Source organism: Cygnus olor, chromosome 27, assembly GCF_009769625.2.
Source record: "Cygnus olor isolate bCygOlo1 chromosome 27, bCygOlo1.pri.v2, whole genome shotgun sequence".
Lineage (NCBI taxonomy): Eukaryota > Metazoa > Chordata > Aves > Anseriformes > Anatidae > Cygnus > Cygnus olor.
In genome coordinates, this window is record NC_049195.1 from 2,455,518 (window position 1) to 2,920,558 (window position 465,041).

Sequence of the window (465,041 nt, forward strand, 5' to 3'; positions counted from 1 at the left end):
CAGTAAGATGTTCAAAAATGACTTGTATGGCTTCTAGAGAAATACAAGTGGAACCATCTTCCACTGCACTATGTACTTTCTTCCTAATAACACAGCAGAGCATTGAACTTCTTTTGGTGAAATGCTGCCTGGTGGTTGGGAGAGCTCTGATGAAGCAGCAGCATCCCACTTTTGTATCTTTGATCGGAAATATTTTGGAACTTTTGATTGTTTTGGTTATTAATAGCAGTTAATATACGGCGATCTTGTACAAAAGAGAAATTGCAATGAAATATTTTGAGTATTCCCAGAGATCTTTCAAAGACAAGAGCAAGTCAGAACTTTCCTGGTGTGGATGGTCCTGTCTCACCTGTTAGTGAATTAAACACGAACTGGGTGTATATTTTTATGCTCCATGGTCTCTGGCTGGTTTGTTTTGCTGGTCTGAGTCTTGTAATAAAGGCTGCCATACTGGGTTTGGATTCTCTCCTTGATTCTGCGGTTGGGCAGGTTTAGGAAAGAGAACTGACCTCTCTGTGCCATCTCTGTGATGCAGGGAGAACAAAGAAAAGTAGGCAGCAATGCTGGTCCAAGTGGGAGGGCTATGGAAGAAGGAAGTGTTTGTATACAGTTTTTATACAGGTATAAGGAGATTTTTTTTAAAAGAATACATTATCTTCCATCTGCCTTAAATCCATTGTGTGCTCTTAGTCTGTATTTTTAAGCCCATTTACTTGTGGTTATGCTTGTCTTTACGCACAGTAAGCTGGTAAGTGCCTTTTCAGCATCCATTTCTCATGATTATCAAACTTCTTTTCTGCTTTGTGCAGTTAAATCCTCTTTAGCGTATACGCAGAAATGTGCTTGAAAGAGGGAGCGGACTGCTGGTGAGGAAAAGAGCATGTTTTACAACTTGACCTCCTGTGACTTCGCAGTAAAAATGCTTGGGCTCAAGGGACGTATGTTCTTGATTCTGCTGAAAGCTGCCTGGATGGCCGCAGCCAAGAAATGTGACATTTCTGCTCTTCACACTTCAGCCAGTGCAATGGGACTGACAGTACTCTTCTTCCTTCCTGCACTTGAACTGCTGAGGTTGTCCGGGCGGAAGAGCCTCTTACCATGTGTTTGCACAAAATCGGAGCCCCAGTCGTGACTGGAAGTGCCACAGCACACGTGTTTAATGAAGGAGAGTTACAAAGACACATTGGTGCTGCAGTCTAGTTCTGCTCTTTCTCTCCCACTTACCTAACATTGCATCTAACCACACCCGGAAAATCTGGTTTATTTTCAGACACCTGGATCTCTTTTCCTGCTTATAGCAAGGAGATGAAAATTGAGGTCTTCTTTGACAAATGCCTTTATGTTGAGTACCTGAAAAAAATGTCAAGATTCAGAAACAGACGGTTTGCACTTTCCCCAACCTAACCCCGGGCTGCAACGAACTCTGCGAGCAGCATGAAAGTTTCAGGTCGGTAAAAGCCTCTCAAATTCTTACACAATATCCTCTGAGGAGTCTTCCCAAATAAACGTTAGCACTCCAAAAAATTCTTGCTATATGACACAACTGCATCCAAGGATAGAAAAGATTTTGGTGGGGGCGTGACCACAGCACGATGCTTGATGCTTCGGCTTTAAAATATCCCTTCCTAAACTAAAGGGGGTAGTGCTTTGTTTTAGTGAGTTTTGCTCAGCACTTTGTACAATGGCAGGCTGGTGGGCTATTTTGGTTGTCCAGACACTACTCTAGCAAAAATATAGTAACAGTGACATTAAGTGAAAATTATTGGAGATTAATTTGTAAAATCTGATCACAACCTTGCCAAAAAAACGTCATCCACCTCTCAAATCCAATTTGCTGCTCATAGGTCCATGAAGCAGTCGTTTGCTTTGTAAAACAGCGCTTGATGAACAGCATTACTGCTGACTTGTAATTATGTGGAGTAAGTGATGTCTTTAGAGACCACTTGTCACCTTCAGTCAGCAGGATCTGCAAAATACTATGTGTATTGCTAGAACCGCCTTTGCTCCCACCCCTAGCAGCTGACTCCGGGCTAGGTGTGACAACTGAACTGGTGATAAGAGCAACTCCAGGAGGTCCTTTGCTTACAGTCACAGCTGATAAATAATTGATTCCCTGCTTGGACTAGTTGGGAGAGGCTGGAGCCTGCCTCTCAATAGCATTGCAGTTCAATTACTGCTTCCTTTTCTATTTTCCAATCAGTGTCTGAGAGCAGAGAACCAAATCAACTGCAGTGACTGGAGGAAAAGCTTAGAAAACAAACCAAGCCCACTTCACAGTGTAATATTCCTACAGTTACTTGGTGAACCTCTTTATGAGAAAGAAATAGAAATCCATTTTATTATTTGTCTGCAAAACCCTTATAATCTCATTCTGAACTATTTTTCTGGATGATGTATCCCAAGGGCCAAGACAGGTAAAATGAGGCCAAAAAACTCCATCAGGCCCATTTGTCCCACATGTGTTTTCATTCCCACACTAAAGAAAGCTTGGGCTATTTCCTGGTGCACTTTCTGCTTCTTCTCAGTGTGGCTGAAAATTAAATTAGTCACTTTGCTCCACCACAAGTATGTGATCTGGTTACAGTATTGGCTCGTGTTTACTTTAGCAAGCAAATCTCAGAGACAGTCTAATCCTTCAGTGCTTCCATCAACATTTTTCATGTCAGAGAAAAAAAATGAATCTACAGACTTTTTTAATGGGTAAATATACATAGTGCACAACATGTGCTGTTCCAGAAGGTTGAGGGCCATATGACTGATAGGTAATACTGTTCTTTTCCTGTTCCAATTCTGTACTAAGAAAAACTAAGTAAATGTTTGAAAGCAGAGGATTCCTATTTTTAATGCAGTAGCATGGCGTCACTCCAGTCTTTGTTAAACTTTGCTTTCTGCATATACCTAAACTGCCTCTGTCCAGCAAAGCACTTACGCTTGTGCTCGACTTCGACTTCCAAATACTTCAAGTCTACTTCATATCTGTATCTTTGCCAAAAATGTGGCCCAAATGAATAGGTCTGAGATGATCATCCGAGTTCACTGGAAGGGAAATGTGTTCTCCTTTTTGATTTGCAGAGACCAGCTTGCTAGATGTGAATGAGAGCATCCTCTCCCTCTACGAATATTGCACATTAAGAGAAGAATCCTCACCAAAATCAGAAGAAGAAACTAAAATGTGAATGACTCTAGGGAAAAATAATACAGGTCAATCAAAGCATGTTTGCCTTTTAAAAGTATTTAACTATACTTTACCTTACACCTCTAAGAAGGAATACAGCTTTGATATTAGCTTTTCATTTTCTGATGCAATAGTGAGGCAGTGTAAGTATTTTCAGACAAAATTTAGAAATGAGAAATTTAACAACAGCTCTTACCATTTATACAGACTTTATATATGTAATTTTGCTTTTTCAGAAGTTTGTGCTGAGAATTTTTGTGCAAATACACAGGTAAGCATCTGCTATGCACTGATGGGAATTTCTGGCTCTTCTCCTATTTTATTCCTGTAATCTGTGCGTCTGCTGATGAAGAGAAAACTGAAATCTGCTTTTGCCACAGCGCACACTCACAATTAGAAAGTAAAGCATGTTCCGGGAAACTAAAGAATCGATGTAATTTATAGAGCAGGCTGCCTTCAATAAAGTCAGACGTTGTGCCACAAATATCAAATTGAAATTCATCCCACTTAATTCAATTCAGATGAAATATTGCCTTCCTAAAGCCCTGCAACATTTTTATCACTATGCATTCCTCCCTCTCCTCTGTTATTTCAGCCATTTGAAATTGTTCAGAATGAGCCAAAGATGTCTACAGGCCCCGATTCCTTTATCTTTTCACAAAGTCATCAAATTAGCTACAAAATGCAGGAAGCAAGAGCTGCCTAAGTGTGACTTGTGTACAGGGCTGCATTCAGCAGTAATGTTGCTCTTCTCTGCATCCAAGTCCTGCCAACCTTACTAATTCATTACTAATTGATTTCATTCTGTAAGAAACCAGGTCGTCTTCAGGAGCATTTCGAAGGAGCCTGCTGCTCTTCGATCAGAGCTGAGCGTCAAAGCTCAGACCACACGCTCCCAAGGGCAAAAAAGCCAGCAGGAGCTGTCAGTAAAATAATAATGATAATAATGATAATGATGATGATAATAATAATAATAATAAACACCTTTTCCATTTCATGCTTCTGGATTGGTTTCTTTATGGCTATACACATACGGAGAGAGGAGATTTATACTAAAACAGGCAGTCTTCCCTGGCCATGCAGGGTAAGGATTGTAGCACCCCCAAGTAAGGTAGAAATTGATATAATAAATATTCCCAATAGGAGCACGCTTAGGTGGGACAGCTTAATGAAGGCCACACCACAACCTAAGCTGGATTTTGGGTAACTACAGGAGGTATTTGCTTAATCAGAACTTAATTCAATGATGTGAGTGGTATACACTGCTGATAACCAGTTGTAAACAGCTAGGAGCAAAGTAATTGCAAAACCCAATAACATCTTTAGTGGGCCAGATTCTGCTGCCAGGATCTCCCTTGTGAGGTCCATGGCATGAGTTTTGTTGATACTTGTGTGATTGCTGCTGGATCGGAGCCCACAGAAGGCATCCTGGATGTAGTCAGAGAAAGGGCTGGTTGGAGATTTTCTCATGGAATGGGTTTCTCTTGGAAAATGTCAGCCTCTCAAAACCCAAACTTTTCGTGGGAACCCATGTACCACAAGCAACAAAAATGGTATTCCTAGTCACAACGGGCTAAAGGGGAAACAAAGAAAAATAAAGGAAGGAGGGGGAAAAGTCTTCGCTATCCCAGAATTAAAAGTATGAGTGCTAATCATATTTACATGAGATGCCAGTGTCCTGTCCCATTGATTATTTAAATGCAAAGAGAAATAACTGGTAGGATTGAAAGTTTTGCAGTGTATTTTGAATATTTAACAGGTGAGAGATGAGACTTCAGACTTTGATCAGACTAGGAAAACAAGTTTTCTGTTGATTATATTGATGTTCCTGAATCATCTTCTCCTCAGTGCACATTTTGTTCACCAGCATCTCAAACTGCTCTCCTCACCTCTTTCTTCATAAGTTTAGCCACACACAAAGTGGTAATAGTAGTGCTGGTATGTTGTCTTTCAACCTTAATTAATGCTCCTAAGAAATTTCAAAATTATTGAAAAGAGTTTTTTTAGTACAATTAAATGTTATTGTCTTGCTCAGACTAGCTCCCAAAATCCGGGAGAAATTTGCTAGAAGCATATCTTGTCATTGCCCATTAATAGAAAAGTCACTGCAGATGTGAGTTTTAGTAGACATCACCATCATGAAGGTGGTACATAATGTAACTGAGCTCTTGGTCAGTGATTTCTGAGACTAAGGAACTTAATTTAAAGTAGAAAACCTTTTAAGCATCTACTGCAACTTTCAAAAAAGATCAGTCTAGGCGTTTTTTTTCCCCAAGAGTTTGATTTAGTTGATTTAATGGCAATTAGGTGCCCACACCTTGCTACTTCTGAAAATATGTCTCAATGCCTTCTGCTTGGTAGGTATTTAACTAGCAAAACTATCAGAACCTATTTGGGTATTCTTATTAATGCTTACAATTCTTTAAAAGATGGCAATCATCTATCATCAATTATGCCTTTAAAATTAGAGAGCATAGACTTATGCTGTAAGTGGATCAAGCCTACTGAAAACAAAAAAGGTCCCCGCTGTCTTCTTCTGGATCAGGTGAAAATGAATATAGGCCTTCACATGAAATGTATTTTCAGATTAATTTAGCAGAGCACCAGGTCTAGATCAAGTTTGTACTCCATATGACAAGCGCCTACTTAGGATTTTCCAAATAGCCTAAGGATGTGAAGTGGTTAATTTATGCTGGCTTTCACGAACTGGCTGACTAATGCCCAGGGCCACAAAGGTATGCAAGACCTTCATTCCTGTCTAGGCAACTAACTCCTAAAAACAGTAGAGTGTGCATCTTTAAATAGTCACAGGCTTGGGTTTAACTTCCTCGGTCTTGATTAATCCCCACCTAAATATTAGGTGACTTGGTTACAACACATGCGAAGTGGCATAGGAAGGAAAAGAGCACAGGCTTTTGAGAGATATGCAAAACCACCGTCTGGAACCACCTGAGGCCACTAATGTCATCGGACAGCCAGGCTTAAATCGCATGAAACGAGGGCTCCCTTTGGGGTGAGGACACCGGTGTCAGCTGCGTATCTGGGAGACGGAGAGAGCAATTTCAGAAAGGTAGTTAAAAGTTACCAGATATTGTATAATGCCAAAAAACAAACTGTTTTGAGGAATACTTAGAGCTCAAAAAAAGGCCATCTGGTGGCAGAGCTCCCTAGGGTTTTAAAAATAGCATGACTCGTTCGCAGACATAGCCCTCACGCATTCACATGCTGATTAACCATCTGATTTGTTAGGCATTTAATTCTGACAGCTGCTTTGCGAAATTTAAGTGTGTGCATTAAGCACTCATAAAAACACTTATGGACATTATTGTACATCACACACTGTATGCGCCAGGCGAAAAATTAACATAACTGGATTGTTATCGTCTCCAAGCAAAAAGTATTATTAGCACAACTGGAACATCTCCAGTTCTGTAGCCAATCACATCCAGTTCCCACTGCTAATAGGATCCTGCTCATTTTAGAATCCAGAGCAAGACATATCAGCCTGACGAGAGCTTATACATAGGTCTAAACGCTGAGAGAATAGCTTAGCTATATAAATGCCAGATATCAAATCGTCACGGTCCCAGCAGAATTTGCTAGGAAGTCTTCACCCTTCTTGGGTAGATACAACAATAATCAAAATACCCAAGACTATCTTGATGATGTTATCCTCTTCAAAATGCATTTTTGTGAAATCTCACAGCACTGTTAGGCAAGACTTAATCAATTCTTTCTTCTAAAATATGGGCTTCCTTTCACAAATCCCATTGGAGTACTACGTGAGGGATTTATAAACCACAGACTGACTTTCCTTCTGGCTCTGTAACCTCACTGAGGTCTGCTCTGGCTTTCATGACCCCTTGCAGGATCTGGCAGTGAGGGAGAACATCCATTAATGGCAGTGAAGCCTCACAGTTGTCTTCCACTTCTGAGCAGCTTGGCTCCAGGCATCTCAAATGTGCTTCTGTTGGAGACTCCTGCTACAAGGCTTCAGAGTGCAGCACTAGCTGGCTTTGGACCTGAACTTCCTTGTGCAATCCTGGAAACTCCCCCAAACGCACGTCTGAGAGCACTGAAAAGCATGGTCTGCCCCACATCTCACTCCTAACAGCCAAAGGCCGGTTGGGTGTAGGGTGAAATGACCGGCAAGGATATTCCTACCCAAACAGTGTGGTTTTCTCTGCAGCCTAAGCAACAGGCTCAAAAAGCCTTTCCTCTTCAATCAAGGACAGCAAGATCAACACAGGGCTTGTTGCAACTGCTCGGACAACACACGTCAAAAAATATTGCTGGGGCTAGTTAACACCACTGCTTGCAGTGTGGTCACAAGTGATTAGTTTGCTGTAATGTCTGGGTCCATGCGTCATTGATCATAGCTTTTCATTGTTCTCAGCTGCCATACATTAGTAGTATGTATTACAGAAAAACATATTAATGGGATAAACATCTTCGGTGGGAGTTTGAGCAAGTTACGAGTAGAAATTCAGGTGGAAAGGATCAATACGACTTATAACAAACAGCTTTTTCATTGTGTCAGTCTGCTTTTCCTTCTTTTCCTCCTCTTCTGCTCTGTCTCAGCATGTTTAGTTATAATTTGTAACAGACAGTAAACCTATGCTGAAGATAACGTGAAGAGCTCTTTCTTTCATTAATCAGCACAGCAATAACTGTGGTCAAGACCCTGCTGACTCTACATTCAGACTGAAAACAATATCAATGGCCAGCACACCAATATCCTTCCTTCCCTGTCACCCTTACAGCCTCCAAAAGGCCGTGTGATTTTCTTTGATAGCACCCTCTGAATTTCCTAAATGTCTCAACCCCTTGGATTTTGCTTTCTCTCGAGTGGTATGATGTGGAATTTTGTCCTATGACATGGTTCTCTTCCTTATCTTTTGCCACAGTCTAACAGTAGACAAGTCCCACTATCAAATGTGCAAATGCTTTCGACAAAATATTAATTAATACTGCATTTCCCCAAAAGTCATTTAACATATCAGAGAGCAACACCATGGTCAGCAGGTTATGGTAAGCTACAAGGAATTCCAGGAGTATTTCAAAGCTGCTAGTGTTGGGAATTTTGGACGCTTTCTCATTTTCCCCGGTTTAAGCACATGGCAGAAAATCACATGTCAATCAGCAAACAATGTAGCTGGCAGTTCCCTGCTACTGCACTTACAATGCAAAGGGAGAATAATAAAATGTGGTTAATAAAATATAGTTCAGAGATGAGCATAATTATAATTCAAAAGACAAAATCCTCCACTCTGACTTTTATTTATAAAGAGCCAAACTGTAAGACTGTGTCTCAATTATCCTTCAGTGCCAATGAGAGAGGAAATAAATGAGACTTTATCTTAGCGATGCAGAGTAACAGCATCATCCATCCCATTGAAATTACTGCTGCAGAAGCTGAGCCAGGCACTGAACAGAGCACAGCCTGCTGGAGGAGACGCTGGCAGGGGAACTAATCTGGATTTGGGGAAACAGCAGGGCGAGGTGCTCCTGGCCACTCCTCTGTAAATATCACATATGTCTGAGGTGCTCTGGCTCTCATTCTCCCAAATAAGCTGGGTCAAGGGCAGTAAGGTGAGAAGTTCTGGTTTCTCTTGGTCCAAAGTATCAGTCTCAGCCTATTCAATGGAAACATAACATGGATGTTCGTTCTAAGGAACACAGCAAATCGCAAGATGCACATAACTCGCCAGATCTAATCCTAGATATTGGTTAGATCCTAAGCCCAGAAATGCTCTATGTTATTGAGAAACCTAGTAATAGTTTTCTTTCCATCTGTGGTTAAGAGTCATAGTGCCTAACATTTAGCAAGCTGTTTCACAAGGGAAACCAAACCCATCCAGAGAGCAGCCAGAAGTTCTGCCCTCTTCCATCACTTCCAAACCAGTACTCCTTTTCCCTTTCATTTTGCTGTTTCCCCAAACTATCTGCAGGCTGCAAGTTAAAGCCCAGTCACGCACTTGCAGCATTTCGATCAGACCCAGGGCCGGAGGGATTTAGGAATTCAGTTCGTAAGGTAGCAGATGCTTTCAGCTAAAGGTTTGGGCTAGCTGGAACAGATGCCAGCTTGTTCACAGAGCTGGTAGCATGTTGGCACAATGCTAGCATTAGGCAAATGTTCCCATCTTCGCAGACAGTCATCCGAAGTGAAATCTCACCCTACTGAGGTCCGTGGGAACTTTGCCATGGACTTCTGTGAAGTCATGGTTTTCTCCATGGCACTCCGGTGCTTAATCACGAGCCCTCCTCTGCATAAAGACTTCACCCAATCCATTAGCTTCCTATAGACTTTTTATTTAATAGAGCAAATGCAGCCAAATATTTATGATGATTTTGCAGTGGTAATTGCATAGACTGCTCCTCTGTGGCCTGGGAGGAGTGTGCCAAAATATCATTATTGTTAATTAATCAAGTCTATTTTGAGCCAACTTCTGCTCCCACTGAAATGAATTGCATACATTACAGTGGATTCAGGTTCTTTATAATTTGGCCTTCTTTATTCCTAGACTCTCTATTTCTTTTGGTTTCATTAAGCAAGGCTGCCTGTCCAGCAATTCCTAAGATTTCTGCTTTATTTTGGCAAGTTTCTGCAAATCAACTGCGAAAGTCTGAGGCTGAGTTCAGTGCAGGAGCATGGGGTTACTTCTGTGTATCACAGCTCAAGCATTTCCGTAACGTACCAGCCAGTTTGTTTCACCCATTTCCAGCTTGCTAAGGAAAGAAGCAGACATAAAAGAGTGGAATATGCTCAGTGCCCACTCAGGCACTGCTCAGTACAATATTAGTCCTGTTCTTGAGTTTGGATAGCCCTTGAGGTGGAAAGATCAATGCCTGCTCCATGGAGGCCTTTAAGCTTTTGCTATTTTGGTCAAAAGACCTCGTGTTGCTACCAAAAAATTTTATTCAAGTCTTGTGAGTGCCACGCTGTACTTTGTCTGCAGACAACTAGAGCATTTGCAATCTCAAAACTCTGCCTGCACAGCTCCTCTTCATCCATCTCAGCACCGTACAAACAGAAAGAGAGAAAGATGAAGAAATTATGGATTTGTTTGAAATTACTTTTTTTCATTACAAACATTAAGCCCCCTAGTTTAGGATACGGTTTTTAAGAGGACCTCCAAAAATTGAGCACAACGCCGTGCTTTGTGCTGCTGGCCTCAGGCCACGTCTGCTCAGGCCAAGCACAGACTGGCACAGCAGCTGCTCAGACACAGACCTAAAACAGCCACACAGGTCCTGTTTTGGGGTTCCAACATATTGTCTGGGGTTAAAAGTGACACCCAGAGGAACGTGTTTCCCACCCTTTGTGTGCTGCCCTCTCAGAGTAGATTTTAACCTCTATGCAGACGGGTGAGCCCACGGACTTCTTACTTGGAAGAGGAAGGAGCAGAGCACTTCTGCTGCTCTTTAGTACCAGCGAGGGTTTTACCTACAGCAAGTGAGCAGGATGGCAAATATTGCCAGGAGAGCAAGTCAGCACCCTGCCCAAACCTGCAGCTGCTGGAGCATGTGCCACAGGGGAAGGTGAAAGGAGCAGCAGCGCTCAGTTGTGGAAATCCAGAGCCTGGGGAAAAGAAGTCCTTTCCTAAATGCTTGGATTTTGAACTTCAGTTGTTTATTTGTTTTGTTTATTTTAAAAGAACCAAACTCATGATTATAATACAGAACGTTTATTTCTCTAAATGCCTGCCTTTTTTTCCCCTCCATCCTCCTAAATGGCCTCGGTGATCTTTTGTGATGAGGCACAAAATTCCCTTCTGAAGTCCCCCAATGGGTCACGAGTATTTTTTCCCCTTCCTAGACTAGAAATAGCCGTTGCATTCTTATAATTCTCTTACATATCGGTTCTTAGCTGGGTTACTTGATTATTCATCTCTTATAGCTATAGCATTGGGAGAAGCGGGCCTCTACCCTTGGTGTGCTTTCCTCCTCTGTGAGCGTGCAGGAAAGGGAAAGGTTGGAAATTCTCAGCTGTGCTTGGCTGGCACGCCTCGGAGGTTTGTACAGGCTGAAGTTCGCTGTCCTCTTCTACACCTACTGCTAATTCACCCATATAAATGCCATGCGACCTGTTTTTTTGCCTATAAGAAATGCTCGCACAAGGTTCTCTGCCTGTTTACAGGAGGTCGTAAGCTGCCACCAGACAGGTGCGGAACCTCCTGGCTGCCAGCAAAAACTCCCCGAGCTGAGCAGCCAACATCTCTCTTAGCCAGCAGGGGGAGATTCTGCATCCTGACCGAAGAAAGCATGGGAAGCAGCCTGCAGTTTTACTGTGGGTCAGAAGGGGAGGAGAGCACCTCGTTTTAACACCCCAGCTCTTGGTTCACAGAAAGCAAGCGCTGTCATTCACAAGATACCCATCTACCTTACCTAGAGAAACCTTTAAAAATAAAACATTCTGCTGTGCAAAATCATTCTGAAAGAAATACCTGATTTTTGGTGAGGTGTGAGAGGATCCCACTGTTTTTTATTGCAGGCAAGTTAGGCGTGAAACCCTGCACTCCACGGGAATTAAGCACAAGGTGTAAATTGCAGCATTTGTTCAATATATTTTTTAAAGTGGTGCTCAAATGGTATCGGAAAAAGACTTGATCAGACCTCATGAAAATAGCCGGGAAGCCTTCCATTGACTATCATATCATAGAATCAAACGCTATTTCTTAAAAACAATTACGGTCTGTACCAGAGCTGCTTCTAAAACCCTGCGGTGATGATTGTTTAGAGCTGTACAGTAATTGGAGCATTACTATTGCAATTGTTATGGCAGTTTTACAATTATTCTCCGTACAGGATAAACCAGAGACACCAAATTAAATCAGGGTCCATTGCTAGATCTTTTAAGAAAGACATACCAGTCCTGGCTAAGAGTTTGTAATTAAAAGGGCTTTTCAGTCCTGGCAATACTCACTATCGGTATGACACAGACACCTAAAGGAAGGTGAGGAGGAGAACATGGCTATTTACAGAGGTGTCCCCAAGATGCAGTCTCCATAAGCCTGCATCTTCCAGGATTGGCTTGTTCCAAGAACATTAAACCTTGCACACTACTTAAATATAAGAATAATAACTGTCTGGAGCCCACTAGCTCTTTGTCTGCAGAAATAAGGCTTACGGGATATATGAGCATACAAGCGTCTGACAGCTACCCCTGCTGCTTTTAACCTGCCTTGGTCAAAGGGGATTAAGGGTGCAACAGTTCTCAGCTCTCCATCCTGCTGCTGTCCTATAGCCTGGCAATGTTGCATCGGACAATAATATTCTGACTGGAGCAGGGGGAGGTGATTATTTTTCTGTAACTGAGGGAAAATTGCTTTTTGGAGGGGAAAAAAAAAACAAGAATGTTAACCCTCTATGGACAAGGCAGGAGATTTGAGGGCTAAAAGATACCAAGCTGAATAAATGTAAAGGATGTAGATACAAGATGAGACTTCAGTTAGGTTCATGGAAGAAATGGGCTGTGGTTTAGTGCCCTGACACTGATTTATTCCTTACCTCATTTCATTGACACATGTATAATTACACAAATTGCTCTTGCAGGCAGAGAAGAGATTTCTCACTGTCAGGGCTGAACAGATTGGCTCAATCACTGTCAACGAAACTGTTTTGTTAATGTAATAATGTGAACATTTTTCACAATCTACTGCTAATAACAGCTAGGGGTGAGCGCTGGCAGCGCTGGAAGCAGCAGTCTGTACTTCCAGAGCATGATTCTGTCTCCCTCTAGTGCCTGACATCTCTGAGGGGGTATAAACCAACAGCTCAATCTTTTACTGTGGACATAAAGCCTGGGTCTTTAAATAAAAAATCCAGGGTTAAATCTCTGCTACAAAAAACCTGCCGCATGCAGACACAGGAAACATTACATGTATTAAAAGACTAGCAGACCTCTTCCAGCATAAGTATTAATGCAGTTGTCAGGTGCCTTCTGTTCACAACTCCCGAAGGATTCAAGGGCCCCAGTGCTCAAACCAGCTGGAATTGAACACAGAAATCTATCACAGGGAAGAAGTTCTGCATAGGCAAACAGACGTGTAGCTTTAGCATGTCTTTGGGGCACCCTTCTCAGTCCTCTGCATCCATAACAGGGACAAATCATTTCATTGCCCTGCTCTGCCTTCTGTGCAGCTGCATAACAAGGAAAAGCTACACACCCTGAGCAGTGAGCAAGGTGCTGGGGGAACAAGGGAGTCTATGCAGCCGACATCCCCTTTCAAATGAGCACATGCAGGCTTTGATTTTTAGGAACGTAGCTGTTGTGAAATCATATATTCATAAGGCATTCCTTGAACATGTCAACCCTGTCGACCTGCTGGTCACAAACCTTTTGCTGTAGCCACTGCTTTAAGACTGTGCTGTCCATATCACATGCTTCAGCTCAGAGATCGTCACGGACTGGTGCTGTTGCCTGGATGGCCCACGTCCTCATGATGTTATTAGCACAATGCAGAAATACATTCTATATTTAACACTCTCTCTCCCTCTTTTGCCTTTTTACTGTCTTTCTTGGCAAAGCGCTTTTGTGCAAATATGTTTGGAAAGCAAATAAAAGCTACCACCAGTGCCATCCAGCAGACTGGCATTTTTCTCTGTCAGTTGCTGGTAATTAATTCATTTTCTTTAGCATTCATGTTGCTCACACCACGGGCCTTGCAACGGCAAGGCACACCCAGCTGCGTCAGACCGAGATAAATGTGGTAGGTACATGCAGGAAAAAAACATGTAAACCTGAAGGAAATAAAATAGGGGATACGTTTGGAGCCTTTGGAGGGCGTATTTACAAAAGAGAGGGGCTGGCAGCTGCTTAATGCCTCGAGATGAGGTTCAATGCGAATTTAGGCACCTCATATGCCAAGGTGCTCTTCAAATTCCTGAGATGCTAAGCTGTATCTTTAAAAGCCTCCACCTCGCTTTATCAGTTAAGCATCTAAATGTCAAATAGATTTCTGGCATATCATGCAACCTCTTACCCCCTTGGCTGCTTTTATATGCTGCTCTTCCTTTGGAGGGAGATCTGGCTTCCACTCTCTGTCTCTAGCCCAGCATAGCCTCCACCTTTGAAACAACAACAAAAAAAAAAAACAGCTGTTTGCAAACTCAGTTTTACAGTGTGGCTGTACAATCAGGTGAATCAACCTAACAGAAGGAGCATTATCAAAATGGGAATAATGTGGAACTGGCAACAGGGAAATCTCTGAAACTGTACTTGCCCCAGAAGGAACAGAAACATTCACCCAGAGTCCTCCGGTCTTAGACATGCTTTGCACCCATCAAGCTGAGCTCCTCTGAAATAAATGTCCCCTTATATTTATAAAGCATCTCTCATCCGGAGAACAGAAAGTGCAAGGAATTACTATTAAATCTTATATTGCAATGCCAAGGCATTCCTAGATCGTACTGAATTATTTTCCCATTTATTGAAGAAGTTAATTCTTGAGGATTTTACTGTCAAGCAGCCAACAGGACTCAAAATTAATCTACAGCTCCCTTGATGCCAAAACAGCCAGGGGAGTGGGGGTATTAGGTATACTTTTGCTCATTTTATGGTAAATAACGGCAGCCCATAGCCTTATAAGAACTTAGGTCTGAGCAATGAACTCTTCCGGAAAGCCAACAAGGAAAGATCCAAATACAAAGGTGCCGCAGCTTTGCGCTATCAGAAAAGGGAGCAAGAAATTGTTAAAAAACCCTACATCCACAAAAATAGAAACAAGTGAAGTTTGCCCATGGTCTCTTGGCTTCATCGACCATCCTACGATGCCAAAGACTTGTCATCAGAACCACCAACAGGACATGGGAAGAGCACGCTGCTCCCCTGCCCCTGCTGCTGCTCAGCCTCCCGCTGTTTGTGTCCCTAACTTCTCCTGGGAATTTCTGCAGATAAGAAATGCCTTCACACTGCTGCACCGAGGTCAGCAAAGTAAAATAAAATACCTGTTGGTGATAGAGTAGATTTTCTCCACATGAGATATCACACGCCAGTGGGAATCACAGCTGAACGTGGTTAAATCGTTCAAAAAGATGCTAGCGAATATCCTCAGTTCGCTGTTGTTCATGGGATCACAGGAACCAGGGCCTGAAAGTGCTGGGACAACTGCTGGATAGTTTATTTTCCTTGTTCCCTTTATGCTTTGATTTTTGTGAGAATATTTGCGCAACCCCCAGCTGAGGCGATCTTTGACACCAAAGTTTATTTTTTCAGTTTCATCATTTGTCACCAATGCCTTGATTTAGTTCTTGTTCTCCAACAGCATAATTACCAGAACCCCTCTGCAGTGAATGAACTTGTATTGATGCGAACGCAGCAGGACGGAGATCAGAACTGTATTTTAAGGACGTCACATAGCAGTTGCTGAAGTCAATGGGAAAGGATGTTTGTTAGCTTTGGCATGTTTCAGGTCAGATGCAAAAAAAGCAAATCAGGCCTGCCTAGCGAGGGGGTGGAGGTGGCTAGAGAAGTCTAAAGCAGAGCAAAATGGAAAATTGGAGAGGACTGGATGACTGACCTTTGTTTGAAGTAGGAGGGGAGAAAAATAACTTCCTTTTCTATCTGTTCGAGTGTACTCTGTCTCTCTGTGCAGCTTCTCCACTTCTTATATTAAAACCTTTTAAGCCATCATACAATAAGAGGGCCTGGTTCTCATGCTGGCAGCATTAAAGAACCCTAAAGTGCATTTATGTTTATTTAAACCTCTTCATACTAAAAAGGCTTTGGTGTAACACAAACGTCTCTTCAATACCTGTCTTCTGCTCTTCCAAGTAAAGACAATCAGTTCTTTTGTCTCGTACAATCCCCAACAGTAAACTCTTAACTCGAGTCCATTCAAAGTCATTCTGCTCATGGATTTGAGAGAAACAGTGAGAGGAACTTGGAGAACAGTTTACAACTTAGATATATTAATGGTTCCTGGGGTGATGGAGATTGTGAAGTACTAGAGACTAAAATAGCTCCTATTATCTTCTGCGATGCCTTGAAATTACTTTGCCATAAACATATGCCTCCTCAAACACTGTTGGAATAGATTACTGCCAGCTGTCTCTTACTGTCTGTAAAGTTTGCATTTCTTGTAGAGAAAAGAGCTTCCATCTTTTTTCCCCTCTGCAACTTGAAGAATTTCTCAACATTGTTTAGCTTAATTCTGGAGATAAATGATTCAATTTCCAAATTCAGTCCTCCTCCATTTAACTATGACTCTTAAAACGGTGACAAATCTAATAGAGTCATGCCAAAATACAGAGGTAGATGAATGAACTGAGAAAACCAACTATTTTTGAGGCTTCTGATGAGTTTCTCAAGCCTTCATATTCATTTAGTTGACAATTTCTTCTAAATAACAAGAAAAATTTCCCTATTAGCTTAATGTATGAGGCAGTGCATTTTTCTAGACACTCTAGCTCACAAAGATCAACAGGAATAAACTGAATTATTCGGTTCCGTTATTGTTCTTGAAATGGGTTTCCTATATCTCTCTAGAATAGGATGAGTTTTACAATGTCTCAGAGAAGATGCTAAAGCATCTTGTCATATATTTCCTTTTACATTTGCCAAATAATTTGTAGAAGGGAAGAAATATTGCATACGCCATAGGATGGAGTAGTTAACCTGCATGTCTTCTTAAAGAGATGTATAGAGATACAGATGGAGATGAAGTGAGTTACATCGATGATTTTCCTCACGTTTACAGATACTGCTAACAACGTATGGAAAAAAAAAAAAAAGAGGATGTAGTTTCTACAACTGTGGATTGCCCAAAGGACTGGGCAATGTAATGGGAATCTGGGTTAACAACTCTCTTCTTCCGTCTCGTCTCTTCTAGGTTGCAGTCTCTTCTGAGCAAGGAGTCCTTATCATTTGTGTGTAAAACATCAACTGCAGAGGGAGTGCACCTCAAATAATGGTGTATTGCCATATTGAGAATCTCCACTGGTCACAGTTCTTCTATAAAGACTGACTGGCTCTCTGTCCACAAGATGTCTTTCTGTACTTAAACTTGCACCACAAGATGAGCAAAGCTCCTCCGGCCACACATCACAAGGGTGAGCACTGCTTATTTTAGGACTGCGTGCTTGAGGGACCATGCATCTCCTATGAAGACAGCAAAATAAGGCAGCAGGCTTTGTATGAGACTTCAGCCCTTGCTCCTGTTAGACTTTGAATATTTAGCGCCGCAAGACAGCTTACCTAGATTTAAAGTGAGCGACATATTGCAATAAGGGACAGTTAACCTGGATACAATATGTCCCATCTGTGTCCCACCCTAATTACAGCAGATGTCTCTTTGCCTCCAAAGAAAACCTCTTTGTTGGTTCTGCGTGCTCTTAGGGTGACAGTATTTGTTCAGTGAATGCTCAGAGGACACGAATCATTTGGTCTCTGCAGCTTGTGGCTCCGCTAGTTTATTAGACTCCAGCCCTCCCAGGTCACACTTCTAATCTAGCCCAACCAGCTGTTCACAGCACGGCGTTAGCTGATCAATATTGAGTGACCCTGGAGAGCCGTGGGCATTCAGTGCTTCACACAGTGGTTGGAGGCATCTGCTGGTCCCAGGCGAATCATCGCAAAAGCTCATTCTATAAATAAAATCGGCAAGCATTGTACCTCTCATTGTTAGCAGCAGCAAAATAAATGAACAGCTCCATCTGGGCTTTAGCATCTTCTCATATAATCACAGGAGCCGGGAGGTTCCAAAGTACTCCAGAGGATCTTGAGGAACAATGTGCTGCAGAAATTAAAACGTGGCACCGGGGGTGAAGTTGAATGCGTTGCTTCCTTGCTGCAGAAGGCCTGGGATTGTACACGAGCTCCTGAGTGATTTCCCCATCTTCAGGCAGATTTACAGCTCTTCCATCAGCCTCTATCATTTTGGTTATTAATGGCTGAATATCCCCTCTTCTGCTTGCAGCTTCTGGCAGTGTTTACTGGTCTGTAAAAATCAACACTGATGTGTGTACTCGTTCTCGTGGCTGTAAGTGGAATTCATTGCATAATCGAGGCATGCATTATTGCTATTCTTAAATGAGACTAAAATGTACATTTTAGATCAACGTTCTTCAGTAAATCAGATCAAATTTTGTTATTTTTATTTACATTGTGTATGAGGGAGAGCATGTATAGCTTGCCATTAAGTAAATCACTGGTACAAGAAGGTTTTTCTGTTTACAATTTAACATGACCACTAGTGTAGAATTAGCTACAGTTGCCTCCCTGATTTGCTTTGACTTCAAAGAAATCCACAAATACACCCCAATGGAGGACGGTTATTCAAATGGAATCCTAAGCACCGTGAATAGAACAAAAGCTTATCTCTGTGCAAGCAGCAATTAAGTGGGAAAGAATATCATTACAGTTTTTCATAAATATTGAAAAACTTTTGTTAAAGGTCAAATCGTTTGCTAAAGACTTCTTATATGATTAAATTTGAAAGGATTTAAATGTTCACTTTATGATCTTTACTTTCAACCTTTCACTGAATGCAAATAATTGCATTAGGCTGAACAATTTACATCTGCTTTCAGCTATCCTTACTCAGTTACAAAGAAATAATGCAGCGCTGCATAATAGAGAATGGTATTGTTGGCATTTCAAAACATTTTTATTTAACTAACAATATTATTTGGCAAAGCATTTTTCTCCCAAAAACTAAGCTTGTAACATATTCAAGTATTAAAATGCCAGATTTATAATAAGGACTGGAAATTCACACACAGGTATTGCAAAGAGGCTATGGCAGGAGCTAAAAGCTTTCTAAATACTTTCCATGAGCAGTAGTCTGTAACAGAGCTGTCTCCATCACAGGTATAGATTGGAACTACCTGGATAAGCTAAGCAAAAGCTCATTTTTGCTAGGGGAACGGCTTTGGCATGGCACCGAAGTTCAGGCTCCATCCCACAGCAGACACACCTCTGCACGGTACAACATCAAGCATCTGCCAGTTTTGACTTCAGTGTGGATGTGCCTGAAGGGAACTGTGTCACCTGCTGTCTCATGAAATAGTGAAGCAAAGTTTGGAATGTGCAAAAGAAAATAGTAGTTGGTATAGTATAGTATTTCAGGTTTTCTTGCCAGAGAGAGAATCAAATTGAATGACAGCCATTAACAAAATCTATACCCTTTTATCTGATGCTTCAGGCAAGGACGTTACATCCAACTAATTAGTTTAAAGAAGATGAGGCCAACAAACTTTCCAAAGAAGTTGGCTCTGGTGATGCAAACTAGTTCAACAGAGTTAACAAAACAAGAAGACAGTCAGCTATCCTGAAAAGTTATCCCGAAAATAATCTCTGTGTTACTGGAAGCTCTTTTGCTAGCACAATAAACAAGAGAAGCAGTGCCTCTTCCTATTCAGATAATGGATACAAATTTAAAAAATCATTTCACGGTGGATGAACAGCCAACTTATTTGTAGCTGTGCTATCATGAAGACATCGTAAGCTTTGAATCGAAATGGGGAGAGAAACAAATGAAAGTTTGGGCAGTTTGGGCTTCTGGATTTGTTGCTTCTCCCACAACCTTTTGCACGAATCTGGGAGCTCCTTGCAACCAACACGAAGGCTTCTGCTCTGGTTTAGTTCATGTAGCCAATAAATACTTACTTCAGTAAAGGGCAAGGTTAATGCAGTGCATTTCAGGCTGGTTTCTGACAGGCTTAACCTTTTGGGGATATAATTCTGTCAGCCTCTCTTCATCCACCTGTCTTTGAAACTCAATGAGAGTGATTTTGCCACGAGCGGGTACTTTGGGCTTCAGAAATATCCACCCCTTAACTACAGCCATTTGGTAGACACAACTACACTTAAAACTCACCTAAAGGTAGAATTAAATCGTGCACTTTGGCTTGTGCATCCTTTGACCTCTTCCTTTATAACAATGTTGTGTTTTTTTTTTTTTTCCAGCAGATATGAGAATTAGACACAGCAATCCTACCTACCAAGAAACTCTAAGCCAGCTGTTGGCTGCTTATCACAGCCTAGGGAAATATTTTAATCAACATAAAAGCTGGTGGTTTTGAAACCACATTGTCTTAGCACTGCAATGAATTCATTTCATTGAACAGGTTTAATTATTAAAGCTCAGAGAGAGAACAGATCAGGTTTTGAGTAACCATCCAATAGTAATATCTTTGTATCCAAACTGATAAGGCAACAAAGGGAAAAGTATCACCGACTAAATGTATTTCAATCTGCTACATCTTAAGGCTGAATACAAATGATCATCTTTGGGATCTAGCTATAAGAAGCTGAATTTTTATTACTTGTCTGCCTATTGTTCTTGCTATCTATCATCTTCCTTCTTGCTTGGCAGCTTGAGGTTCTTCACTGAGGTCTACTGGAATTTGGGAGTAGCAACAAAGATGTGGTGACTTAGTGTGCAAAAGCACGAAGTTATGCCTAAACATAAAGTCTACTCAGCCAAAATAATAAAGGAGGGTTTCTGTTACCACAAACAACATCAAGGCTATGTGACCATTCTTGCTTTAGAACACAACAGTAAATATCTTGGGGTTGGCTAAGTGTGTATGATACAGTCTTCCAAGATAAGACTGGTGAGTCATGACTCGATAGGCTGGTATACATTGATAACACCTAACGGTGACACATCAACCAGAAATACTTACAAAGACGCAGATGCCTGAAATACAACATCACGCTTTTGTTGTTAGTGGAATGTAACTTATTAATATGTATGCCATGTACCCATGAGTCAATGCAGAGTAGAGCTATTAAGCTCTAAATATAGTTTACTATGAATAATAGAAGACTGACCTACACTGCTGTCTCCATTATAGTAATAGTTTCATATCCCATTCTGGTGGTGTAGTACCATTTTGTGTTGACAGCAGCAGGTGTACGACTGATGGATGAAGTTGAGTGGCCATACCTTCTAGTCTTCTCTAGAACTATTAATGAACTCATTAATGCACTGAAATGACAGACAAAAGACTCAAGGTGAAAAACTAAAATCAATGAGCATTGATTTGTTTGTATCAAATAGCTTTCCTTAAATTTATTAGCTGTTAGTACTGCCAAGCAAGCAGAATTGTCATTTACCGTAACTGATTGCAAATGGTGACCAGATGAGAAAAGTCATAGAGAATATATTCCAGCCAGCCACAACCAAACAAGCAGAAAATCTGAGTTCAGCCCTTCGATACTGTGCCACAAAAGCCTTTCATTCCAATAGAAAACCTACACTGCAGCACATTATGTAATGGTGGTCTTTGAAGCTGTATTTTTCCAGCCATAGTGAAATCTGGACCTTGTAACATTTCAAGACACAGAGGAAGAAGATATGCCACTAGGCACTTTCTTGCCTATATAATGCGAACACTACTATTTATACATTTAGAGGGATCAGTAAATGTGTTGCCATTTACCTATTTCTGTCGTGTAGCAGGTGCAGTGTAAGGGCATACATATAGGCTTTGAAGAACAAATTCAGTTTCAACAGCCACGAAACCTCAAATCCTCTCATTACAGGGTTTGTGAGAACAGGGACTTGTGAACTTCTCCTCCCCTTAGTATCACTGCTCTCCTTTCCTGGGGGATCTCTCCCAGGACCCCACTTCCACAAGGTTGTTTGTGTGTCCTGCGCCATCCTTCCTCAGACTGCACAATTCCTTTACCGCTGGCAGCTCTAGGTCACAGAGATATACCTTTGCCTTTTAAAAGAAGGATTTGTCAATCAGCATTAACCTTTCCAGATGTTGTGCTATTTTTCTTACTCTCAGATAAAGATCTAATAACCATTCAAAAAGTTTTTGATCCGTGGCCTTTGAAGAAAAGGCCTGGTGAGAGAATTAGGTTAAAACAGAAGAAAAACATTTCAATCTTTCCCATGCTCTAATTGAGGTCATAAGAGATCCCCCCTCAGTCAGGAAACTGTTGTCCTTGCTTAATTATCTTCTCACGGAGTGGGAGAAATAATATAAGCTGTAGAATCTTCAATTTCTTGACAAAAAATTCACTTTTTGTCTGTGTTTACATCTCTGTCTATATATTATAAAGGCAACCAAAGTAGCTAGGTCAGATACAAGCACATTCATTGCAGAGGTGGGTGTAACGAATTAGATGAATACACTAATTAGCATTTACCTGCCTGGAAAAGAACGAGACTGGCACTTCCCACATTTTGTTCAACCAAACCTCCGTTTCCTTTGAATTTGCTGACTTGACATGTTAGCTCTTGGAAGCAGCAGCACAGGAAACCAAATAATTAACAGATCATTAATAACTTTATGTGCGTTCTGCCATGTGTCTGCTTGCTTTCATGTCCTCCTCCACAGCAGCTTGGTTTTGCTGTGAGAGATGACATTCCTCCTGAGTAATTTTCAAGCCTCTAGGGCTTTGATATTGGAGGTCCCCACATCAGTCCCATTACCAAGGGAAATGACAAAACGTCTGTATGCCTTCTTCATCCTCCCGGAATGACCGTGGTTGCAACTATTTACCATGAATTTAAAAACAGATGTCTTTTCGGAGGAACATGCTTAACCAGATTTGTTCTTCAGCTCAACATGGCATTAGCTGTTCAGTAGCAGTGCACAAGCCCTAAAGAGCTTCGGGTAGCACCTAAGAAAGAGTTAACCTGCCCACCCAGATGCTATTGTTAGCCCACAATGGATCATTTGCAACAGAATCAATGTCTTCCTGGCTCTTCCTTTGTCGTCCCTGACCACCACCGCTGCTTTACAGGTAAATAAAGCTGTGCTTGCTTCCTTTTCGTTGAATCTCAAATGATATTTTCTCTTTCTCCAGCAAGTTACTTGAGCAGTCCTCTCCTCCCTCTGCAGCTGACTCATCTCCAGTCGCATTTATCCCTAATATCAGCCATCTCCCCATGTGGTACAGAGTTTTCTGGCAAAAAACAGAGAAAGATTGAAAACTCAGCTATATCAGAACGGATTTTTTAGGGGACAGTTTGTTTGCTGTCGAAAATGCACGTCGGCTTTCTAAGGTGGAAAGAATTTGATGCGCCACAAAAACACAGCAGAAAAATTTACAGCCTCTTAACCAAAACAGTAAGATTCACAGATGCTATTCAAAATGCTTAGATTAAATAGATTTTTTTTTCTATTTTTTTTTAGCCCCTGAGATTTTTCTGCAGTAATTACATCCATCCCTATAAAATCTAATTGACTGTACAATATGTAAAGTGGCACAGTATTATCTAAGAGTATGTGTCTGGCATTTAATACATAATTTTTCAGTTCTTACTTCAGGTTACTGCCTCCTCATTTCATTTCCTTTTTCACATTATGGGGCTCTAGTGTTCATGATGATGATAAAATATCTCATCCAAGAGGCTGCCAAGTAAAATTTTAATCAAAGGCCTTCCATAGCTGAAAGACTAGCTTTGTTAAGTGATCGATATCTATTGATGGAAAAGAGCCTAGAAGAAAAATAGTTCCCTTTGCCTTTGCAAAGGAAGAAGTTATCAGAAGTTATTAGAAATGTGGAACAATTTGCCCCTCCCACACCTCCTAGGAGCCTGGATCTAACCGGAGATAGACGGGCTGAAATCATCACGTGCACGTTTCAAGACCTCTCCAAAGCTGGGTTATTAATCAGGACCTGAATCGGAGCAGCCTGCTGACGGCTGACACCCCAGGAAGGAAAATCTACCATAATTATCATTATGTACCACAGGACTTTTCTCCATCTCCAAGCCACACGTGTCACTTGGCTGTGCAATGGGCAAGAGACAAAGGGAGAGCAGCCTAAAAGGGCTGGGGAAATGTGTCAGACACCCAGGGACAGACCAGTGAAGAGCGCTAATTACTACGCCTGTTTGGCAGCAGAACTACTTGGATGCAAAAAGAGGCACCGCCAGCAAGCTGGGATCACATCGCCATGAAATGGAGTGGGAGGGCTGCTGAGACATCTCATTGAGGTCTGCCATGAGGGGATTTGAAAGGGATTTCCCTTCCATGCAGGGAAAAGGGATGTCCTACAACATAGGTGGAGCAGGTTCCGAGCCCCCATCCCTCGAAGGATTCCTATTCCACAAGTCTTGTTATTGAGGAGGATACAAAAATGAATGCTTTTGTTTTCCACCAATATCGGTTCTTTCTGAAACAAGGGCTAGTTGGTCAGTCAGAAGACTTCAGAGGATGTAGGAAATCGGTAACAGGGTGCTGTAGGGTGATGTAGTGGCTTTTGTTCACTTCTGTGCATCAAGTACTCTGTTCAGTCTATTCTCAAGTGGACTGGGGAAGGTACAATAGCAAGACTCCCACTAATTTCATATACACATATTTCTCCTCCATCACATTTCTGATCTCATTTACCCCATGTATACAATGAAGCACTTTCCCCCTTCTCAATTATTTTTATCTGTTCTCCACCATCACACAATTCTGTACATCTTTGCTGCCTTCTCTTTAAAAAGCATCGACAATCCATGCAAACTCAACACCCATTTCTCTATTACGAGAGCCCAGGCCTTGTCTGTGGTATGGGACGGCCCCTCCTCAAGACTGGAAGGTTTTGTTTCTCCTGGGAAAACTGCATAAAAGTTTTTTGTTGGCCTTGCCATAGACTTCCCTAGATAGGTCTAGAACCCCTACTACAGCACCGTGCACGAAATCATGGCTCGCTGCTCAGCACTGTGCACATTGGAAGGAAAAAATCAAGTCCATCCCAGGAAGATTTAATGATCAGAAGTGAGCTGCAACCCAGTCAGACCTTCCCTTGAGAGCTCAGACAGATATTACCCTGGTCTGCAGTTTTTGTTGGAGCCCACTCCAGCAGCACAATCCAATATCTTTCTATTTCTAATATTTTGGGGGATGGAAGGAACGCTATCTGGTGAGTGGCAGATTGCTACGCTAGCCAAGTTATTTTGCAGAAAAAAAACAGTCCTGAAGTGCTGAAGCTGCGTTTGTGTACTCCCCACACACACTGGCATTTTCAGGACTGTCTGGATTTTACATTTGCACACAAAGCAAAGGCTCTCCTGGCCTCCAGGGAGGCTGGAAGGGTCTCACAGCCCCCAGCTGGAGGCAGAGGCTGGTCAGCAGTCACGGATACGAGTCTGCTTGTGCAGGCGTGGGACTTGTGAGCATCCCTGGTGCATGGCAATGAGGTTTGCTTTTGAAGAACACTCCGAAAAAAAAAAAAAATCAAATTCATCCAGGGTTAAACCACAGGCTTTTCAAAACCCTTCCAGTTGCCAACCAGACAGCCCTTGTTGACCCCGTGCCCTACCATCTTTTCTTACTGTCTCACATTAATAAAATCAAACCACTCCCTGCTCCATCCCAAGAGCAAGTCCTCAGAGTAAATGCATGTCAGGCCTGTAACGTATGTCTCCGCTTAACTCTGGAACCAGTTATTTTCCCTTAGCTCTAAAAATAGATAACTACAGTTGACTACATTTTGCTTTGGCTATCCGCTCTCCCCGTGTCTGTCAGTAGAAAGCATTCTGAATTCAAGGTACCAACCAAAAAATATCCGAGCCAGCCCTGAGCTAGCAGGAGTTGGTGCAGTTTCACATGTGGTCTCGCTGTTTTCTCTACGGCTTTTCTGGCCAAATTCTGCCCAGGCAGGTCTTGATAAGCATCTCGATCATGTGCTTTCCTGACCTTGATGTTTTGAGTCTTCAGTCATGGGCAGAGACGCAGATGAGTCAACGGCAGGAAATATCTCTGAAGGCAGAAGAAAAATCTGGGCCGACCACAAAACGCTGCCTTTCTGGCAAGCCAGGCTGATCGGGGTTTGCTGCTGTGCCTGGCTGCTAACCAGCAAAGCCGTAATTCCCAAATATACTGGTGCCCTGGGAACATCTCTAAAGGAGCAATAAATTCACAAAAATGGAAAATGGACGCATTACTTTCCTCTCTGATATGCCTCATGGACATCATTTAATCCATTTTCTACAGCTAAACCTGCATTACCCAACCAGAGGCAGTTGGAGTAAATGACTGGATCCAGTCCCCGCTTGACTGCGGAGCATTCATAATTTTGCTCAGCTCCCTGAGTAAATTGGTTTTCACCTAAAGAGATATTTACCGTAATATCCAAACATTGTTTCTAAGCAGGCAAGGGATGTTCCTATGGATGAAACGCAATCGTCTAGGTGCTCAGCAAAGAAAGCAGAGACGTGGCAGATGGAGATTTGTAGTCAGACGTGCTGCCTTGGGGCAGGGCTGAGTGCCCAGGCTGGTCAATGTCCTAGTCAAGAATAAAGAGAAATGTCCCAAAGAGCGGCTGTTTTAGATGCTGAGCTCAGCTCCCGCTGCAAGTGATCGAATGCCTGCCTCTTGTGGTGCTTCACAAACAGATCAGTCTGAAAAACAGAGAAATTGGGGCTGAGCCGGAGGGAACAGCACCACGGGCAGAGCTGAGAGATCTTGCTGCTGCTCTCCACCTGTGATTTGGGTGAAAAAACCTGTAGCTGTGATCCTTTGACGATGCAGCCAGCAGGACTGCTCCATGGGCAGCAGGGCTGCTTGTCCCCAGGCAGCAATTTCTGCAGGCACGGTAATCATCTGGCCACAACAACACTGCACAGGAGAATTTGGGAACCACCAGGAGCCCTAACAAGTTGTTTTTTTTTCAGGAAAGACTTTCAAATATGAGTACTAAAGTGAATCTGTAAGCCTGGAAGAGCTCGCACTGCTTCCCACCACCACCTATCGCACATGTTAGAACATTTTTTGTTTCTCCATCTCGTTGTTTTCTTGACTGAGTTGCAACGAAATTTTAGCCAACCACAAATGAACAGTTTCTGAGATGTTAAAGCCTTGCAGCGGCCTGCCAGCTGAACGCGAGAGAGCCTCAGTTTGTTTCAAGCAAAGAGATTCCCAAGGCGCCGTTTAGCACATAACAAATCAGCTTCCTAAAAATACAGACATTTCGGAATTATGGTTACTTCATTCCTCGTCCTGGCTCTCTGCATCACGAGAGATTTCAAATTCCCAGTCCGAGCTAGGCAATGCCTGGAGAGCCGTCCTGCCTTCCCCTGCACGGGCTTTGGGAACGCCCAGGAACCGCTCTGCACTCACCTACAGAAGCAGCTGCTGGGATATGGGATGCAGAAGCCAGTGACAAGACGAATGATATAAAAATAATAACAAAGTGTTCCTGAGTATTATATTGTCGGCTGTCTCATCATGCTCACAGTTCATACACACTCAGTTTAGCTTAGCAGTAGCCCTGCAGAAAGACCTTTTTATCTCCATTTTACAAACCACTCAGACTAGAGGGCTTTGCTCTCCCTGTCCCCAGTCCTGTACCTAAACCATAAATCTTGTTCCTCCTATACTGCTCTGCCATTTTTTATACTGATCTCTCATAAATGCCACGTCTGTGAAAGATGCTTTAGTACACAGGGAAAAATAAATACAAGTGCATATCCAGAGAATAAGCCCAGTAACAACTGTCCCCTATCCCTTGTTAGTATTCCTCAGCTTTAAATGTGATTTAAAGACATCGCATTTGACTGTGACAAGGGCATCGGTCTGCACAGACCAGCTGCTGTACGTCTTGCTGAGCACCCACAGCAGCAGCTTTATAGCCGGCTGCAGATGCAGGGCACCAGCAAGAAAGAAAAAGCCACAAGGACTGAGCAGAAGGTTACCTGGGATGCCTGGGATCAATCCCCTGCTCCCAGAAGCCATTATTTAATCTGTCTCAGGTTTTTATAGGCCCACAATAATTTAAGAACACTTAAATAACTTTAATAACACTTGCTTAATATTCATTGGGTTCTCAAGTATTGCAATGTTGGAGCTGCCTCCCATGTTTTCATGACATGCCTCCCTTTCCCGTAAGGCACGGGATAGCTGAATGATGGGTGCAACTTTTAGTCTTTAAAACGTGAGCTAGAAACAAGGCAGCTATGGGTGGCTTTGCATCACACCATCCTAGATCACTTAAACACCCAAACTGAAGCCTGCGCATAAACCAGTGGCCTCCAAGACCTGATTTATTCCAGATGCTCTGACATTCCTGCAAAGGAGAACAGGGTATAAATGCAAGCAGTGAATGGCCAGTGAGTGTGAGATGGAGCGAGCTCCTGTCCTGGTGCTTTGCTATTCAGAGCACAAACGAAAGGTCCCTGCTCATGGAACAGGACATTTTGCTGGGCTGAAGCAGCAGACTTCTACGTTCATTACACAAATAGAAAACTAAAATAATTAAAACTATGATACAGCAGACGTTCCCCACACAATATTGTGTTACAGGAAGCTCAGGGAGCAAAGAGGAAAGGGGATACTGTCATGGATGCATTGCTTCTGCAGCAAGTTACCTGTGGCTGGGTATGCCAGAAAACCAGGATGTGATTTAAAAGGGAAGATCCATCCAGAAAGGGATGTAATTACAAGGTGGGACTACTACATTAGCGTGTTGTGAGTGGATGGCAGGGGTTCTGAGGGAAACATAGGTTAGATAGTTTTCTTGCTTATTCTGCAGGCAGAAATTCAGCAAAAGGCCTGTCCAGTCTGAATTTAAAGAATGACTGATTTTGCTAACATTACTGTTACTTTAACATGGAAAAGAAAAGAAAAGAAAAGAAAAGAAAAGAAAAGAAAAGAAAAGAAAAGAAAAGAAAAGAAAAGAAAAGAAAAGAAAAGAAAAGAAAAGAAAAGAAAAGAAAAGAAAAGAAAAGAAAAGAACTTCCTTTCCAGCACAAACATTTGGGTCTACGCTGATGGAAGGCTGCCCAGGGAAGCTGTGGCTGCCCCATCCCTGGCAGTGCCCAAGTCCAGGCTGGATGGGCTTTGGGCAGCCTGGTCCCACAGCAGCAACACCCCCATGGCAGGGGGATGGAACTGGGATATGCTTAAGGGTCCCTTCCAACCCAAACCATCCCCTGATTCTGTGTCATCTGTACTTCAACCTCCCAGCTCGGTGCGTTCCCAATGCCCAGCACAGACTGGTCTCTCCCCTTAAGAGCTCCATAGTACACGCACACCGAGTGCCAATAAACAGGAAAAGTTTTACAGCACAAAAATGTGAAGACACTGTTTGCTCAATGAGAGCAGGCATAAAAGCTTGGGAACTGCTTGAACACTGACCTAAAGCGAAAGCCGTGGCTGTTGGTTGAAACTCACAGGGGCCAAGAAGTAAATGCGACAGCAGAAGCGCTTTGGTTTGCCTTGTATAGAAGTAAAAGGAGGACGCTTCCCAATGTGGCTGGATTTCTTGCTGACACAGAAATGGAGGAGCTGGCAAAAAAAAGAACGACTAAAATCAGGTCCATCTGCTTAGAATTAGCTTCTGAGTTCGCGCGATCCACCATGCACCAGCAGTGCACAAAAGGAGAACGAAAGCAGGGAAGTGTGATTTTGAAAGTGAATTCCCGTGCAGGGATGTGCCAGTTTTAGCAGTTTTTGTCAAGCAAGAGCTTTCATCTAGAGCTTTAGTCATCTGATATTTCAGAGCAAGGTGGTGGACTGACGTTAAAGGAGAAGAACCAGGACAGACCTGCATGGAAACACTCGTGTGTTGTGGTCCCAAAGTAGACGGACTGATGCCACTCTTTTCTGGAGAAAGACTTTGTTGCTTTTCTAACCCAGGACGAAACTGAAACATGAAACTTCAGCAGTTACAACAAAATGGGTTTATCCTCCTCTACTGGGCTCTAATAAGAATATTTTTGGACAGAGGCCATGAAGGGGATTACATACGCACACAGGTCCACGCGACTTCTTTAAAGAGAATTCCTGCTTTGTCTGCTACCCACTGCCAGGTCAACACCAAGCCTTCAATAATCCGCACTTTTTGGACAAAAACAGCTGGAAGCCAGCACAGATAGTTGATAGCTTTCCTCCTGCTAGATAGTTCACTGCACAAATAGCTGTGAACTTAGTGAGGTTTTGCTGATATTGACTGACTGAAGCGTTAACTCGCCCTAGCGAGAGCTTTTCCATCTGAATTTCCCTCGATGGATATGGATGCTGCATACCTTTCCAGTCCATCGACTGATTCTTTTCTTATGGGCTTCCTGCTTGTCTGCGAAACGTCTCAGAATACCCTTCATACAGGCTTGGCACTGGCATCATGCAAAAAAACCCCTTCGTTTTCTGCCTAGCGTTCGATTTTTTACTTTTATTTTTTTTGAAAAGACTGTGCATCACTCCAGACACTCAATTTCTGAAATAAAAAAAAAAAAAAAGCCCTGCAGTTTCTATCCAATTCTGATGATTTGAGAGTTTTGTGTTCTGCTATGCTGTAAAGAGTGGGAGGAAAAAATTGCAAGGAACAACAATTCATTTCTAGTTTTCTATCAGCGAAACATTTATAGTTCAGCTCACTAATAGTCTCCCACATCAGGCAGAATGAACGCAGGAAAATGCAGTTACAATAGTTCTTTTCATTTAAAAGAAAACGTAGCTTTCACAACTAATTTTTGAGGTGTATTTTTACTGTGGTAGGTAACCCCCCCTACAAGAAGGAATTAACTTCAGGTGATGTGAGCAAAGGAACACTTTGCCAGCCACTGAGAGCTACAGTGCTTAACACAGTTATTTATTTATTTATTCCTTAGTAATACTGCTTGGTTAGTGTTACCATTGGGAACTCAGCACGGTCATTTTTTATTATCCTGAGTATTGTTTTTGTAAGAAAATTCATTTGCAAAAAAACATATTGTGAGATCCTACTGATTCTTTACCTGATTAAGCAAATAAATGCACAACTTTTTTCATTTAGTTGCTCCTCCTTGATCACCTTCACCTCTTTGCTAAGATGATTTTCTGTTTGAGCCCAAGCATGTTGGAGCACTGTGAGTATAAGATCCAGTAGCAGCGTGCTCCAAGATACCAGGAACTCTATCATTATTATTATTATTATTGTTATTGTTATTATTATTATTATTATTATTTTCCTGAGCAAATCGTGAAGTCCTAGGCAAGAGGGACTCCTTCCACCCCCCTTCAGCATCTGCTAAACCAGCGATCAAATAAGCAGCAGCAGCAACATTCACTACACACTCTCAAAGACACTTTCTAAATTCAATTTGCTCCTGGATCAGCGATCTTTGCATGGGATTTTCCAGTCTGTGGGACAAGAACTTGTACCAGCCAGCAGTCAGTCTCCTGCTCTAGCTACTGCAGCCAGCGATGTACTTGTTCCCATTGCCTAGGAACAGAGTTAGGCACCTAAAAATAAGTGATGTGACTGCTTCCTCCACCTCCCCATACCACGTTAATTTAGGACAAAGTTGCACAGTGAAATCCAGCACTCGAGCCTGGTTTCTGTGACGTTCGGTCAGAGGAATTCTGTGTATTGTTTGTGCACGGAAAATGTTGGAGGGGAAAATCGCTTTGGTTTGGGTCCATTCTTCAGGCTATAGAGAACATCGTGCCCCAGGTTTCTGCCAAAAAGCAGCGTGCACTGGCACTCTGACACCAGCCAGCCTGGGAAAATCCATGCACATTCACGTGGGCCCACTAAAAGATAAGCGAGCAGCCCGATACACGTACACCATCACCGGCTCTGGTTCTGCAGGCTCTACGGGATGGGGATTTATTAACACAAGTGTGATTAGAAACACGTCTGCCTTTGTACCGGTCCTCGCTAGTGAGCAGTGTAAACGAGGGAGGCTGCTCCAAGCTGAACAGCTGTAAGGATGCCTCATTGCTTGATCCTCTTTCCAAGATCAAGACTTGTTCCCTAAATCCAAGGGCCACGGATCTCTCACTGCTTACCACAGGCCCAAACCAGTCCCACACCCTGCAGGAAACTCAGAAAAGACTTTAAAAATGGTTAAAAACCACGACAAACAGAATGTGCCGTGGGGAGACAGTAAGGGTTATCACGGGAATCACCAGCACCATGTCCCTGAAATAAGATGGCATTTATGAGATGGTAACAGCCACGTAGCACTAAGAAAGTGTTTTCAGTAACAATAAATTCTGACCATCTCAACACACAGGCAATGTAAGTGTCAGAGAACTAAGAACAGAAACCAGAAGACAACTCCGAATGCTGACTCGCCAGTGCCAGGACCTGAACGCGAATACTGAGCATCACTGCAGGAGCAACATTGCCTTTTTTTTTTGACTTCCTTCACATGATATCAGTAGGCACAAGGGCACAGAACAACCCAGAATCCTGTTCTACTGCCCCAGCAACAAGCCACTCCGTACCTCTAGATGACAACCTGTCCATATGAGTGGAATAATCCAGTTCCTTTCACTTTTATAGATGTTATGCAGTATGGAGCCCAATTAGTCGCTAGAAAGAATCAGTGAGAAGGACACATTTTCTTGTAATTGCACTCAGTTTCTTGGAAAGCTGCTTGCAGTTATGCTTGGGTCTGAAGAACAACAGACAGCACAGTACATCATTTCTTCCCTGTAAATTGGATTTACAATAAAACAATTTTTTTTTTGTGCTTTCACCCCAAATACTTTGTCATTTTACATTTAAGTTATTTAGTAATTCCTGTGACAGTGAAAGATGTCAGAAAAATCGCTGCTCTTTTGACCTTTGATTCATCAGCATGAAAAAAAAATAAATTGGGGAACTTTTGTTATGGGCAGCTTTACAAACAGGTACTCCAGAGGCTCAAAAATACCAGAATAGGATCAGGAATGAAGGAACTTGCTCCAGCACCTTCTTCATGTAAGACTATTCCTTGCATGAACACTGAAGAGCTTCTGAGACTAATTCAATAATTTGACCTATTTTTAACTCACTTTCTATTCCATGTGATATTAAAAACGGACAAATCATGTATTTGGGCTTGTATTTTGTTTCACGATTGCCCATCATGTACCATCTAGAAATTCTCACTAAAAGCTCGTATTTGCTAACTGAGCCTAGGGCAATTTTACTATTATCCTCCTACATTAGTAAGAGTGAGTACTGAGTAGTAGAAAAAAAATGAAGAATATAAATATTTTCATTTATGTTTTTTTTTTTCCATTTTTTCCCCCATTGTTGAATCATGAGTATTTTTTCCTCACCTGCCTTGTCCCCAGGGCTCTGGAGGACAATAAATCACACAGGACATCACTCCTTCACCTACAACCTTATAGAAAAGACATTTCCACTGCAAATCTTCCAGAGACACAGATCGAGTGTAAATAAAATGTGCGGAGCTATTGAATTAAAGTCCTTCACATGTAAAAACATTTTGCTCTGCAAATCTAATTACCACTCTCGCCTGTTAGTGTTTTAAGGAGAGTTTATAAATGTCAGGCAGTTGGGAGAGTTTGTTTGGGTTTTTGGGCTTTGTGCTGTTTCTTTGTTTTTCATAAGATGCTAATTTGCAGTAATTGTATTATGCAGTCTTAAGAGGCTGGCTCAGAGGAAGGGAATTATTGGTGTGTGTATTTTAGTAATAATGATTAGAGAGACAAAAACTGAGGCAGGAGAAAGAACTTATTACTAAAATGTTCACGTACTGCGGAAGAAAGCTACAGCTTGTTGCTTTAAGGGGAAAAAAATCTGCCTAGCATCTCTCAAACACCTATGTCTACTGGTTTGCCACTAAGATACTAATTGTATATAATTTTATAGGCCGAAATAATTTAAGGCAATTAATGGGAATAGAAGAAGAAATGAGCAATGATTTTTGTTGTAGCACGAGGGGCATAGAGGCTGCGAGCTCCTTTTGCAATTTGAAGTCCTTAAGAGGAAGGACCCACCAGGAGAGGAAAAAAACTAAAATGCGATTGCTTGGTGGTGGTGGCGCAGCAATACCTCAATATCTTAATTAGGAACACAGCATGCTCTGCTCTGCTCAGACCCGAAGTAAAACGGCAGCTCCGACCCCGTGGTGCTCAAGACATGATCGAGCAGATGGGTGAGGAAGCGAGCAGGTGTGTCAGAAGAAGCAAGAGACTTCAGCCTAGGCAAAAAAAAAAGCCACAAGATGGCTCCCCATCCATCTGCCCCAAACCATCAGCTGCATGGCAAGGCTGGCAGGGCAGCAGGCTGGCTTGGAGAAGGTGAAAACTGTGGCTTTTTATGGATTCATTTTTTTTTTCAGCAGCTTTTGGAAATTCAGGTAAAATCCTTTCCAAAATTGTTGATGAGTCATTTTTGCTGAACCGAAGGGCAAGAACCCAGGGCGGAGTGTGCAGGAGTTCCAGACAGGACCTGGGAGCCGCATTGTGCTGGTTCAGCTCATGAAATTACTCCTGAATCGCAAGAAGAAAGGAAAAAAACAAAACAAAACACAAAAGGACAAGAAAGGCCTTGAAAAGGCTGAGCATCTGGGTGGCTTCATCTCGAAAATGGAAATGGAAGAAACTGGGACCGGGGTTTCTGTTCCCCACAAGTTTTGTTTGGTGATGCACAGAGTCCCCTTGCTCCTGGTCCAGTTTCAAACAATCAAGGATTAAAGATTCAGCCAAATTCTGTCATCAAGTCTACAGCAAAGAGCCTGAAGAGATTTGGCAAGGGGATCTGTTAGATACGATCTGGTTTTTGACGCCAGAAGGGAGATGCCTGTTACATCGTCCTCCTGGATAGACTCTGAGTGCTGAGTGCTACAGCTTCTTTACACGTTTCTTGGATTTTGAAGGTATAGTCATCTCCCTTTCATGTGGTTACCCTACAGTGATCTTGCATATGGATGCTGCTGCCTGTCACACCCGCTGTGGAGTTATGGCACACTCACTACTTTCATCTCTTTCTCCGGAACATCTTGTGCTGGCCCCTATTTGACAGGCTCCCAGATTAGATGGAGCACTGATTTATTTTGCCATGGCAGTTTCTGTCCTAATTGTAAGCCCAGTGAGCTCAGAAGACAAGTTTCGGGAGCTCCAGCTGTTGACTTCATGGGTTTGGGTCTCATCCCTTCCCGTGCCGACGGCCATGCTGCCCCCAGAGAGCTGCTCCATGTAACCCCACCAGAGGCACTCACTGGTGCCCCAATTCTTTTAAAACTCCTGACTTCCCTTACCAGCCTCAGCCCTTGCACCTTGCATTTCAAGGGGATCTCAGACAAGACATGCTGTCAGTAAATAACGGGTAAACATCCACCCGTGGAACAGCTGCTGGATCATAAGCATCACACCTCCTTTCCCTACACAATTTTCTCTAACGTTGCCAGCAAACCACTGCTGCCTGGAGGTGGCAGTGGGTGAAGCGAGCTTTGCATTTCCATTCCCAAAGTACCACGGGCTCCTCGTAGACGAGAGGCTCTATATATCAACTGTAACTTCTTGTTAGGCTTTGTTGGAAGATCACTCAGGCAAAAGCTGCTGTTCAAGGCCAGTCGGGAGATGGAGGCTGAGCAGAGATCTCACTTGTATACGGCCGTATGGTAAGAGGATGCCCTGCTCTTGGACAACCAGCCAACGCTCACAGCAACACGAGGGGACAAACAAAGCCCGTGGTGACTTCCAGCCCTGCTGGACTAAGGGAACGTTTCTGAATAAAGACACGACTTCTACCGAAGGCTTTTTCAGAGCTGCACATCTCTAAAGCAGTCAAGGAATTCACTGCGCTGTGTGCTTTGGATGGGAAAGAAAACTTGCAGGCCTGCAGCGAGTGCTGAGGCACAAGACCAGACCTAAATCTAGCTCAGATCTGGGCGAGATAAAGCAGCACCCTGGTATTGTTCCCGTCACAGTGATGTTGTAAGGGCTGCTGTACAGAGAGCTGCGTGTGCCACACTGGAAGCACGGGCAGAGCCCTGGCCCTACAAAGATCCTGCCTTGCCAGACAGAAGTTGGAAGGAGAAAAGGAGATTCAGGGAGAAAAATCAAGGCAGCAGCATGAAGGCAGGTGTTTCAGAGGACTGGATCCCCCACTTCTCAGAGGTGGGCAGGCAGCATATAAAAACCTGAAAGAAGCATTTAAATCATGCCCATCTTGGTCTGTCTTGTTTAAGCTCACCTTCTGCTCCCCTAAACCACTTTACATACTGCAGATTCAGGTGAAGCTAAAGCAGAGAGAAGTGGCATCAACTCTCACTGCAGGAAAGCAGCGGTAATGTTATGGGAAAGGGCCCAGCAAGACACAGAAGGTAAACAAGAAAGAAGCAGGAGGAATGAAAACTGAAGTAGGCACTCATCTCTGGGTAGATTTGTTTCAGCAGTAGGTAAAAATCAATCTTCCTGAGGCTACGAAATAGCACTGCTCTCCATACGTGGTTAGACTTCATCAGATCACCCAAGTAATAAGTCAGACCGGGAAATTCTCCATGAGTTGCATGGAAATAAACTTTTAACAACAGCTCTAATTAGGAGGTCTTCAGACCTGCAACTGGACACAAAATCCAGTGGCCCAAATCTTCATCTGCTGTGACCTGAGAAATTATCGTTAGCTTTAACGAAGCTGTATGCAAAGCATGGCTCTTCCTTTCCTGGTAATCAGCCTCTACTTAGTGATTCAGCAACACGGTGGGAAAAGTCCTCATGAATCCCAAGATGGAAAATTTTAGACACCTGTAACACCTCACTATTCAAACGTGTTTAATATAAACAAGCAAATCTATCTGCTTTGAAAATGTTCAGCCCCATTTATCTTCCACTCAGCTGTGCTATGAGCTTCGGGCTCTCCTAATCTTAAAAGACAGAGGAATGGGACTACTCCTCCTTTGAGCTGAAGTTTAATAGGCAACATTTAACATCGCTTGCCTTCGAGTGGATTTTCTTTCTCATCCAAGCATAAGCTAAACCCCTACTATACCCCAAGGGCTGATTTCTCGATGCAGTACTTTCCACTGCTTTCTGAAAGGGTGAACAATCTCATCAAAGCCTGCAGCAGCTCAGAGAAGTTACTCCACTGCTGGTCTCAGACAATCCCAGCGTGCCGGAGGTTGGCAGGGACCTCTGGGTCCATCTGGTCCAACCCTGCTCTGATTTTAACCAAGCTACTGAATAAGAGAGGACCAGAGGCTGAGAAGTGACCGAGCAGCTGCGCACTATTTGCCTGTAGCCCTCCCTTGGGAGCCCTTTCTTGCTAACGAATATAATTGGCAATACAGTAAGTAAAGGAGCTTGCTTGTGATAAATGCTATCTAGACAGAGCTGGGGACAACCCTGACATCAGAAGGATTTCAGTCTACATGAATAAGAGAAGCGAGAGGAAAGCATCATACTTCACAGATAGGGAAGAGAAGACTGGAAGCAGACTTGCCAAAGACCTTCTCTGACGGACTTCTGAAGACCTTGCAGCAGAAACAAGGACTGTTCGGCACTCTTGTTCTTTCCACTGCCTGAACACGAAGGCCTGCCTTTCTCTGCAGATCTTACCTGTAGAAAAAAGATGCTGGGTGGGACCCTACAGGATACTCCCTCTCTAGAGAGGATCGAAGCTCCTCAATCAACAGATCTTTGCCTAATTGCCCTTAAAAACTCCCAGTGTCGGGTATTCCACAGCCTCTGCAAGCAGCCTTTGCCCTGTCTTCAGAGCTGCAAAGCTTTAGATTAAACAGTTCCACCTCTTCCAGCCCCACAGGTCACGCTTTCTAGATTTTTATCATTCCCGCTGCTTTACCCTGAATTCTTTCTGATTAGTACAGAGCTTTTAAATGCAACACATGCAACTCTGGCACAGATCTTGGCAGAGCTGAGCACAAAGATTGCTTCACAAAACCCGGCTGTGTCAGTAATCCTACCCTGTCCTCTTCACCTGATGACACACGTCGACTGTCCTTCGTTTGGTGCCCCTTCTGACCCTGGGCTGTAGGAATTCTTCGCCGTGATGCATTCATTTTTCTCTGAGGATTTTAGGACTGTCTGGCGCTTCCTTCTGCTTCCCTCCATTCCAGGAAGATGTCCTCCAACAAGGGTATTACTCATCGGGACCTGATGGTTTCTGAGCACAGCACTAATAACTGAAGCTACGAACATAAATTTATTTCCATCGGGCACTTAAGAGCTTGGAACCAGCCACCAGGATGAAGAGGTCACACGTACCAGGAGGAGCAAAACCCTGGGCTTTTAGGAGTATTCTCTGAGGATTTTAGGACCCTGGGTCTTTAGTAACTCAAGCTTTCCTTTATTTATTTAGGCTTCAGCCTCTCCTAACATCCTTTGTTACTCAGGGAAATCATGGCACAGGGTGACACCCCGGTCTGTGCAGGGGCTTGCTGTCAGCTCAAGGCTTCCGAACAGCCTGCAAAACCAAGCCTTGCATCTACGGGGCAAGCAGCACAGGTGCCAGGAGAGCAGAGGAGGGATGGAGGCTGAGCATTTACAAATCTCTCCTTCTCACAGTTTGCAAGCTTCTAAAAGTCAGTGTGAATTCTCTCCTCCCCTCATCCCCCTTCTAATTTCCTCTCGTGGGATCTTTTGTTCTAAAATCAAAACTGCAAATGACACAGGAGCTGGAACTGTCATAGGATAAGGATGACTGCACTTTCCCAAACTCTGCCTCATCTACACAAATCACACATTCATGTTACCTGTTTTTACATCCCCTCACCAGCAGCAATGGCTATCCAAGAAGAAAGCTGAGCCCAGGTTGCTAGAGCAGCGATCAGGGTTACTCGTGATGCCAGCCCTCACCTGGTTCTCTCCTGAGGGATTTGAGCATCACATTTAAAGTTGTCTCAGTTCAGGAAACACATGAAACCCAGCTTTCCCTCTCAGGGTTATCTCAGGGATAAGGAGGTAGATGGGGCGGTGTGGGGAAACTGTCATGTGGCTCACCCCCGAGGCTACAGGATGGCTTTCTCCTGGCTGTAAAATCCTCGTCTGTCTTCTGCTCCCCTCCTTTCACTTCAGGCCACCTGTTTAATATTCATCTGTTCATCAGCAGTGACTCAGGGCACTTTTTAAAAAATGCATCTGAAAGAACCACGCAGAAACGAACCTCACCTCCAAAGCACATTGTGTCCAAGATACTTCATACTCAGCTTCTCTAAACGTACGCTTTAATAGTTATAATCTTCCTATTTCAAATCATGCCAGTGGCTCTCACTCTCCTTAAAGCAAAGCAGGAGAAAAGAGGAGGAATCTTCAGTGCCCACCTCTCCAGGCTTTCCCTGTCCCCCCACTTCCAGGTTAGCTGCCCCAGAACTTTGTCCCAGCGTGCAGACTGTGTGCTCAGCCTGGCTGCCACCCCTTGTTTTTTATTTCATCCTCCATGTATCTGGCAGGCAACTCTCTGTACCACAATGAGATTTACTTGTTCACCCATAAACAGGAGCTTACTAGCTGGCTTCCACGTTGGGATCTCTGCAGGAACTGGTAGCTTGCATGGAAAAAAACACTTTGCACGCACCACTTGGCATCAGATCAGTGCTCTTTCTTTCGGAGCAATACGGGAATGGCAGGGGATTACGGTAATGGCAAGGATACTGCCTGCTACATCAGCAGAGCAGTAAAGTTACTGCTGCTCCTTGACAGCGTGGAGCTGAGCACTGCAACTGGGGAGGGTGCTTTGAGGGATGCTGGAGCCAGACCCCGCACAGGCACTGGGCTACAGGGGAGCAGAGCAAGGGTGAATCATCAAAACACCAGGGGGAGAGAGAGGGAGAGAGGCAGTGGATTTGCAGGCAGAGAGTCCCATCTCTGCGTGAAGAGAGGAGCCTGCTGTGTTGTGCTGTGAATCTCCTTTCCAGATGCTCAGAGGAGTTGTGCTGCCTTCTAGAGACTAAGAGGTGAGTGTGGACTGGGGCAGGCACCAGGGTGTAGGATGTGCTCTTGCTCTGAGCCTTCTCTCTCCACAGGTGGAATATTATCTGGTGGGTTTGGGGCATGAATCTGTCATTCTTTTGCTGCATCTCCTTGACTTGCTGGGAAGTTTTGTTTCATGTGCCTAAAAATCAAGTCTGATCATTTCTTAATTTTCTTGTCCATCTATACTGACCACGGCTATAGTGGTTACAGCTGCTCAGTGCTAGCCACTTTTCATTGATGTGCGTATTGAAATCTGTCGTTGCCTTTCTGGGAATTATTCTTCAACTCGTTCCCTCTTGTGGAAAAGAAAATACAAAGATCCAATTTTGTTTCACTGCAAGGAAGGCAAATTCCCACAGTGGAATACCTTTTATCTCCCCTCCCCCCATGCCCCCTGCTTGCGAACTGGGCATTTCAGGGCTTGCAGTAAGAGTTGCTTCAGCCCTCTTTGCCTGAAGGAAAATGCAGTTTTGAGACTCAGCTACACGGCAGTTGTTGCTGCTTGGTGTTTGCATAAGGCGCAACAAGAGGGCTTCATCTGAAAGACCTCCTCCTACTACTCTCAGAGCCTTACCTTAGCATAGACTTAACCAGAACAGTTAGTGGTGGTTTTTTCAGATGTCTGATCAATATTTTGGATGGGAACACTACACCTACATCTCAGTGTTGTGAAGGGCTTTCAGCTGACACTTGTAGCTTTCCGTCGTACCCCCTGTGCCTCAGTTCCCAGGCTTACCCTCACTTTGCCATCTGATGTACCCTTTCTCCATATTTAGTCAGCTGAGGCTGAGCTTGGCTTCCAGATCCTCTAAAATGTTGTGCCACTCAGTAGGAAACTTGTTCCTTGCAACGTCTTCTGCTTCGCAGAAATTGCTTTTCCCTATAGATTCCTAAAATGGGCTGTTCAGCTGGACTAACGAGTAGCTCAATGTGTAATGGGGTCACTTAAATACATCTCAGGTTAAACTCTGGATTTACAAACCTGCTTCACAGTTTGTAGTCCTGAATTGTGTCCTGCGGGTTTCTCCCTTCCAGAGCCAGTCTCTGCAGGTGAACTGATAATTACCATTGATTGCTGTCCCTACAGGGCAACAGGCTTCTGCTGAGAGCCTGGTGAGAAAATTCAGGCACCAAAATGCACGTTGGTCCCTTAGTTGTTAAACAATGCTGGGCTGAAAAAGGTTGGTTCCACTGGCTGGAGCCAGCCTGAGGAAGGCTCCCTAAAATAGCTTCCCGCTCTATTCTTATATGGGAACCATAGCAGTAAGCGAGCACTGCTTCTGGGAAACACATTGTTTGTGTCTTTGTCTCTTGCAGGGGGTGATAATCTGAAAGGAGCACAACAGCCTGCGTCACTCACATGGCAAACTCCACTCTCCCCTTCAGAGCAAGCCAGAAGCTGATGTAAACCAACTTCTATTCGTAGCCCAGGTGCCAACTGCTCCACGGCACGCAGAGGCTTTGAGTGACCCTTCAGCCCCTGAGGACCAGTGGTGGCAGGTATCTCAAATGACATTGCCGAGCAGACAGCAGCAGCCTTCACCCTGCCAGGTTTCTGCTAAGGCACTTGTAAAACAGGATCAGGACTAATGCAACGCAATTAAAGCATCAGTGACTTCCTCTTAGGAGACACCTAAATTTGAGGCCCTTTGGAATATTTATGTTACTTAAATATTGAATCTTGCCAAGAAGGCAGAAATGACCTTAACCTGTAATTCCGCCTGTAATCCTTCTCATCACACTACCCTGGGATGTAGGAGTAAGAGCCTCAGCCTCACTTCTGCACCCCAAGAACAATGCAAAAGGGGTTAAATTTGACTGAAATGGTGGCTATTAACTGTGCTAGAATGGTAAGAACTTAGGGATAAAAGCAGGTTTTCTATTCTGTTTCTGGATCCTTCTTGTTGATCCTGGTGCTGCACTTCCAAGACTTTCTTAAGAACTCTTTTCCCCAGCAAAGCCAGGCAAATGTCGCCTGTAGGACTTTCTGAGAACTGATCTCATCACTCTTTTCACCTGAAAAGGGAGTGAAGTACATGCATGAACACTGTCAGCCACTCACCATGGTCTTCCTCCCTGGAAACTCATCTGACTGCTCCAACTGCACCCACTCTGTGGGGCCCGTGAACATTTCCAAGGCCATTTTGCTTGGTGTTATTCTAGGCGGATTAATCATTTTTGGGGTTTTGGGTAATATCCTGGTTATCCTCTCTGTAGCCTGCCACAGACATCTTCAGAGCGTTACCCACTATTACATAATTAACCTGGCAGTAGCTGACCTCCTCTTGACTTCCACTGTCCTGCCCTTTTCAGCCACTATGGAGATTTTGGGCTACTGGGCCTTTGGGAGAATCTTCTGCAACATCTGGGCAGCCGTTGATGTCCTTTGCTGCACTGCTTCCATTATGAGCCTCTGTATCATCTCGATAGACAGGTACATCGGGGTGAGCTACCCACTGAGATACCCGAGCATAGTGACAGAGAAGAGAGGCCTCCTGGCTTTACTGTGCGTTTGGGCACTGTCCCTGGTGATATCGATCGGACCTCTTTTTGGCTGGAAGGAGCCAGCTCCGGAAGACGAGACCATCTGTCAAATCACCGAAGAGCCAGGCTACGTGCTGTTCTCTGCCCTAGGCTCCTTCTACCTCCCCCTGACTATTATCTTGGTGATGTACTGCCGCGTGTACGTGGTGGCCAAAAGGGAAAACAAAGGGCTCACCTCTGGTCTGAAGACTGAGAGATCCCGTTCGGAAGAAGTGACCCTACGGATCCACCGTAAAAACACTCGCGAAACAAGCGGGTCTGCATCCAACCCCAAGAGCAAGCACCACTTCTCGGTGCGTCTCCTCAAGTTCTCCCGGGAAAAGAAAGCTGCCAAGACCCTGGGAATAGTTGTGGGATGCTTCGTTCTGTGCTGGCTCCCATTTTTTTGTAGTCATGCCTCTTGGTAAGTAACGCGAAAACCGCTTGTACAGCACCTTCCCTGAAGGGAGGGCTGTGTTTTGGCCTGCCTACAATAGAGCTGATCAGAAAAGCTCTGAGGGAATAATTTTCCATTGGAAAGCTGTCAAAAATCAAAACACTCCCCAGCACGTAAACGGTGAACATGAAAAATGAAAGTCTGAGCCAGAGATGCTTTGTTAGGTTTGAAAGGGAAGCATAAAGTTCTGAAATAATGGAACAGTTTTAATGGCCTTTTTACATATAGAAAATATTCTCTCAGAACTAAGACTAATTTCTGACTGATTCTGCTATAGGAATGGTACCTTTATGTGCGTGTTTAAGTTTGTGGCCGGTTTTCCGGGTGATATAAATTTGTAAAAGGTCAAGACATAAAAGTATTCAGGGTCAAAGCAGCAGTTTACAGCCTTGGGACCAAATCTCCCAAAGTGCTCAGCATCTGATTCCCCACTACAAAGAATAATCAGCTTCCTGCCAGAAAGTTTCACACCATGAAACACCATATTCCAAACGAATATGTTCTTTAATTTATCATCTGGCCAGTCACAACACAGCAGCGAGGATCCTTCAAACTAATTTTACACTTCTCTGGCTCACATCCTATGCAGAAACCCACGGAGCCCACTGGCCAAACGCTGGCTGCCATTTCAATCATCACACTGACTATGAATATGTATTCACCAGTTACGATTCTAACGGGGAGAAATTTGTTCTGCTTTGCTATCACTGAAATATAAAGTAATTAGAATTTTAATTAAACCTTGCTCAGTCACCTTTGAAGAGACTTTGGGATTTAAAAGCAGAATACTAATTTTATACCTATATCTGAGGGTATGTGGCATATTACCCTAAAGTTTGCTGTGCAGAACTCTACTAAATACAAGCTTTTGAAACACAGAACCTTAAATCTGACTTGCTCAATTTCAGTAGCTTTTCTTGTGGAAAGGCGTACACTATAGAGGAAAAATAAAGTAATAGAAGTTTTAGCTAGTAATGGAACAATGTGTACGACTAAAAAAAAAGTCAGCATTACCTACGCACTAAAAGAAAGATTTGAGGGATTATTATTTTTTTAACCCTATAGAAATCTGTTCTTTTTCAATTAACCTTTAGTGGATTTACCAAGAACACCGGGTTGTTTCACAAAAACCTGCCCCTAATGTTGCCACATGAAAAACCAAACACTAGAGAGTCTTTTCTGTTGGTCAATGCTGGGAAGTGCTGGAGTTTGAGATGTCGATGTTACATAAGGGGAAGCCCTGAAAAGCCTGGCTCATGTTGCCCAGGATGTCAGCACGTTGGAATGCTGGTTGCCAAGATGTCTGAAACATACCCAAAAAGGGTTTGCAAGAACGCATCAAACACACTTTTCGTTTGCTAATGTGGTTGCCCACACAGAGCTGTTGCTAATTTGCTTTGGATTTAAGAAATTTTCTTGCATCTTTCTTTGACCCCTTATAAGGCAACTTACTTGAGGTTAGTTTCCCTCTATTATTAGTTTTTCTTGTCTTGTTGGTTTTAAAGCCTATAACAAGTCTTTCAAAACCTACTTGTTACTTTTGTTAGAGACAAAAAATATATATGTATTAAACAGACAAGTGGCGCAAGAGAAGTCTTCAAAACAAACAAGAAAACATCCTGAAGCAGACAGTTTCACCCCAAACCAGAAACTCATCCAGAGCTGATTTTATATGGCACTCCACATGTATACAAGGCAGAACACTTCCCCAAGAGATAAGCATTTTCAGATCTATACTGCAGACATGCGAAGGCAGGCACAGGTAATGGAAGTGGTCCGGCCAGGATCACGCATCCAGAGGGCTGACTTTCCAGCTGTACAGAGCACTCCCCTCTCTGCTGCTGAAGCCAGTAGCAATCGAGGAGCTCGTGATACAGCCAGTTAGAGAACAAGGACTTTGTTGTGCAAAAGACCAGCCCTGCAGCTTTTTTTTGTAATGGGACAGACACATAAATAGTTCCATCAGCTGCTGAAGGTCATTTCAGCTGTTTGTAGTCTCCCTGAAGCAGGTCCTCCGTGAAGGATGCCCCATGAAACAGAAATTCTTACCCTTCGCTACACAATCCCCTTCACGTGACTGGCAGGTGCTTGCCACTCTATGCAGCTGCTGTTCCCAGATCAGGAACTACTACTGTTTTATTTACAGCATGCTCATGATCCCCACATCTATTAACATCAGCTCCACCAGCTAAGAATTGAGGTAAAACAAGAAACACCTGGCTTGCTCAGGTGCATTATAAACAGGGGTGGAAAGTTTGGGGTGTATGTATGGGGAGTACAAGAGAAACAGAAGGATATAAGGAGTGGGATAAAGGCATAACATCCAGATCAGCAGGTATTACTGAAATTACTGCAGAAACAACTTGAGAATCTCTGCCACAAAAGAATACCTTAATTGAAATCAGTGTGTAAGACTGCCAGTGGCAATCTGTGTAAGTAATGTCTTTCTTACCTTCTTGAATAGAGTATCATTCCAGGCAAAGGGACTGTGCAAAGGCTTTAAATCCAATACGCCTTCTCAATTGGCTTCAGTGTTTGTGGAGTAAGCCAGGGAATGATAATCCTGTCGCATGAAAATAAATGAGGTTAAGATTTGTTTTCACTGCATGCCGGAGTGCAAACTCAGCCTTCACAAAACTTCTGTGAAATGAGTGTCAAAACAGATGACTTCCCCGGGAAGAAGTCAGGTTTTCACTTCTGCATGTACTCTGTCTGCCCCTTTAGATCTGGCCAGTGGACTTGCTCCAAATGAAGTTTTCCTGTAAGAGCTTCTTTGAATTCAACATGCCCTCACAAATTATTTAACAAAACTTACCTAGATCTAGGAAAGTTCTAACTAAATCTGTAATCTTTGTATTCCCCTAGTTAAATCGCGGTTCCTCTCTAGACACACTACTTTCATAGTGCAATGAGAGGTGTTTTTCCTTGATATTTAGGGCAGGCTTAGACTGACTGAAATGCGGGTTAAGCTGTAGCAACACCTGAACAGGGGTTTCATCTGAGATCCAGCATGAACTGTGAGGTCCTTTGTCCACGTCCAGTGGCATCTATAAAAGATACCTGTTCTCAGTAAGTCCAGGTTCTGTCTGCCCTGCAGCAGTGGAAGTCAGATAGGGTAAAGTGCTCTTTATTCTACTAATCTCCCTTTGAATTGCTATTACCTCCTCCTCCTCCCAAAAAATAGAAAAAGCTGTGAAATTCTGCACAGATTCTTCCTATAAATGCCATTGCCTAAGAGGAGCCATGCCTAACACTTCAGTGCTTGTATTAGGTTGCGAGGAAAGGCTGAAGTTTGCAGACATCTACAGCTCTCTGCAATTGCTTTCTACGCAGATTTTCAGATGTATCCACCCAACTTTCCTTATTCTACACTAGGCATCAACCTTTTCTATAAAGATAAGTGTAGAAGGGACATACTCAGCAGAAGAGTAAGTTAATCAGCTGAATAGATTACTGTCCTATTTAGGAACTCAAAATACTTTCTCTGTATACCTCGTACTCAGCAAGACTGCTGCTTGCTTCAGACAGACTGTGAGAGCACCCTACCCCGTGCAGGTAGCCTATTCTGCCCTTCAAATAAGGTGGCTGGAAATGATACTTCCCTGTCCACTCTATGGCTTTTACTCCCACATATCTACCACATTCATTGCCTCCTTTCCTTTAACCATTATTTCTCTTCAGCAAGACTTCATGACCACATCCTAACTGCTAGCCACTTAATGCCAGCCCATAGGACCTGAGCTTCCCTGGCTAACAACCCCTCGTGTGATCCATGTAGCCAGAGCAGCTCTAAAAGCTTTAGTGCTGGCCACGCTTTGGTTAGCCTGGGTTTGGCTCAAGGCATAGCCGTGCTACAGCACCCCATACAACCAGCAAGAGCAGGGGATTTTACTGCATGCACTCCTGTACAGGAGCCACAGGGCGCTGCTTCACTGGAGGAAACGAAGATCCGTGACCTAGCAAGGAAGGCTGTTGAGTAACAGAACTGCATTTTAGTTTTCCTAAATTAGTCAAAACCTTCTAATCACAAAAATTCTGTTTTCGACGCAGCCAAAAAACGAAATCCTGCTGCTCTACACAAATGTTTGACATTTTACCAAAGCTCTTTAAGAGCAAGAAAGAAAAGATGCCTTAAATGAAGCAATATTGCTTTTTAAATTAGTGATAATTATCGTAGAGCAACCACGATCTCCAAGGCTCCAACTAATCTGGATTACTTGAAGCTGAAATAGAAAGCTGAGAACAGGTTTCTGGAGGAATCTGAATGTCAAGGAGCAGCAAAGGCAGGGCTGCTCCCTGAGGGAGGGTGATCCAGGGTGACAACAGTGCAGGCAGCAGCCACATCCCCACCAAAACCACGTCCTCACTGTACCTGAGCAAAGCAGGCAGAGGTGGCATCACCGGCAGCTACAGCTGATGTCCTGTAACCACCCCAAAAATGTAAAGCAACAAAGCAGTGTCAGCAAAGGACAAGCCTGAGCCTCCCAACATCACTCAGATTGGAGCAAGGAGAGGAGCGTGACCTTCTGTGCAGCTCCTGGGCCACTGGGCAGGTTCTGGTAGAGGTCCCAGACGAGGCTCCTCAGGGCAGTTAAGGCTGGTTGGTGCACCTAGGGCTGGGGCGCACCGAAGTGCTACAGTAACAGCCTGCTTCGTCCATTTCTGTTTGTGGGTTGTTTTTTTTTTTCAGTTGGTTGGTTTGTTTTCTTCTTGCAGTCCCTGGAAAGGGAAATAGACAGACAGATGTGAAAAGAAATGCTCAGAACTAGGAGAGTCTGGAAGTTCAGTGCATTCCCCGAGCGATGGGACTAGTTTTCGAGGTGATGCTGAGGACGAGGTTACACCTGACAGCGGATCTCCCAGAGCTGCTCTGGGAATTTTTCAGGTTACTTTTCAACAGCATAGATGACAGTACTTACAGGTCATTTTGAGATGAAACAAACACAGAACTGATGGAATAATGAAAAAGGGTTCGGGGATGACACAAACAGTCCTGTGTTAGGATTGATGGTTCATCCTACTGACCTGGGAGCCTGGTTTGCTGTCCATTTCTTGTGGCAAGCTCGCTTAAATCTCTCTGGTTGTGGCTGCTGCTTTCAGACACAGAAAGAAGACAAAAGAGAAAGTGTGATCCAGGGTGCCATGGGGGAAATTACAATGCAGGCTACTGAAATGGGCAAGCAAGGCTTTTAGTGTTTGTCAATCATTCTCAAGATGAAGAAGAGCAGAAAAGAGGATACGCTGGAGGATATTTAGAGTAGTAAATTAGTCTTGTGAACTGACACAAGCCCTGTCAAGGGAATCCTCTAATCCTGTCTATGTGCCCGTCTGCAGCTGGTTTCTAATTACTGTTTTGTGGTTGTTTTTTGAACTGGAGTCTAGGAGGATAACTGTCTACTTTTACTAGAGGTAAACCAGAAGCATAAAATGCAATTTTCTCTCTGCCACTGATGCAATGTCTCAGGTAGGGAGTGGGAACATGCACCAAAACCTGGAGGTTGGTGGATTCATCCATTTGTTTTCCTGGGAGGTTTGCACTTGTTATATGTACCATAACTTTAATATGCTTTAATAAGGTGGCTGATTCCGTTTTAACACCTTTCTTGGGCTCCACAGGCATGAGTCCATATCCAGTCAACTCAGCTAGAAATAGGAAACTTCCTTTTGGAAGCCAAAGGTGACCAGACAAGACAAAAAAAAAAGCTGCAGCTGTTTACAAGCTATCAGATAATGGAAATTCATCTACCTTAATCATGCTGGCTAAGGCACGATTGACCTGTCCTCCTCTGTGTTGCAAGGCTGGGACAACACAAAGCTTCCCACTTGTCTATGAGGGTGCTATATTTCCCAAATTTCACCTGATTTTTGTTACCAGTAAAAAACACATCAGATACAGCTTGCTGTCCTCTTCCTCTCTTCAGGATCATCCGAGTCTCGATTCAGTAGAAGTTCTCCTGTCAGAACACGTTCTGATCAGCTCCCACTGTTTCGGGATGAGCCATCCTCCACCCTGCCCACTTGCTGGCAAAGTAATTGGGCTCTGGGCCATGTTCCTTTGTCACCAGCAGCCAGAATATGACAGAGCTGGGCCAGAGAAGTAAAGCGGGGATCTCTGCTTTGCCTGTATCTCATCATAGCAGGGATTCAACTACCTGCTACTGTCTTGACATTCATACTGTGCAGCTTCCTGCTCCCCACCTGCTGACTCCTGCAGACAGCGGTGTTTTAATGAGCAAAAACTGGGAACATCATTTCAGAATAACAGACAGGATCCAACTTGAGTGAGATACTGAGAGCAGCTTAAACGTGGTTTTTAAGGTCTTTTAGAGGCACAAAAAGGAAGTGCTCTTGATTCATCCATTCCCCATCGTTTAACCAACAGTGTAATGGGAATTAGCACGCTGGGAGATTCAGAAATGAGCTGAGATCTCTCAGTAACAGGTTAACTGCAGGTGCTGAACAGCAGGTCAGCCATTTCCCATAGAATCGAGATCACTTTGACTGATGATACTGACTCAGTGGCTAGTGCTGTCTTATCCTGTGAAGGCAGTGTCAAAGAGAAGGTGGTTACATGGCAGGAGAGGAAATAAATTCGCTGATGGGGAAAATAAGGAAGAGCAAGCAAGAGTTTTCCTGGGGAGGAGAACTGTGTCGAATTGTACCAGCATTCCAGGGAAGCACAATGGGACTGCAATACGTTACCCTGGCATTTCTCCGCACAGGAGGCGAATAAAACTTTTCATGAATCACCCCTTTTCTTCTGTAGAATCGGCCAGATGGTCTCATAGTAGTAAAGAGAGGCACAGGATCCTCCTGTCCCTCCCACCCTTTTACTTGGAAGGCAGAGAGTAAGGCAAGCAGCCCGAGCACTCCCTTGATATCATCATGGCTCGGTCATCCAGTACTCTGAGAAGCAAGGATCTGAAGGCTTTTTCTTTTCATTGTTCAGCTGATAATAACATAATAAAGTAAAATGAATAAAAGCTGGGACAACAATAGTTTTTATATTAGAAAATGCTGAATTCCAGCCATGGTGGGAATATTCAGAGCTAGATTCCCTTCATTAGCATTTCAGTGTGTTCCCTCGGCGACAAAAAGGAAAACAGAAATAAAGGGAGGAAAAAAAAAACGGAATAAAGCCCCAGCTTATTCTGTGGAGTGATAGTCACAGGTTAGAGAGAAAAAGGGTGTTTTGCACTCTTTGAGTCATGGAACATGGCTGTGTGTAAGCGTGTGTGTTAAGTCATTGAACAGGGAGAAAATAAGCCATGAAGAGTCAAGAGGCAAGTTTTTTGTCTACTCACAAGGGGTGTTTTTTGTAAACATGGACTGCAAAGGCCTTGTTGGTCTAGGTTGGTAACAGCCACCCTGAAGCCAATGGCAAAAATACCATTGACATCCCCATGGCCAACAGTTCTCTGCTGTTACCACATCCTGAAATGTTATGTCCCACTGACTCATAATCCAGCAAAGGAGCAGAAAGAATTGCTAATATTAATAGCCATTGAAACTGAAAACAAGAGAAAGAATGTGGAGTGAGTTGTGCTACGTTTCGTGATTCATACCTATGGCTTTCCAGCATGAGCTACCTGTCAGGGGGAAGGCTTGTCCTTGTCTTCAAAATGTTCTTGCTTGCTGTAGTCACCACCTTCAGGCTCCTGGAGTAAATGAACCAAGAATGTAATTTTCACTCGCTCTCCTCTGAAACATCATGGTGCCATTTAGAATCTGTTAGTGATTGAAAGGTGATGAATAATTCTCCCACCCCACCCAGCAGATTTCAGGCTTTGTCTTCAATTTGGATGCACAAGGGCTAGATACTCAGCTCTTGCTAAGAAGTGTAATTCCAGTGTTGCTAACCCCAAAGATTCCAAAATCACAACCAACAGTCACACAGTGACAAAATCATGAGACAGGCTGAGATAGACTAATCTTTTCAAACTATCCCCTGAACCATCAGATTTTTTTTTTAACTTTTAAATGAAAGCTAAGGTTTTATTGTAAATGCATGACGCCGGGAGCTAGGACTTTGGGAGGAATATCAAATGTCGTAAAAATGTCAGCAATGAGAGCCAGAACCGTTCCACTGCAGTAACAGCATGGGAGCCAGAATTTCACTGGCAATTGGACTGATTCGTAAAACAATGTTATTATTTAAGGTTACACAGGTAAGAAAATCTCAGTTTACCTTCCCATGTTTTTTCTTTTTTTTATCTGCTTTCTAAATCTGCATCTGCGCACAGTGAATGTGGAAATAGTTGCTTGATGAGATGTTTGCTCTTTGCCAGAAATATCATCCATCCTAAGTGGGTACGACATGAAACAGAGCATAAATTAGGGCTGAAAAAATCCAAATAATCAGAGCACCATTCCCAGACTGACCCATTCCTGTTCTCTGTCTGTTCCATCTGTCTCCTTTGGAGAAACATCCACACCCCACTGAATGCCCCAGAGATCTGAATTCAGGTCTGTGAAGAGGAACAACCTCTTGCTCCTCTTTCTATGGCTGTTTATTGCAGCTCAGGGATGTCTAAGCACAATGTCATTCTCATTTTCCCCCTGAATCAGCCCCAAATTGCAGGTCCTGGGATATGCTGGCTGTAAACGTGTAAGTCTTAACAGATGCAGGCTCTTACCCTTCCCCATGTCTCTTCTTACTCGATACTTAACCACTGTTCTGCATTTCTTCCACTAATTTGATTATACAAAACCCAGAAGCGTTTCCTACTATTGAAGGGCTCTTTGATCCCATTTCTGTTCCCACAGAAGATACTTTCCATAAGGGAGCTGCAGGGCGAGACGTGCTGGGACAGCATATATGTACAGAGTGCAGCTGCTACGTGTCTGCAGCAATACATATATATATTTATACGTATGTATATATAAATATACTTCCTATGGGGTGGTCTGTGTTTGACCTGAGACGCAGTATAGAGTGCCAGTCTCATGGAATAAAGTTCAACGCTAGCACTGAGCTTGGGAACCCACGATGAAACACATTTATCTACATTAGTAGTGCAGACTCACGAGAGATCCAGAGAGTCCCTGGTAGAGTCAGTCCGTGGGAGAATATCAGGGCTCTTCTGTGCTTCATTCTCGGGGTCTTTAGGGCAATTGCTCTGGAATAGGACAGATTTTAGGAACTGAGTTTCAGCTTCGCCTCTCTGCAAACCACACCGCTATCCTTACTTTCAATTTGCTGTGATTATAGAGGAATATTCCCCAGGTGCCAGAGGCAAGACGTGCTTAGATTTTCGGTTTAAAATGTGCACTTTTCCTGATCCCTTTGGGCTCTTAAAGCCCTGAGAACACAACGCTAACAGCACTGGGTGGTTCCCTGCTCACAATGAGCACTGGTACCGCACACAGCTGCTCCCTGCAGGCTCTGAATATGAGGCCATGACCATTTTGCAGGTTGGTGCTGGTTCCTCAGCACACCTGGGTACAGCCCTGATCTCCTTCAAGCACTATTGGAGCCATCCCACCCCGTCTGCCTTTTCCTGTGCTTTGACTCAACCACAAAATTTGTGACGTGCAACAAAAACGGGAGAAAAAGTAGTGAACTGAAACAGAGCTGCAAGATTTAGCCATGGAGCTGGATTTTAACAACACAACGAGGTCCACAGGTCATAAAAATCTGTAGGATCTTCTTCCTGTGGTGCAAAGGAAACAATACATAGTAAACACTGCAAATTTCTGAAGTCTGGGAGCTTCTAAATCCCTCGGTGCTGTCCGTCAGTGAAATGACGCCCGACATCAGCACTGGCTTTTAAACAACCTGTAATCAAGCAGCTCTGTAACTTGTGACTAACAACAAAGTCAAATTACATCGTTGTGACTGAATTGGCACTTACTCACCGGGAGGTGCAGGGAAAACTTCTCTGTCAGATCTGGAGAAACCTTAAGTTCACAAACAGGAAAATAAATGATGAGGGAAGGGAATGCAATCCTGACATTTTCAGGGAGAGTGATGAAATACTTAATGGCAAATGATCTCAGGGGGCTAATAATACATTCTGCTTTATTTAATTTTCATCTAACAAACAATTGCATTGTGCTAGTGACACTTGAAAATCCTCAACCTTTTGAAAACAAAGCAGGAATTCAAGCATCATTTAGTCAATCTAAAGTCAAAGGCATTAAAGGATCAGTTTAAGTTTTCTTTACTTTTCTTCCAGCACAAACTGTAGAGGGACAATGGAAGAGGAAAGCTCTGAACTGTATTTGGTTTTGCCACTATTCACTAGTTCATCCCTGACAGTGTAACCAGGCAAGACATTAAGGCCTGTGAACAGGGTGAAGAATTAGTTTTAAGAAAAAAATCTTTTCAATTCTCAACCACTGCTCGCCATCCAACCTCTGCTGGAGGATACCTGGGTGGCAGCACTTGTTTAGTCTAAGGTTACAACCAGCCTAGAGTGAGACAATTAGGAAAGCTTGCTCTGGAGAATCGGATGCTATTATAATTCTTTTTTCTCAGCCCTGGCTATTGGTAGGCAGGTGTCCAAATCCAAGCTGACACTAATTGGCAGCCACTCAGTGGCCAAGGTTTGGATGGCCGAGGTCTCTGAACTACTTACCCCAAGGGTGGATGAGTCATGCCAACAAAGCTTTGCTCAGACACTGTTCAGGGCACGTTTTCCTCTGTCCGTGAAGATCCAGAGAGCTGAGCATCACTGCGTAGCACTTGGCCTTTCCTCACCCTGCAGGGACCCTGATCACCTTGCCCAGCCCTTGCACGTGCACAGTGTCCCTGGGAGCACAACATGAACACCCTCCCGTGCCAGGAGGAGTGCAAGGAAATGAGGTCGTGAGGAGCTAGCTGCCCCCCAGAAGGGAACGGCCTCTGTGATTGCTTCTATAAGCAGACTTCGATTGGTTTTTTTCATTTTACAGTACAATATCTCCATATTTAGGAGTTGTAAAGGCCAAAAGGCAAATGAGGTCTTCTGCTTCATCACACTATATGTCACAGACCAAAGGTTTTCACCTAGTTTCTCTGTAGTGCCTCACTGCTACATAGGAAACAGACAACCTTATACTGAATACCTTAAAAAAAAAGAGAATTCACCACTCCGCTTTGTTACTTTTTCTCATGGTTAATCACAGCCATTGTTAAAACAAACAAACAAAAACCCACCCATGCTTTATTTCTACTTTGACCTTGTCTGACTCGAACTGCCGGCCACTGCCTGGTTAGATGTCTCTGCACACTGAACAAAATACTTTATCACCAGGCTCAGCAGCACTGTTTGGAAATTACTCCTACTTGCTAGATACATCCACCACTGGTATCAATCATGACAGCAACATTACTGAATTTTAAACTCCTGGAAGAAAAGAACACATTCCTAATATTCTGTGGGAGGCGTGATGGTCCCCAAAGACCCAGGGAATACAGTATTTTCCCCCTTTTGCCAGACACTCTGGCAGGGAACAAAATAAGCTAGGGAATGTTTCTGAACTACAGAGCTAACCAGGTGCCTGCGCTGCTTTCTGGGGCCATTGAAGAGGACACCGGACTTCTGTCAAGGCACTACACAAATACTAATGTGCCCATAGCTCCTCGCTACGGTTCTGCAAAGCACAGAAGGATTTGGCCCACTGTACAGAAGATGCAGGACATGAAATAATTTCTCTGCCCTACACAATAGCTCAGCAGCTCAAGGTTTAGACAAACTGACCTTGATTTATATGGCTCTGGAAGTTGACGAAGCTGTTGGCATAAGTAAAAAGAAGATCCATAGTATCTCTACTTTATTTTACATCTAGCTCTGTTATGTATTGGGTTACATATTGGGACTATCAGCTCCAGCCCCAGTTCCGCCAGGATTCAGGATTGTACTGACCATGTTTCTTCCTCTTGGCATCAGGACCATTTCATTTACAGGACATTACGCAGTTATAACAAAGCCTGTAGGCAGAGCTTTAGCTGGCCTAAACTTACAGAACATCACAGACTAGCACAACCAAATGCAGGGAAGATAAAAGCTACTGTCCTCGAGCCTGAGTCATATCCATTCTGGAAGGAACGAGTTAACGACAACGTGTGATGGGACCTACCCTAGCAAAGTTCGTATGCTCTTAAAGCTACTTCAGTTTCTTTTCCTTTCTCTGACAGCGAATTGTTCCAAGGCAACAAATCTCTACGCTGATGAACCAAAAATGGTTACATTAATAAATTAGCATGCAGATCTCCCTCTACCCCCCCCCCCCCAAAAAAAAAAAAAAAAAAAAGGAGCAACAGACAGAGTCTGACACTGGCTCTTTACTATTTTTAGCAGGCTTTGGCAAGGCACTTGCATTCCAGTTAAAGGGAGCCAGAAGTTGCAGCAAACAGGAATTGTTATTGTTACCCATTTTTACACTCAGCCTCATGTTGCTGATTCCCTAAACCTAGATTTGTTTCACCTTTTGCCTTGACACAACATGGGGAAGCAGTGGATATGCTGCACCTAAATGAAGAAATAAAGCGAGGATTGAGCGGGATTTGGGCATTTCAAATCCTTTTGTATTTTTCATCTGCCAGCGGCTTCAGCTAGAAAGTTCTCCAAGAAGCTTATTTTGTTGTTTTTCATTACAGGAAAGCAGCAGTAATTTGCTGAGACGTGCCTGCTCGCTCATGCTAAACTGCAAAATAGCAATTGCTGTCTTTAGCACAACATTTTTTGGTCTTAAAACACTTGCCAGCATTGAAACTGATAGTGAAAGTGGTGTAACTAGCCAGCTGTGAGCTCGTGTTGGCTGCCCAGGTTGCACCTGGAGCTGAAATCTGAGGTTGAGCTGCTGGAATACAAAGAGCAAGCTCCTTCGGTATGTTGTGCATTGCCTTTGGGTATTGGGACTCACTTCCCTGCAAAGCAGCGGCTGCTCCGACATGCACCTGACAGCCCGGGTCTTGGGGGACTGCTCCAAAGCCAGCGATAAGCGGCACGATAACCTTCGTGACAGCAGCGCGTCCTCGGGGCCGTCGGTGCCGCTCCAAGCTGGTGCCACGGGCAGACAGCATTGCTCCACGCAGCACAGACCATGCTCAGCAGAAGCAGAAGGAGCGCGCCATTAATCACCCTGCACTATTTGCGTCTCTGGTGCAGGCAATATTTTGATACGTTCTCACACAGGCAAAAAACACCCTGAGAATTCCTCTCCGGCTTTCTCCGCTTGAAAGCTTTTGCTGCACTTGCTGTAGCTTTGCTTGGCAAAGATGGGAAGCAAAAGACTCAAAGCGAAGTTCGGCAGCTCTCGGAATTTAATTAGGAGGCTCCCTGATTACATTATTAGCTTTTCCAGAGTCAGTGGAGGTCTAAGAAACAGATCAATCCATGTAGAGCTTAGGAGCTGCCTGTAGAAAATAGGTAAACTGCAGAGGATGACAAATGTGTAGATAAAATCCCCCAGCATTTCTTCCAGCATGCACATGCTTACAATTTTTTGGGGGGGAAGCAGGAAGAGAAGGTCAGTGTTAGAAGATCCATTTATTCCATACCTGATTATAAAGGCCAAAACAAGCCAATTATGTTTTCTGGGAAATGACTTTGCTTCCCGTGTCCATGGTCTGCTATCCAGATTACTGACAGTGGAGTGATAGAACTATTTTTTTTAACGTAGGAAAGCAAGTAACGGTCTTTCCCTCGACAACATATGGGAAATATTTCTCTCTTTTTCTCATTCTAGATCCACTTGACAAGACTGGTGTCTTAGAAGTGCTGTTATCACTTATTTCCCACCCCAGCATCACACAGAGTTTGGTTTTCTGTCTCATTCACATTCAGACAATACTGTTTTTATTTCCAAGCAAAGAGAAGTACCAACGAGAGAATTAAAGGATCTTGTTACAATGGCTGGTTTCCAGTGTCATTCAGGAAAAGCAACAAATTTCTAAACAATTCTCCGTAAGCAGCAGTGTCGACTCTTTGATATCCTAAATATGGCTCCATAGCTTTACAGTAACATCTCTCCAGGAGGAAATCTCTTAAGTGTTTACTGACATCCTATTAAAATAATTCAAAGTGAAGAACTTGCTTATAGAAGCAGTAAGATGCTCAAATTGTATTTAAACAAAAAATCAAATGTTTGGCGTTGGGGGAAATGTTCCCAAGATTTTAAATCAGCAGATATCTTGTATTATGAAATCCTACATTATCACTTATGTATTGTAATCTACTTTAAAAAAAAGCTGTTAGTAATGCTATTTCAATCAGCATGGTGACTTGAAGTTGACTGTTGTGCCAGTGAGGACTAATAAGTGCATCATCAATGACTGTCACTGATTTGCTGAATAACCTTTGTCAAACAATTTCTAATATTTTTGGATGTTGTCCTGCCTCCCATAGAATGAAAAGGCCCACAGGACTTTCCTTACTAAGGAGCCACCAAAGTTCTTGCTCTTTGAACGGTCTCTGGGAGATGAGCTTGCAAGTATATACCAGTTTCCAGTATATTCCAGTTTCAGACCCTCTTCAGTGTTCACTGACATAAGAAGAACCTTTCCTTTAACTTCTCTGAATTTTAGATGCATGCCATGAGAAAGACAAATGTAGATTACTTTTTCCCAAAAGGCTTCAAGGGAAATTGAGCACCCAGTACTTTATCTTCTCTAAGGCTTTCAGTTGTAATGTAGTCAACCCAGTAATCCACTTTCTCAGATTCTAAAATGGTGTGGTTTTCTTGCCCTTTGAAACCCCTTTTGATGAATTCCATGTCATGGTTGTTGTTTGGCTAACTAACCTTGAATTAAAAGTCCTAGAGGAAGCAACTTCCCTTTATCACTTGGTATCAGTCCTCTTGCCTCTCTGGCTGTAACTGGGTAAATACAATGCTTGTTTAATGAAGTAGATGGCTTGAATATTGACTTGATCTCTGATATAATGTCCATGTAATTGCACAACATCATACATTCTGAAAGACTCGTTCCTGCAGGAATTAGGCTTTGAGTCATAAATTTTGCAAGACAGAACAGAATCTTATTTATTTTTTTTCCAGTGTTTAAGTTTCTTTGGTTACCTGCAATTTCTCACTGCCTCTGCCTTAACACTCTGTATATTTTCCATTTTAGGTTCTTTCTTTCCTGCAATCAAACCCCCGGACACGCTTTTTAAAATAACATTTTGGCTTGGATATTTAAACAGCTGCATCAACCCCATAATCTATCCGTGCTCAAGTCAAGAGTTTAAGAAAGCGTTCCAAAACGTCCTGAGAGCGCAGTGCCTCCCAAGGAAGCATGCAGCAAAGAAGCAATCCCCAAGTTTCAACCTCAACCATCCTGCTAGCCAAAGCATGGAAAGCAGCAAAGGTGTGGTCCGTATCCCCGTCGGCTCGGGCGAAACCTTCTATAAGATCTCCAAGTCTGATGGGGTCTGCGAATGGAAGATATTCTCTGCCGTGCAAAGCATGCCTACAAAAAACGCAGTTGCTAAGGACAAGTCTAGCTGCACTGCTGCCAAAGTGAAAAGCAAAGGTTTCCTCCAGGAATGCTGCTGTGCAGGCACTTCAGGGAATGTGGTCCACGAAAACTGTAAAGTGCCAACCATTAAAATCCATACCATCTCCCTCAGTGAAAACGGGGAGGATGTCTAAAGGACTGAACGTGCCTACTAGCGTAGGCTGGCAAACTTGTGGTTCTGCTGATGGGAGGTTGCTCTTTCTATGGGAAGTTGCTCTCTTCACTGGGAAGTAGAAGTAGAGGCTATAACAGCTGAAGGGGGTTGGGTGAAATGAATAGAGTACCGTAAAACAGTGCCAAGTCTTTTGAGGAGTGGTGTCTTAGTGCTGGGAGCCTGACCAAAGGCCCTAAAAGACAGTGAACGGCTTCAGTGGATGGTGAGCACCTTATGCTCTTCCATAAGACTGGCCCCTGCAAGTGATTTGCCTGATATTTAAAGGCCTTATTTTTCACTCTATTCCCTTGTTTTAAAGGCCAACTGCTCTGATTTAGGCGCAAGGATGGAGAAAGAGCAAACTACAAAGCTCCCATACTCATTTCAGCATGAATGCTTTCAGACAGCTCCGAGTCTAGAGCCACCTCTGTGACTTTTTAATAATAAAAAGATAAACATTGATTTAACAGCCAGGAGAACTGAGGTCGGGAGGCTCAGGTCTTGGGACAGTGTTTACAGATCTCTGCTTACTTTTTGTTAAGGGACTGTGGACAAGAATGCGTTCCTACCGTGTCTTGCCTCTTTTGTTCATCTCCAGGTCCCGGTTTGGCGAGGTCCTACACCCCTTGCTGAAGAGGCCAGGCAGCTCTTTGGATTACACCTTCAGCTGGCCAGCCGCTGTGGTCCTCATCCCTGAGCTGTGCCAGGTGGGGATCTGGTGTTCTGCAGTGGCCACAAGGCTGCTGGGCCTCCACCTGTCTGGAAAGGCAGCAACTTCAAATCACAGGGCACAGCAAAACTCTCTCGGCTCTTGCCCTGCTTGGGGTTGCTCGAAGTTTCCCGTGGTGCTGTGGATTTCGATAAATTCCACTGCCAAGAGAAACTGAGTCCAAGTGGCTGCACCCCACCTAGCTTCAGAGACAAGCCAGAACTTTTCTTTTTTGTACAACCCCCTGAAATCCCCAACCAAATCCAAATGAAAATTTGCATGCGTCCTAAGTTTCTTTGGAGGGTGTCTGTGCTTTGATGTGGGTCTGATAAAATTCAAAACTAGGCAAGGCATCATCAAATAACGTTTGAGGAGGTCACTTCCACTAATCCATTTGTTCTCCTTGATCCAAGTCCAGAAGGGGACTGCTTAAAAACTCAAAAACTCCTTGCCCAGGTGCTTGCGCTAGTCAGATCCCAGGGTACCGCAGTGCCACCATCGCTGGATAAGAGCTGATGCTTTGCTGTCTCCTTGCCCAGTGTCACGCCACATTCCTCTTCTGACTCCTCCAGTGCAAACTGCCCTAAGCCTTCCAAGAGACCCTGGTACCCTGAAGTCAGGAACTTGATCCCTGTTCAGAGCAGTGGGAGTTAAGCTCATTAAATGACTTAAGCATGTACATCCTCATGAGAAAGGGCCTTCCTTTGGGAATCTGGGAGAAAAGCATTTGGAAGGATGTTATATTTTAATACAACTAATCCAAATAAATAAATAAATAAGCCGCTCAGCATCTGGAAGAAATAGGGGGAGGAATTCTCTGTACAATATTAGAAATAAGCAGCTCTTGACATAACTCCTCCTGAGCCTGCCAAGTAAGAATGCAGTTTCCTTGAAACAAGACACAAGCTTTTACTCATGTCTCGGATCCTGCACCGTGCTGCATATCTACTAGCTTGGAAAGGAAAGGGGCTTCAGATAACTTTTACAGGATAGGACCTTGGAAGGACACCTCAGTCATATTGATGAGGAATCATTGTTTATTCATCTCTCACTCAATAGTAAGTCTCCAGCATCAACAGAATTTCAGACTTCTGCGTGTTTTATTTATGCACAAATGAGGTTTCTTTCCTCCTGCAATCACGTTTGCAGCTAGAACACTACCAGAAAATTTGCAAAAAGTAAAATCCAACTCTTAGAGTCTTGTAATACTGTTGCTTTGCACAATCCTGGAAGCAGGAAGCCACCTCAGAGCCTAAATGCACTTCTTATCAATACAGAGCCTGTTTTACATGGCCAGGATGCTAACAATGCACCCCCGTCATAAATAAACGTTGAGCTCAAGGTGAAAGAATAGCGTAGATGGACCTTAGCCTGTGTTTTAAGTAACCAGCTCACAGACGCAGGGCAAGCTAGTGAGTTTTCCCCTTCATTTGGCCCTGTTCTCAATGCATTAAAATTGTGTGATACTATTACACAATAGAAAACCTACGAAGGTCCCATATCTGCCTGTCCATTTTCCTTGTACCACTCGCTGCCTCAGATACACATCTCATAGGTGTTTTCAGGTGCTAATAAGTCACATCAGGCAGAGGACTTTCTTCCCCAAGCCTTCAAATTAATGAGCACACAGGGAACATGAAGCTAATATCCCCCAGCCCAGCCTGCAGTGGTCCTGCAGACATGGAGAAGAGACTTGAGTTTGGAAGCACAGTGTTTTTCAGCCCATTAAGGTTTTGCTGTGTTTGGTGTGCCAGTAAATGGCACCTTCCAGCACTTCTGCTTGGACGAATGAACTATCTAGCTCAGCTGATTGACTTAAGCAAATATGTTTGTTCTCTCGTATGAATGCTGGGTAAGAAAGCTACAGAATGTCCCAAACAGGTTAAAATTAGAGAAGACTTCAAATCCAATCCCTAGACTCAAAGCTTTATTTATTTCCAAAAACAGGTATTCACAGACAGCAAGCCTGTGACATTATCCTATTTTTATTTTAAACAAGAAACCCACCCCACCCTTCAAACTTTTCTTCAGGTTTTTCAATAAAGACTAGGATTTGAAACCAGGAGTGTTGAAATACCACAAAAAAATATTCTCATGGTATTTCAAGCCAAGACCAGAAGCAGAAAAGCTGGAAATCTCATAAGAAAGTCACATGAGACTCGTAGCCAAGGTTTTCAGTCTCACGGGGTTCAAATACATGGGACACTTATTTGAAGAAAACCTGAACTCTGAAGCATTTGAAAACACCCATTAAATTGAGCAAAGAGAGGAAGATTTAGTATCCCCACTGCAGCCACTTGCTGTCTAACCCCATTTGTATACCTATTTTATAGCTTGGACCAACAAGGTCACTTGTGCCATCTCTCCTCTGGAGCACTTTACATAGCAGCTCTCCAGTAATTTTAGATTTGCTGAGGTTTTGTGGTGTCAGGCAAAGGGTTGTTGTGGAGCTACCCATGGGTTAGAACAAACGGCTTCCTCCTTTAATTGTGGAGCACTTCTTTACACTCACTTCAGATTCAAATTATATTGCTACTACAGAAGTCAGCGTGCTGGTGGCACTGCCTGGTTTCAGGGACAGGAGCAGAGCTCCTGCCTCAGAGAGGCAGAGGTTAGAATAACGAAGTCTTGGTCTCAATCTTTACCCTTTTTGTCTGTCATCAAACGCAGTAAAGAACCTCTTTTTGTCCAGTGACACTGGAAAGCACTCGGACCTCCGCATCAGGCAAGCCTGGTCTAGCCACACCTCTGCTGCTGTCACATCTGCCAGCAAAAACAAACACATGATTTGTCTGGGTCACTCTGAGAATTCCCGCATGAAAACCGCCCGGTTCCCTCCCCGCAAGTAGGGTCATAGGCACTTGTCATCTTGATGGACATTTGGACTGACAAGTTTCAATAGCTGTAGAAGGAGTTCTAGAGGGGGAAAATAAGTGCATATTTAAACAGCACAGATTTTTCTGTTATTTAAAGTGAACTTGGCACTGGTAGAAGAGCTACAGCCCCAGAGTCTGAAGGTTGGTCTGTATAAAAAGCACTAGCAGCACAAGAGATTCCCCACTGGCTTGCCACCTATCATCATAGGTAAAATTTCTCTACAATCAGGACTCCGTTGGGTGGGTTACTCTAGGAATACATAACAGAAGAGAGTCAGGGAGTTTAGAAAACAAGGGCAAGTTGGTCAGATCACTGGAGTGTCATGATTCTCCTTCCGTCACATCCACTGAACCACACTGACCGGTTAATTGACATGTCCTGATGGAAATCTTTGAGGGTTATATACATCCATCTTTGAGGGTTATATACAATATACGCTGTTTGTGTATATTGTATATACAGCTTCCACAGTCAGTGTTCATTTAGACTTACTGTATTATGGTTTTGAGGCTTCGCATACTCCTTCAGCTTATTCAGGTCCCAAATACAGTAAAGTTTGCCCATTATCCAAATGTCTCCTCATTTTTATGATTTCTACACTGCCAAGACCAAGGATAAATTATACATCATATAACGAAATATTTCCCTTTGCCAGGCTTTAATGCCTTGAAAAGCCACAGCATTAAAAAGAGATTGGAATATCTCTTGCTCTTCTACTCAGATTCAGCAAACAGATTCACAAAGCTTCTTCAGTCCTGCAAAATTCCCCTTCTTGACTTCTTCAATTTTCTGAAAGGTAACAGGGGCTGTAGTACCTTAAAGCAATTGAAGTCAGTTAAAAAAGCTCTTATTGCTATACTGAAGTGGAAGTCAGCTTTTCCTAGGCATGCCTGTTAGTCTCACGTTAAATAATGTTGATGTTTGAATGGATTTTTAAGAACTCCCGTGTAAGATAAAGCTACTGAGGTAGAGTGACTCAGTGATTCCTTAAGGAAGATTTCAGGCATCCCATACTGAATCCACGCTTGGTAATTAACTCAGTATCCTATTCAGAGGTGCCTTTACCCTCCTTCCTGTCTTAGTATTGGTTGGATAAGTAAAACAACGCTGAAAACCAACTCAATAGGACAGGCTGTTGGCACCAGTTATTTCGGGATGATTGCTGCCATCAACAGCGCCAAAAAGCAAAGCCAAGCCAGTCTGCGAGACACTGCACGAAGCTCCAGGCCTATCTGGGACCTCCCCAGGCAGTGTCGTTGTTTGCTAGAAGCAAAAGGCCCCCCAGAGCTCCTGAGAGAGCTGCTGGAAGGAGATGGCTTTGCGCTCCCTGCTCTCTATCTGCACTCCTCATGCCTACTTCCAGTCATCCTTCTGCTCGGAGCTCGTTATTCTCACCACCATATCAGCCCTCAAGTTGTTTCCCAAGAAGCCCAGGAGCCAGCTAACGCTTTTATGAATGAACCTATCCAGTATTTACTCTGCTTCTTGCCTAATTACAACGAGATGACAGGGAGAAGGGCAGACCCTTTGACCAGACTAATCCTGTCTTTTCCTATCGCTGCACCAAACTAAACCTTCCCTATCCAGAAACACAACCACCTACATCTTGAAGGCACTCACGAGCAGACTGTTTAATGTACGACAGTATTATGAAAATCGAGGCGCTGCAAGAGAGTTTCTGATGCATTAAAGTAAGATCTTCCACACAGCTTGATAAACGTAATTGAATCACTTATTTCCCAGGAGGAGATTAAGCATTTGTACTCGGGATTCAAGTAAAATGTCAGGCCTTCTATGCAGAACATGCTGCATATTTCTCATACTGGCAGAGAAGGAGAAAAGTAGCAAGCATGAGCTAAGGGGAAATGAATTGCTAAAGAGGAGAGCCATGTATTGTGAGCAAATATAAGAAATAACATGTTTTTTTAGTTCCACAACATGCTCAAAGGGCCGGTTAATGTAGATTGCTATCTGTTAAGCTGAGCTTAAATCCAGCCTGAAAAATTCCTCTCCTTTAGCATCACGATACCTTTGGATCTTTTTCAGAGTCAAAATGCCCAAGTGTTTACACCAAAAAGCAAAACTGATTTTCCACGTGTCAGACTAAATGACAAGACCTTCCTGTATCGATCTGCATTTCTACTGTCAAAACTTGGTCATTTTTCTGAAGAAAAAAAAATACAGCCGGCATTTCAGCAGATTTCCACTTAGACAGCAATTCCACTCAGCTAATTATCGCAGCATCATTGTTTTGTGGCACAATACCTTTGCTGAATAATGTTAAATACCTGATTGTACTTATGTTACAACCGTGGGAGTTGTATGCAAGCTGGTGTGGTTTTATTTTGTTTGTTTGTTTTTGCTTAGCCAGCCTTTGGTTGCAGAAAAAATGTTTTATTTCTCCTCTGTCTGCAGCAGCATTTCGCCTGCATGTTGAACAAATTTGGCTGCCAATGGTTTCCAAAGACATTTCCTGAAATGAGCACTGCATTTTCTGGTATTCTGATGTCATTGAATTTTCTATATGCTGTTTTTATAGGCCTGTTTATTATGCAACATGTTTGAACAGTCATACTGGTCATTTCCTTGAACAAAATTGAATGTATATGAAATATTGCTCAGTGAACAAATAAATTATTGGGGGGGAATGTGCACTTTGTGACATGTGAGCTACAGGTTTGTTTGCCTGGTTTTCTTTCTTACATTTAAATATTTATATGTGACCTTTCCCTTACCACAAATCCCTCAAGTAGAGGATCAGGTGGACCAGGTAGAGTCTTTCTGTTGATCTCAGTGGTTATAGTGGGAGTGAGGGACACGGAAAATAAAGGAATCACACTTGTGTTTCTTCTGTAAAAAGTCAGAGTTCCCAAACAATTTGAAAGGAGACTGGTCCTTACCATGCTTGTTCAGTTTGCTTACAGTAAAACATCAGGTCCCAGATGAAATCCAGTCCATTTTGCTGTATCCCTTATAAACAAACACTAACAGAACAATCTCTGTCAACCCAAGAATGTAAATCCTCTTTGGGAAAGACAGTGCTGAATGACTATTTTCCATGATTTATAAAGGGAAAACAGAGAAGGAAAGAGATTTCCAAAACAGCTGATACACTAAGAACTTTGAAAGCCCTGCCTGCAGTTGTCACTGGTGAAACCCTTGAAAATTTCACCCTAGGTCTCAGGAAAACTAAGGAGAAAAACTGCAAGAGGAAAAAACAACAACCATTGCTCTTCTGCTTCTTTTACAGATCTGTTCTTCCTCTGGCATAGGATAAATGTTTGCCCTGTATTACTTTGTATTGTAGGAGAGCCTCAGCTTCACTGAGGACCAAATTTTGGCCCTTGAATGATGCAGACATTGCTCTACAGAATTCCCATTTAAATTTATGGATGGATGTGAAAATATCGCAGCTATAAATAACAGCTTACAGCGTCAGAATGCTTTTGTGATCAGTACCTTTACTGCCAGATAAAGGAAGTTATTTTTAGTCACCGGTAGGAAAATTTTGTAGGAAATGTGTATATTTTTGTACATATAAAATAAATTCAGATAAGACTACATAGGACTATGTCAATCTTTCTTAGTGGAGTGGTTGCAGCTCCTCCTCTGTTACAGGACGCGTGTCCTTGCTGTGAACCTGGCAGCAAACCTGCCAGGTGAGGACAGGAAGGAATTACGTTTTCTGACATACTGGATGAGGATTTTATTTTCCTAACTTGGTCATGATTTTCTGACCTTCAGCACGTCTGAGCACTTGCAGTGCGTTTAAATTCCCCTCTGTGCAATGGATGTGACATATCCCAACTGTCCCAGGAATGCTGAGCCTCATAAAATACCATCAATGATTTTGAAAAGCTGACGTATGTCAGGAAAAAAAATAAAACCTGTTGGTGCATTTGTTTCCTTTCTTTACAGCTACATGAATTCGGCAAATGCTGCCAGTGCTTTTTCTGGGATAAACTTCCTACCCCTTTCCGGTTCCTCGGACATCCGTGCTAGATTCTCAGCAGCTTCTGTCCGCTCAGTTCCATCAATAAACTGCCCCCATTGCATCCTTTTTCATAAGGACCAAAATCCTGCAGTAGGACAGGACTAATGGCACAGTGAGAAAGAGCCACGAGGCTGCTACTTCCACCTGTCCTCAATGTGAAGGGAAAAGGAACAGCTTTCACTCAAATCCTGACCATGGGCCAGCACGGCTACTTCACTGCCAGGAAATTCGGCTCAAGGCCCTTTCTGAGACTACTATGGACTGAGTTTGAAATTATGTTAAGCTAAAGTTTATGAAATAGATTAAGTTAAACTATACTTAATGCATATTCAGTCTGAATGCAGGATTTAATAACCCATGGACCCGTGAGGCCAGGGGGCTGCTTCATCTTCCAGAGAAATTCTGCTAATACTCTCCAGAATGACTGGGTCTTTTTCATAAAGATGCAGACCCAGTGGGAAATTTTACTATAGTTATAATCATCGTCTGCTGCAGGAGAAAAATCTTAGTGCTGCAGCTTTTGTCCTGTTATCTAGCTGCAGGCAAAGGTCAAAGCAGTCAACAGCTTTATTGGGGTTCAAACACTTTTACAATGGTAAGTGACACGTTGTGCTGGCAATCTCAGGAGAAGCAAGAGCAAGAAAACATCCAGGTTTTTTCTTACACATTGTTTTGGCCTAATGCTATCAGGTTTTAAAGGAACCTTTTGCTGTTCATTAAAGTGTAAGTGAGCCAAACAGGTATTCGTTAATCCACCAGCTCACATAATGCAATTTCCAGCCGCTGATCGTTATCAGAAAGCTGCAGAATTGACTGAGTAGCTTTGGAGAATGGCTGCTCTCTCCCTGAGATAATGCTGTTCTCCAGACTTGGCCAGGAGACATTTGTGTGAAGCAAATACATTTGGAGCACCTATATGGACAAGGCTAACAGTGATCTGTCACTGCTGGCTTAGCTTATCACTGCAATGATTAGCTCTGTAAGGGACAGATCCCCAGATACAATTAGAAGTGGCCCTGTTAATCTCACAGTCTATCTCCCAAAGCAAGGAGAACATGCAGAAAATGCATCAGAGAGAAGGGTAATAAATTCTGCATAAACATTTCTAAGAGTTTAACTGAAATCAGGACCTTAGCTTGTACACAACAGAAGAGACATAACAAATAAGGAGCGGGATTAAATTTCAGCTGAGGATTGTACCCAAACACACTTCCACACCAGAACACATCTTTTAGATTTTATGGTTTGTTATAACTGAAGTGCTGTTCTGTTTTCAAGAAAACACAGCTCATGATGGATAGAAGCTTTCTGGGTATGTTTTCTTTCTGTTTTGCATTTTCTTCCTGACATTTTGGCACAAAAGTGGAGGGGAAGTAAAAAATGAATGCCTCCCATATTTGAAAAAAGTGAAGGGCTGATCTTGTTTCCCTTCAACCCAATTAAAAATATATATTGAAGCAGATCCAGCATTCCTTACCACATTGAGCAGTCAGTCACCACACGGAGTCCCAGTATTCCCAGCAGGACAGCTCACCAGACCACCACCTTTGTCTCCTTGTCTTGAACACTGTAAGATCCAGTTGATGCAAACCAAACCTCACAGAAGTCATCAGCACCACAGCCTGAAAGTCGTTCCTTTGCTCTCAGGAGCAATCCCTGGATGCAGAGAAGTAATACTGGTTTTTAGAAGAATTAGCAGGAAATGCAGGTGAACTTTTACAGATCCAAGAACAGTGAGAGAGTCAAACAAAGCCCTTTTGTTATAATGCTGAACTGAGGGTGTTCTGTTACCGATCAGTATACACACATCCTTTTCTTCATACAGGGTATAACATCACTTTCTGGACAAAGCCTTGAGGTTTTGGTCACAACTAACTTCATTTGGTATAAAACTGATCACAGTTTAACCCAGCAAATAATAAGTTAGCACAAGTGAATGACTCTCCAGACCTATGTGTTTTATTCCCCACTTGGCTGATAATGCAACACAACAATAAAGCCCTGTGACATTATTAGTAGTGACAAAATAGCATTTAAGTTTCCTTATGCTATGTTGAGATACCAGTTAATTTCCCCTCCATAGATCTGCTGGCTAAAGGCTAAAAAGGACAAAATAGCCCGCAAGAAGTCGAGAGTTATCAGCTAATCTAAAGGTTTATTTTAGAAACTTAAACTCTGCATAAGATGCCTTCCTTCTCAAACAGGAAAACCTGCCCTTAACTTGTTTACCAAAAGAAAATGCACATACCTGATTTTGTAGATCCTCAACTTGTTCCTTCAGACCTTGGTGTACCTATTGAAGAGCAAAGGGAAGAAAGAGTTAGAGGGCTTCATTAAACAGCCCATTTGTTGCTCATTTCCTTGCTATGGACGTTCACACACTCACATGTGTGCCTGGCTCTGCTTTTTTCACCCCTTCCCCCTAACACACACCTGATTCTCTTTTTAGCAGCTGATCCTGGTGATCACTACTGGTTGAGCTGCCCAAGGGTGTGGAGACCAGGGCTCTGCAGCTGCACGCTGCTTCTTACCAAATGACAAGTCCACCTCTGACCAAGGAGACAGGATTTTTATGGGGCACTTTTTCCAGCGGTGGAGTGCAGACACATGGCACCTCCACCAAACTAATGTGCTCTCCTTTTTGGTAGAATTAATTAATCTGAGCTGAAATCCCCATTAATACTATCCTGCTTCAAGGAACTGTGGAAGCCTGAGGCTTGCTTAGCACAGACAACATTTTAATAACAATAACACAGAGCAACCACTACCTGACTCCATATCGTTACTGAATATCAGTATGTAATGCCAATAGTAGGATCTAAAACCTCCGAATCCCAACTTTTCATCAGTTATACAGCCTTAAGCTCACAATAAAAACAGGGTTGGCCAGGGAAACATCTAGTTATAGATGACAGGACATCACCATGTTATAGATGACAACCCTTATGGTGGAAAGGGTAGCTGACAGCTAGGAAATAACAACCCAACCCATGCTGCTGAATGCTGAACCCACCTTCTGTCCAGTTTTCATGTTAACCTACGCAGTAATGATAAATAAGAGGAGTGAATGAACCCAGCAACACATTCCCTAGCTAGAGCAGCATCTCCCTTCCGATAACTACATTTCAAATACTCGTGAGTTTTTAACCATAACAGACCGACTCCACAGAGTCGAAAGCTGGAGAAATTCCACTTGGACGAAATGAAATCCACTGCAGTATTTCAGGCCAGCTAAGGCTTTGCTATACCAGGCTCTTTTGTTTCACTGGTTGGTTGGCTTTTTTTACAATTAAATAGCCATTTTAATAAAATTCACGATCGCACTGTGTTGTTTGGTGTTGACACAAAGATGAAGAGCTGCTGTCTGCTCCCTCACTGGTAGTTTTTTCCTCATTACAGGTGCTGAGACGGAAGCAGCTGGCAGCAAAAGCTAGCTCATGATGTTAGGTTTTTATTAACACTACCTATCCTTAGTTGTGACACCTTTTTATCATCACGTTGCTACTGGAAATCACACTGAGCTAGCTTGAGATGAAACATTTGCTATTTATTAGAGAATCAAGTAACAGTATCGAAGTTTATTGGCCCCATGCCTCTTAAACCAAATATCCCATATGTTGGCAGCTCCCATGATTTATCCTTGAGAGAGACCACGCTATCTGAACTCCAGCTCAGGGATTCCAAAATGCTACTTCAGTTTCAGGAATGTTCCGCATTTCCCTTGAGAGTCATAAAAATCTCAAACTAATGGTGCTATATCCGGAGATGTAGTGGAGGAGGAGGCTGGTAGGGAGAATATTACCAGTTAGTCTTAGTTTTTAAAATAATTTCTTTCCTTGGGCGTATGTAAAAGGGAGGACAAACCAAATCTGCTGGTTACAAGCAGTATTGTTAATCATATTTATCTTGACTTTTGAAAAAACAACTCTTTTCCAGTTTCAGTAGTCCTCATTCAGAAGACCATCACAGCAAAATCACTTTCTACATAGGAAAAAATCTCTCTTAAATCAGTTTTTATCAGTACTTAGCTCAGGCACTGCTGTATGGTGTCCTGTACTGAGACAGCTGCATTTAATCACCAGACTGTTTCTGGTGTTCTGCCTGTCTTTCCCCTGCTCCAGAATCAAGCTCCTATTTACCTACCTCAAGAAAGGCATGTGACGTTTTGATGCTAACAAACATCACAAAATGTGGAGGCAACAAACTGCAATTGCTGTTTGCTTAAATTCACTTGCTGCCACTCCTCTTAAGGAAAATAATATTTAGAACGTGCTCAGTAAACCAAGTAGCTTGTTTGGTCTCAGGGTTTTCAAGCAGAATAGGCACGGCAGGAAAACTTAGAATAACCAGCCCAGGAGGAATTTCATTGCAATGTTAATAGAGAACTTGTTTCAGACAGTTCAAATGGGATAAATTCATGGCCTCCCCCTCATCAAATGCCTGTGCATTCCCATCTACTGTCTGAATAGTTATATGAGAATTTATAAAGTGCACAGAAAATCTGAAAAGCCAAAAACATGCCAATGCAAAGAAAAAAGAACATGTACTTATTTATGAGCAGTAAGTCCAGACCTATAAATTGCCTCCTCCTTTTGCCAAAAGAATAGGTTCCATGTGGTTGTTAGTAAGCTATTTTAAGGCACTTCCATGCTTTTCACTGTGTTGTTATATCCAAAGAACATTTGATTGGGAATTCAGTTCTCTAATTCTGAATGCATGACACATACCCCAAAAGAGGCAGTTAAATTAAATTACAAGGCTTGGTTGGGTTGTCGTATCATTTGTAACATGCCTGGAGTGTTTGCTGGCTTCACCGGGAAATATCTGAATATAAATCTCATCTCAAGCTATATTTACATATGGATCTGGGCATACTGAAAGGCTCCAGAGGACTCATAAGAATCATATACCCCTTCCTGGTGCTGCAAAGGGATCATGTCTAAACGCTCCAGAACCCAGTGTTCACATCAGGCAGGATACTGGGGACATTTGTTTTGCTGGAAGCTATGTATAAAAATAAAATTCAGCATCTATTGAAGCAGGTGGCAAACATCAAATTGGCCAATAAACACCTGTTGCATCCGCAGCACTTGTCCCGGGCATGTTCGGTACAGCCTTGCCATCTTGTGGTCTGCCCAGCTCTGCAAGTTTGAAAGGCAAGTTGGGGTAAGAAGAGGATCTGACAGCACAGGTGGGAAGAGAAAGCGATGCTACAGTAACTCAAGAAGTCAGGGAAAAAGATCAGGGGAGAGAGGGAGTTGCCCCCAGTCTGTTTGCTGTCCTATTTTACACTGCTGTATGCTCACTGTCTGCAGTGGGGCTACTGGTTTAACATTGGCAGTTCAGAGCCATGAACTTTACTACCAGGATTGATTTCTGATCCCACTAGCAAAAATGACAAGATATAGGGAGGACAATCTGCCTTCCAGAGGCGTGTACAGGCCAATATAGGCGTGTATAGGCTCATCCTGAACGCACCCATGGGATCCCATTGCCCCCCAGTATTTGCACCCTGTGAACTATGCTGATTTCTTATGCTAGTTGTACAGGAATAAAATATTTGGTGTAACTGAGTAACATTGCTACCACGTTAAACACTTACAGAGAAAAGTTTCCTCATGGTTCAACTGCCAGGTGCCTGTCTTGGTAAAGAAGGGATTTCACCCCCCTTCACTCTGTTGCTGCAGAGGTGTCGTGGTGGGTTGGGGAGGTGCTGGAACCGGCCAGGCAGCTCTCAGGGATGGGAGGCAGGAGGGGAGGTCTGCCTCAGAAACATCAAGAGCAAATGCCTGCAAATAACTGAGAAGACCAAGGAAATGTTAAGATTGACACGGCAAAATCAGCTCTTCACCTTGATCACAGCAGTGAGCTAACAGGGCTAAATTCTTACCTTCCCTTTATATGGCCAGGGTTCCTCCATCCCTGCAGGTATTTTGCTCACGCCAACAGAGGAAACCCTGCTCCTAAAGTATTTTGGGGAAGAGCAGTTTGTGAGCCCCATGGCAGGGGGCACAGCTTCAGCTGCTGTAGGCAGGTTAATGCTGGAGGCGTGAGAGCCAGCAAAGCAAAATGTAGCTGGAGAAGGTACGCTGCTTTGCAGTGGCTGATCTGCCTTCTTGAATTCCACAAACTCTGGGAGCTTTAGAAATGCATTAGCCTAATTGGTGTTGTTAACCTAACTAGAATCATATCATCTTAATTTGTATTGAGGTTAATTTTTGTTTAGGAGAAAAATGGCTAGACCTTTGTTTAATGTAGCTATGTATGACTTTTAAAGCAGCTATTTTACTTTAAATGATGAATTAGGGGTATAATTTCCTTTCAGGTTCTGAAAATTAACATCTAATTATTCTTAACCCAAGGGATATTAACATGTCTTAGAAAAGCAAGTAACATTCTCATCTAAATTTAGAAGAGAGACCTTCTCAGTAAATGGCAAGGCTGGAATTACTCAAATACAAAAGAAGCAAGCCACAGAAAAAAAAAATAATATTAAAAAAAAATCAGAAGTCATTTTCTAAGACAGCTAAAGAAAAAGGAGTCTGCCTGTTCCAGCTCTGTATTGGTAATATCGCCCAGCAGCTTCCAAACCTGCAGCTCCTGAATAGTGCAGCACAAACAGCATGACACAGCAATGGGGCTTCCGTCCTCCTTGGGACCACGAAGATCTCTCTGAAGAAACTGAGGCTATTTCTGTCTTTCTGCTTCATTTAAAAAAGTTGATGTCTGGCAGAAGAATTAGAAATTAGATGCTTTTTTTTATTATTGGGGAGAGCAAATCTCTATCAAGACAGATTACCAAGCAACATGACAAATTCTCCATTTCTCCATCTCTGAAAGCCTTCTAATAAGACTAAAAGAGTGTCTAAAGAAAGTGATTGTGCAGCCTCAACCTCTTGGGCTTGGTCTTAGAACCAATGAGGGAATTAACCAACAATCATTGCTTTAAAAAAGACTTAATATTTAGGAATCTAAGCCTCTTTGGCAGCTACAAAGCTGCAAATGCTTGTCATCCTCCTAAGTGCACAAAGGCACCAATCGGTTTTCCAGCAGATATTTCATTATTTCAGACTTTCTGCTCTAACAAGAAGGAGGCACATTTTATTTTTCTCTATATACTTAAACCGCAGATTGTTACAGAGAATTGCAGCAGCCAGAAATAGGAATGAAGATAACCTGACAATCCATTACTTCTACCTAATGAATTAAATCTCTTCGGAGAAGGAAAGCAGCACAAGAAGGGCGCTTCCCTGGTAGGATCTCATGCTCTCAGCTGACATTTCCATCCTCATTGTCTCTGTTGAAAGTTCCCCAGTGAAATGTCCTTGGTCTGTGTCACACTGGCACACTAACTCTCGTGTTCAAGCCACAAAGGATGCTCTTGGCTGCCTCTTTTTTGGCTTCAGATTATTTTCTCTTCCCTTTGGATGTCAGGCTGAAGTCACTCTTGTAACCTTCCTTGAGTGCTTGTCACTGGGGATACTGTCATGCAACACAAAGCCCGGCGGTGAACAATTCCTGGCCCAGAGCAAGCACGGATATATGACTACGGCATCTGCAGTTTGCCTTATTTCTAAATCAAACTCTTAGGGCAGGCCTGATGTCAAGAGGTTTTTCTCAAAATAGGAGTTTCCACTCCCCTGATATTGGGTAGCAAACTGCGCTTCCAAACTGGGAGACGTGCTAAGATTATCTTCTCAGATGTTCCTGAGCTTTCCCCTGAGCTGTTTTGGTACTGAAATGAAGTGCTTTTAGACCTAGTGTAAGTTTTGGCAGCCCCGAAGACTGAAATAACCTCAGCACAGAACAGGGGGGCACGGCAAGCGATGCAGCGGTGCCAGGCAGCAAGGGGCTCAGGAGAACCTCGTTCAAGCAGTGGCTCCAGCTCAGATCTTTGTATTACAGCGTCCCTGCTTTTGTGATGAACTGGTGATTCCTCCTCCACGCCACAGACCTCTCCTCACCTCTGTTACAGGTTGCAGATGATAACTTCCCCTGTGGAAATGAGGGCTTTGTGTCCCCTAGGGCTTTTATGAACTGGTTTTGCATCTTGCCGTAGCATCCTCAAGAACCAGGGTGCAAGCAAAAAATGTTTTAGTCACTCTAATCTTCCCACGTATGCGTCAGGTCCAATTTTTCTGTGAGCAGTAATGCTGAAGGAGGCAGTTTGTCTTTTCAGCACAGCCACGCTGAGGAAAGGGATAATTACATGAGTTTATCTTTCCACTCCATGCTGTATTATTCAAAAGGGCAAGATATTTGCCTAGAAACAGTGCAGTAGGTGGGAGGGAAAACTTCCAGCAAAAACTGTGTACTTCAATAGCATCTTTCCTCAGCAAACGTGAAAGAGCTTTAGAAACATTATTGGAGAGTTTTCTTCTCAGCATTTTGCATTGCCCAAAGCTCTGCTCCCACTGAAGGCAATACAGGGTTGCTGCTGTCCTTTCCTGGAGCTTCCTAGGAGCTAGGCTGGCACAGTGCTTCTGAGATGCTGTCTAAGCCCTATTGAAGGCTTCTAATGTCCATTTCTTCTGCTGTAAAATTAGAAAATGTGGCTTTGCCCTGACTCACGCAGTAGGTCAGCAAGGGATTTAGTTCATTCAACCCGGGAGCTCTTTATATTCACACTTGTGGAAAATACAGGCTCAGGAGAGAGTAACCTTAACCCCCTTCTCGTCAGGACTCACCTGCTGATCAATAGGGTTTTATTTTAGATGGTTTTGTGTTTCCACAGCCTCTGTGCCCTCACTTTCTGGCAGGGCACACTGGCTTGGACGCCGTGCCCCAGCGGCAGGCACGAGGCTGCACGTTGCACGCAGAGGGAAGGCAGGTCCCTCCCCAGCTGAGCATGGTGCAGATGGGGTTATGTCTGTCACCCCTTTGTCAGTGCCTCCCGACTCCTTAAGAGAGCCCTGCACAAAGCTTCTGGGCTGGGGTCAAGGAATAGGACTGGGGATTTTCCTCTAGGAGGCAAAGAAGGATTTCAAACCTCAGGTTTCATCAGTTCCCATTGCAGTCGGTGAGCTGGTACAATGCCTATAGGCAAGCACATGCCAACAGAGTCTGCTAAATTATGGCTGAGAACTGCCTCACAGGCACTTACCTTTCAATGCCAGTATTAATGAGCAGTGCTCACCCCATCACAGTGCAGACACAGCTTTGCAAAGAGATTTAAAACAAAAGTTGTAGGGTTTTGGATTACATTCCCTCTGTTGCTGTGGCTTGTTCATAACATGAGTATTTAAAAAATAAACGTATTATAAATAAAAGGACCATTTAACATCCATCTGACAAGTTACAGCTAAACCCAGAGTGTATAAATGCCTTTTTTTTAAATTTATTTCCAGTTTATAAAACCTTGTTTCTAAGTTTATATAAAACATCTTGCCGGGATTTTTTTTATATTAAAAGAACACTAGGACCCAATCCAAAGACCACTGAAGTGGATGGAAATACTCCCATTGATTTAAGTGAGCTGGGACCAGCCTGTTTTTAATGTGGGATGGGGAGAGATCTCTTTGAGTCCGGGATGAGGGAATCTTGCCCTCTGGTGGATGTTGCTCACATTAGAAATAAAGTACAGGGAAAAACTGGTTTAGAGTTGGACTAGTTGGAAATAAAAAAAAAACAACCCCCAGTCAGCCTCTCTGTGCTAGGAGGGGTGAAGTATCCAGTAAGAGGTAACAAAGGCCTGACTGTTAACACCAGAGTAGCCCCCACAAAAGAAAAAAGGGCAAAATTTGTTTGTAATTTATTTATTTTTCTCCAGATTTTGGTCTGTTCAGCTTCATAACATGAGGCTGGGGTAGGATTTTTAAGAGCTGTGCTAACGAGTTCTCCATTGTTCATCACATCTGAAGGGGCTGCCCAGTAAAATTCAGCACCATCCATACACACACATTTAATAAGGACCGGCTGCCAATAGACCACAAAGCTGGTTCCCCAGAAGAGCACAGTGGCTTTGTTGCAGCTGGGTTCCTCCCTCTGCAGCACTGGGATTTGGTCAGGGATGCTCTGAGGGTTTGCTAGCCCTTGCCAGGGTTAAGGGAACTGCTCTACTCAGGGATTTCTTGATGCTGGGGAAAGGCAGAGCAGCTCGGTCACAAAGGACATGCTCTTTGTTGTTGAAATTAACGTTGGACAGTGAGGAGAGGAGAATGGATATGGAAAATTCCGAGCCCAAGGGTTTTGACTTAGGGCTCTGCCATAAGAACAAACCTAAGCATCTTTACCATAATAGTTCTGGAGAGATGCTTTCACCAGGGGAATTCCAAGCTGCTTACAAAGGTGGTCAGAATCATATTTCTCTTTTACAAAGGGTAAACTGAGGCACAAAATAAAGGAATTCACTGTCCCCCAACCAGAAATAGGCATGAGTGTGGCACTCATTTCAAGTACTTTTGAAGCAGGCACTCCCAGCAGGGAAAGTAGCACTCTTACACTGATTTCTGCAGCTTGTCATGGGACAGAAATCTTTCTCCCTTGCCCAGTCTTGTAGGAGAAAATGTTTTAAATGATGATTGAGCAAGCACAATCATAAATCAGCACTAGGGTTGTATTTAAGCTCTAAGTAGCACCATTGGGGCTGTTTTCCTTACCCTTTCCATTGAGGTAAAAAGATGCTAGCTAAGTTGTTCGTACAATAAAGCGAATGCCAAAATATATTCTTTCCACTCCTGCAAATGGAAATTGAAGTGGTCCTATGGGCACTTTAAAATCAGTGCCTGCAAAAAAATGCACAACAAAGAAAGGGTCCAAAGCCAGATGTGTGGGATGCCCCGAAAGGCACCTCCTGCAAGAGCTACCAGCGGCACCTCTGCTATGGCACGTGGTTCCCCTCCTGATTTTGTAGCCCCAGCCTGTCCTGTTGCTAAAAGCTCTTACACTGGCGCTGATAACAGCTCACCTCCCGTTTGGATCCAGTCCTCAGGAAGGGATAATGTTGCCTGGCTGAGTCGTTACTGTCCACTGCAGTAGGTAATGTTCTGGGCACTCATGTGGGACACCAGTGAAATCTGGAGGAGGGAAAGTGGTAATTTTAGTAGGGAAAAGATCCATAATTATTCACTGGGATCTCTCTCTCTCTCTCTGCACTATTTGAAAAAACAAACTGTTCAGAATTATTTTGAGCTGATTTGTTCTAGCTGAAGTTCCCAGCACAATTGGTTAGCCAGAGCCAGAGGGGGGAAATGCTAAAAGCCAGAATCTGATCTCAATTACCAGCCTATGAAGCTCATTCTGACTCTTGCCAGGGATGACTTGTACCTCATAACCTCAGATCCAAACCCAGTGTGGATACACAGGAACATTGTGAAAACAGTAAGAGCCACAGCAAAACTGGCATCAGAAGTTGATATGACTCCAGAGCAGCTCTGCTAAAATAAAATAGGAAGATTTATACAGATTAAATAGATCAGAACATGTCTTTTGGGCCAAGGATTGTTACAATACAAAACCTTTCACATCTAAGCAGTTGGTCAAATCCATAGGCCACACAATCTGTGTCGGCGTAACCTAGTGATGGTAAGCAAATGCCTTAAAGACACTCCAAGGACTGGAGAATCACTCAACTCGTGATACGGGGAGCACATCAGTTGTGAGGCTATGGGGTCAGAAGACTTCCTGAGATATCCCCAGCTCCTAGTGTTGTTACCAGTACTGCGTTCGCATTAAAAAGGAAAACAAGCCAGCTTTGACCATGAAAGGTGCTTCCTGAAATACTGATTCTAGCACCTGGGGGGACAGCAAAGTGGTATGTCCTGTCTTGCAAACATAAGGACAAGGTAGAGCCAAACCTGGGCTTTCTCTGAAGACACCTGATGGGTATGGGTTGGCCATTAAAAGTCAGTCAGCGCTGCACTGCAAAATGGCAGGTCAGAATCGAGTTTATGCTTATAACCAGTTTTAAAGGACAATATCCTGCACAGATGCTTTTATAGTCCCAGGACGCTGTCTCAGCAGGGTGTCTCCTAGAAAACACCGATGCTCTGTCATCTCTACCTTCTACCTTCACTGAGTGGTAAAGAGCCTCAGTACTTCTGCAGCATCATCCATCCTAACCTGAATTAGCCCACGGAGAGTCATGGTTACCCTGTAGCAGCTAGGGCACAGCAGATCCTATTATCTGCAAATTAATAAGGTTAGACCTTCAATTCATGTGTTGAACCAGGTGTCTGTGAGCTGCAACTCTGCCCGAGCAATAAAATGACACGGAAGGAAGGCAGGCAGTCCCCCAGGAGGCTGTGCACTGCTGGAGGACAGCAATGATAGCCCAGCTCTGGCAGCACGTGCTGCTTTCAGACACAAGGAACCGATCGGTGCTGGTACCAGGCAGATCATTCAATATTTACACGGGATTTCAACAGTAAAAGAAAGCCGTTATACCTTAATAAAAGCTTTTGGAGGATGAGCTCCGAGATGGCACAGCAGGACCATGGCACAGCTCCAAATTCTCTTTCTTTGCAGGGAATTTGTCAAAATGAGGTGTTGACTCGGCAAATGGCTTGGTGGGCAGATGCTGCCCCGTTCACGGTGCCAAAGCTCCCCGCAGCCCTCCAGCCTCAGCCTGCTGAGCTCACCCTGGCCCATGTCATTGAGTGAGGCTGCAGGAGAGGAGGCAAAGGAGCCAGGGCTAGGGTAAGGGGTTGGCCCTAGGTGCTGTAGCAACCCCTTTACCTGCACTCTGCAGTCCAGCACTGGACCAGGCACAGCAGATTGACTCCTCCACTCGTTCTGCCACAGGATTCCTGGATAACCTGAGATGACTTCGTCTCTCCGGGCCTCTCTTCTCCAGCTTTAAAATGGAGAGCGTTGCGTGCAGTAACATACCTCCTCTGGCTATCTTTTTTATTAATGCTCCACATGGTAGCGTTTGCCTCAGACAATACAGAGCCCCAGTTTTGGCTGGATGCTCCCATGCTACCACTGTGTCATAGCTGTAGTAACATAAATTTATGGTAACCAAGTTGTGCTTCTTTTCCTACACTTACTGCACGAGCCCCTTTCCTTATTCCAGTTGTTGAAGGCAGAGACAGTTTCACACAATCTGCATTAGAAGATGATGTATGACAGACCTTTGAAATCTGCCATTAAGCTGCTATTGTTCTTGCAAATGTGTTTACAGACTAAAAGAGACAAAAACTACTGAAGTGTCTTAATCAGCAGCCAAACCCACGGGAAGCGGCGCAGCAGCCAGGCAGGCAGAAAACCCAGCCTCTACCTGGCTCTGCGAGGGAGAGGGCTGCTGACGTCTAGGGCAGAGAAGTCTGCCTTGGTCTTTTCCACTCCTAGGGATACTCACAGTGTAAGTCACTCCTTTCAGGGACTCTTTCTTAAAACATTTTGTGCCGGGCAAATACAGTGGCTCTCATTCTCAATTGCAGCCATCAGAGCAACGAAGCCCCGCACCCTCTCTCCCTCCGAGAAGCTGAACAGGTAACACAGCACCCTTCCTCTCCTCCATGCCGCCTGGCTCATCAGCTGTGTTTGTCCCCTGGCTTTTCTTCTCTCCCCATCCCTCTCCACTTGAATTTTAATCAGAAGCAGCAGCTGAGCAGAAGGTGCCATTTCCATAGCTACGGAAGAGGCATCGACAGCAAGAGGTGATGGAGAGGCTTTTACCCAGATGCAGTTGTCATTAACATTCACCATAATAACCTCGCCTGCAAGCACAGCCCTACTATGGCAATGAGACGCTGGGGCTGTAAATCCTTGCTCGGGCTCATCTTTCATCACAGAGAACAATACCTTTTGGGGTCAGATTTTTAATCTGCCAATTAATCACTGTTATCCGTGGCAATGTTTACGTGCACGCAGAAACCTCTTCAAACCACGTACGGCTACGGCAGTGGTCACCTTGGCTTAGGCACGCATGGACAGTAATTGCCTTTTCTGAGGTTTTGTGCACACACACAGACATACACAGCACCTACCATCCTTACCACGCTCCTCCCATTTGCCTGCTTTCTGCCTCTTGAAGCAACACTTTTTAGCACAGACAGGCTCGCTGTATTTTTGGCTGAACCACCGAGTTATTTTGGGATGCTGCTTCCAACCTTTCCCCTCCATTGTCTCTGTTTGTGTGTGGCTTACATTTTCTGTCTTTCCTGCTCAAAAGCGCAGCCTAAGCCAGAAATAATCCCTCCCTCCAGGATCTTTGCAAAACCAAAACATTGTTCAAGGGAAATAAACCCCTGTCATGCCATGGGTTGTGTCCACAGAGTGTGCCTCAAGTTCATTATGGTTTGGGTTTCATTTCAGGAACAAACCCTCATCAGCGGCCAAAATGAGAGGCTGTAGGTTGAGTGGCATCCTTTGGGACAGGCATCCCATGGGGACTGGGTCTGGCGTTAGGTGGGAAGCCTCTGCAGCGCTGGTTGTACCCATGGCAGTGGAAATCTCCTCTGCAGAGATCCAGCAGTGGGCCTGCCCTGGCCACTTGGAGATTTCAGTCGAAGCTTCCCACGCAGCAGCGCAGGGTGAGGAAGCGGACGAATAAAATTGAATTTGAACGTGAGGGAGGGAATGCGGGTGGGAGAAAATAACCCTTTGAGTAATTTATGAGGCACGTTTATAGCTGTTATTTATAGATCTCTATGGGAATTCACATTGTTCTCTGCCATCTGACATTATTTGGCAGTTTAGTGGTGCCTGCAACTCACCCCCCTCACCCCCTGCCCCAAAAAACCCTCCTCCAATCCCACATTTTTGATTAATAAGCTCGAAAGCTCAGCATGTCAGCAAGTCCTCCGAAAGACTGTCCCCGCTCCCCTCTAATAACTTATGGTTTAAAGGTACAAGGGCTTGATTAAAATTCTCATCACAGTAAATCAATGGTAGCTCAGGGAAAACGAGGTCCCTTCCCTCCCCCTTTTCAGACAAAGTTTACTCACTTGTGCTTTTTTGGCATTTGATTTTGCATGCATGCAAAAAACCCTCAGTCGATGCCAGCAGTAAAGCGCTCGCTGGGGGTGCCTGGTGCTGTCCATGGCAAGCTGCAAGCGTGCTTTCTTATGCATGCACCTTCAACATTATTTTTGGAGAGATTAATGAATCAGGTGCAGTAAAAATAGTCTACTGCAAACAAACAAATTCCTCCTTAGCATACTGGAAGGAGAAAGAATGTAATCTGCATGAGCACAACCGTGAGGGTCCCCCACAAAGCAGGCGAAGCAGTTGCACCACTGCTGTGGCTGCTCGGGGCAGTGTCTGTCTCGAGTAACCTTGCCTGTTAGGAGCTGTTAATCCTAGCATTTGCCTTGGCTGAGGCTGGGGACACATCTGGAGCTGAGCAGAAGAAACCTTCCATTCCCAGTCAGGACGCTACATGGGCCCAGTATGTGGATCTAATTATAGGAGCGAGGTTCACAGGAGGATGGAAGATTCATGCTGATTCCTCCCAGTCTCCATGCTAGCAGTCAGGAAGGGCTCATTTCCTTGCCTACCCTGGTGTCCCACAACGGGGACAGTTATTTCGCTGGGTTTCTTAAAATATAAACTCTCATGAGACTTCGACCCAACTGCTAAGTCCTCGTTCACAGTGGAGCCCCTTAAGCTTCAGTAGGGTCTTTTCCTGCATTCAGCAGTGTGGTTGCTGCAAGTTTAGTAGAGGAAAGGACAGAATGCACCCAGCTTAAAGCAAAGATGTGGGATGGCAGGTCATTACAGAGCTGGCCCAGAGCCTGGGAAAGCTTGGTCTCTGTCAACAGACAAGCTATAGAGAGGGTAGGAGAGCAAAGGGGAGCAAACCACAGGGGCTCCTGTAGAGCTTTGGTCAACCCACAGATGATTTGGGTCCCAGCCCTGACATGCTCAGCTAGGCAGAGTCCTCTGGGACTTCGCACTTCTCTTTGACCAAGAGGCAACATGAAATGGCGCAGAAAGGAAGGCCACATCTAACCTCACTGTGATCCCGCTCCTAACAATACTGCACAAAATTCCTGGGAAGTGGCAAGCTTCTGGAGCCAACAACCTGCGTGTAGCTGATGAGCTGTGACACTTGAATGCCATCTAGTCCCAGCCCAGTCCCCAACTCCTGTTTGTGTTGGCAGCAGACTTCTTCTCCCAGTCCCAGCCACACAACACTGCACCAAGGTGACATCCACCTCCAAGCATCTCCATGCTCTCTGCCTTTGTCCTACAGGAAGAGAAAGCCACAGATAGATCCATAAATAAAACAGTGCATTTTTCTGCTCAGTTGATGTCATTAAGGGAGAGAAATTTCATCACATTTTGACTATCATGTAACAAAAATTTTGCAAGAATCTGTAGAAAAAGCCTACGGGGTGAATCTGACTGAGGTGTCAGGAGATCACTAGTAAAACTATAGCTTTGCTGCAGAAGTTTGCATGTGAATTTAAAAATGCAGAGAAAAATAGATGATTCCCTTTCATGGACATTTTTAGTAAAGAAGAGATTATTTCAGTTCTGTATGAACCACAAATTGAAATGCACCACCCTAATCAAGGACAAAGAAAAACATGGAAGTTTTTGGTGTTGAAAAGATTAACAGACAATACAAATTTCAATCCTGTGTACTTTCTATTTAAGTAGGTCTATATCTGTTTGTAGAGGAAGTAATGTGAAAAGGAGGAGGAAATAGGCTCAAGGAATCAGGAGAAATGCAGTCTAAAAGCGTGTATCTGATGCCCTCTTGTGGAACTGCTCCTCTTCAAAAGAAAGGCTCAGTAGTTTTACAAGCCTCTGGAATAAGGGATTTTCTTTTTGGACTTACATTAGGACTCAAAATTATAGGAAATAAGAAATTGGTTAGCAATCTAACTAATAATTTTCAAAAAAACTACCATGTAATTTCATAAGGTAGCAAGTGGGCTAGTTCTCTCTATTATTTGAGTAGCTGTGGTAGTCACTCCTCATTGCCACGTCACCTAACCTTCAATAAATGAGACTGCACTGCAGCTGTGTGCTCTGGTCACTGCTGGGTATTTTAGGGACTGATGGAGGAAGCCGTGGCTGTCGCACAAGCAGGAGTGAAAGTGGAATCTAAGTGTGTGAGCTCAGGAAGGTTTCTGAAATAAATGAAATAAAAGCAGCAAATAGGACGGTTATGTTTTGGAACTGAAATTCAGAAGGCAGAACAAGCTACTACCTGACAAAGCTGTCTAGTTAACACAGCTCTCTGACCTACTGTGTTTATTCTTGCATTTGCACTATTTTGCATCTTAGGAATGTTTTGCGTAACAGCCATTAAATATAAATGTCGTCAACTGACCACAGAAGCATGAATTTCTTCTCATCCTCTATATTACAGTCCTAACAAGTCAGTGCAATTGGTTTGATGTCATGACTTTTGGACTCCCAGGTTACATGGAAAAAGCGAGCAGTTTAGAACTTTTTATACCCAACAAGCACTACAACTTTTTCAAGTGTACTTAGGGGTGCAAGTATTGGCCTTAACTGTAACAAAGTCACCGTGGGCAAAACATATGTGCTGGTCTGTAACACCACAATATTGCAACTTATAAAAGGTCCACGGCAAAATGAGGTTGTTCATTTTCTCTGTGCACTTACAAATAGCCACAACACAAATCCATAGCCAAAAAGTGAAGAAGGCAGGCTCACAGCTCAGATCTTTCCAGTTTTAGATGGTATTATGAATCCTGTATTAGTGATACAGTCTTGCAGCAATTTGGTCTGGCATGACTGTAACTCAGGAAGATGAATAGCAAAGGGTCACCAAGGGGAAGGCATCGCAGCCTTCATCAGCACACATCAGGCTGGTTAGGCCCATAAATAAAATAAATCCGTGTGATTTTGGTTACAGATCTATTGCTCTCATCACTCAGCAGGATGTACTGCATCTCTGCTGCAGGTTGTGGCGGGATGCGGAGTGGAAAGCAGCCAGAGCCTCAGCTCTGCTGCTGAGCCACCCGGTTTCAAACAGTGCTACGACCCCAGAAAACAGGCCCATGTAGGTCTTAGGGGGATCTTTGTTCTACTGTGGGAAGATGTTATAGGAACTGCTAGAGAGAAATGCAAGGCAGGCCAATTCACATCAGAAACAGGAAAAAAATTAACCATGAAGATGGTTAGCCCATGGAATAAAAGAGCAGAGGATTTTCTGCCATTTGAGGCTTCACAAGTCAGCACTGACGGACTCACTCTAAGGCATTTGCCAAGTCTGACTGGTTATTAGCTGAAAAAAAAAGGCTCGTGGAAAGAACACCACACTCAAGAACCCAGTGGTAAATCCACAGTTAGAGTGCCAAGGCTGCAGGTCAGTCACAACCTAGCAGGGAGCAAAGGGCAACTTCTCTGGCCTGTTTTATGGGAGAAGAGCAGATACTTTCCTCAGACTGCAGAGCGGTCAATTGGCAAAGCTTGCACTTTCACAAGAAGAAAGAGGAACTGGAGGAGCAATAGGAGAGAGGGAAATGATTCCCTTGCAGATATTAGCCAGCAGCTAGCTCTTGGAAAGAGACAGTGGCACAGCTTAGCCCTGAACAGAATTAGTTTTGCTTATTTTCAAGAAAGAGTTTGTTTTTCTCTGGCTGGTGCTTTGGTTGTTTTGTTTTGTTTTCTTGGGGAAAGGGAGCGCTTTTGCTGCTACTAGTAAAAACAACACAGAATAAAATTCTGTATATTTTTCAGGTCAGAAAGGAGGAATCAGTAGGGCTTTTCTTCTCAATGAGAAATGAGTGGGACAACTAACATGATAAACCAAACAATTGTTCATACTTTCCCTCTTATTCCTAATACATCAGGAGCTTCTTTTGCAGGGAACAACTGCGTGAAGCCAAAACCAAAAAAAAATAATCTGTTAGCCATAGAAGAAGGGCAGGAAATGGCAAGGAAGAAACAGAACCATTCCACAGGAAGGAAAATCCTGCCATCTCTTCAAATCTGCCTTATCTCTGGTTTTGGACACCACAGTTTTGTAAAGAAAAGACAGCGTCTGTTTAAAAAAATAGGCTGTTGTTTTTGTTTGTTTGTTTTGTAACTAAATTAATAGATAATGTTTACGGCTCACTCTGTATTTTATTACAGGAGGATGTCCTGAGAATACTTTCATATCCCTTTAACGTTGAAATGCTATCTGACAATATAATAGGGGATACATGAATATGTCATCTCTGTGTCACAGTAATCACAAGCCCTGTGCATGCTCTACATTTATTACATCCTCCATCATTCTTAAAATGATCCATGTGCCTCTAGGGAGTTTGACATTTTCATTTTTACGTGTCCTGCTGCCACCTAATGGTAGTGAGCTAAGCTGTCACCTTTCGTGTTAAAAATAGGAGAAAACCTGCTCTGACCCTACAGCCTGCACCAGTGGAGAACAAACAGGTAAAAGTATTGAATGCTTTAATTTTTAAAATGTTTAAAAAGTCATAAAAATCTTGGGAAATGTAAGTGAATTAAACTTAGTGTTAATTATTTTTGTCCTGGAAAAGCTACCTAGAGTCATAAATAGTACTTAGTTAGGGGCATGAGAGTGAGACTGCTGTCAGGAGCTGCAGTGCCAAAGAGCCCCGGGGCTTATGCACTCAGACACCTCCAATTACTGTGGCGGAAGGTATTAAGCTGCACAAACACTGCTTTTAGCCTGCAGGAAATACAAAATAGCGCAAATTAACCTTGTCTGCTGCAAAACTGGTTTGGTCAGAGAGCAGCACACGGATGTGCTTCTATATATATGTGTGTAGATACAAAAGAGCCCTAGGTCACAGAAGCTTTGATTTGGAAAATCCTGTGGCAGGTCCTGCTACACACTGAAGCAGGACAGCTTAGGTGCAAAGACTGGTGACAACTCCTGCTCTCAGGCACCCTTCCACTAAGCAATAAATCAAGCCCCAGTGTCCTCAGCGCTGCTAACCAATCCCTCCTCACTAGCTGACAGCTACTTTTCCAGGTCACTAAGTTAAATTCATCTTCTACTTCCTTTCTTCTGCTTTTAGCCACTAATTCTGTACCAACTTTAAGCTCAGATTAGCCCTGTATTTGGTCCTATACGCATGGCTGCAGACCAGTCAATGGGAGGCCTGCAAGGAACCAAATTAGTGCATACCTAATGAGCCGGATCTCAGTGCTGCCAGCGTAAGGAATTACCTGGATTAACGGGTTGACAAAATACAGCTATTCCTGTGCTCTTCTGCAGCAGCAAAGCAGCACGGCCCCACTGACCTGAATCTCTCTCTGTGATGTCTGACTGGCTCTGCTCCTCAGAACTTGTTAAGATCTGGCTGTTGATTGCTTCTTCCTGACCTCAAAAACTCTACGTTTCAGTTGATTTTTTTCTCATTCTGTTGCTGCTGCTCTTGCACTGAGTCCTGCTCAATCACACACTGGGTTCACTGGGTCCCTGGAACTGATTTCCTGGGGAAGAAGTTTCTTTCTTCCACTTGAGTCTGGAGGAAGAAATAATGATGGAATAAAAACAAATGGAATCTCCACAGATATGTGTTAACTAAACATCAGCGCTTTAGCCTTGAATGTACCTACCACTGTGATATTATCACTGGGACAAGCTAATACCTCTTACACACAGCTACTCACCAGCCCTGCTCCATACCATTTAATTGTGTATGTGCTAACATCTAAGTAGACAAATAATTGCTTGTCATTGGTAACAGAGTCAGGATCCCCACACTAATCCAAGTATTTTATTAGTGGATGACCGCTGCCGAGTGTTTCTTATTAAATACCAACCAAAAGTTTGTTCCACTTGTTGGCTGGCTGATGGGTGTCCTTCAAATTTGGCAAAACTTGGTAAAATCCTACATTCATCAATGTCCGTAACTCAAAATCATAACCCTTGAGCTCAGCCTGCCTCAGCTATCCCACAGTGCTACAGAGGCCATCGCTGCACTCAATGATGCAATTTTCTAGTGAGGACTTAACCCACAGTTCCTCTTCCCAGAGGAAAATTGAAAAGCTGCTGTCCCCTTCTGAGCGGATAAAATGGAAACCCTCTTAAAACTTTGCACTGGACTAAACTACCAAGTTTAAAGCTGTGTGGAGAAAGCTAATTACATTTACAGAGCATTTAAACATTTGGTCATAGGCTCCAGCCATGCTCAGATTCGGGGGAAGACCACCGAGGGGGTTGTCCTTGTGGATGTATGGATGCAGCAACCAGCGGCGTGAGCGGCTGGCAGTGACGCTGGCTGGTTCTGAGACCTTCCCACGAGGGAGATCTCCACCCCGGAAGCTCTGTGACACTGTAAAACCCAAGCACTACCACTGAAAGTGTCACTGGTGTTTTTCCAGCCAGCTCTCATACTCCCCACTCAGTTAGCTGTGTGTGGCTTCTATCTGAGGCTCTACTTTCTCTCCCTGCCTCCATCGCCGTTATGAGGGTTCAAGTAGAAACACATTGGAGGACTGACGACTATGCCAATAGTTTTAGCTTCTTTTGCGTGCCTTTCATCAGTGATCTCTGCTTAACCACGCAAGGTAGAGCCGGGAGCTTTCAGGCAAATGTGTCTGCTTTGCCAAACGCTGCCTTAAGGAAAAAGCTTCCCTGAGAAGAGGCGTGGTCTCTCTCTCCTCAAAAGGAAACTACACCATGGACCATCAATTCCTCTCTACTATCATCACCTTCCAAGGAACTGTGGAGCCTTACCTTCAGCTCTGCTACTGTATATCTCACTCCTACACAGGACTATCATCAGCCTACGTTAGCAGTGATCTGAGAGCCCAGGCTGCTTTTATCTGTTGAAGGCACCAGCCAAGGTATGCAGTTACACACAACACGTATCGCCTCGAGACACAGATGCACCTAGTGAAACAACAACATTTTGTCTTTATTAGGAGTTCCCATGGTAATATAACACAGAGTTCTTAAGGAATAAAACACAAGACTTGGGGTTGGGGTGTGTTTTTTTTTGCCATTGAGACAATGGTCAAATATCAGTACTTCTTTTTGTCTACACACATGATCAGCTTTAGCACTTACAGCTCCTCCACTCATGGTTCACAATCACAAATCCAAGGGTTAAATCCAGCTAGTATTAAATCCTACTTCTTTTTTTTTTTTTATTTTTAGAGCTTCAAGTCACTGCGGTTAATTAATTAAGTCATCGTCTTTTTTCTTTAAGCATTTACATATGACATTCATTAAACAGACACAAAGCGGACGAGCTCTCACAGGAAAAAACATGCTTACATAGCCTGCAAAAATCTTTTTTTGTGATTTTTTTTTCCTTTTGAAGAACAAATTAAAACTAAAAAGTCATCATGAGTCAGTGAAGGAAAAAAAAGGAAGACTTAAGTGAATACTGAAGAGCCGCAAGTGTTTCGTAGAATTGAAACGGATCTGCATTTCTTTTTTTTTCTCCCCAACTCGTTCAAATTGATTTTAACATACAGGTGAAAATAAAATGAAAATAGCTGCAATATATATTACGTTCACGGATTACTTCACAAACAAAGTGCAAAGTCTTTTATGCAAAACTAAACACCCAGGAGTTAAACCTAAACACAAGATGCATGGATGAGGATGGCAATGTTTTCCTTAACTTTTATGTTCAAAGGGTCCTAAAGGAATCAGGTGCTGAAGCTGGGAGCATTTGGGTACCTACAGAGTTTCCAGATCCTTTGAAAATCCCAGCGTTGATACTTCATAACAACAAATTTGGTATTTGCTTCTTAAAAGCCTTCATATATATAGTTTTTCCTTAAAAGAACCTGTAAACGCCATTTAAGAAAATACTCACAAATACAGCAAAACAAGGTCAATGTACGTGGCAAAGTACAAACAGAAGAGAAAGCAGAAGATGCAGCCAAGTGCCAGGGCGTACAGACAGTGGAGGTAATGCTGTGTTAACTGTGGGTGGAAAAGCTCTCTGTGCTAAGAGACAGCCTGAGTCCTCGGGACTCTCAAGCCCTGCAGCTAAGTGTTAAGTGGGACTCTAATGGTGCAGATTTATTCTCCGTGTCCTGAAAACATGAGCCTCCAATACTAGGGCTAAAAGACCTTCAGACCTGGAAGATATTTAAGTGCCCAGATCCCGCTGACTGCTGCAGAAGCTGTGGCACCTAAATTCATTCCATGACCACTCTTGCCCTGTGATTTCGCAAACCTGAGGCAGCAGGCGTCCGAGGAACGGCGGGGAACGACCAGACCTTCATATGAATATTTACACAAATGCAGATTCCTGAAGGAATGAGGGACTGTGAAATTTGCACCGTGGATGAGAGATTCTCAGCTGCTGTTGACCCACCGAGCTGCTCTGAGGCTCCCGGTTACAACAGCTGGGCATCTGGACTCTAATTGGAATTGCCACGGATGCTCAGGCATGCGCTCACCCGGCCGGCCTTTCGCTGAGAGCTAAAGATAAGCTCTTGTAAAGTTTTAAATAACCACTCATAGATGGCCAGGAAAGGGGACGTGGCTGCTACAGAAATCTTCCAGGCAAAGGATTGCTCTTTGCCTGTGGCCCCCTGCTCATTGATGGCCACCTCCAGGAACAAAAGACTAACTGCTCAAAGCTTCTCAAGAGACTGTCCCAGCTCCTCAGCCGGCATCTAGCCCTGTTCTTTGCACCAGCTCAAGACCCAGTATACTGAAGTGAAGATCATAGCTTATGAACCTGCTTCGCGACCTCCTATTGCAGCTAAGTGGCAAGCATTAGCTGGAACGGAACCTGGGGACACCTGAAGTACCAGGGTGGCAGTGACATTGGCGGGGTCTGTAACTTGAATGAGACTTGGGAAAGACCGGGAAGAACTGGGAGATGCCCAGTAAACTTTGTAAGGCTTCGTAAACACAATGATACAAACATATTAAAAACATACACAAATGTTAAAAAAAAAATATCCTCAAGGACCTAACTTGCAGCAAAATCCAGAAGGAAAATAAAAAAAGGAAAAAAAAAAAGAAGAACTAAACAGAACAAAAGTCCCCAACAATTCTAGCTCACCCGATGGCAGGGTGCGATGCGTATTCCTAGCGCTGGGTCCTGTTTCTCTCTCTTGGCAGCAGACAGCTACTCATGGACCTGAAGGCAGTGGTGGGGAATGGTTACTTGCTGAGACTCGTGCCTCTCTGTGCTCGCCTAGCTATTCTGCTGGAACACAGAACCCTAAAGAATATCCAGTTTAAAACCCTTGAACTACTCTTCTGCTTGGCATTGGAAAAAAAAAAAAAAAAGCTATTTTTTACATTTATTTATTCCTTTTTTGTCTGTGTCTTAAAGGCAGCTCCCGGGAAATTCACTTTATCCTTCCTTCATTAAAAGAAAGATGCTGAATGGGACTGAGGCCACATATCTCAAACACCCTCTTTACATTTACTTTTGCATGTCAGAGGTGTCAAAACAGGGTTTGTTTCTTTAAATGTGTAGGGGCTGATGGGGAAGTGAGAGGGGTTGGTGAAGATGAGGAGGGAATCTGAGGGGACTGAAAGAGGCGCCTTACTTCAGCCCCCCCTCACTGGTTGCCCGCAGTAACTGTCACAGGCTCTAAAAGAATCATAAAGGGTCTCCAGGTGCCCCCGTCCCCTCCCCTGGTCCGCTAGGCGGGCACAGAAGGGGTCCTTAGCCCAAGCTGGTGATGTTGGCACGTCCGCCGGGCGGTGCCACGATGCGCTGAGTCGTGCGGCGTGGGATGTTGTCGTCGATCTGTGCGCCTGCAGGAGAGAGAAGCCATGTCAGGCCCACTGTGCAGTGAATGTAGGCACCCCGTCCTGTATAAATCAATGGTTTTCCCTTAGTGAGCCTTTTGCTGTTTTCTTCACACACTTCCAGCTAAGCTTTTTGCTGAGACCCTCGCCCTGCCACACTCAGTTTTCTGATTCCAGTTGTCCTGGCTCTGTTCAGATTTTTGTGCCAGCAGTAGCTGCTGAGCCCATCCATACCACTCCACCCTCATTGCGCTGAAACGGCACGCTGTGAAATAAATCTGCTGCATACCAGGTCTGCAGCTGGTCTCAGCTGGCAAAGTTCCACTGATGTTGGTGCAATGTGCCCTGTTCAGACGCCCGGTTGAGGACGGAGCAATGGGGTACTCAGTGTTCATGACATGGCCCGAAAACAAGCAGGACTCCGTGATAGCTCCTATGCTGTTCTTCCTTTCTAAAGAAAAAACCTGCAAGCTAAAAACACCCCACAATCTCTCACCACCTTCCAACTCCAGCGGAATTCAGAGCATGGGAGCATAAACAAGACACGGTTTCAAGGTACTACACTTTATCCCCACAAAAACTTAGGAAAAACTTCTTTACCGAAAGGGTTGTTAGGCATTGGAATGGGCTGCCCAGGGAAGTGGCTGAGTCACCATCCCTGGAGGTCTTTAAAAGACGTTTAGATGTTGAGCTTAGTGATATGGTTTAGCGGAGGACTTGTTAGTGCTAGGTCAGAGGTTGGACTCGGTGATCTTGATAGTCTCTTCCAACCTAGACGATTCTGTGATTCTGTGAAAAGTACGTACCAGACAAGCTAAACCCAGACTGGTGCAGGTTCCTCACGGGTGGGGCCTGCTGTTTGGCAGGAGATGTCTTAGCTGAAGACGCCGGTGTGACGGTCTTCGGCGTCACCGATACTTCGCAGACGGGCCCGTCGTAGAGGCCTCGAGGCACACCCCGCAGCTCAGCCAGCTGCAACACACAGAAGCAGGGAAGCCTTCAGGGTGAAAACAGCCTTCAAAACAGACCTAGACAGCTGGCCTGATGCTGCTAAGCCAAAGACATACGGTTCAAGATTCATCTTTAGTGAGAGGATTTGAAAGCATACAAAAACTCCTCCGGGCTGGTCCCCGGGTGGTAGCCGGCCTCTTAAGCAGCGTGGCTAAAATGAAAGATGATGGGGAATGTTGTGGCCCCAGCTCAGTGGTGTCTGCAGCCTACAGACAGCCCCAGCTCTTCCCCTGCACCGCCTCTTCTTGCCTTTAATGATCTCAGCCTACCTGTTGCTGTATTAAAGGCTCCTGACAACTCTCAAATGAAACTTATTACTCACACCCCAAAAGGGAAATAATGCTGACCCAGAGCCAAGGCTGCACAAACAAAAATCAGGCTAGCCTCACATCTCCGGCTTCAGAGCTTTAGATTGGGTTAAATGCAATTATTCCAGTTGAGATGCTGCCCAATTGGATTTATAGGTCAGAGACACAGTTCTGCGGGAGGCCAGAACACACCAGAAACCACGGAGCTGTTCTCTGCAGTGCTAAATTATTTGTGTTTGTAACACTGATAACTTGTAATTTCCTCAGGAGAACAATTAAGGAAAGATCATTTGCAAGGGACATGTAGGCTGCCTATGGTCAGCAGAACTGGAACAGCTCTGGTTTTGTCCAGGAGAGGGCATCAGCTCAGACATCGAACCATCTTTCTCCTCAGAAATCTGACTTCATCTGGAAATAAACTTCTTAAATCCTCTGCAGCTAAGTTGCAACCGAGTTCGGCATCGTCTTCTCTCTCATCTTTTTACCAACTAAAGGCATTTCAAAAAGCGGTTTCTGTTTTGATTGGGTGTATTTTACCAAAACACTCTTCCAACAATTTTAGCCTCTTAAAAATAGAAACATTCCCACTTCTATCCAGGCAGTGGGCTGTGCCTCTGACTCACCAGTCACCAGACAAGAGCATCTGACAGAAGGGAAAGCAACATAATATATCTTAAACAATAAATGAGAATTCTAAACTGTTGCTGAAAGGTTTGATATATAACTGCTATCGGTGAGTTCTCTTGGTGCTCCTGCAGGAGGAGAAGCCTGCTGCGTTATCTGCAGATTGACTCATGTCTAAACCAGACAGTTCTCACTCTGTCCAGGTGCCACCAAGACGGAGCACAATTACAGAGCAGAAGAAGAAAATCTGCAGCAAATCCACGCTCAAGACAAAGCATATTCCTGTAATGACTCAAGCGAATAGCAAAAATGAAAGAGGAATGAGATAAATGTGGCTCCTATCCAGGGAACATTTTCTGGTGCAGAAGTGTGTGTATTTTGCGAGCCAGGGGATAGCATCTGTTTTCCACCCACTTTAACTTAGGAGTCTCAGGGAGACAACAAATGTGCATCCAACCTCTTATACTCACCCTGCTCCTTGCTTTGATGCGCTTGTAAACGAAGTCAGGGAAGGGTTTCCTGGGGATATACCGCCCAGAGCCCTCGGTTACGTGGAGATTCCCGTCCTCCAGCACGATCTTCCCCTGGCTGATAACCACCAGGGGCGACCCACGGCACTCCATGCCTTCAAAGATATTGTACTCCAGAGACTGGAACAGACAAAAAGACAACGTGATGCAAACATTCATGCCAGCAAAGCCTGCCATGCTTTAACTAGCCATCACCAGCCATGCTAATTCCCCAAGTTTCGAGGACAGATGGAAGCAAACCCAATAGCGTTTAAAGTTATTGAGGATTTACTCATGAAAAATGTTCTTTGTGAAGATTCTTACAGAGAAAATCCAGTTTCAAATGCAAATACTTTGAAGTGTACCCATCAAAATGGATTTAGGCACCTAACCTTCCTGAGCTGCATGTGATTCAAGAGCCGAATAAAGTTTTATCTGAGTTTCATACTAAAAATTATGGTAATTTAAAAAAAAATGTATTTCAAAAAAGCATTTTGCTGATGGGTCAGGGACCAGACCAATCTTGTTTTACTCTAATGGGATTGCTCATCCTCAATTAACAGAATTTGAAACATCACACCATGGAAAAAAAGAGAAGTTTTAAAGGAATGGTGGGTAAATGTCCCACCCAGGAACATCCTGGAACGAGATGCACTCCAACCGTGTTATTTGGGGACTCGTACTCTGGTGATCAGCTCTGAGACAAACCCAGGTCTTTTTTGCTGAGTTAATGACAGAGTTTGATCTTGAAGTGTGTTATAAGTATGGGTAGGCTTGACTGCAGATTTACAATTAGCTAGAATGGTGGTTAAACCGACTGCGAACCGGGTCCAGCAAGAAAAAAGTTGTGGTGGCAAAGGAGGAGGCTTGGTTAGAAACTTATGAATTAGGCTGTTCCAAGAACAACACCATCTCCCTCTCTAGCTCCTCGTGTTTCCTTGCCAGACAGTGGCAACAGCGGTGCGAATTCTTGGAAAATGTTCGCATGTTGCTCTAGCATTTAAAAATGTTACAATCATCTGATGCCACATAATCAGTACGTAGCCCTGTGTCGCAGCAACCACTCGGCCTGCCTTTCAAAGGGCCTTTTGTTTTATTCTTGATCAAAGGAGGATGCCTAGACTCTCTGGGCATCCCTTGTAACAATTTATTTTCTAATACAAGGCTCACGTGCAGTGTGAGACACAGAAGTACCCCAACAGATGCAATGCCAGGTATAACAGGCAATGCAATGAGAGAGGTGAAGAGGTGAAAAGCTGGATCTGTAAGAAAAAGGTTGCTGCTTGTTCAACAGCCCTTCAGGTTCTAACAAACCACTTGAAAGAGAGCCCTTCATCCTCCCCAGTCTTGGCACCACGTCTGAACTTGCAGGAGTCTCAGAGAAACTGCAGTCTTTAGGCTAAACCCATTTCTGAGCAGTGACTCCAGGGTGGATCCAGCCGTCCTTCAGCCTAGCTCTGAGACCTACAGCAAAACCTGGAGATGGCACACAGTCAATCCTGACTGTACCGGAGCATGTCCCCATAGATAAGGTCTCTGAAATTTGCGTAAGGAAATTTTAAAGAGTCCAATTCATTTGCTAAAAGCAACCGCCATTAAATGGCAGTGGCTGTCATACATTCAATCCAGCAAGTTACTTCCAGCTCTTCAAGCTGGTCAGCTCCAGTACGCACAAACCCAGGTTTAGGCCACTAAATTCAGCACCTAACAGCAAACAATTCAGCTCCCTCTGCTAATGAGCAAGCCATTCCTTTCCAGATTGGAGGTGATGAGTCTGGAAGCACCTCTAAGGTGATTAAAGCAACCAGACTTCTGAGTCTGGATGCCTCTGCTCAAAGTCTAAGCACGGACAGGATGAATCCAGGCCATCTGTGACCAACTCTGACACAAAGTCACAGGGAAGAGAACCAAACCTTTAAAAAAAAAAGTTCCTTTGTGAATGTGCCCAGGGATCCAAAGTGTGGAAGAAAATTTTGCTCCTTCAGCTCCAGAGTGAATGAAAGCATTCATGGAAAACAGAACAAGGAGTTTTTTCCAGGGAAACATTCCATAGGTTCATCGCCAGCAGTGAAACAAGTTGTCAACAAATGCAAACAGAGGTTGCTTTCTCTGAGACAGTGCTAGAATGGCACAGGGAGGCTCCAACCACCCCTTTGTGCCGGGACCTTTCTGCCATTTCGCACAGGGTGGGAAGGCCTTTTTCTGGAGGAGCCAGGTGTAAGGGCTGGGACGCTGCTGGGGGCCACAGGCAAACAGTGCCTCTAATGATGCCGCCACAAAGCCACAAAATAAAGAGGGGCTGATTAGTGTGGGAGCTGCCCTGTGCCAGCTAACATTGGGATGATAATCAGTCAAATCCTGTCTGACTCCACACATGTACCCCTGTGGATTCACTCAGCTAACAGCGCCTGCAGTAGGTATTTCTCCACTTCCCTCCTCCTCGTGGGTACTTGCCAACTTCTGGGCCTCCATCACCCAACTAATCCTGCTCCTCACCACTGCCAGGGGGCAGGACATCTGCAGCAAAGCCTGAACATTGCCAGAGGCCTGGAGCAATCAGGGCCGGATCAGTACATGGTGTAAATCTACTCAGACTCACTGACCTGGATCAAATCTCCAGCTAAGGTGTCCAGGAGCTGGCACGCTTCACTAACTGCAATGAGAAAAGGCGCAGTCCCATTCCCGCTGCTAGTGAGCCAAAAGGTCATAAATGACACGTCGTGATAGGAGGCCTCTTGGCATTTTAAGAGATTTGAAGAGCTCTCTGTGCTCAGATCCGCACGTCTAACACTCAGAAAGAGCCAACAATGTCTTTGCTCCAAGGGAAATGTCTGGGTGTTCATGTGATTGCAACTGTGGACTCAATCACCTCTCCGTCTGCTCACATAACTGAGCTGTGCTGGGTGTAAGACTAAACAGAGCTTGGGGCATGGGGAAAAAAAAACCCCTCAGTTGTCACGAGCTCTGGTTCTTGTCAGCATAGTCTAAAGGAAGACAGGAGGAAATGAGCAGCAGAGCTCATATCATAAAAAACATCCTTACTATGTTATGAGTCTTGGCAGAGATTGTCTTGACACTGTCAGGATCCCAGATAACCAAATCAGCGTCAGAGCCCACTGCGATACGGCCCTTCCGCGGGTACAGGTTGAAGATCTTAGCTGCATTTGTGCTGGTCACAGCAACAAACTGGTTCTCATCCATCTTGCCAGTCACCTGGGGAAAGACAAAAGGAGGCACTGCATTAGCCAGATGGGGACCGCTCCGAAAAGCCAATAGCAGGACCATCAAAAGCAGATTCCCAATGAGCTCTGTGGGGGCAAAAAGCTCAAGTAAAGGGACCGAGCTTTTGCAAGGAGGTAACGACACACTGCGGCAGCTCCTTCAGCTCTGAATGTCTGCTTGCAGAGAAGGAGGAAGGAACTTCTCTCACTCACCCACCCAGCTGCGGTGCAGCAGGGACCAGAACCAAAACCCCCTTTCATTACTCTGTCCACTTGGCCACACCACTTTAACTCGAGAGAGTGACAACTCCTGCTTGATCTGTTTATCAGCAATACTTTACAGGTGCAAAAAGAGATAACAAAACATACACAAACAGATTTTCAACTCCTCCTCGCCAGACTGGTAATTTAGGTCAGAAATCAGACATACACACACACACACAGACACACACACAAAAAAAAGGGGAGATCCAGACCTGGCACACAGCACTCTCAACTCAATTACCATTCTGCTACTGGCAGAGAGGTACAACTGTTCACTATTTAAGTGAACGTTTGCTATATGCCTAGATGCTTTATAGGCTGGATTTTCAAGTCTGCAGAATCGTAGGTGGAACAGTGGCTTAAGCTAAAGAAGTTTCAGGGCTTGCAAGAGCTCCTTCTCCGGCCATAACGCAATCAGCCCAGGACATACCACCGCCTTATCCCAGATGATGGACATCCTCTCTTCAGTCCCGTTGGTCCCTTCAGGGATCAGGGTAAAGTTGTCCTTCCCAACAGCTTTCTGAGCAGTGTTGAAGGTGCAGTGGGCACTGCCAGTAACTTGGAGGTCTCCGCTGGAAACAGTCAATGACAGCTTTTTAAGGTATTTTATTGTCACAGGTTTACCAGTAAAGATAAAACACCCTTCTGCTGGCTGCCAACAACAGTTATTATTTTTATAACCCCCTTGTCTCGGGATGAAACATATCTTGAAAGAACACAAAGAGCTCTACTCACCAGGACAGTAGTGAGTTGAGAAAATCAGGAGTGGTTGGGTCAGGACTCAGTGGTGGGGAAGTGACAAAAGCTGCCGCCTTGGCCCAATTCTTGCTCCAGTAATGAGATCCGTCAGTACCCAAGCTGGCTGTGATGGGCTCCCCGTACACCACAGTGCCTACAGGAGGGCAACACAGGCAGATCCATTGTGAGCGCCAAGCGATGTCCAGCCTGGCTTCCAGGCACGAAGCACCCTTCTGAAAAGGACATCTTCACGGGGAAGTTATGCCAGCACTGCACGCTGCATGGTTTCTTGGTGCTTCCTCTCAACTATATGATGACAGTGACACAGGGTTGGATTGAATTCACTGGCCTGCATCACCAAATGATTGAACATCGCTAAACTCCTGGCCCATTCAAAGCTCCTCTGGAACTATGTTATGCTACTAAGCGCGTGTTTTCACCAGGAAGCTCTTAATTTTATATGCCTGTCTTGAGATCTCTAAAGAAACGCTGTGCATTTGCCAACAATGGGTACCTCAGCGTAAGCATCCAAACCCCTAAATACCGGAGTTAGTAATAAAGATACTGTCAGGGACAAGAGCAAGGAGTAGCAAAATGTGCACCCTGCCTTTACACAACCGCTGAGGTCAGAGCTGATTAATTGTGCTTGAAAGGGTTACTGTAAAGATTCACTGTATTGGATTCCAGGCTAGGAACCTCATGAAAGAGCCTGAGGGGAACTGTAAGAGTATGAGGGGACACAGCCTGGTCCAGAAGGGATGTGGAAGAAAAAGAACGAACAAAAAAGGCACCTGCAGTATTTTTATAAACGTACAGCCATGAAGGATCTAACAAGGCTGGGTGGTTTTGGAGCAGGCTCTGTGCACAGACCAGATACAAGTCCTACATGGAAAGTTTACTGCCTGCAGAGAGCACACCACTGAGAGGAAACAGCAGCGTTTCTGGTTCGCAAATGCAGCTCAGGGAAGCTGAGTGATTTCCCCAAGGGTTCATGGTAAATCTGTGGCAGGACTAGGAAATGAACTCAGATCTTCTGACTCGCTGTCCAGTCCACTAACCACCAGTGCATCCTTCCTCTTTATTAGCATTTTTGGAACCACATGAAGGAAGAGCCGATCCTTAAGGCCACGATGCTTTGCATGCTGGAATGCACCAGCGACATCTGCACACCAAGCAGCTGCAAGATGCTGCAACTTCAAAAGCGGTGCAGGCTGGCAGCCCCGATCTGCTCACCAAATGAAACGCTCCCCAAATCTCCGCTAAGTGCCTGTCCAGCTGGCTTCTGAGCCCAGCCACTCCGTGTATGCGTAACTGCCTGCAAAAAGTGTGGGTAGTTAAAATATTAATGCTAAATGCTTCAAAAGCAAAATACTGGCAAAGGCAACGCAAGAGCCACTCAGCAGGGCCTTACCTCGCCATGCAGAGTACAGAAACACGACCTTTCACCACGATGTTCAAACTACTGCTATGTCTACAGGCTCTCAAGCAAGCTGGGCAAGAGTGTGTTTGGTGAGGCAGAACTGGCTCCAGTAACGGGCTGCACACTGCTTCCAGGACCACACCGAAGCAGGAGATGTTGGAGCAGCTTTATCGGAGGGGATCCACCAGCAGAGGAAGAGGCCGTGTGACATCACTTGCCACAAATAGGGTTATGAAATCAGAACAAGGCAAAACACACGCTGGCTATTAATGGGAGGCCTGTTGTGGGCCAATACATTGGGAGGATTGTTCTGCAGGGAGCAATGTTTTGAGCTCCCAGATCTGCCAATGACAGGGCCTGCAGGGAATCTCCTCCATACAAATGCCACTGGGAACATCTGGCTTTAAATAACAGTCGCTCTTTTCCATTTAGCAAATCAATTCGGTTTTGTTTTTGCTTTGGATAGTCTTCAGCTCTGTTTCCTCTGTTGCTTGGGAGGGCAAGGATAGTGTGTGTGGCCCTCCTGGGCTACCCAGTTGGGTAATGCACAGCATTTAAATTGAATTACTTAAATAAAGGAGCAGAGAATGGTGTGCCATTTATACCCCAAATTCTCCTTATAAGGAGAAAATGCAATCTGGAAGAAAACTGCACATACTACTTCACTCAGGAAGCTAAGCAAAGTGAGCTCTGTGGGTCAGTCATCTGGGACCATCCCAGCACCTCTCAGACAGGCCAAGCCCCAGCCACGTCAGGTTGTGTTTTATGGGTTTTGTGATGAAAGTGTGTGGTCCCTTACCCCAACCCCTATGACTACTCTCCAGCTAGTGGTCTCAGGACAGCGAGCACAGAAAGGTGTTGTTGTCGATGCTGCATCTCTGTGGTGCATGTGTCTCCAGTCCTTTATCTAGAAAAACGACAGGATGCTTCCCTGGCTTATGGGATTAAGTTGCACCGACACATCAAGTTGTTTTCTGGGGCAGTGCACCATGCAGTCACTTTGCCGTGTCAACACATCTTCTCGTTTCAGCATGATCTCCACTAATGGAGCTAGCAGAGGACAGTTTATCCCAAACAGCTTGAGCTGCTTCCACACCATGAACAGAAAGAGATGCCTTGGAGATTGGTTTCCCTTACCAGCTCTGAACTCACTTAACAGGAATTATGGGATCAAAACACTTCTGAGCTAATACACAAACACAAATCTGTTTGCTGCAGTAGGAAATCAGCTCTTCTAGCACCAAACGCTCAGATGGAAAGTGATGTCATTTGTGTATCTATTCAGGCTTATTTAGACTGCACCAAATTAAATACAACCCTTCTGTGGAAAGGAGGGGGGAAATGATCCCTCCTGCTTACTCACCCACCCAGAGCACTTTAAATAGAAATGAAGGGTTTAGTCACAGAAGTAGGGAGACAGGCGCGCTCTGTGCTTTGTAACCCTCGTTTCTTGGGGGCAAGACAGCACAGTCAGGACCTGGGAGAAGTTACTGCATCATTTAGTCATGCAGCTCCTTCAGACCTCACTAAGAGAGAGGAGACACGAGGCAGCAGCATCCAAGGCAGGTCTGAGCCTTGCTTCTTGCAACATCCTCAGGCAGCGTTATCAGAGGCAATTAAAATTCCCAGCCAAACCCAGACTACCGATCCCAATTCCTGCCTGGATGCCAGGCTGAGTTACAGCACAGTATCCATTTCACAAGCAAGGAGCACGGTGGACAGCTGGAACCAGTAACCACTTCAGCTCCTCCAACTAACTCCAGCAGGGCTCGCGAGTCCAAGACCTCAGTCAGGACTCTAAGAATCACTTCTGACCCCAGGAGCAGTTCAGCAGAAAGCACCAAAGGAAGACCACAGCAGCTGGACAGAGGACACTGCTTGCAGTCTCCATGGAGATTTGTTAAGTGGAGACAGCAGGGAATTGCTCTGTGATAACACGAAGGCACACAGCTCGATGTAGTAGCATGGGTGTGAAGAGAGTCTCCAGGCTGAACAAAAGGAACAGCTCCTGGCACTGATACAGCCACTGTCTGGGGGACATGAGACAGAAGCACTTGTTTGGGACCTTTTGAAAAAGAGCCTGGACATAACACTGGAAAAAGAAACCTCTCCTGGAGGGATGAAGCTTATGTTGGCAAGGAGTTGAACAGCATGAGCTAGTAGGGTGCTTCCATCCCAGGGAATTAGCTTACCCTTTTTCCTGGCCTGAGCAATGACATCAGCGGCACTTTTGCTCATCACCTTGGTGATGTAAAGGGGGCAGTTGGTTTGGTTGGCGATGGTTATTGCCCGGTTCACAGCTTCTGCCTCCACCTGCGAAACAAAGTCAGCAGCAAGTTAGTGTTAGCGTACTCCTAACTCCCCTAATTCCCCCATCCTCCTCCACAGGGTCACACCTTCCGCTTCCATGGGAAAAAAAGGGCGTGCTAGGTGAGAGGAGAGTTTCCACCTCTCCAAATCTGAGCTGGAAAAACGTACAGTGTAATTAGGATAATTAAAATGGCACCGAGCTACAGTCTCGTCTCTCTACTAACTTTTCTCCCAGGCTGCTTCAGAGATTCTCTGCAAGCAGCCTAAGTCCTAAAATAACGCTCCAGGTGCTCGGGGTCAGTATGATTAAGCCCCTTCTTTAACCTAGGCAAAAATAAACAACTAAATGTTAACTCAGCAGAACTATTCATGTTCCAGCCCGCACAGAAGAGAGATGCTGTAGCCACATATTCTGGTAAGCCACGTTTGCAAACAAGCCTTCTAAATTGTACCCTCCACCACAGTATCTGGCTTGGGATCTGACAGAGTGTGAGCCACCCCATAAATCAACTATTTTTTCTTGCACGTGTAGAGAGAGAGCCCCAGCAAGACTGAGACACCGCTTTCTATCTAGTCTTCGAATGAGTATGATCAGGACTTTCACAGATCACATCTTCTAATCAAAGCAGTCCAGCTGATGAATTTAACAAGGGAGTAATGCTCATCGTGCCTACCGCTATGAAGAACTGCAGTACCATAGACATCTTCCGAGAGAACAAAGGCAACTGAAACTCCAAGCCACCAGCCACCTGATTTCCAAAAGCAAGAGGTTACCAGCACCTCCCACAGGCCTGGCACAGTCTCAGCACTTCTGAAATCTGCTCTGCAGTGACTTATCTCAGGCCAAGAGCAGCAAACCAGCACCAGTCCCAGGATCAGGACGCGCTGACTGCTGGCTCCTAGCTCAGTCTGCTGCAGGAATACCTGAAATTAAGGACCTGTCACCTTAGGACACCGTACTTGACACACGGATGCCCAAGTGCCCAGAACAGCTCTGCTCCCACCTGGTACTGCTCTGCTGGCAGCAGAGGAAAGGAAAACAACACAATGACTGGGAGTTTTTAGAAGAAAAAAAGCCCCCAAGCCCAGCAGGTTGGTTTCAAGCACCCTAAAAAAAACCCTAGCCTGTTAAAACCCTAGCCTGTCACCACCCCGGGGCTTGTGACTAACCCTCCCCAGGCAGAGGGGATGTGCCACTGACTAGATGGGGACATTTTCTGGCCTGAGATGGGGACATTTTCTGGCCCAGCGGCCCCACCCAAGTGGAAAAGGCTGCAAGGAAGGGAGTTACTCCATGAGGTTTGACTGCAGCAAGCCACAGTCAGCAGCACTTGCAGGAAAGAGGGAGGCTGAAGGGAAGAGCCAAGAAAAGCCGAATTGTCCCTCCTGAGAGGCGAGGAGAGAAGTCAGATGGGGAAATGTTTCCAGGCAATGGCATCAGTTTGCCAGCTGCCCGTGTAAAGCAGGCACACACGCAGCTCTGTCCATTTCCACATCGTGCCTTAGCTTCCTCACCTCCAAAGCAGGGATAGAACAGTCTGCATCTCCAAGCTTTTGACCAAAATGCCTTTAAGCAACTGCTAAAGCAGGAAAAGAATATTTTCAGTGCAGAAGAAGGCTGCTGAATTCATGCCTTGTGCCCAGATGCTATGGTGACAGGCACATAACAATAACCCAACGACGAGTCCAAAGGGGAATGTTTGCAATTACCAGCATGCATCAGAAGCCCTAGCACAGCAGTTCTCTTGGAAAAAAAACAAGTTTCCTGGAGCACTTGGACTGCTCGGGCTTTCAGCGTTTTTGTGGCTAAAATAAAAACAAAAAAATGACGGATCACGCTGAAAAGTCATCACAGAACGATCCGTGCTATGAGGGGGAGGGTTTTACGGCAAGCCATGGGTGATGCTGCCTTGGGCTGGTGGTGTAAGACGGGTTTCCTTTGCTGGCTGGAACCAAGCGCTGAATGCTGTCACCTTGGCTAAACCCAGGTTACTGAGGTGAGGTGAGTTGGCAGTGAAACGTAAGCCTTAATTCAGGCTTTTTGCTCAACCCAGAAGTTCAGAAGGCGTGCACGCTCCGAGTGAGACACAAACACACGTGGCCAGACACTGCACGCTTCACTTGGACACGCATCTTGCTGAATTCAGTCGGAGTTTTGATTTAATCAACATTTTGGTTCTGTTCAACACGGCCCTGACCCAGAGCTCTGCAGAGGCAGCGGGAACAACTCCTGCTGCTGTGCTGTAGGGGAAGGTCTGAATTAAGTGGATCTTTAGTAAGATGACAACCACCATGAAGTCTTTAGGATGGGCTTTACACGCCATAAGGGGCAGTGTGAAAAGCCAATTTAGTATTTAACAACACTCCAGAGGAACAGCAAGAAACATCGACTCCTCCTGAATTTAAGAGGAATTGTGGAGCTGCTGCCGCCCTCAGAATCTGGCCTTTGTCATCAGCCAGCTTAAACAGAACTGCGTGTTTTTAAAAACACAACGTTACTCCTGCGTCGGGGAAAAGGAGGGGAGGGAACCAGATGACATCGTTTCCTGCTCTGCTTCCTATGACTTTAAAGGAGGAGAATTTGGACCAAGTGCTTCCACTCCGGGCAGACAGCACAGCTGAGTTCAGCTGCACCGAGGCTGCCCGGCGACACTGGAGAAGGCTCCCCTGATCCTCACCACGTGTCCTCAGGCAGCCCTGCTACGTCCATGGTGAAAGAACACATTTCTGCCCAGCGCAGGAGACAGATGGAACAAACAAACAAAGCCAGGGAACCGCACAGTTCGCTCTTTAAAGCTCCTGCTCCGCTAATGACGATCTTTGAAGTAGCCAGACAAGGCTCGGCTAATTTGACAGCCAGACCCTTTAAGACAAGGAGCAGCTTTTCTTTGAAGTCCACAAAAGTTTAGGGGTGCTCCACAGATGAGCCCCGAGTGTCTAAGTGGCATCTGTTCCTGCTCTCCTGCTGCATGCCGAAATGTCTGACAATAAAAACGCGGGGGTAGGTGGGGGCAAGGCTCAGTGCGAGTGTTCGCTTGCAACTTCCAGGAAGCAAAAACTCCCAGCTCCTGCAGCCAAACACAACTTCTGTGAGGATGCGCATACTGCCCAAGCCGAGCAGTTTTTTTTCTTTCTTGCCTGCAGCAACGGAATGATTTATACTCCTACTGAAATGTCTCTGGATGCTGCTTGTCTGAATCAAGGGGAGGAAACGGAGAGGGAGCATGAAGGGCATGTGCGAATGATCTCACACGCTCAGCTTCCAGCAGGACCACATCTGGCAGTCAGCACAGCCCCAGTATCTCAGAGGAACAAAAATAATTTCTTGTACATAATGGATGGACTTCACAAACTCGTGGTGCCATGGTGAGATGTCTAGCTCAAAGATACTAAAAGACAAGATACAAAGAACACAGTGGGAACCAATCTGAAAGTTTTGAGCTTGTTCTTACTCACAGGGTTCTTTTTAAGGGCTCAGGAGTAAGATAAATGGGATAGGGGCACTTGACCCTAGAGAAATCAATGGAAAGGATGGAGATTAGGTATACTGAAGTAACAGCCTAGGAGCTGAGAATTAGCTCCCCTCTCTGGTACATATTTTCTGTGCCTTCAGCAAATCATGTAGTCCTTTGGTGTTCAAAATTCACCAACTGTAAATGTTCATCAAATGACCAAATACAATAGAAGGTACACAAGCACCTAAAACAGAATGTCAGGATTTGGACATATACAAAAAATCTTCCACTGATTCAGAGGAAACCTTGATAAGATAAGGACTAAGAGAGAAACCCAAGAAATGAAATCTAGGAAATAAAGTAGCAGAATCCCGCCTACATAAATTCAAATTCTGAAGTCTTTACTCATGCAAAACACTTACTACAAGTGACGGAAACTACAAGAACTTTACGGTCTAGCTCTGTAAAGACCAACAGCATCAGAAATGAAATACTTCAGAGACCCCATCTGAGAGCGTTCAGTTTAGCAGCTGAATCAAGGAATTGGGGATTCGGGCAGACTGGGGTCTTCCTGCTGCCATGTCTGCACACAGGGGACCTAGCACAACATTTTCTACACCCCCTACCGTACAAGTCCAGTTTGAGCTATCAAAGGGCTGAACTGAAGATGTGCTAAGTACAACAGCTCTCTCTGTTTCGAGGACTCATGGGCTCTGTGAGTCAAATTCATCTCTTTTTATTTTAGGTATCTGATGTGCAAGCAAAGATACACCCTCTCCAACAACCAGCAGAAAGAGATGTCCATCTCCAGAGGGAAAATGAAATCTTGGAGCGGAAAAATTACTTCCTGAATGTGTCCCTCTCTCCAGCAGAGAAGCTGAGGGGGCTCCTCAATTACTCAGAAGTACCCGTAGAGGTTATGTCTCTAGAATGGAGTAAGTTACTACTCAGTCCCTAGAAGTGTCCCCATGCAGCAATGCTGTTTATAGCCAGGATGAAATCCTGTTTCTGAACAAATTCATCCCAGTAGGAACAACCTGGTGGCAATGCAGGAATGATATAAACTGGGGAGTAAATGTGAAGGCATTCTCACCTCTTCAGGTCTGCTCAACACATGCCCTTCAGGGCCTGTGATTCCCAGTTCCAGGATCCTTTGCTGCTCCTAAGGCAGAGAGAAAAAAGAGCAGAAGAAAAGATTTAAAGCAGCGTGTATTTTTCTTGCAGCAAACACAGCTGTTTGTAAGAGGTACAAGTGAGATCCTAGGCATCTGCGCTCGCTGATGGTCACATGGGGTTTTACATAAGGGCCTTAAAGCCAGAGTTCTGTCCAACTTCCACTGTTGAGAATAACCAGAGCTCTACAAAACCCTTGCTGATTTGTTCACAGGAGGTCAGGGAAGCCTTTTATTTTGATTTGTTTCACATTGGGTTCATAGCCCCTCAACTTTCACTCCTCATTTGTGTCTATAAAATAATCTCTAAGATGTGGAAAAACAGTATCTCCTGAAAAGATCATCATGCGACTACAGGCAACTGGGCTCAAAGACTCAGGTGGTCTTTTCACCAGCCAGGCAATGAAGAAATCCTTTGCAACACCAAGCTGTGCACACTTGAGGCATAATGTACAAAATGATCTGGAGATCGGATTAAATCCAAATACATTATTAACGTTTCTCCTTCATTGCTGTTTAACGGATCCCAAACTCAGCATCCCAGGTATTGTAAGAAGTTATTTTCCTTCCCACTCCCCTTGCTTTAAGTTATTGCAGAACATTTTTCTGCACGCAGTGGCAGTCACACCCTGGCAGAGACTTTCAGTTACAGACAGAAAGACAGAGAGGGCTGATACCCACCACAGGCCGAGAGCTGCCACACAAACCTGAATTATTACTGACAGTGAAGAGGATGACATTTGATGCACTGCTCTGCTTGCATCCTTGACACTGCTATGCTGTGCTTTTAAATGTCTCGGAGATTTTCCGTTTGCAAAAAGTGTTTAAACGCCTCCCAGCATTTTGAAGTTAACAATCCACAGAATAAACACGACATACCTCAGCAATGATGTCACCATTCTCAGCATGCACTTGAGCTGTCGCACCAATATCCCGAATTACGCTCAGGACCTCGTATATCTGGAAGACAGAAAATACACATCGCAATATACGCCTAGGGCACATTCAGGTCTCTATACCCATATATCTGATCTCCTTTAGCATATAGAATTGTGCAGAATAGAAAAGAAAAAGGGAAGCATTAAGAAAGACAAGATGTTGTTTTCTGGATACATTTTGATCCATTTCCCCCCCTACAACTAGATTTCCCCGTCTTTATGGTCAGACACCATTGATATAGCAAGAAGCACTATTCAAAATAGGATTTGTTTTTTTCTAGCACACACACTGGAGAAAGAAACAGCAATTGCACAGGAGTGATTTTAAAGAGCTCACAGTGTTTTACTTGTTTCAAGCCTTTATTTACTGGTGCCCAGCATGGAAAAATCCCTTGTGCCTGATTTTTATGAAGAACCTGTGCCCACCCCGCTCACTGCTGGGACAGGCACTGTGATTTCCCACTCCAACAACCAGCTTGAGAGGGCTCAGGTTGACAAACCCACAACTGATGCCTGCGCAGTCAATGGTCGCTCATTAAAATGCCTACCAGAGTCATTAGAGATAACTGCCATACACCACTGCCTCCCACACCGCTCCAAATGGCTCCCAGGCATTCCTCTCCTCCCACCACATTTAGAAACATAAACTACCCATCTAAACAATTAAATGTGCTCAGATGTAGCCACTAGAGGAGCAAACAGGAGGGCAATTCCTTTTTAAGGTCCCAGTGATTCTAAGGCTAAAGCCAGAACCCCCTCTTTCTGGACCAGGCTCAGTTTCAGCTTACAAACACAAGGACAATTTATGCCAGAGATCTCTGGCTTGCCCTATGTCAAGGCATAAAGCAGCAATTTATCAAACTGCCATTGCTTCCACACTAAAGGAGCTGGAATAAAACCTTAGTTCCCTCCAAGTGAGAGTTTTACCATTACTCTCCCTCGCCAAGACTTTCAGGGATTTTTTGTTTCTTGTTTAAAAGAGTTCTTGGAGGCAGAGCTCTGGATACTGTTACAAACCTTCGGTCCTGTTACACATGCAAAGATTGAAACCAGAAGAGAATGTCAGATCCAAATAGGCTGAATGTAAACCCTTCTATGTGACTAATGCACAGCTTTCGGTGACAGAAGGATGTGAACGTTAAGCCTTCCTACCTGAGAATCAGTTAGCTGAAAGCGATCTTTGAAAGCCATGTAAACCAAAAAGGAATTCACACCTGGTAGAAAGAGAGCAAAGGAATTATCTTTGACATACAAATTGCAGGCACACACAAGGCTACGGAACACACCATTTCCCACAGAAAGGAGACATTCCCTCAATCAGCCTCCCGGCAAGCAGTAATGATAGGTAGACAAATAAATTACTTTAATCTGCTGTGAAATGTATATGCATATGTGCACATGGCTAGATGCACACACTGCTAACGAATTGCAGCGTAAAGGCAGGACCTCCCCAGCCAGCTGGCATTTATTAACGCAACCGATGGGAACGGTGCAGCTCGCACTGCAGCCGTGGGGACAGCTAAACCCCTAGGCTGCCACTTAACACTGAAATCAGAATAATTCCGTGGATTCAGCACTGTGGGAGGCTGACTAAAAAAAAAATAAGCAAAAATGCGTTGCACACAAAAGCAGACGGGGCATGTCTGTCTATCTCCCACTCCCTCCTGCACCACGTTTGTACTGACCACGACACGGGGAGTTCTCACAAGTCAGCTTTCCCTCTCCTGCCTTCTGTAGCACATGAACCCGTAAAAGCTCTTACCCGGCACTTATGGGAAAACGCTCATTAGGATGTAAAAGGTTGGTTGGGTTTTTTTTAAGCTACAAACAGGATGGAAAATTACTCTAGCCTAAGGATGAAACGTCAAGGAAATTAAAGAGGGGAAAAACCTATGAGGTCATTTTATTAAGCTCTTCTCCACCGTTAGTGACCGGCGCTGGCTTGTTCTTTCTGGGCCTGATTCTTCTCCTATTTACAGCAGTTTAATGTCTGAAGCTATCACCTCCCTGCACTGATGAAAATCGAGCCCTCCATGTCAAGTCCTAGCTGGCAGGTCTCCACGGGACAAAGGGGCTTCCCTGCATGGCAGCAGCATGAGATTCACCTCTGTAAATCAATGCTCCTCCATCTAACGCACTGCATCCCCCACAGCCTTCTAAAGTCGACTGTCCAAACTTTAACAGAAGCCAGAGTGGGACAAAATAATGACGGGGCCCAAAACAGCTTTATTGGGAGGTAAGAATAAAATACCTCTGAAAGATCTAGCACTGAAAAATAAGGGAGCCAACCCTAAAAAATGAGGAGGGGAAAGGCCTTCTCTAACCAAACTTACCATGATCTTTAACCAGAGCTTCCATCTCCTCCTGGACGCCTTTATGCCACTCGGTGATATCCACATGCAGAGAGTAGTCGCAGCAGGACTTGCTGTCTGCCCATTCTCGCCACTGGTCAAACGCAGTCAGCAAACTGGTCCCTGGCTCCGGAACCACGTGGTCGACTGGGAAAGACAACAGAAGCATTGGTCAGGCTGGCTCGGGATCTTTCCAGGGTGTTTAAGGCTGAAAACATGCTTTGCAGGAGCTGCTACAAAAAAAAAAAAGATATCCCTTTCACCTTAAAATAGTTTGAAAGACCTGGTTCTGGATGCCAAAGCCCCACATCTGAGATCGCAGCGAGGAAGCCGACCACAAAGCAGGAGCTGAAGGGCACAGTTCCATCCACAGCTTGTTAAACTACAATTGTTTCTAAATGAAGCAAATGAAATTCCTAAGGCAGCAAACACAAACCACTGCCGAGAGCTCCATAAACACCCTCCCCTCCTACCTAGCAGGGTGACAAATAAACAATGACACGGGCAAGATCCCCCGTGAGGCTCCACCAGCAACTTTCAGTGCTCAGCGCCTCGTATCCAAGCAGTGCCTTTGCCTGTGCCTCTGCAGATGCTACAAAAGGTACCCAGAGTGCCAAGACACGTTGCTGCTGGCCATATAGAGTGGCCACCAATCCTCTGTCGTTTTGTGCTACACATCCCAAACAAAAGACAGCGAGGACTACAAGGAGCAGGACCAACAGACGCCGCCCGACAAGAAGATGGTCCTGCTTACCCCTGGCATCTTTCCAGTCCCATCCTCATTTTAGCCCAACTCGTCAGTCTAGCAGCAACGGGGTTCATGAGCAGCTAAAGAATATCGCCACCAGCACTAGAGACGCAGAACATCAAGTGGTAACGAGATTTGTACCTGTAGCTTTGTTGTTCATCTCAATAATTTGAGCAATATTCAAATTGTTTCAATGCATGGGATCTCCAAGATCTTCACTAGCCATGGTGAAATAAAAGAATCGAGCCAGCATCTGAGGCACAGAACGTCTGCTGGGAGAGCAGGGAACGTCTGCAAGACTTCACGGGTCACTGGGCAGACACTGTCAGGGAGGAGAGCCCTGGAGCCTTGGCTTAAATTTTACATCAAATCACCCCCAAAAAAAAAAAAAAAAAGGCTTCAATTTTTGACAGAGAAATTCAAGCCATTTGTTTTTAACTTCACTGGTAAGTACCGGGCTGCCACCAGCTCAGCAGTTAGCTTTACATCTCCACGAGGATAAGGGACAGAGTCCTCGAGCCCTACTCACTTTCCAAGCTTTGTGTCTCCCCTACGCAGACGTGTCGGCCGAGATTTACTGGTTTTGCACCACCACAAGAAATGGATTTGCACCGGGAGCTCTCAGCCTGCTGCAAAAGCAGTCCTGCTCTCTTGAAATACACACGGGCTTCAGCCACCCGGGTCAGTAACAGCATCTCGGGTGTCTGAGATGTGCAGAAACCGTACCAAGGGAAGAGGATTACCCAAACCAACCGTCCATCCTGCAAAGCTCTACCCTCTGCCTTTTGCAGAGGCAGCTACATGACACAGCAAACGGCAGCTAAAATGTTTGCTTTTTTCCAAAAGGCTTGTGTTTGCCCCTCAAAGCATCACGTTAGCCTGTAAAGGGAAAGATGGGATGTGCAGTTCTTTGCAATGTATCATCCACGCAGCTTTAATCAGCGGTGGCTGAAGGGTTAAGGAGTAGGAGGCCTTTGTCTGCCCGCTCAGAGCAGCATCCTGCTCCTTAAAGAAATCTATGCCACGAGCGAAAGCTCTGAAATCTGCCTGGTGGCTGCCACCAGAGCAAGGATGCGGTTTTCACCACCCTCGGGAAAAGCAAGCAGAATTCCACCAGCCGATAAACGGTCCTGTTTGCAAAAAAAATCATCCCCTTCCTCCTCCGTGAGCTGTAACGGTCAGGAACCTTCCGCTGACTTCCAGGCTGAATTGTTTCTTGGCCAGGACGCAGCCCATTGTCACCCTGCCAAAGTTAATCTTTAGCTTACACAGTACGAACAACAAGAAGAATAACATTCTCGCCGTGTTACCAAAGGGACACGGAGAAAACCCAGGTTTTCAGGAATGGCCTTAACACAAGAGCTGTCTTCCTCGCTATTTAAGAAGCCCCCAAATCCCCTTTAATCTCTATCACACCACGGTAATAAATCCATCTCCGTTTAGGGAGAATTAGGGAATTCTGCCTGGAGACACCGAGGGGTTAAGGAGCCCCAGGAATGACTGCGGTGTCTGGGATCAGAGCTCTCTCACCCCCCCCATTTCATGCGCTGCCCAAGGATGACTAACGGGAGTTTGTGGGAGTGGGAGAGGGGTAAGGGAGCTCTATCAGATCTCTGACAAAGTCAACCCACAGCTGGTTATAATAAGGATAAGGACGGAGGTAGTGGTGCATATGTGCGTGAAAGCCGGCTCTGGGGATTAGGAATATCTCATATGGAAGCTGTGCTGCCGACACAGCTCATCGCAGCTCCCTCGAGCTCCCCGAGAGCCAAATCGCCCATCAGCCCCGTCCAAACAGGACACGGCAGCTCTCTGCCAGGCAAACATTACTAACCGACCCCTTCATCACATCCATGCGGGAGGACTCAGCAAGAAGGCGGCCCGAACGTGCACCCCCAGCCTTCAAAAACGTGGGATTTCACTGGTCCAGAGAGAGCCGGGGCAGCAGCGCCGGGGCAGAGCAAACGAGGGGTGCCCGGAGCCGGAGGGAAGCTGGGCTGCTGCAGGCAAGGCAGCAGAAGCAGCTGATGCTGAGCACCTCCACATTTCTCATGTCCTGTAAGCCCAAAATATCAGCCCAGAGGTAACCCAGACGTGTGTAATGCCTCCTCTGTGTTACCACCGCTTGTCAGAATGGAAGGGGTCAGAAACACCGCAAGAGCATGGCCTACATCCCTACCTGCTAGGGCTCATGAAAGGGGTGGGCTTTTCATCTATTATATTTTAGTGAACACGTAATAGCCACAGCCCAAATAAGCAAGAATGAGGCTGGATCCTGTAAAGGACAAGAGTCAAGCCTGATTCCTGGCCTGCTGTTAAAACAACCGAGCGTTGTAACTCCTTCTGCTCGGTGCTAGGAGTAGGAATCGCCCACACGCCGCTCAGAGGAAGTTCTCCTTCCAGCCCTCAGGCAGAGCTCAAGAGCTCGGAGTAAAACAAAAAGCTTTTTCTTTATGTCCCCGTGCTTCGGAGCGCTACAAAGCAGCTGATGAGAGCTCCATCCGCTAGGTTCCCACAGCCCGAGGCTCCCAAGATGACCCCTGGGCATCATCTGCCACAGGACCGTGGACAAGAGGTCTTCTGCGAGCCTCCGGAGCACGCAGCGGTCCCAGCCGTGCACATTACCCTAGAGGTTTCCCACGTGAAAAGCAGCCGTGCTATCCTGACCTCACTGATCCGCCTCCTCCCTAGGGAAGCCCACGGCTTACTGCCCCGCATTGCGTTCCTTCCTCTCCCAAACCAAAACGCTCGGCTCCTGCAGCAGATGGAGCGGCCTCAGCCCTGCGAGACGCGCTCGAGACAAACCGGGGCAAGGCAGACTGTTGTCACCCCTCCGCTCTCCAGCCCACCACAGCCTTGATCTCGTCTTGCTTCCAAGCCCAGATGTTTTCTTCCTGTTGTTGATTATCGTTGTGCAAATGATGTCAGCTGCTGAGGTCTGAAAAGGAAGTTGCCAACTCATTTTAAGCTCAAAGCTTGCTCCAAAAAAAGAAACAAAAGGAAGAAAAAAGCAGAAAAGGAAAAGATCATTTAAGTATCACTTCATCAATGTTGAAACCTTCAAAGGAGGAATTAAATAGCTGTGGTCCTTGTAGCAGCTCCCTGAATCTCACTGAATTTCAGGCTTAATCCTAATGTTTCTCTTTATTTAAAATACGCTCTCAGCAAGCTAAAAGGCAAAGCTGAGGTTAGGATTACAGTGGTTTCTCAGCTATGAACAGCAAACATTCACAGATTTATCTTTAACCTTCTGAGATACAGGATCCAAAATGCAACAGCCTACAGCTTAGAAGGTAGTGAGCTAGTTTCCATCAGGAAAATAACTGCTTTATGGAAAAAAAAAAAGAGGATGCACTTTACAAATCTAACTTTTCCCTTGGTGAGAAGCTGATGAGATTCCCGAATTACTGGATAGCCTGTTTGTCTTTTTGCCAGCCAAACCAAGAGCTCACCGCCCTGTGGAGAGCAGTGGGATTTGAGCACCTGGGTGCCCATGTGCCAGGATTGTTCCAGCCACCAGCAGCAAGACTTCAGCACCTCGCTGCTGTGCCTGCTTTTGCTCTTCCATCGTCACGTGCAGCTTCACGCTGCTCACAAGGTGCATCTGTACTCACTTCCAAATATTTCAGCTCCCACCAACCCGTCATCCGTGGCTGTTTTCCTGTCTCTCACGACCCTTCACTGCTCCTCGGGCAGATTAAAGAGCTCCAGATTAGAAGCAGACAAAGCCGAGGTGAGACACCGCCACTGACCACGGCTGGCTTATCTGCGTGGCTTTAACAGACCAGGACTGGCGTTCAGCTACGCCGAAATGCTGCACGTCCTACGAGCCCAAAAGGCTGGATACTGCAGGGAAGGGAGAACCACCGGTCAGGCACTCGGTGCTAAGCGCAAGGGGAAGGCAGAAACTTGGAGGAATTGATTTAAAGGGAACTTCCCCAGCGGAGGGGAAAACAGAGCAGTGCTGGTTTAACATACGCTTGAAAACCTAAGTCGGGTAGAAGTGACAGCATCACTTTCATAAGGCATGAGCATTTGCTACTGATACCACTGGTCAGTGCAGGTATTAAGGGCTGCCTTTAAAAATACCTTTGCTCTTAATTCAGCTGCTGCATCCTCTTGCTGACCCTGAAGCCGTATCAGGCCACCAGCTAGCAGCACAGCACGCTTACAATGGTGCCGATCTCAGCTTTGCGCAGTGGCTTTGTAAAACGTTGCATCATTTCTTGGCTTCCTCCTCCAAACTCCGACACGCTGTGGCTTTTTGGTCCTTAAGAGCTTCTCCAAAGCAGGGGGATGCCTGCAGCTCCTGCCCGGTTTGAGAAAGGAGGCAGCCATGCTGCACGGGCACCAGGGATCACACGCAGACCTGCAGGATTTAACCAACAGCCTACAGGATGCTTTGAGACTGAAGCCATAAAACATCCCCTACGAGATCTCTCTGGCACTTAGAAGCTCTCCAAAATGCAGTTTAAGAGCCCTGCCCTGATATTTTTGACCCCTCGCTGCGCTCAGGAGAAATTACTGCTTTTCCAGAGCTCGGTGGGACAGCTGAATTCAGCTCGTAGCCTCGCGCTGCAAACAAACCTTTATTTTTTGGACGGCTGTCCTCATGGGTGGGGATTAATGGGTTTTATAGCTTCCTGGTATTGTGGCATGTTCAGTTTTTTTTCCTTTTTCCATCCTGCCTCATTTGAGCAGGCCTTGGCTTGCTAACAGCCTCTTCCTGGAGTTTCTATTAATAGTCCTTGCTTCCAGCTCTCCCCTGTAAAGAGGTTTTTTTTTCAACTGGTTTAATTACGTGTCATCTAAAGCATGCATTAAGTTTTTCCTCCATCTTCAGCTAATGAACGCTACTACCAGGAAAGAGAAAAACTATGTGATACGGACAATATGAAAAGGAATTAGGGCCAACTGGCCCAAAAACCTGTGTACGTAATAAAGCCATATATGCAGGGCTCCAGTCACTATTATAAACTGCAGTTTTACACATTATTTCAGGCTCCTACTAGCATTAAATGTGCCTATTGTTTAAGAGGAGTTTATAAGGTGCAAATCCTTGACATTTAAGTTTCTCTGTTAGCAGGCAGATTTCCCCGACCCCAAACTTTAAATAGCAGCTTGATCACTATAAACACATCTGCCTTTTTAATACTACTTAATCTTCACAGCCACTGCATGCGATGAAATCTGGTGCATTTATTGAGTTGTACATTCTGTCACGAGCCATTTTATTGAGAGGTTGTAATTAAATTCAGCCCTGGTGATTGCACGGCTCCGTGCTCAGAAGTCGGGAGCTGCTGCTAGTCTGTGGCTGCAGCGGCGTTCTGCTGGCACTGGTCTGGACCGGGAGAAATGCTACGAAAGTGAGTGGAACAAAACCCACACACGTGAACTGCAAGTCAGGCCCTTGCCTGACCCAAGGAAGCTTCGCAGAAGATTATCCCATAATCAGAGACCTCGCTTCAGCCAAAGACTTCGAACTCGCAGCTCGTAAGATGCCGCAATCCCTTCTGCTGTAGTGAAATAGCATTGGGACCCTTTTAGAGGTCAAGAAACTGAGCTACAGAGAGCTGCCTTGGCCAGTAACAAGGCTATTCCAAAGTCAAACCTCTCCGCAACAGGACTGGGGCTTGAAGCATCAAAACACGGCTCCCAGCTCACCGGCTCCGCATCGATTTAGGCTAGAAAGAGACCTCGCCATTTCTTCTGAGCTCCGAAATTCCAAATCAAGTGACCTAGAAGAGGCACACATCTCCTGTGTTCTCATTTCATAGCCAATTCTCCCTCTAAACCACAGTCTGGGGTGTGTTTTTTGATCTGGGACGAGGAAGGATAGCTGCAAGACAGCTTTTAAGGTTACTGCTTCATGTATTGGACACAGACAAGCTGGTGTACGAGACCACAGGAAAGTAATGAGAATATAAACAAACAATTTTCTTAACATCCTGTGGATACAGCAATCAGATTTCAGCTTTCCATAGCTGGGAGTTTTATCCCCACATTTTTTCCCCCAAGAACAAAACAGATCATCCTGAAGGGCGAGAACTCTGCACCGAATGACATTCACCATGCTAACACAACTGCATGGAGACCGTTTGCTTGCACATGTCTGCCAAAGTACTAGAGGAAAAGGCAGGCTGAATGACATCACATGTTGTTTTCTGTCAGTTTAGATCCAGTTTATTAGACTCCATGCAGAGAAAATCAGAACCTGGAGCAGCCTCAGAAGAATGGGATGTATCTGCACTACACTGATTACATTTGCAGACTGCAATGCTCTGTTATTCCCTCACTGATGTCATGCAGATATTTCCCTCGTCTTTTCAGCTGTCTGATGAGATCCAAAATATGATTAATAATTTCATGGCTTTTGGACACAAATTTAAAGAATAGGAAGCTGCATGTCCAAACAATAATTAATAACCCACTTCAGCAGTTGGAATGACCACATATTTAGATCAGATCAAAAAAAGGCTCCGTTTCTTTCCAGCGCAGGTTTCTTGTACATCCAGGCTAGGTTTGTATCTCGGGGGGTCACCATGGTAAAGGAGGAGAGGAGCCAAGTTCCAAAGGGATACTAAAGTGATTACAAGCCTTGCTCTTTCTTTTAGGCATACTGTACACTTAAGCCCATGAAAAAGATGTGCAGGACTTCAAAGACTTCCACAGAAATTGGCCCATGAAGCTTTACGGGATGGGACTGAGCGAACTGCTGCCTGTAGCCATGGGTTTCAAGGCAAAACACAACTGCAGCAGCATCCAAGGGGCAAAAGTCTAATCAGAAACAAGAGGACAAAAGATCAGGCGCCGTACGCCAGTTCTGTCCCTCTCAGGTCAGTGGAGCTACCCTGCCCGCCAGGCTTTTTCCACCAGCTGGGGAGCTGGAACAATTCTGGCTTTGCATCACTGTCACTAAGACCAGACTTTGGCCTCTCAGCTGCATTTTGCTGCCCGTGGTTGTCTCAGGGGGGCACTGGAGACGAAGAGGAACACAACTGCAGAACCAGAACTTTTGCAATGGAAATTTGTGATGGTTTTGAAAGAGTTTCATGTGTTCAGGACCACAGAGATTTTTATTTTTCTCAAAAATAAATAAATAAAACAACATGCAAAGAGTTCTGATTCTCTACTTTTTCTTTTTTTAAACAGCTTATGCGAGAAATCTTGGGGAAAAAAAAAGGTGTTTTGCTTGGTGAACCTGTCCTCTCCCCCTGTGCATTTGCCATATAAACATCTCCCCTTGCTGGACAAGGACCAGAGCCTTCCCCTGCCCCTGGCTCCAACAAAGTGACATCACGCTTTGAGAAAGAGGTTTTCATCAATCTCCATCCCACCACTTCCACTTCTGGTAAGAATCTAGAAATCTGCTCTCAGTTAAACCGCTCACTTTGATGGCTGTCAAACTATTACAGACAAGAAAGGAAGGTCTGATCGAGGCCCAGATGTCCCTGTGCAGAGGTACAACTGAGCACCTTCTCTAACAAACCTCTCGTAGGCCAGAGATCGAGCAGCACGGTCACACTGCACTCGCCCGTTTTCCAAACACCCCTGGTCTGGCCATCTGCTTGTTTTCCGCCGACTCCGTAAGGTTACCAGTGCCTGTGAAACTGCTGCGGAGACTGCTGCAGTAATAACCTGTAGGAGGCACTGGTGAGATCAGCCCTAAACAGAGGAATTTGGGACACAGCCCCAATAAATACATTTCCTTCCCTCGGGTCTGAAACAGCCCCACCAAGCCTTTGCAGGCAACTCTTACACCCAACACCTCAACTTCATTTCCTGCCACGAACAGGAAAGCCGCACTGATCTAGAGCCTGAGCTGCCCCTGGATCCATGCTGCGGGGCGGCTCGGTGTGACTCGTTTCCATACAGCTGCCATGTTCCCCTTTCACGGGGCGTTTGCATTGCAAAGGGTCCAACTGTTTCACCAAGCAGCAGGAGCAAGTGCTGGTCCTGGTACCACGACCAAACTCTGCTTCGCGTAAGAACATCGCACACATCTGGGGTTTTCTCCAGCTACAGCTGTGCTACAGTGGCTTCATAAAACTATTCTAGTTCGTGGAGGATAAAGAGTCTCTGTACATCAGTCTGAAAAGCAGTACGTACCCCATCATAAGCTGACCTCGTCTCTTTGGACACTGGTACCAACCCTGAAAAATCAGATCTGAAAGAAATAAAACTCTGTTGGGAAGAGACAAATCGGTTCCTGTGTGCTGAGCTGGGAAGAATCCCCAGCTGCCACGCACTTCTATGATTTTGAAGCTCTGTAGGGTTACACCACCTCTTGCTGTGCAGTGCTTTGGGAACTTTCCCCCTTCGCACAAAAGCGGCGCTGTGTAATAATACGGGATCATTCTCAAGGAACTCCTTTACCAGCTCACGGTGCCTGTAGGCCGTGCCAGGGATTTCATTCATATGTAAAACACCACCGAGTCCCCCAGCTTCCAAAAATACACACGCTGCACATATGTAAGTGCTTCCAGGAACAAAGCAATCTGGTGAAAATCTGCCCCAGAAGTGGCCAGGAAGGGGAACTTCCAAAAGCACGGCCCTGTTTGATGGGCTTTGCAAATTCACCGTGAGATTTCCCCGTTCACATTTGCATGGTAAAGTCTGGTGGTTCTTCCTATTGCTTTGGGGATCCGGGAAGCCAAAAGGGCTCACCTCATCCCCTCCTCCTGCAAGTTTTTTTCCTTTTATTCACATCCTGCCAGCACCAAGAGCTGTGCATCGCGGGCTGCAGGGTCTGCACCTGCACTGATGCCAGCCAGGACAGGGACTCACTGCTAGGTGGCACCCAGCATTTCCACACTAGGTTCACGGTAAAAATAACCTCTTTGTACTTCTAACGTGTCTAGGCGAACTTGAATTAAAGCTTCTAACCCCTTGGTGACAAAACCACCTCCTGTTATGGACAGCTAGCACGGAGAAATTAAATGTTGTAGCCATTGTCACAGAGCGAGTGCCAACACTCACTGGGGTGTGCCAAGGGAAGAAAAAAAAAGTCTCACCAGAAGCCGTAACTCTGAAGTGCCCGTCCCACATTCCTCACAGATGCACAGGGCTGCCATGGGAGTTAGGGTCGTGCAAAGAAGGCGGCACGGCCCCAAGCTGGTAATAACCGGCAATCTGAAAGCATGATTAAAGTATGCCAGACAGGAGGAGCTCATTTGTATTCCTTCCACATTTCTCCTTCTCACCAGAAAGATTAAAAAGATCCAGTTTCTAAGAAACGGGTGGCATCGATGAACTGAAGGCAAGAGGCAGAGGGAAAGATGGAAGAAGACTCTGCTGGCCCAAGACATCCAGTTCCACTGCACTGAGAGCGCTCGGCTGAATCCGCCCGAAGTGAGACACAGCACCTTTAGCCGGAGCCCTCATTTCTTTCAGGCCACACTCGCTTCCTTCTCTTGACAAGCAAAGCTAATTCCCACCGTGGAAAGTTAAAAGTTCCTGTCTGACAAGGATTTCTGCTGAGTCAAGCTCACAGAAAGGTAAAAGCCAAGGGACTGAACACTGGGAGGAAGGGAGAAATCCAGGCTGCGAAAACCCTGCCAAGAAAAGAGCTGGAGGCACCATTTCCTGCTGCTTCTTTCAAGACCTTGTCTCAACTTGAAGGTGATTAAGCCAGGTTATCTAGCAAGATTTAACACATGCCCTGGAAACCTATCTCAGACAGCAAATGAAGTTACCTAAAAAGAAAAATTAGCTACCAGCATTAACAGACTGCCTTTCAGTCTGCAGCAGCCGGAGGACCCAACTCATACACCTGCACCTCCCAAAATATCGCCTGCCTTTTCCACTGAGGCACCGGGTAAGGGACAGCAGTGGTGAAAGTTAAAGGACCCGCATCCCACAGAGGCGCCAGTCCTGGAAAGATGCCCATGAAGTCGCTGCAGCTCCTCGTGAAGCCAACCGGCTGCGGTCCCAGCTGCTCCGAGCAAGCACTGGCCTCCTGCTCCTCACGTTCCTCCTGCCTTCACCTAGCCTGCAGGATCTGGGGGGCAAAACCCCTCTGCGTCCTGTGTGCATGCAGCACACGGTTTGACAGCATCCTGCTTACGGCTCCCAGACATTTTGGCCAGACAGCAGCGGTCTGTTTAGGCCAGCTGAGGAGCCGGCTCAAACTTGGCAGCACGGATAACGCACCGTCAAGCGATTCCCGTCAGGTCTTCGCTCCTGCGTGTCATCCGTAAGGCGCGGGACTCGGGGATGAGAGCACTGGACACGTGAAAGGAAGGGAAGCGTTTAAAAGCAGCTCTTCAAATGAAAGAACATAAACCCTGCTCCATGCAGTGGGAAGGCAGCACGAGTGATTCTGACCAGGATATGGAATAAGAGGGATTAAGTGCTACTGCATAAACAGACACCATCGGTTACTTCTCCTGAGCGAGTGCCAAATCCCTCTTTTTGGATGCATGGAAAAATCGAGGTCAGTTCCGTCTGCAGGAAGACGCCTGCGCTGGCAGTGGCGTTGCCATTTCAACGCTCGCTTGTTCGGGGCTAAACCCGAGCATCCAGGCGCCAGCACGTGCGGGGTGGCCTGCAGCCACTCCTTCCTCTTGCTGCGACAGGGGTGGAACGGGTCCAGGGCACAATGGGGCAAAACAGAAGTGGTGCTAGGGCCCTGGTCTCCCATCCCGTTAAAAATCAGAGGCAGAAGACTGGGAGACGTGAGGGCCAGGGTAGCTCTGGGGAAGGCAGAGGATGGGAAAATAGTGGAAATCTACTTACAGGCAAGCTGTGCTGAATGGCAGTGGTTCCCCAGGACCATTTCCCAGGCCCAAGACTGCTGATTTCACCGTTCAGCTCTAGGAAGGGAATACAGCCCAGGCAGCCCTTTGGCTGAAGATGTGACAGCCAGGGTCAACGCCACTGCCACACCGCAGGCCTCCTGCGCAACCTCGGGCACAGCTACACAGCTCCTAAGGTCCTCAGCTGCTCCTCACAGGAGCCTACTCCCTCAGTGGCAAAGACACAACAAACAACCATTGCAGCCCAAAGGAGAAAAAAAAAAGAAGAAAGAAATCCCCACAAGTACGTTGAGGGCTTCACAGCTGTTTCCTACCATGCTAGCTGGCAAGAGACATCAAGGGCTTGGCAGATTCCCTTCGTTCGCTTCCAACGAGACCCCTTTGGAAGCCCCATCACAACAAGAGATGCGATCCCACCCAGCAGCAAGGAAACAGCGCGGGGATGGTTTAAAGCTTGAGAAGCGCAGCTCGCGATGGGGGAGCCCCACCCCCGTTTCTGGTGGACTTTCTCATCCGTGATTTTATACGCCTGCTCTGCATGAAAGCAACAAACGCGACAGCAGGAAGCTGGGAGTCGGCGAAGCAAACGAGATTTAGCGTGAATCGGTGCAGAGGCTGAACAGTGCATGGGTATAAAAGGCACCAAGGGGAGCTGGGGAGAGGAGAGAAAGGGCCAGAGGGACTTTGTGCTCCTGTGTGGTAATGTCATTATCTTAACAACAGTGTTCAAGGAGGCCTCTGCCCATATAAATCACCAACGTACAAGCTAGAGGACGTTTTCATTAGATTTCTAGAGAATTGGATGTTTCTTTGCTGCAGAACCACTGCCAGCTGCTGGAAAGCAAGGCAAGCTGTACGCCACTGCTCCGCGTGCCCAAAGCGCTGGTCCCCTGCCGCACGGTTCCTCTTTTATCTGTTACCGGGGTGCAAAAAGCAACAAAACTGAGGCTGCTCTCTGCAGAACAACGTGGTGCTGCGCTCACACAGCCGCAGAGACTTGGTGAGACACTGCAGCCCTGTGGTCGCTGCCCTTTGACTCAGAACACTTGGTTTATGCTTCCAGCTCGGCCACGAATTACTGCACGGCCGCTGCTGCGTCACCTCCCTCCGGGTCTCTGCTTCTGTCCTCCCTCTGCCCACCAGTCAGATTCCTGCTCCCTACCGGGATGGGACCGACCCTGGTAACAAAGGAGCAGCAGCCGGGGGGGTAGGAGACGATCTGCTCTTCACTGGTGGTGGAAGTATCACCCCGTGCCAAGCTGCCCCTGCCCCAGCACGCTGCCTGGCCCTTTCCTGAGCCCTCCTCCAAGCTCACCCTACTGCAGTTTTAGGCTCTGATCTCGTTTGGGGTGGCTCCGTTCTCTCAAGTCACATTCAGTTCAAAAACTGAGAAGTGAGGAACCGTGCTAGACTGGAAAGACGAGCTGCTAAAAGCCGAATGCTGAGGTGGTGATAACCTAGGAGCCCTCAAGTCAGCTGGCTTAGGCATGGGAGCGGAGCTGAGCAGCCAACACCCGAAACCCCTGCCCGCTGCACGTGAGCCCTCTCTTTAAGAGCAGGGTAAAGCCCTAGGAAGCAGAGTGCCGTCCCGTCCATGGGAAGCTCCCCTTCGTGTTCTGAGCCTCCCAAGACACAAAGCTCCCATCCCCAGTGTACATCCTCCATGTTATTAGGGTAACTGCTAGGCGAGTTCAAAAGGCAGCTGGCTTCCAAGTCACCGAGCCAAAAAGAGCTATAATTTCTTCGCACTGTAATTTCTCTCTGTGATTATAACAGTGGTCGACTGAGTCAACACAGGCGATGTCAGCAAGCAGTTTCACTCAGGGACGGCGGATACCCGGGAAGAAGCACAGTCGGTGAGAGGGGGGGCTGAAATGTGGGTGGGAGCTGGCCTGGACAGACGCCGTTCTCGCTGGGACGTTAACCAGGCTGGAGGATCAGCGCGCCAATAAATACACACAGCTTAGCTTCGTCCTCTGTGAAGGGCTAGAAGCAGAGACGGGAAATCCTGCCTCTGCTGAAGTCAGGGGGAGTTTTACCACTGATGCTGAAGGGGATTTCACCCATCACAACTAATAAGCAACTAAACGATCACAGGACTTACTGAGACCACCCTGCTCTTATCTGCGGTATCTTTCTTCTCTAATAGCTCCAGGAAATGTTTGAAGTCCTAGGGCATCACCTAGCTCAAGCTGGGACAAAGGGGGCTCAAAAATGCCTCCTTTTGCCCAATAAAACTGTGGCTCCAGAGGCTCCATGGATGAGAAAGCCTCTTTGAAAGGACAACTTCAGGCTCAAAACTCCGGAAGGACTGTTCTCTTTCCACAGAACAGAGGGGATCTTGGGGAAGCTACCCTGAATGAGCCACAGCCCATCTAACGCATCCCCCTCTTCCAAAGCCTTCTGCAGACCATCCTGGAATCCTCCCCTCAACGCAACGCCCAAACGCTGCATTCTGACAGTTCAGAAGGGCAAGAATCCAAACAAGTATTCTCCTAGGACACACACGGTGCTATTCACCCTCTGCTGACATGCCCACAATAACGGCGTTTGAAGGCAGGGACAGGGAAAGGATCGTGCAAATCACCATTTCAGAAGAGCAATCGCATGGCAGCACCGCATTTCACCTTGCAGCTCTGCACAGCACACCCAGCTTTATTTTTCATACATTAGCCAACTCGGCTGGAGCCTTGCTACATGCCTCTGGCACCGAAGAGGGCAGAGACAGAAGGATCATAGCTGGAATTCCTGCTCAGATGGCCTCCACGGAACAAGAAGCTAGAAAAAGAAATCGGCCCTAACTTCTGAGAGAAGCAACCCAAAGGAGGGCTCAAAGAAAAGGGGCTGAGAGCCCTATGGAACTGCTGTAATGCAGGGCAGAAAAGGGCTCACTCAGGGCACACCGCTGCTAACCACGACCCTCATTCCAGATCTGCTTCCCACCAGGATAAATCTCCTTTGGTCCCGCACAGAAAATAAGGCTGCTCCGTTGGATGCTCAGTGAGAATCCAATTCTCCTACCTCGGACGTTGGAGCAATGAATTTGCATTAAAGGGGAACGGAAGTAAAAGGGAACATGGCTTGGAAACAATAGGTTACATCCTTGAGCTCCTGTGCGCTTCCCTTGGATGTGTTCGACCTGTGAATTAAAGGGACAACACTGAATTTGGTCTGAGCTGCAAAGAGTTCAGTGAAACCAAAGCAGACACAGAGCAAATTCCTGGCACTGCTGAGGTCGGTGACAAAACTCTCCCTTACTTTGCTGAAGCCAGGATTTCACCCCCAGCTTTTATGAAACCAACAACCAGCAGAAACCTATCCAAGATTCTTGTTTTAATTTCACTGGAAAAATGTACATAAAACAAGTATTTCACTACGATGGAGGCAGTAAACAGCCTTAAAGTGCCCTCCTGTGTGAAAATGTGAAACAAATTAAACCACGAGGTCAATTAACCTGTTCTCCTGCCCAAAACACAGGCCATGCACAAAAGAGAAAAATGTATGGAGCAAAGGCGTTTGTAAATTGATAATACGAAGTTTGCTTGAAACACAGATGAAGACTTGCGGGAGTTTTTCCTACAAAGCCCACATCCATGGGCTAGCTTTTCCAAAATAGCCCGAAGAACGGAGGCACGCAGCTACACACACTTCCACGAGGAGCGGTCTCTGTGGAGAAGTCCCAGGCACAGCATTTAAAATGCACACCAAACTCAAGTGCACCGTTTTCAGGCTGCAATTTGCTTGCGATGTGATGAATTTAGTTCACTAAATGCTGTCCCATTTATCAGAACTGATGAAATGCTGGAATCGACCACGACTCCCACCTGCTTCGGGAGCAACCAAAGGCCACCCACCGAGAACACATTCACGCAGGCACTTCTGCACGCTTCCTTGTGGAAAGCCATTTTTTGCAAACGGTGTAATTTCACTAAGGAGAGGACAGCTGAGCTGACACAGAGCGGTCTCCAAAGCTTTGAAGTCTAGCTGGATTATTTAACCCACTTTCCTACGTTCGGTTCCAGTCGCTGGTACCCGCCCACCAGGAACGGCTCCAGCATCCTTAACAGTCTGATCCCCGGCCTCACTGCTAGGCATCAGGAATCCATTTGATGTTCAGAGGTGACTGTGCAGTTTGGGGTCCTAATCCGAGACCACATAACCTACATTGTGCCATTTCTCACCGCTATAAAACAAGGAGGAGTTATAAGATGGAGGATTCCTCCGATTTCCTAACTCAGAGATGTCTTCTGAACACCATTAGTGAGATAATTCAGACGCTGCAGTCATAATGACAATACACACAGAGGTTTAAACACTTCTGAGTATGAGGCTTTGCATCAGTTTGCCCCAGATCTCGGCAACCAAAGTGAAGGGCTGCTTTAGAAAACTTGGCCTAAGCCATTTCTGCTTAAAATGTTTTTAAAAGTCCCCTTCAGGGAAATAATGCTGTTAAAAGCCTACATGCAGGTGACAGAGAACATGATTTTGATGTAATTCAACTTAACAGAGAAGCACAAAATGGTGATGCAAGTGGACAACGTGGACCAGGTGTACTGGTAATCCACCAACAACCAATGAAACAAAGTCAATGAACTGAAGCTGAAAAGAAAACATTTCAGTGTTATTAACTTATACTGACAGCAAAGATTTAGAGGAAAACTGGATATTAGTGTGCACACTGAGAATATCCACAGCTACATTTCCAGTTTACATTCTCTGTGTGGGTGAGGTTATCTTCACACTCAAACTTCATACTCCAAACTGATAGCACTACAAAAAATAATTTCCCAAGTTATTTCAGGACTGAGTTCATAGGCCAGACACCTCTTTGAAAGGTCCAGGCCCAGAAGAAGAACTGTTCCTGAACTAGGGTGGCTGTGCTTGGACCCCTGGCTCCCCCTCTCAAGCCCCATGTTAATCTGAGTCCACCCACAAGGCCAGAGATCAAAGAGAGCTCACGACATTCTCTAAGAGATGAGGATGTTCTAGCCCGTAAGCCGCCAGGTTTGAACCAAGGAGAGTTTGGCTGATCCCCGGCTGTGCCTGAGATCTCTTTACAAACCTGGCCTGGACAATAGACACCAGTACCTATCCTGAACCATGTTCTTTCATTCCTCTGTACCTCAGCCCCACTCCTGTGACACGGCAGCACCTCACAGTACATGAAGGAATGCCGGATGTTCAGATACTGCGCCACATTACACCTTTATCCTTGACTGCCACATGCAGCAACAGACTGCAGGGCGCCGTGGTGCAGTTTAGATGTGATCAGCAGCACTGGAACAGAGATTTTTTTGTTCCTAATTATTATTTTATTTTTTAACCTCCAACTCAAAGTAGGATAATAGCAATTCACGTACGGAGTTTTGAGGTCTTGGCTCTGACAAGTCAAGCACCTGTAGCCAATGTGAGTGGTGCCAGCTAGCTGGGAAGTCATTTATGAGACATTTTAGAGCCAGAGGGGAACACCAGGGGTGTCTGATCCTGCTATCAGCAGGAAAGTCAGTTTGTCTGTGTTTTTATTTTGAGACACTTTCACTTCCCAATTCTTTCTTCCTCCAAAAGAGGATATAAGCAAGAAAAGGAACAACGCTCAATTTATTATTAAAAACTCCTGGTGCCAAAGCTGCATACATACAGTTGGGCATGTGTGAATCCTTAAATAAGTGGCCCAGTTATCAAAGATGTATAGTACAGGGCACTGGCATCCGCCTGCTGTGCAAGAACTCAGACAGCCCTGAGTGAAGCAGTTGTCCTTCCTCTCTCTCTACGTGCAGCAACTTACAGATGAAAGAGCACAAGCCTCCTGGAGTCTCAGGCATCACGGAGAAAGGGAACTGAGGCACAGGGGCGTGGAGAATCTGCTGCTCATACTGGAGCCAGAGGTCAAAGTCACACTGGGTTCAGTAGGAGCAGACCTACAGAGAAAGTGGCAAAGTCACACAAGGACCAAAGTAAACCCTGCCGACAGGGAGGACAGGAGTGAACTGACAGCTGCAAGGCACGGAAACCCCGGGGTTTCCATTCCTTTTCCCACCCCTACACAAGCTTTTCTCAGCAACCTGACCAGACATCAGAAATCCCCACTGCTGGAACCTGATGCCACTTGTACAGTCCACGGTTTCTCTCTTGCTACTAGAGAAAAAGAAAGCTTTCTTGGAAGAGAGCAGCAGCCAGCTTACTGATCATGGTGGTGCCCCCAGCCAGCGCAGCCTTGGTCCCTTGGAAGAAGTCATCAGCAGATGTCATCCCCTGTTCCGGCATCTGGAAGCGGGTGTGAACGTCAATCCCTCCGGGAATCACCATCCTGCCATGGGCTTCGATAGTTTTCACCCCTCCTGGCACAATCAGATTCTCTCCTATTTGCCTGGGTAAACAGGTTCCAAACAGCAAGTCAGACACAAACAAGAGATGAGGCACGCCATCTGTAAACACACACCCTTGTGCTGCTTAACCTTGGGTGTTTTCTTTTTCCATATAAAGCGATGTACAGGATCAGCATACATAGCTGATAACATGTCATTCTTCCCCGGGAAGCAGCTGCATAATTGAGAGCAAAGTGTGCAAATACTTCAGGACCTAAGGGGAATGTTGGCCTTAAGAGGAAGGCAAGGAAGGAGCCACGCTGGCAGACGGAGAGGAGAAGGGACCGGGCAGAACACATCGCTGCACCAAACACAACAAAAGCAGCTTTGCTGGGACTGGACTGGGATTGCCAAGTGGCAGTTGCGCACTTGATGCTAGCTATCTAGCAGCAAAGCAGACATTAACGTTGTTTTGAGAACACACAAAGAATTTCTGCCTCTATATTGTCTACTTTCCTTCCATGTATAAATACCGTGGTCTCTGCACAAATACGAACCCATGCGGACACCAGTTACCAGATTCCTGGTGAGACCCCCAAAGCCCTCTCCAGTCCAGGTCTTCGCACAGATTTGTTTTTAAAACTGCAATAGTGGATCACGCATTGTAATTAATTAGCTGTCTTTGGCTGGCTCCTCTAACTTTTAACCTTGATTAACAAAGCACATGTGCTCACTGTCTTAGCCAGAGCAGGAAAATTTCTTGTTTGTAACCTCTGGCTCGTCCATTTTTTCCTAAGAGTAATTTTCCAAAGAAATCTGTAATATATTTAATGTGCCAGAAATGCATGTTTCAGGACTGAAAACACAGAAGTGTACTGGAAAGAGGTCTGAAGCTTCTCCTTTAAAACAACAGGATCCTTATTAACTTTAAGGGATTGGGGATTGATCCTTGTATCATGGAATTGCAGAAAACAGCGCCGCAAGAGACCTCCAGAGGTCACCTGAGTCCAGTCTCCCGCCCCAAAACAGCGCTAAATGTGTTAGGGTACTGAACTCTGGATTCAAAATATCTTAAGTCATAACTTGGTAAAATGTTACAACACCCAGATAACTTCAAACATGTGTGTCATCCCAGCATGGGGCTATTCGCACGGCTAAAATTAAGCACATTTAAGCACCTCCTTCCACTTGGGCTTTAACAGCAATGGGGTTTGGGGCCATTTGTTTTTTCAATTCAACACCTTGTTTTTCAAGTTCCTCCATCAAACGCCAGCATGTGTGTGAAATACACACTCTCCTTTGCAGCCCAATATAGCACACAGAGTAAATTATTCCTTGCTAATATGCAGTACATTTCTCTATGTTTCCGATAAAAACGTGGTATCACACTTCACTTACTTGATCAACCCATCTTCCATGTAAATGTCGGCATAGAAAGACTGGTCGTCGTTAACTATTTTACCACCTTTGATCAGAAGACGATCGCTCTGCAACAAAGAAGCATACAACAACACGTAATTATTCTGTGAGAAAGCTGACAGTCTGCAGTGTCACTTCAGAGATAAAAGTAGAGATGGAAACAAGCTCTGCATTATTCAGAAGCGCACGTCAAAACACCAGTCAATTGCTGCACTTTCAACTGGAAAGATAAAGTATTTTATTTCATCTGCAAGTCCTTTCATCACGCCGATGATCCAAAAAAAATGAGAATGGAAAAGGCGGCGGGTTCCAGCAGCCTCGCCTGCTTGGCAGCTTCACTCACACCTGCAGCCCGCTAAGACAGCACACGCCATCACCTGCAGCAAAAGCATTAAAGGATATTCGAGGGATGCATAATAGCCACGCGCCTGTTTTCTCTGCCTTGGTCGTATGCAGAATTTCTTGTATGCACCCACACACTGGAGTCATGACTTGGACAGCTATGAGTCAACTGCTGTCAGGGAAATGGACCAAAAGTCTGTTGCCAGGGGTTACACAACACAAACAAACTCATTTTGTCCAACTTTGCAATGTTTCAATTCAGCGGACGCTTTTACTGCCCCTCTGGATCACTACTGCGTAACCAGATGAAAAATAAGCGCGTATTAGCAAATTAACTTCAAGGGAAGGATTTTAAAACCCGTGTTATGAAAACGCCCTCCAATTAGGAGGCAGTTTGGCAGGAACAGAAAGGTAATTATAACAAGGCAGCTATCAGACAATGTGCTTTGTATCGCAGCCCAGGTCGCATCGCGCCTTTGCAGCTATTTTAGGTCAAAACCAAATTTCTCTTTCTTGCAGTAGCCATAAACAAGCGTGAAACACCCTCTGCAGAGCTCTGGTCAGGGATGAAAGATAAAAGCGACTGCTGTGTTCTTCTGGTTCCTTCACTCCCTACATCACATACACAGATATTTAAACCAATCCATGCAGAGGCAGCGTTCTATTTAATCCACACCTCGGCCCTTCTTTCTGCACTGGTACTCCAATTGTCTCTCCCCCTCCCAAAGCGTCTTTGCAATGAGACAAAGCTACACCAGCACAGCCCAGCTGAAGGCTGATGAAACCAAAAGCTGACTTCAAAAAGGGGGAGAAAGCAGGACTTGAACTTTCGGGTGCCTTGAATCTACAGCAAATGACAGTGACAGTGGTGTTCAGAGCCCTTATTTTCAACAGGGACTCCACTGGTCAAACAGAATAAAAGAATCAAGCGTTTTCCCAAAGAGCTTATAAGAAAACCAAAGAGCTGGAGCAGCAGATGTTCAGCTGACACGGCTCTGAACACCAAGAGGGCTACACGAATTGCATCAGTTATCGATTTATACCTTCATATCCATCTTTTATATAACCGCTAAAGATCTACAAGGTATTAAATGCCTCTCCTTCCACCCCTCCCTGTTTTTTTTTCCTTTCTCCTTCCTCCTACTGCTGCAATGGAGAGCTTCCACAAATAACGCCACCAATTTCAAAAACAAAGAAAAAACGCAAGATTTAAATTTAGGATCTGCCGTGAATGCCAATAAGCCTGAATGAATTAACTCAGGGCGTGAAAAACCCGCTCGTCTTTCAGTGCCAGACTCTACAGCAAAACTGCCCTACATGTTTACCATTTCCAGAAACACTGCAGTATTTATGCCCACCTCTAGTGCAGGCTCCTTGTGCTATTAAAAAGGGTGGCTGCTATTGAAATTGGTTACTGCTTGGCCATCGATGCCACCAACTGCAAGTCCTAACGCACTGAGCATCCATTAGGAAAGAGAAAAAATATATATATACACACATATATACGTCGTGACAAGCAAAATGCCCCCTGGACCGCTTTAAGGATGCTCTGAATGCTTCGGCTAGTAAACAGGTCTCCTGCTGCAGCTGCATGAAGGCTCTGAAAGGAGTGAGAATCCTGCTGCTCGTTTCAACCACCTCTGAGACAAAAGCAGAGGCAGTTCGGCACGGTGCAGGGGCCTGCTGCTAAATTTGTATCCGTCGATGCAGTCAATTTGTACGCATCGATGTAGGCACAACAAGATGGCTAAACGAAGATTAGCCGCCGCCTTCAAGCATCAGCCTTGGCGGATGAATTTCAGGTTTATACAGCAGCAGATAAAGCCAGAATCTGATTCTTTTTCCTGTCCCTTATCCTTACGACTGCAGCGGGTGCACGTAACATAAATCAGAGCATTCGGTCACGAGCAAAATGCGTCAGACTGCTGGCCCCCAGCAGCGGTTCAGCAGCAACCTCCAGCGCCGTTTAAGCACGGGCATCTTTTTAGCCTCTACCATTAGACTCTTAGAGGAAAACTGGCTTTTCCCCTAAAAAAGGAGGATGCTGCTGTCATCACCGTACTTCCCACAGGCTGCTTAAGGCAGACCCGAGCCCCCCTACACGGGTGTCACACTGGCGAGCTCCGTCTGGGAGCTGGCTGCTGTGCCGGAGGCAGGAGGACTCGCCTGGGTGTGTCCGTGGGGTGCCAGCGATGAAAACTCTGTCAAAAAAAAAAAAAAAAAAAAAACACGAACGGCTGGAGCAGCCCGTTAGAAAGGAATATTATCGAGCCTTACGTAAGGCGAAGTTAGCGCCCTGGGATCCGCGCTCCCTGCCCTAAATCTGCGGCCAGGCAAAGGAAATCGGGGGGGGGCTTTTAAATAAGGCTCCTTCCCTCATCCCCATGGATGGGGGCTGTGGGGTGAGCCTCCAAAAAGCTTCTGGGGGTGGAAAAAGAGACCCCGGCCCTTTGGGGGGACCCCCCTGTGCTCGCCCTGAGGGGCTCCAGCCCCGGCTGAGGGGGGGGTCCCGGGTCGTGCCCCCCGCTCCCCCCCGGGGCCCCCGCTCACCGTGATCCGCGGGATGTTCTTCTTCCCCTGGTACGACATCTCGGCCTCTCGATTTTTATTTTATTTATATATCTATATATTTTTTGGCGCTGTTGGTGGAGCGGGGGGGGAGGCTGCTGCGGCGCTATTGTCTGCCGCGCTGCGAACGCTGCCCCGACCTCCCCTCCTCAGGAAGAAAGAAAAATGCAATAAAAAAAATCAAAATTAAAAAAAATAAGAATAAACGGTGCCCAAAATCAAGAGAATCGTAAGAAAAAGGGAGCAGGCGGCAGCACGGGGAGCAGCGGCCGCCCCTGGGCTCGCCTCAGCCCTTTCTTCCCTCAGCCCCAGCCCCGGCCGCGCAGGGAGGGGGCGAGCGCCGGCGGCGGCCGCTACTGCGCATGCGCCGCCTCCTCCTCTCTCTCCCCCCCCCTCCCCTCTCCGTCGGGGCCGCGCAGCTCGGGGCGCGATTGGCTGCGAGCCCGGCGGGGATGCAAATGAGGGGGGAGTTAAGGGAGGGGAGGGGCCGAGCGCTGAGGGGATGGGAGGGGGGAGCCGCCCCCCCCCCCCCCCCCCCGAGGGGCTCCGCAGCCCCTCGGGGGGGGGGGGGGGGGACCGCGATCGTGTGAGGGGCTTGAGGGGCTCGGGGGTGCCCCGGTGGTGCCGAGCACCTGCGGCTCGGTGCCGGGCGAGGGGCTGAGAGGAGCCCCGGCGGCAACGAGCGCGCTGCCCTCCATCTTCTTTGTGCTGCCCCGCCCTGCTGGGCGCTGGCTGGAAGGGAAAAAAAATAAAAATAAAACCCAAATTTTTCGCTTCGCGGCGGCCCCGCCTAGTCTAGAAGGCGCAGCGCCCAGCCCAGGTCCCCCCCTGCGGGCGCAGAGCCGAATTTTTAGGGCTTAGGGGATGAAGGGGCCTGGGCTGTGCCCGAGGGTGTGCAGGTGCCCTCATGGCACCGCTGGGTGCAGCACCTCAGGCACACGGGGGCTGTGAAAGGGCTGGGTCCCTGGCCTCCGCTAAAAGGAGAAAAAAAATGGCTTAAGGGGGATAAAGGCTCCCTCGCTATTTAGTGTGCTTGACCCGCTGGACCATGAAGAAAGGGGGTACCAGAAGGGGTGCCCACCAGCATACATCTGTGCACACCGTCTCCTCATACATCAGTTGCCCCAGGGAACAGTACAAAGCACCCTTTGGAGAGCCCAGAATTTAGCCCAAATCCACTTCTCTTTGAATGTTACGCCTGACCACGTAATAACCACACTTACCTTCTTCCCTCAGTCACTGGGGGTTTCACATCACACAAAGCAAACCGCGAGCTGCTGTCACACAACTCTGTGATCTTTACGTACCCAAGCAGCTCAGTGAAACACACTGTGCACACACCATAGAAATTGAAACCTTCAGAAATACCACTGCAGTAAATCATTATAAAGGCAACATCTGCTCAGACAGATGACTAGCAGGACCTTTCATGTACAGTAGTTCACAAATGGCTATAAGGGAAAGAGTAAAAAGAGCTTTTCCTGGGTATAGGTGGGGCATCAGGCAACATTTAAATAGCTAATATGCCAATCAGTTAATACCCAATTAGTAGCAAGTGATAAAGTGTCTCATTATGACAGTAGCAAAATGATTAATTTGTTAGCCTGCTGGGCTTTATTTTGATTAGAACTAGCAATACCAAATGGGTTATATCCTGCGTCTTCCTGATCTGCACCAGAAGTTTTGAAACCTCAGCATATTTCTGCTCAGAACATGGACAAAAGCACCTACATCAGATTTCTGAATTTAGGCAATGAAGCTGTACCTTTTCTCTCTTCAATGCTGGTTTTCCTCCTCAACTTTGTATCTGAATGGCTTCTTGCCTTTGCTTGCCAGGTAAGAGAGCACCTTCAGCTATCAAAGAGGAAGCAAACGCTACCTAAGGGTTTGAGAGAGGGCATCAAGGCCCTTGGGCAGCTGATCTGAGATGTGCTAAGTCCAGCTACCATCTCAAGACCTTGTCCTGAGAGTAGAAATGGGATTACAGACAAACACACACAAACATGGGCACAGGAAATCTCTGATCTGCAGCGCTCACCTCCCTGACCCTGGCCAGATCGTTTCTATACACATTATGCTCTAAGCTGGGAAATCACAGTGCTGGTAGAAGAAATAAAGCACCTCTAAAGGAATGGTGGCATCAGCACACTAATATTTCTGAAACTATTCTCACCCGCTCAAAGATACATGTTTAAAATACTTTTTTTGAAAAGGTAATCCTTACTGCACGTGGGCAGGACATGGAGTTCTAATTCAGGACAGGAGTTCTTGAACTTTGAATATATTCGTTCCATAACTTGAGTCCAATACTGACTAGGTTCAGAAAGAAATAATGAATCTTCAGATGACACTTAGCTTTTCCTTCTCATCACCATGTTGCAACTACCTAAGTAGTGCGGAACAAATTTGAAAAAAGAGAGAGATTAAAGGGCTGAAAAACATGGTTGTTCAATATTAATATCAATATTAAGTACACAGCACCAAGTTTAAAAACTTTCCTGTGATTTAGTGTGTATCTAAAGGACCAGAACTGCATTTCCAGGCACATTTTTTTGGCTCTTTTATACCAACTGGCAACATAGCCCAATTTTCTCTCTTGTCATAGCTAGAAGGTTGTCAAAAATAAACAAGTAAACAAAATTACTACTAATGCAGTTACAAACTGCCTTATTTAGCCTTGCTAAACAGAATCAGGGAATGGATATCATCTGCTGCATAAACATATGTGCGGTAGATATCCACTAGTGATGAAGATGGGCTAGTGAAGCTAAAGGACAACATTCAGATGAGAACACGTGGGAACGGGATCTGGTAATACAGAGATCCCCTTACAAAAGCTGATTCATTCTCCCAGTGAAACTATAGTTTATGTCGACCCCTCCCCATAAGTTAAAATAAGAAGGATAACTACTTATGAAGTGTCAATGGTAGGAGTCAGCTTCTAGTGTAAAGGAAGTGAGTTGAACACGCTCAGTAAATCCCTGCAGGCTTGTACCCCGTCCAGCTGTCACACAGCAGTGCTGATACCTGCCAAGGTATTGCGGGAAGTGATGGGACTTCTAGATAACACTGATGCACTTTGTCTTCTGTAGGTCAATCAATGCAGGCTGAGCAGGCTAAAATTAGAAGGTGCTACAGAGAACAAACACTCCCAAATCTTCTTTGCCAAAAGCTACCAAAGGAAAGCAACGAAGGACGGCTGGCCAGCCCATCCCAGCTCCCTGACTGCACCACTACGACAAGACCAGCAAGGTCACTGCAGCCAAGTCACTTCGGAGGCGGAGGAAGAGCAAAAGAACATAAACATCTTTAATGATGCTCTATCAGCACAGCTGCAGGCCCTGGCAACATTCACCAAATGGCAGAGCAGGGGAGGAAATGCAGAAACCAAAGCATCACGCCCATGCTTAAACTGCCAGCCTGAGGGTAACTGGGGGCTATGTTGGCCACTGAATACACAAGATTGCTCCCAGACGTTTCTGCACAAATATCTGATATAAGATATTTTGTGCATGATTTTTTTTGCAGCAGAAACATGCTTCATGTTAAAGGAGTGCCTATGTCTAAATTTGTCTTCTAGAAAGGTCGAGAGAGAGAATTGCACAAGAATATAAAAATCTCTGTACAGCGATAAAATAAATCATCGCAGGCATCAGTGGAAATCGGTATGCATCAGCTCTGAACCTTAACTTTACAGATCCTGTGGAATACCATTACACACTTGGCACGGAATTTTATTCCCACAGTGGAGTTACTGGATGGTTGGAAAGAAAACATCAGAAGGGTCTCTTTCCCTGTGGAACTGTAGCGTAATTGCAACCAACCCCACAGAACTCCTACAACAACCAATTGCTTTTACTCCTACTAAATTCTTAAAGGTTTATCTACAAGGACATTTTGCTATGAAATTTTAAAACCTGCAAATGGAAATATATGATTAAAATAGGGATCAGAGATGGATTTAAAGCATTGCTGGGAGTGTCTGAAATTCTAGCACTAGTGCATCAACAAGCTCTAGATTTCCCCTTAGGCTTGTTAGATGCCAGTAATCCCCACTCCCTAGTGGGGAGTCACCCACTGCCAAAGTCAGCAAGGTTCTTGTTACTGCAATCAGAGGCAGCAGGACTGGGCCAAAAGAGCTTTCAAGAGCTCACTGATCAGGACCTAGTTTTCCGTCCGGGTTCTGCCCATGCCAATTGCTCCATCAGTTCCTAGTCTCTGAGACCTGAAAGGAGTTTCCTATGGATACAGCAACCCCCTGCAGCACATTAGGTGTTGGGAAGGTTAAATACAGGCTTGTACAGGGCAGGAGTATATCTGTTCTTTCCAAAATGTGATGAAAGAACTCTCCCTTATTACTCACTATAAATCAAATTACAGAGGGGAACTATCTTTGCCAATGAGCATCTTAGTTTTAATTTTCTCTTATAAGATAAACCAAAGTGTCATTCTATGGAAACGGCCATAGAGGTCAAACATGGTATTATGAGGAGGTAAAATCATACAAATTCTCAGAGAAGTAACCTGGTTTGATTTTGATTACAAACCATCTGAGTTTGCGAGGGGAGCAATTCATTTTCTGGCCACACAAACAGGTCAATAAAAAAAGGCACAATTGATCTACAAATTAGAATTAACTGTCCAATTGATTTTGTTTCCTTTAAAATCCCAAGAAGCCTTGATAAGGTTGAGAAATAGCTTTCTACTAAGACTGTTACTATTACAGTATGTTTCTTAGAGGCAATGTCCTGAGGATTTCAGATGCATTACAGTCTTAATTGTCCTCAAAGAAGCCCATGGTGCTGCCCTAGAGTTAGTGTACTACCAATTCTTATCACTGGGAAAAGTCAGCCCTCTTCTGGGCTCTGAGCAGGGGCTGCTCTGTCATGGGTAGTACAAGACGTAGCAGAAATGTGCTCTCTTCTCTGAACAGTTTACACTCGTGCTTAGACCTTTACTGTAGTAAGTACAGCATTTGGGCATCCGTGTCATTGCTCCTCCCCTGCCTCCTGAGCAAAAAGATCAGTATCTCCAGGCCCACAGGAACCATGGGTAGGATCCAAGAAACAGCTATCTTCACAGAGATTTACACTGGTTCTTCTTATTATAATCCCCTTTCCATCCCCTAAACCTACAGACCAAAGCCTTAGGCTCTCAGAAATGGTTCTCATTGCTTGTGTCAGCCAGCTTTGCCTACCTGAATGTACCAGGCAATCATTACTCCAGACAATGAGAAAAAGATTCCGACCCATCCCAAGTTTCATTCCAGCTCTCTGCAAGGTGAAGAACACAATTTTGTACTTGTGTGCGAGTCTTACAGTAATGAGGTTTGATTTTTGGTAGTTTGCTACAGCTCTGCTCCCAAACGCTGCCCATTTCACAGAGCAGACAAACTCCACTTGAGCTTTGCTACTGAAGTCTTTTCCCAACTTTGTAACAACGCCACAAGGGACAGACTCAGATTTTATGTGCCACAAGATAGACAAGGGATTTGGGGAGTCAGACATGGTGCTGCAGGTGAAGAGCTTTGTGGCAGACCTAAACAAAAGCTCAGCACTGGGTAAAAACAAAAGGCTCCTGTCAAATGACGCCAGAGCGTTGGCATGAGGGTGGCATGCACAGCTGCCAGTCCCCATCTCTACCCCCGAGATAAAGCCTGCTCTGCAAGGTGCTGCTAAAGCCCAGGCCTCCAATTTGGTTCAGCTCCAAAGTGGGTGGAGAAGGGCCTGACCCTAAGTGGTGTTTTCCCTCCAGTCTTGAACCCAAAAGAATTGGCCCTGGATCAAAGCCCTTTGCTTGTTTCTGCAGGAGAGGGGGCGGTATCCGTGAATTCCTGACGTGACTCTACCAGACCATGATATGCTCCTTGGAGCTCCAGCACGTTCCAGCTATGCAGATTGATAGCTTTCAGAGAAATCTGAGAGGTCAGAGGAGTTTGACATTTGTGTTCATTATTGTTAGTTTCTCTATTTTTTTTTCAGCAGCCAGACAAATTGTTATGATCCATTGGAAAAATCATGCAAGTCATCCTCCTGTATAATTATTTTGCAAGCAGTGATTGTCAAAACAAGGCTGGCTAAAGAAATTACAGGCATTGTAACAAATTAAAATCAGAACCACATTTCCAGCTGTCTAGAACAACTTTGTTTTAAACAACAGTTCCATTAATGTTCCAGAGTCTATGATTTTTTGAGTGCTGAACAACATCTTGTTACTCATCGTTCCTCTCCAGGAATGAACAAGCACAATCCTGAGAGCTTTGAGGTTTTAGCAGGAAGTCCAGTTATGTCAATAGCTTCATGAAACTGTGTTTTTGAACTCTCCTCTCCTGTCAATGCTAAAATAAAAACATTTTTCTAGTGTCTCTTTATTCACTTATCATACATAGCTTTGTTGTATTAGACTAGTTGTTTATACCAATGCTATGAACTTCCTAAAGGTCCATGAACTGTTTTTAAGGGACCCAAAAAAGGTAAAAGCAACTGCTGTTACACAGGGAAACCACCTGAATCAGCAGAGTAACAAGAGCGTGGCCATGGGAACTTTAGCTAGCAACTTAAGAAGAGACCTGTGGTCCCAAGGGCTTGTACTTGGGTTCAAGTGTCTTAGCATCTATCAAGGCTCTCTGTGCAAACTAAATTAAAGCAAGCCATAAGCTTGCTGTTCCCTCTTGCGATCAAACACTTCTTCCTACAGATGTTTCGTAAAGGCCAGTCTCCATCCTGAAGAACCTCAACAGATGAGAACGACCGAAGGAGCACCGATGATACACACAGGAAACCAAGACACGCACAGGAGTGACCCAGGTGAAGCAAGCAATGAACAAAGGTCTTTCAAATCCCAGGTGAAGGCATGCCTCTCCAGACCGTTCGCATACAGACTATTGGATCGATGCCCTGGGAATTCATTTTATCAGCCTCCATCCTCTGAGAGGAGGCAGTTTATAGTCTACGCACTGACTCGTACAAAGCAGCTCTATGAGTAAGTTCCACAGGCCCCTGAACACGTACCTCCAGGACCAGGCATTAGCAGCCTAACCAGGGAAGGCGACAAAGTTTAGGAGAAGAAATGGAGGCACAGCCAATTCTCCAAGGCCTGACAGCTGCCCAGTAGCACAGCTTGCCTCCGACCTGTTGAATGGGTCACGCTCCCTCCAGAGGCCTCGCTGTTAAGAGCTGCTTAAACTAAGATCGAAAGCATTCCTGGTGCCTCTGGAGATGATCTTAACCCTGAATTATGAGGCACCGTGGCCCAGAGGCAATAAAGCGAGGCTATGATAGATGCCTATAGAATACCCTAGACAGGATAGACACAACAGATTTGATTACCCTTATCTTTGCCTGCAGAACAATATATTGCATTTTAATGTGGAATAATTACATTCCTTTCTTTATCCTCTGGACAGTTAAGACCTCAGAAAAATAAAAAATAGCTTGTCAGTCTTGCTTTGTTAAATTATTTCCATGGAGATTAATACGAGATCTTTCTATACAGTGACAGAAAGGATGACTGTCTTTCAAACCCACTTTGGATCCAATCACTGGCTAAAATACTTCTGTGCATCTCCGCTGGCTCCAGTTGGTCGGCACCCATTCCCGTCAGCTCGGGATGTGGTCGTTTTGCTCAAACAGGGGATGGACTGTCCTGTGTGCTCACTGTTACATGCTCTTAATAACAGCTGTAGCTGTTTTCAGCCTCAAGCTAAAGAAAAAGAAGCAGTAAGATTTCTAGCCTATTGTGAAATAATTTATATAATTTCAGGATCCTATCAATTAGCATGCTGTTTCTTTCCACTGTAATTTAGATTCGTATCACATGGAAATAGTGTACAGACTACACAGGTTTGAAAATAATAGGCCAAATTCAGTTGCAAAACTTCAGAAGGCCTTTAGCATCTCAACTCCTACCTGCATTTATTTTAATGCAGTGTTTCCTTTAATGCCACTTCCTGCAATATTTTCTTTTTTCAGTGTGTTGATCACCATAAACACATTCTTATTAACTGCACTGAAGTAAAGGCAGCATTACCTGCTGAGGATCTAACCATTGATTCAAGCTATAGATGCAGTCAGCTGGAAAACCATCAAAGCTAAAACACTCCTGCTATAAAGTGCCAATCCATAGCAAGACATTTATAATAAAAGACTGCACTTACCCGAACGCACACAACCCCTCACAGCACAATCCACTGGCATCAGCGTAATGCCAAGCTAATGAGAAAACTCAAATGTTTAGCACTATCCCATTATTTCATACCTTCATGGTTGATATTACATGACAATCTTTAAAAATAGAACAAAAAAAAAAAACACTTTTGCAAAAAATGTGATTAATATTCTGCATGGACATCTGATTTTTCACTGTATTATACTTACTTTTTAACATACTTGTACCCTTCAATAATTCGTCTCTTCAGAATGAATAAATCACCTGTTTACATTCGTGTCTTGCAGGACACCAGCACATCAAGTTACTCCAAATTAGTCCTGAAAATGTCCCAAACTGCAAAACCTTTGACTCCCCAACCTGAAAAGGTGCACGCCCTTTACTCCTGAGGTGCTCCTTTGTTAGACTAATTAATTGTGGAAAGTTAGTAGGCACGTAACATACTCAAATCGAGCCATGGGCATTTGTAATGGGAAACTTTTGTTTGACCTGATTTGAAGAGGCGTGGAGCATAGCCCCCTTCTAATTTGAGGCTGATGTGCAGCACTGCTGAAGACCAGGGCCTGCTTTGTGGTCTCACAGTAACTGCAGGTGTTGACACGTGTGAATGTGGCTGGCTGGAGCCCTGAGGTTACGGCCCTAGAAGGCAGCAGAGAAGGGTCCAACCTGGGGAGGATGAGCCCCCAGCATTACTTCTGGTAACGTTTCACATTTCTGACAGCAGGAGAAAATGGGGAACAAGGCCATACTACATGCTCCAGGCAGGCTTCTGCCCTGTACCCGCCATCCAGTCCACTAGTAAAAAAACCAGGAGGCCCGTCCTAGAAGCAGCTGCCAGAAGAAAGGATGCTCTTTAAACCCGCTGGGGGACTACTCACAGAAACTCTTTCCCAGTATGCTGCTAGAAATTTATCACTCTGCTGGTTGGTGCTTCATTCATTTCAGCTCTTCCAGGCTGTGCATAGGAGCCAGCATTGTCAGAGGGATACACCGAGTATTTCAGGGCTCGGAGCTGAATAAAGCTTGCTTAAATCTATTCATGGAGGAAAGAAAATGTGCATGGTCAGCTAGACCTTTGGCTTGAATGGGTTTTGCCTCAGGAAAAGGACAGGCTCTACTACACCATGACACATACACAGAGCCAGAAAATAGCTTCGGGAGTCTTAAAAGGCTGGGAGGAGCTCAGGTTTTTTTTTTTGAGAGAACACCACATTCCTGTGAAAGTCCCAGCACATCTTCCTGAGGCAAAAATTCCCCCTGCAGCCACAGGCCTTCATCAGAGCAGGTACCGAAATCCAGCTCCCCTGGGTCACTCTGGAGCCTCTCCTCCCCTGGGAGCAGGGGTGGGAGTGCTTCCCGAGTTCCCCCTGGGAGAAACCTGCAGGGAATGGGTCCCTGGAGGTGGAGGCTCATTGATGCTCTTTTGCTAACAATCGCATTTCTGCTCCCGTGAGCTGCATTCACGAGCTGGGTGGGGCATTTCGCTACCGTTGTGCTGGGGAAATCGCCTAAGAAACAAAAAAGTCGGTCTCTAGCACCAAATCGGAGGGCAGGGCGGGGAAAGGGAGGGTGTCTGTGTGTGCAGGGGATCCTTTCTTCTTCTGCCCTCCTCCCTGAGCACATACACACACCTGCAGAGAGCACACAGATAACATTAGAGGGCTGGCGAGGAGCCTCTAGCAGGGATGCTACTTCTCCGAGGAAGACACTGCCAGCACGTACATGCAAGTGACAAAAGCAAGGAACTGCAGGGTGGGAAGGATCTATCCCCTCTGCAGCCTATCCATGTGCAAGTTGCACCTCACACACACACACATATGTGCACCCACCTTGTCATTCAGGTTCTGCAGCGCCTCCTTCCCCGTGGCACTCCTGATCTCCACCTTTCTCCCAAAATCAACAGATGGTTCCCCTCCCTTCCCGCTCTGCCTCGAGTAGACGGACTGAGCATCCGGCCCCAGGTGGGCAACATCCTTCTGCTTCGCCACGACTTTGTTAGATCCGCGGCCCACCGACAGGGAGTCGAAGTCGATGGTCTTGTTCTCCAGGGAGCCTTCCACCGGGCAGAACATGCCACAGAATTTCTGCCGGGGCTTGGGACTGCCCGAGCCCAGGTTTTTGAAGAAGGCTGGCACTTCTTCCTCCTCGCCCTGCCGGCCAGACTGCTTCCTCTCAGCCATGGCTCAGTGTGGTCTCCCTGCTAAGGGAAAATAACAACAGCGGTAACCAGGAGGATCCTTCACACACACACGCACACACACACAAGCGAAAAGAGGAGGAAAAAAAAAAAAAAAAGAGATCGCTCAGGGTCCTAGAGATACAGCAACATCAATTGCAAAGGGCTGTGCCTGGCAGCTCCCCTGCCCCCATTGGTATAATACAGTCTGTAGCTCGCTCTGTTTTCTTTGATGCGGTGCAAAGTTGAGGGAAGGTTGGGGCAGATCCTGCTGCAATCAAGGGAGGAGGGTTCAAGTTCCCAGCATCCAGACGGGGAGGGAGGGAGAAGGAGAGAGAGAGAGAGAGAGAGAGAGAGAGAGAGAGAGAGAGAGAGAGAGAGAGAGAGAAAAAAAAATCCTCACTCTGCAGCAGAAACTGGGGACTGATCCGGAAGTGATGCGACTGGTGAATTGGCAAATGGACTCGAGCAGGTTGGAGCAGCAGCCCCCATCCATGCACACACCCTTCTCCTTCCCCTTCCCCGCCACCGCGAGTCACGGAGAGGCTGCCGGAGGCTCAGCACCCCTCACCTCCTGCTGCTCCCCAGGCAGGGGAGAAAGGAGGGCTTCCTTCCTCCCGCTAGCCCCTCTCTCCTCTTCCTCCCCCAGCCCGCAATGGTGGCGGCGGGGCGTGCTGCGGGAATCCATCCTATTGTTCCCCACTTGCCTCGAAGCAGCGGAGCCAGAGAAGCCGAGGCCGCGGGGTTCAGCGGAGCTGGCGGGAGGCGAGGCTCAGCCTCATCCGGCTGGGATTTGGGGGCATCGCTGGTGCCGTGACTCCAGCAGTGCCTCTTCGGGAGGGGACGGAGGTTTCGATGGATGGCACTGGGGAGAGAAAGAGCGAGACGGGCAGCCGGGAGAGCGAGGGCGGCAGGCGAGCCGTTCACCGGGACTTACCTCCGGGAGCCCGCAGCGGTGGCCTCACGAGTCACTGGAGCCTCTACAAGGCCAGGAGCCCCCGAGGCCCTGCTGGGGGGGCTCAGGGCAGGCAGCAGGCAGCCCTGGAGGAGGGGCTGAGCCGTGCTGAGCCGTGCCGAGCGCTGTCCCTTCAGCACCCCCAGCAGCCTCCCGGCCTCCCTCCGGGCCTCGTGGCAGGGATTTTGCTCCCTTTCTCCCTTTTTGCACTCGTCCCACCGGGGCTAAATAAAATAAATTGAGCCCACAGGTGGCCAGGCAGAGGGGGTCGTTCCCCAAGGGTTTGGGCCCGCAGGGTACAAGGGGAGGACTCGGCGAGGCCGAGGGAGGTTTTTATCACCAAGGTAAGCGGGGCAGCACACAATGGGCTCAGGCGGGCTGTCTCCACCTGATACACACGTTATTAATACTGCTGGTCCTGGTCCTCGAGGCTAATCCATACGCGGTAGCGCCCTGCCCCGAGCCCAATGAGCAGGCTGTTTATTACCATGCATTATTCATGGGGCTGCGTCTTCGCACATGCATACGCTAAATGCTAATTCACAGGCAGCTGTGGCCAAACGGTTACCAAGCACCTTGGCAAGATTCAGGACAAAAAAAAAAATTACCAAAAGCGATAAATTACTAAATTAATAAAAATCTCAGGGCTGTCTCTCCTCGTGCATCAACGCGTTTTTACCGAAAGGTGGGGAGGAGAAAGGACAACCAAGCAGCCAAGGTCACAACCAAACGAAGCCCGGTAATAAATGCATTAAGACTCCAGCCTAAAAGGAAAGACAGAAGCCTGCAGCTTGGCCCTGAAGGATGGAGGCGATGTGCTCTGGTAACTAATGAAGGAGGGAGCAATCCGAAGACGGAGGCCCTCCGGGGCAATGCTCCCCCCTTCCCCTTCTGGGGCCAGAGCAGCCTGGGTTGTAGCCACACTGATCTCAGGTGCTTTGTAGGGAATGGGAGGCCAACATATGGTCTCTCAGGTACCCTGAAGTCCTTTATTATTTAAGGTTTATAAATATTAATGGTCAGAGCGCTGCTGATCAGGCAGTCCACAGAAGCTGCAGAGTGCTGACAGGGGCTTCAGCAAGCTGAAAGCCTTGAAGCGATTGTGTTGACACGTTCTGCAGTCTGCTGAAACGCACGCAGCTTTCAGGGGTAGCCTTAAATCACGCTCGTTCATCACTTGGCACGTCCTTGGAAGACGCTCAGATGGCCACAGACAAAGGCACCTGCGAAGGGATGGAAAGAGACCGATCCACCAGTAAAGTGAGTCTACAGGCTCTGAAGTGGCAGAGACAAGAATCAGATCCTGCAGCTTCCAAACGTTTCCAGCCTGTTAAAGGTCACTCCCAAAAGATGAAGTTTCTTACCATACAGATCTCTCTCTCCCAGTAAACCCTCAAAACACGGGCAATTGCATATCCAACAGCCAGCTCCAAGTACTTCCCCTTTCCACGGCGCCTTGAGGACACGCTCAGCAATGTCTCCAGCTGTTTGGTGTTCGGCTCCAGGTGTCCCCGAGGGAAGCTGGGCAGGCTCCTTACCCCAGGCTGACCCGCTGAGTCCCTGACCAGGCTCACATATCAAACCAACAATGATTTCTATCACTGAAGCGGAAAGTCAGGCACTCCAAAAGGATCACAGTTCTATAAAACGCATCTCCTGTGATTATATTCTTTTACTGGACGTTTCACAGAAGGATAATATACACACTGCATCTTTCTGGTCCTTTTATGGACACTGAAAAATTATGGGGTAATTTTTAAAAAGTTTCTTCTCCTACCTGTGAAATTCAGGTATCAGATCTTGAGATATGCTCAGCTGTAGCAAACAACTCATTTTTATTGTTAGACTTGAACTGAAACATTCGCATACCTCTACAGGACTCCCTAGCTTTACTCCTCCTATATTCCTTTTCCAACAGAAGGGTCGCTATCATGAGTAAAGCCATAATCAAGCAGCCAGTGCACTGGGAAATTAGTCCCCCCAAATCACTCTGACTTTGGGACCAGCTGTAGAAACTTCTTATCTACGTGAGTCCAGCCAAGCTTCTGTAGGGTTTGACACTTGGAAAGTGGCACAGGCCCTCACCTGAATTTCATAAACCCAGCATCAACAGGAACAAGCCCAGAGTTAACAGCTCGTCCTCAGCCCTATCAACGACAAAGGTGGGGACAGGTTGGAAACATCTCATCTTCCAAGCATGCAATGAGCATTAACTGGTCCTTGGAATATCGCAGTGATGCGGGTATGTAGAGCAGAACAAAGAACTTGAACAGCTATTTGCAGATAAACTATTTATCAATACATGGAAAAAAATAATGATCTTCATCACCATTTAAGAAAGGAAAGAGGGAAATTGAATGGAATCACTGCATTGGCGTTTCTTAGTATCAAACACTCTGGACACTTCTGGGCGAGTGACTCCTAGCCCTATTATCTCTACACTGTAAATAACGGAAGCGATGAATAGAGGGCTTGCACAGCCTGCCCAAAGCTGCAGCGGGAAGCAGTGGCAGAACTGGCTTAAATTCAGATCCTTTCATGCCAGTGCACAAAGGTCTGAAGCGACGTAAGTACTCGCTACCTTAAGTGCTGCAGCAGCACGTGACAAAAGGCAACCCCTGCCTGGAGAGTTTACGGCTGAGTTTACAAAGACAAGAAGAAGGACCCCATGAAGAGCACGAGGATTTCACAAAGATCTTTTTGGAAAAATAAAAAGAAATAGAAGATTATATTGATATAGAGGGGGAAATGTGAGCACAAAGACATGAAGTAGGCAAGCTCTTTGTCAAAGAAGGGGAAAACCACGTCTCTTCACTTACATTCAGCTCCCTCTGTGCTACCATACTCGGGTATCTGTGGGCTGCCCCGAGGAATGCGGGGGCACCGGGCTCCTTCCCCAGCCCCGCAGTGGCTCCGGAGGTTTCTGATCTCCTGCTCCGTCTGGCCGAGATGCACCCGCTTACTTCTCGTGCATAAAATGATGAACGATGCTTTATCACATTTCATTGCCATAGTTACTTACGTGTGCAGGGTAAGGCTGAACAATCAAACTTGATTTGAATCAGAAACAATGCAGTGTAAGCTTTATGTTGCTTTAGTTGCCTACCACCCTTAGGTGAGACAACTGCTGCAAATGCAGCATTTTCTTCGCTATTTAAAGGTTAAGAAGCCAGCCAGAAATTACAGTAGTATATTCTGCCATTAAATTGCCATTATTAAATTAAATGACAGCAACTACTTCCAAATCTCGAGCTCTTCCTATTGCAAGTAGTTAATTATTAATACTTCCAGGGGGTGCAAAATTTATCACGCAAGGCAGGATCCTATGGAAATACGGATACTTGCAGAGGCAAAATTCCACAAAATCTCCATTCCTCAGTGAAAACAAGCAAAGAAGGAGGCTGGTGTGAGCCACCAGGCAATATTAAGTCTTGGCTTACGGACCTCTAGCCTGAAAGCTCCCATAGAACAGGGTGCCTAGGATCTAGCCAGGGCTGGGGTTTTCATGGCAACCATGTCCAGATATCTGGTATATAATCATAACGACAGAGCCCCTCTGCACAAGGGCAATTTACCTGCCCCAGGCTGCAGAGGTGCTGTGCTCAATGCCTCCAACATCCCAAAACCAACCCTCAGGTGGAAGCTTAACTAGAGAAAGCTGCAGCCACCCATACAAATGCAGGAGGTCTATGTGCCAAGCCACGCGCTTACGCTAAGTGAAGTGCAGGTGACACACTCAGGAGCAAATTCAAGTGAAAAACCAGACATTTTTAACTCAATGCCAATCCTTCAATTAAGTTTAATTGGGTCATAACTTAAGAATACAGCTCTGACCTCAGAATTACATCAAGCTGTTATGTGTTTTCAGCTGGACCCACTGAGAGGGGGCTCCATAGTGAAGTTTGCTAATTGCTTTTACTGAAAGTAGAGGAAAATCTTCACGATGCCTGGGAGTATGGGGCTAAAAGCAGAGCCTCAATGACCACTCTTATATTCACCAGCAAGTGATTTTCAAAGAAAAGCTGAATAAAGCTTGAGTATAAATCCACAACCAGATTTCAAGGATGCTCACTGAGGACCGGGTGCTGATGTCTGCAACTAGCATGGCTCACAAAACCACGCAGCCCTAAAAAACACCAACTTGTTGCATGTGCCACAGCAACAGCCTGTGAATTTCACTGCCTGACCACAAGCTGGGCAGGCTACCTCTTCTCTCGCTGGTTGCTGCCTTATCTATTGGCATCCCCTGCATCTGATGCTCTAATTCCCATTTTCTAGGGTGCAGGCTCAGTATCAAGAGGTGGCAGTGATTAACTGTCTTTCCAGAATATTCCTGGAACATTAAGAATTAAACCAAACCTTCGAATAATTGATTGGGCTGAAAATGTTCTGGCAGAGCACAAAAACTGAAAGAGCAAGTTGTCTGCAGAAAAATCATTAACCATCTTCCTTTTAGGATCTGATAATTGCTGGAGTGGTTGACAGCTTTTCTTGGCGTTGAGCACTCGAAGACGAGACACATTATTTCAAAAACATTAAAGACCAGAAGAAAGCCTTTTGATAAATGGGTAAAGTCCATTCAGATACTGAAACAAAGCTCACTTATTTCCATGGCCTTTTTATTTTCTGCTTATCCTATGCCTCTGCTTTCCTTCATGGTTTTGTCCTCGGCAACCTCAACTAATGTAAACCAGCCTCCGTGAACTTCTGCCAATCAAGGTTTGTTGCCAGTGGGTTTTAGTCCCTGAAAACAGATGGTTTGAAAGCCACATTGTGCCACCGTGCCCACAGCCAATAGTACAAATATTTAGCCAATTAGACGGGGATTTTCCAAAGGCACAAATGGAAATTAGGCACACAATTCCCATTGACTTCCAGCCGGAACGGAGAGCCTTACTACCTTCAAAATCCCTCCTTACTAATTCAGTCTTTGTAAAATAAAAGCATGTGAAGGGTACCAGGCTGCTCCGAAATCAGATGTTCTCAAGTTGATAATCACGGACAGCAGCAATAGGAATCACTCTGAAGGGCTCAGTGCTGAAGACAGAAGTTCCACCAAAACTGCTGATTTCATTAAGGTCCATAAACGTCCCGAGACATTTTGAAGCCCTAGCAATAGCTTGTGTGGATTGATTACAGCTGAGTATTGAGGCATGTTTCTTCCAGACAAAGTCATTAAGAGAACTCACCCATCTGACCACAAAAAGGCATCATTAAATATTAACATTTCCTCTGAACACCTCTCTAAGAATGACAGCTACAGCCTTACCATCATTAAAATCCGTATGGAACTGGGACTCAACAGGAAATAGCTATTGATTTGTGCACTGGAATTTATTTAAAATTTTGCCAGCATTTTCCCAGAAGGTCCCAAAATGGACCATGACAATCTTTACCATTCCAACGTCATTTAAAATAGAGACCTTCCAAATCAGGGAGCTCCCATCAAAATGGGAAGAATGGGTGAATATTACTGTTTGTCTTGTCACTGGGACACCTTGACTGCTCTCTCTCTCCCTCTCTCTCCCTCTCCCTCCCTCCCTCCCTCTCTCTCTCTCTCTCTCTCTCTCTCTCCAGAGAAGATCTTTCCTCTGTAAGCATGCCAGAGCCATGATCCACATGGCTACACACACCTTCTACTAAGCGCCGTGTTAATAAATTATGATGACAACAATAATAGTAAGAGTCCTAAAGCATTTCATGCTCTATGAATGATTCATTCGTTTGACTTTGAGCATTACAGCTCACTGGTTTGCTCTAAGACAGGGCACAATATCGCTACAAATAAAAGCCATCAGTAAGCTCGACACTAGAAGTACCCCAGACACATGATAAACAAATACCACTGGGCTTTAACGTGCTGCTCCTGTATCAAAGTTGCAGCCCAGCCTCACCTTCACTTTCTGTTCCACCCTTGCCCTTTTAAATGCTCTAGAATTGCTCCCTCCTGTCCCTACTATTTCATGGCAATTCATATAGCGCTTCCCAGTAAACTGAAATGCCTCCCTATTTATTGGGATGGAAATACTTAACCCCACAAAATATCTTGGGACGTTGTCTGTAATGTTGCACTCATAATACAGGATGATGGGCTCATAAAAGACTTCCTCTGGCACTGAAACCTGTTTTCTGCACTCACAGGCAGTGATGTAATTGACATCTGGACCAGAACTGTGCTTACGATACTCACCACACATGCATGCACACATGTACAACCCACAAGCACAGAAGTGCTTCCCCTATCCCTTATCAGACCTTTCACTGCAGAGACCAAGCAGCACGTGCTAAAAGAAGAGAGACTGAAGGCACAATCCTAATGCAGGTAAAGAAGGGATGCTGGATGAAATCATCCAAGTGAATTCAAAAAAGGATGTTATTTATGCTTATGGTTCTGTTCATCAACTTTGTTCACTGGATGAAAGCTCTACCAGCTTATAACACAAAAGCACCTTATTCTAAAGCTTCATTAAGCAGCTTCACTTGATGGAGTCTGTGTTTGGTGATGGCTTTGGAGAATATTTCAAACACCCTGCACAAGTAGGCATTTAGAAAACAGCTACATGCAGTGACTTACTTGCTAAGCACAAGGAGAGAGAAAGGGAAAGTACCTTGAGCCCCCTGATGATGATAAATAGACTGTCATGCTTTATTCTGCAATAAAAATGCCAGAGACAGTAATACCAGAGAAAGACCCACTACACTGGAAAGCTAATGACCATCACAGATAAGCTGGACCATTGTCTCAGGTTGATCCCACTTTAAACTGCAAAAGTGGGGAATAACCCTACCAAAGCAAACCAATTTCCAAGTAGTGTTACACTTGAAAGTGAAACAGCTAGAGTAAAAGCTTCCCAGTATGTTCCATGTGCATGTCATGTGCTATATGATATTATAAACATACAGAAAAGAAGCAATCTGTTCCAAAAGTCTCAAGCCAATGTTTTTGTGTGTGTTTCAAGGGACATGAACTCGAATTTGGTTCAATGGCAGGAAGAAGAATGTGAAGCCCAAGTAGTTTTAAAAAAAAATGATGTTGGCAATCAAAAAGCCAAAATCAAATTGTGTCATCAAAACCCACACTTTGAAAAGCAAGACAAAGCAAAGCTTCACTGTTGCTGAACTTGAATTTTAAGCTGAGAGGAAAAAGCTTGAAGCAGAACCTGCACTGGTCTGTGTCTGCACTGCTCAGTTTCTTCATTTTGCTGACACAGCTTGAAAACCTCGCCAGGCCATGCTGCTCAGCAGGAAAGAGTTCGGTCACTTCTGACGACGCCTTCAGCTAAGCACTCGTACGAGGCACTGCAAACCATTTGTCATTTTTGAAAATCTCATCTCATTACATTTTAAATAGATGGGACAGACAAAGGCAGCATTATTAGCCTCACTGTACACATGGGAAATGAGGCATAGAAATTCAAATGGCCCACCTAAAACCGCAGAAGAAATCTGTCACACGAAGCAACAGCAAGACGCTGGTCCAGGCTCTCCCTTGCCTGTAGTCAGCCCTGCTTGGGGATCCTCCTTGCCACAACCACTGCTCTGTTCACTCTGCCTCTGTAGCTTTCAGCCCTTCTTTCTAGGCAGGGGCAGAAAAAAAAAAAAAAAAAAAAAGCAAAACCCAGGAATAACGGTATTAGTATAAAGGAAAACTACAAACAGTAACAGCAATGGAAAAAAACAGCTCTTTGTGCTGCTCTGTAGAACCCATTAGGTCTGGGGGTTTTGCAGTCGCTGCTAGCATGAACCAACATCCTCATGTTGCACTTATTAAATAAATTTAATCTTATTAAACTGCATTACAAGCTTTTATTTCATAAATCTGTGTCTCTCTCTGACCGCCCAGGGAATTAACTCCTGCATGGACTATGCCTTAGCCTTGCAGCAAGCACAAAACCATCACCCCTGCTGATTACATCGCTCCCAAGCAGCGGAACAGGCTCAGGGCACTTTGCAGGCATTACAGGCCAGAGCCCTGGCTGCAGCTCATTGCTTTGCAGCTGCGTCTGCCAGAGCCGGGAACCCCAGCAAGCAGCAATGGGCTCCCCTGAATTAAGGGAGGGAGGTGACAACACGAGGGGTGCTCCGGCAAGGGGACGGTGGAGGGCCCTTGCATCCTGCTGCCATCTGTAGCGTGCTAATCAGGGGGCTGCCAGCTGCTGCTTTTGAAAGGAACAGCAATGTGTCACCAGCACATGGACACCCCTCATCCTCCTCCGCCAGGATATCCCTGCACAGCCACAGACATATGCCAGTGTCACACTCCGCTCTCCCTGGGCAGGACGAGGCATGACACGCGGGGTGATTGCTTTACCAGCGAAATGCACGCTCTTTTAAACAGTAAGGGAGGGTGGGAGCATTTAGGATGCTGCTTTAACATCCACATAAATCTGGTATTGGTGCTTCAAGAAGAGTACAAGATGTATACACTCAGATATGGGCTGTATACTTGGAAAATATTTGTTTAAAATCACCCAAAGAGCTTCTCGTAGCTCAGTGAGAATGCAGCGTGTTACTAACTCACAGAGAAGCAGTACGAAGAGGTCAAGCTCTGTCTTACCTTCTGTGCAAAACAGCCTTTCAACCCCCTTTTATTCTGGGATTTTGTTGTAATGATCTGAGGTCAACATGAAATAATTTGTTAAACAAACTTCAGTGAATCAAAATACAACATTTCAGACTGCCCTACCTTCCATCTGATATGAAACATCCCATCTGGGGGGGCTGAGCAGTTTTTTTAAGGTTAAATTGTACTGTTCATAGGATCAAAGGAAATGTTTGCATAGAAAAACATGGATTTCCAAATGAAGAGCTGCATTTTTTTTTCAAGTACTGGCATGAGTATTTTAACCCTTTAAAAAAGGAAAAGGGAAGAAATTCTCAAATAATTTGGTGAAGTGTTCAAATGCATTTTAAGCATGGCTAAATAGGTTTGATATTGACTGCAAACATTTGGATAAAGAATACTCACAAGGGCGTTAGACTGCAACAGCTATACATCTGCAGCATGGGCAGCACAGCCCCAAGCCTGTTTGCAGAGCTGGTATTTGGAAGGAACACAGACAGGGAATGCCCCAGGGATTGCTAACACTGCCCCACTGCAAGCATAAGAATATTTCCAAAAAACAAGCATGGCTTCAGCATCTAACTTTGATAAACATGTTCAAAGCAAGAAATAGTACTCTTCATCAGCTTCAATACTGGAACTGGGATGTGAAACAAAACGAACCACACCTACATCTGACTGATCTGTGCATCTCCTTGCAAAGAAGCAGCCTAGATGTAGAAATGTGTTAGAGCCTCAGCAGAATCAGTAAATTCTCCAAGATTTAAGCTAGTGGTCAGGTGTTTTGCCACATTCAGTGCTCCACATTTTGAAGTCTAACCCCCAGAAAATGCCAGAGCTCCCCAGGTCCAACAAAACCAAACTAGTTTTTAACCAGAATCAGTTTTTCCAGTCGTACAAAGGGAAAAAATAAACAAACTCACTCCCTCAAATTACTCTCCATTTTCTTTCCCAAACAGAAGCCAACAAATTAGCATTATAGTTGGAAACATGCACCGGCTGCTCTACAGTTTCCTGTTTGCTTTGCTAATGCATGCAAATGGAAGAGTCAGGCAGAGGGCTCAAATCTGCAAGGCTTTGTAGGCTAGGTACTGGACTGAAATAAACACACATACTTGAGTGAGTCTTTACAAACAAAGATTATTTTAAAATTATTTACTGGATTATTTTAGCACCCGTAATTCAATGTCACCTGTCAAGCAAAGCAGTATTGTCAGTCGTCTGCTCTACAGGAGGGGGAATGAAAACTCCATCTCTCCGCTTCGTTCCACAACTGACTCACTTTGTGACCTTCAGCAGGTCACTGCATTCACCTGTGCCTACTAAGTGGCAATATAATCATCTCCAAAGACGATGGATTTGTTCATTCTTTAGTGATTAGAAAATGCTTTTAGTTGTGGGGAGTAAGAAACACGAAAAATACAATAATGAAATAAAATTACTTAAGAGGTTTATTGAATTACATACCAATTAAATAATCAGCATCTCAAAAGGCAGGTTTGAGAAACAATGCTAAGGTAAGCAGTTATTTTCTAATAAAAACATGTGCATGACTTAAACTGTATACCTATTATCTGAAAAATGCATCACAGTCCACTCGGATTATAGGACCAAGAATTTAAAGCACATCATTTTTACTTTATTTTTTTTTCAAGGGATCTCTTTTTAATTTAAGGCAGAACAGATTCTGTGGGCCTAGAATATATTCACACCTTCGAACTTTAATGAGAAGCAGCAAAATTCAAGTTGAGGCAAATCTTGAAAAATGTTTCAACGGCACTTTGGGCTGCACGGGGGAGCTAAACATTTTAGTCATGCAGAAAAGATGCTCTGAGGATAAATTGCAGCGTGCTGGGAAGAAATGGTTACCACTAGCTCTGGGAAGAATAATTAGGTTAGAAAAGGGAGGAACCTGGGTACAATTCCTGTATAGAACACCAGGAGCTCTGTCTCCGGACCTGTCTCCTAGCTGGAGACAATAATTCAGTCTCTCTCTCATGTGTCAACATCTCCTCCATCACACTTTTCTTGCTTGCTACCTGTATACGTACAGCCTCTAGCACAAGGTCATTTTCAAGGTTGATTCATTTGGGTACTGTTCTAAACCAAGTTTGTCAGTGTGCCAGCAACCCCAGTTCCTGAGTTCTGCCCAGTTCTAACGTTCATTCTTTTGACCTAAACAAGCTGCATGTGTTCGGTGGGATCCATCCATCCATTTGGTACATCGCAGTGACAATATTGACCTGCTGCTCACAACTGGTTAAAGAACAGATTCACCCGTGCTTTATGCTGTTTTCCATGGTAGCAGCAAGTCCCAGAGGGAGGGTGTGCTGGCAGAAGGAAAAGGGCTGCATTGTGTCTGGAGAGGGGATGCCTGGATCGTGATAAAGACAGACAAAGTCAGCCTTCAGAGCCCAGTGCTGGTAGCTACTGAACCCCACTCGTACATCTCACAAAAACACCACTGTAAACTACTGCTTCCCACAAATGCCCAGCACTCTCTTCCCAAAAAGATCCAGATCTTTGCCTGTATAAAGCTGCTTGCTCCAAATGTTCTCTCTGTGTACAGTGGACATATGGCGTGTTGTTGAATGCAGAGAGACAAAAGGAAGAAAACAGACTCACAAAGGAACCCCCAGCTAAAAAGCACCATCCATTCATGGGTTAAAAAAGAAAGCAAGCCTTGAGGATGTTTCAAACAGCAGGGTATCAGCTGGAGCCTGCATGGAGGCTTTTCCCATTGCCATTCATAACAAAATCAGGAGGCAGAAAGTTACTATAGCAATAGCAGCAGAATGCAGAATGGGTGCTCTTCCAAGGGCAGAAAGAGCTCTTGGAGAAGCGCAGGGGTCTGCTTCTCTTCATCCTGCAGGCTGCCAAACACAGATCAGCTCCAGCTCACCCGTACACTCCCCTCTACACAATGCTCATCGCAGATCACGGAGTTTTAGCTTCAGCAACTTAAGATGGAAACGAGGCCCTGCTGAAGACAAAAGCTGACTACCCACCCCCTTACTCTCCAGGTACTGAAGCAGCCAGAAAGTAACCCATGGCTGCACAGTAAAAAGGCTGGGCTCACTGTGATCAAAAGCACTGGGCAGTAAGAACAGCTGGGGCTACAAATCCCTCCACTGCTGCCTTTGTTCAGGAAGGTTTGCCCCTTCCAGCAGCTGAAGGTTTGCTCGCAGATGGCTGTGATCACACCGGCCAGCAGTGGGACAAGTGCATTGCAAGGATTCTGCAGCACAGATGCTAAGGGTCAGAGTCAAACCTTGCCACGAGGTTACCTGCAGAGCCCATGCAGCGACTGACTTCACCCTTCACACAACTAAGGCATAAGCAGCACGGGAGTCCTGAGTGTGGCTCACCTGAAACAATACAATATTGGTGGTTCAGGGCTTTGTTCAGGACAAAACTAAGCTTGCCTCCTAGCAGATCCAATTGTCCAAAAGCCCTGGGCCAGAAGGACTGAGTGGGATGGAGAGCAGCCCCCTGCAACTGGGGAAGTTCACAAGTCCCCATACAACATCCTCCCCCTACACCACAGATCATTCTCTAAAAAACTAAAATCACAGCTTAAGAATAGACCAGGAGAGATGTCGGGTGTGTTGCAGGGATATTAAGGGAAAAGTATCAGCCAAAGAGCATTACATTATGAATGTAAATTAAAGCAGCCATAATGCCTGCTTACACCCCCAAGGCCTTTTACAGATGACAGGAGCACAAAAGTAGCTTAAAATGGTCACTTATGTCTCTCCCCCATTTATCTCTATGTCAAATCAAGCAATTAAAATCAGACCTGTAGGAATTTTTCCCCTCAGTGAAGGCTTTGGGCTAAGTTTGCACTCTGCTACAACATTGTGGCCTGAGATCTGCCAGAGTTACAGTGTAAACTAGAGCAGACCATGGCCACTTTTGGTTTTACACAAAACCTTTTCTTGAAATCTGTATTTTCATTTCTTGATTAGCTCTAACAGCTCCTTCAATCACTCGCAGGGCAACAGCCAAACCATCAGCGAACGTTCGTCCCCATTTGGGGCCTGCTTTAATTTAGTCGGTTCGGTGGCAGGCACTTCTGATTGCACATCTGACAGCTTTGTTTGCCTAACAGATCTTACCTTGTCTTCTCTAATCTTTAACGCTGCCCAGTTCTCTGCACAAAATGGGGGGCTGCAGTGAGCACTTATTTCCAAAGAGGCCTCGTTGCCTTGGTTACCACTCACCAAGCCTAGGCCTTGGCGAGCTCCGTCAGAATCTGCCTTCTCCTCGCTTTGCTCCTGTTCTGTGTAACGCTGGGCTTTCTGCTCTCAGATGGCACAGCAAAAAGCTGGAGCTAAATACATGAATAGATAGAGGACAGCCCTAGGATGAGGCCTTGCATAAATCACAAGACGGGTGAGAAGTAACAAAGAGCAGCAGAAGACAGCCATGTTATTTGTTTAGCCACAAAACGACGCAAGTGGGCTTCACAGGAAAATACACCCAGCCTACATCCTGAGGAGCTGGCACTCACTCTGCTGTCAATTAGCAGCAGCGAGACACAGCTGAATGTGGGGCACTGCTGCTGCTGGGATGCCTGAAGTCCCAGGCAGTCCCTGCCGCTCAGAGACCAAGCCTTTGCAGTCCAGTGAGGGAGGAAAGAAGTCCCTTTATACCCATTTTAGAGACGCAGAGTCGAAGTGCAGAGGCATGGTTTCTAAAGAGTGCAGGTGGGGATCTGCAAAGTTTGGGGATGAGGAGGACAAGGAAACGACAAGGCTGCAGCAGCCACTTAGAGATCCGCCGTAGGGGCACATGCTCGGTCACTTCGTCAAGCCTGTCCCCCTCACCTGAGACCCACTCTGAAATGAGATCTGGCTCGTGATCACCTCTGTGAGAAGCATCTTCCTCCTCAACAGGTAACTGCTGACATCAATTTCTGTTCTGGCAAGAGGAGCAGACTTCTGGCCTGTGCATTAATTCAGCCTACTCAAAACTGTAAGTAAGTCAGGATATGTGCTGGCCCTAGGCAAGGTGTGTTTATTTGGCGTACGTACTCAAAGCAGCTTGGATTTGAGTGCTGAACACTCACCAACAAATCACAGACCAAAATTTACTCACAGAAAGTAGTCAGTGGCTACTTCTGATAAGCAGATACATTGCAAAATAAACCCCACACCTTGATGTGTCAGTGGACAAATCTCAAGAAGAAAACAGAGCCAAACCCGATGAAAATAGCACTCACTATTTCTGTTAACTGCTCTCCTGTTCCTAGAAATTAGTTGTCTTCTGTATCCATTATTACACAGTTAAAAATAACACCAGATTTTATTTCTGAGCACTGGCTAGCAGGATTGATTCAGACTGATTCCACTAAAATGTTAGGGCATAGTGAGAAAGGCCTCTACATTCCTTTTTACAGAGAAGTTTGAGTTAGTTAATCCCATTTTTGGAAAGGATAAGCCGCGTTTTCAGTACTGTAAATCAATGCGACTCCGTTAAACAATCCTTCTCATCTGTTTATGGCGTTTTGAGTTGTCACATCAAGTGCAAATGACATGAGAACATGACATAAGTAAGGTATCATGCAGCTCTCGTGCCCTACCTATGCTGAATGGCAAAGGCTACCTCGAACTCTTTACCATCTTTCAGTGTTGCAAGCTTAATTAGATCTTCCAGACAGAAACAATCCACTCTACAAACAGGGGTGCCAGAAAGGAAAAAGAAAAAGGACAAGGAATTTTAATTGCTCTGTAATCCTTTCATCTAGGTTTCTTGCAAACATGCATTTCAGGAGCCTAACAGACTAGAACCAAGCAAAATTCAATATGAACCTTTAAAAAGAAAACACATTCAAATAAATACAACCTGCCAGATCCATAGACTGAATTAATCTCCAGGCAGTTGAACACACTGTAGTTTAATGTAAGGAAGTAATGTAAATTAAACCATTTGTCACTCCTAACTGAATGGAAAAAAGGAAATGGCCAATTTGTTGGCTGACTTTGCCTCCATCATAATTGCTGCATCCATCTTTCCTGCTTCTCTCTACCTCACCACCAAAGGCACAGTCCGAGCTGTCAGCAGTTCTTACACAATTCTTCAGACTGTTACCAAGAAAACATTTCATTCTATAGATCATATATCTTGATGAGAGGCCCATAAATAGACACTATTTTCTACCCATGTTACTGTGCTGCATCCATCACGGTAACAGCAAAATTACCTCTCAGCACCGCATTAAGTCATCGGTTCTCCAACCACAAAGAGCTAATGTCCATGAAGCCGTGGTGAACGGTCCACCGAACCATACTGAGCAGTAAAACAACACCATTCTCATGATAGGTTCCATTACGGTGGGCCTTACCTCCACGAAATATTCAAGACTGACAACAGACCGTCAACCCAATTACTGACAATACAGGCAAATATTTGCCAGGAGCACTCAAGATCCAGCTCCCATTTGGGCTTGCGGGTGCATCAGGCAGTGTTATGCTGTGCATTAAGAAGATGGGAGGATGCAGAGCTGTATGGCTTTCTTAGGGAATTGATTTGACTCAGGTGTTACTCAAACCGTGTGAAAACTTCCAGCCTGAGTTGAGTTCAGCAGCACTTTATTCCAAGCCAGCCAGGGACTGCAGCTCATGCCCGTTTGCTATATTCACCCAACTACCCTCATACAAAGGAAGATTTTTCTTTCTTTCCCTTTCACATGTCTCACTGCTCTAAAACACAAGTTTCCTCCTTGTCCTACCTGTTCAGACCAACAGGGTCCTGATAGCAATGTCTTACTGCAAGACCTACAAAAGCAGGCAGAGCAGTTTGGCTCTTCTGCTTTTCCAGGTTGCAGGATGTGATGACTTGGGACTTCAAAAGGGTTTTGTGTATACGTGCGGGTGTTTTGCAACCCTTGGGAAAATCAAATTGCATGTGCTTGTTGTGCTTGTCCCTGATTGCCCTGGTTAATGAGTTTTTAGTGCACTGAACCCTACTTAATGCATTGCTTAATAAAATGAGAGTAATTAATCAATTATCCAAGAGTACCCAGCTTCTGATCATTCTTACGTACTTATCACATTAGCTGGGGAAGGACTCTGGCTCCCCAGGACCACAGGTCACCCCGTTTCGATGACAGGCCCCTAGACTCAAAGAAGGACCTTTAGTTTTGGCCCAAAGGAGGTCCAAAGAAGGACCTTTCTTCGCCAGGGCAGCAGCAGGCTGGGTGGTGTAACAGGGCTGCCAGCACCCTCCTGCTGTCAGAGCGAGCCTGCTCCAATCTCCTCGCCACCTAAATAGGAGGGGACGGAGAAGAGAGACGGTGCAAGAAGTAAATGACTCACCTCACCTCAAGTCACACACCAAATTAGTGGTAGAATCACAATCTTGATCCATGGTTTTAACTATCAGATCATACTTTTTGTCCCGTAATGATCCCTTTGTGCATCTCGCAATCGAGTGTCTCAGATCAACGACAAACCTCCATTTGTTTAACTCACAGAACTGCCATTACTGGCAGATCTCCAGGTGTCTTTTTGCTATTTCTGCCTGGGTCTTTTGTCAGACCAACTCCTTCTGCAGCGCTGACCCTGCCGGATGCCAAGCCTCTTCTACTTCAGGTCCCTGAAGCTTCCAACCTTCTTGAACGTTCCCTCTTTAACTCAGCTTCCCTTCTCTCCCTGGTGGCATCACATCAGTAAATCACTTGGAAATCATCCTGAAAGAGGAACTGCTATAAATGGCCACACTTCGCTATTCACTTCCCAGAGCTGAGAAAAACAACTCCCTTTATCTTAGAGCTAACAGAAAGGAGCAGTGCTCCTGCAGGAGTTGACATCTGCAAGGGAAAAGGATTTCTTCCACGTTACTAACAATGTTGTTTTACAGCTAGATTAAAAAAACAAAGCTTTAAGCAACCCTCTGAAAGCACCTAAGGCTTTCATTCCTCACAACATATTTCCAAAAGAGTCCAGGAAGCTGGGCTGTCATCCTTTACTGACTGCCAACATGAACAGCTCCGGGGTATGCCTGATTTGCCTGGTATCTCTCTGGGTGTAAGCAGGCAGATCTAGAAGTGGTAAGACCAGCACACTTGCAGGTTTTGTCTTTTGTGGGAGGACAAGACAGTGCCTGCACAGCCAGCTAACCTTAAAACTCCTGTGGGGGAAGCAGAATAAGCCTTGGGTAGAGAACTGTAAAGAAACAGAAGGGATTTAAGTGTCTGACTTCCACTGGGGGGGAAGAAAAGGCCTAATCTAGGCAAAGATCACCACGGAAGTTCGACCCATTACACTTCATTCAGCCATGCCTGGGTACATCTGAATACATTGCAGGCAGGCCCTGCCAGAAGGGCTCCTGCAGCCCGTGACTCACTGCGCCGCCCTCCTTCCCTCAGACACAGGCAAAGGAGCAGCTCTTGGCCAGAGAAGCCCTCCTTCCAGCTCATCCCCATCACGAGACAGGCAGGCACTGAAACTCGCAGTTCCCAGGAATTCAGTGGGGTTCTGTGTAGAGCCAAACAACAAAATCCTTCTCCTCTGAATAAATACACAAAAATGCCACAAGAGCGTGGTACCAGACCCAGGTCTGATCGAGGAGCATGCAGCAGAAAGAACAGCCCGGTGCCAACAGACCCACGTCCCGGCACTGCTGTGGCACGGAGAAAATATTGGGTCTGACAGCCAGGCTGCAGCGCTGGAGGGCAGCAACCTCCTGCCACGGTGCTCGTTCTTCTTACGATCCCAATCCCAGATCCAGGGAAGTCAGGCAGCTGATCCCACAAATAGCCAGGAGCAGAACACCATCGTGGCTCTTCCAAAGATCCTGATGTGAAAGGCAGGGTGCAGGACAGAAACCCACTGGGCAGGTGCCCATCCCAACAGGAAAAGCCCTCAAGTGTTTACAGTGCTGATTTCAAAAGCGCTCAGCAATTAACACTGCCGGCTGGAGTCTCACAGAGGCCTAGACCATTAGTGTGCCTGCCTCCAGCAAAGCGTGCAGCAAGGAAACCTGGCACACAGGCAAGGAAACAGAGATGAGAATCAGGGAAGGAAGAAGGTATGGCTTTTTTTTTTTTTAATTATTGTTATTATTACCCCCCCATTTGTCAGAGCCTGAAAGAGGCAGAAGGAAGCCACTGAACAGGGGCCTCAGCTGCAAGGAGCTTTAAAGCCCTGGAGAAAACCTTAAATGGTGGAGTCTGTGTTGCTTTGCTAATACTAAGAGAAGCATACGTGCTAGCAGTGCACAGCCTGGTTTGCAACAGCCCTCTGAAGAAGAGGTAAACCCAAAGTGCCCTGGAATCACCACCTACGGCTTACGAGGCCCTAATTCATAGGAATCTCTCTGAATTTTCCTGTAAAGTTTTTAGAAAATTACCTCTCCTGGATCAGAGATGTTTTTATTACTCACCCAGACAGGGAAAGAACAGCCTAGAGCAAGATCTGGGCATTAACTGACAGAAGAGTTAGGTGATGCTGTTCAGCCTGGAGTTGTTTGGAAGCGTCTGTGCAAGCACAACCAAAAAGCTGCTGCTTGTTGAGCCGAGGGAGCTGCGTCCCTCCGGGAAGGGACAGAACCATGCAGGGGCACGGAGGATAAGTACAGCTGCAACTCACGGCAGACAACAGTGGTTTCTTCTGTAATACAAACCCCTCGTTTGACTGCTACCTGGCCAAGCAAGAGAAAAGGGAGAGCAGAGGCAATACATCGCCGTACTGAAACAGACACAAAGAAACTGGCTGAAGGGAGGACAACAAAAGCTCCCAGCAGACTAACGAGGACAGAAACCCAACTGCATCAGGACAGGGGTTGTGCCTGCCTTTCCCAGCACCAAGCCACCCGTCAGCCCAGCTGCTAGCCCTCCTCGGCAGCCTGCGTTGGGAACCTGCTTGGGTCTGGTTCACCTTCACTCATGGCTGCATTCAGGCCGGCCATTGTTTCCACATGAGAGCAGTCTGATGCTTTGCCTCTATCAGTAGTCTGCCAGGCAGACAGCTGCTACAAGCCTTCTACCCAACCTGTGCATTAAAAGGTCTCACAAAACTTTTATATCCCATCCCAGGTTCCTGATATGTTTAGAGAGGAAGAATAAGCAGAGATAGCAGCAGTGGCAGCCTAACAAGTACAGCAGGAGGTTGTCCTGTCTGCGGTGCTTTAATGCTTCACAGAATCAGCTCTGGGCTAAACCCTACTCCTTATTTCGCTGGCTAGTCCTAATGCTACAAACATGTATTACACCATTTTTTTTATTTTTTATTTTTTAACTCACATGACCAGATCCATCTAATGGGTACAGATTTTCCTCATTTTATTCCCCTTCATCTTGGGCTAGACCTCCACGTACTTATTCTTAAAGTGAAGCACAATGTAATCTGCACACAGAAACTTTTTATCTTTAAGTGCTATCCCCCACGTTCCAAAGCAACAAAAGACTGCACATTTCCCTCTTCATCTTCAAAATAATAACAGCGAAGTATCTCTATTATGGTGAGAAAATACGGTGGCAGTTTTGCCTAGGTTACGGGCGATTTAAAAAATAATAATTATAACCGGCTCTAGCCACAAGACAGATGCTGGGTTTTCTTCGTGTGCTGCACAGGACCGACACACACCAAGGTCAACGAGGAGTAGCAGTGTCCCTTGATTTGATTTAAGAAAAACAAAATCAAGCTGGGAAGAGAGAAAGTGTGGTTTTCTATGGAAGTTATTGCTTTCCCAGGAAGGATGCAGGAGTTCTTGGTTAATCAAGCTGCTGAAAGGTTAATTCTCTCTCTGAATACACGTGGGGTGGGGAAGAAATCATTGTGAGGCACCGAGCTGCTCTGGGGGGAGAGGTTTTAGGAACAAAAGGCAAACGGGTGCTCGGGGCAAGGAATCTCCATCCCTCTCTTTGCAAGGCATCACGTGCGCCTGCAGCACGGTATTAGGGCTGGTTAATAATGAGCTGTAGTGCCGGGCACCTGCCAGACTAATTGCAGCACAGCGTGTCGGAGCGCTGCATGGAGGGCATCTGGAGGCAGAAGCGAGCTCGGCACAGCATCTTGAGAGCTCGCAGAGCAGCATCCTCCCGAGTGCCAGGCCACCAAATCTTCACTCGGGGTTGGGAAACGCCGATCGCTGTACCAAGACAGAAGGAAGAGCCGTCAGCTGCGCCTCCGACGCTCCATCCCTCACTCTGAAGCCTGCTGAGGCCAGCGGAAAGACTGAGCCCAGCTTTGACTCGGGCTCTGCCGCTAATATGCCGCGTGGCCATGGCAACTCAGAGCCGCCCGGGAGGTCACAGCACCGGCAGGAGCTCTGCGTTTGCCTCGCAAGAGCTCTGAGTGAGGCTCGCTTTGGAACAGAGCCCTGGTGCAAGGGCTGGGCAGCTCTCGTGTCCCACAAAAGATGGTCTGTATGTGGGGAACTTGACCCACAGCTCTTATCGGTACAGCTGATGCATTAAACCTGCTTGTATTTCATGCAGTCATTATGCAGAAAATAAGCCTTGGCTTGACCCTGCTGAAATCTACAACTCCCAGTGAAGGATGAGGCAGGGCAGAATATGGGTTATTGCAACCCCAACCCAGTGCCCAGAGGCCCCAAACTCTCTTCTTGACACTTCAGACCAGAAGGAGAGCAAATGTTCTCTTCTGACACACGCGAAACACCAGACAGTGTCCATCGCTTCTCCAGGATCCTTGCAGGAACTTTCCCCACCCTGGATTTCTTTGCCACAGCCCTCGCTTGGCTCCAGCACACGGATCTGGCACCCTGGCTGCTCTGACAGCTCTGCGAGGTCGGGCTCTGGAGAACAGAAGCAGGTCTTAGAGCGAACCGCCCTGCACGGGACAGCTCACCCACCTGCAAGCTGCTGCTCCAGGCTGCTGGCAAACTCAGGCAGATGTGATAAAATCCAGTAGATTCAGACAACTTTAAGAAACTTGACCAAAAGACATAAAAACTTACTTGAGCAAAAGGTAGAAGCAGCTGATGATGGAACATAAATCAGTTCCGTGGAAGAAACCACTGGTGCGTAATGCATTTGAACCTTAATCAAGCCCTGTGCCTCAAAGTCAAAGGAAGAAGATATTCAGTGGTGCGTTGGAGAAGAGCCTTTAGGTGGTTTAAATTATTCTATCCAACCAATATTCTAATTGCTCTGCCTAACCTCTAGAGATCATCATTAAGTTTCTGGCTCACTGCCCCAGCACATGTGATAAAAGCATCTCGGGCTTACCAATGAGGTTTTCATCGCTCTCCATAGGAGGTCTGGGAAGACCGCTGGATTCTGCCTCCAGAACAATGTGGATTTCTTTGCTGATAAGAACGGCAGGGAACAGAGAACACAACACACTGTGTGTGCACTGACAGAGAAAGAATCGTAACGTGACAGCACCAGGCACCCCGCTTTGTGTCACCTACATCCTGATGTAGGAGCACGTCTGTAGGTGCAGCACAGCTCAAAGGACAGTCTGCCATAATCCCCCAGCTCAGTTCGCCCAGATACTTGGATATCCATACGCTCTCAGAGCCCGCTGCTCTACAACGAGGCTCCACATGTATTTATCAATTGCTATTTATCAATTGCAGAAACAAGCAATACATTTTCAGCTTCTGAGATCCTAAAACCTACGGTAGAGTTCGTATGACTCCAATCACACAGCCTGATCGCACTGAGCACAGTACTGTACCTGTATGTGAAGTACCCATATCACGCTATCAAAAATTGAGATCCGAAGTGCCCTTATGGACTGAGCGTGTCAACATGCTAGACCAGTTCAAACCAGTAAGGTTAAACAGCATCATCTCACTGCTCCATTACTACATGGACCATAAAAACAGCTCACCAAAATCACCCAATTCCACACAAATTTCAGTATCTTAGGAATACTCTTCTACTAGAACATAAATTCAGTATTCACTTAATGGGTCATCAAATCTGCCCTTAAAAGCAAAGGCAGAAACACCGTATAATGTATTTCCAAAACTAATCAAACAAGAACAGGTTAGAGAGCACAGATCAGAATACAATTTATTGACACTAAACTCATTTACACTGGTTAAGAATGTGGAAAAATCATCATTGGTATATGATCTTTACACAAAAGGATTACAGAAATCCTTTGCTTTTAAATGAAGCCATTAATACTTTTCTACAGCAGGTTAGTATTTCCACTTCACAGACGAGGAGCGAGTCACAAAGACTTTCCTAGAGTCATTATTTAGTCAGTGGCATAAAGGCAGCTGTTCCTTTAAGTTCCCACCCTGAGAAACAAACCTACAAGATATGTTCCTAGCCCAATCCCAAACAAAACAAAATCCTTATCACTGGGAGAGCAAATCCTAAATATACGACACTAAAAAAAATCTGGTCAAATTCACTACAAGGGGTAAATTAGCTGGTAAGGAAGAGGTGTAAACGGGGAAACTGGCTTGTGCTGCTCTGGCTTTCAGGGGGTGTGTCAATCCTGCATGCACATCTGCATGCTCAGTGAGGTGTGTGCTGCAGGAACAACAAACAAGTGCTCTGGGGCAGAAAAAGACTTCTTATGTTTGTGGAGCTCAGCATCACAAGACCCGAGTCAGAAGGTTTGAGAGAGAGAGGCTGGGAGGAAAGTCTCTTCCATTGTGCTTTTTCTCCCGTCTGTTATGCTCATCTGATTATCCCTGGTAAACGCTCACGATTAACACAATACTGTCAGCAGCAGTGCATTTGTCTGAGCCCTCCTCCAGCATCCATCATGGTAAGTATTTCCTGCAGCTCTTTGCTTACTCCTCAGAAAACCATAACTCTTGTGCAGAACCACTAAAACCTAATTCCCCCCGTACTAATTTCACATTAGCTTTGCCCTGCCCAGCCCTAAGTGGAACGGAAATGATTTATGAACGACTCTTGCTTTACAGATGGAAGTAAAGCAGAAGGGAACGCGACGCAGCACCTTGCAGCACGGCGCTGCCACGCACGCTTCTGCCCAGAAGCGAACCCAAGCCCGCAGAGCGCCAGGAGACGATGCGGGGCAGCAGCCTGCCGGGTGACATCAGGGTGACATCACGTATCGTGCCACCATGTTCGCAGCCAATTGGGGAGCCTTCTCCCTTAGCCCCGAGCTCTCACCTAGCCAGGAAGCCTATAGGAAAAAGCTGCAGCGCTGGCGGAGGGCTCGCTCGTTGCTGATGCTCAGCCGGCCACACCTCCTCCTCCCCGTTCCCCACTCCAGTGCGCACACACGCGTGTTCACTTGCACACTAAAAATCCATTTCTGAGCATTAGGCTTTTGGCAACGGCTCAGATAAGAACTTACTTCTGGAAATTTATGGATGTGTTTAGCAACTTCAGTGGAAGACACTTCCTTCTCTAAGTAACTGAATATTTAACTCCTTGCTATGACACTGCACAGCTAGCAGTCCGAGTATTTTTGTCCCAAATACGCTAAAAGCACCTCACCTCCAGCCATGGCTGTAAGCTTATGAAGAGACAGCAGGGGTTTTAAAGTTAGGGCTAGGTTATGATTGTCCCTGGCTATAATCAACTAGCCAAGAGCAAATTGTTAGCGCACAGAAGCCAAGCCCAACACCAGCTCAGGGCGAGCTGCAGTGCTGCAAAGCGAGGCTTGCAGCGTGCCCAGCACAGAGATGCTTCACTGCAGCTGCCTTCTGCTACAAGAAACAGGCACAAAAAGTGTCACAGGACGAAGCAAGGTATTAAAATAATCAGTGGGAACCAGAATCCCAGGATGCTGCTTGCCTGTCAGAGGACTCTCGAAGAAGCTGTAATTGTGAGTTCTCACTCTAAAGCAAAAAGACAATATGTACATCCAAGTACATGGCTCTGTGGTCTGCTGGAACTAGTTCAGCCTGCTCATGTGAGAAACAAATGAGGTCTATGTGAAATTCAAAGGGAGACGGTAGGCTGTACCCTAGACACACAGACTTTTGCCCAAGTCACTCAGCAGCACTGACAGATTTTTGTCATGCTTACCACAAAAATATTTGAGCACTACAACCCCAGTCAGACAGAGATTTTGGATCACAGACCTCTCCACATCCAAACCAGGCCACGGAGCAGACAACTGGTACTTCTGTAAGTGCCTGCTCAATTCACCAACAGCTACACCAGTCTTTAAAACTGAAATACTGCCAGCTATTCCTTCTCCCCCATCTCATCTCCCACGACAAGCAGTCAGAAATAGTGACTTATTCCTAACAGTCCCAGTCTGTGTGAAATCCAGAGGTGCAAGCAATTTCTTTTTATCCAGCACTACTGGAAGTGAACGACCGTCACGGAGCATTTTTCAGGCCTTCAGGAGGACTTCTTGGGCAGAAAAGTCCACAAGATCATCTTAAGTTCAGAGTTGAAACCCAATTTAGCTTACTTATTAAGCTCTTATCACCCTCTTTCCTACAGCCATGACAGAGACAGATTTTACGACCTGCTCCTTTGAGGTAGCAGCAGCACAGTGTCTCCTGAACACCCTTCTGGGCTCTACCAGATCAACCAAAAATTAACAGTGCGAGAGGTGAAGCCGTGCAGTACCTTACAGATACCCACCTGAAAAAAACGGGTGTCTCGTGGAACCAGAAAACACAAACGAGACACTGCTTTGTCGCAGTAACTGAAGCTCTTCATGGAATAGGTGTGTGCTCAGTGTTTGCTCACAGTGCGTGAGGGGAAAGGAAGAGCAGCACAAGGACATAAAACAAAGGAAGGAAGCAGAAGGAGCAGCCAACAAGACTGGGCACATCATAGAAAAGAGGAGCACAGTGAGGCAAGGTGACACCAGAAGCACCCAAGGAATGAACAAGTGGTTTTACAAGCGAATAATGGAAGAGCCCAAACAAGGTTTTCAGTAAATGGCAAGCTGCAGGAGGAAGAACATTGTGCTAGCTGGTGTCAGAACAGACCAGTCCCCAAAAACCCCACTTCAGATGACCTGAAAGACAATCACATTGCTTGCTCCTGTTCACAAAGTATCAGAAGAACAACACACCTTTTAGATTTTGCTTGGTCAGAAGCACATGTAGCATTTTTGAAGTAAAAACGGTACTTTTTGGTAAGGGGTGGGGGGGGAGAAATAAGCACTTCAGCAAAGAAGGAAGGTATCTTTTCAGTAAGGAGGGGTAAGAAGTAAGATTTCTACAAGATTGCATGTTAGTATTTAACCATTAAAATTCTGCACATTTTCACAGAAAGATGGAAGACATTACACAAAGGATGGAAGTTCCAAAAAGGGAACAGGATAAACAGCTGCCAACTCCCAAATGAAGTTACCTAGGGATGTTTCTGTATTCCTCACAGGCTCTGTGAAAATCCATCTTCAGCAGGAGCAGTCTGACACAATTGCTGCGCTGATGCCGTCACATCTTCATAAACGAAGCCTTGCTGCTCTGTTCAGGCACGTCGTCATGCTCGCACGTTGGTAGGTCTCAGCTCAAGTTTTACTGAAGATATTACACACCATTTTTCTCTTGGTCACAGATAAATGACCGGCTCTCACTATGTATTTAGATGCTTGTTACTACTTAGTAGTAGATGGTTGTGAAATTTCCCAGAGAAAAGTTGTCTTGAAATGCAGATTTGCATTAAAACACTTACTCAGGACATCAGACACAGTCTATACAGAGTATGAACCTGGGAGCCTACCAGGGAAAGGCAAACTTAAACCATCTTTTCCCTTCGTTATATATACCAGAATAAGCACTCATGGGATTTTCTGCCCTTAAGTTTCATTAATTTCTCTCTGGACACCAAACTGCAAGTTAAATGAATGGTACCAATGCAAAAAAAATTTAAAAAAGTCTCTGTAAAACTCTACAATCTTATCTAAAAGTGTTAGGGACAATAGAAACGTGTTTCCATATTCCTCAATCTTCTGGCAGCAGCTCAAAAAGTTAAGTCATGTTTATTTTCCTTAATGGAAAAGCACCACTCACTCTCCCCCTAATGTCAAGACCAATCGCGCCGTAAGCACTGCACACAGAAGTCTGGCTGAATCAGCTGCGCTTCGCCAAGCCGCCATACAGCGCAGGACACGGAGTCATTTAATAAACGGAAATGAATTTAGCTTTTTCTTTTTCGGGTGGACACTTGGTGTATGCAGAGTTTTTTCCAGGAGTACCTAAAGCATTAGTTTTTGTTTTCGTTTTTAAAGTGATGATGGAACTATAGAGTTAAGAGCCCTAGCATTTAATTTACTTTTCAAGACCCAAACCAAAAAGGAGTCCTTATATACAACTAAAATACAAAGCAAAGCTCCTACAGACAACTTGCACAGAGCCAGGATTTCATTACTAGACAGAAGTTTTATATGTATATTCACACATGTAAATGTATAAAGAACACTTTATAACTTTTTCATAAAGCACGGAATTCAAAGTTAATCCTAGTCTTTTCTATGCATACAGCTAACTATGAAAACAGAGTGCAAGTAGGACTCAACATCCCATGTTGCTCTCATGTAAGTAGCTAACTTGACTAAATCCCTAGGCTCTTTGTAGTAAGTCAACACGGAAGATAACTTTCCCAGAACGTAACATAAAACACACTGCTTGGGGCTGATTACAGAGAACCAAGACGCTACACAGCTAACTTGTCCAGCTATAGTTTAGTTCAACAGGCAAGTAATATCAATATGCCACTCGTACCTAAATATACAAGTCCCTTCTCTTCAGTCCTTACTTGCACATTCATGCACCAAAATGAAAAGAAACTCGAAGGAAATAGTAAAACTAAGACAGTCCTCTGAAACTTCATCAAAATGTGATTTGTAACAGAAAAAAATCTTCGTGCAAAGGTACTACTGCTTTATGCAGGATTATCCTGGATTTAGTCTTCTGCAAAACAATGTGTTGTAACAAATCAAGTTTTGAAGTGTGTGATGATTTTTTTCCCCCTCCAATACCTCCTAAATGAGTCTTTATCTCACTTGGCTGCAGAGGAAAAACCTGCTCAAAAAAACACACCACAAACCTGCTCTACAGAGCAGTTACAAAGTACTGACAATTCAAAACCTCAAGCCCAAATTTCAGTGGAAGTTCAAAACATTTAAGCTTTCTTAAGGTAGGATTTATAACTTTATAAATCGTGTTCCTCTCTCAAAAAAAACCCAAAAATTCATTTTTAAAGAATTCTGGATTTTTACATTAAAAACATAGGTAAATAAAACTGGCAGTAAGAGCATCAGAATGATGACATTTCACATTTTTTCACTCCTCCAACATGATACTTCTCAAAGCAACCACTGCTTGAACCAACAACATGGAGGCAGATTACCAACTGGGGCTTACATCCCTTATTCTTTAATCTGCAAATTTAACAGAATTAGGAAACAAGAGAAATACAAGGAGTACAGTAGAGTTGACTAATTATACAAAATCTTATCTCAACTCGACTTCACATTTCATATGCCACCACGTCACTTTGCTTTAGAAGCTTTCCTTGACAAGGTGCTGGAGGGAGGGGCGCAGGTATACGTTGTGACAATGGAAGAATTTTTATTAAGTGCTTTAGAAAAAGAAGCTGATAACCTCGAGTCACTCAAAAAAAAAAAAAGCAATCTTTAAAAAAATTATTCCAGTCTATAAACAGCAGCTTCAATATTCATGTAACCCAGAATGCAAGTTTCACTGAACATTTTACAAAGCAGTCCTGTTAAAAGAAGAAAAAGAAAGGCGCAGCATGAAGTAATTTCAGACAACCAGTTTTGTGAGAGCTTTAATGGCACAAAATGTTTATAAGCTACAACTTATACATGTACTGTAAACTGTATATAATGTTACAAAGTGCTAACTAATTTATGAAGAATGCATAATCACTTTGGCTCAGTTAACTCCAATATTTCAATAAATGTCAATTAAAAAATTTGAGTTTCTAATAATCTTCAGCTTTCACTTTTTAAAACAGTAAGTAAATATGTATTTACTGCAGTTAAGTTAGCCTGCTGCATTTTTAATGTGCGAGTTTATGCATTTTTTTCTTGATCCTATTTACAAATATCGTAGGCCAGTTTTCACTGTATGTAAGAAAAATGAAGCCTGCATTTTTTTTCCAAAACTGTAAACAGGTATAAAGCTTTTTAAACAACATTTATCTTAACAAAACCTCAACTATCAATAGTTGAAACCCCTTTTCAAATTATACAATCTGTTTCTGTTCATTGTAAAACTCAAAGTTGTAGACTTTCCTCCAAAGCTTATAGCAGGTATCAATAAATACTGCATCGTATCACAGCAAGAGTTACCGTGATCACGTATCCATTCCTCGGCTGCAGTCTTTACAATTTTTCTTCATGGCTCCTTCAAATATTACAAACTATGTTGATACTCTAGCCACAAGCTTGCAAGATTAGTTACTAGATATTCTGAAGAATTATCCTCTTTTAATTTACAAAGGGGTATTTTTCGATGTTGAATAAGTTCTCCCTACTCGGTAAAAATCTATTTTCCCACTATTCCAATTTCCATACAAAACAAGGTGCTGTAATTAGAACTGAAAGTGTTTCAGCCTTTCCCCTGTCCGCTCAGTTTTTCAGGACTGTAAAGTGATGTACTTGATCTAAAACACCCTCACCACGTCCCCCCTCTCTCCCCCACCTTTGGGCAAAACCCAGCATCCACCCTTGAAACAAATACCCAGTTGTAGGCCACTCGAGTGCCACGAGCATTGACAACTACAAGAAAAAAGCAGATGTCTTCACCAGAATTGTTAGACTGCTCTTTTACCCTGAAAGCATTCTCTAACAGCATTCAGAAGTAGAGAATAAAAATAAATATGGTTTAGCAGTGGATTTATGCTTAGCTTTTTTACTTCCTGGGAGCTAACTAAGCTCTTTTAAACCAAATCTCGGCTGGGATTTAGCTTCTACGTATCAAGTGTTTCAAGCGATCACTGCTATATCAAATATTCAACTTTATAAAATCTGCTGCAAGCAAACAATCGTAGGTAGCTGTTCTCTTCCAACTAGCTGACCGTATTTTCTTTAACGTTTTCTACAAGTCAGCCTGCTAAAGTTTTTATTTAAATGAGATTTTGCTAGTCTTAAAATTAGCATTGGTTCCCTAAATACTTAGTATTAAAGTCTATACCATAGGTGTTTTTTTTTATATATTCATATATATATATAAAAAAAGAGTATTCTATCCTTCAGAGTCATGCTACATGTTCTGAAATCCAATAAAATCTATTTAAGGACATGAATGTCCCAATGCTTTGTAACAATTTGGTACTAAAGCTTCACATTTTGAAAAGAAGTGTCACTGAAGGAGGACAAGGCTTAATGTTCCCTAAGATAAAAGTTCAACGACGTTAGTGAGAAGTCTAGCTAACATGAGACATCACGAGTGACTTTCAGATTCCATGTATCCCCAGAGGAGATTGTACAGTAAACAATGAGAGGAATATTGAAAACTCATTTGCAGAAGACATTTCAGAGCTTTACAACTTCTGAATCTTTACGCACCTGCAAGATTGTCCCCCTTAGAGATAGGTCAAACGCTTTACCTTCCGAAACTGCCCTATGATCATAATTGTAAATGGTTCCACAACAAACAGAATCATATCCTTTTATACAAGAGTCTAAATACACCTACAACTGTTGGGTTTTTCCTTAATTTTAAACTACGTTTAAAAGGAAAAATTCACATTTAAAATTTTCCCTTAAGAAAACAGGTAAGGAAAAGAAAAGCTTCTTCACATGCAAACAATGCAATTTTTTCCTAATATCTTCTAGGCATCAGACAGGTTTCCTACAAGGAATAAGGAGCTGACTTCATAGAAAAGACAAGATTACAACAATTATCTAATATTAAAATACGCTGATGGAATAAGTTACCCTAGTTCAAAATTTACGCAGTCTTTGCCTCCTGCAAATTGAATCGTGTTAGCCAATGTAAGGGGGTCAAATACATTCCCCCAGAAGCTGATTTAACTATTTTTTATTGCCAGTAATTTCTTAGTTTGCTTCACAACCACTTTGTTTTTCCAAAGCAAAAGTCAATTTCACTCCAATCAGTAATTTTCCTCAAAGATACTTAGTTTTATCACTATAATACAGTCAACATACCATGCACAACTGCAATTTAAGTCAGGTTGCACTAAGGAGGCAACAGCATCACCGAGAAAATTAAAACTTGCTGGTGGCATTTTGCATTGAGAGAAGCCCTTGCAACATATAGACAGTTGTAAACTCCGTTCAGCAACTCTGACGTGTCTTGCAGGCCAAGAGGCAAGGGAATGGGAAGAGAGAGGAAAAGAATGTGGATAGCGAAACACCTCAACAGAGTTCCAACACAATACTCAATTCCAGAGTTAGCAAAAACCTGGATATGTAAAGAAAGGGTGAAGTCAGGGTCATGCTTAAAATGGTCTCAAGTCAAATGTACTAAATGAGACAGAAACACCTTCACAGGTCACGTGGATTTCCAGGTTTTGCACTCCATCTTTCAATAAGTGCTGGCTGAAGGTGTGGTCAGTCGTTTCCCAATGTAGATGCTGAAATAAAAAGTATAAGGCATAGCGTATTTCACAGAAATACTCCCTGGTTTTGACACAGTCCTCATGCACCTGGCTACTGGGATCTGTCTTTCAAGCTTGATCAGATTCTTCCACAGACTTCACTTCTTGTTTTGTAAAATTACTCATTCTGAGATTTTCAGACAAGCCTAGAAGGACTGACGTTATCTACATTCAGTGAAAGCAGGTTCCTTCCAGTCCCAAGCTCATCTGAAAACCCCAGCCTGAAAGCTGTGTTGTCCGTAGAGTACCTGACACAGGAGGCTCTTGAATAGCTGAGCAACACTCAGATTATTATTGCAAAACAAAGTACTGCCAATAGAAGGAAGGGGTGAGCTTTGAAACACTGCTGAGGATCTACACAAACACTGACCTCTAACATACATCCAGGCAACATCTAATTCACTGCAGAAAGGTACAATTTTGCAGTAGTACAAGTATTGTACAATATACTTTCATGTATTCTATCCTCCTAATTTACTCAATAGTTTACAGAAGCTTAGAGATGCACAAATCCCACCCCAGAAACAAACATGAAGCTAAGTAAAAACATATTTTGAGTACACGCCTCTGCTCCCTTTGTAGAATATGACAGATAAATATAAAGTTAGAACTTAAGCAAGCTCAGAGATTACATCAGATTACACGTGCACTGAAAATATCGCTGAGCAGAGTAGCAGCTGATCACCCAAGATACATCCAGTATTTCAGATATCTAAGTATTCAAACATTTACTTTCAGTAATATCACAAAACTGCGGCGTTAGACATTGAAAATTACAGAGGATGTGCCATGCACACAGAACTCCAGCACCAGGATTTGTGCATTGTCTTCTTGTAATGGTCAGTACATGTTAACAACAGTTTCCCACCTATTCTCTTCTTACTTACCCTATATTATAACGTGAAGCATTTAAGTAGAATGTGTGCATAATCAAATGGCACACACAACTGCGGAAGTTATCTGCAAATTCATGATAGTTCATGCATTTTTAATACAAGAAATGTGATCTATTCTATGAACATACTAATGACGGTATAACTGCTGCAAAGTTTTCCTGCATTTCAAGGAAAAAAAAAGCACCAAATTTTCTTGAGCAAGATGCAACAATACTCTAGTTATTCTAGACAAAGCCCTTTTCAGCAAGCACCTGACATTCAAGTAAAGCAGAAAAGCAAAGCCAGATGCAGAAGTTGAAGTGAGAATTATGTTAATACTTACCCTAGTCCCAAAGCCAAAACATGAGATATGAACAGAGATGGAATGAAAACCTTAAGAAATTCTGCAGAGAAAATGCCACCTTTTTTCATTGCTCCACTTTTTCTCATACTTAAAGACACTGAACGTTTAGGATGTCTGAAATGAAATTCCCTGAAAGAAGAGGGGGAGGAGAGAAAAAAATTAACACAATTTTTTTGGTGTTTTTTCTTTTTTTTTGCACACAAATGATCTCTGTAGGAACTTTGTTTTTTTTTTGTTGTTTTCTTTTTTTTTAAGTACAAAGAGCTAGAGATCAAAGCAAGAGATCCTTTACATAGAGTAAGGGATCAAAGAGAATAATAGGAGGTATTGTGGAGAGACCACTTACACAGACAGTATAGAGACAAAGGGAGCAGTAGCTGAAGAGAGAGGTAGGTCCGAGAGAGGGAATTTCAGGATGTGATTTGTTAGCAAGAGCCTCATTTTTTGTTCCAAACAGAGATACAGAAGTCTGCCAGATATAGACAGCATCCTCTATTTTAACAAAAATGCTTTGCATTCAAGGAGCTCAACGTTTCCCCTTCCGTGGATGAACATTACATATTTTACATAGAAAGAAAAAAAGGTACAGAGAATTTATGACACTTGCTCAACACTATTCCATTCATTAAGCCTAAACTAAATCCCATGAATCCCAGCTCCAAGTACCCAACTCTCCCAGTAATTATAATTTTGTAAAGAAATCTTGTAGTCAACTTGCTGTGGATTTATATTACTTTCAGTAAAAGGTAATTTTGATGCTATTATGGTTCTCAAACTTCACTGGACTTTTTGTAGACTCCCCAAAGAAATTATTTCTTTTTTCATAAGATGATATTATTTGGACAACCAGAGTAATCGCATGCAAGCGAAACTCATGATTCTTCTTTCACATGAAGGAATATCCATTAAAAAAAAAATAACTCACTTGGGAGGAATGTTTTCAGGCCTACTCGACCAGTCTGACACCCAGTCAGCACTTTTCTTCAAGACTTCCAACTCTTTCTCTCCTTCTACTGCTTCTTCTTCAGACTGAAAATACACATTGGAAAGCCTTGTAACAGTCAACTGGCTCCTCCTCATGGTGTTAAATTGAGAACAACAACTGCAGCAGTAAAATGATAAGCACCAAATGGTGGCACCTGATAAACGAGCAAGTGTTCTTGGACTACCAATGATTTAGAAGAGATTTTGTTATGCTAAAAGGAGGATCTGCAGAGGTCAGGATATCACTAATTTGGTTATTATATTCAGGACCTCAACATCATAGGAAGTTGGTTTGTGGTTGTGTTGTTGGCTTTTTTTTGTGGGGAGGGGTGGTGGTGATGTTAATCCTCATTGTAGCAAACCAGCTTGATGCATTAAATAAAGTTTTTAGAAATGTGAAAAACTTTAATTTGATGGCATTTAACTGAAAGCATACAGCATGTTGGTAAAGCACAGAAAGCCAAATAAAAATGTTTCCAAAACAATATTAGGAAGTTCTTTGAAGGCGTTATTTGAAATTTATATTACATGCAACTGGTGGCTTCTACTGGGTGCGCCCCAGAAGCAGCAGGGAAAGCCAAGCACTCAGTGCAACTCTCTTGACCCAAGGAGTCAACATTACATCATTAGATACCAGAATTAGAAAAAAATATCTGCTAAAAAGGCCAGAGAATGCCATTTCTTCGGCTAGCACACGATGACTTTGGTACAAACTCTTCCTCAGAATTAAAACAATTTCCTGAGTGACCTTTAGTAAAATAAGTTATGCCACTTGCACTGAAGTGGGAACCAGACCAAAAACAGAAGCAATCAGATCCAACAAAACAGCGATGGCAAACCTAACCTATCATGCAGATTGCTCTGGCTCTCTGTAGGGCAGAAGTGCAACAGGCCTACTGCTCTTAGACAAAATTAAATGCAAGGTTTCACTCGTCCAGGATTGCTTTTTATTTATACTGCTGAAGGCAGCAAATTCCAGTAAATTGCCAAGCTAAGAGTTCAGCATTAGTCTTCTCTCAGTTTGCACGATGAGGATTACTCACTGTCATGTGAGCTGATTGATCCATACATCAATACACCAAACACCCTGAAATCTTGTGCAGAAATACAAACATTTCCAAAGCCAAAACAGGTTTGACACACAGAGCACCAGCAGAGTGGTAAACAATAACATTGCTGCTACTAACCAGGGCATTTCCCAGCTTTAGAGATGGAGCCTCGTTCTTCCCTCCCTCCAAAGCTATTCATCTCTACAAGTCAAACTGCAATTAATACAGAGTAAGCCTACCCACAGTTTACCATCTCTGCCTGGTTGTTAAAAATAATTGTTCTGGAAGGTGTTTTTATTTAATAAAGTTTTATTCTGAAAACAATCTCTTAGAAGAAAATGTAATTTAGTTAAACTGACCTAAGCTTGAATGTACAAAAGCTGTTTACTACACCTATTTACAGGAAGTATTATATAAAGTCCTGATAAAAAAGATGGAGTAAAAATATATAAGAACAAAGCACAAGACTAGTAAACAGCCTTACCCAAGTGACTAAAGAACACCTCCAAATTCTGAATACATAAAATTTAAATAATTTTTTTTTTGCTGTACAGCACATAACAGCCAAGTTTAGAGTCAGAATGAAAAAAAATTACTAGAGAGCAGCAGTTTAACATATTTTTTATTCTGCCACGTAAAACACACAAGATTTGAGACCTTCTAAAGTGAGAGGTTGCTCTGCCCCTCAAGAACTCCTAATATTGACTTATATAAAAGTCTGATCTATATACAATACCTACAACTTTAATATATATATATTTTAAATTATTTTAAGAGTTAATGAAGAAAATACCTGAGAACTACTGTCTTTACTTGTGTGCATTTCCACATCAAATGTTATCTGTCCATCTTCTTGAGGTGAAGGGCTAAAGAGAAATTGATTTCATTATGTCACTTTTGTCACACCACAGTCAGCTAAAGAACAATTAGCATAAATAGCATCTCAGTTGAATCATTTCCACATGTACTTCTGCACACTACTCAGATGACTAACAGACTACACAACTCTGCATGTCACAATCACCAGAATAACAAAGTTTTCCAAAAGCCCTTATCTTTTCCATTTTTTTTTTAAATTATCCTGTCTGTCTCAACAGGGTTGACTGTCATTCCACAGAAGCATAATGAAGCATTGCCCAAAACTTCAACAGCTACACAAAAGATGCAGATCCCTTCTTTGCTTTAGGTAACACTACTAGTATTGCAAATTAGCTTTATATTTATACAAGCTGCAACATAACGTATCAAAATACCTTTTAATGCTTGGCAAGAAGGCATTCTGCTTGTTAGCCTCACTGTGAATATTAAAAACTTGGTCATCTATTCAAAAGAAATTAATTACCTAATTATATCAACCAAGGAAACAGTAGAGAATTTAAGTCAGGAACGATGTGAAATACCATATGATACAGCAACACAGGTCTCCCGTTACAACTCCTAAGGGCATCTTTGTAATTTAAGTTTTCATTAGAAGCGTCTACGTTAGAAGTAACCAAAAATAACCCAGAACCCCACACACACTTAAGAGGAACTTCTAGTTTAGAGAAAAAAAAAAAAAAAAAAAGCAAAATATCTCCCCTTCCTTGCACGCTACTTCAACTATGAAAAGGGGAAAAGAATTACCCAAAAGTTAACAACTGGAAAATTAAGTAAAGGAATGCAGTCTATCTTTATTCACTTGAAATAGGGAAAAAGCCCCAGTGCTAGTAAGAGAAAAAAAAAAAGGAGAAAAAAATCATCTAGCAAACATTCCTGGTTGGACTGAATACTACTGAACTACTGGCAGCTAGTTTCTTATCAACATAGATGTAAGAAAAGGTTATTTTAATAGAAAATAAACAGTTCTGTTTGAAATTGTTGTATGCGTCCTTTTCAAGCACTGTCTACTACAGTCAGTAATTAAATCAGGCCTAACTAATTTTAAATAGCTTTTATTTCTGATCACCCACTTATATAAGCTGTACAGTAGACATGACAGTTAGCAGTCATTTAGCAAATCCAAATGAGGCATAAGCAGATGGACACCTAAAATTATATATAGAAACCGCCCACGGATCTCCAAAACTGGCCCAAAACCTTTGAGGGAAAGGTATAATGAACAAATAAGAACATCATAATGCTCACATGAGTCTCACGGGGTTATATTGTTAGGCAAAATTATGTTGCCTACACAAGAAAAAACTGCAGGATATTGAAAGCAAGGCGTACAAATTCCAGAAATCCTTCTGCCAAGTCCAGTGATACATTTTATTACGCTTGGCTAAATATAAAGCATGCATACATTACATTATTACTAATGTGCCAGAAAAATTAATATATTTCATACCCTGTATGGTTTACGACAACAAGAAATTTAACTGTGGTGCAGATGTGACTTCCCTGCTCCTGGAACCCTTAACTTTCTGAAAAACGACTTATTTTTCAAGGGAAATGACTTCTTTGATAGGCAAGAGAAAGAAAGCATGCTGAAGCATGAAAAACCTGACCTGAGAAAAAACTTTACTCCTCATTTAACAGCTACAGGATAAAACCTGCAATGAACTGCATGCAGGATGGCAAACGTTTCTTTACCTGTCACAGTGGGAACTACCTCTGGAGCTGCTCTGTCCTGATTCGTGCTGGGCGTCCAGAAGGATTTTTTCCATGTCTCCATTGTGGATGGAGGACGACGAAGGGACGTGTTCCAGGCCTCCGTTCTTCCCGTTGCCATTATCGTTGCTATTGCCATTGCCGTTCATCTGCAACTCCACCCAGGAACCTGTCGGGCCAGCCAGACATCGTTTCATTAAAAGCAGGGAAACTAAAACCCATCTTAAGTTTATCAATGACACGCAGAAAAAAGCCCCACGATCATGGCGAATTCAGATAACATACAGTGCTGGGAAGGAGCTCACAAACACACGCCGAGGGCGAGGCGACGTGCTTCTTCCTGTGTCTGAAGAAACGCCCCCAAACGTTACGCTGCTACTTACCACTGCAGCTACTCCGTTGTCACCCTCTCCTCCACAATCAATACTTTGACAGGACAAATTTCTCTCCCTAGTTTGAGGCTTCCATCCTCCCTGTATCACTCAATTGCATTAGTCACTCGACCTCCCCTGTTCCTTTTCCGACAAAGTTTTCACCCCCCAGCCCTCCTTCTATACAATTCCCGCACCTGCAATTTCGTATTCTCCTTCTCTACACTTCCAACGGCCCCCATCTCCAAACCAGCCCCTGATTTATTTGTATAAAACTCATATCATATAAAAATATTTTTAGAATAAGAAAATCAGTCCCCATTCTGCTTTCTTGCCCTGGCCTGACAGGAAAGCAGCCCCCTCTCCAGCGCCATCTGCCACCCACCCTACCCTGCCTTCAGAGCTGGGTCACACCACTCCAACCACCAAAAGGTTAAGGTCAGCACAGCTGAAGGACCACGCTAACATCCATCTCGCAGCTGTTAGATTAAAAGATTTTACCGCAAATAAGACAAAGTGAAGAACTGTGAGAAAACCAGAATCTTCACACATACTGAGTTAATTCCCATGCCATCGTGTTTTTTTTTCTCCTTAGCCTTTTCCTTAGCCAGCAAAGACCACGTAGCCTACCTACCACAATTCACATTCTCTGTACTTAAGGTTGAATATTTTTCTTTTTTTTTCCTTGACCTCACGTTAATTTCATGGGCTGGCTGAGGCTGGAGACACCCCTGGCTCTAGTAGGGCCACCCAGAGCGGGATGCCTTGCCCAGACGGCCTCTGCAGACCTCCATGGAGACCCTGCGGCCTCCCCAGGTACCCCCGAATTGCTCCCTGGTGTTTAGACGAAGCCTCTCGTGCTCCAGTTTGCCATTTAATGTGCTGATAAACTACACGAGAAACGGTATTTGCCAGTACGTTGGGAAGGGACATGTTTCAATTCATATGTTTTGGAAATATTCTTATTATTCAATGCCCTGAGGGCTAAAGATAAAACAGATCCCCACCCTTCTCTCTGCTCCAAATATTTAGACGCATTCCCTACCCAACTGCAATTCCAGCCTTCTCACTAAGGCGCACAACAAGAACCATTTGACTGTCCAACCTTTATTTACTGGAGCACACCGACTGCCCAAAGCAGCCGACTTCCTCCTGCAGTTACTGCTTCAGTTACTGAGTTGCACACTGTCTTTATCCATGTTACAAAATTCTGACATTTAGCAATGTTTTAAGGCTCGGTGTAGGAAAATATTTGCAGTTAGGACCTTAGGACATTTCATTTTGCCATACAATTTTGTTAAGGAAACTGGAAGGGCTTTAAACGTTGTTTCTGCTCATCAGTCCTCAACCACAGTGTTAATAACCCTTCTAAGTAACTCTGCATTTGATGCCCCCACCACCTCAAATATATCATCAAAAAAGGGGCCACGAACACAATGAACTACTTGAAACACCATCAGCACATTACGAAACACGTCCTCGTAATTCCACCATCTCAAAAGTTCCTGCACCCTCTCAGGAAGGTCACAGCAGTTTCCCCAGCACAAACGCTTGTTCTGTTCCACGCGACACAGCATGTGGAGCAGAAATAATGCCTTCACGTTGGACAACCATCATTAGGGAGGAGAAAGATCTCCGATTTCTCAAAAGCACACTGTTTTCAATGCAACATTTCCCATCATCGCTCAGATAATGGCCTCACACGTGTACTGTATCATGCCATGACTCCTGGGGACTTTAACTTACACTGTCTGACAGTGAGCACTTTCATCTCCTTTTAGTTTTGATGCCTTTCCTAAAGAAGTAACAATATTCAAGAAAAAGAAAGGCTAAAGATATGAAAACTAGAGTTGAAACTATTTTTCTGAATTACTTGCAAAGGTTCTGAATTTCAATACCAAGTTCCTGACTGTGGAATTTGGTATTGTGCCTCCACTCATTTGTACAGCAAAATTTTGGCTCTGGGAGCTGTCCCAGTGACGGGGGAAGGAGCACACCTCCTGATGCGTTCACCTATTTCCAGCTTGATTTTGTGAAGCCCAAACAGAGCTCCTCCTTAGTATCGATTGCTAACAAAGCCCTTATGCTGATGGCCATGGAAGCATCATCCCCTTCGGAGTCCCGGTGGTTTAGAGCCTGGTTTCCCCAAGCTGCATTCACAAACAAGGAATTTAGGGCGTGCACAGAGCCTGCCTACAATCACGCCAAGTACACCAACTCTGTACCACATACTGGGCTTTCCAGATACTCGTCAGCTGGGGAAAGGCAGCCTCTGCTTGGGCTAGTTGGCACAAAACTGTATTATTCCAGGTTTATGACGACTGCTGATGTCTAAATTTCAAATTCAAACCATTTCAAGAACCTGACGAGGAAGGTAGGTTTGTCTTGTAGCTGTGCAGCAAGGGGCAGCACCTGCAGAAAGGCAGGTGGCAGCTGCTGGTCAAAGGCAGGCCAGAAAGGTGAAGGCTCCCCTAGAGCCACGTCGAAGCAGGTAGCATCTGTTGGGAATCCTAATGCTCAGGAACTGCAAAGACACGTAATATGGAAAAAGAGCAGAGTGATAAAATGTGAAAAGATCATAGGACAAACGTGCGAGGAGAGCACTTCTTGTAACAGCAGCCATGGGCAAACGAAAGCCCAGGGGAAGGCGATCAGAACTGGCTGCAGCTACCAGCCCTCCACGGTCCTTAACATCAATGGGGATTTTATTTGTGCATGAAATTTACCCTGGACTGACAGAATTTGCCCTTTATCTAACACACGTTATGGCCGTGCTAGGAAGAACAGTCGAATTATCCATGAGCAAGGAGCCCCGACGAGTCAGGCAGTAGTTTACATGACGAGCAGCACGTTCCCCATCTGACCTCACTTTTAATGAGTCAAAACACACGCGGGGAAGCCTCATCTGGCACCGAGCGAAAACACACTACATCCTCCCAGGGGAATCACAACCGGTTTGCGAGCGGCAGCCAGTGAGCCCCGGGGGTTCGCAGCCCCCAGTCGGAGGGATCGGCACCTCTGCTGCCCGCAGCACAACACCTGGGAGCAAAGCAGGCAGCAGGGAGCCAAGAGAGAAGTTGCCCCAGCCCTTCTCCGGCTCTGGGTTCGTTATGGTAATCACCCACAGGAGAATGCTCAGCTCCACCACGTCTCCCATTTTACTGTCGAGCTGGAAATACGGCAGCGCAGGGCGTTCTCAGGTGGGTGTTTAACTCAACTTCCTGAGTTCACTTTTTCCTCCCTTCCCAAATCACGTAACACACACTCTGGGAAAGAAAAAATCCAAAAGCTGTCTATATGAACAGTATTTTTCTCCAAAATTATTTGGCCAAGGTCTAATGCTAACTATTTCATTAGGAATGGATATATTCTGAACGATTTTTTTGTAATTCGTTATAAATTAAATAAATTAACCTTTTTACATGCTTACTGTTTTTCTTATTCTAAGGATTTTGAAGACGTTTAAAAGGTATTTGTGAAAAGGTGAAATTTTTCAATTGCTTTTCTGAGATTCTCAGATTTTCTTACTAAAACATAAACTCAGGTATCGGCTACCCATTTAAATTCTCTTTTTTTTTTTTTTTTTTTTTTTAAGTCCATTTGTGTAGGCAATTGGGCAAGACCCTAATGAAGTCAGCGGGTCTCCACGCGGGTGCAGGACTCCTCACGTACAAACAAGTCCCGGAGCAGGATTTAAGTAGGTCTTATGCAGCAGCATTAAGTCAGTTAATAGGCAAGTCCTCCTAAATCCTGTTGCAAAACTGCAGCATCAATAGGCTGTCATCTGGCACACAGCCATCCTGCACACACAGGTTTCTACTAAACAGAGAAATTCAACTGCTTTTGGAAGTAAATAACTCATAAGTGTGAGCTTACAACTTTCAGTTCTTCCTAAGTGGTGGAAATTTTAAGCAAAAGTAGCTGAAAGTGCAGGAGAGGGGCTGTCAGCTTGTTTACACAGTCTGAGATTTCACTTGGGGGTGGAGAGGAAAGACTATATTAAAAAAGATATGATACAAAATAGATATGATTAGAAGTATGTAAATGTTGCATATATTTATATACTTTTATGTGTTTATTTATAAAGATATGGTTTAAAAATACTTTCTACATATAAAATTGTAGAAATATATTCCAAACTAGTAGCTCACAAGAAGCCTGAGCCATGATCAGTCTGAATAAACTCAAAACTACCACTTCTACAATGAAGTATGCCTTTAACAAAAAGAAAGAAAGCTGCTCAGATTCCCAAAATGGTAATTATTAAGCAAGTTCTCCACGACAGAGGTGGATGAGTTCCTGCCTAAGGAGTAATTGCTTTTTTGTCAATATGTAACAGAGCTTTATAATAATTAAAATGTAGGAAGCACCTAGGGTTTCCAAAGCACACAAGGTTGGGTTTGGGGTTTTTATTTATTTTTATTTTTTTTGTGAACCCAGAGGTCTCCTGCCCTTCAGTTCAAGTGCTAGGAGATCTCTGAATGGAAGGCCTCCAACATGCACGGACGGCATGCAGAACAAAATGAATAAGTGTCTGAACTCATTAGCCTGAAAAGGGTCACTGCAAAGCTTATATAATGGCAGAAAAAGTCCCTATAACGCCAAGCATTGTGGAGCGGCTGACCGCCTGAAAGCAGCGCTAAGCCCACACGGAGCCCATCGGTTGCGTTTGTTTTGTTCGCCGAGCGCAGACGACCAAATATTTCCTCTCATACCTTGTGCTCACCACCTTCAGTAATCATATTGATTTAGCTAAGCCCGTACGCGCTGACCCAGCAGCAAGATCCCCGTGGGCAGATCCAGCCCAGGCGTACAGCGCGCTCCCCTCTCATTGCTCCTACCTTCCAGCAGATTACGTGTCCCACAGAGCGAGCTAACGCACTGACAGAAAACAAGATGGAAAGATCAAAATATAAAAGCAAAGGTGGCAATTTATAAACTAAGTATAAAGCATGGAGCTAGGCACTAGGCACACCGCAAATTTAAGACAGAAAACTGATGTTTAAGTGTGCCAACCGCCCTGAATAACTCGCTGAAAATTCCTGTTTTACTCAGGTGAGCCTTTTGTTGTGAACTGTGCTCGTTATCAGAAGGTGCAACGTTACTGTGGCGCAATAACAGCCTTACAACACAGGCACGGTTTATTCTTCTTTAGCACAATTCCCATCGAGTCACAGGAGATTAATCAAGGCATTTTGTTGTCGGTTTGACTTCAGTGTAAACCACGAAGGCAACAGCTAACCGTTCATGCCATCTATTCACCTCTCCAACCGAAGCATCCTTAATAACTGTGAGCAAATGAACAGCCCCACTGAAACGGCTGTTTCAGACCTGTGAAAGGCAGCTGCCCGAAGTACCAGAGCCCACAGAAACCCCATGGATGTGCCCTGCCGGTGTCACCCTGGGAACAAAAGGATGCAGCAGAGCAGCTGACAGAGATGCCGGATATAGAGGAAAGGAGCTCACGTCAGTGCTATTGACTAAGCCCCTGAATAAACTCATTCCCACAGGCACGCTCCTCCCCCTGCCCTGCTGCAGCCCCAGCTCCGCTGCCACTGCCAGCCGCTGGGTAAACTCGGCGTGACCCCAGAGCTGCCCCTGCTGCCCCAAAACCTGCCCCTGCCGCCCCAAAGCTGCCCCTGCGATCACTTTACTGTGAGGGTGGCAGAGCGCTGGGACAGGTTACGGGGTCTCCTTCTCTGGAGATATCCAAAACCCACCTGGATGCCATCCTGCTCTAGGTGATCCAGCTTGGCAGGGTGTTGGACGAGGTGATCCCCAGGTGTCCCTTCCCACCTCAGCCACTCTGTGATTCTGTGACCCCAAACCCACCCCTACACCCCCAAAACACCTCCTGTGACCCCAAACCTGTCTCTGCACCCCAAATCCCCTCCTGAGTCTCCAAAACCTTCCACACGACCCCAAAACCCCCCATGCGACCCCAAACCTACTCCTACGACCCCAAACCGCCTCCTGTCTCCCCAAACCTGCCCCTGCGACCCCAAACTCCCTCCTGACACCCCAAAACCTCCCATGCGACCCCAACCCCCCTCCTGCCACCCCAAACCTCCTCCTGCGACGCCAAAACCTGCCCCTATTTCCCCAAACCCTCCCCTGCCACCCCAAACCCCCTCCTACTGCCCTCAGCTCTCCGGGGCCGGTTCCCCTCAGCTCTCCCCACGTCCCAGAGCCGAGCCCCGCGGCACTCCGAGCTCTGCCCTCAGCCACCCCCGTCACCCAGCCCCACAGCCAGGGCTCCCCGTGCCCCTCAGCCCCATCCCCTCAGTCCCATCCCCTCAGCCCCCTGCCCCCTCATACTCACTGTTGAGGCCCGGCTCGCCCCCCGGGCTGTTGTTGTTGTTGTTGCTGCCGGGCCGCGGCTCCTGCGGGCAGGACATGGCGGCGGCGGAGGGACGCGGGGCCGCTGGGGCTGGCACGACGACACCACAGCGAGCACGGCCCGGCCCGGCCCGGCCCCGCCGCCCGCCCCCAGCGCGCCGCTGCGCATGCGCCCGACGCGCCCCGCGCCCCGCTCCCCCCCCCGCACATGCGCAGCTCGCGACGGGGAGCGTGCGGGGCGGCATGGGGCTGGGGGCGGGGCTGCGGGGCGGCATGGGGGGCGGGGAGGGTGTGAGGGGAGAGGAGGGTAGGGAGGACTGGGGAGGGACGAGGAGCTACGAAGCGAGGTTGTGAGGAGAAGGGAAGCTGTGGGGAGGGAAAGAGAGCTGTGAGGGGAAGGAAGGACTGCGAGGGAAGAGGAGGGGATGGAGGACTGTGAGGGGAGAGGGGCTGTGAGGAGAGGCTGAGGGGAAGGGTGGCTGTGAGGGCAAGGGAGGACTGTGGGGAGGGGAGCCTGTTGAGGGCTGTGAGGAGAGAGGAGGCTGCGAAGGGAAAAGACGCTGTGAGGAAGGAAGGAAGGGGAGGGAGGGCTGTGAGGGGAAGGCTGTCTATGCGTGGAGGGAGAGCTGTGAGAGGAGGCTGCGAGGAGAGGAAGGGCTGTGAGGGGAGAGGTGGGGAGAGAGTGCTGTGAGGAGAGGGGAAGCTGAGGGGAAGGAGGGCTGTGAGGGGAGAGAAGGAAGGGGAGACTGCGAGGGAGCCCCATTTGCCTGAGGGGGTCACAGAGAGCCCCCCTGCGAGCTGCCCTGGCTCGAGTTCTGCTTCCAGAGGGCAGCAGCAGCCTCCACAGCTCGGTGCCCACCCAGGCTCAAACAAGTCTCCTCAGGAGACGCTGCGGCAGTTGTGAGGTAACCCAGATGTGAGGTAACCCGTCAAACCTGCACAGTGCAGGTGTGTGAGTTCCCCAAAACTTCCTTCCCCTCCTGTCCAGCTTCCTTTGGCCTCGAATCATTTAAAGCCAGCTAAACCAGCAGGTCAAGGAAATACAGGCAAGGCTCCCTGAATGAAATAGCCATCTTTTACTAAAAGTAAAACCTCTTTGAAGTGACAGCATTCAACAGTCAAATGAAATTTCCTGAGATCTAGCAAAAGTCAGCAAAGTGCACGGCATTTTTTTTAAATGTTGGCAGGCATTAAGGCAGAGATGGCACCTGTAGAACAAACCTGGAGTTGTTCTCAGCCAGGACTCACAGAAATACAGCTATAAAAAGTGAAATTACTGCTGTGCGTGCCACAGCCTCCTTTCAGTATGAAAATGAGAGACAACCTCAGGCTACTGATGCACCTGCTGCTGTACTAAGAATGGGAATAAGTGAGTTTCCAAGGAGAAGACTTAAAAATGTGATGAAATACAGATGCAAACCTCCACCTCACCCTGCTGAGGTTTCTTCAGTCACACAAGAGTAGCTTCTGTACCAATTATGTATTCTAAGCTTCCGTGAAATGATCGTACATAGAAAGGTTGTACATCACTTAGTTTTCAAGATAAATCAATATTATCTTGAAAATCAGGCACATCAATTCTTCAAGGCAGAGTGAGTTTTCATAGATATTCTGCATTGAAGGTAGCAGAACCTTCCCTAGGATTCTTCAGTTTCTAATCTCCTTTTTCATTGTCATCCTCTTGCATAAAGATCCAGTGAGACTAACCTCAGCACGGAAGATGATTTAATTTGCCTTTTCTTCTCAAGAAATTAGTTTTACTAACTTCATTCCATTGGACATCGTTTACACTTCAGGGTATGTTTTGAGGCCTAGAATCTTGGTGGAGCTCAATAACAGCCCCATCCCACACTAATACACGCCAGCATTTCTCTTCCCGACATCACAAACCCATCCCACCAGCAGCCATGAGAATATAAACTGGGGGGGGAGGTGTCATTGTTTTTTTTTGTTGTTTGTTTTTTAACTTCAGTCACAATAGTTCAGTATCAGTAACGCCATCAGACTGAAATTAAGTCACACGAACCCATTTCTGTTCATTTATTTTTATCTCCCTATTACACATGCAAAAACAAATCACTCATCAGAACTTTTTCAAGCTAGAAACCACACATTTGCAATTGTCACAGTTATCCCAGACTAGATTATTAGATTTTTTTTTCTTCTGTTCATCAGAAGACGAACTATGCTAACAAGCATCCAAACATTGACATGTGGAGATTTGAAATCCACCTCAGGTAACGCTGACCCTTCTCACAAAACTGACTGTGTACACTTCTTGACTGTAGCAAACATCTAATCTCGTGGAAAATCTGGACGCCCCTTGGATATCACTGGAACAGAATTAGCTCTATGTAGTGAGAAGGTGATGACAATTCAGATAATTTAAGAAAACCTCTTTACAGGTAGAAGGCCACAGATGCGTTCTAGATTGAGACGGAACCCTGAGCTACTGACAGTTCTGAATAGGAAACCTGCCGAGGGAGCCCCATCCTGCTTTGCAATCCTACCAATCACGGGCTAGCATCACGCGTACTTGTCGTCTCCATCACTCGGGAAGCATTTGCCGTAATACCTGTGGCATGAATATTTATCAGCAAAGTGGGACTATTAAAGTTTCTGAGTCAGAAATAAATTAATCAAGATTATAGCGTGAGTCAATGCGGAGCCAGAAATAGCATTCAGAAGTCCTGACTTTCAGCCCTGTTCTCTAACCACTACACAGGTTCCTTAAGGCAGTTGAATGATGTAATTAATGTTTGTAAAGTAATTTGAATCCTTGGATGGAAAATGCTATGACAATAGCTAGGTTGGAGGGACAGAAAGCCACATGATAATGGAAGAGAAACAATGGCTGTAAATTCCTGTGAAAGGCCTCTTGTACCAAAGAGCAATAAAAAGTTTTTTCTTACAGAAAGTCTTTAAGTCAATTCAAGTCAAACGTGTAACAAGCCACCTGATTTATCTCCATGAGCTGAGCTAAGCTAATTGCACAATTTTATGCTTGTGGGTCCACAATGTTCTTCTACCTGTTGGAAGCAATTTAAGGAAAGAATGATCTAAAATCATAAACAGCAACTGTTTTTATTTTCTTCGTTTAGTATTTCTGTGCCCAAAACCTGAAAAAATGTTAACCTGTTGGTAAAGTGAATGCTACCCCTCAGTATGAATATCCTGGGTATAGGAAACCTAAATTCTTCTTTACTTTTAATTTTTGATCCTAGGGCTCAGAGTTAAGCAGCAAGTTTGTAACAGCAAGGATAGTACCCAGCTGCCAGACATCACACCAGCGGACAGCAGGCAAACACAACGGGAGGCTTTGTCCTGTGGGACAACCTAGGCAGCTTTCTTTACGCTGGAGGTAGCAGTAAGTACTGGAAATACTTTCTCGATATTTTGTATTTAGCAATGACTGATCAAACATACAGACCTTGGAGACGACCTCCAAAAAAGATTGCTACAGATAGTCACATCATCTAACCTTGCTCCCTTGCACTTTTGAAGCATCCACCTCTCTCTGGTAACGTTTTGCCTCCTAGCGGAGGGCACCAATACAGAAAAACCTGCATTTAAAAAAAAATAAATGTTTTTTCTTGTGATGGAGAAATAGCTGAATTGTTTGCAAAAGGTCAAGATTGTTAGAATTCAGAGGCAGGTTGCGTAGAAAATTCATGCTGTTTCCTGGTTCCGAGCCTTACCCCACGAGAAATGCTTGCTGTTTCTGTTCCAACCGCTGCTATGACTTTCTTCTACCACTCCTTTCTCTACAAGCCCAAACCTTTCTGTACCAGGTTAAACAAGCACTTGCAATGAGCAAACAATACAAATTATTCAACACACCGATAGTCATTACACACCAACCTCATTTCCAGCACACCTCTCCCTACCCCAATCCAACCCACTGGTGCTCCAGCTTACAGCAGCTCATTATGTGGGCAAGGGCAAAAAGGAAACATCCAGTACACAAAGTCAGAGGTGCATGGCAGCAATGCCAGAGATGAAATGAAGAGACGAAATCCAGTGCACAGGAAATAATTCTTCCTAGCTATGTCACACCTCAGACCACTCACTTCCAGAGCAGCCAACAAGAATATTATTGGTGTTCCAACAGCCCCTCTCTGAGAGGGAAGTACCAGTGTCTGCTCATCAGCACTAACCCTTTGCTTTTCCAAGTCAGGCTGAGAATAACAGAATAAATACATGTATCAAAATTAAAAGCACGTTCGACACGTTTTAAAGGCATTAGCCACTTCTCAGCACGGAAACGAAGGGACTTCGGCCACAGCTAACCCACACTGCAGCCCCACACCAGATAGCCAGCTTAGGCTGCACGTTAATCCTTGACAGTATCGCTGTGAAGTAGGGCTGTCATTCTGCAGATGCTCACCGCCTCAGTGGCAGTTGTCTGCATTTAGGTAGCACCACTAGCTTCAGGAGGGATGCTGGGGATGGGAACACGACTCCTCTTCTGCATTTGGCCCAGTATTCAAGGGCTGAGTACTGAAAAACTGCTTACACTGGGAACTGGGAGAAAGCACTAGAAGGGAGCAGCTGCCTTTCTGTCACTGCGCACACTGGAGGAGGGCAGTTACCTTAGCACCCACCCACCCCGTCTGGCGAGCGCTCTGGGCTCAGGCCCAGAAATAACATCGGGGAAGCCAGCAAAATGGGGCACTAGTCAGGGTGCAGTAGGGAGGGGATGAGTAATTTTAAAAATGCCTGTAAATAGAGGAAAGGAAAGGGATGGGATGAAAGGGAGGGGATGGAAGATAAAAAGCAACCTGACAAAATGTGTTCTATGCATACTTTTATTAATAAAATATAAGATTTACAGCATATGTCAATGGACAGTGTTTAAAGAATTACCTAGTTGGATAGTATGACACCAAAGTCAGTAGCTGGTTTTGTTGAGGGTAGTACTAAGCCTCAGGTGACATGCCAGGGATCACCACTACTGATAAGAACAAAAATCTTTCCCAAGATAGCTTTAGAAATCCTGAAACCCAACATGCACAGCTGAGGTCCAAGAGGCAGTTGTACTTGAGTGTAGTATTGCTAGAAGGCTGCACTTTGATCTAAGCCACCTCTGCCTGCTCACTTCTGCATCTTCTTTGTATCCTCCCTTCTGTCTGTGCTAAGCAGCTTGTCGTGCGTTCAGTGCATCGTTCAGGATAGAGAGACATGTCAGAGCAGCAGGCTCGCTACCACAAAGCTCAATCTTCCCAAAATAGCAATTAAACCTACGCCCTTTTTGGCAGAAATGGAGATGAATTTTTACCAGCTCTGATGCTGGAGCAGTCTGGTTACCCCTTTGCCCTTGTGATAAGGTAACGGATAAACCTTGGCCCTGACCCTGTAAAACACCTCTAAAACAAGTTGTTTCCTTCACTGTTAGCAAGTATAAGGATTTGAGTAAAATTAGTCACATGCTGTGTAAGTGGGGGTAGGGCCTGTGGGTTTATTCACCCATTGGATAAACAGCTGCTGTCCCTGGGGGAGGGTTTTCTTTTTTTCTTTTTACACAAGGCTAACAGGTGAAAATGGTAAAATCCTTACAAAGGCTCATGGGCAGGCATGCATGTTACAAAACACATACTGTATTGAAGAGAACCAGATCTAATATTATCATCTTTACAGTTTCAAACCACTGCACAAGGACTAAAAGAAATTAAAGTATGGTTGCAAGAGTAGTCTTGTTAACAATGTCTAACCCAGCCATAATTTTACAGCAGTAACAGTATCTTAGTTGATCAAATCAGAGAGGCATTATAATAGCTATCTATAACTAAGCCACAGAAATAATTTAAATCTAGGGAACTGAAAAGTGAAAGTCCTCCCACTCAAGGTAAGTTCACCACGACTTTAAGCTTCATTCTGAACATTTCCTTGAAGGAAGAGTAAACCTAAAAACACAATTAGCAAAAATATCTGGAGGTAAAAACTCATGAGCCTTATAAAGCATCAGTTCATCTTTGGATAAGCCTTATTTGCTGAAGAGTTTAAATCTCTCAAAAAGCTATGAACATATATTTCATGCAGCTTCTGTACTCCACGTATTTTCTGATCGTTGCACCACTTAACGCTTCTGTAAGTGCAGTAACTTTGCAAAGCCAAAAGCCAGAAACACTTGCATGGTAAAACTACATTTCCACTCAGTTACTGATACAATAAAATACAGGAAAATAGAGCATCTCAGAATGCAGCGTAGTAGTTATCTACGTAATCACTTGGTATCTTGAACTACGTAACATCATACTGCTAGACAAGAATTCAAACAACTCGTTAAAAAGCCACAGGGGACTTTGTACTCTAAACAAGGCATTAAAGGTATTGCATCCCAAAACAAGGCATTAAGAAACCAGATGAAACTGAGCATTAAAAAGTGAGTCCCATAACACAGGTTTTAAACCTGCAACTTTTATTCCCGTTCCAACTTAAGCAACAGCTTTAAGAGCGAGCCTTTAAGGATACTGGAGCAGTACCTGACCTGTTCAGATTACAGAAAATCTGACAGCAGTTCGTGATTGCAAAATGCAAGTGGTCACACACGCTAAGGCTGGTATCGTTGTCATTCACAAATGAATGCGGATACTCGTGAAATCCCTCCCTCTCTTCGTTCCCATGAAAAATAATTAATACTGGTTAAAATCATTACAAAAAACATCATTTTATTTTCATGCATCTAAGGTAAAACACAGAGTATTTGTATAAAGAGGTAGATTAAAAAAAGAAAACAGATTCTCCATTCTTTGTCACTTTTATTCAGTAGTTTTTTTTCCTTATTTTCTCTTTTTTGGTGCCAGACATGGCAAGGAGTGATTACAGTCAACTGTTTATTAAAACATTTGTTGCAACACAGACCCCCTTTACCACTGACCCCAAACGGACCCATTTCATGTGCTTTATTTTGTTTTTTTTTTGTTTTTCTCTATACACCACCACCAGGGCTAGGTGGAGGGGGATGAAAGGGAAAGGGGGAGTCCAGGAGGCCAGAAGGAGGAATGCTACAAGCCACAGCAAGAATGAGCTGTATTTAATAAAAAAAGGGGGCCACAAATGATACAGTAATGAGGTTACACAATTAAATCCCATAGCATGATTGAAGGCTTTCCCTGTGTTTGACGTCATCACAATGGAAGGCATAAAAAGTGGAGTAAACCGATGTTGATACAGTCCAATCTAGTCCATTAGGCAAGATGGTGCAAGTAGTCATTTAAATTAAAAAGTGCCCTATCCTCACCTAAATGGCTAGCAGACATGGAGAACTCGGTGACAGATTGACAGAGTTTTCCCCATGTAGCTATAAAAGTGTGTTGTCATATGGCACATTTTTAAACACTGGAAAGGGGTGCCATAATGGACCTCATTCGCTTTTGTTTACAGGTACAAATGCTAGATTCAACTATTTCAACTATGCAGGAAGTGGACTCTTCAGTTAGGAATGCCAACCCTAATTCATTTTGTCTTGAAATATATACAAGTTGTTTGTAGTAGCTACAGCAATGATGTTTTCCTTGGGATGCCAGGCTGTGTGTAGAATCTTCTTGTTGAAGTCTAGGCTGTCAACGCTAATTTCATCCTTCTTTCGCTTACCACTCGCGCATACTTTACGTGGCTTCAAAACCGTACGGGGCTTATTGTTTTCCCGTGATGCCTCTAAGGTGATGTCTCGCTTTGTGTTTCTGTCAAACATTCTGAAGAAGTTGTTGTAAGATCCTGTCATGACAATGCTGCAGAGAAGGGGAAGGAAGAAAGCAAAAGTTCAGTTGAAAAGAACTCCTGTTAAACTGCAGGGTCCCACCTAAGGTCCTGCCTTATTATACATAAGGGCAGCAAACATCCTTTCCCATACCTTCTACAATATCAACTGAACGTAAGGCAGCATCTGAATGTTTAAAACATTTTAAAGATGGGTATCTTTTTCTTTAATTTGCCCTTTTGCTACAACATGGGGAGGTTAAGGCTAACATGTTAGTGTCTATCAAAGTACAAAAGTACTATCCAAGCCAGTTCAGGAATAAAAATGCATTTGAGGCCATGCTTCAGCTGCCTGCTTTGAAAAAAATGTGGAAATGTCTTCAGTGCATATAGAGAAGATTAAACTTACCTGTCTGATCCATTCCAGCAGCATTCAAATTTGTCAAAAATGCAATCGTTTTCATACAGTGAACAAAGTTTACTTCTGAGGTATTCATGCACCTGGAAAAAAGTTAGATAAACTGAATAATTTTGGAACATGACACACCTGTAAAATAGCCTTCCTAAGTTATGTTCCAAAACCAACTCTGTATCTGACATTGACATAGTGCTTACACCCTACTCACAGGGGCATACACAGCTCCCTCCTTTGACTGTCCAAAGAGCAAAACAAAGCGACCCATGAATTAACGTAGTCTGCTCTACGGAGGTTTCAAAAATGCACATAAATAGTAGCAGATGACTCTGGGCAGGGAAAAGATGTCTACAACTCTTTAAAATGCTTGAACGCTGCAGCAATCCTCAGTGTCAAGTAGAAGCCTTTTCTGCAAAGAAAAGGTTTTACCTACATTTTTTTCCAGGAAAGAACAGGTCAATATAAAGTCAACTGAAGGCTGTAAAAGAGATGTGCTGTCTCACAGCTGAACATTACCTTTCCCCCATTTCCGCTATCTAAGAGAGACTTTAATACCCAAACAAAGTTTTGGGTTCTGCAATCAGCCTGCAAATAGCAAGATCCTTTAGCACACGTGTGGAACCTGCTCATCTCACAGATGCTTTGTCTGGATGTAGAGATTTACAAAGTTTTAACTGCTACATCAAGACTATTAATAAGACTCAGTGTCCTTCAAGCTTTTAACTTCTAGCATATAATTTTTTCATCAAATACCTGGTATGTTTCCACAGGTCTGTTTTCCATATTTAAATCCCAGATCTTCACTGACAGATAATCTCTAGTCATCATGTAACGACCACTATGGCTAAATTTGACATCAGATATGGAAGAGATGATTTCAGAGAAAAATGATCTGTTGCTAGGATCTTCTGGTTCTTCAAACACTGTACAAAAATAAGGCAGGCATTTCAAGAGGTAAGTTTACATCTCTCCCAGTAAAAGACACACCAAAATTAGGTTAATTAGGTTAATTTTTTTACAACACACTTGCCATGTTGGGCTAGTCTGCCTAAGTTATGTATTATAAAACTCTCTCATTGAAAGGTGTTTTATGGTTGCCGTACTCTGAAATCCTCTACTGTCATTGCAAATCAAGGTCAGCTTCTAAATAAGCAAACTGCTTGGTAGTATTTGGACACTTCATTCACACATGTAAGATTTCCAGTTTCAAGCACAGACCAAACATTCTCAGTCAGTATTTGACTTAAGAAAGTCTGCAGAAAGCTATTCTTAGTCCTGCTGTCTAGGCAGACACCCCAGCTTAAGCTGCTAGTAATTTTACTCACTACTTTTATTCTGAAAAAAATATGAATCTGATTTTAGGACTCATTTAGATTTCAGGTTTTGGATCTACTTTATTTATTTATATATGCATGCACACAAACACACTTTGCAGCTCAATATTTTAACACAACTTCCTGTTTAACATTTTAATGTATACATGAGAGCACAGTTTCACCTAGCAGCAAGACATCGTACTCCACAGAAGACAAACAACAGAACTTACATTTCGAATGTCTGTCACAGAGTGCTGATGCTCTCATATCACAGAGACGAATCGTTCCTTTACTGCTGCTGTATACAAATGTATTACAGCTGTTTGGGTGGAACTCTGCAGCTGTTATCACCTCTGTCAGCTCTTCCATGTTGGCAGGCTTAATATCTACAATATCTATACCATTTTGTTAAGGAATTTTCTCCAGTTTTCACAACATATTTTTCAGTTTAAAGGTATTCAACAATTCATCAAAATACATCTGAAATAGCCAAATAGAATTAAAACAAGCCAACAAAAACAAAGGAACACAATGCTTGAGATCTGGAAGCGGGACAAGAATTTGATGCCAAAGGCTACGGGAGCCAGTCACAAACTGGATAAAAAAAATAAGATCAAGTCCCACAACTTGTCTAGAAAGCAAGGCTGTAACATAGCTTGAAGTTTTTCTTAAAAAAAAGCCTGTTTAATATTTTGCTCCACTCCAGCAGTAATTCTCTAGTACAGATGTCACTTAAGTTTTGTCAGCTAGAGTTTTGCTTAAATTCCACTTACACTGCTACCTTATAAAGCAGACGTGTGACTTCTGCTTAGGATCTTACTGATCAAGCCTCTGCTCCCAGTAACGGGGCTGAATACATACTCCTATGATCCTACTGCCTGCAATGTTCACAGGTACACATATGGAAATGGCTGATATTGTACGATAAAAAGAACAGAGAATGATCCTTGTCTGACTCCTCGTTTTAAACTGCAAGTCAAGAAAATTTTCACAGGACAGCTTATTATACCGCTGCCTTCCAAAATTGCTTGTTTAACTTGAAGCCTTAAGCTTTTTTTCCTCCTTTAGGAGTGCCTGTTTTTCACCACGCACGTAACAAGCTCTGCTCATATTGCTCCAAAACCAGGAAGTGGAGAAACATGCTGTACAGAAACTTTTCATAAAAGGAAAAACAAACACAATAGTTTTGCTGTAACCGAATCATTCCCACCATACAAATCAATGCCAAAAAGATACTAAAACTTCTGTCTGTAATTTCTAGGTGCCACAGATTAATACGCAAGTCATCTGCAGATAAGTATGTTTCATAGTCACTATTAATGGAGATGGAATTGATGTGATACGTGTGAGCATTGGCAAATATTCTTCGTGGACTAGCTTCAACCATGAGGTCCATGGGCCTGAATACTGGCACCTGCAAGACATAAAGCAACAGAAGTTTGAGATGTAAGTGTACTGAGTATATGCAAGTGCCATGCAGAAACATCAGCACTCATGGTCCTTTAATACAATACGCTCATTAAAACCTCTCAAAATCATCTCAGAAGTAAACGTGCCTGCAAAATGGCAGGCACAAAATTAGGGTTTCACTGGACAACACCTGGGGCATCACAGAAGATGGAGTTTACCACACAATGGGGCAACTACTGAGCCACGTGCCAGCCTGCATACCTTCAGAAGAGAACACTCAAATGCATACATGCACCTTCCTAAAATGCACGTGCAGCTGGCCTCATGTGAGACCAGTGATGGCTCATTCACTCACCCGTAGTGTTGTAACTGTAGTAGGATCCCTATACCGTCCATCTTCTTCCTTTAAGTTATAGCCTTCTGGTCTTTTGTCCCTTTCACTGATTTTCCATAACTTTATTGTTTTATCTGCAAAGAAAGAGCCACAGCTGCAAATCAAAGCTCTAGCAAAGGCACCAGTCTTCACCTGATGCACTTTAACATGAACACTCTAATAATACAAGACCACCTACGCATACCAAAAAAGACAAAAATACTGCTTGGAGATCGGGACCTCATTTGGATAGAAATTTTGCTTCATCTCAAAATTACACAAAGAAAACAAGACATTATGAAAAGCATTAAAAAGACCTCCTCCACAGTTTGTTCTTTTCTTAAAAAGTTAGAGCAAGTTTCAGTTTGGCTTGTTATGAATGACTAATGCAAGCTCTCTCACAGTTATACACATAAAGGTACTGAATGACAGATTAGCTAAGCTCCTCTGCTGTAAAGCAAGTAGGAAATCTCTAATACACCACTCCATGTCATGGGGCTGCTGTTCCCAGGTAAGATGGAACGGCAAGACAGGTAAGCAGCATAATTCTTCTGCAACCATATCCGTAGATATCTGCATTTAAAACAAACTTGCTTCCAGCCTTTTGAAAGCGAGGAGGATTAGATAAAATCCCAACAGCCAGGCTATGTAACAACACGTTACTGTGTAAAATTCACAGTGAAGTCAAAACTTACCATTTGTAGACAATAAAAACTGAGCAGCATTTTTCTGGGGTAACCACCTAATTTTGTTGATCTTCTCTTCAATTTCTAAACTTTTCAAGTAGTCAAACTCTGGTTCATGGCTTTGAAAGGTACTGTAAACATTGTATTCTCCCCTACTGTGAGACTGGGTTTTGTTCTAAAAAGAAAATTAAATGATCAAGATATGGATGCAATGTACAGAACACTTTACGAGGCTGCAGGCAGAAGCCAGAACTAGATATTTACACAGTGAGATACGCAGGCACACTGCTAGCTAGCATAAGAGTAGGTTAAGACTTCTACACTCTACATCAGTGAAAAGCTACTTACTGCAGCAGCTCCTGATTATTACAGTTTTCAGAAACTCCCTTCACCACGTGAATTACAAGTTCACTTTCCCCTTTCACATTAGTTCATAAATTCAGCTGCTCAGAATTAAAGTTTCACCTCAACACGAATGTTAAGTTTATTTGCTTAAAAGAAGTCAAGCTTTATTTTTCCCACCTGTAAGGACGATATTCCCCAAGAAAGAAGCAGTCACATGTAAACACTCTGTGGTAAGCTCAGCTCGCTGTGCTCATCGCAAGATTCCTACCTGTCACCTCTACACACAGCTCTGCCAGTCTAGTCTGCTTTATAATCTCGCCACTCCCTGCAAACTTCTGAGCTGTTTAATAAGCTTCTGCTTCTTCCTCACTCTGATGGAAAAAAAACCTTAACATCTGATGAATACATCTTTGACACAAGAAGTCACAACAGCAGCTACCCTGTTTGACACACTAAAAACCTCCAAACTTGCACAATTCTTCTTCTTTCTAAAGGCTTTGTTTCAGGCAGCAGCTTCTGAGCTCTAACACCACTGCAGGGATGGAACCTTGCATTCCCTCCGACGGGTACGGTGGCAATACTGTAGCCCCTTTGAAGCAATGCTCACTCGGTGTACCTGAGATGAGTTCAGGCTTTATTTTGTGCTAGATTCCCGTTCCACCCGTTTCAGGAGGTTGCACCATGAGATTCCTTTCCCGTGATATGTTCTCGACTAGGGACTTCGCTCCTTCCCCGGTGCACCTCACGTCCATCCATTCGTTTCATCCCTTAATGCCTCACTAGGACGTGCTTCTCGATACGATCCTTGCTAGCCCACATTTGTCACATTCCCTGCATCACTGTCTCTTGCTTCATACCCTGCCATTAATGGCTGGCAGGAATCCTCACATTTTACAATAAGCTTCAGGGGAAGGGAAAAGTGGAAAAAACGCCTTAGAAATAATTTGGCACTAGAATATTGTACCACACCTATCCAATTATGCTGGCTTTCCCACCTCAGAGAACGGAAGGAACTTTGTTCCAAGTTTCTGTTAGACCTAACAAGTTCAGCAGGGTTGCTGCATTCAATAGGCAGCTTCTAAAGAAAATCTCTTGAGCTTTAGGAAGTGCTGGTCATGATTCAGTGACCTTTCCTTCGGCTCCATACTTACCATAATGATTCAGTCTTAAACACATTTCTGGTGTATTCTGTTAAAGCTCTACAGGACTAGAATATTTATAATCAGTCGTACACGAAGTCCATCCTTGGGATGGAAAGCAAACTTTCGACCATCAGATCATCACACAGCACGCTTAAAACTCCAAACAAGACTACGTACTGGCCCAAGTGCCTTATGTTAAATTCCAATTTAGGTAATTGCAGGCTGCCTACGCAAATCCCGCCTTCAGTTTCAATTAGAGCCAGTATTCATTTCCTGCCTGACACCTACGTAATGCCACTTGCTTTGCTCCGCAGAAGGGCTGCCACATTCCAGCCCAGAGGCAGCAGCATTTTGGTGGGGGGTGCTGCACAGCCCTGTGTAACTTTAGAGTGCTTCTGTTTTTATGGTCTGTAAATGACTCAGGAATGCAGCGTGACAGAAGGTAGGATGTAAATCCAACCAGAAGACTTAAAAACAATGATCTCGTGGACCATCTTTTATATAAAACTTACCCTAGCCAGTCAGACCCATGGCACAACCACCTGCTGTGGCAGGGAAACCAGTCCCTGCTGCTCGCTGCCCCAACACCAAGGAATGAAACTGTCCAAATCCCGTGCAGCTCAGTGTGGTAGCCTTCTTACTACACCCAGACTCACAGATCAGAAGGGCATGAACCACGGGTTATGCATAAAAAAGTCAAATATTTGAAGCCAACTTACTTGAGAACATGCAGTAAGCCATTTAAGCCTTTAGCTACATTAAAGGGTCCATAAGGGATGCGAGCAAACTAATGCCCCAAGAGTTTGTGGCTGATTATGAGCTACAGGAAGATTACAGTAAGGATACCCCCCTACATGCTGTGCTCATCACAGGCCGTGGCCAAAGAAACCCAGTGAGAGGCTAAGAGCCAGGAACACCCCGCTAGGTGGCACCAGCTGACCAAAGCAATCTGCGTGCAAAGCCAAGTGGCTGCACACCAGCAGCAGATAGCAACTTGTGCTGGGGAACCGTGGAATTCTAATTCTTGGGGTTTGCACATCTGAAATTGCATCAAACGCCAAGGAAAGAAGTAACAGCACGAATTCTCCAGGCAGTGAGATGGCAGAAGTGCCTTTTTGCCCCTCCCCCCCTCTTCAGTAAATAAATTCTAATCAAGTCAACTTCTAACTATAGGTTTAAAACCAAACACTCCATCTCAGCTTTCCCACTTTTATGGTGGGAGAAGAAACCCTTTCAGCATCAGAAGAGTTGTCTTAGAACTCTACAAAGACCAAAAGAACAAGCATAAAATGAAAAAATACCCTTACCCCTATAACCTAAAAGAGCCAGGTTTCAGCCCCCAGTACTGCGAGAGGCTTGGTTTATTTTTAATAAAACCTTCAGGTGACTTCATTTATATTACTTTCAGAACTGGAAGCTGTGCTCCTAAATCACTTGGACATTGCAGTATCTTGTAATGTTCTAAGACTAATAGAGACTTCAACAAGATCAAACACTCAATTCTTAATATTTCATCTTCACATCCAAGAGATGAAGTGGATTAAGTTTTCAGCAGTCCTTTTATCTCTAGTTTTAGTATTAGTTAGGCTACTCACTGCATAAAAAGCTTAGAACTAGAAAATCTAGCTTCAAGCTTGCACTTTTCACATGAAAATAAAAGTAGCGGAAAAATATTCAGTAATCTCTATTGATAAAAACAGATTGCTTTGGTTGCCAGGTGGGTTAATAATAAGCCTCAGCCATTACTCATATGCAAACACTAACACTGATTGCTTATTTTAATAATAGGATACACTAACTTCCAGTATTCAAACCATCCAGAGACACGCCTTGACGGTGACCTGTTATCCTCTGAAGACCAAAAGAAAACAAAGCAATGGATTTTGTATCCCTTTGCTGAGAAACAGACCTAAGACTATTGTACTGGATGTTCTTTTCTAACTCAGGTCTTCGGTAACCTCACTGCTTGGGTGCAAGGGTAAACAGCTGAAAGCCAGCTAAGTACATGCCTACATTCTAGAAGAGATGGAGGAATTCTGTACCTGATGCAGGGATGGGATGCATCAGAGAGAGCAGATCTCATGGGGGAATAAAAAGCTGCAATCAGTATATTTACAGCATAAATTAAAAAGTACATTGAGTGCAGCCATTCAAACTTGGTTTATATTCAGAAACAGCAACTCAGACCCACCCACAAACATACCTTCTGTGGGGAAAACAATCTGTCAAGGTACCAACGTCTACAAGCTTTGACTCCACCAAAAGGAGTCAGTCAAACTGGAACTTACTTTCCCTCCATGTTTTCCAGTGCTGTACTTTAAATTAGACATTAAGCGCTACCAACAAATACTGTTCCATATAAAAGATAAAGCAGCTAGTCAGTTTAAAAGCTAATTTCAAATGTGAGCAAAATTACTGTGGACATGAAGAAAAACTCTAGCTCCAGTTCAAAAGCAACATGGGAGACCTAGCCCTACAGTTTTAAAAGAATTCCATCTAGCACTAAGACTTTCATGTGATACATTTTAACTAGCAGAAAATCCTAGACCCTTGTAAGGAATCCATGTTGACAGAACCTTGAACTATTTTACCTGATTGATATCAGAATGGAAAAGGTCACAGCTACACTCGCATTTAAGAGCGGTTCTTATTTCCCCAACTTACAGTGAGATCTGAAATAACAATCCCAGCCAAGTCGAGCACTGTAAGATGATGAATTTTAGCTTCCCCAAGGTCTTCAGGTGTCCTACCCTCCCCCTTGCTCCCCCACCTCACTTTAAGCAGTGCCTGGACGACAGCTGAGGGCCACAGTGTTAAAACTGAAGTCATTTCTAACAGCATCACCAAGTTTTCAGTAATTCCTTTACTTTTACATTTCATTATTTTAATCACTTATTATGCAAGCATATGCTCTGTGTGGAGTTTGTTATAAAAGCATGTACCTTTCCTTTAAAAACAAAATAAATGGGAACAGAGGAAAATACTAAACGTACTTTAAGTAGTTATCACTCACCTCCTGCTCCTGTTGAAAGATGACGACTCTACCTCCTTTGTCTCCTGTTGCTAACAACTCTCCAGAATGGTTAAATTCTACTGTAGAAATTATATCCGCTGCAAAGGAACAAAAATAAAGCCCAGAAATTAATTATTCTTGTAAATACTCAATGATCAAGAAAGCTGCCATTATAGATAAAACCATACACTTCAATTCCCCTATACTCAGGTTATAGAATGCAAGCCGGAGCTCCTTTAAAGATATAGAAGTAGCTTGTAAAAGTTACATACTTGAAAACCCATTACTACTTCAGCAGCAGAGGTTCAGTTGTCTGCAAGTTATTTTAAAGGCTTTACCTGGTCACTTCTTACAACTGTTTTTGTTAGGACATCTGCTCTAGGGTAGGGATAGAAAGGGATGTTCAGTACAAACTGTAACATTGGTGAGCCTCTGTGTACAGGTATTGCTACATTTTCTGCATTCCCATAGAAGAACTGGACACAACCACTACCCATCAGATTTTTTATTTTTAAGGACTACACACATTTGAGAACTTAAAGGAAAAACTCCGAGGGTGGAGCTGTTCAGACATCAGCATCTAAGGAATGCAAGGATGTGGAACAAACAGCTGCAGTTGGCTCCAAGTTCAACAGGCTGACTCAAAAACCCGAGTACCTTTTTGGGATGAGCAAGCTTTACATTACCAGGTATTTCTACATGAGGTGCTAAAACTAAATGGTGAATATACATAGACAGAAGTCGGGTAATACTGAATCGATCTGTTTACAAAGCAAAAAGATAGATAAAAGGATAAAGGACATCGCAGCTCAAGCACAACTCGTGTTTTCACACACATCCCACAATACTTTCAAATATTAGAAGGCAGACCATTCTGTGAACACCAATGTCAAGTTGCAGTTGCACTGTATTAGAGCTACATAAATCGGGGTTTCTGCAGAAGCAGGTACCTACGCTTTGTACATACACAACTCAGGCTATCGCGCTTCCATGTTAGTCTACGGTAGACAAGCAGCGTCCAGCTTTTCTCTTGGATGGCTTTTCATTTTGTGTTTCGGAGCTTAGAAAAGCCCAGTACATGCTGTACAAACTGAAAGCCACTGCTAACCATCCTATCAACAACCGCATCTTACAGATAGCAACGGCGTTATTGCATTTTGAAGTAAAATGAATAAAAATCTTGCATGTTTCAGTAGCAAAATGAAACATACATCATTCTTGGTTGTCCTAAACACAGGGGTGGTGGCCTCTGAGGACATGAGCAAGCTGTTCCTTACTGGCTGCATTACGCAGCAGCTCCAAGCACACAGCACATACACAGCACAGACGTCTGAGAACTGCCCAATGCAAAGGCAGCCTCAACAAGCAGGCCAGCCCCAGCTGCAACATCCCCAGAGGTAAAAGATGCAGAGTCAGAATCTTGGCACGGAGCTCAGTTGCATTTTTCAATATACAGCACAGACTGCCACAGACCCAGGGATAAGCACAAGTTTATCTTAGCTCCATCGACCTTCCTCACCACGATTATATGGCAGCGCTGAAACACACAGGCTGAAATTCCTCAAGAACACTGCGTTAGGAACATAAATATGATACAAGCCTATATGTAGAGAAACCAGGATCCAGATCACTGATGGTAAAACCTGGATTTGAGTGCACAGAGGGATGCTTTTCTTCTGGAAGCCAGCTGCTACTTCGTCCATCCGTTCACAGAACCCTGAACAAGATCAAGTGATTCCTCTCCCATCTGTAAGGCTTGAAACTACACCCCACGTAGATGAGGATGTGACATTCGATGTGTACCTTTCACAGGTGGACAAGGTATATATAACCTTAACATAAAATTCATCAATCTAGTGTGCAGAAAGTGAAGTGCAAACCCAACTGATTCTGATTGCTCCATACAATGCTGTATGTATCCACTCCCCACTGCTATAATCCTCTAGCAGGAAAAGACCTTAAGGAAGTTAAGAATTAATTACTAGAGGAAAAACAAGATACCTCACCTCTTAACAGTGACAAGTACACACACAATTACCATTTTGAAAAGCATTCAGAAACAACACTGCAAGCTGAGCCAGTGTTAAAACAGAAGATAACACAGCACTGTATCAGCAGACCTACATGTGGGTATGCACAAGAGGAAAAATTTGCCTTAGAAATCAAATATACACATCTAAGTACATATTCATCATAGCACTTTTTGACGAAAGTTTTGATGAAAGCCGCCAAGAAGTTTTGCAAGGTCAAAGGCCTTCAGATTGGAGCCTTACAATCTGTAGCAACAGCAGCCAGAAGTCCTAATTTAAAGGATGAAAATCCCATTTTCTGCAGTTTGCTGATGTACTTTTTTTACTGTATTGTATACAACTCTCACACATCACAGAAAGCTAACCACTTTTCTTTAACAGTTCTAGACATCCTCACGTTTTGCATTTATTTTAATTTTCAAGTTCGTCTGAACTTGGAGACCACTGATGTGCAGAAGTTGATGCAACTCCTGCTTTGTCGATAGGCTCAACTCCATCCATGACCGAACTTTCGGCACCAACACCCCCACGCCTCCAAAAAACCCGGCAGGCTCAGACAGTGCTGACAAAACTCGCTGGTGACCAGCTCTATGCAGAAGATATTTTCAAGTACTTGGACCAATTTCATTTTCAATTAGAAAAAATACATTCCTTATCAGCAACCACAACAGAAAAATAAGTAATTATTTTTTAATTCAAGATATACCTATGGAATTTTATGTGCCTTCTACACTGTGAGCTTGGACTATTCTCCTTCCAAGGACAAAACCAAACGTGCTGGAAAAGTAGCCAGAAAAATGCTTTCTTCTCAACTAGTCCTACAACAGCACCGAGATGCATATTTTACACAAAATCAGTACAGGAGAACAAAGCAACCAATCATGCATTTTAAATCCAATAACTCACCGTTAAGGATATTGTATTCCCATACCTTGGTCAAAGAAAGAGACAGACATCAAGGCACTGGTGGTGAACTGGGCGGATTTAATAGTGTTTGCGAATTGACAGGGGAAGCATTTCATCTTCCGCAGTGCACTGATTCGCCTGTGTGTTTTCATCTGTATTAACACCCTTGTTGCCAGATAAAAATCAATGTTATCCTTTGCTTTTCAAATGGTAACTATAATTCCCAGGATAGTTACGTGTAGGGTTATTTTAGTCCTTCAGTGCTGCAACGAGCCAGAGAGCATGTATAGATCGTGCTGCCTTCTCTGCCTCCTCCCTTTTAGGCGTGCTATTTTTTGCTCCGGTCTCTAGGTGGGAGTCTTGCAAACACAGAGGGCTGCTCTCCCTGCCCAGGAGCCCGCACATGATCCTTTCTGTGTGCAAACAGCGCTGGGGAGGAACACAGCAGGAAGCAGACGTGTACGGTGCTCTGCTGTCACTACCACCGGTGGCTGTGAGAAAGGGACGCATCCCATTGCTTACCGCCGAATGCACTTCAGTGCCTTCCTCTTCAAGCACCGCTGCCAGAGATAAGTAACCACCCGAACCTCATCTGATAACCATGCCCCCCCAGGATACAGTTAGAGCAGCAGCATCTGTTAGGAGACTCGCACGGAGTTACCAACACGCAGCAGCCACGCCTCGACAGGTCAGATGCGCAGATCTTCTCCCCCCAGCACCTCAGGACATCTTTGACACCAAGATGAAGTGTGACACTTCAGCTGCTGAGGTTTCAGATGTTCACTACAGTGCAACATCAGGCACACACGACAGACATCATCCTGACAAAACCAAACCCAATGCAAATGGCCATCTATGGTCCCACCATGTTCTTGCAGTACCTGCGTTAAGTCTATCACTTATGTATCAACTTGGGGCAGACACTTTTAGGTTACCCTAATCTGTCCTTGAACATTTAAATATAGTTGTCCTTTAGTTCCAATAAATATCCCTTCACAGACACTTTTGTTACCACTGTCCACACACTTCTGAGACCTAAATAATGGCTCTCATTGATCTGAAGGCAAAGAGAAATATGCACAACCTGAAGTCCATTTGCTATTGTGCCTGCACGTCACAAAGGGAAAACGTGCAGCAGGTTGGCTGAAGTGCTACGAACCAGGCACAGAACTACTGAACAGTTCCAGCCCCCCAAAGCAGGAAAAGTCTCCACAGCGCAACTGAGCCAGTGATCTTGAACATCCTAGAAAAACAAGAGGATGCTCCTGGCCCCTGACCTCCTACCACACACCCAGAGGGCAGAGGCTACTTCCAGGGAGCCCTCAAAGCCTCCTGGAACTCCCCCTAGATGCAGCAGCTACCACCTGGTCTCTTGCAACTGCTTCTGACATTACTTTTTCTTCTGCTCATGTTCTTTATTTTTACAGCCTGCTCTAGCTTTGTATGCATTAATGTGAAGATGTATCACTAATGCAAGTGCTTCAACAGAAATCACAACTACCACAAAGTCCAGACACTTGTCTTCACGAGACTGCAGTAGTTTTTTGCATGGTAGACACGGACACAGGGCACATCCGACTTGCCTAGAACACAATGAAAAGTGCTCAGAGCCAGGTGTTTAGCTCTGACAGAACAGGGGAGACTTCGTGGCAGTGGCTGGGGAGCAGGGAAGACATCTGTCTCCAGCCTTGCTGATGGCTAAAGCCACGTGCCCACAGTCCATGTGAAAGGGAGCCGTGCCAGAAGCTCCCAAGCAGCTCCTACTGGTGGCAGACATTTCTTCCAGTAATACCCTAGCAAGAGAATCATCCCAACACAAGCCTGGTTTGCTTCCTAGGAGTTTCTAAAAATGGCAGAATTTTTAGTCAATTCTTGTAACAGATTTTTTTTTATTTTGGGTGACTCACCTTACAAGATAATGACAGGGCTGAAAAGCCTGGTGTTGTACCACACTAATTCACAGGTAGTTCCAGTAGAGTATGAGTAGGTAAATACCAAACAGATAAAATGGCTGGAAAATGGGACTAAAACAAAACCGACAAACAGTAATATAACTAAAATCCTGCACAATGTCCATGAGGCAGGATCCCAAGCTCGCCTTCATACCAAACCAGAAAGTCCAACTGTTTTAAGACGTTTTTAAGGGGGACCAAGACCAAGATTATCATCACTAATGCAGAAAAAGCTCCATTTCTTGCTTAGAAAGTGCTTTCTTTTACAGTTGTTTTATTAACATACTTCATTTTGCTGCTAAGTGTATACAAAGTGGCACTTGAATCCTGAATCTAGCATGTGAATCTTGCATTTTGTTCTGCTTCCAGCCCCCTAATGCACACCTTGCAAAGCTGAAACACCTCCAAAGCACCCAGGTCTTCCTCCTGGAAGAAAAACTGCCCACAGTCTGGGTTTGATAACACAACATCTGCTTCTTGAGAAGTAAAAGGTACTTGAATGCTGAAATAACGTGACTCTAGGACCCTGTGTAGAAACGTAGCCATGTCCAGCAGGATAAAACACTGAGGCCCCAGACCAAAGGGCTTACGAAAGATGACCAGTTTAAATGAAAATAGGTAAATTACAGTGCTTGAAGACTGCTGAATAATAAACTCATCTGACATCTGAAATACTTTTTCCACCCCCCACTTTAAAGAACAGCAGTGTTTGAAAGCAGAAACTCAGTGACAGATACTGAAAACCAGTCGTGCACTTCAGGGGCTTTACACACTTTTCAGCAAGGGTATGGGAATTCTAAACAAAAATCAGACAAAATTACAAGCAGGCTTTCTGAACCATCAGAAGCTTGTTGGTTTTTATCCTGAAGTTTTCCCACTGTTGACAAGTCTACGGAATAAGGCAACAAAACAACTTAATCAATCCAAACAAGCAAAAAATACTTTAATCCAATGACTTAGGTTCCAGAAGGCCCATTGTGAGCCTGAAAAGCAATTCTCTATTAAATTTGTTTCCAATAATAGAATAAAAGGTATTTTATTAGCACAGAAGAGGCTATCTATTTTAATGTACCATGAACTTTTTCTAAACTCTGCTTATAAAACATGCTTGGTAGGCAAAACATGTCACCTACTCTACAGCAGCAAGTCAATCATGGCAGCGAACAAAGAGTGTCTTTATTTCACCAGACCTAAAAGGTTTCTGTGCAAGTTTTTGGAATCACGTTGATCTGCTGCCTAAGCAGAGAGCAAGTAAATCAGTATGTTTACACAAGTGGAGCAATCTCCTGATGTTTCTAAGGACTGAACAAAGAATTGTAGTATTAAAAAGCATTTTGGTGCTCCTTCATTGTTTATACACCTTCCCAGTGGCTCAAAAATACCATTTCTGGAATTTTCCAAAGGAGTAACTGAAACAAAGCTCAGCTGCAATGCAGAGCAGATTACTTACAGGTTGTAATTCTGTCCTGAGCAGTAAAAAGACAATTCACTGACCAAATGTGGAGGCCACGACCCCAGTTTGCCAGCCTTGTGTACAGGAGAAGCTGCTTTGATCGAATCAAACATCAACTGATCATCCAAGGATACTTCAGAACCCATCTGGAATGGGTAAACTTCAAGAAACTAACTTTTAGGATCATTAAAACCCAAGGAAGCTCAAAACATCTCAAACTGAGGAAGCAGCACAGAAATTGAAAACCATTATGAGCTTTTCTTCCTGGATTATTTCTAAAGACAAAAGACAGCACACTCAAAACTGAGCAAGGGTATTTCTCCAGAACTTGCAGACCTCGGGCGTCTGAAATAACTTACGAATTGCTTGGTCCTTTCTAACCCAGAGTTAAGGAAAACTCTCCTGCTTCATTTCAGACCACTAGGTAGAAGTGACTTCTAAACACCCTCACTTAAATGACAGATAATGACAGAAGTTTGAGACTTGTTATTGGACTTTCTCTGGTGTTTTTTTCACTGATTAAGTACATAATGCCTAAATAGTCATAACTGGAAATGAAAAAAGCAGAATAGCTCTGGAGTAAGCTCCTCCAAGGCTTCAAATATTTGAAGAAGCTGCACAGTGCACTCTGCCCATCCGAGTCATCCCAACACCACCCCATTGTTTGCATGATTTCAATGTATCACACGTATCGAGAATCCTAATATAACGTACATTAAATCTCTGAAGCTAGATAGCGAAGTGTTAAAGAGAACAGGAAAGCTGTTTAAATAAGATTAGGGAACAGCAACAATACATGTGTGTTTGCAGAGAAGAGGGCTCCCGATTCAGACTATTACAACTATAGGCACCAGGGAAAGAGCAGAGCGAAATGACAGCATGAAAGGAAATGCCCTCTGCATTCCAGCCCCATCCCTAATTTATGTGTGCAGAGAGGGGGAAGGGAACCCCATTCTATAAAGTCGCCGTGACCCGTTTTGCTATTGACTTCATTTCCCTTCTCTTCATTCACTTTCAGGAGTGATTCTCCGCATTCATTCCGTCTCGCAGAAGTGACCAGGCAACAAAGGCAGAGCAGCACGGATAAGGCATTCCGGCGGTTCAATTTACTTCTCAAGAGTCATTCCAAAGCCCTTTAAAAAGATCTCTTTGCTAGCAGAGGGCATTAAAAATATATTATTTCCTCAGAAATAATGAGGACAGGGTAAAATATATGCAAGGCAGAAGGGAAGAAAGGGGATGTCTGTGGCAAAACTTTTCACTCCTGTGCCACGAAGGCCGGCAAGAGCCAGCTGGTTGCTTGTTGCCTCCGAAGTACCAGTCTGCCCCGCTGCTGCATGCAAGGAATGCACAAAGCCCCTTAATGCAGAGGGGAGGGAAATTTGTAGGACACCAGCTTTGCCCTGGAGCTGGCCCTGCCAGAGTGAAAGCCCAAGCAGGCAGGAGCCAGAACTGCAGCTCGAGCAACAGACAATCAAGCTGCTCTCCTTGGCTTGTGCGAGGCTGGGAAAGCTACACACAGGGAAGAGGAGTCCCACAGAATCCCATCATGTATCCTCTAGCACCCAACATTCATTTCCAGCCCTCCAGGCCCTGTGATGCTGAAAAAAAAAGACATGCCATCATCAGGAGAAAGCTTATCTCCCTGTTGATTTGGAGAGCGTTCTAGTTCTGTTTGACAGAGGTATCTGAGCACTGAGAGTGTCCCAGTCCTATGTACGTGTGCATACAAGTGCAATGCACGCATACACCCAGCACTAGTCCCAGAGAATACACGTAGCACTTCCCATCTCAAGTTTACTGCATGTGCTGCTTGCCCTAAGTAAAATAACCAAACACAATCCTTGTCAAACAGTCCTAAATGAGCCATACTTCCCCTCCATTTCTTGGACTTCCCTACATTCCCATTTCATTTCTTATTCACTGCATTTCTTCTCCCCTTCTCTCTCCAACCATGCAATTTTTTGAAGAAAAAATCACTTTATAGAACAGACAGGCCCTAGTTCAACTTGAAGTTGAACTTCGATTTACTCATTACACTTTATTTATAACTTTCTATTCAACTCCCTAAAACAAAGGTTGGACCCCTCCTGACTCCCTCCTACTGACGCGACAGTGATGCCAATCTTAACCTCGTTAGCATTGATTTTCATGTAAGGCTAGTAATTTTCCCAACAACATCCACAGAAGAAACCAACCCAAGTCCATTTGTCCCGCATGAAAGAAGCTGCTCCTGTCTGCAAAGCAATAGTGAGAAGATGACGTTCAAATTGCAGAAAACAGAACTGAAACACAAGTAAATCTCTAATCCCTTTACAAAAAGGCACTTATCGTGAAGTTGGAATAACCGTGAACACACAGGTGAATTGAAGTGTTTTACCAGGGTAACAGTACGAACAGGGAGCAGAACCACTTTACCAAAATACAGTGCCTCCCACCTGGAAAGCCAGCTCCTTGAACTTTCAGAAATCTTCGCACGATCTTAAGTTAACTAAGATATCAAAGCAACTTCCCCATTTAAAAGCAGTTCACAGAAGGCACGCTCAGTGCTCAGTACGACAATTTAAGTTGTGCAGGGAGTGGCATATTGAACATTTTACTGCTTGTGTTTAGTAAACAATCGCTGTGCCAGTGTTGTTTGTGGGTCAACACTGGAAGGCTTCAACATCTCCACTCTCCAAAGTTATCACCAGTTTCCTCACGTCCCATTTTCAGACCAAGGCAGGGGGCCAACAAACAAGCATGCAAAACCAGCAGCAACTTTCAGAAGTTGCAGGAATCATGAGAAACATTACACACACCACCTCTGACAGACGTTACCATCGTCTCAAACCTTCTGGATTTGCAGAAGGCTATCAAGCTCATGACCAGAATGCCAATTAAATGCATTTCTGTCTACTCATACAGTCTTCACAAGCTCACACTTGCAACAGATCCCTAAAGGTAAGAATTTGACAGTCCAAAGAGAAAGGAAACGGATTTAAACCTCCAACCACTGGCTTCCTGTTTCCATCTATAGTAGGAAATTCAAAGTCTCCCGTATCCATGACTCCAAGACACCTGTGGTGGCACAGAGAAAACAGAGATGGCAAACAGCAGCAGTCAAAGCACTCCTGAAAACAGATGTGATACACAGCAACATACACTGATCGCTCGGTGCTTCCTACTGCCTAAAATGACAAAATATCATTTTAAAGTTTCATCTTTGTGAAAGGAGTTTAAGCATTCACGTTAAAATCAGTGTAAGCTTTAGGAAAGAACTTTTAAACGTTACATTGATTTAAACTTGATTGATCCACTATGGAACTGGTGAAGCATTAGCTGTACCACAATTACTGTAACCACCGGGCTCTGACTGCAGAAGTTTTTATTCCTGCTCACCAAGTCTGGAACTGCTTCTGGAATTCCTTTTATGCATACAAAGTTCACTGAAAATTTACAGAAGAAAAAATAAAGGGCTGGTAGGCTGTTAGCTGAAAAGAATCTTGAACTGGTGCCTTGAAACCACTTCATCCGATGAAAGCATTAAATAGAGTTTTGGGGTTGTTTTTAACCCCAAATTAGTTTATTAATAAAGTGCTTCAAAAATTACAGTGAAAAATTCTTCTTTTCTTCAACTCCTAACAACAGCAGATAGAAGAATGTTCTCTCTACATAAACAAACGCAAAGCTGTTTGGTTTCTGGATAGAAACCATTAACCCTCATCACCCTGATTAATTACTTTCTATTTTTAAACCTTGAGAAAGGACATTACTGCAGTTCCTTTCAGAACACATGCATAGGAAGCCAATAGGCAAACCCCCTTCTTCCCCTAGGTGAAAGAGAATAAATTGACCACAGCAGTGTCTGTAGCTCACAAGATGCTGGAAACCAAGGCAGCTCCCAGCACCCTTGGCCTTCCCTCAGCTAGAAGGCATCTGGTTGGGAGAGCACAGGAACGTGCCAGCAGTCGAGCTGCAACCAGAGGGACAGGAATATAAACTTACAACAAGCCAGGCCAGATGCAAAACAACAAAAATTGCCACCAAACTGGCTGCCTAGACTTAGGCACCGTGTATTTAACCAGCAGGGTTAGCTTAGCTCCAGCATCAGTGGATGTAGAAACTGAAATTTAATTAATTGCGGCACAATTAGTGCCCTTTCCATATCCCCTGGGAGCTGTCTTCACCTACCTGCTACTAGGACCTCTGAGGGTATGTTTTCTGCACACAACTAAGCTGACCTACCCTATGATCTTCCCACCCTGAAACCGGGGGGAAAAAAAACTTCCTTGCATCTACTGCATGAAGAGGAAAGCAGCTCTGAAAGATCACCACTATCCAAATAATTCAATCTGCAAGTTACTGCAAAACAGAGAAGTTACCAGGTCAAACCAGAGCTGTTTTTCAGCTCAACACATGCTAGATCAGCCTGAGAATACCACAGACTCAATAAAAAGGGATTGTTTATTACCTGACAAGAATTCCCTTGAGTCTCCAAAGGCATCCGCTGTCCTGAAACCACAAATACCATTGTTCTGGACTTTTACAATACTCTGTGAAAGCCAAGTGAGCCTCAAGGTGGTGTGAAGCACCACCCAAGTGTTTTCAGTTCACATACTTTCTAGCCTTGCAGGAGGCCTCCAGGTCCAAACTCAAGGAAGGTCAGGAAAATAACTAAGACGTGTCCCCTCTTCATATCTTCATGCAGTTCAGCTTACAGTTTTTCCCCTGAAGAATACCCTAAAAAAGATCTGTTCAAACAAATGGGATTCTACCTCATTAGCACAGCAAACATATTTAGAAAGATTAACAGACACACACACACACACACACACGGGGAAAACTTTACTAGGAGAAAGCACTGGCAAGTGATGAGCATTCAGGTTAAGTCTCTTAATGCACACGCTTCCCCAAACCCCGGTATTCCTTAAAATATGACAGGAAGCGCCTATTTGCTTTTCCTATTCACACTAATTCAGGTCTATTGTTGGCTGAAACAAAGGTCTTTCAGCCCACATCACCCGTTCCCAGGACATTTGACACCAGTTTATTAATATCATAAACATAAGAGGCACAAGTGGCAGAAATCCAGCCCCGCTCCTGGTGCCCGTCTTAAATAACCTTAGAAAGGCGGGCAAGCAGCCTCACAGGTTGTGGAGCTGCAACGTTCGGTCACAATTAGGGACAAGCTGTTAAAGGTCACAGCTTCTCCTTGAGCCTGCTCTTTACAGCCTCTGCAAGAGTGCACGATCCCAAGAAACAGCTCAGGTCTGCCCACAACCCTTCCTGTCTGCAACCAGCAAATTGTTCTGACTTTAAATACAGAAGTAGCCAACAGCAAACCCAACACTTCAGCATTGTTAAATACTAGCCTGTTGCTCAATATGAAAGCTATTGCAGGGTTCAGTTTTCTAATCATCACAAAATTCAGCTGCTGAGAGCTTCCAACCTGAGAAGTTTGAATCTACTTTAATGCAGGGAAATGGGAAAAGCCACCTGCCTCCCCCCTAATGAGGATGTGCATTGCAGCTTTGCATCAATCCCTCTTCCATCACGCTGAAAAACTCCTCTCCCATCAAGGTCAGGACCATCAGAAAGACTGTGAGCAGCAGTGGCTAACCTCTGAATAACATCACCTCGAGAGGCTATGCACCCCTAAATTAAGCTGCTATCTAATACTCCATCAGAAAGGATGGCTTTGATGTGAGATATAAAGAATAAAAGACTTCAAGTACAGAAGACAGACTGTTTAAAAAAAATCTAAACATGTTACAGTTTGCAATGTCTTCCTTTTGAAAGTATCTACTACATAGAAAACATCTAACATTTTAAATATCTGGCTTGGGTACGTATGTGCTCCACTGCTGTCACAGCATACAACAGTCACAACCTGGAAAAATTACGTGTCCCTGCTTAGATGTAGATAAAGAAATCCAAAACCTTAGGTTTCAAATGCCACACAACTCTGGCAACCATTACTGATAGAATAAGTGATAGTGGCTGTCATTATGGCAACGGCATATCCCACATACAAAACAGTTTACAACAGCCCAGAACACTCATATAACCAAGCCTTGACTGGTTTACATACCCCAAAAATAATTGAAATAAACATGTGCTCCTTGGTGCTGCAGCAGCAACACTTCAAAAACAACTTCTTGTTTAAAACCCTAGATGAAATCTCAAAAATACGAGCCCAGAAGAACGTGAAGCTCGTGGTTTGCTTAAATAGGCAATCTGACAGCGTTTTCTGCCTCTACAGTGCATCCATACTACTGAGCACATGTTTTAAATATTCCTGCAGATGTAGCGATAACCTGACTAAATGATGCAGGAAAGGGTTTCCTCCACCTTGAGTTTTCTAGTTCCACGCATTACGCCTTTCAACATACTTTAAAAAGTGACTGTACTAAGCAATTCAACGTGCAGTCCACACTAGTTACATTTCAATGCAGAAACCCTGCTCAGCTAACAAAACCCATGCTGACTTATGAGATACTTCCCTGGAGAAAGATGACAGAAGGGTTAAATTATATTCATATCGTGGAGAATTCAGGGAGTTTCTTATCATTTTTGTCCTTTATACAACTGCATACAGATCAGGCATTATCTGGTTATAGGGGAACAAAATTAACTCAAGCAGCGACTACCTTCATGCCCACACTTTCTTTCAAGTAAGATCCCCTTAGGTGCCTGAATGTTCTGTCACTATCGCTCACAACACTGAGGGATTTACTGAGCAATACCAGGAGAACTGAGACAAAAAGGCTTATAAATAACAGATTTGATTATTTCTGCTCTACTACTGCATTTGTCTAGCCTCAGTGCTCTGGTACATAACTTGTTCCAACACATTTTCTGCCTGCAGAGCTTTGCTTTACAAAGCATCGTAAATAAAGCTACAGCAAAACTGTTGCTGCATACCTAACTTCCAAGAAAGAACTATCTCAGTTCTGACATTAAGGACAAAAAAAAATCAGGATTACTCATTTTCCAGAATAAACTTTATGATGGACCAGAAAAATCAAACAACCTCTATTCAAAGAAGAGCAGCACTGCTGATTCTGGCTCTCCTGAAAACATCCCTGCTGACCTGCAGATAAAGGACATCCGGCTGCCATATGCAGGGTAAGATTTGGGAGACCAGGACTCCACCTCAACCCACTGCTCTCTGGAAAACCTGTAGTCTGAGAGATCAATTACAGTACTACACACTCACTGGGCTCCTTCTGGATGTGTGATACTTCAAGAAGTGCTCCATAATTCTCCTATGACCAGTACTATTGGATTCAAGTTATATTTATTATCAGGATTTTCCAAAATACAAAGAAAGAATTAGACAAAGATTTATTTACGCTTTATTTCTTCTCACTGTGATAAAGATAACATGCTAGCAATGCATCTATTTTCAAAGAACAGGCTAATTACCCCTTGCAGCAGAAGTGCTTTCCTGTATAACCAAGCTGTTTTATTTATACTTTCATTTTCTTAGGGAACTGTTCTTCATAGGCATGGGAAGGATGAAGAATGTTCTTGAAAAATGCCAACAAGCTCAGAAATACCACTGAGATCTTAAAAAAGAAATAAGTATCAGTGCCTAAGCTGTTGATCCCACTAAGTTATATGCAGTTAATAGCACAGAGTCCCTGCCTTCTATGGGTATTAGGACTAATTTCCATTCAAGACCAGTGTGCAATTCCCACGTATAAATTTCTCATGCTCTGTCACCAAATGTGATTTTAAACATAATAAAAAAAGTCATTCAAAAATATAGGTAGTTAAGCTTTAAATATACGCTTCCGAGGCTGCAAGATGTCCATAGATTAAGGCTTTTTAATAAACATCCATCAGGAGTAATATGTAAAGTTGAAAGCTTTGCATGTAGAGAACGTAATAAACTCCCAAGGTCTTCTCAGCCCTTTTCTGTGATACCATCCTCATTTTGTTGTGACAGATGATAAACACATTTGTTTGATAACCAGAGGCTGAGCAGAGAACTGAAGTCTACCACTCAGAGCATGGATTTCACAAGTGCCAAAGTTATGTTCATGCTCTTTGACTCTTGAATTCTGCTTGTTAAAATACTTAGTAGCAACAGGTCTAGGGAAAAATCAGCGCTGTGAACTAGGTGAATCACTGAGGAATTTACTCACCTCTCCTAATGCACAGAAGGTTTATAAGCTTCTCCTCAAGACAGTAAAGTATCTTACTCAAGACAGCTTGCACCAATTATAGCTGAATACATCTACACAAAAGCTGCCCCTGCATTACTTATTCAAGGGTACATTTGCCCAGACAGCACTGAAAAATAAGCACTACAGAATTAGCTATATATTAATTCACATTACCAAACATCTGCTCAGTATAAATTTTAAAAGGATGCTTTCATTTGGATGACTGCACGTTAGAAGAATAAATCATTTCTATTTCAAGTTATATTTACTTACCATATGGCATTTGTTTGTTGTTTTTTTTATTTTTTTTTTTAAAGCTCTTCAATGCTAACACGGAAAACATACCTGTTTCTGCTTGCACTTGTGCATTTTTATCATCCTTTTTCTTCCTTCACTTGACTCAGGTGATTCCGGAGTCCTTGAAACTAATTTGAATCAGTAACTACTTACTTCTCAACTCCTGCTGACAGCTCCCCACCTCAATGTACAGAAACATTCCTCACCTCCAACAAAGTATCTCCACTAACTAGTCCCCTCAGAAGACCTTACTTCAGATCTTTTCAGGAGGCTTGTTTGTGTTCCGAAGTAGTGCAGAGCTATTTATGGCAAAGTCTCCGCTGGAATCACAGCCAGAATTTCAATAGGCTGCACAGCACAGAAAAGCCAGTGGTTCGTTTTCTGTTTGCAAATAACAATATATTTGGAAATAACATACTGTGCTATTGTTTTGCATGTTCAGAACAGAAGCCTTGAGGCGATGCCTTTCTTCATTTGTCACTGGGAATGCCACAGCTTAAGAGCACTTGGAGTATCTTGATTTGCTCTTTTTGCTGAAGCCACTACAAAACATACACCACAAGTTAAAAATTAGGAGCAGTACTTCAGAAAAACATCATGATTTGGCAATGCCTTTCAAAATCAGCTACTAGAATTCTGTAGTCTGGGTTGCCCTTCTGTTGTCAATACAAAAAACAATTCCTGGAAACTATCACGCTGTTTCAGACTCTTCTCATACATTCTTTGGCCAAAGCCAAAAATTTCTAACACTTTTTAATCTCCAAGTGTCAAACTCTAGCATGCAAGAGACCATTGCACCTCAGACACATGTCAAGTGCCTCCCTCTAAGGAAGGAAAATTAAAGTTAAAAAAAGTCATCTTACCTACCATAATGGAGAAAGAAAGGAGGGAAGGAGGCACGCTCACTAGATGAGTTTCAGGCAGCCTGCCGGAGAGCACAGCGCCTGTGAAGGTCACAAGTGCAACTGAAGCTTCCAGCAGAGACGAATACAGAGCTCTGACTATCACGGGACTGAGGAATAAAACTTTCAAATTATTTCACTCACTATGGACATCCACTCCTTTATTAGTTTATTTTAATACTTGGTGCATTTTTTGCTGTGGAACATGGAAAATAATCTTCCATTTACCAATTGCCTTTCCCCCACACACACTTAGCAAGTATTTTCCTGCACTTTTTACTCCAGCCCAAGCATACATGCCTCAACATCTTAAGTTTTTGTTGTAGTTAAACAGAAGCCAATACTAGTTTGAAGCCTGGACTTCCAGAGAGATTCTTAACACTTCTTTAAATGATGCAGAACAGAATCTACACGTTGACACCTCGGTAAGGCTGACCCTCACACTTATACCACATCTGAAAAAATTACAGTCTACAAGTCTGAGCTAAATACTGACCTTTATTCTTAAGGGAGTTACTTTACATCTCATCTTCGCTATCTATAAATTAGGAGGCTTTCTTTGATCTTGGAAAAATTATATAACAGCTATAAAAACAAGACAGAATATTTAGTTACATTACTGTCCTGCAAAGACCTCAAAGCTCCCTGCAATAGCTTTTAGTAGAAGTCTTGGAACCCAATTTTGGGCAACACGCATGCTAGTCTTACAGACAAGGAAAAAACAAAGTACATAGGGGCTAAAATGATGCATCTCAACTCAGCATGATTACTTTCAATTAACTTAATTTCTATTCTTATCCCCTCAGGATAATTAATTTTAAGCCTAAATTTTAAACTTGGTAAAAAGTTAAAAAAACACACAGCTATTTAATAGAGGTAAGCCTCACTGAAAATACACTAGTTAAAAGAACATGAATCGGAAGGTGCCAAACTTCAACTTGAGCATTATGTAAGAGCAGAACTTCTGGAAAACGAGTTTCAACACACACACAAACAAGCTTACAAGACCAAAGAGGGCTGTGTACATCATCTTCTCTTGCTGACTTCTTCAAAATGACAGCAGCCAGCAAGGAGGAAAGATTAAGCCAGAAGTGCTCCTACACAGGATGCAATCACTCCGTCGTGTCATCTCTTTCCCTACCAACGTATACACGTAATAGCCCTTGCACAGGAACATGAGGATCAGAACAGAGATGACCTCACAGCACAGCTGTAGATGACAATTTAGATCACACTTGAGATCTGCAGAAACAGCAGAAGGGTGATGCCACATAAGAAGGGAATGCCACATAAGCCAGTAGATGTGTTATAACAAAGTTTGGTCTGAGCTTCCTCAGGTCAAATCAAGGAAGAGAATCCACAAGCTCCAGGGAGCCAGCAACCTGGTGTGCGCAGTCCTAGAGGTTTGGTTTGTTCTTAAATGCTATCTCCTTACTGCACTTTCCTCTGAGGCATCCAAATCTTGTCAGAGAGAGAACTGCTGGGTTAAGCACAGCAGGCGTCCTGCTCCAGTGACAGGATTGTCATGTTACCGGCCTCCACTGCTCCTCGTGAGTGGGCTACTGGTCCAAAAGGGAACACAAAATGAAGACCCTGCATGTTTCTTGAACAGAAATATAAAATCAATAAGGTTAAACTACAAAATTCCGAACGCAAAGCTGTGAGAACAGAGAAAAGCAGGCGGCTTCTACAGAAAGTTGGGTCAAAAAGCCCCTCCTGCCAGTTCCAGTGTCCCTAAACGCAGCTTATGAATGCCTCGGTACTGCCTCTACATCACAGAGCCGTCTGCTCACTGCTGGACTAGACCATGACAAGGTCTGCGTGCTGCAGTTTCAATTGGGGTTTGTTCGTACTGATCTTTTAGAAGAGGTTCTCCAACAGATCCCAAATTCACTGATATTAGAGCTCCCCATATGGAAGGAGACTACAAACAAGCATCGGAAGGCTGAGGAATTGTCTCAGTTGTTCCCGTGGCTCCTTCACACCGTTATCCTGCACCCAGGGGAAGCATCCAGCCAGCCACCCCTCACTGCTCCTGCTCCACCAGATACTTGTTACACTGACAACTGTCTGGGGAAACTAATTCAAGATAAAAAATTCCTCTGATAACCAATAACCCAAGATATGTAATTTCCACTCAGGCCAGTTCCCCAAAGCAAGAATTAACAGCAATTAAGAGCTAACGCAGGACTTTCTTTCAGTTCTGTCAGTATCTCTACAAATGACCCCATTTACAGAAACGATGCACTACAAATACTGGGAAATTAAGTACTGTTATGCAACTACATCAGAAAAAAGTCCAGGAACTCTCAAAAGTGTCTTTCAGAATTATCATTTATGAAAGTTGAAGATAAAAAAATATTTTAATGCATAAATTGTATCTGCTGGGTCAAATTACTTTAAAAAAGAGCTCTTCACACTCTTTATGAGCACTATACCCAAGCACATGTAGGTCACAGTCTCTGCGCATCAACTTCTAACCTCCTGACGGAAGAAAGGCCAGCTGCAACCACCACTTTGAAGAGTCAAAGAATGGCCCCTGAATACTTTTTATACTCCTTGGGGAAAAAGCAAAATATAGTCAGGAGCATTTAACAGACAGGAATATAGTACAAATGCTTCCTAAGTTTAAATGAGCAACTACAGTCTGAACTCTCAAACGCCTTATATGTTCCTGAATATACGCAGTTATATTTTGTTAAGTTCTCAAAACCATCAAGCATTAACTGTGCGCATTTGGAAATCTTGTTACTCCCTGAGCATTAATACAAGAACTACAATTGAAAATGCAAAGAAAAACATTTCCACCCAAAACACATTCTGCACACCTGGGAAATCAATCTTTCCAACAATACAACTCCTAAATCCTCTCTTCCTGACCCTAATTATATTTTTTTAAACCGAAGTTAGATGCAAGTCTATCTGCCCGAGGGTTTGCCACGTGGCCCAGATAGGCTGGGTTTCTTAATGGTGCTATAACTTGGGGATGGCTGGGAGGAAAACACATTCTTATAAAGAATGGCTGACCAAGTAAATAATTTCTCCTCCAGTGCTTAACAAAAGCACGACAAGTTAGAAGAGAGAAGCTTGCAGCCCCTTCTATTTCTGTAACAGGATTACAGTCATGCACAGAAACCTCAAAGAATAATTTGCAGTAACATCAACTCGATGGAACACCCTACCTGGTGCTGGTAGCCAGCACCCGCATTTTGAAGGCAAGGGTAACAACCCCAGAGCGCCAGCAACAGAAAACCAGAAGGCAAACCCACTGCTAGGTAACACCACCAACAGCCCCAAACAACGCCCTAAAGCAGGCCTTTTGGGTAGCCAGAAAGCAAGGGTCGGTGCATTATTTAAAGGAAGCCCTGCTGGGTAAATGTGCAACAAGCACACACCATCAGAGCATCAATTCCTCACCTTGCAGAGTACCCGCAGGGTGAAGACAATAGTGCCTATTTTTCCTCTAAGACCCCCACACCGTACGACAATATCCTATTTCCAGCTTACCTGTGTGCAAACCCTACACAAGTAGCATCTCATTAGTGCATGCTTTAACTGAGCCATAAAATATTAACACAGTTACATTACACGTATTCCACTCAAATTTAAAATCCAGAAAACTGTCCAGATTCTGACCTAAAGCCTACCAGAGCTTTGTGAAGGACAATTCCCAGCCGAGGCTGGTTCAAGGAACACACTTCCTGCACTTCTCTCGATTGTCATAGAAACACAGCAGCTGCTGTCACGACTCACAACGTGTCTGCCTGTGTCAGAGCTTTTCACTCCTCTTTTTTTAGAGCAGTAACGCTCACAGTTTCACATAATTACCGAAGGCTGAATTATTCCACAAAACTTCGCACTCCATACTAAAAATATTGTAGACGTTTATGGTACTGCATGTTATGAATAATAGGAAAAAAAGGTCTGGAAAATACCCTTAAGGCAGTAAGAAAAGCATCTTTCACGAATAGAAGAGCTTCAAGAGCACAGCATTTCCTCAAAGGAAAGCACGGGTAGCCTCACTTTGGTGCCATCAGCAACAGGCATTTTTACTACAGGAGGCACAGGACACAGCAGGTGCACTGCACACACTTCAGGAGCACCTAAGACACGGCAGGCCTCGTTCTCTAGCACCTAAATGCAAGACAAGACATTAGTTGAAGTGAAATCCCCAAACAAGGGATCAAATTTTCAAATCATATTAAGAGCGGTAAGACATGGTAAGAATAGATTATCGTTTGTTACATGACCTAAAGCTCTTTACCGTAAAGCAGTCAGTCAGTAATCCATCTCCCAATTAACTGAGATGCTTTTCTACAGCAACTTCCAAGAAACTAAACCGTACAAACAGCAGCACAGCTTTTAAGAGAAACAATACCAATTAATAAACGCTGAACAAGGGTTTGTTTCTCCTTTCGGACTGCTTGTGTGAACACCAGAGGATGAAAGCCTATTCCACGTGTACTCGTTCTGCTGCAGAAAAACATCAGAATTATTTTCAGCGTGGTAATAAATGACATGGTGCATGTGTGTCAGATGTGTGCGTGATCTAATTTGGAAGAATCCCGACCCGACACACCGCAAAGCGGTTTGCCAGTCGGCTCCTACCTGCCTGAATCCCCGCTGCCACCATGCGAGGGGGTTCTGCGCTCTCCTCCTGCCCTCGGGCACATTCCCACCACCCCTCTTTACACCGTGAGGGTTTGCACATCCTCAGCCCTGAGTTCAGGGATATGATTCGACTGCAAAGTAACGCAGTAAAAATAAGTTTTTTCCCCTATAGCAGCGCAGACTGGACCAGCTTCAGTCTACAAAACATCTCCAAAGGCCATCACCAACTACGCAGGATCTCGGTCAAGCAGCAGTGCACCGCATAAAGTTTGACCCATTTTATTAGGGCAGCACTTTAGCGCAGCCTCCTAAGGTTACCATACAGAACTGGTGTTAGATATATTTATTGGTGGCCTTCAGACTCCACGTGCTCCAAGTGTATCTTGGACAGCAAAGCTCTAAAGTCCTTTTTGTTAAGCTATTCTACCGTTTGGAGTAGCACAGCACTTAAAGATCAGGGTCTCGCATTGGCTGCACATAAAATCCTATAAAGAGACTGCCTCCCTTCCACAGTTCCTCCTCTTCCTTTCAGCAGCTCGCTCACTCATCACACTGTGCTGGCACAAGCGCACACAGCACTGAGAACCAGATCAGGGTTCAATTCAGCTGAGAAATAATCCGGTCAAAACCACAATTTTAAGTATTTTTCAGCTGGATCGGCTTCCCAGACAAGTTCATTGTGCAGTTACACGCACGCTGGTGCCAGCAGAGTGGGAAGGAGTGCCTCTTTAAGCAGAAATGCTGCCAAACATGTAGCCATGGCCTAAATAGGCAAGTCAGAAGACAGCAGGGGGAAAAAAAGGCAAACAGTACAGCTAGGAACACCCAGCCCTTAACTCTTACTTCAGCACTGCACCCACCAGACATTTCCTTCTTCATTTTAGCTCTCTCCCATGCACGTTCTGTGAAGCTACAGAAGCCTGTTCTTAGGGTGGAAGTACCCAAAAAAAGGCAGCACCTTTAAAATTAAGAATTTTTACAGAGCTGCTCAAGGGCTGTAATCCACCAGGATTTCCACACTCCTTTGTAGGGCTGGTGTCTGATGGCTTCACAGTAGCTGCTGTATTTACAATACAAAAAAAAACACAAACAACTCCTGCTCCCATCTGATTTTTGATCTAAGTGCGAAAGCTTCCCAGAACAGCGGAGCCCAACACCGGTCAGCATGACTGACAGGCTGAAGTGCCCAAGCTACCGAACTCTCGTCAAGAGAGGACAACAGCTTCGGGGAGCTGAACAGCCTCTTACTGTTGAGCTGTCTCCTAAACGCTCTTTGTTTGGGGGGACCTCACAAGCACGCACTTCAGCCAAGTCAGACCAGCGCTTCCTAGAGCACAGCAGCCTACTTCTCTCCAGATGCAGCCAGCCGTTCTGCAAACAGCGGAAGGTAAGAGCTGTAACACAGAAGTGGACTGAAGAATACAGGCAGGACAGGACCATAACCTCAGTGGGTTTTTTTGTTTTTAAATTTTCAACAGCATATTTCACGTTACCCCTTTAAACAAGCCTATTGCTAGGCCTTGCTCCTCTTAACTGGCATTGCTCCATGAGCAGAGAACTTAACCATAGCTCTCAAACAGGAGTTCAGCTCCCTCCCATAACTGCACCCCGATCTTTCCTCGACATTAGTATCCCAAACCCTCCTCACGCTTTTGCTACTTCTGAAGATTTTTCTTCCCCTCCTACTGCATCAGTTTGCATTTAAAGAAGCCCATCCACCACTTGTACAATGGCACCATTGTTCCCCTTCTGCGACTCCTGCCCACAGACGCAGCTGGGTGGGAGCCCCGCTCCCCAAGTGGTTCTCCCACTGCCGCCCTACGTGGAAGCCAACAGCGCAGGAGGTGCCACCAGGAGCAGTGTGCGGGGCACAGCCACCCAGCTTTCTGGAGGGAGGCTCAGCAGCTCTCACTCTTATTCCACATAGATGTTACTTGACCAAGAGAAAGTCTTCTGATAAGGCAAGAGAAGACAGTGAGCTGCAGATGCTGGTAAGCTGCTCCTCACTGCAGTTCTCATTCCTGGCCTCAGTTTCCTCACTGTTAACAACAGATTCTTTGGGGTACTGAAGACAAAGTACCACTGCTGAAGCAGTAACAGCTCCCACAGCTGCTTTGCAATTTTGAAGTGTGCCAAAAGCAAGCACTAATCTACGCTTTTAAGATAAAACATACCTAGAATCAAATGGAGAAAGACATTCCTGAACAGGAGAAAAGTCAAACCTTGTTTACATCTCTGACCACACTCAGTTTGGCTAGGGACAGAAATGTGACTTCATCCCTTCATCATCTGCACAAACTGCAGCAGACTACAGCAGCGTTTCAGCTACAAAGAGGAAACGCGAATCAAGTGATAGGTTACTAACAAAGAAGCAGAGAATGGTCCTGTAGCAGACTTAGCAGCCACAGCAGATACCCCAGAGCCTCCTCCAGAGGCGTTCAGGCCCCAACCAGTTAAACAACTTGTCCACGATCAGGGCTGATCACTCAGCTTAGGACTTAGGTTCCTGGCTCCCAGCCTTGGACGCAGACCATCATACTTTTGCGTATCTTTGGATTACGCTTGAAAGAACATTTAGATACAGCAGCTTGACTCTTTTCCTTCTGCCAAGTAATTAAACAAATTTGACTTAATTCGTTCTGAAGCACAAACTCATTCCATTAAGCTAACGTCTAGTTTTCAAGGATGGTTTAAACTCACGGTTCTCAAGTTGTTTCCAAGTGGAGTTGCCACTATGCTACCTCTTGGAGAGCAGAACTGCAGGAGAACAAACCCAAAGAAACTGCAGAAAATCTCTGTACTCCTTTTCTGCAGTCATTCCCGTAAAGGAAGCTTCTACTAAGAAAGTGTGGTCATGTCTGCTCTTGAGCAGTTCTGGACAGTTAAGTCTTTCCTGCACTGGAACAGCAGTGCCACAAAAAAAGAAATCCATGCATTACAGATTCTTTTGATACCCTGGACCACTGAACTTAAAGGACAATAAATCTACTTCACCCCTGGAAAAGTCTTGTCTCATCTAGTGTCCTGGGTCCAGATTCTCCAGAGTAGTCAGAATAACAAGTTGAGCACTGATACTTTGTGGGACTGGGCTCCAGAAGGACAAATAGGAAGTTGAGAAGGGAGGAAGACTTCTGTCGAGCAAAGAATCGGCTGTTTCAGAAGCAGAGACAGCAGAAGCCACATGACAAAAAGGCAACCTTCTGTCATCGGTTAATTTTAAGGACACCAACTATAATGATTCAGACACTCAGATTTCAACTTCAAATCCAAGTTCCGTACTTCACCTTGATGCAAACAAGAGCCAGCCAAAGCTGACAACCAAAGAGAAGCTCCATACGTGCTGAGACTGGAGGGGAGCTGGCTGCTCCTCACACAGCCACACTCCTGAAGTTACAAAAGCTCTGCCAAAGCGAAATGGCGCAGCCTTGGCCATTGCCTTCTTCACTTCCTAGGTTTCATAACAGTTTCCCCCCTTTTCCTTCCATCCTCAGCATCTCCAAAGGAAATGTCACATCCACCTACCACACAGTGCTTAGAAAGCCAGAGAATTAAGAACTGTCACCTGACAGCTGGTGTTTCAGCCAACAAACCCTCAAATATTGACTTTGTAACAGCCAGCCATTCTAACCTCAGCACCCACAGAACTGGAGGCTGTTCCTATTAGGAGACGGTGAGGTGGTCACACCTGAGCCCAAACCGACTGGAAGCTCTGCACCAGCACTCTTTGCAAACTTTTTGAAGTTGCTGCCATCGTCACTGCATTGATAGAAGCGTTACTCTCCACTGGCCTGTTTTACGGGCAGTATTTTAGGGAGACTGCTGGTTCACATTCGGCTGCTTCATGTAATGAATGGATGCAGGTTCCTTGGCTGACACATAGTTAGCGTTAACTTCACCAGATATCACAATTCTGTTAAGAACGGAAAGAAAAAGTGAAACATACTTCTTCCATTTCTTCTGGGTTTGTTTTCTTCACTTTGCTGTTTCTAGGGAAGTTTCAGTACTCCACAAAAGTCAGTTCTTAAAATCCCAGTTCTAAAGCCACTTCAAAACCCCACGCCCTAGGTACTACCCTAGCCAAACTGGCACTGTCCTCAGTCCCAGCCGTGGCTGGAGCCCACGCTTGTTAGCCTGCAGACCACGGTGGTTAAAGAATCACTGAAGTTTCAGACAGCAAAATTTTCTTTAGCTTTCACCATGGAGCTGCCACTTAAAGGCAGACAAAGACAGGGAGGGAAGAAAGGTCAGACCAGACTTGGAGCCACTGTTGACTTGTCCCTCAGTACTCTGAAGGGGGACCAGGAGCATGCAAAATTGCTGTTCCCATTTTGCAAGAACTACACAAGGCTTCATTTTATTAAGGTGAACCTTAAAGTCAGAAGCACAGAAAAAGCTAAGTTTCAGCTACATCATCAACCCAACAGGATTACAGATGGACGTTATAAAGCATAACAGGAGCTCCCAGGACTGCAGGGAAGGTAAAGCTGCGTTACAGTTACACAACTGGCTTTTAATTTCCAGTATGCATCGTGGGAGCCAAATACCCAGGAAGAGCTTAGAATTTCAGCTCAACAAATTCACGACAATCAAGTATAACACTAATGCGGGGACCTCGTTCCAGGATCTCGGCATTTAATTTCAGGCCGTCTTGCATCACGCTGAGGGGTCTGCACTTACTCATCGGAAGTCAATTACAGCTGGCAACGACACAAGATTGTTCTTTGGGTCACAAAATCAGAAATCTACATGTTCCATACGGTCCAAAACACTCATACAGTTTTCTGGAGAGCGTTCTGAGCGGCTGGCTGACCTGAAGCTGGTTAATTCTCCTACGGTGACAGCTTCCCTGCACTCCACCCCCTGCGCCTCGCTCCTGCAGCTGCTCACCTGCCCGGAAGGAAGCGGGAGGCCAGCAAGTCATCTGGCGGAGAGCAAAGTACGGCACCTCAGAGCAGCTAAGGAAGCGAAGGACAGACTATTTCCGGACTTCTGCATTTCCAGTTCCCTGCAAGAGCCACTTCAGCGTATACAGAAAGCTCGTTACTATTACGTGCGTGTCAACAGGGCTGTTGTCACAAAGAATTATTTGCAAGCACCTGCCACACAACTGGCATTCTTGCAATATTTGAGTATTTAGTTTGATAGGAAATTAAAACAAAGGTTACAGAATTTAAGTCTGTCAGAGGAAAAAAGATTGTATTACATTTAACAGTACTTTGGAGTTCAAGCTTTAAAACATACTCCCTGAAAAATTCAAAACTCAGCTTTAAAAAATATTACAGCTTTCTTGCTTCCAAAAGCCATCTTTCAGCTTGTAAAATCACACAAGTCTTTGAAAGTGCCTTGTTTGCCACAAGCTGTAGCTAATAAAAGTAAGTCTCATGTTTATACTCATTTTTCAGCCTTTGGAAGTTAATCTGAACCACGCATCAAATGGGAAAATAACGGGAACCGCTTTTCTAAATACAACATTAATCTCACTTGTCTGTAAGTCAGAGCATTTGGGATATGTTTAAAAAAAAGAAATGTTAAAAATTCCATAATTGACAAGGCCAACTGCTAGCAAAAGAAAAATTAACTCCTGATCTTACAGGTTGTATTACGCAAACAGGAACTTATGGCCAAAGAAATGTAGAGGCCAGTGAGGATCAGAGAAGAAATTTTGCTCGCTAGCACCGCTGAGCAGCATGTGGTAAGCACGACCCCTCTAACAATCCCCAACCAAAACGAAGAAAAACAAGCACTTTTTGCAGTCACAATCGCAGGCAGCCATCTTAGTAAAAGATGACATTTGTCACTGCCAGCACTAGTAGCCCTAGCTCAGAAAAGTTTGAGCCAGTTCCCATTTTCATGTCAAACACAAAACCCCTCTCTACTTAGTAGGCAAGCACACACAAATATTCTGACTTCTTCCTCTTCCAGCTAACAGAAACTGGAAAAATTGGGAAAAAAATCACTTGATCTTTACCCAATACTTAGGTCTTCAAAGACTACAAGCATTAATTAATTGTCACGACACCTCCCTGTGGAACACAAGTATCACACTCCCCATTTTGCAGATTAGGAAAAAACACAAAACAAAAGCTGAATGACAGGAAAAACCTATCTAACGATTTTGGGAAACAATTCCAGCAAAATACTTCAGAAGCCTAAATTCAGCCCTTCTTACAAATGTGAACAAGACTCATAGCACAGTTTGATCTGACTCTAGGTATCTGAATGAACATTAAATATCCATCTGCTTTGCTCAAGTTGCATACAATACAGATCGCATTCACGTCTTCCTAAAATGTACCTAGAAAGTCAAGAAAAAAAAAATCACAGTAAAAAAAATTGCTCTTACCTTCTGCTACATCATCATCTACAGCGCCTTTCACCTGAGAAAAACACCACTGAATGTCATTTCCTCCTCCAGCTCCTGAAAAACACAATACAAAAAATGAGACCCCCCCCAGAGCAACACAAAGAGGCCGTAATAGTTACTAACCGAAAATTTCAGACAACAGCGCACCCGCCTACTTCCTCAGCAATGATGTCGGCACAATTGCAAGTTGCCCCTCCCCACCTTTTTCCTTTACAGATATTGTTCTTGTCATTAGGGGCTTGCCAGCGTCCCAAGCAATGTTTGTCAAAAACAGCGTAAGCAGTAACAGCGATAAAAGCCTCTCACCAAAAGCTCGCATGGCTAAGTAACACGGTTGGCACTAACTTAAAACACACTTAAAACGAGAGCGCATGAGCATCCTACTTGACATAAAGCTTCTTCCTACTTTATATAGCAGAACCCCACTAACACATGCACACAACTTAATCAGCAACTGTCAGAAAAGCTCTGCATTTTTGGAACATTTCAATCTCTCAATCAACATAAGCCACGCACGTCACTCATTTCCTCCTCCCACAAAAACAAAGAACTGAACCTACACACTGAAGGCTAAAGAAAATAATTTTACCACAAATTTAGAGTCTCTTCGCAGAAGTAACGAAAGCAGTTATCAGCTTAAGAAAAAACCACCAACAAATCCGAGCAGAAAAGCAAACAAGCAATCTGATGTTAACAAGTTCTACTACCATAGAAAACGGATCGAAGAGAAAACTTCAGGAACATTACTGCCTCGGCGGAAGGCAGTGATTCATTTGAACCCTGCCACCAAAACACACAAAAAAATCACCACCCATTTCTTTTGCATTGCATTCTGAGCAAATCACTGCTGAGCTGAGTACATACAGGAAGGGACTGAAATGGGCCTGCCTTTTTTTTTTTTTTAAAGCCACTGTCAAAATGGAACTTTTCCTCAACACAATTCAAATAGGCTGAGCAACAGATGGCATTTACACATTAATCCAGAGGTCTGCTATCACTTCTAGCATAACAAAGAATGCAGAAGGGACTTCTTCCCTCTCCTACATTAATTTGAGGGGTAAAAACAAGTCCAAGACATGGAAATTGGAAACCCCAAAATATTCTTTCCAAAGATGACCAAATGGCTCAATGTTAACCGAAGTGCTACACCACGACCAGACTCCAGCATGCATTTTTCGCTTGCCTTCATTTCTTTTCTGAAGGACTCCAGGCAAGCAAACTACATAACTCAGCACGGCGAAGGCAAGCACGAGCTCCCAGCTCCACAAGAGATGTCAGAAGGCTTTTCTGCAGATACCTTGGAAGGATCTGCCGCGCTCGCCTCTCCCATTCCCCCCAAACCCGTACAACCCATTTGCTTTCCTCTCGCCACCCTCTTCATTTGTCATTTAGCAGCTGGCACCATGGCAGCATTTAAAGGGGACAGCGTATAAGAAAAATCACTGCTCCTTCTGCATAATACCAAATTCTAGTTTTCATACAGTTCGCTTGAACCAAGTCGGCACTTTTTTTTTTTCCTCTCCTGCCTAAAAGAGGAGGGTGGAGCATGGAGGGGGGGAAAAGGCAAAGCACAAACCAAAAGCTGCCTCCCTCGCTTGCTCCTCCGAAGGCAGAGCACCGAGAAGGCGATCCAATTTGCGGCGGGGGGGGGGGGGACGGACGAATTGATGAAACCGCAGGGAGAAGTGCGGAGGAAGAGATACCTCCTGCACACACACACACCCCTCCAGCAGCACGAGCACCTCGGGATGCAAAATGGGGCTCAGGCACAGGAAGGAAGGAGAAATAAAGCAGGGAAAGCCCCCCGCTATCCAACCGCATCCCGCACCCGCCCGGCTTTGCTCCTGGCACGGAGCACGCCAGCCCCCGAGCCCCCTGGGGGCCCGATCCTGTCCCCAGGCCCGGTCCGTGACCCCAGGGGGATAACCATGCAGCCTCGCCCCCCGAAGCTCCCCCTCGTTCCCCTTCCATCGCGCTGCGGGGGCCGCGAGCCGCCCGCGGGCCGAGCAGGGGGGCGGCCGCCCCTTACCTGCCATGTTGGGGCGGCGAGGCGGGCGGGCCGGGCGCTTGGCGGCGGGGCGGCCGGGGCCGGGCCGGGGGAAGGATGGCGGCGGATGGCGGAGGGGCTGCGGCCGGCTCCGGTTCCTCCGGCTCCGGTTCGGCTCCGGTTCGGCTCCCGGGGCTGCCCCCGCTCCGCGCCTCGCTCCGGCCCCCCCCGCCGAGCGGCTCCACTTTCAAAATGGCGCCGGGCGAGCTCCGGGTGACGTCACCCGGAGGAGGGAAGGGGACGGGGGGGAAGGCGGAGCGGCCTCGCCGCCGGGCTGGGCCTCGCCGGGCCCTCAGCGGGCGTCCCCGCCCGGCCTCGGCTCCCTCACGGGGGGCTCAGACCCGGGACCCTTCTGGGGGCTCGTCCCCGGCGGGCTGGGGGCTCTCGTTTCACCTCAGGGCCCCAGCGCGGCCCCGCGGCCCTTACGGCTCTTCCCCGTGCACCCCCAGCTCGTTTCAGCCTCCACCACCCTTCAGCCTCCCATCACCTTTTAGCTTCCCACCACCCTTCAGCCCCCCATCACTTTATGATTCTCTGCTCAGCCCTGCTGGCTCAGAAGCCTGCCCCTTCCATCCCCATTAAGGTCCCCACTGTAGTTACCTCACAGGACATAGTCAACACATTCACTACAATCCATTTTAAGATCTTGTCAAAGTCATCGGTTTCCCTTTGCAGGTGTTTGTGCAGGCTTTTTTTTTTTTTTTTTTTGCCCCTTCTCAGGCAGGGTAGGGCTTGCTAATCCAGATTTCACTTTGAGATTCATGAGCTCATCCTGCACACCCAGCACCGCCACAAGCACAGTGTGCCTTCAGACAAGTTTCCCAAGTCATCACGTACACTAATTTTGCATTTCCAGCTCAAAAAAACTAAGAAGCTGCTTTTCTTAAATGAAAGACCATTCAATTCCTAGTCAAGCACAGTGCAAAAGAGAACTGTGGGAACTGAACACGTCTAAACAAACACACCAACGCAGTTGGGCTCCCAGTGCTTGAGAGTAAATCCCACAAACCCAGAACTAGCTCACATTGTAGGCTACTTTGGACAAATGCAGCTTTATCTCAATGTTCCTCGAAAACCACACATGCAAATAATTATTGCAAGCAATGATAAAGCAATATTTGAAAAATACTCAACACATACAGGGCATTCTGAAGAACTGCAACTCACCTAAGTTTGGGAGAATCTGGAACCATGTATTTTGCTTGGTCCATCTTGACAGCCATCCAAAAATCTAAAGACAAACACACCACAAGTTTGAAAGCATTCACAATCAAGATAGGCTTTTTTTTAAGATTGCTACGGTGTAAAGGGCCTTCTCTTAACCTCCAGGTCCACACTTCCCAGAGCTCAGGAACAAGTTGACTCAGTTCTACAAATTTGTGGCCATATTCAGTCAATTCCAGATCTGGAACAGAAGCTGATGTCCCTCTTGTTTTGGGATTCCTTAAAGCCATCTTTCTCAACCCTAAACAGAAGTGTCCTGCATCCACTTAGCAGGAAAGCTTGCAAATAAAGTCCAATTTATCCATTGCTTTCTGTACTATTAATGCAGAATTTGGCCCTCACGGTAGCATAAGCATTGTTTCAAGAACTTATGCTGCTGAAAAAAAAAAAAAAAAGTAAAGACTTGCAATTAGCCCTGTAATATAAATTAATGAAGCTTTAGTACATACCTTATAATTAGAACAAAGTCCTTCTTAGAAAAGATTTAATATCATGGTGCCAGAATGAAAGATCATAATTCCAACATTTCAGGTTTTTGTTTTGTACTAACTGAGCTATAGAACATAATGAAGTATAATAAATAATTAACATTAAATCACAGCCATGGTAATTAGTAAGACAACTTGGGAATCACAGTCTTTGCTTGGGTGTTCACTTGCTAATTCAGACAACGCAAGTATTCATTCTAGTATTAATGGTTAGTGCAAATTAGCAAGAGTATTTTGCAGCTCTGACTGAAAGTTTGTAAGCACAGGCTTATGACCCTTTGATTTCACTGGAGTTTAAGCGTTTGTTCAGGTGCTCTGGGGAAATAGTAACTGTAATATGCTTAATTTCTACACAACCACCAACAGTACAAAGCTTTGCTGAATGTTTATTCCAATTATGCTTTACTCACTAGTTCTTGCTATGCAAACCAACCCCTTCAACTCAGACTAAAAGACCATCTCCAGGAAACGAAAATACTGTGGGGACAAAGACCCACGGAAAACTATCCCTGGTTGTATTTGGTAAGGACAGTGAGCTACATACAGAATGGTCAGTTCACAGCAGCATAAATCATGAGCTGCAGAAGTTACAACTTAAAATCAAGATGTGAAATCTGACTGGTAACCAGTTTAAATAATAAATTAATGTCAAATCACTGATCAAACAACTAAGGCCCAAAGAATTATCACCAACTCATTTTGTATCTGCTTTAGTTTCCTAGTAATTTGACCCATTAGACAAGACTATAATGAATTACAATAATTCAGTTTAGAAATAAAGGGAGTAATTATCACCAAAATTATCACTGTAGTTTAGTAATAGCTGAGCCATCCAAGGTCACACGACAGTTAACATCAGGGCAATTTAATTCCCTACAGCATACTCTTCTGTACTTCGTACTGTCTAGCTTGAAGTATCTCAGCAAAAGAGGTTTCCATTGCTTTTCAGGAGAGCATTTCACAGCCTAACAGGCTTTACTCCTAGAAAATGTTTGCTAATATTCACCGTGTGTTTCCCCACTCTTAATTTCACATAATTGTCTCTGTGCATGTAGCCACTTAATTAACAACCATTATCAAAACAGTGCTAAGTCATGTCTTAATACTGCCAGGTGGAAGTTCATGCTTAACAAAAGGTCAGGCAGACCCTGGTTTTGTAATGAGTTGCAGGCAGACTTGCAGGGTAAACTGCACTTGGTGCAAGTCCCAACCCATCTAACTTCTTTGAGGTTACATCAACACCAACCTCAAGCAGGCAGGCCCTTAGTGTTATTTGCACTGTGCCAAGTGCCATGCCAGGAAGTCTTCTCTGGGCACACATTTGCTTTTTTGACAGTCAAGCTTTACCTGACCTGAGTTTGCTTTCAGCAGGTCCTGCTTGTAACGCCCTGAAAACCTCCATTGCCAGTGGCCAGAGATTTTCAACCATAACCAAGGTTTAAACAAAGGTTTAAGCATTTCCAGTCCTAAACTTTCCTCACAGTCCTAAGCTTGAGCATGACAAAGGCATGTATCAGATTCTATTCTCTAGAACAGTTCCAGTGAAATCACTGGTTTTTATTTTTGAAAAGGGAAAAATAAAATTAAAGTTTCTAGCAGTTCTGAGCATCTACACTGTGGAAAAAATATTCAAAAGGGGCATAAAACATTCTCTCCTGAACACTCACTCGACAGTTTAAGTATTAGCAATGATTAAAAGCAGAAGAGGATGGTAGATTAGTGGCACTTGCAATTGGTCTGAAAGTTATTTTCTAGAGTGCCATCTCGCAAAGGAAACCATGCAACCATAATATCTAATGGTTCTGTAACTGAGCGCTCCAAACTATTCATCATTGAACAAACCTATGTAATGAGAGCTTCCTAACTTCAGTAAACAAGCAGCTTGTGTCATCTCAGAATTGTAAAGTTCATTGGATTAAGCTCCGCTATTTCGAGGGGTAGCCTCAGCATTTCCTTTCCGAAATTACAAAGACTTTTTTCTTAACTTCAGCCTGGTGCAAACAAACAGAAAAACTAATTAGGCTTGGAAATAATTTTTTGTATTCATTAAAGCAGGAGTTTGCAAAACTGGTTTAAAACCAGCTGTGAAGATGATCTGTTTAGAGCAGGTCTAAATTATAATGATTGAAACCACAATTTGCAAAATATTAGTTTAATGGATTATTTAAGCACAATTTGTACAGGTTTCATCCACCTGAGTTTTGGCAGGAGATTCATTTTAAAGTGAGTGCAAAATTACAGGCAAGAACACAGGGAAAACAAGGCTTCTGGTAAAGAAGAAAAAGGTCTTAGATGTAGACAGGAAGCACCTGTCTGGGGATAGGAAAACAAGTGTATATATATATAAATTTATATTTTTTTTTTTAACTAGGAGGGCTCGTTTGGGAGGGTAGTAGATATCCCACTATTTTACAATTAAAAAAGAAAAGGATAACTTGAGACACACACAAAAGTTACATTATTACTGCCTTTAAGTGTCTCACTACATTTTGATGAGTTATAGTTAGCTCTAAGGGAGGATGGATCAAACCACAAAATAAGAGACCTGTCATAGCAAACTAACTTTATCCTATTGAAACTAAAACTGCAGCTACAGGACAAAATAGGAGATTCACAAGACCTAGGTTTATTCCTTCCCATAATCTACTAGCTGAGATTAAGAGAGCACATAGTTCACGATAACCTGGTATCTCTTCGTATTTGAATCTTCCACCTCCGGATAAATTGGACATAACTCAGAGCTCTGAAACCTGTTGGCAGTAGAAAAACAAACAAATGAGAAAAAAAATAAAACAACCTTAAAAAAAAAAAAAAAAAGAACAGGGATCCTAAACTAAGCACCAGAAACACAAGGCAAGGTGCTCAGAAAGTGCCTTTATTCTAATAAGAGTGATTAAAGACTAGACCACATTGCCAACAAATCTGCAGCACATCCACTACTAGGCACTTTTAAGAGCAGATTAGATAACCACCTACTAGGAATAGTCTAAGTAGAGCTGCTCCCTGCCTAAGGGCAGGAGATGCCTTAGCCCTTCCCAGTCCCAGTTTTCACTATTGATGCAGAGCATCCACATTCTGCATCTTGAAAACGTTCTTTGTACCAATTACAAAAATCAAAATAATCCCAAACTGATAAATGCATTCACAGAGAATACTTTTAAAAAGTATTATATCTCTTTGTGCTATTAGTCTCTAGGACAGGAATAATTAACATTCTTCAATCTCTTGGAATACACTGAGATTGATGGAATAAACACAACAGTAACATCAGCAATTTTTACAAAAAGTTATCTTGGGAAAAAAAAAACAAAACACTTCATGCATAGACTTAACTGATAACATGCTGCATATCTAAGAAGCACAGAGTAACTCACAGGTGAAAAGAGCCTTGCTCACCACCACCTTTATGAGGCACTTTGCAGGAAGGGGAGGAGCTAAGATAAAGAACTGCAAAGGGTCTTGAACAGTTCTTTTTATTTAGCTGTTTGTTTTTAACTTCTAAACCTCATGGCCTATACACTGAAATGTTTATTTTTTGAAGAAGGGCTGCACTGGTATTGAGGGAGCAGAATTGCTCGTTCCTTACTAATAAACCTAAATAGGTAGAAGAATGGCTTCAGCGACCTCTATGAAATGAGTTGGTTTAACAAAAGCAGGAAACTGAAAGCAAGTGTGCTAAAAACATTGCTGTCTATAGGATTTCCCTGTTATTTTTAATAGTGGGGTTTAGTATCTTCTATTTTCTATTCTTACTAAAGCAATGTACTTTTATGCATTAATTAACAAGCTATTATCCTTCACCATGAGTTGGAAGAATTACGCCTGCACAGGTTTATTTCAAAAGGCATAAGTAAATATAAGCCTTAGCTCAAGTGCTATAGTTATCTTGTACGTATCACTGAAGCCATTGTTAATAAAATATATGTAAAAGCCAGCTGATCTAAAAAGAGCTCAATTGGCTCTTTGGAATCATGTTTTTGTGCTTTGAAGAAGCTTGTAACTTTAGTAGGATATTGCAGTAAGGAAGTTAATTGCTAGCTCTATGTGGTGCTAGCAGGGTGTATGAACTTCCCACATCAGTGATCTGACTTTGCCAGGAGAAATGTTCCTTAAAAAGCGTGGATTATGGGAAGAGATGATTAAATGTATAATTTGGAATAAAATGCCCTTGCAGTCTTTGAAGTCAAGCATTCTTGCTCCTGATCCTAGCCTCTAGTCAAGTCTTGTACTTTCAATCAGCTTGATGTTGTTAACACTTCATGGTATTTGGGGGGTGTGAACAGACTGATGTCCTAAGCCCCGGTATCGTAGAAAGAAGAAGATTTTCACATAAGAAATTCAGCTGATATTTTGGTATCTTTCAAGGAGATTTTAGCTTCTGTGATTCCAGAGGGAAATGTGGAAATGTGACATAAAAAAAGAAAGGAGGGGTGGAACCAAATGCAAAGGGCCTCAATATATATCTTTAAAACTCTCTTGATTCTTAAGCCGTACACTAACTATGACTCTGAGTAGTGACACTATTGCTTTAGTATTTATGGGTCATGTGTACAAAAAATAATGTGTGCAGGTAACTAGCGTGATTGGTTTTAGTCATTCATTAACTTATCCCTTGATGTATGAGTTAATTTACCTTTTAGTTTTGTTTTCCTTTTTATTAATAACAGCACAATAGCAAAATATTTCCAGGACAGTTTTTTAAGTTTTAAAATTTTCTTCAATTTATCAAATGTTATTTGAGCTGAAACTGTTCTGAAACATTCTCTGCTTGCTTCACTTTTTACCACAGTTCTTCTGGTAACAGGTTTGTAAGAGTCTGAAGGTAATGCCAGGAATGAACTGAGAAGGGAAGGAAGGGAGGCCAAAATAGCAGACTGAATTGTTCCATTCACATGGCTTTTCTGCTAGGGAATAAGTTAACACTGTAAACAGGAGAGAGGTGTGGTTTGCAGATTGGACAGGAAATCCTTAGTTCTAATCCTTGCTGTGTTGTTGATTCCCTTGGAGACCTTCAGCAAATGCTTTCTGTTCCTATTTTTTCATTGGCAATGAACTAGGGATGATGGCACTTAACTCGCTCATAGGAGCAGTCTTTCAGTTAAAACATTTATAACATACTTTAAAAACAGCTCATGGTACGTGGGCTTGAAATCAACTTGGCTACTTGCTTGAGGTTATTTCCTTATATTGCTCTGAGGACCAGGGACCTTTGGGGGCCCAAGTCATCATAGGCTTTGTTTTTCTCACTTGTAACAATGCAAAGCAAATGCTTTACCAGGGATATAAGAAAATGTAGCCCCACCAACAGCCATTGTCTATTTATAACATGCAGCCAGGCACTGCTCTGCCATCCTTAGTACCCACTGTAGCTGCATTTGGCCCTGTTGTAAAAAGATTTCTTAACCTTTTGCCTTCGGGTTGTAGGGAGCACGCCGGCGAGTGAAGATGTGTGAGAAGGAATGATGGCTGGGGAGAGTATATTTTTAGGAGGACTCTTCTGTGTCAGGCCCTCATTAGAAGCCACACGCTCTGGTTGTTGAGCTGTGTGGCAGCCTCTTGTGCCCTGAGACCCCGTGTAGCAGATGCAGCTGTCTGGCAAGCTATCCAACTGTGTCTGACATGAAGGGTCCAGGAGCGGGAGGTGGTGATGCTGGGCTGGGAATACTGAAGAAGCATAGAGACTGGAGGGGTGACAGCCCTGTGTGAAGGCAGAGTAATGGTTCTGATTTTTTATTGTTGTTTTTATTGATGTAAATGTCTGTTTAAGTGATGAATCAGACTCACATCCTTATCAACCTAGTTTAATTGAGGAGAACCTGTGGTTACACAGCCTGTTAACGGGGGCATGGAAAGACAAAAGCCCAGACTCCTAAAAAGTATGCCTTCATCTCAGGTTTCTTGGGTTTTCTGTAACTTGTGCTTACAGCTACAATTTCAGAGGTACCAAGCCCAGACAATTCATGCTAGTCCATAGAAATATTTCTAGAACAGAGACTATTTTCTTCTATCACATAATTAGAGAAGGAAAGCTCATTAAACAGTTGACTGTTACTTACCAAACTTCTTCAGCTTTTCACTTAGCTGCAAGCATTTTCAGTTGTCAAAACTGCTGAGAAACGCTGCTGAAATTTAGAGAAGAAATTTCTCAGCGTTCTTATTTGTAAATATTTTTTATTTAAAAATTAATTTAATTCTTGCTCTGAAAACCTTTGTGAACTAGGCTTAGTTTGAAAGACATCTGATTTTGAGAATCTATAGTAACTGGGTCATGTTTTGCATAAGATTTGCCCCAAGCCTGATATGCTATCCTGAATTTAGCCATGAAGTTTTACACGTGTAGAATTCAATTCTCTTATAAGTCTTCATTGTAAGAATTCACCTGCCTGGTGGGAATCTCCTTCCTTGGTCCAAGACATCTTCCAGTGTTCACAGGGTCTGTTTTTTCCATGCTTCTCCATTCTATCTTCCCCCACATATTCCCCTACATTACTTCCTTCATCTCTCCCCTTGCCCTTCAAAATCCAACCCCCTTCTTTGATCCTCAGCGAAGCAAAAACAGATCGAAAGTTGCAGCAGGCCCAGTTGTTTTCATTTTGTCACTGCTGTGCAAGTTACTATACGTGCATGTGCCAGGGCATGCAGATGGCCAAATAGTTTTTGTGGCTTTCAATATCAGGACTCAAATCACTAAATTACCGGCTCATGCTTTAGACATTTAGTCATTCACAGCTTGGCGATTGGGAAGCTGTTTACAAGATACCAGTGAAAGAGACAGAAATTTGAAATTAAGCCTGCCAATAAATCTCAGTTTCTGCCACAGGCAACTGCTGCCATCCAAAAGGAAAACGTATCACTTTCTTCAAAGACCCCAGGGCTGCAATGCATTCAAGGTCTGCAGTAGAAGATACAGCCTGAAGTAGCTGTGTAGAGAGAACCCCTGAGATATAGGAAAACGGCACGTTGTTTAACAGTGATACTTAATTGGCCTACTCTAGAGACTATTTAAAAATCCTAGACAACAGTAAGCCCTGAATTTATCTGCTTATTGACCTTCCTCCCTTTCCCTTTCAGTGCCTTTATCTTCTTTGCACTTCTCTCAGTATCTGGAATTGAAGAATTTTTCCTTTGAAGTTCCTTGTATGTGGTTTTAACATGAACCTGTTTCTTGCTTTCTCTGCCTGTAAACAGAGAGATTTCTGTATTTATATCCCAGAAGAAAATGTATATATATTTATTTGTTTTCAACCAGAATTTACTTTGTAAAAGACTGCATGAGGGATGAAGGAGAAGAAAAGTAAACAACTCCTTTACTGATACTTGAGTATCAGTTAATTTAAACTACATGAATCTTGGTTTGGACAAACACAAGTATGCAGAAGAATACTAAAATATCCTGCTTCTGAGTCATCAGATTAAATTATCAATTTTTATTTTTTGAAATCCTATTTCTACTCTCTGTTTTACAATGCAGAAATGCTGCACTGTAGCTTCGGCTGATAGCCAGCCCTTCCAAAAAAACACATTAGTTCTCCATTCTAACTCTTGGGTTTAGACCTAAAGCTGATCTCTCCTGCTGTGCAAGCAAATCAAACAGTAAGCAGGAGAAAAAAAAAAAAGTGGAAATGTGGATTTTTTTTTGCCATAAGACACTGATATTTTCTCTAGCTCCACCAAAATCTCTTCATTTATGTTTCACTACACCCTGTTTAGCTGTTGGTTACGCCAGCTGCACAAATACAGCTGGTATGTGCTGCATTCTTCCTGCCAGTCAAGTCGCAGAGATTGAACATGCACAACCCCAGGAACTTTTGGCATGGGGGGCACCTCAGCCATTTATGAGCTACAATTAGACTCCTACCTTCTCATCATTCTATCATCCAAAGCTGATTTCACAGTCCTTGGAGGGGGGGGAGATGGTGCCTGCCCTGACACAAAGACCAGGTGCAAACCTGAACTCATGAACCTGAAAGAGAAATTTGGTTGATAAGATCATTGCTGCAGCGCTCACTTAAATGTTAATGATGTGCAATAAGTTAATTCCGTGGCTTGAGTTGTTATCACTAAAGTAGCACAAAAAATAGTAATGATTTGTGAGTATATTACGCCTTTTGCCCCCTCTCTCCAAAGTCACTATAGACAGATCTTTAGTTTCAGTGGCTTTTAGGTCAGCCTTTAGGTACAGAACCTGCTGACAACTTTAAAATCAGATGCTGACAGGTGAGCCAGATGTTTTGCTGAAGTACAGAGAGGGAAATCTTGGCCACGACTCATATATATACATATATCATTCTATGATTCTGTGATATTTATATATCTCCATTTGCCTTCAGATAAGAACTATAGAGGTTTTAATACTTGTGTGGTTTATCTATAGAAGGGTGAGAAGCACAGTGAATAGGCACAGATAGATCCAGAAGGCATCCAGATATCTTTGAAAAGAGCCATCTGCATAAACTTTGTGGAATTTAGAGGATGCTCACGTGAGGAGACAAGATCCAGATGATATATCTAACCAGGCACTGCACAGAGATGCAATAACTAGTCATGTAACATTTCCATAGTGTGTTGCATGCAAAGTGAGTTCATCTGAACCACTACTGAAAGGTTTAATTGTTAAAAGTGGTTCAAGTTAATCCCTTTTACTTTGCCTAACAATAGGCTGAGGGCTTGTGTAAGTATTACTGCTAGCATTATGCCAGACCACTGGGTGAAGCTGGGTTTCTGCAGTTTTATTTCCTTTATCTTTACTGAAGTAAAAATAGTCTTCTCCCAGCCCCATTGCTTAAACCAAAATGAGGCTAGCATATTCGTGCTTGATGTCTGTCCACTTCCCTGCAGTAGCTGTTGACTCAATTACCTATTCCAATTAGGTTTCATACGAATGGATGCTTCAAGGATATTCAATTGCTTACTGATTCCAAGAAAATGTGATAGTGAGACGGCCTGAATTTTTGCCTCCACTGACAGCAGCTGCACCATGAGTTTGGACCTTATTAGACTCCAGAGAATCCATCCAGGGAAAAATCAAAGTTTGCATCCTACCAGATACCGGAGAATTCAGCTATAAGGCTCAGGGACCAGACTTTCCAAGTTCCCCTCTTACGAAGCTGCTTGTTTCAGCCTTTCCTGGGTGCAGAGCCAGCCTACTTGCCTCCTGTTGGTGACATTGAATCCAAGGCTGAAAAGCTCTGAGGCAGAGAACCACAAGGTTAGAACAAGTCCGTTTATCATTCTATGTTTTCTTTATCATAATTGTAGAAAGTTAGAAGAAACTGAGAGTAAAGCAAACCTCTACACCCCTGTCCCCCCAATAAAAATAAAAATCAGGGTCTTCTGGTTTAAGAGAAATTTCATCTCTCCAAAACTTGGTTACAGTCCAAATTGGACAGTCACTAGAAATATTTTCAAATTCCCACAAACTGGAAGTTCTCTGGACTCCGCAGGGGCTCTGAGAAATCAACAACCTTATCAGTTTTGTTTCCAATAGCAGGCAGGAAATTACCAAGAACATCAATTCATTGAGCAACTCCAGGGGTTCCCATGCTATCTGACTTCCCGCAAAACTGCCAGGAGGACTGTCTTGCTGTTAAATACATTAACCTTCATGATCCATGTCTCCAAACGATACTAAACAAGGTACTGGTTCTGTGCCAAAGGACACGGACACATTTTTTTCCTCCATGGACCCTGCAGAAACCAAACTCTGGTTCTTCTGATCAGTCCTAGGCAGCCCAAGATCTTCTGTCCAAGATCCTGAACTTGGTCTGTTGCATTAGAAACCAGTGCCCTCATTAAATTTGTTGCCAGCCATCCTCAGCAAAGGGTAGGTCTTTTCTGAGAGGTGTTTTCTGCAGCAGCTTGAAACAGATTCTCTTTCTGTTTACTGTTTCTTCAGCTTTTCTTCTCTGTGTACCACCAGCATCAGGATAACTTGCAGCAGCCAGTCTGTAGTACCAGCTTCATCCTATGTTGCCAAATTTGCAGTTCCATAGAGCATGGCTCCTCTTTCCCTCCCAACTTGCAGAAAGCCACTGATTTTGGTGTCATGTTTGCCACTTACACAGCATGGATTATGTGATCCAGAGTGGTCTAAATAAAATGTGACCCTTGTAGACTAAGTACCTTGCTTTCACTGTGACTGTGATGGGCGTGTGTGTACTTACCAGGAAAACATACTAGTTCTAGATGCAACACTGAATTCTTCTGCAGCCAGTGAGATGTTGGTCTTGAGGGGGAGGCTGGGGAAAGAATACAGAATGGATTGGAAAATACCATACACGGGGCCCAGTCTGACAGCCATAAATTTGTACGAATCAGAATGATGTTTATCCAGGGCTACTCCCTACACTTAGATACGTGGCTTTGGCCATGAGACAACTCAAATCAAGATCTCCATGAGGAGCATTCCAACCCAGCTAGGACTTCTGTTGACAGCAGGAGTAAACCATCAGACCTTTGCTTTCCGAGCGTCCGATGTTTATAGGACTCCTAAAGAGGGCACAGATACGCACACTATTAAATATTATTGCTTCTCATTTTGTTCTGATAGACATCAACAAAACAAAGTAATCTGGGCTCATGTTTCCACTTGCATCTTGTCAGAAATCCTTCCAGTTGTATGGGAAGGTAGGAAAGTTAACTGATCTTGGAAACAGGCTTTATTCCCTAGCAATCTGCACTCCCAGGGATTATATAATGCTTTATAAACTGGAGCTGCCTTCATTTGATTTACAAGTTGTATCAGTGGAGGATCTGCTTTGCTTAGTACTGACCTGCAGCCATTTCTGGGGTAGGTTTTGAAATCGGTTAAGTAGTAAATAAGATGACAGCACAGATCAAAAAGGGACTGATACTAGAGTTTTTCTTTATAAAATCAAGAGTTCATAATTAGAAGGCTGACAAGGAATTTACAGAATCTGAGTTTTGTTCTCTGTTGTTTCACATTTCACATCATGAGCAAGACAAATCATTTAATTTCTTACTTCCTGTTTTCTACAAGCAGAAGCAATAATGGTGTCTTTAGCTAGGTTTTGTGTGTTTGGGTTCTCCTACTGCACCTAACATTAAGGACTCTGACTTCTTTTTGTACCTCTTGATGCTACATGAATGATACTGGGATTGTTATTTAATATGTGAGAGCTGAAGTTTATTTGGGTTTAGGTGTAAAATGTATGCTGGGCATACAAGATGTGATGTCAGAAAAATTGCAAAAGACAACAAAATGAAAACATCAGATAAAACTGCTTGGGAAATTCACGGTAGAAAGTAAATACCCTTGGTGGAATTTAGCCAAGAACACAGAAAATAACAACTGGTGCTAAGATATGCAGGTATCGTAAATGCTTAAGAAATACATAACACGTGGAGGAAAATAAAGTCATTGCCCCTTTAAACGTATACAAGTAGTTAGGATCTTGGTTTTTTTAATCTCCATCAGAGAAGGTGTAGTATTTCATGGGATGTGCCAAGCATGAGGACATGATGCTAGATGGCTCCAAGCAGAATGGACACTTGCTTGGTTATTTTTGGACACGAGTACTCCCGTCAATGCTGCCAGTGTTGCAGCTGTAACAAAGAGAGGCTTCTGTTTTGTTGTGGAGATAAAACTTGAGTGGATGCCTGGAGGAGGGGCAGAAAAGAGGAGGAAGAGTGGTTGGCATGACCCATATCACGTTTTGCTAACAATAGCGTTAACTCATTGCTTAATTAAATAGTTAATTAAGTTCAGTGTGTGGGCTAGATAGAGCAACTAATTGTGGGCTCATTGCATTTTTCAATTTGTTGTAAGAAAACAAAAATCAATTCATCATCATTCCCTGACTTTTGCCTACCTCACAGAGCCCTGACCTAATCGATGTGACACACACTAGCTGCTCTTTATGGTATTAATGGGTCATGCTGCAAGAGATTCCTGTGCTCTAGGGAGAATATTTAGCTCAAGGGGAAAATTCAGAATATTTAGGGAAAATGTTTGAAAACAGGAATGGAAAATTTGCTGGTCAGTTTTAAAGAGCGAATCTTGGTATAATGGTTGAAGTAGAGATAAGACTAGGGGGAAGAGCTTAAGTGGACGGAAGACGTTGGAAAATCACAAAAACTAAAAAATAATAAAAAAAACCAGATACTTCTAAATATTTAGAAATATCTAAAAGGAATTTAGAATTTATCTAAAAGGAATTTAGGAATTTATCTAAAAGGAATGTTCCTTTATTTTTAGTGGGAACGAAGACTGTTGGTTCAAGTGCTGTGAAACAGCAGGGAAGCCTGGAGAAGTTACAATTAACTTTCAGATCTGTGTAACAAGAATATAAAAGTCACCATCAAAATGTAAAAATTTTATGTGAGGCTTCCAGTTTATGTTACAGTTATCTATGAAATGTTATGATTTTTGGTGGGGACTTGACAAAGTTCTCAAAATGCTTCAAGTGGAAACCTCAGTGGAAATCCCTCCACTCTTTCCTCTTTGTTGAGATTTATTTTGGCTCCCCACAAAAATAAATCCTAGACGGGCTTGGTCAGTCTCTCCCGTTTATGTTTACAAAGGTATGTGGCATTTCAGTTAATACTTAGGTCCAGGAATACTTCCAAGTTCTTCAGGGCAACTCTGGGTATTTGTCCTTGATGTACCTAAGGTTGACATTTGATGTGCGGACAGGGTGTTAGCTGTACCAGGATGGCAAGGAAGTTTGATATGGGAGTTCAGAAATGCTGGATAATTTCTCTTCTACACTGCAGTTGTTAAATGAGCCAGCATAACTCATAGAACACGGAATGTCTTCTCTTCAGCCTTCTCTAAAGGCTTTGGTTTATACGTCTGCAATTTTCTTTGTATTTTTTAAGATGAAAACAGCCAGGAGAGGGAAGCAAAAGCATAACCAGATGAGACAGATGTGAAACGGCAGCAGTGAGAAAATAGGCAGCTTCCTTTGGGATATTTCTTTACCAGCACCCTAAATACTGAATGTAAATGGGTAAGCAGGAATTCTGAATCACATGAACATATGAAGCTGATTAAGCAGAGACCCAGCTAGCTGAGGGAAGTCAGTTGTAGAGTCTTCTGCTACTACTGTGTGTATGACAGTGTGATGCTGGCTTTGTCTACAGTTAAAAGTTGTGCTCTAAATGTGCTGTGTTAAGGAGTAACCCCCCAGATTTTCTTCATTTATCTCCATGTGTAGTCAGCCATAACACAGATGTATGCATTGCCAGTACAGCCAATTCAAGACTCACAATGAAAACTAAATTATAACAGCTGCATACAGCTGGTCACAATAAGTGTGTTTTATGATACTATAATTGTATTTAGTCACCTAATTAGTGGTGAAAGACAAAAATACCATACCAAAAAGCAGAAAAGTTTGATTAAGGGTGCCTGGTGAGGGCAGCCATAAAGGTAACAATAAAAAACAGCCCTAGCCTTGGAGAGGTCAGAGTCTGTTACTGGTGGGACATTTTCTGAGCAGGCTCACCCTGAATCTCTAATTTACTCACTAATCTGAAGAAGACATATGTTTGCACAAATTTTAAGGAAGACAGTATGCTTTTCCAAAGTCACAAATCAGTTTTTAAAACATAGGTAAAGCCTGTTTAATGTTCACCAGTGCAACTGTGCATTGACTCTAAAATTCAGAGCAATATAATGCCTACTAGAGGGACCGACCCTAAGGACATGTGACAGCTGCTTGCAATGCTGAAACTCCAAATGAGTGCTTACCTAGTTTAAAGTACTCTAAATGCTGCTCTTGATTCCCATGATGTTTGCACCTTTCAGGACTCTTCTCCAATGCTGTGAAAAGACTGATTTAGGAAATTCTGTGAAGATTTCTGTGTTAACCTATACTATGGGAAATGAAATGGCTGGAAAAGGTGAGCTGAAGAGTAGAAAAAGCACTTAATATTTTTTTCCTTTTCTTTATAGACATATTCAATAAAATTGCTGGTTTAGCTCCTAAATCAGAGCTAGATTCATGAGTCAGCTGCTATTTTATTGCTACCCCTACAATTTTGGGTGGGAAATGTTTTATATAACTGCACTGTGTCACATTTTCAGCTGAGAAAAGACATATATTACTCTGCTCCCCCATGTCCCGAGAGGCCTTCTAACCCATAAAAATGATAACGTTACATTATACTCTCCTATTAGGCACACAGTGAAATATATCCACTGATTGTTTATCTTCCAAACAGATGAAAGATGATGATTGAGATGATATACTCCTTCCCTTCCTCCCCACCTCTATCTGCCCCATATCTATCAGGGACAACAAGGAATGCTCAGGAGTTTAGTAATGGAATCCAATCTTTCCCTTCCAGGTCAGCAGTTCAAATCTAGCCCAAACTGGAGACAAGAGTGGATACCATTTACTCTTTATTGGCCTGCAACATGATGACTTTTTTCTGGGTTTCAGTCTAATTCCTGCAGTATGGGTGTCCATGCAAGTAAAAGCCATCATCCTAGCTGATACACTTTATTCATTGAGACATCAGAAAAGTTAAAGTCATGGAAGTCCTTTCTGGGTGATAACCCCCAAGAGGGGCAGCTCTCATGTCAAATCCAACTGACTATATATGACTATTTGGCTCTACGGATACTTACTGGTGGTTGGACTGATGTTTTTGAAAGCATTGGTGTACTGTTGCAGAGTGTCGAGACCTTTTTGGTTCAGGCAAGGCTCATTTATGTGTGAAACAACTCTTTACGAACATGGAAATATCGATCTCTCCATTTCCCCCAACATCTGAAAATAAAAGTGATTCCCAAGCACATGGAAGATACTATCTTTTTGTTCCAGCATCATGTTGGATGTGCCAGCAATCTGAAGAAGCTAGCTATGTTGTTACGTGCACTATGGATATAAGCAGAGAGCTTCAGGCTGCGATTAAGCCAATGCTTTGCACAAACCCTAATTTGGTGGTAGTTGCTAATAGCTTCTCAGAGGGATTACATCAATCATTTTAAAACAGCTTATAGAATACAATACAAACATATAGGAATGTGAGAATTACCAAATTCCTTCCTACCCGTGAGCCATTTCAAACAGTATATTTCACATAGTATATAATTATTAGAACAAATTAAATTTTTCCAAAGGCAAAGAAACCCCAAAGAAGACACTTAGGGTAAAAATATGCCCTTTCACAGGAGCCTCATAATAACTCCTAACAGAATCTTAATAAAGCTCTGAAAGTAAAGCTTTTTATTAGTAGTAACAGGCCTATTAAAAACTATAAATTAGCAGTACCAATACCAAGTTCATTATTAAGCCTTATTCAGACACAATTACAACCCTTCTGTTGGATGCTTTTTTTTTTTTTTCATTCATCCTCCAGGTTTGCATGGCTGCCTGTGTTGGGTGATGGCACTATAGAAAAGTAATTAATTCCTAGAAGGTTTTTCCCATAAGAGAATTTTCTATCAGTGCTGAAGCGACCATAATGCTCATCTCCATTTCCTACTGAAACGCTGCAGTAATGCTGCCACCTATGGAAACTTTCTCAGACCCGACCTTTGCAATCTGCCTAATGCATTTGCAGCTGTGAAAACAGGATTTGGACGTGCACAATTGATCTGCAGATAAAACTCCATATTTGTTACTGGATCTTTGTTAATCTAGACATGAGGCAGCTCAAATTCTCTTCCTTCCAAATAAATTAGTTTTGAAATTGAAATTGTTTCCGGAAATTGGTCCTTAAGACAATATTTTTGCTTGACAGTGGCACCTCCAGGCCCTGATGTGAAATACTGCTGCCCCATTATGCTAAGTGCTGTAAAAACATCAGAAAGAGTTGGGCAGCACTTCCAGCCCACTTCTTTTCTCACAGAAGTGAGGATGATGTGAGGAAAAATTCCATGTTTCAAGTATATACCTGATTTACTGCATATATGTTTGTTTTGCATGTGCATGCTAGGGCAGCACACAGGGCCCTGAGACTGCACCATGGCCTTGCCCCCTGACCCGGCGCCATTTTGTGGGCTGAAGGAGGCGCTTGGCAGGGATGCTGCTTATCAGGTACCTTGGTGGGATGAGGCCACATTTTAGGAATAAGGGTGATGTGCTAGGCTGTCACTAGAGGCTCTGCACCCAAAAGGCACTTTGGGGGCATTACTAGCCGTTTCCTGCCCTGAGCTCCCCCCAGCACACAAGAGGAGATCTGAAAATGCACAGGATATGTGCTGAGAAGGGGCCTTTCCCTGCTGAAAGATGTGGGAAGGAGATAATCCCAAATGCTTGAGATAGATCTACAGCTTTAATGTGTTTTTCCTCAGAGGAAAGCACAGCCTTAGCCTCCCCACTACCTACTGACCTTGCATATGGCCTTAGAACAGAGAATTTTGAGGAAGACACAAACAACACATTCATTTTACTCTATTTGCACCATGTAGCAGAACAGTGAGTAGATTTAAGGTGTGTGAGAAGAAGAAGGGACAAGTTACCTGAGGTACAAGTCACTACAGATGCCTTCACAGAGCTGCTGAGGGGTTCCAGAACCTTCCAGAGCTGGGTAGAACCACCCCGGCCCCTGAGGTAAAACCCCTTTGCTGAAGATATTCTCCTAGTAGGAGCTGATTTAATTCATTAATTCTTTCTTCCCTTGGTTATGGCTGTTCATTACTGGGTTGTAATCCTGCCTAAATGGGGGTGTTTTCAGTGAGCAGTTTGGGGAAGGGGGGATGGTTGTTCTTGGACAGCCCCCCCCTTTTCTTTTTTTTTTCTTCCTTTTTTCTTTTTTCTCTCTCTTTTTTTTTTTTTTTTCAAAGTAGTGGTTCATTTGCCTTCTTTGTGGTCTTTTATGGAATGGGATTACCAGTTCAGTGGGATTTACTGTAATCAACATAATAGTTAAGTAGTCAGCAGAGAAAGCTGCTGTAGGCTGTTGGCACAGATATCTTGTGCAGGTCCAAGGCCTGCAGATAAATAGAGGAGTTGGCTTATAAATATTAATAAATGTTCTTATTTTCTATTTTAACTTCTTGTGTGTTGAAGAAAACAAATGGAAGGTGCTCTTTTTACAGGAAAAAATGTGTAGGGTGTATATAGCCACTGTGTTTTGTGTTCTTAGCTGTTTAAACTCAAGACAGTATTCTGTGCATAAGCCATCATTTCTACAAATTTTTGCCTTTTTTTTTTTTTTTTTTTCTATCTAGTGGGATGAGGCTAGGAGAAGGGATGTAGTGCTAGAGTAGTTTTAAGAAAGGGTCATGTCTCCTGTTATGTTTGTGTCAAACAGAAAGGGTGTTGTTACCTGCAGCATTAAAATATAATGGTAGGTAAGCTGTAATATGGCTTTCTCTGAAAGCAGGTACAGGATTTCAGCTGCTCTGTGGAAACGAGGACTCCAGCTCCTTGTTTTGTTCAAACCTAGCTCTTGCTTTTGAAAAGGGAAATTGAGTCTACTTGAACTTATTCATGCACACAAAGGTCTGGAAACACCTCCTTGAACAACCTCAAGTCTCCAATTTGTTTTCCCTTCTGAGCTTGTGTGAGGTGATGGTGAAAAGAAGAAAACAGGCATAAAATAATGACTATGCATGTATACTGATATCTCTTTTGGAAACCTGGTTGGAGGATGAATACTCACTGTGGTCTTAACCTTGTTAGCTGTTTACTCAGATACTCAGTGGCTTGTGATTTGGCATCTGTCTTGCTTGTCCTGTGTAGGGCTGTCACCTTACACAGAGGTGGCAATGTGAGGAGGGACACATGAAATCAATCCAGTGTTAATGACGGCATTGCTGTTGTACTGTCTAGCAGTAAGAGTTGAGCAAGGAGCAAAGGCCCAGATGCTCAGGTGGTGCTCAAAAGACAGGGTTCAGCAATCACCAGTGTGCGTTGCCTTAAAATTAGCACTTAGTTACTGTGGGTAAGACTGGGTTTGAAACCCTTGGTTTATATTCTTGCTCTTTTTAGGTGACCTGCAGAAATACTTTTAAACTTCTTTTCTTTCCTACTGCCACTCCTTAAAAAATGCTCAATAGGATTTAGGTACTTACAGTGCTTATAGACCCTTAAAAATAAAAAATAAATAATAATAAAAAATATAAAAACTATAGAGATGGAACTGTTCTTAATTGAATGTGCTGCAATATGGCTGTGACCTAATTATGTCTGACTCTTAACTGTATTTCAAAGAGGTTGGTTGTCCCATATGTTTCACTTTTGCACATTGAAATATTTTAGGAAACTTGTTTATTGAGATAAGTATCTGTAAATCTAATGTTATACAGAAGCATTATGGTAATGAATGTCTCCCTCTTATAGTAAGGTATAACAATTTTGTTTGCTACTGACTATTATCTGTTCGAAAACATAATGATCTAAGCTGCCCTATGCTATGCATCATCTAAGACTCAAAAAAGAACCAGGGCAATGATGAGCTGAGGGATATGGAGGTAAATATCAATCTGAGTGCAAGAAATGTCCTAATGGAGTAATGAAGTGGTAGGAGTTGTTCGCTTGCTGGAAATGTTTCTCTGTGCTTGTACCAAGCACAAGAGAGTTCTGAGTCTTGGCACTGTAATGATTCTAGAATTGCAAAACTCAGAATGAGCTGTTACACTGATGTAATTTGGAGCTGCTATGATTTGCACTTTTCCTCTGCATCAAGCTTTTAATCTCTGGCTAGTATACTTGAAGATAAGCACAGGTACCAGTGCTTCTCTGGAGGGTGTTAGGACAGATAGTCCCTTACGAGCAAGGATGCAATGAGCATAGGTGTCTTTGTACCTTGATGAGTCTTGGTCTGCTTTTTGAGTTATTTTTTTGACTTAATGCATCTTCTCTTGAAGTATTCCCTTTGAATTCTGGTGCAGGGACAGGTCTGGGGGGAGCAACTTATATGCCCCAGATCTTTAGGGTGCCTGCGCTTCTTTTCCCCCAAGCAGCAATGTGGAAACCTCAGTGGGGTAGTTCTTTGATGCCATGATCGTCCTCGGGGTGACAAGTGACTTAACTGGGAATGAAGCCCGGCTTCGTGGGCTGTTACAACGTTAGATTGCACCAAGAATTATCTTCCAAAAAATGGCTTGACCCAACTCATGGATTATCATGCAGTGAGTCAAACAGTTCATGGATGTGAAGCCGTATGGTAGCCAGTCACCGTCTCTTTAGCCCAAGGACTGTATGCTTCATTTAGCGGCGGTGTGGGGTGAGGTAGTAAAGCTGGAGTTTTCAGAGACTCTCATTGGAATTCAGGCACTATTTGCATTTAATGGGGTTTGAGGCTAATGCTTCTGTGCTCTTATTTTGTGTGTTGGACAGTTCTGGTGCATTCCAGCCTGTTAGGGCTTTGGGCTGCTTTATTTTTACTACCACCAAGTCCTCAAACACATAACACAAGGTGTGGTCTTTTGAGTATTTCAAATAGTTTTAACAAAAAAATATTTAATATGTAAGCATACAGTGAAAGTTGGACTTACATGTGTTGTTACCTGTGTTACATTTTATTAAAGCAATTCCTTTTAACTCCTAGTTCTGTCAGATACTTACTGTTTGCAAATGAAATGCAATCCCTGCACGATAAGGCTATTTTTTTCCCCAATGAGTATTTATGCTAACTGCAGAAATACATATTGATGATAAGGACCCTATTGTGTTAAGTGTGCTGTGAATGCTGTAAAGAGACCACAGCGTTTGTAATTTAGATTAAGAGATTAAAATGTAGTGTGTGAATGTTGCAAATACTAGTGGGCTTTTGGGAAAGGAATATGAGCTAACTTTCAAAGGAACTCAAGGGACTAGATGCTCAAATGCCTATCGAAATTGGACCTTGGAGCTTATCTGAGTGAGAAAAGTGACAGGAATGACTGCAGGACTGTTCATAGCCTCTTATTTCACTAGCAGATTTCTGAGGCTGCACTGCATGGGCCTGGAAGGCTGCAAGGTAGAAGGAAAGCAGCAAGAAGAGTAAAGGTAGTAACCTTTGATATTTTTTGAATGAGTTTGTGATGTAAAGCTCTCTGAAGTCTCTGACGATTTGGCAAATGTAAGCTGAACTGCAAAATTAACTGGTAAAGCAAGTATCAAACCAGCAAGGTAGCATGTGTTGCATCAAAGAGCTGTAGTGCAAATGGAGGATATAATTCTGCCTCTGAGGAGGACGCTGCAGACTGTCAATGTCTGTTTTTTGGAAGGTGTTTTCTTGGCTCTGATGTGACCCTGAACCAGGTCTGTGTTGGTCACTGCATGAAAAATTCCTGTAAATGCTTATACGTGCTAGTATCCTGGAAAGCAGCCCAGCTTTACATCATACAGGATGTCTTGATTATATCAGTAGCAGATATCTGAAGTATTTTTATTTCTTCATGGCAGTTTTAGATAAGCTTTTTCTAGAATAGAATAGAACTGAATTTTGCAATAAATAGTCATTCTTTTCCACTGTGGCCAAACATGATAACTTTTATATTATCTGTTTTCTTTTGCTTGTCATCTGTGGATCTGCAGTCGTGCTGCAAAGGCATGATATGCTGATCTAACAGGTAGGGAAAGGAGACAGACATGTTTCGGGCTGTGGAATAACTTGTTAGCAGAGCCTGAGATTGTTGATCTTCCTTTTCCTGCTCAAACTTGTTACTGGTGTGGTCTATGTAGGCACCAAAAGTTGGTCTAACCCAAAGGATAATTCCTCCTTTGGAGGAACTCCTTTGGGTTGTAGGGGGTTGTGCTTCTTGCTGTTTACACAGTGTGCCTACAAATCTACGCTGCCATTCCTGCTTGGAGGGGCAAAGAGTGTTGGTGTGGAGGAAGGGATCTCATGAGGCAACCTCCAAGGGACTTGGCTTTGATTGAGGTCATGGCTAGTCAACACATTTTTGGGGCAGTGCTGTAAACTTGGGCTCCTGCTCTAGTGCCTGGCAGAGTTGCCCCCACAAGCTGCGCACCCAGCCTGCTGAATTTGCATGTTACTGTGGGTCTTGGGACTCCGACCTTCAGAGAAACTGCTTGTTGTAAGTTCTGTGCTTGAAACAGGCAGCATGCCCGTACTCTTAGAGCTAAAAGATGGGCCTTAATTTCAGAGGCTGCTGCTATTCCAGAGTAACTGTGCTATGGAGTTGTTTTTTTCAGGATGAGGTGAGTAGATGTCATGTCCGTTCGGTGGATGCAGCCTGCCCTACTAGCTGTGGTGAGAACAGGTAGCAGCTCTGCAATAGCAGTGTGTGAGCAACCACGCATCAAATTCCACCAGTACACACCAGAAAGAGCTACTCGGGTTGTTCAAGTGAAGTCTAAGCAAAGTTATCTCAAAAGAAAACAGCAAGAGAATACGAGGTTTGCTTACCATTGGAGAAATGAAGATTCTGGTGGTGCCATGACTGCAGAAACCACAAGGTGGTGGCATTGCACAGGTAAACGGTACACGGAACGCTGTCCTTGAGGTTTGTCTTGTGTGCTAGCGAGGTTTGTTTGGGGAACAGAAATCAAACGTGTGATTTTTCATCTGTTCCGTTACTAACCAAGAGTCAGAAGGACCTTTCTTGATGGAAGGGGCTCTTCTTTATTAGGAAACTTCCCCTTCTGCTTCCCCCAACCCCATTATTAAGCAATTTGGAGTAACTGCCCTACAGGAGGACTGAATATGGTCGTGGTTTGGAAAAACAGCTCTGGGAATTGGCAGAGTAGGGCTGAGTTCCTGCCTTTGTGTGATTTCAGGCAAGTGGTGGAACTTTTTCATAGACCTCCGTTTCCAATCCGTAAATTAAGAGTACACCATCCTTCTATTTCCCTCTTGTGCTCTGTGTGGCCTCTTCAGTCATGGCATGTGCATGGAGTGCTTAACTTGCTAGCATCCTTTCTCTTCTTGAGCATGTAAAGTACTCTTGTAATCTTTCCAGATGTTAAGAGGTACAGCACCACAGCATTTTTCTTTTAATTGTTAACACATTTGCACAGGTCATTAAGTACCAGGGGCTCAGAGGAGATGCTAATCAGTGGGCAGCCTGTACTGAGACAGTGCTGAGCCTTTTTTTTTGCCATGTGGCCTCTCTCTGTGAGCCTCCAGATTCCCACTTTAGTGCTGTAAAGATGTGGTTTTTTGTCTTCCTACCCAAATTGCCAAGGCTCTTCCTCTAGGACTGGGATCTCCTGCCTGTGTGGGTCTGCTGACAGCTGCCGTTCTCCCCACGTTTCCTCCTAGCCTGCTGAAAGTACCACCAGTGGGATCATCTTGGGTCATCAGTTCAACTACACCTCCGCCTCCTTCTGTTCCTCCACCAAAACAACAGTTCCTCTTAGATCTTTCCATCGCTTCTTTAGGGCCTTTCTGCAGTGCTCTGAGCTGCTGCCTTATCTGCCTGTTTGTCATCGCCTGTACCCTGAGAGCAGCGAAGGCGTAGCCGCCCCCTCCACGTACACACCTTCCCTTCTCGATCATCTATCAGTGTCTGAGGAGAAAGCTGCCTGCCAAACGCCTCAGACTTTGGAAAGTTAAAACAAGATGGGTAATCTTTTCTCTTTCCTAAGAATTACCTTTCTTGATGAGCTTCACTGTGGTGCTTGTGGTAGGAAAAAACGCAGGTCAGAATTGATCTGCTTTGCTATGAAGGACTTTAAACAATGGTAATGGATTAAATCATAGAATTGTGATTTTAAATCTTATGGATGTCATCTGAATGATCAGTAAGGACTTCTGTTTTCCGCCAGCTCCTGCTCTTACATCTAACCGGCAGGAATATGTGCCTTTGATTGCTCTGACCCATACTTGTTGACTTTCACAAGTTTGAACTCTTGGATACATGGACTGCCTTGCTGGGCCTGACTGCACAGCACCCTATACAAGACACAGCTGGTCTTCTTTTAGATGGCCAAGAGCAAATTCACTGACACTGAAACTGATGGTAAAACTTCCACTGGTCCAGTTCCCCAAGTGTATCTGTGGTACTCGGAAACAACAAATCTACCTAGGAGACTAGGGGAAAGGAAACCGGTGCAGATGTTGAAATGCATCAGATGATCAAATATTTAGTTCCTATCTTAAAAAATAATAAGTTCAGGTGTAAAATGGCAGTTCTGTTAACTGTTAATACTTGTAAACTACATTCCGCGTTTAAAAAGTGTGGAAGTGGAAACTTTGCAGCTGTTGAACAATATTGTGGAACTCCACAGTAACATTTTATCAATATCTTAAGACTTACCTCTAGTGGAAAGCCAGACCCACATTTATACACATTATAAATGTACATATGTTCACATGTGCTATGTACGTGTTGGTGTGTAAGAGCAGTGATTCAAGTTTCAAGATGCGTGAAACACAAGTCAATGTGTTTGGCTGACTTAACCAGGGCTGGGTGGAAAGGCAAAGGTTGTCTTGTTCCCAGCCCACAGCATGTTCCTCAAAACAGATGTTTGTGTCTTGGCTGTTGAAGGTTTATTTTTTAAATGTTGCTGTTTTGCAGGGTATATGGCAAATGTGCCAATAATTGAGCCTTGGGGAAATACTTTCCCATTCATGGATAGCATTGTCCCAGAATCCAGGAGCTCCTGAGATCCAGCCCCATCCCTGCAGCTGACCTGCTCTAACTTTGGCTTCTACGTGCTCCTACTTCCTCTGTTAGTGAGCAGGAATAATCCAACAGCATTTACCTAATGCAGGTGCTGAGGAGCTTGCCTTTGTGATTGTAATTTTAAAAAAAGAAGAAGGAAAAAAAAAAACAGACAACCATTTTGTAGGGTTTCTTGATATTGTGTGAATGAAGGCATTCAGCTTATGAGCTAACCTAACTAACAAAAAACTGGAGGTGTAAGGTAAGTGTGTGTGCTTGGGTATTTATTCAAAAGGCTTTTGTCAACTTATGGATAATGAAGAAATAACTTGTTTGACTGTCGCAGTATTGTACTTTCATGGGAACTAGCTTGCAGTGGCAAGCAGCAAAATAAAATAAAAATTAAGAAATGAAAACATAAAAAAATAAAGGAAAATTAAAAAACAAAACTGCCAGTTCTTCAAAAAGTACTCCTTCAAATTGGATTAACCACTGAAGGAAAACTGACTTTTGCTTGATGATTTGGAGCTATGAAATAGGAAGTGATTCTTAAGATGACTTAGTTCATCAAAAATATTGTGACTTGTTGGTGCTACATGGTGCTTACCCTGCCTGATTGAAAAAGTGACATGCACTAGAAACAGTGGATCAGGGGTTTTTGCTTTGAAACGTGAATACTTAACCAACTGGCCAAACTTGCGTAAGTTACATGCTGTACAAGACTAAACACCTAGAAAAAAGTCTTCTCTTGTTTCATCTTGTACTTTATTTCTTGCCACACTGAAGTAGCAGGTATACGTGAAACACAATTTTCCTCCTTTCTACTTTCATGTGATCTTTTACATCAAAATAGTTTCCTGTCTGCTTTCTCTCTGGACACGAGTACAGCCCTGTAATTACTTGGACACAGTGGCCACAGGGCCTAGCCTTGGGAAGGAAGCACTGGCTGGCTGTACCGCTGGCAGAGAGCCAAAGCAAAGTTTGAAGCTGTTTGATACCTGCAAAGGCCTTTTATTGCCTGTAGGCTCTGTCACCATTAACGTTATTCATATTCTACGTGGGGAAAAATAAGATGCCATAAACCATCTTGTAAAATGCTTTTCCTCTCTGGGGGCTGTGCGAGCTGTGCCTCTTGGCAGCTGGGCCTTCTGCACAGCGCGTGCTCCAGGTACCCTCAGGTCAGGGCCAGCAGAGGAAATCCGGGGTGTAAGGGTGCCTGCGTACACCTCGAGGGGAAAAAGTGAGAACATTTTCTTAAGTGACAACCCAGATCTCATACCTCAGAAGTTCAGGGATATCTCCAATGCTGTAGCTATTAGGGCACATGCTTGTAGGGCATTAGTTCTTTGTGAGGTTCTCTTCTAGGCTGAGTATGAGGTGGGGCCAATATGGGGAAATGTTTGAGGCAGCTTTCACTGCTGTGGGTTGAAGTTCTTTGCCTCTGTCCCATGGAATACTTGGAGAATGCTTTGACCAAATAGGTGACTTTAGTGAAGGGGAGAATAAACAGATGGCAAGTCTTCAAAAATGTCTGACTGTTCTTGAGATACTCAATAGCTACGCTGCGTGGTCTGAAGTGTCCTGAGTGGTTGTCCTCTTTTCTCCTTCTGGCTTCCCTTTGTCTCTGCTTTTTCTCTCTTCTAACGTTTGGCTTGCGAGCAGTGCAGTGAAGGAGCTTTATTTCTTCTGGATTAGACCTAAGTCACTGGGATGGCATGTAAGGGCAGAGTAAGTTGATAGCGCCACCCCATACTGTTTGTACTTCCAACAGGAGGTGTCGGTGGAAGTAGCACATGGAAAGCCTTTAGGTTGTGTGGCATGTACTTGCTGTAATCCAATTCCTTAGACCATCCTTAGCGATGATAACTTACTGCTTTACTGACATTCGCTTGCATGTAGACGATGCTGAAGGACGTGGCAGTGGAGATATTTCCAAAGGAAAGCTGGAGCCTCTACTTACGAAAACTGATTTTGCTGTCTTGCTACAGATTATGAATGGAAAAAGAAATTATATGCCATATGCTCCAACATATTCTACCCTTCAGATGCTCTGAACACATGCTCTTGAAAATAACAGAGGGTGTTTTCCTTCCCTAAAGCCAAAGAATACATGTGGATGACAAAGCTGTGTCTGCTTAGGGTGGTGTTCCGAAACCCTCAGAACTTGCTCATTGCTTCTGTTGTCGCTGATGCCCTGTGGCTCTGGAGTCACCAAAGACCTCATCTTACCACTTCAGCAAATAGCTAAATGCTGGGGGAGGATGCACATGGAGAGCTGGTGTTCTTCCAGTCCCCTTCTCGCCCGTACCCCGTAGCAGGCCACCGGTGCACAAGAACTCTGCAAAGCTCGGGCAGCCCATCAGGAGGGGTACATCCCGAGCAGAGGCAGCTTCTGATGGCTCACAGCGTGTGTGGCAGTCCTTATTCTTCTATCTCCATGAGAACACAAAGCAAAGAACACGTCTGAATGGAGTTACGGTTTCCTGGTCTGCTACGATTCAGACGTCTCGTGGCTCACAGTGAAGCTCACGCAGGGCACAGCTGCCCACTGCCCAGCCTGGCTCTGCTGCGTGTCCCAGAGGTGCCTGTCACTGCCATAATGCTCCTTCACCAGCGTGAGCCCAACCTGACTGAGCGCTCCTGCTGATTCCTTAATCTGAACTGACTAAATCCTAAAGTGTGTACGGAGATCCACTTCTCATGCTATACATTCATGTTTAGATTTTCCCCCTAACCACTATTAGAAGAGGCTCATCTGCTCACCCAGGTGTGATACTGCCAATCAGCCTTGGGCCCATCACCTTCCACAGGTGTGTGCGGGTTTCTTTATCCATCCTCTTTACTGTTTCTAGTTTTTGGGTATGGAAAACATGCTTGAGGTTCCCCGCCTACGAGTGTTATATACATACAAACTGTAAAACATGCTAGATCCACTAACGTACAGTACGCCTATCGAAGCTAACATGGGAGCTTTTTCTTTATCCATCTGTTCTGGCTTAGCTAGCTTGCAGGGCACATGTGGTACAGCCTTTTAATTTTTTTAAATAAATGTATTTATTAGCAGTGCTCTTCACTGGAAATACTCGAATAGTATCAGGTTATTTAGTAAAACATTACTTCTCCCTACCTGATACTGATGATGGGAAAGTGATGATGTTCAACCAGGCTGACCAAATACTTTTAAGCAGCAGACCCATTTAGGTATGTGTACATTTCAAAGCATCTATATTTACCCTACGAATGAATACTCAAAAACTGGTGATGAAAGAAACAGTTCACATGGTAAGCTGTAACTGACTAGCACAGAAGGCTTAGAACTCTGGGTAGATTTCTCCCCTCCTAGTAAATAATGTTTAGGCTAAACAAGGTTCTAATCACTTAGAATAAACTCCCAAATGAAAGCTCAGAATTCTAACCTTGCAGAAATCTCTTGTGAGCAGTTGGTGTTGCAGCTTCGTTGCTTGTAATACAAGGATAAATGTTTGCAGGACCAGAATCTGGTCATGTAACTTGGCAGCTTTTGAAATGCCGCTTACTGAGATACAAGTCTGGTTGGCTTTATGAAGTTAGGTGTGTTAATACTTCTGTTCCACCAAATCAAGAAAAAAATGTTCTTCGGATTATTGAATACAGTTCAGAGAAGAACAGAACTGTCTCTCCAAGGTTGTAAAGCTCTAATTATGATATACTGAGCTTTTAACTACCTCCTTCTTGCCTTATGGAAAGAACATAGGACTAGTCAGATTAGATTAAGCTTCTTGTATATTCTATTTTAGCTTCAAGTACCAGATGCTTTAAAAGAAGGCACAGGAAAACTTTGCAGGAGGCAGATGTTTTGATTATTGATCATTCCCAAGAGATATCTTCCTCATCCTAATAATTTGTCCGATGGTAGCACCAATAACCTCTAGCCAGATTCAGAATCTTGATGAGTGAGTTTTTGTTACACAAAATGGTTCGAGTTCTTCCTTGAAGCCTGCAATTGGAGGCTCCTGATAATACAACTTGCTTTAATTCTTAAACCACAAAACTCGACAGCACTTTGAGAACTGGTTTGCATGAATTTCTGTAACTGCAGATCGAAAACCGCCTGCATCAGCACCACATCCATGAGCAGCACAAAGTAAGTAGAACCCAGCCAAGGTTCTTTGTGCATGCATGTTATATGACTGCACACTCTTAGATCTCATGGGAGGCTCTGTGTATTGGGAAAATGGCCCAGTAAAGGAAAAATCACCTTGGAGATGATGCTGGACCCTTATTCTCTCTTGTGTACTGTGACTTTTTTGGTGCCTCAGCTTCTTGGTCATCAAACAGTGTTGCATGACTTAAGTAAGTTTGTCTCTGCAAGTATCTTGAAAGCTTTACAAGCACTGAAATTTAGACGTAAAACCATCTCAAAGTAAAAGAAACAAAGGCTATAATTGAGCTTAACAGCATAATATTGGTCTGATCCAAAACCTGTTAAGTCAAACCATTTTGACAATGTACTAGGCTTTCAACCAAACCCCGTAACTTCCTCTATCTTTGTGTTGAAACCTGGGATTTATCCAAACGATGAAAGGTTATTGGCAAGTCTGAGGTGTCTGCTTATTGGAGTTATGCAAGGATGAAAAATCAGTATACTTGTTTCCTAGAAAACATATACGCATACCCGAGTCTTCTCTAAGAAATATATGCACATATATGTGTGTATGTGCCTGGAAAATTCCAGATTTTGGAAGCAAAGCTTTTCTGGGTAGTTAGCCCTAGCTGGTGGAACTGAAGTACAGCTGTACTGTTACAACAGTACAACCAGGGAGGCTCTAGATATCTTTCTAGATATCTATTATTCACAGGCAGAGCTGGAAAATTAGGAATTAAGTGCAAGTTGGGCACTCCTGCTACAGTCTAGTTTGCATGAAAGTAGTTGTTTAGTACGGTAACTTGAAATTCCAAATGGAAGTGTTAGGCTGTGCTCCACCAAAAGAGCTGCAAGTCCAGAGTGTTCCCAATTCTCTGTATTTTGAAACACTTTAAAAATCAAGTTTTTATCTATCAAGAGGCTTAAGCTGTGCTGACTCTTAAGTAGGCAAAGTGTCCCCGTGGCATCACTTCAGAGTGCCTATTGAAGTAATTAAAGTTAGACACCTGTTTAAGACAGAGCTGCATTGAGTTGAGGCGAGGAAAAAGAGGCCCTCGCTGTGCAGATGTTTAAGCATGAGGTTAAACATGTGCATATTGTCAAGTAATTCTTGTAAGGCCACTCTGGTGACTAATATAGGTTACATATAAGAATGTTTGCAGTATTGGGGACCGCTTTTATTTGATTCATATGTTAATGAGTGAATGTAATTCTGCTCTTCAGTATGTCTGCACTTACCCGGTTCTTGTGGGCAATGTTTGACAGCTGGAGTTGGGTCATGAGTGTGCATCGGTGGTGGAACTAAAAAGGCGTGATAACCTCAACTTCTCTTCTTCCTGAGGAAGATTAATTTGGGTAGCTGACATGCAAAGACATAATAAAAGCTGCCCTTGATTGTTTTCTATAAACTGGAAAATGAGACTACGAGCACAAATATACACCCACTTAAAGCATTTTTCCTGACTATGCCTGGTGGTTCAAACCTCCATGTGGTTAGAAAAACAAACTTCAGCACTAAGACTTCTCAAATCTGCATTATAAAATAAAATGGAACATATACTCCCGATGGTAAAATATTATTTGCTAACGTGTTCCAAAAACCATGCTAGGCAAAAGGCAGTAAAAGTATCTTTAAAACAAAACAAAAAACCTGGATATAAAACCTAGCAGATGTGTTTTTCTGTTCTACTGCAAAAAGCACCTACTTATCGGAGTGAATGGGAAACTCGGAAGAGGATATGATGGATGCAATATTTTCTCTTTTGGGAAAGATAAGGTGGAGAAGAAGTTATTAAATGTTTACTTATGCACTTGTAAGTTTGAAAGCATTCCTTCGTTCAACGCTGCTAAATGTGATCAGTGGAATCTCTGAAACTTGCACACTATAAGTGTTGATCAGTCGGGAGAGTTGACTCCAGTAAATGGCACCTTTACGATGCAAGAGGGAAGGGGGAGAAAGAGGGAGAGCCCAGGTACAGCTCAGGATTTTATAGCTGTAAAATCATGTTTCTAGATATTTCCAAATGCACTTGGGGGGGAGGAAGGGGAAAGCAATTTTATACTTGGGGATTAAACTTCTTCCAGCAATCAAATCGTGAGTTTGCTTCTGAGAGAACCTTTAGGTTTATTGTAAGCCCCGTTTTATGTACCCAATCCAACCAGAAGCACCTCGTTGTTTAAGTCCTTGTTTGCATGCACCATTCAGTTCAGAGCTCGGTTTGCTTACATGGTTTGGTTGCATGCACCTGAACTGCTTTAAACTTCTTGTATTAAACGTTTTAAGAAGCATTGCATATTCTCCTGTTTCAGTTAAATGAGGGTCTTGTAAATCAGGAGTACGTTCCTGAATCGGAGTGGATTTCTAAACCAGATCTTTAAGTGCTTTGACCACGTACCAGGAGCTCAGATCACAACCTGCTCTCGTTTCTGGGAGCCACGTCTTTGGCACAGGGCATCCTCTGCAAGCGAATGGTTTGTTTGCTCTGCTCTTGGGCTCCTGGAAGTTCTTTTCGGGGAGCTCTTTGTTTGACAAATACCGTTGTATTTCCAAACATGTGGTGTGTGCTTGCATGCAAACAGCCTGCCTTGTGCAGGACTTAATTTTAAGCTGTTTGTAACAGGAACGTTTATTTTCTGGTGCAGTTGTGAAGGGAAACTTTCAGTGAGATTATTGGATAAAGACGGAAAGAGTTATCAGTGTCAGAGGGAAAAGGATAACTTTCACCTGCAGTTTGTTCCCTTGAGACACCTGAAGGATGCAGGATTCTCCCGAGTGAGTAGGAACGCGAACGAAACGCTGCCTTTCCAGGGTCTTCTCCAGGCGCAGGTTAGCCTTTTTCATTCCCTTTTTCGCCTTAAACGTGAGAGGAAACAAGCGCGTTTTTAGGGTAATGCTTTGAAAGTACTTGATAATCTCTCCAGCCTAGGTTTCCCCCTGCTGCGGGGCCCAGGAGCCTGGGGCACGCTCCCGGCCGTGCCGGGCGCTTCTCGGAGCTGTACGAGAAGAGGATCGGCTGCTCGGGGCTGCCTTCTCCTGCCCGAGCTGTCCTCGGCAGGGCTCGCAGGGTTTCGTGTGTGCGTGTTTTCTTTGGGTTTTGGTTTGGTTTTACCAGGCTCGTCCCGCCGCCGTTCCCTGGCGGCATTCACCTGGCACCGTCCGCTGGAAGCGGCTCCCGTAACCCTCAGCGCGGACCCCAAGGCAGCGCGGTGGCAGCGACGCCGCTGCTCGCTTCTCTCGGGGAATTGCCATCAGGAGAGCCGGGCCGAGAGGGGCTTTTCGCAACTCTCCGTAACCCAAGTGCTTGAAACGGGGGCTCTGGACGCGGTGTTCGGCGTTCCAGCAGTGTTTAAGAAGTGCTGCCTCTTGCAGATGCACCCCAAAGGGGAGCGACTTCCCGGCGGAGCGATGCCTCCCCCCGGCCCGGCGCTGCCCTCGGCTCCCTTCATTTGTCCCCGAAGTGCCAAATTCTGGTGGCAGCTGTTTGGGGTGACGAGAGAGCAGCTCCTCTGACCTGCGCCGCTGCCCTCTGACCCGCCGTGAAGCCCTAAAAGCCCGGCTCCCCGCGGCACACGAGTCCCCATTGTTCCTAAAGCTGGCCCGGCCCCGGGGCTGGGGCTGGGGGGGCTCTTGGGCTGGATCCGGATCCGCAGCCGAGCGGCTGGAGGTCGGAGGGAGCACTTTCCCCATGGGAACCCAGCAGCCCCGCTTGGGGAATTCCGCAGGGTGCCGCTGCCCCAAATAATCCTAGTACACAGAGGGGCTCTCACCGGGGGAAAGGTACCCGTGCCTATTGCGAAAGTAAAACCAAATTCGCTGTAACGCGTCCGTTTACATTGCGTGTTCTTATTCTATTACCTTATTATTTTTTTTTGGGATGTGTCACCCTGTTTCCTGACCGGAGAAATCGCATCGCAGGGCTGTGAACATCCCGGTGTTGGCCTCCGCTCGGAGCAGCGCTGAGCTGCCCGTGCTTTGCTTTATAACGCCCACCTTGCCCCTGGCCAACGTGACAAATTCACCGGGTGCGCGTTGATCAATTTGGGGAGGGGGCTGCGGTGGGAAACGTCCTTGAGCAGGGATCGGGTGAGATCTGGATCACCTAAAAGTCTGTCGCTTCTGTAGGCAGAGCGATCCGGAGTGCCGGCTTTGCCCTCGATCGCGCCTGAATTAAGGATACGTTTTATGAAAGTCTTCGGGGAAGGTTTGAATTTGTGATTTTTGTTTCAGGAGAAGGGTATCAAACTTACTGGGAATAACCCGGCATTTAGCAGAAAGGTGCCTTCTGAAATCTAAGTGTGCGCGGGTGGAAGGAGTTAGAAATACGAGATCGATTTCCGAATTAATCTCATCCCGTTAAAAAATAAAGCGGGTTAAAGAGGAGCTGCGGATAATGAGCGAAGGAAATCCTGGCGCTGTCCCTTTAACTACCGAACATCTGATTCCCTCATCTGGCAGATGGTCGCTGAGCACAGATTTGCATTCATTGTCTTGAAATCTGTTTTCGCGTTGCTGTTAGATGGATTTCAGAGGCGGATCTATACACGGATCCCGCTACAAAAGGGCCGGGGGGGAAATATCAGCGAGACAAAGTGGTTTTAAGAAAAAAACCCAACTAAAACCACAGGTAGCGTCCTGCCTCACCGCCGGCTGGGCTGGGGGAGCTCCGCTTTCCTTTCCCGGGCCATCTTTCCCTCGGCAGGACCTTACGAGAAGTTTTAGGGCCGGAGCCGGCAGCGGCTGGAGGAACGGGGGCTGCCCTGTCCCTGTCGCGACATGGCGCTCAGGGTGGCACCCCGCGGGTAGAGCCTCCCTGGGCAGCCCCGTTCGTCGCTCGATCCGTTTCAAACCCGGCGCCCCGGCACGGGGGCGGCTGCTTTATTAATTAATTTATTCTATATATTTATTAACGGCTTTGCGGAGCCGCCCGGTTACCGCGGCTGGACCGCGTGGGGCTGAGAGGCTGCAAGCCGGGGGCCGAGCTGAGGTGCCCGGGATCCGCTACCGGACCCGGTTCCGCTCCGGGTCCCGGTCTCGGCCCCACTCCCGATCGCGCTCCTGGACCCGCTCCCGGCCGGGCACCGGGGCCGGAGCAGAGCGGGGGAGCCGCGCCCTGAGCCCTCCAATCGGGGCGGGCCATGCAAATGAGATGCCCTTTTATGGTACCCGGCCCCGCCCCCTGCCCGCCGTGCCCCATTGATGGTGTCGGGGCCGGGAGGCTGCGGCTCCTCCCCGGCGCGGGCTGCCCGCCGCAACGCTCCGGCTCCCTCCCCGCTCCCCTGCCTTCCCCGAGTCATCCCCAGCCCTTCTTCCCCTTTTTTTTTGTGTTCCCCCCCCGGATTGGGCAGCAATCAATCCTTCTCCCCCTGTCTTTCGAGAAACAGGTGATCCTCGTTACCCGCGAGCGGTTGCTGGATGCAGTTTCCTCGCCCGCGTTTGAATGATGATGATCCCAGGCAAGAGTGAATCAGCGTAACTTTTGCTCGGCGAGAGGACAAACTTTTTCCCCCTCACTGAAGGCATTAAAACACACGTAGCACCTAAAAGCAGAAGAAGTTGGTTTTAACGCTGAAGTTCTCCACTTCCCTGGGATTTGTGTGTGTCACTTGCAGAGGCTGCGTGTTTTTCTTCTCCTCCCGCATCCCCCCCCAAGGAAACTGTTGCCAGTTGGAATAGACTTTTTAAATGTTTGGGATTCAAGATACTTTAGGAAGAGGACCAATTCTGAAAGATAAATCTCTAGGTTCTGAAATGGATTCCGTCAGGTCCTGGGTCAGAAACGTTGGGGTTGTGGATGCAAACGTAGCAGCACAAAGGTAACCGTCACTGCATTCCCCCTCCTCTTCCGTGCTTCTTTTTTATTTTTATTTTTAAGCAAACCTTTTCCTTACTCCCTCTTGTTATTTTCATTTGACATTAAATTTATTTTCTCCCTTTCTGACACCCCCCTTCCTCCTTCCCGGTCTTTTCTACTCACTGAAGGCTCAAGACAATACGGCTGTTGCTGCGGACAGGCGCTCCAAACCCGGAGAGCATCAGGAGCCCGAAAATCCAGCGCGGGCTCGGATGACAGAGCTCCGATCGTTTTCCTTTTTTTTTTTTTTTTTTTTTTTCTTAGCGCAGAGGGCTCTCGCTGGGAACCGCTTGTACGCAGCGCTGTAGGCGACCCCTTCCCACTTTCGGGGGCAGACAGCCGAACAGGAGGGAACCGAGTTAAAACCAACTTCGGTGCTGCTCTTCTCCCCCGCCCGCCCCCGCGGTGCATCTTGGTTTCCTCAATTCAGGCGGCTCCGGGGCTACCGGGGGCAGCGGCCAGATCCCACCCCGCGGCCCTACGGCTGCTGCTGCCGGCTGCCGGGGCAGGAGCGGACCTGGAACCGCGGGGGGAGCCGCCGGGGCTTGGGGTTGGTCGCTGTGGGGTTTGGGGCCTTTTTTTTTTTTTTTTTTTCTTGTTTGGGTGGGGTGGTGTTTTGGTGTCTTCCCCCCCCACTTTTTTCCCCTCTCCTATCCTCAGCTAAATCTGCATAGGACCGCTGTCCCAGTCTCTTCCCTTTTTGGATGAGGTGATAAAAACTCCTTTAAGTACCATATATCTACTTGTCCCCTCACTCTCTGGATACATTTTTTCCCCCCCAAAAAATACCGGTATAGCGCCGGGAAGGGGAAAGCCGAACGAGCTCGGGGAGCCAGCTGCTTTTCAGTGAATATAGCGACAAGGTGAGGGCACGCACCGGCGGGTGGGACGTTGTAGGAATGGTAGGTACCTCGGTGCCCCCACCCACGGTCTGACCCAAGGTTTCCCAAGCACCATGGGAGGAGTTATCAGAGTTTTAGGAATGCCGATAGATGGTTTAAAAAACACGGGGGGGTGGGGGGGACCGGGGACGTTTATTCCCGGGAAAACCGAAAGTAAAAGGAAAGGGCTGCGGGGGAGCCGCGGAGGTGCAGCCGCGCTGGGCTGTCTGGGGGCAGCGCCGCTTTTATTTCAGGGATCAGTAAGAAACCCCAAATCCGAGCTCTTCGCTGCAGGGCGAGAGGCAGCCCCCCCCAGGTGCGGTTGTGGCAGATGCGGGGAGTTCACCCCGTGCCTATCTGGCGAGGGAAAGCACGGGGAAAGCTCCGAAAGCCTTGAATACTTGTGCCCGTGCAGCAGAGCTGTTGTGGGGACACCAAAGCAACTCTGCCTCCCAGCTTGTCCTGCAGGTAGACTGAATTTGTGTGTTCCCTACTACGGAGGTGCCCACGGGCACCTATTTTCTCTGCAGGAGGTAAAAATCAGCGTTAGGAGAGGGAGGCTCGGCTCGTTTCACTACCAAACAGGGCTGCAGGTCGGGACACGGCGGGCACACAAACATCCCAAGCCGGGAGATGCGTGGGAACCATCGCCGGGGCTGAGCGGAGCCGGGGGCTCCCTAACTCAAATCCTCGCCGGGTAAATCACAAACCGCACGCCCAGGCGCCGGGTCAAATAGCCAGCCGCTAAAGCCCGCGGCGACCAACTTTGCTGCTGGGGCAAGCAGGTGCTGCGCCCGAAACCGGCTGCCTTGTACCGCAGCTGGTGTCGGTGCCGGTGACAGTCCGGAGGAAACGCGCTCAGGTCGGTTGTCTTCTCCGAGAAAAGCAACCCAGGCTGGGAGGCGCCGGGAGCGCTCCGTGCCCAGAAAGGTGCCGGCCGAGGAGGAAGAAAAACACCTCACCGCCTTCAGCACCAACTTCTCGGGTTTAACGCTCCGAGCCCGGCGGGTTTTTTTGCCCTCGGAGTGCAGCTACGCCGCCCGGGGCCGCGCAGGACAGAGCGGCTGCAAATTTGGGCACCGCCGCCGGGGGAAGCGCCAACCTCGGAGCCGGCGGTGGCAGGGGACGGGGGGGACCTGGAGCGGCACCTGCACCGGGCCGACCGCTCCGGGCTTCTCCCCGAATCCCTTCTGCCTTGCCCGCTCGTCGTTTTGCTCGTACTGCTGCTGCACGGATTTGTAATGTCTTTGTCTCTCCCCCCACACCCTATCCCGTGTGTTTCCTCCACAGCGGAGTAGCTTTGTCCAGAGCTCACTTTGAAAAGCAGCCACCCTCCAACTTGAGGAAATCCAATTTCTTCCACTTTGTTCTGGCTCTCTACGACAGACAAGGGCAGCCTGTGGAAATAGAGAGGACAGCTTTTGTGGACTTTGTAGAAAACGATAAAGTAAGGCTTGTTGTCTTTCTTTTCCCTCTTTTCCCCTCCAGATTTCATCTCTTCTCCCTCACAGAGCTGCTCACCTTTAAAAATACCTGTTGTACTGGTCCTTAGCAAAATAAAACCAGCTCTTGGTCCAGGGTTCAGGTGCTTTGGAAAAGCTGCTGCCCTCTGTGTGCTGCTCTAGCTGAAAAGGCTTGTAAGGTTGTATCAGGAATACAAAGGGAATTTCACAAATCCACTAAAAATAGAACAAAAAAATCACGGGGGACAAAGAATGATTGATTTTATTTTTTATTTTAAAAATCAATCAGATCTGCCAACTTTTATTAGTTCCCTAAGAGGAGTGGAATCTGACCTGTAATGTGTCACAGTATCTAGTGGGCTATGTATTTCTCAAGGCTCCAAAGTCAGTGGCAGGATCTGAAAAGCATTTCTTTCTGTATTTTAAATCCGTGTGTTAAGCATTTCATGTTGTTTCATACTATTGTTTTTACAGTTATTTTCTTAGTCATAGAAAAAGACTTTTTAATTGTAAAAGATGCTCATAAATAATGCTTTTAGAAAATTACATTAAAAAAAATCCTGCAAGAAAACACTCTGTAATGTAACCTTCAGGATATAAATATCAATAGTGATTCCAGATAACACTGTTGCAAAGTAATGAACACGTTAAAGACAAGAAGCACTAGGTCTACTCTCAATCTGTTTTATATTAGCTGACTTGCAATGTGCACGTTCATCTTGTTGCCTTGAAAAACTTGAGAGCATAATAGCAAATAAGAGAGGAAAAGAAGTTCTTGAACTCCTCCAGGAAAAGATGTCAGCAGTATTTTGTAGTTTGTCCTGGGTCATTCGGAAGGTTAATATATCCCAATCAGTGAATTCACCCCGCAGAATTTTAATGAACTTCATTGTCACTTCCATCATGATTATCAGTTTTTGCATTTTAAATGTGCCAAATAAGTTCTGGAAGATTTTTTTATTTTTTTAAATTCTCTTTCCAGGAGCAAGGCAATGAAAAGACAAACAATGGCACACATTACAAACTCCAACTCCTTTATAGCAATGGTGAGTCCCCTTTCCAGTCATCTTCTGTGGGCACTGAACTGAGGCAAGGTTTGTAGGCACTGTCACGATGATTTCTAAAATGCACTGCAGTTCCCTTCTGTGGTGCCTCCTTATCACAGGGATGGGCTCTGAAGATTACCTCGTGGTGATGGGTTTGGGAAGCACACTAGAGGAAACAAAAGTAGCTGGTGTTGCTGAGGATTTTTAATAAGGCACTAGATGAAACTAAATGTGTATGTTCTGTAAGGAAACGTGCATGTAACAGTATTAATGGCTGCGTTTCTCTCCCGCTCTAGGTGTCAGGACTGAACAGGATCTATATGTTAGACTCATTGATTCAGTCACTAAGCAGGTGAGCACAGCTAATATATGCCGGGCTACCCTGCTCCACCTCATCCTCGCTCTTTTCTTCTCTTCGCCCCGCATGATTTTTCATCTCTGGTTCATTTTTGTCTCTTTTCCACATGTGTTACAGTCCTTATTTTTGCGAACAATTAAATTATTCTCTGAAGTTGTGCCCCCCTGGACTGTAGGGTTTTGTCCACATTTTATCAACACTACTGTATAAGCTGCCTTCCTGTTCAAAAAGGCTTTGAGAAAGGCATTTATTTGCAGATCATGACAAAGGTAAAAAGCCTTCACCTGAAATTTGAATATTATCACCAGCAAGTAAAACCCTGATGCTATTGACTTACCCCTTTTCTTCATTTTTAGCCCATAACTTACGAAGGACAGAACAAGAATCCTGAAATGTGCAGAGTTTTGCTCACTCATGAAGTCATGTGCAGGTAAGGTGACTTTATTAATGGCATACAATTTGTTAGGCTTGCTTGCATGGATGTTGGAAGGGCTTTTCTGATGAAGTTGTAGGCAGGACGAGTTTGATTTTTGAGTCAGAGACACTGCGTGTCAACCGACTTTTTTTCTATATGTGGATAAGATTTGATTTGGATTCGATACAGATTCCTTTTTTTGTTTGTTTGTTTTTTGTGCAACAGATTTAGCAGGCTCAGGCCCACAGCCTGAGCTGCATTCTTTTTCTTCTGTAAGCTAGGCCTCTGGATGTGCCGTCTAAATTGATACTTTGCACGTACTTATTTCTTACAAAATTCCTGTGAACCTTTCATGAACAGTTTAACTTAGACATTTTACCTGAAAACTAGAAGGTATTCTCCTTGTAATCTTCTTCGGTGAAATATTCTACTTTTCTTAATTAAATTAACATAATTAATTTTGCTTAGTTCCTCCCCTTCCAAAAATTCTAAGCAAGGAAGAAAACTCTCAAACCAAAGCCCAAATCCTTCCCTTCTATACTTTGTAAGCAATATTTATAGGACTTCAATCTTTTAATTAAAAAAGACACTATTTTTAATATGTAAAGTTATAAATTAGAGGGTAAAATGAGTTGAGGATGCTTTTAATAACATTTGTATAAATCTGAAGTTACATGTACCTTATGTATGTACATCGTGCTTCCATGGTAACTTATTACTTTTCCTGTTCTCATGTAATTAAATTTTTTTCAATACATATAACAATGCAAACAGTCAATGTTCTTATATTAAAATGTGCTAAATTGTGCATAGAATGTTCTTTCATAAGATGAAAGGCAAAACCAATCTTGACCTTTATTAAACACATTTTGTGATTTATTGTATTAGTGGGGGGGTGGTGAAGTAGTTGGACTGAATGTTGCTTCTTTTAATGCTGCTATTTGCTACTATTTTTTTTTCCTTCTAAGTCAGCTTCCAAGTTACTATAGTGGTAAGAGCAGCTTATTTGGGCAGGCTCGTCAAGGGGAAGTCTCAGTTTCAGCACTTAAAAGGAACAGAATAATTGATGTAATTGTTAAATGTAATAAGAATCAAGTAAACGCATAGTGTTTATCTGTTGTGCTTTGCTCTCCTTAATTAAGACGCTGAGCATTGTTACTTTTGAGCAATTATCACATATGTATGCGCAAACACAGCTCGTGTTGTGGATGGGCTGCATGCGACGTGCTCTTTACGAGGACCTATAGATGCAGTAGCAAAGATCAAAGGGTTGTGTGTCACTTTTTGGCACACCTGGAGGTTACATACAGATTTAAATATATGTCCTTTTCCTGCTAGTGAAAGTCTCTTCTATAATTAGCTGAATGTGAAGCAGTAAAATCTTTGAATTGCTACGCGATTGGGTTCTTGCTTGTGAGAATAAAATAAGTCAGCGGACTTTGTCTCTGCTTTTCTGTACAGAGAGAGGTTCTATTCTAGAAGTTAAAATAGCACAGCAAACGTAGTGCTTTAAAATAAAATTGGCTTGTTTTTCTTCCCTGCTTCTTCCCTCTGCCTTCACAGTATCAAACACTCTGTTCATCTCTTACATACCTGGCCTCCACTGGTGCCTATAAGCATATTCCGTGCTTGATTTAAGGTGGCGTTCTACAAATGTAAACCATTATTCAGATTGTGCTGAACTTTCCTGCTTGATAGATTAGCCAAGGAAGAATTACAGCTCAGGGGTGTCCTTTCCATGTAAAACACAGATTAGTGAACCAAATCAAAAGCGCTCTGCAGCCTAATCAAGACATTTGATTTTAAATGTCTTGTTTTCCTAAAGTATCTCTGAACAGGATGCTGTGTATCCTGAAGAGGCATTATACCTATCACTTTGAATAATGCCCAGGGAACGGATCCAATTCTAGTTAAACTTGACATTTTATTTTATTTCTTTTAAGTACAATAATCAAATGTTCCTCATTGTGTGCTGCTTAAGTGGCAGCATCAATTTTTAAAGCCCCTAGTTTAGTTTGCATTAGTAACAGTATATAAAAATTTAATGCACTGTACCCACTCTGCTGTCCAAATTGATGCCTCCTGTTTTTAAAAAGCAGGGTCTGGCTGTCTTTCTGCTTCCCTTCTTCCAATCTTTGCTAGTTGAAGGTAGGCTCCTTTTTTTTTTTGTATTTTTTTCTGTATATAGTCACACACGCAGATATTCTTGCTGTATAGAGAGACAAACGCATCCAAAACTCCGCATCTTCCACTCAGACAGTGACAGATGCATGCTTAGCAGGAAAGTTGTCTAAATATTGATACGGCTACAACAATCTGTCATACCAATTGAAAGTTAAACTCTCAACTCTCTGTAATTAGTGCTTTCCATGAGAGGTTTTATTTATTTATTTGCAGATCTGAAATTTTTCATTTGGGTTATTACAGCCTAATGGGAACAGTTCCTATTAGGTGGATCTCTCTCAAACACGCAGCCTTCCCTGCAGTGGTTGGAAATCAAGGTAAACAGTCTCCTCTCCTGGAATAACTTTTTTTTTTTCCCTTCTTCTTTTTCTTCCAATTATCAACTAAGAGGAAACTAGTTGTTATGCTGCTGCCAGCAACCCTCTATGCCCTCAATGCTCAGAGGGTTAAAAGGTATTATAATTTGAACAGAAGTAGTCTCAGGGCCTACAGCTGGCTAATAACAGAGTTGTATTGAGTGCAAGCAAGCCCCACAGCTGTGACTTTCGCCACAAGGCTCAGACTAGACAGGAGCTCTAATCAGCTGGGCCAGGCGGCCACTGGGGCCTGTGTCTTTATCGGCCAGATGGTGTGAATTTAGACACTTTTGTTATGCAATTGCAGGGAGGAGTTGGGGAGAAGAAAACAAAACAAAGGCCACCATGCTGTGAGCTTATTTGAGTTTGAAATTAGAGACAGATTTTTTTTTTTTTTTTTTTGGGGGGGGGTGAAGGGAGGGAAGTTGAGGGCTGAATTTTAAAACCATTTTAGGCAAGTGTGAGGGGGGAAAGGGGGCAAGTTTGCTTTGCCACGAGCCTTCTGGGGTGTTCGGTTTGTAGGTCTGGTGTCTGTGATAGCTTTTTGGGTTTGGTGTTTGTTTTTAGTTTTGCTTTCAGGACTGTTCGTAATGTAAACCACCATTTTTCCCATGTAGATCTAGTTAAAGAGCAAAGTGGTACACGTCAGTCTAGTAGGAATATGTGCAGACAATAAGTCTTTGGCCTTGATATTCCTGTTTTTAGCAAAGGAGCACCTCTGGAGGTGTGTTCCTAATACGGCATAGAAGCAGAAGCTTAAGTATGAGTGAAGTTGTGCCAGTAATTTGCTCTAAGATAATATTGTAGGCTTGGCCCTGGACCCCACCAGGGTCTGGGATTTTTGCCTTTGACTTATATTGGAACAAGTCAATTCTGTTAGACAGCACTTGTAAAACAAACCCAGTGGAAATGTGGACTTGGATACGGCGATGAAACACTTGGAAATAGGGATTTAAAGATTTGAGAGGTACTTTTGCTAAAACTCTGGGCTGAAACTGCCTCAGTCTTTAGAAAGCACTGATTTTCCTGTGAACTAGTCGTTCACTGGAAACAAGTGACTGTTTTGCCTAATCAAGAGATTTCATGTATGTTGGGGCTCGAAAAGTACGTGCTGTCCAAGGGTAATAATTGAGATCTCTAACAAAAGTCCATTACCCAAGTGCGCTGAGTGATAAGAATGTAGGTATTTGCAAAATATTTGGAAAAATTAGATTTAGCAGGAAAGTTTACTAAATGTAAAGTTCTTAACTGTGATAATAGTACAAACTATAAAATAAAGTGACGCATTTATTTCAGAGCCCAGCCTCATCGCACTCCCATTTCACGTAACTCATTCTAAGCACTTACTATGCCAGGACATGGCCACCTCGAGGAAGCCTGTATGAGCTGAGGAGATGTGGTGGAGGTGCTGCTACTTTATTCTGCTTGGACTTTACTCTGGTGTAGTGCTATCAGAAATATTTTTTTTATGACCATGTGCTAAAGTTACATGACTAAGGGATATCTCATTTAGTATTACCACAAAGAGAGGAAAAGCCAAAAAAAAAAACTTTTAAAAATGGAGTTGCTTTTGTTGTTTTATTACAGCGGCACCGAAACCACAAGGCATTTGTTCCCAGAGTTATTTCCAATGCTTTGTAATATTGGACATGTCAAAAGTATATGCCGAATTTATATTCTTCCCAGCGATGGCTTTCTGTTTTGTTTTCCTTTTTTCTTCTTTAGGATGTATCTTGGCTTTTATTACAAAAAAATATGCAGTTCTGTATAAACAATCATTAGGCAGTGAAATGCATAAAAGATTCACTTAAAACAAAGTTGGGAGTAGGAGGATTTGGGATATTCTTAGCTAGTGTGAATTACCATAGCTTCACTGAAGTCGATGGAGCTATGACAATTTACAGCAGCTAGAGGGTCTGCCCCAGGGATTTTTAAATATTTAGTGTATCCTTTTATTTTAAAAGGACTAGCATCGATGAATAAGTGCAGGTTTGAGGCAAAAGGAATGTAGAAATGTTGAAACAGTTAGAGCTGCTATTCAAATAGATCTGGTAGTTGTATCTCATCTTGCTGGGCAATTTCAGCTTTTAAATGGGAAGTTCCTGGCACACTGTGACTCATGCAGAAAATGCATGTATTTGAAATCTTTTCATACCCAAAGTGATTTTTTTTCTTTTTTTTTTTTTTTTTTTTGTCTAAATGCCTATTTTAAGTATTTATTGTTGAATATTCAGGAAGAAAAAAAAGGTGCTCTTTTATATTTTATACTGCTTTCAGTGAATTCAGGCATCTTTTCTTAACTCCTCTGCTTGAAATTGCTCTCAGGTGGAAAACAGTGGGATTCAGACTTGCCTGGGAATTTTGTAAAAGTATTCAGCACCTATTATATCACTGTGCAAAAAAAAATATATATTTTTTTAATTCCATAGGTGTAAATTTGAACAAACTTAGCAGAACGTGAACAATGTAATTTGGAAAGGCTTTTATGCAGCCTATAATTTGGTCTGGTGTCTTTTGAAGCATATAGGAGTTCTGGTACAGTCTACGTAAAGTTCCACAGCGATACTCTTAACTTCTGGCTGCCTACATCCTTCCCCTCCCCATGTTAGTTTAGTCAGAACAAACTATTTGATCAGCAAGACAGCTGAAAACTTCCAACAGACTTCTGTGCTGCTCTCAGCCGAATTTTTAAAATGAAGTAATTCAGAGCACGGACTGTTTTTAATATCTATTGAACTTGTGGTACTTGTAGTAAGTGCAGGGAGCACCACTCGTGTCAATGAGTACATCAGTGGAAATCAAATAATGAGCTGGCTCTCATTTTATTTTTTAATTAATTATTATTTTTAAAAATAGATAAGGTAAATGCAGCGATTCTGTTCTTTCCTTAAGCACAGTTAAACTCACTGGGAGTGAAGAAGCCCAAATAGTTTGTGTGGGTTATATTCTTGTCTCTGAGTGTATGTGTGTATATATATATGTAAAAAAAAAAAATATATTCTGAATATGCACACATGTCTATATGTACACACGGTTGTCTTTGTATAAGCATGAAGACACAGACACAGCCATAATATGGATATCATCCTGCAATTTGTACCTTACTGCAATCTCCAAAGGGCGGCGGCATTATCTTGCATTTTCTTGCCAAGCAAGATAAATATATTTATTTTATGTTGAAAGCTTATCAGAGAGAGTTATTATAATTTTTATGCAGTCATGCAGGTAGCCACACAGTATAAAATGTGCATAAATACAAGATTAATCTCAAGGGCTAATCGTCACTGAAACAATTGCAAAGGGATTTGCAGACAAAATGCCAATCTGAAAAATCTCATCAGATTCTTAATATGCTCTAACTTTATGTTCAGTTTCTGCTTTTTTCTTCTTTTTTTTTTTTTATTTTTTTCCACATTGGTGCTACTGTACTGCTGAAGCTTTTTTTTTTTTGTAAGCATATGAAATTTAGGGGGTTACTAAGAATTCAATAAATGCCAAATCAGTTATTGAAATATAACAAATCAGTAAGTTGCTTATAGTCAGTTTTAACACCTTTTGGTGGATTATAACCATACATAGAACAAGATACTCATGTCTGTAATGTTGTTATGACATCTGTTAATCATTTATAAGTCTTTTTATATGTAGTGCCTTAGTCTAAAGTGTGACTATACTGCTGTTCACTTTGGCTGTGAACTTCAAAACAGACTAAGGGGAGCCAACTGCCAAGCTCTGGCTGAAATCAACCAGGATTTGGGCACCCAGTTCTCTTACTCCTTCTCCTTTCCAAAAATCCTAGCCAGAATTCTCTCAGTCACTCTTCTGGGCATATATTGAGCCCTAAAGCTTCACAGAGAAGACTTTCAGCTGGTTGTTTTGCTATCAACTGTCACAATAATTCTTCCATCTTGCTTTTCTTCCTCTCTCTAGTCGGTGCTGTGAGAAGAAAAGTTGTGGCAACAGAAATGAGACTCCGTCTGACCCCGTGATCATTGACAGGTAGGAGATGAATTTTCCTTTTTCCACAAAGCAACCACCAAACTGTTGTGTGTCACGGGAGGCAGCTGAAGGTCTTGGTTCTGTCGGCATCTGCTGTTCGGAGGTGTCTGTGCTTCCTGACTCCTTAGAAAAATGCCAGCCTAAAAGCCGGTTACCTTTACCCCATCTGGGCTTGCCTTGACAGTAGTGTTTATTTTAGTTTTTTCAATTATGTTCTATGTGTGTTATTTTCATTGTGACCAAATGTATGTATCTGGAATGTTTTCTGCTCACCAGGCATGTGTTCCAAACAGATCATGGAGAGGATAAAGCTTTGAGCAACCTGGCAGCTTCAATAGCATTTTTTAACAAAATAGCAATATTCCCTAAGAAGTGCAGAGAGGAAGGAAGGGGTAAAGACAGACGTGCAACGTGTTAGCAAGGATTAAAACTGATGGTCTGGGGATTGTGAGCAATTTTATGCAAGACAACAGTTTCATGTATTACTTAGTTCCAGATCCAGCCCTAGGTTCCGCTTGCCAGTTTCTAGGTAAAACCCATAAATGAAGGAGAACAGCATTTTGTTACATGAATTGGTACGTTCAAAATTGTCAGTATTGTGGAGGCTTAGGAAACTAGCCTGTGGAATTCACTGACTCCAAGTCTTGTTCGAGATCTGGAACTTAGCAAGATTCAGAAAGGAAAAATAAGAATAGACAGAGCTCTTTCAGAAAGTCCATAACCAAGATCTCCAGGAAGGGAATAGTAAACAAGGAAAAGTCAGGAAGAAGCCTTTTTTCCCCAGACAGATTTTTCTCTATATTAATTGTTTTAAAGAGTTTTTCTCTGAAGCAGCTGGTATAAGGGGCCAGTGGAAAGCTGATGCTGAGGTGAATTGATTGCAGATTCAGTTTTATGTCTGTATGTGTTTGGCATCTTCTATCTACATTCTAATAAGTGTTATTTGTCATAATATTTCTTGTGAATTTGTCTTGGCATTCAGAATGGTCAAGCTGGTTTGAATAAAGAGCTACAATTATATCCTTCATTTTTTCATCAGGGAGTTAATCAAAATTGTTCGTGCTGTGATGAAGTTCTTCCTCCCACTCCCTTACCCCCCTGATTTCCCTTTTATTTTTGTACTTCCAGTTGTGGTTGGGGACAAAGTTGGCAATTCCAGCAAACTGGACTGTTTGCATGACCGCGCGGCGGTGGTGGTGGGTGGTTTCCTGACTAGAAGCGGAGGTCCTAGATAATGCCACCTTGACCTTTTCTATGAAATTGCTAATTCAGTTTTGGCTGTGTTAATGTTTGGTATGAATCTGCATTTGGGAACCTTCCAATCTAAAGTCTGAATTCGGTGAAGCTTGTCTTGCTGCTGGAGAAGCAGCATGGCATAAGGCAACGGGCTGGCCTAGGAGTTGACTGTTCCTCACGAAGGGGTCCTCTCACTACCTGAATTTGTCATCTTGAGCAAGCTGTCCATTCCCATGCAAAAAATCTGATGCTTTCTGCAGGGATTTGAGATCTGTTGATGTAAAATGCAATAGAAGTGAAACAAGAAAAGAGAAACAAGAAAAGAAAGAGCAGGGTGGGTGGCTTTTTGTTGCAGTTGGTTTTTGTGGTTTGTTGTTGTTTTTTAAACAACCGAGTGCAAAATATGCACGACACATCACCTTGGTGCTCAGTGAGTCCTAAGCTTTCCGAATTTGCTCTGAGCCTACAACTCAGATTTGTAACTCCCCTGCTAACTGCTGTAGGCATCCTGCCACTCGCATGGAAGTATCTTCTGCGGTCACCTTGCTGTCAGTTTTCTGCTGTCAGTTCTTCCGCCTCTCTTTGTTTGTGTCTCTTGAAATTGCAGGTGAACTCTAGAGTCCGATAGGGGTAATAATAAGGTAGGTGAGAGAACTGAGGAGTGCTCCCTGATAAAGCTGTTTTAACTTGTTTAAGAAGCAATGTCACCAAAGTGGATTTAGGCCACCAAGGAAAGAAATTACTGCAAATCTGCACTGCTGGCTGGTGGTGGCATGGTTTAGTGGGCAGCGTGGTGAAGAGAGAACTTGAAGCTAAATCTGCCTTGTTCTGCCTCTGGTCCGTAGTGATGCCTCAGGCAAATGACTTGCTTTTCTCTATTTCCTGTTACTCCAGCATTTTACCTGGTTAGGCATATTTTGGGGAGTTAGAGATAATCTTGTGCACTATGTCTTGATCAACATCTGAAATGCAAACGTAATAAAGTCATGCTGCACACGGCTGTGCAAAGGAATTTATTGTCTAGTCTGTCATCCTCAGACATTTCCACAGCAGTAAGTACAACTGCCTGGGTGTTTGTCTAAACAGTCCCCTCTCCTGAGTTATATTCAACACGACTGACTTTTCTGCCTTTCACGTGAGCAGAAAAGTCTGCTGAGGTGTCATGAGAGCTCTGGACATGCTTGGGAATCCGGGTAGCAGTGTTCTTATTTATTTAGGGGGACTATATGTAGCTTCTTAGGAAGAAAACATTTATGCTTAAGAACTCAATAGCAGGTGGGATGCCATTTCTAAAACGCAGCTTGCAACCCTCTGCTGTCATGCAGGCCAACAAATATGGTAAGATTTATGCATGTTTTGCAACTTCTAAATCTAAATGCTTTCTTTTCGGTTCAGTGCTGGCTTCGTACTGTTTTTTTCTTAGTTTAAAATGAACTACAAATTTTCTTTAAAATAGAGTAATTGGAACAAAGGTTTTTTGTTGTTTAAAATAAGTAAATATAAAATTTGTCATATAGCAATACAGCTGTTAGATTATCATGCTTTAGCGGGAGGGAAGTAAAACAAAAGGAAAAGGGATTGGGAAAATACATTTGTGTTATGCAGAGCCATGTCTAAACAGCGTGCGCGAAGTGAAATGGGACAAGAGTAGAAGGAAAATGGAGGCCAGATATGAACTTGGCTGTCTGCAGGTGCTAGGTTCTCCCTTTGAGCCTAGGTTAATTAATATGCATTGCTCCTGCTGCAAATGTGTGTGAGGAAATTGTGACTGGCATGCAGGAGGTGCCATCTGCATTGTAATTCTGGCGGTGCGAGGGACCTTCGTGGTTAAAACGTGGCTTGATTGTACAACATAGAAAAGACCCAAATCTTCACAACTGTGTTAGGTGACTCCTAAGGTGTGGGAGCAGAGGTGGAACCCAGTTTTAGGATGAGCTGTGTACAGCTTAGGTCTAGGTAAGTTCTGAGTTTGATTTGCAACTCCCGCAGAGGCAGCGGCCTACTCAAATACAACGAATTCAGGAGGACACCGGATTATTGATTGGTGCTAACCTCTGAGCTGCTCGACTGAAAGTCGTGTGGCAAGCAGGTTCCCTCAGCAGCAAAGGAGCTGCAAGGTGGAGAGGGGTTTCGAGTCCAAGGTGAAGCAAGTTCTGTGTGGTAATCCAAGGTGTGCCCCTACTGTGAGCGGGCACAAGTTAAATTAACTACCTGGGTACCTATGAGCGTGGTGAAGGAACAAGCAGGGCTGCTGTTACTGGGTAGAGGTACACACTGATGTCTGTTACTGCAACTTTATGATTTCCTTTTTTGCCTAGACCAGCTGCACTAAGTGGCTGCATCTGCTGTGCCTATCAGCAGCGTAACTGTGTGCTTCTGACCCTGCTGTAAGTCTGTAGTACAGCCCTCACTAGGCTGGTAAGGCGTTCAGATCAGTGCAGGTTATAACCTCCCACTTCATGTTGAACTGAAGTAAATACCCATGAACTTTAGCTAAGTTCAGGGACTATACCCTAAATTGCTGTAAATTAACTCTATCATTTCCCCCTTTGTTTCTCTTCCCTTTTCCTCACTTTGTACGCTGTCACAGACTAATGCTTAGATTATGATGCTGGTTTACCTGTTTACTGCTGTAGGGAGGCACAATTCATTTTTGTTTGCCAAAGCATAGAAACTTGCATCCCCGTTTAAAAAAGAAGAAATAGTTTGGTTGAAAAAAATGTCAGCCATATTGTTGTTGTTTTTTTTTTTCTACTCCTTGAATGAATTCCAAGAGTTTTTATACTGAATAAAGCATTTCTGCTGTGACCTTTGCTCAGGGGACTAGATTTAGATACTAAGGAGCTTGTAGTTATTTTTTCTTCACTCTTGGAAACTAGTGCTTTTCTGTGTGAAATGCAGCTTCTTCACTGAAATTCACCACGCACCCTCTCCCCCTGGCAAGTATTTGTAGGGTACACTAGAGTATTCGTGATCCTGCAGCCTTCTTCTGATCCAGAATTCCAATGAAACTGGGATTGGAACCTGACTTCAGGACACTACCTCTGTGCTGACAGAGCTCAAACCCTCCGGTGGTGCTGCCTGCTAACATCTGCAGCGGCAGCAGGCACAACCCCCTCGGAACGCAGGACTGGAAGGAGCACCTGAAGGTACCCAGGAGATTCATGACCAATGTCCAGAGTTGTTTGCAAAATACAGGCTTCAAGTTTTTTAGCCATGGTAACTTCTCAAAATGTGAGGGCAAGCTTTAATTTACTTAGAAGATCAAAATTCACCAGATCTAAACCGGTTCTAGTGTGTTCCCATGGGGGATCCTGACACTGGTGGATTCCCAGGGATCTTAACTTCTATTTCTGCTGTCCTCCTGCTTAGTTTCTGAAATTAGTACCTGTGGTAGTCATAGTTTTGACAGTTTTGAGAAAATGTGTTGACAGTTTTGAAAAATGTGTAAATAGATTTATTTTTTTTTTTTTCCTTATGGCTGAAGTGGTTCTTCTCAACTTATCTTGTAGTTCATGGAAATTGCTTTGATCTTTGCCTGCTAACGTCTTTCCTTTGTTGAGGCTGTAGACAGTGACATGAAGTGGATGGGGTGGAGTGGCTTTCGGAGAGAAGTATAGAAGGGTAATTCTTTTGCACAGGATACTTTCCAAAGGAAAACTGTATTTTGTCACACCTATATTAGAATTATTCCCCCTCAGTTATGCAAGTAAAAGGAAACTTGGTCTTACGCTTAGGAGGCCAGAGATGACTACAAATGAATTTAATCCATAATTTTACTGCAGATTGTCACTTCAGGTGAGTTGTACGATTTTGGATATAAATTGCCCACCCATCAAGTGTGAATGATATTTTTTTAGTGCTTTGTTTCTTTAAGATTTAAGTTCTACAGAGCGTGCTCTTTTGTGCACTTTTAACTCAGTGCTTTTTCTAGTTTTCTGAAGCTGCAATTGAATGGAAGCCTCCAGGGTACTGAAGAAAACTGGGTGGCTTTTTTGGTTGAACAGTTTATTTGCTTATTATTACTTTCTCTTACTTCTAATAAAAGATAAATTGTCAAGAGGAATTTCTACTTAATTAAAAAAAAATCTTAATTCACTTAAAATGATGGAATGTAACTGGGATGGGACAGCCTCTTCTGGGTCTATAGGTGAAATCACTTGGAATAGCACCGTAAAATGTGAGTGTGAGCTGTGTGCCACGTGTAGCTGGGTGTCTTCATGGTTTTACCGTGTGGAGGCTCTGGAGTTTTCCACCGCCTTCAAGCTGGCGGAGCGAGGTTGTTTAGCTCACAGTTACGCTTTTAAAATCGAGCTTCTAGGTTCGGTTCCTGCTGCTTTAACCCAAACTCCTCTTAACTGCCCTGTAAAGAACCCGATGAGGTTTGTTCCCACCTTTTATTTATTTATTGCAAGGGTTGGTGTTGGGATGGGATGGGATGGGAGCGAGCTGCGGGGCGTGCAGCACAGCGCCCTGCAGCCAGGGGCTGGGGGACTGGGGCCAGGCCTGCAGCTGGCTCAGCGGCATGGGCCTGCCCCAGCGGGGCTCTTGGCACGGGGATTTCAGGAGATGGTGAACGACAGGGTTGGTCCGCTGACACACGCTGTAAATATTTAGCCTTTTCAAATTATTTTTAAAGCATCCCCCAAACCATAAGCACAGCTGGCATGCTTGTTAGCATCCCTATAAAGAAGCCAAAGAGGCTGGGTTATGTTCTTGTAGCGTGGGGTCCGGCCCTTCAGCGCGGAGACGGGGCGGCACGGGTGGAGGTTTCCCTCCCTGCTGACACTCGTGCTCTACCTGCTGCACGGATAAACAGAGGACTGAGCTCTCCCAGGCTGTCTGTCTGGCACGTTTCACAAGCACTAAAACTCTCTTTCGGGAAGACAGCCGTTGCCAGGCATGTAAACATTCTGACCGTGCCACCGTGGTGTCCATGCTGTGCGTTAAAGTGCTCTGTGTGAGACGTCCACATTAATAGCACCGGGCTCTATGTCTTCTTGCGCTGCGTCGCTCCCCCAGTAGGTTAGCTTTCATTTCCACTCCCATCTTTTTGAAAGGTCTGGCTTGAAATAAGTACAGACTTCTGGTGTTCCTCTTTTTTTTCCCCTTCGTGTCAGTAATCTGAAAAGGACTTTGTCCCTTACCTCTCCCCTTCAGGCTGACCCTGAAATCTGTAGGGTAGTGCAAGGATATTTTCCAGTGCTTTGAGGCTGAACTGCATGAACGGAGAGATCAAATTCCCACTGACACCGAGCAGTCCTGTCACCTTAAGCAAGTCACATAACTCCGTGCCTCAGTTTCCCCCTTAATGCAAAGTGTTAGCAAATGTCAAATCCCTAGCTGTGTGAAATGCTTTCCAGAAAGGCTTTTTTTTCTTTTCTTTTTTTCGTTCCACTCTTTTCTTTTTTCTTTTCTTTTCTTTTCTCCCAGGTTTGTACTGCAAGGAGAATTTCAAATACATGGCAGAGTTGGATTGTTCTTTTTCCACTCCCTTCTTCCTCCTTGTATGCCTGCTGGGGTAGAATAAATGTCTCAAATCTGCTGCTGTGGAGTGAAACCAGGAGCCCCAGATAGACGCAGCCCTTCTCAGCTCCCCACATGCGCCAATCCCCCCTTCCAAGCCTCCAAACCCCACAATGATCTCTTCTCTTGTCCTAAGGAGTCAAAGTCCTTTGTTCACTGCTAAACCCTGCTCTCCTGCAAAGAGCTGCTGTTGTGCCATCTGTCTCTTTATGAATTTTTTAGTAGACTGGATGTTTGTGGGGAGTCAGTAACTTAAAGTGCACTATACTAGCCATTTGACAAGTGGTTCTCTTACTGCATAATTTGTTTCTCTTTCCTTTTTTTTTTCCTGTTTTAAGCAACCAGAAAATTTCCTTACTAGTTTGCTGTCAAAAGCATTTTGAAATTTTTGTTGCATACAGGCATTTAGGTTTGTAAATGGCCAGCAAACTAGCGGCTGGCTTGTGTCACATTATTATTATTATTATTATTATTATTATTATTATTATTATTACTATTATTATTTGTAATGTAGACAGACAACAGATTTTCCAGGAGGCCAGTGCGTCAAAAGAAGCATAAATATCTCTTGGAGCATGATATAAAAATGAAGAATGAACTTGGGGGTAAGGAACTTGTTTGAGCTGTGGATGTCCTGGGTTCTGCTCTCTTCCCTCCATTGCAGACTCCGTGTATTTTTCTGTGTCCACATAATTTCTGTTTACCAGTAAACCAAGGATGCCTGTGCTTCTCCAGCTTTCACTGATACGGATACATGTGCTGAAAAATGATGGGTGGAAATGCTTTGGGGATGTGGAAACCGTTGCTGTTGGGTTGGAGATTGTTTTGGAGCGCTTTACAGAGTTACTCTACCTCAGACTGTCAGTTGCTGCCACCTGGGCTGAAGGTTACCTCTTCTGAAACGAAGCCAAAAATAAATTAGATTAGTTTAAATCACCGCTGATTTCGAGCACAGATTTATTAGGAGGTTTACAGAACTGGAACCTCTTTTCCACTAGCTTTCTATGTGTGTGCCCCTAGCCGTGTGCTGTCATTGTGTGACTGCAGCCATTTTGTCCTGAGCCCTACGAACAGGGTGCTTGCCATTTTTTGGGTGTGTTTGCGTGAAAGTGGGGTTGTGAAGGGAAATATAGTGGGTGAGATTGCTTTGGTCCTACCAAGTCCATAACTGGAATAGTTGGGACATGTTCTGCTTTCAGAACTGCAAGGTGAACAGGTTGAGCCTGAACCTAGATGAATAATTATGTAATTAAAAATAAAAATAAAATCCGATTATTGCTACTGTTTGGAAGCATTAAGAAAATAAGTCCAAATGAAGACAAGACCAGAAGGATTTTAGCCTCTCTGGACAAATCAGATGAGCTGCTGTGATGTTTTGGTGTACTCTAGACAGTAAGCATGGAGGAGTTCCAGCCTTGCTTAGACTAATTGTGCTTTAGCTGAGATAACGAACATCATGGTGCTGGCTGCGTTAATCTTGACTGAACAATGCAAAAAATTGGGGAGAGTTAAAACAGTTTGTGGAAAAAGCCTTGCCCACTTTTAAACGGAAGGTTTGCACTGCAGTTAGAAGTTTGCTCCATGTAAGTGCTGAGTTCTCATAAACAGCAAGTGAGGAGCTTAAATGGCTGCATGGCCCGCGGATAACAAGAGGTCTCCGAAGGACAGATGAGATAGTGTGAGGAACCGTTAGAATCAAGGGCTTTGGTAGTAGCAGAGGGGAATGGAATAAAAGTTTCCCATGAACTAAAGCACCTCTGGGAATAGGAGCTGGTGATAAATTCACTGTGCAGACAGCACAAGAGAAATCCTGGGTGTGTGGAGCAGGAGTGTGCGACGCGGGGTCTCTCCAAGTCCATTTTTTTGAACGTTGGTCTGTGTTTGCTTGGATCCATCTGCACTCATCATTGACTATGCCAATATTTCAGAGTATCTGCACTCTAATGAAAGCATCCCCTGTATTTATGACCTAAAATGGTCTTCCTTATCACCTTGCCACTCCTCGGCCTCTGTCTAGACCTGGTTTTATGGACTTGTCACTTCATTTGCCCTAACCTTTTTTGTTACTGCCTCTTGCTTCCCTTTTGAACCTTTTGTTTCTGCCCATCCCTTCCCTGTGTGTTTCTGACACCATCTGTTTCTGGTGGGATCTCATGTATTTTTTTACCCTGTAAACATCCCAGGATTTCAGCCTCTTCGAAGTGAGCGTTTCACATCTGAAGAAGACCTCCCAGTGAATGTGCAGTATCTGTTTCCTGCTTTCAGACAGTGTGTGAACCAGTTTTTCTCCTACTCAGAACATCGCCCAAAGTCCTTGTAAAAATGAGGACAAGATTTATATTAAAAGTACATAATAAATATCTGGAACGTGAGTCAGTTGGAGCTGGCCTCATAATTTTAACGCTATAAAGTACTTAGGTGATGACCATAAGATCCTGCAGGAGGTGTGTGACACAGTGAGGGGTGCAATCCAAGCTTTGTGTCTTCCAGGCTGGATCGTGTAAGCACGTCCTGGAAATGCATTTCCTCTCGTAAGTGTAGTTCGTATATCCATCTTTCCCTCTTACTTGATTTGGATCCCTAATGTGCTGCTGTCATCCACCCCCACCCCCTTTTCTTTTCTTCCCTCCCATCTTCTCTTCTCCGCTAATTTCCTTCCCAAATAACGAGCTCCATGGGCGTTCCATTTATAACTCCATGTTTGGTGGCTTTTCCTTCAAGTGGAGTCCATTGAGCTTGTAAATTGTGTTGGATCAGTGAGCCTATAATGAGGCTTCTAAGTCCAAACAGTGCAGGTCTGCTGGGATTTTATTGTTCATAAAGCTTCTTCCCTGGGGAGTGATAGAGCCATTAGGTGTGCGCTGTGTTTAATATTTGGTCATGACAGGAAGCAATAATTTTCTATCTTTTACTGTGACTCCCGAGTTGTTTTTAAGCAGTCAGCTTATTTGAGCCTCGGTGACTGTGAACCTATTAGGCAAAAGGGGTTGCTCTTTCCGACCTGGCTTTGTATCTTTCTTACAAAGGCTGTTTCAACAAAATAAAATAAAATGAAGTGGCAACTGATCGCCCTATGGAGGCTTTTAATCACTTGTCCCTCTCGTGAACTCCCAAGCACTGTCACACCTGACAGGAGATGGCATAAAGCTGATTTCACCAGATGATGGCATTTCTCATGTTGAAGGGATTTTTTATTTATTTATTCTAGCACAGAACAACAAGCAGGCTATACATATGGTATGTTGGAGATTTGGGGTTTTATCCCATTTTCATATAAATCCACACCAAGACTTTCTTTAATTTAAATGGAAGCAGGAGCAAGGTATTCAATTATTTTGGAAGTTGTTGTATATAATCTCACAGGGGGGAAAAAAATCAAAAGCAACTAACAATTTTGGGTGCCTCCAGATTTTTTCCAAACTTCAAGTATGATCCATTTTCAAAAGGTTCCATCCCTGGATGGCACTACAACTAGCAAAACCACTTCCACTTAGTGGAAAAAAATTCCACTTAGAGTATCTTAAAACAAATTAATGTAACATTCGAAATATACATTTTAAAATGTATTTTTACTGAAAAAAAACCACTCTACTCCCCTCCCTCCCCCCCCCCAAAAAAAAAAAAAAAGGACTGAAAAAAAGCTTGCTTTTCTAGAAAATTTGGGATTTGCTATTTGGGAAGGAAAATTCTACATTTTTCCAGCATTTTTTTTCTCTCTGTTTGTTTGTAGCCCTTAGCTTCCTTTTCAAAGAGCAAAGGTATAGCATTATTTTTTAAATTGGGAGTCTGAAGTCAGTTGGTAATTTTCCAGTTCACACGTGCTCCTATTCCCCAAGTGTTTCAAGCTGAACTTTGGCCTGTATTTAACCAGTCTATTGTTTTTGAACCAAGTGCTGTCCAACAGAGCCTCGTGGCGTTTATCCTTAATATATTTCAGGAGAGGTGTGAGGTAGAGGCACCACTGTAACTGTCAGCCAACAGACCCCCCGTTTCATTTCCCCCTTCCAGCAGGAAGTTTTCTGGTGGCTTTAGGAAACGGCAGCGCGGTTCCTTACACAGATTCCTCTTCCTGCACCCGAGGAACCGAACTGGGGCAGCCTGCAGCTGGGGAGAGGCGTAAGGCTGTGTGACAATGAAAATGTGCCCGTCAGCCTAGGCTCTGCTTCTACTAGGTATGAAAAGGCATTCCCCCATCCGTGAGCAGTTGTTCTCTGGGAAATTCTTGTAGTTCAGAGTGTTATTTAGGAGATAGCTCCTTACTGGTCAGTAAGCAGAACTCCAAGGTAAGATTTCTTTGTAAGATGAATATTTCTCCATGGGGAAGAGAAATAGAATGGGATGGAGAATTTTAACTGAATTTAGAAAATCGATAGTCAGCCTCTTTGTGGCTTGTGTTGTAAGGTTCCTGTTGCTCTGTTTATTCAAGATCCTTTACCAAAGGAATAGCCCCAACCCATTTCTGTTACAGGATTCTCACCAGGCAAGATGAAACAAAAAGGCTGAGTTAGAGGAAGCCCACAATGGCCAGTGAAACGGGGAGTTGGCCTTCTGTGGTCCTCAGAGGCACACAGATGTTAGAAACCCAGCACTTCATGTTAATGAAGCAAGCTTTAGTGGAAGGGATGGAAATTAGGAGGGCTGAAGTCTTGTTTCCCACGGTCTCCTTCCTGTGGCCTGTGTAGGAATTTGGACGAATCACATCCCCCTGAGCCTACCTTGGGGTGCCCATTAAAACTGCAAGACCTTTGAAAGGAGTGTGGCAAGCCAGGTGGGATAAGGGGAGGAGGGCAGTTTTAGCTAGGAGCTGCGTGGGGGTTCTGCAGTGCTAATTGGGACAGCAGTTTGAACAGCATTGCTGGTGCTTGTCAGTGCTGACAGAAGATGTTCTGAGCGTGTTGGTGGCTGGTTGAGGCTGAGCAGAGTCAGACCACGCAGGCTGGCCTGAAAAGAATATTCCTGCTTACATGTTCAGACACCAACCACAGTGTCAGCTAACGGGAGGTTTAGTACACACTGGTAAGTACCAACAATTTCTTTCTGAGAACACAGGCCGCTGCCTGAGCTGGAAGAGTCGGGGTTATAGAAGCGTTGCTGCTCGAAGCATCATAACTTCAGATCCGTATGGCCCGAAGTGGTTAGCGAGCGGAGAACTCCATCTCTGCGGCCAGTGGCATGTTGAGCCCTTTTCCCTCTGCTCCGTTTCTGGCATGAAGGCAGAAATTCCTGCTCTATGGATTTTTCTCCCCTTTAAAGAAAAAAAAAGAAAAAAGAATAGAGTAACTATTCTCATTGGAAACGTGAATCCCAAGCAAGCTAAAATGATATCAAGCACAAGTCTTTTCAGCATTCAGGCTCTGTAGACTGCCAGGAAGTTACTCCTAGTTACTCCTCTGACAGTCTTTCCCTTTTACTCCTGATGCTTCCCTCAAAGAACCAGACAACTTTCTCCACAGGATGTGCCATCAGTTCTGCGTGCTTCCTCTGCTTTCCATTGTTGCTGCTGACTGCACCACCAAGCTGTTTGTTTTTTTTTTTTGTCTGATTATTGTAGGTGTTCACTTGCTCTAGTTAGGTCTGTTTCTTTGCTCCAGGGGAAAAGTTTTCCACTACCATATTTTCCCTCTGGGTTCTTGTCTTGATCTTTGGAGCTCTCTGCAAGAGGCTTGTATCAGAAAGGGAAGAAATAATTGCCTTGCTCTTATGGCTCTGTACCCAAGAGCAATGTTGCGAAAGCACAGTTGCACAAGGTATGGTTGCATTAGCCAGATACACACGCTCTTTTTGAAAGTGCCAGACCTTAGAGGAAGATCACGGACTGTTTGAACAGAGGTGACATAGGGAGGGTAATGACAGAGGCGTTTAAAGCAGTTGAAAGCCAGTGCATAGTGTACAGATGAAATTAGCTGATGGCACAAAGAAATAAGACTTGAAGTTCAGAGTGTTGATGCCAATACAAATTGGATTTAATTGCTTTTGAAGACATGTGGATAAATTTTCTTATGCAACGTTGACAAAAAGCTACTTCAGCACATGGGTCCTGATTCAGCAAAGCAATTAGCACTTGATATTAGTTAGCATCAATATCAAGAAACATGGACATAAATGTTTTGTTGAAACTAAGTCCTGAAAAGAAAAATGGAACTGCTAAGATGCCCATCTGAGTTTCTGGCTCATTTCATATTTGAAAACTTTCTATAAGAAATGACAATTTTTATTTTCCTGTGAAAGAAAGGAATAAATCTAGGATTCTCACATTCATCTAAATTTGAGGGGGAAAAAAAAAGTGTTGTTTTGAACAATTGGTAAAACCGAAAAGGTTTGCCCCCTTCACGCATGGGATTTATCTTGTGGTTCTACCTTAAGCTTTTATTCTGGGTAGCTTTTAATGATCCTTGAATTCACTGCTACTAGAAATTTCACTGGGACTTCAAACTAGATTGTGCTAGATACTAAATTTGAGTGTGAGTGAATACTTGAACAGTGATGTTTTCCCAAATCTATATTCTCATTAGGAACATGGGCACTCAGTACCTTGAAGAAAAATAATAACTTTTAAGGTTGAATCCCTGCCAGTGTAAATCATTCTACTTGATGTTGACAAAATATCTGGTCAGTCAAAATTCCTCTGCTAAAGAGAGGAGAAAAAGTATACAGCGTTGTGTCAGTGTCACTTGTTGACATAGAACCTCAAAAAATCCTCTGGGACATTTTTGTTAAAGGGTTTTTTTCTTTTCCCTTTATCTCAAGCATTTCCCAGCATTCCTTCAGGACATCTGGTTCTCTCATTTTCTAGCTTTACTTCAGTGCCTTCAAAAAAATATCACTCTGTTTCTTTCTATTTAGCCAAGCAACACAAGCGGGCTGATAGCCCTGCTTGATAACTTGCCTAAAACATAGCTGCCCTTCAGAAGCAGCAACCTTAACCATTTCTCTGATGGGTAGAGCGACTCTCTTCCTCTGGCTTTTCTTCTGTAGCTTCAGGGTTTTTTTTAACGCTGATTTTGCCTGTACAGATGAAGATATGTTAAGCTCTCATTTTCTGCATGCACACGTTTGATGGCTATTTTGCTCCACTTGAGAACGCTGCTTTAGCAAGAGAAAAGCAGAGAGCATTTAAGTGCTGTCTGTCTCCGCAGATCAAAGCGGATTTTAGAGCAGCGTGGATTCTGCTCGTTGGCTAATGTGAACTGTCACGCAGCTCTGACAGTTTATCCGTAAGGTTTGCCTCTAATGCTGAGTGTGTATGCTGCTTGGTTTGGGGCCGTCCTTTTGATGGCCCCAAACTTGCAGTTTTGGGAAATGATACTTCTGGTCCAGAGGACCAGGCTTTGGAGTTTGGTGAGGAATTCTCTACTGGACCAGGAGGCTTGACCGGAAGATTAGGACCTGACAGTATTTGGGTGTAGCTGGAGCCTGGGGATGAGACAAGAAGCAGCTAGAATGAGCGGGTAAAAATGGGGAAGGGGACTGCTCAGTCAGGAACCTTGTGGTGAGGTGTATGCTGACCTGGTGGGGAGGGATTTTGTCATAATTATGCATTGTATATACCAAAAGAGATTTAAATTAGAGTTGCTTCCTCAACCTTGATTTTAATGTTTATTAGCTTCTGAATGAGATTTACAAGCTCAGTAGTATTCCTGTACTTCAGATCCTGGACATCCTATTTACATTACTTTCAGGTCTGGGTAAAGCTTTGTTTCCATTCAAGCTTCAATATGAGTATTTAAAAATAAAATCTCCTGCGTTTTGAATGCACATTACTTTTCCATCTATAAGAAATCTACAGCTGTTCCAAGAGCTGTTTGGGGGCAGTGGCAGCACTGGCAAAGAGCAAAGCAAGGTAGTTTTTAACAGGGCGTGCAATAGTCTGCAGCGCAGCTGTGATCCAACCCATGTACAATGCCTGTAGGACTTTAACAGACTACTATGATTTTGCTTAGCTTTACCCTACACAAATTGAGTCTGCCCGTCTTCCTCTTTTTTCCCCAGACATAACATTTCAAATGCACCTTGTGTGTCTGTAGTGGTCCTGAACAGGAAAGTTAAAGCTGAAGCCATTGGAGAGACAACCTGATTGGAGTTGCAGCCCTTCCCTGCTAAGACGTGGATCTGAACTTGAAAAATTAACCGAGTCTGCTTCTCCCTGCAGCTGCTTCTAGCCCCCACTGCAAGCGCTAAATCTAAGTGCAGAATGGAAGATGATTGGCAGCTACCTCCTCCAGCAGTGGAGGCCCCACGAAGGACGGTGTGCAGATAATGAATTGGTGTCCTTATCCCAGGAGACTGAGCATTGCGATGCGGTACCCACTCTATTCTCCTGTCACCCACGGTGTAGCGTATCCCCTGGATACAAAGCAAACTCCAGGTCTTAGTGGCATAAATCTAAGTTCTCAGTCTTAAGCGTGCTTCTCCCCCTGCCCCTGAGATCTGTGTGAAATGTCATCTTCCCCTGAAGTGGTATCTGTGCCTTTCCGACTGCAGGGGGGTAGCAGCACCTCCTCTGTCTGCGTGCAGACCCGCCTTTGAGCACAAACCCTAAGCGTTGGCCTCCTCTTGCATTTCTTAGAGCAGGGACGTGCCTTTCTTATGACTCGGCACTGTTGCAGGTATCTTTGCTGAATATTCTAGACTTAGGGTGGGGAAAAAGGGAGCTGGGTCTCTTATGCTCAGCATCTCTCTTTGTCAGCGACTCAGTCTCTGTGTTGTCTTGTACAAATTACTCTTCCTTTCAAGGACCTGCCAAAAGCTCAGGTGCTCATATTCTCACCGCTGCCTTAACCCCATCCATTACCTGGTGTCAGTGAGACTGGAAACAACGTCTTGTTGTCTGTCTGAACTCCGTGCTTAGGTCTGTCTTCAGCAAAGTTGGGTTGCTGGTAGAAATAGATCTGATGGACAATTAGCCTAGAGCCAACTGCAGTGTACTGTTTTGCATGAACTTCTGGGAATGCACTGCCTAAAAGGAGAGAAACCGTTAATACATAGCAAAAATTAAGACCCAGGTCTAATATCATGACTTCTTTGCAGTTTGGCAGTATTAAAAGCCTTAAACTGGGCTCTTGTTTACATTGATTTTAGGATCTCTTTTAAGCTCCTGATGTTTTAAGCCTGCCCAGGACAATTGGCCTGTTTTCTTGCATTTCAGTCGTTCCTTCTCCATCTTTTCTGTTTAGATTGGAAGCTCTGCAGTGCAGGGCTTTTTGTACTTTGATTTTGTACAGTGCCTAATGGATTGGAGCCCTGCTGTAGACTGGGTCTCTAACTGCTCCTAAAACAACATGATGGTTGCTACTGTCCACCGAGACGTATTCATTTAGTAAGTGAACTTGAGGGACAAAGTCCCCTTTCTCCCTAAGACACTTTTTTTTTTAATTGATGTGATTTTTTTGAAGTAACTCAGAACTAGCTAAATAACCACTTAAATATTTTCAATTTTTAAAGAAAATTGTTTTCCAGATTTTTCTTAACTTCTCTCCTAATCAGCAAAACATTTCAGTAGGTTCTATCACTTGTTGAAACCATTTTTATAAAGAAAAAACTTTTTTCTCCAAAAAATTTTCTTCTGCCCCCAGAACACTGTTGCAGAAGTTTAATTTTTCGCAAAGAAAATGTGGTCTCAGATTCAAAATTTGGGAATTTTGAACTGAAACTGGATTAAATATATCATTAAAATGATTCTACTTGTATGCCCCAAACAATAACCCCTAATGATAGGGTCTCGTATTCCTGGGCTGCTGGTACTAATTGGCACTATGTGATCTCATCTGTTTGCCGGTCGTTCAGTGGCAACTGAAACGTGAGATGGCTTTCACAATAATTTACTGCTGCAGTAGTGCTGCTGAAGAACTTCTGGTAGTGGACGAAAATCCTGTTAAGTGCAAATGCAAAAACTGGCTTTCAGTCTGTTTTGGCTTGGGCCAATGCCCCCGGCCTGAAGTGTTTGCTGTAAAAGGCAAGGCCCTCGCTCCTGCGCGTACGGGGTCAGAGGAGGACGGGGCGGTGTGTACACCTCCCCTGCCTCCTGCCGTCGGGACCTCCCACGGCCTTGGGACTGGTGGCTCCGTATCACTGCGATGATCCGTATGGAGAACTTCCCGCTGGCATTATCCACCAAGAAGTCCACCAGTTAAAACAAAGCTCCTCCCGTATCCCATTGAAAATTTTGTCTGTCTGTAGAGTCTCATCCTAAGCCGTGTGTTCTCCTGGAGTTCACTATTGTTTTGTCAGCCCACCCATCACAAAGCAGAGGTCACGTCAACATGACCTTTTGCTGGTACAAGGAGGCTGCTAAATAATTCACGTGGCCAACTTGATTTCGGGGTCCACATTTGTTTTTTCCACTCTCCTAATCAAGATGCTCATTTAATTCTATTCCAGCACCTGTTCAGCAATTAACACCCTACAATTTGCATCTTACCCTGACATTTGCTATCTTTCCAATTAGTTTTTATATCAGTATAATTAGGTAGGGTTATTACAGTGCATCAAGCAGGGTCGAGGATATTCCCAAGCCTTTAAGCTCTTTCCCAGATTTGTTTAGGGAAGCCACTAAGGGTAAACGGTTGATTAGGATCACTGTTTTTCTTCTTCATTCAGATCAGGCGAAAACTGTTTCCCCATGTGGCTCATGAAAGACCAGGGAAATATGTCAGTCTGTAAGAACTAATATTATGTAGTTCGTGACTTTTTGGGTGAATTTACAGGGGATTATAAGTAAGGGTCAGGCTGGGTAGCCACTTCAGTAGCACTCATGAGGGGACATTACGCTCTTGCTTTATATTAAGCTCAGCAAACTGTAACAATGATTTTAATTTTTAAAATCAATTTTTGGAGTTAATGTGTCGGTGGGGAAGAAACAAATCAAAATTAAAGGGCAACCTAACCATATTGAACACTTAGCCTAATTGGTAAAGACTATGGAAGTGAAATGCCTATTCTTAACACCTTTTAATTTAAACTTCACGCAGTGAAGTTCTTGCTGTTCAGCCCCTCTCAGATTCGATTCTAGGCACTCCGAGTCCAAAATCACCTTGCAGCCAACGTATGAAGAGTGTCTAGCACAGTGGACCTTCCTAATCCTCCTGCACCGGCAATACTGAACGGGGTGGCTCCTTGTTGCTGATGTTGAATTTTTATCCATCAATATATGATGCTGACATAAGGGGGACTTCTGTGTGTGTAGGGGAAGTGGGACACTGGGAGGCGAGATCTATGGTATGGATCAGAGAGGAGAAGTGTTTTCTGATCTCACACCACCCTGCTCTGTATGGTGCTACTTTTGGTTTGAAATTATCTCCCTCCAACTCCCCAGTTCCCCCGCATCTCTCTTAATTCTGTAGGTGCATACAAAGGCCGTATTATCAAGGGGCAATATTGCCCTTGGCAAGACTGCAGTAAAGAAAAGGATGCGATTGCAGGAAGATCACATCTTGCTGGGTAAAGTGAAGAGGTGGATTTGGGAAAAAATAACATAAAATCACGTCTGGTACATCGCTCCCAAATCTGGTTGTTAATTCTGGGCCTTTTTGCAATGCACTTTACTCTAGACCATTTTGGGAAGGGGTGCTGGGAGCTCAGGGGAGGAATCAGCCCACTCGTGTTCCCTGGCCTCAAGAAGCTGGAGGAGCACAGCGCTCGTGTGCTGTATCCCTATGGCCTGAGCTGAGAGCACTTCTAGAGCCCTCAAGTATACACTAGGTTTACCCTTGTTCTATGTAATACTGCGTTCTGTATGAGTTTCATCTCCCCACGTTGTCTTTTTTTTTTCCCCTTTCTTTATAAATCTCCAGTTGCTTTGTGTGAACAGGCTTACAAAACTATAGGGTGGTAATGTCTTGGGAAATTGGGGTAATGAGGAAGAAGCGGAACGGAAAAGGAGGCTGGGGATAGAGAAGAAACCTGCGGAGACAAGGCCAATTAATGGGAGTGATAAGATTCAGAACAAGAAAACAGGACCAGCCATTGTACAGGAAAGTTTTGAACATTAAACCTCATTTTTGTGGGTGGGCTCTCAGAGTGAGCCATTTTCTCCGATGTCTTGACGTTGTGACTAATTTTTAAGGTTATATCCTTTGCTGCTGCTTCATGATAGCAGATCCTTATGAATGTGTTCTTGTGACCTGTTGGTAAATAAATGAACTGAAAGCCAGTGAGAGGGTTTCCAATAAGGGTGCTTAAAAAAAAACCAAAAAGTTATATGGAAGAGGTATTATTATTTTATTTTCAAAGTAGAACTAAGAGTTTCTGCTTTCCTTGGACAGTGTGGGTGGGTGCACATAAAATACAGTATTAAATTTAAATCCCATACCAGAAAACTTTAAATCTGGTAAATATTTGACTTGGGCTGAAAAATGAAAACTTTCAGCCTTTGTTTATTACCATGGATTGTTCCTGATGTTTCCAAGTCAGAAAGCTGGAAAATAAGGCTGAAGAAATGGATAGGGAGCTGGAATAGCTGCACTGAGGGATTCCCATCTGAAATTCTTTCTTAACCTGGAGATGATAAGGAACGGTCTGAAGAAACTAGCAAGTACACCACGCAAATAAGGCTCTCAGGTCGAAATATCCTGACTCCAGGGAAAGGACTGGGTAGATCCAGACTGTGGGGACTCAACACGCTGTGGTGCTTATTATTATTAATTTTTTTTCCCGTTTCAGTGACACGAGACACCAGGAAGGGGGAAAGCCAAACCTCTGGCTGGGGAACCTTTCCCCTTTCCTGAAGCCTGTGTCAGGCTTCAGTTACATTTCCAGGTTTGCCTGTGTTAGGATTCCCTGGTGGAGAAGGGGAGGATTCCTGAAAGGTTATTTTATGGAGTGGAAGGAAAGGGTTAGGCCTTAAGGAGGCAGAGCAGAACGCGGCTGTAGTTCACTCCCTCTGCTGGTGCAGGGGAACCAGCATTTGCTAATTGCTTTGCTTCATTGCTCTGTGTGAGAGCAACGTCTGATCTGAAAACCAAGGTAGCAAAGAATTCTCCTTTATGGCTCTGAACGCCGTATCAAGCTGTACCGGCACAACTCACCTCCTGAAAACACCCGAGGAGGAGAGCAGAAAGGAAAAGGAAGGGAGTTGGGGCAGGGTGGAATCAGCAGCAAGGCAAGTTGTGCAAATTCAATTAAAAAGGGGGGAAGAGTCTTCTAGCAAGGAGATTTCCCATCTGATTTTTCCAACTCATGGACTTCATCTGGATGCTTATCTAAGCTAAACCTTGAGCAACGTGAAGTTTTCCCCCCAATGTTCACCTCTGCGTATCGTATTAAAATCTGGAGTCTCATGTACTTGCTGGCTGGGTGGAGGAGAGAGTAAACAAATAGTTCGGTTTAAAATGGTAACCATATCCTGCATTGTGCAGGGTAATGTCATTATCTGATCACCTTGTCTGCCTTGAAATCTCACACTTCATCTTTTCCCCTTAATAGATTTCACCTTGGAATGCAAATATACTTTGTCACTGCCAAGCAATCTGGTTAATACAGTGCCTGGTCACTCTGGGCCGGGAAGAGACTTTCCTTACATGCATCAGAAATCACTTTCAGTGCTAAAAAGCCAGCAGCTTCTAGCTGAATGGCGTGGAGATCATCTCAAGCTGCTGGTAGGGACATCAGGAATGGTTTTGATTTGTTTGAGTGTGACAGCATCGAAAGGCTGTGTCTTGCTGCTTGCAGGCTGTTTCTTAATCAGCAACTGAAAACTTTCTCTGAAGATGGCCTGCTTAAGGGCCAGGACCCTGAACACTAAAAATGTAAGCTTTAGCTCCCAGAGCACTATTTAGATTGAGATCTTCTGTGTTGCCTAAGAGTTTATAATGGAAATTATAATCCAAATCTAACAGCTAGCTTGGAAATACTTGCCAAAGACAGCAGTAACTTGGGCAAGTTACGGAAATTGCTGGCTCTTCAGCTCTTTTGGAAATGAAGCTGTTCCTAACCTGTTGCTTTTAATGTAAGAATTTGGCTCTAAGTCATCACCTTATCCAAGGGGACATAGCACTGGTGACCTCTTGTCAAGAGAGAGGATGAAGTCAGTTTAAAGAATCTTTTGTCAGTGTCCAAAGAAAGAAATTACACTTCAGTGCTCAAAACCTGCTCATGGTATTTTTCTCTTTGAATCCTTGGTTTTGTGGCTGACCTGTCAGTGGAATCCTAGGATCATAAAAGTTTGGTCTTTTCCATCCCGCTTAGGTCATCCAGCGCTCTCCCTAGCGTGGCCCTGCCGAGGAATCTCTTGCTGTGTTTTATTAATATATCCCCCTGCTGTAACTCGGTGCGTTGCTTCCCTGCAGGCAGGTGTCCAACATTAACGGGAGCTACATTCACTGGCAGGGGGACGGGTTAGAGCCTTAGCGTGGTGTCTCTAGGAGTGGAAGGGGAAAGAAGTGAATTAAGTAAATGAGTAATAATATTAATGATGTTTGCTAAATCTCTCATCTCGTCTACGAGCCGGTGTAATTGCCCCTGTGCTTTGCGTGAAAGCCAGCAGGCTGATTGAGAAATATAAACAGAATTATTCGCTCCCTTTTTCCCAAACAAGAAGATAGCCATTAATAAGGGCTCTTTGGTTCCTGAAAATAGGAGCACAATTCCTATTATCTAGTCAGCAATAGCTCCGCTGCCAACTGTATAAAATTCCCCCTAGTTTTGGGGGATCTATCAGAGCTTTTGCAGTTGCATTAATAGAAATGAAGTTTCTCCATGTGTATGTGTGTGTGTGAGGACTTGCACTGATCGGGTTGACCTATTTTTTCAACTCCCAATTTATCAACACATTATTAAACTGAAACGATGTGAACCTCTGCAAATCCTTTTCTAATTTTTAAAAGCAAATTTGGGGGAAAGCAATAATAAAAAAAGGCTTATTTTAAAAGATGAAACCAAAGTTTAAACAAGAAAGAAATCCCTCCGGTTAGGTAATATCAGGAGGCTATACGGCTTCTCAGTTTCTCCTCCTTTAAATCTTTTTGGATGAGTTCAGTGACTCTAAGCTGTCAGGTGCAAAAGGAGTTGGCTGCTGCCTGGAAATAAATTAATTTGTAGGATGAAAGGTCACACAAAATATTTGGGAATTTTGGAGGCACTGCAGCTGAACTTGGTTGGCACCGGGAGCAGCTGTTTGGCTTGCTGGCTTTCCTCTGCTGGGTCGCTGTTGTGTAATTCTTTTTTTGGGTGGTGGTGGGGAGGGACTGCGATGGAAAAGGGGGAAATCTGGCGAGTATTTGGCTGCCTGGAGCAGGTGACCAAATTGATCAGTTGCTCCCGGGTTTTGTTCGAGGAGGGGTCAGGGAAGAAAACGCGGGGGGAGGCTCTGCGTGGCTGCGTTTTAACACCTTCTCTGCTAAGCAGGAGGCCAGCTCAGGGTGCTAAATTCCTGTCTGTGGCTGTCTGTGAAATAAATCTGTGTGTTGTGTAGTCCCAAGCTGTCAGCAACGGTTTGCACTGATGGACTCTGAAAGAGGTTTCCTCTCAGTTCGTGGAGTAGTCGGCAGCCGCTAGGGAGCTGTCTTTAGCTCATGTTTCAGAGTTAGCTCATTAGACCAATAACAGCAGACACTTTTTTTTTCCCCTTCAAGAATTTGTGAAGTCGGGCTGTATTTATAGAGTTATGGCTAGACAATAAAAACATTGCATTCTCCTTTACCTGTTGTAACAGCCTGGTGAGTCGGATGGCACAGGATTTTTCACAGAGCCTCACTTTCCCGTTTGGTTGTTCCTCCTGCAAGCTGTGCCCCTTTCACCATCGGGCTCTCTCTGTCTCACAAGGAGCTTGCTCGGGATTGCCCAGTTCTTTGTCTCTCCCAGAGTCAGGGCTCGGCCCTTTAGTTTGATCCCTCACTTAGAGGAAGCCCTGACTGACTTCTTCCTCCCCTTTGCACTGATAACAGCAAGCTGAACAGGCTGTCTCATTCCCATTTCTCTTCCTAAACCTCTCTCTACCCCCCGCTCCCTTCCTCCCAGCTGCGTAATGCCAATAACGTCCTGTGTTGGTTCTCAGCAGCCTTCTTGTGATTCATGAAACAGTGCCAGGAAGAACTGCTGAGCTGAGCTCTTTTCTAGCTCCCCCTGTGAAGCTGCTGCTTGGCCTCTTTTTGCACAAGTCTACTTGTCCAGTTACTCTGCTTTAAAATGTTTCTAGTGTCAGCCTCTGTCTGCCTTACGATGGATTTTATAAGAACCGCTACGGGAAGATGTGATGTTATCAGTCTGGCCACCGGTAAACTTCATTCGGTAGGATGTGACCGCGCTCCCTGAAGAGCTGAGACAGTCTTGGTCACTCCTAGCAGGAGAAGGCTTGGAACGACTCCAGGAGCATAAGCCAGGAATTCTGGAGTTGTAATCTGAATATCTGATAGCTTCCCTTCCTGGCCTTAACCAGCCATGTCATGTCTTAGGTCTTTGCTTCAGTTTCAGTAGTCAATTTTGACTGTTTTCCATTGGAAGCGTTCAGTTAGCTAAGAGGAAGGAAAAAAAAAAAAAGAACTTTCACATTATTTTTGTTTCACATTTAATTGCAACTTTAACTGATGAAAACCTTGATCTGCAGCTTTTCAGCCTGATTTAAGTACTAGCAAGCAGTGAAACCAGCTTGTTAAACCACAGCAGCAGTATCGGGGCTTAAAGCTGGAGCGAGCGGTAAAGTCAGCTGAAAGGCGCTGCGCGATCTTACCAGGCTACGCAGCGAGCAGGTAGGAATGCTGGAGGCATTTGTTGTGACAGGGAAGGCAGGATGTGAGTTCAGAAGGAAGGATGTGAGTGCACTGTGACCTCCCGGTGTAAAATGTCATCCCGCAACAGCAGGCTGTGCCTGGGAAGTGGGGATGTGCACGGGGCTGCTTCAAACCGTGCGCTTCGGCCGGGCCTGCTGTCAGCCCCCGACAATCTGTAGTTCCAGCCAAGAGGAGAAATGAGTCAGTGTTCCCGTTGTTCCCAGATAGCGACACCTGACGTGTTGGGCCTGGAACAGAGAGAGGAAAGTTGGAAGTAAGATCTCTCACTGGAAGGAGTGTCCTGGGGTTGAGTCACTGGTCTGGAGCCCGGGAGGTCTCGGTGAGGTCCCTGTCAGTCGGGTGGTGTTCGCAGCTCGGGTAGGTGAGACCCCTCGGGCAGCAGGTCCAGCAAGCTTCACTCCGCCTGCGCCGCCTCCTGCAGCCACCTGCCTCTCTGCTGGCTGCAGCACGGAAAACCTGCGCCCTTCCTCTCCGTTTCAGGGCCCCTGTGCCTCAGGGGTGAAATGGAGGACGGTTACACACCCCTAGCTTACATGCTGATGACTGAAGGTATTTAGGTACTGAAGAATTAAAGAGAACTGGGGTGTGGGGAGGAACTGGAGGTAAAGACCTGTTTGGGTAAAAATTTGTAGGGGTGGACATTCAGTGGTGCCTTTCGTTTTTCTGAGCATGCGGTAGCACAGAGGAAAACCCCAAACTGAGCTAATAAAAATCTTACTTTTTTTTGATGAAAATGCCCTCTCAGCTTTGGATCTTGGCTTAAACTTTTTCTGGCAGGTACATCTCCACGGGGGACATACTCCAAATAGGATTTGGGGGCAGCTGATGTTCAAGTTTGCAAGAGTAGCATAACTGTAAAGAAGTTTAAAAGGTTTTTAATACAACGTCATATTGGTTAGGAGAATAGGGTAGTGGTGGCTATTCCTTACCAAACAGAAGATATGGCTTCCTTTGGTGTCACCATCCCCTAGTGTGCTATTGTGTAGGACCTAAGGGGAGGTGGCTTTGTGCGTGGTGCTGTAGCTATGGCTCCTGGCACCAGAAATCCCAATTGTGAGCGAGAGCTCCTCAGTTGTGTCCCCTCCTCTGCTCTTCCTTGAGGGCATCTTAGCTGATGGGCAGAGCTGGTGAGACGGCTTTTGGAGCTCGCTCCTCGCAGTACCACTTGAATGAACAAGTCCAACACAGCGATAGCTGGCAAAAAGCACTGGCAAAGTGAGTATTAATTAACCAGCTGATAAAGTTTCATTTGGTTAATTTTCCCTGCAATAAAGGACTAATTATATCGAAATGAGAACATTTCTGAGCACTGCAGCAGAATGGGACTGCAATGACCATGATTATTGCGCTGCGTACAGAACCACCCCAGTCCTCCCACATGCTGCCACACTGAAAGGAACAGAGGCACGAATGTTTTCAGAGCCAAAATATGAAGACTAGCTCGACAGAAAGAGGAAATGGTGGGTTTTCTGTTTGTTTGTTAAATCTTTCATCAAATCTTTTTATTTTCAAGAAACACTATCCCTGCACTTAGGCTGATGTGGGGAAACTTCAGCCCAAATGCACAACAGTGCTGATAATTAGACATGTTTGGAAGTTAGTTGGTACTTTCTGTTTGCAACTGTTAATTTTTAGACTTTTTATGCACAGTTTTCTTCTCTCAACAATAAGCTCTTGAGACTAGAAAATGTATTTTCAGTTATTGGAAGAAAAAAAAAAGGCAACATTTTTTCCTGCCAAGAATTGCTTAGATGATGATGAGCATTTGTATTGCAATACTTGAGGTCAAAATATTTCCTGGAAGGAGCATAACTAATAATGGAGATAACTGTATTGTAACTGGTTTTTTTTATTATTTATTTTTTTTTCTTCTTGAGAGTGTCTGAAAAGAGCTTGGGGATCCAGAGGCAAAAACAAAGACAAAATTGGAGGACATGAAGGAGTGGGATTGATTAGCAGTACTTCTCCAACGAATTTAATTAGCATCTTTTGTAGTACAAAAAAATACTTTTCAGATGCTTTTTTTCATTACCAGCTTATCATTTGGCTGGCAGTGTGCTGATTTCAGGACATCTTTCTTAATTAATAACCTTCTTATTTACAACCTTTGAGTTGGGTTAATGGATTTTGCTTTGGAACATGTAAAACGGCCAGATTCATGGTGCCAAAATCCAGCGATGATTCCGACTTTGATCTGTGCCTTTGGAATGTATGTCTGCAGAATATGAGAATATATGCTAAGGCTGTTTTAGGCATTCAAGGGAAGGTCAATAATCTCATCTTGAAAGTATTACATAATTCTTTGTGACAACAAGTTTGGATTTAACCCTGGTTCTTCACAGCTGTGTTGCAGTTTGGGTTGCTTTTCTAGGCTGTCAGTCTCTTCAGCCTGACAGACGTGTGTAGCCCAGTGAATGAAACGGATCAACACGGCAAATGCTTGCGGGTTCCCTCAGACAAATCTACCTTTCTTATGACAATTAGCCTGCTTGTTTGCTTACCCCACCTGTCTGCTCTGCATTGCCAGCAGGAAGCTGTGGTTCTTCCTCTAGAGTCTGTTTTACAGGGATGTTAGCCAGCCTACAGCTTCGGTGTCTCGCTCCCTTTGCTGCTGCCTCTGTTCTGTAAGGACCGGGATGTCTTTCCCAATAGCACCCTTCTCTGAGTCCACCAGGCGTGAAGGCAGAAGGAACCCATGTCCTTTCAAGGTCTCTTTCAGCATTACTTTTTTAATGACCGGGAGCAGTGTAACCTAGCTTCCTTCAGATGGCAATAAGGACGAAGCAACATTGAACGATATTGCCCTGGTGGGGGCATTCCTGGAAATGAAGCTTTCCTGGACCCATCTGGCAGTCTGTTGCAGGCAAGTTCTTCCCAGATGTTACCAGGCTGCTAGTTTCATGCATGATTTTCTGTCAAGGAAGCCATGGGTTTGGGTTGTCTATCTCATCCTTTCTCCTCCCCCATCTCCCCCAGCCTAGTGCAGTTGTTGTTTCTCCTCTGAGGTTAAGCTACCGTTAAAGAGAATAAAATAATGAGTGCAATAAGGAAAGGAAACTGGAGTTTCTTTTTAGCATTTCAATTTTATTTCTGTCAAATGACACTTCAGGAGCTGGAGCCTGTTAATGCTCCCTCCAAGGAGCAAGGTTTCTTTTGAGAGAAGAACTACGGGGAAATGCAGCAGCAACAACAAAAGTGCACCAGAATCCTTCAGACCTGGGCATTCTCTAAAGAGCTCCGGCTGTCATAATTTACACACCTTGCCTAATTCAGAGCACATGTCTCAGCTACAACAGGCATTCGTAGACATGCTGCTGTCTTCCTCTCAGTGGGCCTGCTGTGAGTTTGTCAGCAATGCTGTTAACAATGACAAAGTAGTTCATCAATATATTTTTTTTAAAACACCAATATCCTAGAAGCAGTAAAAATCTTGTGCGCTGCTCCTGTGCAGTCTTCTCTCCTGTAGCCTTGGGGAGAGATGCAGTAGGTAGTAGAGGCAGCTGCTCGGGCAGCTTCTGCTGCTGGATACGTTTCAGTATCGTGTTCCGTGTTCTCCTTTAATCAAGAAATTGGCAGATTGACTTTTAATATAGCCCTGTCTGTGGCTCTCTCTCCTATCTGTGAGTGAGATTATCTGGCTTGTTGGTAAGCTGTTCCATTAGTACAGAGCTCAGAAATCCTGCTGGGCCAAGGATTGCAGTGATCTGGAAGCAGCATTAACTGCATTGCTTAAATGTCTACGCTGGCTCCAGGCAGAGCCCCTTGTACTTCTGCATCATGTTTTCCAGCCCTTCTAGACCCCAAAAGGACAGATCGCTTCGGGTGCTGGACTGGGTGGGCACGGCAGTCCGGCTTTTGGAGCTCAGCCTGTTCTGTGTCTCCTGTGTGGTACACAACTAAGGCAGTACGTCGTCCCGGATCCAGAAGTGCTTGCAAATATGATGCAGAGATATTTGAGCTGCCTCTGCAGGAAATCCATCCGGATGATTCTATTTCCTGGGGATTTTCCTACCGCTGCAGTAACTAATGCCACCTGAATTACATTTTATAATCCCAAAACTCGCACTTAGCTTTGTACCTTTGAGCTGCCCGTTTGCCTCAGGGGTACTGATGGGAGTGGGCTAGAAAATGGTTGAGATTAAAGACCAATGGCTATATAGATTTATATCAAGGCATAACTGAAAACTGTTTCTAGAAGTTGGAACAGAGTTTCGCATGGGGAGAAATAAAAGAGAGTAGGACAAAAAAATCTGTCTAGCCTGAAACTTTTGATGAGTCCCCTATGGCACAATGGGCTGCAGGTTTCATCCTGGAAGGAATACTGTAAAAATGGAAATGGATAAAAATGTAACATGAAGGAATACAAAATAATACTTGGCATGAAGCAGGAACATGGTTTATCATAAATTCAGCAAAAAGAGAGATTAAATCAGAAGGAAAGACCTCAGAAAAAGGTGGGATGAAATAGTATTATCTGAGGTATAGCTGCTTCTGCATTCATTCCCAGCTGATACTGCAGAATTGATGAGGCTATCAAGGTTTATAAACGCCCTGTATGGATGTGATATTGGGAATAGAGAACTGTGTTTTAAGAAGGACACAGCCAACTGACTGGTGAGTTCTGATACTGACGGGTAGCTCTAACCATGCACTGCAGGATGGGATGTGAAAGGTCAAGTCTCATGTCTGGTGTGGCAAGTCCCATGATCAAAGCCTGTGCGAGTTGGCAGAGCTGCTGAAAAATGTCCTCTAAAACAGATTGCAAGACCAAGTTAAGAAATAAGACAAAAATGCGATGGGAGAGACCAGACAGAAACCCATCCATGGCCTTACGCCTTCGATTCCACCTTGTTTCACTATGGAAGCGTGACATGGTTCGTAAGGTTCACTTCATCCTCAGTCTCCGTTTACGGCATCGATCTGCAAGCAGCCAGGAGCCCCTGCACCTAAACCCGCTTACCGATCGTCATTTAGGATCCACTAGAAATTTACTGGCCAATAAAAGAGGGAATTCCACAATTTTCATACTGCTTTTATGAGTTTCTTGTCAGTCCTCAACATTCAGCTCTTGGCAGGACTGTTTTCAAAGGGCATGGCTCTGTCGCTGCCAGTCTCTGGTGCTGTGGGATGGAGCACTGGAGTGGGGAATGGGCAGCCTGGGAAATTGCCCCTCTCATAGCTGGTAAAGGAACCCTGCTTACCTCCTCCCCCTCCTGCTGCTTAAGGAGCTTGGTCTGACTCATGTCTGGCCTTTCGAACATGTGGTAAGAGTTAGGAGGAGGGAAAAAAAAGCAAAAAAGTTGGGGGAAGGGGAGGATGGGCAGGTTCCACACAACTCAGTAAGACTGCATAGAATTTATACTAAAACTCTACAGGGAAAGTAGCCACACCCAGCCCAGGATTTTTTTTTTTTTTTTTTTTCAAGTTTAGAGATGAGAAAAATAAAATTTGGGTGAATATGCCGGAGAAGGTATGGAGCAAGGGCTTGTACAAAAATGAAGGAAGGGATTTCAAAGAGAATTACAAGTTAGACCCTGCACTTCGTGAAAGTAGGCTCAGAGCAGGTGGAGTGGCATTGCATCATATGCCAGCTGGGGTCTGCTCCCCTCCCAGACAGGGGTTAGGAAGACTGCTTGAACTAACGCTTGGCTGTGACGTTGGGTAAGTATTCAAGGAAATGAACGTTGTTTGAGCCAAAGTTGCAGAATCCATGTTTTTTCAGTCCCATCTGTGTTTTTCATGCCCATGGAAGATGGTTTGGAATTGTTTCTAAATGCAAGGATTTGTTCAAAAATACAGCTCAGCTGCGAAAGTTCAAGCCTGGGTTTGCTTTGTACCCAGCCTTTCCACTGCCTTGATCCAAAGTTTATAGGAATTGGTCTCGAGTGCATTGCGAAGTAGGATCTTAGTGGTATGCCTGCTAGTGTAGATCCTGCGGGGAGAGTTTGTGTTTTCCCTGAATGTCTTAAGGACACATTTGCTTATGTTACCTCTGTGTGGGCTTTTTGGCTGCTCAAGTACTAATTTGTTGACACAAGAATAAAACCATCTTTTCAAGCAGCATCTGCTTGTCTTTCTTCCATGAATTCTGCATATTTTCTTCTGTTTTTTCCAAAAGGATTGGGCCTACATCCAATAACCTCTCCCCAACTCTTCCAAAAAGTGTTTCCGGTAATTGCCCAACAGCCGGAATGAGGATGGGAAAAAAAGAGACTTATCGACATGAGAACAATTGTAACAGAGCAACAGCTTTGAATGCAATAAGCACTCCCCAACTCACCCCCTGCCCCCCATAAAAACACCCACACCTCACAACAAAAATGGGGGCAGTGGAACCCATGAGAGCAAAATTTAAAAGCAAGACGGTTGCAGCGGTGCCATGAAATCAGTTTGATATTTTCTCACTTTGGGCTTTGATTTGTGTGTGTTTACAGTCCATTAGCTTCAGATGGTGCAAAGCTGGTGGAGTGAAAACTGTGCCTGCATCTTACTCCCGTACGGGCAAAGTCTTAGCTCAGCATGCCCCTGAAGGTGTGTTTTAGCTAAGTGAGGTGGCTTTTACAGCTGGCAGCGCTGGTTAATGCTGCTCGATGTGTTCTCCCAGCCCTGTTCTGAGGTGGTAACCCCCAGAAAAGGAGCGATACGAACTGCAAAGGGCAGAAACTTCTTTCAGAACGCACAGGTGCATTTGTGAGAGCTTGGCTGTCAGCAGGTTACTCGTGCAAGTTCCTTAATGAAAACCAAGTCAATGATACATGAAGTATGCAGAAGATGAACTTCCATGCCACCCTCGTGCTTCATGGCTTGTGAATCCGGATCGTCAAGCTCCTTTTGAAATGAGATCAATCTTCTCATGCAGTGCCAGATATAGCTCTTAATTGCCCTGTCGTAATGCATTATTCCTTTGCTAATAGTTTGAGTTATTTCTTTGTTAACCTTTACACAGCCAATAACAAATTAAACATCATTATCTGAGTTTAAAATAGGCTGTAAATCTTGAAGCCCTGGTTAATACTCAGGTACTTACAGCGAGGGAGCAATAAAAGGACATTTAATGCCACTCTGAAACGCAACATGGGAAGTGTTGCAAGCAAAAGAGAAGAAAACAGGGCAGTTATGAATTGTCCATGGAAAGATGAGTTTACATAAATGATGTTGTTCTTAAACTGTCTCTGATCACAGGGAAAACAAATGTGGAGAGCTTTTCTTATAAGACATTGGGCAAATAGCATGGTTCCAATGCTCTAAATTGCTTTGACTTTGCAAAATTGAAGGCATGTAGTAAAATTCACAAAAAATGTTAGTGTTCTGCAAATAACATCAACAGGAGAGAAATAACATTGACATTGAGAAGTTGAAATTTGGATCTGTTCTTTGTTATGACTATTTGTTCCTGTCTGCTCCCTGCACCTTTGGTTCAACGCAGACAACCTGTGCTCACCAAAGGTGGTGCTTTGGTTCCGAAGTTACCTGTTACGTGTGCTATTTTAGCAATCCCTGCTTTTAGCATTGGGAGTGGAAAAAGAAAAGAAAAGAAAGTAATGATTACATATCAAAAAACATCAGAAAAAAAATATTTCTATTGCAGGTATAAATATCTCGCACTGTTTGAGGTATTTGTCGTACATCTTTTGCTCGCTTGATCAGGATATGACACAGCATTCATATAAGGTGAGACTAAATAAAGACTCTAACTTGGAAATTACAAAGCAGATGAAGGACTGAATAGAGGTACATGAAGTTATGAATGACCTAGGGAAAATGAGCGGGGAGTTGCGGATAACTTCTCATTTCCCCATCAGGTCACCCTAGCTAACCCTAATGTATGGTCTTCACACAAATAGGAGGAAAGGCTTTGGGGTCTTGAATTGTGGACTTCCAAATCAATCCTAATGAGCAGAAACATGCTTACCAACAATCCAGAGTGTTATGTGGGACTCAGATGTGAGTGTTGGAGATGGGCTAAAAATTTCCCTGCTTTTGGGGTGGAAGGTGACAGGAGAAGTGATGGTGATGAGTTTGGAAAGCGTTTCCCTTTTGGTGTTGAGAGAACAGTTTCCCCACAGATGTGCTAATAATCCACTGCTTGCAACTGCATAAACCATTCCCCTTCTCACCCCTGCAAAAAGAAAAACTGAGAGACCTCAGAAGCTACATCTAAAAACATGAATTTGTATGCCTAAATGTTGCCGTAGAACTAAGTGACATACTGCTGGTAGTCACAGAATGACAAGAGGCTGAAAGAGGCGACCTTGGTGTGGGACAGTGGGTAGGTCTGGCTCCAGCTTCTTTTGTACCTATTTGGGAATAAGCATCTTGCCACGGTACCGATGGTCATCTGATTTTCCTCAGCATTACATTCCTGTCACTAAGTTTGGGAGCAAGAGGGATAACAGACATACACCCATATCCTTGGGATTGCAGTGGGCTGTAAGTTAAACTGAGCACAGGCCTTTTGAAAAACGTTGTTGGAGGCCATTTCCTCCTGTAGGACTGTGCTGCTGGTGAACGGTGAGCCAGATTTTTAGTGGTGTCTTTATCCAGCCCTAGAAGCTGAATCTTGCATCTTTTCTTCAGTAAATTCCAGGAGCAGAGACCAGAAACAAGTATGCCTGGGATGCTTCCAGGTTTGCACGCATCACTTGCTTGCTGAAGTTGTACTATGTTTGAAAAAAACCCCAAACTCACACCCCACTGCTAAGAGCGTGGTGGTTGGGGCTGGCTTGGTGGAAGACAGGTTTCAAGTAGATTGTTGTTTTTCATGTGTTTCCAGGGAACTGCAGTGTGTTAAGCCCTCTTTTATTTTGATTTTATGCTGAAAATACATTGTGGCATTACGATCCCATGATGGTTTGTTTTGGAAGAGGAAATGTTGGCCGTGCTGTCCTAGCCAGATCCCAATTTAGGAACTGGGTCATTGCATTTTCCTACCTATCATTCCTTATGAGGTTATTGAAGCTGTCCTCTGCGGTATGACCTAACCTGTTTTACATGCATTCCACCCCAAAAGTGACTGCATTTCCATGGAAGGCGAGTAACTCATACTTCTACTGGCACTACTGGAAGGTCCTCCTTCACCCAGGTTTTCCCAAAAACCCGTGAGGATGGAATGTGCTGCACCGACACAAGTTGGTAGGCACTAAGGTTGGCTTGCGAGGAGTTCGTTTTTCTTTGTTTTGTGCTGGGAGGTGCTGTTGCAGGTGGCAGCTTTTGTTACCGCCAGCCTCGGCCAAAGACAAGAAGAACCTGGGCGGAGGACAGATCCTGACTGATTGCTGAGTCTGGGCAGGTCTGCTGACCTCCCGCATCTCAACAGCAAACATTTGTGGGATCGTGGATGCAGACAGGATTTTTATTGATTTTTTTTTTTTTTAATTTTTAGGGAAAAATAAAGCTGGTTTCATTTTTTAACTCTTTAATATCCATTGTCTTCTATTGTAACCTGAAATATACTGAAAAGAAACAAAAAATAGCTGCTACTTGTTTTCGAGCATTGCACAATCTAACACCACAGGCTTGATGTTTTAACTAGTACAAAACCTGTGCAGAAGACTTGATGGTAAAAGCGTAGATGCCTTTAATTCAACCACATTGCATTGCAGTGGTATAGAGATTAGCGAAGGAGGTGTGAAAATCCAAGCGCTGCACTCGCCTTCGTGGCCAGAAGTGCCTGCGATGTAGCCTTAGCACAGCTTCTCCCTGCTGCTTGGCTCAGTTATTTATTTCCTACTTGAAGGGACTTTGGAAAGTTTGTGGTGCGCGGGGGGCAGCAGGCCGGTGAGGAGGTGGACTGCGGGCATCATTAGAAGTGTCAGAGGTCGGCGATCTCAAAATTGACACACTTGACCCATTTCCTTGCCACGCTGGACCTTGAGTCTGGAGTGAGCTCCCCCAGGAGCAGCGCAGTGGGTTTGAAGCTGAATCTCCAAGCCCTCCTTCCCATGAGGTGTATAATTTGATATTTATAGCCTTTCTCTCCAACAAGGTCTATGGCACCTCGGGGACCCATTCGGTAAAGAATGCTGATTCCCTTTATGAATTTTTGATGGGGGAGGAGGAGCAAGGGAGGCCATGAGGGGAACTTGTGAAATGTTAATATTTTTTTCTTTTTAGCAATATTATGAACAGCCTCTCTGATTGCGTTTGCTGTGATAAAGTTGTCTGAATGCTCCTTCTCCCTTGCCCCTTTCCCTCCTGCAAAGCAAGAACACAGCACCAAGCATCTCCCCCTCCACAACTTCTCAGCGACACACGGATTTTTCAGCTGCTGTCTTCCTCTCCAGATCCGGATGATCAGTAAACAAGCTCTTTTCCTTGAGTAAGATCGAAGCGAGCCTCCTTTGTTCTGCTTCGTTTTGGTGGTCCATGGGGGTGGCACTCCAGGGACTGGGAGCGTCCGACTTCATTGCAGTGCAGAGGAGGGAAGGAAGGTTTTGCTTTTGCTTAGCATGTATCAACACACATTACTCATAGCTGTCATTTTTCTCCTTCTCATCGCACACAAACAAATGTACACCCTTGCCTTGCTTTTGCGGGTGAAATGTTCACCAGTGTGACTTGAACCACAGTTTTCATCAGAGGAGGGTGTCTATGTGCCGTTGTGTTTGGATTCAGCATGGTAGCAGACCTAGTTTGTTAGCTGAACAACATGGGTAACCTGTGTAACTCCTGCTGTGTGCTTTTACGGGGGCTAAGCACTCTGGATTACACAACATAAAACTCTTCTGTTCCCGGCATAATTCAAATTTAAAATAAAAAGAAAAAATAAACCCTCCTCTGCCTCGTCGGGCAGGGCTACTGATGATCATTCTGATTTCTTGTGGCAGTTCCCGTGTATTTATTTTGATTTGTGCTCTGCTAATGCTCATGTTCGGCCTCCTCCTACCTCGAGGAACAATTTTGTGCTTGCTTTAGAGTGCCCTTTGAATGTTCTCAGCTGGATTTGTCCTCAGAAACCTTATCCACCTCCTTCCCCCTTTAATGAGAATAAGCCCTGCTCTCTCTGAGCCATGAAACCTCCAAAGTGATGTAAAATGATGTTGCAAAGCCCTTTTGTCAAAAGCTGCGCACTGTGTGATGGGCTGAGCCTCCTTTTCGGTGCAAGGTGATTCAGGCATCACTCCGATCAGTCTGATAACTCCAACCGTCAGCAGGGAATTGAGACTTCAGACCATTCAGGGCTTTTTACTTGGGGTGAGGGAGGTAGTCGGGCTAACATCTGTAATGCATTGTGTTTTCCCTATTGATCGCGTTGTAAAACACTATTTGTGAAAACAGAGGCAATCACTAACCCAGCCTTGATCCTGCAGACGCCCAAAGCACACGCTTGACGTTGCTGTCTTCAGTAGCCCTGGGAGGCACCCACAGGTTTGGGGTCATCGTGTTGAACTGGCAGATCAGAAAACTGGGAACCGGGACAGTCGGTGTGCTGCTCGCTCTGAGCGGCGTGCGCTGTCCGGCAGGGGCGAAGCAAAGGCTGGAGGGGAAAGGATGGGTCTGCTCAGCCTCATCGCAGTGTGACTTGAGCTGGGGAAGAGGTCTGGATCGTTGGCTTGGGTTTCCCCGTCTGTTAAATACAGATTGAGAAACTTGCCTTGCCTCCCAGCGGGGTGTGAAAGGTGATGGATTAGGTTGTTTGGCTGCCTCTCCCTTCCACCTGTTGCGTGCTACGTGATCAACCACGCTAGGTGCTGCCTTCTCCAACAGTTTCCTCCACATAACCTTTATCCTCCTTTCTTTCTGCAAAGTCCAACTGTTTTTTTTGGACTTCATTTTCTCTTCTTAGACTGATTGTCCACAGTTTGACTGGTCCAGCATATGCCTTCATTCACCCAGCCCTTTTTTGTATTTTCTCAAATATTCCTGCTGTGTTCTGTCTCCTACATATGCTCCCCAGTTCCTTGCCTGGTCAACGTTTCCTCTCACAGCTCTTAATGCCCACAGCAGTAGCAGCGCAAGGTAAATGTGACTGCCCGCCTTCCATTCTGGTAACACTTTCCCAGGATGTGTTGTTGCTCCACTACCTTAGAGAATCGCGGGCTCGAGGCCGTTCTTGTTCCTCGCTAACTGTGGGCAGTGTTCTTCTCCTGGTGCTGCGTGCCAAGCTCTCGGTGCCACCTTCAGGTTTCCTCTTTTCTCTTCTTCTTCATCTTTGTTTTGCCTTTGCGTGCCACTGTCTTTGTAGGTGCCTCTTTAAGGCAGAGCTTTCTGTCCCAGTTTGGCACACATGGGTTACTGCAGCCACGGGAAACCCATCCCCATCATTGCAGCCTCCCTTTGCATCCCTCCGGGTTTGAAAACCACTCCTGGTTTCATCCAACCCTCGTGCAGTGCCTCTACCATTTCCCCATGCCCTCTGGCTGCACCAGGAGTGATTTCTTACCTGCTCACTGTTGTCATCCATTTCTGCAGCCTTTTTTATTTTCTTGTTTTCAACACCTTTGAGAACTTAGAGAATTCCCTGTCTTTTCTACCAAAACAACCTTTGACACTGACCTCAGTGATGAGCCACGCTGCCAGCTCGATGCTGCATGGGCTGCCTTCCTCTTCCTTCTCCCTCCTTCAGTGTGTCAGCTCGTGCGTTTGAATAGGAAACCCTGCGGACGAGCAGTGTTTGTGCAGCATATTGCCAACCACCCTTAAATTTCTACCAATGCTTTGCAAATATTTGCAAAGGGTTGCTTTACATTGAAATCTGGTTGGGAACGGTCTATGGATGTAGAAAGCCTTAAGTATTAGCAGAGATATGTGCGACAACTTTTCTACCTAATAAAAACAGCTAAACACAAAAGCCTTCACACAAACGTGTTAAAAGTAGGCTGTTAGGGCCTCTTAAATAAAGCACCCAGTGTAATAAAGCGAAGCAGGGCATTAAAAACATCCATTCCCATTCTGATGGAAGTGGCCTAATACAAACATTGATAAAACCCCACACTGTTACAGAAGTAGGCACAGTTCTACCACCACCCATATAAACCTCCCCAGCATAATAAACGTGGAGGAGGCAGCAAACATTTAACAGAAACCTCGCTCGCTGTAATAAAAGCAAATTAGCCAGGCAAATACCGCAGGCATCTGTCAGTAGAATCCCTGATCTATTTTGAGGAACCCGGAGCATCTTGGTTCCCACCAGCCATCCTGACGTGTGGCTGCACTGTAAATTGCTCAGGGAGAAAGCCAGGCATTTAGCAGGCGTAAAAGGAAAAGCTGCCTGCTGCTGCTTCGTGAGAGGGGTGCTGCTTTCTACGCTTTATTTTCGTGCTCCTGCAGGCCTGCCTTGCACTTAGCTTCAGGCAAACGTGTCTCAGTTTCTCTCTGGCATGTCTGTCTGTCCTTATGTCGCTGTTGAGTGTTCCGTTTGCAGACAGAAGCTGTGGGCATGAAGCTTCGTCCTGATTTCTGCACTGTGAGAAGCGCAGGGACGGACACGGCTGATGGGGCTGAGGCTGACCTGGCCTGCGAGACCGACAGTGCTGCTGTTAGTCCTGGTCATTACACCACTTGGCTTTCTCCTGGCACGTTGTGAAGCTCACGGGGGAAACATGCTCCGAGTTTTCTCATGCCGAGACGCTCACAGGGCCAGGTCCTCGCCAAGTGCTGAAGGGAGGTGACAGCCCATTTCCCCAGCAAGATGTGAACGAAAATTTCCCACCCGGATCTTGCCATTTAAGAAACCCTTCTTACTCCTAGCAAAGCTGGCAGCAAACTACTCATCAAATTCTGCGGTAGGACAACAAATCTTTACAGGTTTGGTGCCAGGCTCTGGTCCTCACTACCCAACTGCAGTTCCTGGGGGATCAAGCAGCAGGAAGGCAGCAAGCGTCTGCGAGCGCAGCACAGCCAGGTGCTTGCCCGATCCCCTAAATGTTGCTGCAGGACCTGTGCTGCTTTTCTTCTAGCTGGTGAATGTCTGCGTTGTTGACATTCTGGGCTTATGCAGCTAGATGTATGGATTGGTAAGAAAGATCTTAAATGGACCAAAAGTTGAACACTTGGTAGGTGCAGGTATTTTGCATAGCTCGCTCTGGAGATGCTTGTGTGGTTGAAATCCTGATGGTATTCTGCTGTGCGATTATTTCTGAAGGACTTGAGTTACTGCTGTTCCTAACCTGACCTCTTTCCAGCCTGTTTTCTTGTTAGTAAACAGAAAGTGCCAACTGCTGCTGGTGGTTGTCGGCTGCTTGCTGCTCTGGGTTATTTACTTCAGCCCCAGCCTTGGAAATGCCGTTCCTCTCTATTCCCTAATTGGATATCAGTCAGAAACAACCCGGTCCCAGGAACATGAGATTTTAATGTGCAATGAATAAGTACCTTGAGACTGAAGCCTGTCACTAGAACTCATCTGGAATTGCTTACCACAGGGTAAATTTACCAGGAGCTGTGGCTTAATACTGGAGTTTAAAAGGTGGCACCCAAAGAAATCCTCTTAATGTCTCAACAAGCTGATGTCGACAAGTTCTTTGCATTAAGGACTTGTGGCAAAGTCCAAATCTTTGCTTGGTGTGTTAGACAAATAATTATAGGGAATTTTTATCTTGGTACTTTGCTCTGAGGTATCCATTCATAAAATATTTACAGTAGCTGCAGAGAATGCAACAACCATTTTTTGTGTGTGTGTTCCTTTTTCTTCTTGCTTTTTAGAGCCACAATTCTTATTACCATAGAATTGTAAGAACTGAAAATCAAGCCTTGCATTTTTAGCAAACACACTTCCAAGGTGAGATTTAATTTTTTATTTCCCTGTAAACTTTTTTTTTTTTTTTAAATATACAAAGCCTTGGAAATTCCAAGCACTGGAAAATATATCAGAATAACTTATAAATAAAAGAAAATGTGGGGAATCAGACCCAAATAATAGCCGTGTTCAGCTGAAGCAGACTGTATATTTTTGCAGCTAACTCCCACTTTATGTCATTTTCCTAAGTCTCTTGCCCAGAATATTATGAGTGCTTCTAAAGATGTCAGATAGCCATTCAGCACCTATTGGGGCCTACAAACCTTTATGGAAGTCAGAAAGCTTAGCACTTTAATAGTGTTTAATAGCAGTCTATGATGGGAGGTTGCCAAATTGGCTAAATTGTACTGGTTTTGATTCTGAAGTGGGGAAATAACATGGAAAAACTGTATGTGGTTTTTAAGAATTATATTCAATAATGATTTAACAATTTTAACCACATCCTTTTCAAAAAAAAATTTATTTATTTTATGAAACACATGATGCAATGTGGTTTATCTTATGAGTAGTTTATTTATTAGAATCAGAAAGAACAAATCAGAACTGACTCATAATAAATATTATTTATACATGCTATTTTTAAATTGGATATGGGTTTAAATATTATTTAAGAACCACATAAAGATTTAATACAGAAGTATCGGCTCTTTTTTTGGATTTGATATTTTTCATTGGTAGCTATGCTAAACTCTGAACAACATCTGTGAGAAACCAGAGATATTTAAATACAAATGGGAAGCTTGCTGCTATTTAATATCTATATATACACATATATATATTTGTATTGTGCCTAATTTTTAATTCTGAAAAATAACTTTGCTATAAGGTAGTTAGCAAAAGGCTTGTGGTTCTCTTTAATTCTTTTGGGAATTCCGTTGGAACAAAACCAGCAATGTATTCTGAAAATTGTTATTTAGGTAAATATAAAAACATGCACGTTACATTCGGTTCCTCTTCTCGGTCGGTTATTTTGCATACAAAGCTTAAAGTTCTTCCAGGCAGAGATGGGTTGGATGGAATATTTAAAATGTAGAATTTAATTAGTTGCTGATCATATTGAGTGAACACACAAATACAGGTATTAGAGGGTGGAAACTGATTCTAATGCGGGTTCTTAGCTAAGGCATGCAAACAACTCATGACAAAAAGGAGGAAAGCTTGCTCTTATACCTATTTGCTAAAATCATTGTTTCTTTAATAATTCCCCTGTCTAATTTACCAGGTGAACCCATTCGTTTGTAGCTGGAAATAGGAGACACAACACAAGTACTGACGTTGGTTTGGTGGTGTGCGTTCCTTGTAGGATCACAGACTAATTTACTTGGGAGAATTTTCAAAACATTAGCCTCTTTGTTCTAGGTGCTTTCTGAGTGCTCCAGAAAAAAAGGACGGTCTCTGTCCCAAAGTACTGGCAAGAATTTCTAATTTCACATCACCCATGGCTGTAAGAAATGTAGAAATGCTTCCCCCACTGTGCAGCTGGGGATGCGAGGATGGAGCGGGCTGCAGTGACTTCAGCTGGAGATGGGTATAAACTTTTGTGGGTTTTTTTTTGGTAGAAATGGGTCAGAGCTTAAAAGAACGAAAGCAACAAAATATAAAAGAAACTGCCTATCTCAAATTAATCTTCTGCCTCTGGATTTCTCGTTCCTAGCGGCAGTGGCTATTTCTCTAGCCCAGTGTCAGCTTGGTAACGAGGGGGGAGGAACAGGCAGTAGCTTGATTGTTCTGGATGAACTATCAGCGATCCACTGGGAATACTGGTACCTTGACCTCTCTGACCCTCAAAGTGCTGAGTGTGGAAAATGTGAAGTCTCCATGGACCTCAATATGCACAAGATGTCAGAAAAATGCAGTTCTTGGAAAACTGTACCTTTTTGTAAGGTTGCATCATTGTGCTAACGTTACAAGTTTGCCTTCTTTTTGTTTGGTTTTGTCCCCAAAAGCATGTTTTCCTTTTTTTTTTTCATACTTTTGGTAACGTTCACATTTTTATTGCATTTAGGGTGTTTGCAATTGTCCCGAGAGAAGAAAAATGTAATAGAAGATTTTAAACACAGTTACATTGCAAAATTGCATCGTGTTTCTTCTCCTGCCTCCACCACAGAGCTGGGATCTCTTTTAATAATGTCTTCCCCACATTTAGCCAAAATCTCTGCTGAACTTGAGTAAACTTCCTACAGCTCCTTTTGGACTCATTAAGGGCCAAGCTATATTTCAATTTTGATATTTGGGCGTTTCCTTGGCAACAGTTTTTTCATTTGGACACACGGAAGGTTATGGATCATACACTTGCTTCTCTGAATTCCCAAGAATTGTTCAGCGTAGTAAAGCACGGCCCGAGACTGTATAATAACAAATCTGATTGCACACTAGCTGTTTGTGACTGATGTTGCAATTTAGGATTTATAAGCATTTCCAGATTTTTTGCCAATATCCTGAAATGTGTATGGTGAGCACACAACTTGCAGCAAGTTTAGTCAACAGTGTAAGATTTCAGTTAGTGAGCCAAGGGTTTTGTTCCCGTTGGAGGAGAGAAGGGTGTATTCAATTTAAAGTTTATACAGTGTGCCTCTTCAGTGCTGTTTTTTTTTCCTGCTATCCATTCATGCTCTCACCACACCTGCCCTTTCTCTCAGCGTGCCGCGCGTATTTTCTCCCCTGTTCTCCAACACGTGATGTGCATGGATTTCGGAGCTGGGAATAAAAGTTCATGTTAGGCTGGCTTGAACAAATTAGTTTTTATTGCAAATGTGTTGGGTTATATCTTGAAGGAGGAAAAAAAATGACTTTTAGGAGGAATTGAGACCAGATTTGTAAGGAGCCTGAGCAGTTTGCTCTCACAAAGATCCGTACCTCAGCCTAGGTGCCGCGATAGCAGCACAGCCTCGTCGCAGTCTGCTCGCTGGGCTAGTGCTGGCACTCCCAGCTCTCGAGGTGATTTCATTAGGGGGTCTCACAGCATCTCACGGAGGAGGGACAGTAGTTTTTGCATTTGAGTGATTTCAGCATGGATGATGATTTTGTGTTTTGTTTTCAAGACGCTATACTGTAATGAGTGCAATCATTTACACGTGCAGAGAAACCCAACCCTTAATTAACTGAAGAAACCAACAGGCATAAATAACATAATTCTAAAATATAGGCACTGTGTACATGAAGTCCTGTTCCCTTACTGCCTTCTCCCCTTGAAATGGGAATGATTCTTATTAAGTAAAGTCTGCTACTTGCAAATAAAAATACTAGAAGGTTGCCAGAGGAGTAATACTTTTTTAAGGCATGCGGGAAAGGCTTCTCCCTTCACCAGGGTCGCTTTATACCACTCCGAAACTGTAAATCACAACTGCTTCTGGTTTTGAGCCTCTTTAACATCATCTAAACAATGCAATGAAACCTGAACACAAAGAAAAATGGGGCTTATCGTGCTGCGTTATAAAAATAACTGCGTTGTATATATTCAGTATTTTATCAAAGGAGTCTTAAAAAAAAAAAGGCATTTAAATTCTTCATTCCTGCATTCCTTCCTTATTTACCTGAGAGACCAAACATCTCCGCTGGTGGTTTTCTGGTCTTCCAGGTAAATAAGGAACACTTCATAGGACTGCTTAGTTACCTTGCTCACCCTAGGTACAGTGGTGGTCCCTGGCGTAAATGATGTGTTTTATGAACCTGGTAAGAATTAAGTAGACAAAACAACATTTAAATAATGTTAGTAGGGTTATGTGTTTGTACTTACACTTCCATCTGTGTACAAGTGGGCTTGATCCTAAAGATGAAAAGTTTTGGCAGACATTATTTATGGCTCATACCATTTTGTCTTTGCCTTTTATTTTTCATGAGAGCCTGAATTTGTTAGTATCAGCCTTAACTTTCAATTTCCTGGGGTTTGTCAGCTTAAGCCAGACATTTAACCTTATTCAAAACCGTTTTGCTTTATTTAACTTTTTTTTTCAGGTTTTGTCATGGCAGAAATGTTATGAAAATTTGAAAAAAGACTTGGCTCAAACAGCACTGAAGACCAAGTTATTTTTCAGTTGCTTGAAACAAAGGGGAGTTGAAAAATGCTGAAGTTTCACCACTACTCCCAAGTAGGAAAAGGGGAGGTTGGGGAAGGAAAATGGCTTGTCTGTTTATAACTTTACAAATATGATTCTTAAATCCAGATGTATAATTAAAGTCAGTGACTCAGAAAACTGTAAATATTACGGCAGACTTCAGCATGAAGTATGTATGTCTATTGGCTTAGAGGTAGTATCAACCAGAAGAGGAGGTTTTTTGGTTCATGAACCTTCAGCAAGTGTGGCATACATTAACTTCTCAATTTTAGTGAGTGATTTAAAACGCCAACCACCATTTGCCTGCTGTAATTTTTCTTGTAAACTACTCCTTCTGGACTTTCCTGCAATATCATTCAGGATTCATAAATCAGTATCCAGAACCATCAGGGTGGTGCTTGCATCCTGCCCCTGGGTGTGCCGAGAGCTTTGCTGTCGGGAGCGGGTCATTGTGCGGATGGGTGAGGGTTTTTCACTCTTCCCACCTTACAAACACCCCGAGAGGATGCAACTGGTAAGTCACTGGTAAAAAAGCCAGGCCTTTGCCTTGCTGAGCTTCAGTTTCCCATACGTGTTAAGATTAATAGCACTTCTCTACCCATAGTGCAGAGATTCAAAGACTTCTGCAATTAAATAGTGAAGAGCAATGGACAAACACTTTTTGGGAAGAACTGAAGGTAGTCTTTCCACTGCAGCACTACCAGTGCTCCGTTCTGCTCCGAAGCGCTGCCTCGGAGGGCACTGGGCTTTCCCCCAGTCCGCAGGATGCACGGCACATCGGGATCCTCGCTTGTGAGGAGGGGTCTTGAGATTTTTCCAGCCACAAACTCAGATGGGCCAAAATGCGAGGCCGCTGCCCTTTCCCAGGAGCAGAAAGGCTTTCAGAAGCGCTCCCTGCTTGAGCAGCGCTTCCTTTCTGCCAGAGGTGTGAAGCTGGGGGGAGCTGACCCAGGAGCGGGTCTGTTTGCTGCGGGCTGTTTTATTGGGGAAAGGAAAGCAACTCTCCCGGTTTGCAAGTCTGAGGAGAGCTTAATTAAACTGATTTTCTGTTGCTGAAAATACAACTACACCTGCTTCTGTGGTGCTCTGAGAGGCTCCCGTTCCCCAAAGGCCCGGGCAGATGGGGGGAAAGGAGTGGCGAGTCGTATTGCAATTTGTTTTTTTGCAACCGGGCTTGTGCATCTTGGGCTTGTCTGTCTGGATCCGACTGTTTGCATGTGGAAAAGAAAAACAAAATTTAGGTGACTTTTGTGGGGAAAATTAACAAATAGTGGCGACTTCTGCATGTTAAAAAAAAATCTTCAAAAATAAACCAGAATGTTTTCTAAATATAATGATTCTAATTTGGTTATTCACAGCTTTGAAAGATACTGCTCAAGCAATTCTTTTTGCTTCTTATTTTTCTTACTCCACAAGTTTGATACAGAAAAACTGAGAGTGGGGAGGAGGACAGGAAAAGGCACGAAGAGGGGACAGACGAGTATTGTCTTTCTTAAACCTGGGAAGTAACTGGGGGAGAAAGCACCCTTACTCCCTTACTGAAAAGTTTCAGGAAGGTGTTTTTTTTTTTTTTTTTTTTTGCAAGTGGTTTGTAGAAGAGGAGCCGATGAGAGATTTTAAGTGTTAGTCCTTGGCCAGCTCAATCTTGTGGCAGGATTTCAGTGCCGTGCTGTAACACTGTGAGCAGCGAGTAACGAGTCAAAGGTAGGCTCAGCATAATTGCCTTGCATGGTTACATTCCACCTGTAATAAAATACTGTAATGACCAGTGGGTAAAATTAACTGAGAAAGCAGGTATGTTGAAATACTGCCCTTAATTTACTTATTGTCCAGGAGACAGTGTGGTTGTGGTCACAGAGCGTTTTCAGTGGGCTTCTTGTTGCCATTCCCCGTGTGCGGCGTTCCTCCTCCTGCAGCGTTCGGGGCAGCGAGCAGCAGCAGCAGCAGCAGCAGCGTGCCTCTGGTTTATGAGCTCCTTCTCACTCTGCAGACAGAAACTAAAACCGAAAGAAGACGCAGACCTGTGTGTGCTCGGGTCTGCTGAATACTTGGAGCAGGTTATTGAAGCCACCTGGTGCGACGCGGAGGTATTGCACTTGTGTGATCCCAAACGTTAGCAGCCAGGTGAGCGGCAGCAAGCCGTGCATTTCTCCAGTGACACTGTTCGAGGGCCGGAGGAGAAAGGAGTACTGTGCCTCCCGGCCCTCGGGGCACAGGTAGTGGGTGGGACGAGGAATAAAGTTTTGGTCTCGCTCCCCGGGGTCTTGGTTGACAGCAGGAAGGAGAAAGGTTGTGCCAGGACAGGGATTAGAGCCGTCTGGTTTCCCAGCAGACCTGCAGGTGAGGAGAAACTCGTTTGTGACCGTCCTGGGGACACGGTTCAGTCACACTGGGCACAGCCCCGTAAGCGAGAGGGCTGTGCTCAGCGTGCCAGTGCCCAGGGAGCTGCTGCGCTGACATTGATGGAGCCCCGTGTTGGTAGCAAGTGGTCGCATTAGCATTCCCCGTGGTAAACAATTACTATAAAAGCTTATTACCGTGAGTAGCTTGGTCTGAAACTGGTGGGACATCCCTTCTGCTGGTTTTGTGCAAAGCATTTGCAAGGCAGCATCCTAAAATGAAATTGTGTAGCTGATCCTGTGCTGTCTCTTTAAGGCAAATGTTGCTGTTTCTTGGGGGTGCATGTGGAAAATTGGGCGATTTTTTTCTTTTTTTCTTTTTTTAAATGACTTTCCTACCGTGCATACGCTGTGGTCTCTCTTTGTCTTCTCACCAGCTGAGCCTCAGCTGCAGATTCCCAGGCTCCTCTTTTCCCCTCTGCTCTCAGCAGTGATTTAATAAATATATTTAAAAATCACTTTTTCCTTTCTCCCCCACCCAGCTGCCAACTCCCACCCCCATAATGTGCGTATGCACATGCATGCATGTGAACTGAATTCACATCCGCTGTCAGCGATAGGTCTGATTTCACCAGGATTTGGTACAATAATGACTTTTTTTTTCACTCTCCCTCCTCCCCCATGTCCTTTGGGCATCTCGGGTCCTGGGGTAAGAGGCCTTCACCCGGTGCGAATGTGACCTAAATCCATGCTGCAGGGCCGGTCCCTCAGCTGAGAGAGGCAAGCTCAGAGGGACCAAGCCACAGCTAGCAGCAGACACAGCATATGCTGAAGCTTTTGAGCAAGCCTGTCAGCACCAAGTGGAATTCCCTAACCAAGTTTGGTCAGTGTTACAGTAAATATGCTAATTCTGGTTGCTGAGCGTTCAAAACCACATTGTTTGAATGCAGCCTATGTAACGGGATTGCCTAACGTATGCATGTAGCTTTGCTTTCCAGTGCTTGGATATTTGTGGGAATTTTCTGCTTCTGAGAGCCCAAATTTGGTACTCCTTGGCACTGAGCTGCCACAATTCCCATGGACTTTGGAGGCACTTCTAGCACAGAGGCTCCAAAGGTGAAGTTAGCGTGCCCCATGCCGTGTTCGCTGTTCTCCTGGCACTGCCAGCGGTGCCAGGTCTGCACACCAAGATGCTTTTAGCACAAAGGGGCCAATGTGCTGTCAGGCCACAACAGGGAAACTGAGGCTTGGGGGAAGGAAGAGACCTGCCACCAGGTAGGCTACAGCCCCCAAGTGGCCTGAGCCCTGTCCCTGGACTCTTGTCTGAAGTAACCCTTAGGTGAAACTTCCTTCAGCTTCCTCGGTGCAGTCAGTTTGAGTCAAATTAATGTGTAATAAGGAAAGAAAGAGCAAAATTCTTTTCCTCTGGTCATGCCATTCATTCATCCCAATGGTTAATGACCAATAAAAATGGATGCAACGTATGGAGCAGTTGACCAGGAATAAACTTGAGACGGTATGGCCCAGGATTCTGGCACTTGGTGCACTTCTGAAACATGCATATCTCAGCTTGTCGTGATGCCGTACTGCTGCAGTGGTGTACAGCAAAAGCATTAAGGACCTGAATGTAAGTGAAGTAATGTAAGACAAGATCTGTCAGCACAGGCTTTAATGTTGCTTAACAAAATATGTTACAGTAAATCTTTATAGACTGTATAAGTATGTTGAGTTCCAACAAAGTAAACCAAAGTAAACATTTCTCTTATGGGAAATTAAATTCCATGTGGTTAGGGCAGAGCTATGATTAATTCAACGGCAATGAGAATATAGTAAAGTTATTGACGGCATCTGAGAAACAATTTAATGTCGGAAAAAAAGCAAGAAAGTTTAAACAACAAATAGTAGGAGTGGAAAAATAGAGCCGGAGTTTCTGATCTTTAATTATAAATTAAAGCACTGATGCTGTAGGTATTAAAGTCCCATCAATTATTGATAACGAGCTCACTGCAGTGTTAGTGAGGAACCATCTTCTGCACCGAAGCGCTGCAGCTACGAAGGGGTGTGTGTGTGTGTGCACGCCTGTGTGTGCGTGTGATTTCGTTTACTCCCTTAACCAATATCAACAGGAACAGTGAGCACTTGGAGGGCTGTTGGACTGCAGCCTCAGCCAGAGTGCATGGTTTCATAATGTTCGTTTTAACTTTAAATGATTTTTAATATTCTACATATGGTTTCATGGTTTTAAGCCTCCTCACTGGGAATGAACAAGGCTGCGGTATTATGATGAATAGTGGATCAAATCCAGGAACACCCACTTGCTTCCCTACATATCAAACATGTGGCGCTCCCATTAAATATGGGAATCTCTCTGGGGATTAGAGTTGTCCTATCTAATCCAGTCCTATTTTGTTCCCCCGACCCGGATTGAGTAGGATGCATTGTTCCCATACATTCTTCTTTTAATTAAATGCAGTAGATATGTCATGTCAATGAAATATTCCAGGTCTGTTTTTACATCTGTAGCCATTTTCTCCTCCTTTACTTCCATTTGCCTTCTTGGAAGGAAAGTCTACGTTAAATACAGTCTTGGATTAGTTGATTGGCTGTGTGTATGCTGCCAGAACAGTTCAAATAAAAATCTTAATGTTGTTTTTTATTTTTTTGCCTATGTAAAACTAGACTATAATGTCACAGAGTCGCTGTTCCTCTGAGAAGTTTCAGACCCATCAGAAAACTCAGCCTCGAAATTACCTGCTTTGTTTTGTTTGTTTTGTTAAGTGGATGATTTCTGCAGCAATCGCACCAAGCGCTTTCCTCCTTGTTCCTCCTGTAATCCCTACAGGTACTAGCTCGACGGACACTGGTCTGGGTTGTTTTTAAAATTTGCTGGAATAATCTGGTAACCGATCCAATTGATACAAAGCTTCATTATTATTAAAAGAGAAATCCTCTCTGAATATACGCCAGGCAGATTACCCAGGTTTGAAAACTGATCTGCTTTTTAAAATGCCGTGTTCAATTATTATTTTTAAAATGCTGGATTACAGCGATGAATTCTCTAGAGGTTAAACTGCAGCCTTATTATAAGGGGAACTACAAGTAAACATTATTAATTATATAAAAAAATTGCTTAAATTAGTTTTTTTTCACACCTGCTTCTTTCTTAATTAGCTAGTAGTCCACATATTTCAGTCAGTTGAACTCTTTAGTATTTATTCAAGCATACTTGACATTAACATACTGTTTGATGTTTGATATCCTGAGTTTTTAATTTAACCACATGACAACAAATGGTATTTATGAAATATCAGTGAGCTGGAAAAATATCCTGTGTTGCAGTCGTGCGCTGTAGTGAGCTGAAAGCTGTTTCCTTTCTGAGGTTTAAGAAGGGCTTAAAAGCACAGGGGGGAATATGTGCCTTGTGCTGATACCCCTATTTTTTATCCTTAGTAAGATTTACAGGCCGCCGGGGTTGCAGAGCTACCAAGAGAGTAGCAGGCCTGCCGTAGGAGCTGGGAGGGGGAAGAAACACAAAAATACTTTGTAAATGATGTCATAAGCGAGAGGGTTCTTACACAATGGAATTTGTACCCCCAGCCAAGTCATCAGCAAAGTATGTGACATCTATTTGTCTGGGTTTGTTAGCTATTACTCGTAGTAGTTGGATTGTACCTTCTCCCTCCCCTTATGATCACAGTCATTTGTGAGTTTGTCATCGAAACGTACAAAAATTCTGCTCTTGGAGTTCCAGCCGTGCCCACAGACTGAGCTGGGGTCGGGTCCCTGTGCCGGGTGCTGTTCACTGTCACTGAAGGACAGATCCTGCCAAAGAGAGCTCGTGTTCAAAACAGCTTGTATAAACACCGGGTGCTGAGCGCAGAAACCACATAGGCATGTGAAACAACTTCCTTAGGATTTCACAGCGGGGCAGTGGCAGCGCTAGGATTAGAGCATATTCCCCAAATCCCAGCCTCCGTTATGATAGCATTACCCCATGTATTTATATATATATATATATATATGTTTTTTTTTTAATGGGGAAACTGAGGTATGAAGTGGTCAGCTGGCTTTTTCGAAGCAGCTCCGTGTTAGGGACAAAACCCAGTCCCTCAGCTTGTATTTGGGTGAAGTGTTAACTTCAGGATGTGTCAGCTATCTGTCTCCAAGTGAATAATCTAACATTTGTAACAGCGAGGCCTCCTAGCCAACAATGACGGCTTCTAGAACTGGCTGGGATTAAACTCACAGAGTCTTTGCCAGAATCTTGATACCTGCTGTTTTGGTCTTCGTCTATCATCCTGCGAAGGTTTACAGGGAAATGGTTGGCTTTGCGGGTAAAGGTTGTTAATAAAAGGGTGGGGAAGATCTGAGTCATCCCTTAAATCCGCTACAGATTCTCTTGGGCAAGTCTCATCCTTTTCGGTCTGTTTCCCATCTGACAGCAAACTTTTCTGATGTGGTTTACTTATGTTACATTAAGCAGAATTTAAGTGTTTTGAATACAACTATCCTGTTAAAGGAGTTTTCAGTTTGTTGGTTAACGTATTTGAGATCCCAAATGAAGAATTTTCAGCAAACCGGAATGCTAAGAATAGGAAATTTGAGGTTAACTTAGAATAGGCCTTTTGTTTGGGTTTGGTTTTTTGAGTATAAAAACAGAATCTTGTTTAAAGATCAAAGCCCTTATTTTACAAAAAAAAAAAAATAATATATTGATGATATTTTTATACTTTTGATACCTCTGCCCACTATGAAAAATATAACAAATTGCAAGTATCCTTACCTTACCCTACCTTTTTCTTTTGTTTTGCATATTAAAGCTTCACATATATTTCTGTATTTTAATTGTTATGATGGGATTTAATTTTTTCTAAGCCATTTGAACCATTACACAGGTAAGAACCACAAAAGAATTGAGGACAATTACATATCAATTTGGTTGTGACTCTTGCTTCTGGGTCAGGTAGAGTCCTCTAGCGAGAAAAGATTGGCCTAATGCCCTAATTCAGACGGAATTTTATTCTTTGAAGGTTCCTGGATGTTGCAGGAAGCACCAGTTTACTTATCACCTTGATTTGCCAGTGAATCATTTGAGCTTCAGACACGTAAATTTGTGTCCGTGCTTCTTTTCATCACTACCTAGCTGTTACAGGCTGACACCAGACATTGGCTCTGCCTGCTTTCTGTGCCATCAACGTGGTGGCAGTCGGGGAAGAAGGCAGTCAAAGAAGAGTTGTGTTTAAACCCGGCATCTTACAAGAGTTGTGCACGCTCTGCACTGTGGAAATGCATCTGCTTCATCAGGCCGTGCTGGGTAGCAAATGGAGCACGCGTGAAGAAATATTAAGCATGGATTTAGAGAAAATCCCTCATGTTGGTGGAATGTTCTACTAAACCAAGAGGAATATCTTCATAAAATAAATGGGAGACAGATGCATGAATTTGAAGTGGCGGGGTAAATCCCGAGTGAAGAGAAAGCTTGTTTTTAATGTCACACGTGCCACCAGGCCGAGATCACAGCAGAGAAGATGTGGCTTTGTTTCGACTTGTTAAAATTCATTCATAGCAAAATGGCATTGTCTTTGCTAGGATCGTAACTGTTGATAGTTACCTGTGTGTTAATGAACACGGGAGGAAAGGGCATTTATCAGCTGGTCTGTTACCCCTCCAGCAAAAACAGCTAAACTTCCATCATCTGCTCTATTTCAGAAGGAGCAGTGGTTTAATCAGAGCCCATCAAAACACGGGGCCTCAGAGCGTGCTCCATTGGTGCCTTTGCTTGAACACAATCTTTCCTTTTCTAAGGTGGTGTTCTTCAGTTGGTAAGGCTGAAAGACAAAACAAAACCTAGAAGTATCATTCCCTCTTTGGTTGCTTGGCATTGGTTTGTCAGAATCGTGCAGTATTTGCTTCCGAGGCATGCTACCTAACATACAGTCCACAAGATGAAGCCCAAAGGCTGTTGATGTCCATGGAAGCCTTTCATTGATCTCGATCGAGTTTGTCTAGGATGCAGAGCCCGAAGCAGCGTGTTACAGTGCCTTTGACACGCCAATATTGATGAAGGATCATCTTATTTAGGAATTTAGGAAACGACAGATGTTGCGGTGATGAACTCCCAGTGCCAATACAGAGACTTAACACCTACAGACATGGGAGAGAAAGCGGCAGGATTACAGCACAGATCAGGAGAAATGAATGCGCTCCTGTAGTGTTGTCCTCGCTTCATCCATTGCACGTTGCCCTTGATATCCTACCGGCTGACTCCCTTGTTCATAGCTACATCTAGAAAACATTTCTTCCAAATTCTAACCTTACATCTTCCCTGCTAGGCTGTGTTACTCCTTGTCTAGAAGTTGAACTGCCTTTGTTTTCCTCATTAGATCTTGACTCCAGCAGGTGGACTTGGTCATAGCGTGGAACAGATGCTTGTTGTCTTTGGGCAGAGTGTGAATGAGCTGCAAGATGCCGAATGTTAGCCACGAGGCAGCTAGCAAATGTGGAAACAGGACCAAAACTGTGAAGAAGCATGTTGCTTTTCAAACTTATTGCTTGGAATAGAATAAATAAATAAAAAGAGAATGCAGCTCAGCAAAGTGTGCAACACATCTGTGTCATAAAACCTTACAAGGAGGCAAGCTCCCTTTGAAAGGCTGAGCTACAACCCCAGTGCTGCGCGAGCCAGGGACAGGAGAATGTGTTGGAGCACGTTTCAGCCCCCCTCACACGCTGCGGGCCTGAAAGTTTCCCTGTGTCTGGCCGTGTTTTTAACATAGCTTTTGCTCAAGTTTTCTCATATTTTCTTGCACAGCGAGGTCAAATGAGAAGTTTCAAGGAGAGAACGGGACCTGGGTTTGCCAGCTACGAAAGAGAATCAGCTCCCACCTCAGCGTAACGTGTGGTGTTCCTCTGCGAGTCCTCAGAGTTAGGTCCTCCGCTGTCTGAAATGAAGCAGAGATACTGGGATAGGAATGGTTAATTGACGCCAAATCCCAGATCTCTGGCCCTTAGGGTAAAGGAGGAAGGCCAAAACCTACGAAGGAAGGAGGCGCTAAAAGCTGTGGGAAGAGAGATCAAAGCTGAGTTACACCGGGGGGAAGCAGGAGGCCTTGCTGCTGCTGTTACTCCATGTTTGCAGGCTTGGTTGGAGAGGAGAAGGGGTCTGGGTGCTCCAGACAGAGCCGGCAGGAGTCTTCGTTTCAGTGTAAAGAGCCTTGAATAAAAATGTTCATGGAGTGGTCAGCTTGCGCAAGAGCAGAAGAGAACGCTTTGGTTCTCTCCCAAGGGAGAAGACTTCTCTGAAGGTAGGACAGCTTAGCTGGAGAAGTTCTTCAGCTTTCCCTGCTGCTACTTTGAATGACTGCTGGCACAAGCTGACCTGTAAGAAGACAAGAAGACAATGAAGAAGACTGACAAGAAGAGACAATGAGCAAGGAAGAAAGGCACCAAAAGCAGTGGTCATGGAGGACAGCTGCAGCGTTTTCAGGTCACAACTTGAGGAAAACACTTCATGTGTTTGTTTAGGGCTACCTTTCCCTTAGCATGGCAGTCCTTTACCTGATCCTTTGGTTATCTCTTGGCAGGTTACATCTGCTTAGGGTAAGCGAGAGCACTGACACTCCAGTTACTCTTTATTAAAACAATTCCTCTCATGTGCGAAAAGGGGCATGAAGTTTTTCAAACCCACCCAAACAGCCCGATGTAATTTAGAACTTGGAAAGTTCCTGCACTCTTGACAGCTAGGGTGAAGGCTGAAGTTCTGCTGCAGCTCAGCTTTTGGGTTTCACCTGCATAAAACATAGCTTTCATTGAACTGCTAAGAGGATGACTTTTCTTTAAAGACCACAATCTTAATACCAGTTTATTCCGCAGGTAGGAACAGAGCCAGATCAATAGACCTGTGTAAACAAGACACCACAGACTTTCTTGAATTTTTTTTTAAACTTTATATATATATATATATATATATATGTCTATACACACACACACATATGAAAAAGAGGCTACTTCAGATTCTGCAGAAGTAATAATAAAACCAGACCTAATGGGTCACCATATGTGGAGAGGAGTTCTCTTGGGTCTTAGGATATACACTTTAAGAGTGAAATAAAGAAAAGGAAAAAAGCAGTAATATTGGCAACTGTTGTTAGGTAGTATAAACAATAGCCAGCCATTGGCTTGGAGCAGAGGATCAAGTTCCAATAGCACTCAATAGGGAGCCTTCCTTAAAAAATTAGAAGAAGCTGGGTTGGAGCTGGTCCATGCTGGGAATGGCAGAAGAAGCAAAAACAAGAGTAAATGAATGGAAATTAAGCAGCAGGAAATGGGGATTTGGCACAAGGTTGGAATTTGAAACTGCAGAGAGGTGTCAGTGATAAAGGTTGGATAGAGTTTCTGGCCAAAAACAGAAAGAAAGAATGCAGATGTGTTCATTGAATAAAGTACAGATGTAGAAAGGGGAGGGGGAGGTGGTGGGGAGAGAGGAATAAAGGAAAGGAAAAAAAAGAGAGAAAATCGAGGGGAAATAATGCTGAAAGTAGGTACATTTGCATTTAGGGGTTTTCTGGAGGTTTTTTTCTCTGAGCCTGTAGAGAACGGCAGGCCCAGGTTCAGTTCGGGTGGTTCAGATGTTCCCCAGGGAGCCTCTTTTTGCTTACTCCTTGTTGCTGCCCCGCGTGTTTCAGCTGCACGCTCTTGGATCGGGCGGTTCCCAACATCCAGGTGTGGGGTGGGGTTGGGACCCCTCACACGTCCTCTTTGGGAAGGGGAGGTGACTGCATTTCAGGAACCACGGGGTTTCTGCTTCTGCAGTCCTTAGAAAGCCACTAGGATGTAAAAGTCTCGTTTACAGTTTTTTTGTTGTTATCATTTTTCTCAGTTGTTTTTGTTCCTTCCTACCTCTCTTTTGTGGAGTATTTATGGCCAAACCTAGACATATGGTTGCACAATCAAAATTTATCATGTATTATTTAAACAAACCCACACTGTGGCCATTGACGGTGGGTATGTTCTTCCTAATTACAAAGCAGCCTTATTTGCTTAAACTGTTGTGAATATGAACCCATTTTTCCCTGCAGTTGGGCAGGCTAATTACAGTTTTGTTTCCGTTTCTGCAGTTCATCTAATGAGTAATGCTATTGTATTCTTTCCCTAAAGTCCTTTTATGGCCCACATTGCAGTTGCTTCTGAGTACTTCCCTATATATCTGGCTTCAGATTGCCCCAGTGACAGAAGGAAGCCCCGTCAGCCCTGTGGTACTGCTGCACGTGTGGTAAGCCCAGCGCGGTGAGCTCGAAGGCATTTAGCCCTTTGTCTCCTATTGATTTAAGCACATAAAACAAGAAATACGCTCTCTGTGACTTGCCAAATGTTCCCGTAGGCTGTAGCAGAGCTCAGAGTAGTATCTGGGTCTTCAAAATTTAGGCTAGGACCATTGAGCTTCAGTGTTGTGCTTACAGGGTTGCAGCTTTGGGAGTAAACAGCCCAGGGATTAAGCAGCATCCTCCTAGCAGCATAGCTGCATTCACCCTAGAGATCCTACAGCCTTAATTACTTTTAATTGGCATCTTATGTCTTTAACTTATTTTAGTATGGGTATTTAAAATGTCAGGTTTCTGAAGGGCCTGATTGACCCCTGTCCTAGGTGTCAAGTAGGGAAGTTAGCATTTGGTGTCTGCTTTACAGAAAGTTGGCATTTTGTGTCTGCTTTACAGCTGGTTGATACCAACACCTGAAGCACAGAGCTGCACAAGACCACAGCTCTCAGAAAACATCAGCAAAAATGAGTGGCAGCCGTTGAGTTGTATATGGCTGAGTTATAGTGTGGTGTATGGATTCGGGGTGTTAGGCCCTCATCTCATAACTTACACCTACTGTGCCCTGTCGCCTTTTTTAAGAGCCTGTCCAGGGAAATGGTTTCACTGCACTGGGACCTAACCGAAGGCAGTCACAAAGAATCGCCCTCACTGATGGGTTAGGCGGTCACACAGGGCTGGGTGACACTTCTTGCCTACAAAGGACTGGTTATGTTACTTCAAAGTTCAATTTAAGGCTCACAAACAAACTATTCTAGTAGGTAGTTTTAGCTGAAACTTCTAGGGAATTCATATCTCGTGTAATCATGGCAATTAAGCCGGTTGTTTTTAAAGCCAATCCTTAAGCAATGTAGGGTCACAATAATAAATCAAACCTTCATATTACTTCTTAAAAGAAATAAAATATCAGCAATTAGCTAAATCATCATAGGCTTGTTTGCTATATTACTCTAATTGCAGCATTTTAGGACTTGGACATCTGATTCTGGATTTTTTTCCCATTAAGACAGAAAACAAGGGATACTTTGGTGTCCGAGTATCATTTAATATTTTGCTCAAGTATGAAATGTCTTGAAGCCGAGAAGTCTTTGTCTTTTGAACTTTAGAAGGAATTTGAAGGGCTTTTTCACAGCTGTTGTTTTGCTCCTAACTACAAGTAGTTGTTGCACAACATTTCCTTTATATTTCAGGGTATTATAAAAAAAATCCAAATATTTGTCTTATATTATTGTCTATTATGAATTTTGCCACTCTGTTCTGCCAGAACCATCATCCTCAAACCCCAGAGAACTCTAAAAATGAGAATTGGCAGGTGGGGAAGGCTTCTCCATGCTGCAATAACAACCCCTTCCCAGCCCGTAACATTTAGATAGTTTTGCCACTCAATTAATGGCTGTTATGGAATTTACCGTTGAGGTACCCAGCGACTTTTGTATGCCTAACTGCTGTGCAAATTCAAAGGCCCTCGGCACCTTTCCAGGATGTAGATACACAGATCTAATATCTGAGTCCCTGTTCTTGCTGCCCTCCTTGAAGCGCTGCCTAATTTCAGCTTGCAGGAGCGTTGGCTGATCACACAAAACGAACTTTGAACGTTACCACATTTAAAAATCTCTTCTAAGTGGTCTTGTGTGCAGTGATTTAACTAAAGATTGTATCCTGCAAAACATTAAATTCCCTGAAGTTGGAATCAGATGATATACTGATGAGATCCCTTTGCATAGGGCCAGGCCTGTGAAGCACTGTGCCTTCCCTGCCCTTACTCCCAGACTTTCTAGGGTTTCCTAAGGCGATGAGATGCAGAGACTGCGCCTGGTTCCAGTGGGAGCTGAACGCCTGTGCCTGGTACTGGAGCAGCTCTGAGGAGCTGCAGTCACCAAACCGGGTGAGAAAGGTGCTGTGCAAATGCAAGCACAAGCGGATGGCAACGCTAAGGACTTTGCGGCTGAACTCCATTCAACTCCTTTGTGAAGTGTTTGTTCGGTGGCCTAAATATTAGCTGAGAACTCTTGCCTTTTCCTATGTCAAATCCTGGAGGATGTTAATAAACAAGGCCATAAACCTGCAAAATCAAATGCACTTTTAAAGGGACAAAAATCCTGGTCATTAAAGGGATTGTTATCCCTGCTTTTAAAGCAGCATCTGGCCACCTTTCTTTTTCTATTTCTCCATTTCTGCTTCGTCTCTCACTCCCTCTCCTCCTGCCCTTCCCTTATGGAGTCTTTTAAGTGTAGATGCTACTTACATGCCTAAACAGCTGTAAAACTACCAGTGCAAACCCCTGCAAATGCTGAACAGATGCGCGGTGGTGAGAGATACATACGGACAGCACTATCACCACATCGGAGGCCTGGGCTCTTCACCCTCTTCCCCCACCAGAAGGGCAGCAGAAAGGAGAGCACTGCGGCACGTTCAGCTCCTATGCTAGGGCAGGAGAGGCAACGGTGAAGCTTTTGCCTGGATAGCTTGGTAAGGGCGTATCATCTTCTTTTTGATTTAAAAAAAGTAGAAAAGACAAATTAAAAAGTTACAAATGCTGGTGCAAGGTAACAAAGTGGATCACATTTTGACATTCCCTCCAACTCTATCGTCTCTCATCCTATACGCAGATTTAATTGTACAGACCAAGGGCTTTCACAGTCCTTTCACCAAACCCCACAATTAGGTGTCCTATCGTCACTGGAGGAAGCAGTGGTGGTGTAAATCCTGTCTCTCTTCTTTAAATAGGTATAACGTATGTCTGGGGTTAAGTCCTCAGTGAGCAGTTTGTTGAACTGGTGTTTCTGCTGGCACCACGCATCTTGGAGAATGTCAGCCTGCATGGCAGGGCTGGGAGTGCCTCCCTGCAGCACAGAAGCTTTATGAAACCTAGGGGATGTGGAGCAAAAAATGCTGCAAAAAGCAAGTAGTGTGCTGGATATTTTTCAAGATCATCTTGCTGCGTCTTCTCCATGAACTGTCTACATGTAGACAAATAGGATTTGCTTCTCTGGCAAAGGGATTTTGTCAGACTTTGCTGCCCTGTCTGTGCTGCAGCAGGAGGTAGGCACAGGGAATTTCTGACAGCTAGATCAGAGGTTTGCTTGGGGGGTCTCTGTCACAGGCTGGGAAGCACAACCTGTTGCTCTATGGCAGTAAGCATCTTTATATACGTGGGAGCTGCAGCTGGCTGGCTGTAACTGTGGGTAATGTTAGCTCCTCACCACTCGCCATCCTGCATGCCCAGACATCTGGCTTAGTGCACTCTGGTTTTCAGATTTGTGTAATGCATGCATCTGCGGATTCTTTGCAGCGCATTTGGCACAGGACTTCCAATTTCAAAGCTAGCCTCTTAGTGCCCCGTTCTCATGTGAACTCTCAAGTTTCTCTGTCTTCTTTGCTCTCCGCCCACCCTTGTCAGCAGTCTCCGTATAGCTGAGGAATGCTCTAGCTACCAGTTACCTAATGGACTTGGTTTGTTTATTTACTTCGGCTAAAACCAAACAAACACAGAGACAAAGAGATGGAGGTTGTGATCGGAGCTCTCCCAAGTATCTGGGAGCACTGGGAGCACAGAGTTGGCTTTCTGCCTTGTGTGAAGTTGGAAGTGAGACCCAAACTGGAGAAGTTCTCCCTAGAGCACTCCAGCAGGACTCACTTCTGCTCAGTGCCTTTCTCTACGTTGTTTTCTGGGTTAACGACATGGAGGTGGGATCTTCTCCTGCTAATTTACCTTCAGAGTCCTTGGGTGTCCAGAACGGTTCGGTCCCAGCAGTAAGAAAGGACATCACAGCCAACAGGTATTTATTTGTGACCCTGAGGGTTGTAGGTGTTGTTTGAGGACAGGTCTGGTCCTACGTCTTGGGCTGACCCTTTGGATGAGACAAAAATGACATAGTAGAAAGTAGCCTTAGAGGATTCTGAATGACAAACCCTGTGCAAATACAAGAGAGAGATATCAAGTGATGTAAAATGGATGCTTAAACCCCCTCAAACCCTGATTAAATGATCTTGCAGTACAGAAACATCATTTGAAAAAAAAAAAACAGACCAACAAAACAGAACACAAACAGGTGAGAACTAACAGTAAAGCTTTTGATTTACGGAATTTAAAAAAAGGCAAGTCTGGTGAGAAGTCTGTAAACGGTGGTTGCTGATCTGCTCTTGGCCAGGGCAGGACTTGGTGGGCAACCTGAAGTTTCGAATAGTGCAGCTGGCTGACTGCATTGCCAGGGGGAGCACTGTAAATACCACCGCGACAGAGCTCATTTCCACCGGAGTTCTGCAAGTAGATATGTTAAAATATCACCTCTTACAAAACAAAATCAGGAAGAATGTTACAGGGTCTGAAACCAAACGCAGTGTGACAGCACAGTTAAGGAGATTTGTTGTGAGCCAAAGGTGATTGCTTTCTTTGTTCCTACACTCTCCGTCCTCCAGTAAGTGTCTGTTTCCCCATCCCTTGCCGAAGATGCATCAGGCACCTTTCCTTAAGGGCCCATTTTATGATTAAACAATCCTTTGCTGACAAAGAAGCAGTGGTTAGTTGAGAAGCGGTCACTTAGTTCAGGATATGTTAGTGCCGAATGGTATCTAGATCAGGGACTGGAAGGTTATGTCATCGAGCAGAAGCAGAAACGTTTCCACAGCTGAGATCCTCGCTGTTAGCCAAGCCGTGTGCAGTTCTGCCTGTGACACAAGTGGGCTCAGTTTTAAAACTGCAGATGTTGGCATGCAGGCCTACAGCAGCCTGGCTTCGCTCAGGCAGTTGTTATCCGAGATGGCTCTCGTGGAAGGAGAGCATGGGATGCAATTCCCATGGAACTGTGGATCTTTGCTTTGGTGGGTACCTACTTTTGGGGTCTATCCCAGCTTACTGGTTCAGATCTATCCGGGAGATTGTTGTCCACAGGATAAGTGCTGTGGGACTTGCCTCTAATTGAGGTTCTCAGCCATTTTGACCTGTTAACAGTGGACAAAGGTCAAAATCCACAAATTTTGTACTAACTTTCAGGCATGCACATTTATATCTTAATCTTTAAGTTTGCCTGAGTTGGGGAGATTGATAGGGTGATGACTGGGGAAGGAAGATGGTACTTTTCCAGACTCAAAAATAGGACAAGATTTGCTAATAAGGTTGAGAGGACATCCTGACCTGTGTGGGTGGCTAATGTTGCTGTTTTTGTGTAAAAACTATGCAAAAACTGCAGCTGTGAATAAGGATGTGTCTGAGCCACAAGGGCTGGATTCGTTTCCAGATTCGCAGTCATGGGCGTTGGGATGTGATGATACAGTCTGAGCTACTCCTTGGTCCTGATCCAGTTCAGATTGTGGTGTTTTCTTTTCTAGCTTGTTTTGTTCCCTTACACTCAAGCTCACAGCAGAAGTTCATGAAGATTTGCAAAACTCTTGGATTCAGAGCCTGCTGTGTGCAGCAGCGCGATGCAGAGCTGCAGCCAGCCCACGTCACTGCTGCGATGAGGGGTCTTGCAAAAACACGAAGCTATTGCGTGCCTGATGAGACAGTCCTGGGTCATATGTGCAGGAATGTCTTTCACTAGGCCTGGTGCTTGCATTAAACCGGAGTCATTGTTTCTTGCATCACGGCTGCGTGATCCTTGCACATTTCCCTGGTCTCGGTTTGTAATGTGCAAATTGCAATTCCGCTTACGGGGAACCTCTGCTGAAGTTCTGTCCAAGCAATTACTGGGGGTCGAGCGGGGCTTCCAGCAGCTCTCGGTGTGCCTGCAGCAGGGAAGTGGTGTTGGTGCTGCCCCCAAACTGCAGTTCCGCCTTACCCCCCTGATTTTAGCAGTTTGGCCAAATGTCTAATTACTGCAATTACAAGAGGACATCATACTGCACATCAATCATCTTACATTGCAAATGTTTGCACATAACCAAGATTGAGAAGAAAACAAATATACAAAGCGTGCATATGTTCTAATTTCTATGTGAATTAATAATCTTCAAGCCTGTTAATATGCAGCTTGTTTGGAGCAACACTGTTACCAAAGAATCTCTCTGAACTTGTGCACAGAGCTGGCAAAGCCTAGAAGGAGCATCCTTTTGTTAGGAGGTTGTCCAGAGGGGTTGCTGGAGAAGGAGATCCTTTCTACGAGGCTTTCCAGTCTTGTGTGTGCTTATTTTTAATTTTGTCTCTTTAATTTTGTGGTTGAATTCACTAGAGGAGCTGGAAAAAAATATTTATTCCTTCCCTCTTGGAATTCTACTGAATAAATATCCATAGGATCCTACATGCTAAATTACGATAGAACCATATGGTTTATTCCCAACTGAATATAGGACTTCTGAAAAGGAGGATGGTAGCAGAATTTTTTTTCAGCCTAACCATCATTGTCTATTTACATCAGCTTCGCAAGTATGTATTAGGGAAATGAAGCCATTAAAAATTCTTTTTTCGTTTTCTGTTCTTTTATTTTTTTAAAGGGTCACTGTGGGATGTTGGGAGTCAATTGTGTTTTTTAAGTGGCAACGTTCTGGCAGTCAAGCTTCTGAACAAACATGGCAGAAAAATCTAGAAATGTGTGACTTTGGGCTGCTTCTTCATCCTCTGCCATAGGTCTCTTTTCATTAAAACAGGTTTTGCTTTTTCTGAAAAAAATCTCCTCCGGAAGGCGACGTGCAGCAGCACTCCTGCTTCTGGGGCTTTCTCATCTCTCCTGAAAGCTGGCCGATGCCGTTAGCTCTCCGTCCTGGTTGCTCCTTGCTTTCAGGTGCTTGTTTGGGTCTTCCCTTGCAGCTAAAACTCACTGGCTTGAACAGATTCGTCTCCATCTTTTAAATATTGTACAAGGTTAAGATATTACTCATCTATGTGTTTTTTAACCCAGGCAGACTTTCTAACAGCTGTGGAGCTATACTGATTTATTTTTTTTCTTTCTCCTTGATTTCTTTTGACTCTTGTGGAGGCAGGGGAATAAGCAGAGAGGAAAGAGAAAAAAATAACATTAACACAAAGGAGCACTTCTTATTAAGAGTAGGTGGGTAAAGGCACTGGAAAAATAATACCTCAAGATGCATTGAAACATTTTAGGGAATTAGGGAATTCTGATCTCCTGCAAAAGAAAAAAAAAAAAGAAGGAAAAAAAAAAAAGGAGGGGGGAGAGAAAATTAATATTAAAGACAAGCTGTGAGTTTCCATCTGGCCTTGCCGCTTTCGACTAACGCTTCCATGACGGAATTCATCTGTCCATCAACTGTCAGAAATTCTCCTGTCAGTAAATCCCTGGGTACTCCTCCTTGCCCACCCCGCTCACAAATACGCCGAGGCACCGCGGGCTCCCAAGCCTGAGTCTCCCTTCCCTGCCCGCCTCGGCTCCCGGTGGTACGGGTGCTGCAGGGCCCGGCTATCGATTTATCGATGTCCTCCTCCTCGAAACGTGGGGTTCCAGGAGCGGGGCAGCGCCCGTGGAAGGGGAGCGGGGAGCACTCAATCATCTGGAGATTAAATTCCCACCAAGATCCTCCTAAGTCTTTCTATTACAGCCTGACAGCAGACAGCCCACATCTGTTTTAAAACACTGAGTGGTTGTGAAGTGTGAACTCCCCACTGTTTAATGTAACTACATGACTATTTAATGTACACAGTGGTAGAGCAGCTCCGAACGCCAAACTGTTGTGACATGCCTGAAGGACATATATAAACATAATATACAGTGGTTTATTGTGACAAAGTGCATCTATGCCACAAATAGAGAAGGATCACTTGGCTCTCGAGCGGAGTCAAATGGGAGCAGAGCGCTATTACCAGGGCTGGCTCTCCTCATCGCGGACGAATATACATGAAACTTATGTTCCTTAAAATTTCATGCAGTCTACTTAAATGCTCCAAAGAAAGATTGGTAGCTGAGGAGTCACCTGAGCACACGCACCCCGGGTTGTTGCTGGTGATAGGGACAGAACTTCGGGCAGCAGGCTGCTGGCTGCATCGCCTGGCTCTCGCCCCAAGCCCTGCTCCGTTCGTGTTCCCAGAGATGAGAGGCGTTACACACCCCACAAAGTGCTTTTGTGGGATCTCTCTCCAAGCTTGCTTGATCTGAAGTAGGGATTTGATTTCTCTCTTCTTGACCATGCTGAAAACTAAATCTGCATTTGAAGCAGCTGCCTCTTCAGATGGTGGGAAGAGGAGTGGGAGAAACGTTCAGTCTCTAAAAGTACATTTTGTTGCAGTGTTTTTCCTTCAAAAAAGTGTTGGTTACTTGTGGCTTCTGACACCTCATTAATCAAGTGATCAGAATTCACTATTTTACAGCAGCAAGACCAATTAACCTTTGCTAGCTACATAGCAGCCAAAAATAATTTCTAATTGTCAAATGAAGGGGGAAAAACCCCCAAACACTGAACCTCTGAAGCATGTGAAGATTGAAGGGGTTTCTTGTTTGTTTTGCGAGCATTTAATCAGAGAGAAATTCTGAACTCCGCATGCGTGCCGTTCTTTTGTGGACTTCTGAGAGTAACGAAGAAATTTGGAGAGAAGAAAGTTCAAAGGTTTGCCCCTGCACAGTTGCGGCGTGCCAGCCTGTAACGTATCTCTCAATCCCTTCGGCTGAAAGCTCGGGCTTTCCTCCCTGTAACTCGAGATTGTGCTTTCTTCAATATGCCCCTTTCCCAGCTAGGCTGTTAGGAGGAGACAAAAGATGATAGGAAAATTTCGGCTCAAGCCGTTTCGGTTCAGCTAAATAACCCGGCCTGTGTGACTCTGCGCGGGCAGCACAGCTCAGGGCGCAGTTCCCTGGGGGCTGCCCTCTGCTCAGGTCCGGCCGTCGGGCTTTGTCTCCTGCTCCCAACCCGATCATTTAACGTTAAAATGAAGGAGTGCTACTTAGGGGTCACTTCTCAGTGAAGACTGACTGCACGACTTTAATCGTTATGAATGATATTTTATTAATATCGGGGAAACCACGGCTTTTAAGGCAATCAAACCAATAAACAGTGCTGTGGGTAGGTTTTAAGGTTAGCAGACATTTTAAAATAAGTGGAGGCTGATGATAAAATAAGAAGTTACCCATAAAGAGGAAAAGATAACCTAAATTGTTATTATTTTCTGGTTATTCTTTCTGAAGACTACACAGGGAGTACATCAGAGTTTCATTAGGGATCTCCAGCTACCCACACGTAACCGCTTTGGGGGAAGGGGCCCCACTTTGCAATCTGCTTGTCTACTGTACAACAGCCTCCTGTTTTCTTTATAATGTTAGTAAGAGTTCTCCTTGTTTACCTAATATGGTTTACTTCTTACCCTGTTGCTTAATTCTCTGTTTTTTTTTAATTTTTTAATCATAAGCCATGGGGTGATCTGAATAAGAGCGAAGTCACGCTGAGGTTCAAATCCCACATAAGCTTTGGCAAGGGCCGTCCGAAGGGCACGACTGCAAGCCTGGAGTTCGGTGGGTGGCGAAATTTGCAGTCGGACTCGAGCTCGGCTCCTTCAGCTGAGTGTTGCCATTTACTCCTGAAGCCTGGCTCGAGGTTTTTCCTTTATAGACTGATAACTTTCATTTTCATACATTCGTTACAGAGGAAAATTTCATCCAAGTATTTGGGTGGACTCCTCTTTAGGAAACATTTCAAACCCTGGGTTTTCCTGGTAGTTGAGTTTCATCAATCAGGCTTTTAATTAAAAAGAAGGGCATCTCCATCCTTCCTTTGGTCATAATGAAATTGTGTAGCGGGGAGGACCTGTGAGCATGGTGGGGTTTTTCTGTTGTTTTTTTTTTTTTTTTTTTCCCCTCCAGGTTCCCCCGCCTCCCCCTTCCAGCGTTGCTCAATGTATTCCAAGCAGAGGAGGTCAAAAACACTGGTGCATATGCAAGAGCCAAACAAATAGCCCTTCTGATAGGGTTGGGTGACATGTGTCAACCCCTGTCATCCAGGAACAAGAGAGGCAATGTGCCCAGACAAAGGAGAGGGTGGAATCTCAACACACTGGCAAACCTGACCCACACGCAAGGGCTTTGTGCAGCAGATGCCGCCTCTTATTGTTTCCTGACTCTCTCCCCACCACCCCTGACAACAGCCACTGCCGCTGGCATTCCACCCTGACATCTGTTCAGCTTTATTGATGCTCTCCTGGAGGAATTCCCAGTGTAAACAGGGAATTCTCTAAGGGAACCCCATGTTGTAAAAGGGATGAGCTGCATAATGCAAAGATTTAACCACTATTTAAAGGTGTGACACTTGATTGAAAGTGACTTGATTTTTTTTTTCCCTCCCCCACTCCCCAACCACCCTTAACTGTATTTGGCACAAACTGTCTGGGTTGGACTCTTTTTTTTTTTTTTTTTTTGGGTAGGATTTCTCCTCCTCCCTTTCCTTTCTCCCCCTCCTCCCTTCTTTTGTTTTCACGAAGCGGAATTGTCAGGAAGAATGAAAACTAGGAAATGGAGCACACCAAAAATGGAAAACAAAGCGAAAACTAGAGAGAGAAAAAAAAAGTGGGAAAGGTAGGAAAGGAAAAACAGGTTTATATGCAGCGGAGTGTAGTTACTCCTGTAAAAGCTGTCAGAGCCCACCCACTCTAAGGGCTGTCAGCAGACATCTCAGAGGTCTTTGTACCTCCTGGAGCCAGGATTCCTTCTGGGGGGCTGAAAACTGGGACAGCATGTTCAACATCTACAGCAATAGGCAGGGAGATGACACACTAAGCCAAAATACATTCTTATCACGTGCCTTCTCTCTTATTATTTCTATAAAGAAATCTTTCTGTCCACATCCCGCATGCTGCTTTACGAGGGCTTGCAAGCTACCCCTGTGAGAACGCAGATCTGCTCCCGTAGAAAATATTCAGCCGAGTTTTGGCACCAAAAGCCTTGATCCAAAATCCATAGCAGCTGATGAGAATCAGTCCACTGATTTGAATTGGCTTTGGGGCAGGATATTAGATGCTGAAGTGGCCAAAATAGCATGAGGACTGGGAATTGCTGTGTGTTCTTGCCATCTAGGGACCGCTATGAAGAGACTAGATCTGGCATTATTTTGACTCCCTGATTTGTTTAAATAAATATGTGAAAATAAACATGGATACTTGAAATGCAAACAGTAGGCTGTCTGCTAACCAGATCAACCAAAAATATACAGAAAACGACGTTCTACAAAAGTCTTGCAGACTTTTAGCAGAATACAACCTAATATTATTTGTTGAAATTGCTCTCTAAAGCCAACATGTCTGGTTCTGGAGGTACAGCTGAGGTTCTTCCATGCACACAAGCACATGCTTATATAAATTAGCTATTCTGGCCTATAAACCCTCATTGTGTGTTAACATTCCTTCTGTGTTTTTTATTCTATGTAAAATTATATGTTAGGTATAAATGTTTGTGTTAGTGGATAAGATAGAGCAATAAGAACATCCCCCAAAATAGTGAAGTACAGTAAAAGAGACACCAAGCCAGCCGTAAAAATCACATAAAGGAAATAAACTGATATAAGTGTGTAAGAGGAACAAGTGCTACATTGCAGTGAAATTTCCCAAGTCTGAAAACGTCACGCTTAAAATCAATTCAGGGTCAGACTGTGTTTGGCTGGGAGAATCCTACATAGTTAGTTTGGTTCTAAGCGTGATATAATGACCCAGACTAGAGGTTTTATTAGGTTTATGGTATCACTGGGATGAATAAAGTGATTGCAAATTCACAGCGAACTTTCATAGTCTGCATTGGGTTAGGTGTAATGAAACTTCTGTGGGAGCTGGTACAGGGGAAGATCTTACTGAAATGGTAATTTCAAGTTTCATTGGACAGTCTGTAGGATTTCAGAGTTAGGTCTGGTTTTATTCTATAATTCCATTGGATTTTTTTTTTTTAAAAAGCTCAACTATGGATAGCATCTGATTTTTTTAATAAGTTTTACAGGATTTTGGAGGAATTTCTCATAGGGTTTTTTGTCTAAATTGCATTAACGTCTTTTGGACTTCTCCTTGAGAACGGGAATCAATTTCAAAGCCAGTTTAAAAGCAAAAAAAAAACCCAAGCAGCATCCCCCCTATAAAGCCAACTGCCAACAGAGCATCTTCTCTGCCAGTGAAGCTGACAAGGAATGAGAGGCCTCGGCAGCCTGTGTCAAACCGAGCTGTTAGCGTCGTAGGAGGTAGAGCTCCCAGTAAGTCAAAGCAGAAGGATTGGGCCCTCAGAGGTTATTTTGAGACTAAACAGAGGATTGGAGGCAAAGAGATGAGAGACTCCTAATGAAGTTGCAGAGAGGTGGATTTGCTGGTGTTGGTAGGAGTGTCTCTAATTAGAATGTCTTATTTTTCCCCTCACGTCTGCTTTTCCCTTGCCCCTGGTAGCTGAAAAATACCGACTACAAATACCGAAGCGTTGATGGATGGCCAAAGTCGCGGCCAAATCCCACTTTGCTTCCTGTACAGCTTAAACTAAAACACAAAGAGAAGTTGCTACCGGAATTCTCAACAGCAGTCAATCAAGAGCAAATTTACAATAGAAATCCAGCTTCCCCTAGGAGCAAATCACTTAAAGATTTAAAGACATAAACAAATATCTTGCAAGATCTGTTTGAAGCACAAAGTGAGCACAGTTGCATCAGAACATGCCTCTTGACGGTCCTCCGAAGTGCAGCTTTTCTTCCCCTACTGTGTGTATATGTTTGGAGGAGATATTTATTTTCTTAAAAGTTAGCAAACATTCTGTGTATTTGTCTTAATGTGAGAAGAGTGGCAGGAATAATATGTATGTGGATGTGGTTACGCACTTCATACATACATATGTGTGTGTGGGGAATATATATCTATATATAGTAGAGATATAGTATATATAGTATAATATATAGTATAGTATATAGATATAGTATATATGTAGTGTATACATGCATATATATAGTATCTTTGTGTGTGTGTGCACAAATATATTTGCATCCAGGTCAAATAACAGCTGTTATTACTAAGTTCAGCTTTTATTATCAATTTGTCTGTAGATTCAAGCACTGTTTAAAAAAAAGGAAAGAAAAAAAAAGTCCACATCTGAGCTTTTTCCTAATCAGTTCCCTCATTTTGCTAATATTCTAACGACTGTCAATTTACTTCAGTGGTGCCATTTGCAGAATTTTCCAATTAGCAGGAAACCTGTTCCACCTTCTCCCATAATTACAAGGGACTCGCTTCAGATCAGCTGTGGCCAGACAGCATATGATGTACTTGCCAAAATCTGTGCACTGTGGGTTTTTGTGTGTGTGGATTTTTTTTTTAACCTTTGCATGAGCTGGCACAGACTTTACGTCTCTGTTTGTAGGCAGGGAGCTCCCTCAGTAGTGGCATGTGTCAAAATATCCCAATAATTTCTAATAAACACACCACAGTGAGAACACAAATAGGAGCCTCTCTGCATTTTGATGGGGCTGCTCTGACGGATGTTCAGTGCCTCGTACCTCTCTGAAGCCATGTGTGTGGCTATGAAAATCAGGGAAATACTCAGGAACTGCTGGCTTCCGCCTGATATCGATGATTTTATTCGAGAAGCATCCATTTGGTCACTTTTTATCACCTTTATGCTTCAGCATCCGTGCCAAGCAGCACAGTGAGGACAACATCGTTCTGCTGCTCTCTGCTATTACCCAGGCTGATCAAAAAGCAATCAGCCCCTTTTTGGGAGCTGCTTAGCCAGCTGATACTGCAGCTGTAACAATGGAGCAGCAATAACTATTATTGTTACATGAAAAGAAAATATATTTAATAATAAGCTCATTGATTTTTAACAGCATCTCTGTGTTGCCTAATTGATGGGAAGTTGTATGTTTGTGTAGCCAACGGGGGTTATGAATTAAATATGGTCGTCATTCCTTGAGGGATGCATGTCAATGCAAGAAAGATGGAGGATCTACATTTCCCCCAAGCTAAACAATCCCCTTGTAACAGACATAGGAAAGCCTGGAATAGGAGGAAGGGGGGAAAGGGAATAAAAAGCATCCATCACTGTTTATTAAGTGCTGCTACTTGAAGGTAAAAGGGGTATTGAACTGTTTTTAAATTGGAAGGAATGTAGCTAGACAAAACATTGATGGTAATATTAGGTTGGTGACAAATTTTATTCTTTTGTCCACATTTATTACAGTAGCAATTTGAAGTGATTTATGCCCCTTACCCCTCTAAGCCCCTCGCTATACATACACACGCATGCAGACGCACAAATCCAGTGTCTGGAGTAATAAAATGAGCTTTTCTGGTACCAGCCACAAAAATATGGGCAGAAAGCATCTGGAATGCTGGACTGTAAACTTAAGGCACTGCACATGCTCGTGCTCAGCACCTGCAGAAAATTAGGCTGTTCTGAAGGTGTCTCAGCCTGGGCACCGGGTACAGAGCCACCAGGCTCTCCTGCAGCCCTGCCCGCCTGGAATGCTAAAAGAACCGCTGGAAATTCAGCACCTTCTCTTTGTCTTTGTCCCTGAGGTGCATCAATGGCAGCAGTTTTGGAAGGAGCCCTTGGCATCCCAGTTATGGGGTCACAAGTGTGCTGAGCTCTTCTGAAGTCTGACTTCCCCAGGGCTGGGGGCGACGAAGCTGTGAGCGGTCACAAGTGGCTCGGTGCCCTGCGTGCGCAATCGCCGCTTGCTGGCCCATGCACATATAGTCCTGTGGTGTGGGCCCTAAATAACAACCGTGCATTATCGGCGATATATAACCAGGGGTGTTCTCCAGCCTGGCCAGCGTCTCCCTTTGGGCATCAGTTCTGCCTCCAGTGAATGTGATGGTTGTTACTCGTCCCTTTTCAAGTGCCTTTTGCCCAAGTTTGGTCTCCCCGTTGTAAGGTCTCCTGCTGTCTGTTGAGGTCAGCCAGATGGATGGTGGCAAGGCCAGGTGAACCTGTGGGCAGAAGTTAGATGGCCACAAGAGCGCGTATGAAGGGATAGATGTCTGGTGGGGCTTGGCTCTGCCTGAGGAAGAACTGAGGACTGCTGGACCACACTGGGCTGGGGAGTTGCTGAACTGCGCTCTGATGGTTTTTAGGAGGTTTACAGATCCTTTCATCTCCAGCATTATCAAAGTGTTCTAAGAAAAACATCTAAATCGTAAATGCCAACTTATTTTCTTCTGAGTACTAGTGTTTTATGGCCAGATCTCTTATTTTCCTGTGATTAATAGGGACTAACATTATGCAGAGCAAAATTTGGAGCAAATGTTGGTTTGCAGGGCATCTACACTGGAGCTCAGCAGTGGGACCGTTTATTTGTTAACCACAAACTTTTGTTGGATCTCAGGCAGGTATTGGAACAATTCCCCCTCCTTGTTGGATTCTTGGAGGCTCCAGAAGGGGGTTATTCTGAATCCTGCTCTTTTATAACTGCAGGGACAATGTGGCCCTGATCCCTCTTTAAAGTTCTTGGACACTGACAGTAAAAATAATTTCTGTCATTGGGAGGGAAAGATGCTCACAAGTCCCTAACTTGGCCAGCTCAGCTTGCCACTCCAGCCTGATACGATGGTACTCTGGTCACGGTGAGCCAGAGCATGGCAGGGAATGGTAGAGGAAAAGCCCTTTATAAAAACAATTTCACTTTTTTTCAAAGTTTTGTCATTTTCTAAGCTGAAGTAAAAACACTGCCAAAAATAATAGCTGCGCTATTATTCTTGCTCAGGTGCTCAGGAATACGAGCTTACTCATCAAGTTAAAAAATGAGCATTTTTTTTGTTTGTTTTGTTTTTTGTTTTTAAATAGAAAGAAACTGTGTTGTGTGTAAAAGACACTTTTACACTAGTATTTTACTTCCTAATAGGTAAGTATAAAGTAATTGCATAGGACAGATTAAATGGTTTCTAATGTCTCACTCCTAGAATTATAGTGAATGTTTTCCTAAACTGTACTGTAATTTATATTGGTCTAATTAAGCAACAAAAAATGTTGTTGGCATTCACTGAATTATTGCTAAAAAACAGAATTTAGAATTGAAACTGCTTTAATCTTATTATTTTTTTTTAACTATTTTTTTTTGGAAGGGAGAGAGGAAGGGAAAGGGGGAATAGAGAAGGGAAGGATCTGTTACTGGAGGAACTGATGGATCTTATAAAGATCTCCAAGTGTCCTGGCAGAGATCAGAGTTTCTGCCTTGGCATTCATTGGTTTGATGATTCTTTATGAGTGTGATTAGTAGATTTAAACCCCATGAGCTTCAAAGCTATGGCACATCTTTTTAACATGTATATTAAGATGTGCAAGTCTTCTAGCCGGTCTCTGTAGTACATGCTGATCTTCTAGAAAGAGATGCAGCAACATTTTTCTACTAGGTCCCCAAGAAAATGCATTTTTTTGAAATTAATATCTGTGAACTAATCCACTTAACCTTAAATTTTGGCATTAAACTTAATTTGGGGCTGTAAGGATTCAGACAGCAAATGGTACCATAATTGTTTTATTGAACAAATGATGTAAAGTTACATATACAGGCCTTCTAAGAAGCATATGCAGGCACTGGAGAACAAATCAGAATGGTTTATCAAGTGCTATTCAACCTCACAGCATTCATCAGAGATGTAATTACACATCTACGCATGAAGAAACTTTGCAGACTTGATTTTCTGAGTGGACAAGAACATCTCTGTAAATCTGGTCCTTTAGGGAACACTTCTTCTCTCCTGCTGGCTCTGTATAAAGGAGCGATTTGGGGCCCAGTGGCCATACCTCCTGGAAAAGAGTTGTTCCACAGACATTTCAGTAGCTATTTCTTAACAGCTCCAAAGGAGCCGTTGCAAGGGATCACAAAATGATCACAAATGGGGCCATTAAGATATTTTTTGTATATTGGGGGAAAACACAGTTCTGCTGTACAGGAGGGGAGGGAATGTACAGTAGCTGACTTCCAGGGAACAAGTCTTTACCTGGTTCGAGTTATTGTAACTAACAACTTCTGTGCCAGGTTACATAGCTGGGATACAGCTGCAAGTATTTAAACAATTTCAGTGAAAATGATAAATCCTAGTGAGTTCAGTGATCGCAAGGCTGGTCACCCTCCACGGTTACATCAGTGTCATTTAAGAAGTGATTTTAAAAAATCAATGTAAGGAAACTACTGCAAACCTGCATGTAATCCTACTGCCATTTAAACTGATTCGATTTCATAGAACTTAGTGTTGATTATTTCAGAGGTTCAGGTGAAAACAGAGCAGGAGTTTAACAATGGAGACAAAAATTAGGACAGCTGAAGGGTCAAGCTGCAAATTCATGGTGCTTTTAGTAGAGCCCAGGTATGCAGAGGCTGAAGGTTGCACTGTCAGTCTCAAAATCTTAAATCAAATAATCCTATTTGTGTTAAAGTTCTGCACCAACTGCAGTATTTCATTTGGGAGCTCCAGAAATCACGCTTGTTAAATGAGCTTAGTGATCAAGTTTAAAAAGGAAGGGGGGGGAATGGAAATAATTCCTTTTATTTTCCTTTTTTTTTGTTTTTCTTGTGCAACTAAATCAAACCACATGAAGAAATTAAGCATTGAGAAGGGAAAAGCTCACAATACTCTTTTCATTGCAAGTTCTGTGCAGTTTGTGCTCTGCCTTGCTCAGCAGTCTCTAAGTGCTGTGCTAGTCCTGCGCTGATGCGTAATGCTTTCCACCGAGCTGCATGCCTTCCTTCCTGTAACCTGTCCTGACATTGCAGGGACCGGCTCCTCAGTCTGATGTCTCATCGTACAAGCTCTTTCTAATGACAGTTCTACTCCCATTAGCCTCCCTTGATGTCTATTTACCAGAGCAGCTTTTCAATTATTTAAAATGCAAACATCTGGATTAAATAAATGAAGAAAGCATTCAGCAAATGTTGCATGCACTCTAAAACTTTTCTCCGGGAATTATGACTGCAGTAGAACCTGAGAAGGAAAAAAATCAGAATTCACTGCATGCATCATCTTAGCACACCGGGGATATGGGCAGGAAGTCCGAAAGTTGGGAACTGCCAAGAGACTTTTTTCAGTAGAGAGCACATTGTGATGATGCATGTGGAACGATACCCTGTTATTTAAAGGCTCAAAACAGGAATATTTTCCAGTCACTAAGCCAACTGTAGGCTTACAATCTATGCTCTGCATGTATGTGAGTATGCCTGAAGTTGGGAGGATATAAGACATGAAATACATAGGCATAAAAATATGTCATATGTTTCCAAGAGATAATATGGATTGGATTCACTCCCTGAGAAGCCTTTCAAAGTCAGCAATATGGTTTTGTGTCCAGCTTTAACACTGCCAGACTCTTACAAGAGCCCCATCCCTGGCTTCTGCAGTACCTACTTACACATTGTGTCGAGTCTGTCCCTGTGATCTCTGCAGCTCAGGGGAGAAGATCAGAATTGGAAGTGAATGAGGAGGACAGATCTCAGCCGCCGCAGCTGGAAACATCTGGAGCCCTTGCACAGGCTCATTAGCCCAGGCAGAAAGCAGGGCATTGCAGAAGGCTTCCCTTGATGAGCTTCAAAACAAGCATGAACAACTCGACGCGTGAATGACCACTTCAGCAGGGCACAGGAAGCTAGGGGTTACCCTTTATAACATGTTAATCACGGGCTTGAGTTGTGTGATCTGCAGCTGGGGGCAGAACAGAAAGTTTGGCCAGCTGAGGCTGGTCCTGGCCTGTCCACCTTCAGCACCTTTGGGCAGCTCCCCTCGAGGGCAGGCAGCCGAAAAGTCAGGGCTGCATCTGCCTTATAAAAAGACCACGTAATAATATCTTTGTTTTTTTTTTTGCATCTGGTGCAAGTCCCAGGCCTTGTTTGGCTTCCACAGGTGGGAGGTCAGGAGCTGAAATTACTGAGCAGTAATTAGGACCTCTCCCAGCAGCTCCAGGAACGTGTTTTGCTCCAGCCAGAGGGTAAGGCTGCATAGCTGACGGTGAAGCTCTGTAACAACCTTATCAGTACACACGTAGACCTGCTGCAGTGATCGAGGGAGATGAGCACTACAGCCTGCACCACGAAGCACGGGCACCGTCACGGAGCTCGAGGAATCGCCCAGGTACCAGAGGGGTGCCTTGAAGGAGGCCACGGCCCAAACCATCTGAACACATGCACCCATTTGAGTGAGCGGCACGTTTTGCATTGTCTAAAGCGAGGTGGGAATAGGTATTACATATACACACTAAAATGAAACCAATCTCATGCTTCAGGGTGTAAATTGATCACTGGAAAGGTCAGGAAGCAATTTTCCTCTCCTGTTAACATCGCTGCACAGTCAACTTGGGGTTCGTGTGTATGCGTGGGAGAGGGAGAGGGATGGAGTGAAGAGAAGCAATTTCTCCTGTAGCATAAAGTATTTGCCAGAGGCAAAATAACTTGCTGCTGCCATGAGTTTATAGCAAACTGATTGCCCAAGTGTTTGAATTTTACCTTATCTTTATTTCCGGGTGCCCAATCTAAAGCAGTATGGTTTTCATGACACATTTCATGGAAACCTAGCCTTTTTTTTTTGAATCCTCACATTGTGGACGCTACGAGCAGTTGCACAAAGTGGCTCTTCGAGCATGAAACGTGTGCTTTGAGCTGATGGGGTGGCACGGACATATAGGCACAGAAATTGCGTGCTGGTGTTTCGACCCATTCAGTGCCAGAGATATGCACCTTTGGGGATCATGACTTAATACCGTATTGTTTCTAAAGGGCCTTATTCTCAGCCTACTGTAGACAGAGCTGATGGTGCTGTGCACCCTCACAACCTCTGTAACTTCTCAGGATAAGACAGCTGCTCTGAAACAACCGAGGAGTCAAACTGGGGGAAGTCCCCTTGAGTCAGCCCAAGCAGAGATACAGAAGCGAAGGGCAGATTACCCTTCTTCTGCTCCCCTTACATTTCTTTTCACTGCAGCCTCCTGCGAAGGTCCTTGGAAAGGCCCATGAACCGTGGGTATTTCTTCAAATCAAACGGCTGCCCCGTTGGAGGCTCAGCCATCACCAGTTAACAGAGTTACCCTGGTACTCTCCTCTGAGTCGCGTTCCTACCCCAAAATGCTGCTGCTCTTTTGGCCTCTGGCACCTATGTGCTACATCAAAGGGGACTGAAAAGGTTAATTAAATTTGGGGGCTAGTAAGCAGAGATGAATGAAATGTTTGCAGTGAAATGTGGAATTACTTTAAATGTATTAATTTATTTACTGCACACTAGAAATTTTATATTCCACACCACTACAGGACTGTGCACTATTTTCCCATGGCAAGCTAGTTGGTTTCTGAGGACATGCTAAAACAGAAAAAGGTGGGTTTCAGAGTTCAGATTTTTTCTCTTTAAAGCAAAATTTTCTCTACATATGCACACACATGATCTTTTTTCTGAGTGCACAAAGCAGGTGATGCAAAGTAGGTAATAGCAAATTCCACCGCCAGAGCCTGGGAAGACGGTGGAAGTCCTGGCCATCAGAAACCTTCTGAAAGATGCGGATGCTGACATATGGGTTTGGCACTATACTATGGCTTCTAAATGTCTCGGAAATTTCTTACTCTGACAAAACAAGAATAGCTTGAAAGGAAAACAGAATTTCAGTGACTTGCTCGTGTACCCTGCTCTGTGGCTCTGGAGACACGGCTTCTATTTCTGCCTCAGCCCCGTGACCTATATATCTTTGGGCCAATTCATCCATGGTCTAAAGTGAGGTGCAGGCAGAAATGAGGAGGGAAAAATATAGACCCAGTCCTGTATGTTTTATTTTCACTCATTACATTGTCTCTGTCTGCTGAGCTGGGATATGGGAAGATAAGAAATAGAAGAATGAGACAGAAAGATGTTTTCTGTTTGTATTTTTCATCTTTTTCTTCTTGAGCTTCCCTTGTCACCTGGTGATATGTTCAGTGGCTATTAGGAAAACAAAGTGTACTGGGGCTGTCCAAAATGAACAAAGCACGGAAGCTCTTCCCTGTCTGGAGTCCTTTACTCCAGGGTAATCTGCCACAATGAGCATGTCTCGTGGCATCGCTATGCTTCTGGAGCAGCTGGGATTCCAAGTCTGCAATTCTTCTACAGTTTTAATTTCTAGGTGTTGTTTCTTCTCCTAAATATCTTTGTTATACCTGTGCCAAGCACTTATCTTTTCTGATAGATTTACAGTGAGTTAAAGAAGAGCAGGCTATCTTCCTTGGGCAAAAAAAAAAAAGTTAAATAAAAAAAAAGTGATTTCCCATTGACTGCCCAGTAGGAAATACTAGAATGCGGCTTTGTTGGCACACAGTGCCAAGAACCTGTCCTGCGTGAGCTGGGTCCCTTCCCTTATAAGTTTGCTATTTATATATGGGCATGCACAACCCCAGTCAATTTAAAAGCTATATTTATATGGACAAGGGCACTTGTCCAAATTAAAAAAAAAAAAAAAGAGATTCCAGGCAGAAGTGGCTGGTAAGTATTTTACATCTATCATTTGCAGTAGACAAGACACTTGCAGGCTTTAAGTGGTTCAGGAATCTCTTAGTATAGGAATTCTTTTTATTTTTCTTTTCTTCTTGCTTCCTTTCTTTGGGTCAAATCATGAGGTTTTCCTTCACATTTTGCCTACTCCCAAGTGGAGCAGACACCCAGTGAAGCTGGTGAGCACTGCATTTGGGAAAGATTAAATGAAGACTGAATGGGGATGTTAGTAATAGAGCTGCAATACATATCAAAAGTATATATATAAATACAGTGATTATCAAAAGGTTACAAACAATGCTTGTAAGAGTGTATAAATATAATACACTTGTGTGACTGTTTGCATTCTCATTTGCAAAATACCCTGTGATATTTTGGGATGCTCTTTCCCTCCGACTCTGCTTGGTTATTGCTGGGTGAGATCTCGGGACCCGTTTAAGGTGGAGGGGCTGCCTCGTGCATCAGGAGCAGGCTCCCTGCTAGAGGGGCTGTAACACTGCACATTGTAAAAAACATATTGGTGTGCACATTTCTCTGAATCTGAGCTCTTCAACATTAAAGCGAGACCCTTCATTTTAATCATTACGGAACGAGTCCAGTGCTAATAGCACTTAATTGTTTCACTAGAATGATCTCCGTTGGTTTTGGCAGCCGAAATGAAAACAATTCCAAATACCATCAAAGGAGCTCATCCACACACAGCATGTACAGGGAGTGTTTTGATATACAACGGTGCGTTAATATCGTAACATCTCCTAATGCTACATACGGTTCTGTAATCCTTTTCTGTCTCGGGCTATGATCTCGGAAGGTCCGATGGGTAAAAGCAAAAGGAATAAAATAGGCAAGGAAAATCTTGGTCCGTGCCCCTGAAAATAATGCGCTGTTGGTCTCTTGGTTCAGCCCTATACCTATATTAATCCTGACTTTCTTGAAGCTTGCCCGCTAGTTTAAATTTGTATGCGACATCAAACATACCTTTTCACATATGTTCATTCCAGATTTTTTTTAACAGTTACTTAGCAGTTTATAGAAGGAAGTGAATGATCTCATCAAGCTGCTTAGAAATTAAAAAAAAATCTGTGCTTATTAATTATGCAGGATTAGTCTAATTATAATTCAGCAAATTAATTAGCGACAGAAGGTGTTCTGAAACATTGGAGTACATTTGCATGTTAAATGGAGAGGCTAGTCTGTAATATATGTAAATTTATGCATGGCTTCATAGTTTAATTTAAAAATTTGCAGCTGCATATGGTATGGGAGCAGGTGAAAAGTCAGTTTTAGTTTAATGATGCTAACAAACATTGGATGCTGTCCTGTCTTAGGGAAGGAATGCTCTGAACGTACCCCTCTCTGCCAATCTATAAATCTGTCATAGGAATATAATGTTACACCGGTGTTCCCACTCAAGGTCAGCTGTGACTAGACCCAGAAGTACGACGGGTGCGAGCCTCGGAGAAGGGAGGAGACAAATGAGTGGGGAAGCAACTTGCATGGATGTAAATTTGCCTCTTTAGCAAATGAATGTGTGTTGTGTTTTTTTCATACAAAACCAGTTGAGGGACAGGCAATGCTCCTGACTTCCTAACTGAGGGAGCTCTCTCAGCTGAGCGCTACCCACTGTGGCAGGTGGAAAAGAGGTGCCTAACCTTGGGTCTGTTGCTGACAGTCCCATCCCTGCAGCTTCTGGTCTCTGGGAGCTGCAGGAAAGTTGTGATCAGGCCCTACACCAACCGCAGGGTGGGCAGGTTGTATGTGCTGGCCTCTGCCGTCTGGCAGGAAGAGAAAAAGTCAGCAGCCCAGGCAGCAGCAAAAAGCCACTGGTGTCACTGGTGCTGGCTGTGCACCTAGCACGGCTCGGGACATGGGCACTTCAGGAAAATGGAATGAGGGGATCCAAGAGTCAAAAGATAAAACAGGGTTCAGTGGGTGTGGAAAAAATGAGTGGGGATCAGGGGCTCGCATAACACCTCTGCATGCCTTTTCTGGGGTCCATGATATTTGCAAAGTAGAACAGGGTTAACTTTGCACCTGCGAGAGCATCAGGACAAGGCGCTGCCAGCAGCTGGATGGATGCAGCCGGTGCTGCGAGCATCATCGGGCCGGCGTCCATCGGAGAGCCCAGCACTGAGCCATGTGTGTACCGCTGAGGCTGGTCCAGGTAATGAGGAAGAACTCGGCCCTGCTTTCAAAACCCTGCTGAGGGTTAGGCTCTGAGGCAAAGGGCTTTATGAGATTTTTGTCACCACAGAAAAGGCTCAGTAGAGTCGCAGCCGTGGGCTTGCAGGAACGGTGCGTGGTTCTTGGCTGGAAGAGCAGCTCGATGTGCGATGGGGGGTACGTCACTCGATTTCTAGGTGCCTTGACTTCCTCGTCAGTGAAACGAGCTAAACGCCTTTCTTTCCTCCCGTCCTTTGTGTATCTCTCTCCAATAACAATTTCACAACGTGACTGCGCGATGCTTAGCACAGTTGGAGCCCGCAGATCCTGTAATAAAGCAGGGAATAGTATCTGAGCACCCCTTTCAACAGCCCGTCAGCCCCGTCCTCTACTACCTCCCTGCCTCTTGACTCTTGATTACGCTCTGGTATTTGGTTGTGTGCCAAATGGCATGAATAATATGGATCCTACAGCATAAACAAGCTTCTTGCCATTGTCTCCTAAGTTACTGGAAAGTTTTGGTGTGAGAGGAAGAAGGAAAACCCAAAGGGAAAGGGAAACTGCTCAGATTGCAAAGAGTCCTCCAAAGGCTTTTTGGAGAACAATTGCAATTACAAACAACGCTGTTAGTGTTGTGTTTCATTTTCAATTCGAACCCATAGAGTTCAATTATTATTTTCATTAATGGTGTCAGGTTTTCATCAGAGTGCACAAACAAGGAGGTTTTCCTTGGAGATTTTTTTCCTAGCAAGTGTGGCTGTGCCAAATAACTGCTTTCAGCACTGAGAAACGCCTGCCTATAGAACCGGCAGCACACTCTCCTCCAACCCTTGTTTCTTGGAAATGGGATCACTTTGCAAGACAGAATAGGCATTTACCAAACAAGTGGGAACTGCAGTCGTGGAGGTGTACGCCTGCTGCTGCTCTGAAAGAGGGGAGCAGAAGCTACTGCAGAGATGAAAATTGTGCAGAAGGTGGAAAATGTACAGAATATAAATATCAACTTTACTGACGTGTTTGGGGTCTGGATGACATATTGCAGACTTGCATTCAGACACTATTAGTTTGGAAAGTAAGCTCTTGGAAAAAAAAAGCCACTGGGTACAGGGCAGGGAGCAGTAGGATGTCCTAAGTTGCAGGGAGATGGGATATTTGAAGAGGAGTAGATGTGTGGCTAAGGCATGGGACTGGGAGTGGGACATGAATTCAAGTCCAACCTTTGCTGAGGACCTAAGGGGCCGTGTTCGTCCTTAACCCACCCGAAATATAGGATATCAGCACTTCCATCCTGTACCTTAATACACGGTGCAGAGCATTACTCACCCAAGTGTGATCGGGACCTCTTGGCACCACAAGCAAATTGTAATTCGAAGCAGTTTTAAGATGGGTGCTCCATCCCATAATTTTAAGGTAGAGTTTTAAGGTAGGCTGATCTGTTGGCCTGCCTTAGCTGAACCGCTGATCCTTTTGTGCTGCTCTCACACCCATCTCTTGGGTCAGCTCCTCTGAGCTCGGTGTTGCAAGGGGCTGGAGACCTACACATCAGGCAGTGTCAGCGGTCTGCTGCCCTCAGCTTCGGGTCTCAATATTCGGCACAATAAAGGTCCCACATCAAAACTGAAAGCCCAAAATCTAATTGGAGTCATTGACTGTGGGTGAAAGAACATGGGATGTTACACCGTAGGTGCTGCTGAATTACATTGGACTATTCAAGCTGGAAGACAGAGTTTGGGTACCTAAAATCATCTGATGTTTCCAATTTGTTTGGGGGATACAATGCCTTGTGGCATTTTAAAATCCTTTTGGAGCTTTTCTTCTTTTTTCAAATGAAAGCACTAATTCCACCTGTTCTCTATTACACTTATCTGATCTGCATGTCTTCATATGCTTTGCACTGCAAGCATCTTGGAAGGAGCGTTCTGCTATTGATTGATTAAATACTAATTTAATAATAACGATGGGCCAAAACTGAAAACTTCTGATCTAGACTTTCCGCAGCGCAAACGATATTTACTCCTGCAGATTTTGGTCCAAACCACCTTGATTTAATAATACAAATACCCCAAAGCCTCACATCTTGAAGCCAGCTTCACTTTAGCCATTACAATGCTTCCAACATCAGCACGGTTCCTCCCGACCCGCGCTCCTTAAACCCCTGCAGAAGCAGACCCTGCCTTGGCAGGCTTCTATTTCAGCGCTGGACAAGAACTGCAGAGCACAGGGAAACCTTCCTGTACGGATGGGTTGGGGTCAGTGCCTCAAAGCTGGGAGACGACTGGGGAGGAGGGGTGAGGAGAAAGATGTGATGGCAACGCATTGGCGTGCATGGAGCGGAACAGGAAAATAGGAAGATCCATGGACATATCTGGGGAGGGGGGTTGAAAGGCTCACTTAGACCATCTCCCCTAGGTTGGCATAGACCTATGCTATTTACTCTCTCCTTTATCGTCTTATAGCCAAGCTGTGAAGGTACAAAGACTAGATAGGAGACTGAACGGGAAGCAGAGGGCAAAAAGAGGCTAGGAAAAGTGTGAGCCTTACAACGGAGGCATTAGTTTGAGGAAAAAACAAGTGATTTGGGAATGTGGTGTTCATTAGACGCAAGTGGGGTCACTGGATCCTACTAGGCAAGGTTCCCATGGTGTTTCAGTGCTCACCTTTCATGCACGCTGAGGAGCGCCGTTGTGCTGTTGCTCGTCCTCAAGTGCCCTGAGCTGAAGAAATCACGTTGGACCAAGACACAAGGGCAGAGAAGCGTTCCTCACTTTTCAGATCAAGAAATGAGGACACTGGTGGGGCAGCAGCAGAAGGCAAGAATGCCCACGTGAGTGTTTTGGTACAACTGGAGCCTTTCCCCTAAAAAACAAGCGGCAAACGAACACCACCTCTCCTGGCCCAGCCCGGGGCCCCACTGCCATCCAACTCCTGCTCCCTTCTCTCGCAGAGAATCTCAGCAAAGGCTTCTGACCTACATATGTTGGTTTTCACATTTGTTCAACTGGGTTCACACTTTATGCACAGGAGTTTTGCGAAGATTAATTAGCTGCTGTTTGTGGAGTATCGTATAAATACTCTGGATTATTGTAATAACCTCAATCATTTCGCACACAGTATATGGTGTGTGTTCGTTTAGAATGCCTTCGTGCCATGCCTGATCCCACACTGACTATAACTGCTCAAAAAGTAGGAAATTTCTTCATCAGCTCCCTAATAATACACACTGACATAATAGAGCGGAATTACTCCAGAGATAAATATTCAGATTATAAAGAAGTCTTCTGCTGTGATATTCATTAAAATCAAGATGATGCCATCAAATAAATGCAATTAATTGAATTTAAACACCAGCCTTCAAATGTATGTGCAAAATCTGATCTGGTCCCTTTGCAAGGCAGAGATTTGAAAGCAAATCCTGCTTCGCCGCGTTGGGGCAGCGGGTAAGGTTGCTCGTCACACTTATCTCAGAGCTCGCAGTGCCAAGACACACATGGGGGAATCAGGGGGATGGTGTGAGACCCTGACCTCAGAATTTCCTCGCTTTGATGCAGCTGGAGCCAGGCCCTCCTGTAATGATAGTTCCGTGGCTCACTCTTAACATTGTTCAACCAGAGCAAAGATATTCACAGGAACAACTCCCAGCTTTTTATTTCTTTTTAGTTGACTTTGTGACCTCTTGGAAGCACTTTAATTCTTTAATCACGATGCCACCATATAGGGTGCACTTTATATTCTCACTAGATTGCAGCATCCCAGGGTTTGCTGATGCCACAATCACACCAGATGGTGGCACATCCTGTGCCATAGAACGGCTGGGGCCAGCAACCCAAACTCTGCAGCAATCCAAACGAGCCAGGACTGTCTCACTGTTTGCTTTACAAGGGATATTTTTTGGAGTGTCTCTCCAAAGGCTGCTCACAAGATCAAGACAGTTGCCTCTCTCAATCCTGCAGCTATGTTTTAGGGAAGCACACGAGGTGGCTGGGAAGGTTAGTTAAGACACAAAGCCAGGAGCCAGGAGACCAGGGTCCCAGTCCCATATCTGCAGCAGGTCTGTGATACGAACAATTCCCTCCCAGTTTCCAGGCCCCGTATCTTGCCTTACACTGGTGGTTACACCACCTGCTGCAGAGGGGGTTGTGAGGCAGAATTAATTGAAGTTTAAATCCCATAGAATGGCGCAATAAAAGTGCAAAGCGTATTTTCTATTTCTGGGGCTCCACGTGGTGAGACTGAGCAGTCCCAGGTCTTGTGGCAAGGCTTTAAAAAAACATTAATGGATTTTTTTTTAAAAAAACCCTACACCTTCTGTTTCACGTGGGACTGCTCTTTAGGGCCTGTCTCATCCTGTTGAAGTCACAGAAAGATTTTTTCTGGCTCCAACAGGATTTGATTCAGGTTCTTCTCAACCAGCCGAGATGGAGGAGGAACGTTCTCCAAGGTGGAAGCAGCCTTTCGGATCTGGCCACATCAGCATGGGGCAGCAGCCCCTTTGGAAAAGGCTTGACAGACACAAGACCTTTCCTACTTTGCCCTTACCCTTTCTCACTATCCATTGAGAGCCGTCTGCAGGGGAATTTGTCCTGCTGCCGCCTCTGAGCCCCGTTAAGGATCCCACGACGTCAGCCAGGCTGGCCTGCAGTTCTGCTGGAAAGCAGCGGGGATCACACTGTCACCAGTCTCTGGACTGCAGCCAGAGAAGGGCACGTAAATGATTCATCAGCCCATCTCCCCACCACGGTGGGAACTCCCAGTAGGAGGAGCAGTAACTTTTGAAATAGCTCCCTCTAAACCCTAGAAGAAGGAATTTATTTAAGGTGGCGTTTGGGAGACCTCTGCGAGCGCATCAGTCTGTAGATAGAGGGCTTGACCATAGGAGAGAGACAATAGGAGAAAAGAAATGTCTGCAGTATGTCTTAATTAATTTGACATCTATACATGAAGTTAATCAGGTCTTCTATAGCACTGCCAGAACTTTTAGTGGTGGTTATTCAAAAGTATTTAAGTTTTTCCCCAGTGCCCTTCGATGTTGATGTAGGAGATGCCTGGGCCAAGCTCCTTATGCAGTTGTCTGCTAAAACCCAGAGCTGATGCTGGCCTTGGGAAGGAACAAAGGCCAGCTAAGAATCATGAAAATAAGCTAATTTTAATTTTATTTTTGATATATGTGTAGGTTAAGGCCAAAAACTGGCTAAAGTTTCTTATTTAAAAAAAAAATAATACAGGCCTTCTGCAATTCTCCTGTTCCCCCTAAATCAGCTTCATTTAGAGCTAAACCTTTGCTTCTCTTTGCTCCCCCCAAGTCATTTTTATTCTAATGCTGCAATAAATATTAATGCCTTTCCCAGATGCAACCACTTAAAATATATATGTATATACACCGACCTACCAAATACTTGCTGTGAATGCCCAGTTGCAGCTAAAATTTGACTGGAAAACCTCTGAAAGGAGAAAGAGAGACGTGGATCAACGGGAGGAGAAATTCCTGAGCGTGCATTTACATAAAACTGAATCTAAATGTGGGGTGGCAGGAGGGAAGAGTGTCTTAGCACAGAACACCCAGTGAGCTCCAAAGAAGCTGCACATGTCTAACAGCAATGTACGGGTACTGCCCCGACACTTGCACACTGGGAGCCAGAGCCAGCACTGTCAAAAGTGCAACGAGGAATTACTGATGCCCAGTTTGTGATACCTTTGAGGCACACAATTTCCAGCAGCTCGGGAGCTCAGCAATCCCAGAAAGCCAGGCTCCTTTAGGTCATCTTCGGTGGGATTCTCCAAATTGCTCCTGCCCAAATCTCCTGGCCTGCAGGCTCCAAAGCTAAGCGCGCTGTGAGCAGTCGGTGAGAGCGGGGAATGGCCCGCTGCTTTTGGAGGCAGCCACCTCTAGCAGGAGCTTTGTTTTCTGTGTATCTTTTAGCAGACGCCCATTGGGACGAATCAGCGCTGCTCTAATTAAAGCCCAAGTTCATTTCCACGTATATCGCTGATTTCTTTTAGCTGGGGGTCCAGACCCAAATATTCTGGGGTTGCCTGACAGAAAATAGAAATTGCATTCCTTGCCACGCAACATTACGGTCTGCTCACAGATTTGGTTAAGCACATTTAGAATTTGTACCTGTGTGTGTCTGCCCTGCAGGGCTTTGTGCAGGGTGCTGCTGCAGGATCTCGGCTCGTCCCGAGGCTCCCCAGCTGACACAGCGAGTTGGCTTACCGACACCTTCCTGTGCTCCGCGCTGTGCCGCTCTTCAGCTGCTGTCAAGCCTTTTCCTGACCTGGAGGAATAGCTATACAGCAATTAAAAACATTAAAAACAACCCGAACACCTCCCTGATTCATTTCATCTTTTGTTTTTCCTTGCAAGTCACACCAAGCCGGGAATGTTGGGGGGTTTATTGGATTTGTTTGCAGCCCTCCAAACCAGTCCCTTCTCCTCTGGCTCACTGATTGCCAAGTACAAGTTCCCTGCCTTGGTCTGTTGTGCACTTTGTAGGCTTTTTCCTGCCTCACTAGATCGCAGTAACAGAAGCAGTCAACGTATCTGCAAATATGTTTTGATGTCTGTAAGAAGAGGGCAGGAGAACAAGGAGCGTTACCCTGAAACGCGGGGAGCTCTCTGAGCCCCGAAGGACGAGGAGCGACGGCGAGAAAAATACCAGCCTGCAGCACGCACACGCATGGCAAACGTGTAGTGTGGAGGTGTTCAAAGTGTTGGTGACGGATTTAAGGAAAGAAACACTCAGCGGAAGGATGCGTTTTGTGGCAGGCATTTTACATGACGTTACCGGGCTCGTTTTTGTGGGGTCAGTTGTAGGGAGGTTCTGAAGGGCTTTGGTTTGTTCAAGCAAGGTATAAATGGATCAGATCCTTCACTACCCTTTGTATGGCTGTACGGAGAGAAATGGCACGGTGTGAGAGATGCAAAGAAAGTAGCGATAACAAGGAGAAGCGGATTTCTGCTTTATTGCCTCACGTTGGGGCTGTTTGGGTTGTTGGTGGTGGCAAAGCCTGGGAAATATACATCTTTCTCCTTTAAAGTTCTAATTCAAGGCATGAATGTGTGAGTTCTGAAGGGACTTAGGGACTGCGGTAAAAAATCGTTGTCATAGTAACAGAAAGGGAAATAGGCCTGGCTCACCTGGGACTTTAACTTACTGCAAAAGCGGATTTTTTTTATTTTTTTTTAAGGAAAGCACTCAGCAAGAGAAATAAATAAATAAAGTGTTCTTTGTATTCTAAACCGATTCTTCAACTATTAATTTTTTCTCATATCTGCGTCTTTTTCCTTCCAAACTCATTTAAAAATCTCTGATTTTTTTTAATTGTTGCAGCTAAACCCATTTTGTCCTCCAAAGGGCAATGCACGAGCAGAAAGGAATCACAGAAAATAATTTCATGTAGGATAAAGGATGTCAAAACATTTTCTTGCCTGCTCTGTCTGAATTCAGAAGACACGCTTGTTTTGTTTGTAATCCAACAACTGTGATTTTTGTGCCCTTCTGAGAAGGGCAGACTTCTTTACCTTTGCAATTCACAAATTTAATCAGGTGAATGAGACAATAAAGGGACGAATCCTCTCGTCCCTGGATGAAAAATTTGGTGGAACAGCTTATTTAAAACTGCCTGCCTAATATTTCTAAACTGTAAAATCCATAGGCTGTAACACATAGTGTTGTGTAAGCCCATCAAGCATCCTGAAGATTCAATTTATGAACACAACAAGCTAAACTCTCCAGAATAATAACGTCTAAAGACAGATATATGTAACAAGGCAAAAATAATCGGCACGAGAACTTTGTGCAATGTTAATGGGTTTATCTGCTTGGCCAGAGTGAGCTGTCACAGCTGACTTCGATTTGTGTTTCTGTTATCCTCTCTGAAAATCTAGGTAAGATTATAATCTGGGCTTCTGGCAGTTCTGCCTCTCTGCTTTAGTCACTGAAATCTTAATAGCTGAAAACATCGTCGTGATGAAATCTCATCAGCTTCTTCTGGGAGCTCTGGTTGTCTCTGTTTTTTAATACCTTCTAAGTAGTTTCAAGGCTTATCTGCCTCGGAGTTGCCCTGTTGGTTTTTGTGTTTTTTACAATAACATTATTCATCTATATTGTTTCATGGAAAATCCATTCAGACAGCGAAAGAAAGACCTGGTATGCATGGAAGAGATAAAGAAAGAAACTCAAATCGTGTGCTCAAACATGCAGTGAAGGAACTGGCATAAATCGAGTAGATATGTTGATTTACATCAACTAATTGCCCATCTCAGTGTGGATTAGGCACGTCAGCTATAATTTACCTGATTTTTATAAAATTGTCTGTGTTTTTTGTTGTTATTGATTTTTTTTTTGTAAGTTCTCACAGTCCTGGTCTCCTGATACACCGACATGTAAATCACCGCGATGTGTACTTTAAGATAGAATACAACAACATGTTTTGTTATTCTTAATAACAGTGACACGGTTCTTTATCGTTCCAGATTCTTCTTAAAATTTTTTCTCAAGTGCAATCAGAATTGTTTGAAAACAGCAGGAAACCCAAGAGATATGAGGCGGTTCCAGGTAAGGCTCAGCATTAAGCTGTCTGCTTTTTTTCTCTTTTTCTCCTTTCCTCTCTCCTACATTGTTCATAATAAATATGATGACAGTATATGATAAGCCATATCAGATATTGTTAAAGTTTTTCTCCATTTGTTGTGTTTAAACCTTTTTCCCTCTTCTCTCTCTTTTCCCACTCTGAATCCCCAAGGGGAAGTGATGTACTGTACCAACCAGCAGTGGATATTTGATTTGACACCCTCGGGCAAAGCACTCGCACATACAGCTGCCCACAGCAGGGATCATGTTTGTGATACTTAGATGCCTCAGAATTTTTCAAAGTAGCTCTGTACGTGGTACACAAGCAGTCTCCTCATTTCCCTCCACTCCCTATCTCTTTCCATCTCTTTTGCCTTTTAACTCTTTCACGCCCTCCCTTTCAGCTTCTCTTAAAAAAAAAGCCACAGTAGTGATGGTCACTTTAAGATCTCACGCAGGAAAGCAACAAGACCCGCGGGACAATGACCCAGCTGCTTTGCAGTAAAATCTGCCACTGGTTTCATCATAGCTGTCGCTGATGTATTGTGAATACCAGCTAATAAAAACACAGAAGGAGGTGAAGTGTGTCAGGTTAGAAGCAGCGGAGGAGGGGCAGACGTGGTCTCTCTTCTTCCATACCCTAATCCTTTAAGCAATTACATTTAATAAATAAGTATTTTCCCTGTAACTTGGCCCTCACAAGAAGCTAAGTGCAATGCTCAAGCCTTCTAAGTCCTGGGTGTGTGGCCAGGTCTTTGTGCAGTGTGAAAAGTGGCATGGAGGAGGATGCTGTAGAGAAGTGGTGCCAGAACTGACCCTGCTCGGGCAGCTGAGAGCTGGGCAGCACAGTCTCAAGGCAGGGGCATGAGATTGCAAGTCACACGGGTACGCTGTCATTTCCCTTGCTTTCAGCCTATACATCCACCTCTCCAAATGGGGCTGCTCACCTCTGCAAAACTTCGGGGGGTTGATTCAGGAAAGGTTTTGGGAAGGCACAGGCATACTTTGCCAGCCAGGGCCTTTGAAATCTGCTGATGAAACAGGCTGTCCGGGTAAACATTTACAATTTTTATTGCACCCTCACTGCACCGTGATACCAAGAGGATTTTACCCTACTGGGGGCTGTGTGATTTTCTTGTAGACCCACAAGACTTGTCGGGGGAAGGCGACGTGCTTAGCTTTGGCAATTCATGTTTGATTACTCAGGTGCTTGCCTCATTTTCCTCATTTACCAAAGAAGCAAAAACTCCAGAGGAGTTTACAGAACTGCATAAAACTTTCCACAAAACAGGTTTCCACAGACAATGGATTTTGTTCTATACTCTTACTAGAAATGAAAGATTCACAAGAGGTTTATTCTTATGAAAAAAAAAAAAAAACCAAACACAAAAAACTTGTAGGAGAAAGCCAGTAAAATGAAAATGAGGAATAATGAAAACAAAAATCTACTCTGATCTCTGAAAGCTCCAAAAAATTTAGAGTTTAGGCAAAAAAAAAAAAGTAAAGATTTTTAAAAATTATTTATTTATTTATTTATTTATTTTACGCCAGTGGTTTAAAGAGACCATAGTTACTTTTCCATTCTGTTTTTCAGAGATGGTAAGACATCTGAAGAAAAGAGGTGGCCATTGTTAGCAAATTTTCCCTGATTTTTATTTCACATGGCAATTTCCATAAAGAAAAAAACACCAATTAGACATCATCTGTCAAAAATGTGCACAAAGAAGGATTGGTTTGGTTTTGCTCTTCGTACCAAAACCAACAGCTTAGCACACCCTTGGAGCTTCAGTGTGAGATTTAAGTTGAAACCTCGGAATTAATCAAGGTTAGGCAAAGTCTAGGTTTATCTCACTCTTTGTCAAAACCAAAAATGTTGACTTTTTTCAGAGTTACAAAAACGAACCTTTGAAACAAATGGTAAAATGCTTGAGGTGGTGTGTGAAAGCAGGATCTTTGTTCAGGCTTGTCCAGAACTGGATTCATCAGTTGATGAGCTTGGTTCTGGGCTACAGAGGTCAGAGTGTATGAAAAAAGATACAAAAAAGTAGTTCCATTGCTGCAATCATATGCATTGGGAGTAAAACAGCCGTGTGTTCCAGTGGAAATCAGCCAGGATGACCGGTAAGGATGATAAGCAAAGTGCCTGGTTGTTTCTAAGGTCAGAAGCACAACTTCCCTGAACGCAACGTAAGAAAGAGCATTCTTGGATGCTCCACTCTCTCTGTCTTCAGGAGCCTCCTTTTTTTTTTTTTTTTTTTTTAATTTGGACAAATGTTTGTTTGTTTGCATCTTGTTGAGTGCGGTCTGTCAGCTACCCTTAAAGTCGTAAGTGGAAAAAAAGCGACATCACTCCAAATAGTAGTAGTGTGCTTGCACGCTGTGAACGTCTTCATTTTCATTGAAGTTGTTAAGAGTTACATCAGGCAGGGCAATTAATGTGTGGGATTGCTTATTGGGTTTGAAGGGACAGTTGTTTGTCCCACCAGTACAAGTACACCTGAGCAGAGTAAAAGCAGAGTCAAAAAGCACAAAAAGCTACTTGACTCGTGATTTAATTCCTTATGCTCTATTCATGGGCCATATCTAAAACATCTGTTGTTTTTTCCTAGTAAATTCTTTGTAGAGCTATTATTAAGACCCTCTTCTTTCAAACATTTCCACACACTCAACTTCCCTTACCCAGACTTCTGCAGCAACGCTGAGTTGAATTTCTTTTAATTTGTACCCGTGTTATTCTAGGGAATCAAATCTCTTCATTTTCAGTGGGATAGAACTTGTCAGATCTCCAGAAGACATTAAGATACTTTTTCATGGTTATAAAGAAAACAGAAGAATGAAACCCTGTCTCAGGCTTCTCATCACTGAAATTGCTACTGAAATCTAGAGCTGAAAGGGTCTCATCCAAACGTTCTCGCTCTTTGAACGAAAGCCCAAAACTCAGGCTTGGTTGTTGAGACACAAATGTAAATAAGAGGCATGGAAATTGTGCCGTACAGTGCCTCTGAGTGAGCTCCTCAAGCATGGAAGAGTGGTTACTCATGTCTGGAAAAGTGTCAAGTTAATGCTTCTGATTAGAGATGGGTGTGAATGTACGGCTTGGGCTTGGTTTGGCTGATAACCAATGCTCCGGGGAGCTGGGATCCAGCCTCTGAGCCTGGCCTCACGCTCAGTACCTCGAGATCGAAGATTTAGCTCTTGTACAGTACAGTTACAGTATAGCAAACTCAATTAAACATTAGATTTCACTTACATCACACCCATTTAAAAAAAATGGGGGGGGAGAAAAAGGGGTGGAAAGGTTACATTAACGCTGCATTGTAAATTTAATACAGCTCCAGATGCCTGAAGAGGTTTTTTTTTAATTTTTAGTTTGGAGAGCAACGCCAGCTGCTTTGTGATCACGTTAACTACTTGAAATTTGCTTTGATATGAGGTAGAGCTGCAGAGATAAAAAGAAAATCCCTTAACTTTTACAGATTTTTAAAATGTTTCTTACGATGTCTTTCTACTGTTGAGAAGTGTTATACCTCAGAAGTTAAAGGATATGTGATCATTATTTTAATGTTTTTTTTCCCAGTAATAGCATAATTTATTGTGAATCTCAGGCTACTTCAGTGTCTGCCAGTGGCTAGACCAAGGGCAGGGAATCTGTCTAGAACTAGTGGATATCTTCATGGTTATTTGTGGCCGCCCAAGTACATATACAGACCGAGTAATACGTCCTTGGGAATTTAACTGGAGCAAATATTGATCAGTTATCAGCCGAAATATCCCTGAATAAAAAGGAACAAAAATGAAACAACAAAAAAAGCATGTTTGGGTCACTACGCAAACCACAATGCTATGTGAGTTCAGCTAATCTGCAAATTTGAGTTTCCATAGGTATTGTCATTACTGTCACTGCTGTATTCGCACTGAGTGATCTCCCAGGAACAGAATAAAAAAAAACGTGATGCCCTCCACTTAATGAGGACTTCTCCTAGAGAACTTGATTGAAGCCCAATGATACTTAATGGTAATGACCAGTGTGTAATGGGGGACAATAATTCTGTGGAATTAAGATGAGGCACTCCAGCTAAAATGCTTCAGCTGAGAGCTGGTGTTAATACATTAGCCTCCTGTTGATTGGGAATTCTGCTTCATCCGGTAACACACTGATTAAACAGATCCTACAGTGCCATGTTTGAGGGAACGGTACCAGGCACGAGAACATCAATACATCCTTGAACCAGCGGGATTCTTCAGAGAAGAGAAAGGTCGGCAATTGTCCTCTGTTTTCAGCAGACATCATGACAAGGAATATTTCCTGGCAGGTATCCCTCTCTAGGTGCTCTAGGGAGAAAGAGAAAGGAAAAATAACAAAGTGTGTCCCTGGGGAGATTTCCTTCCTGACCTCGGAGTGGTTGGATCAGTTCTTCATCAGGCGCGTGAGCCAAGCTGGCTGTGGCTGGGAGCTCCCCCAGCTAGGTTCTGGCCCGAAGCACTGAAGGATCTGTGTCGTTCGGGAAAACCGGGGAAGGATGGTGGGCTCGTGCTGTGACTCAAGGATGTCGTGGTCTGTAAAGAAACAAAAAGGGAGGGCAGCAGCAAAACAGAACTGGTCAAAATCAAATCACTTGCAGCCTGATGGTAAAAGGACGTGCTAGAGACCCCCCAGTCAGATTTGGATGTGGACAGAGATCTTTGAACTGCTGTTAGAGAGATGAATACTGCAGGGAGTAATGTCATTACTCACTAATTCCCCAGTTATAGATTGCAAATCAAGAGCAACTGGCATCCAGCTATTGCTGTGTGACAGATCTCTTCATCAGAAAGTGACAAAAGGTGGTGTTATTTTAGACCCTATATACATATGAGGGATTGACTGAAACTGCAAAAACGAAACAACAACAACAACAAAACAACACTGAGCTGGTTTAAGACCATTCAATAAAAGCAGCCACATGGTTTAGCTGTCTGTAATAGCAGGAGACTGGATATCAGTGACCCGGGAGTTATCTCCTACCCCTGTGCCCCCATGCCCGAAATGAAGGCCACGTGCACGCTTCCCTGGTAGCCCCGAGTTTGCGGCAGGCCGGGGTATCAGGGAGGATTTCCCAAGGAATTTGATGGAAGGTTTGAGCAGAGAGAAGCCGCTGGCATTTTTCACATTGTTTATCTTATTCCTAATGTAACTCTGAAGCAAACAAGTATCGTAGCATCTACTCCTGTATTACTCGCTCAACCAAAACACCTGACATCAATGGGAGCCCCGTCCAAGTGAAGACAGCAGGATGAGGCCTGACATCTTTTCTTCCACCCAGCTGGAAAATAATAATAATGATAATAATTTTTAAAATCCTCATAGTAGTTATTCTTTTGAAAAGTTAAAATAACACGGTGCTGGGACTAGAGAGTTATAAGGGAAAGTGCATCAGGAATGTAATATTGTTTCCAGATGTACAATGTCATAAAGAATTTTTTCCACACTTGGAATGGCAACAGGAATTTTTGGGGAGAGATCATTTACACAGTGATGAGATATGTTACATGTAAGTAAACGCCTGTATGCCTGGAATGTTTGTGCCATATGTCTGAAGAGGTGTCTCTGAGCGATGCAGCTTTTGTGTGTTCACTCTCATGTATAGGATCTGAAGTGGAACACGCTTTACAAATATCAATATCATGTATAGACGGGGGAGGAGAGATTGCAGTGCCTCTGTCCAAGCATTCTGAAGCACTTCATGCTACTCTTACATTTTTCAGTGAAATACCTCAGGTAGGTGCAGCACTTGCCTTCCCCACTACCTGCCCTCCACTTTCACGGGCTTCCTTCAGGGGACATTAACCCAGGCTGGCTGCTGCAGGAGTTGAGGATTTCAGCTTTCGAGCTGCTGATGTGAACTGTTGGGATTGAAGGGGGCTGTCAGTACTACTGAATCAGAGAGGTGATCTTTAAGGTACCTGGGTACAGGTTTGTAAGGGAATGCCAACACTTTGAATGGTGCAGAGACATGGAAGAGGGACAGTGCATCTCAGGGATCCCACGTGTAACTGACTTTGGCTGGATGTCACGGCAGGCGAGCCTTCGTTGTGGTTTTTGAGCAGGGAGTGCTTGCAGGAATCCACCTGGGAAGTGAAAATAACGTGGAGATAACAGCACGTGCATTTCTCCAGTACTGCAGCAGAATTGTTGCTGTAAGTCTGTGGCTTCGTAGCCAATAATGAAACCCTCGCAAAGGGAATCCTGAGGAAAATTCAGGGAATCCTGCTGAAAGCCCTGCTCAGAAGGTTGCCGCTCCCGTGTTGTTCATATGGATTGCCCCCATTGGGCTGGCTGAAGGAACAGCTTCATTGCCACGTCTGGTCTTCTTGGTTCTTCTTGGTTGGTTGTCCTCTGAAACTCCACCGGGGTGACAAGTTGATCAGCCGCTTGGAGCACAAACTCTTTCTCAATTGTGATGTCTACAGCAAATTTGACTCAAAGCTACGACTACCAGAATCCATCGCCTGATGTATTTTGATGTTCTCATCATTCCCTTAGTCGTACATTTTGCAGTAACTACTGATTTTAGCTGAAAGACCATAAACTGAATAGGCAGAGAAGCCAAATTGTCATGCACTAGAAGTAGTGCCATCAGATCAGGAAACAAACCAACAAAGAAAAACATTTGCTGGTAATTCGCCAGTGCTGTAGACATATCTGAGAATTTAAACCTCCAGAGAAGTGTGCGCATCACCTTTCACCAGCACTGCATACAGGAATACAGGTTAAGAAAAAAAAGACCTGAGATGTTTTATGATGTTAGGAGAACAAGTGTTATTGATAAATTTGTGTTCAGAAGGGTATTGGTGAAAATGCATAGAAATGGTTAACAAGGTAATGGTAAGAAACGTTGACCTTGATTTGTTTAGCTAAGATGTAAAGATTTTTGAAGGTCAAAGGTGTTCTTGTGTAGTGTTTTGGAGTCTAACTGTGTCTGACCCTCTAACATTAAGCTGCTGTGGCCTGCAGTTTTGAAGAGTGAAGCAAACCAGGGGGAAAGAGAGAAGGGGGAGAGAACAGGAAATGGAGTGAGGTGTTTCAGGAAGTTGTCAGGAGTTGACTGATTGATTCCAGATGGAAAGGGTCACTCGTCGTGACCCAGGAAATACTCACTGGGGGAAAGCAGTTGGCTTGTGAAAGGGAAGGGCCTGGGAGTTAGAGACCATAGTGGAATGCACATTCCTCTTCCTTTTATCCATAAAACATTGGTTTTTAATCTTTGGTATAAAACAATTGGATTGCCATCTCCATCAGGCGAGAGGGAATGACTGGACCAAACTGGAGGAGTCCAGCACTTTTATGTCCATAATCTTCTTACTCCACAGCAATGAGTTGCCTTGCAGTGTCGTAGTAAGGATGACAAAGGTGTGTGCTGCATTTCCATGGCACCTTGGAGATGCCTCCAAATAAGGTCCAATATTTGAGAAGGTTCTGGTCCAGATCTGAACCTTGCATTTCGTCCCGTCCCCGAGACCGCCGTATTTATTTACCCTAGGTCCCAGCCTGCGAAATGCCAAGTGGCTTTGACCCTCCTATGATGAATGGGAGAGGTGAATACAAATGGAGCCGCTCGTGGAGAGAGGTCTGAAAGTGCTTCTTCTGCTCCTGCTGTCTCAGAGAACAGAGGATGCTCCACACTTACCTCCTCCACAGAGGACAATTTCTCACTAGTACTCGTACTGCAGGGACCTCTGCGACTGGAGTGTGGCTCTTGTTTTGTGCCCAACATTTACACCCAAGTGGTTATCCAACAGGGAATGTGTGCATACTTGTAGTCCGCGTATATTACAAAAATCTCATACTGAGAGCATGTGTGTGTGTTTATCACATACATACCTTGTGTATGTGAGGTCAGATATGTATATATTATATAATGTAACTGTATATATATGATATACTTTTGATTTACATTTGGTTACAATTTAAACACTTGTCGTAAATATTTCAGACACTGGAATAATTCAGGTCTATTCCCCTGTTGCCATAGTGTGCTCTGTGCTGGCCAGTGAGAGATTAAAATTTATTTCCATTGTTTAACGGAAAATAATGAAGTGCATCTGAGTGGGTTCAGCTATGTCATGCGGGAAATGTTCACTTTGGATAGGAGTCCCACTCCACCCAAATGTGCAATGATGAAATCAGTTGGCACACAAAAGCAACACATTTTGTGACAAGAATGCTTGAGAAATATAAGAGTACGGTATGACAAGAGCCTTTTGGAATGAATTAAACTTGTTTCAAGAAAGAAAGTATTCTTTAAACCAGCACAATCCTGTAGGAAGGCCAGGTTTCTCCTGCTTTATGACAAGTAGAGTTTTACCAACAATTAGAGCTCACCATTCTCCTACCCAGGCCACGACAGCTGTATCTGTGAAAATTCATGAACACAACCGGGGGCAGGTTCTCAATAGCTGTGAAGGGCTGTGCTTGTGGGGCAGCTGAAGGGATTTAAGCTGATTTACCCCAGCTGATGGCCCCAACCTGAAAGTTTCAAAAAGATGTATCTCCTTGCAGTAGGCAAATTCTGCAGTTGATTTTTTTCCATAAAACTTGTGGTTTAAAGGTAAGTATATTTCTGGATTTATAGGAAATAGAGCTTTGGATATTGTGTTTTAAAGGGAGAACTAAATGGCCTTCATTAACATCTACGGTTACTTCCTCTATGAATTCAGGTGCCATTGGAGCCCAGCAGCAGAAGTCAGGGAGGTTGAGGTTTTCAAAACTGGTGCTTGGTTCTGGTTGCTCAGGCTCGGGTGTTTCTTGAGAGGCACTGAGCCTGCATATGTAAAAAACCAGACATGATATTAGGTACTTTTTTCATGTAGTAGGAATTTCTATTTTGCTCGGTCAATGGAGACCTGTATTTTTGGAGCAGCTGCGGGTGCATTTGCATGTGTGTGCAGTACAGCAGATGGCTCTGAATCTGCATGGCTGTATCAGAGGGCAAATTGCTGTGGTGCTCTGCAGCCTGCCCTCCTGGTTGGTATATGCAGACCTCTTTGCCATCAGCTATGCTACAGTGCATCACAGGGAACAAATTTTAGGGCCATCTGCAGTAGCTGGTTCATTATACATTAAGGACTTTATATGGTCCTCAGGATGCTAATGTTAAATGGAATTAATGCATAGAGTGGAGGCTGAAAATATTTTCTCCCATCCTTGCTAGGGAGTAAACCCTGTAGGGCACGATTACATTTTACAAACAGAACAGGATTTTAAGTAAACTGAATAATTAATACTTTACAAGCTGAATATCCAAGTAAGTTGTTTACCTGCCTCTCTTTTCCTCCTTTTGCAAATGTCTAGGTTGTGCTATCAACAACAGTGAACGTAGATGGGCACGTACTGGCAGTGTCTGACAACATGTTCGTTCACAACAACTCCAAGCACGGGCGGAGAGCAAGGAGACTTGACCCCTCTGAAGGTAGGATATTGTAGGAAGAACAGCACGCAAACGAGTGCAAAAGCATATTACCCATTCTTCGGTTTCTGTTTGTTTTCAGGAGGGAAGGGGAGCTAAGGGGGAACTACAGAACCTCAGGGGGTTTAGGGAAGGAAAAGGCAGGAAAACAGTGTCTACAGCATGCAAAATATGATCCTCTTCACATCTAAGAGACTGGCTTCCCTCCCCCTCTTCCCAATTCATTAATTAGTTTGTCCAGCAGAGATGAAAAACATAGAAAGATTAAGTATTATCTAAAATTCAGACTTCTTTTTCAGCTGGGATAGATTTGATTTCAGGCAAATTAGGCAACATGACATCTTAGTTAAACAGAACTGTTACAGCACAAGATGTGTATGAAAAAGTGTCACTAGTTCCCTTAAACAAACTATGTGCAAAGCATAACAATGCACAGAAGGAAATTGACACTAATTGATTTTAGTTTGTTTGGCTAAGCAAGACTCATGGCCGTCTGCAGGATGGTTTTTGGACTATATTAAAGTAATTACGACTACTTGTATCTGTTAAGTTTCAAAATGGTTGGCCCCTCCTCTCCCTCTTCTCGTGCATTCATTACCAATGCATTCCACCTCTCTTGTGCAGGCAGTACTCAAAATTACCAGAAAATGCTATCTGTGTCTACTTCTTCCTCCCCTGCAGCTAGTGAAAGTGAGAAGAGCTAGTGATGTTAGTAGAAAAGACAAGCGAGGATATTATTTCATTATAATGTTTTGCTGTCCCACTTCTTAAATGTCCCCTATATCAACCTATAAGAAGAATTAATGAACTGGAAGAAAATGATTGAATCAGTAAAGAATTCAGAGTGGTGTTAATTCTCCCCCAGCGGGCAGTGAAATGGTAGAAGGAAAATCCCAGGATTCCTAGCCTAGGAAGCCATCCAGTTTTTCCTTGACTGATTGGATGTGATTGACTGGCTGTTCAAAGGAGTCTCATGTTTTTGGAGCCCTGCCAAAGTTCCCCTCCACCTCTGACCCTGTCAACATTGGGAATGGAGTGATGGATTGACTTTGGTTATGGCCTGGAAACCATATTGGGTTCCTGATGGGATGTATAGTCCAGAGGCCTTGAACATATGGAAGAGAGAAGAAAAAAAAATCCGCTCTATAAAATCAAGAAAATTATTAGAAATCGTATTCTGACAAGAATTGGAGGAAACATTTGATATTTCCATATCTCTCTTACCCATTGATAAACTTCATAAATCTTAATCTACCTCCCTTTGCACAGGCTTTAGCTGTTGTGTGATCATATGCTAATGAGTGTTTTTTTTTTTAAAACAGCCTCTGCACAATCATTTAAGTGTTTCATTTTTACACCCACTACAGTTGGCCTATTAGGCTTTAATGACACAATGTTAAGTGCCAGTAATGAATAGGCAAGTAATTAACACTGGCAAGGCAGAAAACACTATTTATTTATTTATATATTTGTTGGGCTTCCTGGAATGGTAAAGCAGCCTTCATGGGTGAATGGCTGGAGGGGACTTGTCCCAGGCCTCTGGCAGCGCTGGGGAATTCCTGCCAACCGTGACGCTGCAGCGGTGCAGAAACTCCCAGGAGTGGACAGGTGAAGTTGTCTCAGTACGACTTAGGACTGCTTAATGCACACAGAAGTTGGGTGCACACATCAGCTGCAAGGGTTTACACACAGTATTGTGAACAATCTCACAATTGTGCACAAATACAACCCCCCAACCCTAATCTTAGCCTTTGGTTTTGTTTAGCCACACCGTGCATCAAAGCAATCAGCCCGAGTGAAGGCTGGACAACAGGAGGAGCAATGGTGATCATTATTGGAGACAACTTCTTTGATGGGCTGCAAGTAGTATTTGGAACCATGCTCGTCTGGAGTGAGGTAGGTAGAGGCACCTCCCTGCTACAAAGCTGGAGAAACACTCTGCTGTTATTTGGAAGGTGGAGGGGAGTGGTGTTATTTCCCATTCCAATAACGCTACCAAAATGGTGGCGTGTAAAATGGGCCGTATAAACCTCTGTGAAGGGAATTCATGGGACACAGTTACTCTGTGGAACTCCCTGCTAGGTGACATTACTGAGGCCAACTGCCCAGTAAGATCCAGAATGTGATTGGTTCAGGGGTCTGGAGGCAGGTAAAGGTACAGAAATAAAGCAAGAGGGTATGAATATAGGAAGAGTTAGAGTTTGGGAAGGAGAAAGAATTCCTTTTGGGTCCAGCAAGAAGCCAGCAATTAACCAATAAGTAATACAATTTTCCTTGATGACAATTTATCCTAAAAAGCGTCTTCCTCTCCTGGAGCAAAGAAACTACACCAAATGTATCACGTGCCAGATCTACTCCTACGCAGCAATAAGCAGTACATTTACTCATAAAGTATGTTTGGAGGGTGTAAATGCAAGTCGGGGGAGTAACACCGACATATCATAATTGCATCTCTCCTTTTGTTATTTCCCAGCTTATCACACCTCATGCCATTCGAGTTCAGACACCTCCACGTCACATTCCTGGAGTGGTTGAAGTGACATTATCATACAAATCCAAACAGTTTTGCAAAGGCGCCCCAGGCAGGTTTATTTACACAGGTAGGTGACTGTGATTTACAGTGGAGGAGCTTGAGCTCTGAGCCTCTTTGTTTTGGTAAACAGTATTGACAACTCCGTGCTTTGTTTGCTTGCTTGCTTTGCCTCTTGCTGTTTGAAGGCCACTCTGCTAGTTGTGGCATTTGGATACATAAGGAGATAGCTTCATTGCTGTGCAGAGGTGTTAAGGGACTGTTACTACACATGTTAATATTTTTTCCAGATTAGAGCTCATGCTGTTATGATATGGGTCTGTCCGTAGATATATTGAATGTACAGTAACGTGATAGCATTGTTCTGTATATCCAAAGATGTTTTATTTATAACAGTATTTATTTTACATTTCTCTCTCGCTGGGGGTAACCTTTCATTTTCGAGATAATCCCAGAGGACGAGGAGAGTGTCTTGTATTGAGAGAAGCCAATGAGCCGAGTGGAAAATAAATACGTTTTTTTATTTATTTTTTTTTTATTCTTAAATGGATTATAAACTTGTTTAGTGCCCTACATTCACCTCTGCTAGCAGGAGAATACTAATATTATGGAGAGAGCAATCTATATATCTGAAAGGAAAAATCAGATGGGGCCAGATGACCATCCCTCACTGAACTGTCAGTACCAGTAGTATCAGCGATGGCGTACCGTGCATACACCAAAACTTCTGTAGCCTGTTAAGCATAGATGGAGAATAATGGTGCACACAGTTGTAAAGGATGGATCTGTATTTAAATTGAATGATTTGCTTCCACCAAATCATATTCAGCCTTCCCAAAATGCAAGGATTGATTTACTTTTTAAAAGCCTCTTATTGCCAACAATCTTCATTAAGTAATCATGTACTGTATTTGAAAACAATTAAATCCTAAATTAAAAATAATAACAAGGGTCCAAGAAACATTTTATTATAAAAAAAATAAGGCAAAAACTTAACCACGTCTTGAGTGAACTAGTTAGAATTTTTCTAAAACTGGAAAAATTTGAATGGAAATCTGACACTTCAGAGCTTTAGCAAGAACCAATGATTTGTGAAGATCCTCTTACCGCTGTATGCCATTTTATATACACTTTTTAAGTACAAGTGCTAAATTACTGTTTACCTATGTATGTGAGAAGGTATTTATTCATAATTGTCATACCTAGAAACCCGCAGCAAGAATTAAGTCTTCCATTATACAAGGTACTCTAAAGAAATATAAGCTTAACGACAAAGGATTATTTTTGTTTTGATAGTGGTCTGATCCACAGTTAGTTGAAGACATTAAAATGATATCCACTGACTGAAACCGAATCAACCACACGAAGATTAGGACTTTGTTCTGATCTTGCACCAAAATTTGTTCTGGAATTATGCCTGGACCTGTGAGATCAGGATCTGGCCAAAAGCTTTGGAAAGACATTTTCTTCTAAGGCAGTGTGTTCACTCATCAGTCTGTGGGAAAAGTTGAACCTGATGTCTGAGCAGGTTAAGCCTTTCCTGGGTGATAACAAGCCAAAGTCACAAAAGAGGTTAAAATTCCAAATCTGCATGAAAACACAGTTGTCTTTCTGAAGAGAGGGAGGAGATTAATTTACTGGAGTCTAGCAGTACTTAAGCTAGGGAACGCTGTCATTGATGGGCATGCAGTGAAGGGTTGTAGGGGTAGCGTTAGGTGTGATGCTTTTACCTTTAGAGAGAGAGAGAGGGACCATTAATTCTTGAGTTATTATTACACATTGAAACTGCAAAGTTCTCCTATGCCATTTTTTGCTTGCTGAGGCCTTGATCCTCCAGTTCTTCACTACAAGCATTGATCTGAAAGCTGCTGGTATGAGAACTGAAAGAGCTTTAGGAATGGAGCGATGCAGAGATGTGTAAAATAGGAATGTGCATCCGCCTATGAAGGAAAAAGTCTTTTCATTATGGTGAAGCCATTTTAAGTGCAAGACTTACTTGTACCATCCAGGAGGGACTGGAGTCAGACTGTAGCAGCTCTTTCACATATTAATTAGTGTGCTGCCACAAAAAGGGACATGAAGATGTATGTAGGAGCTGGCGGAAGAGAAGAAAGTTAAATATACTATCCCTGTTTTACTGCTGTTACTGGCATAGGGGTATCTGTTAGCATTCTCTGAGGAGTGAGTGGGTGCTCACTGCCATATGTTACAAAACAGCATTTCGCGGAAGATGCCGAGCTGTTTGGGCGAGGGTAGAAGAGACAACGTTTCAATCTGTCTGTTCAGGAACCTGCAGTTCTCCCACCATGGCAGGCAAAATGATAAACACAGCTATTAGGTAGAGGCTCACCTGTGTAATCAATTCCCCCAGGTTGTTGCTGCTAATAGCAGCAAAAACAACTTCTAAGCTATGAAAATAACATGGTGGCATTTTTTTTTTCTTTCTGTGATTGTGCTATCAGAAAACTGCTGTGATCCTGCTGTGAGCAAACACACTGACTTTTAACCTAGGCAAGAGATATTCATGCAGTCGAGGTCCTTCTGCTTGTAAATCTTCTTCAGACCTTCCCTGACAACTTCTGAACCTCTTCACCGGCTTCTGCCTGGTTTTGTCAGAAAGGTAGAAGCACCACAGATGCACAGTCCAAGCACATTTTTTGAAAATGGAAAATCGTAAGAGAGATCTGAATTAACCCATCATTGAAGGAAAGGCTGCAGAGCTCAATCATTATTAGACAAGAGAGAAGCTACCAGAAAACAGCCTCAGGAAACGAGGTTATTTAAATGCCACCGAATGCACGAATATCCATAGCACTCTGGAAAATAGCCTCATATCACAGAAGTGCAGGTATTTGTTGGAAAAACTGTAGCAGGCAAATATATAAAACACTGAATAGTAGAGTTCAACAGATTTTATAGTCATTGGTGAGGTAGTCCGGTGCATCTCAACAAAAATGTATTTTTTGTGATAATTGAAGCTTATTATTTTCTTGATACTTTTAGCACTTTATATTGCAATATATTCCTCCTACTGTCACAAAGTCTGTATCTGACAAAATATCAGAGAATGGAGCAGCTTGGAGAGACAAATAAGACCACTTCTCTCTTGAACTGTCCTTGTCTCTAAAACCAGGAATTTCTCCCCTCAATACATCCCTTTTACATTCAGCCTACACTTGACACAAAAATAAAAAAAAAAAAAAGAAAGAAATGCAGAGACATTAAAATTGAGCACAGGAGACTGAGGAGTGTGAAATCCTGCAAAGTGAAAGCCCGAGCAGACGTAGTTCTGTCAGAATTAATAACAGCAGCAGCAACTAGCAGCCCCGGCACTATCAGGGTCATGTTGTATTAAGTCCTTAATAATTATTAAGTGCTGAGATAACCTCAGATGAAAAGCACAAAGGGTCAAGTCACACGGAAAGCACTGAACAGCTGGCTATGGGCACGTCGCAGGTATAACAATAATAGTTATTCATATAAAGCCAGACCTCAGAAGGTTCATCAGGGCCTCACTGCATCAGCCGTGGGCAGTTACAGAAGGACACGTGCTTCCATTCTATGCGAGGCACTGTCACAGGAAGCTGAAGAAAGACTGACCGCTTGCCTGTGGTTGTGCAGGAAAGCTGAAGAGAGCCAGGGCAATAGGAGTCCCAGGTCCAAGTCGTATCCTGTAATCACCAGACCACCAAAACTTTTTGAAAAGATGGAAACAAAAGCAGTCATTTTAGTATTGTGCAGTGCATATCTGCCTCTGCCCTCAATATTTAATATACAATCAAATATTAATGTTTGACCTGATTATACTTGAGCTTTTTTTTTTTTTTTTTAAGGAGTAACAAAAAGACAGGTTGTTTGAAGAAGAAAGTGATAAACTGTTAGAAAGACGAGTACAAAAATTAGGTATAAATTTCAAGGGTAAATCTAAACGCCACAGCGGAGCTGTTATGGGAGCTCATATGCGTCCTGTAATGTGTATTTATAATGGGCTCCTAGCGATGTGTGCTGTGCTGGCAGTGCTGCAGTTATGTTTCTGTCAGCATTTCCACTCTTAAGTGCTATCATTCAGGGTGCTGCAACTCAGCCATCAAATTCCTCTCATCGCCCAAATGTGATGCGTGGACTTTTCCATACGGTTCCCAGATGGGAAACTCTTCTAAGAGTGAAACCAACAGGATCCTGTGGACTTGTAACAGTGCACTACAGAGTGCAGCAAAAACCTGGTGAAACGGCTTGCTGCAAGCTAACGGCAACTGCTGAACCAACTTACATCAGTAGTAAGTGTGTACTTAAAATGAGGGAGATAAAAAGTCTGGTTTTACATCACCACAGCTAAGCATCGTCTCCTGGTGAGCCTTAAACTGGTGTGAATGCAGGTAACGCCTACACCTCCCTGTTCAGAGTTACTTTTCTATCATCAGCTGTTCATAGAGTAATAAGGCGTTTGTTCTCTGCTGCTAATCTCACAGTAGCCTCATATTCTGCTTTTAATACTATACAAATTCAAAGTCTCTGCTGCTGTAAGCAGTTCCATTATAGTTCCATTGACTTTAATAACGCTTACCTCAGTTTACGCCAGCTGAAGCTACGTCTCGTAGGCTTTCATATCTTAAGTTTGATCACAGCTCTGCATATGGTTTGTCATAGAGATGCTAACCTGGAAATGTGTATATCAGGGAGATTTTGAACATAATTTTCCTTGCTGAGCAAAAATCCTCCAGGGGTTAACTTGTCAGAGCAATGCAATATAAAGTAATCTGCAGGATATGTTGGACTCCCAGGTTGTGGTGCATCACTCTCTATGCCAGGCACCAAGGATAGGAGGTACTGTTTTGCTAAAGCTTGTAAGTAGATTTGAGAAGGTCTTGTTATCTGCTTGTGGGAAATGGTGCTTACAAGGATACAGTGAGCTCTGGAAATTGCAGGTGAGCTCACTTGGCCAGAACGCAACTGATGCGAGCTGAAAGCCCTTGCAGAGAACAGCTCCTACACCGCTTTAGCCTATTAAAGGCGCATGCGATAAGAGACAACGCTGCGTTGGGACCGGGGTATTTGGAACAGCCGTTACTGAAACAGCAAATTTAACACAAGTCACTGCCTGGTAGCATCCCTCCAACTCTACATCTCTAGGTCATAGAGTACTCCTCCGAGCAGGCTGACCAGAACGTGTGTATTTCCAGGCACCCAGGATTAGCAGGAGAGCTTCCGTAGCCAGCGACGTGGCAATGTTTTATTGTGTAGGGTGAACACCAAGCATCTCTTCACTGGTGGTTTGAGTGAGGGTAGTCCCCAGCGCATGGCTGGAATTATGTGTTTAGGTCCAGGGGTGCCTTGTTTTCTCTGTGCTAACATATCTAAGGTTAGCCGTCATACCCCAAATATTGCACGTGCTCTCTGGGTTCCAGCTATATCTAGAGGTATGCATTTGTTGTTTCTCTCATTCATACTTTGCAAACACGGGACTTGTTGGCCTCTGTTCTACTTTGTAGAGTAAAGCAAAGATGCACAACTTTGCTAAGGTCTTTGAATGAGGCCCTTCTTCAACTGGCTGTGAGGGAGCGTGCACAGCTCCCAGGGCATACGCTGGCACTATCAGAACGACCTGTCACTCATGGGGAATTGTGTAGATCTCCATAACATTCTCCTCCTTCCCCAGTCTCATGTGCTTTGATGTGTGGTGAAATAATTAATACTTTAAATGTCAGCACTGTTCTTGTTGGGTATCGGAGTTAGTACCCATTGAGGTGAACAGGACCAAGCTGTTGGTTCAGGTTTTGCAAATAAGACAGATGTCGTGGCATCAGTTGCTCAAGTGTGAGAGGTTTTTACTTCCAGTGAGTCTTACTAACTGGAGACTTGTGTTTGAAATGGAAGCATAGATTTTGGAGGCTAAGGAACGCTATAAAAGAGGCAGCTCTTTGCCATACTCTATTCAAGTCTCATCATAAATTAAGTCAGGCAGGCTGTGGAGCATTCAGACCTCTCCCTGCTGCTGACTGTAAAATTCTGTTGTTAAAACAATTATGCTGGAGTGTGGTTTATAAACTAACCGACAGTTTAGTTTATTCACTAGATGGTTGCTCTTTTTTGCATACATTATCTCATGTCATGAACAATTTTTTAAATTATGTTCTGGGAAATTCAAGAGACCCCTTGTGCCTGAAACGCTGGATTTGAGAGTGCCCAAAGGGATTTTGCTGTACCTGAATCTTGTTTTTTCTTGGGAGTTTCATTTCAGATACCTATCTGATTTGTACAAAATAATGAGCAGCCTGCTTCTGTGTCAGACTCCTTTATGGTCTCTGAATCCATGAAGCCAAAAGCATTTGGATATAATTTTCACGTGTCTACATACCACGCAGATAAACCACTGCTGATCCAATAGCTCTTTTCTCAGTGGAAGTGGTATCGTGGTGGAGCCGTTAAAACTTGCTGGTGGAGCCTATATCCTACCTCTCCTGTTGCAGCTTCAGCTGAAATGGTGCCATTTACTTCCACAAATGCTGGAGGTTGTTTCTTACCAGGACTTCATGACAGAGAGATTTTTGTTTTCTTACTGAGTAAAACTAGCGGTAGGCAATTTTGTTGCAAGCTGTACAGAAAACCTTTTGTGATGAGAGGCATAATATATGCATTGACTCAAAATGGTTGATTTCTTCTCGGAACAGTTCAACATTGTTGAGAAATGATTTGCTGCTGTTTATCTATCAGAACAGAATGAAAATGTCTGTGTCAATACTTCGGAAAAATGTTTGATGGATAATAGCCAATTTTTTTTTCCTGAATTAGAATGCTGTATATTCCCATTAGCTATTTTTAGTCAACTATATATACATATATGTATAAATTCCTGTATATTTTACATTGCTTTTGCCTAGCTTAAGATATAAAACTTAACTGATTAGGCTTGTAATCAAGAAGAGAAATGGCACGTAATGATGTATAGGCTCTTGAGAGAATTGGCCTATAATTCTCAGGATTATTGGCAAAAAAAATCCAGCTCCCCCAAAAAAACCCTCTTCCCAAATGGGATGTAGATTCTGTGGCAGTTGAAATGTGTATTATTAAACTCCTTAAGCAAACCAGAATGTCTCCCAGTGGAGAGCAAAGACATTCTAAGTATAGCCAAGACTAAATTCTCAGGTCTGGGTTTTCTCTTCTCAATTCCCACTTGATTATCTCCTGTAATATTTAAACTTCATGCCATGCCATAATTATTTAATAAAAAGTAAATATAAAATGTATCTCAGTGGGGAATATGACCTTTTACCTTCATGTTGTTATACCAAAGACAGACACAGATAAACAGAGAATTTGGAGCGGTGTAACAGTCTGTCTCACTTGATAGTTTCATTCTCCCCGTATCAGAAATGGTTATCATGGAAGGTGCTGAGTACATTTGGGAAGATGAAATAAGTGCCATCAGCATCTCTTGGAATCAGGTATTTTCAGCTGTGTTGATGTCACTGATTCTTTCAAAAAAAAAATTTTTTTTAAAGAAGGAAAAACAGTACCGGAAGATGGAAGAAGCCAGTACTGAATGAGGATATTGCTAAAGGAGCTACATATGTTACTTATTAAACGCTTTGTGGAATTCTCATCAGGATTCTTAGCATGTGATTGCATGAACATGTCATTTATATTATAAGGCACATCCTGAAGTATAAGGAATTTCTTTAAAAATACCTATAATTGTATTAGTTAACACTAATACTCCTAATGTATTAGAGGCAAATCCTATACGCATGCAGAATTCTAAAGAGCTGACTTTGGTTTCTGTATCAATTTGAATCAGAGTTTAATTCTGAGTAATCAGAAACTGGATTATTACTGTCAGATGCAAAGTTGAGAGTATCAGAGTGTCTGAAGTTTTCTGAACTTACCAACATTGCTGTTAGGGCTCTACCAGCTTGTACTGAGGATCTAGGTTAAAATGTTGCAGTTTATACACTAGCGATTAACACCATTACAGTGAAGTGGCTATGTGTGCAGAAGAGCCACACACGATTTAAGAATTTTATGTGCATGATGAAGGGCTGCACCCTAGTTGCCTGCTGTATCTTTCAGATTATTCACTCAGCCTTCGACAGGTGGTAAGTCAGCACTGACAATTGAAGCAGTTTGAAGTGTACAAGTCACACATTTTCCCCTTATTGACTAAGCCAAACTCACTAGAGTTACCTTTTGTAATGCTTTCAGTTAGAAATCATGAAAGTAGCATGCAGCATTCACATACATTTTGTCATTTGTGTCAATGTAACTGCCTCTGAACGCATTTTTCTGGAATACTGGCAGAAGATGAGCATGTGCGTTCAGTTCAGCTGTGCCCACCAGAAGGAGCAGGCAGAGGGGATGTGTGTGTGTATATATGCATGAACGCACAGAATTCTTTCAAGAGTTAGTTCCAAGCAGGAAGATATCTCTAATTCTTTATTTAATAAATTACAGACACACTGAGGGATTCTCCAGGACCATGCAGTTCATTATACAGATAATGCAGAAACATCTGTACAATTAAATGGGTGGAGTTGGGGTAGCAGGAGTCAGGACACCTGGTCTGTATAATATGGTCCAACATTAATAGCTTCTGTATTGCAGCTTTTTTAGTGGTACAACAAGTAATATCATCGAAAAGAAACTGGGATGTTCATGCAGAAGTTCTTATATAGTGTCACTTACTGTAAATCTTGTCTCACACAGAGATCAGGGCTCACCTGAGTACTAGGCAAAACCCGGACAAGAACAGGTTTCAGTGCAGCAGCTGTGAAACTCATCTTTTTAAGATACATATTCATATAATACATTGCTTTCTGTTTTCTTTTCAGCTTTAAATGAACCTACCATAGATTATGGTTTCCAAAGACTGCAGAAGGTCATCCCAAGACATCCAGGTGACCCTGAAAGACTAGCTAAGGTAAAATATTTCCAGGCATTTTAAATGAGCCCACAAAGTACTTTCTTCCACTTCTGGCTCATAAAAGAGAGAAAATGATATCTTAAGTGATGATTACACCTGAACGTAAATCGACCAATTGGTTGTAGGTTCAAACACCAATTTGAGCACGTTGACCCCACAGTAATTTTTACCTGTTAGAGCTCAAACACTTTCTGTGAACTTCTCTGCCATTTGTCTTTATCCACATCGGCAAATCTCTGCACCTAAGATACATGATGAGCATAAAGGAATTGTTGCAGAGGTCTGTTCTTAAGGGAATCTTTTAGTAAAAAAATCACTTGTAGCTCAGCTTTTTCTGTAGCCACAATTGCAGCATGTATGTGTTGAAACAATTGTAGCTGTAATCTTACACGCCGTGTTGATTTAGTACCCAGCACGATGCAGGTGGCATTAAAGACTCTATTCCTTGTTTTTAGTGCACTAAAAGTAAATATTATTATCTTTGCATGGTGACAGGCTATCGTATTCAGATATTATACTGTGGTGTTTTTTTTTTCTTACAACCAGAGGTGACAGAAGATATCTACTGGCTAAAGTGTGTTATTTGATTGATTACCATTATTGAGAAAAAATAACTGGACATAGAGATAAAACAGATTTTATTATTATTATTATTATTATTTTTACATCTGTGCAAAAGAATATATTGAAATGCATTAGGAAACTGAGCTCCTATTTGAAATTGGGTTACGTCTGAAAATAGTCTCCATTTCTCAAGAAAGGGTGCTTAAAGCAGCTTCAGGACTATGGAGAGCTCCAAGGCCCTGCTGAAGTCGGGCTGTGCCGCACAGCCAGCGGCAGCCGATTTGTCGCACACACGCAACACTTTCTAGAGTGACCAATGATTTTGTATGTCTAGTCTGAGATACTGCAAGGGGGATGAATTTTCATTTAAATGCCAAATAATGCCTCTTTAAGGGACTCACTTCTGAGAATGACCCCACATAATCACTCATGACCTCAGAAAATACTAGCCCGTGGTTTTATTTGTACTAAAATCCTTTTCTTTTAAAATGTCAATTTTATGTATCTGCTCATCCTGTAGGAAATGCTATTGAAACGAGCTGCTGACCTAGTTGAAGCACTGTATGGCACGCCGCATAACAACCAGGTCAGTGGAACCACTCTCAGCAGGGTAGTGGGATATGTTGAGATTTTTGTAATAAACTCTAGAAATTTTCTCTGAGCACATTCATGAGGTTGTGCCCTTCACTGTGCAGGACATCATCCTGAAACGAGCTGCAGACATCGCAGAAGCCCTCTATAGTGTACCGAGGAATCCCGCACAGATCCCCGCACTGTCCAGCTCCCCGGCTCACAGCAGTATGATGGGAATTAACTCCTATGGCAGCCAGTTAGGCGTCAGCATTTCAGAGTCAGCACAGGGGAACAACCAAGGTAAGCACTGCAAGCAGCAGTGTTAGTTTAAACAATGAAAAGCTAAATCGTAGTCATTTCCGTCCTAGTTCTTTAACTTCTCTGCCTACTCAGCTTCTGAACAGAAAGATGGCTTTAAGCTGTCAGCACTAGGAATGGACGCCTGGTGCCATTTTGGATGCTATTCCTGCACACCAGGTTCCAGTCATCCAATTAGCTATGGCTCAAGCCATTCTTGGGTAGATTTGACATCAACTTAACCCTCAGTTCTCTCCCTGCTCCCCTCAATATCTTTTGTTAGATCTCTGTTCTCATAAAAGACGAGGACAACAACTGAAAAAACTCTCACTTAAAGAGGTGGGGAATTTTTCTTCTTTTTTTCTTTTCTTTTTTTAAAGGTTTCTTCCTCAACGTTTATCTTACCAATTTGCATATGTTTTATATATAAAACGTAATATATTATTGATTTTTAGGAAAAAAAAAAGCCATAAAATGATATATTAACATCACAGGAGTAATATAAACTTTGGGCGTTTTCTGACTCTTGAATACTTAATTTCTCAGGTTAACGATGTGTTCCGGTAACATAAGAATCTGTGGTGTCTGACTGCATGAATAGCTGTGATTAAAACACTCTAAAGCGTTAAAGCCATGTCATATGAAGTTAGTATTAAATGTGCCATGCCAAAAGTAATAATGTAGATAATTTTGTTATTTTTTTTAATAAGGTCTTACCAACCCTGAATTAGAGCTTCATAGTATTAATGGGCAGAAATAACCTGATTTAGTTAAATGGTAACCACTTTTGTATCTATTGGATCATATCTTTCTAATGAAAGCTTTTCAGTGGAAAAAAAAATTGTTGCTGTAGTAATAGCCTTGTGATAATAATAATAATGTGTACTAATAGCCCTAGAGTGCTGATAACTAAGGTATTCTCTTTTTGTAGAAAAAAGGCTAAGAAAAAAAAAACACCACACAAATATTTTTAGAATAAAAATTTAAAGACAAAAAAGGGTTTTTATTTACCCAGTTTATTCTTTCTGTTAACTGTAAACTACATATTGGTTATAATTTCCCCTTAAAAATGTATGTGATTTATCTGTAATTCATCAATAATTTGAAAAGTATAACCTTCCCCCTAAAATTACAGAAAATCACACAAATTGTACATCAGAAAAAATGAGCACACATTTTTTCTAGGTTTCAGAACAGATTTCAACTTAAAAAAAATCTAGTTAAACAAATATACATAAGTTCATCTAAAAAGTTTAGTTCCCTACCTTGCTTTAAAACTTAATATTGGTTAACTTCAAAGCATGTGCATACAAAACACTGAATTTAATGGTACTTGCTTGACTGTTTAAATTCATCTGGATTTAAATAAATCATTGATTTAACAAGGAGAAAGTATTTTTTTGTATTTATACAGGAAAAAAAAGTTTTAATTCAAATTCATTGACATGCTGTGAAATATGTTTTATTTTTAGGTTACATTCGTAATACAAGCAGCATCTCACCCCGTGGTTACTCATCCAGCTCCACGCCTCAGCAGTCCAACTACAGCACTTCCAGCAATAGTATGAATGGCTACAGCAATGTCCCCATGTCCAACCTGGGTGTTCCAGGCTCACCTGGGTTCATTAACGGCTCTCCAACAGGATCCCCTTACGGAAGTATGTGCTTTGGTTCTTTTATAATTGGTGCCTTGTCCTGCTAGCTTAATTTACCACATCTAAAAATGCAGTGAGTGATGTCTTTCAGGAGAAGTTGTCAAGATTTAGTGAAATCCTTTGATTCTAATTTTCTGTGATTCTAAATTTTTGTAAAAGGTTCTGATATGTGTTCTGGTACGTTATAGTATGAACTAGCAAATGTTCCCATTTTTCAAGAGGTAACAGGAATATCGAATCCTACCTATGCTTTCTTCATTTTTTTTCCTTATGCAGATTCCTATGTAAGTGGCAAAGGCCGTAGAGAGAGAGGAGGCACAATTTGTTACTTTAGATGACCAAGCAAGTAGTCACCACTTAAAGCAAAGAGGCTACTCTGAATCTTTCTCAACGGCAGTCTATGTGTTTTTTATGTCCATGTAGAAGTGTATGAACTGCATTAGCAATAACAGAGTTGAATTTTGGATTAATTTCCTGTGAAATTATTTTTACCTTGATAACAACAAAAGCGTTACTGCGTTTCCAGTTACTAGTGTGACCACAAGCAAGTCACTCTTCCTTCCATGCCTTGATTTCCCTCCATAGGAGTGTGTGTCGATGTGTGTGTATGTACATCTATCTACACATACATGTACACACAACGTTTTTATATTTTTATCTCCGTATATATGAAAGGGCCAACAGTGAAACAGTTTTAATTTATTTTTTATTTTATATTATATTCACATCCTCTGTGTAAGGACTGACCCACTTTGCAGTGATGATGAGGGCTTCTTGCCAGTCTGAAACTTGCTAAACAGTATCTTCACACTTTGAGTTGTAATTTAAGTTGCAGCCCTAAGAATGTTCAGGTACTTTGGATTCTTCCCCTGTTCTGGAGCTTTGCCATTGATTTCAGTAAGGAAAGGACCAGGTTTGCAGCATATTGGTGTTCTTATTTCAAACTACTACCTACATGAGACTTGGGGATTTACTTGAAACCACACGAAATATTGTTACTTGTTCCTTCTTTCCAGAGAAATAGCTGATATTTTTCTAGAAGGTAAGCTTACAGTTGCTGTGCAGTGGGACTTTTTCTTCAAAGACACCTCTTTAAAAAGAAGACAATTTAGATTCAAATCTAGTTAAAAGCTTAAAGCATCCCCCCCTAAACTCCAGCCAAGGAAGTCTTCATTTTAAAAAAGCCAGGGAATGGACAGGAGTTATTTATTTTCCCAATTTCGGTGCACAAACTGTAAGTGCACATGCCATTACTCTCTACTGGTTATTCACATTGACTCTCTCTCTCCCTTGCTGACTTACCATTTTCTGATGTCCTCCTCCCTCATTTTAAGATAATTAAACGTATTTTTTTTCTGAGCTAAAATATTCAATATAACTACATCTTTACCGCTAGGCTTACCTTAAGCAGCCAAGTCAATAGATCAGACATTTTCAACAGTTCTACCAAACTTCTAAAATTGCATTTCTGATGAGGATTCACTTTTTTCTTTTGCAGTAATGTCTTCAAGTCCAACAGTTGGCTCCTCCAGCACTTCTTCCATCCTTCCATTCTCCTCTTCCGTCTTTCCTGCTGTCAAACAGAAGAGTGCCTTTGCTCCCGTCATCAGACCCCAAGGGTCTCCTTCTCCTGCCTGCTCTAGTGGCAATGGAAATGGGTTTAGAGGTAAGAAATGTACAATTAATATTCAGCTGGCACATACAGAGCACGCTGTGTTAGCCTCGTAAATACAGTAATCATCTGAAGACCATTACACTATTACAGCATTCACTAGTGAAAATTTGACCCAATTCAACTGGATTAAAGCATTGCTCCAAGGTTTGTCTATGCTGAGTTAAAACAATGGGGGACAGACACTCATTTAAACCAAGAAAGATTTGACCCACGCTGCATTTAAATACCAGATCTTTTGTGAGGAACGGCTTCTCCTTAGGCTTCAGGGACTTGTAAAACCAGCGTCTGCCCTGCAGAGTTAATAGACAGCTCTGTACACAACAGCCAACGTCTTGAAACCTGCTGCAAGGTTTAGGCTCATACAGGGAATTAAGCCCAATAGTACATTTACAGCCTTTTTAAAGGTGATCTGCAAAACAAATGTGAGTATTAAGATAAGAATGGAAACCTGTACTAAATTCTTTCTTTTAACAGGCTGTGGGGGGGCATGCGGCACATAAATACACTCCAAGTCTCCATAAAAAAAAAACCTTTATAGGGCCTGAGAAGTCATCTGGCTCCTTCAGACTTCACTAGAGATACCATAGAGAAAACAACTCTGGGAATTCAGCCATGCCAAGAGCCAGTGGTAATTCTAAAATGAGTCCTACAAACCACACCTGTTGATCTGGGTGCATTATAAATCCTTAGCTAGGCCACAGGGACTTACATAAACTGCGATTATTTTATATAATAAGGAAATTTTAGGTGTGTTGAACAAAAATAATTACATTTTTAAAATCTAACTTACAGAATTCTGCTATATATGTGAAACAGCTTATTCCCCTGCCCCAATTTTGTGCCTCTCGAAGATCATCTCCTTTCCCCAGTAATATAACATATTAATATATCCATGTAAATGCACAAGCATCGTATTAATAGGGAACACAATTTCTCTCCTACTCTGGCTAAAGGAGAAGAGTAGAAGGATTTGAAGCAATTTTTTAAATCTATACATATAGAAAGCTTTGTTGGCCCAACAGCTGTGACTATTTAGCTACACCATTTAGAGATGGGTTTGTCTTTGTTAATGATGTATGATCATGGTCTCTAAAGTGTTATCATCACTACCTGGCCTGCAGTTAACTTTAATTCCTTGAGTTCTTCATATCAGCTAAAGCAGGAATGTATTGATTTCACTGTGCTTTTTTTAAAAATAATTTTAAAAAGCACATAGTGAGATTTTAGGTGTTTTAGGGAACTAGTCCAAGGTTATGTGATTTTAAACAGATTTAGTTAAACATTTAACTAGGAAGGCCCGTCAACTTAAGAGTAGTTTGCTTGTTTAGCTTAAGCCAGTTGGACAGTGCTCTATAATCCAAAGACAAATCACTCAGGAGTTGTTGCGCGTTCAGAGTAGATTTAAATCTGATTTAAATTTAAACTTGTGTAACTGCCATGCTGAGGAGGGCAAATTTTTAAGAAATTACCCAAGGCAGTGCTAACTGCAGATCAGCTCAGTGAAAAAATCACTTTGGGAAGACTGTTTCTGGGAGACAGAAAAAGGGCAGGATAAGAAAAACATTGACTTTTTATTTAGTTAATACTTTTCCTTAACCTACCATGTCTGTCCTGTCTGTCTAAGCCTGTGCTTAGCAAGAGTTTGTTATTCTTCCTTAACCCTCTTATAAACAGGTGAAGTACCAGAGTCCTTTGGTGCTGTTCATGCCAGTTAGTGTTTACAAAATATTTTATCCAATCTATAAATTGGTAATAAATTCTAGAAATGGAAATTTAATATCAAGTATAACATAAAATCTCAAAGATAAAAACCCAGGACTCTCATGTATACATTTCTTTTACTGGCAAAAGTCCACTATATCCCCTTCTTTGCAGGAAATCTCCTTGTATATCAACACTGTGATAAATAAATACAGTAATATAGGTACAACTGTCATTTAAATAAGCTTTCTGCAGACACCGCACCTAGTACAATGAGACTTGTCAGTCAGGCAGCAACAACAAACAGCAGCTGTGACTCACCGCACAGACAGTAGTTGAACACGTCTGCCCAAGGTTCATTATGCCAGATCTTCATTGCTATTTAACTATTTCAGCCATAGATGTAAATTTTTTCCAACTGAAATATTTAAATTGATGCAAGCTGGGGAGCACATGCTTTGGAAAGGATCCAGATCCACGCAGCCTGATATCCAAATTAACGTTCCCACAGTGTTGACAGACAGATGTGGCCAGAAAGTCAACAGGAGGGTCCCAAAGAGGCTTCTTGAATGGACTTACTGTGCTGCAGCAATGGGAGACTGTTAATCTCCATTGCTATGCCATCACCCTATGTTATATAAGCTAAGAATAGGTGTGCTGGTAATGTAATATTTATTTTTATTTTATTTTTAATATAGGAATCAGCAAAAGCACAGCTCAAGCAGTAAGTATATAAGCAGGCTCCATCCCAAAGCACATCATACAAGGGTTTTGGTATTGCCTCTCAATTTCCCTACCCATAATTCGTGGAAAACATCTCCCCAACAGGGATTTTTTTTGAACTTTAATGTAATGTGTGCAATGTTGTACTTTGGCTACATCTATTGTTCAAGGGCAAAAGTTTCCTAGTAATACAGTCTCCATCCTACTTATTGCATCCTGTTGCCGTGATATTATCAGAAATATTACCAGCACCACAGGGCATGCCACTCTACTTACAAGGAGCAACAAAAATCTTGAATACAGCTTTTGTGTATGTTAACCACAGCCATGTTTAAGCTTTTATCAAAACTAGCTTAAACAGGAGGAGCTCTACAAGCTTCATCGTCAGATTAGCATTCTTATTATTCCTGGCCGTTTATAGAGTTTACAGTGCTCGCGGTATTTATTTTACAAAAATCTTTTTGAAAAAAAAAAAAAAACAGTCTTGGCCATACTTAAAGCTTCTGGAGACAATAGGCCAGCTTGTAAAAAATATATTGTAAGTCAAAAGTATTAGCTAAGCATGGAACATGCATATCGACTGGCTTTCAGCTTTGGGCTATACAATACAGCCAAGACATGTGGACTACCCTCAGATAACCCCATCCTGTGCCATGTGTTCTCGCTTACCTCTTTCACCTGCCATCTGCTATACATTCTGACAGCGTAACAGGACATGATAGGTAGAGAACAAGCAGCAATCCATACTGGACACCACTCAGTTCTATATGCTCTCCAAATTGAGAGCAGGTGATCTTGATCAGAACAATTGTTTGCTCCATTCACGTCATATGTCAAGGGAGTTTAAAAAAGGCACTGGGAAGATATAATGTGACGTGACGCAACGCGGCATGATAAGTACACAAATGCCTAATCAACTCATCTCAGATGGAAGGCAGCTGATGGGGAAAAGTAAGCAAATTGGAAACTGCTGGAACAGCATGGACCGCTGACTGCCCAGATTACCCTTGGCCAGCTCAGCATATCTCAACATAAAAATGCAAGCTCAGTTACAAGGAATAGCAGGCAAGCCCCAGAAGGTCAGATGTTCCATTAACCACCAGGATCCTGGCCAATCCAAAAGGTACTGAAGTCTGATATGCTTAGGAACAGCCTTAATTTAGCAGCGGGGACATCTGCACTATTCCCTAAGGAAATACAGGTATTTGAGTTAAAGACCCTAATTGCTCATATCTTGTCTTGACAAAGTTAGAGGTGTCAACAGCACAGGGAAGTCTGGTCCACTTGCATTAAAAGGCTGTACAAACAGGTAGAGAATAGCTGCTCTGAAAAGTTTGTAAAGGGTGGGATTCTGAACAGAGCAATGGCTCCTGATTGGTACCAGTGCCTGACCTGCTGTGCTAGCTTGAAGCCTAGCTTCAGTCAGCACGATGCTGCATTTTAAAATAACTCAGTTATTCTGACCAGGTAAAAATAACTAGGAATGTTCAGCAATATGCTTCTGTCTGAACCAGAATAATTCCAGAGCGTAGCCAGTGCTCTAAGTATACCAAAGGCTGTAAATGATACACCCATGATGTCAATATATACAGAAAATATCTATCTGTCATCTGATTAAATTTGATATATAGGAAGGATCAAGTACATTTTTCTCCCCAGTTTATTGGCAGAGATGTATGGTGCACAGACTGCCTCTAAACAAAGAAAACCTTGAGATATTTACATTTCTTGTTAACACTTAGCTAAAAAATCCCTCCTGTTCCTATTATTTACTTATCTTTCATTTGATGGGATGTTAATTTTGGTAGCTCATCATATGTCACAAACTTACTCAAGTGAGACAAGAGCTCCATTTTTCATGGGAGACCATAAAAATCTGCACCTATTTTATTTATGGAAAGACATATTCAGGCCTATTATATGTCACAAAAAAAAAAAAAAGAGGACTGTGGGTAAGATTTAATGCTTATTTCTCCTTCACAGGCAAAAACTTAGCCACTTTCTAGTCCATCTGGAAACATATGTAACTGCAGAGGGGCTACACATTCCTGTGCTCTTTAATAATTAAGCTAATGCATATCACTTTGCAAACACGTATTTTGATTTTTAAGGCTGTTCCTAATTAAATGGAACTAAATTAAAATAAGTGTTCAGGCAGCCTTTTGCACATGTACAACTTAGCACAATGCAGAGATCTGTAACTACTGCAGTATAACTCAATAGCTGAGGCCGAGTTAGCTTCTCCATCTCTAACTGGCAAAAGCTTTGTCTATATTTTTAAAAAAACATATTAAAAACCATAAAATATGGTTTAACCTGCTTATCTTCTAAAGCAGAAAAAAACCCGTATTTAAAAATATTTTACTTGCCTGTGCAATCATCTCCTTGCATGTGGCTGAATGCAAATCTTCCATCCAGACACAGATTTTTGCTAAAAGAAAAAAAAAGTTAATTTCTTATGGAGGAAAATATAAAAAGAAAAAACAAGTATTTCGTTATTACTTTCTAGTATCTTAGCTAGAACTATCCTCCCAGGTCCTTCACAGATGCTACAGTTTATTTCACTTAGTCTGCTGTAAAGGATGGTGGTGCCCATCATCCAAGCCACTGATGTTTTCTGCTTAAGTGAGTCAGCTGTTTTCCTCTGGAAGTCTTTTCTTTTCTCTAGCCTTTTCAGCTGATTACTCCATCGTAAAACGGTGCATTGTTTTACAAACTTCTCCCTGGCCTTAATATTATAAGTGAAACTACACATATTCTGGTTGTAGCCACGATGGGAGTCAAAGATCTCAGTAAGGTGAAGCCTGCACCTAGCAGCTGCATCTTTTATGAGCTCAAAATGAATGACACGACTGCTAGCTCTAGTACCAGCAGCTCGGTGGCTTGCCATGTACAAACCTACCTTTATGTACAGGACAGCTCATGCACAGAGATGTTTCTGGCATTGCAGGACAGGAACAGCCGTTTAAGATGCTCATCACAGCAGCACTGCAGCGCTTCGTTCACCTCGTCAGTGAGCTGCAGAACCACAAGATTTGGGTTTGCTGGGAGCTTAGTGGCAAGAGAGGAAACCTGAGTCAAACACCCAAATGAGAGGGCAACACACAATGACTGAAAATGCTCAACACCCACCTAAAAAGCACAGCCTGTAAAACAGGGCATAATGTAGGCCCCAACAAAGCAGCAGACGTCCAAAGAGCTAGATCAGGGTGTGCACACGTGTAGGTGCGTACGTTAACACAGCACCGAGCCCCTTTCCAGTTCTTCCCAAATGCCTGTGTGAATTGCATGCTGAGTTCTTTCCACGACAAAGGAAGACAGCATTTTCAGGAGCCACTCGTATACACTAGGCTTATGATCATTATTAATTACACCCATTAAAGGTGCCTATCACCATAGCATCTGGGTACTATCCATGTTTGATTATTTATTTATAAAAAAATTCTCCAACCTTGTGACAATTTTAATCAAGTGTTTCAGTTGATAATTGCAAGCTGTCAAGGTTAATACAATAAGGCTCATCTCTAATTCTTTTTCCATTTCCCTCCAAGAAAGAAAAAACAACCCTCTGGGATAATGACTGTGGTTTCTATATTCCCAACTCATCAGGGAGTGTCCTGCATTGAACCACCTTTATTGAAAAGTTACATCGATTCAATATATAGTAATACAGGCAAAAATAATTACAGCTTTGCTAGCAGTGTAAGACCTTAATCCAAACCTCACAAACATTCAATAAAAAGCGATACAGGCTGGGAATAGGCTTTTGACAGTGCAGCCCCAAAGGGGAGTGGAGGTGGGGGTGGAAATGGACAGATAAGGTACGCAAAAAGAGAAGCACGGAGTGAGGCTGTTTACATGAGCTGTGGAAAAAAAGGTGAGAATTCCTCAACTTGTTCTTTGTTGCAGAAAGGGGTGAAGCTGCAACATTGGGATGAAACACCAGGGAAGCGATGAGGCTTTTTGCCTCTTTTTGCCTTTTAAGCATCATCTCTTTAACTACACAGTGAAAATGTACTTGTCCCTCAATTTAAGGAACTTCTCCTAATGCTGCATCTACAAGTAGTCTTAAAATATTTTTAAGAGAAATGGAAGAAACTCAGATTTGGTCTTTGATCTGCTGGAAAGTTTTCCTTGGTGAAGAGAATGAAAATAATATTGATAAGAGTAGTATCTGAAAAAGCTTTTATGCCAGTACAACCAATGCCCCTTGGGAACAGAGTTTAAACTACACTGACAGCAGACCCTGCATGTCTCACATTAAGCCATGTCAGCTCTACCAGGGTCTGCTGCCTCTCTGCCCAGACAGCCTAAAAGCCACGGACAGGGGCTGTCTCTGGCTGTGCCAGGAGAACAGATTACCCCCGTATGGACCGACCAGGTACAGGCTGTGTAAGTGCTCCTTCATTTGCTTCAGGCAAAAGACCCAGCCAGGATACCTCAGACAAACAATTTAAATTCTTTGAGCTAACTTGGATGATTTTGCCTGGAGCAGATTAGGAAGTGCTCATGCAGACTGCTCCACTGGGAAACCTGCGGGATGGCCGGGAGCAGCTGAGGGCACTTATCTCTTCTGCAGCCCAGCAGAGTCTGGACGAGGGCATCAATCCAAGACTTAAATCAGACTTTCTGTTCTGGAGGGCTGAAAGGCAGGCATGTGGTTAATGCACAGGGAGAGGGTTCTCCAGGCTGGGATACCACCGACCCTTGAGGAAATGAAGGTCATTCTTCAATCTCGGGAGTGAGGAAGAGGAAAGGATCAGCCTCTAAAGTGCTACAGAAAACCTCTCTTCCTCTAATGTGCACACTGTCACCTCTCTCTCCTCCCTGCCCCCTCCTCCCCCCAAACAGGCATACAAAGATTTACTTCCCTTATTTAGCGTGATGTAATTGCCTGCTTGAAAAATCTCTGTTTGAAAAATACTAGCAAATTCCCAGGCAATTACAATGGTAGAAATTTGACTTGACTATTCAGTTTCACTTTCTTTTTCAACTATCTGCCAAAATTGGCAGGAAATTTTAGCCCTAGTCACTTACAAAATATGAAAATATTTATTTTCCTATTGTGTTAACTCACAGACCATATCCACAGTTGTTTAAAATCAACAGAGCTCCAATAAAAGAGTCATGTTAGCTGAGGATCTTGCCCTGAGCATTTTTTTAAACACTATGAACATAAGGGTGAAATAAATTCTCAGAGGACAGGGCTTTAAACACTTGAATAATCCCACAAATTTCAGTGAACGTAAATCTTTGCAGGATTAGGACTTTGCACTACACTGAGGCCCCTTTGAAAAATGTGACTCACTCATTTGTTATATAAATACGTATAAACTTAACTTACCCCTCAAAACCTCTGGGAGCAGCACCAGTTCCAGGCAGCTTCAAATGTTGCTGTTGTCAGTTATGAAGCATATAGCTGCAATTAAAGGCACCGGGAGTGACTAATAAATAATTTACAAAAGCTCAGTGTTCTGGGACTGTGCCAGGTAAGACTACAGTCATTCAGACATATGGGCTAAACCAAGCGAGAAAGAGAGGCTGGTCCACTGTTTCCACTGGAAGTAAATGAGCAAACCCCAGTTCTGGTCATTCTCCAATGAATCGGCACGTGTAGATCTGGGGCAGGGTCCCAGAAGCAGCTCAGGGGCCAGTTCCCATTTGCTTTCCCATCGTCCTTCCTCACTCACAACATAACCTTGCAGGTTGAGTGGGGAACAGAGGAGCCTCCTTGATCCTGATTTTTAAAGAGTGATTTTGGCTCTTCAACTTGAGAAAGCATCAGAAGGCTGACATTTTGGGGACAGCTCTAAGCAATGGCCAGCTCTGAGAAGTCTCAGGACAACCACCCCAAGATCATTAGGCATTTCTGAAAATTCATGTGCTAAGACTTGAGTTAATCCACTACCTACTTCTTTTATCCACTTAAAAACCACACTGGCCCTGGCCTTTCGGTGAATTGATGATGAAATAACACATTGGCCATTTTCTGGGATCACTGTCAGTCTTGCAGAGTTAGTTCTTCTCACTAAGCATAAAAATATTAGAAGAAACTGAAGGTCTTTTAATGTAGTAGGTTAACCTGCAAATACAGCCCCTGCTGCAAGGCGTGACTGCACACAGAAGGGTGAAGGGCTCAAATAGAGTTTGTTCCATAAAAATATGCCAGCATTTCATCTTTGTCAATTTTCTTTTTCAGCCATGACTGGTCTTGTCGTTCCCCCGATGTAAGGAAGAGGCAGCTTTGCTCCTCTCCCTCTTCCCTTTTTTCCTCTTTTTTTTTTCATTTTTCTTTTACAGCACAAAACTACTTATTGTGATGGACCACTAAAAAGAAAAAACATAGCACTACAAGCTCTTTTTTGGGGGAAGGCCAGGCCCATGAAAAAAAAAAGGAACATTTTTTATGGATTGGACAAGATAGAAGGCTGCATCTTTTACCTGTTTCATATTTCTGACACAACCACATCAACTCCTAAAACATTGTAAACGAAGAATCAGCCAAGAGCCAGGATGACCAACAGTTGGCAGAACGGAATCAGAAATGCAAAGTCTTTCTTGAAAGACACGAAACCTTCCTAAGATTTGTAAAATATTAAAAGGAAAAAGAAATTGGCAAAATGATTCAAGCTCGATATTTTGGATACAATTTGTTTTACTTTGTAGGGGTAAAAAGTTGAAGTTTCTATTTTCTATGGAGCCTTTCAGATATCGATTTAGTTTATGCAGAAAAAAATTCAACAAAACAGGGTACCAGCATGAAAGAATTTCTAGGACAAACTGACACGAATGATGGAACTTTGGTGTATGTGTGTATTTGCTTATAGTTTAACCTCTTTAAAAAATGTAAGATGTTTTACAATTATTTAAATAAATAAACTTGTAACTTATTGTATGTAGAGGTAGAAATTAAACCTTTTTTGGATTTTTTCCTCCAGTTGTACAATGAAGAAAAATGATGCAAAAATGTAGTGACAAGTTCAATATATATTATTACTGCTGCAGTTGCTCCTCACTTCTTCCCTCTTAGTGAATTCATGTGCAAGGATTTGTAGCATTCTTTCTGATTAACAAACTCATCAGAAACTTTTATACGCATTGTGGTATACAAGACACTAATTCATGTATAAATTTTCATCCTCCTTATCTTTCCCCTCTTCCATTTTTTCTTTCAATTAAGATATTCAGGTACTGGGATTGTCTGGTGAGTTTCAAAGACCCTACTGGCAAATGAGCAGCACTTGGGGATTTGGACGAATCAGATTTTTCATGCGGTAGTGAGTCTATTTTATACATTCAGTGTATGAGTTGGGAGGGAAAGGGCTCTCTGACATTGTTTTTCCATGTAGTTAGAACACCTTACGTTCAGTTATACTTCACAGTAAGGGTGCATTTATAAAGGGTAAATATGTATTTGAATAATTTATGCACTTTTATCCTGAGTCAATAAAAATGGTAAGTATTTTCCGTTTATATACTAAAGTTTATAGAGGTAATTGTTTTGAATTTTTCTGCATTTTAGTGTAAGAAAAAATGAGTTCTCCTTTGCTTCTCTCCTGAAATTGGAAGGTGAGAAGGCAACAAAACCAATCACTAGTTATCTGACCAAACAAGAGAACTTGGTATTGATCAAAGAACTCAATTTTGTTGGAAAGCCATTTTTTGAGAAAAAAAAAAAAAAAGTCAGCTATGCTACTCCCCACTAAAATATATAATAACAATATCTGCACAAATAGTTGTTCCTATGATGACATCTTTCTGCTGATAGATAAACCCTTAGTGTATGGCCCCTGAAACTGCCCTTGTCCATTTGCCGCCCAGTACTTTTACTGATGTGTAAGTAAAATGGGATTCTTGGTGATCCAAGAATATATGGTAGGTGATGTTCAATTCAGCACTGGACTCGGGATGGAGAACAACTGTGACAACCTACACGGTTGAGGTAATTTGGAGCCCATTTGGAGCTAATTTGGATTAGTAACAGACTAGGAAGTCTGTATCTAGAGCCAGGGTTCAAATCCAGCTGCAACAGTTAGTGACTAGGGCTTGGTGTTGTGTGTGGTATGACTTCATTATGGACCCTCACTGCATGGACAGGCTTCTGGCATAGGACTGCATTCTGCAAATGTGTAAAAATCATTCCTGTGAATAACCCAGTGCAGGAAAGCTGACTCCCTGTGACCAGACTTCCGAGTCAAACTGTGTGAGAATAGGTCCTCCTTGGAGCTCGATTTTCATGCTGTAGCACAGAGTTCAGCTAATGAGAAATGTACTTGGTATACACGAATATTGACAGGCTGTTTCTTAACCAGAATGCAGCGCAGGAAAGAAGCCAGTGGAGTGCAAAGCCAGTGACACTGGCCTACTCCTGCCATTCCTAGAGGTGATGTGCTTGTTGGAAGCAGCTCTGTACTACTCCTGGCTGTGCCGTGACGCTTCAGTAGGGGATTCCTTAGGTGCTTTTTCAATGCTATTGAATTCCTTTTTTAAATGTGAAGGGGGGGGCAGGGGTTACTGCCTTCTAAAACTCAAGGCTCAGTTTATCTGCAAAAGTGGCAATTAATTAAAGCCACTTTCAAAAGAGATTAGGTGAGAACAACGTGTTTTTAAGAAGCATGAATATAGTTAGTCAGAGTCTTGCTGTCAGGTTAGTAAAAAGTGTCTCATTCCAGAAATAAACTCCATGAAATAAAATAACTCACCACTGTTATGGACGTTCCTTGACACTGCAGGCTCTCTGCGTGCCCTTCATGCCATCAGGGAAGCAGCAGTCACTGGCAGTCAGCAAAGCAAGCAACATTAAAGCCAACTGCTCCCTGGAATATGAAAGAATCATATGTGTTAAAATGTCCGGAGTTGTACCACAGTACTGCCCTACATTCACCTTTGATAGCACAGTAGGGTGCACTAGCTAACCTGATAACTGCTATTCAGAACAAGAAAAATGAATTGCAGACATCCATGGGTACCAATATCCCAGCACAGCTAAGCATGGGAGGTCAAAATTCATGGTTGGATTTCTGCAACCATACAGGGAAAAAAATACAACAGCTTGAGGCTTATGAAGAGTTGGGGTTAAGAATTCCATCGCGTCCTAGATTTCCAAAAAGTGTCTTCATCAGATTAATTTCTAATATATCATCTCCCTCCCCGCATGTTCATGTACTAAAGCAACTCAAAAACCTCCAAAGCATAAAGGTGTTGGATTTTTTTCCCCTGCCCCTCTCTGAACAGGCTGTGTTCTAATTTTATATTGCTGCTTATACTCAAAACTCCAAGCCCAGCAAATATTCCAGATAGGAATTTCCAGACCACAGGCAGAAGAGCAGCAGCTCGCTATGACTCCTCACATTTTTTAACAAATAAGTTTTTCACTACAGAATTTCAGTCAGAAAGGTTCCCAATGAAAAACAGAGACATTTCAAGGAAAGTGACCTATTCTGTTAATTCCCCACCCTTCTTTTTTTATTATTGCCTAGTCAGTGTATGGACCTAAAAAGAGATCACTGAAATCTCAGGAAGATTCAGGAAAAAAAAAAAAAGTTGGCTAAAAAAATAAAAGGTTGTGAAATTCTCAACGTTCCTTTCACATTTCAGTTACTATTTTATTGGCTCCATCCAGCTGCACGTGTGGGAGAGCTGTCAGTCCAAATAAAAATAAAAAAAGAGAAAAAGAAAACCTCCCTAGAAAGCTACTTCAGGTACTTACAGGAAGAGAAACAAACGTAGCTGCCTAAGTGGGTGTAGACAAGGGAAAATGACTCGTTCGGGTTTGATTTGAGCCAAACAAATGGAAAAAAAGGAAACATAGGAATGATGTAGAACATGAATTTTGCTCATGCATGCAAATCCTCGTACTGCAGACAAGCGTAGAAGTTACTGATAGCTTTACAAAGAGAAAAGGTGTGTAAATAAATGCAATCAAAAATCCTTGAACGTGAAAAGAGGACTTTGGCAGTGGCAAGACACCCAACAAAAAGGAAAAGTAATGTAAAAAATTTCTGTGTAAGGATTTTTTCAATGTAATAAGCAAACCTGTCCTCTTTTACTTATTGCTATTTACTATTCCCCAACAGCTTTCCTTTTGTCACTAGGAAGATGAAAGTGTTGCAATAGGTAATTACAGATTTTATCATAACTTGGAAAGAGTACATTTTATTTCATTATTTATCTTGGTATAGCATCTTACTCTCCCTATTTCTTTGCACACTTCCAATATGCATGGTTTTTAAAGACCGTTTCCTCCCTTCTGTAAATTAAGGCCTCATTTCTCCCCACTGTATAGTTTTTGGGTTTGTTTGGGGTTGGCTGGTCGTTTTTGTTTGGTTTCGTTGTTTTGTTTTGTTTTGTTATTTTTGTTTGTTTTTGTTTTTGTTTTGTTTTGTTTTGCTTTGTCAGTTATATACGGTATGAAGTTGCTATGCACAGAGCTTTTGTAAAGATAGCTTTTTTTGTTTACTGTTTTTAATGGTCCTACTTATGGAAGAATATCTTGTTTGTAAAATGAATATGTCTACTTCAGTTTTAAACTTTAAATTATCCTAACAAAAAAATAAAATTTTTGTACTGTAAACAAGGGGGGGAATTATCTTAATTTCAGAGTACTCAGTGTGCTTTTTTCTTTATTTTTTTCTCATCCCCATGAGTCACTGAAGGCACTGTTACAGCAACGACTCCTTAAGAAAATGTGAATTATACGCTGGGTGACAGGTTCCACATCAAGCCTCCGTGCCTGTCTGTAAGATCTCCCCCCAGCATTTGGGAGAGTGAAAGCTGGGTTATACCAGGCACACCAAGGCAGTAATGGTCTCCTCTGACCTCTTCCTTATTACAGCTAATTTACAAAGCAGGCAGCGCCTTTGTGAGAATTTCATCCATTTTGGGGTGGGAAGGAACCAAAACGTAGAGTAGATGTAATTTCTTTTTCAGAAACCTTCCCTTTCTGCTAGTACTTACAGTTAGTCAAAGCATGAATCAAAAGCCAAAGCCTGGAGTGACGGAGAGGGGCCTTTCTGGGCCTGCCCGGGGAACTAAATTTGTGTTTTGGGCCTTGGGCCTCCTTTAGCCAGGTCTTCACGCACACCTCTGAGCCATGACGCTGTGCTGCAACGATGAGTCCCACTGCCACCCACAAACTAAACAAAATAAACCACCATCACCACAACAGCAAAACAAACAACAAAACCATCAAGGATCAGTTAGATTGTCGTGCTGAAGCTATTTTAATATCAATATCTCGCCCAGTTCGTAAAAACACGTGGTGAAACAATTTTTCTTGGTCTCCATTAAGACAAATACAGGCTAGAAATCTACCACCTTCTTAAATCGTAATTCACTAAGCTGAACTCAAGATCAGATTGTTCAGTCTTCCTTTGTAAGACTGCTGCCATGCAAGCAGAAAGAATTTAACGGCATGTGCCCTGTTTTCCAAAGGCAAGTTACTTGGCTAGCCTTTATCTTGTCCAGCGTCCTGAAGGACTGCGTGCTCCTGGCAGCAGCGATGAACCAAAACTCGCCTACGCTGCCACCAAAAGCACAGCCAGACTTCGCCTAGGAGCAGACAACTACAGCCAGGCGTGCCCCTGTTGCACAAAAGCCCTCTAGAAAGCCAGATTGGCTCTCACTCTCCTCTTCCTTTACAGGTCTCTTCTAGATGGCTGTTTTGTCAGAACTTGAATTTCACTTTAATAAATGGTGAAACAATAGCCACTCTCTCAACTACTTACGCAGGGCAGCTAGGGAATTGCCAGACCAGTTAAAATATTTATCTCAGTGACAACACACAGCTGTTGAGGTGCAAAGATCTGAAGCTTTAATCGCACCGGGTTATTTAAGTAGGAATGTCTCATTAACTCTGCTTGCAGAACTGGATTAAACAGACAGCTGGTGGCCAGAAGAGAGGGTGCAGACAGAGCAGCCATGACAGAGACAACATTGAGCAAACATCAGTGTAGATAAGGGGATGCAGGAAACCCAACACTTCCCCCTCCCAAAGTGGAAGGCACCAAAACGCTGTCTAGTGGAGGCAACATAAGGAGGTTGGGGCAGGGAAACCGTATCTGCTGGCCTGCTTCCGCTGTGGTTGTGCGAAGGAATCTCCTGTTTACAACACTAACAGAAAAAGGCACGGGAATGGCAAAACACAGGCCTGTCCATTGCCAGTGCCTCTTCCTGTGGTGGCAGGTGGACGGAGCATGCTATTTGCTTATTAGTCTGTGAGCTTTATGGTACGCCTACTTGGGGACACATCCCAGCTCATTTTTGTCCATGGTCTCAAACTCAATCCAGTGTAGCTGCCACTACTCAAGTTTGAACTGAAGTTATTGTCTGGCTCTGTAATGAGAAGGTGTAATCTCGACACCATAAAAATCAGTGGGTTCAAACCTACCAAATTTAATCCCGGATCAAGGCTCTAATTAACATGATTCTGGTCAGAAATGGCGAATTCTCTTCCCTGGAAAAACACATCTTTTGTTTCAAAGAGATCACATCTTCTGTTGCAGTTTAAGTTTAAACGATGTCACAGCAGAACACTTTCCTCTTACTGAGCTGAAACAAATCAAAACATGCATGTTTAGATTTTCTTTATCCTCCTATCCATTTATTTTCAACAGAGCTGTTCTTTTCAATAGAAAAACTGACTCACCCAAAGGCATGCCAGCCGATGCCATGAGTTTGCCTCCTCACCGAAATAACTAACTAAATAAAGCTGCCTTTTTTTTCAGTATTTAAGGTGAGAAAAAACTACCCAGAAGACTTCAGCTACAACACGTCAACCCCAAAACGGAGCAGGGAAAGTAACTAATTACTTTCCACGCGTCAGGAAAGAGTTGATCTTAGCCCCAGGACCGATCCCCCATTTAGCTCCTGGGCTTCGTACCAAATACCAGTTTATAAAGGAGCTTCTACACGCAGTGTTTGCTGTTGTATGTATGCAGTTCACTGCATAACTTTTATCTATTTTCTAATTGTCAACCTTCCTTAGTACTTGAGGAATAGTGAAAAGGGAGGGGAGAGTGGAGCGGGCGAATAAATAGCTAGCACAAGCCAGAGAGATTGTCTATCGGTAATAATAGCATCTGTCCCTGTTTACAAGCAGAAAACTTGACAAGACATGGGCCGGATCCTCAGCTATCATAAACCTCAGTGAGTGGAGGTGTACCAATTTATGCCATCTATAGAGCTGGCCATATAATTACTTTCCCCTCTGGCCTGCAAACCAGAAGCACAGCTACAAAATAAATGAAAAAAAATACAAGCACTGGATTTCTTTTATGTTCCTGTTCATCCTAGCACAGCACCCAAAAGTGCACACATCACTTTCATTACTTACACTACAATGGTGTGTGAGGGTTCAAAATCCATCCCCACCATGGAGGGCGATGTATAAACAAGTAATGAAAACGCTTCCTGACCCAAAGAAGTTACCATCGATTTTCAGGTTAACACACTCTGCTTGGATTAGGAGCTGGAAAGCACAGGAGGTGGGACAAGAGAAAGGAATGACTTTAAATATAAAGGTGACTTTAAATATCAGCTGTGTTGCCAGTTCTCATGCTTACAGGTTTTTTCCAGTTTGAAGGTCTTTTGCAAACGTCTAACTTCCAGAGGCAGAGGAACTTGAGCTCCTTAAGTAACTCTCTGGCCTGCTAATTTACAGAGGAAGATCCTGAAAAACACAATTCAGCTTTTCAGAAAGGCACCTATGAGTAAGAATAAAATTAACCACAATTGTAAAGTCATGATTTTCTAGGAGATGACTCCTAATTTCTAGGATTAATAGAGCCTACGGTATACAGAAATATTTCCAGTAGCAAGTAGGCTTTTGAGAGTGCTTCAAATCCATTCTGAGAACGCCACTGAGCTTGATGAGAAATTCAAGCACCCCTACTTTTCTCAGGAATGTTTGGTTTAAGTGGCTGCAGCAATGCACTGCAACAGACTGCTGGTGCTGCAGGATTCGGATGTAGAAGGAGTTATCTCAACACTTCACTGAGATCGCAGGAACTTGATTGAAATTTACCAGCAGGGTCCCTATGACACTGCAATTGCTGTAGTCATTTCTTTGTCTTTAAAATGCCATATAATTGCTAATGTAATTAGTGATGTATACAGAGGGGGCCTGTGCAATTACCAAGTCCTAAGATCAAGTAATTAATGTTCTGTCAACAAAACTGCAACTGTTTCATTAACAACTGTCTGGATCTGAAAACAGATCAACTCAGAACGTTACCCACTTGGCTGAGTTTTGCAATAGCAGCGAATTCAAACCCCAAAACGTACCAGCCCAGATCAGCTAGGATTGTGGCATCCTCCCCCTAGCACTGCCACTCATTTCTCCTCCCAATGAGAGTCCTTCACACCGCCCACAGAGATAGGTAGTCTTTGTAGTCTGCTTCCATGCTGCCAGCTGAGGTTGCCAGTACTATGAATCTCGAGGATTAAACGCTTGAAAAGGGTTTCAAGGACCTGTAAAATTTTATTAAACATTGTGGAACTTTTTTTTCTTTTTCTTTTTTTTTCTTTTTTTTTTTTTTTTTTTTCTGATAATGCTTCCAATTCTGCAGTCCTTTGAATTTGCTTCATATTGCCAAACATTTCTCTACCACCATGGACACATCTCCTAAAGTAAAAGTAGGAGCTGGGTGTCACCTTGACTTGATTTGTCATTCTTCCTTTACACAGTTGGTATGCTCTGCAGAGAGGAAACAAAGCTGTGCCTTGTCTTTTCCTTACAGCTACTTTCCTTTTGACACATCCCATCCCCTCAAGTGTTAACCAAAGCACTTGTGTGTCTCTCACTTACCTCCTCATTTCAATGCTCATACCAAGAGGCCATTTTCACCAGTGAAACCCAGACATTCAAAGACTAGCAGGAGCTGTACTGCTCCATGACTCAGGCCTGTGCAGTGCAATCTTGAGCACCATCTACTGGTCCTTTATCTCCCAGTTTGCTGCTTAGAGAGGGATTAAAGGTCCTCTTCTCCCAGAACACACCATGGACTCAACATCCTCATGCACCACGGTGCATTTCAAGCTTAAAATACGGGAATGGCCCCTGCAGCTTACATACACCACTTGCTGAGCAATGGGCTTTAACACCACCACTGCCTTCAACCCTCAGATGAGTTCTGCACTTCACAGCCTCCTAATTCACCAGATGATGAGGTTTCCATCATTACTGTACCTGGGAGCCAGCTTCAAAGCCAGGCCTGCTCTCCCTGAATGCGTTTTCCCTGCCGCAGAACTGCACAGTGTACGGTTAACAAGCTAAGTGGTACACAATAGCTGTGGTGGTAGAATGGAATTAAGCAGCAGAAGCAAGAGGGATCAGCGAGGATTTCCGGTGAGATTTGAAACACAAACAAGCATGAGGAACTCTAAAAGTACACAATTTTTCCTCCCGCTCTGTGCGTGTCATTTTATTACAGGGTAATTAAAGAACACTTTAAAATTGTGATTAATAGGCTTTTCAGCTTCAGAGAAATCAAATCTTTGATGTCAGTTGCTTAAACATTCAGTTTACTTTGCCATTGAGGAATGCAAATAAATACGGAATGGCAAGAGAAGGTTTTTTTTTTTTCTTCCTTTCATTTTACTTACTATAAGAAAGTTTTCCTTTCTTCCTTCTTTCCTTCTCTCCTTCTTTCCTTCCTTCCCTCCTTCCTCCAATGAACCCATCTGGGATCTGTACACAGGTGGGGGATGGCTGGGTTGGTTTCCTCTGCCTCTATTCCCACTGCCTGCTGCAGCCTGCAGTCTGAATCATGGACTAGGAAGTCTGCAGCATCTTCGGTACACAGTTCCTGCCCTATCCATGTCATCCTTCTTTATCTGCAGGCCTGCCGAGATCCCCTGAATTGAAAGAGAAGAAGAATTTCAGTCTTGAGGGGTCTTGTCTGTAGATCAATGCAGACCACCAAGAGGTTAGCCTCTGCACATTGCCAAACCCAAGAACTTTGCCTTGTAGACTTGTCTTGCCCTGCTCACTGGGAGATGCGGGTGTCAGCTCGTACATGCTGCTGGACAGCGGGGCACAGGGTCTTCAGATAAAAGGCTGCAATTAGGAGAAGCCACCTTTTCAGAGATACTCTATTCCCTTTCATCCCAACATCTCTTTTATCCCAGTGGCTCAGCCACGAGGTTGAGATTAACCTAAAAACACAGCACACTTCAACAAGGCAACATTCACTGGGCTCGGGGCAGACCGGTTCTAGGACAGAAAGGGGCAGTACACAGTGTAACCTAAGGATGCAACTCAATCAGGAGTGGAGACGAAGGGCCACAGCCTTGTCTCACACATGCCAGCTGCCCAGCACCTCAAAAACTCCAACGTGCCGACCTGCACAAGAGCGGAGCTGCACATGGCTCAAACAGCAGCTGATACTCACACCCAACCGGTGTACAAGACGCTGAACAACTAAATCGTAGCCCTATGCCAAGCTTTACAGTGGCTGCCTCTGCGCCATCTGACCATACGGTTTTAAGGTTCCCTTTTCGAGAAAGCTCCAACCAAGCAGCAACGTTTCTCATTTTCTCTTAAATTTAGTTTTCAAAGGACATGAAGGTAGCAAATGCAGTGGGTGCAGATCCCGAGCCAACACCAGGTGGCTTTGCAGCCCGTTCCCTGGGGATAAGGAACTTCCCCGGACATCACCGAGGGAATGAGCTGCTTGCTCCCTTTCTCTGTAGCAACACTAGCACGTCTCAGATGCACAAAGCTTAGTTTGCTGCTTAGTTTGAGCCACTGATTAAGCAATGCCCCTCTAGAGTGGTTGTTTTTATTTCATAGAACTGTTTTTAACCGTGGCTGAATTTACACATGACAGACTTGAGGAAGAAATCAGTTCCAATGGCCCGTATTTGCCCTTTGGTTTAAGATATGGGCTCCATAACCACACAGCATAACCCCCGGTAGCCTGTATCGCACACCTTTTGTCCGAAAGATTCTGGAGGTGCCCATTCCTGTAGCAGTATTTTCAGCCCACTGGCAGCCTATATGGACAATAGTTTTTCTTAAAGAGTAATTGTTACCTTTTCTTTTCCCCCTTTCTTCACTCAGCCTTTCCCTTTACATCCATAACTATGGCTCTGTCTGATGAACATACCTGACCAGAGATCGCTGACACTCCAACACCTGAATGCCTTTGAGGATCTTGCCCCCAAGTGATTTGCCTAAAGCCCATTAGGATGTCTGTGGGACAAGCAGAGACTTAAACCTATGCCCTAGAAGTGACAGAGGTACTTAAGAAAAGAAATAAAATTAAAAAGGCAGGTCTCCAAGTTTGAGCTGAATGTCTGAATCCATTATGCACACACACAAGCATCACTCTCTTTAAATGTTCTTGAAACATTACTGGCAGTGATTTTCTTCCTGGTGCTGTTTACTCTTTCCTTGAATCCTGCCTGACACACCCCCTTCCTCCCAAATATTTGTAACCTGTCACACCTATATGCAGGTTAAAATTATGGATGCTTTTCATTCAATTGCTCTTGGAAGAAAAAGGCGGGGGGAGGACTGGGGGAAAAAAGAGAGCCAGGTTTAATACTCTACAGTAGCACAAACCTCTTGGGCATAAAACATTGTTCAGGTAGACACATCTGGTGAAATGCATCACATCAAATTAGTATCAAGGGTATTGAGATTCTAAGACGACTGGCAGACAATTCCCCTTCTAATGTACTGCTTTTTAGATTGTTGAAGAAACTTGAATCCCAAATCTCCTGTGAAATGAGTGATACTAAACATGCCTGCTCAAATACTGAAAGTGAAGATCAAAGACGCAGTGTCCAAATTGGCTTTGCAAACAAAGCAAGCCCGGAGATCCCCAAGGGAACGTGGTGCTAATTTTATCAGATCTCCTTGACTTCTTCCTCCCAACAGTTTGTCATTTAAGAAAAATAATAATAACGAGAATGCATTTCTCTTTATCTGTCCGGAGCCTTGTTGTAAGACAAACAAATTCATTCCCTTTTAAATATATGCTCTGCAAGTCACCTAATAGTCTTAATCTGGTTTAAATGAAAAAAGAGCCTTTCACCCCCTGAAAGATACCTACATCGAGTCCCCCAACCACACAGACACAAACACACACGGCCATGAATATTTCAATACAGCTCGGCCTTTCAGATCAATACTGGCAACTCTCAAGTTCTATTGATTTTTTTTTTCAGAGGTTTGGCTCACAAGGGTGATAAAATATTTCTCAAGTTATGAAACCTGAGTTAAGGAGCTTTTGCTGACACTTCAGCATTTACTAGACACATCTCTCTCCCTCCGTCTCGATTTATGACTAAGCAATAAGTCTTGGCAAGGCGGGCAATATCATCCCATAGGGCCCACTTAAGGTCAAAAAGAGAAGTCAGAATAATAGGACAGCCCTTAAGGTCCCTAAACTTCTGTTTTCTGAGGTAATCACTTCTTCTTTTCCACATGCCCTCAAAGTCCTTATTCCAACATTCATTAGGCAGTGAGTGAAATTCCCTTTCAGTGCACCTCTGTAAGCTGTCAAAAAGAAAGGGACACTAAAGCAGACACCAAATAAAGCAACTCCCTGCTGAGGCAAGGAAGCTAATCGTCTCCATATGGAAAGGAAATATACTTAATTATGTATTTATGCATGTCATTGCAGGCTTATATCTTGTTTCACTTTCATCCACAATGATCCAAACCTATTTAAATATAATGAGTAAACATTTCTGTTTTTACAATAACATAAGCAAATGGTTTCTCAGCGTTTCCCAACCATTTCCTCGCAGAACAAGGCAATTCAGTGTAGTTATTATTATATGTACTGAAGCAGCACCTAGGGAAGCTAGTCCTGGACCATGACTCCATTGTGCTGAGGTGTTTATAAGCACAAAAACCAGAAGGCAATCACTGGCCCCTAAGAGTTTACAATCAAACTGAAAAGCATCTTCAGTTAAGAGGTGGAATCTGTGGATTCCAGTTCCAATATTCCCATTATTCCCTCGCAAAGTGGGTACCTCTGCACAATAAAGAATTAAAGTTTGGGCCTGGTGGATAGCATATGGGCTAACATACGGGCAATTTGGGGACCAAGGCTCTGTGCTGACCACTGCCAAGAGACCTGTTGCATACAACAGGCTGATAATGCTCCCTGCTCACGTACCTCAGTTTCCCTTTCTCCTCTTTGTGCTGTCCCATCTGCTTACAGTGTAGATTCCTGGGTGTAGGGCTTGGCTACACCAGGTCCAGGCAAAGGCCTGATCTCAAGGAGAGTAGAATATACACACGCTATAAATCTTACATCAGAGTCTACCCAGGCAACATTAACCTACTTAAAAAATAATAAACACATTTCAAGTATTAGAACTCTGCCGCTGAAATCAAAAGCACCACCTATTGCTGGATGTGTTTGAGGGCAGGCTGATTAGCGGTGGATGCACAAATCAGTTTGCATGCACACATGCACAGATGAGAGCCAAGGCTTAATTCAGTTCCCCTCTTTGTTCTGATCCTTGTTAATAGTTCTACACCTATCCTGACACTTATCACTGAAGCATCACAAGGCATTTTTGTAAAAAGATGAGTACTTATCATTCCTTGTGAACTGATAGCAGCAGAAGGAATAAAAACGAGGTTAACTGACTTGACCCACGTAAGTGATCCAGTCCACAGCAGCTCTATTGATTCCCCATTGCCTTCTCCAGCTTTCCCTCCATTTTGTATTAGCGCCTTTGTTTGCAGGAATTAGAATTCATCTGTCATCACTTGAAATTTAAAGACCTTTCTCTTGGAACAACCTCATTAAGCAGGACAAGTCCTACAGACTCTCATTACACACCAGTGCCATCTCCTTTGGAGGACACATATCGGTGTTTACCGCGTACAATAGGCAGGGCGTTGCACAAAATGCTCTCATTACCTTCAAATGGGCGATCTGAAATCTCAGCATTGCACGTTAAGAGATATTAGCAGGATGGTAATTACTGGCTAGTAGACACAGAAGCCATATTACTTTGTCCATGACCCATTTTGCAGCAGTTGAAAATCTTTGTGGACCAGGACGTTGCTGTGCTGTGGGGCTGAGAGAGAAGGACCACATGCCGGTCCTGGCCCTCCAGCAGCAGCACGCCCGCTGAGACCCAACCCTCCAGGCTCAGTTCCACCTTTCTTATTACTTACCCCGCTTTGGGACCCTTAGGAATTCAGAAGACTTCCATCAACCACAGCAGGCCTCTGGGCTCAGTTTCCTTAGGTAAAATAATTTCAGCTGCACACAACTGTCCTCTGCCACGAATACCAGGAGAAGCCAAGGCAGCAGCTCTCCGACGTGTGTCCGACCTCTCCCCTAGAGCAAATACTCTGCTCCCTGTGAGGACACAAGCATATCTTCAAAGCCTCACTGAACAAATAAAGCAATGCAATGATCAGCCATTTATTTATTTTTTAAAAGTCCTACCTATTGTTGCTTTACACTCTGCTTTTTTTTTTTTTTTTTTCCCCAGCTGCAACAATATGATGGCATGATGGCTTGAAGGACTTTACTACCACAGCCCCTAAATCCCCTCCCTGATCAGTATGCTGCATGGCTCCTCCATTTAATATGCATTCTCACTTTTGGTGCATTGCCCCCAAGACTTAGCATTTTATATTTTTCTGCATTAAAACAGCATTATCCATTTATTGGTCTCAGAGTCAAGCCCTTCTAATGGAGATAGCAGTACTCCTTGCTCAGTACATCCTCTGCTTTTGGAAAAAATAAGCTAAAATTTATACAGTTCTCATACATACACAAGATAATACTGGGAAGAGAAATTCTCAAGAACACCTACATAACTTCAAATCTCAAGAACACCTACATAACTTCAAATCTTAAAGCATGTAAATACCTTTGAAATACCATGCCTGTGAAGCCTTAATTCAGGAGTACTAAGCAAATAGTTATTATGATACCTAATACTTCAGGGAAAAAAAAATAAAAATCAAGATAATTATTTATCCTAAGACACAGTTTAGTAAGTTAACTTCTGGCCTCCTCCCTGAAATTATCAGTAAATCTTTTCTGATATATAAAAAAAAGTAAATTAATTAATCTTGTTCCAGATACTAAGTTGCTTTTTGGTAGTTCAGGAGTATAATAATATCTCTGCTTCTTTGTTTAAAACAATATATATATATATATAATTATTTTTTTTTGTTCAGTAGCATCAAGAAGCCTTGAGGACTTTGAGACCAGGGACACACTGTGCTAGCCACCGTCCACCATGTGGCAGGAGTCTGTCCCAACCACCTGTGTGTGACAGAGGAGGTTTGAGGGGGAACAAGAGTGCAAAGGAAAGACCTGGCCAGATTCACAGGCTCAGTGGCCAAGGCCAGGTGGAAGCCACAAGAGCCATTCTCAGAGCTGCAGCCTGCAATGTAAAAAGGCAACACAAGGAACAGCAGCATTTTACTTCCAAAGTGAGTCACACAAACAGAGGATTTATGTACCTAGCAAAGACCCACTGATAGTTATACTCCTCTGGTCTACGTATGACCTCCAGAAATTATCTGAATTGCATTTAGATATAGCAGTGCACCTAGGAAAGCTCATTTGGGAGACCCTTCCTTGCGGTCACAGAGAGCTTGGCATGCAAGTCCAACTCTTCCAAGCTCCATTTCTCTGCCTGCTGTGATAGTCTTCAAGACTTTCAGGCAGTAGGAGGCAAAAAGAAACCCACTTTATTTCATTTCTTCAAGCAAAACCCGTCTTTTCCCCCTTGCCTGGCTAAGAGGATTCATTATTCCCTCCATTTAAGCACATTTCAAGTAGATTCAGCAGCCCAGCTCAGTGCAGGTAAGAGTAGCTCTGTAGCTGCATCCCAGCTTGCCACTTCAGACACGTAACACAAGCACACGCCGCCCAATCCGGACCCTCTGCCTCCCATGGCAGCAATACCTTTGAAGAATTCCAAGTTAGTTAAAGCCTACCTCAAAAGCCCATGTTGGCCATCTCTAATCAAATTACACTTTCCAAGCTGTTCACTTACAAAATCTCCTGAAATGGTTTCTAATATTTTTCCCACAACTGGTGTTAAACCGTAATTGCTTGCTGTATCTTTTTGCCCCTCTTGAATAATGGGTGTTAGATTTGCCACTTTATAGTCCTTGAGAATGTGACCTGTCATTATAAAGCTTCTAAAAATATCAGTTAACACTTCACAATTTTCTCTCCTTTATTTCCTTTAACAGCCATGGATGTACCCTCCCTGGACCAGATACCTGATCTGCCTTTGAGCGTAAAACCTTTCAGCAATAATTTTTGCAGTCATTTGCACACTAACACCTTTAATGTGCCTGGGAATAGAAAGTCAGGTCTTTAACTGATGTAAACTGGCATCACTCCACTGATTTAAACAGTTACCTCAGTTTACACCAGTTGAGGAGTTTGGTAACAATTTCTATACGTTTACATCATTTAAAAGCTCAAACAAACTAATTTATCATTATTTAAAAGAAAAGATGGATGCAATTAACTCGAGCACTTCACAGAAGACCAAATCATACAGTACGAATAGTTGTTACCAAACAACAGATAGCCACTCTAACTCAAGAACGCCTTTCAGGACATCTCTGAGTTGAGGTCTAGCTGTAACGACCATTACAGCTAATTATCTCCCTGAACTGGGCCCTCACTTCATACGCTCAGGGTCTCATCTTCTAATGGGCCAAGAAAACCCATTTCCAGCGGCAGCTATAGGGGAGCAGGGTGTGCACAAGTAAGCTTTTCACCAGCAGCAGCCGAGGCATCTGTACAGGTCTGTACATATTTTCAGCAGTGGCTGGCACTCTGCTTCCTACCTCTAAATCCTTGAAGCACAATGCTGTTTATAGGACTATAACACATATAACTCTGTTGCTCTAGCCAGCAGTCTCTTTGTAGACTTACCCTCTGACATCCCAAGCCACACTGTCCAACTGCAATATTTAGAAGCACATTTCTTGACCAAGGATTGCCCAAGCTCTTTTAAAAAAGGATGGCAGGCATAAGCAATCCTAGACTTACATTCCTCCTTCCTAGCACGGCCCCCAAGTGGTGCTAGTGCAGCCTCATCTCTTAGTTTAAGCACAGGAATCATACCAACACTCTCGTACAATAAGCCCAAACCTCAAGAGGAAGGGAGGAAGGAGCGAGAGAGTCGGCTATATTCAGCATTGTTGCTAAAACTCCACAGTAGGTTGACCCCATGGCCTTTTCCAACAATCTTTAATACCCAGTGTTACATGATTCCTAACGGCACTTTTTTGGCGCTGGACAGGGCAGAGGTCAAGGTCTGGAATGTCACCAGGGCTGCTACTTACTGAGTAAAGACAATTAGACGATTGTCTAGACAACTGAGCTTTGTGCTGTGTGTGATAAGCATGCAATCAACTCTCTGAGGTGATATAAACAAGCTGCCTCGGCGCTGAATTTTCCTTTTCAGCCTCCTCTTTCCTTTTCTGGGGATCTCTTGTATTCTTCCTCTGTATGTGCTGGTCTCTGCAGCTCTCCTTCTCTGCATCTGGAGGCTCTGGCAGTAGAAACAAGCCAGCTGAGGATATTACAGTTGCAGAACACAGAAAACACTTCAGCCGCTGAGACAAAGAGCTAGCTACTGTAATTCTCTAAGCTTAGGGTTTGGTGATTTTATAGATATTATGTATATTATAACATTATTTATTCAAAATAATCAGTAACAGGATAGGTTAAGAATTCCTTACCCTAAACTAAAAGCCATCTTGGGCTGACACATGTCTAAGAACTGTGGATTCAACCACTTAAGAGAAAGGAACTGAAACTGCATTCCTGGAGTTCAGAAAAGTACATTAAGGCATCGAGTTATTGCATTTTAAAAAATAACAAACCAAACAAAAACGTACAGCCAAGCCATTGTCCTCTAACGTCTCCAGAAAAATTCTTGGTCAAATACATTTAAGGTGACCTAAACTCCATGTATGACTTGTTGGAGGTAATGAAAAAAGTGCCCATTTCTGGTCAAAAATCCATGCAGAAGATAAATAAGTTTCTGAAAGCATCTTTAGAACAGAAATAAAGAAAGGAGAATGGAGAATTTGTTCATGGTCCCATGCTGTAAAAATTTGTGTCTGGCCTTCCGATGCCACGCAGTCATGTTGCATTCAGATTTAAAGGTAAATTTTATTTTTAAATGACTCTGTTTGCCAAAATATATCTGGGGTTCGTTTTTGAAATGCTTCCAGTGTTACCATGGTTTATTTTACTGCAAAACATTGATATATTTTACTGCAAAACACTGATAATGACACCTTACAGTCCTCTAACACCTCTGTTCCAATGATCCTAAACCATTTTTTTTGTGGCCCTAGTTCACCAATGTAATCACAGAATTAAAACCCCATTGACTCCAGTGGAATGTGCTCAAGTGCTTTGCTGAACTGGGGACTAAACTATTAAAATTTACATGCCTTTAAGGCAGAAATTATCTACCCTGTTTCACAGATGAGAGGAAAATGAGGCTTGCAGAGAAACTCAGACTTACACACTGTGATTCCAGATAGGCCCAGCTCAAACAGAGGGATGCACAAGAATCCCAAACCCACAGGCCAGAGGCAGACCCTGTTTTCAAGAATTTTATATTTTCATCCCTGTGCCACAGAAACCAGACTTGCAGGCATGAGAAGAAACAAAAGCATATGAGAAAGATAAGGCCATCAGCACCGAATACACGTAGTCTCAAAAAATCATCTTAATTGTTCTCTTCCTTCAAAACAGGCACCCAGTTCTAGTCTTAGACCTAGCAAAGTGTCACAGACTCAATGTGTCAAACCCAAATCTTGCCTCTGCGTTCACAAAAGGATTTATGGAAATACGAGCCATTTCAGTCTCTGCTAGGGCCTGCAGGAAGCCCCCTGTGGATGTCTGTCTTACCCAGAGCTCTTTTATAGGACCTTCTCAAGCCAAATTTGCAACACACAATGTCCTGGGAATCCTTCCCCCAGCTTTCTAAACGGGACTTCTAAATGGAAGAAATGTGTCTCGGGAGAATCCTTCCTGGGTTTTACACCGGACCCCACCCCCGTGTAAAGGGAGCATGTTTCAGCCCCATGCTGTGCAGATACATCAATAAAGCTCACAGTTCTCTCCCTCACTATCCATTCTCACCACCTCCATTTAAAGAGCTCCCAATAACTCGGGACATAACATCCAACTTCACACAGAGTGAACATTAAGCAAGGACAAATTCCCTCTTATATCATCCAAAGGCAGACTACATACTACTTAACAGAATATGCAGGATGTGTTTTATTTACCTTTCTCAAATAAGGCACCTGGGCTTTTGTTTTGTTTGTTTTCTTTTGGTTTTATGTGTCTTTTTTTTTTCTTTTTTAACCAACCTTTGTCAGATGAGTTTGTCTGAAAATTGCTTGTAAAGCCCTGAGCAGGTTCTGCTGAGTGAAGCCAGGGCTGCATTTACTATTCTCCAAGCTTCCAAGGCACCTCCTTGCACTGTAATCGCACCATGATAGAGCAATGATATAAAACAGAGGGAAATGAATCAAGGCTGCTAGTATCCAAACTATTAAACGTAAAACTTCTGTTTGTGAGCCTCAGAGGTTTCTTAAAGTGTAAGGGACGTCATCAGTCTAACCATGCTAGGAACTGCGAGTTGTTTAAAGCCTGATTTAGCGCAGTTTCTTGGAGGTTCAGAGCCACTTCAGATGAAGTTGTGCCTCGCATGAAGTTAGAAGTTTTATTAAAATTGGGAAAGAAAGGCTCACTTAAAAAACATCTGTTCAAATATTCTTTGTTGTCTAGACCAATGATAGATTCAGATCCAGAGGAGTCCAACAAATGTGCTTAAAGGCTTGGAAAGACTTTTCAGGGGAGGAGAAATTAAAAAAAGACTGGGGGAAAGGGAAGGGGGCATTTTTCAGAGGCATCTAAATGACATAAAAGCTTATTTGCTAAATACAGACAGGAACATAGGTGCAGTAGAGATTAACTTACCCGCCTTCCTGATAAAAGCTAAATAAGCTCATTCCAAGACCTGGGCTGCCAGAGGCACAGTGCTTCCAGTGCCACACCACTCAGCTGTTACTTCCAAGATTTCAGTGGAACAATAACCTGGAAGACATAAATAAGCTCTGCTGTCTCCAGTAGAGTTTCAAGATGTGGTGGTCAGCATGATTAAATATTTTGTAGCTTCTTCTAGATGACTGTCCACATGTTTCTGTGCCCGACTAAGGGGCTGAGGAAGAGACACTCCTTAGCTGTTTGCAGTGGTGTGTTAGATGCAGGTTATCCACACAGCCCTACGACAGCTTTTGCTTTGATGAGATCAGAGAAAAAGTTTAATGCTCTGATCCTCTCTCTACCATAGCTGGAACAGCCACAGTTCTCTGTGACCTGAATGATCCTGGGTGTCAGAAGATTTAGTCAGGGACCATCGTTTTGTTCCTGAAGTGACAGATCTTTGTAAGTTCTACTGCATTTATACAAACAAAAGGTGAATGTTTGCACAACCCGTGCAGACTTATAGCAACTGCCTACAATACGGGAAAATCCTAACTGATACTGCTACTTCTGTAATATGCATTAAATCAACTTCCATTGGTAGCAAGTCTCCTGCAGAAAGAGGGCTCTTCCTCCTTCCTTCATATAATTTGACCCCCAGGGCATAAGAGCTTTCTCCTCTGCAGCTCCTGCCCATCAGTGCATCTTCTTTGCATCTCTTTTCCCCTTCAACTCATTCACACTCTCTTCTGAACTCAGCTGGAAGCATCTCTTTTCCCCCTTGCCCATGACTCTTAATTTCTCTCTCCCTTGGCAGTTATTTAACTCATTAACTGAATTAATTTTAACCCTAAAGCGCTTTGGGTGAATAGATTTTATGAAAGATCTGATACAAAATAAAGTCTTGGGGGCTTTATGCCACTGTAGGTGCACAAAGGAGTCTCAGTGTAGCTGAGAATCAGACCCTTATTTCACGGATCCTACAAGGAATTTAATCGCAGTGCGACTCACAGATTCCATTTAATGACAAAGTCAGTCTTTGATTGATAAAGGTCCCATGCCTCTGACACAGACTAAATAGCCAAGCATTCTGAAGAGTGGAAAAATTATTCTTGGATCTGTATGAAGTAGCCCTCTCCATCATTTCCCACAAACTAGCTTCTTAGCAAAATTCTGTTTCTTTTTCAAATGCTGCTTTATTAGGAAATGTTAAGAGGAGGGTAGAATCCAACACGGTGGTTTTGCTTTTTGCTCTAAGAGGTGACTGTTGGGCAGGGGAAACAAAACAGAAATTCAGCATAGAAATAACATGGAAGTTGCCCTGCAGAATGTTTCTTTTACTAGGTGCGCTGATGGCTTTGAAAATCAGTTAAATTTCTTTTTCAGGTCAATTAAACTTTTGTTCAGCAAAATTGCATGGAGACAAGAGTCTAAGAACATGAGGTATTGATTGTAACCTGCTAGCACCCAAAAAGGGGCATTTTCAGCTGGCTATGCAAAAGTGGTTTCTGAGCTTACAATTTTCCACATAAATGCTCAGAAAGGGAGGAGGGCACCCTGCAGAGGCTCCAGAAGTGTGCTTGGTGCAACCAAGGGGATTAGGGCCCTTCAGTAACACTTACACCCTACAGAGCATCACAATTCCTGATTCACATCTTCGTGGGATTTTTTATATAAAACCATATGTAAGCATATAAATAAAAATACACAAAATTGCCTATAAGTCTAAAATGATGATCATTCCCCCTGCTACTCTTCAGCACTACGAAGATCACGGCAGCGAGAACAACACCCCACTTAGCTGCAGCCAGTTCTCAACGCAGCGCCGATCCCTGCAGGACACAATGTAGGTCCATCACAAACCTCAGCTTCAAAGTGCATTTCTTCACCAACAAAACTCCATAAAACCTGTGGGTTAGAGACCAAGAAAAGAACAAAAACTGAGAAAACCGAGAGAGAAGAGAATCATATTCTGTTTCCCACTGCGGCCACTGACTTGCTACATAACCCCGAGCAAGTCACTGCCCAAGACACTTCTTCCCAAGGCTTCCTTGCTCAGACTATCAGCTACTTGGGACAGGGACAAGCTTAAGGCTGTGAAGTCTCTGGAGGTAAATAATATGCTGTCACCATAAACATGCATACAAGCACACAAAGAGATTGGAATGGGTTTTCAGACATAAGTAGCTGGGAAAGAAGTCATGTATAGCTACCATCCTGCTCACTGAAAGGGAAAGCAGTGTCTATTTGGAAAGCCAAGCTGGGACACACGTGCCTCATCCCATTTTTATTACAGTATACTTATTTCAGTGTGGTTGAAAATTTCATTGACTTCTGTAGCAGGACTGCTCTGCTGATGGGCTGGGGAAAAAGGAAAAAAAAAAAAAAGGAGGAGGTAGAGGAAGAAGAAATGGAACCAGTCTGGGACTGCTGCTAGTTTCTCCATTACAGACACTCACCCACTGTAATCACGGGCACTAAAGAACCTGCTCTGATCTTCTCAGAACAGATGACCTCACAGCTCTTTCCTCATCTGTAATTTCTAGATTTCAGCTGATTTAAAAGACTGCTAGGAAACAAAATAGTGTTCATAGATCAGTGCCAAAGAGAAGCCCTTGTATCAGGAACACGTCTGTCTGTTTCTGATACATGGAGCAAATTGACCCCAAATACAGCCCTGGACTCGGTGGTCGTTTTCCCTCGGAGCTGTAAATAAGGAGCAGGGCTGAGAAGCTAAGCCAAACTAATTTGGCCAGTTATTATTTGACTGAAAGGTGATACTGAACGTTTAAATGGTTTATCCCCTTCTTGTTAGTGGCATCATTCAATCAGGAGTACTAAGCCTCCAAGTGAACGGATTGCAACTACCGAGGGAATTCCTCCCTCCAACCAGGAAATGTGGGGTTTGTTAGTTCAAACAGCATCTGTAGGAAGCTGGTAAACAACAGCTGAGATGATGAAAGATCACATCAACTCCTTGCTTTGAAGTAAAAGATATTAAAACCACGAGTGTATGAGTTCTTATTATAGCTTAGCCCCCCCCGCCTGCTGATCCCCAAGAACCTGGCATGGTTGTTCTTGCTGCATAACAAGCTGTATAATAAAATTCCATAAAAACATCAACGATGCACTTGAAAGTGACATGAAAAAGCGACGGAAGCCTATTTCTGGTGATGCTGCCATTAAAGACAATTTGTTACTTTATGCCTGGAACGAAATCGAACACTCTGCCAGGCCCAGAGTGACGTTTTTAGTCTCAGAAACTTAAGATATGTTGTCACCTGGATGGGCACTCTATGAATATGCAGAAGCAGAACCATCAGCATCATTTGTACATGGAGTGTGTGTCAGGTGATTTGCAAATGAGCACAAGGACGAGGGGTCATGTTTTAACAGCAGACTCCTAAGGCATTAAGTGTGAATTCTCCGGTTTGCAAAGTTGGTTAGGCACTTGCTGATAATCACAGAAGCACACAAATAAGTAAGGTGCAAATTTCCCTTGCACAGTAAAGGGCTGCAGGTTAAATGCCCACTATGCTTTTGAAAAAGCAATGGACACAGTTGCTTCTGGAAGTTATTTCCAACTCCTTCACTCTAATTTTCAGTACTCTCAGGCAGAGAAGATGCATCTTACATTTCTGTTACTGTCAGATTCTATCACTTTGGTTCACTGTAGCTATGGAGAAAACTTTCCCCACTTACTCCTTACCCAAGATCTGCTTTCTCAAAGTTTGGTATTGTGTTTCTTTTTTCTTTCTCTGCCAATAACCTCTCCACCTTGCTTTTCCTCTTAGCTAATACATTCTAACGAGATTTTCGACCTTAAAAGAATGGTATCTACAGAATCCAGTGGATGAGGCACTAGACTGAGACTGCAGAGACCCAGGCTGGAGCTCCAGGTCTCCAGTGGTCCTGCGGTGCAGTCGTTTCTCTCTCTCAGCCATTCCTGTATAAAATAAGGATAACAACTTACATCTTCATTTGCAAAATGCTTTGAGATCTCTGCATGAGAAGAGCCAAACAGCAATCATGGATAAGATCAGATAAGAGAAGGGTTTTATTCCTCGTCCTAACAGGCTGAGTGAAATGTTTTATCTACGCAAATATTTTTCCACAGTAAGTTGTTGTTAATAACAGCCTTTCCCCCTCACTTTTTAAAGCCTTGGGCTTTACAAATTTAAAAATGCCTTCTCAGAAGGATCTCTAAAACCCATACCCCTGATAATGGGGACTCTCCCAATGCCAACTATCCCCCTCCTGCCTCCTCCTCCTCCAGAAAGGCACCCTAGATCACGTATGTTTCTAACAATGCCTTTATATGATCAGGGTAAAATAAGCACATACAGTCCAACTTGAACCAGTCATGTGCATATGTCAGAAGGTGTCTAAAAGTTGAAGAAATATTCTGAAGTATTTTCCCATCTAATTTGTTTGATTAGGTGCCTTTCAGCACGTTTAAGTACATTTATTTAGGGTAGCATAGAGCTTACAGAGACTACCAAAGTGCTTTAGGATACAGCACATCCTGCTTCTGGAGAAAATGAAGAAACATTTTAGATTTTGATCTTCAGACAAACCCCTCACAAGCAGCTTTATGCCTTTAATACAGCCATGTTTAGGACTTTAAAATCCTAAAAATAACTGATGTTCACAAATGAAGGAATGCTTACGGACGTGGATCCAGCTATGAACCCACGTCTCAGAGATACCACGTTCAAACAATACCTTTCAGGTGGGATCTTCTGAGAGTCTTCCTGGCCCTTAAAAATGATGGTCAAGCAATGGCAGCCCAAACTCAGTGCAGAGTCCATCTACCCCTGAAACTTTTGGGCAGGCACCCTTACAGCAACAGAGTTCAGACCCAATACAAGCAGGTGCTCCGGAGAATCAGAATGCAGACATCTTGCATCCTTATTCCTTCTGGTTTTTCATGCAAAATTGTGATATCAGGTTTCAAACCCCAAGTATAAAGCCCCCAAATGGATGGGAGATGCAGCCAGACATCACTGCTCACCTTCACTTCTGCCCTATCCCTTTATGGAGGCTGTAAACTATCACATTCACTCGCCAAATGCCTACACATAACCACAAGCCATAGACTGGCAGCAGGTAATGGATTACTAATTACTGCTGACAGACGTAGCAGTGGCTTTCCCTTAGTTTCCACTTCTGGGTAGAAATCTGCACACTTTCCTTGAGCAAACAAAGTGGCTGTGGCATAACCTGCCTTTTTCTACCGACAAACCTGAGCACAAATAGGTCTCGATTTTGCTTGTCAAGCAGTGCCTACCTTTGCTGACAGCATTGAGCATATGTTGCAGGGATTGAGGAGCAAAGTGAGGCACGAGGAGGGCTTGGCTCTGCATAGTCCTGACCTAAGCACTGTTGTTAGTCTACAAGAACACCTCTTTTTCCAACACAGAGCTGCTGGGTCTGATTCAATCAGCTTTGAAACAGAGAATGTGAAAACAAATCTGTTCAGGTTCTCTCCCTCTTATTACAAGACTTAGCACCTCTGCAGAATGAGCACTGAGAGAAACACACACTCTGCAAATGAATTAATTAGACACCATGAAAGAATATGCAGGCTTGGAGGGGTGTTTTACTAAGCAGTTTCCAAAGTAACAAGTGGTGAAAAATCGCATTCCCCGGTGCCCTAAATATGACAGATCAGAACCACCAGGGTAGAGAGAAGCATACATGTGTTAGGACTGATATGCTGATCATCATGAATACAGATCGATTTTAAATGATTGTACAGTCAGCTGTCAGAACACGCTGGTCTTTCACTTCCCCCCTTCCCTGCTCTAAACGTATCTGCCTGCATTATGGGGCTACAAGTAATGCAATAAAAAAAAAATTCAAGTTTCATTTGACTCTTGTTGCACTGTACACCAGAGCTGCATGTTTTACAAGTCTACTAGAGTGAAATAAAAAGTAAGACTTCCTGTATGTCTGCACCACTTCTCAGGTTATGAGGCAGAGAAAAAAAAATCAGTAATTGCTTTACATATAAATGTGAAAACAATTTTAGAACTCCCTGGTCCTGTATCAACATCCATGCATTTGTCTTTTACCAGCTCTCAACTGCACATTATCATAACACGTCATGATAAAGGAAAGGGTTATACTCCATGGCTCTGTGTTAACCTGTCCAAGCATTTGCAAAATTCCTCTTTTCCCCTTGAGGTGTGCAGGGGATGCTAAGGGCTCTACAGCTTGTTTTATTTTCTGAGGGGTTTCAAAGGAAAAATCTATGACTATCTCCCCTAACCTTGTATCCTCCAAAGTCACAGGGTGCAACAGGAGGAAGAACCTAACACATAAGCTAGGGTAGGCACAACTCCAGCCTTCATCTCAGTGCCTAGGTGCTGCTGGCTGCATTGTATTGCTGGGGTGCTGCAGCAGTGCAGAAAATATGACAGAGAAAGAGGGAAGTGCTGGCACATGCGTTTCATTAAGTGAATCAAAAGAAAAGCCAAATTCTAGGTGGCAGACCAACATACTTCCACCAAAATCACTGAATGGGTTTTAATTCATTTGTATTGTTATCCCAGTGCTAATCTATCCACATAATCCAGCCCCATATTCTGCCACATCCATCAACAAGAGAACACGCACTCCAGCAAGAAAAAAGAAAATCAATACTATGCAATTAAAAATATTTCTTTTAAGTAGCGGTAACCTGCCTTTTCCTTTGGCAAAGACAGCCAAAAGCTTGCATAGTACATACAGAACAAAAATAAACCCAAGTGGACGTTCTTCTCAAGCATTCATATGGAAACCCTAGGGAGGTGAGTGCCACTTGAGGGAGAAACAAAGCACTTACCCCAGTGCGATGCATTGCCAGAAACCATTAAAACAAAACAAAACAAAAAAAGCAGAGCACTATAACTATTTGCCATGCCTGCTGCATATGGCCCTGCCTTCTAGTTAGATCCACGTAGCAGTAGTTAAAGTGCTTTGAAAGAGGATTGAAACTCAACAACCGTATTAATTAATGCATTGAATAGCAAGCACGTGCACTGCCGACAGACTGGGTTTCATTTGTATTATGCAGAGAAGTCCTCGTGGCCAGACCTCGTGCAAACCCACTGCAATTAACGGGGATCTGCAAAAGTCCTTGCATGGGCCCAGGAGCCTGTAGAGTTATTTCTTGGGTTTTGAGGCCAGTCAGTGCCATTGGATCATTTGGCCAAATCTCCAGAACAGCACAGGCTAGAGAATTTCGTCAACCAGCCATGCACTGAGCTCACCAGCTTTTGCTTCACTAAAGCGCATCTTCCAGGAAGAAATGTAGTCAAGCCGTGGAGAAGGTGAAAGATGGGGATTCCCAAAGCCTTTCTCAGAGTAAGGCTAAGGCTAAGCAGTGGACAAACCAACTTGGAAAAGAACAGAATTTGGCTGCAATCTGCACTCGACGGCCCTAAAACATCACAAAGCTTTTCTGAGCCAACTGAACTTTTTTCAGTTTGAAGGAAGTGCAGAATTATAAAGTAAAATACGGGGGATCACAACAAAAGCATGCATGATATTTGTAATGAGCTGTAGTTTGATATTCTCCTGTCCTTTCACACTGTTTCATTTCTAAAATCAGTTCACCCTGGATCCCATCACATGAGAACACGGCTGTGGCTTGTAGGGGGTACTGAGAAGGAATTTTCAATGCCATCACTACTATTTGAGCACACCCTAGAGGGATTTTCTTCCCCAAATCCTTATCCCTTCCCACTCTTCTCTCATTCTTTAACTTCTTTAACACTTCTCATCATATCTAAAATTTAAAACAACAACAACAAAAAAAAACAACAAGCACAGTGACAAATTTAAGTATCTGAAATCTGAAGACAGTGATAGACATCCATCTAGGTGCTGTATCTTTAGTTCTGTGAAGTCACTGGTGCTGGATTTAACCAACATTTTTTGCATAAAGATCTGAACAGGAACATATTAAAAGCCCTAGCCTAGCTCAGAAACTGTGCAAAATAGTGAGTGTTTTATTGCTAAGCAGAGTAGAAGATCAACAGGCAAACTAAACTGGACTTGAACTTGAAATGTCATAGACTACTTGGATGCCAAAGACAACAGGCTGAACACTGTCCAGAATGCTTATGGCTCTGATTTAGTGCCCACCGAAATCAATTATTGATTGGAGCAGGCGCTGGAAGATGCCTTATGTGAGCTGCTCAAAGGGACGCGGGAAGTTCATGGCAGAGCTGAGAACCAGCCCTGATCTACAGACTTTCATTTTAACCGTATGTCCATCTGTCCTTTTAAATTTTTCTGTATTCTTTTTAAAAGCAATTCCCCCCACTTCTGCCCCCCCTACTCTGCTAGGAAGAAGATGGCACTTTAACTCTCCTAGCTGCGCTCTGTCAGCTCTCACTGCCACTTGGGATGTGCTGTCGCTTCCATGGAAACAGAATCATGAATCTTTTTCCCAGGAAATGCCTCCAAACTGCCTTCATTTTGTTTTGTTGTTGTTGTTTCTAGGCAAGTCTGTGTGTGTGCATGTGCACATATGCATGCCGAGGCTGTAGGACTTTTGCTGCTATTTAACAGAGAAACAACAGTTTGGAAACTGAATTAGGTGTGACATTAATCCAAGTGTAAAATGTTCTCTCCCTTTTCAAAGGGTTTCCCCTCTTCTGACTGGGACTACTTTGCCAACATTGGTCTTGCAATTTGGATGGCAGGAGAGTATTAAAATACTCAGCGATTTATCTGCATCTCTTGTGGTCGAGGAAAGGCAGTTCTCTGGTGCAAGGAAAGAAGGGGAATGTCTGCCACAGCAAGTCCAGGTAAAACTATGCAGTTTGCTCTAAACTCTCACATTAATATGTGCTTTCCACCACCTTGGTCAGCGCTGGGGATTGGACTGGAACAGAAAACTTGACAGTCTACAGCCTGGGCTGCCACAGCAGCTCCGACCGCTTGAAGTTGGGAAAGCTCAGCAGCACGTACGGAGTCAAGCCCAGAAGAGGCAATGCAATGTACACTGACAGTGATTTACAGCCAGGCAGGTCCTCTTACACCTGAGGAGAAATTTAAGAGGAAAGAAGTCCCTAGAAAAGACTGCAGAGCATATCAAGTCACGGCGCTGCAGAGACAACGACCAGCCTTACCCATCCTGTACAGGTTTTTCTCCATCACTTTCACTATGCTGCCAGATCTAAGCCAGGATTTACCAGCCAGGTCTGCAGCCTTGCAATCTGTACAGAGTACAGGGCTATGAAAATCTTGAGCTCTGCTCCTCAGAAGTTCATTGCAGAACAAGCAGGACACCACGGGGCACCATTGCTTGCATATGGTCTTAAATTCTGCCTCATTTATTTTCTGCTTGTTCTCTCATGGTATACCCTGTACAAGGGAAAAATAGATGCATATTTTGTTGTGTGTCTAAATATTACTATAACAGACAATTTTTTGTATCTGAAAAATGCAACTAAAATATCATAAATTTCTCAAAATTTAGTTTCAAAGTGTTAACAAATGTTTCCTAGAAGTGAACATTTTTTGAATTTTCATACTGAAATTATACTCGGTTACTACATTTGCCTCAGTTTCACTTCTAAAGCATGAAAAATTCAAAATGAAAACTATTTCATTTTAACCAAATAGCTTAAAAGAAAAATTGACAACATTTTTTTTTTTTCCAGGAAATGAAGCCTCCACTCAAAGTCAAGAGGATTTTTTCTGGAGTTCTGAATTTTAGCTAGCTTGTTCTCATCCTTCATTTTCTCCCTAAGATCATTTATTCAAAAACTCTTAGATGTGACCAAGGCACAACAAACAGATATAATTCAATCACTTTGGCTTATTTTTCCTTTTCTATTCAACAAGAGTGAGGAAACAAGAATAAAACCTTTTCATTTACTCCTCAGGGGCAGGAAAATGAACTGGTTTGAAGGGGCCGAAGAGTTAAAGTGGGACATGGAGCCCGTAAGCTCCAGGTCACAGATCTGAATAGCTTTTTCCAGGAACACGAGGCACTTGAACTTAAGAAGTGCTCCTGTTATGGCCGCCACCAGAAAGCCCAAATTCATTCCAAAACACACGAATTTAACTGCATGTCAAAATTCAGTGTGACACAAGTACTCGTGGTCGTGACTCCCGGTCCCACACAATTAAGCAGTGCTTTCAGCGCGTCCTCAGAAAACTGGGAACCAACAGTAGTGACCAAGGCAATGCACCTTCCTGTTAAGAGCACTTTATGAAGTCAACTCAAGTACGACAAGGGTTGAGCTATTCGACATAGTAAAGCTGTATGTAACGGGCAGAAAAACTTTGCTCTGTCATGTCCTTGTACCAACTTGCAATGTACAACAAATGATTTTGGCAGCAAAGGAGAATTCTCCCACTGTTATATCTGCAATGCTAGTGCAATCCACAGAAACCATGTTGGTTTCATGTATCATAACAGCCCGAGGGAAACTTTACTCTTTTTTTATTTCATTCCTCTCTCTTCCTATTTTTTTCCTCCATCCTGCAAACAATTAATTATAAAGCTACACCTAAATTATAAATTACCAACTTTAGGGGGGAAAAATTTACTTGAAATTCTGAAGGGCTGATATGTCAAGATCGGAGAGAAGCAGCTGTTTTGGAAATGTTGCCTTTTTCTTTGTTCCGAATGCTATTTAAACATTGGCAGGGGGCCTCATTAAAGATGAATCGATGAATTAGTAAGTAGTGTTGTAGCCAGAAGAGACAGCATGTGCTCCTGTGGTGAAAACAGATTTACACAAAAGAAAGGAAGGGGGGAGAAAATATCCCATCTCAATGTGTAACAAAGTACAATATTCTATCAGAGCTGCACCAATCCCAGGCAGGATCCATCAGAATTTCCAATATAAATTCATATTTGGGGATGGAAGTTGGAACTGCATGCAAAGTTTCCTCTGGGCTAAAATGTAATAGACAAGTTTTGAACCCTAGAGCATTTTAGTTACCAAAATGTTATGAAGTGTGAAATAATAATAATTAGGAATATAACATGGGAATCACAAAACACGAAGACACAAGCCAGCTGAAAAAGCAAAGAGAGATATCAGATCAACTATCACAATAGATGCACGCATGCATGAATATGTTAATAGCACCTTACTTTTGGCAACAGACTTCAATGAAAGTGTAAGAAAAAAGGATCAGCTTTAGCCATGGAACTGCAGGGGGGACTCAGATAGTCCAAGATGACGAGGATAGAAATATCAAGGGACAGACCAAAAGTGGAACTGCTTATCTGACTCTGAAATGCAAAGAAGTCAGCGAAGACAAAAGACCTGTCACAGCTCCTGCCCTCAGCATGATGCTCACTCTTTTGGCCTTCATCTCTTGCTGCAGCACCAGGAGATGCAAAATAAGAGCAAGGCAGTGGTTCCACGCTGTCGTAATGGGAATGGTGCTTCCCATCATGTAGCTGAACATACCTTTCACATAACCCTTGTCACAGGCATGCTTCCATCACCTGAGCTGAGCAAACCCATCAAATACTTGGACATCCACCCACCTTCTCATGTGCCACCAGACGTTTTATCATCAGGTGAGCAGCAAATTGAGACTGTTGCTCTAAACTTAATGACAGAAACCAGATCCACGTGCCCTTGGATTTTTTTTTTCAAAACTCCCAGGATGACTTCTGAGGAAAGTTTTAAAGAAAATTAGTTTCTACCCTTTCCCATGCAGACCTCCTTCTGGAAAGGCACTTAAATATTTTGCCAACTAAGAACAAAAATACAACAATTCAAAAGTTACTAAAAGTGCATTTGTATTTGAGACAAGTGGAAGAGAAGGTGCTTGCACTGACCTACACACTACGTAACTGAAGCCCGTGTTATTCCTTGATACTTTATTTCCCTACTAATTATAATAATTTGGCCTCTGACTAACAAGTAGAAACATGAAAATTCAGCTGATGTTTTTTGAAGACTATAGAAGGATGAGAGAGAAATAATCCATTAAGATATTGTCACCTGTGAACTGCTACTAGTTGTTCTCCTGTTGTGCTAGGCACTGTACCGGCATAGGTTAAATTAAGGATGTACACAGCCCAGAGAATATTTCAAGTAACTTAGATTAAAACAAAAACAAACACAACAGAGTAAGTTTAATTTCCAAGGTCTCAAAATGAAGAATGTACTCAAGGTCACCCCTGCAATCCGTAGCAAAGCCAGAAGTTGAATCCAGACCTCTCATATTCAACACCTCTTCATCTTTGCCACATCCTAGAAATTATGACACAAAGGACCCTAAGAAACTACCAAGAAAACAAAAGATCTCTGAGTGATTCCTGTGGGTCTTCAATGCATATAAAATATATATTTATCGCTCCGTCTTCCTACACTCTGATTCATTTCAGATCTATCACTATTAACAAACCTCAAGAAGAGTCCTAAAAACTTGCAAGACATTAGTTGCTCTTTTACAGTTACCAGAGGACCACTTATCCTACTTTGTTAGGCATAAAGAGTCAAGGTCTTCAACTGCTTTAATTTTTTACCCATGTCAAAGATTTGGGACAAATAAAACATTAGTGTTATTTGTGTCTTGAATGCCACAAGGCTGGGCTTCCTCTGTTTTGTTCTTTTAAATCATTTACAATTCAGATCTGGTTCAAAATACTGCGTGTGATGTATTTTGCTTTCCTTAGAAGGGGAAACCCCAAACCTCCATGCTGAACGCTGACAGAATTACTGACCTTCACACAGGAGAAACTGAGGCACGGAGCAGTGAAATGACATAGCACTAGCACATGGGCATCCTGAGCCAGAACTAGGACTCAAACCCAAAATGCTGCTGCTATCTCAGAACCCCAAAACAGAGGACACAGCTGGAACAACTATCACTGTACAAGGGACGTATGCAAGTTTTTTCATTTGAATTCTACTTCCCCCTATACAGAGACACAATAAGAGAAATATAAAGAATAACAGAAAGTTCCTTACAAATAATCACACACTCAAGTGATAATAGCTAGCAGTTTATGCCAAACATGGAGAGCGAAGAATTTGACTTCCCTTTTAAACCAACTTCTGAGATCTTTATGCCATTTTAAGTTTGTTATTAGGGATATTAGGAACAGATATTTTTTTAATTAACTTTATGTCCCCTGACTCCTCCCCAACTGCTTCATGTACTTTATTACTCACGTTGACTCCCTGTGACCATGACCCAGATTCTCACCAACACAGAGATCTGCTCAGGCAGAACTGAGACCATCAAGAAGCCTCCCTGAATCACACCGGGCAGCCACTCCAGACCTAACTTGATGGCTTAAGTTAGAGCAGCCCAGCGGTTACTCCAACTCCATTAAGGCAATCAGTCTGATTGAGACCCAACTGCACAGGAAAATTAGGTGCCACCAGATTGTCTATCTTATAATGTACGTCTGTATAGGAATACACTACCTTAAAATTTCCCTACATGAATAATTGCCATTGACAGTTAAAATCGCATCACTTTGCGTCATCTGGGCAAAGTAAAATGGCAAAACACGAGCAAGTTTTGCTATTTGCTTTCATAGTAAATAGCAGTTTGTTCCTTAAAAGTAAAATGAATTACTTGCAAAATAAAACACCACTTACCGTAAATAAAGGGAGGGATATTTGGCCAACAAATCACACTGATTTAAATGAGCTTAGAAAATAGGGATGTAGAAAATTATTCATCAGATTGTTTTCTAGCTCACACTAAAAATCATCAAATTAAATGCCAAATGTAAGATCAACTCTGAATTGTTATAACTATTTAAATCAAGGAGGCCAAAATGCTACATAAGGCAGACAGAGAACAGCTAGAGAGTACAATATTTAAGAAAAAAATGGTGGTAGAGAAATAATCTGGGTATTTAATGCCAAAGAAATTTTAGGGTTGCAGCCCAGAAAGAGTTAACACATCCTTGCAGCAGAACATGCCTTAAAAATAAATAAATAAATGAATAAATCTTAGCTTACTATTCTTCTAAACCGACATGGCTTCCATTCAAAATGTTTGTTTCATACCATTGCTGTTCCTCTGGTTTTGCTGTACTTTCTCTAGGTAGGGTCATAAAAAAAATATTGTACCTTAAAAAAAAATGTACTTGAATCTATTGATTTCTGCTGTACTAAAGCCCCTGACATTCTGGCGCGATGAAGATATTGCTCTGGACCCTGTGTGCCTCCTCATACTTCTCCTCTGCTTATGAGGGTCTCTAAGGATGGTATTAAAGATATTGTAGTTCCCACTTTCCGACTCTGGGATATCAGCGAGATTCTCCTGTGTAAAGAATAATTATCAGCACTGCTGTTACCTCTAGTAAGTGTGTAATTACATGCTCTGTTTTGTGGGCTGTAGGCTGTGCAATTTTAAATTATACAGTAATGACAAATTCTCTCTTTTTCACCACCTTCTTCCAAATAATAATAATAATCATCATCAACATCATAATGAAAGAAAGAAAACCTTCTTCTCCTGTTAGGATTAGCAGCTTACATTTGGTTGTGGATTTATTTATTTTTCTTTAAGTCTGAAAGGAGCTTTGAAATCTAAAATTTCTACTGAAAAATAGGAGAAAGCTAATAGAGGAAGAGGGGGAATGAATAAACGCACAGAGACAGTGAATACAGAACAAACCTTAACAGAGAGAGCGAGCTCAGGCAAAGAAGAATATTCGATTCTATTCATCCAACAGAATTTGCCCTGCTTTTATTGGAAATTCTGGTCAATAACAGGAGCCCAATGCACACTGGAATCCTTTTCCAGAAATGGAAAGAATCTCTTTACAAGCCCCAAATTGAGATTTCTTTGCAAGAAAGAAATCAGCACTCAGTGAAGGAAATTAGCCTGACCATGATAAACAACATGTAGTGCAAAGTGCGTGTAATCAGTTCAAGAGATCAGATGTCAGAGTGCTCCCTCGTCTGTCCCTTGATCATCACACCAATTAGCTATTAAATATTAAAACAAGACCACTGTATATGTGCAGAGATCGCTAGAAGCTATAAGTATGCTTCTGTGCCCACACAGACAAAGGCACAAGACACGTTCAAGGGTACACCGAGCAAAAACAAAAAGTGACAAAATCCATTTGCAGCAATGCAAAAGCAACATTCTTCTGTGCAGTGGGGAGAACCTTTCCTTTGTGAACCGAGAAGCAGATAGTCAACTGGTCTATTTGGCTTCAACAGAGTTAAACCAGTTTATATTTGCTGAAAATTTGGCACACAACTCTATTTTTATTTTCCTGCTGCTATGAAGGTTTACATATATTCACATTCCCTTTGGGATAAGACTTATACAGGTTACTAGGGAAAAATGCAAAAGGGATGTATACAAATACCCCTCTAAAACCTACAGGATTTGAATTAGATCTTTTCCATGGGTTATTTTAGGTATGAGGCTTGAAGGCAATTCTATGGAATTTAATTGTTAAACAGAATCCTCAGTGAAATTGTCTAGGAATGTCACAAAATAGAAAATCCGTTATGATGTTATTTACTATTCAGGCTTCTTTTTGTTTGTTTCCACCAGCAGGATGCTGTTTTCCCTCCCAATATCACAAGATGTAATCTCATGTAATCACATGAACTGTTGCTATTTACAGTACTGTTTCCAATTAAATAATGTTCACATGAGGAAAACACGCAGGGTCAGGTCCTAAGAGCATACAGGTATTTCAGCAGCAGTCTATCAGGATAGTCTTTGCTGTAATGGAAAAGAGTGGGTTAATTTGAAAATTCTGGCTTGCAGACCACTGAACAGTCCTTAGAAATGGAAACTCGTAGTTGCTTTTGTAGAACAATTATAGAAGGCTACCTGGGCCCCCAAGTCTGTGTTTTACTACTCAACCACTAAGTAACACTAGAGCGATGAAAACAACTTGGGTTTTACCTCAACTCCTTCCTTAATGTCCTACTAGGAATTAATTCTTCCACTGCAGTAGTATTCAGAGGCTCTGATTAGGGAGCATTATGTCAGGCCACATGAAATAAATTGCAAGAAGAAATTCTGAAGGGAAAATAAGTCCTATGGTCACAAGAAAATTCCAAACCTGGAATTCAAGATTCCTGCCTCTCAGCCAAGTGAGTGAAATAGTAAACTTGTTGACTGGATTAACCAAGCTATCTCAGCTTCTCCAGCTCCCAGTGGTAGGACAATCCTGCCTCAAAACTGGTGCAACCCAATGCATTGGGTTGTTAGAAAATATAGGGAGCCTTTATAGCTGTTCCATGGCACCTCTGAGGCCGAAAGACTAAGTTTAACAGAAGCATCCCATTCATTGGCATTTGGATCACTCTGTGACTAGTTCCTTCTGTCTCCGAGTCCTAAATTAAGCAGACCATCACAGCACCAATATAAAAGCCCTTTGGCAAACACTGTCACCGACAGCGAGATCTTGCAGGACACTGAGCATGCTGGCCCCGTTCCAAACTGCAACTTGCATTTAAGTGCAAGCAACCACAAGGAGGTAGGACTTTCTAGAGAGCAGGTGAAAAAAATCTTATTTTTTCATTATGTTTTTGTCTGTATCAACAGTAGTGGAAAACTATTTCCTTTTGTACTATTTCTTGAGCATTTTGTAGGACTTAATACAGGACTCCAGAAGGCTTCAACTAGCCCTAAGAGATCTCTTTCTCCTCCTTGGTTTTATAGCTCTTTTAGTCGTTGTATCAGAACACTTCTGACATGGAAGGCAAAGGGGGCAGATTGGAATCAAGTCCCACTGAAAGTCAGTTGGATTTGGGGACTAACATGCCTTGCAAAAATACCCTATGTTAACATCTGTTGGACTAGTTATATACTTATGTGTGTTATTGGATCAGACTCAAAAGACAAGAGTCAAGCCCTAAAAGGACAAGGTGAGGGATATGCACGATTGGGACACGAAAAATAGGAATTAAGTCAAGCATGCAAAATTGTCATTAAAATTTACCAGTCCAGGGACTAAATATATGTCTCTACCTTACAAAGCGTCATGGAGAAAATCTTATAAAAATTAATAGGCACTGAGTCAACAGCAGTCTACAGGAATAAAATAGGATGCCATATAAATTACTCTAAAATCTACAAGGAAAGGTGAAGTTTCAGAGAAGTTTTATTTTCTTAAAGGCTCATATTTTAACTTCTGCAATCACAATAAAGGCCTAAAAAATGTCTAGAAGAGGAAATAATTTACAAGTAAATGTAATGAAAAATGTTGTTGTACTTGTCTTGAAGAAAATGACTTGCCCATAGATAGTAGAATTTTATTCTTGAGTTAGATCTCACTTAAACCTGTCTGGTATTGTACTGTTATTGATAAATCCTAGAGGAAGTTCATTTAAATGGTATCTGTAAATTATTAGCATTATCTGATTTATTCTGTTCTATGATACAGAAGTTCTGCACAAATTTAACAATAGGTACCTCACACCCAAGAAAGAGCTAATGCTCCACAAGTTAGGGAATGAGACTGCAAGGCAAATGGCTAAAATGCTTACCAAGACAATAGGAAGTCTTAGTTCAAGGGCACACCCTGCCACCGCTCACATTACTTACTCCAAACGGGGGCGATACCTTCTGTGTTATAGAGGTGTTGAGAAGATAAACGCAGCAAGGACCGTGAGCTGTTCCATTTACAGATGACCACAGATGGGGAAAAAATTCTGTAGGAAAACAGAATCAACAGCAAACTGATTCAACTGATTAAAACAGCAAACTGATTAAACTGATTCATCAACAAGCAATACTAAACATCTCTTCAAGCTAAGGTAAGCCTTAAACTTCAGGGTGTAACCCAATTACCACTGGGGAGTTGATATTTAGATCTTGATCTGAAAGATAGCGTTGCATCTATCTGCAGACCCACCAAAACAAGGCCCAAGCTATCTGAAGAAACTCTGCTGCCTTTTACATGCCATACAGCACTACGTGCATTTATGCTGCTTGTTTTCTTACATTAAAAGCTCCAAATGCCAACTCCAGCCTCATGTAACAACATACGGCATTATGCAGCTCTCCAGGTGCTCTGTGGCTATTTCATCTTCCCCTGGAACATTTGGTATTGAACATTGCCAGAGGCAATGGACCTTCTGGACCAACAGCCTGCCCACTATGGCAAGCATTTGATTTGCCATAATTTTTCAAATGGCAGAGGTTTAGGTAAGCAAACATCCCCACCCTATCACCCTAGACAAAACATGAATGCACTGCAAAGCTGTGCTGCTTGTCTCATGTGAACCCTGCTCGTAATGTAAAGCTGGCAAGGTGCGACAACTGCCTGAAAGGACAGTGAGTGTTGGAACAGATGTAGGTCAAATTTGTGTCCAGGTACCAGAATACACTGCTTATCGATACGTGCTGCTTTGTTTTCACTGAAGGCGTTCTGTTCCCATTAGAGTAACACAGATATTGACAGAGAAATAAAACTACTGCACTGCAATAGATGCCCACATCCTTTTCTTCCAGGAGTTTAAAACCTATGTTGTATTGTGAGCAAGCTACACACCATGCAAATGGAAAGTGCTGTTAGAAGGAACACCCTCCCCATGAGAGCTTGTTGTCTGTCGCAAGAGTCATTTAAAACCTCTCTGGATGATGCACTGGAAAAATAATCTGCTGGGAGTACAGGGGGAGGGATGGACCTGATTATCTAATAGGTGTTCTCTGTGTCTAATTATTAGGCTTGGGCAAGAGATACGAGGGAACACAGCAACAAACCAAAAACAGCTTAGAAAATATTATCAAAGCGTTTTTCTACACAGTTACACAAGAATTTCAGGATCTTTACAAAGCAGGTTGTTAAATTGTGTGCTTTCAGTATGCCCGTGTAAAGGGGACTCTGACCGAACGCCCAAACCTACCATCAGTCACCTGGAAATCTGGGGCTCACTGCATTTCCCTCGCTGGGTGGTTTTACCTCTAAACAGCCTCTGTCAATATAACCTTGGGCTTCCAGAGACAAAAATAACTGCAGGTTTCCTTTCTGCACAACTGGAAAATGCCAGCCTCTGGCTGAAAGGCATTTGGGAATGGGACTCTCTTCTACTTCTGCATACAGGGGCTTGTGCACCAGAATCTTGAATTCAGAAATGATTTAAGCAGTAGTCATGAGGTCGAATAAGCCCCTTCAAAAGATCTTCCAGTAGATTTTTGTTCACCATTATCTTTACAAGATGGGATGAGGTTGATGTGAGTGCAATGTTCTTCAAACTGAAGGGAAAGGAAGGGGAGGACAAACAGAGCCAACGGCAGCGTTTTTGGGCAACCAAAATGCCTTCTCCCCCCTCTGCCAGATACAGCCATCCATGGTTTTCTTCTTGCCAGTCCTTTCCAACAATTTGCTGCTTTGTGACTGCTGCAACATTAGCATTAAGGATATTTTGTAAGATAATATATTTGAGCCCTAAGAAAACAAATGTTTGGAGTATCATAGGCAAATGGTAAGAAGTGGGAACAGAGGCTACAACAACAAAAAATCACTTTCCCTGGTGCCTCAATTCCCCCTTTCTCAAAATAAGCAATATTCCTGACCTCTTTTGTGAAGTGCTTTGCAGCCAACAGAATTAAAAGTACCAGGTAGAAGCTATGATTCATTATTACAGTGAATGAATTTCAAACAAAATGTATTTTTGGACAAATCCTGCAAGTCTTCCGGTTAAGTCACAAACAGCCTCTGTTTAAGTTAATCTGGGGACTCAGCAGCTTTCAGGATCAAAAAAATACCAAAATAATGTAGTCTTTCTATATCTTAGTTTGACCGTTACAACAAGCACAAGCAGTTATTTGTTTCACCACTACATCATCAAGAGGCTTCATTAGCGTATGTAGCATAGTTCAAGATCCTCTGTTGAAAGATGCCCCATAACTGCTAAACATTATTCATTAATAAATACCTTATATATGCACATGAGAATTTTTTCACTCTCCAAAAATAACGGGTTGTTTTCCTGCCCTTTCTGCCACACAACCACATATGTATTAAGTGCAGAGTTTTTTCCCTAGCACCTCTACAAAAATTGTTAGGACAGATTTGGCTCCTCTGTTTCAACTCAGTTAGGAAAAAGGCTGTAAAAGTTCAGCCATGGATGATTTTTTTCCTCTTAGACACAGAATATGATCTAATTTCTTTGTTGCTGCCAGGCTTACAGAGACAGTTTTGAAAACTATCCTCAGGCTCCCCATCCTTTACTTGGGGTGCGCATTTCAGATTTTTGAATGAATCCCTTTTCCTGGATTTTAATTGACAGTGAAAACCTGATTTCTGAAGCCAAGGTAAGGTACTGAAGGTAAGTGATCAAAACACTGCCCCTGTAATAAATCACTGTAGTCCAGGTCACGGTTTGGAGTGTGAATGCAGCGTTCAATAAAGAAACACACTCCACCTTTCAGCTTCAAGCCGACCCCAGCTAATTGACCTCATTGTGGTCCCCCCATTAATCATTCTGGCACAAGGGGCAAGAGGCAGCTTCACTGCATAGACTTTTGCGGGGTGGGGGTGGAAATAAAAGGTAAGAGGAAATCATAGACAATTCTTCCTTAATTAACTCATTGGATTTCCTGCTTTGTTAGATGTCACAGTTTTACCAATGCAATATGAAGAACGGTATGGATGGTTTGTCCAGTTTGTGCTCACATAGCCCACGGATGCCCAGCGCAGCAAACAAAAGTAGATGTGAACAACTGCCTGGTACCAGGTCCTACAAAGACACAGAAGAGTACAACAGGGTTACGTAATTTTTGGAAAACCTGAAGCAAACCATGCTACCGTTTCATAAAAACTTCCCTTCAAATATTACGAGTTCAGTTCTGTGCATGACCCTGCTGTCATTCAAATAAGAGCAGAGCAAATGAAATTACTGCTATATCTGCATAGGGTTTCCTATAAACACTGTGTGAAGAGAATATTGTGCCAGAGCACATTGGGAAACAACAAATCAACATCACCTCTTAGCAATTTTCTTTCAAGATTTCAACCTTTTTTTTTCAGCTATAACTGACATCACCTAAAAGTTTATCTATTTATCTAATAAGTCAGTGTGATCACCCAGAGAGCCATGGCCATGCTCATGTGAAGAATTTCAACAATTTAAGTTAAGGAAGTGACCCTATTGACACAGAACTGAAGTCTGCACATAGACTGAGAGAATGTGTGCCATTTCCAAACGTAAATGAAGTTTTGGATTCCAGAATGATCAAGTTAACAATATTATTTAGATGTATAGGTGCACAGACACCTTTAAAAACCAGGTTAAAAAGTCATTGGGAGCCAGTGGAATATAAGAAGTGAAGTCTCTAATAAAAAAGGAACATGGAAGAACTTTCGTATTTTTTATCTTGTCTTTCATTTAGGATTATGCCTACTTTATTTTCGATCGGTATAAATCTGTTCATAGGCTGTGAACAACCAGATCTAACTTTAGTGGCCCTGCTTTGAGAGGGGAATTGGAGCAGGTGACTTTCAGGCATGCCTGACAACTTAAGTTATCCTACAACTGCATTAGAAAAGGTTTTAGATAGACAGAAATAAGCCTTCTAAAGACTGAAATCGGAGGGATCTAAACATGAACATGCAATTGTTTGCTAAACCGCCAACAATTTTTGGGGAAACACCCACCCCAATGCCAGGATTTTCACAACCACCTAAAGGATTTACTGAAAACCATGAATTTAAATTAAATTAAGAGCTTAAAACTCAGGGACATAATCACAAGTAACAGTGACAGAGAATATTAACCATCCTCAGAAATTGCTGAATATTCAGGAAGAGGATAAAATATTTAGGAGCTCCATAGTCCTGTCATCATACAAGATGTCCCACTGAACTTGCTCATCTAAACAAGCATTATTATATTGCAGAGATTTCACAAACTGTGGTGTGCCATGAATGCACAGAGTTGGGATCATCTTCTAGCTCAAGCAAATGTTATAGTATAGGGCTATTAGAAATTTGAATTTGCAAATAATTGGTGTTTGATATCCAAAGGCCCTGGGTATGTGAGCCAGGTTGCTTGAAACAAGAATACCAGAATTTCTGCAAAGTCAGATCCCTAATCTTACATTTTTGAAGACATGCTCCAGTCTTTCCCGAAACTCTTTACTTCTCCATTTTTCTCCATTTACATTGAGTGAATGCTTGAATGCTTCCCCGCTAGCAATTCAAAAGAAAGGGCAATCCCCTTGGAGCGTGAGACACAGAACCTATTAATAAGCAAATGGAAAGAGCTGGCATATATTCCTCATTGTTTAATTCGTCAGCCACTAGAGTCTGAAGCATTTCTCTCCAGGGCCTCAGCCACGTAGAGTCAGTGTGGGAGATGACTTAATGCTATTGTCTTGAGCAAACTCTCTCAAACTCTCACATACAGCAAGGACTCACAGGATGAAGGCACTCATTTAAACAGACAGGTCTAGATTTTGGGGGAAACAAGCCTTTAATCCTATACATGCTGCCCACACCTGTGCAAGATTCAATTTTGTGGGTGAAAGGGAGTGCAGAGCTTTAGGGAAATGACACACTCTGCAGAACTGATGAACTGTGTGAAGATGGCTGGTGAGAAGATCAAGCCCTTATCCCCAACTGGAAACCTACCACTTCAGTTTGTGCTTCTGGGGCTGTCTTAACCCTCTCCTCCCTTGAATCTGATTTTCCCCTTCCCCTCCTGCAATACTGAGGGGTCTGAACAGATTTCAAGTGAGTGCTGTCTGATACTTACTTTCCTCTCTGCCTTGGTGATAACAGGGGGCCAACGTTTGTATTGCATTATTATTTGCAGGATTATTTCCATTAGGGGAAAAAATGGAAAGGAGAGTCTTTTCCACTTATGGCAACAATTAATATTTTTTGCCCTCACACTTCACAGATTTTGAATAACTACACCTAGGACCTGGCCCACAGAAACATCATTCACTGGGGAAGGAATGCTGGGTTTTAAGTCAGGCTCAAGGAGAAAGAGGCAGTGCTGAGGTCTATACTCACAGAGTTCTTCTATCTTTCTCCATCATCTTTCTCCATCTTACAAGCATTTTCACCCCCATTGCCCCTGTATAAAAAACAATATTCTGCCAAGCAACAGGAAGTATCAACACTAATACAAGAAATTTAAAGTTCAAGAACCCACTTTCCTTTGAATTGAGAACACACAAGTGCTGGGTCCAACAGCATGTTGTATTACCTGTCTGAGGTTCATCTCCTGCTCAACAGGTTGAACACTTCAGCTTCAGTCCCTTAAAATCTTTGAAAGTCTGTTGCATTCCTGCATCTAACACACCCAGCTTGTTTGTGGATACACTAGGAAATTTCTGTGGTGAGAAAAAACAAACAACAACAAAAAAAAAACCCACACCAACAGCCAACCATCTGGATAATTTCCTTCCAAAAACATTTCCCCCACATACTTGTTATGTCTCCCTAAACCTTCTATCCTGGCTCTTCCCATCGTGTGATCTGCTGTGTATTTAAATTTCAGTCTGTGTGACAATACTACTGGGTATATCCTGTACTTAAATCATTTACTTGTCTTTCATATTGACACTTTCTCAAATGCAATCCCATCACACAAGTGCTTCAGTGACATGTTGAATATATAACAGACTCCCTAGCGGACACTGGTCATTTTAATGTTGTGAACAGCTCGTCACACCTTTCATCCTCCTTCCACCTTGCTGCATTTGCTATTTCTACTGTATAAATTGGGGTGACCATGGAATGACAATAATCTCACATTGATGCACCACTTTTCATCCCACTGGATTCCTAAGTGATTTACAGATTTCACATATGATTCACTGCATCATTTCTGTGACAGAACATAGGCTGAACCAGTGCTCATATTAGGTGAAGCTATCGCCATTTGAAATTGCAGGTTAGGTTTTAGAAAGAAAGAATTTGAATAACCCCATTAGAAAAACATGCCAGTCAAAACACCCCTGAAAAAATGCACTGGATTTTTAAGAATCCCAAATGTTTAAGACAGTTTATGATTCATGCTCAAGCAAATAATGCTCTTGGCATTGTACAAAGATGACAAAGCATTTGAGCTGTCAAGAGGGAAAGGCAGATAATGAAATGTACGTAGGAACAGCCAAAACATTTAGTGTGTGTGTATTTCATCTATAAGTTCTCTAGATATACAAATATACACAGAGTTTCAGGTGGAGATATATATATATATATCCACATTCATGAATATTCATCCATACACTTACACGTTTGCCTTAGGAAGGGTTTGTTCCACATTTGTTTTCAAGCTTCTTGCATGAACGTATTTATTTTCTAAAAACCAACCGTAGGTACATCTGTATAGGCAACGGGACATGAACAGAATTCTCCCATTGATAAGTGCAGTAAAGTGTTATAGTTCATATTCTGAACATGCAAAGAGCCTTCCAACATGAATTCACAGAGAACACTCAAAAATTGCAGTAAACTCTGAATATATTAAGGGAAATAGTCACTGGAAATCCACGAAAAACAAGAAGCTAATCAGTTCAGGAAGATCCATACTTCTCACTGACAATGAAAAAAACCCTCTATCTTACACTATACCTCTACAGTTTTATTCAGCAAAACAAGCCAAAATTGTCCCAATTTAAGAATTGAAAGGAATTAGTATTATTTTAAAATTTTACAAAGTCTGATAGCAGGCGGGAGTGTATCCACAGAAATGTTTGTGTGACATGTAATTCCTTACCTGGCATCCGCAGACCAACAGGACACCTCTGGCTGCAACAATGGAAAGTGCCACTCGATGAGCTACATTAGCCTGACAAAGTACAACACAAAATATTAAACGTTTTGTGTAATACTACGGTTCAACTTTATCAAACATTATCATTTAAACAAAACTTTTAGCATCTATCAAAACATTATCATTTCAAGCTCAAGCCTTTGCAGTAGACCCTGTGAAAATGAAGCCACCTGTTTCACTACCGTTCTAATTTATTTGAATAGTTAAAAAATACACTTTTCCTCATAAAATCAGCTCCACCGAAGCCCCCAATTTACTCTGCTTGGAGACACTGATATTCTTATGCTATGAAGGGTGACCAATATGGGTTACTACCAGCCTCAGAGATGACCATTATACTGGAAATACCAGCTCTCATCTGGGGAAAACGCTTGAAAGCAAAGCTTTGTAAATGCTCTCCAAAATCAATCTTAACGGAACACATTGACTTGAGAGCTTCTCAACAGCAGCAGCACTGGAAAAGCAGACCGGCAGAGTCTTGGACTGTTGAGTTGTTACTGTTATGTTTTACCTAAAAGGTGACCTGAACCGATATGTAACAGACATCTTTTAATATAAAATCATGTACTGCATGCACATACAGTCACTTGCCCAAACAGAGAGAAACTGCAGTTAGTTTAAACACACTGCTGTAGTTTTACAAAGAACTACCTGAAGCCTTGTCCAGAGTTAAGACAACAAACTCAAATCACATTCACTTATAGCAGAAAAACTTGTAAATTGCCTTGGGGGAAGGCTTAGGCATTGCATGTATGTCATCAGCACAGTGGAAGTAAGCAGCCTTTAATACACTTCAGATTTTCTCAATGATCTCAATGTGCTGGCTCCATAAATGTTGGAACATGTAGAGATTTTTTAAGTCCCTCATTTCAACTTCTACGGTCAGCCAAAACAGGAAGAGTAATGAATGGCGACACTGCCCTTAAGAGGACCAAAGTTATTAGCCTAATGCATCGGGAGGAATGATGCATTAAGACATTAAGAATCAAAACAATCACATTAATGCTTGACAGCGTAAGCAGGAAACAAAAGATGAGAGCTGTAATACAAACCATATGGCTTAATAACTAATCTCTCATTTAAGCACCATTATTAAAACACCTCCTAAATGTTTGGGCCTTAACAGAACATCTCAGCATCATTATTTTCCATATTTATTCTTTTATTTCCTCCTCCCCCGCTCCTCTCCCTACTCTTTCCCCTCTCTAATTTTTTTTTTTTGAAAAGATCTTCAAACTGCTTCTCCTTTCACAAAGTCCAAATCCTACGTCAACCCAATTAAGCCTACACAGTCATAATAAATGAGGGTTGTCAGTTAGTCTCACTTGAGACACAAACTGTAGCTAATATTACTCAATATGCAGATGTTTTCTGTCTCTTTCCGTTGGAAAAAAAAAAAGTATTATTCAAATGGATTAATGATAAATTGCTATTAATACAAAGAGGATATGCTACAGAATGACACAAGGTTGCAGAAATGTCAAGTGGAGATGTGTGTGAACAATGAAGTCCTTTCACCATGCTGATGTGTTCCAGTAATTTATATATTGTTGTGGTTCTGGACCACTACAGCTATCCCTTGAAAAAAAAAAAAAAAAGAAAAAAAGAAAAAAAAAAAAGAAAAAAAACACAAAAACCTAAAAAACAGGTTGCATAAAAATGTTAGACCCTCTTACGTGGGCTTCAGCCAATTCTCAGCTTGTAGGTGATGCTCAAACGGATACCAGCTGGGGATCTGTCAGAGGGAGACTTTCCAGTAAGAACTGCTGGGCTCATTTTCAACTCGTACAGAAGTTGCTGGGAGTTAAGAGTACTGCGAATTCCTGAAAACCAGATTGCACCTGATTCTTGAAAGCAAAGCGGCTGGAGTATAAACCCAGCGGCTGTAGCTCTGATGACTTCAACGCAGTTAATCTCCACACCAATTCAAAATTTGTCTTAAAATTTAATTATCACCAATATTATCAACACCAACTTGAAGTATTAAAAGTTAATTAATTAAATGCCTCCATCAGCGTTTGTTTTCCTCAGTCCTTGAAAGAGTCTTTCTGTCGATATTTGAATTTTTTCTTTGATTTTCTGCTGCTCTTTCTACAGCTTTCCTGATTTTTATGCAAGCATTTCACAGATTGAAGCATAATGCTAATTGCAGAAAATTTGGAGCTGAATTTTAAGCATTTCGAAGCTCGGGAAAGCATTCAAATCCTGAGTCAAGGACTTAACTTCGAAACAGAATTTATATTTGAGTAACAGATGCTGAAAGAAACCACCGAAACGCAGGTCTGGGAAAGCACTTCAAGAAATCTTTTAAGACAATATTTTTAAATTTATTTTTAATTGAAGAAATAGCTTTTTGGAGGAGCTGAAGGGATGCAAGGGGAAGGAATACATACCATCTTGTATTGCACTATTTTCTTGCCAAGATTAGGGCTTCATGCAAGTAATTCAGAGTTTTGCAAGTTTTCCAGAAAAAAAAGAATCAAGAAGTACCTTTACAGTTTTGTTTCCTCCTCAAGTACCAGCTGCTGCATTTTGTGCTTTAACAATCACATATTCCTACCGAGCTGCTATATAAATGCTAATGATTATGATCATTCTTTTCTTTGTTTTTCCCCCTCTCCTACAGTTAAAGATTTTTGCAGTGTAACTGAATGTGCTAATTTGTCTACGTTAGAGCCAATGTTTAACTGAAGACAGAGTAATGTTTTCATTCAAGAACAGTTTGCTGGAAAGCACCCAGAGTTTGAAATTTTGATGATGGGTGGGTCTTTTTCCTCTTTTTTTCCCCCCCCTTTTTTTTTTGGTGTTGTTTTCAAAGCAATTTAATAGGGGTTGAAATGTTATAGAAATATCTGAGTTTCAACAGATAAGTACCAAAAAAAAATTTTTTTCTCCTGTATTTAACCAGTCTTGGCATGAAAGCAGATATGGTAATTGTTGAAATTCCAATTATATCTGCTGTTACATAAACAATAAGATATTTCAACAGAAAGTTACTTCTACCAACCAAATTATTTTAAATGATATTCCAGTAACTACCTTGGGCTGATACTTCTACTTACTACTGAATTAGAGTTCTTCAGAATGAAAGCAGGAGTTATGAGAGCCACAGTAGATTCTACTCTAGATTAGATGTCAGGAGAGGTGTGTAAAATCGACCAGCAATTTACATTTTATTTTTTTTTTTAAACTTTCCTCTGGCTATTCAATATATACACAATCTGCACATTTGTTACTACAATAAATGATCTATCTTTCAACATCTTGGACTTCGTCTCTTCTGTGGACAGAGCAAAATGGATTTGAATGCAGATATTGGCAAATTAAAATATAAAATACTACTCAAGTTTCTAAAAGTGAGATACTGTAAATCAGCTTTTGATCTTAAAGCGTAATGGTGTTGACTGTAGCAGTTTCAGTAGCACAAGAAGAAAAGGCAACAAAGTCTTATAGTAAATGAAATTGAAGGTTATCTACTGGATCATGGACTTCTACAGTATTTAATATATCACCTGTGCTTTGGTGAAGCTTAACATAACATGCTTCCTCACCATTTTCTGCATTTTTAAGTGAATGAGAAGAAAATCACAAAGGAATTATGGTTCCAGACTGCATAAGTAAATGCAGAAAACTTTAGATTATCTTATTTAATTTTTTATTCACTCATTTTGCATCCTCTGTTTGGAAAGAGTTGGCTAAGTATGTCAGTTTCCTGCCTTAATTGGAGTCTCTGTCTACTGAGATCTACAGTAAGTAATAAATAGATTCTCACCTACCTACTTTCTGAAGCTATTCAAAGCCCACCTGGGCTACTGATGTTCTTGCTTACAATGGAGAATAGAGAAGGAGCTGAAGGATTTGACACTGCCTGAAACAGACACTTAATAAATAGTGTTCTCTTGAAATGATTAAAACCAGCTGGCCTCGGTGAAACAGTGTAGAATTTAACTTGGGAGACTGAAATAAAGATAAAGTCAGAATAAATTCATCTTTTCTTCCCAGCCTTGCCTTCCTCATCCTGCTCCCTTCCCCCAAGGCAGCAAACCTGTTTTTCATAACTGTAAAAAGAAAAAAAATAAAAATAAATCCTGGAATTCCTACTAAAAGAGATCAGCCAAATTTAAACTGTTCCAAAAAACATGAAAACCATTTGAAAATCTTTCGAGTCTCCAAGAGACTAGTAATTCCCAACATTTGGCTGCTTAGCTTCAAAAACTGAGAGGGTAAAAAAAAATGAAAAAAAAAAGGAAAATTTAAAGCACAGGAACAAGATTTCCAGTCATGAGTAATGATTGTCAGGGACCCAGGCCGAAACACACTGAAGAACACCTGCCTTACTGATAACCGATTCCCTTTAAGATATGTCAAAGTGGACTGCCTGGAACAGATTCACCTAAAGTGAAATTTTTCACTTTGAAAAAAACTCTCAGCTCTGAGATTTTCCATTAAAATACCATCAATCTTTTTTATCCCTAAAGGAGTCGCAAAGTGCTTCAGAACCAGTGCTTAGGGGAACCTCTGTGTTCCAGCGAAGTCCAGCTGCCACGTGGGTGACAAGCAGCAGCTGCCGGACACCACGCCGCGATGCTCTCAGACCATTCAGCAGATCACAGCACGTCACCTAAATGCAAGTGCAGAGAAAAAATAATTTAGAGCATTGCTAAATAGCATAAAGTTTCACCAGCCTGACAGGTCCAGCAGCCATATAGGAAGCTTTTAGAAGTTCTTCTCTGACCACACGTTTGTGCTTTCCTGCCCTAAAGCTACACGTCTCCGAGCCTCCCCACCCATAGCCACACCTGAGCTGCGAGCACCAGTTTAACAGAAACCCTGCCTGAAGAGGGATTGCCATGGTACATGCTATAACCCCCCTGGGGGTCCAGCACCTGTGGCAGTAGAACTAGAACTGAATTAAACCAACGCAAGCTGATTGTTGCTTGCCTGTCATCTTTTATCCCCAAAATGAGCTCTACAGCATATGGGATAACACAAGGATCAGCTACCCAGCTAAGGAAAGGCTGCCCATGATTATACGTGAGGAGATCAGTGCAGGGCATATAAAATGACCAAACCAGACCCGAGCACTTTTCCCATTCAGATTTACAAGAGCATTCACCCTTTTAACCAGGAGCTAAATGTTTATCAGAGGGGGCACACCATATTGCACTATTAAAGACATTCACTGAGCTTACAGCCTGAAGGGTTGTCTGTACACAAGGTTTCTGTCCAAGACTGAGGCCAGAAGTTGTTTTTCAGACAGAATAGAGTAAAAAAGAAAAAGAATATTCTTAGAACTATCAGTGCTCTAGGAGCTCATTTGTCATGCGACACATGATAACTGACTTGAAGAAATGCAGGCACGGGCTAAAAACAACAAAAAAAAAAACATTAAGTTTTGAGCTTGTATTCAGGGGTCAGAAGCCTGAGGTTGAGAGGTAGGGGAAGAACATTAACACAGACAGACAGAGAGGGAAAGGTTCTGATCCTTCTTAGAGTGATATAAAGCTAGAATGAGTCCGCTGAAAGTTTACCTATTAGTAACTTATTTTACATGAACCTCTTATAAAAGTTGTTTAAGAAAAATCAGAAGTTGCAGGCCTTGGCTAGGATCTCTGACAACCACACCTTGAACACATCTCACTTACAAGACACTGGGTTTTCTTTTTAATCTTTTTTCCCCAAGACACCAGTGAAAATTATGCACCCAATTCTACAGCTGAAAGCAGTGGATCTGGAATTGAAATTGCTGTCAGTTTGAGAGGGAAAAAGGATTCTTTTCATTTTTTAAGGAGGTTTCATTTGCAATGAAGAAAACAGTCTTTTTAGGCTGAAAGACATTAAAAAGCCAGCATCAAATCCAAACAGAATTTTCCAATTATTTTTGCATGGAAGTCTTCCTTTAAGAAAGGTTTTTAGGAAGTGATCTGCTTGCAACAGAAGTTTAGATTTTGACAAAATTAGTTCTAAGCAGAAAATAATAACATCAAAACTTGTCTGTCACCTAACCACCATCAGCTTGCAGCACAGTCTGTGCCTCTGAGCCTTTAGTGCTACAGCAGCTGCAGTATGTGGCACCTCCACATATGAGAGAGAACGCTGTCCTTCTATTGTGAGATTACCTTGTACTTTGTTCTTTATGATACCTTTATTCAGTTTCCCTTAGAAGTTTCCTTTTTCTTCTTTTTTTCGTTAAAAAAAATCCATTTGTTTTGAAAAAATCTGGGCTTCAAAACTGTGGTCACTTAGGGGCCTAAATTTTCTTCATTTTCACCAGACTAGAGTTTCCAAAATGATACCAAAACCAACACTACTTAAAAATCTTTATTAGCATTCCTACCTACTTTACGAGACTAATCATTAGTCACTTGTTTACATGGAAAAGCTATGCTAGCATAAGCCAATGGATGAATCTTAATAATTCTACTAATATAAATCCCCCCGTGGAACCTACTCTTCCCTTATGACTCTTTCATGGATCTCCTTGGAGGAGCATATATACAAAGAAGTTATACCTGCCCAGCTGTAGTGGTAAAAACTTTCACAGAATCTAACAGAAAAGATTCCATTTTAATTAAGTCAAATTCTATAAATTCACTCTTACATGAAGAGGATAAGTATGAGAAAAGTGCATCAACAATATCCTACTACATCTTCTTTCAGAGGAGCTTGTAACATGAACATGGAATGCCAGTAGAAGTGAATTAGACTGCAAGGAGCCCAGCAGCTTATTTGGAAGTGCCTACAAAAAAAAGTATACAAAAAAATCACTTAAGATTTAACATTTCACTGCAGTCAGCATTTCTATAGAGGAATTTAACCTTCCAGTTACTTCTTCCACTTTTCCCACTTTCAAAATCCACAAACGAGGAGAATCCCCAGCAACAGAAAGAAAAATCAAATCCCATCAATGCATGCTCAGAGCAAAGGCAGTAAATCAAGGCAAGACAGGCACTGAAACAAGTCCAGTGGCTGGGGGTAGCGTGATGTACCCGTACAAAAAAGCTGGACGGCATTTCCGCAATCTGGAACAGCCAGATGAATTGATAACCCTACGGAGTGTCGCTTTATGCCTGGCAGTACGCACTGCCTCCCTGATCTTCCTTCCCTTACCTGGAACAGCCCTGGTTTTGCCAAGACAATGCTTCCCCGTGTGTTCCGACATTCTTGACTTGATCCAAAGATAACAGTCTTGGGAAAAGAAACAGGAGAGATCATCCACACTTTTCTTCATAGCCATAAATACTTGTCTCATAAACTGAAGAGTATAGGAAGTTTGTTTTATAACGTGGTGTGCTGTCCCACTCAAACAATGGGAAGTGCATGCCTTTTCCCCTTTTCTTTCTACTTTTCTTTCTAGAAAGACAAGTTAACTATCTGCCAGAATGCTGCATTTTATACCAGGTTTAATTTTAAAAGAAGTTTTTTTTTTTTTCTTTTTTAAAATGAAGGTTATATCAAGAAATTTTGCTAAAATACATCTGCATCTTTAGCTACCCAGACTGCTATTTGTTGGAGAGGTGACGTGTGCTTTTCAGAATCACATGGCAAGCATGACTGAAAACCAGAAAACTTCTCAAACACCAAATTTATGTGGACAAAGGGCCCCACTTAGCTCCTTTTGCCCCATTTCCCAGTTAAGCACGGTTGTTATCTAAAAAGAACAAAACACCAATACTAATTTTACTGCATCCACAAGGGTTTAGGCTTCCAGTTGCATTCATTTTATTAGGAACTGGGTGATCAAATTCCTTGGGCAGCCTGGGACATTCTGAAAGCAACATTTTCACTGAATTATAACGCGAATAAAAATCCCAGTTGGTGAAAGTAAAATACTTGTAAAGAACATGTCACCTCCTCAGCTGCTGTGGTTGGTTGGAATGGTCTTTAAAAGCTTGCTTCCGCAGCCAGTTAACAAAACGACACCTCCAGCACGATTCACACAAGGCTCTGTTGGTGCCGAAGTCCAGGGTTCAACTTCTGCCAACCACCTGCTATAGTGGTTTCTTTTCACAAGAGCTCTGACTGTTCGGGTTGTTAATCTAGGGGCAAATTTATGACCCATTATGCACCACTGTTCACCAAGTTTCGTTTTTTAAGGTTAAAGCTAATAGTCAAGGAATTGAACCAATGAGACTGACTAGGATCAGGTCCTAAACATGTATGCTTTCAATTAATTTTGATAAAACAATGTTTGGCTCTGGCAAAAATCTTTCTTCTGTAGGTTTTAAAGCTATTTGTGGGACAGAGCCCCTGTCTGTATGTCACAGATAGGAAAATGGAGGCAGAATGGTGTATAATGACTTGTCTAAAGCCACGTAGGAAGCCTGTAAGAGAAACAGAGGTAGATCCGGACAGATCCACATTCCAGTTCTCTCCATCCAACAGTGTTTAAAGTCTTTGGAATATCAAAAATATGCTACAATGCACAGAAGTCTCAGATGAAATGGTGCTTTCTCTCACTGCAATAGCAGAACAAGCACTGAGAGAGAATGTCCTTGTCCTGGAAAAAAAGCCTCCACACAGGGGGGAAATGGGGAAAATAAGGCAGGAAAAAAATGATGGGTGGAAAAAAAAGAATTGGTCAAAGGAGATACAGACCAGAAACAAACCTCCTCTATCCACTGCTTCATCAGAGGGGTAACAATCCCAACTGAGGTCTGCCTGACTCACTGAGCATACAAGTCAAAAAGAAAGAAGAGGAGAGAGAAAGAGAAGAGAAAGAGCAGAGAGAAAGAAATTAAACATGTAAACCTCTCCCTCCCAAAACCAGACAGTTGAAACAGACACCCTCTAAATGAATGCCCTGCTAGTGATGGTGTGAGCAGTGCAGCCGTCCCAGCAGCAGGGTAGACCTCCCACACCTGACGTGTTGCAGAGCTTACAAATGCTCCACAAGACTATCAGGAGACTGCAAATCATGAAGCTGGCAATCTTCAGCCCCCCCACATGCCATTACCGGTATGAAATTAGAAGACAAGCCTTGACTTATGGAGGCTGGATGACTCCATGTTACTCACTCACCATAAATCGATTAGGAGACAGCGAGGACCTGTTAGAGAAGTCATATTCATGCAGTATTTATCGCCTGATCTTACAGAAGCTCACGGGGACACCATTAATTGGGATCAGCCTTTCCAGGGACGAGAAGCCGCCCGGTGCAATGGAGTCACCACGACTCTGTTCAGGGACACATGGAAGAGATGTGCTCCAAGGTGGGACCTACAGATGGAGAGGCTTGGACAACACCAGGCACTTCAGCAATTAGCAACAAAGTTCTAATCGCTTTCAGTAGGCTTGAAATCGGGCTGAGTGGGTAGGTAGAGAGCTGGCAGTTCCCCAGAGCCAGAAACCTGAAATAGTCCCTGCAAGGTGGATTCACAGCCTGGTGAGTACATCGCTGCAGCTACAGCTTCACTTGCGGGGAGCAGCATTTCGAACCCTCCTGCATTTCCCATGTGTTCTACCTGTTTACCGACGAGCGCCAGGACCAAGACGAGGAGCGCAGAGCTTTTCATCTTCAAAGGATTCTGCAAACCTGCATGCCTTTGCCACTGCTACAGAATGATAATTACCGTAAAGCAGACAGCATGGATTTGTTTAAGTGAGAGAAGACTCTCAGTCTAATTTTAGGGATTTGAACAGAAGGCGACACTCCAGCTGGGAGAAGATTTCCACTGAAAAGAATTTTTTGATGAAAACCAGAGGGTGAGGGGGGAGTTTCACAACATTATTTCCCTCCTTTTCCTAACCTGCTCGGTGAAATACACATGGGACACTCATTGGTAACAGCCATTATCACTGAGGGAACCGTGATGGTCCCTGCAAAGGCTGTCAGCAGAATTTGAACCAGAGACCTTCTGGAACAAATATAGATCTCTACCAGATAGTTTAAAACCTAGCGAGCCGGGCAGCACAGCGAGACAGAGCACACTTTGCAAGTGGCTTACATGAGGAGCGGATCAAACTGGTGGCCTCGAAGAAGAGGACCCTTTGGGATACCGGACACAACCTCAGCACCTTAACCAATCCCTTCGGGTTTGTGAACAGGCCAACACAGAGCAGCCAGGAGTTGCTGTTGCCTTAAACTGAGGCAAAAAGAAAAGGTGCTTGATCTGCTGAAATATATGTCATTGATATGTCATTCCCCTCCTCCAAGCCAAAAAGAACCTGAGATTTTTTCTTTTTTTTTTTCTTTTTTTTTTTCAGGGAAAGCAGATATTTGGCAGAAATTTTCACTTAGTGAAAATAGCAATTTTTTGCAGAAAAGAGTTAAAAAAACAGGGCAGTTTTCATCAGCCTTAGTTCTACTTCACGTGCCCCACAAATAATGAAGATTTTCTCCTCTTTAAGGACAAGAAAAAGGTAGAAAATCCTCTAGCTAAGGAAGGACATTCATTCATTTTAAACCACAAAAATCACTTCTCTATGGAATGTACACTTAAACTACAGAAAAAAAAAAAAAATCACCAAAGGTTTGCAAAATCTCTCCAAACTCAGAGCTGCTCTTAGAATTGATATTCTAGGAATAGCTCGACTAGGAGGAAACGCACCGAGGAAAGGCTGGGACAGAATTCTCCCTCTCCTCTTCACACACGCTGCAGCAGCACAGACCCATGCGCTGTGCTCTCCCTCGCTCTGGAATGCACGCAGAGAAGAAATGAGACAACGGACCCAGGGCGAATGTCCCTTGGTGCCCATCCAGCTCTGTTCCAACTGAAAAAAAAAGAAGAAAAAAATGAAGTTGCTTAAAAAACCCACATGAGTATTTATAACTTCCTGACAGACTGGATTGCATGAAGCTTTAAGATCCCTGTAAAGTCTGCCTTCCCTTCTGGCTCTCCCTCTCTCCTTCTAGATGATAAAACTCGGAACTCTTCAGGGACAGCCATTTCTCCCCCATATCCCGAAACAACGGCTGGCATCTGAAGACGCCCCGCACTTTTCACACCACCTTGTTGTCAGCGTCTCGAGCTGTCAGATCCCTCTGCCCCCCTCCCGTGGCCAGCTCGAGGCTCTGAGTTCCATTAGCGAGTGTTTCTTGAGCAGCCTTGATTTAGAAGATAATGGGAGGAACAAGAGGAAAGCCTTCTAAGTGGCAGGTTTAAGCGACAGAAGAAGCATGAATCCTGGCAAAAGCCATGGTGGGACTGCCAAGAAATTCTATATGATGCAGGTGCAAATAGTTTTTTTAATTCAGACTCATTAAAATATGTATTTTGCAAAACGAATTAAATTAAAACATCTGGTAACTAGGGGAAAAGGCTAGGGGCTGGAGAGAGCAGGGCTCCGTGTGTGCGCGCACACACACACAATCACTTCACCTCCAGTTAAAAAGTGGATTTGAAGGCCCCAGACTTCATTGGGATCCATAATTGTGGGAAAGTAACCTGAAGATGCCAAACAACAGGAAATTACCAGAAGAATCTGTCAGCACAATCAGCTGCTATTTTCATTGTTCTTTGGCAAATTTATACACAGTCGGGAACACCTGGGCTGGCACGCAGCCCGGCTTTGACTAATTGCCAGGGGAGAGGAGCAGTCATTTGTCTTCAGTGGGGTTTCCTACACTCGCTCCTCAAAACATGTGGTTTCACTTTTCCCCTCTCTCTGCAGGAAATGGCAGGACAGTGAAACGCAGAATAAATGAGTTCGATTCCAAGAGGTTGCCTCCTCAGAGGCCACTCCAAAAATAACTGTCTTGTGAGAGGCTGTTAATAACCAAGACTCTATATACTGTCTTCAGCAAACAACATTTCAAAGGCACACTGTTCCCTTTTCTCCCCAGACCTAATGTACATTAAAAACATTGTGGGGGGAAGAAAGGGAAGGGAGGGAGAGGAGGACAAACCTCAGTAGTTAAGAGTCCTGTATATTTTTGTGGGGAATTCTCACTCCCTTCAATCTGCCTTGCAAGATTCCCCAAACCTCAAGGAAATTGCTTGGATTTTCCTGCCTGCCTGAGCAAAATGTTGCTACGGGTTTCCAACATTGTTTGAGGATGAGCAAGCAAGTATCTATTAAACAACCACGCCAATCTCGATAGTCATTTGCTGAGACATTCCTCTAAATGTTGCATTAAGGAAGCCTCTCTCCCTATTTCATGCCTCCTGTGCCCTGAGGTCTTGGCACACCTGATCACAGCAGGATCCCACCTACCTGCAGCAGACAGCTGGGGAGTCCCAAGAAATTCAGGCACGGTCCCACCGACAGTTCCCAGCATGAAGTTAGTCTTCTGATCACACACAGTAATAAGGGTTATTCTAAGATTTGTAAAAGCCACGCAGTAATGAGGGTTATTCTAAGATTTATAAAAGCAAGGCCATTGTTTCTAGGCAGTGCATTTCAAGGACTCATTTCCAACTTGCTAACTATTTGAAACAAATATTCGCTGCATGTGTCTTATATTAAAAAACCAAGTCCCCTTCCAAATGCAAGTTTTGAAACAGATTTTAAAGCTATATGACAGACAACAGAAGAGTCCCTGCAATCACCTGCATTATAGCTTTATCTCTGCCGAGACGTTGTTTTTGACATTGTAAGACTGCACTTTAAAAGATCACCTCTTTACAAGAACCACCTGTCTAAAGCGACAGCTTTTTCCTTTAACCTCAGAACATATTTTTAAGGTTAACATACCACTAAAAAAAATGCCCCCTCCTCCCATTACCACTGATTCTTAACAAATCCAGGCTAAGATGTCCCCTCCATGTAGCAAAAACATGTTTTATGTATTTCGGTTTAAACCTGAACTATTTTCTAATTCAAATTGCATAGTATTTTACCACTTTGGATGGTGTTATGTCACAGCAGCAGCATGTTTTATATTGAAGTGTACATTCACGTTGGTATATTTTCACCTGCATCTTGTCCAAATCCTACAATGATTTAGTATCTTGGCGATAAAAGAAAAGAAAAGAAAAGAAAAGAAAAGAAAAGAAAAGAAAAGAAAAGAAAAGAAAAGAAAAGAAAAGAAAAGAAAAGAAAAGAAAAGAAAAGAAAAGAAAAGAAAAAGCCCTAAAAAAAAAACACATTTAAAACATACAGCAGATGATCATTAGGTTGGGTGAAGGAGCTAAAAGAACATTTGGGTTTCATTTGGTTTCAGTTGCAGACCCCTTAGCAGGGTAGAACTAAACTGTAATTCTAAACTGACCCACCTTTTCTTTCCTTTCCTCAACAAAAGGTGAAAAATGTGATAGAACATTTTACAATATGCAGCACATCAGTTACACTGCAGCACTGATAGAGTTCAGACTTGGCTTATTTTCTCTACGACTGAGATGTTTTGACATGTTTATTTGTTTAATTTGTTTATTTTGACTAGCTCTGATTATAATTGGCAGCAATGAGCAGAATTAACATTAGACAGTGTCTTAGACTTGTCGGTTACAATAATGCAAAAGGCATGTGAAGACAAATTCTCCAAAGAAGTGACAATAGCTAGAGAGTTTGGTTCAGCTGCGTTGTGGCTTTGCTAATGGGTGGCGAACAACTGACAGAACAGTACTGGAGCTACATGTTTCCCCCTGATTTCAGTGACACAAGATAAGACCCTTAAACACCTGAGAACACAACATCTCAAAATCATAAAATTTCTTGCTAGTTACTCAGAAAGCAACAATCTAAGCCTGAAATAAAGAGAAGATCCTCCAAACCAACAGGATTTGGATCGGAGCCTCTAGGTGAATATTAGATTATATGCACAGGGCATTTACCTTGCGCTCCTGAGTGTTATAGACAATAAAGAAAGGGCTCTTCAGCTTTCAGAACCAGATCCTTGGTTCATTCTTCACTCGTGTCAGGGAAGGAAGACTCTTTGACTTCACTTTGCTGTGAGCTTCATCACCATTGTTCCTTCCTTGCATGATGATTAGTAACAAACTTCTGGATTTGCCTTGTCTTGTCTTTTTTGTTTGTTTGTTTGTTCTTTAATTGTAGTCACTGAAATGTTGTGAGAGTTAGGAAGGAGGGAGCAATCTATTCAAGACCCTGTAAAGCATTTTCTTCAAGCCATAGCAATCCAAATGTTTTGCTTCAGTTCAGTTTTAAACGGCATGTATTTAAACTGTCAAAAACAAGAATATTTTCTGAGCTGCTGCATCCTTCACACAGGCTACTCTGCCATGATATTGCAGCCCATATGTTCCACAATATCACACTTCTCACTGCTACCTAGGTAAACGATAATGCTAACAAATCCCCTTCTGTGCATGTAGACAATACAGCATGTGGGTGATAAATCTGGACCCAATTGATGGAGTTTACTTTCCGTATCTGAAGGTGCTCCGTGAAGGTGAAGGCACCTTATCCCCTCCGAGTTTCTCTCCTGCTCCCTACTCCAACACAGTGTTTCAGGCCTCAAGTCATGGCTGCATTCTTGGCATCAGAAGATAGTCAAATGAAAAAGCTGTCAGAACACTGTGTTGCTACACTACTGAGTAACCAAAGCATTCCCTGAACTACTGAACTTGAACACCATCCATAACCTCTAGCAGGTAAAGACCAAGACCCAATATTCAACCAAGATCCTTCCCATTTGTCAGGAAAAAAAAAAAGGAAAAAAAAAGTGCAACGTACCCTTCAGACTCCAGCTACAAAATCCAGATACTAAGGCACCTTTCTGAGAACCTGACATTTTTTAATTCAGAGTCAAAATATCTTCACGTGCAAGAGCTATCCAGGCCAGATGTCTATGTCTTCCTCCTTCTCACAAGGATCTTTCAGATCTGAGATCATCAGAGATAATTGTATGACACTTGCACATCACCTGCAAATCACAGAGAACTTTAAAAGGGGAAGAAATCTAAAATAAACCTAGTTTTTCAAGATGAGAATCTGAGGCACAAAGGAAAAAAAAAAACATGATGTCAAACAAAAGAAAAGACTATAGAAGCTAACTGCATGTTTCTGAGTTTTACAAGATCACTCTTTTCCTTTTCCTAGAAATGGGCATTATCACTTAGGGGAGCCTGCTGATGCCCACTGGTAATACAAAAACCTAGCAGTGAAAATAAATATTAAACTACTAGTTAAACAGCCAAGCTGTTTAAATATGAAGAATACAATCCACATCCCAAAGAATGTGGCAATTGGATGGAGAAGATAAAGCAAATGAAAGCTTTAAGCAAGTGACCAGATTAAATCTGTATTTGCCATATTGACCACAAAGGTATTTTTATGCAAACCTCTCCAAGAAAAGCAAGTCATCTGCATATTCCACTGCTAATTATCCAGGAAAAGCAAAGATGCTGCTTTACTCATATTTTCAACAAAATATTTTCTCAGTGTGCAGCATGTCACATTATTATGTGTGAGACCATATGTGTGGCAGTGCAGGGGGCCAAGTTAAGGTTCTCACGTTCACACCAAGTGCTACAGAGAGTTCACCACATTGAAAGGGTTTGCTTCTGATACCTTTGCTCATTTGCTTTGTACTTTTTAATTATTTTTAAAGTGATTTGAACATGATTCCCCCTTCACCAAGTCCTGTCTTCAGTTTTGGGGTCTCTCCAACTGTTATTTAAAATATCAACAACACCTGGAACTCTCCTAAAGCAGAACGTACTTACTCTTGGAGTCAGCTGCTGGCAGTTGCAGCAGAAGGCAACAGATAAGAACACAACAGAAAAGTAAAATCAAGTTATGTTGGACTCAAAAAACAAAAACTGCAAAGACACCAAGAATTTATTCTCACATGAATGGGAAAGAAAGATTAGGCCCTACTGAAGAACATACCATTTTTTTTCCCTACTAATTATATGCATTTGGAGTAAAAGAATCAAAACATAACTCAAGTTTAATACATTTTTTATGCATTTTTATGATAGCCACATTCTTCTTGCAGCAATTCTTGTGCCGGATGGTCAAATATAAAATATGCTTTATAGAAAAAAATAAACTTCATCGTATCATCTACAGGCTTAAGTGGAATTTAATTAGTGCATAGCTCTCAGGGCAGTTCTTTGAATTGGGGGCAGCTTCATCATAGTAGTGAAACTGAACACTTCAATTACGAAGTCAATATTGCATCATCTGCACTGCACTGGTACTCTCCCTGCATTTATCAGCCAAGGAGTTGCTCCTCTCTTGGAGCATAATACCTACTTTTTGAGAGCGCAGACAACAGACACGCTGGATGCAGCAAAAAGAACCTGAGAACCAAAATTTCTTCTTCAAACAAACAAGCAAACAAAAAGCAACCCACAAACTCTGACTTGTAAACACATTCCAGAATTTGGAGACTAGCAGAGTGAAATAATTCATCCTGGCAAATTATTTGCCTCGCTCTGCTATTTGCCTAGGAGCACACTGTCAATGCTTACACAGTAAAGAAATCTAACTGGCTTCAAACAAGATAAAATCTTATTTTATTGATTTCACAGAAAACGTTGGGGCATAGCGGTTAATAGTGAATAGCATCACAATGAGAAATTGTGCAATTACACAGCAGCTTTGCTTCTTATTATTCAACAATTATCACTATTTCCTATAACTGGAGGGTTAACACTCTTAGAAAACAAGATACTATTATACCCTTGATTTCCTACCTAATACATGACACAAGAACCTCAACAAAAGAACAGGTATCTTTATGCTAAGATCATGCTCACTCATAATGTCAATATATCTATAGAGTTTCGGCGTGTATAGTTACCAGGAACCTCCACGAATTTCAGCATGTGTACAATCACTGCAAGGACAGTGCAGTCGTAATGGGGGACCCCATCTGTTAAGGGCCCTGAAGGCGCAGTGTTTTTCTTTAGGCGTAGAGGAGGTAGCTTCCCTTACACAGCCTGTGAACGACTCTTTATGAAACGATTACATCCAAGGCAGAAAAGCCAACAAAACCACGTCCGTCCGTTCCCAGATCTTCAGCAAGAGCTCTGTAGAGATGAAGACTGAAGATGTGCCATCCACACAGGTCTGGAAGGAGCCGTACCAAAGCACCTCCTACACGGGCACAGCAACCTCTGTACGCTATCACTGAACTTCAAAACACAGCTTAATATTCTTGGTGCTTTATACATCAGTTGCCTGACACAAGCAGAGCTGCCTGATCTTAAGGCTGCCTTCATTCCTTGTTGGGAATATTAAGCCTTTTTAGGGGTCTCAGATTCAGTACCTACAATCAAGAGTCACTGCTGAAAATCTTGGCCTGTGATCCCTGGCCAGAATCTAACTCTTGCTGCTAAAAGGCTGCGGAGTCCCTCATAGCGCTCCCTGACCACTATAGTCCCCCAGACTGGGCAGATTTAACCAAGTAACTGACATTTTGGTATCAAGATGATTCATACGAAAGCAGATAGATGGTTAGGAGCACTGTGTGGGCCAAACCCTCCTCGGCTCACTCACCTGCCAGGCAGTAGGACTTTGCTGAATGAGGTGAGCAGGTTTTGGCCTCATGGTGAAGAACAAGATCACCAGCTGTGTGCATTCAGTTTAAATATTCAGCCAATCTTTCAGCGAAGATTCATTTGTCATGTCCCTTGGCACTTTCTAGTCTAATTATTCAAGGCTATACATCCCCCCCGCCCCCCAATGTCTATTGTTTTTAAAGCGATAGCATACAGCTCAGTCTAAACAGAGAAAAATCACAAGATGATCTCCGTTGGAAACAACTGAGGAAAGAGGCAGAAATTTCCATTTCTAGCCTGCACTTGTGTAGAGCAGGGGATGAGAGATAATGGCCTCAGGCCTACACAGAAGACGTGTCACACAGACAGCTTTTGCTCTCTAGCGGACAGTGCTCAAGTCCACCTGAAGACAAAATGGGAATACCCTGTTGGCGCTCATGACAGAGCAGTTTGGAAGATGAACATGCCTTGGTAGAGATATGCCTTTCAGGGGAGTTGCAGGAAAGGTATTTCTCACATTGTTCAGGCTTTTGAATCCCAAATATACACTATAATATTTTGCCACTCCACAGCATCCCTCAGTGAGCTGTGCTTTCTTTCACATCTTACCTTCACATATTTTTCCCTTCACATATTACCTTCTAAAAAAACAAGCTAACAGACTAAAACCACAACATCTGCTCAGTAATGTTACTCCTACAGCAACATTATGCTCTAGATCTTCTACAGAGTTGTCACAAAAATGAGTCACGAGCAACCCCATTTACAGGTGGGAAATTGAGGCTGGGCAACGAGGCAGCTGGACAGAGAGCCATCCCCCAAGGTCATACCTTAAATTGCTTATGAGCTGGAAATGCGTCTTTTCTCTCAAAACATCCAATGACAGTCCTTTGCAAACAATTCTACATGTGCAAAGGGGATAAAAAAAACTATAAGAAAATTTGTCCTACTGGGGAGCTTCCCCAGGGGGTTTGAATGACAGAGCATACACCGCCTTGACAGTGTCTATTTAAACAAAGGAAGTACATTGGACATGGCTCAGACATTTCTCCACAGAGTTCAAGGCAGCAAAGGTCACTGTATACTATACCTTTAAATAAAGTAGCCAAGCTAAATGGAAGGAGCCTGAACTAGGGCCTGCCCGTTGTGATGACAGACGGCTCTGTAAGTAGCTGTCTGTTGCCATCTAGTGGATTAAAAAAAATAAAAAATAAAAAAGTCAAAATACAAGCAGTGAGGGTCCAGAGTCCCCTCCTCAGGAAAATTCAGTACCTTTCCTTTTGGATTACCTTTGAACTCGAGTTCCACTATGCTCCTAGCTGCCTGTTGGCTTTAAAGCTAAAGAGTGTTTTTATTGTTGACTGAAAATCCAGTGGCAGAAGAGCTTGAGTCAAATAGAGAGTTCCTCTAACAAGTCTGAAAGAGACTGGGGAAGAAGGGGGAGGGATGAGAGAGAAGGGGGAAACAGATTAAACTCTTACACCAAATGGCAAACAAAGGGTTTGCTTTGCAATTTCACAGATCAAGCAGTGGTCAAGGGGTGAACACTCCTAAGTGAAAAGTTTAAAATGGTACTAAATTAACATACATTGGAAAGCCAGCTAAAAGTTTTCTTTTGTCATTAACAGTTATGATTCAAGTTACCTCCTGGCTCTTCCTCTCCTGTTACAGTTTACCCAGAGGTGAAAGTGTTTAGTGTAATTTATGCAATGCCAAGCTACGGGACTATGTTGACTAATTCTCTAAAATAGGATCTTTTTATGGCTGGCAGCCCTTTTCAAGTCACAGGGTCACAAGAGTGAACAGTAAGAGAGGGAACAGGGAACTCTGCCTGTAGGAGTTGTTATTCCTAATCCCACCCTTTGAGATTTATGCATATTGGCTCAGATCGAGAGACCGGACAAGCCCAGCAGCAAGCCAATTACAACAGCTAATACATGTGCATCACTTGACATTCAATCCAGAAAAAGTCTGCCTCAGTTTCCCCACTGAAGAAATTTCAACAGGCACCTTGCCTTTAATTTATTAAACCCTTTGAACTTTACAAGTGCAAAGTGCTACTAAAAATGAGCCATTACGAGCATATCTTCTATAAAGATCCTCTAAACTTGACTGCTAACATGAGGTCAAGATGATAATGTCAATGTAAATGTCCACATTAGAATAGTAAAGGAACGAGGAAGAAATAAAGAAGATGCCATGAGTCAGGTGCTGACAGAAAGCTGGCCATACTCGTATTTAAGCAGCCAAAGAAGGGACCCTGCAGAGACACAGGCCTGCTTTGACCACTTGTGTCAATCACATACAAACCCAGCTGCACCAGGTATGCTTTCAAGCGCACGCAGTGAAGCAGATTATTCAAGTTAATGCCAAACCAAGATGGTATCCATACATATCACAACCCTAAAAGGAATTTTTAACTCACTCTCAAAAACACAGGGCTAACACAGTTCCACATCTGGAACATCACCCTATTAGTGCAGTAACTTAGTTGGGAATATCTACTCCACACCTCCATGCTCAGAAATCAAACACAAAGAACTCCTAAAACTTACTTGGCAGTATTAACTAGGGCTTGTTCTATGGCTTTTAAAGCACTTCTGGCATTGATTGTCAGCATGAGACACTGGGAAAACCCTTCCTAAGGGTTCACTACCCTCAAATGCCATGCTGGGAACACACAGTGTGATATGACATAAAGAAAGACCTTAATTTGAAATGACCAGATCACACTACCTATTAGCACAATACCGAACACCCACAGATCTCTTAGTGTATTGACATTTAACACAGCTTCTCTTTTAAACAGAACATCAGTTAAGTAAATTAATGTCCAATGGACAATATACAAGGAGTAGGAAAAAGGTTTTCCCATTATACCATGTCCCCAGGCAATGGAGATGATCATTTTCTATCCTGCCAGGAAGGACATTACACCATTAAACTGTAACAAATTAGTTCTGGGTTTCTTGCTTTTACTTAAGTTTACCATGTAGTAACTAAACTTCTATGTTATTTGACTACAAAACAGATCAGAAACAGTTCTGGCTGTCCAGTGGAACAGACTCAGAGTAACGATTACTCCTTGCTCATTGCTGGATTAGAATCAAGCCTCGTAATGGCTTCCACATGAACATCTTTGCTTATCTTAGTCCCTTACTCCGCAAACACACCATCAGATTCAGAGGGAATACTCACCAAAGTACACGCTATCCAGCAGAAGCTGGTGTTTATTCACCTTCCTTTTCCACCTGTTCTTTAACTAGCTGAAAGCATCTGGAAAAGCTGGTCCAACAGGTAAGACACCAGAGCAGAAGTCTATGGAACGGGGTTCTTCTCTTGGCTTTGCTGCATGATTTTTAGGAAAAAAAGAAATACAATAGTCTTTGTGTTTTGTGTCCTTAATCTCATGTGCTGAGGTACTAAGCTGTTTGGGGAAGAAATGCTACTTACTGTATGTACAAAACAGCACTTTGTCTTCAAATGTAGTCCTCACAAAGAAGCTCTGAATCTACCCCAAAAGAAGGCAGCTGGAGAACTAGAAACAGAAAAACAGTGCTGCTGTATTACAGCTGAACGTGTCCCACAGAGAAACTTGAGCTGGATAAATAACATACTAGTTTACCTTTCCAATGGTGTTTGGCAATCTGGGCTCTAACTTCTGGAAAGGGTTCCTGACCGCAGACCTAGTTCTTGGTCTTATTGTAGAGCTCTCCAAATGAGCTCTCATGGAACAGCTGTTGAACTGATGTAGTCTTCATCTCACTGTATTAATATAACCCTCAATGATTTTGGATAACCCTAATACCTAAAACTAGACAGTTTGAAAAGGGAATTGTCACAGCTATTTCAATTTAAACTCATCAGTCAGAATCCTTACTTTGCTAGGATGTGTTGGATTCCTGGCTTGCTTATTTCCACGTGACTAACGTGTCCAGGAACATTTTCAGTTGGTAAATCAGCAAGGTTTTCACTATGCCCCCTCAGCTCAGGGAGTTCTGTCACCCTCAGCTGACACAAGAGTAGGAACCCAGCTGCACAGCATCTCGAGGGAGTGGACCACAAAGTAAAAAGTCCTCAGGGAAATGTGTTTTGTTCTGACCGTAGCGAGTTCCTCGTTGATGATGCATCCAATATATACAGGGGTCAAATGCACCACTGGATCCATCAGCATCAGATGAAATAGCTCACTTGAATCAGGTAGTTCGGTTTACACCACTGCAGGATATAAACCTCAAACCTTTAACCTGGGTTTTGTGCACACCAAGGAGCACTTCAGCAGTGGATGGTGGCGGTAAGTTCCACCAGTAGACTCCCCACATGCTGCTAAGTACAAGAAATCTAATAAGTAAACTACTGTGGTGAGATCTCCAATGCAATTTCTGCAGATGTCCTGATAAATATCCAAACATTTAGGCAGTTCTCCAAACTTCTGTTGCATTAAAAACCTTCGCAAGACCTGCTCCATTGTTATTATTCAAAACACTGTCCAATTTGGAGCGTTAGACATTTAAAGACTTTTTTTTTTTAAAAGTGCAAAATGAGTGAAATGAAAGGGGAACAAACCATCAGCAACCCACACAGCTATATTTATTCTGTTTTGTATCATTTAAAAAATGAGCACTAAAAGGCTGAGTGGAACTCACCCGACGGTTTTTAATGTACTGTAATTTCTCAGGAAAATGCTTTGTGAAAAGTAAGCAATATATCCTAGCGTATAAGTATGTAACCATAGTTTCCCCCACCATGCAAAACATCTGTGACCTTGCACAGAGGTCATCTCTGCAGTAGTGTTTCTCTTTACTTTTAAAGAAATGTCAGGCCATTTTTTATACAAGACTTATGACAGGGTGCTGTTTATTGTATCACAAAGCCACTATAACTCCAGCACAAGGAAACTGCTATTATTTGGAGAATATATATCTTTTTGACTAGCAGTAAAGATGAAAATAAGAAGGGTCCTTTTCAGAGAGGGCAAGTCAGAGTACCCTCAATGATACCAGCATCTTCTCCCTGACCGAAAACAGAATCTTTACTGGACTGCTTGGGCTGATTCAGGCTCAAATTTTATGCTGAGATTTTCTATTAGGCCACACAGCTTGTGCTCATCTTCCACTGAAAAGGCTGCCGAATTCCCAATTTTTGAGGTTCCTCACTAGACCATATAATCACTTCAACCATTGGACTTAAAATTTCAGCTCCCTTCAGCACAGATGCACTTCTCTCCCACACATTATGTTGAATCAAATATTTTGTTTCATGTGCAAAATGTTGGAAAAAATGCCAAGGACAATCTGGGGCAGAAAGAAATGATTCCCAGTCACCTCTATTTCCTTTTTACCTTTATCACGAAAAATTGCTTGTGGCTTTTTGTGGCAGCTCTGATTCAGTCCTGAATGAGTACACTGTGGGGCACCAGGCTGGGAGGGCTGCATCTTCTAAATGAGAAGTCTAACTGAGATCCTAACTAGTTGTGTTCATTGAAGGTCCCCCGGTACTCTTTGTAAGACTAACCTCTGTATCCTGGCCAAATTCCAGCTCAAGTAATTACAATCTACTTTCCTAAATACCCCTCTTCTTTCCCTGCAGCACTTTCAATTGCATATGAAATTATTCTATTATCTAATTATAATAGTGCCCACAGACTCCTGTCAAGCTTGGGGACTCTGCGAGGTGCTATAGAGAGAAGAGACGCGCACACAGTCCTCTGGTCTCCCAGCAGCATATTATGCAAGTGTTGAGACCTGTGACTACCTTACCGTGACACTGAAAGGCTCGACTGAAGAGCAGGGTTCGATCTGAAACACAATACAGTAAAGCAGAATAACAATAAAAAGTGAAAGAAAAAAATATGTAAGTTTGAGCAAGCGAAAAAGCAAAAGGACAGGTCCCTGCTGGTGGTGTTTTAGGCTCTGTGTGCAATTTATTCTGTACCACCTCCCTACAGCAGTTAGATGGGACAGCAAGTCTCTTTCCTGACCATTTTGGGAAATCAACTTTGAGATGTTTAAAACAGAGTTGGCCATTCATTCACTACAAATTGTATCCAGCACCCAGTAGCAGGAATAGCCGAGTAAAATAAAGTGATCAGAAAAACGTCATTGACTCTTATTAATTGGAAAAGTATATTTGTGGCTCTTTGTCGCTTTTTCTTTTTTCCTGCTATCCATTTCTGCTATCCATATATATATCCACATATTTACATAGTGCTATGATGACATTTCAGTTTAGATTGTTGTTACATATGTACCTTTAAGCACAGGTTTTAAAGCGTGTTTCCTTATAATGCTATAATTTAACTTCAACATTTTAAAATGAAAATGGCAGAAGGATGCAGCCAGCATATGCTACGTAGTCCACAGAGGGCAATTATTAATTTCCCAATGGATACCTTTTCTTACGGTGACTGGCAGTGGTGCTTTTTGTTGTTGTTGTTTGCATTCTTATATTATTATTATTATTACTCATGCCTTTTATTTAAAACATTCCTAGATGTCTGTATCTCAATACACCTGCTGTGCCAGTGATTACACTGTGTTTAATGGCATGTCTGTCTTGGGAGAGTGTAGCCAAGTATAGAGAGGGCTGGAGAGGACAATAAAACAGCTGTTGAATTTGTACATCCCTGCATTCCATTAGAGGAGCTGTCACCAACCTGCTAGGGCCTGGCAAGGGCCTTGGTGATAGCTGAGCTCCAGTCCTCATTCTGACATTAACAAACTGTTAGCTGCAGTGGTCTTCCTCAAACCTGCAGCTATCATACAAGCTTCTAGGAAAAAGGCTGAAAAGGTGCAGGAAAGAAACGAACGAGGTTTTCCAGAGGTAGCTTGTACAAGCCTAAATCTTCTGCTGAACATGATAATGGACATGAGGACAACGAATTACCAGCTATGCGAGCACCTTCAAAGCCAATGGAAACATTTCAGCAGAGTATTTCCAAAATAAAGCAAGCTTAAAGACCACCCCTAAACATGTAAATCCTCATTATAGGCCAAAATCAAAGGACAAATTTCACACTCGAACACAGACTGACAATGTGTGAACCTGGACTAGGAAAAAGTTTGTGCAGTGGCAGAGTAATGTATAACTGCAGGTGTATAAGGACTGCACGAACTTGCTGCAGTCCAGGCTTG

General features: G+C 43.4%; 5 protein-coding genes and 9 long non-coding RNA genes across 27 annotated transcripts; 3 read left to right on the forward strand and 11 right to left on the reverse strand.

The window, feature by feature from the left end:
* Positions 1-16,541: 16,541 nt before the first annotated feature.
* LOC121060614 lies at positions 16,542-23,013 on the reverse strand. Of its 2 annotated transcripts, none has more exons than XR_005814896.1 (3): positions 22,640-23,013; positions 20,955-21,111; positions 16,542-17,761 (listed from the first exon to the last, which is right to left on the reverse strand). It is a non-coding gene; the product is annotated as an uncharacterized LOC121060614 (long non-coding RNA). The 2 variants fall into 2 exon arrangements; XR_005814895.1 differs by having other exon boundaries at positions 16,542-18,114.
* A 16,050-nt stretch (positions 23,014-39,063) lies between these two features.
* On the forward strand, positions 39,064-64,564 carry ADRA1A (adrenoceptor alpha 1A). The gene is given in 4 exon segments (XM_040538499.1): positions 39,064-39,708; positions 41,045-42,651; positions 42,653-42,674; positions 57,763-64,564. Coding segments are annotated over 3 exon segments (1,431 nt in total). The 5' UTR covers positions 39,064-39,708; positions 41,045-41,763; the 3' UTR covers positions 58,284-64,564.
* LOC121060581 lies at positions 44,354-54,291 on the reverse strand. The gene is made up of 7 exons (XR_005814881.1): positions 53,288-54,291; positions 52,566-52,607; positions 51,735-51,826; positions 50,896-51,009; positions 50,273-50,365; positions 47,231-47,426; positions 44,354-45,270 (listed from the first exon to the last, which is right to left on the reverse strand). It is a non-coding gene; the product is annotated as an uncharacterized LOC121060581 (long non-coding RNA).
* LOC121060580 lies at positions 57,259-78,861 on the reverse strand. 3 transcript variants are annotated; one of them, XR_005814879.1, is made up of 6 exons: positions 76,790-78,861; positions 71,486-71,682; positions 70,956-71,024; positions 68,132-68,176; positions 67,361-67,539; positions 57,259-61,775 (listed from the first exon to the last, which is right to left on the reverse strand). It is a non-coding gene; the product is annotated as an uncharacterized LOC121060580 (long non-coding RNA). The 3 variants fall into 3 exon arrangements; XR_005814878.1 differs by lacking the exon at positions 76,790-78,861 and adding an exon at positions 71,774-72,224; XR_005814880.1 differs by lacking the exons at positions 70,956-71,024; positions 76,790-78,861 and adding an exon at positions 71,774-72,220.
* Positions 78,862-87,629: 8,768 nt separating this feature from the next.
* Positions 87,630-141,342, reverse strand: DPYSL2 (dihydropyrimidinase like 2). 2 transcript variants are annotated; one of them, XM_040538500.1, is made up of 14 exons: positions 140,925-141,342; positions 127,999-128,087; positions 126,478-126,662; positions 108,773-108,937; positions 107,592-107,653; positions 106,381-106,461; positions 105,423-105,491; positions 100,757-100,877; positions 97,142-97,298; positions 96,837-96,978; positions 95,964-96,134; positions 92,883-93,062; positions 91,276-91,441; positions 87,630-90,475 (listed from the first exon to the last, which is right to left on the reverse strand). In XM_040538500.1, exons 1-14 carry the CDS (start codon positions 141,273-141,275, stop codon positions 90,384-90,386), a joined length of 2,031 nt encoding a protein of 676 aa, XP_040394434.1. In that variant the 5' UTR covers positions 141,276-141,342; the 3' UTR covers positions 87,630-90,383. The 2 variants fall into 2 exon arrangements, with proteins under 2 accessions (XP_040394434.1, XP_040394435.1); XM_040538501.1 differs by lacking the exon at positions 140,925-141,342 and adding an exon at positions 130,912-131,651.
* An 828-nt stretch (positions 141,343-142,170) lies between these two features.
* Positions 142,171-157,804, reverse strand: LOC121060583. The gene is made up of 4 exons (XR_005814882.1): positions 154,908-157,804; positions 154,077-154,157; positions 149,654-149,802; positions 142,171-143,449 (listed from the first exon to the last, which is right to left on the reverse strand). It is a non-coding gene; the product is annotated as an uncharacterized LOC121060583 (long non-coding RNA).
* Positions 157,805-169,446: 11,642 nt separating this feature from the next.
* Positions 169,447-185,012, reverse strand: BNIP3L (BCL2 interacting protein 3 like). The gene is made up of 6 exons (XM_040538503.1): positions 184,813-185,012; positions 178,102-178,288; positions 176,324-176,396; positions 174,423-174,526; positions 173,477-173,626; positions 169,447-172,234 (listed from the first exon to the last, which is right to left on the reverse strand). Exons 1-6 carry the CDS (start codon positions 184,886-184,888, stop codon positions 172,186-172,188), a joined length of 639 nt encoding a protein of 212 aa, XP_040394437.1. The 5' UTR covers positions 184,889-185,012; the 3' UTR covers positions 169,447-172,185.
* A 507-nt stretch (positions 185,013-185,519) lies between these two features.
* LOC121060388 lies at positions 185,520-225,744 on the forward strand. Its single transcript, XR_005814808.1, has 3 exons — positions 185,520-185,734; positions 188,054-188,196; positions 208,587-225,744. It is a non-coding gene; the product is annotated as an uncharacterized LOC121060388 (long non-coding RNA).
* Positions 191,571-241,846, reverse strand: PPP2R2A (protein phosphatase 2 regulatory subunit Balpha). Of its 6 annotated transcripts, XM_040538126.1 has the most exons (13): positions 241,821-241,846; positions 239,516-239,620; positions 234,341-234,407; positions 231,113-231,176; positions 227,878-227,952; positions 201,228-201,325; positions 196,737-196,902; positions 196,024-196,136; positions 195,495-195,672; positions 194,489-194,653; positions 193,696-193,865; positions 192,937-193,028; positions 191,571-192,559 (listed from the first exon to the last, which is right to left on the reverse strand). In XM_040538126.1, exons 1-13 carry the CDS (start codon positions 241,829-241,831, stop codon positions 192,280-192,282), a joined length of 1,584 nt encoding a protein of 527 aa, XP_040394060.1. In that variant the 5' UTR covers positions 241,832-241,846; the 3' UTR covers positions 191,571-192,279. The 6 variants fall into 6 exon arrangements, with proteins under 6 accessions (XP_040394060.1, XP_040394061.1, XP_040394062.1 ...); XM_040538127.1 differs by lacking the exons at positions 239,516-239,620; positions 241,821-241,846 and adding an exon at positions 234,990-235,021; XM_040538128.1 differs by lacking the exons at positions 234,341-234,407; positions 239,516-239,620; positions 241,821-241,846 and adding an exon at positions 234,991-235,014.
* Positions 241,847-242,573: 727 nt separating this feature from the next.
* LOC121060389 lies at positions 242,574-248,300 on the reverse strand. Its single transcript, XR_005814809.1, has 4 exons — positions 248,093-248,300; positions 246,254-246,395; positions 245,372-245,443; positions 242,574-243,276 (listed from the first exon to the last, which is right to left on the reverse strand). It is a non-coding gene; the product is annotated as an uncharacterized LOC121060389 (long non-coding RNA).
* A 13,551-nt stretch (positions 248,301-261,851) lies between these two features.
* On the forward strand, positions 261,852-396,314 carry EBF2 (EBF transcription factor 2). Of its 4 annotated transcripts, XM_040538123.1 has the most exons (17): positions 261,852-262,083; positions 264,639-265,070; positions 267,280-267,436; positions 268,435-268,498; positions 268,795-268,850; positions 269,213-269,286; positions 275,742-275,810; positions 361,691-361,772; positions 371,119-371,236; positions 372,999-373,129; positions 373,707-373,833; positions 382,589-382,677; positions 383,765-383,830; positions 383,940-384,117; positions 385,587-385,772; positions 387,268-387,435; positions 389,320-389,754. In XM_040538123.1, exons 2-17 carry the CDS (start codon positions 264,940-264,942, stop codon positions 389,352-389,354), a joined length of 1,731 nt encoding a protein of 576 aa, XP_040394057.1. In that variant the 5' UTR covers positions 261,852-262,083; positions 264,639-264,939; the 3' UTR covers positions 389,355-389,754. The 4 variants fall into 4 exon arrangements, with proteins under 4 accessions (XP_040394057.1, XP_040394056.1, XP_040394059.1 ...); XM_040538122.1 differs by lacking the exon at positions 261,852-262,083 and having other exon boundaries at positions 264,314-265,070; XM_040538125.1 differs by lacking the exons at positions 261,852-262,083; positions 389,320-389,754 and adding an exon at positions 396,169-396,314 and having other exon boundaries at positions 264,316-265,070.
* On the reverse strand, positions 391,330-396,374 carry LOC121060390. 2 transcript variants are annotated; one of them, XR_005814811.1, is made up of 4 exons: positions 396,310-396,374; positions 395,781-395,896; positions 392,771-395,287; positions 391,330-392,299 (listed from the first exon to the last, which is right to left on the reverse strand). It is a non-coding gene; the product is annotated as an uncharacterized LOC121060390 (long non-coding RNA). The 2 variants fall into 2 exon arrangements; XR_005814810.1 differs by having other exon boundaries at positions 391,330-395,287.
* Positions 396,375-409,977: 13,603 nt separating this feature from the next.
* On the reverse strand, positions 409,978-415,332 carry LOC121060520. Its single transcript, XR_005814835.1, has 3 exons — positions 415,229-415,332; positions 413,177-413,385; positions 409,978-410,204 (listed from the first exon to the last, which is right to left on the reverse strand). It is a non-coding gene; the product is annotated as an uncharacterized LOC121060520 (long non-coding RNA).
* Positions 415,333-431,344: 16,012 nt separating this feature from the next.
* LOC121060611 lies at positions 431,345-443,671 on the reverse strand. The gene is made up of 9 exons (XR_005814892.1): positions 443,045-443,671; positions 440,498-440,569; positions 438,980-439,106; positions 438,784-438,866; positions 437,865-438,005; positions 436,392-436,504; positions 434,669-435,210; positions 433,307-433,471; positions 431,345-431,531 (listed from the first exon to the last, which is right to left on the reverse strand). It is a non-coding gene; the product is annotated as an uncharacterized LOC121060611 (long non-coding RNA).
* Positions 443,672-465,041: the final 21,370 nt, after the last annotated feature.

Excerpts from the sequence above, each read along its gene's own strand:
- DPYSL2 (XM_040538500.1), bottom strand. The coding sequence starts at position 141,275 with ATGGCTGAGAGGAAGCAGTCTGGCCGGCAGGGCGAGGAGGAAGAAGTG. Across the intron at positions 126,663-127,998 it reads ATGGAAGATGGGTTGATCAA|GCAAATAGGAGAGAATCTGA; the intron begins GTAAGTGAAGTG and ends CTGTTTACCCAG. Across the intron at positions 96,135-96,836 it reads TCATCTGGGATAAGGCGGTG|GTGACTGGCAAGATGGATGA; the intron begins GTATGTCCTGGG and ends GTCTTTCCCCAG.
- BNIP3L (XM_040538503.1), bottom strand. The coding sequence starts at position 184,888 with ATGTCCTGCCCGCAGGAGCCGCGGCCCGGCAGCAACAACAACAACAAC. Across the intron at positions 176,397-178,101 it reads GGTAGTTCCCACTGTGACAG|CCCTTCACCTCAAGAAGATG; the intron begins GTAAAGAAACGT and ends ATTTCTCTTTAG. Across the intron at positions 173,627-174,422 it reads CCTGAAAACATTCCTCCCAA|GGAATTTCATTTCAGACATC; the intron begins GTGAGTTATTTT and ends CTCTTCTTTCAG.
- PPP2R2A (XM_040538126.1), bottom strand. Across the intron at positions 231,177-234,340 it reads CAAATACGAAGAGATACCAG|ATTTTTGGATGGCTGTCAAG; the intron begins GTTATCGTGAAC and ends GTTTGTCTTTAG. Across the intron at positions 196,137-196,736 it reads GTTTTTATTGTCTACAAATG|ATAAAACAATAAAGTTATGG; the intron begins GTAAGTTTTGAC and ends CTTTCTTTGCAG.
- EBF2 (XM_040538123.1), top strand. The coding sequence starts at position 264,940 with ATGTTTGGGATTCAAGATACTTTAGGAAGAGGACCAATTCTGAAAGAT. Across the intron at positions 265,071-267,279 it reads GCAAACGTAGCAGCACAAAG|CGGAGTAGCTTTGTCCAGAG; the intron begins GTAACCGTCACT and ends TTTCCTCCACAG. Across the intron at positions 382,678-383,764 it reads ACCCTGAAAGACTAGCTAAG|GAAATGCTATTGAAACGAGC; the intron begins GTAAAATATTTC and ends CTCATCCTGTAG.